Source organism: Echeneis naucrates, chromosome 9 (assembly GCF_900963305.1).
Source record: "Echeneis naucrates chromosome 9, fEcheNa1.1, whole genome shotgun sequence".
NCBI classification, from domain to species: domain Eukaryota; kingdom Metazoa; phylum Chordata; class Actinopteri; order Carangiformes; family Echeneidae; genus Echeneis; species Echeneis naucrates.
Window position 1 is genome coordinate 8,599,504 of NC_042519.1, and position 552,460 is coordinate 9,151,963.

General features: G+C 40.9%; 34 protein-coding genes across 62 annotated transcripts; 18 read left to right on the plus strand and 16 right to left on the minus strand.

Annotated features, from left to right (window-relative positions):
* Positions 1-602: 602 nt before the first annotated feature.
* On the plus strand, positions 603-16,897 carry inpp5l (inositol polyphosphate-5-phosphatase L). 3 transcript variants are annotated; one of them, XR_003841107.1, is made up of 17 exons: positions 603-1,178; positions 6,131-6,172; positions 6,513-6,613; positions 6,883-6,970; positions 10,068-10,131; positions 10,715-10,818; positions 11,076-11,128; positions 11,769-11,888; positions 12,115-12,199; positions 12,295-12,390; positions 12,470-12,544; positions 12,767-12,840; positions 12,939-13,050; positions 13,486-13,572; positions 13,660-13,719; positions 14,781-14,909; positions 14,976-16,897. XR_003841107.1 is itself a non-coding variant. In XM_029511159.1 (16 exons), the coding sequence occupies exons 1-15, from the start codon at positions 1,119-1,121 to the stop codon at positions 13,699-13,701; spliced, it is 1,203 nt and encodes a 400-aa protein (XP_029367019.1). In that variant the 5' UTR covers positions 603-1,118; the 3' UTR covers positions 13,702-13,719; positions 14,781-16,897. The 3 variants fall into 3 exon arrangements, 2 of the variants coding, with proteins under 2 accessions (XP_029367019.1, XP_029367020.1); XM_029511159.1 differs by having other exon boundaries at positions 14,781-16,897; XM_029511160.1 differs by having other exon boundaries at positions 13,504-13,572; positions 14,781-16,897.
* Positions 16,898-18,613: 1,716 nt separating this feature from the next.
* Positions 18,614-20,441, minus strand: nkx6.3 (NK6 homeobox 3). The gene is made up of 3 exons (XM_029511677.1): positions 20,023-20,441; positions 19,432-19,597; positions 18,614-19,146 (listed from the first exon to the last, which is right to left on the minus strand). Exons 1-3 carry the CDS (start codon positions 20,439-20,441, stop codon positions 18,916-18,918), a joined length of 816 nt encoding a protein of 271 aa, XP_029367537.1. The 3' UTR covers positions 18,614-18,915.
* On the plus strand, positions 19,215-25,418 carry LOC115049444 (E3 ubiquitin-protein ligase NEURL3). Of its 2 annotated transcripts, none has more exons than XM_029511675.1 (5): positions 19,215-19,251; positions 22,886-23,005; positions 23,884-24,384; positions 24,476-24,610; positions 24,715-25,418. In XM_029511675.1, the coding sequence occupies exons 1-5, from the start codon at positions 19,218-19,220 to the stop codon at positions 24,897-24,899; spliced, it is 975 nt and encodes a 324-aa protein (XP_029367535.1). In that variant the 5' UTR covers positions 19,215-19,217; the 3' UTR covers positions 24,900-25,418. The 2 variants fall into 2 exon arrangements, with proteins under 2 accessions (XP_029367535.1, XP_029367536.1); XM_029511676.1 differs by having other exon boundaries at positions 22,904-23,005.
* A 4,743-nt stretch (positions 25,419-30,161) lies between these two features.
* Positions 30,162-49,340, plus strand: sorbs3 (sorbin and SH3 domain containing 3). 5 transcript variants are annotated; one of them, XM_029511468.1, is made up of 21 exons: positions 30,162-30,250; positions 37,523-37,595; positions 38,377-38,550; positions 38,752-38,824; positions 39,215-39,348; positions 39,479-39,542; positions 40,224-40,262; positions 40,362-40,449; positions 40,920-41,028; positions 42,555-42,608; positions 42,772-42,879; positions 43,469-43,524; positions 44,679-44,749; positions 45,313-45,374; positions 45,528-45,574; positions 45,703-45,817; positions 45,911-46,036; positions 46,820-47,338; positions 47,451-47,554; positions 47,669-47,775; positions 47,922-49,340. In XM_029511468.1, the coding sequence occupies exons 2-21, from the start codon at positions 37,584-37,586 to the stop codon at positions 47,981-47,983; spliced, it is 2,124 nt and encodes a 707-aa protein (XP_029367328.1). In that variant the 5' UTR covers positions 30,162-30,250; positions 37,523-37,583; the 3' UTR covers positions 47,984-49,340. The 5 variants fall into 5 exon arrangements, with proteins under 5 accessions (XP_029367328.1, XP_029367330.1, XP_029367332.1 ...); XM_029511470.1 differs by having other exon boundaries at positions 48,545-49,340; XM_029511472.1 differs by having other exon boundaries at positions 46,820-46,921.
* Positions 49,341-50,699: 1,359 nt separating this feature from the next.
* Positions 50,700-82,353, plus strand: pdlim2 (PDZ and LIM domain 2 (mystique)). The gene is made up of 10 exons (XM_029511603.1): positions 50,700-50,991; positions 58,411-58,539; positions 60,435-60,586; positions 62,990-63,059; positions 63,520-63,668; positions 64,737-64,800; positions 76,526-76,644; positions 80,119-80,267; positions 80,934-81,045; positions 81,233-82,353. Exons 2-10 carry the CDS (start codon positions 58,447-58,449, stop codon positions 81,423-81,425), a joined length of 1,101 nt encoding a protein of 366 aa, XP_029367463.1. The 5' UTR covers positions 50,700-50,991; positions 58,411-58,446; the 3' UTR covers positions 81,426-82,353.
* A 3,500-nt stretch (positions 82,354-85,853) lies between these two features.
* On the plus strand, positions 85,854-120,369 carry adgra2 (adhesion G protein-coupled receptor A2). The gene is made up of 19 exons (XM_029511423.1): positions 85,854-86,155; positions 100,987-101,058; positions 110,733-110,804; positions 112,247-112,318; positions 112,412-112,483; positions 112,833-112,996; positions 113,311-113,524; positions 113,690-113,854; positions 113,926-114,124; positions 114,203-114,352; positions 114,453-114,614; positions 114,744-114,944; positions 115,033-115,222; positions 115,349-115,557; positions 115,643-115,770; positions 115,859-115,982; positions 116,070-116,218; positions 116,919-117,008; positions 117,164-120,369. Exons 1-19 carry the CDS (start codon positions 85,854-85,856, stop codon positions 118,578-118,580), a joined length of 4,152 nt encoding a protein of 1,383 aa, XP_029367283.1. The 3' UTR covers positions 118,581-120,369.
* Positions 120,370-120,937: 568 nt separating this feature from the next.
* rab11fip1a (RAB11 family interacting protein 1 (class I) a) lies at positions 120,938-132,233 on the plus strand. Of its 2 annotated transcripts, XM_029511401.1 has the most exons (6): positions 120,938-121,594; positions 126,032-126,468; positions 126,567-127,482; positions 128,525-130,045; positions 130,364-130,460; positions 130,845-132,233. In XM_029511401.1, exons 1-6 carry the CDS (start codon positions 121,245-121,247, stop codon positions 131,046-131,048), a joined length of 3,525 nt encoding a protein of 1,174 aa, XP_029367261.1. In that variant the 5' UTR covers positions 120,938-121,244; the 3' UTR covers positions 131,049-132,233. The 2 variants fall into 2 exon arrangements, with proteins under 2 accessions (XP_029367261.1, XP_029367262.1); XM_029511402.1 differs by lacking the exon at positions 128,525-130,045.
* A 1,313-nt stretch (positions 132,234-133,546) lies between these two features.
* On the minus strand, positions 133,547-135,496 carry prlhr2a (prolactin releasing hormone receptor 2a). The gene is made up of 2 exons (XM_029511407.1): positions 135,039-135,496; positions 133,547-134,349 (listed from the first exon to the last, which is right to left on the minus strand). The coding sequence occupies exons 1-2, from the start codon at positions 135,494-135,496 to the stop codon at positions 133,713-133,715; spliced, it is 1,095 nt and encodes a 364-aa protein (XP_029367267.1). The 3' UTR covers positions 133,547-133,712.
* Positions 135,497-142,931: 7,435 nt separating this feature from the next.
* got1l1 (glutamic-oxaloacetic transaminase 1 like 1) lies at positions 142,932-147,058 on the minus strand. Its single transcript, XM_029509866.1, has 8 exons — positions 146,881-147,058; positions 145,885-146,066; positions 145,496-145,619; positions 144,948-145,165; positions 144,695-144,845; positions 144,024-144,189; positions 143,573-143,715; positions 142,932-143,149 (listed from the first exon to the last, which is right to left on the minus strand). The coding sequence occupies exons 1-8, from the start codon at positions 147,056-147,058 to the stop codon at positions 143,010-143,012; spliced, it is 1,302 nt and encodes a 433-aa protein (XP_029365726.1). The 3' UTR covers positions 142,932-143,009.
* Positions 147,059-149,994: 2,936 nt separating this feature from the next.
* Positions 149,995-158,617, minus strand: adrb3a (adrenoceptor beta 3a). The gene is made up of 2 exons (XM_029510557.1): positions 156,812-158,617; positions 149,995-150,731 (listed from the first exon to the last, which is right to left on the minus strand). The coding sequence occupies exons 1-2, from the start codon at positions 158,053-158,055 to the stop codon at positions 150,707-150,709; spliced, it is 1,269 nt and encodes a 422-aa protein (XP_029366417.1). The 5' UTR covers positions 158,056-158,617; the 3' UTR covers positions 149,995-150,706.
* Positions 158,618-191,466: 32,849 nt separating this feature from the next.
* LOC115048637 (AP2-associated protein kinase 1-like) lies at positions 191,467-212,973 on the plus strand. Of its 8 annotated transcripts, none has more exons than XM_029510283.1 (20): positions 191,467-192,314; positions 195,977-196,095; positions 196,649-196,757; positions 197,084-197,226; positions 197,338-197,459; positions 197,533-197,614; positions 197,717-197,849; positions 197,960-198,063; positions 198,441-198,520; positions 198,599-198,762; positions 199,215-199,378; positions 200,973-201,194; positions 201,709-201,896; positions 202,192-202,385; positions 202,487-202,555; positions 202,821-202,910; positions 204,745-204,846; positions 205,349-205,525; positions 205,896-205,985; positions 206,573-210,428. In XM_029510283.1, exons 1-20 carry the CDS (start codon positions 192,152-192,154, stop codon positions 206,665-206,667), a joined length of 2,610 nt encoding a protein of 869 aa, XP_029366143.1. In that variant the 5' UTR covers positions 191,467-192,151; the 3' UTR covers positions 206,668-210,428. The 8 variants fall into 8 exon arrangements, with proteins under 8 accessions (XP_029366143.1, XP_029366135.1, XP_029366137.1 ...); XM_029510275.1 differs by lacking the exon at positions 206,573-210,428 and adding an exon at positions 210,435-212,973 and having other exon boundaries at positions 191,470-192,314; XM_029510277.1 differs by lacking the exons at positions 205,896-205,985; positions 206,573-210,428 and adding an exon at positions 210,435-212,973 and having other exon boundaries at positions 191,470-192,314.
* A 446-nt stretch (positions 212,974-213,419) lies between these two features.
* On the plus strand, positions 213,420-215,877 carry med22 (mediator complex subunit 22). The gene is made up of 4 exons (XM_029510863.1): positions 213,420-213,541; positions 213,751-213,909; positions 214,000-214,080; positions 214,625-215,877. The coding sequence occupies exons 2-4, from the start codon at positions 213,787-213,789 to the stop codon at positions 214,841-214,843; spliced, it is 423 nt and encodes a 140-aa protein (XP_029366723.1). The 5' UTR covers positions 213,420-213,541; positions 213,751-213,786; the 3' UTR covers positions 214,844-215,877.
* Positions 215,878-216,830: 953 nt separating this feature from the next.
* Positions 216,831-219,280, minus strand: c9h9orf78 (chromosome 9 C9orf78 homolog). Its single transcript, XM_029511227.1, has 9 exons — positions 219,130-219,280; positions 218,903-218,962; positions 218,744-218,795; positions 218,586-218,656; positions 218,363-218,440; positions 217,853-218,050; positions 217,615-217,751; positions 217,429-217,533; positions 216,831-217,258 (listed from the first exon to the last, which is right to left on the minus strand). Exons 1-9 carry the CDS (start codon positions 219,204-219,206, stop codon positions 217,161-217,163), a joined length of 876 nt encoding a protein of 291 aa, XP_029367087.1. The 5' UTR covers positions 219,207-219,280; the 3' UTR covers positions 216,831-217,160.
* A 39-nt stretch (positions 219,281-219,319) lies between these two features.
* Positions 219,320-222,751, plus strand: nfu1 (NFU1 iron-sulfur cluster scaffold homolog (S. cerevisiae)). The gene is made up of 8 exons (XM_029511075.1): positions 219,320-219,408; positions 220,493-220,593; positions 220,695-220,830; positions 221,232-221,298; positions 221,393-221,510; positions 221,611-221,674; positions 221,774-221,948; positions 222,386-222,751. The coding sequence occupies exons 1-8, from the start codon at positions 219,350-219,352 to the stop codon at positions 222,422-222,424; spliced, it is 759 nt and encodes a 252-aa protein (XP_029366935.1). The 5' UTR covers positions 219,320-219,349; the 3' UTR covers positions 222,425-222,751.
* A 684-nt stretch (positions 222,752-223,435) lies between these two features.
* On the plus strand, positions 223,436-236,646 carry gfpt1 (glutamine--fructose-6-phosphate transaminase 1). Its single transcript, XM_029509867.1, has 19 exons — positions 223,436-223,553; positions 225,459-225,566; positions 225,981-226,088; positions 226,200-226,325; positions 226,409-226,467; positions 226,553-226,687; positions 226,776-226,837; positions 226,923-227,002; positions 227,096-227,204; positions 227,372-227,535; positions 228,850-228,945; positions 229,289-229,386; positions 229,596-229,716; positions 230,057-230,214; positions 232,262-232,376; positions 232,828-232,955; positions 233,066-233,233; positions 233,751-233,912; positions 234,941-236,646. The coding sequence occupies exons 1-19, from the start codon at positions 223,436-223,438 to the stop codon at positions 234,983-234,985; spliced, it is 2,160 nt and encodes a 719-aa protein (XP_029365727.1). The 3' UTR covers positions 234,986-236,646.
* A 3,699-nt stretch (positions 236,647-240,345) lies between these two features.
* On the minus strand, positions 240,346-263,108 carry antxr1a (ANTXR cell adhesion molecule 1a). 2 transcript variants are annotated; one of them, XM_029510296.1, is made up of 19 exons: positions 262,616-263,108; positions 259,739-259,810; positions 259,555-259,626; positions 258,951-259,032; positions 258,737-258,770; positions 257,968-258,047; positions 257,286-257,354; positions 256,622-256,702; positions 255,712-255,772; positions 255,478-255,576; positions 252,066-252,135; positions 251,887-251,965; positions 251,477-251,572; positions 249,936-249,977; positions 247,282-247,377; positions 246,853-247,020; positions 245,952-246,032; positions 241,483-241,642; positions 240,346-241,329 (listed from the first exon to the last, which is right to left on the minus strand). In XM_029510296.1, the coding sequence occupies exons 1-19, from the start codon at positions 262,771-262,773 to the stop codon at positions 241,217-241,219; spliced, it is 1,713 nt and encodes a 570-aa protein (XP_029366156.1). In that variant the 5' UTR covers positions 262,774-263,108; the 3' UTR covers positions 240,346-241,216. The 2 variants fall into 2 exon arrangements, with proteins under 2 accessions (XP_029366156.1, XP_029366155.1); XM_029510295.1 differs by having other exon boundaries at positions 240,346-241,642.
* A 5,994-nt stretch (positions 263,109-269,102) lies between these two features.
* On the plus strand, positions 269,103-282,692 carry kansl3 (KAT8 regulatory NSL complex subunit 3). 2 transcript variants are annotated; one of them, XM_029511033.1, is made up of 22 exons: positions 269,103-269,277; positions 270,001-270,296; positions 270,442-270,612; positions 270,726-270,816; positions 271,431-271,616; positions 271,741-271,869; positions 271,999-272,115; positions 272,209-272,307; positions 272,688-272,759; positions 272,876-272,950; positions 273,084-273,241; positions 273,325-273,388; positions 274,833-275,018; positions 275,908-276,064; positions 276,426-276,503; positions 276,837-277,016; positions 277,479-277,566; positions 277,773-277,900; positions 278,298-278,404; positions 279,209-279,407; positions 280,286-280,401; positions 280,811-282,692. In XM_029511033.1, the coding sequence occupies exons 2-22, from the start codon at positions 270,088-270,090 to the stop codon at positions 280,814-280,816; spliced, it is 2,616 nt and encodes an 871-aa protein (XP_029366893.1). In that variant the 5' UTR covers positions 269,103-269,277; positions 270,001-270,087; the 3' UTR covers positions 280,817-282,692. The 2 variants fall into 2 exon arrangements, with proteins under 2 accessions (XP_029366893.1, XP_029366894.1); XM_029511034.1 differs by lacking the exons at positions 276,426-276,503; positions 280,286-280,401; positions 280,811-282,692 and having other exon boundaries at positions 279,209-280,005.
* Positions 282,693-283,828: 1,136 nt separating this feature from the next.
* Positions 283,829-314,758, plus strand: bmp1a (bone morphogenetic protein 1a). 3 transcript variants are annotated; one of them, XM_029509849.1, is made up of 21 exons: positions 283,829-284,076; positions 292,116-292,269; positions 294,069-294,088; positions 295,159-295,251; positions 295,711-295,828; positions 297,285-297,463; positions 297,770-297,875; positions 303,572-303,696; positions 305,322-305,437; positions 306,232-306,334; positions 306,780-306,896; positions 307,272-307,417; positions 307,503-307,698; positions 307,919-308,044; positions 309,121-309,281; positions 309,462-309,642; positions 309,754-309,879; positions 310,055-310,182; positions 310,609-310,822; positions 311,189-311,439; positions 312,844-314,758. In XM_029509849.1, exons 1-21 carry the CDS (start codon positions 283,932-283,934, stop codon positions 312,976-312,978), a joined length of 2,940 nt encoding a protein of 979 aa, XP_029365709.1. In that variant the 5' UTR covers positions 283,829-283,931; the 3' UTR covers positions 312,979-314,758. The 3 variants fall into 3 exon arrangements, with proteins under 3 accessions (XP_029365709.1, XP_029365710.1, XP_029365708.1); XM_029509850.1 differs by lacking the exon at positions 294,069-294,088 and adding an exon at positions 294,930-294,938 and having other exon boundaries at positions 283,830-284,076; positions 292,116-292,249; positions 295,140-295,251; XM_029509848.1 differs by lacking the exon at positions 294,069-294,088 and having other exon boundaries at positions 283,833-284,076; positions 292,116-292,229; positions 295,126-295,251; positions 312,844-314,756.
* Positions 314,759-314,932: 174 nt separating this feature from the next.
* disp3 (dispatched RND transporter family member 3) lies at positions 314,933-331,481 on the minus strand. The gene is made up of 22 exons (XM_029510292.1): positions 331,462-331,481; positions 328,666-328,767; positions 323,603-324,595; positions 323,276-323,495; positions 323,011-323,147; positions 322,767-322,901; positions 321,750-321,910; positions 321,435-321,574; positions 321,226-321,317; positions 320,939-321,103; positions 320,438-320,599; positions 320,212-320,355; positions 319,974-320,110; positions 319,717-319,889; positions 319,508-319,638; positions 319,014-319,198; positions 318,798-318,924; positions 318,160-318,305; positions 317,904-318,063; positions 317,685-317,798; positions 317,387-317,559; positions 314,933-317,215 (listed from the first exon to the last, which is right to left on the minus strand). Exons 3-22 carry the CDS (start codon positions 324,585-324,587, stop codon positions 316,859-316,861), a joined length of 4,044 nt encoding a protein of 1,347 aa, XP_029366152.1. The 5' UTR covers positions 324,588-324,595; positions 328,666-328,767; positions 331,462-331,481; the 3' UTR covers positions 314,933-316,858.
* On the minus strand, positions 329,939-337,246 carry LOC115048644 (dynamin-1-like protein). The gene is made up of 17 exons (XM_029510293.1): positions 337,095-337,246; positions 336,404-336,529; positions 336,129-336,270; positions 335,541-335,587; positions 335,369-335,440; positions 335,184-335,270; positions 334,872-335,034; positions 334,198-334,318; positions 333,717-334,055; positions 333,174-333,294; positions 332,888-333,043; positions 332,690-332,779; positions 332,486-332,584; positions 332,169-332,285; positions 331,971-332,080; positions 331,683-331,842; positions 329,939-331,570 (listed from the first exon to the last, which is right to left on the minus strand). The coding sequence occupies exons 2-17, from the start codon at positions 336,503-336,505 to the stop codon at positions 331,514-331,516; spliced, it is 1,983 nt and encodes a 660-aa protein (XP_029366153.1). The 5' UTR covers positions 336,506-336,529; positions 337,095-337,246; the 3' UTR covers positions 329,939-331,513.
* Positions 337,247-337,467: 221 nt separating this feature from the next.
* ubl4a (ubiquitin like 4A) lies at positions 337,468-340,293 on the minus strand. The gene is made up of 4 exons (XM_029511234.1): positions 340,120-340,293; positions 339,116-339,221; positions 338,783-338,997; positions 337,468-338,106 (listed from the first exon to the last, which is right to left on the minus strand). Exons 1-4 carry the CDS (start codon positions 340,165-340,167, stop codon positions 337,999-338,001), a joined length of 477 nt encoding a protein of 158 aa, XP_029367094.1. The 5' UTR covers positions 340,168-340,293; the 3' UTR covers positions 337,468-337,998.
* Positions 340,294-342,182: 1,889 nt separating this feature from the next.
* On the plus strand, positions 342,183-348,814 carry LOC115048726 (cGMP-dependent protein kinase 1-like). Of its 2 annotated transcripts, none has more exons than XR_003841092.1 (18): positions 342,183-342,305; positions 342,488-342,654; positions 343,145-343,258; positions 344,795-344,900; positions 345,159-345,222; positions 345,394-345,471; positions 345,662-345,753; positions 345,932-345,997; positions 346,125-346,193; positions 346,299-346,395; positions 346,490-346,629; positions 346,725-346,814; positions 347,030-347,171; positions 347,259-347,422; positions 347,520-347,642; positions 347,924-347,991; positions 348,082-348,148; positions 348,245-348,313. XR_003841092.1 is itself a non-coding variant. In XM_029510436.1 (18 exons), the coding sequence occupies exons 1-18, from the start codon at positions 342,220-342,222 to the stop codon at positions 348,326-348,328; spliced, it is 1,812 nt and encodes a 603-aa protein (XP_029366296.1). In that variant the 5' UTR covers positions 342,183-342,219; the 3' UTR covers positions 348,329-348,814. The 2 variants fall into 2 exon arrangements, 1 of the variants encoding a protein (XP_029366296.1); XM_029510436.1 differs by having other exon boundaries at positions 347,924-347,986; positions 348,245-348,814.
* Positions 348,815-349,132: 318 nt separating this feature from the next.
* Positions 349,133-360,039, plus strand: acsl2 (acyl-CoA synthetase long chain family member 2). The gene is made up of 20 exons (XM_029510822.1): positions 349,133-349,235; positions 353,454-353,704; positions 353,808-353,922; positions 354,131-354,195; positions 354,274-354,375; positions 354,829-354,928; positions 355,847-356,025; positions 356,140-356,172; positions 356,378-356,429; positions 356,586-356,659; positions 356,981-357,058; positions 357,141-357,275; positions 357,376-357,510; positions 357,908-358,076; positions 358,160-358,248; positions 358,327-358,443; positions 358,525-358,668; positions 358,766-358,867; positions 358,969-359,040; positions 359,127-360,039. The coding sequence occupies exons 2-20, from the start codon at positions 353,456-353,458 to the stop codon at positions 359,265-359,267; spliced, it is 2,151 nt and encodes a 716-aa protein (XP_029366682.1). The 5' UTR covers positions 349,133-349,235; positions 353,454-353,455; the 3' UTR covers positions 359,268-360,039.
* Positions 359,939-388,247, minus strand: bin3 (bridging integrator 3). Its single transcript, XM_029510823.1, has 9 exons — positions 388,141-388,247; positions 381,562-381,610; positions 380,519-380,559; positions 376,057-376,118; positions 374,309-374,445; positions 369,923-369,963; positions 365,146-365,287; positions 363,993-364,127; positions 359,939-361,700 (listed from the first exon to the last, which is right to left on the minus strand). Exons 1-9 carry the CDS (start codon positions 388,146-388,148, stop codon positions 361,554-361,556), a joined length of 762 nt encoding a protein of 253 aa, XP_029366683.1. The 5' UTR covers positions 388,149-388,247; the 3' UTR covers positions 359,939-361,553.
* A 3,125-nt stretch (positions 388,248-391,372) lies between these two features.
* egr3 (early growth response 3) lies at positions 391,373-397,266 on the minus strand. Its single transcript, XM_029510991.1, has 2 exons — positions 397,067-397,266; positions 391,373-394,353 (listed from the first exon to the last, which is right to left on the minus strand). The coding sequence occupies exons 1-2, from the start codon at positions 397,218-397,220 to the stop codon at positions 393,275-393,277; spliced, it is 1,233 nt and encodes a 410-aa protein (XP_029366851.1). The 5' UTR covers positions 397,221-397,266; the 3' UTR covers positions 391,373-393,274.
* A 3,360-nt stretch (positions 397,267-400,626) lies between these two features.
* Positions 400,627-449,116, minus strand: pebp4 (phosphatidylethanolamine binding protein 4). 2 transcript variants are annotated; one of them, XM_029511012.1, is made up of 7 exons: positions 449,010-449,116; positions 447,957-448,060; positions 447,622-447,754; positions 428,831-428,929; positions 409,267-409,312; positions 408,460-408,576; positions 400,627-402,912 (listed from the first exon to the last, which is right to left on the minus strand). In XM_029511012.1, the coding sequence occupies exons 1-7, from the start codon at positions 449,010-449,012 to the stop codon at positions 402,821-402,823; spliced, it is 594 nt and encodes a 197-aa protein (XP_029366872.1). In that variant the 5' UTR covers positions 449,013-449,116; the 3' UTR covers positions 400,627-402,820. The 2 variants fall into 2 exon arrangements, with proteins under 2 accessions (XP_029366872.1, XP_029366873.1); XM_029511013.1 differs by lacking the exon at positions 428,831-428,929.
* Positions 449,117-452,975: 3,859 nt separating this feature from the next.
* On the minus strand, positions 452,976-459,393 carry rhobtb2a (Rho related BTB domain containing 2a). Of its 4 annotated transcripts, none has more exons than XM_029511419.1 (10): positions 459,170-459,393; positions 457,083-457,284; positions 456,828-456,931; positions 456,568-456,753; positions 455,535-456,475; positions 455,312-455,430; positions 454,670-454,820; positions 454,476-454,564; positions 453,670-453,775; positions 452,976-453,181 (listed from the first exon to the last, which is right to left on the minus strand). In XM_029511419.1, the coding sequence occupies exons 1-10, from the start codon at positions 459,229-459,231 to the stop codon at positions 452,976-452,978; spliced, it is 2,166 nt and encodes a 721-aa protein (XP_029367279.1). In that variant the 5' UTR covers positions 459,232-459,393. The 4 variants fall into 4 exon arrangements, with proteins under 4 accessions (XP_029367279.1, XP_029367280.1, XP_029367281.1 ...); XM_029511420.1 differs by having other exon boundaries at positions 457,083-457,493; XM_029511421.1 differs by having other exon boundaries at positions 457,083-457,493; positions 459,125-459,393.
* Positions 459,394-461,146: 1,753 nt separating this feature from the next.
* On the plus strand, positions 461,147-463,778 carry ido1 (indoleamine 2,3-dioxygenase 1). Its single transcript, XM_029509868.1, has 10 exons — positions 461,147-461,239; positions 461,733-461,828; positions 461,906-462,025; positions 462,144-462,262; positions 462,373-462,387; positions 462,473-462,572; positions 462,759-462,876; positions 462,960-463,011; positions 463,106-463,254; positions 463,357-463,778. The coding sequence occupies exons 1-10, from the start codon at positions 461,147-461,149 to the stop codon at positions 463,776-463,778; spliced, it is 1,284 nt and encodes a 427-aa protein (XP_029365728.1).
* Positions 463,779-498,987: 35,209 nt separating this feature from the next.
* Positions 498,988-504,086, plus strand: stc1 (stanniocalcin 1). Its single transcript, XM_029510384.1, has 4 exons — positions 498,988-499,304; positions 501,011-501,153; positions 501,308-501,519; positions 502,184-504,086. The coding sequence occupies exons 1-4, from the start codon at positions 499,124-499,126 to the stop codon at positions 502,482-502,484; spliced, it is 837 nt and encodes a 278-aa protein (XP_029366244.1). The 5' UTR covers positions 498,988-499,123; the 3' UTR covers positions 502,485-504,086.
* A 9,896-nt stretch (positions 504,087-513,982) lies between these two features.
* On the plus strand, positions 513,983-515,688 carry nkx2.7 (NK2 transcription factor related 7). The gene is made up of 2 exons (XM_029509869.1): positions 513,983-514,277; positions 515,177-515,688. Exons 1-2 carry the CDS (start codon positions 513,983-513,985, stop codon positions 515,686-515,688), a joined length of 807 nt encoding a protein of 268 aa, XP_029365729.1.
* A 4,939-nt stretch (positions 515,689-520,627) lies between these two features.
* Positions 520,628-521,828, plus strand: nkx3-1 (NK3 homeobox 1). Its single transcript, XM_029511246.1, has 2 exons — positions 520,628-520,904; positions 521,135-521,828. Exons 1-2 carry the CDS (start codon positions 520,709-520,711, stop codon positions 521,533-521,535), a joined length of 597 nt encoding a protein of 198 aa, XP_029367106.1. The 5' UTR covers positions 520,628-520,708; the 3' UTR covers positions 521,536-521,828.
* Positions 521,829-526,047: 4,219 nt separating this feature from the next.
* slc25a37 (solute carrier family 25 member 37) lies at positions 526,048-534,574 on the minus strand. 2 transcript variants are annotated; one of them, XM_029510497.1, is made up of 4 exons: positions 534,284-534,574; positions 529,842-530,070; positions 529,437-529,493; positions 526,048-529,038 (listed from the first exon to the last, which is right to left on the minus strand). In XM_029510497.1, exons 1-4 carry the CDS (start codon positions 534,476-534,478, stop codon positions 528,509-528,511), a joined length of 1,011 nt encoding a protein of 336 aa, XP_029366357.1. In that variant the 5' UTR covers positions 534,479-534,574; the 3' UTR covers positions 526,048-528,508. The 2 variants fall into 2 exon arrangements, with proteins under 2 accessions (XP_029366357.1, XP_029366358.1); XM_029510498.1 differs by lacking the exon at positions 534,284-534,574 and adding an exon at positions 533,815-534,216.
* A 2,986-nt stretch (positions 534,575-537,560) lies between these two features.
* On the minus strand, positions 537,561-544,077 carry entpd4 (ectonucleoside triphosphate diphosphohydrolase 4). Of its 2 annotated transcripts, none has more exons than XM_029510616.1 (13): positions 543,978-544,077; positions 543,525-543,639; positions 543,246-543,443; positions 542,962-543,167; positions 542,642-542,792; positions 542,403-542,506; positions 542,056-542,115; positions 541,780-541,910; positions 540,838-541,004; positions 540,419-540,743; positions 539,583-539,668; positions 539,323-539,484; positions 537,561-538,761 (listed from the first exon to the last, which is right to left on the minus strand). In XM_029510616.1, exons 2-13 carry the CDS (start codon positions 543,530-543,532, stop codon positions 538,527-538,529), a joined length of 1,833 nt encoding a protein of 610 aa, XP_029366476.1. In that variant the 5' UTR covers positions 543,533-543,639; positions 543,978-544,077; the 3' UTR covers positions 537,561-538,526. The 2 variants fall into 2 exon arrangements, with proteins under 2 accessions (XP_029366476.1, XP_029366475.1); XM_029510615.1 differs by having other exon boundaries at positions 541,756-541,910.
* Positions 544,078-544,810: 733 nt separating this feature from the next.
* Positions 544,811-549,409, minus strand: LOC115049006 (uncharacterized). Of its 3 annotated transcripts, none has more exons than XM_029510924.1 (5): positions 548,991-549,409; positions 548,075-548,325; positions 547,491-547,657; positions 545,945-547,149; positions 544,811-545,771 (listed from the first exon to the last, which is right to left on the minus strand). In XM_029510924.1, the coding sequence occupies exons 2-5, from the start codon at positions 548,307-548,309 to the stop codon at positions 545,378-545,380; spliced, it is 2,001 nt and encodes a 666-aa protein (XP_029366784.1). In that variant the 5' UTR covers positions 548,310-548,325; positions 548,991-549,409; the 3' UTR covers positions 544,811-545,377. The 3 variants fall into 3 exon arrangements, with proteins under 3 accessions (XP_029366784.1, XP_029366783.1, XP_029366785.1); XM_029510923.1 differs by having other exon boundaries at positions 544,812-545,771; positions 548,831-549,409; XM_029510925.1 differs by lacking the exon at positions 548,991-549,409 and having other exon boundaries at positions 544,812-545,771; positions 548,152-548,257.
* Between the last annotated feature and the right edge of the window lie 3,051 nt (positions 549,410-552,460).

Sequence of the window (552,460 nt, forward strand, 5' to 3'; positions counted from 1 at the left end):
GTGGTTATTCTGCTGTTGCGATGACTGGAAGCTGTATGAGGCAGGCAGTTCCAGAGAAAATTACTGAGTAAAAGTAAAATTCACACTAGCATAGGATCTTCTGCTATTGCATGATTGTTCAGAAGAGCCTTATAGGATATGCATTTGTTGCATTGTTGTTAAAAGGTTAAAGCAGTGACTATAGCTGTGAACAGACGGAAAGCCAAGTCACAGATAAAGATAAACCCCCTCCTGTATTATAATCCTTTGAGGCTGAACGGCTAAAAAAGAAACAGGTAGGGAGGAGAGCAGTTTGAGAAATGAAGGCCAGTGTGAGTGGAGGCACGTTTCAATCAAAGAAAAGTGTTTCACAGAAGTAAATTACTGACTTCCTGTAGAGTCTACACACACTGAGCCTGCGGTGAGTTCAGAGCCCTGTCAGGTATTTTCAGTCCTCAAGTAGTCCACTTACTATGTCGGTACAGCGCCATGTCACAGGTTGTTATTGGAAAGTGTGAGGTCCAACATGTAAGAAACACTCATTTGCAATGGAAACTACGCACATGCTTCTGTTGACACTAACATTTTGTGATTTTTTTTTTTTTTTGTTTGTTTCTTCCAAGGAACTTAAACTTTTTGGAGTGATGGCAAACACAACAGAAGGAAGCCAGTAATTGACCGCGACTGGGCGGAGCAGCGCAGCACAACACAACACAACACAACACAACACAACACGACACGCAACGATCCGGGTTATCTGGGCGCTTTATCAAGGCGGCAGCAGACGCACCATCCAGGCTGCTTTGAGTCCGCTAAGAAGCCGCTAGTCCAATTAACCCAGGAGGCGGAAATCCGCACAGGCAGGCTGCTCCTCCTCGGCTCGGCTCGGCTCGGCTCGGTAATGGATATAAGCGCCGCTCCGGGGTGCGCTCACAACCTGACACCGCGGCAGCCCGCCATCAGCGCGCAGGACGGAGCGGCAGAGAGATGCTAGTGCGGTTCTGAGCGACCTCAGACGGGACCCGGGCTCCTACAGTAAGCCTCCGTAAGCTCCCGGAGGGGGGAGAGAAGAGCCACCGTGCGGGGCCTGGGCCGCCCGTCAGCTTCCCCGGACTGCTGGTGAGGAAGCACCGTTAATCATGGAGACGCTCACCGACGTGCTGCTGGTCACCGCCAATGTCGGCTCACTCTTTAATAATGTAAGTAAAAGGGAAATTAGGATTAAAGCCAGTGTCGACAGGCTCAGGCAGAGATAAGAAGGAAATGGGAAACGGCTCGTTTTTGTCTTTGCTCTTTTCTAATCTTGAATGGAAAGCCGGCTGAGTTTACACTTAGGTAGGATGTAACAAAGTCTGGTGTCGCCTTTAATGTCCTGTTGCTGTGATTATGGCTCCTTTGGGGGCCATTTTGTGTCCCACATTAGTGGACTTTAATCAGAGGTGTTTCTTTGTCAGCTGTCAGCAGCATGTGCTCAGTACTACTCAGCCGCTGGCGTTGATTTAAAAAAAAAAAAAAGTTTCACTTAGTCACGTGACCCGTCACATACTGTAACACTGAAATGTCAGCTAGGAAAGCACGATTTTCAACGATTTATACTTGACCTGTACAAACCATTTAAAGGGAATGGTCTAAAATTAGAGTAAGTTTTTTAAAAAAAATGCTATTGCTAACAGTTTTTATTCTGGCCAACTGATCAAATAAAGGTTTTTATAGATTTAAAATACTAGCAGAAGTTTCTAACTCCCGTATTTGTCCCACAGTGCATCTCTTTTTGTTTTTCTTTTATTACGTATATCACCTTCTAACATCCAGCGCATCTCTCATCTGCGGTCAATCTGTGTAGTAAATCACTGGTCCTGTGTTAGTACAAGAAGTACATACATCAGGGAACAGTCACTTTATAGTGTCCTCATTGTATTGTGCAGCATTTGCACATCCAATGGCATCACTAGGTATATATCATATGTTGTAGTTAATAATGGAGTCTTAAATTTTAGTTTCTTATTTCTTTGAAATACAGTGAGAAGTATTTTCAGTAGGAATTAAAGAGATGTGACTGTAATCAAAACACTTGGCTAAATATCCATTGGTTTTCAGTTTTAGCCCAGGCTGGGTTGACACAAACTTTAGACAGAGGAGGGAGGAGGACTCTTACACTCATGGAAATTTGGCTCAGGACCATGTTTCCGGTTGCTAGATCTGGCTGCAAATGAAAACATGTTAGATCCCATTGTGGGAGATATGTAAACAGATGAAAATCTTCCCCAGGGGACTTGAGCTTTTTCTTCTTACGTAGGCCTCTCTATTTCTATAAACAAACGCTCCTAAACGTGAACTCAGCCTTTGGGATAAGAGCAAGACCTTAAGCACATCAGGATAAATCCTATTGCTTTACAGTACTGGTGTAGCTGAAAGTCCTGTCAGAGCAGTCAGCTCTTACCTCTATGGCACACCAGGGCAGTATCATGGAGAATATGCCTATTGATTCTTTGTGCTTGTATTTGACTGTTTTTAGACTTTAATTGAAATGGGTAGATATTTTTGTGACAATATTTCCCTCTATTCATGCAAACAATCATTCATCATTGTAATAACCAGTCATGAGAACACAATATTACCAAGGACCAATTTCACAGACTTTTCTAAAAACATATTGGAATGCATGGAGTAACAAGTCTTAGTGTAGTCTTCATGCTTGAGTCAATATGTCCAACAATTTCTTTGTAATGCTGTGGAAGCCTGTGCGGGATATCTCTTTATCAAACGTGCCTGGCCTTGCTGTCTGACGTAGGCCCCATGTTTTTTCCACACAGAGAAGATAATCTCTGTTGAAGTTTATCTTTAAAACATGTTGCAGTTATATGGATGAATTGTGAATGTGGGCAGAATTAAAGGTTTGGTCCTCTGTTTGTGTTCATGAGCACTTACACAATGGCTGTGTTAGTAGCCAAGATCATGTGGGAGGAATCCTTTCTTTCACAATGGCTGCGCTGAATTGCACATGCTGCCATGCAAATACAATATGCAAAGCCATTTCTCAGGTGGCTTGGCTAGAGCTGGCTTTGCAGAAGAATGCCAAAGTTTAATTTATGGGGCAGTTGATTATTGGTGTGCTGCTTATTGCCTTTAAAAGGCCAGAGAATTCAGTTCTGTGGAGAGGGAGGATTCTCAAGGATGAGAATGCAAAATGCCAAACTCCCACTTAACATTAGTATAAAACATTTAGTTTTTAGAGGAATATTTATCACCCTCATCATGGAGACCAGCCATCTTTTTTTATTTTCTGTCATAATGGAATAAATTAAGTAATGATGAAAGAACAACAATATCAGATTGGATCTACAGCAACCAGGAAATAATAAGAGGTATTAGACAAACGGATTCTCTTGGGACGTAGCTCAGCGGTAGAGTGCACACTTTGCATATAGAGATCTTGGGTTCAAAACCCAGCCACAAGGCAAAGCAGTGGTAGGATTGTGCTGATCCCAAATCTATCAATTAGCATTTAACAGAACTGACTTGATGTGGTGATCCTAGATAGGGTAAAACTGAAAGCGCAAAAAAACAAAAGATACAATGATTCTCATTATCTTTTTTCAAATTCCTTTTTCAGTGTTGTAGTTGAATAATGCCCAGTGGTGTTTGTTCTGAACATTATGAGGTCACACTGAAGGTGACCTTTGACCCATGGAAAGTGTCATCATTTCATCATTTTATCCGATTAAACATTTATATTCACCTGATTCATAATTATTCCATGAATGTGTGAGTTATAGCCAAAAACCAAATGGCAGGCCATTGGTTTGTGACCTGCCATTTTGAAGCCTCCAGTTTTTCTTGACTTCTTCATTATTTGAAAAGATATTTGGAGGAAGAAGTGGAGCTGAGGAAGAGTGAGGCTTGGATCTCACCTGCTCTGTATTCTAGTACTTTTAAAATGAACATCATGTCATATTGAGGAAGAATTTAAATTAGTAGTAGATCATGAACTTTGTGTAAATTGTTTACTGAGGTAATAAATCAAGAGAGACAAAAGGACAGTTTCACATAGACTTTTATACAACTGGGCATCTGTAAGGGAACCAGTGGAGTTGCTCCCCTCATGCGCATCAGCTATAATGGATGTTCCTGATCCAGAGGTTGCAAGAACGTAGGTCACCTTGACATTTCACCTTTGACTATCTAAGTAATAGTAAGTAAGTAGTAATTTGATCTTGTATGGATGTGATATGATTGCTGTCATTGCTGAATGGCATGGCCCATGTTAAAACCTTTGTAATACAGAATGAGTAGATACACAAATGTTTTCAATCTTTTCTTTGTCAAATAATTTGATAAATGTAGGAATGAATAATACTTGGTACACTAGTTGAGCCAACTCTAATCCCCCCAAAGCCTCACATACTGTATTTATTGCCTTTTTAGTGGTGGCTCTTTCTAGTGAAACATATTGCCAGAATTGCTGATGCTTCACAAACAGCTAGCATAAACTATTTACGAGAAATATCTTCTTCACTGCTTTACAACAGCAGTTGCTGCACAACTCAGTGTTCTGTGTAAGCTACTATTTTAGAGTAATGAAGAAGAATAGATTTCTGGGAAAACCGCTGTTTTATTGCAGTGAGAAACTATAAGTTTATTTATTATATAGTAGTGGATTTGTGCATAGACTTTGGCGCTGACTGATATCCAGTACTGTTTTTAGACATTATCAGAAGAATCTAATACTGTTATTGTTATCAGAATGCTTGAACAGAGAAAATTCATTTATTACCTTAATATGTCCAGTGCTGCTGTGTTATCCACAATGTCAATGGAGTCCACCTGTTTCTCCAAACATGGAAAGATGTCAGAACCTAAACTTTGTGTGATGTTCATTTACCCGCTTTTCTCGTGGAATTTTTAATTAGCGTATACTCATGCCATGCAATATTAAACACATCTTCAGGCACAAAGTGTGGACGGTGGCCAGATCATGACAGGAGCTGCCGGACCTGAATTATGTTACATCCTGGAACACAAACCAATGCAAAACATGGGATGATATTTCCAGACAATTGTTTGTTTTAACATGCCCAGGGTTAATATAAGCTCAAGATATTTACTTTCCATGCTTGATCGCGTCTTGATTTCTATTTGATGAGTCTTTTTTCCTTTTAGCTGGCAATACAATCTTAAAGCCAGAGGCTATATTTATCTCTTTTTCCATATCACATTTGTAGACCATTATTCTAAAATACATTAAATTGATCAGAGTAATTTTATACAGTTTTGTATTAGCAGATTAACAAATTCTATCATGTAAACACAGAAACTATCATCTGCCTCTGTCCACTGTTCAGTTTAATGGAGCCAAGATTTAGTTGTATAATTGACTCTTCAATCTCTCATCAGTGTAGTGACCAAATAAAGATGGAAACAGAGTGAGAAGATAGCAGCCTGAAACATTAGGTAGTTCAGGCTGCCTTGCCAGCTAAACTGATCAAAACAAGAGAGAAGAAGCTACAGTAGAAAACCGATGTAAATCAGCAGTGTTTTTGGATTTAATTTGCAGAGAGCTTTCAGTTTGAAGCTAAGAATACAGTAAATGGAGACATATCCATCGGAGGAGCAAGGAGAAATAAGAGACAACCGCAGAGAGGAGGAAGATGCAGATGCTCAGCTCTATTTATATAACCATCAGGAAAGCATTTTAGAAAAACTGAGATGTCGCTGCTCAGCTGGTGCTGATGTTGTTGTCACTCATATTAATGCTACTCTCTGCCATCAGCACCTGTCAAATATAGTTTGTGAGACAAGAAACTAACACCTCCGTGCAACAAATGTGTATTAATTTTTTTTCTGCAGACAGACTGATAAGCTGTTTGTTTTTTGTTTTTTTTTGGTTGTTGTTGTTTGTTGTTTTTCTTTAGTTTTGCAAATTCTTTAGTACTTCTGAGTCTGAGTTTTACTAAACTGTATCATTTCCTCATTTCCCTCAGTGCTGCATGGACCCAATCTTGTTCCATAGCGGCTCCTCGTGTTGTTTTCATGTTGTTTTTCTGCCCCCAGGTGGCCAAAAATAAATCTGCAGGTTTTTAGTTTAATCTTGGCCAGCTTCTTTCAGAAAGATTGCATTGTTTGATGAAATTTCTCTTTTCTCATTTTATAGTTGGGTGAAATTCAAAGTGAATGGTTGCAAGAATTATATAAGGTAAGTCTGCCCCCCTGGCTCCTTTATTAATAATTCATTCATATTTTTACAGCTGACACTTTGTTAGTCAACAAAATTGTGCAATTCAGCCAAAGCTGTGACATAGTTTTAACTCAATTTCCCAAGATGATGGCATCATGCCATTGATGACATCCCAACATACACGGCTTCAAGCTCCTCAGTAAAACAGATACTATGACTTAACACAGACCCTTAGTCACGGAGAAGTTTGATAACAGGAAAGTTCCAAATAAGCTCTAATGGATTGTTAACTTCAATACGCTGTGTGTTGACCCTCTTCCCTCCTTATCACTAAGACAGCTTTGCTTAATTTGTACAGACGATCCACTGCCACAAGCCACAGTTCATCGCCCTACACTTCCAGGAGGTAGGAGGGAAGGACTACATGGTTAACATGGGCCATGCAGAAAACTTCTTCAGGTAGGATGAATGTGCTCACATTAATCCATGCTCTCACTTTAAGGCTGATTTTATCACAGCGTTTCATTCCAAGGGGTTTTTAATTAAAATACTTTCTTTTATTTCTTTGTTAAGATGGCTTCAATTAGTTTGTGGTATGTCAAAAAACAATGAATTATTCTAATCACAATTCCCATGTATCCAAACTGATATATTTGATTAATAATTTAGCGTCTAATCTCTTCTACCCGCCGCCCCGTTACTAAATGGTTGTTCTTCTGTTGTTTCAGGTGCATTGAATCCAGTGAGGAAATGAAAGACTACGACAGGGTCTGTATCTACGTGGACAGCCAGTTCCAGGCGGAAGACGTCTTCACAGTGAGAATCAGGCACTCAAAGTAGTTAACAGCTGCAGCCACTAGAGGGAGATCCTCTCCACGTTAGTGTGGAGCGTGGACTCTGCTGATGATGCCGTAAACCCCAGTGGGGCAGCAGAAAAGACACCGCTTTTTCCACAGTCTACAACATAACACACATTTGAGATTGCAAAGCAGTTGGTTACGTCCAAGAGTGAAATAAGAAAGTGATGTCAAGAGATAGAGGTTGCCTAGAGCCAATCCCAGCTGATATTCAATTTTAGAGTCCTCAGTTAATCTAAGTGTGCATGACTTTGAACTGTGGAAGACACCAGAGCAAACTGACAAATCCCACAAACGTATGGCGAGAGCAAGCAAACAGAAAGAGCTCAGGCCCAAGATTCAAACCCAGAACCATTTTGCTCTGAGGTGACATTGTTAACCACTGATCATTGTGTCAGTTAGCTGCCCCAGCTAAGCACATATGCCTCTAGCATAAATAAATAAAAAGCAATAAAAAGCATAATTATGATTTTACTATTTATTTATTTAGTGCTTTTAATGAGTAAATAGCTGAATGTGATTGTAGAAAATTGGACATTGAAGAGAAATGTGCTCGTAAAACAAAGCAAATCTGACTGAAGGTTGATATTTATTCTCAAGTCCTCATTGAGTAAGTGTGGTGGTTATCATGGACTATTTTGGTCTAAAAGAGGCTGTCGAATATGTCTAGCCAAAAGATGTCTTTTCCTGAAGGTAGACATTAGTGACGAACAGGTCAACTCTCAGGACATATTTTTAATAGGTGTGCAGATCTGCCACTTTTAATTCGATGCGACTTGTTGTCCACCTGTGTGTGTCTGTTCTTACATTATGTTGTGGCTCACACTGCCTAAGATGAGACGTGAAAAATCAGATCCTTATATAAGTGACATGGATCTTAAAGATATAATGTAAAAGAATGTGCTAGTAGTTACACAATATGAGCAAAGCCAGGGGAGATATTCTTAAAGACAACTTTGTTTGGCATTCATGTCACAACCTGCATCTCTTATCGTCATCTGCTGTAGAACCCAGCACTTATCTGAGCTGGTGCTCTTCGTGTCAAGTCATTTCTGGCCTCTAACTTCTCCTTTAGTGACCTCACACAGCACAAACATGTCTCTTTGTAGGAATTGATTTGTGTTTGTAATTGCTCATGGCGGGTTTGTGTGAGATCCTGTCCTGGTTGTAAGAATCTCTTAAGCTGTTAACCCTCACTCCTCCCAGGTGATGCCCTTAGCCTGACTGTCCAACAGTAGGGGTCAATGGTTTCATCTGTAGACTGAAGGTGTGTGAGGTAAAAAGAAGAAAGTCAATGGCCAGGTGTTGTGTATATGTGAGGGGAGGTGCGGACCAAAGCCAATACATTTAACTCAAGATTAAAACTATTGATCTTAGCCTATTTCTGCACGCTAAATAAAGTGAGATGGTTTGAAGACAGCTGGGACTAAGTTTCCACTGTGCTCAAGTGTCTGCGCCCTCCACTCTTTGCCCTGAGAGGGTCACCCCGCCCTGCCCCAGCAACCCCTCCCGAGCTCACCATCCTCCATGGCCCTCCACCCCCCTCCACCACTCCTAATGCCTCATTCTCATTTCGTCGGTGCCACCTGCATTGATTTTCAATTTATTTCCTCTTGGCTGCGGCTCATCAGTTATGTGGCCAAGAGAGTTTTGGGAGGGAAGAGGAGGACTGTGGGGGGGGGGGGGTCCTTTTAGAGGAGCTGCATGAGCAGAGCGGGGCCAACTTGCAAGCATTCCCAGTACAAATGGTGTTTTGATAAAAAATCACTCGTAAGTCAATATTTTTTTATTAAACTGTGCACAAACCTGATTGATGAAGATAGGTGTTTGGCATAGTATGTGGACGAGAATGTGTATCTCTGTTTGAGTGTGAGCTTGCATACACTCTCTGCACGGTTTTAGCACAATATTGTCACTGATCCGACACAAACCAGGCTGAATTTAGCTATGTTTTTCCTAATTACCACAGAATAGTCTTTTAGAATAATAATCTTGCACCATTAGTGAGGTGAGGCAGTGATACCAGGATTTTTTCCAAAACATTCTTCACAATGAGCGCTGGGTCAGTTTTTTTAAAACTAAATTTGAATATTTAATCTGCCTAAACCTCTTTGTCTTAGTTTGGGAAAGTTGATCACTAATTGCTGCTCACTGGAGCTGACAACAGAGACCTGGGCATTTTTGTTAAATGAGGAAGACTTTGGCACTGAAGATAAATGATCTCTTCAGGGAGAGATCTCTCATGCTCTGGCTGGATGAGGAGGGGGGTGGGTTGGACACAGCGGTCTGTCACGCCCTGAGCCCTCAGAGTGCTGTCTTATTTTTCTTCAGCTCCCCCAGTCACAGCAGTGGCATTGGCAGACGGCAGGCCTACTGCTTAATACCTTTTAAATTGTTTTAATTTTCTGTCTTTATTGATCTCACAGGGCATGATTAATCAGATCAGTGGAGCAGGCAGTTAGTACATTAAAAATTGTCAGGCCCATGTCAGGGATGATTGGATGCTGAAGTGTGTGTGCTGAGGGGCAGTGCGTGGATGTGGTGTGCCGTGTTGTGTGTTCATTTTCTACGTCAAAATTCTTTAAAGTTTCATGTGTCTTTGGGAGAGTTATTGTGTCGTACTGTATCGTTCAATACAAGGCTCACATTTCAGCTCACATGATGAGGAAATGAACATCAATCCATCTCTCTTGTCTTTGCACTCATATTTAGCTGTTGGGGCTCATTCCTGGCTAAGAAACCCCCCAAGCTGGCTCAGCCAGACAAAATCTATTGTTTGGTTTAAAAGTCTTAAATCTTTTGTACTTTTATGAAGCTTAGAGGTGAAAAATGGATTAATGTACAGCACATGTTCAGGCACTCTGTAGTTTTACTGCACTGAAAATAAAATCAATTCTGATGCCAGTGACAGGATCTCTAATAAAATTTATGAAGTTGTGTTTGTCTTTTTTGCTCATCCAAGCTTGTCAAAATGTAGCTTTTGGAAGCGTTCTTTTGCTTTTTTGCAGCAGGTGTGGAAGTGACACTGAATGTTACTTATTTGTGTGTCTTTACAGGCTCTGGGGAGCATGTACTTCATCCACAAAACACTGAAAAACATCTATCAATATGACTTTAATGGTAATAACCTTCGTTTCTTATTTGTAACATTTCCATTTATTGTATCCTTCATGAATTTGTGATGATCTCAATTGTAGATTTCCGTTCAAGAACAAAGTCGTCCCTTTGCAGAGTAGTCCCTTTGCATCCTGTATCTATTTTTTACCACGGTTCATAAATGGTTGAGATCGTCATTGGGGTTAGAGTAATGTTACATATGATTGGCAAGATTCTTGTCACTTATTTAATATCAGGAATTGCAAAATAATTTCTCTGTGTGATGGTGCATTGATGGCCACCCCCACCTGGCCAGATATTTGCAAAGAAAGCTATTATTTTCCTCCTGCATAGTCCAGTCACGTTAGGGGTGAAAAAGCTCCTCAGAAAAGCTTATGGAAGAACCATAAACATCTTAGGGCTGCCACTCGCTGTGTGGCCCAAACCGATTTTTGTTCACCAAACGCCGTCTAATGGCTCTCTTAAAGATTCTCTCATCACGTATGCCGCTCTGATGAGGTTAACACCAGTTTATTGATTGCTGTTTGCATGTTTTCTCACTCTTTTACATGTCATCCCCTGCTCTCTCTCCTCTCTCCTCCATCAGTTAAAGAGTTTAAAGCGGTGTCGGGGCAGAACAGATACGTGGGCTCTCTGGACAGGGTCACCACTGTGGAGAAAGAAAAATTCGTAAAGAATTTCTGGCCTGATGTGAGTATGTATGCATGACTGTATATCTGTGTATACCTTCATTTGTGTGTATGTGTTTGCAGGTGTGGGGAGGGGTAGTTGTGGGCCAGAGGGAGATGTTGGGACAAATGAGTCTACTGGGGCTGTAGGGGCTGTCTGCCTGCTCTGACAGGGAGATGAGATAAATTATGTTGAAGAATCAATAATTATCAGTTTGGCCCTTCAAAGGCACGGCTCACTGCTGTTTACTGACTCACTCTAATATGTCCCTGTTACAGTTCAAGTGGTCCAGAAAGGGCTTCATGAGGACCCGCTGGATCATACACAACCAGTATGTACTTTGCAACAACTTCTCCAGGATAAACAATACAGGGCAGGACTCAAATCACTTTCACTTTTGGTTGTGTGTTGACTTTTCCAGCTTTTGGAAAAAAAAAAAAAAAACCTTCCCCAACAGCAGAACAAAGGTAGGATAGATGCTTGAAGAAAATCATAGTTATAACTCGTGCACACTCCTTCAGCAAAAAAAGAAATCAAACTGAAAAGAGAAATCAGAAATCAAAAGGCTGCTGCTGCAGCCTGTGTTTTCAGACAACCGTACTCTGTTTGCTCTGCCATGTCGTTACCTGAAGGCAATAACAAAAGGAGCCCACAGTCCATGTGCCGCCACCCCAAGAAGTGAATCAACATTGCGCGAATATTGAAAGCACATTAATTGTTTTCTAATGACAGCTAAAGAAAAGGGGCTGAAGTTCGCTACAAAAAGACAAATGAGCTTGTTTGCCACTCACTGATAAGAGCATTTCCCTTAAATGACACCGGTGTTGGCAAACACGCACACTCACTCACACACACATCTATTACATGTCAGGTAATGATTATATGATATTGTCTGTTTTGTTTCTCCGCTTGTCAGATATCACTATAGTGTATCTTCATGTGGTCATGCATGTATGTGTGCCTGTTTTCAGAGGTTTTGACCTGGTCAATGTCCACCTTTTCCACGATGCCTCCAACCTCACTGCCTGCGAAGCCAGTCCTTCCATTTATTCGGCCAACCGCAAAAACGCTCTCAGATACGTCATCAACAGGTAAGATTTGCAGCCGTACAAAACTCTAAAAATGACAAAAAAAGGTCTGATTCAGTTAAACCAAAGACTACAATGTACAGTAGGACATGATTAGATTATTGCAATATGTGTGACAATGTCATGGCTCATATCATTTGCTGTCCTTCAGGAATTCCTGTCTTGCAAACAGGATGTTTCTTCATTTATGTGAAGCTTAATAGAAATCATGTCTGTGATTTCCTTTCAGGATATCAGACAGCCGTTACACTTCACTGCCTTTCTTCCTGTTCGGAGACTTCAACTTCCGCCTGGACACGCTTAGTTTGGTCCAAGTATGTGACAACTTTACTTTCTCCTGTGATGAAAACGTATACCTGCCTGGTATTTTGACACAATTTCTTACTTGCATTTGTGCTTTTATGAGCAGCATCTGTCCACTACGGCAGACGTGCAGACAGTGAAGAAGGACAGCAGTAATGTGGTGGAGAAAATCATCTGTGAAGAGAAGGACAATCACCATCAGGTGGCTAAAATTATTTTATTTCATAGTGTGACCATTTACTTTTTTCTTCTGCTTGACATCTGCTGCCTTCTCGTTGCAGGTGTTACTCCATATAGAGGAAAAGCTGTTTGCCTACCTGAACCAGGCGTATTTCAGGGAGGAAAACGTCCCATCAGTGAGAACTTTCACCCACACACATCCCCACCAGCTACAGCATAGTCTCACAGAAACTGTGGCGTGTGACCGCATGCTGTCCGTTTTTAGACTATATCTTATCAGCGGAAATGTATTCTGCTGATTTGTACAAATGTATGAAATAAATAAAGCTGTGATAACTGTGTCTCAACTGTGTTGAGATTTCCTGTACCGTTAATCATTAATGATTTCTGTCTGTCAGCTTTTGAAATATGACAAAGAAGTCGCAGCCTTTCAGGATGTTATTAGAGAAGAGGACATCAAGTTTCCTCCGAGGTGAGAGTCCTAACTGAACTGCATACTGGCTGCAAACAACCATGCTCTGTAAAACCTTCCAACTCCTTCACTTTACTCTCCTGTGGTTCCCTCCTCAGCTACCCCTACAGTGAAGAGTACACTAAACCCACCCAGTACATGAACACCCGCTGCCCTGCCTGGTGTGATCGTATCCTCATGTCGCACACTGCTGGAGAGTTCATCCACAGGGTCAGTCTGTCTTTACTGTCACAGCATATACAGGAGTGTGACTTCTTCGTTGTCAGATAAAACAAAATGGCGAATTGGCCTTTGGGCAGTAAAATAGTTTACAGTGGCGTTTATACCAAAATTATTAAAAGTAACCAAAGCTTTAACATTGTGCCAATTTTACCATTTATTTCTAATGAATATTATGTTGTTGTTTGACATATGTGACAAAGAAAATGGAAGAAATGGCACCCTGTGTGTCATTGCTCCGATTTGAACGGAACTAAAAAAAAAAAAAAAAAAAATAAATAAATAAATAAATATATATATATATATATATATATATATATATATATATATATATATTTTTTTTTTTTTTTTTTTTTACCACTGTCATCAGATTGCTGTGTCTCCTTAAAATCTTCAATATCTTTAACTTTGCTCTGTGTGATACAGGTTGCTTCCTCTTTTCAGGGAGATCACGATGAGAAGAGCATTGTTTACAACACACTGGGCTCTAATGTCTGTATGGGAGACCACAAGGTAACAGTTAACATAGCATGTATGAGTTGCAGACAGATAAATGCAGAGTCACGCAGATTAACTCTTGTGTTTGTGTTTGTCCTATAGCCTGTTTTCTTGTTCTTCTCACTGAAGACAAATGGCCATTGACTGGGATCCTTTTCAAAGGTAAGAACGTGTGTGTGTGTGTGTGTGTGTGTGTGTGTGTGTGTGTGTGTGTGTGTGTGTGTGTGTGTGTGTGTGTGTGTGTGTGTGTGTGTGTGTGTGTGTGTGTGTGTGTGTGTGTGTGTGTGTGTGTGTGTGTGTGTGTGTGTGTGTGTGTGTGTCTCTTGTGGTGTTTCTAGAAGGAGGTTTTGTGATGCGAGAGCAGTCACAATAATCTTGCTCCTGGTCCCCGGAGAGCCATAACCCATGCTGGCCCAACGGTGGCAGGATATGAACTAAGATGAAGTGCCTAGAGGACACAAGTGCTCTTTTGTGTCCAGTGTAGTTTGAGCACAAGCGATCAGCACCTTTAACTGATCTATGTCTATTGAATCCTCTCCACTGTCACTGTGGCTACACACTAAGTGCATTCACGGAACACTTTTCATTAATTACCACCTAGATGACCGGACAGAGGGACATATATTGCCCCGGACAGCGTATTGGCATTTTTACGGCCATGATTTTGTTTTGCTGCCGTTTAAATGAATTTTTTTCAGGATGGACTGTTTTTTCACGAGGGCCCCATTTCACAGGGCTGCAAAATGATGAGCTGCTCACAACAAAACGGCCCCTTTTGTTTCTAGCACTCCATTTTAGTGAATCAGTAATTTGGTGTTTCACAGAATGTTTAGCTCAATGGGAGATATCTTTCTTCACGTACACAAATCAAGTTGTTAGATAGGCTAGACATGTTTCCCAATCCCTGTGAGTAAGACATACTGTCTCCACCCACTGTATCCTGCTGCTGGACTCAGATTCACTTGGAGAAGAAGACACGTCTGGTGGAACAGAGTCCTGTTGATCCCATGTCATTCTTATCATATCAATCAGACTTGATTGTCTTTCACATCTGCTATGAGAGAACATCAGCAGTTTTTGAATGTAAAAATGGAACTATAATAAAAAAAAAAAACATAAGCTAAAGGGATAATAATATTACATAAAATAATAATAATAATAGCAACAACAACAATAATAATAAATGTACTTAACTTCTGCATGTATGTATGTGTGTGCTTCAGGTCCCACTCTCAGAGGTCAGCCACAGTATCAGTACCAGAGAGTAATCAGCATGAAAGGTACCCAGCCCATCCCCACATCACCGTCTCAGACCTGTTCTCGCTGCCCCACACTGTCGACCACGGCTTTAGGTACTTCAGCACAGTTTTATCTGCAGCTGTCATGAATTTTTGAGGCAGCTCCCTTCTCACTTTCAGAAGTTCCTTGGCCGGAAAGCCCAGTGACACTGGGGATGTTTCTGCTTTTAACGGGACCAAACAAGGATGTAAAGACTGAGGTGTGCGACTCTGGGACAGGCCCTTCACAAGGAATTGTACACACAACACTCTTTTCAATTAGATATGCATTTTATTTTATATACAGCAGAAAAATCCTGGCCAATGAATTACAATTGTATTTTTTCTTCATGGGCCCTAAATTGTTTATTCAATTAGTCTGACCACACTGAGGCAGCGGAACTAGACAGCTCCCACTCAGCGTGTTTTAACGTAGCAGATGAATATATTAGCGATGTAATGAATTATAGTGTACGTAAAGAATAAGTCATGAAATCTTAAAAAATGGGATCTTTAATGTCAAATCTTGGACAGCCGTCCGACTGTCTAGATGTTCATGCTTTTATTTTGTATTTGACGCAGTTTTTTGTTCAGATAATTACTTCAGAAGTTGTTTACTACGACTGTAAGCAGGATTTTACAGCAGAGGGAAACAGAGTAGAGGAATGCTGCTATCTCCATTCCCCTGTCCACATCTCTGATCAGATGTCTTCTCTAGATAAAACTGAATTTCTTACTGACATGTTTTTCATACATGGATTGACTTCACACACAGCGGCTTTAACCACATCAAATGTCTACTGATCACAAAACAAAATCAGTTTGATAGTCTTTTACAGTGATGTTATTTGGAAATGACACTAGAAATACGTGACATTTTAAAGCAAAGACCAACCAGCTGCATGAATGTTTTTCATGAATGTACAGTAGGCTGAATTTATTTATGAATACAATCTTATGTCATGTTGAATTTATGACATTCATCCTGTGCTTTTAAGTGCTTTATTCTACAAGCTAAAACTCAGCAGTTTGCCAGTTTTAGTTATACTCATCCAGAAAATGTTGTCTCTTATCACAGAAATCTGTTCCACCCTGTTCTGTTTGGCATCAACCTTATGTCACTGCCAAAAGACATGCACTGCAGGCCATGTGTGTTTACTTCTCACTGAACTTCAGGAGTGTGAATTGTTAAGTCACATGGCTTCACTGTAACAGACACACACTTATCCACCCGCTCACAACAGAAACATTTGCTTTTGGATTTCTTAGATTTTTGTCTCACTTTGTTTCTAGCCTCATACTGTAGCAGCAGTGCTGTAAAATATTGTCAACATGTAGATTTTCAGTTTGATTTTCTTTTCCTCTGGTCCTTATAATGATCCAGAGAATTTAAAATATGTTTGTGGTTTGTTACTTATTCTACTTAGATTTTTTTTTTTTTTAGTCTTTTATGAAAGATCTCGTTTTAAACAGTTTTGTGGTACATCCCTCGGTACATATTCACCCTTTTTCTAAAGACTCTTTCAGGCTTAAATTCAGAGATTTTCATATTAAATGTGGACTGTCAATTGCACTGAGACCTCATCATGACATTATTAAATTAGTGATTACAAAGATCTTCACTGAAATAAGTGTGTTTTAAGTTAACACCACGGTGATCGAGCCTGTGACTCACTCATTGTCTGGGTAGCTCAGCCACAAAATCACAAGGAACATGTCACTGAAACAAATGAGTGGTTAGAGAAAAAACCCAGAACGAAATGGCAATTTTCAAGATTCCTGCTTTAAGAGTCAGCGATGCAACCGTGTGTGTAGATTGAGAAGAGTTTGCAAAAAGTAAATGTTTAGCACTTGATTGTTGACTGGCCATGAGAGTGGAGTTGGTTGTAAGGCCAGTACCGCCTTTGATAAACTTTGATCCACCACTACATAATTGTGATATTCACTTTTGTAAATAAAACATTACCATAATATACACAGTATGTTTCTTCATTGTTTATTTAATGTTTATGTTGCAACACAAAGATGAGGATTTAAAAAAAAAAAAAAAAAAAAAAAAAAAACCTCTTTGGCTTTAGAGAACAACAAATGCAACTCATCTCAGTCAGAAGAAATATGTGAATACATATGTCACCTCCAGCAATGATCTCACCACCATCATCCCCACCGTGAAGCTGATGGACCTGATAGCTGGCTAAAGTAATGCATGTCACAGAGTGAATATTACTGGATGCTGCTCATAACTGATCATAACTGAGCCGATCTTAACTTGTGTTGCATAAAAGTTTCAAGAAAGAAATGATGAAAGCTCCATCACTATACTTTCTCTAATAAATGTGTACAACAATAGAGATTTTTGGGTATTCAGTCTGTATTAATTTTATGCAAAATAGATGGTACCGTATTTCTGTGTTATGCATTTGTTTTCCATAGTCCAGATTTCAGCTATGGATTGTGCTGCAGTTGTTTTGACGTAGAAGAAATATGAAATCTAAAACAGACGTGGGATCAAGCCTGCCCTCTACAGCTGAAATGGGCTGGCTGTTGTGTTTCGATTGGGAGTCTTTAATGGCCAACAAATCAAGTGACTGATTCTAACCTTTATTGCATTTCATTTTTGTGTGTGGTTTAAAGAAGATAAATCCAGATATATATTTTTTTAAATCACATAGCAGCTTGTGCCGCCAGATAATTCATAAATCACAAATGTTTTTAAAAATAATCACTTAAAGACGTTTGTGTTATCGTAGCACCAGTTAAATAGTGACAACTGGTCTTGTAGGTTATTAATATTACATTCAAACATTATTCATTGTCTTTGATGTGAGTGTCTCAGCGGCGTTCCTCAGCCTTTCTTTCAACTGGCCCGATGTCAGCTGCCTGAAGCAGATGGAGTCTAAACTCCATCCAGTCTAAATGGTGGATGAGCTGCTCTGTTGCTATTGATTTTATGTTGGAGCAGGTTGTGGGGGTCATTGTCTTCAATTAAGCTGTACCATAGTGGTACAGCACGCAAGATTTGACCTCTGACCTTGGCACTTCTCCCTAGCTTCCCTAGCTTAACTTGCAGTTTAATTTTAACTGTCACTTGGCAACAAACACGCTTGCAGAACATTAACCAAAATAGCCAAACAGTTTAAGTTTGAATTCCAAAAGCAAAACATAACAGAACATCATGTTTTAGGTGTGGCAAAAAAGAAAAAAACATTCATCAGTTCAACATTTTCACAATCACAACATTTATAATGCCGACAACCAAAACTCCCCCCCCCCCAAAAAAAAAAAAAAAAAAAAAAAAAAATTGAACCAGCTTTCAGTCAACTTTCGTTTTAAACAGTCCTCGGATAACCTGTTCCACTATGGATTCCTTCTCTCCACTCATTTACTGTAAATAAAAAGGAAATCCCATGTTTAACCACATAAATGTGTATGCACTGCAATGGAATGTAACTCAAAACCAATCCAAAACTGTAAAATTGCAACATTCACAAAAAACAAAAAATGAATATGGCAGAAATTGTTGTCCTAAAATTACTCGACACACTCATTCTTCATTTTTATTTTTATGTGTATTTTCAGAGGCCAGAATTGAGGGGTTGGTGATAATCGACACATTCCACCTTTAATGTCTGAATTGAGGAATTGAGGAACTTTCAATGCGTTTCGGGTCTGTGTTTTATTTTGAAATTAAAATAAGCACAAAATGGTGGGAAAACACTCAAGCTGTTCAAAAGGAGAAGTGAAACTGTCAGCTTTCTCTTTTATTTATTAGTGTTCGCATCATGCAGTTTTTTCTAGTCATTTTCTGGTGGTTTTACAAAATGAAGTCTGACAGAGTTTTCCACAGATCAGTGTAACATTAACGTGGCCACAGATTATTTCTTCCAGTAGTTTAGAAAAGTAAACAACTTTTTTTTTTGTTGTTGTGGCTTCACTTTTTCCGTCCTGGTTGTCCGGTGAAGCGTTTGCTGCTCTTTGCACAGGTCACCTCTTCTGAACATGCGTAACAGCTGTTTGATTGGCAATTTGGATTGAAAACTAAACATTAGTCATTAAATCATGCAAGCGTCCGAGACGCGCGTCAGACGTGGTGCGGCCCGAGGCGCAGCACGGAGAAAGCCCTGCGGTGTTTGCGCAGCAGCAGCCGGATCTTGTCGTCGTCCGAGTCCGGGTCCAGGGGCTTGTTGTACTCCTCGTCCTCCACCTCGTTCTCCGAGGCCTCGCCGGCCTGCCCAGCGTGGCTGGCCTGCGTGGAGCTCGGCTCCGACGCGCTCTTCTTCCTCCACTTGGTGCGTCGGTTCTGAAACCAGACCTGCACACAGCAGGGCGGGACTGCGATCAGTGGCCTGCTCATCAGGTGCATGGCAAAACACTTCAGCACTAATGACACCATCCATGACTGCATCTCTGCCTGGGGGTGAGTCACCTATTTAAAGTAGTTGGTGGAATAGAACCGGTTGTTTGTCCTGTGTTTGAGCTGACGGCAGCTCTTTTTTGGGCCCTACACCTTATTCAGTCAAAAATGAGTAAATAAATCCTTAACCCAGGAAAGGGTCATTTTAAACACTGTCGTTATAGAAATGGGATGTGAACTTACCTTAACTTGTGACTCAGTCATTCCCAGAGAATAGGCCAGTCTGGCTCTCTCAGGCCCGGCCAGGTACTTGGTCTGTTCAAATGTTTTCTCCAGAGCAAATATCTGATGGCCGCTGAATGTTGGTCTGGTGTGTTTCTTCCTACCAGGCATCTCCCCAAGTGGACCACTGTCTAAGATTGAAGTAGAAAACATTTCAGGCATTAAAATCTTTGGGTTAATTTTGTCAAATGCGTTTGAAGGTCAGCCTGAAAGAAAGGTTATCTTTGTCATAACTCTCACTTAGACGTGCTGCATTGGATGCTCATAGACTGAATCAGTGTTATTGTTTTTAAGGGTTAGATATAATGCTTTGTGCAGGATGACATGGGTCACACTAAGAAAAAATACTTTTTAGAAATGTTTGAAATTATGAAAGTCTTCAAATCTCAGCTATTATATTAGATTATGATTTAATGTAATTCTGAAGACTGATGAAACAATGAAAAACATTGATTAGTGCTTCAGAATAGAAAAAAAAAGACACATGCAGCGGGGATGCCTGTCAGACTGCTGTGGGGTGGTGATGCTGAGCCCGGGCTGCAGTATGCAGACTCACTGTTAGTGCACTGCTGCCTCCCCCCTCTCCAGTCACAGCCGCTGTCAGCCCAGCAGCTCACACTGCGAGCCTTTGTGGGACACTCCACGCCCGGCTTGGAGAAGCCGCCCAGCGACGTGTTGTAGTCTCGGTTATAGTACATGGACGTGCCTGTGACGGAGGGGCCAAAGCCCCCCATAGTTGAGTATCCTGACAGCAGGGTGGTGGTGCCAGCGGTGCCCACCCCCACCATGGAGCGACTCAGGATGTCGCTGATGCCGTGAGGCGTCCCTGCCTGCAGATGGCTGTTCAGGCCCGGGTTCAGCTTGTAGAAAGAGTTGGGCACTGAGTACTGACACACTGGCGCCTTGAGGTCCGAGGGGAACTGGTTCAGACTGTTGTTGAACAGGAAAGACCCCTGGATGTTTGGATCCATGGGAAGTTTGTAACTCTGCCTCCTGGTCTCAGTAACGCATCCAGTCAGATCCAGGCAAGGAAACGACCTCCGACGGGCCCAGCAGAAGTTCTCTCACCACCAGGCGATGTCTGGAACTGGGACCACACCCCAGAAATTCAAATAAATGAGCGCACAAATGGCAATTTTAGCAAAGTCCACAGCATCTGCCGAAGTTGCTACCACACCAGCAGCAGATCGACCCTTCACTCTCTCCTTTCACCTCTTCTCAGCCTCAGTGTGGTGTGTGATAGCTCCATATCCAAAGTTCTGGTTGACCCCTCCGGATGCAGATGTTAGCGCTCTCCTGAAGACATTTGCCTCCTGCTGGCTCGCCCCTCAGAAATCATAAATAAGCAGTATCTGGAAATGGAGTGGCACCCTGATAAAGATAGGCCACATTAGAATGCAGCCTGGGATTGGCCTGGGACTCGCCGCTTTAATGCCTCTCTATTGGCTCATCGCTGGAAGCCAAGCCTTTTATTGGAAGGCAGCAGATTAATAGTATTTTGAACAGGTGGAGTGGGAACAAGTTGATTTTTTGATGGCCTGCCATGTCTGACCAGTGTGGTGGAGCTGAGGCAGCTGGAGGACACGGGGGAGCAGGAGGAGGAGGAGGAGGGTTGCTTTGCTTCTGCTTTACAACAAAGATTGTTTTACTGCACACAATATAATCATAATCCAGCTCTAACAAAATCTATGCACCAGTTTACGTCAGTTAAACGATTGGATATGTTTTTCAGTATGAGGATTTATTTTTATTCTCCTGTTCAAATATAAAGAAAAGAAAGATGCTGGAGTTGCCTTAATTCAATCAAAACAACATCCTCCATAAAACAATATAAGACATAACAGTCATAATAAACTGTTTTCCCCTTTTTATTCCTCATCCACCATCCTGTTTCATCTCTCATGCCAATAAATCACTTTCTTATCTCTGAAATTGACTGTTTTACGGGTGTCGTACAAACCCTGACCCGATATAGAAACAAACAACAAACTGTTTTGATTTACTAATATAAGATTTAAAAATATGCATTAAACTCAAGTATTCAAATAAATAATTTGAACAAATTTCCAACAAACTGTAGTTGTTCTATTGTTGCTTGCGCGGTCGTGAAAATGTGAAAATATTTTCCACTTTTCTACAGCACAAACTGAACAATTCACAGAACAATTCCTTTTTGTCCCTTACTTGCATATAAAAACACCATTGGTGTGTAGATGTATCACATCAACACAAACGCTGTAGACATGTTTTATGGTGTTACTCAGGCCAGCTGCGTCTTCCTCTTGAACGGTGGGACTTTTTTAGGGAAACTCAGTAACTTTCCAGCCCCGATTGTGTCAATCTACATTTCCATTCATTGCTTCATCCTGTCACATGTTCGTTGCTGCCTTCCAGTGCAGACAAAGACTTTGGTCTTTGATGCCTGTGGAGGGCGACAGAGCTTGTTTTACAATCGGCTCGACTGGCTGCCTGCATATGAGCACACTTTTGAAGTATGAAGTCATCACTCAGACATGTATGAAGCTTTTACCCGTCCACAGAGCTATTCCGGGAAATGCTATGCACTAATCTGTATTGGCCCTTCCCATGTTATCTGGAATCATGTGACTTTCTGAGTGTTAATGTTTGATGAGTTCATTTTGCATTTCTTCGAGTGAATATTGTGCTACAATGCTTTACTTTATAAAGTACTTTTTTATTTTCACTAAAAGGCATTTGACAAAAGGCGGTAAACAATCTAATCTGTGCGAAGCATCTGGATTTGACAAAAAATGCCTCCAATTTTACACACACACACACACACACACACACACACACACATACATACATACACACACATATTTGACAGTAAACAGATACATAAGATATGTAAGATAGTTTTATATACTCTAAAGATAACTTACAGACAGAAAAAAAGACATCTTGCAAACTGTAACAACAAATATAAGGACCACCATTTGAAGAAAAATTTGAATTACAGTAAAGATTTTTTTTTATATGGAAGGCTACATCATCATCTCAAATACAGACTGTGTAAGTATATAAGTGATGTGGCCAGTTGTTCTTCTAATCAGCTAAATTAAAAGGAATGTACAAAAACATGTTTGCCTGATTTGCAACTTGAATAAACAACCACTAGACAATAAGAAATAATCAGTGATATTATTTGCATGAGATTCAGGCTTTCCAGCTTTATGGTTTTATGGTTTTATGTTCACAGTGTTACTGTAAACATCCTGGGGGAAAAAAAAGCGGCCTTGTGCAAGATAAATTTGAATCACTTGGCGGGAGGAGAAAAAAAAAAAAGTTAGGGAAATTTCCAAAGTTTGGATCCTCCCTCTGGCCATCCCCTTGCACTCTCCACGTGATGTAGGAAATGTTTGTGTTTTGAAATTAAGCACCGTCTCAAAACCAGCCAGCGCACTCTTTTCAGCACAGTTGCATCAAGGATATAGATGGGAACACATCTTCTCTCAAAAGACAAAGAAACTCAAACTCGTCATTATGGTGAACGAGACCAACACAAAGAAATCAGGTGAGACATTTATCTTTTCTCTTTTTAATCTACTTTTTTAAGCTTGATATGTAAATGACATCACTGCTTTAAATATAAATGAGATGTAATTATTCTGTCAATCAAAATGTGCCATGTGTACTAAAGCTAAAAAAAATCAAAAACCAGAATTTACTGTGTGGAAATATTTCCAAAGAAATATTTACATTTTAATCGTAAACACCAGAACTTATCTTGTCATTGTAATAGTATGCTAGTTTAGCAATATTTCATTTCCATTAGTCATTATTTAGCTCCGGCTCCATTAGAAGTTCATCAGTGTAATGTGATTCCTGCAGTGTAACATAAAAGAGAAGACATGACTATGGTTTACAGGAAATGTGCAGCTGATGAGTAAGAGGCTCAACAGTAGCCAGTTTACTGTCCTGCTGCAGATGCCAGTCACATACCTGTGTGTATTGGTTTACTGTTACTTGTCCTTCAAGTGCCTGAAGAGAAAACAGTCATATCAAAAATTAATCTAAGCCACCCCCGTACCTGGTCTCCAAAATGAAAGCATTTATTATAAACCTTCCGTTAAATTTACTGCCATATAAACTTTTATTGGCAAGTTAAAGCATGGGATCTTGTTCTGATATGGATAAAGATAATTGTTTTCAAGATAACATAAAATGTGGGCAATCTGAGTCAGAGTCATTATTCACTAACCATGTAATTAGGTATTGATGATAAAAGATACAATCACTTTTCATAAAAAATTAATTGAAGGAAGAAAAGAATTGAAATGGGAAATGTCTCCACCACTGAAATTTTGCATTCTGTTATATTGCACATTGTTGTGCAGGTGTAAGATACCAGATTATTGACAAAATGTGGCTGTTTCTTTCATTCTGTTTCAGATGCTCAGAGGCCTCATGTGTGCGGCCCGTGCTGCCTCGGCCCGATTGGCTTCCACGCCAGGGTTAGAGGAGACAAAGTCTGTCTGAGCCATGGGGGTCGACTTGCAGAGAGGGAGCAGGGCACTTTCAGAAACGGTTTGGTGTTCATCAACCGCCCTGTGAAGGTCAATGAGAAGCTTTGTATCAGGGTGCTGCAAGAGATACCGTCATGGCACGGAGCTCTGCGCGTGGGCTTCACCACCGTACCGCCCGTGGCCTCTCTGCCTCTGCCCGACTTTTCCATCCCAAATCTCACTGACACCCCCGGACACTGGGTTGTTCCTGTGCACGAGTCCTTCACCCGAGTCGGTTCAGAGCTGAGTTTCTGGGTTTCGGCGGGTGGCAGCATATACATCAAAAACAAAAACATGAAGCACAAAGCACTAACGGGAGTGGACATCAGTCAGGCACTGTGGGCCATAATAGACATTTATGGACAAACAAGCTCCATTTTCTTGCTGGGTAAGCTTACTGTCATTCCACCTAGATGCACTCGTGTGAGTGACTCTTAGAATAGATTCCTTTAATTAGTCTCACTTAATCTTTGCTGCAGGTTCAAAGAAAACGAAAGGCCTATGCAGAAGAAAATCCTGTCCTGCAGCTGAGTGCCTCACATTGCCTAATGTTGACAAGCCCTGTGTGGAAGTTGACAACCGAGCCTCCTCTCCCTACACAGATTCCTCAGAAGGTAAGAAACCAAATTCTTTTTCACATTTTAATCAGGTAGGAAGAAGAAACAGTCGAGATTGTTTTGAAATTGTCAGTCCTAAGATTCCTCCCATCTGATTACAGATGACCTCTGCGTGGTGTGCTTTGTAACTGAGGCCACAAACTTTCTGTCCTGCGGCCACCGGTGTTTGTGTGACGACTGCTACCCCAGATACCTCCAGGAGTTCCATGCCTGCCCTTTGTGTCGTGAACGGATCACAGCTTCATCAGAAGACATCAGATATGTGCCTGGGGGGCTCCAACACTAGAGAGTGTCTGTAATAAATGATGTTCCTTGAGTGAGTTGCTGTGAGGCCAGCGTGCCCTTTGCTGGAGCCTTTTCACGTTTTCGAGCACGCTCCTCCTTTCGAGGTGATGCTTGTACTGAGATGTTCATGTGAAGATGAAAATGGCAAATTGGAGTTTTTTCTGCTCATGCAGAAGAAAGATTGATATGTGGAAAAGGAAGAAAATATGTTTTATTTTGTTATAAGAAATAAGAAACATAAACCATGTTGTGAAGCTAATCTGTAAATTACAACGTATTTTGAAAATAACAATGTGTAATATATTGTATATGTAATATAATAATTGTAAGTAGATATTGTGAATAATTGTGCAGTGTACGTTTCCTCAGTTGTTTTTTTTTTTTATACTTTTACTGTTTTTACTGAAAAATAAATTTGTAACATGACATCAGACACTTTCCTGTCTTTTAATTGAATGCACTGTTATGATTCTTTTATGATTGTGAAATGTCTGAAATAAATCTTGTTCTGTTACTACTAGCTATAGACTATTTATGTTTTCTGCTCCTTAAATGTTATTCAGTGCATTTTGACATAAAATACAAACTTGATTTCACATTTTCCAAATAAACATGATAGCAGAGCATGGCAGAAATCTCATCTCTCTGCAAACAGAAACACTAATCCATATACAGCAGATACTGTAGACCTCAGAGGAATCTAAACATGCAACTGCTGATCAATAAGATTTAACATAATCTGACGGGGATACACTTTTTACATAATCATTTATATTTACATTAGCTATGGTTCCCAATTTTCTTCAAAAGCAAAAGTAAATCTGCTAGTTTCAGTATGACTTGTTTATGTTTTCTTGCCTTGATAAATCCAAAACCATGATAACATCCTTATCAGTGCTGCAGATTATTTACAGAGCAGACCTTGAAAACCAAACGTGGCCGGTGGTGTAATTATGTTTTTATTCAAAGTACACCGGAAAGAGCGCCGTATGGAGAGAGTCTGCTGCATCAAGGGTTCAGAACATACGTGTTGGAGCTGCCCTCCTACATGTACAGGCACAGGTTTTATCCTCTTAAATCAAGTCACTTTCACAGTTTGCGTGTGAAGAATATATATTAAGGGAGTTCATACATAACAAGAAAGAGCATATTCAGGCCATCCCAGATTTCGGTAGATATCAGAAGAAAGCACGCTATGTCCACTGTGGCACGCTTATTCACTGGTGACAAGGTTCATTTTTCACATTTCCCTCTTGCACATTGATTTGACATTAATACTGTAAAAACTAATAATAATCTGAATGTTCGATTATATATTCTGATAATTTCACTCTGACTCTCATGGCACTCAGCTGTCTTCCCAGCTGCTTCAGGGTAGTACCATAGTTTCTCTGCGACATCAACTGAAATAGAAACAAAAAAACAAACCCCTGAGATAAATACAATTAAAATATTGGAAACACATAAAAAAGGTATTGCACTGGTTAACAGTGTTGCACTTGTTATTGCACTAGCGACTGCACACATTTTTCCCGCTGTTTTAATCGAGTTCAGCCGTCTGATGGCAGTAGAGCGGGAAACTGTCTTTGAAACTGAAATAGTGGGAGGAGCCCCTGATGATATGTTGTGCCAATGAGAGACGGTTGTTGTACCAACTCCCCAGTAGATTGCAGCGTGACTCCAGTACTCCTTTCTGCTGACCTCACCACCCTGTTCAGCGTCTTCCTCCTCCTCCGTGCTGTTTTCATGGTGCTGGTCAGGGAACTCTGCACACTTCCTCTGTGAGGAGTAGTGAGGCTTGGTGGACTGAGATGAACCGTCTTCAGCCTCTGCAGCAAGTGCGACAGTTATTTAGCTCTTTTGACGGGGGGGTGTACAGAGGGGGGGGTGTACAGAGACCAGGACCAGGACAGGTTGTTCTGTTAATGTAGATGTAGTTGCAGGTGGTTTTCTCCTGAAGTCAATAAATAGTTTCTTGTTGATTTTTTTGGCATTTTGAGTTAATTTGTTGGGACTTTATGGGCCTGAAGCGTCTCACCTCCTCCCTGTAGTCTGATAAACCCCACTACTGGTCTGTTGTCTGTGCACTTTATGATGTGATTTGTGCTGAACTTTTCACAACAGTCGTGGGTCGTGAGGGTGAGCAGTAAGGGGCTCAACAGACATCCTTGCGGCGATCTGATGCTTGATCTTTTACTCTCTCCTCTTGCAAATTGGGCTAGGGGGTCGGTCTGTTAGAAGGTCCACAATCCAGTTTCGTAGCACGAGTGTGCCCAGGTTAAAGAAGTTACACTACAGAGTCACGGTCACGTCAGCTGTCAACATTAAATATCCAAGAGAACCTAATTGAGATAGTGGCACTGAATGTGTTGAAGGCAACAAAATTCATGAAGCAGTTGATCTCAGTGAGCCACTGTGGGCCATGATTGACATCCACTGACAAACAGGCTCCATTTTCCCCAAGTTTACTGTCATATAGCCATAATATCATGTTTATATCATAGTCCATCTTTAGATTAATAGATTAATAGCTGTTAAACCAAGGTTAAATAATTTGATAAAATTCATACTGTTTGTTTCAGGCTCAAAAAATAAAAAATGACCCTGAAGTTTCCTCACGTTACGCATATATTTGATAACATTTACAGTTTGATCTTTGGTATTTGCATTATCTGTTTGATCTGCCAGACGTAGCACTGGCAGGTCCAACTTATGTCCTGCTTACTTATTTCTAGCAACATCATCAAATTTGAAAGCAAAACATCAGCTAGTTTCATTCTGAGTCCCTACGTAAACGTTGTACTTGCAATAGAGCAAATGATTAAGCTGAAGTTAAGCTAAAGGAAATCTTTGTCTGCAGTTTAACACGAACCAAGAGAGGGAAAAGGTACAAGTGTCTTAAAATCCAATATGTTTGTTGCGTTTTTTTCACAAGTCACATGGTGAGATAGGGCTGCTGTTGCTACATGCAGTTTAAGAGCTGATGTCTCTCTTCCTCTTTCAACCGCATGACTGAAAAAGAAACATCCACCAGAAACAGGTTCTGTCTCTTCTTGGTTTGCATATTCAGAATATTAATTGCAGCAATTCAAAATGTGAGCTAATAGAAGGTTCTGACAGTGATCTATGATGAAGCAGAGTTCTAAAGGTTGATTTCATATATCCATCAAACAAGCATTTTTTCCCTCCTCTCTCCAATTTAAAAGCTACGCCCATTAATGACCAAATGCATTTCTCACTGACTCTCATGGCTCCTCACTTTCTTCACTCACTTCCTTGGTTTGGGCCTGAATGTGCTGAGGATTAAAAAAAAAAAAAAAACAAAACCCAAAGCAGTTCATTAAAACAGCAAACACTCACCTCGTCCATGGAAACTCTACAGCACCACAATCAATGTCAACTGTCTGCTGTACATACAAAGAGAAAATAATTATAGCACAGAGCACCTTCCACTGAGCTGATAGAAACACCATTTACTAACTCTGAGTGGTGTTGACGCTCACAAACTGATTGCTTTGCAGATGTGATCTTCAACAGGAGAGAGAAGCTGAGAACAACAACTGGTTTATTTCTTTATTCCAACCCTCTCTACATTAAGTACAGAATAATCAAACCGCTCATATAAAAGTATTTGAGCCATTGTCTGCAGCAAGGTCACAAAGGTGTGGCCAATAATTTATCTTCCACTTATTCTTCAAGTGGATGTACTTGTGTTGCAAAATAATGAAGTCTATTCTGATGAAATGATACATTTCTGCTCCTGTTTATTCATCATTTTAGCTGCTAGAACGACATCTATATGTAAATGCAGCAATCTTCAAGACGACGCGCTGATATTGCCTGTTTGCTGTGCCAACACTTTGTGCTTCCATTGATGGTGGCATGTTTGAGATTCTAGTGACCTCTGTTGGTGTGAATGTTTAAATATGAAAGTGACACAGTTCTGGGTTAGAGCCACTGAGAGGCGATGTGGCACTGCTCATCATGTGCATGTTCACTGTATAACTAATTCTGTGAAACCAATATATTTCTGCAAAGTACATCATCTGCAGAAATGCTGGCTTGTTCCAGGGGTTTTTTAATTCTTTAATTTTAATTTCAATTTTAATAATTAGCACAAAAAAACAAAACTGCATCCACAAATGCATTTTTTCAGACCAGTGATGAACATGTATGAAAATATGTCTCATAGACCAAATGCATATTTCATATTCTCATCTGAGAGTAATTTAAGATGTCTCTGTGGAGCTGTTGGGTGGCATGTCTTGGGCTGAATGAGAAGATTGACTCCAGAGGAAAACAGACAGATGTGACCTTTGGTTTCTGATCTCACAGTCAGCCAAACTGTTAAATATTTATCTTGGATGGCAGAGCTAAGATCTACCTCTGGACTCACAACTGCAGGAATCCAGCAGGCGTTTGCAGATTCATAGACCAGGATCACGAGAAATGGGAGTGGGATCTTGGGGATAAACCTCTCAGGGGCTTCACACTTGCTCCAGGGTTACATTTACGCAGCTGATCTACTGTACAATGACACTGTGGGCTTTAAAAAGGAAAGCAGTAGCACTACTCCTCTTGGCTTCGCTGCAGGGGGGTTTTTCTCACACAGGGTGAGCAAGTCTGGAACACAAGAGGGAAAAACTTCTAGAGACTTCTCAAGTGTTATTGTGTGTGTGTGCGTCAGGATATTTGTGTGCACATTTGTACTTTGAGGCTCACTGAGAAATAATCCTTACTGGATGTTCAGATTGGCCTTGCAAAGCTGCAGGTGAGCAAGTCAACTGAGCCATCTGGAGCTCATAGAAAAGACTCTTTTGTGCTTGACGTGCATGTGACAGACGCATCTAAAGCCCTAAGACAGTGACTAGACACTGCTATTATGTGCTATTATCATACATGTCTGTAACTCAGGCTTGTTCATTTAGATGCCTCCTCTTCCACTGCTCTGAAACACTAGAGGGCGGTGCCACTGAGCCTGGGCCTGTATGGGAATCTCTATTGTTTCCAGCTGTGGATGGAAACTATTACTGTGAGCACTCTCCCTGATGAGAGTCACAGTGCGTGCTCACACACAACGACATGCAAGCGTTAAGACACATGTCCATGCACACACGCCTACGGACACTCAGTCAAACATTCAGACCCACGCTGAATCATTCAGCAAAGATAAAAGACACTCTGTTGGCCTTAGAGAGAAAGAGAGAGCGACAGAGAGAGAGAGAGAGCGAGAAGAGGTGGTTCCCTCCTTCTTTTTCATTCACTTCCTCTCTCCCTCTGAACTGAGGAGACCTCACTGCTCAGCCTGCACTCGACACTTCACACCAGGACTAGGGCAAAGCTTCATGTCAGGTAGGAATACAGATTGAAATTTGAATTCAACTTTCCCCCGCCTCTGTGCCGTTTGCATTAATTCATAGTTTTCATTCAGTAGTTTTGTTAGATTTTCATTTGAGCTTCTCACTCAGGTTTGAGCATCATGTTGTTTCTATCCTTTGCCTGCTTGTCTTTCACCTGTCATGCTTTTGTCTTGGAACGTTGTTTAGCAACAGTGAAGCAGGTATTTAGAAAAGGGCAGCTATGAGGAGGACTTTACCCCACTAGAGCGCAAATCTTTTATTGTGTGTGATCCAGAAGACGATTATCATCAGCCCTCTGTCCAAAAGCTGTTACCTGCTGAAACATTTTAATGTGTGACTATTTTCCTATTATGGCCCCAACAAGGATTTATGACTGTACTAATGATGTTTGTCCTCGTCAGTCAGCAGTCTGAATAAGGGTCCTGGGATATGTTTACTGCTGGAATAAACACCAATGCTTTCTGTGTTTGCTCTTAGAGACATTCCCAGACTCCATGTCAGAGCCTCAAACCCGTGTTCGAGGTGACAGGTGGAGTGATGTGTGATACCTAGTGCACCTTATCTGTTGAGGCGTTTGTTATTAAACCTTGTTGCCCAGTTATATCTCCTCTTTGATGAATTATATCTTGTGATTTTTACAGAAAAAGGTGAAAGTTTAAAGAAAAAAAAAAAAAGACTGACCAAATCTATAGTCATTAGATGGTATAGTTTTTTGTTATGTAAGAATTTACGTCATTTTTTATTCACTTGCGTTGCACTTGAGTCTTTGGCAATCAGGCTTTTTGATTAGCTTCTGTAGTGACATACCAGTCAGTGTGAGAGGACAGCGCTTGGCCTTTACAGCTTAGTAAAGTTGGCCTGGAATCCATCCATCTCAGGAGCAGTGAGGTAAAACACCATGTCTCTTTTCTCCTGTGCTGACATTGTTTCTCTGTGTTACAAAGCGAAGCCTTGTGTTTGTTTAGTGAAGAGACAAAGTGAACAAGGATCCAGTGTGTGAGAGATGTCGAGTCCCAGGCCAAAGCTGTAATCACCTCTTGCGTGATTACCTCATTTAGCTGCAGAGTGACAGGCTGTCAGATGTGGTCACAGCGGGATGAAAGTCTGCTCCGCTTGGACGCAGATTACGAAGGGAGCCTCCGCCTGACGGCTGCACTGCCCAGCTCGTCCTCCACGTTAAGTAGCTCAACCGTTTGGCAAAAACAGCCTTGCAAAGAGAATGGGCTCAGTAAATGGATATCTACCCTGATCTACCAAGCCAGACCACTGAATTATTAAAAAGAGCTGAGTCCTTCAATTTCAAGTTGGAACTGGCCAGCAGACACACAAACACACTCACTTTCAAACGAATGGATAAACCACTGAATAGACTCTGTTACGTATTGTTCATTCTCCTATCTTCACTTCATTGCCAGGAGCAAAACTGCATTTGTTGGCAGGTGACCGGATCACTCACCTGTGACACAGGCCTTGTTACTGAGTCTACCTGCTGCACACTCAGTGACAAAACAAGTCTGTCAGCAGGTTAAATTTCAGGTTTTGTGAAATTTGTCTTCATTGGCAAGAAGCGCGGGCAAACTGGAAATCCTGGTTTTATTTGGGGGGGTGTTATGTGTGGGTGAAACAGCGGGTTTTGAAAATGTTCTTCATTCCTTTTTGAAAGCTATTGGCTCAGAGCTTTGACAAAACATCCTGCTGGAATTTGACTTATCATCTCCTACTTTGAATAATTTGCTGTTAAAAGTGCACAACATGTCAGTTGCTTGTTATTTCCTTCAGCCTTGTCACCTAACAGTATTGCTGATGTGTGTTTGTGTGTGTTCATGAGAGAGAAGTCAGCAGGAATTCAGGACTTTGTGCTGTCTGTATGTTGTAGTGAGTAATGACTCTGAAATGCTTCCAGAGCCACCTGAACAGAAAGGGCTCCTATTCTCCCTCCATGCCCTCAGCTAGGCAGAGACCTGGCCTTTCCACACACACACAAGAGGAGGGAGGCATGGGAGAGATAAAGTGGGGGTGGGGGTGCCATGCAGTCACTGGTCAGTGTCTGATAGGTGGAGGTGATGAACTATCTGCATTCCCCTTTAGTTAACCCGGTGCTGTGAAATATCACCTTATCTCAACAATAGGGCTGCTTCAGTGAAGGAGGTGCCCCGGACTGTCAAGCCAAGAGCAGGGTGGCTTTTGAACAGGGGCCGAAGTAGGTTGCTATGGCGATGCCTGTCAACCGGGAAGCGCTCTGCATGGAGGCAGGCAGAGCAAGGGCTGAGAGACAGAGGGAGGAAGGGAGAGAGAGAGAGAGAGAGAGAGAGAGTGTCCTGGCCAGTTTCATGAGTGTGAGGGAGAAAGAGCAGGGCAGGTCGACAGCGTGGTTTATGTGTGAGGCAGGGAGCGGCGTTGAGGTGCAGCTTTGAAGGTGAGTGCACTGTTTCCCATGGGAACACAGGTAGAAATCACAGGAAGTGGTCTTAAATATTGTGACTGTATGGAAACTTGCGTGGGCAACTATTTAGCAAGGATGTTTTGCAAAGGTAGATCAACCTGGCCCCTCTCAGGCTCGTGCTCAGGGTTTCCTCACTGCTCTGCAGGATTAGTGCTGCAAACTCAACCAGGAGAACGGCGGTGTCTTAAAAAGATGCTTTCTTACACAACACACCTGAAGCAGGTTGACCCATGTGATCTGTGAAGGTTTGATGTTGAAACTGACCTGTGGGAGAGCAGCTGGAGCACAGAGAGAGGGCACTGTGGCCAGTGTTTCCCAACATGCCAGCCCTTATTGCAGCTATCAGGCCTAATGGCCTCAGGACCATACAGGCATCACTGGAGGCTCCCCTTCCTGTCAGGGCGATTTCCACAGCCAGCTCTGATCCCCTTTGTGATGGCAGTGAGAGGTCTAGCTGCCACCGCTCATATCCACAGGCTGCACTCAGCCTTGGAGATGCAGAATGACAGGCATGATGATTTGTAACATTTTTCTCTGGTCACAGTTTTTCAGGTGTGTATTTTCTCATGCTCTGGCTGACAGATTTGACTTTTACACATCCACATCAACAGGGAAGTATTTCCTTTCATATCGTATCTTTGTTTTGAGATCAAACTTGATTAAGACAGTACTTGAGCTCAGTGTTGGTCTCTGCTCGGAGGCTGTGATTTGTTGCCGTGCGGCTCTTCCTGGGAACTCACCGCCTGTCCATCGACCAGAAGCTCATAGACTGACTCCTCCTGTTGCTCAGACTGGAGGAGCACCATACAAGGAGGTGAAATACTTCCCTCTTGATAAATGTGTGTATCCCCCAATAACTGCATATCATAAACTTGCAGCTCCAGGGCCTTGTATGGGCTGCATCTGCACATCCTCTAAATTTCAGCAGGGTGGTGTCGTCGTCCTATCCCCCTCACAAGAACTCTAACATCTCTCACATAACTGTGGCGTGACTCATTTAATGTGTTTAGGAATAAATGCCCATTTTATTTACTCAACAAATGTGCTAGTAATTACCTTTCATTGCTTTTTAAGGCTGGATTTCTTCCGTTTTGTTTTGTTTTTTTTTTTTTTTTCTCATTATGTAACTTGTTGACCAATCGCTAACTTTGTGTTCGTGCAAATGAACACAAAGTTACTGTCAGGAGTCCACAATATCTCTAAGAGTGTTTAATCTCAAATGTAAGGCAGGTCAGCGATTAACGAAGCAAAATGACCACCTTAAGCAAATATTCCTTATTTCATTTATGTAAATAATTTAGATTCATCCGTCTTCGTGCAGCAGTCAATGATTAACTTGTGCAACTTAAACATTTCTGCTCACCAATTGGCACAAGGAAGCTCGGGATAACACTTCTGCCACTGAATGGATGACACCTTTATTTGTTTGACTGAAGTCCATTGTCCCTGCTCATTATTTCAACTCCTTCTCCGACGCCACTTGCGTGTACAGGTGATTTATGGACAACATGCTTCTGCTTCTGACCACAAATCATTATTATCCTGAGCAGAGATGGTGGTGGTTCACGGGTCAGCGCTGTCACAGTTATTCATTGGAGTATGTGTGGTCACCTTGACATCCTTGTTCTTAGTGAGAACAATTTGAGAAGCTCTGCATGCGGTGGAGAGCGAGGTCATCATAGGTCACAGTCTTCTCTGAAAGACCCCGCGTCATCCTTTTATTCAACTGTGATGACTAATGAGTGTCCAGAGATGTTGACCTCATAGCATGTTCTTTGTATTTAGTTGATCCTGCTGTAGTGCTGAATTACAACTATTGTCAACTATTTTTGTCTTTTAAGACATTTAAGCCTTTATTTGCAATATTGTAAGTATTGCATTATGACCGAGCGGCTGTACCCAGCTGTTGAACCTCCCGTTGTGATTCTCAGGAATTGAAGGGGTGTGGTGAAGTTCATTGGCCTTGTAGCTGCTGCTCTGCCTCAGCAAATTCAGATAAATGTCTGGTTCCTCATCTGCTCCTTTCAGATAAAAAGGAGAAGGAAAAAAAAATCCCCCTGCCACAACAAAGTAACTTTCATTTGTTAAAAATGTTTGGTTGTATATAGCTGGTGGAGCTGTGTAGAGTTGTGTTAACATCTGTCCCATTGCTTCAAGAGACCAGATGAGTTTCCTGGGAACAAGGCAGAGATTTCCATACCTAAGCCCCTTGATTCTCATTTTGCTGGTCCTTAGTTTCCCTGTGCTGGACTAAATATAAAGCAAGAAGCAAAATGTTTCCCCTGGAAGTGAAAAGTGCTGTTGTTGTGAAGACATTTTTAAAGCAGCAGATCATCACGTCTTCATCTGAGATGCATGTCGGCCTTTTATGGCTCTGTTTTTCTTCCATCACAAAACCGATCCAGCAGTGATAATGGACCTCTCACCTAGCAGGGGTTGACTTGTAAATACGCAGGTAATAAAGTCCACATATTTCAGAGAGCTAGCATCGAGGTGTTCACACGTCCCCAAAACCTTGTATCTTGTTAAAGCTTTTGAGTCTCAGTAATTACGTAAGAATGCACTGGGCTCTTGGCGCAGATGCAGGGAGAGCCAGACTTCTGGACAGGGATTTTCTTGCAAGATATCAACACTGATTTTTCCTTATTAGGCAGGGCTGTGTTTGGTCCCCCTGAGAGGGGAATGCTGGCTATTTCTCTGTTGGATTTTTGCTCCCTAGAGAAATGAAATGCAGAGACACTGTTATGACATGAGCTTACTCATCAGGATGCTACGTTGATGACAGAAGGGGGTTTCAGCTCTTAGGCCTCGGAGTGGAGAGAGATCCAGAGCTATCTTTTACTAACAAGCAATATATATATTATGCCATCAACATCATTATCATTCCATAAAAAGAAACTTGTCATGTCAATTTGTCATCATAATTATTATTATTATTATTATTATTTTTATTCATTTATTTGCACAGAGACAACAATTCAGTCCCAATGAAAGGCTCGTGTTACAAACTGTGTGATGAGTCTGAAGGACATTCAAGAGGGTATAATGAAATATTGAGTTGCATTATGGGAAATATGTTTTTGGAGTTTGACCCAAGAGTCCTGCTATCTCAGCTACTGTACTTTATTTCTCAATCATATTCATAAATGTAACCACACCCATTGTGAATGTGTGCATATCGCAAACAGTATTAATAGAGTTCAATTAGCAACTTGCAAATTGTACATATTGAAAATGCTAACAAAGAACCAAAAAGCAGGTCTGTTCATCTGTGTGTGGCGGGACTTACTACAGAATGGCCATTATTTGAAAGTTCTGGTTGCCGTCAGAGTTTCCTATTGCTAGACAGATAATCAACTATGTGAGATTGCGTTGGAGATGATAGGTCATTTGAAATGCCTGAGCTGTAGCGGTATTGTTGCAGACACGAATTCTCCAGTTCCCACATTTTTCCTGTTATGTAACTGGAATAAAATGACTCAGATCAAGTGACAGCGTTGTCGAAAAGCTGGAACATTGATTCTGTCACCATATGGGCCTTGTGCTGTCTTCTAACTTCGTACACAGAGATACAGAGAGCGTATAAGTTTGGTCTTGACCACAGTGATTACAGACTCTAATGCTCAGCTGCAAATACCGCATGGAAAATTCATCAGCGCGTCGGGCCCAGTGTGTTGGGCAGCTCTCAGCCTGTAGTAGCCTGGCCCCAGTGCTCATAAATTTTTGTCTAGATTGCACCAAAACTGAGGTAAAAGTCTATCTTTATATTAAAGTCAATGCTTATTCCATTTCAAAAACAGTCTGAGTGCACAAAGACTACGACTCACTTAACTTTTTGGTCTTGCTTTCAGGGAAGCATGTCTGCCTTAGGTTTTTTTTTTTTTTTTTCAGCCTACACTATTATTATGGGTTATTTAGCCACTGTGGATGAGAGTAGACTGCCTCCTACAGTAGTGGAAATGGCCTCTGCTCCTTCTCTCTGTGCCTGTCATGTTGAACCAGAAGGCCTGATATGTTTTTCTAAGGTGCCATTGATAAGTGGCTGGTCTCTCAGCTGACTTTCTATGTCATCCATGTAGTCCGGCTTATGACTTCACCATACTGTACGAATAGGAAGAATGAGGCAGCCAAGTGAGTCACACACATTGTTTTGGGTGGGACTTTCCAATGTAATAGGAAAAAAGTGGGTGATGCTGACTTTCCCTTTTTGGAATACTGGTGGGATGTGATAATGGAACAGTTGTCAGGTCCGACTGGATTTAAAATCGGATTCATGACAGCAAGGCTTAGTGGAGCACCACACAGCTAAGTTAAAGGGTTAAAAGGGCCAAAATTCTGAGTAAATATTGAAGACATATACATTCAAATCTTTTCTCAGTTTTTCCCATTGATAACACTGATACAACACCTTTAATCTAACAGATGTACAATCCCTAAAGGTCCTGAAAAATATTTACTAATTCAGCTTCAGAGAGTGAAAAACTGTTCCAATGACCATGCAATTTTCTGCCTGAGCTAGATCAGCTTTGGTTTTTTCATATCATTTCCGCACAGGATATTTGGCATTTGACTTTAATTTACTCTTGAATATTTTATTTAATATAAAAACACGCAAATACTTGACCACACAAATGAAATATTATTCTTGGCACAATGAGACTGTCTTGAAGGAGCCAGTTAATTTCCCTTTTAAAAATTATAGCATGACAAATATAATTGAAAAAAGGATAAGGTAAATATCTGGAAAAAATATATATGTATACAAAAAAAGCTGATAAAGCAAATTGTATGAAAAGGTTTGTGTTTTCTCTATCTTTGCAGATACTTTTGATCCTGGAGGCAAAAATTTGATACCCTACAAACAAGGACCGTAACAGATCACATGCAGTCTCAGGTAAAGCTGTTTTTACTTGTGCTATATATTGATATGTCCACCTGTTGAATGAATGCTTTTGTCTTGAAAAAGCAGATTTTAAATCCAGGATGGAGGAGTCATGAGTGTCACATGTGTCACAACATCACGCCTTTGGTACAGATAACAGTTTCACCGTTAACTACTGTAGATGAGAGGCACAGATTCGGGCTTTCCCATGACGCCCATGACCTCTATGACACCCGACAAGCACGCACATTGACCAAAGCACCTGACTGAAATGCACAGCATTCAAATAGGAGACCTGGACTGGTCATCGTCAACAGGCGCTGGGCTAAAAGGATCACTATTGAGACCACAAGACTGCTGCTAGCCCTGCTGGTCTTTGAGGTTGACATCAGCGACCCTTTCCCAACCTCACTGGCCTCGGCTCCGCCCTCTGGCGGGAGAATAGGGAGGCCTGGTGAATAGGGAGTTAATGGGCTCATAGTGGTCCTCTCCTGTTTCAGTGCCCCCACTCTGCACCTTGAATGAGGCCTTTCTGCAGTTGTGGCAAGAGAGATGATGAAGTGGGAGGAACGCCACATCCCACTGGTCCCGCTTTAAATAAATTAGGGGCCTTTTTCATCACAGGCTCCCCCACTGACCTCAGTTATTCTCAGGAGAATAGCTGAGCTGCTAACAAGTTCACATGACCTCCCAATAGAGAGCTGTGTTTACCCAGGGCCAGCAGAAGGACATGACAGGAGTAGAGTTCAAGCATTGTTTTTGTTCATCCATATTTCTCATTTCCTATGTTTAGCAACTTGCAGAAGCGGCAGGCAATCCACATGGCTCCTGGATCATCTTCTCTGGGGAGCCTGAAGTTTATTCAGGGCAGAAGATACTGACTTCTCCAGAGATGACTCCTGAAGTGGTCATCTCCCCTGGACTCCCTACTCCTCCCATGAGCCCTTTTCGTTCTGGAGGGTTCAAGGTATGCACATAAATGTCCCAGACCTGTGTTAATAGATGCAGAGGGTGAGTGGGTGCAAATCAGTAAACAATTGCTCCTCCCTGTGGAAAAATGAAGCATCACAGACTCACAATATATCCAGCCATGGAATTGATTTGAAGCCACCGGTGTTGTAGTTACATGACAAATATGATTGATTTAAATTATTCTGTCTCTCTTTAGGGCTCAGAGATGAATGGAAGTAGGCCAACTGTTCTCAGCTTTGGATCATATTACGGCCCCTCACAGGCACACGGTAAGACTTTATATATATGAATCACATTTGGCTGAACAAATAGAAATGAGTTTTCTGAATATAGATAATAGCTTGGGATCTGTTTAAAGGATTTCCCTCACTGTGATTCGCTTTGGATATAAACTGTTGCATGCATAAATGCAAGAATATTGTACATATTGAGCATCACCTGGCTGTAGCGTAGGATTTAATGTGTTAATGTGAATGTGAGTTTGGATATAAAAGCTGGAGAAAAGTTGGATGAACAACTGGAAACTCTGGGTTTCATGTGATCTGATAGTGTTTAAAACCAGATTAATAGCTGTCCACTGTGTCCAAAATCAACTGAACACACGTCATGAAATATTAAAACATGATTACTGAAATCACATTGTTGTGATTGTAACTCAGGTGGATTGTCAAATGGTGTGCAGAGCGCTGCCACTTTACCACGCAGCTGGACTCCTTCCAGGGAGGAGAGGCTCATCAAGTTTTCTGGAATCGGTCCAGTGGATGAAACAGGGATGCCCATTGCTTCCAGATCTGTAAGAAATGAAGTCATTAGCAAATATAAACTCAAAATTTTCTCTTACCGTATTCAATATGTTACATTTCTTACATCCTTATTGGACAGGTTTGTTTATTTTCTGTACTTCCCCTTTCTTACTATACCAGAGTGTGAACAAACCCAAAGACTGGTACAGGAGCATGTTCAGACAGATTCACAAGAAGCCAGAGGGTAAGGATGTTCCTTCTCTTCCTCCTCTTTCTCCCCCTTCTCTTCTCACACTCCCAGAGTGCAGAGTGAATTCCTCTCTGTCAGTGTCATGAACTACTGAGGTGATCCAGCAAAAGATTATTGCACAGGCAAAACAAGGCATGATGAAAGAGCCCTAAATTCTTGCGTCATTTTGTTTTATTAGCTCTGACAATAATCCTGCTCCTTATCTCAACCCCTCCCAAACCTACATCTCCATTTATCTCCGTTATGGGTTGTGTAATAGAGGCACATTCCCTGTTATTTGTATGGTTAATGGCACAATCGTGGTACAGAGGGGTTTTAGTGGATTAGCTCTGTTTCAGAGGAATGTTTTCAATTCCCCACCTGGATGATTTGTCTTCTTAGATCATTTTAGATTTTAAAATATCTGCAATATCTGCAACTTATCACGTGACCATAGCCTCAATATAGAGATGACAGTAGGGATACTGATGATCCTCGGTGCAAACACCAAGGATCACGTCACACAGGTTGTTACAGGTTTATCTTTTAAAATAGTCTAAGTACATGATAAAATAGAAATGTATACCACTGATGTTTCAATTGATCTATGTAAAGTACTTAACTTACTTCCTTATTTACTTTTACTTTAGCTTTACACATCTGAAAAAGTGTCTCTGTGGTGCTTGTTTTCACTAGAACCTGAGCTGGAGGATTCAGAACGGTGGTCGGCCGAACGTAAGTGGATCCACCAAAGTTCACATTGTTGTCCTGTCCTTGCATACATAACCAGTTTATTCTGAGGACTAGCCTCATTGCGTTTCTCCACTCCTTCAGGCCTCCGGTTACCTGCCAAGACAGAAGAAAGTAATGACACAGACGAGAATCTCTTCAGACTGACACCGTATGGGGCTCTACCAGACTGGTGAGTTTACACTGATTTAGCTTAGTTTTATTATTATATATTATTATTATATTAGCAGTCAGATTGGAAACAGGCAGAAATAGTTAGCCTGACCTTACACAATGTCCTTCCTGCATTATCTGCTGGCAACATCTCAGCAACTCCAGACACTCAAATTCTGCTTTTGCTTTTTAGCAATAGAAGAAATTTCACAACATGCTGATATTTATGCACACAGTGCTGATATGTCTTTCAACAGCTCATAATAGAACATGTACCAATATGCATTTGTTCTTCATCAGGTAAAGACAGCAGGTGACGTCTTCACCCGATTACCAAACAAAAGTCAGGCCAAGAGTGGTAGTGGGGAGAAAATGTGTGGGAGAGACAAGTTTGGATTTGTTCCTACAGGAACTCAAAATGAAGCCATGATTAAGTTGCTGTCCACAGTGTGTGTGTCTGCATGTGTGTGATGAGGTGTTATGTTTCAGGAGGGAGGATGTAGATAAACTGTCAGACCCAGGAAAGCAGCAACCTCAACCAAGGAGCATATTTGATTTTGAGCCTGGGAAGAACACCACTTCAGAAAGCTACAGCCAGGTATGACCTCCCACCAACTCCACCATCGTCAACACCATCAGAGTAGTTCAAAAATAAGATCTGGCATCTCCAGATTTATTGGCCATTGTTGCTGGGTCACAGTGTTTCTTTGTGTAGTCCTACATTGTTTCTGGCTATTTGTGCAGCTTAAGAACAAGTTTGAAGATGGACACCTTTTCTTTAAGGATTACAGTCTGTGTCCTCATATTTCATCCTCTCACGATCTTGTGACTGTGATCATTCAGCTGCATACAATCTGCTAACCACCACTTGTGCTCACTCCTCCCACTTTTCTTCTATCCATTTAGCCATCCAAACAAGAAAGGAAGCTATCTAAATGTTTTTATTATTTTATCTATCAGGTATTGTTCTGAAAGTCTCATTTACAAGCTGATGAGACGGACACTTTGACTCATACAGTGTTTTTTACCACTGGGGTTGTAGTTCATTGTCCTGCTTTAATTGGGTGTGCAGGAGTTTGATTGTGTCTCTGTGTTTAATCGCCCCTGGTGGGTTACAGAGCACCGTCTCTACAGTGTTTTGAATAATTCTTGCAACATTGTCCCAGATCTGATGTATTTGGTACCCTGTGTTCACACATGTGAAGAAAAGGAATCTTTGTTTTCGCTCCCCCACAGGAGCCGAGGTATCTTGTGATCCGTATTATGGTGTTAACCTCTTGGAGTGAATAATGGCTCCCAGTACGGAGACTTCATTCATTTCCTCTTCATGACAGTGGCTGATGTTCTATCCCCTGGACAGTGTTTAGAAAAGTGCACACACCATATCAGGTGTCGCGCTGCTCAACGGTGACATTTTGGTCTGTGATTTTAGTGAGGATGACTTCCAACAGGGAGGAAATACTTGGCATTCACAGACACATATTCAGCCAAGGGTTTAAAAAAATAATAATAATAATAAAAACCTGAAAGTAGCGCAGGGGGACTGTGGGTTTCACCAGCACAGCCTTTTAAAGTAATGCTTCATGGAACCAGCTGCTATTGTTCGTGTTCAGTTTTTGGAAGAAGTTGAAAGCGTTAATCCTGCCTAGTTAAATCTAGCTCTGTAAATTATTAATGTTTATCTTCTCTGGTGTCACGACATTCACGTTCTTCACGATTTCCTAAATAAAATTTCACAGTTACAAAACTTTAATTGCTTCAAAGCATGATTTCATATTGAACTTTGGAAAAAGTGATAAATGGTGGCAATCTTTGGGCTACAGGACAAAAATTCATTGTGGGCCATATGACAGCAGTATCACTCACTCACTCAGTCAGCCATCTTCCACCGCTTATCCGTTCCTGGGTCGCAGGAGGTACTGGAGCCAATCCCAGCTCGCATTGGGCGAGGGCGCTAACATTACTGTTAATATGGACTATAAAAGTACAGGACATATATATATATATATATTCTCCTCTAGATAATTAGTTCTGTTGTGTAGGTAACACAAAATACATATCAAGATGAAGATGTAAACAAGTAAAAATAAACTTCTATTCAGTGTTGGTTTTTCTTGTTCATAGAATTATCTGTACCCGAAGAAAGAACCTGTGAAACCAAAGTCACCATCAATTGAGGTGAGCAACCTGGAGACAACTTCAATTTCAGCTTTTCTGTATTCACTCAACCAAGATTTGATTTATTTTTTTAAAACAAAAGGACACCATTAGCTCCGAAAGAGAGACTGTGTATTGCTCTTTTAATTTTGCCCTTCCAACTCCAACACTGCTCGGGACTCAGGCCAGTCTGGTCTCTGAGCTGAGTCGATTTGAGGCTGAGCTGGACTCGGAGATCCAGGGCCTGGAGAGGAGACTTTCCCAAAAGAAGCAGCGTCGAGGCCGGGGTGAGGTACTGAGGCCCCCTCCTGTCTCTCTCTGCCGCAGCATCCCTCCTCCCCACCTAATCTAGCAGAATCCCACTTTCACCCCTCCGCTCCCAGTGAAGGCTGCGTGTCTCAGGGAGATCCCTTTGCTTGCTAGCTTTGATCTCGTATGTTTATTTTTCTTCTGCGACCTGTATGACAGCCTTGAAATCACCTGCCTGCCTTGCACTTGGATTGATCGGCTCTGTTAATCACCTGCCTGCAAGACCTTTTGAAAAAATATTTTTTAAGAATGCCCTTTAGAGCAGAAAACCATCCCCACAGTGTTTGTCGCGGAGAGCAACAGTAACTCTGTCAAAAACAAAAAGTTGATTCTCATGCTTTTCCTGATCCTGGTGTGATTAAATCAGCTTCATGGGCTGTAATCCGACTGAAATCACAGTCAGCCCAGACAGATCATGAGTGCTGCTGTTTGGAGTCTGTGGAGAATAGGACCCAGGGGAGTTCTAGCTCCTTTGGGAGTGGTCAGCACCTCTACTTTGTCTGAGTTGTTGTGAGATTTCCTCCAAGCTGTGAGATACAGAAGGCTGTGTTTAATGCTCACTCTGCTTGCAGGAGGCCAGTGGCAGGGATCCAGTGACTGCTCCAAAGACTGGGACTACAAACTACAGGTCAGTGACTTGCGAAGGCAATGTGGAAGAAGAAAACTTCAAACAACATTCAGCAGCTTCTAACAGCATCCTCAAAGTGATCTTTAAAAAATGCTTTTATAATTCAAGATGCAGTGATCACAATTAAATTCAACATACAGACGTACTGAGATTTCATTCAAACACACCATTATGCTCAATATATGCAGGTACTTACATATAACAAGAAATTTTGTGGACTGACTATGAATATGAAACGGCTCTTTGTGCTTTTTTTGTGGTTGCATAATCCATTCACATAGTTCAAGCACATGTTTATCAGTGAATTTATTTTCACACGTTTTTTATTATTTCATAGAGAGACACAGGGCAGGTTAATAGAAAGGCCAAGGTCAACCACCACATAACAGAGCCTCTCTGAGTGCAACAGCCCCCGCCTCCTCATCTACTTCAATATTGCTTCATCAAGTAGCTTCCTGCTGCTTCAAGCGACCAAGAGCTGTGATTGGACCAAACTAACATTTTGCAGACTACCCCTCTGCGCTCAGCACTCTGTTAGGAAGCTGGTGAACTTTAACAAGCTCGTGTACAGTATTTGTTACTTTAAACAGCGGACAGCATTCCTCATTTCTCACCATGTGTGTGATGCATTCCTGGTAGATTCTCGCTGTTGTTTGCTAAGTTGAGATCACGGGTTTGACCTTTTCTGCTTCGGTGAGTTTTTTTTTTTTTAAGAGTTTGTTGCTGAGGACACTGAAATTACAATTTAGTTTTTCCAGTTTGTCTGGAAATATGCAAATGAGTTTAGAGGAAGACAGGCAGGAAAATTTGGGTTTTGGATTGAATTTTAACCCAGAAACAACAAGACCAATGACATCATGTTAGCATGGATGGAGTTTCGGGGCTTTAAAGATAATTTCAGCTCCAAGCTTCCAAACTACACAGCTTCATATCTGCATGTCCTTTTTAGATGTCTCCTTATTTGTGTCATCTCTGTCCAGAAAATCAACAGCTGCAAACAGATGTGCTACACAGTAAATCTGTGTACACACACATCACTACAAATATTCTCTTCACTGTACATGCCTGTTTGATAACATTAAAAACCCTCTCATTGGTAGAGACATAGTGACAAGAATATAAAAATAAACATTATATTTTCTTCACTTTTTCAGCCATTCTGCAGCATCAAAGCAGCCTGTCCATCGCTCTGCTGGCACATCATTGCCTTCCGTTCCCTCATATGGTAAACATGAAGTTTCTGCCCTTTTTCTTCTCAGTGCACATACAGTACATGCATACTGTTCTTTTCCCATCACCTTTGTCACTGCTTTGGTAAGTAGTCTATTATGGTCTTATGATCCTTTTCCATCAGCACTCTCCATAAGTTTCTTGAATCCACTGACTCTCCAAAAGACACCCGTGCTTTCTATGAGAATGGCCATAATTTAATCAGGCTGCATATATCTGATAAAAGCTTTAAATAATCTAATGTGATCTGATGGTCTCATGATTTCTTTCATTGCCTCTCCTCTGGCATTTACATCAGGGTGATGTGAGCATGGAAAGCTTGCGTAGTGTTTTCCCATAAAAACAGAAGATGGGTGGGGGAGGAAGCCCACAAAAATAGGAAGTGGAACTTGGAAGACCTGATTAGAGATTAGCTTTATCCAATTGTTTTTCCTGGAAATTCAAGATGCTTTCCTAACTTTTGTGCTGCAGCTGTTAAACCCGTGCTTGCCTGTTCATGGCAACACATTCAAATACATTTTTAGACTCCTCTCACACAATTATTATTTGGCTCCACAGTAGAGTGTGTCTCCCCTGCAAATGAAACCATGGAGCTCCCACCTAAGAAAGAGGAGAAAAAGGTATGTTACTTAAATTCTTTTAATATATTGAAGTAGAAAATACTATCTAAAACTGTTTTCTTGAATGGTGATAATAGATTCTGAGTTGCTCATATGATTAGAGCATCTGATCAAATCTTCCCTAAACACCGAATGAGCTGTTTGTTTTCCCAGATGAAAGCAGCACGAGCCAAGTTCAATTTCCAGGCTCAGTCACCCAAGTGAGTGAGCTGATATATTAAATTAACAGTTTCCTGCCTTTTATACTCATTTACATGACTGAGAGAAAGTTTTAAATTGTAGTCATATCAGATTTAAAAGTCCTGTGTGTCTAAATTCTCTTCTCCAGAGAGCTGTCTCTGCAGAAAGGCGACATTGTTTACATCCACAGACAGGTAGATAACAACTGGTTTGAAGGTGAACATCACGGAAGAGCTGGAATTTTCCCCACATCTTACGTAGAGGTTATTTTCTTTGTGCCTCTCATCTGATCCTATTTTCATGTGCTTACTTTCTGAGACCATGTGACTAAAATCTCTTCCCTTTTCTGTCCACAGATTCTGCCACCTACAGAGAAGCCCACACCTATAAAGTCTCCCACTCTGCAGGTTTTGGACTATGGGGAAGCTGTGGCTATGTATAACTTCAGTGGGGACCTACCTGTTGAACTCTCTTTTCGTAAAGTGAGTAATAACATTGTGTATGCTAGATGGGGTGCTAAATTCATTGCTGCGCAAAGAGCAGGGCTTTGTGTAAAGAAAGAACTTGAGCTTCACACTGGAGCTGCAGCAGAGATGAAGATTTTTTGCCTCATCATTCAGGCCCTGTTGATCAACTGGTTAGCTCAGTTTAGCACACGACTGGAAACACAATTAGGTATCTTATCTCTGTGAAGGCTATGTTTGGCACAAATATTCATTTGATCTCATTAAGAGTTTGTTGGTCAAAGGTCAAAGGCCATTGTGAGCTCAAGGGATAGGTTTTTGGATATAACTTGATAATTCATAAATCAATTTTAACAAAATTTCACAGAAATGGCTACACAAGTATGCAACACCGATTTACAAAAGGTCAAATTTACAAAAGATCAAAGATTGCAGTTTACATCCATCTCTGGACATACACAGATGTAAACTGCAACTTGACTTGACTAGCTGCCAGAGACAATAGTAGGTAGCATTTAACTATACAACAGACATTAATCATAACAATAAGAATAAATGTGATTCCTCTTTAAAATTCTAATAAAAAATTTAAAAAATAAAATAGGGACATCAGGATAACACTTGAAACTTGTGATTCATGTATAGAAACATCTTATATGATATTTTTAGAGGGCTAGGGTGTACGATATATGCTGCAGCCATTAGGTGTGTGTATACAAAACAGACATCTATGTTTATTTGTGATTGCAGATACTATTTTTGTGTATTGTCAACTTGAAATTCATTAATATATTTCCTCAGGGTGAGGTGATCAGTGTAACCCGGCGTGTGGATGATAAATGGTTGGAGGGGAGGATCTCAGGGACCAGCCGGAGTGGCATTTTCCCCGCCACATATGTCCAGGTCAACAAAATGCCTCGCACCAAATACTCCATGGACGACTACACACCAGGCCCCATGTCTCCTGTCTCCCCTGGACCCCAGAATCCAGGACGTCCACTCCACTCTCCCTGTTCCCGATCACCATTTGCATCCACTTCCCCCAGCCCCAAACCTGAGCACTCCCCCTTGAAGCCATCCTCACCTTTACCTTATGGCAGCCCAGCTTCACAGTCATGCTCTCCCACCCAGACACCTGCACCTAAAGAAATGACCTATCATTGGCCCCACAGCACCTCCAAAGCAGCTTCACCCACCAGCCAGAACAGTCACTGGGCTGGGACACACTCTGCTCTTTCACCCTCTACTCAGGCGTCAGTTTCTGCACACAAAGCAGGAGCTACCACAGCGAGCGCTCCCAGACACACTGACCCCTCACAGGTCTGCTCTCACTGCCTCTCTTAGAAAGTCAATGCATATTCCCACCCGTTCTGTCACTGGGACTCATCTCTCCCTATTTCATAATGCCTGACATGAACTTTCTTTTATCTAGGGTGCAATACCAAACCAGGCTACTCCATTCAATGCACATGTCAACTCCCTGAGGCAAATGGCGGCCCCAAACAGCTCCGCCTCAACTGTAGTGCAACGGCAGCCGTATGTCTGGAGATTTTAATGTTTTTAAATCACTTTTTGCCCATGTTGTTGCAGTGCAAGCCAAATGCTTTGGCGAATTTGTGACTCTGCATATTTCTTTGGTCCCAATTTTAGATATAAAGCTGTTTACAACTACAAACCACAGAATTCAGATGAGCTGGAGCTCAGAGAAGGAGACATTGTACAGGTGATGGAGAAATGTGATGATGGCTGGTTTGTAGGTAAGCAATAAAGTTTTGCAGTATCAGTTTGCCCTCTAGTGGACATTAGGAAACATTGCAACTGTACATTGTTTTAAAAGTATGATGTATGACTAAGTATTGGTTGATTGCTTGTGTGACTAAAGCTTGTGCTCTCCTCTCTGTAGGTACGTCAGAACGGACTCATGCTTTTGGGACCTTTCCTGGGAATTATGTTGCACCAGTTTGACTTCCACTCTTCCTGCTTGCCCACATCCATCTGGACTTATAAGACTTTATCACTCCAGCTCACCCCTAGAGATCTTGCTTCATCACCTCAGCATTTTTTCATCACATTACCCAACACATTCTCAATTCTGGTTTAGTTTAGCAGATCTGCATGTTCACTCTGATGCCCAGAAGAGAGGTGAAGACAGGGACAATTGTGTAGTTTCTCACCTCCGTGCATGACTGTATGTGTGCGTGCGTGCGTGCTCCACTCAGTGAGTCTTGGAGAGTGTTTTCACACACACAATTTGAGAGCAAAAGATGAATGCTGATGATGCTGTTTCAGATGTGAAGAATGGTCGTTTTTGTTCCACAACTATTTGCAGCTGCAGGAAATTTGCATTCCTTCCCACAGAACAACACTGTTCCCTCTAAGGGCCTGATACAGTATGATACTGCATTTGGCATTTTGTCACCACAGTGTCATCCAACAGCACTGCTGAGAATTTTGAAAGAAGATGGTACATTTTTCTAACATCATATTGAATTGTTAACTTTTTCCCCTTTCGTATATCTCCCCCAGATTTCCTTTCAGATCTCTGAAAATTCCCAGGGGAAGTTTGCAGAAACAACATGAACATCTGTAGATTTAAAGGGCTCAGACATGTTGAGATGAGTTTAAAGCCTTTGACAAGGCTTTGTAGGAGTGAAAACATAGTTAATTCATGTAATGGTTTTTTAAGAAAGTTGTTTATTATAGGATTTGCCTTTTTGGATGATATTTGTCCCTCACAGGCCAAGGACTGGAATGCCAAAGGTGAAAGTAAAGAGGAAGGTCATGTAGTGGAAATGAAATGTCAAACCTCTGTAAGTTGTCTGAGTTAAATCTAGACAACGCCTCCACAGCATGTAGTTGAATCATATTTTGTAGTAACGCTGTATGTGCCAAATCTAACATTTCACAACATTTCTGTTTTTAATCCTCCACTGAACCATCCAAGCTCACTTTATTTCTGCCATATTTGCTACTATTGTTTTTACAATGTTTTTTTCTGCTTTGGGACCTAATCTCACTCTGTAAACAGTATTCATAAAGTCACTTATTTTGTGCCAGCGCAACCTTTGATGCATAGGATCTCTTCAAGTCTAATCAGAAATCCTCATCATGAAGTAATTTTGCTACGCTATTTTGTTATATGTTAATGATTTCACTGTAAAAAAGAATCATAATTAGTTGACAACATGATTGTACAGAATGTAACCTTTTATCAAATTGAAATTATAATATATATATTTCCTTATAAAACAATGTATCTCATATGTATGGTACGCACTTTTTTTTAAAGAAACTAGACATTACAGAGTGAGACTGAAATGAATTTGTGTTCTTGGGTGCTTTTTCTTTGTATTTTTTCAACAACTAAGGAAACAATGAAATTGACCAACAGGAAACACCTTATTCAGTTAATAATGTTTAAGCTTATGATATTATATAGACACATATTTTAAGATAGTAGTTGCAACTAAAATTAAATTAAAATGCATTCACATAAAATACAATGAATAAAATAGCTCTAGAAGCCAGATGCTTTACAGTTTCACCTTTTTTGCTGCTTGATACTCGCATGCAGATGGCGCTGATGTTAATAGAAATTCAACATCTGTGCAATAGTGCATAGTAATGAATGAATGAAGAAGCTGTTGTATTCATTGATTGTCCCCCCACCAAACATTGTTTATTGTGGAAGTTTAACTTCATCACAGCACTTGTTTTCATAATGACTCCTGACTGAGTGAGTACAGATTTGCAGAATTCAAACATTGACTTCTGTGATCAGGTCTCAGGTAAGACTGATTACTTTCCCATTTAGCTCCTACCTTATTTGTTCATCAACGCTGATATTCTGACTGATATCTTGATTGGGTATCAGTCAGCTTCACTTTTCTGGCTCACAGTCAGTGGCTCAAAACACTGCTGGGTTTTAGCATTAGGTTTAAAAAGTTGATCAAACAAAATTAACTTAAACTCCAAAAATGTGATCACTTGTAAATTCCCAGTGGCGAAATGGCCTTCCTTACAAGCCCTAACAAGTTAAGGCCTAAAGGGTTAATGGAGCGCTGAGCGTAGAAGTAGAAAGGCCAAACTTTTGCAAGGCCACAATTACAGAGGATGTTTTTACTGAGTAAAAGTAATTTTATTGACATTTAAAAAGTTTGAAAAGCTTATTTTTTAATGCCTGTCAGCAGGAACAGTCTTTACATCTTTCCACTTTCAAGATGAATCCAATAAACAACACCTGTAAGATAGATAGATAGATTGATTGCTGCCAAACTGGCACAATTATTTTGTTACAGCAACAAGTTGCCAGACACTGTAAACACACTGCACAACATAAAACAGAGTGAAAATATTTACAGGAACAAACTATACAAGGAGTAAAAATATATAGCGAAAACAAACAGTAGAATAGTTTTATTAAAACCTGAGTATACGTGATTAAAATAAGTAAATAAATAAAAGCAGCAATCGATTCACCGGAAATACTCTCACCTGTCCGCCAGGGCACGTGCCTCACCACAGCCCAGCCAGCAGGCGGCGCGCGGACACAAAACACAGCCGCGGTGCCTTTTTTTTTTTTTTTTTTTTTTTTTTTAAGATAAATGGCTCAATTATCGCCGCGGCCTCCTCCCGGTCCTCCCCCTCCTCCGGTGCGACACGCCCCGGTGGGTCCGCCGCCCGGAATCAGACCTTTATTTTGGCCACAGCACATGGCAGAGCCAGCTCACGCCGGCTGATAGCGGTGTGCGCGCGCAGACACAGGTGGCGCCAGCCCCGTGCGTGCCACCCTGACGTCCGAGCCGCGAGGAGACGCGGGAGAGCTCGCCCTTCATCGCAGACCGCCGGACGCCGCTCCCCCCGCCAGCTTCGCTTCGGAGGGAGGTCGCTGAAGTGGGAACGTGCGCGTTGTCGAGGAGCTCGCCTTAAAAGACTGAGCAGGTGGAGAAGGCGCCTGATATCACCTCACCCCGGTAAGCGGACAGCGCGTTTGGGAGCTTCAAACTGTTGCTGATGTTTTTAATGTCACCTGAAGTTTAGACTGGTTCGCGTGGCAGCGAGCCTTCGGTCAGTGATGGCTGAGTGTGTGTTCAGTAGCCTCATGAGATTTGGGATAGTGACACTTGATTTTCAGAAAGCTTAAAGTCAGTGTGAATGGCCCCAAAGCCCACACCGTCCACCCTTTAAACGCCTCTGTGCTCAGAACAGCACATGGAGCCGTCTGGGTGATTGGTGGAGGTCTGGACCAGGTGCTGCCTCAGGACACCTTCAGCAGGTATTTCTGTTAAACGATCCAGTTATCTTTTCTCCCCTTGGCTTGGCCTCTGAGGATGATGGCCCCCCCTTAAAAAAAAAAAAAAGTTCAAGCCAGCCCCCCAAGTGCTGTAATTCTTCTTCTTCTCCTCCTCTGGTTTCTTTTTAAAATGTCTCCACATGGCTGTTCCTCCAGTTCCCTTAACTAAGTATTAAGAAATAAACAGATCTGGTTTGTGAGCTCAGCAGGTGGAAAACTACTTGAGTTGTCTCATGTGCAACCAGTGAAACTTCATGTTTCCAGTCAACCTGTGTAACGTCTCCATTGTGCTGCCTTTCATGTTTTCACTACCTAAGCTCCTCTCACTTTAAATTGTGTTGGTTTCCTGAGGTTTTTTTTTTTTTTTTTTTTTTTTTTTTCTGAAAGAGAACGCAATGTTGTTGCTCAGGCAGGGTATACAGCCATCCAGGAACCAAAACCAGACAACTGTAATTTTGAAGCAAAGCAGTGGCTTTTCAAGAAAACGAGTAAATGGCCAGTATGATACCATCTAACTCAGAGAAATGTTTGTTTTTACAATTGCAGTGAGGTTGAAGCAGAGGAACATTTCAGTCTCCTCCTTTGGTTCTGCTGAATTTCACTGTCTCCATTGAACTCAGGGCTTAGATTGGACAGCTTTCCTTTGTGATTCACATGTGCACAGTAATGCAGGAAGTCAGTTTAATCTGTTAAGTGCACGATGAAAGTTTTTTTTTTTTTGGTCCTGTCTCTCTCAGAAGTGTGGTTTTTGCATTTAGTTGAGGCAGATCTTTTTTTTTTTTGGATGGCAATTTCTTCCATGATACACCAATAATGTGTAAAGGACCTGCAAGGGAGAGGATGTCCACAAACTTAGGGAAAAAAAAGTTGTTTCTCACTAGTTTCTGAATGAGTGAATCAAAACTACAGGATCTGTTAAGAGCACTTGTCTCATGAACAAAGCGGTGCTTGGTGTGCGCCTTTTGTGAAGCCTGCCTAATGGTGCACGCAGAGGATGTGGTGAACTGTTCTGATTGCTGAGCAGCGGTGTGTTGAGTCTGTTCAATGTGAACTGCAGTAACATGATCTTAGATGATGATGCACATGGAGATAAATGGAGCCAATACCACTGTGTCCTTGTCTTGTTACAACTATACTGCACAGTGGAGACGAACCAGTCCACCGTAGCAACAAAATGGTTGGGGGGGGGTTCAGAAAAAGATGGTGAATAACTATGAAAATTTTTTATTTATGCTGTGGTAGGTGAGATTCTGTAACATTCTTAAGATTGTGTGATGGATACAACTGGACAGGGACATGTAGCTTTGAAACATTTTTCTTCACTGAAAGGGAGTAGCTAACCCTTCAAAATGACAGCTACGGTCCAGCCTGTGGTTATTGGAGATAACAGCAATATATAACAATACAGAAACTCATCAACCGACACCCTTTTCCACATCATGTTACTGTCTGATGTTTTCTTCTCCTTAGTGACTGTAGTCATATCTGACCAAATAGGCGTGATTATGGAGACGGCAGAGAATGTAGTTTTGCTCTGCCCGGTTCAGGGAGAGGCAAGTTGTTGCATTCTTCTTCCCTTTTTTATTCACTGGGTGTGTGCGTGTGTGTCCAGGTAACTCTCGACCAGTTGGTGTACTGTGTGTCACACAGAGTCAATAACAGACTCCATCACTGACGCTCACTGACGAAACTTCACATTGGCATGTGGCCTCCAGCAATAGCTTTGACAAGTGTGATTCATACCAGGACTATGCCCCTGCAGCCACAGTGGTTCGTCTGAGCATTGCTTTGCATCAAAGGTCAGCCAGAGTTTTCAGTTCAATGTATTGTGTTCATCAGCCATTCTTTCAGTATTAGCATGTTGGACAGCCAGTACAGTGCGACAGCGATCTATTTACCTAACCTAATACTGTTTACATGCATATATGATTCCAATTGTACATATGGCCATATTTACTGATGATCACAATTTACACAGCACATATGGCTCATTTTTATTTTATATTCCCTAAAGTTAGTTGTTATGTCCTCTACAAGGAGTGTGTATGTGCGCATGCGCATAGCTGTTTGTTCTCATAACTATGTTGTGGTGACATGCAGATTAAAATTAATGAGTCATCAGATCTGAGTCATCATTTTTTGCCACACGCTACTAAATTGCACACACAGTTTCAGACTTGTGTCAGCCAGTTTCACTGATTGCACCCAAACAACCCTTAACTACACATCACAGTAAATATGCTTATATCAAGGAGACATTACTGTGTGTGAATGCGCCTCAGCCTAATGACTCTTGACATACTGACCACCAGGGAGTTACATTCAGACTTTTTACATAAATAACCAGCAATATTTTTTTGCAGTCAGATTACTTACTTCACATCATGCGTATTTAAGACTTTATCATGTGGTCCCATTTTAATGTATCACATTTAATAAAAATGGTATACTTAAAAACCCTCTGGGCTCTTTGTGTGTTGGAGACGTGAGTATTGAATCCAAGATTACAAGGACCTGTTTTTCTCACTCATACCTCCACTATCTCATTTTGCCTATAAGGCCAATCTCTCAGGTATGACAAGAACTGAAAGCCTTTAACATACAGAGGGTATGCAGGACAGGCTTGAATGTCTCTAAGTCAGGAAGAATGTCCATGTGGAAATTGAAATGTAGTCTGAATCAAGTGATATCTGAGCTCATCATGGTTTTATTTTTCCTTGTCCAATCAGTTTTGCCAATTTATTTATTTCACTACATAGAACTAAGATTTGCCTTAATTTCAGGTATTTTTTTTTTTTTGGCCATTTGGCTCCACATTTATTATAAGCATCTCTTCACAGAAGGGTTATAGTCTGCTCTAGTTGGGTGGAGGAGGAACTTGGTAATCTTTGGGTTCAGTTGTCTTGTCCTCAACTGGTTGGAGGGATATTTGAGGGTAAATACAAATAGTGCTGATTTGCTCATATTATGTCACTAGAAAAAATAGGGTGTACAAATCTTGTAGCTAACAATTTAATTAGCTGATTGCTTTCTTGAGGCAATGTTTGGAATTTTTGCTTGAAATATTGCAAACGCTATTAATCATCACCTAAATAGTCCATGATGCAGGATGTATTGGTCTTGTATTAAACTCAATTAAGTTAAAATAGCTGTACCTAATTAACTGTATGAGCTAATCAAAGAAATTTTGGTTGTCTCTTTGGTCTGTTGAGTTTGACACCTTACTGTTCATTGGCATGTAAGTATGCAAGAAAGTCATGAACCTTTTTATTGCGGTAGTCAGAAGTGAGTATTTCACTGCAGTTACAGTACTGGTTTCCAGTCTCCTCTTACTGATTGCCTGACTGATGCCGAACACAGAAATGACTTCATGACTGGAATTCTTCTCATTGTTTTGGTTGGTTTGAATTGTTTTGCCAAATTGGCATACTAGCAAAAGTGGTGAGATGTCACCAGAACAGAATTTACCTTTTATGTGCATTGGTAGCTGTCCAGCAATACCTTTTTGTGTTGTGGAGGTTTTGTATAACTGTTCAGCACTTTTTATTTGAAAAGCATTGCAGCACTGTCCTGAAACATCATCACTGGCCAATTAAACACAGCCCGAGTGTGTGCTTGCTCTCCACCACTGTGTTGTTTTTCTTATCCTGATTTGTAGATCTGCCATATAATTTCTCCATCCGTTCACTTTCACATTATCCACCACAAGCACTTTTTATGTTTACGCAGAAAATTAGCAGGGTATTTGGTTGATAATGGTTCTCTATAGGCAGAAGCTGCTGGGGCTCATGGAAGTAAATGACACCCCCAGAGGCCGGGAAACTTCGGGCAGCAGCTCCCTGTCATTATCACAACTGCACATAATTCTGGAGGCCACAGGCGATTAAGAGACCTTAATGACGGTGGGCCTAGTAACAGTGCTAATTGGCCCAGACTGTTAATGAGTAACTGGGTCTGCACTGCTCGTCCCAAACACTTGTGGAATGTACAGACAATGAAATGGGCCACTGTTTGAAGGGATTTAGGGGAGTAGTGCGGCGGATGTCCTAGATCCATCTTCCTTCAGTCTGTGATTTGCCTAGGTAGCGCCTCATTTTATACGGGACTTTTTTAACTGGATAATGCAATATCTGTAATCATTAACAGGCTTTTATTAGTTGGACATTGAATAAGATGAGTTGTGTTACACATTGATGGCCACAGTATATGTTGCAGTGTGTACAAGGCTTTTGATCAAAATGAAGTGTGATATTAAACTATTAAACTTGAGAGCTGATTAGCTGATGAGCTAATTTACCCTCATGTTTTCCTCATGTTTGAAATATTTACACCCTCATTCTACCAGTGATGATAGTAATAAGCAGTGAGGTAACTGAATCAAAAACAATTTATCTGCTTTGTTTTAAAAAGTTCACACAGTTCATATTTTCTCTTGGGGGGAGGGGGGGTACATTTACATTCATAGGTTGTGCAACAGGCTTTGTCTTGTGGTTTATACAGTAGATAATGGAAAACTGTTTGGATTTACTTTGTTCTGTCTATAATTAACTTAAATCGTGTGTGTGTGTGCACATATACATTATTCAATTCATAGTTTTCAGTCACATGACTTGCGCTGACCCCTGGAGGGCAAGAAACCACGTCCAAGATGGCGGCCAACACCGGAAATGGTGGAGAACAACAACTTAAACCAATCAATTTCCAAGTGGTTTCAAGCCACAAATATTTAGATATTAATATCTCTAAAGAAGAAAACACAAGATATAAGATCAAACTGCAAGTTTTAGGCACTTGCCACCCATACAAGGCACCTGCTTTCTTATTTCAGCTGTTAAAAACAGCAATGTCCCTGTCAGACCTCCAATTGGGCGATGTTTCCATTTATCTCCAGGAGAATCCCTCCTCTTACACTGCTTCCAGGATGAGAGCATACAAAAGTACAGGCAGTTATAAGTATTTTCAGTCTGGATGGGTCAATAATGATGCTGTTTGGGAGGGGAAGGACAAGAAATTCTTCATTGTCAAAGCAAAGGTGAGTTCCAGTGTTAGCTAAGGTTGATAAAGGTCTTTAGTGTCAGTTCACTTCTTCAGTCAGCACTCTGGGGCCGTGGTGACAATGCATGAATGTTTTGGTTACGTTGACATGGTCCCTTATAACATAAATCTAACAAAACTTTCTCACTCCCAAATGTCAGGTAAACCATTCCTACAGTTTACATCACCCACAGTTGACAGCTTGGGTTGCTGTGGAGAAAGAGGAATTGGCCACTGCACCTGTATGGCAGGTTTTTGCTGCAAAGACTTGACTATGTCGATGGTTGCCATTCTTTGGGTTAAGGTTAAGGCACATATCCATAATCTACTCCTCTGGGTTTTCTTTCTTAAATGGGATAAAAGCACAACCTAGGCTTGTCTCCTCCTCCATTTTTTGCAGCCAATTGCACAGCAACTAGCCGGCATTCCGGTAAAAGTTAAGCCAAAACTAGTTAAAAACAAAAAAAAAGTAACAGGCAGGCAGAGGAAGTAGTGTCCTTTGCCCTCCAGCTGGACGTTTCTACAATGGCATGATATCACGTGAAAACTATGAATACAGTATGTTGACTAAAAATAAAGAGTAGGATTACAGCAAGATGTGTTTCAGTCACAGACATAGTTTTTTCTTTTTTTTGTTTTCAGTTTGAAGGTGATGATGTGTTAATTAACTCTTAAGCACTCGTCTCATTTTTACTGTCTACCCCAGGACTCTGTGTGTGGACAAATACAGGGGCTGAAATTTGAAAAAAATCTTATTTTAGACACTATCCTTATAAACTGGTTGAATGTCTTTGAATATATTAGTCATTTCCTTATTTCCAACATCACTGTGTTACTTTGTATCCCGTTTGATCACTTTAGTAGCTTGTTGATGAGGGCATTATCATTACCATGCTAGTCATGTCAACAATGTGCACCCTGATAACTTTATATTGAGTGAATTGTCCATTGTCCAAATACACAAAAACAATCTTTAAAGATGTGGGCCCTTTTCACATGAAACAGTTAGTCAAGTGACGTGGAACTGAAAACTCAATAATCATTGCCAGGACAACAAAGATACTTCAGGAGAAAGTCTTTAGACTACAGACAGTAGCATACATCAGTGTCATCACCAATTACAATTTGTAATATATCAAAAGCACCATTCCCTCCAGTAATTAAAGCGAAACATCTTGGAATCTGTTACTCATCTATCCTGTCATGTAGCTGAATAGATTTGCGATAGATAAAAAATAATTAGTATGAGCCAGGCTCAACAGAATCTTAAGGCATGTCAATATAATAATCACTGCTGACTGTAAATCCTAAAATATTGTTCAGAGTAGCTATTTGCCCCATATGGAAAAATTAAAGCAATGAATAAACTGGATGATGTTACAATATGATTTGTTCTTCCTTTTAATATTTAATTAATGCCATTCCTTGTCAGTTGACAAGAAGGATGAAAAAATTCCTCATATGGTTTCACTATACATTGGCGTTGCCAATTATTTTATTTTAGAAATTCACAACAGACTTTGTTGAATGCCGAATCTATACACTTCCCTGCAAACCCACACAATTATGAAGTGTGTGTGTGTCCCCGTCCCACTCTGGATTCAACATGTAATGAATCATACTACAGCTCCATATATTGTTACTTATGTCATACTTGGTGGTTAAAGTACAACACAATGAAACATTAAACACCTTGTACACTGTGTTTGCATGACTTTTTGTGTGGATTTCTTTTCTTTGTCTTCAATGAGCATTTGGATTTAATGAAACTCTTTGGCTTCACAGGCACTTTAGCAATGTTAGTCATGTGTCTCTTGTGTTTCAGATTCCTCCCATTCCTATTTGATGTGGTTACACAATCCATGTCAAGGGGACTTAGACCAGTGGAAGTGTTGCTGGAAATGAACATCGGCTCATACAAATGTTAAATTTTCACAATCTTCTGTAGATCTAATGTGAAGCCTGACTGACACGCATGACTCTGAAAACACTCATCTGTACATGCGTTCAGGACCTGCATATCACTCGTACTTAATCTTATGTTCCTTCCCTTTCTCTTTTACAGGGTTTTGATAAGTGACTGCGCCTACCCGATCACTCAATGGCGCTGACGGTGAACCTGATCGGTCCTTCACCATGGGGCTTCAGAATATTTGGAGGAAGGGACTTTAAGAAGGCCATAACTGTATCAAAGGTACTCACCAGTAGATGCCCTGCTACTGAACCTTGTCACACCTTTATCAAACCATATCCTCTGTTTTTGTCAAAACAGTCTGTAAAGGCATCTCATGTAAAGTGAACTTCCTCATCTATTACGACTCTTTTTGTTGTTTTTGTTTATGTCCGTGGCAGCTTCATACCCATTTCCTTGACGACTGAACCTGTTAGAACAGAATGGAAGGAGATTACATTAGAAGGAAACCACTGATTACAGTCACAGTGGAAGTTTGGGTGGGAGGTGAGGGGGTGGGATTCTCATCCCAGAGTGCATGTGCTATCAAGTGCATCATTAAAATTTTACTTTAGCATGTGCTAGTTATTTTCATTGTACATATTTCTGCCGTCACTGTTTAGAAAAATGTAATTGCACATATTTCTCAAGGGGTTGTATTAGAAGAAGCGGAAATATTACCACTGTTGGTAAAAAGCATCCAAGTAAACACCACCAGGAAATGTTTCTCAGACCAACTCCTGCATGCCAGAGTCCCCTGGCTCAGCCCACTCCATATCCTGGTCCTATATTATATCCTCAGCTTAGATGTTTTCAGTGACCTCAGGAACTCCTCAGACCATAAACGATAAATTATGGCAAAACCATGGCGGGGTACGATTCCTCCAAACAACTTAAGTTTCAAGGCCCTTCAAAGACATTTATTGTTTGCATCCTTTTGACAACATATGTTAGAATAGCAGGTCTTCTCATATATAATAAGTTTGGTTACTGTTGTCAGGTAAACACCAGCATGTTTGGTGGTCTTGAATGTCAAAGGGGTTGTGTGAAGTGTTGGTGATTCCTGCTTGAAAAAATCGTCATTGCTAAAATTGTTTTTGCAAAGCTCAATATGAGAAATGGCTTCCCTCCACAGTTGACCAGTAGGATTGGACCATCTGAAGTCTTTTTTTTTTTTTTTTTCTTTTTGCAAAAAAAATCGATGCCCTCTTTTCTTCCAGTTGCCCTGAAAAATTGCTTGCCCCTGTTTCTCTTGGGCACAGGCACTGGAAAAGAAAGAACCCCCAACTGCTCTTAGTTTTTGTGAAACCAGGCGTATCCTGATCAGAAAAGGCACGCACTATTGTGTGTCACCACAGCAACATTTAATTGCCTCTCGAGTGAGCCCACAAACATGGTACCTCTGCACTCTTGCTTGACGATACTAACACACAGCCTCTTCACTGGCATTATCTTTGCATTGAGTTTTCCTTTGGAAATGCAAGAGTCTTTCTTCCTTTGATTGTCTCTGTATTTAGTTTTGCATTCTTTACTTTATTGCCCCTCTGTTTTTAACAGGGATGTGAGCACTGTTTGTGGCAAATGTCATACTAAAGTTTAAGTAGTTACTTCACCAACCTCCTCATTTTGGCTTTTGTTAAAATAAGCCTGTGTGTTTCAGTGTATAAGCCTGAGACACTGGAATCAAGCTAAGACTGGTGCTGTGGATGCTGTGTTTCGACCTATTAGTGTGGAATTCATTCAGATGCAGTGGTATAGCATTGGCTTTGACATGTGGCAAGGCTAGTTGCAAAGGTCAAGCCCAGTCAAACCATCAAGTAGTGACACACTAATGACTTCTCCCCAAGGGTGTCATGAATCTGTCCACCGGCACTGCCTCATTCCATATGTGTGAAATGTGTGGCATCTTTTGGTATTTACTATGTGTGTTATGAGTTGTAGAGAGAGACAGTTCATAATCTTGTCAACACCTTCTCTCATTTGAACCATTTGTTTACGTCATTGGATTTGTATGCCTCTATGGATAATTTGTTAAAGTTGTCTATGCTTTGGCAGATGGATAGGATCGATAGTGTTATTTTTAGAACAGGACTTGGGACTGGTAGGGACTACATGGGGCTCATTCTTCTTTTTAACAGGTCAACGGGGGCAGCAAGGCAGAGCAGGCAGACCTACAACCTGGTGACATTATTTTGGAGATCAATGGAGAAAACACAGCTGACATGCTGAATGTGGAGGCCCAGAACAAGATCAAGAACTCCAAGACCCATCTGCAGCTAATGGTAGAGAGGTATGCTGACATGTACTGTATATCTGCTGCTGAACAAATATTCCATTTTACATTGTGAATATATTGGCACATGATATACATATAATGCAGTGCCATGTAACCTTGTGCCGCATAGCTCCCAAGATGAATATGTTAAATTTCCCCACATTTTCTGTGCTTGTGCCAAGGCTGCAGTCTCCCCAGCTTCTGTCTTTCTTTACACTGATTTTAACTTTATCATAGAAGCCATGTACAAACAAAACAAGTGATTGTAATCAGGGGAAATGCCAGCATGTATGAGAGCCACACTGTTCCCTTCCTTGGGCCTTCTTAATAAACTCTGTTTTGATATTTGCCAAGACCTTGTTTGGATGACAGGGAGTTGGCTACTAAAATGCTTTTCCTCTAGACCCAGGACTCCTCTTGCCTGGCATTTTGATCAAACAGTCCTCCCTAAATTCTAATTTCTTGTCACCCAACCCTCTTTTTTCGTCTTATTGTACATAGATGCACGCAGCCAGACATGCACACATACACACCCTCTCACGCACATAGGCTTTCACATACTTCCTCTTTGGATGTCCGATGTCCATGTGAGCAAATATTTCCCTGCTGACCTCATGTCTCCCACCAAGCCAGAAACAACACCATGACTCCTAGCCTGCCCCGGACAGTGCCACTGTGCATCTCTGCCATGTTTTTAGTCCCACTCTGTCAACTGGCTGTTTCTCAGCACCTTGACTCTTGTGCATCTCACTGGCTCCTGTTTTGATGCTACTTATCAAGTATATTACCTATTTGAATTATGTTCAGACCTGCTGTCAAGAGGTCTGTAAACTGAGCAAAACATGAGTATAAACTGTATTGTTTAATTAGCTCATTGTTTAGTTGAGATCATTCCACTTTTCCAGCTACACATCTGGTTGTCAGACAAGCATACATGTGGGTACTGACTGTGATCACACAGATGGTGAGATGTGAAGCAGACATCAGCACAACCTTAGAATAGAAAAGTGTAGTTCTTGAGTATGTCTTCTGCTTCATATAAAGGCATCAGTTTATATTGTTTGTGAAACTTGGAGCTTGTTCATCTCAGGCGTGGTTAGATGACAAAACAACCACTCACTGTCCTGTCATTAACCCCAAACGTTTTATTAATTGTGTTTATGTTTGCAGCCTGATTTATTTTTATTTTTTTATCTATTTTTATCATAATTTTTTGGGGGAGGAATTTGGCTTTTGTTCAACCTTGTGGATAATCTCAGGTTGACCATCTGTCACTACTTTCCTTTCTGATTCTGTGATGTGTGTGTTTGTCCAGTCAGCATTGATCACCATGGATTCATTTGTTTTTTTGTTTTTTGTTTTTTTTTGGTTGTTGTTTTTGCCATGAGCATTTTTGACACCCAGCGAATTTTAATCTGGCCAACACTTTAGTTTTCAGAGCATAGAGGTAATTTGACAGTGCACACGTTTAAAGAAACTGCCTCATGCAGCTCATGGTCCCCTCTGTGACTGCAGTGAACAGCTAATGTATGATAATGGTTTCAATTGCTAATACAAGTTGGTATCACAGCTCCGTGGTGTACAGTCAGTCAGCAGTTTGACCAGAAATTCTTCTGTAAAGGAAACTTGTCAGCACAGTTTACTGGGTATAGACTAAATACTAATTTGATGACTGTTCTGCAGTCTTCTGATCTTAAGATCTCAACTTTGTCTGCTGATCTCGTGTGTGTGTGTGTGGTACGAAGTGAAAGTTTTAAGTACAAGGTGAGCATTTTTCAGCTGTTCAGTTTCTAATTCAAAGCAATGAGTTTTTCAGGCCTGCGACAATAATAACCCTCATAGAGGAAGAAATGTCTTAGGCCTGCTGTATCAATTTCCATCTTCTTGCCATTGCACACAGTACTTGGAGCCTAGGCCATGAGAGGTGTGTTTCTGGGTGATTTACCACAGGCATCCAGGCCTCTCTGTGTGCCTCATTACTCAAGCCTCAACCAAGAGCCAATTGGCCTCTGGTTGTGCAGCCGGGGGGGGGGGGGGGGGGGGGCAGCACAATATGTGTTTGTATTGGCACTCATAATGTCCATATTTTCTCCTTCAAATTCACTGATTTAATTGCTAATAGAATGGCTTTTTTTAATATTTGAGGAAGGCAAAAGTGACTATATAGAAAGACAAGATCTGTCAGGAGAATAATTTCATAGCCTGTCTTTTGCAATAATATCTTGGAACACAGATGGAGGCCCATCCTTCAAGTAAACTCTTAGAACTGATTTTTTTTTTTCCCCCCCCCTGCTGCAAGTTCCTGAACATGATTTTGCATACATTGAATACAGCAGCTTGTGCATAAATGTTATGTTACATAAATGTAAAGTGAAACATTGGGTTGTCATTTATTTCTGTGGTTCTCTGTGCTTGAAGACCGGAACCTTCCAGCTCTGGACAGACAAACGGCATCAGCACCCCTGAGCAGCTCACTGGACGCTTCCAGGTAAGTCCCACAGCTCCACAGGCACTTTGATCTATTTACACTTTTTTATTCTTGGACATTATATTGCAAATTGATTCCCAGAAAATAATGTTCCCTCTTTTTCTTTTTTTTGGTTCAACAGTGCTCGCCAAGTGCCTGTTATTGTCAGATAATATGGTGTTTAGACCACACAGGGTATTCTGTTTCATTTCCACTGTTTGCATCTGTTTAATCATTTTTTTTATTTTACTATCCTCAAGATGGGAGCATTACCAGACATTGTAGTAATTTATAGTTGTTCTTGTATTTTACTGAGATTTTATTGAGTTCAGTTGGTATGATGTATTTATTTATGTGTACCCATTTGTGCTTACATTCTTATAGATGTCCATTATACCTCTCACTTTAGCCCTTCTGTGCGATTAAGTTGTATACAATAGATACTAATGAAGCTACATTCTTCTGATGTGATGTTTTGCAGGAAGCAGTTATAGTGAGTAGAGATGAGAACCAAAACTACAGAGAGTATACCATTGCCAGCCCTGCATCACTGTCCCCAGGACCTTATTCTCCAGATCCTCCTGCCAGCCCTGATGGGAAGAGGGAGAGACTGACACCCACCAAAAAGAGGTACCTCCCTGAATCTGCTGTTTTTAGCATAACTGCAAATGTTCAAGCATGCAGATCATACTTCCTGTGAGAATTAGAGTATTAGCTTGCTTGTGGTATTCGGTGTTGGGCAGATGCTCAACCCTCAGACCATCCACTGCTCCATAGTACTGTGTTTAGCAAGGTTGAAATGAAAGCAGGATTAGACTGTGTGACGTGACAAACATGCAATTTGGTTACTTGTAAATAACAGTGTGAGGATCGGCCTCAAAGATGAGATTTAAAATACATTCTTTACCCGTGAACCTGGTGTTGGAAAAAAGTCTAAAGACATTTTGGGCAACAGCGTTTCAGGACAGTCTTTCTCAGAAACGCACTCATTCAATGCATAAACAGGCTTACTTATGGACAAAAGCCTGCAACAAGTGCTCTCTTGACTCCACAACAGGCTCAGAGGCAATAGGTATGGGAAAAACAGACAGAAAGTGGAGCCATGGGATTGTACTGTAGTAACAAAGGATATGCACAGGATATCACATTCCACCATTTGTTTCACTTCAACAAAAGCTAGAATGTGGAACGTTCATCGAGCTTTCTCTCTGCACGGCCATTTGTTGACTTTCCTGGACAACTTAGTAGGTCACAGTTCAAACTCTAATTTTTGTCTCCTGGTCTCAACTGATGAAACTTTGTGTTCTTGTTATTATTGTAGTTTTCAATTTTCAATTTTTTTTACTTAGCTGTTTAATATCCGTTTCATCATATGTTACTGCTTCAAATAAATAGGATTATGGTGACATCCGCTTGGTTTTATTCCATATTTAATGGATTATGTGACAATGTCTGAATACCTGTAATTTTTATGAATGAATCTCAGGGTGGGTAATGTGGCTCAAACTCTGTAACATGATCAATGTAATTTTATAATTACAATTTTAATTCCAGGATTGATATCAGTCAGGCTCATTTACAGCCTTAAAACCTCATACATGCCTTGGCACCTAAACAACATAACTATACAATATACTATATCAAATTTATATAGTTCCAAATTATCATCATCATTAAGTTTCTGTCTTTACATTATAGCGTCCAGCTGCGTTCGTGGTCTCCTGAGGACAAGAGTCACAGGCTGTCCAGACCCCTGTCACAGGTTGGTGTTGGATAGATCCTTCTCTTTTTTTCTTTAACTGCTCCTTCTGGTGCAAATTTTTAGCTCTCCTAAACTGTCAACTAAATGTTTTCTACCATGTGGTAAGTCAATGTATCCACCCTGCCATAGAAAATAAACTGAATTACAGTTATAAGGTCTCTAATTAGATGAAAAGACCTTGTTTTGAGTCAGCATGAAATCTCTCTCAACCAACCAGAGAAACAGTTTCTAGCTTTCCTAGTGTAAATTCTGTTGCACATTTTATATACAAAGTTCATGATTTGTAGTGATTGGGAGGGTGGGTTAGGACGTGTGCATGTTTTGGTCTAGTATATACTGCATTACTACCTGGGGGGAAAAAGTATATAACAAGTCAATCTGTCATTCAGTTGTAGGCAGGCAGAACAATGCAGTTTTTCTTCTTTCTGTAACTCTGTGAGATGTATTTGTTTTCACTGCACTGTTCTATTCTGTAAGAATAACACATGAGTTCTTTGCCTTTCCTCTTGAATTGTTACTCTGATGACATAGAGGATGCCCTACTAAAGGTTTCTGGACTTGGGTGTGTTGAATATACTGTAGACTTGACAGTAGACTCAGGATGTGGAGAGGCTTTGACATTTTTACAGCAGGCAGCGCATAAAACAAAGAGGTCAGACTTTGAAAATATCTGACATTAAGATGAACAACACTTTGAAGCAGTTTCATTCAGAGCTTGTTCCCAGGAAAAAATTATTGCTTTCCTTTAAAACAATGTGCTTAACCTTTTAGCTGTCTGAAGGGAGACTCATTAGTCTCGGCAAGCAGTAAAATATGGAGAGTGGTAAAATACAGACTCGGGGTTATCATAAGACTGCAGCTAAACTATGTTGTACTTATTCACCATTCCAGCACCAAAACCAAGAGGAGGGGGCTCAGGCGTCTGGAGAGACTTCAATGAGTTAAAAAGAGAGAAAATCCTGTGGGAAAGTTCATCATGAGCTATTTGAGCTATGCCTACATGGATAGTCTCAAGCATGGATCCCACTGAAGATAGAACATGTGCAATGACAGTGCAGGAAAAAACATACAAGACCTTTTGTAACAACACGAGGAATTCCAGCCATTTTATGACTTTGGACATCACATATAGTTAGATAAATATACAGAGGTTTGAACTGCAAAACATTCAAGTTTCCCTCCTAGGAGACCGCTTGCTGGGAAGGTCCATTTTTAAAATTTCTCTCTTCAAGTTTGGGATTATTTGAGTTGTTTATATGTTAAAGGGTATTCAGATGCACTGTCACTCAGCCATGTCTTGTCTCTGAGAGCAATTACTTGCGTCAGAGTAGTTCTTGATCTTTTTCACGCTGAGAGAAAGATGAGCCATAATTGAGCTAGGGTGCAAGTGGGTCCTCTGAGAATGCTGTTATGACTGACACAAATATTATGCGTTTGTAGCCGAAGCCAAAAAACTAAACTATACTAAAAAACCTGCTCCCCGATAAGTGCAGTCAGTAAGACAGCCCCTGCCAATAGCTGATTTAATGCGATTTTTGTCTTGTAACAGGCTCTCCTTTCAAGTTGCTTAGATCAGTTGAGATGTCCAGGATGTGTGTCGGCTCTGTGACTGGCTGTTATTTTGGCAGGTTGCTCACACAAGTGTGATGTGTGATGTTTGCTTGGCCGAACGATTCATCTGACAGACGCTGGATTGAACTGGAGATAATAGAGCCGTTTAGTGTCAAGTCTTTACACTTGGGGATGAATTGGCTTGTCTGTGCTTTCAGGCCCTTTAGGCAATTATAATTAATCATTTGTAATAAATTTTGGTGCAGTTTTTAAAGTCTGAGAAAATAACCTTGCCAATATTAATCATGATTATTTTGAGGGCTTTCAAAAAAAATGCTTTGGGGAAATGTGGGACTGACTGATTTTATTTAATCATTTATTACTAAATTAGCTATAGTGCTATAGCATTGTTTAGACTATAGTGGTTCGTCACAACTAACGCTTTTTTCCTACATTTAATAGCGAACAATAATTCAATTACAAATGTCTAATCTGGATTACTGACATTAGATTTCAAGTTTACAATTTTTATCAATAAATGCACTGAATTTTTATCCCCCCTTCCTCCCTCATCAGTCACAAAACCACATTCAAAAAGCCACTTTAGTTACAGTGAGGCTGTGGCCAGTAAACCATGGTAGGCAGACTTCCACATTAGCTGACCAAAAAACACAGGAGGAGCTATGTTGTGACTGAGAGCTCAGTGATTGAGCCTCTCGCAATGAACTTGCTCCTGTTATGGCTATCCATCCATGACGACCTTGCATGTTTGTGGCATTTATGGAGTCGCCCATTCTCCCACAAAACGCATTCAAATTCTTTTATTATGTTGGGGTTTATATTTTCTTTGAGACAATACATACCTTCAGTCTCCACTATTTTGCTTTGGGCATTCCATATCATGATACTGATAAAGTGGTCTTTGAGGTGACAGCAGTTTGAGCTGTTGTGTTTTTTGTTTTTTTTATTTTTCTTTTTATGGGTTATGGGTTCTTATTTAGGTTGCTCAACAGGCTCAGCATTGACTCTCATGCAGCCTTGTAGATGAAAATTTGGGGTTCTGGCTTCCCCCTTCCTCCAAGAGACGTCTACCCTTGTTTTAAAGTAGTGACGAGCCTCCTGCCACAGCACTGTGATTAGTGAGTGAGTGCTGTTCTTTCAGAGAGCTCAGCAGGGAAATGCTTGGAGAGAGGCCTGCCATGGGCAGACTGTGCATTATGCTGCAGGGGCTGGCAGGAACACAGCAGCTCAGTGAGTGCTGAGATGTGGAGCCTCCATGACAAGGCCCTCTGTCCTGCCTGAGAGGTGCATAGTGCTGCTGTATCAGGTGATCACCATCTCTAAAAAGTTCCTAAAAGGCTTTTCCACCCCTATTTTGGCTCCCTTAGTGAGGAGACTGAGATGCGCAACAGGATCCCAAATTTTCCAGGGTGTTGGATATCCTGAGAAAAAGGCCCTTTACAATGGTGGCTGTGATGGCAGAGGCTGTGGAAGGCGTGTGAGGAGTTTTTCCCTTGCACCACAAGCTTGTCGTTGTCTGGTGGGAGCTGGAAGAGTGGTGTGGAGAGTGGGGGGTGTTCCCAAACTGTATTTTAACCATCACACCACTCAGCTGAAAAACACAACAAAGTCCTTTGTGCCTCTTCATGAAATCACAACTACCTGCCACACCACATAAAATGCATGTATGACTTTCATTGACAAATATACTTGACTTGAATTTTTAACATTATGTTTCTGTGAAATTATGTTTCCCACAGTTTCATTGTTGATACTTTTATTTACCTTTACATTTCCCACAGCATAAACCTTTGGCCATGTGAGGGGATGTTTTTCCTGGATTAGTCCGACTTTTTAATCAGAGGGTGTGGGTTCAAGTCCTTTTTGTGAGAGGCATCTGCTCTGTCCTGAAGAAAGGGTCTCAACCTCCGAGCAACTGTAGAGACTTATAACACTGAGATGTGTTGAAAACCCTGGCAGGAGTAAGTGAAGCTGTTTCCATCTTTGATTCCAAAGTGGCACTGGTGAACTTTATTATGTGTAAGATTGTACCCTCTAGTTTTGTTTTGTCTTGTCATCATGTGGCCAGCTATTTTCATGGAATTTAGTAAAATGAGCAAAGTGATCTTGCATTCCTAAAAGCCAAGCATGAGATTGTATCTGAACCAGCCTGGGCACCATCATGATTCAGAGCATCTGTTTATATCATCAAGAAGTGACCACAACAGGGTCTTTTTTGCGATGAGTAGTGCCAAAACCAAAATGCTTTTCACGATACATGACCCGTCACAGGACCATTAGGACCAGGCTCCATGTCTGGGTTTGCAGTCGCTGCACTTTGAGGTTCCTAAGGGTTGCCTTAGCGGGCTGCCTGATCCTGTACTGGGTTAGGAAGTCGGTTTTAAAAATATTCTGGTGCAGGATGGTCAGCTTCTGCAGGGGGACACTCAGTTTTTAGGCCTGTGCAGTCCAAACTTTTCCTTTCTCAGTAAAAAAGGGTGGAGTGGACTTGGCAGCTTGACATGTGTCACTTAACTTTTTATCCAGAGAGGACCTGGTAAGTAATTATCAGTAGATCCTCTCTCCCATACATTTCTCCTCTAAGTAGGCCAGCCTGCATTCCAGCAGCAGGCTTTGTTTTGCACTATTCTGGAGGTTGTGGTGGACTGGAGTACAAAGTTGTGGTCATTGTTTTGGAAAGAAAATTTGACTTGACTTGCAGGAATGGAACCAACTTTGTTTCTTAAATGGAAACAAAATGTAAAACATTATTATGCCTTCACTCGTAAAGAGTGATAACGTGTTGACTTTCAGGATGGAAAACTTGAAGAGGTAGCAACACTTCACCTGTAGTGACTTCTACTCCGTCTGTAAATATGCATTTCTTTTCCTTCATGACGATTGCTTGGAATGATGTACTATTTCAGGATTGACATGAGTGCGGCGGCTGTTTGGTTTGGCATGCCACTGCTCAGCCAAGCCCAGCTTGTGTCAGGGGAAGGATGCTAGCTATGGCCACAGTGGAGGGATGTTTTCTTCTCTTCCTCCACACAGTGTGCTCTGTGACTGGACAGCGTGAGGCCTCTTCATGTGCACTCGTAGCTGTTAAACTCAGGGTCCATTGTGGCCATTGCATGGGCAGCATGCCTCTCCTCATCCCCCCGATTGATCAGCGTGCTTGTTTTTCTTTCCCCTGGAGTGGAAAAGCAAACTGAGGCACTTTTGATTCCCTGTGCTTTCCAGAGCCCCAGGCGCACTCGTGGGGACATTTTGGCTGTGTGATTTTTATGGGGAAATGTTGGCTGCAAGAGATGGACCTTTTTTTACTATTTTGTTCTGTTTACGAAGGTGGTTGAGCAGAATGTCAGCATGCCAAAAGTTGTTGTCAAGGCAACAACCTGTATAACTGCCCCTCAATGTATTCATGCCAAAAAAAAACCTCACATGTACCAGGATTTATTCCTGCCATTTTACACAGGACAACACCTACAATTTAGGGTAATGGACTCTATGGCTTCATTTGTTGGTCACAAATCATATTTGTTACGCTGGAAAAATTACATCTGCAGTTAACACTAGAGAATAACTCGGCTACATCAAGGCACTGTAAATGACATCTTTCTGACACTTTAGATTTATGTTATAGCTATTAATGGAAATTCCTGGAAATTTTAGTCTGAAGCTATACGCATTGCATTATAAGTCCTAGCCAAATGTTACATAGTAGAGTCACTACACCTCAGAAACTAAAGTGAGACATACCAGATGGTTTGCATCTAATTAGTGCAGTTGGGATATGTTGGACTCATTAACTATTAGAGCATTTTTTTATGAGGCGTGTTCACTGAGTTGTTAAAAAAATTCTGCCTGCTTGGCTTTGATTCAGCTTATTTGATTGTTGTTGTCTTTTTCGCATGTGAAAAAGACATCCAGGCAGCCATAAATTAAAAGTTTCATGTAGTCCAGCAATTTTTAGTCCCGCCATAATGAATTCCAGATGTCTGATGAGCTTGATATTCTGCTCAAGTCAGAGTCTTGTGGGGAATTTAATATGGATAAAAAATGTGTTGATTGTAGCACCCTTGGTGGATGAATAAACACTAAGATTCTTATTAATTCTTCTTTGTGTGTCAGCCTTTTGGTGGCAGTGTAGGTGAGTGCCTCCTCCAGACCACCTACACTATGATCACATGAGACAGCTTTGGCTTCTCTCAGGGCCTGAAAGTATTGACTGTGCCATTACTCCTGCACAATTCATGCATTCAGCTTGATCCACATTTATCATGTGCTGAGCTGATGAAAGATGTTAAATCACAGCGGGAGTACAGAATAACTGTTACCTTGATGGTCAAACATGTATTGGAGCATGCAAACTCTTTTTGGCACCGATATTGAATTAAGACTGGAAAATGTCCCACAGGTTGAAATGGGGAAAAAAACTGTTATAGCTCTGTCATAGCTTACATTGACAACAGTGCACAGTGACATATTGTACGCTCACAGTAACCCTGTTGTGCTCATCTTTCTGCTGTTCATTTGGCCTCTAATCTTGTACATATGGTTTATATCTGGCTGAGTTAGATGGTGTGTGGCCATGGAGAATGACAGGATAGGGAGTGGGGCTGGTATTAACATTGGCATCACAAAGAGCTGTCACTTATTCCATGTTATTGAATGTTGCACTATATAAGCCATTGCCAAGAATGTATATGTAGGAAGCATTATGGAGGATTGAGATGATGGAGCTTTTCTTCTATGGCATGTACTCCTGTATGAATTGGGCACTGTATATGAATAGTTTTGTTTATGTACTGGGGGAAAGTAAACGAAGCACCCCTTAAGGCAGTGCTTCTCAAATAGTGGGGGGGTGTGGTGCAATGCTGGGGGGTGGGGTGGGGGGGGGGGTGCATGGGCGTGTGTTACCCTGCAGAACATGCTTTTTTTTTGGCCGTACTAGAATAAAATGTGATCTATATTCCTTTTTTTTCTTTTTTGTTTAATGATATTAAGAATACAATGTTATGCAGAGGTGTACTTTGAACAATTTTATAGACAAATGATACTATTTATAGTCTGGTCATGGGGGGCACACAAAATATTTTCTTCTTCCTTGAGGAGGGCGTAACAGAAAATAATTGAGAAGCACTGCCTTAAGGTTAGAAAACTAGATATAGCTTCTATGTCATAAAAGCTGTTTTTAAAGATACATGTGTAGAAGAGGAGAAGCTGTCTCAAAACCTGAAGCTGGGTCTATAGTCTGACCAGCATTATGCCATTTTAAGTCTGAGACCCTCGGTAGAGCAGCTGCAGTAGGATACGGGGCAATGAAAAAGGTAAAGAATGTTAATGACAGGAATTTTGATATAAAAAGGATGCCCCATGTTCAGTCATAGATTGCTTTTTATTTGTTACAGAATGTGGACACAATAATGAGGCTTCGCTCAGACATAATTACAAGGCAGGGTCCATCAGTGACAGTGGATAACGAGTAGGTTACCAGCAGCCTCAGGTCTTTGCTCAGGACCTCCACCAATGCACACTGTACACAGCTCTGATTATTACCCAGCCCAGGATGTCTGGTGTCCCCTGCCTCATTCTAGTTTAGTAGTCATGTCTGTGGTGGAGACGGTGAATAAGCAGTTGTAGCACTTTCTTAGAGCAGTACCAAGCTTCCCAAAATAAAAGCTCCTATAAGCATTGCTCTTGTGTGCTGCTGGCCCATGCCCTGTAATTGAAGCTGCTGGGTGGTAATGATGATGATGCAGAGTGGCTTGCATGGAGCCAGACTGAAGGCTGCTTCACTGGCACTGTCCCCAATGTCTCCCAAGGGCCTTGATCTGAAACAGCTGCCCTCACTTCAGTTGCCATTTCCTGTTTGTTTGTGTCTCGAGGAGTCAAATCATTGGAGGAGCCTTGAAAGTGTTTGAGTGACTCTCTTTCATGGTTTGCCTGTTCGTCCTCCATTTTCCCGTTTAGCCTTTTCTTTGCCAGTCCCTTAGTCACTAAATCACTGAAGCCAAATCGTGTCAGATTAATTGGAGCCTATTTGTTACACTGCACAAAGTCACATAAGAGTGTTATATAGCACCAAGGGGCATTTTTTTAAAACAGAGAGGGGAAGAAAAGGTGGCTATATTACTGATTTCAAACTAATTATAAATGACCGATATCAAATGTTTTTGAAACTTTATGACCTTAATGTAGCTCTACCAAACAGTTGTTGGGCAACAACACCCTTCTGCTTGGAGAAAGATGGCTTGCCTGGGCTTGTCAGGTTGCACCTGTTCACAACAGGACAGCATGAGTATTGACAGATTTCATTTTTTGTATTTTCACGTGTTCAAAACCCAGCAAATGTCACATTTTTCTGCAACATTAGGGTATGTTGGGCATGCTGGGATAGGCCCCAAACCCCTAAAGGAACTAAGTTCACAAAATGGATGGGTGATTCAAATAAATAGCAGTTTCAAGAGAAGTTTCTGCATCTAGTCTAGTCTGTCAACATTTATGCAGATTTTGTATTTGCAGAAAAACACATCCATAACACTGGTGATTTCAACATGAAAGCCCTTGAAAACATGAATACATAAGATTTGGAATAATGGAAGAATATTAAACCAATTATAAAGACTAATCCAAAATATTGACACAAGCCATGCCATATCAGCAAAGTTTTTTTTTTTGTTTTTTTTTTTTTGTTTGTTTGTTTGTTTGTTTGTTTTTTTTTGGGGGGGGCGCTAATTGGTTCACAGAAATGGGTGCCATCCTTCCCATCTCAACCCCAGCCACTTGTAACCAAATGCCAGAACAGTAATTTCTCATGTGAAACTCCCATAATCTATCTAACTAGCTCATAAAGTGGAGTTTTAGTTTAACTTGTATGAAGAAGCTGTTTTTTGACATCTTGAAGATGTCATCTTGTGTCTGTAGTACAAAATGAATAAGTTGGCAGACTTGTGGGTTAGTTGCGTTATTGCATACAAGGCTCAAGGCCAGTAAAACATTGATTTGGGCAGTGATTTGCCGTAAAGATTCTATTCAGTGAAAATGCATGGAGAACTTTAGGAAAGATAAATAGGGATAGGAGAAATTGTCATGCAAAATTATTTCATTTACTTGAATACAGAAATAAAACAATTTTTAATCATTTTGCACTAGTTAAATAATTGCAACATCGTCATTACAATGTCAGTACTGAAGTGCATCGTTCCAAAAGTCTATACATTTTAATTACTGAGACGTCTCATTCTGTAAAACCACTGTCTGACCACAAATCAACAATGTCTCTTTAGGTCACACAGAGGGGAACTTCTTCCTCCACAAATTATCTTTGACTTTGGGGTGTGCAGGCAAACACAAACTGACAAAGCTAAGTTTAATTTATGCCTGACATCAAGTTAACTAACTGGGTTAACATTCATTGGTGGCAGATGTAATGACGTACCACTGCTTTGTCATTTTAACGATGCACTGCTGTTGTAATGATTATTGGCGTTGAAGCTTGGTGAACCTGTCTGTCAGTGAAATGCCACTGCTACAAAATGTACATATCAGAAACACTGATGAACTCTTGATTATGTTTCAGTGCAGCTTTAATCAGCGCTTCCTTCTTTGGTCAGCCACAGGAACCAGGAAGAATTGGCAGATTTTTCTCCAGTGGTCTCACCCATCTCTGAAACATGCTGCCATCCAAGATAGAATAACAGGCTTTCCCCAGCACGCCTGTACCCCTCAAGTCTGATGGTGGCTGAGGCACAGGAGGATTAATGACACTGCCATGGTGCATTTTACCGAAGACATTGCAGCTCTGAGATGAACTGTGTGCAATGATTTGATGGCTGTCAATGGTGCAGTGATGATTTTAGAACAAGGATGTTTTTGGACAGCGCAGTATAAAGCTGTGGCTGGCCTTGCCATAGTAACTTCTGTGAGATTCTGGCATCATATACTGCAGGATGGATGATGTTGATGGGAGAACTGCTCAAGTTTTTTTAACTTTCCAAGGTCAAGCTCAATCACAGCTGCATTCTCCCTGTCACAGTCGAGTGCTTGTTTTTTCTGTCTCCTTCCTTTTTGTTTTTCTTTACTTCATTGCATTCCTCTGGAGTCTCATAGATTAGAGTTGTGATTTTTATCCCCAAATTCCCCTGCTGTTGCAGAGCTTGAAGATCCACACTCAGTAGCCGAACACTTATATAACATAAGTTTGGTTTGTATTAGTGTGGGTTCATATGCACATACTGTATGGCTTCAATGGATTCTCCTGAAAGAATCTCTTAAGTATGCATCTCTATCACATATATGCCCTTGAGATTGGTTCACAGCAGGAGAGGACATGGATGTGTATTCTTGTTCTCTGCAGGCTCATAAGATCACATATTCCATATCATCAGTTATTGTGCTCACTTTATCTTGGAAGGAATCACAGGGAGATGTCCCAATGATTGTTTCTGGTAAAGGCCTCCTGGCAACCACCAGTAATCTGCCCACTTGCTAAGGAGAAAGAAGAGGAAAATTGGACTCAATTGAGAACAGAGACATTGTTCAAAGACTTGCTGAATTGGAAGCGGGTCCTGGCGCTGGGCACACAAATATTTGACTTCATCAGTGCCGCAGTGTCAGCGTCGAGCTCCAGTATCAGCTCCAACTCAGACCAGTGTGCCAGTACCAATTCAAAGACACTTGGATAGAGCATGCTCTGGTGATGGTTGTTGAGGGAGAAATACTCAGTGAGCTTTCGTGTCAAAGCTGTTCTTTTGGGTTGTCCGTGGGCTGATTACACTCAGTTTTCCTGGACTGTGCACAGATCTTAAAGGAACAGAGTTGTTACCCTAGCCAGGCGGAAATTGTGAAACTGTTTAAGTTCCTTTTTTCCTGTGAGAAATACTTTTTCTGGAATATTGCACTGATGTGCCACTATTATTATTATTATATGGTCAGATGTCAGACAATTTTTGTGGACGGTTTACTTGTTGGGATTCCTGACAGTAAAAGCGTCTGGTTTAAGCTATGTGCTGTTCCAACTCAGTCCAGGTGTGCTGTGTTTATTGTGCCTATGTACCAGAGGTTACTTTCACTAGTTGCTCTCTAAAACCCTCGTATGAGATACTTTAAAGTTAAATAAATCAACCTTTGCACTCAATGTTGTAATTGTGTGCTCCTATCTTTGGCTTGAAAGAACAGCTACAATAAATAATGCCATTGGAGAGTGCGCTGAGACCTTAGTTCCACAGTTTCTTGTGTACAGTAGGTGCATGGCTCCCTCTTGTGTTTAAAAAGTCAAAAATATTATTTACCCAACTCAGACTTTGCTCACAGTCCCCCTCCGCCCCCCTTAATTACACTGTCACAGTAAGTCCTCAGTTCAGCAAAATAAGAAATGTCTTCTCTTGCTCCAAAACGAGGGACACTGTTTTTGACGACCACAAATAATTGAGATTTGCATTGCAGCTGGAACCCATTGAAGTGCATGCTGGCTCTGCTTTCCCCCTTAAAACAGCGCTGGTGCTTGTGCCAAACATCTGTTGCCCCACAATCTATTATCCATCAGCTGAGGGGCAGAGGTACAGCTGTGATTATAAATAGTAATCAAGGTAAAAAAAAATACGGTGCTGGAGGTAGTTGTATCTGAACTGAACTTGAACTGAATTGTACAGTAGAAACAGAGTACAAAGCATGATATGTAAATGTTGACAAATTGTACTGTACTTGAGATGGAAGGAACTTCAGCCAGTTTCAGTAATAGGTATCAGTAATGTAGAATGAATGAATACCAGTGTTTTGCAAGTGGTCTTTCTCAATCCAGAGGTCATTTAAGATCCAGATAAATCTCCCCATTTGGAAAGATCCATCTTTCCTACATGTTGGTATGTCAGACTTTTATTTTTTATTTTTTTTTAATTCCAGGTTGTCACACAACCACAGATATATGCTTTGTCAGAGCCACAACACTGTTTGAAGGAGTGATCCAGAAACGCTGCTGGTGAAGTCCTGTCTCTGTGCACGACAGGGCTCTTTTTGTAACTCCTTTACAGTAACATTGCATCATTGTCTAAGCACTTGGAGAAGTCAATAATCTGAAAACATTCCTCAACTTTGTACTGCAAACTTTTCAGCTCCAGGATGTTTGCCTTTCACACTTTCTCATTTTCTTGCTTTTCTGTTCCCGCAATAGGAGTTCTCATCTTCAGACTACAGAAACAACTCTGTGTCCAGCAGAACCCCAACCCCACCAGGACGCTACTCACCCCAGAGTCCTATCGATCGAGATATATCCATGTCTCCACGACGCAGGTAAATTGACACCAGTGACATCACAAATGCAAGTCCTCCACTGGAGTCTTTTGATTATTATTAAATAACTTTATACAAGTGCATTTTTGTACTTTTTTTTTTTTTTTTTTTTAAACCATCAAATGTAATTTAACAATGAAAAATGATACTTAATCATAACGACACACAAAATCAGTTCCTCCACAGAGCCTAGAATGTTTAAAACAACTGAAGCTTACATAGTACATAGTGTTCAAGCCATCATTCCACAACACCTACACATTTTAACCTTAAGAAATAAACTTTGGAGATATTAGTAGGTAATGTTGCTTTGATCATGTTTTTGCCGTATTCAGCATACTGTAAGGTCACATTAGTGGTTATAATATTGTGTTTTCCACCTTTATCTTAGAATCCAGACTATGCTATAAATTCCTTTGTATATTTGTCATTATTGTTTCCTGCTTTCAGAGTTTGTGTAAAGGGAATTGAGTGTGATTTGTATGCTGTGAATGGACTGAAATCTGTTATTCAGCTTGTGAAGTCACTGCTGTGTTGCAGCTGACTTGTCGCTTAAGGTGTTGGCAGCTGCGCACACAACTATTATGAGCCTTTCGCCTTTGGGAACCACCACCTGCAATTCGGTTTGCTTTTTCCTGCTTTGCCCGCTCTGAGGTGATGAAGCCGTAATCTGACTCTTTTAGAAGTGTGCGGGTACTTGTGTTTTTGTTTCAGCAGAGCTGACAATAATCTTGGTCTCTCTTATGTTATCCATTTGTCCAGTCTCTCTGCTGGAGAGCCCAGTGACTGTGTTTTCACAGTGCAGGGTGGTTGACTTTGGCCCCAGTTCCCTCCTGGATAACAACAGCTAGTGATATGACGTGTCAGCAACTGCACTCATATTTAAACACCTCACATTACCAAAAAAGTCAGATTTTTGCTCTCCCCCTGATTGGACCCCAGTCTAGAGCCCCCAGCCTGCACAGCAAGCCTCTCCCTGCTCCTTTAGAGCCAATCACAGAGTCCGTGACATCCATTTACCCACCCCTTTATGTCGCGTGGCCAATGAGTTTCAGCCCAGGGGCACACCTTTCAGTCAGGCTCTTGTTTTTCTTACTAGTCTGGTTTGGATAGAGGTGTGTGCATGTGTGTGGCATCTGAATGTGTGCTAGTATTGTATTGTTTTCTCTTGTATGTTCTGAAATGCCCTAGCACTCTTAGAAATAATAGGGTTGGTACTGTGTGGAATAGTTGAGCTCCCTCCCTTTGTTCTTTCCTTTTGAGGTGAGTCTTTTGAGCTTTGTCTTTTTGATCTCTCTTTTTTTTTTTTTTTTTTTTTTTTTTTTTTTTAATCTTTTCTTTTCTTTTCCAGGATGTTCTAACTTTGGTTTAGGTGTTACTGTGTCTGAAGCCGGATCAGAAATGTGGAAGGAATTTAGCCTTGCCATCTTACAGATGTGTTTTGACCACATGCATTTTGAGTCACAGCTATGACTAGATTGTTATCATTGTTCCCTTTTTCCATAGCCTGGGTATCGAAACCAGTGTCACTCATTTTAGATGCAGACAGTATATTTTAGCATTTGATGTGAGGATTCCCCGATGACAAAAAAGCTTGAAGGTTAGATGCTCTTCTGCTCTGAATCTTTCCCCTTGACTGTTCAGATGCATGTCATGCTCTCTGACCATCATTTCTATTTTCCTCCCATTTTAGCCGGTCTTTCCATTTGTTTTGAGGTTGCATGTGAGAAAGGATGGTGAGCAATGCAAAAAGGGGAAATGGATTGCTGAGGGTGGAGTTGAGCATGAGCAGAACTCAGAGGGTATGCTTTAGTGGTCTGTTTTCAATTTGGAACAAGTTCAATGAGGCAGAAGAGTCTGAACATTACTTTCAGTTGCGTGTTTGTTTTGCCTGTTTTACCATTTCCTGTTTCAGTCAGAATCATTCATGAGAAAATCATAAGGGAACTCCTCAATGAAAAAAAGTTGCACACTAAAATGCATATAAAATAACGATTACAAGGTAATAGTCCCCACTTTCAGATTTAACGGAATGATAAGTCCAGGACTTAAAAGGCCCTTCAATGGATAGTCCTGAACATAAAACTTCAAGCAAGTGGGGAGTTTATCTGGTCAAATGGGCAATGTTTTAGCTGGCCAAATCAAGCACCTGACTTTCGTCCAACCAAGCTTGTGTTTCACAAACTGAAGGCCAAAGCCTGAAGTGCTAAGTATTTTCTCATGGTTGCAGTTCATGAATGCTGTAGACTACAATGGAATTGACACCCAATATGTCACCCAACTTTATCCAAGTTTATGTTAATTTGACAAATTCCTGCTCAGTTCAGTGAACTGGGGAATTGCGTGAACCCAAAAATCAAAGTTTTTACCTCAGTATGGATTAGTGCAGAACCAATCAACACCAAGGCCTTGTAAACTTTTTGCCATCACTGCGTTATAGCACCACTACCAGTTAAAGGTTTGTCGGATGAACCAACCAGCTGGAAAATTCACCAATGTCACCAATGTCTCCTAACCCTAACCCTAACCCTGGAAAAGGTCAGTTTTTTTTTTTTACTTTTTAGTGACCTGGTTTTTGAAGCAGTTTGCTATATCGCTGTGGCAAGCAGCTTATATAAGTGGAGTTGGTGATTGTCTCCAAGAAGATTCTTCACAGCACAGGTGTGGGTAGATTTGCTTTGAGTGACAACAATTGGGACAGTCAGTCAGGTTAAGTTGACAGACTCGGGCTGACAAGCTGGCAACAGGAGGAAATCATCAAGCCACACCTGTTCCGGCTAATGTACCTGGCCAACAGGTTCTTGTTGACAGCAAACCCTCAGCAGCTTCCTCCAAAGAATGTGCTTTCTTTTTTTTAACTTATCAATACATTGTCAAGCTTTGAATGTGTTTTAGCAGTAGCAGCGAGGACTTTGTGTGCAACGACACATTAAGTGTGGAAGAAGCAGTAAAATGTAACTGCTTTTCTGACACACCAGGGGTAAAGAATTTGCTCATAAAATGAGGCACTATTCTGTTTGCTAATTACTTAATGAGCTGACAGCATATACTATCCTGACGTGAAAGCTTCCCTTCCTGCTCCCTGTGCAGTCACTAGCTGGAAATCCCAAGTTGTGAGTTTCTGCTACTTCTTGCCTCTGTTGCTCTTGTGGTGTGTTGTTGTTGTTGTTGTTGTTTTTTCAGTATGTGACTTTAACCTTTGTTCAAATTCAAAGGCCAACAGTGGAAGCTTCAGTGTCTTCTAGTGGGGCAGTTGGCTGAGCATACTGAACATGTGATATGAGAACTCTAGACTTCATGTTTGGAGGTCAAAGTCCCAAAGACAACTGCTGACCCTTGATTCACTTCCTCTGGATTCAAACCTGACTCTCAAATCTTTTCATAAACAATCTACATTAACAACTGAACACATCACAAAGATTTTGACCTGCAGTATGATTATAGTTAAAGCCATATTTTCCTTCTTTTCTGCAGCAGTTCAAGCTCTGAGTTTGCCATGCAAAGGTTCGACAGGGATTCAGAGGTGTACAAGATGATCCAAGAGAATAAGGAGTCCCGCACGGCACCCCGTCAGTCCAACACCTTTAAAATGCTCCAAGAAGTCCTGGAGGCTGATGAGAAAGGTTAGAAGCACTGTGCGCACAAATGTTCATTTAAGAATGTGCACAAACTTTATCTGGATGGATCAGACTTGTTCAGTGTAATTTAAAAGTACAACTTTTAACATCTTAAGCAGTTTAAAAAAAAAAAAAAAAAAGTCATAGTCATAGATGAGCAAAAGTTATGGACTGCAAACATTTTAGAGATTGATACTGGGTTTTGCAGTCACGATTGGTCCATCATGCCAAACGCAACATGATTTACATCATCTCCTGCAGTTGTTCACCAGCTGCATATCCATCTTGAAATCATCTGTCAAATGTGCATCAAGCAGAATGAGTGCAAGTTAAGGAATACTCACTTCCATATGGTCATCACCTGTGCTGGAGAGTGCAACTCTCCAGTGTGCAGTTCATTATATGAGCCGCATATCATGCAATGCATCTGTTCTCCCTTTCCTCCTTTGCCTTGATAGATGTAGGTGCAAATAAATCCAAATAGTAATAACATTTTTTCATGACGTGATAATGACCAATGTGTGGAAACCTATTTTATGAACCATGTCCTGTGGGTGATGACTGCTGGGGAAACACAAACATGCTCCACTGACAGCGGGGCAGTAAGTACTAGCTTGTCACAGCGTCGCTGTGAGCTGCTCTGTTCATGCGTGTGCGTGTGTTTGACTCCAGAGGCAGCCCTGCGGTTTCCAGGGAAACTCTCACCCAGTGCCCCTAAACCAACCACATCAGTGGGAGGAGTGAGCAAATATCACACTTGTGAAAAGTGTGGCACCAGCATTGTGTAAGTCTGTCGCCAGCTGTTGCATCCTCACTGGCGTAACATTGTTTTATACATTCTGATACTAACCTATTCAATCCTTATCCCAGTGAATCTTAAAATGTTCTTCATTTATAGTATCATGATAATTTGGAAATTTTGCTACTGTTGTCCAATTGACTGGTGTCTAACTGCGTTCATCTTTCCACAGTACACAGGCTGTGCGCATCACGGACGACCGCTTCCGCCACCCAGAGTGCTACACCTGCACAGACTGCGGCCTTAACCTGAGGATGCGTGGTCACTTTTGGGTTGGAGATGTGATGTACTGTGAGAAGCACGCCAAACAGAGGTACCAAGGCCCAGGTAGCTCCCCTCAAGCCACCGTGTCCCCTCGCCGATGAATCAGCCACTCCACATCTGTCCCGCTCAGGATGCTTGTTGCCCTCAAGATCCACTTCATATGACTCAGTTACAGACCTTGGGATGGGACATGGAGTGGACACTGATTAAATATCTGGCAGAGGATCTTTTTTGTCTGATCACATTTAACTCTTGCAATATTATGATTCACTTCCTTGCCTTGCTAATAATTGTATCAGAGTTAGGGCTTTGTTTCTTAACAAGGTTCAGCCTCCACGGTCTCTTTAGGTTAATCTTAGCTCTAATGATGCACAGCTGTCATGGACTCCAGCCACATCACTCTGAAGGCCAGATTTACATAAAAAAAAATACTTTAGACGAACTCAGCAAGACTGACTCTTTGAGGATCTGGATAGCATTTGAAACTCCTGCTGGCACAAAGGGACCAAAATCTCACCTACACTGCATGCCATCTTAAAAACCATACTATATACATACGGTGCTGTGTGGATGGGTGTGTGTGTGTGGGTGCATGCTTTCACATGCTGAAGTGCGTAAGCTTCTGGATGCCTTCTGTGCATGTGTGTCCGCGTGAGTAAAGAAGGAGAGAGGGGAGGGGAGGTCCAAGTTATAACAGACACAAGGAGTTTTTGAGTTTGGCCGAAACCCTTCAGCTTTTCTGCATTTCTTTTATAAGCAGAAGTAATGAGTAAAAATAATGGAAAAAAACATATTTGCTGACTTGTTTTGATGCTTATAAGGGACTATAGAGTCATTCAATATAAAATATTTTTGATGTTTTTGTGATTAAACTGTTTTCTATAATACAAACCATTTAAAATGCATCATGTATGCACGGGGCATTTGGTGTGAAAAGGATTGATATATTTGTCCAGTCACAGCAGTACTCACAGACACATTATGATGTCTTCATTTCATGTGGCACTAATAAAATCGCACAATCTGAAACTTTTTCAGTGAATGTGATTGTTTTGGAAGCTATTTTCACTTTACACTATCCCTCATTACTTAAACACACTGTTTCACTGTTTCTGTAAAATTCTCCATTAGGGACTTCACTTATACAAAGATGAAGATTTTGTGTTGTACATTTAAAAAAAAAACAAAACTCCACAGGTCTCCCCCCTTGGGTTGGACTGAGACTGAAATATGATTCCAAGTCACCCTTGATATATGAACTTGTAGGTCAATCGTTTACTGCTGGATGGATTTAGTATTAATAAAAGATGGGAGCATCCACATCACTGCTGGAAGAAGACAGGTTCAACAACTAGGGCGTCGTCTGCTAAAGACCTTTCTGCATATTACAAAGGTGAGTAACATGTTGAACTGCTGAATGTGATATGTAAAGCTGATCATAGCCAACAGCACCCTGGAGTGATCTACAGCTCTGTCACTCATGTAATACACTTTACAAACAGAGGGGGGTAGCACCACTACAGCTTCAAACCCGAACAAAGAAACTGGAAAATAAGGGAGGGAGCAACAGTGGACCCTCCAAAATCAGAACAGCTGACTCTGTCATACAGTCCCTTTGCTTGGAGAGACAGATTTTTGTGTGTGTTTGTGTTCGTGTGTTCTCTCTTAATCCAGCTGTACATTGGCCCATTAAAAAAAAATACATTTTCAGTATTTATACTGGACTGTATCTGCTACTGACTATAATTCAGCAAATTATGAGTTGATGACCCAACGAATTGTTAAAATGGCTTTATTGTCCACCATAAATCTTTGATTAAAGCCATGCACCCAGGAAATGCCAGGAAATGCCAGGAAATGCCAGGAAATGCCAAGAACTGCAGCACTGTGGGGCCGGGCCCCTGTGTGCTGCTGCTCTCACACCACTAGATGTCACGGGTTCCTCAAGAAATACCCGGCCACAGATCAAGGCTGAATGTTTGCATCCCTGCTGGATGATTTCTTCTGTTTATCTACGAGCAGAAACATGAGCCTGAGCTGCACTCACTCAGTCTGCCTCATGTCTCTGTGCTGAAACCACCTTTCTTTTTTTAACTATACTTGCTGCAGTGTGTGACTTCTGAGGACAAGTGGAACATGCCCGAGAGGAGTCCGCATCAGCCGTCTTGCACGTTGTCTGATGTTTTTTTTTTTTTTTTTTTTGGTTTTTTGTTTTTTCATGTTTTCTGCCATCACGAAAACTTCCATCAAAGCCTCCCTGAAGACATTATCTCAGTCTTAACTTTTTGAGTCTCCAAGCTTCTCTGTGTTCTACCTTTCCATTTCTCAATACCCCACCTGGAATGGAGTCCAGATGTGGAACAGGGGAGAAGGAGAGATTGCTTGCTTGGCTATAAGAGCGAAGGGGCTGTGGGGAGCATGGAGAGAAAATCTTGGAACGACATTAAAGTTTGTCTGGATGCCATTAAGTACAATTTGATGTAATGTGCAGTTTGGAACGTGACATTCTAAATGGAAACTGTGCTCTCCAGATGAGAGAGATTTGGGCCTATGCAGTTGGAGGGGGGTGTTGTACTTGAAGCCTTATTTAACAGCTTGGATAAACAGCCCTCTGTTTCGTTGCTGAGTGGGCGCCCATCTACTTCTTGTGCTTTTCTTTCAATAATCACACTGGCTGTCTGAGCCTGCTCCAGCATACAGTATCATATACAGGAATAACAAACCCGGGGTCCACTGTGTGGGTCAGAGCACAGTGCCCCTTTATATTGCTTGCATGACTGAGGTGCCTGCAGTTTGGATATGTCAGTGAATACATGTCAAGCTCAATTGCATAAAGTCCTTTTTCAAAAGCTTTCCTGTTTCACCTTCTCGTATTTTGCAATATTCTCCAGATTCAAATCGCCACAGTCTCCATCCTCCCTTGGCCTCTCGTATATCAAAAAGTATTTCTAAAACAGAAATCCATTACTGGATTTTGGGAACTTTCCATACACACAGGCAAAAAATGTGAAAAGGAGAGTTTAAGGAAGTTTACGATCCTCTGTGTGTTTTCTTTTTTTTTTCTGGGGGGGTGTTTTGTTTTGTTTAGTTTTGTTTTGTTTTGTTTTTTTTTTGTTTGTGATTCTTTTGTAGGGAAAATGTCATATTTTTCTTTCCCTAAATCAAAGCATTTGGCTTCTGCAAATATCAGCATGCTGCTGATCTGTTGTTAAGGTGTTCCTCACATCATCAACTTATAGTCTCTCCTCCAGAACAGACTGAACTGCTTCGTCTCTCTGCAGTAACAATACAGGATTGACTGCAGTGTATCTATAGAGTGCTTTAGGCTGCTTCCTCTCCTTCCCGCTGATTGAATGAAAAGCTTTGATATGCTCAAACACACAATACTCAAGAGACTTCAGCTCTCATTCATAACTTGTGAAATCAAGACCTTCCTGTCCGCTACACCCTGGACAGACACACACAGTTCAAACCAAATAAGCAGCAAAACAGCAACGTGGCACCAAAGCAGTTTCTATAAACTTATTATTTCACCTCCACCCTTATTACTGCTGCGCCATGTTCTTTCATTTGATGACGTTGCTGGATCTTGTGTCACCTGCAATTTGAAAACTCAGTCAGCCATCATACATAATGTATAGAAACCAAAAGAATCAGATTTGAATTTATTAGTGGCTGCAAAAGACTGTTTTTCTTTAGGGCAAGTAGCCTACACAGTGTGTGTGTGTGTGTGTGTGTGTGTGTGTCTGTGTGTCTCTGTGTCTCTGGGCTGGATGCGCTAGGACCGCGGGGACCAGAGCGCAGACAGACTGGAATGGGCGCACTTGGGGTTGAAACGGAGCGAGTTTGAGAGTGACAGAGTCAAGCAGGCAAACCGCTAGATTTTCGGAGTTACGCAGGAGCCGACCGAGACCAGCTCACTTTTTTTTTTTCTGCGACTGCATTTTGTCTCCCACACCACTACCAGCACAACTTCTTTCATTTAGTCGGCTAGTTGCGCCAGAGATCCAGTCCACGGAAAAACTCCGGCATCTGAGGAAACATTGAGGAAAACTTAAAAAAAAAATTAATAAATAAAAAAAAAAAAAAACGGGACAGCTGGCTAAAGTTTAAGATAGTCCTTTTATTCTTTGCTTACTGAGAAAAAGGTGACAGCTCATCTCTTCCTGCTCTGGATTCAGATAACGGTGATAGATGTGGACATCTCCAGGCGTCCTACAGGGATGTAGAGCTCCTCCAGAGTCCGTCAGAAGGCCACCGGCTGTCTGAGGCTGCTGGAGGCGTCTGGACCTTCAGGTCTTTGGGATTAGACAGAGGAGCTGTGCGCTGACTGTCGGAAAACTGGGAGCTGAATATTTGTGGAATGACCGGATGATGTGTGCTCATTGCTGAGCGGAGACTCTCCTCCTGCAGGCCCTGCTCCTCGTCCAGAAGGTGAAAGAAAGTTTGTTTATTTTATTTTATTTCCACTTTTCCACTTCTTCCTGCCACCCCTGCGCCCTCTGAGAGCTCCATGGTGGAGATATGGGATGACTGGAGGCGGGGGTGCAGCTGAGGTGAGATCCAGCCGAAGGACAATGTTTGCGCCCGGCGTCGGCATCTCTCCGCTGCCGGGGCGTCTGGTACTGATGCTGCTCCTGCTGTCCGCCGCCGGGCCGAGGCTCTCCGAGGCTTGTCCCGGGGCGCTCGCCTCCACCAGCGGCTGCAGCTGCACGGACGAGCGGCCCAAAGCGCACGGAGTCCAGGCTTCGGGCAGAAGAGTCAGCTGCAGCAAGGAGGAGCTGAGTGAGCCTCCGGATCCAGGCCTACTCCCCAACAGGACCGTCACTCTGTGAGTCTCTGTGGAAAGTTTGATGTAACCTCTGAACTCATGATTTTTGGCCGTTTCTTAATGTGGCTCAAATGAATGCTTTCAGTCGTCCTTTAAAATCCTAGACAGACATAAATGTTTTACCAGAGTTACCATCAGAACCGAGTGGCCAGGGACTGAAGGACAGTTCTCATAAAAATACACAATAGCTTGTACTTCAGTACTCTGATCAGGCCCACACACCCAAGACTCTGACCTCATGACCTTAGTTTTAACTGTATTGAGGACTTGTTGCAGTAATGATGCTTGTTAGGTCAGGAGTTACATCTTGATCTAGTTTTGCTGCGCAGTGGTGGGCTGAGCAGTCGCCACTCTGTAAGGCATTAAGAAGATCAGAGTGAGGCCAGACTGGCTGTAGCCATCATCACGGCCAGCCTCTCTGACACAACTCTGTCACTTTAAATTTGACTCTGACCCAGTCAGGCTCTCACAGCTCAGCCCACTGTTTCATACCCGCGCACATGGCCCTGCTGAATCTGTGTTGCAAAACTGCAGCAAACAGGAACACATCTTGAGTGTTTTATATGTTGAGCTGGAGCCTGCTTTTTTGATATCGCAACATCCTGCCTCACAATCACCCTCTGGTTAGGACAGAAAGCACCAGTCAGTGAAAACCTGACAGCAATGATCTGATTCTTCAATGATTATACGCCGGCTTAGTTTATTTGTGTGGTCCATTTGGATAAAACTTAAAAGAGCCTCATCATGAGCCAGAACACACAAACTGCTAAGATGGATGTGTTACCTATCTATCAGGGACACATTTCTGGGAGGTGTTTTTGCTCACTTGTAAGGAAGCATTTTAGTTCACAGCTGCTCAGACTTTCTGAAGACATTGCTCATTCCCACAGTATGTTACAGTGTCTGTACTCTAATCCGGTGGGAAAAATTCTAGCTGCATATGGGCACAGTAAAAAACAAACAAACCCAAACAAAAAAAAAAAACAAAAACATGTTCAACCGCTTTACTGCAGCACACATATGAGGTAAAATAAGGGGAGTTATGCCCCGGGAGAGGTGAAACCAGTCAGCAGTCCATTTATAGGACTTAAAGTTGCTTGCTTAATAAAGGCAGGATAAACATCTGGGGAACACATTGCCGGGAAAGCAGAGGAAAAAATGGCTTGGGTGGCAGTGGTTGAGGTGATTGAAGATAATCTTCCATCCCCGCACCTACTAATTTTGGTTGAGTTGTTTTTGTACAGATGTTTAGCATTCTCTGACACTTTTATGACGCTCCGTACGAGGAGAAAACAATTCCAACCATAATCCGCCATTTTCTTTACCTCGTCCTGAGAACTCATGTCTGGAAAGTTCATTTTGCTGAAGATTTTGCGGGTTCCTCAAGCGCCCATCGTTGCTCACATTAGCTCCAGATGTGGAATGTGAGAAGTTGTGTTGATACTCGTGTTATTCCTGACATTCCTCAGTCTGCTCAGAGGCTGTAGACAGTATTCCAGGTGCAGCTGGGGAGCTCTCTCTGTGGCCCTCACCACCTTGGTCACTCCCCACAATCGAACGGCCTGACAGCCAGCACCGCTGCCCTCTCTCCAGGGGCAGTCTGGAGGAATGCTCTCCTCCATGCTGAGCAGAACTGGAAGACACCAGGCTCAGAGCTTCCGGGGCCGAGCGCTACATGTAATGCACAACAGCTGGCCCCTGTGAACATTCCGACTGAGGCCCCTCAGCCTCATGGGAAATCCCAATGGGGATTTGTTTACTAAAACTATTAGTTGGCTGTTTGTTATTCCTGCCAGCGATAAAGGGGCAAACCATCACCCCAATATTGTCACCTCCTGCTTTTGTTTCTCATAGTCTGTGCTGCACTTGGATGGCTTTGCTGTGTGCCAGCGCGTACACCGCGCTAATCACTGGTTTCATGATTCATTATGCTAGCCTCCGGTCATCTGTCCCACTTTCCCTCTTTTTCTTTATCTCCCGCTCCCCATTTCTCTCCCCCTTCCCATCCCCTCGATCATGAGTTCATCCACACGCAGTAACTCTCAACCTAAATATTTAGTCGTCTTGGTAGGAAACTGCCATATCCAAACTCCTTCCAGATGTGAGCCTGTGCAGGCTTGTGTTTAGGCCTAATTATGCACGGCTGCAAAGGAGCTGGATCACTGCGAGAGGAAGAGGAGCGGAAGGGTAGAGAGGGGAAAATAGATAAGAAAAGCGCTGTTGTTGAACAGAAAGTAGTAATAAATGATGGAAGTTGTATGCGAAGGGGAAAATGAACGTGAGGAGTAGAAGCAGTGGGAAGAAGGAGGGGGGCAGAGCAAGAAAGGAGAGTGGATGGAGGAAGAAGAGGAGAAGTTTGGCAGGCGGTTCAGAGGGATGTGCCCCTGGAGACCAAAAACTCCCCTGCCCCTGACGAACAGATCTGTGATACTGGGGTGAGAGGGAGGAGGAGGAGAAGGCCAGGCTCCTTGGTGTAGAAATATAGCTTGAGTTCCAAAGCATTGCTCCATGTCTGTTATTATTAACCTTTTGAAAGAGTGTGAAAGAGAGACATGGTGATGAAAAGAAATCTGTGCCCGTGGATGGATGCATATCAAACCCACTTAAGCTGAAGCCATGACACAGAGCCATCATTCCTTGCTCGGCACTGTGCGGTGGCAGCTGTGCCTGTTTTAACGTTTTAATGGGCAACAGACAAATGAAGAGAAAGTACAGTGGCAGTCTATGTGTGAATGCACGGCTGCTTCAGTGCTTGTGGTTTTGAAGTCAAAACCATACCCCTCCCTTTAGCTTATTTTGCTGTCACTGTTGTCAGTGACTGATGGCTTCAGCTCGATGGGTGCCAGGCTGAAGGAGTGGGAGGGCACACGTGCTCAGTGCGGGGTCAGAAGGCTCTTCATTGGCCCAGTGCCCCCCTCACCCCTTCACCTACGACAGCTGCGAGGCAGTTGCTCCCTGCATGTTTGCACTTGAGCCCAGTGTGTCACTGGCTGGTAGCCGGGGGCTTACGTAAAAATATTACAGCTCTGGTTGGAATATTTCTTTATGAGTGAGGGTCTTCCTTTGTAGATGGATATTTCTAAAAGTTTCTGCTGGGCGGGTGGTGTTACTGAACAAAGGGCTGAGTTAAATTTAACTTCTCTAAAACTATAATCATTGTTTAGTTCTTGCTGATCGTCAGATGTGAAGATTGATGCTACTTTCATGTCTGTACACGGCTAATTAGCTTAGCTTAGCATAAAGACTGGAAACATGTGGAAGCAGTTAGCTGGCTGTGTCCAAATCAAACAAAATCCGCCTACCAGTTCCTCTGAAGCACACTTAGTGATACTTTGGGTTATTTGACACTGAGCGGGGTGTGAGATAGGCCTCTAAGGTCATTGTATTATGTGATCAGATCAGAGTAGCAGCTGGATGTAAATGCCTCACACATCCCCACAACATTTTGCCCAAACTACCAAATACACCATTCTGGTATTCTACACTTTTTGGTACTGATTTATCAAAGGAGATTAAATTTGGTGCTGTTCAGCAGATCTTGACCATTAGACAGAGCCAGCTTAGCTGTCTCCCCATCTTCCTACTCTTTGTACCAAGCTAAGCCTCCTGGCTGGAGGATTCATACTTTTGTAGTCACCAGACCAGTGAAGGCAACATGCAAAATGTGACCTGTCTTGGGACTGGAGAGGTTTGAAGGTTGAATATTCTTATTTGACAGCAGTGTCTGAGAGACAGCACAGGATTGTTTTGTTTTGTTTTTTTTTTCTTTAAATAACCCCACATTTGTTTGGTTCATCACATAGCCAACCATCATACAATCGGTCATCTTTTACTGCATCTGATGAGTCCCCCGTGCCTCTGTTCACTCAAAGCCAACGCATATAAACGGTATGATCGACTGGCGACAGTATAAATTTGCGTGTGCCTTTAAGCAACAATTTATCTTGTGAGTCACATTATTGGTCTCCCACTTGTGGCCAATGTGCGGTTGAGTAGCAAAAGGCCAGCAGATGTGTTGGCGGTTTTTATGCTGGGCCTGTGTATAAGTCTGTGCTGAGACCGGAGCGTGAGTTGAAACATCCCAAGCAGTGGCCTTATCAGAGGGGTGAATTCCTATAGCTGGATGAGCAAAGGACCCCCGGCATTCCTCCAGCGATAGGGTTTATTTATGTGGGGAAAGGTGTTGAGAGGAGTAGGGGGGCTGGTTGGACCCTCCTCTGCACATGTTAGGTGGGGCAGCGGTCAGCAATAAATCAAAACAACAAACAAAGGCCCGACACAGGATCCTTCATACTCAGCTGCAGCACCTGCCAATGCCATACAAGCTTTGGATTTTATTGTGCCCTCACAGGTCAGGGGAACCTGATCAGACTGGGACATCTCCACACGCTCGCTGAGCTGTGCTGCAGCTCCCTGCCCGGTTGGCCGATGAATGTGTATTTCACTTATCACCTCGTTGCATTTTTCCATTGAAAGGCCGCAATATTTCAAAACTTGCCAAAACATAGGGTCGTATTGTTATAGTAATCTCGTATCCCCAAGTGGCTTTATTGTTATTTTAGTTTTTCTTTTCGCGCCGCTCTCTTCTTATCTTTCTCCAAAAATGCCTGACTTTGGCTTTTCTTTGCCAGTGCTAACTTCCCCTCTCCCTGTGTCTGACCACAGCAGCCCCCAAAGTTCCTGCCCCGGGTCGACAACACATGAATACAGATGGAGATAATGGGTGTCTATAGTGGGAACGCCTGTGGCTTCAGCATGTGTGTGTGTATGTGGGTGCTGTCTGCTCGTTTTTCTGATATGTTTACTTTTGAACGTTCTAATGCCATCTAAGCTCTGAAATGTGAAGCTTAAGTTCCTTTTTGATGATGATAATGATGTTTGGTTAAACAGATTTATTCCAGGATTCAGCTGCGGTAACAAAACAATTAACATGAATAATATGACACTTGATAATTTAAATAGGCATAAGGTTAGCAGCTGTGATAGTAGTTTCTATATCTAATGCAGCATCTCAAATTACAAAAATCTACAACTCCCACAAAAATATTCCAGCAGGAGCTTTCTCAGGCACTTGCATCCTATTTTTGTTCAGGTGTAGTTGGCCTTTCTGTCTTCTAAAATGTCTTCACTGGCTTTTAAAGCTGCACTTACAAACACGCCTCAGCACCACAACGCAAATCAATGCCATTTATCTCGTGATAGTTGAAGACAGACAGACAGAAATAGCAGCTGTTTCAATCTACTAGTCAAACTCAGCTAAATTTCCCAAGCTTCCCCAAAACCTTTCCCTCCAGTTTCCACATGAGGGCCAAAGGTCACGCAGGGACAAATATATGAATCTCAAACCTTTTTTTTAATGCAAATGTACTCAATAAAATTGTAGAATTTTAGATGATAAATATTTATATTGTAACATTTTTTTTTATCACTGATATACACCCTGATTATTCAACTGACATCAACACATCTTCATAATTTCTTGATTTGTCTAGTCTTCATTCTCACACTATTGTAAGTATTTTAATGCTGAGTGTGTGTGTGTGTGTTTCGTATTACCACAAGATATAGTGTCTCAGTCAAAGGACGGAGAAATAAAGAAACAACAGTTTATTCTAGTCTTCATTGAAAGAGTTACCTCTGCTTAAAGTTACAGCATAAATGTATATTCCTTGTTGAACCATTGTTAAGTAAATCTTGGCATTTCTGGACTAGTTGGGTTGGCATGAAGAATGAAAAAGGCTCCTGTCACATGGTGACAAAAACACAACCTTGCCACAGATGCTTCGAAAGACTCCGTGAATGTATCTGGAGCAGAAAGATTTGAGCCGCCTTTGTGAAAGCTGCCTGATTCACCAGCACTCTTTGCTCAGGAGCAGAAAACACAGGCTGCTTATAAGACAGAACAATGAGACGATGTTATCCAGCCACACACCACATTCCACTCACTGTCTCGAAACGCTAAATTCACTAAATTGCCTCATTAAACGTGTAAAAACATTTTAGACAGTGATTAAACTGGCTATTGTACTCCTGCTTTGCGGCCATAAACCTTCCAGTTGGGTTAGTCTTGACTTGTCTATGACTCTAAATATTGTAATAATTTATTGCATCTTTACAGTGAGGCGCTGCAATTTCAGCATGTGCTGCCTGGCTGTTAATATTCACCGCAGTGACTTGTTTGCCTTAAATGTGACACAGCTCCAGGTAATTCTAAGGAAGAAACACGCTTCATGGATGATTCTTTGTTAGAAGACTTGATTAATTCTTTAATAAGACAGACACCAGGTGGGGGACCTTCATTTCTTAAGTGTACATTGTGTTTGTTGGCCTGTTGGCCTGTGCGCACACACACATATGGGATGGGTGTGTGTGTGGCCGCAGCTCTCAAAATAGTCCTCAGTCCTCCCCTCTCTAATTAGAGACATTTAAAAAACCCAGATTTTAATTTTAGGCTGGCAGCTTTTAGGACCACATATGCACACACACACACACACACACACACACACATACACACACACACAGGGTTAAACATACACACTTTCCATATAAATAAATCTGATAGGTCGCACACTTGTGTATCTAAATTTGCGCACACACATATAGCCACGAACCACAAAGCCACAAAGCCTTACTCTCAGCCTGGTAACCCAAGCACAATACAGAGTACTCTGTAATAAGTGGTTGCATGAATCCAAGCAGGAGCACACTACCCATATCTAGCCTCAAGGCAGGAGAGGATGATAACAAAGCTAAGTACTGCAAAATTCTCTACATACTATAAATCACAAGGCTGGTATACTTTCTTGAGACTGCCCCCCTCCTGAATACCCCCCGCCCCCTTCGCTGTTTGATGACAGAATTACTGAATTAATTTTCAAAATGGTTTCACAAGAAATATTTTGCATGCAATTTCATGGATGCTCCTTTCCATGACAGGCAGCAAATGGGGCTTGTAGCTTGGCAGTGCTCCCTGGTTGCTGCTACGAGCCCTCTGGTGGGTCAGGCACAATGGCCGCATTCACATCTTGACATGCATTTGCTGCTAAAGTGCCTGGTGTGCTCAAGGAAATTTAGTCTCTCTGTTACATTCAGTGCCGTGACAAGCTCAGGGTGCTCGAGGGCTCCTGGGACCGCTGGCTTAGGGGGCTCTCTGTCTTCTTATGACGAAAGGGTTAAACTTTTTGGATGGACCCAGGCGCTGAACAGTCTGGATGCCTCTTAGAAGTGCTTATTGGAACAAAGATGACACAACCACCTACCAGTCTGAGAGATCTCTCTGCTTATACTTCCTTTCATCCCTCCTCCCTCGATCTTCCTCTTCTTGCTTCTGTCTGTTAGCGGCGGAGAGCCCGAGAGGCTCTGGGGTTGGGTTCAGCTGATGCAGGATTTTTTTTTTTTTAAGGCCAGCACAAATATTGTCAGCTGTCAACAATCATGAATGTGCTAACAGTCCCTGTAAATCTCATTGAACTGGATCGTTTTCATGCCATTTACTGAATGATGATAATTATCATTCTCTCAGGATTAGGATCATGACACTCACAGCCAACACAGTAGCAAATCTATAAATCAAGAATCCACTTATAATCAAACCATCTGTCCCATAATTCATTATAATGGGGTTGAGTGACGCACACTTAAAAATATGAAATTTTTACAGTTTTATTCTTCCCCCACAGCCCACATATGCACATTTCCTGAAATGACAATTTACTTTACCAAAACTATAAACACAAAAAAAGCCACTCTCGGGCCAGCCAAACCTCAGGCATCGGAGACTAAATTAAACGCTTTATTCAAAACATGTTATCTTCCATCTAAATGAAACTGCAGATTACCTCTTGCCTTTAGACGACAGACAGGAACAATGCTAAAACAGGCGAAAAACTATTAAACTGAATCAAAACATGTTCACACAATCTTTTCACACTTAACAACTCTCCATATTCATTTTGTCAGTGGGAAAGTGTGAGAATCACTCGTGTTTGGTTTGGGCTCGTTCACAAAGTAGTTAAAAATGACAGAACAAAAACTATGAAGTTGCATTTCGCTGCTTACACTGTCCATCAGCTTGTATGAAGGCAGACGCGGACAGGTAACTGCTATCATGAATGCTGGGTCACATTCACTGTTAGGCGCTAAACGGCAACATTTGTCTTTCTAAACGTTTGTCTGTGTGAGCATATACCAGCAAGCTGCTCTATGTCCCAGTAACACAAAAGCACACAGCTCATCCCATCATGTGACATGTCATGACCCAGAATTCTCTGCCACTAATGAAGGTCCATGCCAATTGCTGCTGCAGGTTTGTCGCCACAGGAGCCCCAGCTCAGCAAATGGCTGTGTGCACTGTACTGCAGTTGTGTTTAAATGTGTCCACCACTGAAACCTTTTCTAGAGGTTGATCTCGCACAGTTGGTCTGTCACACACACTATAAACTGTTTGTGAGGCCATTTTATCTTCAGACGTGGGCCGGTCTGGGAACTTTCCTCTCCTTATCTGGAATGGCATTCATCTACTTAAAAAAAATGTCAAAACAGAGCATCATTTCTTAATGGCATCTTAAGGAATCATGTATAATGATCTAATCCCCTTTTTCTGACCTATCCATGAGCTCGTAGGTGACTCTCTAATTTAGGCCAGCTCCTTGATTATGAGGGTAAACGGCAGTGTATTGTAAAAAGGCTATTGGTCTATTAGAGCTGGCATGTACTTGGAGAAAAGCAGCCGTGGAAATCCTGTCAACCGCCAAATAAAGTAATACAGTTTTTTAATCCATCTTTTGGTTCAACCACAGTATTTTGTAGATCCACTACTTCTGTTCTCATTACTCTGAGTGCCATGTGTGGGACGTGTATATAAAGAGAAATGCTGCCATGTTCACTTAGTTTTCCTCTGTGAACTGCCAAAATACTCGAAAAGCAACTCTGGCAAGCAAAAGCAACTTAAAAGGAGAGTAAGGAGGGAAAATGCAATAAAAGAAAAACACTGATGATCTTATATAGAAAGTTCTTCGCTGAAATACACAGATTGAAGTGCTCACACTGCTGTTAGTATAAAAGTGGATAATCGTCTTGCTTTCAGCAGAATTTAATTACCTCAAGGCTAAATGATTATTTTCTTATTTATATGACCTTTAGCAATGCTGTGACACAGAGCAGCATGTGCATTACCAAGTCAGCACGCTAATTAAACCAGGCTGAATTCAATAATGACGCTGAGTTTCTCATTGAGAGTCACTCTCATTATTTGGCTCCCATTGGTCCCCAAATTGGGGCTGGATTTATGGCACGTTAACAATCTCTTTCAAAGGCTCTTGTCTTTCACCTCGCGTGTGGTCCTCAGGGGTAAGAGACCTATCCAAAGTTAAATGATGTTTACACAGTGGCCCGTTTGATTGTTTTGACTCCCTTTATTACACTGAACCTGCACCTCCTCATCTCTGTTGGCCTGGAACAGCGCTTGGGGTGAGATGAGAGGTGGAGCGCTGATTCAGCAGCGATCAGCATCCAGTCACACTTCAGCCGCTTCAAGTGTTTTCAGGGGTGATGCTGCAGAAATGTTCAGTATTAAAACTCAAAGACAACATTACGGTAATTCAGAGATTCCTCTCAGATAATAAGGGCAGTGCATTTAGCCTGTAGATGAATTCTTCTTAAATATAAAGCCCTTCTAAAAACTCCTGTCTTTGTGCCTGACAGTGGTTTGTTGTAGAGGCCTGCAGCTACACAGAGCTCACTGTCTGAGTCCAGCATGCCTAAATATTTGGAAGTCAACAGAGGCCAACTGGAATCAGCGATTTTTGCTCAAAAGCACTTCATTCATATCCTAGGCTAAATGCCAAACCAAGATGGAGCACTTCCTGTGCATTGCTCCCACTTACAAAACAGCTTTGAGTGTGTGCAGCAGAGAGACAGGATGAAGAATGCAAAGATACTGACACCAACGTTTCAGAGGTAACTGACTGTGTTTGGGTTTATAGCGCCCTAGCTGCGGAGATAGCAAGGCGTGTCTACCCTCTCTGTGCGTCTGCACCAGGTCATGATGTGGAAAGCTGAAAGGACTCCTCTGAGCTGCTGCTTCCCGTGTTGGTGCCGGCGCCACACAGCCAACATTCACAGCTTCACCACTGAGATGATTCCTCACAGCCAAAATGACTGTTGACAATGAAACCAAAACCAAACCGGCTCTAGGGAAAGCATTTGACAGACAGCTTTGGTTTACAGTTCACACAGGTACCAACACACACACGCACGCACACACGCATGCGTGCATTGGGCCTTTCTCAGACCTGAGTTGGTATGTGACAGTTAGACATCTGTGCAGTTCCAGATCGGGGAGAAGAGCGGAAGTAAATCTGTGAGCAAATACAATTTGTGACGTGCTGTCATGGCCCTGTATGGCCCTCAAAGGGTTTGTGGGTTTAGGAAGCAAACTGAGCAAACCAACAAAGTGAGTGGCACGGTGCAGGGAGGAGCTGCTGTGGTTTACTAGACAAGACTCTTTGTATGGCTTTTCCTTTTTCTACTCCATCACACAGCAAGGAAGCCCCAAGTTAACACTGAACTATGGTACTTGATCCTGAAACATAAAGGCCTGCTGACAGTAGTCATACTTTTTATTATACGATAATGAATCCCCACAAGTTTACTTTGTCAACGGTATATTTGTTTGGATAGATCTCTGCCAACATCTGGGTTAAAAGAATGTGAGGGAATGTTTTCATTTCCTCTAAAAGTAGGCTACAGCATGTCATGTTAAAAAGATCACATTAGTCCCCTATTTGAATTTTTGTGGTGAAACGTTGTAATTTTGGACCACAAACGTTTTAAAGATATCATGTTTTCTATCCAGTCATTCACCACATTACCTGCAATTTTCCTCAAGGTTGCTGGCTTGACATGGTATTTTCAACATTTTCAATCTCCATTTGTTCCCTTCCTAATCATACACCTTCGACAGAAACTAGAACTAATTCAGAAATGGGCCAAAGAGCCCAGCATAATCAGCATATAATGGAAAGTCTTGGCCATAACTAGGAAAAATGCTTTTAAAATATGTGTTTGTTTTCCGTGTTCAGGGAGCAGTGGATAAATTATGAAAGGGTCTGCACAAAAACTATAAAACAATAGTATAACATGTACAAGGCAGGAACCTGCAGACACAGCAAAAACATTTTATAATATATTCCGGCTTGTCTCTTTCCAATGACACACTTGTATTTTTAGTTAAGTAAAAGGATGGGTTCATTTTATTCATATTATTTTCCATATCTGACTTGTAGGCAGCGGAAAGCATGTCTATAGGACATGTGCTTTTTCTGTCTGACCCTATTTAACCCCTCTGTTTTACATATGCTGTATATATGAGCGCACCACCCAATGGAAGCCGCCATCTGTGCTTCTGTTATAACCCCCCTGTTTTTTTGTCTTCGTGTAAATGAATTAGATGAAATGGTTATGGGATCCTGGAGCCCGACTTGAGGCCCTGGTTTTTCACATTGATTAGATGGATTCAATTATCCCGTCTGATTTCTCTGAGGCGTTTGTGGTCTGAGAGAGTTAAATGAATGAATGATGCTAAATTGTAGCTCTGTGATAATGTCCATGATCTGGACCGAGTTAACACGCTGTCGTGCCATGTACCATACAGCTTCATACTCTTGAAAGTTGATTAACTCAGGCTGCCATCTAATCCGTCACTGATGTTGTGTAGAAATGAGCCACTTTCGCACAGTAAAGCTTCGGCAGAGAAGTTAGTCATCTTCTGGGCATGTGAAGCTCTGTCAACCTCTGTGTTCTGCAGTGAGGAAGTGATGCACTCTTAGCTGTCACCTGCCTCAGGACGCTGCTCTGTCTGTCTGAAGGCTGTCCAGGAAGTGCTCTCTCTCCAACCCCTGACCTCTGAAACCGGGCTCTGAATAAACAGCTAATTGGCTGGGTTTCCTGTTTAGCCTGATGGGAACGACTATTTCTGTCTGTTTACAGAGTTCTGACCCTCTCTCATTCTCAGAGTTGTACTGTCTGCATTTTTTTATGAAAGAACAATGTCCTCCTCTGCAAATGTGCTCCACACACTGATCTTTGAGGATTATACGATAGTGTCCAGCCTGTGTAACTCCCCTGCGTTCCTGGAACTCTTTGCCTTTTGTTGTTTGTGGGAGGGTTTCAGTTAGCTCATTTTGTGGTCTTTGTTTATTTATGAAAGTCAGCTTTCAAGTCCCAGCATACAGCGCAGCAAGATAATTGAAATATTCTGCACTGAAATTTCTTAACTTGAGACAAATTAGGGTTATTCTGATAGGATGCCACATGTTCACATTTTTTAAATTTTTCCCCCAAATGTACACAAATGAAAACACATATAATCCAAATCACACAGCCATTATATGATCACTAGGCTATATGTTGGTCTTATAGGTTTGTGGACGTGCACGTGAGTCCACGTTCAAGAACTCCTAAACCTGATGCACGGAGGCCTCAGACTAATGTACAATAAGCTCAAGCAAAGAGGAACTATTTGCATCTGAACTGTCTGTGCTGAATTAAATGGCTTGTTTCATTGCCAGATGTGACTTTCTCCTCTCCTATCTGTATTGAATTATTCAGGCAGTTCCGGATCCTCTGTAGCTTTCATCTGCAGCCTGCATCCAGTTATAGAGGAGATACTCTGCCCAAAGTCTAGTGAGGGACCCCAAAGTCCAAGAGTCACAGGTTCAAATCCAGGCTACACTATGAGAGGACAGCTCTTGTTTAACATCCCCTTGACAAATGTCTTGACTTAATAACTGTGATTTATTTGTGTCTGTGTAGAGTTGTGAACATGTTTGTATTATTATTATTATTTGTGTATTTCTAGTTATAGAAAGAAGCCATTGAGCTGAGATGATGTGAATTAGAATAGAGGGCGTTAACATGTGCGTGTGCATTAATGTGGATACTGAAATTGTTGCGACAGTGATAACACTCACATCCATAGGGTATGAAAGTGAGGCAAAAATTTTTCGCTAAAATACCTCGTGAATCAGCCAGATGGGTCTTGGTTTTAAAGTCATCATTAGTGGAGCAGTTGTCCAGTCTGTTCTTGATTTTATTACAGACCAGTTAAAAAATATAATTTTGTGGTTTCTAAATTTGGTAGATAATTGCAGGAAGGTATTGGCTGAAGTTTTCAAGCCAACTGGAACAGAAGACGATGTTCCTTCTTTTTGTTTGCCCGTTGGATGGAGAACTACCCTGTTTTCATCTCGTCCTGATGTTGTGGTTGTTAATTAAGTTACTATCGTGGAGAGCTCAGTCAGGCTAGCTCGTCCCTGTGTACCGAGGGTGTATGATTAAATCTGCCCATTAAGTGAGTTGGAAGGCGTGGAGCTGAAGGCAGTGTTTTTATTGATGTGGCAGGAAACAGTGGGGCTGATTGCTGTTGCTGCTGAATCTGAAAATCTCAGACTGTTCACAGTAAGCTCCCATTTTTAAGGGAGCACACACCGTTCCGCTCTCAAGAATAAGAACACACTTAATGTCGCAAACAGCTCATTAAGCACCATGTGGTAGGGCCGAGGTTGATGTGAAACTTAAGGGTGTGTTGATGATGGTGGGCTGTCGCCAGCACAGGGGCCCCCGTTACACCCCGATCTCCAGCTGAGCGGACCTGGGCAGGTCTGTTCATCCACCAGGCCAGACACATTAGTGCGAACACTATATCCTGTCTCCGGGAAATTACGACCCTGAGCAACAAATTTGCAACCACAATGATGATCTTGGTCTCGGCTGAATGTAGAAAAAGTTACCACTGAAGCATGAGGATATATTGGCTTTTTCAATCCAAACTAAAAATCTCTCCCTGAATCTGTCCCGAGTGGATTACTGAAACACACCCAGGCCTTTAGCGCTATGTTGTGCGTTCTGCAGGCATAGTCATCCACCCTGACCTGCTCCCAAGCTTTATTGCAATATAAGACCATCACACTTCCTGAACTGGAAAAAATGTTAGTGAATGTAACTCAGGCAGCAGTTTTATTTCCTCTAAAGCTCTGGCAATGTTTCTGATAAGAGTCACAATGGGTGCATTAAAGCTTGGGCAGTTTGTAAAAGTGAAAAGGTTATTCATACATTTTTTAAACTGCGTGTTCATTATTTATCTCTACTTTCAGTTTACAGGCTACTTGGCTGTTGCTTCGTAGTTGGTGGGCAGACAATTGTGTGCTATAAATCTACATCTCAAACACTTTTTAATAACATGAACCAAATTGAATCTATATATTAATTAATTCCTGTTATGCAAAGGTCTGTCCTTACTGTCTCTAACAATGGCATGTGCCTTTTAGCAGAATGATTGGTGCAACTATTCCCATGACCCCCCCTTCAGACAAGAAAATCTCAGCCTGGCATCCAGTGTGTCCTGCAGCCCTCTGCCCGGGCGAAGTGATCCGGCTTTAGGGGAAACGGGATAATTAACATTGTCTGTGCCGCCATTTGTTTGATGTGGAAAGACATCCTTTGGATGTAACAACGTATGCAAAATGATTATCAAGATTATGACTTCCCTCCTAATCTTGATGTCCTATTCCAGCTCGAGCATTAATTGGAACCATCTTTGGATAGTGCTTTTTTTTCTCAGGCTAATCTCTCAAACAGCATGCAGTGGACAGTTCACCTTAGCTCTCATCCTCCTCTGATTAAGCCTTAAAGCTGAAGCAGGGATAAAACTGGTGTCCATGAAAGTAATTTTGTGTATTTGAGTTTAACATCATAAGATCTGCTCCGATATTTTCAATCAAGATTTTTTTTAACACTTCTATGGATCTTCCCTTCTGTTTTGTTTTTTACAGGATATTGAGCCACAACAAAATTCGAGTTCTGAGAAATGGATCCTTCTATGGCCTTTACACTTTGGAGAAGCTGTGAGTAGCCTATTTCATATCATTCTTCATTACGTCTGGTACACTTTCATGTTTTTTGCCTGCTTTAAATTTATGTGAGGAAAATATGTGGGGGCTATCAGCTTAACGTGCCTCACACCATTGTAGAGAAGAAGACTTCAGTGATATCTGAGCAGTTCTGTATGCTTCTATTCAGTTGTGGGCTTTTGTCCAGCAGGGAGGATGATACACTCAGAGTGGCTATCACAGAGTTATGTTGAAAAGTTCACATTATTACAAGCCAGTGCTTCATTATCAGGTAAGCTACTCCAGAGAACAAGATAAGGAGATCTCTGGGAGGAGGTGTGACTTGGCAGCTATGTCTGGCACTCCCTCGTAGCAATGTAATCATTCTGAATGGGCTGTGAGACAGGTGAGAGACAAGCTAATATCCTGAGAGTTATAACCGCACAGCAATCCGTTTTTAGCTCTGTTTGTCGTCTGGATTATCTGTCCCCTTGGTCACATATCGTCACAACTATTGGGTGGACTGTCATGAAATTTCATTCAGACGTCCCTGGATCTTCAGGTGATAGATGCTAATGTTTTTAGTGATGCCACAAATGACCACATGCAGCTGAGTTTTCGGGTTTGCGGTAAAGTGGCTCGCTGAACAGTCGCGATTCCCAGGGGATGAATTACTATCTGGATGAATTTTGTTGTCATTATCAGGTTAAACTTTCAGTTTGTTCAGTATGGCTGGTGTTAACATGCAAAGAACGTGAATATGTTTTGCATCAGCATGTTAGCCCTGGCTTTGGGAACACCATACCATGAGGATTCAGATGAGTCCGAAGGCGCTTCAGGACATCTGATTTCTTAGAGTAGTAGTAGCTGATCGAAACTGCTGGCAGTGGCAGAGGGTTAAGGATACAGTGTGGTATGACATGTTTTTGGTTGCTTCTACAGCTACCATGGTCAAGAATCCCGGCTACAACCTGCTGCATCACAGATGCAAATTTCCCGTGCAAGGTGTATTGTTTTATAGAGCATCCTCCTAAAGGTTTATGGGAGCCCAGTAGCTGACACCACAAACTCAGCAGCTTCAGTCTGGATACCGTCGTCTGGCAGACATACTTATTATGCCAGAGGTGATGGGGGGGTGAGTATGCTGAAGGGATATTAGTTCCACATGCCACTCAGAGCTGCCACCCATGAAGCCAACGGGCTTCTCAAAAATGTTGAAAGAAAGAAAAATATGATAATTTGCTGCAGTTGTTACCTTGTTCGTACAAACACTACCTACTGCAGCTCAAACCAGACGTGTCAGGCAGGAACAAAAGCCAGATTTGCTGAAATGGCTGTTTTTATGTCTGGCATGTGGATGCCATGGGTGAATAGTTCCAAAGCCAAGTTCTCAGACCTCAGCCCAACCGTCTTACACTGAAGATGCTGATAAAGCTGGTGACAGGAAGGCACTACTTCAAAATCCTATGATTAAATTCCAATGGGAAGAATAAGTGAGCAAAGTAAAGCAAAAGTAGATGTGTAGCTTGATGTGTTTGAAGAAAAATGAGCTGATGTTGCTTGTTTTTGTAAGTGCGGACAAGATTCCCTGTAGCGCTGTGGGGTCGGCAGGTCTGGTAACTTGAGCTTACCCGCTAACTGGCCCTTGTACCTGCAGCAGTGGTAAAGCTGGCAGGGGGGCAACAGGGTGGAGCTTTCCTGGAGGCTGGTAACTGAAAGACCTGGGAGAAAGAGACGGAGCAGGCGGACACACTAAAACACACACACAGTACTAGCCACCACAGAGGGAGATGTGGGCGTCTGTAAGGAGAGGACATAACGTAAATCAACGAGGCCTCAGTTCACTCCTCTGTCTCAACATTGACGCTGGCTCTCTGACACACAGCAGTGGAGGTCTGCTTACTCACTCTGACGTCTTCAACCTTTAATTGAGCCCTGCACAGCTTATAATTACATGTGAGCTCATGGGAAAATTGCTGTCTGATGTGAAAAACGCCACACTGAAATTCACCATTGCTATGATAGAAGAGTTTGAAGGGATGAATCCAGGTTTGAGTTTACAGTGAAGGTTTGGATATGTCTCTTGTTTCTACTTTTCTTTTTGTATCCCACTGAGATTTCAGTTGTGTTTGTCTCTGTTTGGCCACCGTCGCTCTTCAGGTCCTCACAGTGTTGCAGTGTTCAGTATGTTGTCTACATGTGCTTGTCATTTACAGCAGTAGTGAACAGTTACTCATATTATGTGGTCAGCACTGTAATCAAAGGCCAGCCCACTAGGGCTGAGCAAACACACATCAGGGAATTACACTGCATCTCTTCCCCTGTGAGACGAGGATAAACACAGTCTGCTCCCCTGACTGCACACACAAACATGTACACTCTCACTTTTGGTCCATCTCTGTTGTGACTTCAGTGCGTACTGTAACTGAGTGTGTTTCCTAGTATGGGCACCCTCGCTTCTTCTCCACTCGTTTCAAACAGGTCTGGTGACTCTTTGAGCAGACGCACACCCACATGCTCACACCAGACATCTATTCAGAGTTGAATGCAGTCTGATCTGCTGTTGTTAGTGGGAGAATACAGCTCCAAGGCAGGCCACCCTCCTCCAGGGCTGGGGCCAGAAAGTGCAGCAATCTACACAGTTAGCCCTTTCATTGGGACAAACCTCCTCAAAGCCACTGTTGCCTTCATAACCTGCCAAACCACCCAAGTGCAGAGGAGCAATTTAGCCTTGTTTGTTTTTGCCCTCTTACCGGACTACTGTGTTTTGTAGCTCTTTTAAATAGGCTTGCCATCCAACTGCTAAATTTGGATGTGAAATGCCTTATTTTTTTCCAGCTTTTGGGATGAAACAGCAATGGCGGCACTTGATATATGCAAAATAAGTCACATTTGAATACAACATGGATTTGATACTGTACTTTTGTACCTATTTGAACACCTCCACCTCCGTGCACACCCTCTCTGATCGGAGCTGACACCAGCAGCCCCACTAACGAGCCGGGACCTTTATGAGTTGTGGACAGATCCCAGCGGCCTGTCCTGTGCTGATTTGAGGCGAGGTAATGAGAATAATGAGCAAAGAGGGCCGAAGCAATCTGGCTCTTATCCAACTGGGCCCCACTGCACCATGGGACACAGGACAGACAGGCAGGGCACAAGGGGCCCTCATTACCAGGTCTGTTCACCCTTCAGGGAGAGAGTGAGAGCAGAGGGCAGTGATGATGATGGATGAGGGAGCAGCAGGGCGCCTGCAGTGGACAGGTCTGAAAGGCAGCAGTGAGGCTTGTGTTTGGGACTTGTTAGAGGCTCAAGGTGTTGGCAGCATGATAGACTTTGCCAAGAGAAGAGTCTGAAATGATCAGGATGGATATACTTCTACTTTTATTCGTCCACAGAATGAAGCGTGCAGAACAAATGGCATGCAGGATTCCTAAAAAACTTTTTTGAATTATAATAATTCATTCAAGAGAAGGGCATTTGTGTGTGAGCAGAGCTTTGCGTGATTCATGTTTTTACAGCAACAATAATTAACGGCAGTTTGCATAGGAACCTGTGACCGAATAAGTCACGCGGAATATGAACATTTTCAGATATGTTTAGAAAAATGTCTGCATGATGGAAAATATGCCAACTATTATCACATTATAGTCCAGAATGTATTACTTTCTGTACCGATAGTATCTGCATTGCAAAAGGGGAGACAGGCCACTCAGTCTTTGCCTAAGCCTCTCTGAAACCAACCTTGAAATCGCCTCTGCCATTCTGAGCAGCTGGGGTTAGGATGCAGTCCAACTTAAACAACTTTACCATCTGACACAGGGGAAGTGGAGCCGAGATGGCTAAAGATGGTATGGTAGCTGGAGAGTGAGGGAAAGAGACGAGGGTGGGGGCCAGTCCTGTAGTTTGTCTTATATAAATCTGAAGATGTTTTCTTTAGCTGGGGATTAACATTATTTCCTTTCAGGCTGGGCAATTTACCTTGATTAAGGGGAAACAAAGCAGAGGTGGGCAAAAGTGTAGCACGTAAAAACAGTGGAGAATGTGCGGACATGGCAAGGAGTCATTCTGTCTAGACCAGAGAAGGTTCAGATTGTACCAGCCCACCACTCTACGGAGAGCTACGGCCAGCTGTGGAGGTCCCACATGGGAGTGTCTTTTCTGCCCCACAGAAAAATGAACTTTTAGGTTAGTATGTATTCACGCACACGCCAATGAGTGGCCCCCAGTTAAGAAACAGTCACCTCATAAGAGTGCGTGACATTAAGGGGTGGAGCGGGTGAGGAAGGGGTTAAGCGTGTTGGAGAGTGGAAACAGAAAGGGGGGGGGGGTTGCTGCTGGAGTTGATAGACTCCAGATGTGTCTTTCAGATAAACTGAAGGAACGGGGTGTGTTTGTATTGCAAGCCTAGCTCAGTCATGGCTCGAGGGGTTTATTGAAACAGCGAGTGAGCCCCCTCATAAGCCCATTACCAAATTGTACGCTTTATACGCCAGTAACTCTTTCGCACACTCACTCTGCGAACTTGATATGGTTACAATGGCATTTTCCTCCGGAGGAACTTGAGCCTTCTCTTGACTGACTTCCCCCCACTTCCGTTTGTGTTCCTTTTTCATTTTATTTTTGCATCTCCCCTCTCCCAACTCACAGGGTCTCTTGCTGTTCCACCCCCTTTGCACTCTATACTAGCTTTAGTCCACCTACTGGCTGAAAAGTCTCTTGTGTATCCTCTCATTGATGATTTGAATGAAATGTGTGTCCTCCTGTTTGCCTCCCACTCATAAAGTGTATTCTTTGAGCCCATTCTATCAGTATGATCATTCAAATGCCTCATTCAGATTGGGGGCGGCGGGGAAATGCCCACTTTGAAAGTCACTAATTTTCAAAGTGGGCATTGGCCCCTTCGTGGGTCTGCTCTGAAAACCAGAACTGAAGTCAATAACAGTCCTTTGCTCCAGAGTTTTCCTTGGCAGAATAATCTCCAGCTCCTCTCGCTACAGGCTATAGAAACATATAATCAACCTATGAAATGTTATGCTTGAAATAAAAGTCTATATTGCTATTTCTGTACATCCTGCTAATGGCTGTGCAGTTGGATCCACAGTTTATTTTAGAGTAAACTCCAGGACAGGAGCAGCAGCGGGTGATCAGGTGGTGATTGTCCACGTCTGTCCTGGCCATGTTTGCACATGTGCCTGAAAATAATCCCCAAATGAGATGGTTACCACCCTTTAATCCCTTTGATTATAGTCATAACTATGGTTTCCTTTGAAAGACAAGTTTACCTCCAACTATAAGAAATACACAAGCAAATTTATAGTGGCACAAATAATGATGATTTTTTTTTTTTTTTTTGTTTTGGGAATAAAAATAGAAAATAAGCCTGTAGTAGTATTGTTTCTGTGAACACTTTGGAGCCAAAGCCATAAGTCTGAACTACAGCTAAAATGCTTTATGGCAATCCAAAAAAAAAAAACAAAACCCTAGTGATGTCAAACATCCTGAAGTGGGGCTACAAAGGTAAAAGTGTCCCTGTTGGTATTGCGGAGTATTTTCAAGTGTTAAGTGTGTGTTTAATTTCAATTCAAATGACAGCTGTTTTATTCATCTAGTGCAGAGTGTATTTGTTTTTCCTCTTTGAGTTTTATCAGGACAATTCGTCTTCAGATGAATCCAGACAAAAAGCTGATTGGATATGTGCGATGTGAGAGGAACCACAAAAAAAATAAAGAAAATAATCTGGGGAAGGGGCGGCAAAGCAGGAAATTAGTAGAAAAACAAGAGCTCGGCATATCCTGGTTTCCTGTTTTGGGGGGAAGGCAGCAGTACGTTTGGGACCTCTGTTACAGAGCCCCCATTGTGAGCAAGTGTGTTGAGGAGTAGGGAGGTGGGGTCTGCGGGGCCATACACATGGACACTTTTGCTCAGTACTGAATCCCCTAACCCACCTGCCCCTCCCTACAGGGGAAAGCTAACTAGTAAAAAAAGGAGAAAAAGGAAACTGTAAAAATAAATGAGAAGGGCCTCATCGAGAGATGGCAACCAGACAGGAAATGACACGCAGCACAAAAATGGTCTCCACTGACCTCTGCCAGGAACTGAGGTGCTAGTTAAACCCCCCCCCGCCCAAATGCACATTTGTTTCTGTCCTGAGGTGTTTGCTTATATCGGTCTACATTGGGATGTGTGTAATTAAAGTAGAGAAATTTGTCCTAATTCATGTCATTCCATTAAAAAATTCCAGCGACGGGAAATTCTTGATTCCAGTCTGGTGATAATGAGCGGCCATTTGCTGGCTTCAGTCACTTTCCCAGCTCCCTCCAGGGCCGGGGGCCTAAACAATGTCAGTGGACCACTCCAGTCCCTGCTGCTGTGCTCCTGATAATGGAGCACTCCATGTCTGGAGCGCTTTACAGACCATGTCTTCATTATTACCCTCTTGCTGCCCTACAAGCACGTCGCTCCTCTCCAGTCTACATGGGGCCCAGGTGCTCATCCCGTATACCCACAGAGCAATGACTCTTCAGAATGGCAGAGGACCAGCCCCATTGATCAGAAGGAGTTTGTGGGCGAAAAAAAAAAAGACATTCTTAATGGCAGCCGCTGGTGTTAGGACCAGTGGCAGCAGACAATGGCCTTTTTTTGGGCTGGGAGTGAGCTTGAGTCTGTCACAACCCATCACACAGGCCACATGTGGTGAGGGGGATAAAGCAAGGCACTCCCAAGGTTACAAAGCGTGACGCCAAAAGGAAGGCCATCGTCATAATAATACCGTGTCACCGCCAAACAACTGAAGCTGCTACTGTGGAAGATTAGGAAAAAGTGATCACTAACTTTCAACTTCTTTACATCCTGACAGTGATATTTTCTTTGAAGTATTTCTCGTCTCTGCTATTTTCCTCTCGCTTGGTGACAGCTTTTGTCATCAGTGTCAAGGCCACCAGGCTGAAAGGCTGCTGTCTGCCTCCTCCAGAGGGCACACAGACAAGTCATCGCCCGGGTGTGAGGCCTGCAGGTTTGAGATTAAGTTGGAAAAAAATTCTGAAATTGTGGCTGAGTGGCAAAGGGCGGAAACTGAGATTTACTCAGGATTATGCTTGCAAATGAGTGCTGACATTTGGGCTACGGCAGGGCTGAGCTTTTGGCGAGGACTTCAGATCCTGTCGACTCTGCTGAGCTCCCTCAAATTCCTCAGCTTGGTGATAAAAGAGTGTATCAGAAGTGGTGGCCTGCTGATACGCACATTATCACAGCTACACTGTAGCCTTTCAAGTGAGGTTGGAAATTCAGCTGTATGTTGTGTCTTGCGAGTTGAAGACTGGTCTTACAGCTCAGTGTCCATAACACTGACAGCCACAGAATTGAAAAACAAGCCTGTGCTGCTGGTCTCACTTTGAATGCACTATGTATTCTCAAGGAATAACTCATAAGGCATATAAGGAGTCTGTCTGTGTGTGTGTTGGTGCAGGTGTGTATCTGGTCTGGCACAGATTCATGCATTCATGTTTTTTTGTGAAACACAAAGTCTCCAAGTAAATATTCTAAATGTAATACCCTAGAATGACAACATTTACACGTTTGTGTCTATGTGCTTGTGCATGTGCATCTATGTCTATGTGGATTTCCTGTTTATTTAATTTAGATATTTTTTTCAATGAAAAAATGTCTTTTCGCTTTTCTTTTCTGATGTGATGATTATATTTGATAATTTTTTGGAGATCAGGATGTTCCCCTGTTAAATCCTTAAATCAATTTGAGTGCGTATACATTTAAGTCATTGGTCGTATGTGTGCGTGTGTCTGTGGAAACTGGGCAGACTGGGAGGGAGAGACAGTCATCGGGGAGAGGAAATAGTGGGCAGTGCCTTGTGTTTTATCACTGCACTAATGAACCCGGGACGCACAGACTGGAAACCGCAGTATTGTTCTTCCACAAATCACCTACCAACACACCCAAATACATGAACATCCACGGCAGGACAAAAATTCCTAGATAGATTGTGGCAGAACCATGAAGCCACACATTTACTTAAAGGGCTCTGGTGCTTTTTTTTTTTTACTACTAAAAAAGCTACTATTGTATCAGGATATAGTTATATATATATATATATATATATATATATATATAGTATTTGTATGTGAGTTGTTGCAAAATGTTCTATCTGGCAAGCTGGCAATTGGTCAAAGAGCTGGGCTCAGCTGTCCAAGGCTTTCCGCTTTGAGACAAACACAACAGACCTCAGCCCTTCAGTCCCAGGCCAAATAGATTTTGCTCCATCATTATAACCTGTCTCTTGTCTATAATCCAGATATGAGCAATGGCTTGGCAAGGATTGAGACCAACAGCCAAACCCTTGATCTCAGACTCTATCCCAGCCTCTATTGCATGGTCAAATTTTCTACTGGAAGCCATTTTCTAAAACAATTTTCCTTCCCTAGTTTGATCAAAATAGCTCATCTTTTGGAAAGCCAACAAGAAAATGGTTAAGAGATGCCTGAGGTTGTATATGGTGTGAGGCGGTGTGGTTGAGAACTGCGATGACAGATGATCTTTGTGGAAAAAAGGACCAGAAAGTCCCCTGAGGTCTTGCCTACCGCAGTGGCATCTTGGTTAGAAGTGAAATAGACAAAAATGCAACCACTGATGGTTGTGCACTGTTGTAAGGAAATCCTCCTCTGCAGTTGGTCCAGTGGGAGCATGCATTTTTCATGCTTTAGAAACATGGATCACATTCAAACCTGCATTGTCCGTGTCCTGCCAACGACCATCCGTCTCCTGACTTGCTTAACCTCAAAATTCCCACCTGGAAAAAAAAAAAAAACCTTTCTGGATTCAAAATCCTATGCAGGTCCACTGATGGAGTCGGGGATATCTGGCTGAATAGTAACAGATGGGTGAGCGAGTGGAGAGCAGAGAAAAATGCAGATGATATGAAATTAGATCTTCAAAGACTAAAGTTAAAGGAATTCATATTTATAGTTTGCAATGGCCAAGTTTATTGTGGAAAAACTTACTGGGGAAGAAGAAGAATGACAGATCCCACTCAGTTAGGTATTTGTATTCAGCAAGGCTCCAGCCCAGGTGGCTGATGGGATAAGATTTCCTTTCTGTATCTGTACTTCTCGGTATCCCAACAGGGCCAGTTTTGGGAAATGAGTATCCATCTCCTTCATTTTTCAGATTAACCAAGCCTTCTCATGCAGTGTCAATGGACTAGCTTGACAGTAAGCAGCCACTTAGCTAATTTTAGCCTGAAGAAAGTATCAAACCAATTCACTGGAGATTGCACTATGGATCATTTCCCCGCTCTGGTCTACTAATTTTCCAAGTTCTTTTTTTGGCTGCTTTACAGCAGGCCAAGAAGTTAACTTATCCTACCCCAGTTGGGTCTTGACTACACTTAATAAATAGGATATGATGTGTTAATTTGTGACTTTTACTGGTGCGGGTAGATGGATGTTGATGTTGGACAGAACCAACTAATATGTTTCCCAATGCTTCCAGTCTTTATGCTAAAGATTACTTGCTAACTAGCCCCAGATACCCATTTAGTATGGGCATGAGAATAATATTGATGTTCTGGTTTAAATCTTGACAAGAGAGCAAATCCCCCTATTGAAGGCATGTCTCCATCATCCATCATGCATTCTCTTTCTCTCACTTACCTAATATTTTCTTTTTTTTTCCAGGGACCTCAAACACAACCTAATCAGCACCATCATGCCTGGAGCCTTCCAAGGCCTGTCTGAGCTACGGAAACTGTAAGTAGACATTAACATGGCTCACATTCCATTTGGTTTTAGAGAAACATATTACCAGAAATCATAAACACAGGCACAGACATTTTGAATCAAATTGTTTGGTATATAACTGACGATGCTCACCTGATTGACGGTAGTTAAAAGAGAGATGGATACTGTTCTGAAACATGGCATGGGCACACTGATGCTGAGCTGCTGGTATCAGTCTGACCATAAAGTCTTCTGTCATTAAACGGTTTCTGCTGATCTTTTGTGGGAGTCACTCATTGTCATCTCTGGTGTCCCATTTCATCTCTGGGAGAACCTCAGGCCCTCAATGATGTTGTGTTCACAAACAATCTGATTCTTTTCAATGGCTTTTCAAAGAGAACCAAGTTGTATTTGCTGAGACCAGTTTGTTTTCCAGATTCATTGCCCCCAGTGATTATCCAGTGCTCCTTAAGAAACAAATAATTGGTAAAACCTTGTATGTGGGTGTGCAAATTTCCATTAAATGTATTACAGGTGTATTCCCTTCAGCGAGTGAGCTGCTCTGCTTTTTCCAATTTATTTTAAAAGCGCAATGACTGTGGGGGGGGTGACTCTAACTCTTGGCTGACTAGTGGTTTAACTTCATCACTCAGTCAGGCAGTCAGTCAGTTAATGACAGGGAAGTTTATTTCCCCACTGTTGCGGTCCAGCCAAAAAGAGAAAAGAACGATGAACGGCTGTTGGAAAGGAACGGAGCCATGAGATCGGGCTCCCTTCAAAGAGCTGCAATTTCCCATCACTAACCCATGCAGAGGCTCCTCACATGTCATTGGATGCGACAGGGAGGCTGTTTGCAGCCGCCTGCCACTCACTCTTTGTGTTTTTGGATAGCAAGGCCTGGTTGCAGCATGGGTCAGAGTTGATCGTCTGTGCTGCACCGCGTGACTCCCCTTCCCTCCTCCCCCTACTTGTGTTTTCCCTGCAAAGTCTGGGGCTTCTCAAAACAAACAGGGGGAGATAAACACATGCTCTGGACAGCTCTCTGCTGGGTAGTGTCAGAGGTGCAACAGACCAGATCCCTTTCTGGCTGTGGCTATACATCACACTCAGGGGTGGACAGCAGAACAGGGGCCCTGCTTTACCGCATTGGTGATAAACTTTTACTGGGGTTCCATGGAGTTGTGATAAGGGAAAGTGGCAGGGACTGTTGGCAAGCTTATTTAGCTTTTGAACTTTGAAAGGAGCAGAGAAGATTGTAGAGCAAACAACGGCAGCAGAATATAGTATAAAACCACAAAAATCATTGTTCATTTCATGAAAAATAAGAACAGCGAACATGTGAAAAACAGTTTTACTTGTATGCTTCATATATTTTATCTACCACAAAAACAACGTGGCTTGTGAATGAGTGAAGATGTCACAATCTCTTTAATTTAAAAATAGCCAACACATTTGACTTTTCACACTTGTAGAGACCTATCCAACAACCGCATCGGCTGCCTGACTGCAGACATGTTCCTGGGCCTGACCAACCTCACCAAACTGTAAGAGACAGCTGGACTAATTCAATAAATATAATAGAGTTTCCGTATTATCGAGAAACTATCAAGTTAACTTGTTTGTTGTTTTTTTTCCAGGAACCTCTCTGGCAACATCATATCAACCATGGATTCAGGAGTGTTTCAGGAGCTGCCGTCCCTCAAGCTGGTGTGAGTATTAAACTCTGTCTGTGCTGTAAAAAATATTTTTGTTCACGCATTATTTATAGATGAAAACTAATTATTCACATTAGGCAATTGTGAATCAGAAACTAAGTCTAGAAATATTTCAAGTCAGATAAACCTTTTGCAGTGTGAAGAATTAGTTGTCATTGCATAAAGTATCTAATTAAATTCAGATGGAAAATATTATTCAAGACTAAGTGCAATTCATTAATTCTTTTTCATAGAACCACTTGCATCAAACTTTCAAGTGTCTTTTTCTCATGTACAGGCATGATATGTGGGCCTTATTAGAAGCAGCTGATGATAGCTCTATATCTGACTTTCTCCACTGAAGGAACTTTAACTCAGACCACCTGTCATGTGACTGCGGGCTACGTTGGGTCCCAGGCTTCTTTCGCAGCAGTTCAGCCCGTTTGGGTGAAGAAACCCTGTGTGCCTATCCGAGGAGCCTGAGGGGAAAGCCCCTGCGTGGACTAAAAGAAAACCATCTGAGCTGTGGTGAGCGTCTGGCTACAAAGAGGCAATTCATGTTTTGTTTCAAAGAACAATAGCTCATGAATTACAATGACCTTTTGCTCACAGCATTGCTTAAGATCATCTCAGTAATTACAAGAATTTTGGAAAGACATCTAATCCAGCAGCTCTTCAGGAACAATATTCTAAAAGTATGAATGAATTTCTAATGTCTGCATCCAATCTGCTGTAGAAGAGCTTCTGTGGAAACATTTAGCTGAGGTTGAGCAAGAAGAGCACAGTAGACATAATTCAGAGTGATGGTTCACGTCTGTGTGTTTTCCCACCACGGTACTCAGATGGTCCTCTGGAGCTGCACACCCTGTCGTTGCTGCCATCCCAGCGTCAGGTGGTCTTCAAAGGGGATCGGCTGCCTTTCCACTGCACTGCTGCCTTGGTGGACAAGATCACCACCCTGCATTGGCGCCACAACGGTCAGCTGGTGACCTCTGACCCACAGATGGGTGTCCAGCTTGAGAACAGCGTCCTGCATGATTGCACCTTCATTACCAGGTATGGTAACTAGAGACAGTCTGCGTTGACCCGATGTGCTTAATTCAACGAAGTTTTGTGGAAAGCATGAAGTTGATAAAGATAAATACAACTCCACTTGTTAAAACACGCCTGTGGTGGTATGGCGGCCATGGTTAAAATGAACTGTCTGTCATTTTCATCCAGTGAACTTATTCTATTCAACGTACATGTGGAAGCCAGCGGAGAGTGGGAGTGTGTGGTTTCTACTGGGCGGGGAAATACATCTCGCGTTGTAGAGATAGTGGTACTGGAGAACAGTGCCTCCTTCTGTCCAGAGGATAAAGTTATCAACAACCGTGGCGAGTTCAGGTCAGTTACAGTTGCACTAATTATCATTATGTGTCAAAGGATTCTCAATATCATCTAGTTTTGATCTCCAGGTGGCCAAGAACCCTGGCAGGCATCACTTCCCATCAATACTGCCTACAGCTGCGTTACCCTTCTCTGTCTGTGGAGGGCGGTATGGAGCAGAAAAAAGCCTCTAGGTACTGTGATCGTTCTGGCAAGTGGCAGGAGGGGGACTACTCAAACTGTCACTACACCAATGGCATCACCCGTGTCCTCCATACCTTCATCCTGGTCAGTGCTGCTGTCAGTGCATGGTGCCATGTGAGGTGACGACATCACACATCACTGGAATGTTTTCCTGTTTTACAGAGGCCCATCAACGCGTCCAATGCTGTCACTGTGGCACACCAGGTGCGCACGTACACTCTGGAGGCTGCAGGTTTCACTGACTCAGTAGATGTGTTGTATGTGGCACAAATGATGGAGAAGTTTATGGAATATGTCAGACAGCAACGAGAGGTAAGAAAAAAAAGAGATTTGACTGCATATTTAGAATGATAAAAAAAGATATGTGCTGTCCTGTAGTCACACCCCTCTCTACTGTGTGTGCTTTCTCCAGCTGTCAGAGGTGTTGGTCGAGATGGGCAGTAACCTGATGCAGGTGGATGACCAGATCCTGGCTCTTGCACAGAGAGAGAAGAGAGCCTGCAGCTCCATAGTTTACTCTCTAGAGACACTGGCCTGGCCTCAGCTGCACAGTCACGCTCAGGACTTCTACATGGTAGGTCAATTTCCCTTATCTGTTTGTGTGTGTTTCTTTTTAACTCTAGAAAAGCTCTTGGTAGTGCAACCTCTAAGATGGATGACTAAAATAAGGAAATAATTCTTATCTTTTTTTTTATGATTACAGGTGTCTCGGAACATTGTGATGGAGGCCCACCTGATTCGACCGGCCCACTTCACAGGGATTACATGCACTGCCTATCAGCGTCGTGACGTCTCAGGGGGCAACCTGGGAGTAGAGATGGGAGAGCCTGCCCATGAACAACAGCTTCTTTTCCGCTGCACCACAGGCTCCCATAATACCTCCCTCAACAATTTCCTCCTAAAGGTGAGACCGGAGCATCAGCTCTTCTTCTTCTAGTAAATACTGCACCATTAGTAACCTATACTATTATTTAAATGCTTTTTTTCTGCAGAATTCAGTAGCCCTGGCCTCGGTGACTCTGCCACCTACTCTATTTCCTCCTGATGCTACTGCAGACTGTAAGCTGCAGGTTATAGCTTTTCGAACTGGTAGCTTTTTTCCTCTGTCTGGAAGCTCTAATAACTCTGGGGAACCTTCGCGCAGACGAAGCGTCAACACTCCTGTCATCTTTGTAGGCTTAGGTAAGGAAACGTCTCAGCCAATTCAGTGAAATTCACTTTTACATCATACATCATAGACTAACTTAAATAACAATATAAGCCATCAGTAAATGTTTTCACTGGTAATTTTATCCATTTCTTTGACAGACGGTTGCACCATGTGGAACCACTCAGAACCCATCTGGGTGTCCCTACGCCACTTGTCCCCTGGTACTGACGCTGTAGCAGCCCAGTGGAGCCTGAAGGGATTGGAGAAGCAGGGAGGATGGAGCCAAGAGGGCTGTCAGTTGGTCCACAGTGACAGCAGCACCTCCACAATGCGCTGCTCCCTGCTTAGCAACTATGCTGTACTGCAGGTTGGACAGCCTGTAGTATTTAATCAATCAATCATCTGGCTATCACTGACACTTTCATTTGACCTGCATGGGATATTTTTTATAGGAGGTGCCCGACTTCCCTAACTCCACACACAACTCTGTGAGGGTACTCCACCCTGTGGTCTATGCCTGCACTGCACTTCTCCTCTTATGCCTCTTCACCATCATCATCACGCACATACTCCATCACAGGTACTGTTGTCTAAGTGTATGAACAGATCTCTTGCTGCTATGTGTTATTTCCATCATCTCCTGATAATTTAAATTTTTATCCCTACAGTTCGATTCACATATCAAGGAAAAGCTGGCACACATTACTCAATACCTGCTTTCACATTGCCATGACAACAGCCATCTATGCAGGGGGCATAAGCTTGACCAGCTACCCAGTTGTTTGTCAAGCGGTAAGTCCTGAAATCAACACACATACTCCTCAATTTACATTTGTGACATGTAAGTCTGATGTCTTTTCCAATTCTGATATGTGACAGGTGGGCATTGCCCTGCACTACTCGTCACTGTCGACCCTGCTGTGGATCGGAGTCAGCGCCAGGGTCATCTACAAAGAGGCTGTGTGGAGACTACCACGCCAGCTGGAGGGAGAGCCTCCTGCTCCGCCCACTCAGCGGCCTATGCTCAGGTCAGAGAGTGAGCCACAACTCACCTTCACCCACCTCCTGTTCGACGGGAAAGTTCTTTTCTGTCAGTATGCTCTATGCTTTAGACTGGCGCAGGAATTCTTGCACATGGCCACCCAAACTATGCACCATTAAAGGACCTCATTGTGCCCAACAACCAAAGTCCCTCTGTTTTAAAGGAAACCTTGAAGGGACATAAGAGAGTATTGCTGTAAGGCACAGAGAAGTCTATATGAACACAGGGGAGGGGAAAATGTATGAAGCCAACAACCAAAAGAAGTTGAGGGGGGTCACTATAAATCTGAGTGGGGTGATTCTGGGATTTTTGACTGAGTTTCCAAGTATTCCACTTCATTCCACCCCCCTGCCCCCTGCGATCCTGCAGACTGTGCCCCTGACCTCACTGGCCCTCCCCCTTTGTTGCCCACTCAGCCACATGGGATCAGGCTGAAATAAATCACAGCCTTTACTGGCCTTTGTGACACTCTGCCCACTAAGAAATTGAATGATCACACAGCTCTGTTCAGAAAGACAGAGAGACATAAAAATGAAAACGCTAAAAGGAAAATGACACAGACATGCACCGTGTAAACATATCATTGCAGCCAAAGGTCATACGGCATCCTGTGAAAAGAACTGCTCTTTAGTTCTAAAAACGCAGCTGTGAACTTCTTTTTCATATGTTGTTGTCTGTTCTTCAAGGTTCTATTTGATAGCTGGTGGTGTACCCCTTATCATTTGTGGGATCACTGCAGCTGTCAACGTTAACAACTATGGAGACAACAGTCCTTAGTAAGTACTGTCACTTTATCCTTGAGCCATTTATCCTTTGACTTTGTGTTGTTTTGTTTTTGTGCTGAAATGAATAATTCTCTGTGACATGTTTAATACACAGAGATGCCCTTGTTTTGCAATGACCCTCCTGACACTTTTTGTGCCTCTTGCAGCTGCTGGCTGGTATGGCGTCCCAGCCTAGGGTCTTTCTTTGTCCCTGCGGGCCTATCTGTGTTGGTGACCTGGATCTATTTCCTGTGCACTGTGTTTCGCCTGAGGCACCGCGTGGCCAAAGAATGCACAGGAACCACCCTGTCCTCTCCTGTGACTGAGAGCCAGCCTGCGCTGGCAGGAAGCACCAGCTTGCTCTCCACAGACTCAGTGGTGGGACCTATAAACCCTGTTGTGGCACCAGAGGACCAATACTCACTGAAGACGCAGTACTTGGTGCTGGTGGCCACCCACTTCCTGTTTGTGGTTCTGTGGTGTTGTGGAGCCATGGCAATGTGGCTGACTGGACACAACAGCTTGTTGTTTAGCTGTCTCTATGGAATGGCTGCCACAGTTTTGGGGGTGTTTCTGGTGGTGCACCACTGCTTCAGGCGGCTGGATGTGCAGGCCTCGTGGCTGGCATGTTGCCCAGGTTACCACCGTTCCCATCCTATGTCCACTTACACACACACCTGCACTACTGGGAGTGGAGTGCAGACCTCTGAGCAGGGATCCCAGCTGTTCATCAACTGCCATCCAACCAGTGACTCTCATAACTCCTCATCAGCCAGGTCATCATCCACACCGAGTGGAATCAGCAGTGTAGGCCCTGGGCCCTGCAAGCTCACCAACCTGTTGCAGGTGGCACAAGACAATTCAAACAACACTTCACGTGCCCCAGCAGGCAACAATACAAGCACCAGCACTGACAACATCACCAAGCCTACAAATAATATTGTTCCTACCATTAACTCTGCTGCCCCATTGCATCCCCAGAGAAGAAAAGTGAGTAGCAGAACTAAACAAGGGAACAGCCAGTATCACCATCGGGGTGAGGGCAGAGGTCACTATCGTCTCAAAGCTCTAAGGACTGCTGGAGGTGGAGGAAGCCTTGGAGCTTTAGGGCCCACAGGTTTAGAGAACTTAAGTTCTTCACATGCATACAAACAAGCCACAAGTGAGAATGGCAGCATCCACCACAGCCTCTCAGAAAACCAAGCCAGCCCACTGACAAATGGGAAGCGAGTGGGAGAGTCCGTGGCCACCAGCCCCTCAGAGGGAAGTGACGGGGGCAGCAGTGGGAGCCGCAAACCCTTTCCCCTGCTGCCCTCCATGGCCAGCAGAGCTGCCATGCACGGTGCTCAGAGACGATGTTCCAGCAGAGACAATTTGAAACTGGCTGCTGCTGCAGAGCGAGACACAAAGCGCTGCTCATACCCTTTGAACAGTGTCACTACCACTGTGCCAGGGGCCGCCGCCCCAAATGGCACCTTGAAAAACTCAGTGCTGGAGCTGGAGCAAGATATGAGCGGCACAGACCAATCACAGAGCTCTGTTGGAATGAAGAGTGGCTTGTGGAAAAGTGAAACCACAGTGTAACCCTTAGTTATATGTGAACTTCTATGCATGACCTTAATGGACTCTAAAATGATTGGGTTATGTTTTAATGGTCTCCTGATTATAATAATTATATATAATTTAAGAAATAAAATCAAGAGGCTTGCAGGACCCTAAACTGGTACTCTTGCCTCTTTTGCATTGTAAGAATTTGCTGTGAAATGGTGAAAAAAAAAAAAAAAGGCTGTTTTTTGCTATTGTCTTTTTCAAAAATAAGAAACTAATTTCTTTAATCCATTTCACAAAAATGTACAAGATATCCCTGAAATTAGCATATGATGTTGATTTTGGATGTCTAATGAAAGCTTTATCGTTTTAGCATTGATTTTCTATGCATATCAACTATAGCATGAAATGGACTGCAAAGTGATCCATTTCCAGAATACAGGTATAAGCATTTAATCCTAGGACCTTTCACCCTGACATTTGCTTCAAGTAATTGTTTGCATGTGCTCATGTATGCACTTGTCTGTTGTACAAGAACCTCTCCCTCTCTCTCTCTATTTGTGTGTGAGTGTGTGTGTGTGTGCGTGTGTGTGTGCGTGCGTGTGTCTGCGGCAGGAGAATAAATATATGAATGTGGCTGTACAGAATCTGAGTGAATTATAAAAAAAAAAAAGCTATGCGAGAATATATGATGAAAACATTTCTTTTTTTTATTATTATTTCTCTGTACTCCCCTCAGCACTGACAGATCTCCCTCTATCTAATAAATTCAGAAACAATAATATTCAGGGGAAAAAGAATTGTTTTTCTCATACGCACTCAGTTGATTGCATTTTCACTTCTGGTGAGACTTTGTGAGGCAGCCATTCACATGTATGAATGACTGCCCCCTCCTGGATAGCCATGAAACTTCTCAGTCATTGGCAGGGATGTGCCAGGTTTGTCAAATATCATAATTTTTGCAAATGCAACAGCTCAATATGACTTCAAAGTAAACCTTCTCAAAATTTTCTCAAAGGCAAAAACAATTAATTTATCAGGGCAGGGGCCTGATCTGAAAACATCGTGCTGCATTAAATGAAATAAATCCAGATGGTGCCTTCACATTTTTAGACTCTAAAGTCAGTTTGATGCACGCAATTCAGGAAATTGCATTAACAGGAAATCATGTATCTACTATGCAACTCAGTGAACAGCTTTTTTAGGGTAAGTTCTCCTGAGATCCAAAGAATGTCCCACTAATATGTTGGTTACTGTTTTAATATGCTCCGTCTGTTGTGCATGTTGTGTATACAAACATTTTGATCAGCTCCACGCATTCAGAATGCAAAACATGAAAGCTATTGTCTGTTCCGTATGACTTTGGTTCATACATTGAACATGTAAAACAAATATAAAAGATAGTCTTGTCTTGAATCTTATGGTTCAGTAATGTCAATGTGTACAGTTACATCATGCATCTGGTTTTAATGCTGTCATCTGTGTGCACTGCTTTTCATAATGGTTAATTTTTAAGGATCTTTTCCCTAGATCATTACAAAATTCCTGCTATATTAATGAAGAATGGAGTGCCTGCCAGTGGCTTATAACAAACCATTGTAATTCTGCTAAAGAGTTTTGGTTAGCCATCTCACATACAGCCATCTGAAACATTCATTCTGTGCAGTGTACGCTCTTTTTCACATTTCACGAACCTACAAAAAAAAACATGAAAATGTGGAGATAGGAAACATTTTGCTCTCCATTTTGAGCTATGGTGAAAAACAATCTTTTAAGCAATGTCACCTGAAATCAGTGAGCCCTTTTATCTTGATTAAAGCTTGACGATCCAGTCTTGTTCAAGATACTAAAATGTAAGTGAGAGACAATGAGGTTCCACCCTCTTGTTTTGAATCACTTTGTGTATTCATAGGTTATCTACATTTAGGCATTCTCTCATCAGCTTATCAGTCATATGTAGAAAATACTGTTTCTAAATCTATCTGAAACAAATAGATGTTTCAAAAATGTTTGTGTGCCAAAAACATTCCTCTTACCGGGACACTTGGGCTGTATTAAATTTCCTGCAGCTACACCCTGCATTTATATCCTCTGTGTTTTTCAATTGTAGTAATCTACTTAGGGCATTTGTACCACAAACAAAGGCAGAAAATGATAATTCTAGAAATGTTCTGTCCTTTGAGTTAGTTTAATAATCAGCACCGGACTCTGTTCAGTGGTAATTGTCGCGGCCCTATTTCGTTAACGGTCTGCGATGTCGCAACGCCCACCTCCTCCGCTGGCCAATCACAGGCGCCTCTCAGAGACGGACAGCGATCTTAGCCACTCAGGCCGCGATGTGAAGAGCGAGGGTGGGAATTCGTAACATCAGGGAAGTGAGTGTGTAACTCAGCGGGGTCAAAACAAGAAGAGTGTTTTAATGAAAGCTTCTAATGGGGATTAGCACCGTCTGGGCTAAAAAGGGCACGGCTAGCGTTAGGGTGGCGTCGACTCCTCGGCAGCTGTAGGAGGCTTGACAATAGCCTTACCAAGAGGAGGGAGAAGTATTACGACATCAGCCTGAGCTTCCTGGACTGAAGTCCGGCTAGGTAACCTAAACCTACAGCAGCAGAGGTGATCCGCGCCGCTCGACGGGCCGCTGTAAGCTCGTTTCCAAAGCAAACCGCGTTAAGCCTGCTTACATTTCACCGGAGTTTCGCCATGTCACTGGGCGAGCAGAGCCAGCAGTGGTTTCCCACGAGTGTGCAGGTAACGGTGCACCAGGCTCGGAACCTGCGTGCCAAGGGCAAGAATGGCACCAACGACGCCTATGCCATCATCCAGGTGGCCAAAGACAAGTTTTCCACCTCGGTGGCGGAGAAATGTGTCGCCCCGGTGTGGAAAGAAGAGGCTTCGTTTGACCTGCCGCTCTTCCACCCGGGAAACGCCGAACGCTGCACGCTGTACATCATCGTGATGCACCGGGCTCAAGTCGGACTCGACAAGTTCCTGGGCCAGGCGGTGGTACACTTACTGAGTCTCCATGACAACAAAGGTCGGCAAAAGACCGAGTAAGTGACGAGGACTCCCCTCACCCATACACACCTTCAGCCTCCATTCAAACTAAATTACAGAGTTGCACAGTGAAACTACAATCTGTCCGCATTAGCTGGAAAGCTGGTTGTAATGTGGATGACACATAAAACTTGAACTGTAGCCTTTCAGTAAACAAGTAGGCAAACCGATACTAAGATACGGTATCCCTCCTCAAATGTCAGGTCATTCTTGGTAAAGATTTATTTTGATCCAATACAAACAAAACTGTCGTGTGTAAAACTTGTTCCCATCTCCAGTGGTCCCTCAAAACAATTAGAGTAAAACTGGCCCAGATATGGTCTTTGACTGACAACTGACTGCTTCCATTTCACCATTTCCATTTCAGTATCATGTGACTTGTATGTTTTCATTCTTTCAATTTTATTGCAGGCTTGGGCCAAGTTTAACCTTTCCAAGACTACATGTACACAAACTTTGTGGCTGAACAGATTGATACTTGATTCTGTAATTCAATGTTAATTTAGTGATTTCCAAAATGCCTCTATTGTGTAAATTCATATGCACATGGAATTCATCCTCCTCACAGGACATTTATTTGACATTTACTTATATGAGTCAAATGCCGTGCTCTTAAAAGGTTCACAAAACGAGCAGAACAGCATTGAAACATGGTGATGGAGTCTTTCTTCCCTCCTTCCTGTTATCAGTATCTGGGATGGAAAACAGAAACCACAGAGTTGGTGGGAAAAGAGGCCAAGATAATTCTTATCTCAGTAGTTCCTTCTGTCTTCTTTCCTTTTTACGACCTCTAAATGTGTTCATCATAAACTCTGTTAAGTGCAGCTTGGTGATGGAGGCCTGTTTGGATGGAATTCCCTTTGTCACGTTGGTGCTGCTCACCCTGCATGCTCCTCTGGGTTATTTATTAGTTTATAATATGTCTGCTCACACCCAGACGGGTTAAATGACTCAGGATGACATCAGTTGTTTGACGTGGCATGGGTGTAACATGGGTGGAGCAAAGCTCAAAATAAGTCATTGGATTTGTGTTGAATTGGGATACAAACATCCACTTATGTGAGGGAAATTTTAAATAAAATCATACATTTTAATATAGACTTCCCAAACTGAAAAAGCCCTCCCAAAGTAATCAGTAATTCTGAGCTGACCTTTGGTGAATACTCTGGTTGTGCGTTCTCAGTAATCGCTCAAGCAAGGGCAGCCTTGATATCATGCTTGCATGACCTCATTCACTTGGTTATGATGTTGCCATGTCGAAAAGGTTATCTTGTGTTTGCTCAGTTCATTCTTACACTTTACTAGTTAAATTTTCCCTGTTCTCTCATTTCAAAGTCTGAACAGTCTTAATCTGCTTGCTTGGTCTGCTCATAGTGTCTGTGTTAGCATCTAATGAACAGGCAGGGTATTGGATGTTGCATGATGTCGCCTGGAACCATGGTGTTAGGTTACTGTCCTGCTTTCCTGTTGTGCTGATACAGGGTGTGACGCAGAAGACATTGTCAGTCTGCTAGATGGGAAGTCTAATGTTGCCTAATACAAAGGAGTGTATTAGAGATGAAATGAGGTTATAATGACAATACATAATCATCAGACGGATAACATAAATGGTTAAAGATGTTAATTTAAAGGTTTTATAAAACCTTAATGCATGAAATGATTTTACTGATTCGGCCTGCGACTTCAGTTTTATTTCATTAGCAACTGATCTTCCCACCATATCCTCGATTCATTGATTAATCATATGAGTTCAAAATTAAACATTCACATGGCTAGTTTTGTCAGCCCATATAGCAATGTAAAACAGAACTGGGAAACAGCTGGCATTTTGGCTTGGATATTGCTTGAACACATTGATTATTATTTATCCATCAATATACAAATGAATTATTTACCCAAAAATGGAAGCTAATTTTTCATGTAAAAATCATGTATTACATAATTCAAGTAAATGATTAGAGCAGACAATTTTTTATTAACAGATTAGCATTATTTATAAAATGTTTCTTGTGAAAAATCACAAATTTTCCGTCACAATGTCTTAAAGCCTATGCTAATTCCTTTTGGAATGTATGTAAGAGAAAGGGTCAACAGTTAATCTTTGTAGTTTTTGCTTACGCATGTTATTGCTGGACAGCTCTCAGTATAATTGCAGATAAATTTTCTCTGTTAGCCAATTGTTTTAGTGAAAGATATTTTGGAGAAATGACACTGGAACAGTTCCAGTTGGTTCAGAGTCAATTCGTCGATAGCTCAGTAACTTGAGCCACAATATTTATTTCGTAAACAAAGAGCAGTGGTGGCACTGAAAATATCTTCTCTGGTGTTTTTATATTCACCCAGCATGAGAGTGACCTTCGGAGAATCCAAAGTAAATGACAACTTTTGAGAGCACTCTTAATTGGATATTATTTTATTATTTATTTTTTTGGAACCTATAAATATTTTACTCTGTTTACACCATTTTTTCTGTTGCCCAAACAAAGGTACACACAGTCTCTCTAGTTAATGATTACATACTTGAGAGAAGTGCCCTTGACAGTTAACAGAGCTAACCTGTCCAGCAGGACTTGTGAGAGCTACATCAGGGGCACGGTTCTGTATTTCTTCAGAACAGGACCAGCTCAACTTGTCATCCTGTGATTAACGTTGACATTGTATTTTAATACTGAACTGCATACTGCTGTATAACTGACGCAGATAAGACGAGTACAACTCTTTGTTTCTTTATTTGCTTGAGACAAGTGCAAGCTCTCTACCCAGTTTTTGTTCTGGCATCCTCAGTTTAGAGTGGGACATGGGGAGTGTTTGCAGTGTAACTTTCATGACTTCACATACTGTGCACCACCTCCCTGCACATTTGAAAACTCTTGGTTCACTCCCATGCTTGTTTCCTGATTGTTATCTGCAGCCTGCATGGATATCTGCTGCATGACATCGGATAAATTGAGCAGCAGTAAACTCCAAATGAAGTGTAGTTAAATGCCTTGTTAATATTACACCATGTTTTGCATTTAAGTTCAATCATACCTTTTAGTATAACCCAGTTTATCTCATGCAAGGTTAGCCTGCACCATATTAGAACTTACATACAGTACATTTTCTACAAATGATCAAAGATGAATCCACACAGTGACCTTTAGCTCAAGTGGAACAGTCAGCGGGCCATACTTTGGAACAAAAGAGTTCAAAAGGGGAAAGGCTATAATGGGCACTTCGGCTACAGCATTAGTATACCTAATAATAGCAAGGCTTTAATTACACAGTCAGAAAGCATTGGTATGAAATTGCACTGATAGCTTGTTTTGGCAGGGTTCTAGACAGGGCTCTCCAGAACACTCCTACCTTTCCGTTGCAAACAATGAGTCCTGATCCTGTACAACAGAGTGGACATTTGGTTGGGGCTTTTTAAACAAAGCTTTAATTGTCAGGCTTTATCTGTGTTTGGGAACAGGAACTGGAACAAACTGTACACTGGTTAATGACACCCATCAGCCTCAGGTCTAACAAGGCACAGCTGAATAATGCAAACACATTTGTTTGACACAAGTGTTTGAAGACACAACTTATTATATTTAACCTCATTTGAAATTGCCTTAAATGAGCCATCCCAAATTCAAATTACTGTATACAAGAGTAAACATGGTTTGCTGTTGTAGTTTTCAGTAACACTAGCAATGGACAGCAGTTCAGTGTAAGATTCAATTCAACTCATTTATTTGTTTTGCAAAGCTACAACAAAATATTTATATCTTCATCAATTAATATGTAGATTATCTCTGAATATTTTGTTGTCATTGTTTCATTGTCAGTTGTCAATGAATAACATAGAATAGCGAAAAATGTTAATACCAATTTGCCAAAGCCTGCTGTGACATTTTCAAATTGCTTCTTTTATACAACTAACAATTCAAAATGTGTTTTTACATTAGCTTAAAATACAACTTAAACAGCAAATAAAAAATATCAAGTTGATGCTCCGTAATTCCTGTTGAGAAATAAATGCATGAATTTGAGCTGGACAAACAACTAATTTAATTATTCATAAATCTTTTCAGTCTGACCAGTTTATGTAGGCTACATAGAAAATGATCTGATTTGCAATCCTGCTTGATTAATGGATGAAACCATTCATCATATCATATTAGCTCAATTCTTGCTAATTAATTTGAAGCCAAAAGGTTGATCACTTTAGTTTCCTGTTCAAATAAAAGTTGGAATCATCTAATACTGTACTTGATCCAGCTCAGCACCATATTATTGTCATCTCAGTTTTTTTCTCAACTAGGACTTTGAGTGTGTTTTGAGACTAACTGACCTAATATGAAGATTTGTCGAAGGGAACTCTGTAGAATGTTAAATGAAAGAAAATCAGTTTTGCAAAAATTGCATTTTAATCATTTGATTGTTTTTTTTTTCCCTGTCCTTTGCAGGTGGTTCAAGTTGGTGGACAAGACTGGAAAAGAGGACAAGGCACGAGGGGAGGTGCTGCTAGATATACAATTCATGAGAAACAACATGTCAGCTAGCATGTTTGACCTTTCTATGCAGGACAAGCCACGCTCCCGCATCTCCAAGCTGAAAGACAAAGTCCGTGGGAAGAAAAAAGATGGCTTCTCTGACTCTGTGTCAGCTATTGTTCCCTCTGTCAGCCAGGTCCTCACCGACAGTGAGGGAGAGGCCGATGCACAGTCACTCAGTCAGTTTCCAGGCGTGAAAAAGAAATCAAAACTTAAAAACCTCTTTGCCCCAAAGTCAAATTTGCAGCGCAACATTTCACAATCAATGTCAACATTAGGTACTCTTCCTGAGAAGAACTCATCCCTCAGTGGCAGTCGCTCATCCGGACTCAATATAGACTCTCCAGAAGGTGACTTTTCTGTTCTCTATGTGCGCTGTTTGTTGCATGTTGAATAACTTAGTTTTGCATGTCCCCAATAATTTCATGCTAAATTGTCTCTCCCACAGTTAAAAAGAAATTCAAATTCTTGGGACACAAGCGGACAGGCAGCTCTGACAGCAAGGTGTCTCAGGGTCCTTTCTCCCTACTGGGTCGCTCCAAACAGAGCAACAGTGACCTGAACAACTTGTGCATCAATGGTAGCCATGTGTACACAGAGGAGGCAGACCCCAAGAGTGGATCTACTCTCAGTCTGAACAGCTCAGGCCAAGGGTCTGTGGAGGATGTCCAGAAACATGCCTCTGAATTCTCTGCAGATACCTTCAAAAGTGGGCCTGTCCCCTCCGTCACGCATGAATCAACAGATAGAGCTATACTGGAACAACAGCGCCATCAAGAGGAGGAGAGAAGACAGGCAGAAGAAAGACGCATAGCAGAAGAGAGAAGGCTGGAGGAAGAGGAGAAATACAAGTTAGAGACCAAAAGGCAGAAGGAAGAACAGGAGCGCAGATACCAAGAGGAACAGGAGAGGAAGAGGCGCATCCTTGAAGATGAAGCAAGGAGGAGGAAACAGAAGGAGGAGGAGGAGGAAAAGAGACAAATGCAAGAGGAAGAGCGCAGGATAGAGAATCAGCGGCTTGAGGAGGAGGGTCGTAAAGCAGAAGAGCAGAAACGACAGGAAGAGGCCTCCATGAGTGAAAGGCTGTCATCCCTGTTTGGAATCATCAGGAAGAAGGAGGAAAAAAAAGAGGAGGTGCAGCAAAATCCTACTGAGGATGCTCGTCACACTGGCTCAAGAAATTTTGCTCAACTATCTCCTCGCCACTCCACCAACCCATTTGAGGACAATCCTGTAAACTCAGATCTGACAGTGAGCAGTAGTGAAAGCCCAGCTGATCATCAGAAATCCAGCCACAACCCACAAACGCCCTCTGCCACGGTTTTCCTCAACCGCACTGCAAAAGTGTCTGCCGTCAAACCAAGGTAGGCCTTCTTATAATTTTGTGTCATTCATTATTACGTAAGAGCAACATGTTACTGATGTGTAATAATGTAATTATTGAATGATTCCTCTGATGCTGAGTTGAGGTTATTGGTGGCTTGAATTTAATCAATAGTTTCAAGAGAATCCTGACATATTGATCTTATTTGTTTTATATTTAACAAAAAGCACTTCATCCTTCATCACATCTGTTAACACTGAAATGTGGGTATTTCTGCTTCTGTTCCATTCATGTTGATTCAAACATATTACCATCTTGCTTTACCAAAACTTGAAGCTTCCTTCCAGTGGTTGAAGAACCTGTTCAACCAGTTCGGTCTCTACACAGATGGAAATCTGGGTGTGGTTTGTGTTTGTGAAGATGTTGTGGAGCAGGTTGAAGACTGAGCTCATAAGGTGTTGTCGAGCTTTAGTGTAACTTTCTATAAAGTCATCTTGGCTGGTTGGACTTCTTTAAAAGTTGCTTGTGGGTTTGATTGGACTGGATTTTTTTTTAATTTTGAATCATATTGGTAAGGAGCTCTTTCTTGGTTATGCCTCTGATGCTATAATCGTTCCTTTTCTCAGTGAAGTTTCCTGTATTGTAGATGGTGTGAAAAAATGTTTATATTGATTAGTTTTGATGCAGTTTGATGTCATGTATGATCTGGGGAAGTGGGAGAATCTCAAAGCAGAAATGTCACATTTTCATCTAGATATTTGAATTCAATGTGAGTAAGTAATGGTTAAAAATAGAAACGCATGTCTGTGGCTCCATCTGCAGGCAGGCTACAGACATTGAAAAGTGGATAATTTTATCATTGGATAGTTGTATTCAATAACAGCCTTTGAATTTTGTAGCCAGATTTATTTTGAGTTTTGTTTGACTTAAAATGGTTTTTAAAAGTTAAATGAATAGTTTTTGTTGACTGACTGGTTGACATCTATCGTTAAGTGGGTGATGGGTTGTACATTGGTAGAACAGTCTTCAGGTAATGTGATGGTCACACTGACCTGTAGGCCTTTGTTTTCACTCCCTGGCAGATTGGCTCATTCTCTGGAGTCTGAACCTGCTGACTCCCAAACCCTCAGTCACCTGTGTCCTTCCCCACTCACCTCAGATTCCACCTGCTCTAGTGTCCCAGCAGAGTCCCCTGATAATTTTGCCAACCTCCATTCATCCTTGGCTCAAACCCTGTTTGGTTCCCCCTCTGGCAGCACAGAGGATTTGTCATCCGTGGAATCTGTGGGTTCTTCACCCACCATGACAGACAAGAAGAAAAGAGCCCCCCAGCCACCCGCATTTAGGACCGAAACAGGAGGAAATTACGTTGCTACCAGAGAATTACAGAATCCTGCATATGAAGAAGCAGATGGATCACAGCAAGATAAAAATATATCTCTGCCACTTCCAGATTATGACACCCTCTTTCCACAGAAAAGGCATGGAGTGCAAGGGTACACTCGTTGGGATCATATAATTGCTGAGGTCAATCAGAGACACAGGGATGCTCCACCTGAACTTCTAGGTCCAGAGATGAGTGTGGATGGTCCACAGGAATTTGGCCCAAGACAGGACTCTCTTCTGGAGTCTCTCACCCCAAAAGAGGGCCCAGCTATGACACATTATCAAACACAAACTCAGAAGACCAAACCTATGTCATCCAAAAAATTAGCTGCCCCCGCACCTCCAAAACCAGGCACACCAACTAGCCAAATGGATACAGCTCTGCCTCAAGATCAATGGAAAATGAAAGAGGGACCCACAGCCAAACCCAGACAGAGGGTCAGCAACAAAGACCCAGCACAGCAGGGGGATTCTGCTGAGTCACCACACAAAGACACAAGTTCTGATCAATCCTTATTTGGTCAAAGCAAGAGCAGCATGAACAAAAGTGGTTGGCAAAGAAAGGAGAACTTAAGGGCGTCCCCCAATACTGAGCTTCTTTCCAGAGACCAATGGACACATCACAAGCAGAATCAAGAAACCAACAACCTTTTTGCCAGAAACCTACAGATAGAGCAGAAACCTGAAGATCAGGGAATGACTACTGATGATCTCGATGAAATCTTTAGTCAAGATAAGCCATCAGATCCCTTTGCTAGTTTAAATAGTAGTGGAACCAACAGAAACAATGAAAACAAGAAAAGAAGTGATGATTCAAAGGAAGCCAGTTTTCATATCTTCCAAAGAAAGAATTCTCAAAGACAAAAACACTTTCTTCAATCAAAAACTCACTCTGATGATAAAGGTGTGAAATCCCGAGAGGAACCGGGATCAATCAAAACTTCTGCCAATGGAGGTCTTCCCACAAGAGATCTCATGAATAAGTCTGTCACACTTCAGCCTCAAGATGACATGAAAACACAAAGCGGTATTTATGGCAGAGAGAAAACATTTGGAGATGAACCTTTGACTTCCTCAGAGACTCTGCAGCTATTTATGGAGGAGTCAGCAGGAGGTTTGGCTGGGGGAAAGACGTTAGCATGGGTCTCACCATCTGAGGTTCAGTCTGTCACTGCTCACAATAGCAACGGAGGTGGGCTAGCTTTAACTCCCCGCAGGTGAGACTGAAGAGCCTGTTTATAAACACTAGATTTGCTTTAGGCTGCTACTGTTGTTCTGGCAGACGGATAAGATGTTGGGATGTACCTTTACCGAGGTGTGACTGTTTTGAAAAGTTGTGATTTCTTGGCTTCGTTATCTCATTTTGTCTTGAATTCATAATATTGCACATGAGTAACAGTGGGATGGTTTGATATATTTGCTTGAAATATTTCCTGAAATACTTTAATTGCATTGTTTCTTGTGACGTTTCTGAACATATGATTGTTACTGCGGTGATCTTTTGAATGTACTAAAACAAAAATCTCTCCTTGCAGGCCTCATCCTGTGAAGCCTCTGACCTCAGTTGAGAACACTAGCACTCAAGCTGTGAAAGAGATTAAGGGCTGGGACAGCACACCAGGGAAGATTAAGGTACTTTCATAACATATATGACACACCAATATTCCCTCACAGGAAACTATAAAGATTTTTAATATTTGCAAGTGGGTTTCTTTTTTATCCAACAGCAACTACAAAGTTTCATGTTTGGGGATCTGTGGTAGTTGCAGAAATTTTCTCCCACTTGTTATGAGCAGATTAAATATTTCCAAGTTATTGACAAGATTGAAGATGAAACAAGGTCTGCAGCAACTCAGATTTAGAGGAACAAATATCATTTTTATTTATTTATTTTTATTTAAGAAAGCAATCTCATTAGTGAGTGTTCTCGGGGGATAAACTCATGAGCTCATAACAGGTCAATGTGTTGATTAAATGAATATGTTCAGACGTGTTGATGTTTGTCCTACCCCTCAGGTGGGGGACTCAGAAGTAAGTGGACCTTACACTCAGCTAACCCAGGAGGAGCTGATCACACTGGTGGTGAAGCAGCAAACAGACCTTTCCAGGAAAGATGCCAAGATTGTTGAGCTCGAAGAATACATCGACAACCTGGTGCTCCGCGTCATAGAGGAGAAACCCAGTATCCTGCTCGCTGCTTCCCAAGCTAAGCCTCTCTAAGGTCATGTTAGCTGCGAGGAAAGAATCACACTAAGCACCCGGTGTACTGGTGTTGCTGACACACACATTCTCAATGAAGGAAGAGCATGTGCACTTTTTTAGATTCCGAGCCAAATCTGTTTGAGAATGCTGGGAAATGGGCCCTGAACTGATGTAATAATACTCTGATGACTTGATAACAAGCAAAGAAGACTCTTTAATATAGTAGTTTCAACACTAAGGTACTGGAATTCGCTTTAAACAAAAAAACAACAACAAACTGTTACATGAACATATCTGCAGCAGCTTCACTTATACACCACACTTGATAAAAGTTGCCTTGAATGTTATTTAATATACACACAATTCATACAAAAAGTATAGTTTTCTATTTCCTATTTTCTGGCCTTTTCATAATCTGTACATTGTTTTATGTGTGATTTACTACTGCGTATGATATGAACACATTAATAACGATCTACAAACTTAAATTTAACCAAAATTACTGTCCTGTCTTGATGAGGTGAGAATGTAATAGTTCTCTCAAATATACAGTATATGTACATCAATGAACTTAGTGCATTTCTGCTGATTGCAACTACAAATTATGACCTTAACAGATTAATTAAAATTGAGATAGTATACATACAAGTGCACATTTGCTTTTCCCTCAAGCACTGAAGTCTTAATTTTATTATTATTTTTTTATGTTGATCCTTTTGGTAAACATATATTTTATAATCCAGTTAATAACATTCCTTTCATTTTTTTTCACTCACCACAGTTGAATGTCAGCTAGTCAGTCAGTTCTTAAAATATATTGTGCCTACTTTTTTCTTCAAATTATGTTTTTATTGAAAACCAGCAATTAATAATAGCAGGCAGGAACAATGTACAGACTAAACTACACAGAAGCTGTTTTTCTTTTTCTTTCTGTGGTTATAATGTAGCCTGTGCACATATCTGAACATCAAACATTATGCAAGTAACAGTACAGATGGAATCAAACTCCTCAAATAATAATACAAGATTTTGATCACTGTGATGTTTGAGTTGTATTTATAAAATGAAAACCAAAAGACGGTCAAAAAGTTAGCAGTAAAATCAATAAACTGTAAAAAAAAAAAATCATTATCAGTAATAATTACCGGCCTTGACTTCATAATCAAACTATACTATGAATGAAACCTTCATCTATGCCTTATATAATAATACTGTGTTTTTGGTCTTGGCTGAAGTCGTAGCAATATTAATCTTTAGAATATACAGACCTGTGCCTTTGAAACCTTTTTCATGACTTAGTTTGCTGAATGGAGAACTGTCGGCTGCTTTCTGTAAGCTCAGAGAATGTGCTGCCTGATGTAATAACTGTTAATGCTACAGGCAATGTAAAACTGCTGAAAGGAGTAATGCTGTGTAAAATATGGTTTTATTTGAAATAAAGACACTAATTATTCCACCAATTTTTTTTTTACCTGTGACTTTCTTCAATTATTTGTACATTTTGAATGAAATCACGAGTAAAATATTAATCTACATCACTGATTTTGTTGCTAGGAGCTCTTTTTTTTTTCTTTTTTTTTTTTTTTTTCCCCCTCACGACCGCTAGCGGATTTGCATAGTTAATCAATCAATTTGTGTTTGTAAAATTAGTCATGAAAACAATAAAAAAAAAAAAATCGAAAGGAAATAATTGAAGAGTTTACTGAGTTTTAATCTTTTCAACAGTCCCACCATCGAGACAATTTATTCAACCAAAGAAGTATTTTCAGAGTCCCATTTTGCTCTCTTCTTATCCAAATCCAATTAAAAACATCAGTTACAGACACATGTTCTATTATGATAGATGAGGGCAATGTACTTCCACAGCTCAAGTGAATTGGAACAACTCATTTTTCACTTAAATTTCACTGGAAAAGTTAAATGTTGAGTCTGGGAAGTGTAAAAGTTTTGAGAGACCAATGAGATGAATCCAATGCTGTTTTCAGTCTTTTCATATTGAGAGTAAAAATAGATTCTGAAATGTTTCACCTTTTGAAGTCAATATTTTAATTTGGCCAAAAGAATATTGTATTATAAATTTGTCAAAAAACTATTTGGAAAATGGGCCTAGATGAAAGATTTCTTTTAGGAAATAGAGAATTTTAATTTGTGAATTTAATTGAAGAGGTAGATTTGATCCGGACAAACTGTGGCTGGGCGTAAGGGAAGCTGTTGACATCTGCACATGTGAACAAAGTTGTATTAAACCTTATACGTCAAGAGGGAGCTGCTCAAAATCTACCTCTAGTGATGTCTGAAGACCAGTTCAATGGTAGATTATAGTTATGCTGCACTGTGAGACAAGAGAGACAATAAAAAAAAGAAGCTATATTTGATTTAGTGCATCAAATTTGACCTCTACTTTTTTTGAAGCGTTGTAGGTCTTGACCTGTCCAAGATGAACCCTGCCCTCACCCTAACCCTCAACTGCCCCCCCCAACGGCCTTAATGAATGGCTGGATGGATGGGTAGATGGATGTGCCTACCTGCAGTAGATGGAAATCCTAGTCATCAATCCTACCTATCTACACAGGTCTGTCTAATTCTGCCTTACCTCTTTGTTCGCAGAATGATACGAGTATCCTGCACTACACTGTGCAAAGAAGTAAGATCCAACCAAGAATGACCTAAATCACAAAAGAATCACAAAACCACACTTGCTGTGGCACAGTTATTGGCCGAGATGCCAATGCGACGGCGGCACGTGAACATTTTGCGGAGCTCAGCACGGAAGCGGTCATGCAGCCAGGCGTAGAGGAAGGGGTTACAGCAAGACGAGCTCATTGCACATAGGTGACAGAGCAGCTGAATGAGCAGAAAATACCGTTTATCAATCAGGTCAATGTCAATATCACGCAGAACATTGAACACGCTGATGGGCATCCAGCAGATGCCAAACGCTGCCACCACCAGGCTCACCAGGCGGAAGGTCTTGCGTTTTCGCATGCGCTGAGCCTCTGCCTGGCTCTGGGTGTGATGGCCGGGTACGACACAGTTCTGCAGTTTGACAGAGATGCACAGGTAAGAGATGCTGAGCGCCGACAGAGGCAGGACATAGGTGATGAAGAGGGTGCCGTAGGCATAGGCAAGCCGCTGCCTCTCCTGGCCCATCCAGAACTCCTCGCAGATGGTGAAGCCCTCGTTCTTAAACTCCACATGGTAGGTGTGAGCCACAGCTGGAGCCACCAGACTGCAGGACAGCAGCCAGATGGCAGACAGAAGGTAAGTGCACGCCAACACTGAGATACGTTTCTTCAGAGGATGCACGGTGGCATAGTACCTGGAAAGAAGGAGAGGACACAACAAAGGGGAGCAACATATGAATAACAGTACAGCTAATTAGCACCAGACAAAAAAAAGATTCTGACTCTGTATCCAAGGTCAGGAGACTGTAATAAAGATTTGGGTTCTTTGACCACAGCTTGGTGTAAGAAGCACAAAACCTTAGGAACCTGCAGAAAATGTTGTAATTACCGTCTGGTAAATCCTTTTTTTGTCCTTTATACAGATTTCCCATTTTAAGAAACCCCAAAGGATGGGATTAGTGAAGGCTATATTTTTAAAGCTGTAGGAGATCTGCTGTGTAGAGTGAGCGGCAATGAATTAAATCCTATATCCTTTTAAAAGAGGGAAATAATAAATTATGAATTCCCAAAGAATCTCAGGTCACCATGCCTTTAAGTCACTGAATCTCCATGTTGCACCGGAGAGTGTGGAGAGAAATACACTTCAAAATCTGTTGAATTTTGAGGTCTCTCTCATCATATTATTCAAAGGGATTATTAAAGGCAAATGTGCTCGAGCTCATTGTAATATATGCACGTATGTTTTCACTACAGCCCTGGAAACACAAGATGTAAACATCCACTTCTTCCTGGTGTTTGGTGCAGTTTTCTTCAGTGAAGGTTACATGCATTATAAAGCGCTGTGCAAGCATCACACTTCATCTGGTGACTGTCTCTGACGTACCTGTCCACACCGATTGCAGTGAGAGTGAAGACTGACACATACACCGTCACAGGCTGGATGAGATACACCAGGTAGCACATGAAACGGCCAAAAACCCAGCCGTGCGGGTTGAAGGCATAGGCCAGAGTGAAGGGGACACATGTAGCACACATCAGCATGTCAGAGAAGGCCAGGTTTCCGATGAAAAAGTTGGTGACGTTGTGCATCTTTCGGGTGCGGCAAATGACGTATAGTAGCAGGTAGTTGCCAATCACACCCACTAGAGCCACCAGAGTGTAGCAGGGAATGATGAGCAGCTTGAAGGACTGCAGCAGTTCCACGCCGACAAACTGAGGGCTGCGCTTGGAGGAAGTGTTCTGCAGCGCCACCTCAAAGGCCTGACTGCTTCCATTTCCATTCACATCCTGCATCACACATGGGGTGAGCTCAGACCCCAAGCCACTGCTTACACCCTCCATCCCAGTCTGATTCTGGAGGAGAGAAACCATGACGACAATAAATTACACTGTATGTATTCAGTAGCATCTGCAGTAAACACTCTCAAGCCAAGGACATGCTGAAAGATTTGAGCTGATATTTTATTGTAACATATGTACATTTCAATGAGTCCGTTCCTCTGTCCTGTATTTAATTCTTTGTAATCATTTGTGGTAACACATTTTACAGTCATACATACTGTAGCCCACAGTAGAAAAATCCCTGTATTGCCAAGAAGCTCCTTCTTTTTTGTAAACAGAAAAGTTTTCTTTGAGAAATCTGTCTCTATTATTCACTCTATTTGAAGTCTCAAATGAGTGAGGTTATATCTGTTACAGAGAACAGTGCAGACGATGTATTTTTCAGTCTGAGCCGCAAGGCTTCAGTTTTCTGCGCACAAACCTTGAATTTGAAGGGCATGTGGGCACAGGATCATATCTGTTTATTTCACATTCATTTAGCCCCAACTGAGGGAATTTAAATATAGATGATGGCAAAATAACAGAATGACAGCATGGCACTGCAGTGGCATAAACTGTGACCCAACTGTGACTGAGATAAGTCTTAAAACATACAGGCCTATATGATCTCTGTGGTTTCACATTTTAATCTAACTCAACCAAGAATATCATTAAGCTCTGAAGTAAAATCAGATCTAAATCCAGACATGAACAGAGATGGTCTGCTCTCCTATAATAAGGAGAACAGATGTTTTGAAAGGTACCATTGCCGTTTGAGGGTCAGCCACATTAAATAAGCAAATATTCGTGTAAAGCGTTAGAATAAATAGGACCGTTTTTCTCATTGACAGACACAGAAACAGTGTTTATAGAGCATCTAACAAACAAACAAAAAAAATAAATCAACATCCTCTATATTCAGGTATGAACGCGTAACTTTAAAAGGTTCACCTGAAATAAATGAAAAACATTTGAAATAGTTCTCCTCGGAGCGTTTTCGCATTTCCGGCTCAAACGGCTGCTCTGCCGACTTCACCACACTGACCCAACAAACCGGTCTCCCATCTGCAGCTGAAGACCAGAAAGCGGACTCACCGTGTGGACTCCGAGCCTCCAGCTGCAGGAGAGATCCAGCGCGGAGCCTCCTTGCGCCGTTGGACAGATGCGCTCCACAAGAGTCCGCGCTCTTCAGTCCATGTGCCGCTGTTGGCTCACATTGTACTGACTGCTGTGGCGGCGGTGGCTTCGCTCCTCGTTGCACCGACAGGTGGATCTGCCCTGAAACTTAACCGACAGCTCGGATGGCCGAATGAGCTTCTGTGTCTGCGCAGAAGAGTCAGACTGCTCACATGCACTGTGAGACTTCACAGGTAATCAAACAATTCAGCCATTCCCTCCAAAATTATTTAGGTTTTAATCGCACTTCCGCCAGATGTAGGTATAGCATTCTAATTTGGAGTAGCATGAGTAACGTGCCAATAAATGTAAATTAAAGGATTTAAATAGTTTACGTCTTGGGCAGTACGGCGGAAAAAGTGGTTAGCGCTGTTACCTCACAAGACGAAGGTCGGTTCCCGAGTTTAAGTCTTGATCACCTCACGGACCCGGTGGCAGTGATGCTGATGGTTACTTTTTTTCTGGTTGTGGTTTTGTGCGATTCATTCATTCATTCATTCATTCATTCATTCATTCATTCATCCTCTTATCCGTTTCCGGGTCTGGGGGTGCTGGAGCCAATCCCAGCTCAGACTGGATGAGGGCGGGGTCACTCTGGACAGGTCAGCAGTCCATCACAGGACCAACAACCACTCAGTCACACCCAGCTCTATGGACAATTCAGAGTCAGCAGTTAACCCAAACATGATGTCTTTGGACGGTGGGAGGAAGCCACACAGGCGCGGGGGGAACATACACACTCCACATAGAAGGGCTCCAGGCCGGGAACCGAACCCGCGACCTTCTTGTTGTGGGAAACGGCGCTAACCACGATGTGAGACTCCTTGCGTGAATGTGTGGAAACATTGGTAAGTACGGGATAACTTTGGATTTGACACACTGACATTTTTACCTGTTACTGAATGGGCTGCTTGTTAAATGTGGAAACTTCGAAGCGCGCCGGTCTCGTTAGCCTGTTTGCTAACGGCTACCTGGGTTAACTAAAGGTTAGCTAACTTCGTCGTTGTTTTGCATAGAGCCGACTGAAAGGACACGGAGAGTGGGACCGAGCAGGGCGAGAGGACGGCACCAGGACTGTCCCACCGGGGGTTACTGGATCAGACAAGTCCCATTAAGTAAGATATATTTGTTTTTTGAGATGTTTTTCATACACCTGTCCGTGATTAGCCACTGCACAGTCAGGCGGCGCAAATTTCTCCTTGTGGCCAATGTGTGAATTAGAGGGGCTGTTGAGTTCAACAAGTCAATGCTAATTAATGCAATCATTGTTAGTAATGAGTAACTTAATAAAGCGCTGCACACAATGCACTGACGCTGTAAAGTTCAATGTCGGCTGACGGGACCATATTCAGACTGTAGGGTGACATTACTGAGCTATCAGAGGGGAACATAAGCTACATGTACTTACTTCTGAGTCACAGCCTCAAAATACAGCTATGACATTATATTGAATTAACCTGACTTAAAATTTTTCTTTGTTGTTGCAAAACTGGAAAATCGTGCATTTTGTAACTTTTTGTTATATTTTTTTGTTTGTGTTTAATTCAATTTCTATCTTCTTGTATAAGTTAAATTGAGTTTGTATTTGGTGTATTGTAAGTGCGTTCTTTTGTTTGCCAAAGGATCACAAGGAAAGTTCTATTCCTCAGTCAATTGTTTATTTGGAGTTGGAGAAGGCTTGTCCAAGGACCATCTTTGTTCAGAAAATCACTGTCAACCTAGTTGTTAGTCTGTGGCCAACTTCCTAGAAAAGATGCACATATGATAACATACGTATTCAAAACAGGAATATCATTGATTGCTGAAGTTGTGGGCACACATCCAATCCAGTGGGACAGCACCCTGAAACCCCCTTTCTTATTTCCCTATTCTGCCTCGTGTGTCTCACACCGCTGAACTTTCTTAACCTTTATGTGCTATATCTAGGGCTGCAGCTGTCTATTTTAGTCATCAGGTATTCTCCTGAAAATTCCATCGATTAATCAAGTAATCGGAAAAAACATACTTTTGTTTAGTTAAAGGGCAATTATAAATATACATGAAACAATACAACATTTCACTTAATAATGAACAATTGGGTTCCTTTTTCGTCATCGTCATGTCTTTCCTCCATCTTCCCACTGCTAAAACCAAACATGTCTGTCCCCTCTTCCCCTGTGTGTGGCATGCGTTGTGCCACATTAAGAGTAGTATGGGTGTAATACCATACCCTGTAAAAATGAAACGATTCTTCAAGGAAATTCCTCAACCATTTTTTGTAATCAGAGTGCTCGAATCATTTGAGGAATCATATCAGCCCTAGTTATATCCTCCATCTGACAGTTTCCTGCTTTGCACATCTAATCTAACTTTAAGGACATTGGGAGTGAGTATCTCAGTGAATCACAGATGAACCACAGTTGTACCATACAGCAGATAGGGAGTGTGTGTGAACGTGTGTTTGTGAGCTGCAGGCAATTTCCTTTCCAAGTCATGGCCTGTCTCTCTTCGTATTAGTTCTTTCACACTGGAACTAATGCTCTTAACCAATGGCTTTATGAGCACAGTTACAATAAGTGTAATCAAGGTACCGTAATAACCGTCATTGGTAAAGATTAATGTTTCACATTAAACAGAGGAACCATGAAAATGAACATTCTAGGCATGGAATAGTAGGCTCTCAGAGGGATGGGCACTGGTTTTATGCTTACTCACTGCTGTCTGGATCAGTGCAGCACAGGTCATGGCCACAGTAGCTCCAGTGTTTGAACTGTCACCCTTAAATCGTCACAAATATTTGTAAAAGGGACCAAGTGGCAGGCAGATAAGGACATGACGTGATGTGATGGCTGAATGTGAAGAGATGGAGCTCTGTAGGTGGTGTTTCAACTCTTCACCTGACGTGGATTCTGTTTGTCCTAAACAATCACTGCTACATGCTGTGATTGTTTGGTTTGGTCTGCTATTGATCCAGAATCAGTAGCTATTTGTGACACCCAGCGATGAGACGTGGTTAAGGAAGAGAATCCTGATTTGACGTACGTGATGTAAGTTGTGTTCACAGTGTGTCCCTGGGGCATCAGTGTGCTCATTTAAGATTACAAAAGTTGGGTTGATCAACAGAGGTTAACTATGCCCACTCTTCTTAACGCATGCAGCCAGTTATAGCTCACTCCTTCTTCAGCACGACTTCTTCGGCAGAGTGAACACAGACCTTGTCTTTGAGGCAAATGGAAGATGTTTCACAAGCTGATAATACAAATGCAACGTGCTTAGTACCTAGCTGTTGGTCATGTAGTTGAACTGAGAAAGAAATTAAAGTATTAATCTATCATCTAGGAGCTGTTTTGGAAGCTATTTGGAAATATCTGTGTAAGAAAAAAATAGAGATGGTATAATATCCAGGTGAGCACATGTGCAACATGACATATGTCATTGTTTAAAATGCTATTTCTACTCTCAAAAAATTCAAGTAAGCTTTAGTGTTGTAGAATATTCATTTCCCAATTCAGTAGAAGAGAAACCTTGGATTTGCTCTCAGTCAAGTTCTGTACAAAACAAACCAACAGAAATAATTTTCTTTCCACAGCAAATCAGCAGATGAACAAGCAGGTTTTTGTTCAATAATTTATGTAATTGTGATTTAAAAAAAAAAAAAAAAATGTCACAACAGCACAGTGCACAATTTGATGATTCTGACTGTTGTCTGTCCGGGTGTGCAAAGTGTTTCCAATTTTGCAGAGCAGTCGAGGGTTTTTAGCTTACTCCCCTTTCTCCAGTTCATACATGAGGTTCATGTTGCTTGACTCATTTTGGTTCATATTATAGACCTGATTTCTAGTTTAATATCATTAAATTTTTTCCAAAACAGTAGACTGACGTGGGTTTAGCGTAAGATTTACAGGGCATGCACCATTTGATCATATCATCTATTGATGTGATTGATGTGTCATTGTGTGTGTGTGTATCCTTTTTTATTTCTTTTTGTTTTTCCCCTGTCCAAGATTGAAACACCGGAGTCAAATTCCTACTGTAGTATGTTTACACATACCTGGCAATAAAACTGATTCTGATTTCTGATCATATCATCTATCGATGGACACTGCATGATCCAGAGCATATTACTTTGTTCAGATGGAACAAAACATATCATTTGGTCAAGGTGTTTGTACAACTACTGCAAACTGGCAGTAAGTCTGAAATATGTAGTATATTTAAAAAAAATTCTGATTGTGCTTTTATTATAGCTGAATGGCCAGCAGGCTTTTCCTCCTTTTTATAGTCATGGTAAATTAAGTTTCCATTGTAAAATTTGTAGGGTATCTGCTCTATTTATGCATACTAGGATAACAACACATGGAACACGAGGATGCATGTCAACAAGTTATTCCAAACTTGAAGCCTATAATATGAGCAAGTATGTGCCAACACAGCACATGTAAGTATGCTCAGATGCAAATCAAAGTGCTCCAGACAGCTTCTAATGGCTCTGTGCCTGTATGATGATGGATGCTGATTATCCTCTTTGTTCAGCTGAGGTCATTGAAATGAAAAGAAAAAACTGACTACCTCCATTAAATACCTTGCTGCAACCTGTTTCCAAGAACTAAACAGCATACAGCGACAATAATGAAAGAGGACTGAGGATACAAAACTAGTCCGATAAAAGCTGTGTTTTTTTTAAATCTATTTTTCTTGACAAAATAAGACCATAATAGGTATTTTTGTGTTGTTACATTACTGCCACACAGATGTATGATTAATTTGAGAATAATTCATAGATAATTCTAGATGAACAACCATTTGCTCAGAGCATTTGATAATATTTTTCAGCCGAGTGGAATGGAAATCCTCCAAAAATGCTTTCATTTTGACCATGTAAGAATAAAGAATTAATTTGATACAAATAAAATCCTTGACTGAGTAAAGGTGACTTTGTTGAAAGAACAAAATCTAAACTAAATCAAGAAAATGAATGTTAACTATTTAGATAGGATTGCAGCTGTTGATCAGAAATTAGGGAAATGCATCAGGCTTATGGATGGAGAAGGGTAAATATTTGCGCAAAAATGAATCAGACTCACCTAAAACAAAATGCTGGCATTTGTGATGACTATTGTTTACTGAGTGTGGGTTTGATTTATTTTTCCTCCTACTGTTCACATAAACCTCCTGCTTTTCCATCAGGGCTCTTCCATCTGAAGTCTAACTTTACCACTTTGTTCATTTTATTAGATAGTGCTGGTGTGTAACATCATCTATGGATCACATTGTCTCTCATATGTAGCCATACAAATGTCCTTTCTGTGTTATTTACGACAGTCCTGCTAGAAGAACTAAATTCTTTTAGAGGAGAAAGACCTGCATGGTCACGAAGCACATTTAAATGTCACTCGCATTTACATGGCTATTACATGTTAACATAAAGGAAAAGTTAGGCAACACACAAACAGGCAAAAAGTTAACTCTCCTTTGTGGACAGGTAAAATCTGCCTAGTTTCTTTTAATAATATTAATTACTATTATGATTATCTTTTTCTTTCTATTACTATTATTATTACTATACTATTTCTATCTTACGTAATTTATTTTATTTGTATGGTATTTGTGTTTTAGTGATTATATCCAAACACTGCCTATGGAGGATAATATGAAATGTTGTATGTCACCGCATGTGAAAGTTTTATTTACATTGATTTTGCCTCAAGATGATGTTGAGGCCAAAACAGCGATTCAGTTTGGTCACAGGATGGATGCTGCCTGGGTTTGGTTATTTGGCAATTTGGATGGAAACCGCAAAGCAACATTTTGACTCTTGAGATTTTACACTTATTAAAAGAAGCAGAGGAAACATTTAAAGCTATGTAGATGGCAGTTTGTGTTTGCTATTGCCTTTAGACAGAGCTAAGCTAACAGGCCAAACTCACCTGCTCACTGTAACTGTGTAGAGATTCTGCCTGTATTCAAAATAAATTTATCAGTGTAGTATTAAATTGATATAGAAGTGGTGGACTGTGGCTTGCCCTGTCTGGGTGTGGGCACTCCTGATCCTCAATAAACCTATGTAAGTGCCAATAAAGGTAAACACAGAAGGCGACAGGATGAGTATGTTTGAATCCTCCTTCACAGAGTAAAACTTTCAGCACAACAAGTGCACAGGACAGAATATCACATCATCTGGATTTATATCAGCAAAGGGCAGAACAATTCATCTAGCAACACAGCATGACCCACAGTTTTGTACACATTTGACGTCATTAACTTTGCAAAAGTTGCAGCTCCAGTAGTATTTTACTGGAGGTAGAACATTTCAATGTGTTTCGTGGAAGCTGAAAAGCTCAGCTTCACTGATTTCAGATATTGATCAAAAGCCACATGGTTAGAGTGAAGTGGTGAGGGCCAAATGGATGGAATCAGCTACATAATCCAGGTTGCGCCCGTTGATTGCACTCACATTGAGACAGCCATAGGGAAGGAGGTACACGTGTCGGCTCCTTGTCAGAAATTCTACTTGCCGATCTAGAGTAGACAAAAAACATAGGAAGTACAGAGAAAGCACAGAAGTAACTGTAGTTCTGCAGCTTGTATTTTATTTTATTTTTTTTGTACTGAAAAATTCATGTTAAATAATCAAAACCTCTGTAAAATAAAATTCCAGAAATTCCAATGACTGACTTCAGAATAAGGCCTGCGACTCCACAGGAATTCAATGCGCCACACATGTTTTGCGAACTATGTACATCCTCAAAGTAATGGCTCTATGAAAATGCCAATTGTCAGTGTTAACAAATGAAAACTGAAAAGCAAGACCTGATAATGATGGCATTGTTCTACCATGCTGCAATTAGCTGTTTGCGTAGTGATGTTTTTTCTTTAGATTAGAGCTTTAGATTAGCTCTACACAAGTCCAACAAGACACAAACTGTGCTGTTTGCTCCTCACCATTCAAGCCCGTACAACAGAAGAGTCCACGTTGTTGGGTCAGGTGGTCCCAGCAGCCTGGAGTACCCAAGAGCCTCAGCTTCTGTCTCAAAAGGTCCCTGATCAGCATACATCTCTCAACCATACGCTTAACTTCGTCTTTCCTGGTGAAAACACAGTGGATAACATTTGGTGTATATCAACGTAAATATAGAATGCAATTTTATTCTATTCCATTCTATGGAAAATGTCAGCAGATCCCGCAGGTAAAAAGTGCATTTGATTATAAAGGATTTTGTCTCCACAAATGTTTAAATCACTCTTTGAAATCTTGCATGTACCAGGAAGCTGTCTGAACAGTGCAGTCATCATTAGGGCCATCTACTGATATGGTAGCAATGCTATTGTTTTTTTTTTTTGTTTTTGTTTTTTTAAAGCACCAGATTATTTGTTCAAGAAGAGTGTGACTCACCATTCAACAAAATGGGCGGGGTTATTGAGCACTGTGGCGACGACCTGTGCTCCTCCGACAGAAGGCTGCGCCCACAGTGACTTGACTATTATGTTAGCTTCAGACTGCACAGATAACAGGAGGGACTTCTGTTTTAAGACGCACACAAGGTTTCCTACAGCTTCATCTGGTGAAGAGAAGCAGAAGTTGAGTGTAATGTGAAGCCAAATTGTGTTCCAACCATAGTATACTCCCCATCTCTACTGAAAGAGACCGCTTTGGGGGGGGCTCTCTGCTCTGGACACATCAATAGTGTCCAGATGGCCGAGAAACAGGGAAATGCAAGTTTCCTGATACTAAAAGCTTTCAGGAGAGTACATTGTAAAGAACTGCTGTGAGGACACTTGATAGTATAAATATGAGTTCAGCTCATTAAGACAGATACATTATATATTACTTTGTTTGACCAACCCTGTCTCTCTTCACAGAAAAGAGAAAATGAGTTCACTTTGATTCATTATGATAGATATTTTATTAATTCTGAAGTAAAATTAAAAACAAATATCCATGATATGTCTACATAGATGAGTAACATCAAAAATGACAAAATCTGTTTGAAGCAGGGCTCATTTGAGGAGTTGCACTAATAGATGAAGCATTGAAATTAAAAAAAAAAAAGTTGTTGACATCACCGTATAGGCCAAAGCAGTGAGTAAAAGACTGGGCACAAAGGAGTTCCATCCCCTCTGACTCAAAGTGCTGAACAGGCCAGGCATCCTGAGTTAAATCTCCATAGCAGAGTGCCTGTGCAGGCAATAAGAAGAAAGAAAGAAGCCTTCGCTTCTGTTGAGACAGACAGGAAATGATTCAAACAGGAGTGAAGAGCTTGTCTGATAAACATCATTTTGCTTTCTGTTTAGGAACATAAATGTACACATTAGCTACCATGATGAGTTGCGAAATCATGGCCCATTGGTTCCGAGAAAGATCAGCTCCGGTTGGGTAGTGGGAAGATGCTGACAAAACAACAACGCTTCGTTCAGGAGCCCCCCGCAGATCCTCCAGAAGCTTTTCCAAACAGACAGCCCGTCGTTTATCATCCCAGTAACAATACTTACGGATATCTTCTATCCCTGCAGCTTGAAAGATACCAGTCAATGAGTCTGCAGAGAGGATCAGGAAGAAATATTATAGTGGATATCTGAGTACAATTACAGGATGCTGAACCCAATGAAGATGAACATTTTTTTCCCTCCTGTTTTTGTTTCATGGTGGATACTTTTTGAAAATAAATGAATTATTACCTTGCTGAAGTCTGGCTTGTTTTTACTGTTCTAAAGTATTTTTTGCGGTTTTCAGAGTGTCTGTGTTACCTACTCACATTTTCCCATTTCCAAATCATTTCATCATGTAAATTTCAAAAATTTTCCATAAAGTTGGGAGCATATATATAATGGTTTTATTATCAACATTCGTTTAAAAGTATCACTTGCCATCACAAGGGGCTGACAGGTAGACTGGCCCGCACCAAGCAGCACCAACATTGTACCAGTGTCTCAACAATTCAGCCCCAAGACGCACAGCAGCAGTAAAACCAGTAGTCTGAACACCCAACACCTGCAACAGACACCGGGTAACACATAGAGCTGAACTGATTATGATACTGTTATTTGAAGCCACCTTAGTGGTGAATTTGTATTGATTTATTCAGATTCTGAATCTGGCAGCAAATCCATGATACCTCTGATCAGTGTCTCCCTGTAATGATGATTGATTTTAAAATTACCTGGTCTCTGGTTTGATGTGTTGTCACTGCACAAACAACTATAATTGTGTACCTAAATTGTATTTAGTGTCAATGCATAAATTCAGTTGAGATTACCCGGTTTTCCATTATAGCTTGAGAGCTCTTCCCCAGAGCCACCTCTGTGGCTCGCCTGGTGAAGTCTGTCAATCCAAAAGAGGATGGATACCCTTGACAAAGTGTGGGGTCAGCGTTTAACTGCTGCTTTATTTTTCCAACAATGTGCAATTTGAAGGTCTTCCCTTCTTCGCTATAATACTCTGTGGAAAAACAGTTGAGATACATATATATGAGATACATATATATATATATATATATAATTTCATCATACTTATTTATTCTTTCATCCAAAAAAAAAGAAACTGGAACTCAAGTATGAAAAGTCATGAAGCTATTAAAATAATTTGGAAAAGCAAAAGAAATGTAACAGTGAGGGGAGGGTTGTGATCAAACCAAGACTTTCAGAAAGCCCACCCTAAAATAAGTTTCATCAAGTAACATGTCTATTTCAATCTTTATCTGTTATTTGTAGTTTACTTGCAATCTCAGTTGCGAGTTTACAAGGCATGTTGAGGTGAAGGTTTAGAGGATAATTGTACCTTTAAGATGAGGGGATAGAGGGACTGAGTTTGCTCGCAGTTATTGAAGGAACATGCAGTTCCACCAACAGCCTCTAGCTGTCCCTCTTTTTCCACTCAGGCTACACAGGCTGTTACTGTGAGAATGAACTCAACCTCCAGGCTCTTCAAAAATCTGTTGGTAATACACAGTAACACTTTGTCCCTTTTTCACTAAACATCAAGACAAATCCTGGAGCCACTGCCACATAAACGGTATCTTTTACTGAAAGCGTTTTCTGTGTCAGCCTTATATCAATGAAATGTCCATGAACTCTCTTTCTGACTTAAAGCTGTGTTACATGTAAAGGCATATTATATCTGAAATCGCACCATCTTTCCAAAGAAACCTAGAGGTATGTACCAGCAGATATTAAGATCAAGGCATCGTAATAAACCCCGCCCCCCTTCTTTCTGTTTTGGGTTGCACAATGAAAGTATTGAAGAGCTGACTCACCTCTGCCTGCCAGGTGAATTTTCCTCATCTGGGTGTTTTTCTTCAAGGCTGACAACAGATTTGTTTCAGGACTCCCTGCTGCAGCAGGCTGGGTATTGGTAAACACAGACAGATGAGCTCCCAGGTCTCCATTTTGGCTGACCCCTTCTTCATCCTGGCCACTGCTGGGTCTGCTCATCTTGAACCCAGACAGCCAAATTAACCTGGTAGCTGCTTTGCTTTTGTTTAGCCACTGTTGCCAAGCTACAGCACGTATTTGGAGACTGTCACCACAGCAACGGTGATGGATGAGTTTGTCACACCCTAATTTGTGGGTCTGCTGAGTTTACTTTTGCCATCACGGTGAGCTATCACCAAATAATGTCTACCATCTGAAAATGAAAGAATTGGTAATCAGTCTTGGTCAGAACTAATCAAAAAGAAAATCCTCTTCTCTAAGGTTTGGTGGTTTCTATCAGCCCATTTGCCTCCTTAAATCAATAAAGACAGTGAGGAATTGAGCCAGGAACATATAATTTTACATTATTCTCCCAGGTTCACTGGAATCATCGCTGGATAGATTGTAGTATTTTCTTCCATGGCCTTCACTGATCCATCTCTTTACAGAGCAGATATTTTTTTTCTTGTTTTTTACCTTCCCTCGTATTTTTAGAAATTAGATGTGTCTCTAGCTTGTAGAAGAAATCTGACAGAGATAACACAAAATGTGTTTGGGCCTGGGCACAAAATCATAGCGGACATATCCAGTTTCCTTTCCTGTTCTCCAGGTTATAGTGCATGTGCTCCCAGCCTCTGCAAAAATATAACCATTCTGCTGGACAGAGAATAGAGTAACAACCATTTCGTGTTCATGGAGCGGAGGGAGAATATGGCAGCAAATGAAATCAACACATCTTTCAGCTATTAAATAGACCAGAAAATCAGTGAGCCGAACCTTTGTCGTTCACCTGATGTAGCTGATATTCACAAATCACTGCACTAGGTGGCAGTAAATGGTCAGAGCAGTCAGTCTCTTCAGTTAGCTGGGCTGAGTAATTTTAAAAGACAAACAAAAAAAAAAAAAACAACTCCATTGTTTACTATTTTCTAAATGGCTATGAACAGAGAATGAGTTATTTAGTGGCAGCACTAAGCAAATAATAGAGGGAGAGTTGCATCTTACACAAAAAAAAAAAAAAAAAATCGACCTCTACAGCAGATAAAATTTTTGGAAACCTGTTTGTCCTGATATCTGCCTTTGCGCTTTCTTTGAATGGTTCATTTGTGGTGTGATTGTTCAATATCAAACTTGGAACCTGGAAAAGAAATGTCAGTTGCTGGACATGTGTTCCTCACTTCAGACTGCTGCAGTTGAAAATGTTTGTGTGATGTCAGGTTTTCTGTGCTTACAGTTTGTAGCCAAATAAACACAGGTGTATTAGCTGCACAATCCCTATGATGAGGTCACTGTTGATTTTGCCTCGAAAAGACCTCATATGATATATCCACGGTCGAACTGTGTCATTAGGAGGAAAATGATAAATTGAAGAGTGAGGAAGACAATGACCTAACATGAAGCTGCAAGCCAGATCAAGTGGCAAGAGCCTCAGTCACACCACTGTGTTATCAGGTCAAATCCATGATACTTTATTGAAATAATGTGTTGGTGACTCAATTAGATTAAATGGCCTTCAACTGGGGAGCTCTGCAGTCTGGTGTCAAAGGACTTTTTCTTTGTTTGAAGGGCCCTGTGTCCTGAAAATATCCACCTGCCTTGAAGTAAAATGCTCTAACACCCAGCTCAGGACAAGCTGCTGCCACAAAAAAAGGCTCAACTGGGGGGAAAAAAACTGTTTGACAAAATACTGCATATTTAAAGTCCAGGGATTTGAATGTGCAATCAGGAGAAGGGAGATAAAAAAAATATATACAGCAGATTTTAAAGCAGATCCAACGTTAGACGCTATTAATCACACACCAGTGTTTGATTATACTGCCACAATTAATAGACAACATTGGAGATACATGAAGCAGTAGGCCTGGTGCAGTGTGGAATATCATACACGCTTTAAATAAAATGTGTGTTTACGGTGACGTATCAGACCTAGCTTTTTCTTCAGTGTGTTTTGTTTTGTTTTTTTCTTCTTCCCTTTTTTCCACAAAAATGCCTTCAATGTTTGAAATGGATTTAATCGTGCTCAGGGAAAACACTGTAGGAGGAATCAGCTGATAAGATATGGCTTGACTTCGGACAGAATGATTGTTTCCACTCCAGGTTGTTGTAACTTATTGCCGGATGAAATATCAGTCTGGCAGAGCTCATGCTGGTCATGGTTTGTTTGCAAATGTCTTGCATTCTGCTCCGTGATTATTTTCTGAAGTCCTCAATCTTTTAATTCCTTTCATAGCACCAAAAATAATTTCCCCTGAAACAACAGCAGAGCCAGAGCTGATATTAGCTTCTATGGGTAGGTGATTGCAACAAAAATTAAGATTAGACCAAATATACACTTTTCAGCTATATCCACATTAGTTTTCCCCACGTGGGCTCACAGGATAAATGGTAATGACAGCTCCCTTTTTTCTTAAATACTTTCACCTCTTCCAAGCTTCTTAAAGTCCTTTAAATGAAAATGGCCCCATCTGCATCCATCATGTACCAGGAAGAAGCATCACAGGTGCAGACTTTCTGGTTTTATGGAGTCTCAAGTGAAACTAAACGAACGTTTGTAGTGTAATGTGATCAGAGAGTGATGATTGACTGTTGTGTATGGGTGCCAGTAAAGGCTGTAATCATGTCATTGAGTATGTAAATTTATCATTTAGATTAAAATAATAAATTGAGGTGTTCATGGTTCCCAGCTGGTTATTTGGATATTCAGATCAGATCAGTGGGATTTAAATTATAAAAATTTTAATTATTTGCACACAAAGCAGACATGACCAGCGTCACACAATTTTATCTTTTATTTCTCAAGGCAACAGATGATTTTATGTAGGTAATAATGCACAACAAGGCGCACAAAATAATGGATGACATCAATTCCACTATTTCTACTTTTATGTGGACAATTGAGGATGTGTTATTGAGCTTATACCACGGCCGTTTACCAAAGGGGGGAAGAACGGTATGACGTTTTCTGGCAACATGAAGTGAAGTAACAAAACAGTTGCATTTACTTTCTTTTTTTTTTTTTTTTCTTAAGTACTCTGCCTGTTGCAGTGACTTACACTGACAGTTAAAATGTCATCCGTTTCTGTTGAGATGCCCTGATTTTAACAGCCAGTTTTCATAACAATGGAATAACTTAATATAGAGTACAAGATTTAAGCATGATAGCTATTGTGCAGATACTCAAGGTTCAAAACAGAAAAATTAAGACTGAAACCAAACACTGGAAAATGTTTAATGCACAGCCCTTTGGTTTAGCTGATATACTGAACTGTTTATGTCATGAAAATGAATGTTTCTTATCTGGACAGTAAAGACAATTTGTCCAAACTATGACCTTGTACCAAGTTAGCCATCTTTTCTATTTTACAGATTCAGTGCACCATAAATAGATAACTTACCAGATAATATACTGTACAAAATGAGTTTAAGCCTTATTTCTAAAACCACAGGCTTACTGGAATGCTTTCAAACCGTGCAGTTAAGTCTTTCACAGGAACAGAGGGTCTGTTGCAAAGGAGCTCTCATCCTGTGACTGTTTGTGACCAGTCCATCGACTCATCTCGTTGAGCTTCAGCCACGTTTATCGGGGCCAGTGGTTGTACTTTTCTTTAGCTTGTCTTCATTGTTGTTAGGTCTCAACTTTTGGAATCACAGTGACTCAGCCATCAATGATCAGTCATTTTCCTGCAATGTGAAGCTGGTGGGAAAAAAAAATGTTTTCATTAGTATGACCACCCATTCTACACGAACCAGTGACTTATGCACATTTTCAAGTTGGTAATAAAAAATGAGATGAAATGAGAAGCTATTCAGCTCTTATGAACTGTGAGCTTTTCACTGTGCTCTCCTGTCACACTTTGCACAGCATTATGGGTTAATATCAGATAAGAAATCATCTCCAAGAAAACAAATAGTTGTTGTCAATTTACTTTCTTGGAGATGGTTGTTTTCAACAACAACATGAACAACAATTTGTTCTCTTCCACATTATGAGTTTGTGCTTTCAAATGACAGTGAGCTAATCATTGTGCCTATTTCCTTTCATTTATACCCTTCTATTTCTTAGAGAAATGTTTCATAAAGTTGCCCTCATTCTTTGTGGAACTCTACCTTTTTTCCTGAACAACAAGACAGGAATTCTGATGCTATCACCTCCACTGTACATGTCACCACAGGAAGACATAAACTACCAAGAAGTCTGAGATACACAGACTGTGAAAGCATACAGGAAGAAATATGCAGGAAACAGTTTACAGTGTGTCACTGTAATTCTCATAGATTTGTAGAGTTTAACTCAACATTTAGAGTAAAGTCACTGTGGTCGTTAGTATGTTGGACTGCGGGTAAAGTTAAGAGGGATTTTTAGCTGATGCAGGAAATTCTCCAGGAATAATAACCTGTTATACGTTCTGATGAGTCTCACATTCACATTTGAGTCATTAGATTGTTTTATATTAGAAACCACAGTCATAACATGCACATATTTTTTGGTCTCCATGAAACTTAAAGGAGCTAAGCTCATCAAAATGAGGGAAAATCCATCTATCATCTGTGGCATGTGTATTTTTGTATTGTCTTTAAATCTGCATGTCAAGGCAGACAGGTATTCAATTCCTGCAAACAGAAATTAAACCATATTTTTGGTGTTTGATACTTTTACAAGTTCCAGTGATGACTATTTAAACTATATCTTCCACAGATGAAACGTATGACGCGACAACACTTAAATCTCTTACATATCTAAATGTAAACTGTCAATAAATATAGAAATAAAATAAAATCTGAATTCCATAGAGTTTAGCAAAAAAAAAACAAAAAACATGCTACAACCAGCAGTCCCATTTAAGCAGTCATCCAATCAATCGACCAGTCAGCACAGAGTCGGTACCAAAGGCCATAATTATCAAAATGAATCTTGACAATCACATAAAAACAGTCATCTTGAGAGATATTCTATTGAGAATAAAGAAAGGTCTAAATATTCATCCATTAAAAAATATTTTTTTTAATGGATGAATATTTTAAATGTTACCAACAACTTTTAAATACAAATTAAAATATTTTATTTAAATAGCTAAAATCAGTCATTTAATATTTAAGTTAAATATTAGGCATTAGTTTGTTGATCTCCTGAATTTTACTGTTTTAAATTCAGCCTAAAGACTGACAGCTTCAGTCATGCATTATTTATTTTTGTGTCTCAGTAGTGTTTTCTATATATGTGTGTTTAAACCTTAACCATTTAGAGTTATACCCTGGTCAAGTATTTGAGCAACTCCCTGATACCTTTGTTTCAAGCCTGATGCAGTGATTGACTCCAATATCTACCAGGCTTAAATGGGAGTGTTGGAGTTTGTCATAGGTTCGTCATGTTTTGCTTTATCCTGCTTCTTGTTTCATGCTCTCTAAGAGCCTGATCGCACTCTAAGACAATTACATGCACATTATAGAGGCTGCTGTTTGAAGCTGGTTGGAAACACAGTTAGCATACTGCAGAGAAAAGCTCAAAATCACTGACTTCACAGGACAGGGAAAAAAAACATTAGCTCATACAGGCCTCTCCAGAAACACCATCTAAACATTATGTTCCGCTAATGATATGCTCACTCACTCACTTGTTTTTGTTTTTTTTTTTTTTATAATTTCATGGACCTGTAATCTGCCACACATGAGCAGCTACATGTACAAAAAAGCTTGTCAGTCATACTCTGCTGCCATTTTCGAATTCCTGTTGAACTCTTGATTTATCCTGCACATTATAAAACATTACAAATAACTGTTTACACTTTCATAAAAGTTTTCTTCCATATTTAGTTTGTTTGATATTTATTCCCCTCTTACAACGTGCCCTTTAGTGCACCATCAGGTGCTTTGGGAGGGTACAGCATGCATGTCTGAGGAACCCAGTTATATCTTCACATTTAGCCAGGCTAATGATTCAGTAGCACACAGTCACTTACAGTATAAACATGAGATGCCAGGCCTATAAACACAATGTCCTCTCAGATTTGTCTCCACGACTTGTCAACTAATATGTCTGAGATGTTTACACATTCGTTTGGACTAATGAGCCGCTTGTGGTGATGTTAGTCAGTCAGTATTTATACTGGAAATGTCATTCTCCAGCATCTCTCCCTGCTTTGTGTGAGGTGTGCGGTTATTTGTGCTTACTCTGCTCACCACAGCTGAAAGCTTACACAATAAGAATGGGAACGCGTGTGTATGCATTGTATATTTACCAACGACAAAGAGTCAACAACAGCTCGTTCTAAAATCTGGAATCAGCTAAATTTAGACTTTCTTGTCAATGTGAAATTTTCAAATCAGATCTTATTACTTTACATCTTCTTATAAGTTTTTAGTGCTTGAAACTAAACAGGCCAGTGTTTGACAGGTTCGCAAATATTTCTTTCATCTTGATTTTCAATCTGTTTTGTTAGCTGCTCAGAAAGGCGTCAACAGGTCGTTCCCTTGCAGGTGTCTCTTGATGTGTTAATTGTGATACATCAGCACAGTTGTAACACACAGCATGTTTCTTTTGGAGCTTGAGCTCTGTGACATCTAATGGTAATGTTCCATGGCCTCACATGTCTCTGTGGCTCCTTTAACCATAGCTCCATGAGCCCATTAGTCACATGTCTTTGATACGCTCAAGAGGAGAGTTTCTAGTCATGTTTGCAAACCACTCCTTCAAGGATGGAACAGAAACCCTCATTTGTGCCCCACTTTCATGCCACAGTTTAATCCCCAACCTTGCTGCTGCCCTATGAAATAAAATGTTCCACTCTCTGTTAGCTTTACTTCAGTGTGTTAACGAACTCCCTCTGCTCATGACACACAAATACATGAAAATTTTGTCCCAAAAGACCCCAATACACATAGTTGGATGAATATCAAAATTAACTGTTTCTCTTAATAGCAACATGACTGACAAAAAAAAAGAGCCTGGTGAGGAAAAACAATCATTTGGCTTCAGCAGTTTTGATTACAAAGATGTCTACATTTGTGATGCTGAAAGGTTGATCAGAAATGTTCCTGTGCAAAAAAAAAAAATCAAAAAAAAAAAAGAAGGAGGGAAAAAAAAAAAAAGCACCCGTCAGAGGCCGGAGCCAAGTGAGGGTGTTAATAAGGGCAGCAGTGATATGGCAGCATGTACTTCTGTGAAAACAAAGTAACCACTGATAATAACCACTCCCTGCTACACTCTGCTACCTATCCCTAGTTACCATTCATATTAGTGGAGCTCTCTTTTCTCATCAATCCAATCATACATCAGCCTCTGACTGAACCGACAATGTCTCTATTACCAGACTGTAGAGGAAACATGCTGCTTGGCGTTGTTGCGGTTCAATACATATAGAAAGTTGACAGGGAGGACTGAGGGCCATCTGCTCTCTGGAGACGTAGCATGGCATTATTGGCAGTCTAGAGCAGTCCATACTACCCAGGACAATTTGTCAAAATCTCACATTAGGCCTGTTTTTCAAGTCCTTGCTCCATCAGAATCATTCTTGAATGGATGGTCTCTCTCAGATTTGTAATCCTGCTCAAAGTGCAGGATGAGTCCGCCGAGCCTTCCCCGGCTGATTTACTGCCAAACCATCAGGCCCCTTTTAGGGAAGACTTTTGTGCTTCTAAATGTCTCCTGTTTTACAGCACCATCAATTATGTCTCTAAAGTTCCACTGAGGGGATGTCATACAAAAAGAAGAGTGACATCATGCATAGTTTTTAAAATAAATGTCTAAAGTCAAACATACCCCTGTCATATAACTGGGTTACTCATGGGAATTAAGTTACCAAAGCAAGGCATAATGTTGTCTAAGAGCCACCTGTCAAATTAAATTGAACTGAGAATTATCAATAGTTTTCTTAAGCTTTGTAGTTGAATTACTTATTTTAAAGATATAGAAATTCACATAAGTTAGTTTCAAAATTTACGATCAGAATCAGCACTTAAAAGCATTAATTATGACATGCCAACCCAAGATGGAAATGAAATATTACCTATTGCGTCGTTACATTTTGGACAGTAGAACAGTAACAAAGCATTAATAATGATAATAATGTTTCCAGGGTACTGAATATTAAATCGGATAAGTAATTTACAATTTTACATTACATTTTGAAAGGAGAAATTCCAACAAAAAACTAAATTGACAGCAAATATTGTAAATTGATTATATAAAAGAGAAAATTCTTTATTTGTAAATCATTATTATTTGATAGAAAACCTTAAAACCATTGTAGAGTCTATGAATGAAAACAGTTAAACTTTATTCTATGCACTTGTGGTGCATTACAGTGATAATGGAGTAAATATGCTGCCATCCAAGTGAGCCTGTTTTAATGAGGGCCCAATTTGCTCAATCTTGTAAAACAGCGTTTGGGGGGAAGTCTTGTGTGTCAGTGATAAAGATTTATCTGCTGCATGGGGTGCTGGGCAGGGCACACTGAGGCCCACTGACAGGCAGGGAAGTTCACCAACATTTAAAAATGTCCTCAAATGTGTCAGACTGTTCTTTTCACTCATCACCCAGCGCTCTTAAAGAACTACTTCACAGTCATCTTCATTATAGAATATTGCCAAAAACCCTGACTCATGATTATGTCATCTATTATTAACAAATGTGCTAAAAACAAGCTGGCCAAAACACAGGACCAGCAAGTGCACCATGCAGATCTGTACTTATTTCACAACACTGACATCAGTTTGAATCAAAGCTTGGTTGCAGGTAACACTGGCCCATGCAGGTGAAGGTAGCTTTGTACTACAGCAAGAGGCCAACAGCAGCCAATTCTGCAGAAATGGTTTATTTTTCTGCCCAGTTCCTTGCAGTCTATTTGACTCTTGCAAAGCAGCACATTGATATATTAGAAGATGTCCAAATAAGAATTTCTACTTTTTAAAATGCTTACAATGCTTTTTAAAGCTGTTTTAGAACAAACTCATAATTGCTGAAATTTAATTTTTAGCACCGAGGATAATTTCAAATATCTTAAAGTGTGTGTGTGTTTTATGGAAAATCTAATTTTAAGTTCATGAATATAATGAATCTCATGTTGAAAGACACTTTTTACAGTATTTGTTGTGGTTAAACCTGTTAAAATGTTTTAATGTAGCATTTTTTAACGTTTCATTTCTACTTATTATTTGACAAAAGTTATTTTTAAATTGAAATTAGCACACAACCGAATATAGACATCCCTTTAGCGTTGTTGTGCAGTTGGCTGTGTTTCACAACGGGATGTTCAAAAGCAGGAAATTATGGAAATAGTTTGACTCCCCATATTTTTCACCACAGGTCTTCACACTTGGCACTGATGAAGTCAAGGAAAAATGACAAAGTGCTTATAAATCTGGGACTGAATAATTTGCAGCTCCCTGTCCTTTCAGTATCACAGTGTTGATCAGAGACATTCTCAGATTAGAGTTACTGAGATTTCACAACACAATATTAAGTTTACTTTTAATATCTAATCATTTTATAGGTTCATCAGTTCAGGAAATTGAAATCATTCATTGTGACTTCACAGTAATCCATGTTCATGTTAGATAACAAGGTGTTACCATGAACAGTTCCATTTATCCCTGACAGTCAGTGGGTAAACACGAGCTGTCAAAACTACACACTTCAATGTCTTTCAACACTGACTTCACTGTATCTACTAAAGGAGGTGGATCTATTTACATGGTTGTACAAATGGAAACATTTTTAGACAAGGTAAAAAAAAAACAACAACAAAAAAAAAAAAAACACAAGACAAAGGAACTTACAATTTGGTTTCTGGTTCTGATAAGTCGCTGAAGTCTGTGCTGCCGTTAGACTGAGGTGGTGCAGGGGAAGCCTGCTCAGCTCCTGAGAAGCCTGACTCAGCTTGCCATAGAAAGCACGGGCAGCGAGTCTGAAACTCCTTATAGAAAGTATTGAGCTGCAGGCTGGTCAGCCACGGGCAGCCCAGCAGGCTCTTGAAAGCAGCGCGAAACTCTGGACTCCTGCAATAGATGATAGGATTGAGTCCGGAGTTGATGTAACCAAGCCAGTTTAAGAGTCGGAAGATCTTTTTCGGGGGAACGTCCCTGTTAAAAACGTTTATGATGTTGGCTACAAAGAATGGCAGCCAGCACACAGTGAAGGTGCCCATGATGATACCCAAAGTCTTGAGGGCCTTGTGCTCCTTGACCATTATTAGCTTTGATGGCCTTCGCTTGGCGCTCTTTCTCCTCGCCGTGCTGTTGCAGCTGCTGGAGCCCACACACACTGACGGCAGGACATTGTTGATGTGAGCACCAACTTGCAGCTGTGCTGTTGTACACTCGCTCTGGAAACGTAAGCGATTCCTATCTATTAGCTTGACCTGCTGCCTTGCTATTAGAAAGACTTTGGCATATACAAATATCATTATGAGAAGGGGAATGTAAAACGACACTGTAGAAGATGTAATAGCGAAGGCCCAATTGGTCACAAAGTCACAGCATGAAGGCTTCTCATAGCAGTCCATCGCCACAGGGTCTTCTTTCGCATGCCAGTCTCCTCTCATAATTGGCACAAAGGAAGTTAAGGCAGAAACAACCCACACTAAACAAACTATCAATCTGGCACGGCACTTATTAAGCACAACCTTGTATCTGAGCGGCTTTGTTATGGCAATATATCTATCCACTGCTATGACACACAGAGTCTCAATGCTTGCTGTCACACACAGCACATCCACAGAAGTCCAGATGTCACAAAATGGGTTATCAAGGAGCCAGTCACCTGTCACCACTATAGTGGCTCCCAGAGGGACCACAAAGACCCCCATGATGAGGTCCGCGCACGCCAGAGACATAATAAAGATGTTTGTCGTCGTCTGTAGCTGGGGAGTGCGTACTATGGCGATGATCACCAGCAGGTTTCCTACAACGATGGTCAGTATGATGATGACCAGTATGATGAGGCTCCAGTGTCCGGCTGCATCGTGGTATATTTGTGTTTCGTTAATCAGCAGGGATGCTGAAGTGCTCAGGTTTCCATCCATGATTCAGCAGCTCAGTTCAGTCAAAAGAAGTCCAAGGTGTGTTTGTTGCGTCTGTGAAGTCTGTATTTCTTAAAAGCATCCTAAATAGGCTAAAATAAAGCGGAACTTCTGAAGGTTCTCTCGCTACATGAAAGTTAATCTTTACATTTCTTGCTTACATGTAACTCCTTGGAAGTGTTGTTTGGCAGTTTTCAAAAGGCAGCGAAAATGCTTCATGTTTCCAATAATGTGACTGCTTTTGCAAGGTCTTCTGGGCTGTGAAACAAGGACTGATTTTCCAGAAAGATGTATCCAAACTGTCCAAGAAGCCAAAGTAATTTTAATTCATGGGGCTGTAGCATGTTCATAAATCCAAGAAAAATGTCCAAATATCAAGTGAAAACAGCTGCGAGGAGCAAAACCCAGTCTGGTCCGTTTAAATGCATCCACTGGGATTAGTTTGCAGGGTTTTCGTAGAATCTTGCCCAGTCTACAGGAGCAAACAGTGACGCTACTGCAAGATCCACAAGAGTGCACCAGAGTGGCTGCCCACTCTTTCTTTTCCCCTCTCTCTCTCTCTCTCTCTCTCTCTCTCTCTCTCTCGCTCTCTCTCTCGCTCTCTCTCTCTCTCTCTCTTTCTCTTTACAGGTTGCCCAAGATTGTATTGGCTGTAATCACGCCCTGGCTGAAGCCAGAGGGGAGGAGTTGAAAAATGTGGTGTGTGTGTGTGTGTGTGTTGAAGCAAGCAGCCAACAGAGCCACATACATGTGAATGACAACACACAAACATGCACATGCATATATATATGTGTGTGTATATAACCGCAAGCAACAGACTCACGCAACAGATTCATGCATCAGAGTGTGTAAAATGTGTTGCACACTAAAATGTCACATCGTAAATACAAAATTATCTCACGTGTGACTGACACATTATTTACTTGAAAGCTCAGAAGTATGTGATGGTGATCAATTCTTTACTCATGTCACAGGTGTTGTGTCTAAAGTAGCAGCTACACAAAGTTTGTGTCACCTGACTATGTCAACTGTGTGCCAGACTTTTCTACTGCTGGCCTCCATTCTTCAGCGAAATGATGCTGCATCATGTCAACCCCACACTTCCAAGGCTCAGCAACATTTGATGTCATTCATTTCAATACAAGCTCTTCAGAATTGGACCATTACAGAGAGTTTAGCTGTTTTCTTGTGATTATAACTCACCATTTCCATTTAATGCTACAACTTTAAAGATTCATTTTGAATAGAGTTTATGGTCAACTTCCTCGACCATAAGGCACGAAGCACCACCAACTGCAGAGAACGGGAAATAAGTGCCCTGGCAGTAAGAGAAAAGAGAAAAGAGTCGATCACTATCTTGTTGTTACTCAAGCCAGTGCACTGAAGAACAACAACCAGGCAAATGCCTTCCGTGCGATTCACTTCAGATATCCAGCACTGGGCTGCTGTGCTTTGCTGTGCTGTCACCTAACACTTCCTTCTTTGGTCTGATCAGCTTCACATCTGCAGCTGTGATGGCTCAATTATGATTAATCCCACTTTGCATTTTACTTCTACTGAATGAGGATAAACTGGCAACGGTGTGTTTAGGGTAATGAACGTACTCTCAGTTGTTACCTTATCACAGCAATTTGGAGATCAATTGACTTCAACCACATATTACAGTGTTAACCGACTACGCGTTTAAAGCATCTGCTATTATTTATATATATATTTTTTTTATCAGTGTGCATTTTGACAGGCAATTTCATTTATTTTTATTTTTAGTGCCATTTAGTTTTAGTCAAATTTTAGTCGTATGAAATGCTCTTTATTCAATGAAATGCTATAATGATATGGTAGACCGAGTCAACTAAAGTCTAACAGTGTTATGGATGGAGTTGTCTATGTTTGTGTTTTTCACATCCTGTTTTACTTTGAAAGTCTTGTTCTGGTTCCGTTTCCCTCCTGTGATTGCCTTCCCTGACCTAATGTGGTTCACCTGTGTCTTGTTTAGTCACTGTGTATTTAAGTCTTGTTTTCAGTCTAGTCCTTGTCGAATTCTCGTCGTCACTGTCTTTGGCCGTCTTTTTTGCCCTTGATCCATGTTCACAGTTCCTGTTTTGGCCATAAAGAAATATTATTTTTTTCTCCGCAACCTCACTCTGGGTCTCCTGTGTTTGAGTCCTCACCCCCACCTTACCTGACAAAAAAGGTTTCGCTTAAGTGCAATGCGTTACAGAAAATGTTCCTCTGTGATCGCCACTCATTGGGAACATTTATTGACCTGTTGAAATGTAATGGTATTGAGGCTAAAACAGCTCATGACTCAAAACAAAGCTTTATTTAGGCTAATCTTAAAATCAGGTAAGCAAAATAAAACATCAGATTTCCTCTTACAGCCAAGTTTTGGTTTGAATGGCTGTGAAGAAATTTTTTCAAGTAATTGGAACTGTTGCCTTCTCTAGACACAAAAGTGTTTGAAGCCCTGCCCCCATCATCTCTACAAGATTTGCTCTAATTGGTCGATGAAAAGGAAAAAAAAAAACAACAAAACAAAACTCTCCGATTGGCCTTCTTTCTAACTTGTGTAGTTTTTATTTGACGAAAATGTCAACTACATTTCATTTAGTTTTGGATATCATCATCATCATCACATCAGTTTTTATAAGTCTCGTTTTTACATGCTGTTTTTTATGAGTAGATTACTGATATTTTCCCTCCGAAGGAACTTGTTCTTACAGGAATCCTTGAGGCATTTTGACAGATACCCTCATTCACTTTCTTGCCATCGTTCAATACAAATCTCCAATTTTCTTATTTAATGTTAAAGCCAAGAGGAGATTATCTTATGTTGGTGTTAAACACGGTAAGGTGACTCTCTGAAGATGAACTCCAATACTCAAACTATTTGCACCTCTGGAGCTCAGTAAATTTTTCATTTGTATTATGTGTTTTGTAGGAATAACACAAGCACAGTGTTTGTGAACTTGGATGTGCTGGTACAGAGTCAGGTGAGCTGTTCTAGTCTTTACACCAGGTTAAGCTGCTGACTCCTGCTTCCTCTTGGAAATAGTGACATAAGAGTGGTGTCAATCTTCTCATTTAACTTTGAACAAGAAAACAAATGAGGACATTTCCCAAAATATTACATGTGAATGTGAACATAACGTCTCATGCCTGCTGTGAATAGAAAGCTGCCCTCATCTGTACTTATTTATTGGTAGAAGTCATTCCTAAGAGAGAATCTAAGAAATAAGATCAAACTGTGTTGTATTATAACATTTAGGCAACTGTTTTCTTTGACATCATATACACAATGTGTCCTTTCCTTTTTGCCTCAGCTAGGTTTAAATAGATGATGTTTCTATTTTCTTTTTCGTCCTGGGCCACTTTGTCACTCATCTAAGAGGAAGTTGTGGAGTTTCGAGTGCATTCACAAAAGGGGAAAGAGCGGGCCAAAGCAAAACACTGGCGCCTTTTTAAACTCGATGACCAAGAGGCCCCATCTGACGGCATTTCTGTAGATGAAGGTCACTGCTGAGGAGCTGACAGCTTGACAGCAGCTCATTTGTCTTTGCGTGAGAAGATCCTGTCAGTGGATCTGGACCTGGTCCTAGTGTAGTCAAGCACAGCAGCTGGCACAAGCTAAGTTGTTGATAGTGAAATCAGCCATGACATCTTTCTCACCTTACTTAGAGATTCCTGTAACGGTAACATCTGATTAGTTTGCATGCAGTGGTAAATATAACTTAATAACTAATTTGCAAAACTATCCTTTTAAGTCATCTTTCCACAACGGACAAACAGAATAATATTTTATTACTTTATGACATAATTAAGTAATAATAAATCTTCGATTATGGTGAATTGCTTAAATTTTGATATAATATTTAATTGTGGAGCAAATACAGCTGAACAACACAAACTATGAATGTGTTATAGATTTTGGTTCATTATTGCAAAAGTTAAACTCTAATTCCAAAATCTAAATAAACATTTTGAATATAGACTTGTTGGATTTTCTGTATGTTAATGTGTGTTTGGTTAGAATTTCCCTTTTTGCGTAGAATATATTACTTCACTATTTGTTGTTGCATTTAAGCGAAATTGCATCTCTTTCATTCTCTTGCATTTCTCACAATCACACAGAGTTCATCAACTAAACCAGCTAAATAATTTTTCACAAACTATAGGGACACAGTCAGAGACTGATGCATTGTGATTTTAATTATTAATTTAATGGACTCTTCTCCTTGTGCAAATTTGTTCTGTCCTGCCAGCCCATGAACAGGTGTGGCTGAAAACATAACCGTTATCTTGTCAGAGGTCGTAATAGCTTTATCATTTGAATGTCAGTGCTACATATTTTTTCAAACTGCAGTGTCTCATTATTCCAGATGAAGCCTTTGCGTATGGGGAAATGTTGTAATTGCGTTCTTGATTTAATGCCTCCTGAAAAATCTGGGATTTGCTTAGCCCAGATTAAATAATCATTGGAGGACCAAACCTTAAAAAGCCTGCTTATTACACACTCACTACTGGCATACACTTAAGCCTGGGAATGTTTCCTTCCTCTTCATGGAATCCTCACAGACAATATGTTCTAATCAGCTAGAGAGCTATTCAAAAAAAAAAAAAAACCTTGAACGTTTCTCTAAAGACTAACGGCATGTAGTGAAGGCCTGATCCGTGGCAGCCATCTGGACTTTACAAGCTTGCATTTCAATTCACCCCGCAGTTCATCTGGCCTTTGCCAATACTCCCATGCTTGAAAAAGTCCACACACTCCCCTTCTCACTGCCAATGGCAAGAACCTGAGGGTGTAAATCTTGCTGACATCAGGGTTTGCTGATCTTCAGCAGCTCTGATCAGAGAGCGTTTGTTAAACACTACACGTGGTTTTTTTAATTGAGTGCCTCAAGATGTTGTTTGGATCTGCTGAAGTGCTCACAGTGGTTTCACCAAGAGACAAGAGTGGCGTTTCATGTGTTCGTCTTGTCAAACAAAAGGTAGAACAGGAGCTGGCAGTGTGACTGTAAACTCACAATACAAAAGAGGTCAAGCTGTTCCACTTAAGAAGAGCTGCACTTTTAATCTGACTGCACAATCTGTCACATATTCATGACCCTTCAGGTCTAAGGACTGTGATTGAAATCAGATTAGCTCATTCTTCCACCACCAAACCTTCACTGCAGTTTGGATTGTTCAGATGTTGTATCAGATGTTTACGAATGCCTCCTGTGATGTTTGGTGCCCCTTCTGCTTTGTGCAGGAAACTCTCCATTAGTTGGAAAAGTTAATCAGGGGTGGAAGGAGGGGGAAGGAGTGGCAGCAAGTGCAACAAAACTTCAGACTGACAGAGAATAGTCATGATCGCTTAGCTTCATTTAAGATGTATTAAATAATATGTATAAGTTGATTAATGTGATAATATTGAATATAACTGAAGAATATTTCTTCCACGTGCATGCATCATGTGGGGGACTAAGCCCGAAAGCAGTTTCTCTGTCAGTGGATTTACAGTATGAGAGCATGTGTTGAGGTGAGAGGAGGCTGGTTTAGAGGCTGAGCTGTTCAGCCTTCCACAGCTATCATGTCGTGGGTAAATCGCACTCATTAGGCTCTGAGTGGAACCACATGCAGAGGTTTTCTGGAGCAGTATATGGGGAATATTTGGGGCTTGAGACACTGATGGCTTCTGTCCCTCCACACACCACACTGATGAGCTATTTTTGGGACCATCTACAATATTTAACTGTTTAAACCATTCATTTGTTTATCTTAAAATAAAAAAATCAGTCCTATATCAGTCCTATATATATATATATATATATATGTGTATGTATGTATGTTGTTGAACTATATATGAAGCTAAAGTTGGACGTTCTGGTGCCTGCTACAACAAATAGCAGGGAGGAAAACAAGAGTTGGGTTAAGTTATTGTCTTCATTTAGTTTGGAAATGTTAGAGTTGTGCGTATTTAGCCTCATCTTAATTTAAAGTTGGTTGTAAGATGATGAAGGTTTGGTCAGCAACAGCCACATAGCTGAGCGCCTTGATTATCATTATTTAACATGCACAGTTACAGTTACTACATATATGTCATTTTAAATTGGTGCATGTTGATGCTTAAGCACTAGTTATTGATAGTGAGCTCAAACTGCGGCGTTAACCTGGAGATGACCGCCGTGCCAAAAGACAGTACACAGTGAAAATAGTGCAGGCATATAAAAACATGGCATTGTAAAACATAATTTCCCAATAAGCTGTTGCTATAAACAGATCACAATTGCTATGTGAAATTTTTTCGAACAGTAGTGAAACCATTTACCAATGAGAAAAATAACCAATTGCACGGCCATTTCTACACACAAGAAAAATAAAAATAGACGATAATCTAATTTAGTTCACCAACTTTTAGAGGACAAAGTTGTACTAAAATAGTTGATTATGAAAATCTCCTGGGATTTACACAATGAATAAATTAGAATTACTTAAAAAGATTCACACAACTTGTTCCCTGAATTACTGAAGGAAAAATTTGAGCAACAAGGTTGAGCTACTGTTTTATTTTTCAGAGTGCACTCTCAACGATACAGTGGTCTGTGTATCTTGACAGTGACGCTCTTTCTTTGCATAATTTATAGATCCAATGGCATAGTCCAGTGAACCATCTGTTTGTTTTTCTAAACCACTCGTCCTGTTCAGGGTCAGGAAGAATCCCAGAGATGTGATTATGTTGAAGTGTGGTTTATTTTCTTAACTTAGTTGCAGTGCTTGCTTGTGGTCAGTAATGTACTGTTTGTTTGTGTGGAACACCAATGTGGTTTGTCTATGTGCGTTTCAGTAAGTATTAGAACAGCAGTTGATGCAGAGAAATTGACTTCTATTAAGTAGGAAGGACAACTTCCCTCAATGAACCTGTAAATGCCACAATAAAAAGTCAAACTTTAGGGATATAAAAAGCTGCGTATGTTGTTTTTGAGTCATGGGACACAGCATATCATGACCATCCCATCCCATAACAAGCAGCCAGTTGATTGGATGATGTTGCTCAGCCAGTTTTGAAAACAAAACACAACATGTCACAGGACATTACACTTCATAACCATGCTGGCATTTCTGTTTGGTAAACATTGGAAAAAAAATAAGTTTAACCTGCCTTGCCTTGCTGTTCATGATATTCACACCAAATCTTAAGCGGTGGAGGAGGTTGTTAGAAGGCAGTAAATATTTCGGATGGTTGACGGCAGCCATTACGGCATGCTATTCAAAATCCATGCAGCCACAAGGTCTGCCATTATTGCGTCAAGGCAAGCAGTAAATTTGAGTCAGAGGTTGAAACCGGCACTACATCTTAATTAAAGAAGTGGTTTGCTTCTGATCATCCTCTGAATCAGTGTCAGAGTGAAGAAGGCAGAAGCACAGAGTGCTGGCGCCACAGACAGAGAAAGAAAAGGGCTCTGGTTGAACTCTCATATAGTCCTGTGGGGATTAATGACTGCAGCCAGTGTCAGCAGCGTGCTGGCCCTCTGCAGCCAGTCCAGGTTTAGCCGACATTATCACTGCAGTTACTCATTAACACCTGCAATCCCTCTGAATTATTGATGGCAGTCCAGGTGTGATCCAGCACTGGAAAAAATTCTCCGTCAGGCAAACATGCCAGATGGAGGTTAGCCTCATCAGATATCTTGATGACAAAAGAATGTAAGACAAAACAACAGATTATTAATTGAGCGTAGAAATGTTAAATGGGGGCAAAAGAAAAGCACAGACCAAATACGGGAGACCAAACAATAGAGCATAAACCTTTAGAAATGGAAAATTGAAAAAAGTCATAAAAAAGAAGCCACTTGTGGATTATACAGTTTCCTTTATCTAATGGTTGTGTGCCGTTATCAAACCGTTGCATGTGAAAGTTGGTTTAATGCCATTGCAGGTCTAATTTTTAATGCACATCAAATACATTTCTGTTCCAGCTAATGGTACGAACTGATCAGTTATCATTAAAAATGCAGCATCTGCAACTCCATCCTTTGAGTTAATGTTTTTTTATACATATAATCAATAATTCATGACTGCTTTATTATCTGGTAGCACACTTTTCAGCAAATTGTTCACCTTTGCTTGTCTGAATGTAAGATTTTGACAACACAGGCACTCACCGTGAACGCCACAGGGGGTTTAGAGTCTGTACGTTAGACATGAGGTAGGGTCTATCACACAGCTAACTAAAGACCGACAACCACTCACGCTCACAGCCAGTTTTAAGCTTCCAGTTAACCCAACGTGTATTTGTTTGACAAATAATCAACTCTGATTATTTGTCAAACAAAATGTCCCCGAGACTCCTGAGACTTCACAGGACACAACCTCTCTTTGAGTCACTTGGTACATCATTAGTTGCTAAATGATGAGACTGATGCAGAGCAGTTGTTTGTGAAACTGAGACAGGTTTGAACAGATTTGACATAATGAACATCATGTTCAAGATGGAAAGATATGGGCTGTTTTTAAATTCATCAGTCATCCTTATCCAGCAGATGATCTCAGAAACAGGAGACAATTTCATGATACAGCAACCTGCAAAGCTCAAGGTGGTGTTTTCCTGCCTATTTATACGCCATTTGTACACTTTTTACACACAAGGGTGTAAAATTTTACAGGCATAAGTGTTTGTATCCACTGCAGCCATTTTGTCTAACAACCTCACTGCCATGCTCTAATTATCTAAACATTACTGAAAAATGACACAATTTTCAGACATTACCTGCAATGAGGTGCTGCTTCAACACACAGTTTACACAGTCAGTCTGAAAGAGGGAGCGATACGCAACCATTTTCCAGAATAATGTGAAAGCCAGCTCCACAGCGAGCGAGTGGTTTGGTTCCTGCTTAATAAACAAGGTGTACCACCCATTTTCTTTGGCTCCAAGGAGTCCACAGTATAATAATTAAGACATGAGAGGCGTCAATCAGCCTGAATAATTTTTTTCAGTACTAGAGGCATAAACAGTCCTCCTTTGGGTTCACAAGACTCCTTTTGACTGCCCTTCATCCTCAGCGGTCTTGCTGCACTAACCAAATGTTTCCACCAACTTATCATGTACGTTTGGGTGAACAGTGCTCTTAGCCACAGTTTTTGAAGGCAGGTCATTGTATTTTGCATAGCTCTGCACACCACCCACATTAAGTGGCCTCATTATGGACAAATTCATTTACTGTATATTGAGGGTGGCTGCGGAAGAGTTCTCCGGATATTTCTTGCGAAACGTTGTTTTTCGTACTGCACCAGTGTGTCTGCTGGGGCTTACACAGGCCAGTTGACCTGTAACCAGGACATTCTCCTTTTCCATTTACACACAGAGAATCTGATAGAACAGATGGAGCAGACACACCCTCAGCACTACTAGTACACACACTTCCCTGTTCTCCTAAAGTCTGTGGGGACGTTACACTGACTTCTATTCACACCTAAATCACTCACCTTAACTAGAACCCTTATCACAGCCTAAATACCAACCCAGTCTACAGTGGAGTCTGTTCCATCCTTCTGATTCTACTAAGGCTACAGATACATATGCACCTTCATATGTCTGCATATATTAACACAACTGATATATATACTAGTCTGTTAACAGTAGTGTTGGCGGGACAGGCCGGATGTCAGTACAAGTTTGGCAACTGGGAAGGAGGAAGAAATGGTAGAGATAAAAACAAGCAATCTCAGGTGTGTGGGTGGCGGGCGGGATCTAAGACATTTTCATGTAAGTTTGATAAGTATTCTGGACTTATTCATTTTGTGAGTATGTTATACAATTACTCTATCAGAAATTTCAGAAAGTACACATTGAGCAAACTTCACAAAGGTACACCTAGTAACTATATAAACTGTGATTTTAGATTTTGAATTAAAGGCAGCTTATGCAGATGCATCCCAGACATTGTCTGCTACTGTACTGCCATTTGAGTACCAGATTCTTTATGTTTCTGAGTACCAGCAGACTTCAGATCAGACCAACAGAGACAGACAGACAAATCACAGCTGAGCATTTTATCAGATGCTACTCTCTAGCACTCATACCCGATTCCTGTCCTGCCCTTATGCTAAATATATGTATCCATCTTCAACAGCTTCTGTTATAACATATAGTAATAAATGTTTTCCTCTTTTTTTATTTATACAATTATCATCAGTTCTTTTTAAACCATCCTTAGATCAAAAATAAATGAATGTTATGTTATGTTAGATAAATTTTTGCTTCAGTCACAAATAGATTTTGATGGGAAATACATGGAAGCTAGACAAACAGGACTGTTGCCAAACAAAGCCATTCCTTTATTAAATGCTACCAAACTGTTCTACTCCTTAAATACAGTGCATGCCATCATACTGGCAAGCACACCAACATTTCCGTCAATTGAGGTGAAGCTTTCTGCACCTGATTGCCTGATAGGATCTGACAGAAGACATTTATCATTTTCTGCTCAGTTTTTCCACTTAGGATAAAATAAAAACAATCATCATGGCACAGAGTTACATGGATGCCAAGATCACTTCTATTGGTTTATTATTTCTAATTGTTATCTGACAAGCTAGTACATTTTATGTGTGTATGCACGCACACGTGTGTGTGTGTTTGTGAAAAGAGAAGGCTGTTAGTGTATCCCAGATGAGATTGAATGTTTGACAGGTTGGCAAGTTGTTTGTTGCTTAGCTTAGCTTAACTTGTCAGAATATGTATACGACATAATAAAGAGCCACCACGCAATTTCTAAATAATGTGATGTGAACAAAGGCTAAATATTTACTCTGACTTTATGTGAGTGAGTGTGTGTGTGTGTGTTGTTTAAATCGCACAGTCCTAATTAGGAATTTAGATTTAACATCAGTGCATAGTAATGTGACACATGCATATTACCCCGCTGTAGAGACATGTTTAAATTTTTATAATTTTTGTTCAAGTCTCTAGTATTCTCTGTCTGTTTCAGTGTGTTATTGAATGTTTCTGCTTTATCTTATAGTGTAGTGAGGAACAAGTGTGTAAAAAGCATTTGGTCGACGGCGGCATTCAATCAACATGTTTCATACAGAAAATGAATACAGAGGCAACACAATAGTAATACAAAAGGTAGAAAATTGTTCCATCGGGAAGTTTAGCATTAAGCCTATAACATCTGCAGTCTGGTACACAGGATATTTTATGTTCAGGAATCTGGAGGAATTCCTCTGCAATGATCACTGACGTTCTGTTTTGCTTTCTACCTAGAGTCACAGTTTTGTTTGTGTTCACTTTTTTAATTGCAGGGCCCTAACATATCCATATAAGGCATTTTCTTTTCAACACTAATTGCTCTCACCCTCTGCCTATCACTGGGCCATCAAACAACACAAGCTTACTGCAAAAGCACATTATTATCAGCAATGCTGAGAACCTATTGACATGGTCCCATGGTCACATCCGAGGGAATTTGCACACAAGTCAGATGTTGCATAGAGCCAACACAAGGCTGAGTTTTTTTCATCTTTGAGGCAGTTTCTCAAGTCTCTTTTCTCCATTATGGCATTTTTCTTTTCAAATGATTTATTTTAGTTTTTCTGTCATTTTGTTACTTGGCCAGTGTGCGACAGAGACAATGATATGCAGCACTGATAAGGACTACCTGAACATGCAGTTGGTGGTGCTTTCTTCTACAAGAAAGAGCAAGTTCATAGGTTTACCCGCTTCTTTTCCAGTTATACAACTTTCTTACAATATTTACATAATTTTCTTGATAAGACTTAACCTTTACACGTGTCTGCTTTCCGCATGAACGGAGACCTGGGTCTGAGAATGTGGAGGTTAATCACAAAACCTTTAAACTATCACCAAGAATCTATCTAGTACTGGAGCCAGTGTTCTTGTGTGGTTTTGGTGTCCAGGCTGCCAGTAAGTGGAAAGTGTTTTGGTTTTGTTTTTGTTTTTTGTTTTTTTTTTAGCTCAACCAGCTCAATCTAAGTGAAGCAATAGCCAAAGCCTTTGTCAAACCATTACCAGGAAACCATGTTTGTTACCAAATATGAATAGCTCCTTTAAAGCACTGCCCTACGTTATCTGTATATTATGCACTCTGCTCCAGGTTAGCTCCTTTTTATGCTATTTCTTGAAACAGAATCTAAAAAAAATAAAAATAAAAATCGGGAAATATTGAAACAAAGAAGAAAATTTTAGGCAGCTTTACTTATACGTGTACGAGAGAGCAGCTCACATACAGAGAATTATCAACCAACTCTGCAGTTGAATTGTGCGCATGCAATGTTTGGCCTAGGTTTGTGCCCTTTTAGCCTTTGCATGCATGACCGATTCTGTGTCACCTACTCGTAAACTGTAAACACACCATATAAACACCACTATCAGAACTACATATGCAGCTTTGTCTTTCAGAGGTCAAAATGTAAAAAAAATCTGGTTGGCTGTGCACATTTGGAAGGTCACCACATAGAAGGTCCCAGAAAAAAGTGGAGTAAAAATGTTTACTCAGCTTTTTTACATTTCCTATTAAAGTGTGTCAGTGAAGTGTACCTTCGTTGGTGTTTAGTGTGACTGCACCTTTAAGACTTTTTTAGTGGGCTCGGCCCCTGGCGCCATGTAAAGCATATTGTAATAAGGCTTAACATGCTGATTGAAGATAACGCTGAGAAAAGGAAATGTAGGGGAAAGGGAACTGAATTGTATAATCTACTACTGAATGATCCCTCGTTGAGAAGGAACACATGCTGTAGTATTATGACTTAATTTTCTTTTTGTTTTGAATGAACTCTTTCAGCGTAAACTCAATGTCTATGTTATTACCACGGGATACTTTCATTACAGCATCTCTAATTGCTCTGTTGGTTATCCCAAGGGTCTTTCAAGATAAAGGGACAAGAGGCCAATTGGGGAAGGCGGCATCTGTCTTCCTTTGTTCCGAAATTCCTGTGATGCACGCAAGTCCCATGACATGCTCACCTCCTCGATGCCAGTCGGGCTAAGATTAGAAAGACACACCTCAACGCCACTTTTTTAAGGATGATGGACTGTTTAGCTGTATGTTTGCAGGAATCTTGACTGGCTACTTTATGGTTGAATAGCACAGAGAGACCAGTAGAATGAGCAACAGGTAAGATATTCGTGCCCCAGTGTGTGGGCGTATGTAGGACAAGCTTGAAGGAGAAGATAGGTAGGCCAGGTTGAAGGCTTTAGATTTAGACAGCTGAGGGACAGGAATGGCATGAAAACATGAGAGGTCGCCCTGTGATAGCATCTCTTCAGCCGGTTTCCTTTTGCTTTGGAACATTGCTCGCATTGCTAATGGATATGTAGGCAGTCGACAAGCGTAGACCTGTTTCTCCAGCTTTTAAAATAGAACAGCCAGCCAGACCCAGTGTTTGGTTCTTCTTTATGGCAAGGCTCGTCAAGTACCAGACCAAAAATGCAAACAGGACATCTCATTGCTCAGGGGAAGCCATTCCTCATTATGTGGGGGGGAGAAAAAAAAACAACACGGATGTAGAATCATGCCTTGTTGTACTCAAGTCATTACAGATACAACCACGCTGCTGAGACAAAATTATTTACAGTAAGTGCTGCCTTTTTTTTTTTTTTTTTTTTTTGGAGAAAATGGCATCCAATTCTCAACCTTTGCACCAGCACCAGTATCAAGTGCCATGTGGATTTTTCCTCTTATCTATCTATGAGAATATCCATATTTCTTATCGTTCATAGACTCTCAAGCATCATTTTGCCCAATTATTCAAGCTAGGTTGAAGCAATTGGTGTCAACAGGGTTAGTCAAAGGATGGAGAAAAGGGAAACAGAACCAAGGCTGTAGAGTGTTGATTGCAGTGGGACACATTTCTAATTTGATTACATGTTACTGAGACTTTTATTGCTCCTGTTATTATTGTCTTCGCAGCAGCAGGATGATGACAGTGTGATCAGGTGCTGGGCGCCCAGGCATCGACCCCACTGTGTGTTTCTATGGGGCTGAAAATACTTGTGAATGAAACAGAGATAGAAATCAGGTCACTATGTCGGTTTCTGGAAATGACACCCCAGAGCAATTGAGTAAATTATAGGCAAGTGTGGTGAGAATGACGGCAGTCATTCCATTCTACTGATTTCCATTCAGTTCCCTTACAGTGAGGCAGCATTGATGGTAAATCTGTAGGGTGGACATTAAATGTTAATATATAAGGTAACTAAAAGAGAAACCCAAAGGAATAGAAAGCCTTTGGGTTGATTGACAGTTGATTTGACATCAGTCACCAAATTAAAGTATTATAGATTTCTAATTTATGATAATACTATAGGAAACAATGGAGGCTGCTGCACACACCTTGATCCAGCCAGTGTGCAAGCAGTAGTTTAAATTCGTTATGGAAGTGACCTGTGGAGTGAAAAGAGTCATTTAAATAGTTGTCATATCTAAATGGAATGGTTATGACAGCAGCCCACTAATATGTTTGCTATCTTGTTATATCTGCACTTTATTTGTTTAATAAAAAATAAATAAAAGCAGCTCTACATCAACCGCAACTTTGTCTAAATAGGATGTTGGTGCTTGGTGATTTGTTTGACTTGCTGCTGGGGTTTCCAACCACACTCAACTTCTCTATTAATCTTTGATGAGTGTTTCCTTATCCTTCACCCAGCCAGGTGCAGAAATCCCTCCTTCCCATTGCTGCCTGCAGATTAGACATCCAGCAACTATAAGAATTATCTTCTTATTATCATATTGTTTTTAATGTCATCATGTCAATAGTCAAATGGGAACTTTATAGCAAAGGGAAAGTTGTTTACTGAGATATGGAAGTAGCTTCATCCTCTCTTTGTGCTCAGCTCAGTCAAAAGTATATCTTTCTCTTAATGGACTGAGGTAAGAAACAGCGTTACATACTCTCAACAGTGTTTAAACAACTACCTGGAACTGAAGACAACTGCTACCTTGAAGATCAGGGATTTTCCATTGCTAGATTCAATTTGATGTCAAACACAAAATAAAATAGTGAAAATAATATTAATATTTTACTTCCCTTTACCTTTCTTCCTGCAAAGTCATGCATGCTTGTGTATGTACCTCATGTGCAAGAAGCTAACTGTGCACACCACTTTAAAATGATGGTTTTCCCCCCTGTGTGCCAAACCAGAGATGTCTGTGGGCGTTGCAACGTGAATGATGCAAGCAGCTAAAGCGAAAACAAATATTTTTACATGTTGTTTCTGGAAATGATATTCAATCTTTCAAGTGACTAACTGGACGGTGGCGCACAGGAGGGTCAAGCTGTATAACACATTGAGAAGCTGATTCTCTACAGAGCTCCTTCCCACCCAGAGTCAGAGGTACAAAATGCTGCCAAGAGTCTGTAGTTTAAATCAAATAAAATGATCAGATTTTCCTGTCTATTGTTATGACCCACTTAACCTTAATAGAGCGGATGATAAAGCTTGTGCGCACTAATGCTTTTGTGAATGTGCACTAGAAAAGATGAGTTCAGCTGCAGCTAATACCGTAAATAAGAAGTTCATTAAATATGCCTCAGTGCCTTTTGGAACACCCAGGTTTCTTCTTGAGTGGAGAGAGTCAAAGCAGGCATCTGCAGGGAGCCATGGGAAACAACAGTTTGTCTCTCATGAGGCATAGTTTCTGAATTGAATTAGACTGGATCAGTTTTACTTCCTCTACCTGTGGTCAGTCTGCTAGTTAGCGTGCAATTTATAGCCTCTAACTCAGAATTGGTGGTATTAAAGTAGTCTTTCTAAGGTCAGTTTTTACACAGCAGTTCCATATACTGTGTTGTTTTATTTGTTGTCATTTCTGTCTCGCTTTGCTGTTTGCGTTCTCACTTGTCTCAGTTGTGTCTCTGAGTGTCTTCTAATTGAACTCCTTATTTATCTGAGAGTGAAATCATGCTTCCTTCTCAAGAGTTTCCTGGGTTGCTGCCTGTTTGGTTTAGTCTCCAGCGTTCCCCTATCGTCCCCCCACCTTGATGGATCCCTGATGCCAGGAGGGCAGGTTCAGGCTTAGGCCAAAGACAATTTGATGCTTGGGAGGTAGGCTGAGTGTTACACAGTATAACAGGGGCCAACACCGGTCTGTTATCTGTCTTTTTCTATTACCAGGAAATTTTTGTTTTGTTTTGTTTTGTTTTTCTCTTACTCTGGCCGTGTTGTGTAAATGTATTACATTAGTCCTGCAGAAACATACATGAATCTGAAATATCAGGTCAATGTCAGGCTGAGGTGGCAGCGCACAGCCTAATGACACTCACATTTTTTGCATTCTTTGACAGGTGTGGGACACATGTGATCTAACTTTAGATTTTGCACTGTCTCTGTCTTATATCATTAATCTCCATAGCAGGAGATCAGAGTTTATCAACATGCCGTCTGAAAAACAACAAGATAGAGAAAGTTACATAAAATGAGCTGCAAAATGCCATCTTTACACATGCAATGTGGTATTTTAGGTGCTTGGTAAATATATGAAAGCTACTGCTACTGCTGCATAATTATTAACACTAGATTACTCTATGAATAGTGTATCAAACTATTTGTTAATTCATAACAGGTGCACAGTCTTAGGCTTGCCATTGACAATTTCCAGAGCCACAGTGAATCAAGTTTCCCCCACTGAGCTTTTTTTAACCTCGATGTGAGCACGGTACAAAGGAAATTTCCAGCACCGCATGTTAGCGTGTTGAATGAATGGTGCTGCCGTGTGTGCTGTGTAAACTCGACCTCCATCTGTGGTTCCTAAAGCAGGTAGAGCTCAGATGGCAGGATTGCGATTGACCACCCTCTGACCCCACAGCCCGGCGAACAACAGCATCACAAACACAGGAAAAGGCAAAGTATTAAATGGTGCACTGAAGCCACACTAAAGCAAACAGACCTGTTTTGGACTGCTTATGAATCACTTGGGCATCCTGGTGAGGGAGTAGATGAGTGATTAGATTGGTAAACTGCTCAGTAATTTGCTTTCTAAGACTTTCAGGGGACATCTTAACATATACATTACAGGGATTTGACAAAAGTGAATTTTAAGCGTTGCATAAATTGCACAAGTTTAAATAAAAAGATGATGTCAGCTCATGACTTTCACTTCGGTAAAAGGAGACATTCTGTCCTGCGTGGCTGTGCGCGGAAATAGCAAGTCTTTGATGATGTGAGAGGCTATCAACCTTTGGAGAAAAAAAAAAGCTGTAGTTTGTTGTATGTGGTTGGAGAACAAGCCCCTATCCCCCGAACACAGTATTGTTAGTCCTCTGGGGGTTTAGGGAGTGACCTAGGTCTGTGACATGGTATGCTGTTCAAGTCAGGCGCCGTTTGTAAATCCAGACACATTACATCAGATGATCAGATCTCTGAGGCTTTCTTTCCAGATCAGATAAAATTGCATTTCACCTTGCACCTTTTGACCTCTCATCCACCTGCAGCCTGTTTGCTCTCAGTTTGAAGCAGAGGAAAGGGATCAGCCTCAGCGAAACTCTGAGCTCACTGGACATCATGACATACCACGGTGCTGTGAGTTTATCAGCACATGAGTTATGCAACTTTAAAATATGATGAAATTCTGATATGATGTTTGTGATTAAGAAGCTCCACATCCAACCAGGAAGCGGCTTCACCAGAGCTGGCCCAATCGGATTACCAGGGGAATAGATCTATTTTTAGATTTGGGTAAAGAGTTTCATTCTGGTAGTGGTAGCAAAGTACAGAGGCTCTTCTTGAGAATTTAGTCTATAATGGCTGAACAAACAGTGTTGCATTTGCTTGAGCAGCATTATCAGCAATTCACAAGATAACACAGGCTGTTTTTACTGGAGGAGACAATGGGAAATGACTTGGGGGTGGGTATGGTGGGAGTGAGGGGTGGGTATACTTGAGACCATTGTGAACTTGGAAAAGTCAAGATTTTCTTATGCCAGCATGATTAATCTCACTCACACATGCATTTATGGAGAGCCATGCCCAATGGGATTTTGCATTGTGGGAATTTAGCTTCGACTAATGGGAATTGTCAGCACTCTTCAAAGGCTTATTCCCTTGAGACATCACATATAGATTTCAAACAGGAAACCAAGAGATAGTTGCATAGACCTATATATTTATTTATGATGTCTGTGGGGTCTATTTTAGGCCCAGCAGTGCAGTTTAGTTTCTTGTAAATTGGCACATTGACATTCCAGTCCACTTTTTCTCAGGCCCCCTCGCTGGTCTTCACATAGTCATCCCCTGAGTAAGTCCCTGCCACAGTACAGGCACAGCCATATCAGTTTCAGTTTTACTACATAGACACCAAATTATTTCTAAATCAAAAGACATTATAAATAAATAAATATACATTTTTACACCAGTGAAACAAAATATAATGTGAGAGTTGGTGAGTATTAGAGGAACTCAGGGTGGATTTTGTTACATTTGGATCAGGCAGCAACCTTTGAGTCTGAAAAATGAACCCAATGAACTCCTTGTGGCTGGCTACAAGATAGAGTCAATCCCCATTGATTTACATGTTGAAATGTTCAAGGTTACAACAGAAATATACACAGCCTGGTGCAAATTCATTTTCTTTACATCTAAAGCCAATTTCTGCCTTTATTACGACTATTAGAGATGTTGCTTTTTACATAATTTACCCATTTTAATTTTACTAAGGCTTAAAATTCAGAATAATTGAGCGCATGCTGCTTTGAGTAAAAGGTGAGGTAGCATATGTCTGCTACTAACCAGTACGCACTCAAGTTTTGGCCACGTGTGTTCCTGTGCTCTTTGTCTATTTTAGGTTTTGCTCAGAGTTTGGAGCTGCTCAATCTGAGCTTCAAAACTACTGTTAAGAAACCAATTGTGACATCTCAGAGGCTACGGCTGTGTTTATTTACAGCTAATGTGTTTGCCAAAGCCAGTTAAACTGCTTTCCACTGTTTTCAGACGTTTGGAAGAGCTGCTAGTTCCACCTTATCAACACTTTCATCAAACATGTATGAGAGCTGTATTGATCCTTTGAGCCATCAAAAGGTGTTTCACAAAATCACAACCTGTAATGCTTAAATGCTTGAAGTGAAATCAATAAGGGAAATAAGGGTGTAGGTGTTAGGGTTGCCAGAGCGCACCAGCACCTTTTCTCCTTCGAGCGATACATATCCATGGTTGAAGAAGATAAATTATCCTCGAAGGTTCCACTACTAAAGAAAATAGAAATATAATCCTGTTAGACTTGAACAGCTTGTACTGTTTCCACAGAGCTGCTGAAGATGAAAGCTATTTTTGTTATGTTTTCCTTTTTTATCTAATCCCTTGAATGGACATTTCCAATGTAGCATCATTTGTTTGACACGAGTCCGTAAATGAATGCACAAGCTGACAGTCCATGGCACCGTCTTGTGTAACTGAGCTGGATGTTTGCTGAATCCTATTCCCCACAAAAGAGTCATAAAGCCAGTCTGGCGTTTGTGCAAATGTCAGAGATAGACTCAAACAAGTAGAACCACGCCTCTGTGGAAAGAGCCATTTTTAACTTAACTTTTAACCCAACACACATAATAAGTCCTGAATTTAATGTGAACGAAACCACGGCAGCTCAAAACAGCTTCCTACATGCCACAGAAAGGGGGTACTAATTATTCAGTAGTGTTATTACTGAAAAATTAGATACCTGCAGAACGCAAAGGTTTTGGGTTTTCTTGTAGATTTTCTCAAGAAGCATGCTAAATATTTATTATTTCACTTGAAAGGATTGTATTGCAATTTAGTTGTAAGTGCATAATGACAATAAAGACATATTGACATATGATCTGTTCTACTGGACACAGTGTTAATCAAAATCTTCCTTTTGCACATGATTTTCATTTCATGGTTCAGAGTGAGTCCTTACTAGGAAAGCATTACTTCATGACACACGTACCTAATTTAATGATGTAGCATTCAATGATTAGTGTCAGTATTGTCAGTTGTTAACATATTATGAGAATGAAAGAAAGCCTTGGACAGCTGTTGCTGTGCCAACACCTTTGTTGCCACAAATAATCTTTACATCTGTAATACCAGGTATGACTTACGGCCATTGCAGACATATGCCGTCTGCTATGTGTATAGAGTGTGTGTCTGTGATAGCCATCTGCCTGCCTCTATCCATCTATAAACTGTAGTGCGCATTATGTTCACACCACATCTCAAAATCTTGTTTTTCAAAAGAGAAACAGGACTTACTTGGGGTGTCCGTTACATGTCTTCGTGTCATGTAGCAGACACGGTGTTATGCACATTGGAGCCATAATGGTGTTTTAATCAAGTCTGATCAAATTTCGAGAGGGAGGCTGAGAGCTCCTTTGGTTTACACCACCATTAATGGATGTGAGTTCACCACACAGCTGTTGTCTGCAGTGACATATTGGCACACTGCCACAGTACAGTCCCAGTGTGTTCCCTCACAATAATGGGCATGATTACAGGACACATTAGGCATTCCTAATTAGATTGGAAATGGTCATCTGAGGACACTGAATTGGCATGTATAGGTGCTGCTGTCAGTGCAGAGAGAGGTTTTGATTGGGAGGTAACATTAATGATTCAATGATGTACTTTTTCAATTTGGTATGCCAGGGGCCAACAGACAAAGCAGGTAGAAAGTGTTGTGTCTTTTGAGGGGAAGTGCACTTTCCCACGTCTGTTGTGACTGCACTTGGTGCAGGGCTCTCAGCCCAATCTCATACTTCATTAATTCTTTCCCAGCCTGATGCAGCCTACAGGCAATGATGTATTGAAATAACGGTTATTTCAAATTGTCGTCACTTTACCCACCCATCTGGTACTGTGATTTATAACCAACAGTCAGAAGAAAAACACAGGGAAAATTGCATTTGCTTGGTTTAGTTACATGATGTCTGTCTACTTACAAAGGAAACAAACACATCCCTTCATCAAACAACAGTTAAGAGTAGAAGATGATGATTTATTGATGTGGGTCGACTGAGACAGAAACAAAATCCCTCCTGTGTTTTCCAATCCGTTTTTAGAGAAGCCAGTGAGTATTCTTCCCTATTTCCCCTGGATCAATCTTATCTGTCCTGCTGATGAAAATTACTTAAAAGCATGGAGGCAAACACACATTTTCAGAGAGTCAGGATCACACTGCAGAGCCAAGCACTGAGGTAATCCATTTCCCACAATGTCTACAATACAATAAAAAACAACATGAACTACATCATTGTTATTTCAATCCAGTGAATTGCTACTGTTTGGTAGGCAATTACTTGGTGGCCCTATAAACTCCCCTCTCTTAACTTCCTCAGTTAAAAATATCAGCATTTAGTCAGTTGCACAGCCAGCTCTAACACCATGATAAGACAACTTAAAGGTTAAAATCAGGTTTCAGTCTCAAATTCAATATTCTCATGAAGTCTCCTATACTAGTTTTCTTAACACTGTAGTCCCGTACCAATATGACAAAAACAAAGTCAGAAAGGACAACAAACCAGAGCAGCCAGACAAATGCCAGATAATCTTTAAATCTTTAGTTGAAGATAAAACCCCCAAGTCACTAAAATCCCTCACACAAAAGAAAAACTGTAGCTGGGCATAACTATTCCAAGTAAGGCAGGTCCATGCTGTACCAGGAAGTGATGGATATTTACAACCCACAGGTTTGATGTTTCAGTGATTGCAGACAACTTTGGCTAAATGTCCCAGTTGGACAATTGTTAAGAACCTGACTGATCATCAGTTTATGTTCTTCGCCCTGTCTGACCCGTGTTTAGCAGTGTGGCTCTATTCCCAGAGCAAAACAAATTTGGTGAGCACAATGCCATTATCATAGTAGAATGATGGCCAAAACTGTGCCAATAAGGTCTACAGTATAAAGAGAGTGGTTCTCAAAGTGCAGCCCAGGAACTCATCGTGGCCTTTTACAGGGCTCACACCTAAAAGAGTAATCATATATTTTCACTACAATCCCATCTATAAGTAAAACAATGTCAGACTCTGAGACTGGAATGGTCACTGGATTTCTGTAAAAGAACTAATGGTATAACTTGTGTCTGTTTTGTGATCTTGAAGTGAAGTGTTGTTGCCCCACAACACGAAGGTTGTGGGTTGGGTTTCTGGACCTGGGGCCTTTCTGTGCATGTTCTCCCCTTGTCTGAATAGATTTCCTCCCACCGTCGAAAGACATTGTGTCTGGGTTAACTGGTGACTCTGTCTCTGTGTGTTAGCCCTGTGATGGACTGGCGACCTGTCCAGGGTGTACCCCGCGACCTGGAAACGGATAAGTGGTAGAAGATGAAGTTATGAATGAACGCGGGAAGTCTTGAGTTAAATACTGTTCTGTAAGCTCAGTGTCCTTGACCTTTGACCTCCAAAATCTAATCAGTTCATCTTGCAGTCCAAATTAATATTTGTGCCAAATTTGAGGACATGTCCTCTAGTTGTCATTGTAATATTGTGGTCACAATGCCGAAAACCAGTCAGGTAATTGTGACCTTTGACCTTTTACCACCAAAATGTAATCATCCTTCGCTCCAAAATGAACATTTGCACCAAGTTGTTGTCATCAATGAAGCACCAGTGAAACAGTATTTCGAAATTGGAAAATCTATAGCTAAATTGTGCATGTTTTCCCTCTATGGAAGAGTGTGGTGGCACCTATGAGGTTTCTGAAATGAGCTTCTAAGCAGGGGAAAGCATTATCCAACTGCTTTTCAATCTGGGGGGTTTTGCTTGCCAGAAACCTGTGTGTTATTTTTGAGATCAGAGATGAGAAGTCAGTCTCAGGAAACATTGCTGATGCGTATGACAACCCTCTTAATGCCTGCATCAATTCACACCATCCATCTCATTTTACAGTGACTGGTCATTTGTCTTGTGTTTGTCAACCTTTTCCCTCAGCCAAGCATGAAGCAGGCTCTGACTGAGCTTTCTCTTGGGGAAACGATCTGCACGTACGCAATGAAGGTTTCGTGATACATCTATCTCAGACCCTCAGAACTGTTAGCACTCTTTATTTTTAAGAGAATAGCCCAGGTGAAATATATATGCATTATTCTGATTGGCATGAAAGCAAATGTCTGTGTATGTGAGTATTTTGTTTTTTAATCCATCAATAGCAACACAGTGGACTTTTGTTTCATAGGTCTCCATTTTTATGAAGGTCTTTAAACAAAAAAGAATTCATTAAGTAACTATTGTAGTGTTGTGTGCCACAATTTATTTTAGCTAGAAATACAAAATAATATGTAGAAAATTCATTATTTCTTATTTTCTAGCAGATCCATTAAACGGCCCTCTTTTCTCTCCCAGTATCAGTGAAATTATTAGAAAGTGTACATCTCTGCCATGTTACCTATTGATAAAATAAATAATATTAATATATAGTCAGTGTGTACAGTTATCAATCTTAGTTATGAATAAAAGCAAATTACTGTCTAAGAGTTGGTTGGCATTCTGAGTCTGGTTAGATTTTTCTAATCTTGTTGTGTACAAAGTGGCACCAGACAGAACAACTGGAGTGAACAACTGGGATGACTTAGAGTCAAGGCAAAGAAAGGTTTAGTTCTGTTGTCCTTGTAGAGGAAATGACAGATACAGTTGGGTGTGTCTGTGCTGCAGTGATATGAGAAGACATGCAAGTAGATATTAAACAAAACGAAGGAGGTGCTGGAAACAGAAGAGGCCTCGGTACCAATACTTGGGGAAGGAGATAGGATAGGGACATTTGCCCATTCCAAAGTAAACTGCAGGACCACAAAGAGATATGATTGCTGCCAAGAGAGAGCTTTGCAGAAGGTGCAATATGGCAGAGTACAGATAACAGCCCTTGCCATGTGAAGGCCACCACTACGAGAATCATAATATAGAAGGCCCCAGGCCCAGGAACCGAACCTGTGACCTTCTTGTTGTGGGAAACTATGCAAACCACTATGATGCCGTTCTGCCCTGGCACAAAACACCAAAATTGAACTTTGCCAAACATCATGAAAAGAACAGCGAGATCAGATGAAATCAAAACAAATTTGCTTGGATCAGACAGAGTCTGGCAGGTTTGGAGTGGATCTTGCCAGGAGACTACCACGGTCTCTGTGTACCACCGACGCTCAAACATGCAGGTCAGAATGTGATGATATGAGGCTTTGTACAAATACTGAATGAAAAGATGAATCCCAGTCCCAAGAAACCTGGCAAGAGATGAATTTGATGACATGACAGTGATCCAAAACAAACTGCAAAACTCACTCAAGTTTTTAAAGAAGAAATATGTGAAAACTCTGACCTGGCCCAATATGTCCCTCCAACTGAATCCATCATAGCACATTTGGAGCATTTCAAAGCAAATGGTAGAGTAACCAAAACCTTTCCAACAAAGAGCAGCTGAAAACAATTATCTGTGAAGAACAGCAGAACATCTGTCCACAGATTTGAGCTAGTGTCATGTATGATCCAGGAGAATTTATCTGTCATCAAAACAAACAAGGACATATGAAATGTAAAAAAAAAAAAAAGAGCAAACAAAGTAAGAGGTCTGTCCGGTGCATAGTGTGCACAGACATATACACACCCTTAATGTGTGTAAATTTATGTGAGAGGAAGTGGGTCATTGAGTGTAGCTAAATAGGAGGGGGGTATGTGCTTTCCATATGTTCCTGCTTCCTTGAGATAACTAAACACCAAAAGACTGCAGATTTTGAGTCACTTGGGTTTTCTTTCAATGAAATTAGATAATTGCTACTGAAATATTTTGCCGTCCAAAAGAAATGTGTTTTTTCTTCAAGAGGGCTGCTTACTAATGTTGATAGAAATATATAATCCATTGGCTGAACCATCACTATGCAGAAAGGTGCTACTTAGGTCACACCCCATTCTCCACAACTTACATGTTACACATGGAAATAATGAAACCATCTGTCTGTTGTAGTGGTGCCATCATATCCATTTTGCTGTTGTTACTGCTGCTCGCTGTCCTCAAGGGACTCTCAGGTCAGGTCCAAGGACTCCACTGTCCACTCATTAGTGTGGTAGTTCCAGCACCGTTGGGTTTTTGTGCATTTGATGAATGCAGTGTGTCGTGCCAGCCGGTATGATGACAGTGGAATAGATAGTTGTTCCAGTCACTCTTGAGAACAAACAGCTATATTTTCACCTCCACAAAGCGGAGTCTAATGGCAGTGTCAGCTTTCCCCAGAAAATTAACCACATCTCAACTTTGACATGTGGAAGCATCTGTTGTAGTCACCACAGCTGACCTTCCTGCTTTTTTATATCATCACAATAAATGGATAATTACAGTAATAGCATCATCTGTTAGCAATAAGCGGACTAAATTAAGCTGATGTTTAGCACTTACATAATTTGATGATAAAATAAATTAAGTCAGGCTTAGGGTTAAATTTAATTAAAATTATGCATAGAGAAATGTCAAAGTACTGACTTTATTCCAAAAGCACTCATAAAAACATGCAGGCATCTGTACAGATATCTGCTGATGTTTCAACACTTACTTTGTGAGAAAGATGGTCTCGATAAAAAACTGAAATAGCCTTAACTGACAGTTTTCCCGTTGGGACAATGATCTCAAGGTCATCCTGGCGCAGTGACCTCCTCAGACAACACATTAGAAATAACTGAACATCAGGCAATTCAACCCTAATTGTATTTTAGACATTGCGACATCAGATGCATTTGATGTGCTTTCTCTGTGAGCATTTAAATTCTGCTGATTTGCTTAAACACTCAAATATTATATTTTGTTTAAATGTTTCAGTTCACCAAAGAGACCTGAATAAGGTTTCAGCCACTGGCTGACGATTTGTTTTCATTTTGAGAATGTGTAACCTGTTGTCGGCAGTTGGTCCTGTCACATGCCAGTTATGTAACAAGTGGACAGTTATTAAAAGTAAGCCGGCATGGATGCCAAGATAAAGGGAAGAGAGATAGCTCCTATTAGAGTATGTAAGGGAGCAGAGAGCTCAGGATTCTCCTCAACCTCAAAGAAACTACATCAATTACGCACACCAATCTATGAGCTCATAAATCTTCTGAAAAATATGGTTTATTTGTTTATTTATCTTTGTGTTTTCTGAAGGTTTGTAATTTGAACTGTGATTACCACAGACCTATCTCCCCAGCCAACTCAAAGAAACAATATTTTAAAAGTGCACCATTAAAATGAAAATAACCATCTGACTTGTCAGCCCACTGGTGCTTCTTCTCATTATTACCAACAAGTTAAATCCATTCACATTCAGGCTTTGACATCACAAGTTCATTTCCTCACCCCTGGAAAAAAAAAAAGTCTTATCTCCTGAAATGACTCTCTGTTTACTAACAAAGGGAAGTGTTCTTGCATAGTATGCTGTAACCACAAATGCTTTTAAAAAAAGAAATAGGGTAAAATGCTCCCCTCTTCTGTTTGTGAGATGCACTCCACCCTTTGCTGAAGAAAAAAAAAAAAAAGGCACATTCCACAGGAAGTTTATCCGTTGCCTCTTCCCTTCATCCTTCACTCTTCCTGACTGGACCAATCATCACTGATTACTGTTGGCTGGGTGGGCTGATAAGAGATGTTAATGAGGAGAGGAGACCTTTGGATGTTTAGTGGTGTGAAACTTTTTTACAGAGATAAAATATGTTAACAGCATTTCTTTCATATTATCAATAGAAAAATTGTAAAATGTAGAAATGATGACATACACAGCACACAGGAGGTTGAAGTCTCGGAGGACTCACTAATCCGTATCACGGAAATCGCAATCACACACATTCATTTACTGCTTGTTCAAGCTCTGTCCTTAAACTGTATATTTTTCTTCACAAAATGTTATATCAGCTGCCAAAGTTCCATCAGATATTGTGACTGTTCCGCACAGGTCAGATATTTGTCATTACTGCCATCAACACCATCTACTCCCAGTCAGCACACCTGCTGCCACTGCAATCAGGAGACTGATCCAAAATCTGCTGCTGCATTGTCTGCAGCTGACATAATACCTGGCTGTCACCACGGCCGTGTGAGAAGAAGCACGTCCCGGTGCCACAAACGCTGCTCATGCATTCGATGCCTTGCTGTACAGCAGGTCAGTGTGTCTTTGACACATTTACTGTCACATAGACATATTCAAAATGTGACTCAGGAGAGCACTGCCATTATCCAGGCGGCTCAGTGGTAAGTGCTGTTGACCTCACAACATGGTACCTGCATGTCAGGTAGAATTATGAACATGACTGATTATTTGTCTTCGCCAGCCTAGCCCTGTATGTGAAGGCAGGCCTGTTGGATTTTAGAAATGGCATGTTCCCAGGAGAAGGGGGAGAAAGCTCCATGTCAGTGACTTGCAACTGTGACTGAGACTGTTGTGCGATTACAGAACTGTCTGTAGGAAAAATGCAGTGCTGTGGACTGGTCAGTCATACTGAATAATCCTGTATTAGCACAGTCTTTAAGCATGAAGCAGCTGCATTAAGTGTGTACTCTAGTGCCTCTAGTGTACCTTATAAAGCCATTGATGTTTTAAGGGGTTTGAACACACAGATAATTTATTTATTTCATTTCAACCAGTGTAGTTACCATCAGCTGATGTTAACCTGCATTACTGTATCATGGTAGACGTCACATTCGTCTTTCAAAGGTGTTTTAAAAACAAAGGTAGGAAAAACAAATTTATAGTTTGCTGTAAATGTAATTTCTAACTCATTGGGTTGCGTCAAAGTTCTTAAGTCCCGAACTTTGAGTCCCTCTCATTCATGATGATGACTAAAACCCAAAAAGTTGCCCCCCCCCCCCCCCCCCCAACTCAACTTTCTGGAAATTTTACAAAACGTTGGCTTGGCTTATGTGAGTAAGTCATAACTCGATAAACCCAGTAAAATTATTTATAAAAATGTAAATTAATGAACAATTTGTAGACATTAATTTCTCATGGAGAATTTTTATGAATTCTCATGAAAAGTGGCAGCTCATAGTTGTAATGGTTACCTGAATTTGACAAAATCAGCAAAATGTAGCAGGAATAAAATAAGAATTTTCAATACGAGTGCTTGTGTGAGTTTGATACAAGACAGGTACATTCTACTTCCATGAAATAGCCACTCTGGGGTCTTTCTCCCATCGCGCCAACTAATATATTTACTAATTCTTCTACAAGGGAAAGTAATCTCCAGTAGTGTCATGGACTCACATTTGTGTCATGTTTATATTTGGAATGGAATAGTGTGTGTATATATAGGTTTATCTCATTCAGGCAGATCTGATATGCCCTCACTGCTGAGATCCAACACCACCAACCTCGACTTGTCTGAAAAGTCCCCCCCACCCCCACCCCTCTTTTTTTTTTTAACCACCCCAATTCCCAAAAAGGTAAGACGCTGTGAAAAATGTAAATGAAAACAGGATACATTTATGTGTATGTGTAAAAACTAATATTTTATTCCCAACAGAACACAAACAACATGTCTGATGTTGAAACAGACATTTCAACATTTCATGGAAAGCATTAGTTCATTTTGAATTTGATGAATGTAAGACATCTCAAAAACGTTGAAACAGGCCGGTGTTTACTTGTTGGTGTCCCCTTTTCTTTTAACAGCAATGAGGCGACCAGTTGCTGGAGTTTAAATTTTTTAAATTGTGGCTGTATTTAGTTTTTTTGCTTAGGAAGGTTGACCAAGTGAGGTTGTTGGCAGCCATGATAAGAGCTGCTCGATTTTAAATGCTTCAATACTCCCAGTCTTATTTCCTTTAAGATACACTGCACCATCGTTTATGAAAGGAAAGGAGATAATGCCATCTCACATTCCCTTCAGCGGTAACATTTAAAGTGACGCACCATTCTAAGTCATTCATCTCCAATGATGTTTAATTATGTAGCCTTGTGTACATGCAGTGTGACTCTTTCACTACTGTGGCTTTTATTAATTTTCATTCACATTTCCTTGACCTTACGATGTTTCCTATTGAGGTTAAGGAAACGTGGTTAGGAAAGGACATCTTTGGACTTGACCACAACCCATCTCTAAAATAAGCACTTCCTGTACTTGCTGAACTGCAGCCCCTACGATGAAAAGACCACTTAAAATGTCAGTTTAGTTTATGTGCCAGTGTTAGATAGTAGTCTCAATGCTTGTATACCTGTAGATTTTACTCTAGTTTCTGCTCTCTATGGAGTTCAACGTGAGAAGCTGCTGCTATTTGGTCAAGTTAAACAACTTTTAGATACATCCTACAATCAGATAAGATGGTGACTTACATGCATCCTTCTTTGTAAATTTGGTATTAACACATTATTTGTAATTCATGCTCATTTGATGTGAAACTTCTCATGAGCACACACATACTACCAATACAAACAAATATATAAGATACATGATTCTGGATAGAAAAAAAAAAGAAGAATAAATCCAAGCTTTGAATTACAGCAATAAACATTCAGGAGCAAGTACCTGCCACTAAAGGTGGTCCTTTTGGTATTAAGTTGCAGCAGAAAAGATTTTTCCACACCCTAGAGTATTGAAATCTACTGTAATTTCTATTGAATTAGCATGTCAAGGGAATGAAAAGTAACTTGTGCTTACTGGCCAGGAAGCTTATGCACATCACAGCCAAACTCCAAATGCAAAAGTGAAATCTGCTTTCAATTTTCCATGTTTCCCTGTTCTAAAATGAATTCAATGAAACTTGGGAGAAAACATGAGGGAAAAGTGGAGAGAACTTGTTCTTTTTTTTTTTTTTGGGAAGGCATTCATGTGTGCACAGGTCATATACATTATCGAAGGACTCCCATGTGAACATAAAGGGCTGCATTACCAGCAGGGTTTAAGTCAAATGTGTATCTCTGATGATGGCAGGAACGTGATGACTGTAGCAGAGAATGTGGGGACAGCTTTTGTTCATGTTAAAACAAACAAAAAAAAATGTCTGATATTAACCATGACCTGAAGCAAGCTACGGTTTAAAGGAAGTGATTACCTTATTCCATTGAAACGTTTCCTTCAGAAACTCAAGATGGACTTTGCTGCACAGAATCAGTCCTCTGCACTGAGCCAAATTTCTTTCAAAGTGTGCCTGCTTGACTTCTAGAGACCAGAATCTCAAAGCAATGTCAGAGTTTGGATCATACCTAAGGAAATCTTTACGCTTCTGACAAATGGCTGCAATAATTAAGACTTGAACTTCTCCAATGTTGAATCCCAAAAAAGTCAAGAATGTTTGCTCAGGTATGTGATTATTGGCTTTCCCTTACAGGGGATGAGATCCAGATGTCTAGTGTGTCTGCTACCGGAGTGAAAGAGGGCACTCCAATTCACACACATGGGTACATTATGTCTCAAACCCCACAGAAGTGTAAGAATCAGCTACTCTGAAATAGCCCTGGATGCCAAAACAAGCCGGCAGGTAGGACGGAATTTGGTTGTCCTTGTAACAATTGCATGAGATTTGTTTTTCAGATACAAACCACCATCGATGAGGAACTGGGAACCAGGCGTTTTAATGTGAATTTAATATGCATGGACATCTACAAATGATCCCTTTGTTCTGTTTTCATGAAGCTTGATCGAATATCTAATCAAAAGTTGGATGCTAGTTGCAATGGTTTTGGTCATCGATCTTCAGCTGTGGAATTGTGGTAAAAGTATTAAACAATCTTTGTTTTCAGATCAGTTCTTTGAAAATTACTATTCAGAAGTTTGAATCAAAGAGTGGAAAATGGTTAATTTCATGCCTGTTTGATCCCAGAGGTTAAAGATAATAACATTTTGCTTGTATCATTTAAAGAGTAGACCCTCTTTAAATAAAAAAATGAATAAATTAAAAAATCTATCATCTATTTTGACACACACAAGACTGAGAGAAGCAGTAACATTATCCAAATCACTCCTGAAAACATTTAATATTTAAAACGTCTTTTATTAGCATCCCATTTATTGCCAAGATGCGATTCTGTGTTATTATTATTATTATTATTATTATTATTATTATTATTATTATTATTATTATTATTAATGTTGCTGTCTTATTTCTGTATCATTTAAAGTCCTTGACTTAATTTACCTTGTACAGCTGTGCAAAGCACTCAATACCATTGATTTAAAAAGTGCTTTAGTAGAAGTTTAGAGGTAGTACGTATATAGTAGTATGCATATATAACACATGCAAATTTTTTTTTTTTTTTTTTTTTTTTTTTTTTTGGACCTTGCTCTTTCACCTTATCTAATTCCGGACACAAAATTGTAGACAAAACATGTTTCAGTTCTTGGGGGATCATGCAAAATGAAAGTTAAGTATGTTTACCTTTAGGTTTTGGGTAAGCATTATAGATGAACACAGGGGAAAGAAAGCATTGGAGCTTTGTCATTTATCACCACAGCACTAACATTTTTGCAGTTCAAATAGCTTAATGGTTCAATTATTTTTCCAAAATGGTCCCCGCATGTTTTAAAAGTGTGGCCACATCGATTCCAAGATATTAGCTGTACTAGAATAATGTTCTGTACGCTATAAATAAGTATTCACATACGCATACGTTGACAAAGAGAGATATGAGAGCATAATATAACTCAGAGCCCATGTGCCTTGAACGCTTCTATAATGCATAATGCAAGTAAGAAAACCCCTTTCAGTAGAAACATAAAACACGTGTAAAAGCATTTGTACCTCTAACACTTAAGGTGGCACTGGTCATCAGGCATTTGTGTAATGATTTCACTAACTCAAGTCTATTAAAAATATCCATAAATGGTCTAGAAAGTCCTTCTGTCAAAATTTGAAGCCCAACATAACCCCTTGAAACACACACAAAGAAAAATACAACATCTCATTAAGGTAAAGAATGAATGTTGGTTTCATTACCTCTACATCTAGATGTGTACATTTGTCAGAAAAATTAAGTCATCAGCAAAAAAAAAAAAAAAAGATCTGGGCACCAGCTTTTTTTATGTGATTAAATACTGACCCCTGCAGGGCAAATTTTCACACACTTGGGGTAAACCCAGACCTCGAATAATTTCGAAAGCAAATTCAAGGTCAATTGATGGGATTTTTTTGTTGTTTAGGCATTTAGGGTGAAAGCTCCTGTTGGCTTATTGACTGCACAAAAACCACAATGGCTTACAGGAGATTTGTAAAAGTGATACTGTGATTATGTTTGCGTTATTTGTTTTGAATCCTAAGAGACTAACAGACTCAGCAGTAAAAAAGCCAGAACCTTGAAGCTGCGACATGAGAAGACATGTATGCACCGATGAGATTGCTGAGTGTATGTGAATGATGAGGAATTCATTTTTCGAGCGCATACTTGTGTGGTTTCCCAGTGGTTTTCACATATCTATGCAGTGATCAGAAAAGATGAAGCCAAATCAGATTCCTTTGACTAAAAGCACAGATTTAGTACATTCCAGTGACGTTACAAATAACGTTTGAAATTCTCAACAGACTGATTCTGCTGTAAGAGTGCGAATGGTGAGGGTTCACTGAGGTTCATCATCACTTTACCACAGTCTATGAGGATCCAGACAAAAAACCCTGAAGGTAAATCCTCAATATCAGAAATATGTATTTCAAAAACTACTGCACACAAGATGAGCAATATTATAACTGAAGATCATCACAGACTGATGGACATACGAGATAATATACAAAGTGGATCTGCCAATATTTGTTGTGCCGTTGTGCTACATTCCTCTGAAACTGAAGTGTTCAGTGTTTCAGTGGTAACAGACCACACCAACCAACCAACCAACCATCCATCCATCCATCCATTTCCCTGAAAAAGGCTCGATCTGTCTCTGATGACGGAGCTCACCTTTGGTGTTTTGAAGAAGAGTTTTAAACTCGTTTCGTCAGCGTCATTTGACAACCAAAATGTACTTTTTTTTTTTTGTTGTTGTTGTTTGTTTGTTTTTAATCACACTGACACAGGAAAGGGAGGGTTCTAAAGAATTAACCAATTACTCTTTTCTTCTTTGTGCTTGTCTCTATGAGACTGCATTACCTTAAACATTGAAGTGAACAGGATGAGAGGTCATTTTTCAAAAACCTATAACCAAGTCCATCTTCAGAGTTGATTTACCAGACAGCTAAGACCTGGATGACTGAAATGTCATTTCCTTAAAATGACCTAGTTAAGATGTCTCACTTTATTCTACTCAACCCTTTTCCACCTCAAACTCTCAAATATCAATCTCCGCCTGTGTATATTAGCCAAAGACCTTCATCCAATCTCTTATATCGACTATGACAGTCCTTGTAGAGACATTCACTGCAGCGTGGTTCTGAAGAAAACTTTCAGACCCTAGAAAGCATGAATGTAGACAGAAAAGCTCAAAGCGGCTTAGGAGGATGACTGACAGGAACTTGATGTTGGTTTGCCCAATCAGACGCTGAGAGGCCGGGCAGGTTGGATCCCGGGGGGCAGAGAGGACCCCCCTCCTCTGGCTGTAGCTCCGTTAGCTCTGGCATTAAGTTAGTGGACCAGCCTTGTTGTGGCCGCCGGACACACCGGAGCACCGGAGCTCTGTCTTTTTCTTTTCTTTTCTTTTTTTTACCGCGACATAAACAGAGCAGACGGGGACCTGAGGGGCAGTTTCGGTGGATGATAGCAGAAGAGATGTGTAATAATCTGCACCGGACACTAAGAAGCTACCTGGCTGCCTGTCCATCAAGTGACAGCTGTCAGCTCAGCTAGCTGTTCGGCTAGCTGGCTCGCTGAGCTAACGAGCTAACGAGCTAAAAAGTGTGTGTGTGTTTTCAGGCTGGTAGCCCGAAGGCTAATGTAGCTGCTCTCGGCTCACAGTGGGGGGGGGAGGGGGGAGACTGCAACTTCCGTGTGCAGGTTAGGTTATATTATTTTCTCAACAATATTTGACTCCGCCTGCTGTTCAAACCATGAGTTAGCCGATGATCGTCGGAGACCAGTGCTAGAAGTATTTTGAAGTCCAGCTACTCCGCTAGCATTTAGCTTGTGCTCAAGCTAGCTGCATTCATTCAATTATTGAAAAGCTGCTGAAGCGTCAACACTTCAGCGAACAGGGACCGGGCACATTCAGCCACAGTCTTTGTTAGGACACTGGGACTTTTTGGACTTGGATCTTGCCGTGGACAACATCTGGGGGAAATGAAAAAATTTTTTGATTCTCGCCGGGAGTTGGTGAGCTCCGGGCCTGGATCCGGAGCCGGCGGAGGAGGAGGCGCTGGTTCCGGCGGCGGTGGCAGCTTCATCGGACGGGTCTTCACCATCGGACGCTATCAAGTTACCGTCGAGGAAATTGTCGCAGAAGGTGAAATGTAGATGTGGATCACAAACGTTTCACATTAACACGTCTCACCCCGTCCACATTTTGAACTTCATCACATTGTTATAAGGATGGAGAATGAAGCCGCAGTCAAAGAGTGGGCCTGTTTTATTGGACTGTGGCCCAGCTAGAGTACCAACTTAATGATACACCATCACACAGTCAGGGTGAGAACAGATGGGCTGGGCTTCATCTGCTATATTATTAGCTGTGACCAGTCCAGGCAGCTCTTTGGGTGTTCATGTACTTGCCAGGACGAGCTACTTCATTCGCACTTTTCCTTTTGGTTATTATTTTATTATTATTATTTTTTTGCAATAGACACGGGGGTGGGAGAAAACAGATTTTAAAGGTTAAAACTTATAATGTGGGAACATCAGTGTTGTTACAACTGTCAGTGGTTCAGAAATTCACCCGATTGCATGACATTAGTCTTCACCTCAAGGCTGGGAGGAACATGGCATGACTGGATTTTCTACTGTGCTGTAAAGGACCAGTGACAAGCTGAGTCACCTGTGTCGATATTTACAGAAGGAGTGACAAATCTCTAACGTAGATTCAAGAAGTTTTATTGAACCAATTGCCAATTGTCAGTCAGTCAGGTGGGAATGGTTTTTAGATGGACAGCCATGAAGCATAAACTCCTGCCGAGGTGGGGCTTTCATAACACATTTCATAATATCTCGGGGACCCACACCTTTGCCTTCAATGTTGATTAGCTACAAAGAAATCCAAGTCATCGAGTGCAACAGTGAGAGAAGTTTTGTCAACCTTTCAGGTAGACCAAGTTAGACCAGAACACAGTTAGTCAGGCTCAGTGATAAAGGTAACAGGTTTCCCTCGTGTTTATTTGTCTTTGCAAGAAGAACCACCCATGCTTTGCTAACTAAGAGTGCCTGTTACTAAAAAATGGATGAAAGAAGACTGATTAATTCATCAGTACTATAGATGGTCACCATCTGTTCGGCCAAACTGGCTTTATGAATAGGTTAGCCATGTAACCTCAGACCATCCCCTGCACAGAGGTGGAATTAGCCCATTTCTGTGGGGTAGGAGTCATTGGAGTTTTGTTATCAGTTCTCTTAAAAAAAAAAAAAAAACAACAACTTCAGCCATTATGTAGTTATTCACCCAGGAGAGGCACTAGTCAGATTTGTTATTGCTTGGCCTAATAAACTTTGCATAGACAGTAAGAAGTAATCATTTCTCCAAGATTCAAATCGTTCTCAAAATACTAGTTGGAATGTTTTTCTGGAGGTTACATTTTCTTGCTCAGGCTTTGGACCCACTGCTTGCAATCCGACTCCCTCCAGTGTCACTAGACCTATTTGTTCAGATGGTTTTGGTTGTATCCTGGACTGTTGGTTTCTGTTAGAGTGCTGCTCCATTTGGAAATAGCATTTTTCCCTTCTGTCTACTCCCTTTGTTGTAATATTGAACTCTGTTAACTTTGTAACTGCGACAAACATACTTTTCATGCTCTACAGACAAAAGCAATATTGGGGACCCACTATACTGGCCTTTGCAACTTAAAGCCTGGAGGTACATGCCTGGAGTTTGGTAGCTCTTATGTGAGAGATTCAGGCTTAAGTCAGATGTCTGATTTCTTCTCAGTCAGTTGACTGATGATTTTCCCAAAGCAGAGCTTTTTGTCTTATATTTCAACAAGATGTGTTTTTGTTTATTAAAAAAGAGTATGATGTGTAGCATTGTTGTATTGTAACAAAGGATTTGTAAACCAAAATTATACAGTTTTCTTTGCAAAGATTTTGTTTTGAGTATGACATTTTGGCTGTGCTAATTTCATCTCCAGTAAATCCTGGGTGCTAGTATTTGTCATTGTTATTGCATTATCACGTAACCTTGCAGAGCATATTTGTAAACAGCATAGTAGTGATGAGGACATGTGCTGTGTCCATTTTAAAACCTTAAGTTATTGAACTGCCAGTGCACCGATGACAATACAGTGCTTTTCATAGCGTTGCCTTAAGGTGTATTTTTGTGTATATTTGCTAGAGCGTGTATGCATAAGCTAGAGTGGTATTCTGACGGTCATTTACGTCAAGGAGTGGTGGCTATTTGTAGCTGTACTTACACTTATTTGGTCACACTGTCTACTGAGATTGTGGACCACTGCTAAATGTTGCTTAAGAAGGCTGCTAATCCGTCTCATTTCTTACAGGCATCTCAGATTAGACTGTGCGAGACAGCAGGGGTTCGGCTCTCTGAACGCTGACAGACTACACAGACACACACACACACAAGACCTTTGTGCCATGTGACCGGGAAGTGTGTCTCTCTGTGTTTTGTGTTCAACCTTAGCGTTTTAGTTTGTTGTTGTCCCCACTTAACTTCACATCTCATGCACTGTGTTTCTTTGTTTATTTATAACACTTACAGCCAGCCTATAGTGTGTGTCAGTGTCGCACTTTGTTGCAAACGCTTGTGCTTCATTGTGAAATTTGCAGTCACAGAATATATTGTCGATGTGATCAGTAAAATTGAAATTTTGTTACCGTCCGCAGTGACCCAGCTCTACCTTGTCACAGAGCAAGATTTCAAAGTGAAGTGTATCATCGGTCCATTTAGACAAAAACAATTTAATGTCGCTGACATCCATTGTCGTATTGTACTTCATTTAGAGCTCACAGCAATGTAGCCCAATGCAGTCCCAATCAAAAGTCAACCCGACTAATCACATGGAGCTGTCCTTGGCTTGCTGATGCCAGCTGGATGAGTCAGCTCAGTGCATGGCATTATCACAAGCTGTGAGAGGGAAAAAACTGTGAACTGAAGAGCTACCTGAAAAAAATATTTCAGGACTTTACAGTGGAAGTGGCTAGATACTGCCAATATAAAATTTATGGACAGCCAAATGGAAGCGAAGGCTTGCTCATATGTAGAAGTCAGCAAAGATTAAGACCTTGTATAATACAGCTGTCCACATGCCACCAACTTTAGTGCAGAAAAAAATTATTTGTTTGAGAATTTTTAATCTTGAAATAATAGAAATCCATTCATTCATTCATTCATCTTCTACTGCTTATACATTTCTGGGTCGTGGGGGGGACTGGAGCCAATCCCAGCTGATGATGGGGGAAGTCAGGGTACACCCAGGAAAAGTCGCCAGTCCATTGCAGGGCAATAATAGAAATAGCCATGCATATCTGTTGAAAGATACATTTGCTTTGTTCATCTGTATGTTTGTTGGATTTCAGTTGCCACACATGAACATGACTGTCTTGTGGCTTTTTGTATGTGTCAGCATCACTATGACCAAAGGTGGGATGATGAATTCTCTCACTTCCCTCAGTGTCAGTTTTGTCTACTTTTTCCATCCTTCCCCTCAACAGCAGCTGAGTCACACAAAGCTGTTTCAACCTCCTCTTGCCAGTTTCCTTTCAGCCTTGCGCAGCATTAGTATCAGTACTACTTGAATTGCGTCACAATTTTAAGTTTAATATGGTACATTTCCAGTCTAGAAGAGAGTCTGGATTATATCAGAAACTGTAATAAGATTATCTACCTTTTAATATCATATATATGTACATATTGACACACAAACAAAAATAGCATTATTATTAATATTATTATAATTGATTCATGTGTTAATTTCTAATAATTTTTATCTCTCTGCTCATTTGCAGGAGGGTTTGCCATAGTTTTTTTGGTGCGGACTCATCAAGCCCTACGTTGTGCGCTAAAAAGGATGTATGTTAACAATGAACATGATCTTCAGGTCTGCAAACTTGAAATACAGATTATGGTGAGTGAAATAATCCAGTAATGGACTACAGAGCAAAGCAATTATTCAACTTATTTTTGACACTAACACTTCTTTTATGAGAGGACTCTTATTGTGCATTTGTTTTGAAATGAGAGAAATCAAAGACATCACAAATATATTTTTAGTATGTAACTTTACTCACAGAGACTTGAAAGTCAAATATTTTCTTTTACTTTCTAACCTTTTGGTTTGAACAATCCTACTCCCAAGTGCTCAGGGTTGGATTGTAGGTTATGTCCTTTCTGCTGCAAATGTTGAGTTGGCACTTTGCCGTCTAAACTCCCTTTTTTATATCTCCAAACTACAGTCCCTGTTTTAACTGAAATGAACCAGAACCAGCCACCACACCCTGGGAGGAATGACTATTACTGGATTGCTATCGTCATTATTTCCAGAACTTTTGATAGAAATAAACTAGCTAGTCTTACCACTACTAGTAAAACCTGGACATAATTACCACCCAAAATGTGAAATAAATGAAAACTGTCTTAATTCTCTGTCTTCATTGCTCTCTCTGTGTTTGTTTACACAGAGGGACCTAGTAGGCAACAAAAACATAGTTGGTTTCCTGGACTCCAGCATAACAGCAGTTGGAGCTGGCGATGTCTGGGAAGTCTTAATCTTAATGGACTTCTGTCGAGGTAAATTGGCCCACCCCCAGTGCCTTCCTGTCTCCATTGAAATCAAAGCTCCATCAACTCTCTGCTTCTCACTGCATCCTGTTCTGTTTGAAGGCAAATGCTCAACTTATAGGTCGATAGAACTTATTTGTCAGTCAATACATAACTGAGTGGTGTTATTAATAGAAAAGCCAAACGTTAACATGACTGTATAGTTGTGGACACTAGTTTAGAGTAAAGTTAGCAGAGAAGAATTATAATTATATACAGCAGTTAGTGATTAGATAGGAGAAATGTTTTTGTACTACCTTTAATAGTGTGTTAGTTGACCTATTTACTTTTTGTAGGTGGGCAGGTGGTTAACCTGATGAACCAGCGGTTACAGACAGGCTTCACTGAACCTGAAGTGTTACAGATTTTCTGTGACACATGTGAGGCTGTTGCTCGTCTTCACCAATACAAATCTCCAATCATCCATCGGGATCTCAAGGCAAGTTAAATCTATTTCACAATCTGCATATAATTATACTACCTGAATAAATGTCCCGTGTCCTGTGCATTGAACGGTTTTGACAGGTCTCATCTTGCCTTCTGCATGCAGGTAGAAAATATTCTTCTCCATGACCGGGGACACTACGTGCTCTGTGACTTTGGAAGTGCCACCAACCACTTCCAAAACCCTCAAACAGAGGGGGTAGCAGTTGTAGAGGAGGAAATTAAAAAGTACGTTTTCCTTTACACCCTCTATATTTTCTCTCTGTAGCACAAAAGCTGACTGGTTGTGTCTTAACAACAGGTACACTACTCTGTCATACCGCGCTCCTGAGATGGTCAACCTCTACGGTGGAAAGGTCATCACAACAAAGGCAGACATTTGGGTGAGAGGGGCATTAATTAGCTATGTTGTGACATGCATTATTGCTGAAATGCTGAATATAGAGTTCTATTTGCAAAGTCTGGTGACTTTCTTGTGTGTATAGGCCATGGGTTGTCTTCTCTATAAACTGTGTTACTTCACACTTCCTTTTGGGGAGAGCCAAGTAGCTATTTGTGACGGCAGCTTCACTATCCCAGATAACTCCCGCTACTCCCAGGATATGCACTGTCTCATAAGTGAGTAACCTTGCTTATCAGAATATTCTCACTGTCCTCCTTACTACATGTTTAAGCTATACGGCATGTGCAGTTAACTTTCCCACGCAAAAATACATTTTATTTCTCAGGATACATGTTGGAACCTGACCCAGATAAGAGACCAGACATCTATCAAGTATCCTACTTTGCCTTTAAATTGGCTCGACGAGATTGTCCAGTCGCAAATGTACATGTAAGTCAACATGGCCAGAGGAGGCAGGGGGGTTTTAGATTATTGCGCTATAAAGTTCATGTTAGCACTTTTTTCTCATCATTTGGGCCTTTTTACATAGCTCAGGTGTGTCCTTGTTTTCCAAAAGACACAGTAATATTGTGCATAATGATGTTAGAATGAAGCTATAATATCCAGTCTATGCCAGTTGGCTGACCTCCATTTTTCATGCCTTGTTCTAATGTATTTACAAAGTAACTTGATGCTCAAATATCTGATGCAGCCCAATTCAGCCACAGTATTACTAAAGCAGACAATTAAATTAAAGTCCGTGAAAACATTTTGAACTGTTTGGTTTTATTATCGTTGATGAATTTGAAATCTTCTGGCTGTTGTAGAATATATCCATTCCTGCAAAGCTTCCTGAGCCTATCAGAGCCAGTGAAGCGGTGGCCAAAAAGAGTCAAACCAAAGCCAGGTGAGTGGCATGTAAAACCTTTCATCGTAATCACGATAGGACACTTTACCCATCAGTTCTCTCTTTTTCTTCCATCAGGCTCACAGACCCCATTCCTACCACGGAAACCTCAATTGCACCTCGACAACGGCCCAAGGCTGGCCAGGCTCAGCCTCAGCCAATATCAGGCATTCTTCCTATCCAGCCAGCTCTCACTCCACGCAAGAGACCTACTGTGGCAACTGGAGCGCCCCAGGCCATTGGTATGAGTAGCTGTTTAATATCACAATATGTCAGTGTTCAGATCAATTATGATAGAACCATTATGTTCTGCTAGTTATTCTGTTAATGCACAAATATATGCAAAAGAATTGGATATGATGAAGTAGTCAAGCCTTGTACTCCTGTGGTTCAAGTGGCTCAATCTGAAAAAAACTTTTAATTGCCTTTTTATGAGCCCTCTGACAGGATTATCACAAAGACATTATAGATGGTGGGCTAGTTTCACATTAATTAAAGCAATGTATACCCATACTGGGACGTCCTAACTCCTACGTTTGCGTTATTATCTAAATAATTGCGATAAATAGCAAAAAATATTCTTTTTCTTGCACAGATTCTTCTGGTACTCAGAAATGTGGTTTTAACTTTAGAGACATGATTTAGATGGGAAAAATGACCTTTCTATGTGTTTTTATTACTGTCCCACCTCCAGCTGCAGCAGCTGTCCCACCTGCTCAACAGTCGTCTGCTGCACAGTCTGCAGCGCAGTCGGCCCAGACGGCCAGCATGCAGTCACAGCCTACACCACAGCATCACCAGCTCCTCATGAAGCAGCAGCAAGCCTCAGCCTTCTTAAGTCCACAGAGTAACCAGCAGGTAGGGATCTAAACAAAATGAGAAGAGAAGCACTGTTTAGCTGCACAGTGCATCTTTAACTCTGACAGTACTGACAGTTGATCTATGACTGTGTCATGAACACTTGCTGACATGTGCTGGATTTCTGAACTAAAATCATTGCCAGCTTTTCAGTAAACTGTTCCAGGAACAATGTTTAGTGCTAACATTTGGTATGAATGTTCCTTTATTCACAGAGTATTCTTGCTTTCTTGAGCGCAGTGATTTTCCACTAATGTCCACCATTAAAAATTGACCCATTGATACATTAAAATCTGATGGATAAAATGTCAACCTACCTACAAAATATTTTGCAGGTAGACCAGAGTATGTAAGTCTACTTTTTTCATAGAAAGTTCTTAAAGCCGAAAAGCCCAATGTGTTTACCTTTGTAATTGATTATTGACAAAAGAAAAAGTACTTGTGGTGCACTAGGAAACTGTGGACGCAGCAATGTAATCAGTTAATATTTATTTATTTATTTTCTTTCCATTTGATGTTTTCAAATGAAAAAAGAAATATATATATATTCCTAAAGAACCATTTAATTTACCTCCTCACCCTACTTCACCTAATTCTTTATTTTCTAGTGATTTTTCATTGTGTACGGATGAAAACACTGAAATGTATTCTGTTTAAGTCTGCTGTACTTCTCAAAGAGCAAAACAATTATGAGTGGTCATCAGGGACATGCCATTTATATACATATATGAAACAACTCATCTGAAATGCTCCCTTCTAATAATGTGATAAAGTAGAAGTTGCTAGTGGTGGACCAGCTTTAGTCTCTTTGCTAGCATCCATCCATAGCGTTATGCCACTCATGTTTCTTGGGCAAATACTGTTTCGTTTGGTCAGCATTTTTATTATGACCAAGTTGGATTGATTTATTTTCACATGAAAACCAAACCCGGACCTTTCTATGTGGAGTCTGCATGTTCTCCCCGTGGCTGTGTGGGTTTCCTCTGGGCACTCCGGTTTCCTCACACCATCCAAAGACATCATGTTTGGGTTAACTGCTGACTCTAAACTGTCCATAGGTCTAAGTGTGAGTGGTTGTTGGTCTGTGTCTATCTCTGTATGTTGGCCTTGTGATGGACTGGTGACCTGTCCAGGGTGTATCCTGCCCTCGCCCAATGTGAGCTGGGATTGGCTCCAGCAACCCACGAGACCCAGATAAGCGGTAGAAGATGAATGAATGAGTGGATTTATTTGTAGAACACAATCAAACATTACATTGCATAAAAATCCACACCCTGAAACATTAAAAAATGTTAACTAGATATACATATGGCATCTTTTTCGATAGTATGAATTGATTGCACTGATATTTTAATCTATTTTTTGTGTAAATGGCAACAGTGGTATAAATCTGCTTAGACTCCTATATATGTAAGAAACACTGTTTTGAGTCTGGGTTCATGTGTGTGTGTGTGTGTGTGTGTGTATATATGGTAATTCTAAATGATCTCCCTGATGGCCCCTCATAATCAATTATGACAAAAATGTATTTCGTCTGGGCGTAATTGTAAAACTGCGCTCTCCTCATAATTGGCTGTGTGATATTCCTATGTAGCGTCCACTGGTACAGAGCCTCCATCACCAACAGCTGCAACAAACAACAGCATCTGCCCTGCTGCAGTTCAAAGCTAAAGCTGTTTGTCCAGTTGTTAACCTGCAACGGCATTACCAGCAACAGCAGCAGCAGCAGCATGTAGTCCATGAAACAGCAGCTCCCCATCTCACACCTATCCCTGAATCTGCAGTCACTGGTCCTGCGGCTGACCCTGACATTGTGGTAACATCCTCCTCCTGCTGCCATCTGCTGCTCGTTGAGCCAGGGCTAATTACTAGTTCGTCTCTAACAAATCACACCCAGATTTTTACACTTAGCAAGGATGGCGTTAGAATGTAAATGTGTAAATTGATGCTCTGTAGATACAAATGCTTTCTTTAATGATGACTTCATTGGGAAGTTGCTCTGGCATTGTTACATACACACTGTATCAATCATGTTGCAACCAAATGATTTTTGCGCTCTGCACTGCATCTGTCATTCTCTGTCAAACTGGATGTATTTTCAGGTAACCCTCTTTCTGTCCAATCTCTGTAATGGGAATACTTGATTTCATTTTCCATAACTGTGGTGATTTTGGAAGTATTTATAACACATCATCTTCTTCAGATGTTCTTTTCCAATTCATCTTGTGTCGTCGTGGGCCTTTTTCTTTTTAAATACTCAACCGATTCTCCTTCTGTTGGCATCAGTTTTTCCTTTTCTCAAATCCTGTGCCATTTTCTTCTCATTGCAGACGGCTGCCCGAGGGATTCACAAAGTTGGCTCCTTGACACCCCCCTCATCGCCAAAGATGGCCTCCAAGAGTGGCCACAGACGCATCCTGAGCGATGTCACTCACAGTGCTGTATTCGGGGTTCCAGTCAGCAAGTCCACCCAGCTACTTCAGGCAGCAGCAGCTGAGGCCAGCCTCAACAAGTCCAAGTGAGCAGAATTAACTCCCCTCCGGATGAACTGTCCTTTCATGGCACTGAGAGAACTCAGAGGGCCAATAGAAAGTCCATTCATAGGACGGCACCCTAAAGGAGTATAAATGACCCTTTTACATCTCAGAGAATCCTTCTTGAAAACAATCACTGAATTCAGCCTTTAAATAACTCCGTTCACTCCCTTTTATTTGCATACATCAGTAGGCCAGAGCCCACAGGTTTAACACCCATGATCAAATTTCACTGCACACTCATGCCCTTGTTTATATTTACTCCTCTGCACACTGCAGATCAGCCAGTACTACTCCTTCCGGCTCCCCCTGCTCGTCTCAGCAGAGTGTATATCATCCAGGTGACAGTGAGGCCCCGACTGCTCTCGCTGCACCAAACCTTCAGCCCAGCTGGAACCCCTTTGGGGATGATAACTTTTCTAAGCTAACAGCCGAGGAGCTGCTTAACAAAGACTTTGCAAAGCTAGCTGAGAGTAAGTTCAGCTTGTTCACTGTGCTCACAGCTCCCACTTTAATGAGTAGTAGTGTAATCTGAAAATAACTATTGTTTTGCTATTTGTTTGCTTTTGTTCAGCTGCTGCACCAGGGGAGAAGCTCACAGGCTCCACTGAAAATCTTATTCCAGGACTCAATGCTTTTCCAGGTACGGCTTGGCTCCTCAGTATTTTGCAAGCAGTCAAGGGGGCTTCTATTTCACAGATTTGTCAAATCATCAATTGGTCACCTCTCTATATGTCTAGTTTTATTTTCTATCTGTGCCACTGTCATCTAGAGTTAAAGAGAGTTCAGTTCTCTATACCTTAAGACCTGGCTGCTCTCTTTTTCTGTTGTCCGTCCTCTCGTTCCTCACGTTCCTTTTTTGCTTTCCTCCATTTTTTTTTTTTTTTTATTTACTTTGCAATTTTAAGCTGAAAGATCTGCAGACATCATGAATGCAGGTCCAGCGCTCTTGACTGTTCCGGACCTTTTTAATACCCTTTCCCTCTCTGACTCCACAGGTAATTTTCTCAACACAACATGACTATCAGGCAGGCTTTGACGCTCTGAGGCATTAAACATATTCCTTGAGTTTACTGTTTTTAATTTACTAAGCCAGTTTCCTGGATATCTCACCTCTCAGATGATAGTTTATGAGTGCCTGTTTTGTGGTTGGGATTTGTACAAGTTCCTATCTTGTTGACATAGCAAGTAGCCTCACAGCCTTCCATGAATAGCAGTTGGAGCGACAGCTAGATTGAATCTCATTTGCAAATCTCTGCTTTTGCTGTTGCCCGGTAACGTGAAGGACAAATTCTCCTTTGTTAATTGGATTGCCATACTACTGGAAGATCCTGCTTACCAGCAAGGATAAGAACTAGAGGAAGGCCAGCATGATGTCTTGTTAAAATGATAACTAAGCCTTTCATGCTCCTCCATGGTTTAGCCTTCAGTTTTTTTTTAGCAGTAGTGCGTGCGTCTTAGCTCTGTAACCTCTTTTGTGGTAGTTTGTCAGGTCTGAACTGACAGGATAAAAAATGTTGAGGCTGTGATGTAACCAGGGTGTGGTAAATATTTTCTACACAGCACACGCTATCTGTTTGACACCATGTATCACTCACTCAAAGAGGATGCACACAAGTAAACACACAAGCTGACAGCCCCTTCTGAACAACATTCAGAGAAAATGGTTTGAAACAAGCAACTAACATTACACGTTCAATTTTGAATTTCTCTGGTGAATCAGCTATGGGGCATTGAGGATTTGTAAAAAGGTTTCATCAGTATTGGCCTGTTTCCCATAGTGAATGGGGGAAAAGGTCACATCTGCTGTGCCATTTTCTGAACCAACACATTCCTTGCCAAAGACCCCCCACACCATTTTCACCCATTGCAGTTTCCTGTAAGTATGAGCTGGAGTGAAGTCAGTAATGTTTTGTTCCATGCATGGTCTGTAGGAATTTATGTACTTATGTAGTACTTAAGCGTTGCCTGTGATAAAGATTTTCACACAGAAGGAAGAGACAGCTTTATAAAGGTGTCGTCATGTGCTGATTGTCTGCAGTGCTTTGAAATGGAGTTGTTGGATGGCATGAGTCTGCGTCCAGAGGCTTGTTACTATAATTAAATGTTTGTTGTTGAAGTTTGTTTGGCATGATAATGTTGGTAAATAATATTTTAAATCAGCTTTAATTAGTTTTCATCCATTGAATCATTATTTATTCATACAGGAGTGGTGTTTAAACTATCATCTAAAGTTGTTGTTTTTTTTTTTTTGTTTTTTTTTTTTTTTGCTTCGGCACCTGACAGGCAGCCTGTTTTTTCAAATCACAGGGATGTTTAATTTCCTTGTTTTTGACATGAATGCACTGAATATTACAGAACTTTCCTTATTGATTTAAAAAGACATAATATTGCTAATGTTATGTTTGTAGTTTTTCTGCTCCTTTTTCTACTTTTGTTAAAAAAAATCCTCTCTTGTTGCCAGTTTCTGTCTGTCGCCATCTTTCCATTACCTCTCTCCATCTTCTCTCTCTGGCCCACTCACAGAGAAGCTGATTGAGGGACAGAAGTCCCCTGAAATTTCTCTGCTGCTCCCTGACCTCTTAACCCCAGCTGACCCTTTCCATAGTTCTGCAGTGAGCTCAGCTAATGGTACCAGTTCTGTTCTTGTCCCCTGCCTTGCTCTAAATTGTCTGTCAGCTCTGCATGCATCTTCTTTCCCTTTTTCACTCACATAGTCATAGAGTCTGAAAGAGCCACTGGAGAAAGAAGTAAATGTGTCCCTCATTAATTTATCTTCCTCTATTACTAATACTTGATATTGCCATTTCTCTACTTGATGTCTCCATGTAGCAAAGGCACCGGTTTGTGTGGATTCACTGATTCCTGATTTGGAAGCCCCTCAGGCACAACAGCATTCAACCCAGCCAGAACTCATCCCTGCCAGCATGCCAGGTTAGCAGCCTTGGCCACAGAACAGGAAATCCTAGTGTATTCACCAAAGAATAATTATTTCCAGTTGTCACCCGTTGATGTCATCTTCACAGCATGTTTATCGGGGGTTGTCGAAGGCTTTAGTTTCTTGAGTGGCTCTATTAAAAATAGCAGTTGACTTTGGTTGAACAGTTTCTTTGCTACAGCACAGTGGTGTGTGTGTGTGTGTGTGTGTGTGTGTGTGTGTGTGTGTGTGTGTGTGTGTGTGTGTGTGTGTGTGTGTGTACTCAATGGAGACAAATTTTTCATCACTGCTAATACACCAGCTTGCCACTGCTGTCTTCATAGCAGATTGCTGGATTGCACTGCCGATTTCTTTAGAAGCTGGTGATTATGTGCATCCACAGCTAAAATAATGAACTGTCTCACTAACAAAATTCATTAGCCGCTGTTCCTTCAGCTAACAATCAGTTTTATTTTACTGTGACCCTTTGTCCCTGTGGGTCTGCTTCATCTGTCTCAGACTCTCTCTCTGGGGAGGACTCTCTGCTGGGTTGCGATCTGTTATCTCGCACTACTCCTCACGGAAACCAATCCGTTTCCCCTCTCCTTTCTTCCTCCTCCTCCTCTGCTCCTCCTGGCTTTGGCTCTGGCTCTGGATCCTGTCTGGAGGAGCTGCCCGCTGGTCAGACAGCCTCTGGTAAGACCTCTGCCATACAGCACCCTTCAGCTAGCCTTATGTCTGCCATGGGTTTTGGCCTATGAAACCATCACTGACCTCAGAGCATTTCCATAGCAGGAGGGCCTTATCAAACACAGAGAATAAAAACGTACTCATATGATACAGGCATTTAATTGGCACATTAAATTCCAACGTCAACAGACCCTTGACTCATTTGGAGGAGAACCAAAAGCCACATAAAATGCATGGCTTTTAAATACTGTGACCGCCCTGGCTCCATCTATTTTAAACTACTTGCATCCTCCTTTCTTTTTTGCTCTTTTCTTTGGCTGAGTTAACTTCTTTCCCCCCCTCCATCATTCCTCCACTTCCTCTTCCTTCACCGCAGACTCTGCTTTCCTCATGTCGTGTGGGGAGAAGGGCAATGACGACGAGTTTGACCCTATTCCTGTGCTCATCTCCAAAAACTCAAATCAAGGTAAGGTTAAAAGTATCCTGAGATGAGCACTTACGTCCCCTGAAGCCCAGATCATGAGCCACAGAGATGAATGACTTAGCCCCTAGTCCATTTATAATAGCTCAATCCTGTGGCTGCTGATGTGAGAAGTCTTGTAGAGGTGTGCTTGTCACATGAAGGTGTTTTGTCCCATCAGACTCCTATATTAGTCATCTTTCTCTCCTTTTTTTCTAATGTTATACTCTCAGTGCTGCTCTGCCTTGCTGGTCTTGGGCTTCTTGTAGTTAGTTTGAAAGTCTCCCCATTTTAGAATTGCATTCCCTTACTCTCTCCCTGTGATGATGCCGCTGTATAAAATTATCCCAGCTCACTCTCTGCCTGTTTCTCTTTGTCTCTTTGCCCCGTTCATGCATCACTCTGCTCTGCCATCATTTTCCCCTCATCAACCCCCTTGCTTTTAATTTCTCCATATACTCTCTGTTAATATTACTTATTCTCTTTGCTTGTCTTTCAAAATCTCCCCCGACTCTTCCATGCCCATCTCTTTCTCCCTCTCTCTCCCTCACCCTCTCTTTTTCTCCTCTCTCTCTGTTTCTGGCACGTTTCAGGTGGTCACTCGCGCAGCAACAGTGGCAGTTCAGAATCCAGCATCCCCAACATGGCCCGCTCCCTTCTGCTGGTGGATCAGCTCATCGACCTCTAGAGGGGGTGGGAGAGGTCGAAGGGGCAGTGTGCAATCCTAACAAAGGGTCAAGGGGAGGGAAGGGGATAGAGATGGGGAAACAGAGGCACTTAATCTAGCACCTTATGAAGTGAAACAGAGGAGCCAGCATAGTTCAGAGGTGCATTGGAACCTCTCTCTTTATGTGCCTCAGTGGCCTCAGCTCCATCTCTAGCTGCCTGATTAGCTGGTTTCATATATATCTGCTGGCCGTTGGGATTTGCGCGCTGGTAAAAAATCTTTTCATTAATGCCTGAGCATATCGTCTGCTTCTGTCCCGCCCACACCATGGTTTTCCTCATGCTTTCCCCATACTTGCATCAATGCCCCCTCATTGAATGCACTGCCATGGTGTTTAACTATCATCATGCACATGTTGAAATGCTTGATCACAGTTGGATTGCGCTCACTTTGTGTGCTTGTTCCACAAGCCACCTTCAGGCATGCTCATTTGTGTCAGGGGTCTGACTTCAGAGTGAGCAGTGACAATTCTGTAGACCTCCTGGATAAATCATTGCACTTTTCAATGAAAGCTTTGAACGAAACAGTTGACCAAACAAAGACGGACCCTGGGTTATCCCTGAAGAGCTGTTTACACAGAATGAACAAGCTTCTGAAGGAAAAAACATGTCAGCTCTTGGCAATCTTTATAGATTTCTTTAGCTGTTGTTGTTTACGTATGTGCAATGAGAATGAGGCTGCATTTCAAAATCTGGTTTGGACGTGAACTCAGTGAACTCACAGAGTCTGCAGCATGTTTGGGAGTCAAATCTGTTGGATTCTGTGCTACCTTTCCCATGTTGTATACAGTAACCAGATTTTAACAACTAACTATATAAGATAACTTGGATTTACTAAGCTTTACAGGCATAACTGTATCTTATCACCTCTCTCTGGGCAGGGTTTTATTTATCCCAAATAACACTTAGTCGTGGTGTCTTAAACCTGAAACTGGCGAGGCCAGACCATTTTAGTTTGGTTGCAATGCCGCAGCAGGATGCTTCCACTGTCTGCAGTATCTACAAATTAGAGGAAGACCATTTGTGATTGCATCTGTTTATGTGCAGGGTCATGAACTCACCATCTTATTGTTGACCCACTGTCAAGATTTGCACAGTAGAAATAAAAGGGAATGAAATGAGTGTATGCCAAAGCTAATGGAAAGATTTTACATTATATTACATTATTATGCTGTTACTATGTGCTGGTCTGCTGTCAGGATGCCTGAAGACTTATAGCAGCATAGCCCTGATAAAGAAAGGGAGGTACAGTGTAGATTTCAGCTATTTTGTGTAGGTTCTGGCCTAACAATTAAGCTTTAAAAGAAAATATTAATCTCCTATTGACATCCTCTGTCTTACCTACCTTGAAGTCACTCCACCAATGTGACACTCAATTTCAGTTCGTGGAAATATTTTTTTAAAAATTAATTATATGTACATAAAATCCCTTTTCACTTTTCCCCCTTCGTTTTTGCTCATGTTAAAACTGGTGAAAGTAGATTTTTTTTTTCCCCATAACATTTAAAGGCATTTCATTTATCATGGTTTGAAACATGTGACTGTTATTGGTAGTGCTGTAGAATGAATGTATTAACTACTATCATAAAAAAGTAGAATTTATAAGGTTATATAGACTTTAAAATGTGTATGAAGATGTATTTAAGAGTGCAAAGACATTGACCATGTGTCCGAAGTCCCTGTGTCTTCTCACAGTCGAGCATTCAGGCAGTGCTTATGGTTGAGGTGTTATCATTGATACATGAAAAAAAGTGCTTATGACTTACCTTACTGGTCTCTCCAGTTCACATAGTACTGATAAGTTACTGTGTGTTACTGGGACAGATTTTATCTACGAGAGCTGATATTGGAATTTATTTCCTGATATCTCTGTAGAAACCTTTCACTTCTTTTTATTCAGCTGAAGATTAAAGAAAGGCTTGTTGACTTGTGGAAAAACTTCTGTATACATTATTGCATCCTTAATGTCAAAAGTTAACTTTGATTTTTGACTTTATCCAACAAAGGTCCATTACATAGATGTCCGATTTATTTATTTATTTATTTATTTTTTTATTTTTTTTAAGGTCCATATCACCTTATGCATTTACAAACAGAAAACAGTATATTTCCCCCGATGCCATTGCTGGTACATGTACTTTAGAACATGGATAGTTTTCTCTTCTGGCTTGTATGAAGGTTAGTCACTGACATCTGTGTTGGGTGAACAGGATTCTGCTCTTATTTTATTTTTCCATCTTGTTCAGCCATTTGCATTTATGTGGATATAATCTATGCAATCCTCCCATAATGCTTCATGTCCTTATCAGACACTACAGTGCTGTATCCTGTAGAGTTCCTGCCTTTGGTCTTTTACTTGTGTTGCTGTGTGAAACTAATGTACTAGTTGGGGTGTTGAAATGGTGACAGGCATAATAATTACATTATATCAAAATGGTTGACTTGAATTGGCAGCAGACATCAAATGTCAAAGCAGGATCATTACCGAGCGTCTAATTCTATTTTTATGAATTAAGGTTGAAAAGGAGAGACACTGAATAAAACTCATTAATGTGAATATAAATTAAGTCTTTTTGGGTCACATTTTTGAAGGGCAAAAGAGGAAGCTGACTATTTTGATACTGAAGATAATTTTATTCAGCCGACGGACCACTTTTCCTCCTGAGGATCAAGTTAGCGTTCAGGTACTTGAGAGTACCCTGTAATGCATCTCCTTATTTTTAAGCTCCTATTTTACAGCTTTTAGTACAAACATCATCAAATACTGCTGTATTCACCCTTTTGACCTTATGATAATTAGAGGAACAATAAGGGTTTCTTGATTTTCATACCTTTTCTCCATCTCGCCATCTCTCAGATCTTCGTTGTGTGCTTTGTGGAAGTCAATAGATCGATAAAGGTTTTTTGGACATCAGGTTGTTTGGCTGTTGTATTTTAAGGATTGATAACTGTTATTCCACATTATTAAATGAACAGTCTTGCCATTTGTTGTGCTTAGTAGTCAGTTTGGACTCTTGAGATGCTTTCTACATAATTTATCAGTTTTATTAATACTGTAAATGGGCTGTGAACCATTAAAACAAACAAGTAAGAAGGGAAATGAAAATAAAAATTGATGTTTTCCTTTAATGGTTGCAACTAACATCTTCCCAAGAGCTGCCTGCTAACAGCTGTTGTCAACGCTGCTGAGGTAAGACTGATCTGTCTCTGCTCATCTGTGCAAACCTGTCTGTCCCTAACTACTTTTACCATGAAGGCTCCTGGTCCTTGTTTCCACAGACCTTCTGATTCCCACTGAACTCCCTGTACCCCAACACAATTAATCCTAACTAAAAGCAAACTGTCTCCCCCTAACACGAGCCATTGTTTTTTAACAGCTGTGTGGAAACCCAATTTGTGGAAACAAGGTTATTTGATGTTGTAATGGTAGAGGTGCTAGTCCTGTTTGTCTCCTGTGACTCGTTCAGACTAGAATGTATCCGTATTGTTGGAGTCTTGTGCTGGTTCCTCACTGTTGAGTCATTCTCACTGATCAGTGCTTTATAGGTTTTAGTGATGATCACTGTCATACAGTATGTGCTGTATGAGATTTGAGGGCCTTCTGTACCAAACGGGAAATTGGACCTCAGATGGGGAAATGTCTTTTAACTGAAAGTTTTTCTAGTATCTAAATCTAATGTCTGTCTTCAGCTTTGATATGATTTTCTTTATCTATGTTGTCTTTCACAGATGTGCAGGGGGAGAGCAATGGCTATTCTGTGCTTGGGGAGGGACAAGAGATGGAACCTCAAGATGCAGAGGCTCAAATAAATGAGGGCTGTGTGCACTCCAGTGATGAAGATGAGGAAAAAGAAGTCCTGAAAGAAGAGCAGCAGGATGGTGGAACCATTGAGAGTCAGGTAGCAGCCCATGACTGCAGTGGCTCCAGACCTCTGTTGATGGAGTCTGAGGATGAAGAGGAACAAGGTTCTCAGTTAGCCCTCCACTCATCACCACAGTCCAGCACAGCAGCAACACAACCGTCTACTACCTTCCAACAGTCTACTCCAAGTACCTTTGCTCAGAATCATTCCCAGCCTGTACCCAAGTCAACCGAGGGGGCAGATCTTGTTCCAGATGTCTTCACTAAAGCACCCTTCCGGATCACTCATGAAGATTCAGGTGACGTGTTTGCCAACGCTCCATTTCCTCGTGCCCCCCTTGCGCCTCAGCAACAGTTTGATGTGTTCTCTCAGGCTCCCTTCGGAAAAAGAAAGGAAGCTACAGTAGCTCAGCCTAAAACCACATACCCTCATGCAACTGGAGTACATGCTGTAACCCCTGATCAAGGTGCACTGGGACAAGTTCCCCCTCAGCCGTTCCGCCCTCAAGCCCTGGCCAAATATTCCCGACACTTTGATGGACATGTGCCCCAGCAGCAAGTAGCAGCTCACAGAGTGGTGTCAAATGTAAGCAGGCAAGCCGCCGTGGCATCAGTCCCTGTTGGACCGCTTCAATCATGGACATCAGAAGTGAGCGCTGTTGACCCTTTCGTCTCTGCACCCTTTCATCTCAAGGCCCCCCAAGAAAAGCCCTGAATGCACACTCAGAGGTCAGGGCAGTTGGCATCAGCGCCACAAAATTATGTACACTATAACAGGCACACTGCATGCTATCACCAATGCTGCAGCTGGGCTGCAGGCCTGCATGGATCTCATTTTGAAATGGCTCCAATTAGATCTTATTGTGCAAGGTCATCTCTACACTTGAATGCTCCATTAAAGTAAGAAAACTGACATCCTTCCAGATTCCTACTCACTGTCTGCCTTTTGAATTGTCCTTCATCCTTTTGGTACGTGCATCTTCGCATAGACAATATGGTGGTCAAGTATTTGATTGTTTCCATGCCTACCTCAGTTACTATTTGTGTTAGCGCTAAAATACCACGATAGTGAGGGAGTTAGTCTGAGGTTTTGGCAGTTTTATTTCCTGTATATTTGAGCTTTACCGACATTTATTCCTCTGTTGTATTAGTCCCTAACCTCAGAGAACCATGAAAAAAGAGAAAAAGACAACATTGAGCACCATTAGCTGGTGAAACAGATCTGCTTTCACTGGATACATTTGTAATAGTTTGGTGACAAGAGAATTCACAGAAATTCATCTGCAACTGCATCCAACATGAAATATGTGAATGGTCTTAAAACTGTGCCCTCAAAGTCAGATGCTGGATAACACTGCATATACATTTCAACAGTGGTATTTGATCTGAAATGCTTTTTTTTCTCTCTCAAATCTAAATGTTTGTCATGTCTGTTGATTTATGTGGTCACTGTCGAATGAAAATGGAACATCAGTGTTTGCTTTATGTATTGTATGAACCATATATAAATGTTAGGCATAGAAAATTCATAATAGTAGTTCCTATGTTATATAAATCTATTAGATCCACTTTTATTTGTTTCTCCTTATTTTATGAGATGGTGTTGCTGGAGCCTTACACTCTTATAGTACTTCCCTCCCATCATATCAAACGGCATAAATCACTTTTGCCTCTTGTGCCCTCCTGAAAAACTGCTGCATTTACATGATTTCATTGCACTTGCATTCAGCACCAAATACTCATGTACAAATTCCGTTAGCTGCCTGGATATGCACCAAGGTTAGTATTTCTTCCAAATGTGTAATACCTGTGACTCACGCTCGCAAACAACCCAAGTGAAAACAAAGCTTTCCTGCAGTCACACAAATATCTACAGCACTTATGCTTCGCAGTTCTGGTCAGGGATTGTAATCGTAGTAAATTATGAGTGAAATCTTGAATGGTGACTGAATGTTGACATTCCTTTTGAATTTATTTCATCAACGTTTTGAAATACTTTATTGTCTTTGTGCTTTGTAAAATCGTTGAACACTTTTGGTTCCCACCAAGGCACTAAGAAACCTATTTCAACCCAAAGTTTAAATCATGTATTCGTCTGTTGCAATGTAAAATCCTGTTTTCTTTTTGAAGTGTACAATCTTTTTTTTTTTTTTTAATAATTATTAATGCTCACTTTTCTGACCCAACTTGTACTCATGAAGGTTGCACATAGACACTGACACAGAGTAGGGGTTCCCTAAGAATGTGTTTTGATTGTGATACGGTTGTAAAATTTATTTTGACCCACGTTGTGTAGGAAATCTTTGGAGGATTCAACAGTTAATGATGGACAAAAATGGACAAGAAGCACTCAAAACATTTGTTATGCTGCACAGCCTGCCTTTGAAAACCATGTTGTAAGTCCAACAAAATATTAAATGAATGTAAAACAAATGTTGCTGTGGTCGCAGTTATTTATTACTACTAGAACATTCATTAGTGAATGTAATAACATATTTGCTAAAGTACCATTCCATTATACAGTTTGTCTGTTTTATTGCTGTGAAATGTATAATGCACTGCATTTAAGTGAACTTTTTTTACTCTGCTACATTTAACTAATCACATAACTAATCTCTTTTAGAAGTTAACAAAATAGTTTGAAAACTTTCAAAAGGTTACATGTGATGGTCTGATTGGTCTACTTGACTTCTTTTGGGTGTTGTATTTATACTTCTGTATTTTAACACTTCATATATAATTTTAGCTTTAAAAACATAGTTTTTATGTTTGCTTTTACATCTGCAATATTTATTCATGTATTTATTTTGGACATGAAACGATGTTCTGAGTTTTCTGGCCACCAGGGGGCGGAAACATGCGGACGCAGCTGCTGTCGGCGCCATTGAAGCTCGAGAAGAAGAAGAAGCGGCGCAAACCGAGTGAACTTGATTTGGTTCAATAACGACGTTATCCGCAAACTATGCGGTGAGAAGTGAGTGATAGCGAGTCCACGACCTGTAAAACTGTGTTCGCTTGGTGATAGTTGAATCAAAGCCTGGTCGGGTTCAGCTTTATTCGTCCTTTTGTCTGAAACCAGCCGCCTGTTCGTGCAGCTCCAGCTAGGAGAGACGTCCGTGTGTCGTCAGTCATTCAAACTCTTCGTCTGAGTGTGGTTGTGTTGTGTTTCCTTGTTGTGGACAGGTAGTCCGAGCTGTGTTGCCTTTCCCCTTAAGTACGATGGCTACTCAGAGGGTCCTCCCTCAGAGCAAAGAGACGCTGCTGCAGAACTACAACAAGAGACTGAAGGACGACATCCGGTCCGTCCTGGACAACTTCACCGAGATTATCAAAACAGCCAAGGTACACACACTGCCACTGTGGAGAGATCAGCACTTCACTGTTTGTGTGTCTGTGTGCGCACATTCACCCCTCGCCGTCTTCTCTCTGCAGATTGAGGATGAGACTCAGGTTTCTCGAGCAACTCAAGCAGAGCAGGATCATTATGAAATGCATGTGAGAGCAGCCAACATTGTGAGTACCAACACACCACAGTCATCCAGTGTCAGCCCCCCGGACTGTTTGTTTTATCAGAGGAACAGCAGTGTCTGGTCATTGTGAGTGACATATCATGTTTAACTATAGTGAAATTGAAATGATGCATCAACTCATCTAAGTAACTTTGTTTAGAAGTGAGCACATAATCTACCTTTAAAAGAACTGTTCACCATGTGTCCATTGATTTTTGCCCTTTTAATGAATGGGATCACTCGACACTAAGTTAATTATGTTTTGTTTTGCTTTTTTTTTTTTTTAAATAAGCTCAAATGTTCCTCAGTTACGTTGCCTTTAAGTGGGTTAGGGTTAAATATAAAATAATAGTTATGACAGATGTAAGAAAAAGTTTGGATGCAGGGCAAAAACTCTTACTAACTCAGTGATTACGTTTCATTTGAGTAAACATAAGTGATGCTGTTTTATTTATTAATTAGTTTTTCTGTTTGTAGCTGATGTCTGTATTCCAGAAGTGTTGTAAGAATTAATTTTTAAACCTGCTTCCTTTTTTGTGTTGTATCAGGTACGTGCCGGTGAGTCCCTGATGAAGCTGGTGTCCGATCTGAAGCAGTTCCTGATTCTGAATGACTTTCCCTCGGTCAATGACGCCATAAGCCTCCAGAACCAGCAGCTCCGCACGCTACAGGAGGAGTGCGACAAGAAACTCACCTCACTCCGTGACGAGATCGCCATCGACCTGTATGAGCTAGAGGAAGAATATTACTCCTCCAGGTACAAGTAGGCTCATACTTGTCCCCATACCGCCACGTCTCTGTTGTCCCATGCCCAGCACCATGTGCTGTCTCAGCTTTTACCATTCACTGCTGAGCCCAGAGAAGGGTTTAGTTCTGCAAACATCAACTCCTGACACTTTGGAGTTATCTCATTGTCATATCCAAGCAGTCCCATTCATCAACACACGCCATTGCTGAGGTTTGCTGTGATGGAGTTTCTCAGAAAGCGACTTTACATTGTTACTGAATAGCAAGTGCCTTTGTTGTTTAATTTTATTCTTCTCTTCATTATGACATCTGTCAGAATTGGTCAAAGCAGACGGGGCCTCAGCGTTGAAAGGGTGTATCACAGTAAATCTGCAGTGTAAACTTGTCCAGCTCTTGCAACAGTTCAACATTTATTTTCGTCAAGTTTGACAGTCAGAAGACTTTTTGCAACACGAAGCACTTGTGTGAGTTTATGGAGTAATGAGATCTGTCAGTTTCCTGCAGATTCCAATGTCTTGAGAGAGGTTTCAACGCATATTGTGTTGACATTAGAGAGACACTTCTTTCAATGAAATACAGATAAGGCCTTTTAGTTCATTAATACCTAAAAAATCAAAGTAAAGTAACACAGCTCTTTGTAGTTAAAGAGAACAAAGACAGAAATTACACATTAAACATTAAACTATGGGTACAGATTTTATATATATTAAAAAAGACTTTCAATTAAGATTATTTATAGGGTTATTTAAAACATAAAAATAGTGGGGATGGTGATTATGCTACATTTTAAGAATTGGGGAAGAATATTTTCTTATACTGTACAAAAGGTCGAATCTGAAGCTCATGAGAATTTCTCAAGTTTTCTGTAAAAGCATTTAGGAGATATTTTATTTTATTGGTTCCGTCCTAAGGCCGTAAGCTGTAACCATTCAAGTGGTTGTTAGTCACACAAAGTGTGATTTTTATGTGTTTTACCGTTTTATGCCAGCTGTTCCAACAGACCCAGAATAATTAAGAAATAAAGTAGAGACAAAACACTGTAGTAGTTTGTCTTATTTTCTATGAGAAAGTATGAAGAAGTGGCTTGTAGTCCTGTTTGGAGCATGCTGGATGTGGGCTTGCCTTCCTCACTGCATTTGTTCTGCTTTCTCCTCCATAATCAACTAATCCCACCTTTTTGCTAAACTTAATGAGAAGTTGATCTTGATTTGTGCCTATAAACACAGATGTTTTATGGGTAGGTAGTGTCCATTGCTTCTGCTTAACTTCCACGCTTCTATTACGTGTGCCTTCATGTGCTCCTCCATGTGTATGAATGTGCTTGTTCTGACCTCCTGCTCTTGTCTGCTCCTCTTTCTGTGCTGCGCTGACTCTTTGCCTTCTACTGGTTTCTGCTCCGCAAAGCTACAGTCAGTGGGACAGCTCTGATCTGCCCCTGTGTGAGGCCTACAGACAGCGAGACAGCTGGGCCTCCCCAGGCAGCAGCTGCAGTTCTACCCAGGGAGACAGAGAGGAAGTAGAAGGACCTCCCTCACAGGAGACAAACGCCCAACATCACCTCAACGGACACGGGACCACCTCCATAGAGAAACCATGAGGAAGAAACTGAACAATGCTCAGTTTGGCTACTTTAGGTTCTATTACACACTGTTTACTAGTCTGATTAGGTTCATCACTGTTTATGTAATAGCCCTAAAATCGGACCAATCCAAATATTCTGCTCACTTTTTAAATATAAAATTTGTATAAAATACACACTACTGGGAAAAAAATTAAATACCGACACTGAATCTTACTGTACCTTTGCAGCATTGAAGTACAAGTTGTTCACATGGTTTTGGCTTCAGCTCTGAATGTTCTTGAGGTTATTTACTGCTTTATTTTTGGAATTTTTTTGTACTCCAAACAATGACCAAATTAAAGAACAAGTTAAATGTTGTTTTCTTATTTTAATCCGAGCTAAAATTAGAATAAAAAATAGCATTTAAAACTGGAATAAAACAAAGAAAAAAAAAACAAAACAACAACCCTAAATTCATACCAGTCTGATGGTTCTCATGTCATTCTGTATTTCATAAGAAATTCTGGCACTATTTGTCTGACTTAGTGATTAACAGAAAATTATGAACAAAAGGAGCCCATATCATTGCTTGAAGTTGAATTATCGTGTAACAGCGCCGGATGTACTGGCTGCAAATGATGACACGGCTATATACAATATTTACAAAATACCAAAGTGTCTCTGAAGTTCTGCCTTTAACAGTTGCTTTGGGAAACCAGTCGACAAATTATCTCCATAGCTTTAAAAGTGGACATCATGTAGAAACATGAAGCTCTTCAATATCGTCGATTCATTTTCTTGAATTTTTCATAGTGGTAATCATCTGTGGCCTTTTCGTTGTTCGGACGTTTGCGGAAGTTAGGCGGGGATGATGCTGTGGATTGAAACAAAAGTCGTCATATTGTGAAGGTTTCAAAATAAATGCATTATTGCCTCAAAATGGTACCGCCTCCTAGACAATAAATATTTGTCAACCAGCCCTCCAACAGCTGTGATGAGAACTACATAGAACTGTGTAACTGATGAATGTGTGCACTCTCTTACGTTCTGGACCTGGTTTCTCTGTGTCTCCTACACGCAGTGGTCTTGCTTTGGGCTCTTCTCTGTGTCTGTGATGCCTCTGTGGTGCATTCACGTCCTCATGATAAACTGAGAGAGCAAAGTGTGACCAGTCATCGTCATTATCTCTCATTCTTTAAACCCAAGTGTTCACATATTGAGAAAACTCACAGCGGTTGTGTTGAACGTAGTTGACAGCGATGTTGGTCGGTACAAATGATGTGCCGTGGTCTTTCTTTTTGTTCCTTTGTTCCGCAAGAAGCTTGGCTTTGGCATCTTCCGTCTGGATAATGTTCTTTATCTTTGCACTTGTAAGGAAACAACAGGAACAGGTTATGTCTCAATGCAGCAATGTCTTTCTCTTTAAGGTTAAATCTATAAGATCACTTTGAAAAACTTCTATACACACTCTATTCCAAGATCAACTTCAGGGATTCCACTCAACATCTGATTGGATAACATCTCCTCTGTCTTCTTGGCAGAGTTGACTCGGATGCTCTCAGGCAGCTCGTACAGGTGGTCCTCTGCATTCTTCACCTTAATTTTCTGTTCCTCAGCCTCCACCAGTCCCTTCTTCTTTTTCAGCTCTGTCTCAATATATTTCATCCTGCAAGATGAGATACACTTCTATGAAGATGCAGTCAGAGTAACCATGATTGCATCCTGAAGAGAATTACAATATTGTTCTTGTACTGTGTGATGTGCTGCAGCTACTGAAAATGTACAAGCTAAACCATCGACACTTCACATTTAGATAAAGCAGATGTTGAATATTACTCCTCCCTGTACGATATACTAACACAAATCAAGAAATTGTTTGGAGGTTTTAGATTGTGATGGACATAACTAAGGGCTGACCACTACCCGAACCCCAAACTGCAAATTTTGAGTCCATCACGACTGGTAGAGGCATACGTACATGTCCGCATCCTCGTCTCTTCTGTTAGTTTCAGCTGAGAAAGAGGTGCCCAGGTTGAGGTCTGTCTCGTCTTCTGTCCTGCACAGGAAACAAAAGTCGTCTGGTCAAATCAGATTCACATATGGTGGCATATACTTTCCATTTCACAATGACATAATATTACACATAAAATTTGTTACATATATGGAATGATGGTGATTAAAGCAGTCACATATTTACTTACATATCCCTGTTCCTGTCTTTGACTTTCTTCATGTCAACAACGCCTCCAGTCTTTAGTTTAAAGGGGTCATTCTGGGAAAAATTTTCATTTCAATAAAAATGAAGCAATACACATCCTCGTTTATTATTAAAAACCAAACATTAATTTAAGTCACTTACATCTATTTCAGCCTCTGGTGGCAACTTCTCTCCAACTAACAGGGCCGTCACACTTAACAAAAAAAGAAAGGATATTCATTTCATCCCGTAAGTCTCAGTAAACTACAGAGACTCCAGCTGAGATAATCAGCATGTCACTACTAACTAAATTCACACTACCTGACTCCGCTCTGTCGTTTCCGTAGACTCTGAAGCTCTTTGGCCTCTTCTACTTTTGATCTAAATGATCGAAGATGACATATAGATTAAATAAGATTGGTGCTGTGTCTTTTTAAAACAAGTTGAGACTTTTTAATTATCCCTTTCTCTTCATCTTTGATAGTATTTGACTACGGTGGCATGGCGTTACTCGGGGAATATGAAATCGGTTAAATAAATAACTTTACCTCACTTCTTCGGTTGTCTCTTCTTCCTCAACATCTGACGAGTCCCTTCTCCTCCTGAAATTTTTGCCACACGGCATTTTTATGTAATTTAATGTTGTTTCTTTGCGTTAGCAAAATGTCGATTGCAGATGGTTGGCTAACGGAGGGCACACTTACACCGACGCACAATAATAATACGTCACTTCCGCAAGGACGTTAGCTTTAGGTAACCACAACAAACATGGCGACTTACAGACAGGTCGGCAAATTGTTGGGTATTTCCACAAGACTTGCACGTCCGTAAGTTTTTCTTTTTCGTCATCAGCTGTCAGAATAAGATGTCCTCTCAACTAGCATCTTAATGCTTTTATGAATTCTCTGACTTCTTATGAAGTCTAGCAATGGTTCACTATGCTAAGTAGCTAGCTTAATCAGAGAGTGACGCAGAGACGATCACTTCTCAGAGAGTAGTGTATTATTGTTTCATCTCTTTTTAAATCTCGGCCAAATATTAAAGTTTTTTTGGCCTAGTCAACAGGATCACTCTTTAATTTTATAGTAATTTGGGTTCTCAAATAATTGCACCCATTAAGTCAGATATTAGTCTCAAAATTGTTAATAACATTTCACTATAGTCACCAATAACTTTGAGTTAATGTGTGCTTCTTGACATTGAAAATATTTGCAAAATTCCTGCCTGAAGTCCTGCCGTAATTAGGCTGACTTACTTTTTGCACTGTTATCTAGCTGGAAAATTATATAATTGGCTATAATTATGGTCAAATTCAAAATTACCGTATATATATATATATATTTATATCTTGAAAAGGTCATAAATAATTTTGAATTCCCGTCAGTACCAGACTGTTACATTGAGACTTGCAGGAATAGAATAGGAGATACTTTATTCATCACTATGGGGGAAATTCAGGCCTTCAGCAGCTTCCACACAAAATCCACATCAGACACAGACAATAAATATTTATAAAAGGGGGTAAGAGTAGCATATAAAACCCAAAGCAGTGTAGTTATTGCAAACAGCCTGATGATGGGGGGTATTGAAGTGTTTAAAGTTCATTTAAGTTGTATTGTTTTAATTCAAATCACTATTCTATGTGTTATCATATAAAGTTACCATAGCAGAAAAGTTCAACTTCATTATAAAAAAACACAGAAGCAAACTAACATTCACAAGAAGTTAGCATCAGTCAGTGTACAGTAATGTCACCCCTTTCATTTACAAATGATGGTAAAATCAAATCATGACATTTTTAATAGTTTTACACAGTCATTCACATTTTAGATATATTTACCACCATTAATTTGATTAATATATTTTTTACTATAGTAATCATTCAAATCTGTCTTTCATATGCTGTGTCAGTGTTGCAGGCTGTGGATATCAAAGCACCGGATTACACTGGCTATCCCGTAACACCAAAGTTTCAAACATATGGCCACAAAACCCACAATGGACTGTTCCTGGTTTGTATTCATGCTGCATACTGGAAGGTATTCTCAGTTTAGAGTGCAATATAAAATGAGTGAAGTTAAACTCTTGCTCTATGTGTTTTGTTTGTTCAAAGGAAGGACCATGTTTGTGCAGACACAGGACACTCCAAATCCAAACAGTCTAAAGTTTCTGCCTGGCTGTACAGTTCTTGAAGCAGGAACTATGAATTTTGCTGGACCTCGTGATGCATATTGTTCACCTTTAGCCAGGTATATGACTTATTAAATATAACTTTACTAAACAATATGTTAAAACACCAAAGAAAAGTTCCCATTTCATTTCACGAGGGAATGCAAAATGTTTTTCATTTCTTATTAATTTTGTAAAAATAAATAGTATATAGTTTTGTTAAGCAATTACTCCTAATTGATTGCAAATAAAATTTTAGTCATTACAACTATTGCAAACAGAAATACTGCTCACTGATTCTAAAGAATATCATAGCATAAGACATTTGTATATCGTATAACTATAATGAATAACTGATCATAACTTTATCATTCAGATTTAAGTATAATGTCAATTTTTCTCTTTTTTTTAATAGTATATTCTGTATTAAGTTTCAATTTCAAATGTAGAAAAACCCAGTAATTTTCTGCATTGTTCTCAGGCAACTGTTTAGGATTGATGGAGTTAAAAGTGTGTTCCTGGGTAATGACTTCATCACTATAACAAAGGTAAAGCCAGCTCCAGTTAGTATGAAATTCATAGTTGAGCACACTTGATTGCTTTTGCTTGGAACAACTTATTTTTCCTTCTCTCATCTCTCAGGCTGACGCAAATATGGAATGGAAAGTAATCAAACCTGATGTATTTGCTACCATTATGGACTTTTTCACCTCTGGACTTCCTGTTGTCAATGAGGACAGCAAACCTAATGCAGATACAGGTAAATTCTTCAACTGTCTGTGTAGGCCAAAACATTCAAATCCAGCAGGTATAGAAGGTCCTTTCCCAATGGCAAAAAAATCCCCAACTCTTTTTTTCAGCACCATCAGATGATGACGATGAAGTAGTTGCTATGATCAAAGAGCTGCTGGATACACGAATAAGGTAGTTGTTTATCAAGATGCACTCTATTATCAGTGTCTGTTCTCTATCACTGTGGCTGTCTGTTCTTTTCTCACACATGCTGATGTTCTCATTCCCCAGGCCAACAGTGCAGGAAGATGGAGGGGACGTTCTGTATAAGGGCTTTGAGGACGGCATTGTTAAACTGAAGCTGCAGGGCTCCTGCACCAGTTGTCCCAGTTCCATTGTGACTTTAAAAAGTGGAATCCAAAATATGCTGCAATTTTATGTCCCTGAGGTTGAATCAGTGGAGCAGGTCTGTCTTCCTGTCACACACTGGCTTATAAATTTTATGATCAGCAGATACATGCTGTTGAGTTAAATGATCTGGTTGGTAGCCATGGGGCACAAAAATTGGTATAACTAGATATATTTTTCATATTATGTTTGCACGGGGTCTAGTCTATCACTCAGCCCAATTAACCCTCCATTGCCATTAACGGTTATTATTTGTAGTAATTTTGTTAAGTAATTTAAGTGCTGAGACTTTGAATTCTTTTCAAATGGAAGATTTTGGTCATCAGGTAAAATACCAAGATACCCTGTCAATGCTTGGCCAGAGTAATGTCTTAAAGATATTGTAGATCATCTGAACTCTATGAAAGACAATAATTAAAATAATCCAGGAAAACCTTTTACTTGAAAACATTGAAAACATAATTAAAACACTTTTATCCATTCATTTATCCACAGGTGAAGGATGAGGAAGAAGAGAGGGATGCTCAAGTTTGAACAACACTGAAGCCAGAGCCATATTTATGCATTCCCCACTCTACTCACATAGCAGCAATAAAATGTGTTAAATAGCATGGATGCGTAAAAGACTTCATCATATTCATCATTTTATTGTTGATTTTGATATAGCTGTTTTATGTGCAATGACAGTATTCATAAGACAGAATAATGTTGTCATAGAGGTTGATGACTGTAGCGCTGAAATAATTTCAGTTTATTATTTCACACTGTTACACGATCTTTCAAACAGCTACTGATCAAAGCAGCCCTTAGGGTCAACATATAAACTGTGCTATTTGGTTGTAAATAAAGTTTATTAAAATATTTTAGAACTGTGTTGCTGTTCTTCCATCTTTACATCTGTTCTTTCTCCTAATTGCATGTGAGTTATTCACCAATAGTGCAGAATCTTAATTTTTACACACATTACTTAAATAATTACACATTTCAAATATCAGTGAGACAATGAAAGTATTCATTAACTAATGTTTTTCAAAAGTAGCTTTTCCCACGTTGCTCTGTTTAAATTGTAGGCCAACTTTACAATAGAAAGCTTTGGGATTTGGGAAATGTCACTGAAGTAGGAGCTCACCAAACATGCATACTCGAAATACTTCTGGTCTGTTCTTTTTCTTTTTAAAATGATTATCTTCGATCTAAATATATCATGCCTGGATTTTCGGAGTTTAAATTGAGCTGTAATCTAAACAGAAAGGTTCGAGAAAACGTTGCACCCTTTCTTGTTCGCTATTTGGCCGTAAGCTATAGCACTAAAATGGCACACACACCCCTCCAGTGCGTTTCGGTTCTGTTGACATTTCCTGACTTCAATGAATGGGCCTCATGCCGCAGCACAGAGCTGCCATTGTGCGCCGATGTTGGTTTGAATCTGTGTGGGTCTCAGCAGCAGGATCTGCTGTCGGCTCTGCATCCTGATGCCACGTCAGGAGTGACTGCGTCGGAAGGTGCAGCCTGACCGACGGGGTGTTCGACCAATCGAAGGGCGCCATGGAGGAGGCGGTTGGTTCTGATTGGATGAGGTCAGAGGGGGCGGAGACGTTTGTCCGACAGGCGTTCCCAGCCACCGGGGTAGCTGTTATTGGCAGCCAAACTGAAGACATGTGTGGTAAGTAGCTAGACATTCAAATTTATTTCATTCAGTGGGAAACGCATGTTATTTTCTGTTTAGCCAAACAGCAATGAATTGGGATTTAAAATACCACTTGCATCGTCGGTTAAGCCCAATGGACCAGGTCAATTGAAATTAGCTCGGGCTGGCTAACCGGAGTTAGCGAACATGGGCTGCTGTTGCTGATGCTATCTGACAGCTAAATATGAAGCACTAAATATTTAATTTCCCTCTGCGTGTCGCTCATGTGATTTGTGTTGAAACAAAACGTCGACACAATTAGGTAAATGTATAACTGATTAGCTGTTTTCTTCCAGCTAATTCCAGACAAAGCTAACGCGGTTTCACGGAGACATTACGCAAATCGCGTAACTTTCCATTAAACCATTTGTCAGATTGGTAGATTTAAACAGTATTACCGTCATGTTTCTCCTCGGAGCGTGTTGGGCGGATGGAAAAGGCACTAATGTAAAACTGACTGGTACAGTTGTCGGGAAAAGAAATGCCTTTTGTCAGGATGGGATGTGGGAGATGTAGTCTGGACCCTCCAATCTCGGGCCCTGTCTCTTTTCTTCTGTCACTTGTTACTGATAAGTGACGTCTCTCTGTCTCCCATCACTGTCACTGCAATCTACAAGTTGAGCAGTCAGTCCAAATGGACCTGTTTGTGTCCTCTGACTCGAGGTTAATCTTTACCCTTGTTAAACCCATGTCTCCCTCCTTGCTGCTCAGGGTATGCCCCCAGCCCCAGCCCCTTCCCCTTCCCCTTTGCGAGTTGCCCCTCTCTGGCTCCTCCATCCCCTGCTGGTTTCTCAATGCATTCTCTGTTGAGCCAACCTTTCCTCTGGCTCCAAATTCGCATTTACCTCTCAGTGTTGGTCTGTGTAACAGGAGTGTAGTTAATGCCTCCATTTTCACCAAGGAAGGTGTGTTAGTTATTGATTAGCCACAGAAGCTAAACATTCACAGGAAGAACTGATGATCATTGCTAACCTTTGTCAAGTAAATGAGTTTGTTTTGTTATACACTGGCTGTTTCACTCCAACATTAGAGACTCCAGGCTGTTTGGGAGCTTTAGACAAGCAATTCTTTTGAATGACTGCGTGACAGTGTCAGCACACACATTTTTACAAAGCATTTGAATGCACATTCAACAGAGATTAAAAATAAATCTCACCCCACCCTTCACCAGAGCTGGAGATACCTGCTTGATCGACACCAGGTGTCAAGATATGCTTCATTGTCTCTAAGCTGGTCTGACAGCAGTAACTGAAAGCAATACCTTGGTTTACTTTGGACCCTTTTAAAGTTCCCCTCAGTTCTTTGGCACACACTCCTAAATAATCAGGAGGGGATTAAATTGCATTCTCCTCCAGCAACTGTCATATTCATTGTTGCCTTGGTTAGGTGTATAAAAAGCTTTGTGTTAGGTGTAGTTGTTGACTACACCCAACACAAAGCTTTCTGTTGTTTGCTGGTTTTCAACAGAATATTTCCACCCATATTTTGAGATGGTGAATAAAGAGTTTGTGTTACATGTGTTGAGACTTCTGTTTGATATAGCAAACAATGGCACGTGGTTTTTTATGGTTTGCACACATTAAAAAATCACATGTAATTGAAAAAAATCTTCTTATTGACATTGGGTATTGCCTGCATGTCTGACACCTAGCAGGGGTCCACTTGACACCATTTTTTTTACAACTGAATTTGCAGGATGACTGTAGCTGTTGACAGACAACTAATTGTACCAGTCTGAGAGAGATATTAATCAACTTCAGTTTGAGTCTTTCTAGGCAGACTTTAAGAGTAGAAAATGACATCAAACAATTATTGGTGGCCTTAATTCTTGTTATAACCAACACAACTGAAGTCCTTAAATCTATTTCCCCTTCCTCCCAGGAATCTTTGCCTATCTCAACTACCATGTGCCAAGGACTCGCGGTGAGATCCTTGAGATTCTCCTGAAAGGTCTGCGACGTCTGGAGTACAGAGGATATGATTCAGCTGGTAAGAGTGATGGAAAAACCTCATATCATCAACACACTATTGCCTGGTTATCGGGCTGTTTTTCCTCTGTCCTGATAAAGGAACAAAGGAATCACCTCATCAGTCACATTATTTGTACATTTATTTCCTTTAGCTGGGAGCTTAAAGCAAGACGATGTTTGCTGTGAATAATTTAACAGCCTATTATTATGTGACTGAATTAGACAAATTGTATTAATGATGAGGCTAATTTTGTTTATGTAGTGCTCATTTGCATTTCAGTCAGTTTGTAAAATTTTTGCTTGTGTTGTATTTATATACTTATCCACTGATATTACTATAAAACTAAAGCAAAGACATCAATCGAAAAGTTGCACAATAATATCGTTTAACATGTTGATACTTTGTGATTGCTGTACTGAACTTTTTTGTTAGGTGTGGGAATTGATGGGGGTAATGGAAAGGAGTGGGAGTCCAATGCTAAATCCATCCAACTGATTAAGCAACGTGGAAAAGTGAAGGCTCTTGATGAGGAGATCCACAGTAAGCTGAAAATGAAGTCATGAACATCTGAGATAGCATGCCATCCGACATTCTGTGGTGCAGTTGGTATACTGAATACATTCTATTGGTTTGTGTTTGTTCAACCTTTAGAACAGGAGGATATTGACCTGGATGTGGAGTTTGATGTTCACCTTGGCATTGCTCATACCCGCTGGGCCACCCACGGTGTACCAAGCCCTGTCAACAGCCATCCACATAGATCTGACAAAAGCAACGGTGAGTTTTACCTTTCATTCCACCACATCTGAGTGCAGGTATTTTGAGGTATGATGTTTACGATACATTTTTTTGGTCCACAGAGTTCGTCGTCATCCACAATGGAATCATCACCAACTACAAAGACCTGAGGAAATTCCTGGTGGGCAAATTTCTTTCTCAGACTATTCTAGATGTAATTTATCTTATACATAGGCAAGACTTACACTCTCTTTCCATCTCCACAGGAAAGCAAAGGCTACGAGTTTGAGTCAGAGACTGATACAGAGACCATTGCCAAGCTGGTGAAGTACATGTACGACAACCGAGAGAGTGATGACATCAGTTTTACCACACTTGTGGAACGGGTGACCCAGCAACTGGTAAATTCCTGCTTTTGTGATCTGCGGCACCTTTTGATCAACAGATAGGATAACAACCTGTCTGATGTGTTTTCTTTTCACCTGTCAGGAGGGAGCATTTGCCTTGGTCTTCAAGAGTGTCCGCTACCCTGGAGAGGCAGTTGGCACAAGGTACAGCAATGCCAAATGGTTGTTGAACTGCTGTTAGTTATTGCAGATTAAAGCATCGTTTGCTCATTAAAATATTGCTGTGCAGGAGGGGGAGTCCTCTGCTGATTGGAGTGAGGAGTGATCACAAGCTTTCCACAGATCATATTCCTGTGCTCTACCGCTCCTGTAAGTTTATATTCCTCTTTGTGAATGTGTGGAATGTCTGTTTCGAATTTTTCCAGCTGTGACTGAGGCCAACTCTCTCCTTTTATTTCTCAGCTGCTAAGGACAAGAAGAGCTGTAGTGCCCTACCCAGGACAGACCAGGACACCTGCTTGTTCCCTGTGGATGAGAAAGCTGTGGAGTACTATTTTGCATCAGATGCAAGGTAAGCAGCAGAGAGCTACGTCTCTGCATCTCTCTCTTTTTTTTTTTTTTTTTTTTTTAAACATCTCCAAATTTTCTATTAAGCATGCAGCCTGGTTTGTCTCAGATTTGTCTGTTTAGTGTAGCTCAAAGGTCTGATGTGATACTTGATGTCTTTCATCACAACAGTGCAGTGATTGAGCACACGAACCGGGTCATTTTTCTGGAAGACGACGATGTGGCCGCGGTGATGGACGGCCGGCTGTCCATCCACAGGATAAAGCGCAGGGCTGGAGACTACCCAGCTCGTGCCATCCAGACCTTGCAGATGGAGCTACAGCAAATTATGAAGGGTGAGCAGAGGGTCAGACTTTGTGGTGGTAACATTTTTGCCCCACTAAAACTGAGTTCAAGCCATATTAGGAAATAAATCACTTGTCTTCTACCTTGTAATTTCTTCCTGCACCCTGTTATTATACCGTAGAACACCAAACCCTGGAGCTATGCCTCCTTCATCCAGGTGTTACAGCATTACTGGATGAATTGCACTTCCAGGGAAACCACCGTCTGCAAAATGACCCCCCACCCTAATCTGAATTCTTCCGTCACTGCTCCCAAATGGACATATAGCACCCTCATGTCCCAGCAAATTTACTTTTAACTTGCATGCAGTTCCCCAAATTAAGGAATGACATTTTATTTTTGGATTATCAGAGAAAATCTGTACCACACTCTCAGATACTTAGCATGATGAAATGGCCTGCTTTGTTCCATTTTTCCATATTATGGCTAATAGTAGTTTTTGTACAGGTGAAAGAAGCAAGACATACTGTGTCAAACTCTGGTGGAGGTACATGGCTTTTGTTACTTTTATACAGAGCCAGCCTGTTTCCCCGTTTTCAGTCTTTGTGCTTAGGTAAGCTAGCTGGCTGCCAGCTGTACCTTCATATTTAATAAACAGACATGATGGTGTCAGTCCTCCCATTTAATTTTAATAATAAAAATAAAAAATAGATTAACCGAAATGTCAAACATATTCAACCAGTTATACATCTGTTTTCATGGACTGCTTCCTCCGTCCATGAAATAACAGTAGCAGTAATTAAAAACAATTAAATTTCTTAGATCCAAACATAACACCACAATGAAAGAAGTGTCACTGTCACAATAAGTTATTGATTATGAGTCTGTGAATAGTTTTTTTTTTTTTTTTTTTCTCCCTCCCCTCAACTAGCTCTTCCTCTGTTATCCAGCAGAGGGCAGAGGTAAACAGATGTTGGCTGCAATCAACATTCCTTTGTGGTCCTGTCATTATTCAGCCTCTGCTCTGTCTCACTTCCTGGATCCTTTATGCTGAATAACCTAATTTTCATTACCCAAATCATATCATATCTCACTGGCACAGTTTGTAATCGATTGAATGACACATTCTGATGCTTCGTGTTTGTTTTCCTTCAGTCACAGGATGGCGTAACACTGTAACGCTGGAAAAAAACAAAAGCAGCAAAAAATATTAACATATTTCTTGCTCCTCCATGAGGCTGTGGTTTGCCTTTTCAGGAACACAACGTGTCTCAATAAGACCCTTCTCAGATGGCTTTTACCTTTTCTCTTTTTTTTAAACTAGTATTGGAAGTGTTCCCTGATTTCTGATCCTCCCACCACAGGCAACTACAGCTCCTTCATGCAGAAGGAGATCTTTGAGCAGCCAGAGTCTGTTGTCAACACCATGAGAGGAAGAGTCAACTTTGACAACAACACAGGTTAGAGATTTTTGATGTGATGATGTAATAACATTATGCAATTTTTTTCCTCTCTGTCCCATTTTCTCCCTTTATGGTTCATACCGTTATAACTCTGTTATGGACAAATGTAGAGTTTTACTATGCACTTTCCCCAAACAAATGCTCAAATGCCTTAAGAACACACTTCATTTCAGTTGCTTTTATGCCTCTGAATGTCATAATAACCATGGTTCTAAAACTAAAAACATTTAGATTCATCCAAAATGCCCAACTTGTGTTTAAAGTTTCTCTCTCTTTTGTTTCATTAGAATCTAGAATAATCGACCAAAATGAACGATTAGCTGTTTTGTTGGCTTTGCAGTGACACTGGGTGGGCTGAAAGATCACATCAAGGAAATCCAGAGGTGTCGGCGACTCATTCTCATTGCCTGCGGCACCAGCTACCATGCTGGAGTAGCAGTAAGTAGCCAGACAGCTTATTTACAAATCACTTTTTTTTCTTGTTGTAAAGTCGCGCCTGTCACTGTTGGTGTTCATCAGACAAGTAGTTAATGCGATGTCTCTATTATGCACACTGGTCTATGGTGTGTGTGGGCTACCACGTGTGCTGTACTGGTTGTGTGTGTTAACACAATTACGCTGATCACTCCTGTCCTGTATTTTATCAGACCCGCCAGGTCCTGGAGGAACTAACTGAGTTACCTGTAATGGTGGAGCTGGCCAGCGACTTCCTGGACAGGAACACACCTGTCTTCCGAGACGACGTCTGCTTCTTTATCAGTCAGTCAGGTGGGGAAGCCAGCGCCATTTGGACCTGTGCTGTTGTGCATTCCTTCATATTGGAACCATTTTTTGTTCCTCATAATTTATCTTTTCTTGCATGCTTCTTGATGTCTGCTCTACAGTTGAGCTTTCTGTACATAAACATTCTGCTGCAGATTAAGGAATCTGAAAATTTATACTTTTTTCGATGCAATGGTTGTGGTGGGCCCTCTGGCTTTTCTGAGCAGCTGTTTTGAATCAAATTCCTGTATGGTGTAAAAGCAATATCCGAACACAATAATAAATCATCATAATTTTGTTGTCTTTGCGCAAATTGTATTTTGTTGCATTTCTGCCAATCTCCTAGGGGAGACAGCTGACAGCCTCATGGCCCTGCGCTATTGTAAGGAGAGAGGTGCTCTGACTGTGGGTGTCACCAACACAGTGGGTAGCTCCATCTCCAGGGAGACAGACTGCGGAGTCCACATCAATGCTGGGCCAGAGATTGGGGTTGCTAGCACCAAGGTAAGTGGTGTAAGCTCTCTCAGGGCCCATGGATGTTATAACATCTTGTTTTACCACAGCAAATGTATCAGTCAGTGTCTCAGTCAACATATTCTCATCTGAATTCCCCCAGAGTATCTGTAGAATATTTTCACATCATATCATTGTTCTCTCAGCCCGCCACACTGAAGATTTGGTCAGGTCATACGATTCATGGAGATGAATGTTGTGGTTGCACATTCAACTTGTGCGTATTGGTCTGTATAACAGCTGAGTGTGATCAGCTAGCGATATAAATTAGTACCAATTTAAACATACCTTGAGGGATTTGTACTAATTTTAACTGCCTTTTTAAGACTTTGAACGAATAACAAATTAACAATTAGCATCTAGTAGCATTTACTACAAGAACCACCAAACCTCACATTACTTACTGCTCAGCCTATTTTTCAGTCATTACAGGCATCTGTCCACCTGAGGCACCTGAGTTAAAAGAAACATATGGTTTCTTAATTTTGGGTGAACTGACCCAGTAATACTGAGCTCGGAGCAACAGTACACCGATTTGTTGCATCATCTCATAAATGAGCTCAACGCCCACTGATGCTGAATGAAACCCAGATGAAAACTTCATTGTAAGTCTGGTCCTCCACTTTGAGCCCACAGGCAGTTGAAGAAGCCTGATATTCTCATCTCTACTCATGTAAAGTCAGGATTCTTGGTTTTTGGCCCTTCCCACCCCAACCCCAACCTCTTTCCTCAAACTTAAAGGATTTGCCAGTTTGGGCTGGGAGTAGTTTAGGGAATTAGTGCAGCCTCGGCCACAGCAAGTGAGCAAAGAGTGAGACAGTGGAGCAGGTCCCTCCCTGGCCCGGCCCTTGAGCTTGGCTCAGTGGCTCTTGTGCTGCTCCAAACCCCCAGATCAAGTCTCAGAGACGCCATCATTTATTGCTTGGCTGGCTAGGCCACACACCCACACCCAACTCAATCAAATACTATACAACCTAGCTCATCAACTCCATGGAGAACATGCATCGCACCCAACTGCTGAATGACACCAAATCATCTACTTAACCCCATTTTTTCTGTTTCATAATAAAGATTTATTTATTATTATAATTCCTTCAAAATGTACATGATGCTGACACATAAAATTCTTAGAAATGGCATAAGACTGCTGAAAATATGTGTCCATTGGAAGTTTATTGGGGTCAAAGAAAAAATTGGACTCCACAACCATTTCAGTTCAGTATAAATTTGTTTGTATTCTAGCTGTTTGAGCTGTATGTTAGTCATCGTTGCAGGATAACACTCAGCATGTAATGCATGAAAAACTGAAGTTGGTGACATGAGCAAAGAAACACACTGTCAGATTTCAGAAAGGCTGTGGCTAGAATGCTGCCAGGAGTGGGGGGGGGGCACACTGTAAAGGTTTTACAGCCATTTCCTTGGCCTCAGTTACTGGCATTTCTGAGTCCAGAGGGCCCTGTGAAATGACTTGGCTGCACTGATTAAATCTCCCAAATGGGCATGGAAGGCTTCCAAATGTGCACACAGACAAATGAAGACAAAGAGAGCAAGAGTTGATGATGACAAGCACCAAGTCGCTGATGTGCTGACTTCATGGGTGACATCTCCAGAATGATTAGAGAGGATGTTCTGTTTTTAGGTGATGCACTTGTGTGTGCTCATCAAGCTTCACTGAAATCTACCTCTCTCTGCATTTGTCATCTGGTGCAGATTATTAGCTGGAAATAAGTTCACCATGAAAATGGGGAAACAAGACTTCACAAACTGAAAGGGAGGCTAAAGTCAGGATTTTTTCACTGCTATTAGATTTCACTATTGCTTTCTAAATCTAAAACTGCTTTAATTTTTTGCAGTTTTGCCATGTCCAGGTGCCAGTTAATGACCATTTGTACGATTTGTGCACACAACATTGTACAACTGTTTTCTTTATGAATCACTTAATGAGAAAAATGATATGATTTCAAAATTTGACTCAGATGAACTTCTTATTCAAATGAATAACACACACACTCTGCTTATCTGACTTTCTGCTCTGCAGGCCTACACCAGCCAGTTTGTGGCCCTGATCATGTTTGCTCTCTTGATGTGTGACGACAGGATTTCCATGCAGCCCAGACGTCGAGAGATAATCCAGGGCCTGAGAGTGCTTCCAGGTAAATGGAGCCATGAGTATTCTGCTTCAGGCAGCGAGATCCTGATCACATGTAAGATTAAATGTATAGGAATGGAAAATCAGCTCTCGGAGCAAAGATCAAGTACACTCAAAGTCTTTCGTTTTTGTTCGTTCAAATGATCCCATTTGAAAAGAGGAAACCAAGCAATGAGAGAGGGATCAGAAGAAAAAATGAGCAAGAAAAGGAGGGAAGGCTATCTTTTGGCTGTGAGCCCTTACATGCTGCTCCGGATCTAAAGCATATGATGGCATGTCCCTAATGGGAAGCTAATGATGAAGGTCTGACCACTCCCTGTCCAACATCATGACCCAGTTCGGTCTGGATTCCTGCGTGTGACAGCAGCAGAATGTTTACACTGTATTTTATTCAAGACTACACACAGTTGTTTTAAGGCTCAGTCATCCCTGCTTTTCTGCTCTGTTTGTGTCAGATCTCATTAAGGAGGTTCTCAGTTTGGATGATGAGATCCAGAAGTTGGCAACAGAACTGTACCAACAGAAGAGTGTTCTGATCATGGGTAGAGGCTACCACTATGCTACCTGCCTGGAAGGAGCACTGGTGAGCAAGTCCACCCCACTCGCTTGACTGAGGCCTTCAACTTGAAATGTAGACCATAATGAATGTAATCTAAACTTAGATTTTGTTAACTTGTGGGTGATTTTGTGTAGAAAATCAAAGAGATCACATACATGCATTCAGAAGGCATCCTGGCTGGAGAGCTGAAACACGGCCCGCTGGCTCTGGTGGATAAACTCATGCCGGTCATCATGATCATCATGAGAGACCACACCTATACCAAATGTCAGAACGCCCTGCAGCAAGTCGTGGCCCGCCAGGTGAGAAACATGAGCAAGCACCCCAAAAATCATACCTTGTGGATATTTACCAAATATCGATTTATTAAATGATGTGTGACATATGATCCTGCTGTAAATATCCTACTCCAGCACCAAGTTATGCACCCTGCAGACTGTTATTCACACACTCAAAGGCTGGGGAAACACTGCTTTGCATCATGTGAACATGACCACGTTGTGTTGAAGCACCTTAACACAGGGCACCCAAAGCACATTTAGCATGTCAGGTTAATTTTCACAGTCCTATTTGTACCACACCTCTGATCCTTCACCTCCAATAAAAACAAGGGAGGGGTTGGTTTAGTGTGACATCATCCCTGTTGATAATCTGTCGCAGATGGGGCTTTAAAGAGGTGTGAAACTAAACTGAAATGGGGGTGTGGTTTTCCTAGTTGGCTTTTTGTGAATTTCACATCCATTTGGGTCATAACAACAGACATTTAAAGCAGTCTGTTTATTTCTTGTTAATTATTTATAAGTTTTCTCTTTTTTACAGGGCCGTCCAATTGTGATCTGTGACAAAGATGATTATGAGACCATCAAGAACTCCAGCCGCACCATCAAAGTGCCTCACTGTGTGGATTGTCTGCAGGGCATTCTGAGTGTCATCCCTCTGCAGCTGCTGTCCTTCCACCTGGCTGTCCTCCGAGGTTACGACGTAAGTGCTGTCTACTCAGGCCCATCAGCCACTGATTACCCAGCCTGTGGCCAGTTTTAGAGACTTATTTCCTCAATATGCGTGGAATTAAAAGGTAGCTGAAAGTAAGGACTTCTCAAGTCCCACATCGCCTACAGTGCTGTTAAAATTTCAGCGACACCAGTAATAGCAGTGTTTTTGGTGGATGTGATGTAGACTGAAGGTGCAATAACAAAACACAAGTCAAAGGAGCTTTGCCATTCAGAGGTGAATTACTCAAAAGATGCTTCTACTGAATTATAAAGTTGATGTTTTTACACTAGGCGTCATTGTAAGCTCAGGGTGGCTGAGATTAGTGCCTGTCCTCAGTGCTCTGACATCCACCAGCAGAAACAAACATGTTGTTTTTATGTAAGCAGGTCACAGTATTCTTAACTTACTTAAACAGCCTAACAGTGAGTCAAAGCTTAAGCAGTTATACATAAATCCTGTAATCTGTGCAGTCATCTTGGCAAAGACCAGCAAGTATTACTATTATTACTCTTTTTACAGTAGTATTATTGTTTCTCTCTCCAGCTTAAGAGGCCGTTTAAACAGGAATTAACTTGTTTTTTGTGTCTTTGTATGCATAAGTAACTTTGCTGTATTTCAGGAGTTGAAGAGGGAGAAGTAAATAGCTTGAAAGAAGTATGGCATGTCAATATAGCCAGTGTTTATGCAGCTTTTAGAGCACTTCACTTCAGAGGGGTGTCCTGAGAGTACAGCCCAGTTGGCTCCTGTTTTTATGTCAATGAGGATTCACAACAATGCCAAGATGTGCTGCTGTTCTGACAGAGAAGCAAACATCCATCTCACACCCACTGGGATCTTTTTCCCCTGTTTTTTTGAGGACCTGTCAGACTCTAATATCACTGGCTTGCACATTAAAGTGTGTTTGTTAGAATTCTGACAGTAGCCCTTAGTCAAATGCAGTAACCCAATACCACTTTATATCCATTTGTATGGTTGTTTTTATCATACAATAATTGACCTCTTCTCTTTAAACACAGGTGGACTGTCCAAGAAACCTTGCCAAGTCTGTGACGGTCGAGTAAACAGCACCATTCATCACCTAATAGTGAGAGCCTGGTGGAAACATATGGGAGCAGAGATGGAGAGGGAGCAGGAGCATCTCAGCTCTTTTAATGCAATCTTTTTCTCAACAGTTGTGTATCTCACTGTTGCATATTATCTGTATCTCACTGTCTATTTTCAGAAGTTGTTTTGCATCCATGTTGGCAGGGTCTGGGCTGGCACTGGTGTATCATCATCACTCTGATTTTCTGTTTCTTTTTTTTTTTTTTTTTTTTTGTGAAGTTGTAGCAACTAACAATAACATTATGGGTTTATTCACATTACTACAAAAAATGTCAGTAAACTCTCCATGTAAATTTTCATTGACTGACCAAGAGTCATCGTTAATACCGTAGACTGACAGAAGTTAAGTTTTGGACCTTTACTAACCCTTTTTCTCTTTAGTGCAATAACTTACGTTACCTTACGTTATAACGTTTAGTCGGGGTATTTTTCTTTGGCAGCTAATCATTTGAAGTGTCTATACTAAACAGTTGAAATCAATGACTGTCTTGAATCATTCCAAGCCACAGGTCTTCGTAATTACAGCAGAGTTCACTGGTTCTTGACATTCAGTTGGACTTTTGAGGTCACACGACTCTATGTAGGATAAAAGTTGTAATTACACTACTGTTTAAAGATCTTCTTGCGCTGATTAGAAACCTGCTTGTTTGGCTTTCACACTCTGGTCTCGGTCTGCTCATTAAATTAGGAAACAGTTTTGTTTACTGAGCCGCCTACATCAGAGTGAGGTCCTGTACCAAGCACTGTTTTCTGTACATGTAGAGCTCTGCACAATTCACTGTTTCTTATGTTGTTTAACTGCTCAAAAGACTTTGTCACCAGTTTTGACATATTTTAATAACTTTAGTGATTCCAGTGAGATGAAGTTAACAATAATGAAGAGGACCCAGTTGCCAGTCCACACCCCACCACCATGACTGCTGTATGGGACCATTTGTAGGTGTTGCTTGAGTCTTTTGTTTTGTTTTGTTTGTTTTTTCAAAGAAATTGTTTTCTATTTTCTATTTTACTCTTTTATTGAAAGATGAATGTTACTGTCATTTAAAATATCCTGTCAAACCAAAAAAAAAAAAAAAAAAACAGCAGTTGTAAACCAAATCATATTTTATATGTTCATCTGAAGTTGTTTTTGTAGTGCAACATCTGAACAGCTACTAATATTGGTAAACTGTTCAAAGACACTTAAACGGAGCATAGTCAGTTACATGGTGTTGTAGATGCTTATTTACTGGAAAGTCACCTGCCAGCTGTGTGTGTGATCCCAAATGTTTTTGTTTTTAAGAAACCATGGAGAGTGATGTCACACTCACACAGTTGTGTAGTGAAGAAATGAGCTGAAGGTTTGTTTTTTTTTCCCCCCCCTTCATATTTTTAGTTTTAAATATATTTATGTTGCTTTTGCAATCAAGCCTTAACTTGTATTTTTTGTTTTGGCAACTTTGAGCCAGTTAAAAGGGTTTGAAAACACGGATGTTGTGACATACCTTTCTTACTCACATCAGCAGAAATTGACTTCTGGAGGAGGCACTGAAGGCAGGAGTGCTGCACTGAATCCTTACTGCGGGAGTGGGATACTATTTATTAGTGAAACTGATGCAATAAAGAACTGTGTCAAGTACTTCTGGCTTTAAGTGTCTGAGGTCATTAGATGAGACAACTGTACTAAATCAGATTGGACCACAAAGATTTAATCTATTTATTTTAATAAAAACAGCCAATATAAAAGACGTAGATTTGAGACAATATTAAGTTATTTTTAGTCTCATCCACATTACATACAGGCACTGGAGATATTCAGCAACTGCTTAGAGTGCTGACAGATCCCAAACAATGTTCAGTAGGTAAGCAGTCACAGTCCCTAAGGTCAGCAGTATCGGCCTGGCGCAGCCGCACAAAGTGACACAGGCCGAGAAGGTGTGTGTGAAGTTTCTGCTCCAGGCTGACAGGACAGGTGGGCCCGCACGGAGGAAGCGGCAGATCAGCACCCAGCCGCTCCCGGAGGGCCGTGAAGGAGGCCTGCCGGAGCAGCTCAGCAGCAGCAGCCGGAGCAGCCCGTTGAGCCACAGCATGGTGGACAGGCACAGCGTCAGGCTGCCGGCGAGGACAAGCGCAGCTCTCAGCAGCAGCTCGCCGCACTGAATGAACACGACAGCGGCTTCACGTGCAGCTGCGGTGTGGTTACGGACAGAGAGCCAGACTCTCAGCAAACACAGTCTCCATCCTTTATCCGGGGGCAGCATTGTGGGCAGCTGTCCAACAGAGCACCTCAAGGTAAGACCGAGCAGCGGCGGCCGCCATGTCCTTTTCCCCAAACACGGCAGATTTAACGAGGCAGCCTGTGTGTGATTGAAAAACCCCGCCCTCCCCCAACATGAGCCGGGATTGGCTCCAGCTGCCCCCGTGACCCGGAAATGGATAAACTGCAGGAGATGAACGAGGGGTAATGACCCCACTGTCACTGAGCCTGGACTGAAACACCTCAGAGGGCCAGGCCCAAGTGCATTCAGCACACTGTAGCAGACATATCCAGAGAAGTTAGACACCAGACACTCAGGTCATATGTCAGCAGAGGAGCTCAATAAACCATCTTAGCTGTCTTATTTGTCCTGCAGGCAGTGTATCTTTGTATGTATTCATGTGGTACATGTGCACTGGTGTACTTAGCTATGCAAGCTGTGAAACTAATTTTCCTATGAGGGAAATAAAGTATTGTCCTATATTGTGTCAGGGAGGGACTATATTAAAAGTGTTGAGATTGAGGCTCTTCCTGCAGACATTTCATGAGCTTGACCTCTTTGGTTAGATACTTTATTATTTATGGCAGTCAGTAAATGATAAATGAATCCATATTTGTCCTCAATATAGTGTTACAACAGACACGGACCTTCAAGTTAAAGGCCCACCCACCCCTTCTATATGAGAGCAAGACATCCAAAAACCCAAAGAGACACAAACCATTCACAGATGACACATCTGCATGTAGTTGTTCTGGATCTCTCTGTTGCAGTTTTGAATCTCTTTATGGTCATTTTGCAACTGCCTCTGATCATTTTTGTGTCTCATTTTATTTATTTTGCATTGTTTGTAGCCATTTTGTCGTCAGCCACTTCAAACAGGGCACAGGGTCGCAGTGACAATCTGGAGCGCCTGGACATGAGCCTGGCAGGCACACTAAAGCTCAGAGTGGGTTTCTCCTCTGACAGGGCACTGGGAATCAAACCAAAGGCTAATCAATGAGCTAAGCTAAAAAGCCAGGTATGATGAGCACAGACAGTGATGTCTGAGGAATTAGTGTCAACAGCTGAATAACATATTACTATTCCATTGTCCTCAAAAAGCAGAAAAACCAACACCATAAACATGGTTGAGACGTTCAGTGACTCATTTTAGCTGATCTGACGTTTGAGGGCCACAAATCAACAGCAATCTTCCACTCAAAGCCTCCATTCGCTCGCTTTTAAATAGTCAGCTTGGCCCTGTACAGTTGTCCATCATGTTCATGTTCATTTAAGGGACAACATTTTCTTGTGAGAACAAATGAAACAGATTTTGATCTATGGACAGTTTCTGAAAAAAGGAAAAAGAAAAAACACCCACTTGAGAAAAAAAAAACATTCACAAATAGCTGAACATCGGTATAAAAGTGTATGGAGCAGCTTCCGGTGTTTGTTATACTACTCATTATGCTTATATTTACTTAATGGGATTATTTTGGAGGAGTGGTCCGGTATTTATGGTTCCATAAGCGAACAGATTTCTATTTGAATATTCAATGACATCAGTGCACAGTGTGACCTTCTATGAAGACCAAGTGCCAGTGAATCTTGGCAAAGCTGGCTTCACTTACAGTACTGACAAAGACTCCAGAATAAATCCCGTGAACTATCAGAAATGATCTCTGAGCTTCAACTTTCATAGTCATTGATTTTTATTGATTTATTGATTTATTTATTTTATAAAATAGGCGAAGTCCTTGTAATATAGTCTGTGATGTGTCGCGTTTACATGCATCTGTGGATTAGACATCTGTGCTGTGATTTAGACCAAAAGGCTTCACTGTAATGAAATATGAAATGTCCTTGCATCTGGTCAACCACATACGATAGAAGCAAACTTCAAACTCTGATCAGTCACTTTCTTGGAAACACTCGCTCACTCGCTATAGCTTATTATTTCACTGTGTCCCATCCCCAAATTATGTCGCAAACCGTTAGCACCGGCATGCCTTTCCTGCAGCCTGTCCACATTTCCTGAGAGTTAGATTGTGTTTCTAATAGTTTCCAAGATAGCTCACTCAGTTTGTGCAAGTGACATAATGCAGCATATGAGCATCTGGATTCACTTAGCCCTGCTCTGCATATTCTTTGCTCTTTTTTCCCCTGTCACAGAGATGGAGCTCTTTGCATTCAGCCGCTCTCCACTGTGTAACCTCAGTGACCCCATCAGCAGTGTGTTGGCCAACTAACTGTTAAAGCAAAGAGGATGAAATAAAAAGTAGTACACCCACTCTTGTAGTTGCAGAGTATCTTGAGATCTTAACATAGTGTCGAATAAGTAGCATGGAAACATTCTGTGGATTTGGGGAGAAGGAGGAGCATAGTGACTGAAGGAAGTATGGGAGTTAACCCAGAAAGCCTTTATAGGTTTTTGATGAAAGCTCAGAGAACAAACTACTGCTCAGCGGCTGTTTTCACCTTGTCAGATGTAAATCCCAATTCTTTACAAGTCAGTAATTGTATCCATATAAAAAAGAAACAGAGACCAATACACTTAGATTGTTTACTTTCCTTTTCAATGAACAGACATAGGTGTCTAACATAGTGTGTGAATATAAAGTTACAAACTGTCTTTCTGATTGTTTGAGATAACCTCACAATCTGTTTTGGATTCTGCAGAGACTCCTCTGATCTCCATTAAATGACATCTTCATATTAACCTCTAATTTGATCTACAATGAACTTAATATGAACCAGGAAATAGCATGCTGTTATTGTGAGCCAAGCTTTGAGGAACTGGAAACACCGCAACCGTGATTACTACTGATACATGTAGTACACTAGTCTCTCTCTCTCTCTCTCTCTCTCTCTCACACACACACACCCACACCCACAGATATCTGAACACACTTGGTTATATCAAAATGATTATTTACATAAATACCCAGCTCCTGCAAAAGCCTGTGGCTGGATGAGCGAGATGATGTGCAAAGCGTTTTCCCTGAAACCTGATGTATTTTTGTCTTGACAGACAAACATATCCTGTACCTATAGCAGTGATTACAGTCAAACCTGTTTATACTGATAGGGTGAGTTTAATGTCTAAATCCCTGTTGTTGTTGTTGTTGTTTTTTGTTTTTTTTTTTAGTTTTTTTCAATGTGCACAAAACATAAGCTCTAGCTGTGAGTCACATTAGGCTGGTTTCATACGGCGTGGAACCCAAAAGTTGCTGCGAGTTCAGTAATGGTTACTGTCTAGTGTTTATCAGCAAAAAATGGTTTATCTAACCACAAAAATAAAAACTCAGGAAATATGATCTATTCAACAAAAGTAGCACAAATAAAAAAAAAAGTGTTTATGTATAAAACAAGGTAAAAAATGTATCAAAAGAATTATTGACACTATTGCATGCAATTGCCCAACATTCAAGAGTACAAAAACAGAGATCTCTTCTGACTCCTCTAAAACATATTTCATCTCTTATCAGGGAAGTTAGGGAATGGTATGCAGACACATTTCAGTATCATAATCAATTGACTGATTGACTGTACTGCTTGTAAGATCCATTGGTACAGACTGGTTAGGATTCATCCAATCTGTTGTGCTCATGGAGGGGACAGCAGGGGCTGTAGCTCAGACGACTGATGAGGCAAATGTTTTTGAGCCGGCCTGCATGACCTCATTTTTCAGGGCAGGTCTGGAAATTCAAGCATTTCAATTCAGCAGAACAATTGCACTGTTGGGCTAGATGTATACAACAGTCACTGTAGACAAATAGCTAAAGACGGCTCCTCGCTGCTCCCCTTCACAAAGCAGAAAGGCCACAGCCTGCTGAGCGATGCATGAGGTGCTCAAATGTCCTTGCTCGCAGGTACAATCAAGGATGGTCAAGTGCTGATCGCTGGTGGTACTCCATGTTGCATCTCTCAAACTTATGGGACTCACTCTCCCCCCCCCCCTCGCCAGAGCTTTTACATGCCAGGGCGCGGCGGTGCGCGTGCAGGTGGAGGGGCTCTCCCTGGTGGAGGTCCCTGTGGGGGTGGAGGCAGTGAGCCAGTTGGGGAGGCAGAGGGTGGAGGGGTGGGTGGGAGCGATGGGGAGGCAGGTATGTGTATGCCGGTCGGAGGAAGAGCCCGGTTTGGGGATGCTGTGTAAGGTGGAGGAGTGATGGGAGGAGAGGGACAGTCAGCGCTGGGAGGAGGTGTTGGTGGCAGCGGTGGAAGGTTGGGGTAGGAATAGGAGGGAGATGATGGAGGGCTGTTTGGGATTGGTGGGAGGGTGCCCTGCGGCGGAGGTGGACACTTGCTGGGGGGATTGTAGATGGGAGATGACTGGTGGCTGTATTGTGGGTAGCGAGGAGAGGGAGACTTGGCTCGAGTGAAGTTCATGCATCTTCCCTGAAATTTAAAAACAGACCTGATTTTAAAGGACATACACTAAAAATAACATCAACACGTTACATGCCTTTTCTGTTTTCCTTACCACGCAGCGGTTTCTAAAGTAAATCTATAAAATGAGAAGGAACATGTCCCTACAATACAGAGCTATTTTCTCATACTCTTAGTGGTGCTTTTGATTATTTTGTGTGAGAGAGAAAAAGTCAGAACCAAATCATTGCTTTATTTTTTTCATATGTAACTAATATTAATAACTAACATTTTTGAGAAGCAAACTTCCTCAGCAAACAAATCATTATTAGACATTGTTATGATGGAAATGTTTAACAAAGGAAATACACAATGACTCATTTTCTGTGACAGTATCTTTACTGTGCAGCTCTGAGTCACCTGACGCTGACTGTCAGCCTGTCCATATGATGCTCTGTCTTGTTGAGATTTCATAAAATCATAAACCCAAAGCAATCAGCTGTTGTCTTCAACACATGTTGAATATAAATAAGTTAACTCTGTGTCTTTTAGCACAGTAAGGATTAATTTGTACAGCTTTGAGTGAAGTTATCTGGAAGATCATGTGAGAGACTGAGACAAGTAGAGCGAGTCTTTATTTCCTCAATTTATCTGCTATTCAAAGAAAACATATTGTGGCAAAAAATTTGTATTTCACATCATTTTCTATTTCATTGGGTTTAAGTTCTGTCACAGAGCAGAAGCAGACCAGCTTTTTCAATGTCAAACCCCATGTAGCTGCAGCTGACTTCATAAACTACCAGGGACACCTGAAGTGTGTAACAGCATGTGGTGCACTGCTGCAACATTCACTTCAGTAGCTAAAGCATTTTTTCTGACATGCTAATGCTAGCTAGCTAGCTTAAACTACAAGGGTCACGGGTAAATAAGCTTGAGATGCAAAAAAAGGAATCACTGCAAAAACAGAAAAGCATTTCAATTTAGATCTATTTAATAATAATGCAATAATAATAATAATAATAGCTTTTTTTTAATTCTCAGTACATCTTTTAAAATGTTGTTTTCTATAATGGAAGAAATGACTCCTGGGGAAAATGACGTTTGCTTGTAGACCTTTGCTGTTCTTGCTTTGCTTTCTTCTTCTTATCTCTTTGACAAAACGCACAACCTGCCTGCCTTCTGAGAGTTGAATTACGAGAAAAATTAGATGAGATACTACCACGTTACTGTTTTCTGTGACAATCTGACCAATCGTGACAGCAGATGGTGCTCGGACTGACTAACTGTAGCCTGTATAGAAACACAACCACAATCTACATATGATCAACATCCTCAATCAATTTTTGGATCCTTTTCCTCAGAGTTAATTATATGTATGCCCCACTCAGATGGACAAGTTTGCCTGCCTTCGCTCACCCCAATCTAAACCAAAGTGATGTCATGCAAGAGAGACTATCATATTCCAGAAACAAGCTACACCCTTGGAGCAGCTGCACTCAGGGATCAGGGAGTTGCAGTGAACTGATAAGGACAGACAGCTCTGCTCTTGTTACCTCTGGGGCGAAATGACCTCTGAGAAAGAAAGAAACAAAATAATGCATTTAAAACATCTGACATTGATGGAATGAGAAATTTAAACCTTTTTCTTTTCATTACTTTGGTTCTTGATGGCAAGTAATTGCAACGAATCTTTGTATCTCTGGGATTTGTTCACTGTATCATAGTTGCAGGAACTGGAGAAAACGTTTTTTTTAGATGTTGAGTCTTATCTCCACTGTTGTGTTCTGTGTTTGATTCCTTTGGAAGACTGAAGTATCACCTCTCACCTATATTCATTTAAATCAAATCAAAATCAAATCAGTTTTATTTATATAGCGCCAAATCATAACAAAGTTACATTAAGGCACTTTACATAAAGAGCAGGTGTAGACCAAACTCTTTATAGAATTATTTAAAGAGACCCAACGGATCGCCTATAACTTTAGGGGAAGTTATAAAAACAAGGCTTTGACACAACTCTCCTAATTGTGAGCAAAACAAGCTTGTTTACTGTAAATCATCAAGGATAGCAGACCCAAGCTTTTTTCCAGCATACTAATAAACCATGTTTTCTAGTGAGGGAGAGTCACACTACACACTAATTACAGAGCGGTGCATAACATAACCTGTATATAATTACAGCGGTGAGGTAGGGGGAACTAGTCCACTTTAAAGATTGGTTCATCTCTAGCATTCCCCAAATCTAGTTCCCCATGTCTGAACAAATTATCCTGGCTATCTATTAAATCAGAATCAAGCTGAACTGCATTTTACTTGAAGGCAAACTGGCCTTGCTGACTGATTATCAAATCTGGTTCATAAAATCAATCTGAAAGCATGCCAAAGTCATAACTCTTCGTGTTCTTCATTATCTCACAGAATGTGAGGCTTTTTTGCCTCTTCCATGGGCCCCATCCATCTTCACAGGCATAAAACTATTTCTTTTCTTTCCATCTCTGCTCATCAGCGTTGTTTAACTCTTTTCTGTATCCTGGAACTTACTCATCAGAATTAATTTTTGAGAGGTATCCTCGTCTGGGAGCATGACCTCTATTCTCTCCCTCTTCTGCTTGGTCACAGGCCAAAAACTTTTCTGACTGTGGAAAAGGTTGGTATTATTTTTACAGTCAGTGAACTGACTGGTCTGGTAGAGAGTCACAGTGTTTGCATTAAGGTCTCATTATTTGGACACAGGGCTTAGTTGTTTTCTGTGGAAGGAGAGCTGTAACGGCTTTTCTGGAAACATTCACAGATTTCATAAGGCTAAGCTTTGACTGACGATTTTGCCCCTAAGTGTGATCAGAAGCAAAACTAACCATTTCTAATTTGTTTATGTCCAAAGAGAAAGAGTATGCCTCCTTATATAAAAATACAGATAAGGAAATATATAATATTTTTATCGGTGGATAAGTGTCCCTCAAGAATTGGTACATTTGGGGTAAAAACTATAAAGGTCCATCAAGATGATGCTTTCTAAAATGGGCCACACATGATAAAGATATTATTTTGGAGGGGGTCTCTGCAATGATTAGAATTTGGGCAATACACTAAATAAGCCACGTATTCTGCTAATTTTCAGTCTCAGGGTGTAATCGCTGTGCATTTTTACACAGCATTATCCAAATAACAGGCTGCACATAAATCTGCCCTGTTGCTGTAGATATTTTATCAACAAAGTCTAGAAATATTTGGGGATGATAGATACTAATACAGACTGTTTCCAACTCCCACAGTATCTATGTTCAGCTTCAGCTGTTAATGTGAGAAACTTTAACAGAAGACAAATTACTCTGTAAACTGAAAGGAAATCACTAAACACGTTTGTTTGTTTGACACTGTGCTTGAATCATGAACTCCCATAATATTCAATGATAACATTCAAATACTACAATGCAGCTATTTGGTGTTTTCACTGTCTGAAATAATCCTTACCTCAGATAAGATATCTTGCTGCATTGGTATTTACTCATTAATAATCTAACACACTGCAGTTCATATCTTCACAAGGTTAAAATAAACTCCATTTGGGCCAGAGACTGTGCCTCTGTTAACCTTCTCGTCTTGTGTTTTTGTGGATAGAAAGATGGGTGGATGATGGCATGATTACCTGAAGTTTCATCTATCTAATACATATATCAAAGACTTGTCTGGGCAGCTGTGAGTGTTGTGAGAATATTTTCAGCATAATGGATCATAATGAACTGTAGATTACACAAAAAATGAGTAGTAGCCTCAGCTTTAAATGACGCTTCATGTTTGTTCAAATGAATTTACAAATCCTTATAGTATAGATCTTTTCAAACTCAGTTGGCAGTGGATGCTCTTAAATCGAAACAGTTTTCTTTCAGACTCTGGGAAAAATGAAACATTACATAAACTCTTGTGGGTGAGGGATAGCTTTATACAGAATTCCCTCTGATTCTCTTTTTCCAGCACTTGTGGATCCTACAGTCAGACTGAACGTCAGCTGCCAACAACAGAGGTCATCGTATTGTTAACCCCAACTACAGCTGGCCTTTGAGGAATTACATTTGGCTTTACATAATGACTTCACCAGACGTCTTTACGTTGCAGCGCACTGAAGACTAAACCCAAACTCACCACAAGTTTTCCCATGAGTCTCTGTGCACACTTCATCACTTGCAGCTGGTTCAGTGTCTCAGTTTCGTCAGATAGAAAAGAATCTGCCTCTTTGCCAAATGCTAATTTTCTGCCAAATTTACGTCAGCTTACAGAATGTAGGCCGAAGAATAAAAATATGTTTTAATGTCTATCTGTGAGGCTTTTGTGTTGCTCGTACCTTGTCACCTGGATGAGGTCTCATTACAGACACACGGTCATAGCCTTTCCTTAAGAGTACCCACAATGCATCCAGTTTGCTCTATGGAAACAGAGAGAGAAGTCAAGGCATTACTGTTACAGTGATTTTAAATTACAAAGGAAAAAAAATTTCCATTGACGAGAACATGATCAGGTTTCTGGTATCAACCCTTTGAACTCTTACTGCATTACGACAACCAGCATAATCCCATTCCTGCATTCATTTCAAAGTGTCGAAATGAAATAGTTTTGGTTCATTCTGAACTGACTCTTCATAGTTTAAAACACGGCAAATACTTTGAGGATAACAGCAGAAAATGCAGCTGTTTTTCCTCGCAAAACTGCTGGCTGTGCATCCCTGCTCCCTGGAGGTCAGTCCAACAGGAGTCTGGTTTCTATTAGCAATCCCCTGCTGACTGGGAAGGCTTCAGAATGACTCTTTTAACCCCATGCTGGCCCTGCAGGAAGTTAGTGTGTGCCAGTATTCACCTTTTGTATTATTACCTTAGCACTTCTTATGCTGTTTTCATTACCATGCCCTTTAATAAAACTATGAGTTACATATCCTCAAACATGGAGTATATGTGCAGATGTGTGTTATATGCGATATATTTCTTGCTAACAGATAAAAAAAAAAGAAAGAAAATTCTTATTTTGCAATCACCACTGTTTTTCTAAATGAAATTAAAAAAATGTATATTTGTTGGAAAAACGTCAGTGAAATCCTCTGGGATTTGTTATATCTGCTCTGGAACAGACAAAACTCATCATTTCTATATGGTTGCTGTTTTTAGCTATCATCAACGATGAGACTTCAAAGAGCATCTGCAGACCAAACGTGCGCCCCAGACAGTTTTCCCCCTGGCTCCTCATCTTGGTACCTTGATCGGTGAGTACCACTTCCGTGGCCCTGGCGGTTTCTGCATGCCATTGTTGAGAACCCGCATGGGTGGCTGCACGTACTCCTGCTCAGGCATCTTCACTTTGGCATTTTTGGCCTTTTCCAGCTTTGCCCCTTCTTCTGTGGAGCCTTTCTCACCCCAGCGTACCTGATAATAGAGAGCGTCAGATTTATGAGCCTGACAGGCATTGCTTTGTTTTACACCGTTGGTAAATGTGGAAAAAGATGATCAGGTAGGCTCTGAATGACTGCGAATCTGCCTGAGATGCTTCCATGTTAGTGCAGTTAAAGTTGTTTGTCCTTAGGTTTTGTCTTTATAGAGAAACGGTGAACCAGTTACATCCTAGCAGGGTATTGGTTTCTAAATAACACAACAGCTTTAGAGTAGATGATATTTGCTAGATCTCACCTCCATCCTTTTAATTCCTCCAACTCCTCTTCCTCCATAGTAGGAGGCATCTACAGTTGGCCATTTCTTCTTCGGGGCTTCAAAGTCCTCATCATCCTATGAAATGACAGAAAATAGGTGAAATATACAGTCAAATCCATATATATTTTGACATTGAACATACAATTTCCAGTGTTTGACGCTCTGTACAACACCACAGTGGATTTGAAATAAAACAAACAAGAGGTGCTTTAAATGAAGACTTTATCTTTAAATTATGTCCATATCAGGTGAACAGCATACAAATACAACACATTTTATATGTGCCCTCCACCTTTTTATAGGACCAGAAGTAACTGGCCAATTGGCTGCTCAGCTGGTATGTTATTCCCTCATTATTTCATTTACAGAGAGAAGATAAATGGTTAATTTCAAATGTGGTATTTGCATGTGTAATCTGGTGAGGCCAACTCTCCATGTGAAGCTGTGGCTAGCAATGAAACAAGCCACCATTAGGATGAAAAATCAAAACAAACCCATTGGAGTGATAACAAAAACATTAGATGTGGCCAAATGAAGAGTTTGGTGCATTCTTAAAAATAATGGTCACACTGGTGAGCTCAGCAATGCCAAAAACCAGGAAGACCCTGGAAAACAAGTTTGCCGTAGGACAAAAGAATCCTTACATTGAGCAAGAAAAAGCCCTTCACAACAGTTGACCAGGTCAAGAACACCCTCCAGGAGGTAGAAGTATCGTTGTCAAAGTCAACAATTAAGACAAGACTTGACCAGAGTGAATACAGAGGGTTCACCACAAGGCGTAACCTGTTGTTGAACTTCAAAAACAGGAAGGCCAGATTAGGGTTTGCCAAAAAAAATATTGAAAAGAGTCTGTGCAGTTCATGAAGAACATCCTATGGACAGATGAGACAAAGATCAACCTCTACCAGCATGATGAAGAGGGATGGGGAAGGGAAGGAACTGCTCAAGATCCAAAGCATACCACCTCTTTAGTGAGGCAGTGGTGGTGGTAGTGTAATGGTGTGGGCATGTATGGCCGCCAAGGTGACGGCTGAAAAAGCAGCAAGATGAATCCTCAAGTGTTTCAGGCAAAATTATTTGCGTATATTCAGCCAAATGCTTCATGATCCAGATGGAGTTTTTCAAGGGAAAGAAGTGGAATGTTATGTAACGGCCAAGTCAATCGCCTGACCTGAATCCAACTTAGCATGCATTTCACTTTCTGAAGATATAACTGAAGGGGAAATGTCCAAAGAACAAGCAGGAACTGAAGGCAGCTGTATTCGAGGCCTGGCAGAGCATCCGCAGGGATGATACCCAGCATCTAGTCTATGGGTCTATGGGTTCAAGACTTCAGGCTGTCATTGACTGCAAAGGATTTGCAACCAAATATTAAAAGTGTATGTTAGTTTGTCCAATTACTGTTGGTCCTTTAAAAGGTGGAGAGCACATAAAAAATGTGTTGGAGTTTAGCTTAAGCAGTACAGCCATACAGGACAGCATACGACAGGGTGGTTAAATAGTTAGCTTCTACTGGAGTAGGGGCAGCGTAAAATGTTGTATATATTTATACAGATGTTGTTTATATACCTCCCACTGAGCTGCAAACTAAGCACAAAAATTGGTAGATTCATGTTTATTTGTTGGTTTTTTTCTTCGTTATTTTCCATTCCAGATAAACTCTACCCGATAAAAATTCTCAGCTCTCATCACCACCATATCAATATGGTCTATCTGCCCCCCAACTCTAAACCCACCCCTCATTTCTGTCCCCTCTTGTCAGGTCAGAGAACATTACAAAGCCCAAACTTGTGATGTTTCCTTCTATTTAATACACTCTGTCTGGCTCATAATCTAGCACGATGCCAAACGGAGGATCCATGATGAAGTCTGGAAGCTGCGTTTGAGGCCATGATTAGAGTCTTTGTTTGAAATAAGTTCACCAGTTAAACTTGATTTTTGGTTTTATTGCTGTAAATGAATGCAGATGATATGCCCCACAGTTGCATGCTAGCTCTTTGTTATCACATTGTGTGTGTTGATCATTGATTCATTAGTTAGTGCTGAAAATCGCGGGTTCGGTTCCCAGCCTGGGGCCTTTCTGTGTGGCGTTTGCATGTTTGGGTTAACTGGTGACCCTAAATTGTCCGTAGGTCTGACTGTGAGTGTGAGTGGTTGTTGGTCTCTGTGTGTCTCTGTGTGTTGGCCTTGTGAAGGACTGCTGACCTGTCCAGGGTGTACCCTGCTCTCACCCAGACTGAGCTGGGATTGGCCCCAGCACCCCTTATAACCCAGATAAGCAGTAGAAGACAAATGAATGAAGGAATGATTCATGGGAAATAATGTTATTAATCAGTTAAATTTTACATAATATTTCTTAATTCAAGCAGGACCAAGGGGAGGAAAAACAACAGTAACAGTCAGAATTTCATTGTTATTTATAGAGGGCATCGACTCTACATCACACATGATGAATTGCTAAATGAGTGAAACCAGAATTCAAAAAAGAGGCATGAGTGAATGATGCTGAGACTGATGTCTAATAAAATGGTCTGATTGAAATCGGTTATTACACAACCTAAATACTGGAAGCTGTCTACAGCTTTATTTTGAGTCATCAGAAACAGAACCAGTAATGATGGTGCTGCGCCTACCGAGCTCTCGTCGACAACAGGCGGTGGGGGTTCATGGATGATCTGTAGGGGGAATGAATATAAGATCAGAAGACATAAACACATATATCACAGGGGCTTTGTTTTTTTTGTTTTTTTTATGTGCATGTCAGATATGTAGACCTCTGTCAAATGTGTGCAGCAAGATGGTTACACAACAACACATGGCTGAGGAATTGTTTTTTTCCTTCTTACAAGAGCGATGCACTGACCTAGAAATCTGCTGTCCAGATTTTTTTGGCCTGAGGTTGTTGATTAGGAGAAGTAAGAGGAGTGAGGAGGAGAGGAGAGACAGCCTCATAATTCAGCTCAGATTTTCTGTACAGTGTACTTTCATCCATTTAAAGTTATAGTTTTTGTTTTTCTATTTATCAGATTTGAACTCTCAATCCATGCTGAATATGAGACACAGATTGCGCACACACAGCATGTACAGTACGGTCTATGTCCTCCACCGTCTCCCATTTCCTTTTTGTTCAGTACCATATCCCCATATAACCCGTCAGTGTGTTTCACCAGTGCAATGAAGACATTAACTGCACTCGGCAAATCAAGAAATCCCAAATCTTGTTGTAATTTTCCTTCGTGCTCCTCCAAACCCTGGAACATTAAATGATTCCCCATGGTAACCTATAGTCACTTTCCTAAACAGACTCGCTGCACACACTTCAATTTGCAATGAAATGGACAAGAACAGAGAAAGTAAAGGGAGAGACGGCCATGTTGTAAAAGCTGACATCTCTCTCTGGCAATTCTCAGCCCTCCTGTTTCCAGCTCTGGAAACATTGGAGTGGATTTTAAGGGGACACTCCACTTTTCATTTGAAAGGAGAAATACATATTACTGAGAGCATCTGGGAACAGTAGATTTTAAAAGATTGTGATGCTGGCAATTTTACTAAATCGTGGCATGATCATGTTTTTTCTAGATGGATTTCTTCTTTTTACTGTATCAAGGGGAATCACTAATATATATATATATATATATATATATATGTCATTTATTACTTTATCATTTGTTTAGTCATTTATTTATTTTCATTCCTTTTAATTCCTGGTGAGTTATCTTGTTTCTACAAACTTCATAGTAACAGAGAAATTACCCCAAAACATTCAGTGGGTGTTTTTCCCACACAAACTGGAAATGAAAAATTTTCCGAGCTATTATTGTTAGAGGATTTTTTTAAATCTTGCAGGAACATACTAAGTGAGCACTGAGAGCTGAGACTTGGAGGTCACTTGCCATGACCTTTGGAGATGCAGATTATTTTAACAGCGGCAAAATTACTTGAACATACGTTCACCCAGTAGCCTTCAAGTTTCAACTGCAGAGTCAAAAGAGCCATACAACCTGACTGACTCGAAGATTGTAACCTTCTTACCATTGGAGTGTTGCTTGAGTTAATAAGACAAGATAGATCTGGAAACGACCTAAAATTTGAGGAAGAGTTGACCAGTGGCTGTCCATCTGTAAAACCGCAAAATGTGCACGCTATAATTGCGTTAGTGTTTTAGAACACTCACCACAGTACAGCAGAGAGGCCAGAACCACCAGAGAAGAGCCAAGACCAGGAGCAGCATCAGGATGAGCAGAGCTATGGCCAGAATGGTCCCATCAGACTGTAACAGAGACATGTAAACATAGACATGTAGTGCAATGAACCTGTGTAAACCACTTCTGTAGGAAAGAAGCTCTTTTGGTCTTATCTTCCATGGAATCACCACTTAAATAAAGACTCATTATGCAATTCCTAATTCATTTACATCAGTCACACAGACTTTGTATTTCACTGTTTGGATTAGTTTTAGTGTTTGGATTAGTTTAACTGGCTAGTTGTCTGTTCTTCATGCAATATTTCTTCTCCTGGAGTGCACCATGACCTTAAAAGAGTCTAGCATCAAAGCTAAATGATAGTCCATTGTACTCTACTCACACAGCTCACTGTCGTAATGGTGACTGAGCTTGAGATGAAGCTGAGACCTTCGTTCATACTGACATAAAGGTTTGCTGCCCTGGAACAGAAGAATAAAAATGTCTCCGCTGTCATTTATGCAGCGTCTTAGAAAAACAGACTAGATGGTGTCATGTGAAACCGAATAAGTAACGACTTACATCCCCTCATCTTCAAGCACTGGCGCAGGGCAGAGAAGATATGTATCTTCCACAATCAAAGGCTTCACCACTGGAGCAGAAGGGATCATTTTCAAAAAAAAAAAGAAGAAAAAAGCAAACATCAGCGAAACATCCAAGTCTTATGTTAATAGTCAGTAAAAGTCACTGACACAGAAAGCTCTGATCCACAATCATGACCTGAATAACTTTTAAGTTTGGGTCATTGTTTAGCCAGTTTACAGAGAGACTGACTTTACTAACTTTGATTATCACCACATGACTTCATTTTAATTCAATAACTGTTGGGCTTAGTGAGAAAGGGAATCCGCATTTACAGGAGTTGATGTCGATCACTTCACTCAATTAACATCTGAGATGATAGTTTCACAAAGGAAAAGAAACAACAAAAATGCTTTGTTGTCTGTTGTATCAAGACATCTGCATCCTCCCCAGACACATAATTATAAACTATTTCCCTATAGCGTTTGTTTTTCAGGCATTATCTAGGTCTTCTTCTCATCCAGCTGGCTGTTAGGAAAGTGACTCCAACAAGCATTGTCGCCCAAACCCGTCTGTTTATCCTGGCAGAAGGAGAGCATACCCCAGAACTGAGCAAATGGACACAATCAACTGCATCGGTTGCGACTGTTCTTCCGCTGAAACGTTAAGCATGGGAAGTCAGTCAGTACTGAGATACAACTCAGGGCCAACACAAACTGGGCCAGATATGGTCACACTCGGAGTTCCCACCTCACCCCCACAATGGCCTCACACTATTAAACTAGGACAAAACTGAAGACAGGTCTGGTAAAGAGCTCAGATTCTCTGACATCTGTAGATTTTGAAGTCCCCTGGGTAGAAAGTTAAAAGGTAGTGGAAAATATCCCTGGTCCATGTCATGCTGTTTTGTTGCACTGTTTAATTCCCAGGGGTTTGTGTCTCACTGTGCCGACACTTGTTTAGATGTTCAGCCTTAACCAGTAAAATGAGTTGGATTTATTGTTTCAGGTGATGTCCAGTCTTTTAAAGGCTATTCTCCTGGACTGATGCCCAACAAATTCAATCTATATTTACTTGAGGTATTTCAGCCTACCACATTTTTTTTAAATCAAACTTATTTCATACTATATTTTAAACAATAGCAATATTTTTGGGGAAGTTAGAAATTTTTCTCTGTTGTTGTATTGGAGTTTGAGGAGAACATAACCGCCTTATGTATCTATAGTCCAGCAGCTGTATCCAGGTGATAGTTAGATTAGTTCAGCATAAAGATTTATTATAAGTCTTTATAATAAAAATCTCCCCCCGGCCAACTTTAAAACTCAATAATACTTTTTATTATGTGTGTATTTAATGATATAAAAATCTTCCACTTAATACATGTTCATTTATTAGCGGATGCTAGACAGATTTACTCACTTTCTTAAGGTCAAGTTCAATGTTCCTCCCAGTTTCCAGTCTTCATGATGAACTAAAATAAACTGGAACTCCTTATCTGTCATACAGACATGTCACTTTTATGGATTTTCTTATATAACCTTTGGTGATGAGGCAAAAAAAAGGCATATTTAGCAGGTATGCCTTGTCTCATAATTCAAACAGTTTGGTTTTCTCCATTGCAGGGTTTGTGGCCAAAACAATAGACAGCTCAGATCAGGACCTGCCAAATCCAAACGCGCCTGAATGTATTTACTGCTACTTTTTCCTGGCGACATAAATTCAAACATCGATTCATCTGCTCTACACATGTCAGTTACATATTTTTGCTTTCCTCTTCACCACTTTGCCACATTTGAAAAGTATACAGAGGGTTAGAGGGGGAGAGTCAATGTGGGCAAAGTAAATATGTATTATAAAAGAAATGTGTTTTAATCTGGACTGTAGGTCTTATCTCCAGGCGAGCTAACTGTGCTTTAATAGTTTTCACTGAAAGTTCGCCCCCAAGTTCCAGAGAATTCTGTGTAAACAAGCTGGAGAAGTGAATCAATCTGGAGGAAGAGGGTACCGGTATATTGGACTGACATAAGGAGATAATTTTACTCAAATTGTTTCCATGTCCACTGTTTGTCTACAGAAAACAGTGTCTTGTGTCATGCTGAAATGAAATAAGGAATGATTTAGAAGGATTGCTAACTTGTGATTAATGCTGAAAAGGCTTTTTTTTTTTTTCTTTGTTATAAGAATTTGAATTAAAGAGCAAGATGCCCTCTTATTAAAGCAAGCAAAACAGGGTTAGGGTTAGAAATGAGTGCTGCATGTGTACTTTATTATATATTATATATGTCTATTATGGTATAGTACACAACAGTGTGGAGCCAGACGGTCTCCTTAGGGTGGCTGGGTCAATGCCAGCTCTGACTTTAGGGTGACAGAAATGAGAACCATTTCGGATCTTTTCTGCAGGGTTACATGATGTTGTTTCTCGATTCTTAGAAAAGATTAATTTCAAATGTCCCCCTTAAAGAAAAAGTACCATTTTACTTATTTTGATTCAGATAACAATTATTCTTCCAATTGAATAAGATTATTAATAGAAACAACTGGTAAGCAGCAGTGCTGTGCCATCTATCACAGCACTATGGGGAAATCTTCATAGTATTACACGCTTGATATTTATCATGCACCCTCACGTGGCTTGTCAACTGTTTTACAACAACAAACCAGCCATAAACATCAGCACACTCTCTGGCTGTGCTGTTTTGTCACAGTTTTTTGCTCCCCTTTCTAAGCAAGAATGATAAATGCTTCCACATAAGAAAGGAAAATGAGCAGCTGTAGCCACCCCTACTGCTGCAGCAATTTATTTATTCCAAATTTGATTCAGTAAGACAGAGGGATGCACTGCTATGAGGTTCAAAAAGAAACATGGCTTTTTATCACTGCTACATCAGCAGTGTAGACAGCTTGTGCCTGGACTCTGCTGAATATCTTGCTCAGTAATTAGACCAGTGCCTCCTGTGGTATGCAGGGTAGGAAGTGTGTTTAACAGCTTGATAGTAAGTTACTACTGAAGACCATGGAGAAACTGTATCCCTGAGGCCTTTTCCTTCCCTCCACCTTGTGTGTGGTACCTTTTCTGGCATTTGTTAATGCGGTACCATTGTACAGTGTGCTTTTTAAAACAAGAGCCATGATATCTGTAACACCAGCATGGCTGTAAGCTTCATCAAAGTGGATTCCAGCTGTGTTGCTCATTTGGTGTTTGGTGTATGGGAAGTGTAGTGAAAATAGATCTTATAATGGCCTGTTCCCTGAGGTGGGCCAGCTGTTTTTATCCTAAACTGAGCGATGAGCTTTTAGTCACTGTGTTGTGTGTGACAAGTTACAGCACTAGCTTCCTTCAGGAACAGAGCATGCACACACAGCTAATCGGGGGGGCTGTTTTAGTTTAACACATAGAAAAGTTACTCACTTCTAGTGAGGGTGTCATTGATTCGGAAGCTGCACAAGACTTTGTCGACGTTTCGGGCGTGAAGGAATCCATTTCCTCTCACCACCACTTGGAAAGACTCTGGTCGAAAAGAAGAGAAGCAGAGAAATCAGCTAAACATTTTTTAATTTTGTGCTTCCTATGAGGAGCAGCTGAGGATTTCATTGTTGAGTGTTTTAAAGAGGATGAAAGGGATAACAGTTTTCCTTTCCTGACCTCCTGCACAGATGCTGGAGGGCTCTGCTGCCAAGATCTCAATACATGACTTCTTCAGGATCTGACGAGAGGAGCACAAAGTGTAAACCATTCAGCTGTACATGTTTGTGTAGCCTTCTTAACCACAAAAGGAGACTTTGAAAAACAGTCTCATTTTATGGTTTCCTGACCATTTAGGGATAATATTTTGGCAGTTATTTGGTAACGTGTTGGTCTATTCCGGATTGTAGGAATAAGTTTAAACCACAGTCATGACTTTAATACGCCTCTTCATAACCCTGACATCACTGGGGTCTCTTGGATTAAAGTTTCCATAATTCTCAGGTGCCGCCTGTAGATGAAGCTCTGCTTTCCAGGAACATGCCCGGCTATAACCCTGAAGAGGAAGAATACTCATTCATGAACCACTGCCTCCCTCGCATGAGCAAGAAGCAACAGTTCTTATTTTGCTGATAATTTGCTCCAGATGGCAATCAGCTGCATGACCTTTAGCTCCTCTCCATAAAGTTTGTACCCCAGTGACAACAGCCCCCTCCATGACAAATTGTTTTTCAATTCTTGAGTTATTGGGCACAAACGTTTAAGGTGGGTCTTAAAAGATAGAAACAGCGTATTTTAATCATGTTTGGCTTAAACCATTTATTAAAAGCAGGGAACTCAGAGTCACAGCAAGTTTTCTTGGAATTCAGTCTCTGGCTCTGTGGATGGAATAACTTAATATGCCTTAAACCTATTTTGTCTTCAGCTGTGTGTTATTTTGTCATTAATTGATCAGACCAAAGAAGAAGTGACAGGTAATATTACATTAAGACTATTCGGATAATTTCCTTTCCTCTGTAATTCAATCTAAATTGTAGTTGGTGCGATGTGAAGATGTTTGTGGGCAGAGCTGAAATGAGACAATACTTACCGAATCGATGACCCCTTGCAAAGCTTCAAATCCATCATTTACAGGGAAGACATGATCCTTGCTATCAGCAATCTTTGCCAGCTACAGAGAAGGCACATTATTAGATTCACAAGTCAGAGTTACAATAATTCATTCATGACTTCTTTTCAGTCCCTGATGCCCAGATGTGAAATAGACCAGGCAGAATCAGCATTTTATTAAACCGGAGCAGTCCATATGAACACAATTCACATAATTATGTAACTTCTTTCAGTGGACAAACAAAACAATTTTTATACCACTGATTGGGGGCTTTTTGACACACTTGGCAATTATTCAGATAATAATGACTTGATACCTGATATAAGTTGATTGGAAATATGAAATTTCTCTCCAATCACGTGTGTCTGAAGCCCAAAGGCTAGCACGTGTGTGATAGTTATACAAACAGTTTAAACTGTTTTTGTAACTGAAATGACAGTGTTGACGTTGTACTGAACTGACTGTGGTTGGGATTTAAAGCTCTTTATAGCTTAAAAGATCAGTTTCTGTGTTTGTGAAATACAGTTTTGATTTGAAACGCTTCAAATTTACAATCTTATTATCCATTTCACTCTCTGAGGCCCAGATGTCATTAGATATTAAGTTAAAGATGATGGCTTAATTAAAAAAAAAAACAATGCACCTGTGTCTCATTGAAGTCCTTCACCCCCACACAGTAAACTGAGGCACCAAGGCTTCGGGAACGGTTAGCCTGTCAGGTATGCACACACATTCATAGGAAAAACAGAAAGAAGCTGAACACCTGGGTTCAATTACAGTTCTTCATTTCACAACATCATTCAAAACATGGAGAAAACAGGCTTGTGTTTGCCTGACCTTCAAAAACATCTCAGAACAAGTTGGGCAACACCATGATCCTGTTGAATATTATTCCAACATCATGTGACAACAGAAATGTCACAAGATGCCTCAATACCAAACAGACCACATGAGCCAAATGTTTAATTTCCAAGAATCTGGACACTAAATGCCAACGTATGGGGCCTCCCACAGGTACCAAGCTACAGTAAATATTCGCCCCATATGTCTGAGGGCACTCAGCCCTGGCTGGTAGTGCCTGAGTGGTGGGGGAACCAAATAAAACATTAAATCACAGTGCAGATGTGGAGATGACAACTGGGTTTAAGATGGATAACTATGGCAGCTGCTATACCCCCATTTCTCCCCATCTAAACAGGATCAAAGTGGTGAAGTAGTCTATAGGTGTATGGAAGTGTTTGATCTGATCTATCACGTGCCCTGTTAGATGGCTCAGCTGGTTGTGATTTGTCTGACCCATTTAACCTTTTTTTCAGGTCTCCCACCTCTCGCTCTGCGTAGTAGAAAAGATCCTCATGCAGCTCTCCATCTGTCAGAGCAATGATAACACTGGCAGTGCGATAACCTGCAGACAGAAAGAATTGGGTCTGTCCTGCTCACTTAATTTATTCTCCTGTCCTTGGCAAACAACCAGGCGTCAGTGTTATTATTATCCGACAAATATCGTTTTATTTATTGTTGAAGAATTTACCGCACCTCCCAGTCAGAATAAAACAATGTTTGGTTTGTTAAACTTTAAAATGATACAAAGTCTGCTACTCTGCTTTACACACACTTAATGTGAGCTTTATGAGGTGCTCCAATACAACTGTTCTGCCATTTAGTCGACTTTTATGGTGCATTTTATATGTAGGTTGAAATAACTGTTGTTGATCTGAGTTTACAGTTAGTGATTCATTTGGACTTAGCTGCATTGAATTGAGAAAAAAAATAATTCTAAGCACAATAAGGCACAGTATCACTTTTATCTATAACCTCAATAATAAATAAGTGATATAGTTTATACTGTATATGCTTTGAGAAAACATTGTAAAAACATTGTGGAAGAAAGACATATAGATAGAAGTTATGGCAGGCCGGCACCAGTAGATTAGAACAGGTGTCAATGGGTGTATTTCAATTAACTGTAAGCAATAGAGACAATGTTTTCCACTTTGGTTGTTTCATGGGAATAATTTATTGAGGTACAGTAACTGGGGAAAAACGCTCTATTTCTCAATGTCCTTGAAAAAATGTGCAGTATAAAAGCATTACCTTCAGTATTCCCATAGTATATCTGCTCACTGGCCTGTGAAAAAAAAGAAAAACTGCAGTGAAACAGTAGATCATCTATCGGGTACCATGTTATAAACCCCTGCTCCAATGCAACAGTCATTCAGTGCTCTGGACCGAGTGGTGCTGTGTCCTTAAGAGACTCTGGAAGTAAAGCAGATTTCAGTTTGCAGCAGGACATGGAGAGGGTGCTCACCCTCAGGATGCCCTCATGCATGAATGTGTCTCCCCCTGGAAGGACCCTCTGGAGCTCCTCCAGACCTTTCCGAATGCGCTCCCTGAGCAAAAGTACAGGGGCAGATTAATCCACACTCGCCTATAATCAAACTGAAAATATTCTGTGGGATTCATCTGTGGACATACTTTTGACTGAAAACAGACACTGTGAGGCATGGTAATAGAATTATACTTCTCATAAGGTCAGCATTTGCAGAAAATAGCAGTACAGTGCAACCAGTGAACAAACTGAAACAGCTTTAGTGTGTATTGGATTATTATTATCAGTATTATCAGGCGAACAGTGGATCAGTGAAGAAAATCTGTGGCTGCTGAGGAAAGAATAGGCACATGAGCTGCCCACAATGTGTCAAAAACCACATGAAGTAGTCGAGCAGACAGAAGACACCATAGACAGATCACAGTGAGGGAAAGTATCTGTCTGGAATCTCTTCATGGTCATAAAAAAGGAGTGGGATCATAACTGTGTGTGACCTTTGGCCAAATCTGGTATTATACTCATTCCTATTGGCTGGAAGATTGAAAAGTCTAGAATTAAAAGTAATGAGGGGATCTGCACCCACCTGTCTTCTGTCAGGCTCATTAAGATTCTTCCCTCGGTGGAGAACACAATGAAGGACATCCGCAACTGTGGACTGAGGCAAAGAGAAAAATGCACTGTATTAGATTAGTATTTATTTCTTGTTTTATGTTTTCTCACAGACGAATGAGGACACAAATGATTTTTTGATTATTATTTTTTTTTACCTTATGAATTTATGAGCTAAATGTTCAACAAAGTGGTAGATTTCGGTCCAGTGATTCTGCACACTTCCAGATCTGAGAGAGAAGAGAAATTAATGTGAGTCTGTTTCAACCAACAATATGACTCCACCCTCATCCCCCCACCCCCATGTATTACTGTTTGACTGCTGTAAAATTAACAATGGACATTTGAAAGATCCCTGCAGTTTGCACAGTAGTGAAGGTCTCGTAGACATAAAATGCTATAAATAATGCACCTATTTGGGGTCATTGTGTGTCCCCTTAGCTTTTGGGTTTCAACAGAATCAGAGGTGAACAGAATTTGCTGCATAAGTGGATAATCTATGTATCACAGCTTGTTTACTCTGAGAAGTAGCAGTGATGTTGTCCTCATTCATTCAATCATTCTTCTTCTCACATTGGATGAGGGCGGGGTCACCCTGGACAGGTCACCAGTCCATCACAGGACCAACACACAGAGACAGACAGAGACCAACAACCACTCACACTCACTCTCAGACCTATGGACGATGTAGAGTCAGCAGTTAAGCCAAACATGATGTCTTTGGATGGTGGGAAGAAAACCCTTGCAGGCACAGGGAGAACATTCAAACTCTAAACATAAAGAATCAAACCTAAAACTTTCTTATTGTGGGGCAACAGCGCTAACCTCTATATTGCCATGGTGCCCAATGTTGTCCTCAGATAAAGGTTATTATCTTTAGAAAACGTACCTTTAATTATATCAATGTTGTGTTGTCAAATGAATGCATCTTTGTTAAGCCTTCATACAAGCAGCTCTATGACTGCAAAGATGTGGATGTTAATCATCTTGTCCTCATTTCCCTCTTTTCTAATGAAATTAAATCTAAGTTGTTTTTGCTTCTGTGAGCTATTCTTATTTTTCCTTGCTATTTTTATTGGACTTTATAGCAGCAGCCATAAAGTCTTGTTCTGCTGTTCCAAGAATATAAAGATTAAATTGAGTTAAGGAGTTAACATCTGTCTCTTCATCTAATTATCAAGGTATAGATGTCCATGTGCAGTCTTGTCTGATTATTATTGATCAAATAGTAGATCAGTTAGTGAGCTTGTATGTAAAAGTATTGATGCTTATCAAAAATTCCTTTCATGTGATCTATATTTTTGTAACCCAACAACCCAGTGAAACATTTCTCAAAACGATTATTTTTCCTTTGTTACTATGACACAAGTCCCAGCACAAACAGCGGCGCCAACAGGCAGAAACACTGGAACATCTGGTGCTCATGGAGAAAGGGCAGAGTAGACATGTAGAAGAGAGAGAAGAGGAGAAGAGGCATCAGGCAGACACTGCACGAGTACAGTGAAGGTAAGTGGAGGACAAACAAGCGAAGTCCCAACAATAAATGCTGTCAGGTCATGCACTGAATCTAAATTTGTGTTGTAAAAAGATGACTTACGCTAACTGTTATTCACTGTTACACACAGTTGCCTAATTTCCCCTCAGAGGAACAGTTTTGTGCCTGCAGTTGGCAATGATATGAAACTGTATAACACCTGGAAAATCCATTAGCATCACTAGAGGAAGAGACTCATCATGAAGCAACAAAGTCAGTGTCACAGCACACTACAATCCACCAACTCTGTCTTCCAGATAAGAAAGAGTCTGAATTCGTTGTTGACCTAGTTGGAAAACACTTTTGGCTCATGGGAAAGACATAGTAATAAAAGCAGGCTGTTTTAAAACAGGTTTGAAGAAAAAGAGATGTCATAATGTAAATACTCTGACGCAGTCCAAAGACAACAGTCTGTTGGCTAACAGTGCCAGAGCAGCTGCGTGCTTTCCCTATAAGTGTTACTCTGGAAAAGTCAGGTAAACACTCACATGTGACATTTGGCATTTATTTGAACTATTTCCGCTTGACTGACTTTGCTGAAGAGAAGTTGAAATGGAGGTTTTGCTTAAAAATGCAAAAGCAACTTCAATAAGTGTACAATAAGAAGTTGTATTTAGTGCCTAATCAAAAATGTTATTAATTGAATTCATTGTTACAGCTTTGATTAGCTTTCACCCATGTTGCATGACTAGAGGCAAACGAGAGATCACCAAAAACCAGGTTAGATAAACATGGAAACTGTTTCTAAATGAAAACTATATTTAGTTGACTTTGCCGGCAAGCCAAACATCCTGTGTCCTACTTAAGATAGACAAACTATGTGAAAACTCCTAGAAGATGAGAAAACATGAATGATGCAGAGGCTCCATACAATTACTGCCCAGTAATTCTGGGTGTAAAAAAAAAACTGCCTACATGGTGTAATGTTATTTAAAGTGGGTGAACCAAACAAAAGTCAAGAGCAGTAACTGTTATAATCTGTGCAGCCTGCAGCAGACTGATGGATGGGGGAACACCTAACACACCACTAATTGTTACCATCTGTGGAAATATGTCAAGCTGAAACGTAGCTCAAGGTTTATCAGAGGAGCAGTGTGCCCATCATACTGCTGCATGACACAACACAAGAGGGCATCTTGATAAAAGAAATGGTGATGACATCATGAAAACATTTTGACAGACAATGACTTGCATGGTAAAAAAAACCCCCACAAATTTACTATTAAATGATGCATATTTACTATGTGCATTAATGCTTTTGTGGCTATGTGTAAAGTATTACATCAAGATACCTTGGCAAGGCTGTCAGCAGAGAGAGGGAGCAGGAGTATTAACAGGAGATATATACAATGCAGGAAATCAAAACTACAAAATTAGAAATTGTTCTAATTCAACAGACTGTCCTGAGAAAATTTCTCATAGATTTTTAACTGGCTTTCACTTGTCAACACAAACCCTTCATGATCATCATCCCCTCCAACAGTGTGTCAGGTTAACTCACTTGTCCAAAACAAAGTAGAGATCAAAGCCTCCGAAGCATGAAGACGATCCAGCCTGTCTTCTGTCCTGGTGTAGTCCAGCATTAGCCGCAGTAACAACAACCAGCATAGCACCAAAAATCACTGCAAACCAGGAGTCTCTACTCCAGGATGAACACATTATTCCAGCTGCAAGAAAAATCTCCTACAGATGACACAGCAAACAAAAACCACTTCCAATTTAAGAAAAATGTTGATTGAAGAAGTTAATCCTTCTTGCAGAATCTTCTTTCAATCCTGCACATGAGTTTCAGTGCTAAAAAAAAAAGCAATAATCCAAAGGAAGGCAAGGAGTGCAACTCAACAACTGAAGGTGAAGGAAGAGAGAAAGCATGAGTTTTTCTTATTTGGGTCTCACTGTTGTTGTTGTTGTTGTTGTTGGGACGCTCTCATCACTGGGTCCAACACAGTTAACAGAAAGATGAAAGCTTTCTTTAGGTTAATGATGAGGTAACGCAACAGATTCATAGAGCATTTGCAAAACTCCTCTTGTATTTTCAATTCTCTCTCTCTCTCTCTCTCTCTCTTGCTCGCTGAAATGAAATAAAGACAATAAAGACAATACAGTGGAAATACCAGAATACACTTGCTTGCCTTGCCACCTAGCGGTGGAATAGGGCTGGTGCTCGATGGTAAACCAGTGGCCCATGAGAAACATGAACTCAGTGACCCAGAATGCAGGGAAAAGTATTGTGAAGTCTCATGGTGGAGAAACTGTGTTCAGGAGGGGCTGACTCATCTCAACCTTCAATGTTCTAGCTGTTAGCTTGTTTTGTAACCCGATGAATCTGCTTGCTTGCCTTCAGAGCTGTAACCGCCAGGGCCCTGAAGATTGTGGGAAGTTCAACTAGTTATTAAGTGCAACAGTTCACATACTTTTCCCACTTTGACAGGTTATGATTGTTTGTGTGCTGTTAGCGTGAACTTGTCGTTTTGGAAATGTTGTTTTAGGAGAAGAATTCTGAACATTTTATGACCATGACCATTCTTTTTTTTATTATACTTTTGCACTAACATTTTGACTGTTGTATATGTTTTAAGGTGAGACCAACAAAAATACTCCAGTTTTGAACATCATGTCATGTCCTTTCCCCAACTTTTACAAATGTGTATGAGGTGCCTGTGACAGTGTCACCTGACTGAGTCACCTTTGTCATCACACATTAGATTTTTCATACTTTGAGAAGCATCTTCCAGAACTTCTGAAAACATTAGACAAGTAGGACAGTACAAATCTAGTCCTAATGACAAAGGATCTTCATTTGTCCCTTCACCATGGTTTGTGTTTTTCTGTTGCAGAAATGATCTTTTCTCCCACACATAAAGAATGAGGCATGAAGAAATTTAAGATTTATTAATTCACTCATTCATATGAAATCATATTATCAATCATTTTAAAGGATCTTTGTGTATTTTCTAATTTATTCACTTCCCCACTGCAGATAAAAATGGACATTCAACTGTTGGGTCATCCTTCTTGTGCACCTTGTATACACAAGCCTTTGAGTCAAACACAGACACACAGTCTGTAGGGATCTCTCTGGGGATGTAATATCTGCAATCACACAGTCAACAGTAAAACCATGAATAACCAGAAATTATTTTCTTTACATTTGCATACTATAATGTTTTGATCTGTAAACTTACGCAGAGCAACATTCATCACAAGTACAGTCCATACATTCACTGTTTCTCCATGACGATCCTACTGCATGCCATGTGTTATCAACTTCATCCGTACAGTGTGTCATGCCTTTAGGCGAAAAAGAGGTTGTAAATAAGTATGCAAGCTCCAAATATCCCGCCATCATAAGTGGGACTGAATATAAAGTAAGACTGTGTGGGTGAGGATGTGTGTGTTTTATCCCACCAAAGATCGGACTTCTACGCTGACAAAAAGCGTTTGTAAGTGAGGGAAGACTGCAGAGCAGCAACACCAGAGCCAAACGTTTCTTCAGGGAAACAAAGAACACTCACTTTTTTTCTTTCTTTTAACAATACTCATTTCTGATGTGTACTGTGAAAGGCTTATTAAATTGCTGTAAATATCATAAGCAATTTAAGCAAGCAATAGTTAGTAAAGTTTGCTATAAGCATGGGCTGGACTGTTCCTGAACATCCTCATGAAGAAACAGATTTTATTTCCCTTTTTGTTGTTCATTTTATTTATATTTTAACCTACCATGACCCTGATCCTCATATGAGGACATTACATTTTGGGTTATTTTCGCCTTTCAACTTAATTTTGCTAAACTTAGAACTGTGAGCCTCATTTGTAGACACACAGTTGTGTGTGTCAAAGCACATTAGAATGATCAATGTAGTATCAAAATGGCCAACAAGTCCCACCAACACCCATAACACATTAAAGCTCAGGTCTCAGGACACTAATTAAAAATTTCAAATAGGAATCAATAGCCAGACCAAAACCTTTAAAAAAAAAATTAAGGAAAATGATTGAATTGGAACGGGAATTGCATAAAAAATTATTTTGAAATGATAAAGCAGAGTGAAGATGGATTAGAAGGACCATTCATCATCAGAGTAACATCTATAAGTTTGTAAAATCAAAACTTTGCTGTTCATGAAAATAATTCTCCTTCTAATATCTACATATATTAGAATGAGATTTTCTTTTACACCAAAATACAACTGCAGATTGATTTGAAATAACCTGATAAATTGAGACAAACAGTTACCAACATTTGAGGAAAAAACTACTGAGAAAAAAAAAAACTTACCATGTTGGTAACGTAATAATGTAATGTTTTTCAGTGATAGTCAGCTATGAACAGAATATATACTGTAGAACAAAGTCTCAACAACGACCTTCGGCATTAAACAAGATGGGAAGGGGGGGGTACTCTGTTACTCAGTATTTCTCAATATTGCTCAATATTGTCAATATTGCACGCCTGAGAGTTTACCGTCAATTCAACTCGTTGAAAATCCATATAAGTGAACCTTTTTACACTTTTTTCAAGACAAGAAGTCTGGATATCAAAATGGTAAATTTTGAGATTTTTACCATGATGGAAGATATTTTGTGAAATTTTGAAAAAAAAAACTTGTGAATGTTAGATATAAAGTTATAAGATGTGATATTAACAGGTGAATTTAAGTGATTCTCTGCTCATTGCCAAATGCCAAAGATTATGGATTCAATTTGCTTTGATTAAATTGTAAACATATAATATTTTTGTTTCCCTCAGAAGAAATATTTGGCTCTGGCTGTACTACTCTGTGGTCTTCTCCCACTGTCAAATGCTTCTTGCTTCACTAAGCCACTTTCAGAAGGTAAAAGAAAAGACACATGCTCACAGAAAGACAGAGTGAGAGATTTATGGCTTTTAAAGTATATACACAGGTTATCTTCTTTGAAAAATATTTGCCACTTTGTCTTTTCACCTATAGACATGAGACATTGTCTGGATGATGTAGATAACACTTGGCATGCCATGGGATCTTCATGGAGAAACAGTAAATGTTTGGACAATATTGCTCAATATTGTAAATATTGTTCGCCTGAGAGTTTACTGTCAATTTACTTCTGTTTGTTTTTTCCTAGGGATACCAATTTTTTCCCGAACGAGTAGTGTACAAGTACTTTTGTACTTTTTTTTTCCCCCCACAGATATCGTCTGTTATTTGAACTTCCAGTATTGATACCAGTATTGGTATTGGTGCATCCCTACTTTTTTCCAAACTAAAAAAAATCAACCATTTTGTGGGTGAGAGCCATGAAACTTTGCACAGATATTGATTCCCCAGTGCAAGAAACCTAATAACATTTAATTTAGCACTGCCAGCTCATCCAAACATTCATTTACCCGTTCATGTGAAACGTCAACATCCACTTAATAGATTCTTATAATTTTATTTTTTTTATTGTTTTGTTGGTTTATGTTTTTGGTCGTGGTCATCCAACTTTTCTTTTTGTACCACAATTAAGTTGACATTTGTGACTTTTAATTAAATATATCAGAGGAACAGAACTTTAAGAATTAAGAGGGACAAAAACAACAGCCCAAAAAATTATAGTCATCCTGGCCCAGATTCTAATTAGTTGGGAGGGGATTAAAATCTATCTGATAATAAATCCAAACACCATGTCAGGAACAACAGATCCCAGTTCTAGTAGAAAAAGTACAATTACAAGCTTTAACTATATTTGACAAATTAGACGATGCATGAAAAATTCAGTATGCGTATCGTGAATAAATCAATCATTACTAGTACATGCTGCAATCCAGTGCTCCAGCTCAAACCAAACCATGGGGACATCTGCACACACAGACAACATGTGAGAACATTGTTGACGGTGGGCCCACTGTGAGTTGTTTTGACTGGTCTCTCCCAACTTTTCAAAGTGCCTTTCTGTTGCTTCCCTTGTGAAGGTTTCATGTTGTTCTATACTAAGTAAGTAAGCAATGAATAAATGCTGCCTCTAACTGTGTCGTGTGACAGAGCGCCTCATCAATCACACATTGTATTGTATGGAAGCATTAATATAATTGAGCTGTTGTCACCATCAGCTCTCTCAACCTGAAAGGAGCTTGTTACATAATAGTGACTTTCTGTGGTAACTAGTTACTTTTGTAATTTTGTTACTCAATAGTTAACTCAGTTACGTTTTGAGAGAAATGTCTAGCAGTAGTAATATGTCCTACACTGCTTATGACAAGGAACTGAGGTTTCTGTGTAAATCTGTCCCTTTAACCTGGTTTATGTTTTTCTGCTTTCTTATACACAGTAAAACCGAGTAAGTCATGAAGCAATGTAAGATTTATTTATTTGAAATATTTAATGTTTCATTTCAGTTTCCAGCAGGAGCTGTGTTTGTTCCAGACAACACACCAAGTAGCATTTTGTTGTTCAAAGCAACCACACCACACCATTTAAAACATTGACAGCATCACTTCCCCACTGCAGCATGGACTGGACATTGGACTGATGGATTGTCCTTCTTGTGCACTCTGTATTCACAAGCCACTGAGTCAAACACTGACACACAGTCATCAGGGAATCTGATTGGGGTGCTATATCTGCAGGCACATGGTAATTAACAGTTAAGTTTTCTTGATATTTAAATGTTATAATGGGTTTAGTTATAATCTGTATACTTACGCAGAACAACAGGATTGACAAGTACAGTCCAAACATTTACTGTTTCTCCATGAAGATCCCATGGCATGCCAAGTGTTATCTACATCATCCAGACAATGTGTCATGCCTATAGGCGAAAAGACAAAGTGGCAAATATTTTTCAAAGAAGATAACCTGTGTATACACTTTAAAAGCCATAAATCTCTCACTCTGTCTTTCTGTGAGCATGTGTCTTTTCTTTTACCTTCTGAAAGTGGCTTAGTGAAGCAAGAAGCATTTGACAGTGGGAGAAGACCACAGAGTAGTACAGCCAGAGCCAAATATTTCTTCTGAGGGAAACAAAAATATTATGTTTACAATTTAATCAAAGCAAATTGAATCCATAATCTTTGGCATTTGGCAATGAGCAGAGAATCACTTAAATTCACCTATTAATATCACATCTTATAACTTTATCTCTAACATTCACAAGTTTTTTTTCTAAATTTCACAAAATATCTTCCATCATGGTAAAAATCTCAAAATTTACCATTTTGATATCCAGACTTCTTGTCTTGAAAAACGTGGTTCACTTATATGGATTTTCAATGAGGGGCTGCTTTTAAACACAGTTCGGAGAGGGACCTGTGTAATGAATAAAATAGAGGGAGGAGCTGTCATTTTAAAGGGAAAGGTCACCACCTCTTGTACATGCAACAGAAACTTACAAAGAAACTAAAGATATTATGCATAATAAAGTTATTTTTGAGTATTGAGTTTCAATGTCTATGTAAATTTCAGAGTAAACATCAGATGTGAGGTTTATGTGACTTCTCGGACTCCACTCAAATTTCCCTTCTCTCTGAAATAAAACTAACTAAACTCAGGGTTCACTCTACTAAATTGCATTTTAAAACAATTTTTAGATTATGTCTCAGCTTGCAATGTCAATTTTTTATTTAAATTTAAGCAAACAAACAAAAAGCATTATCAAAAAAAAATTAAAAATTAAAAATTAAAATGACTGAATTTCTGGTGTGTGAATTCAACTGATTATTTCATTCCAACTCATCTAAACACCTGAATTACCAATTACCGACAGTGACAAACTAAACTAAAGATAAAAGATGAACACGAACGCGTAAATGTTCATGTTCATCTTTTACCTTTAAATGGTAAACGTTTGGCACGTTTTAACATGTGATGTGGCGTTTTTGTGGAGCGAGTCAATGATCCTGATCCGTCCTGATTAAATCCACTCCAGGCTTTGCGTTACTCACTGACGCGCCATAAGACGGGTTGCCAGTTTGGTTGAAATGCGGCGCTGACTGTCGTACTTGTTTTTAGGCCCTGCAGACGGGGGTGTGGAGCACAACATGGCAATGATTCGCTTAACAAAAGGAAGTCAGGCTTACACGCAGTTAATGTTTGGCTGGTAAACAACTTGTAATTACTCAGGAATACACACCACTGTCCTCTATTTTTCCTCAAAAGAAGCGTTGAAACCACCAGGAAGAAGATGGAGTGACCGAGCGAAAAGGTGAGCGGCAGAAACGCAGTAGTATTGCCAGGCGGTTAGCTTTCTGCTTGCTATGCTAAAGTTAGCATGGTAGGCCAGTGCTCCGTGGCTTCGCAAAGCTGCAAAAATAAAGATCAGTGTTTAGCTTATAGTCAGAAACGGCGGTGTGTCCGCACACCAGCTGCGTTACCTTTTGGTTTAAACCTAGGTTTGGACTCCCAAATTCAGTCAGTTAAAGCAACATGAGCTAACAATGTCCAATGCATGGCAGTAATGGGCGGTGCTCTCTGGGGACAAAGCACCTGCAGGTCTGATCATTATTTTATTTATCGGTAAAGAAATAAATGATCAGACCTAGATTGAATTGAATTGTTCTTTAGTCTGTAACTTTTTATAATAAACAGTGAAAGATGTCCATGACTTTCCCAGCTCCGAATGGAGAACTGACTTACAGCAGCCATGAGCGTTATTACAAACATAACATTGTAATTTACGATAGTAGTGCATTTTTCATTGCTTTTAAAATTACTCTCATGATAAATGTTCTGAATTACTGGCTAGATAATTTTTTATTTTCAGTTTTTTCATTACTATCACTTCACTGAATATATGCATCTGAAAACGTCTCAGCTGTGTGTATATATATGTAGTAACGAAGTCTAAACTAACCTTATTTGTAAAATCAGCTTACTATATTTCTTGAAGGATGGAAAACAAGTACTTTTCCTTATTCTACAATCACAGATTTCGCACCTTCTTCCTTCCCATTTTGGTCTGAATCCACTCAAGTTGTTGAGCCCTTCCCGGGCCCCTTCGGGGCCCAGGAAGAGGATGCATCGTGGTGGGGATAAGGACTTTCAGATATCAGCACGAAAGATGGGCACATCCTTGCTGTTCCAGCTGTCAGCTCATGAAAGAGAGTTAGACCTGGTGTTTCTGGACCACAGCTACGCCAAACCATGGAACGCCCACCCAGATGCCAGCAGTGCCCGGCCCACAAGGACGCTGTTTGTTACACCTCGTCGCCAAGCTGAAGCCCTGTGAGTCAAAAAGTTCATAATCTGGGACTGAAGTAGTGGAAATCAGATTACTGTTTAAGATTGTCATCAGCCTCCCACTGGCTTATCATGAAGTTAATCCCCCAATATTGAGTTTGAACGTGACTGAATTTCTTATTTTTTGCAGAGAGTCTGATTCTGTAATTGATGTGGAAACGGTCACACCAACACCTGCTCCTCTATATGATAATCATAAGGCTCTGAGTGTGATGAAAGAGTGTGAGCGACATGTCCTGTTTGCTCGCACTGTTGCTGAGAGCCCTCCACCCCCAGATGATTGGGAAGAACACCTAAACAAGTAATCATATAACTTAAGCAATCCACTATTCACTTCACTATCTACCTTGAGACTTTGTCATGCTGATCAAATGTCACTGTGACAGTGCATAATGCGAACATTTATCATTTCAGGACTGGGTGGTCAGTGGCTCAGAACAAACTTTTTAATAAAGTCCTGAAAGCTCTACAAGCTGAAAGACTTGCCCGTCTGGCTAATGAAAATGTAAGTTGTGCTCATTTTGTCCAATTATAATCTCAGGAGATACAATTTCAGGCATTTTGTAAATCATTCGACACCATTTTGTGATTTCTGGAGTGGACTGAGTCTACATTTATTCCTCTCTGAAATCAAAAATGTATTTCAGTGTTTGAGATGGCTGTGGCTCTAGAGGAAGAGCAGGTCACCCACTAATCAAATGCATGTAAAATTGACCTTTGACAAGGTCATGAATTCCAAATGATTGTGTAAAGTGTTTTGAGAGGTTAATGATTTCACAATCAACTCCTGAGAACCTGCAATATAAGTCTGTGCTTGTGAATAATGATTGGTTTCCTAGATCTGCATTTGCTATGAATAAGAAAGACTGGAAAAAAGCAAAAAAAAGCAATTTGGATTTTCAGCATTATCAAATCTTATTAAATCTTTGAGTTATTTTAGTAGAGTAGATTCATCCTTTGAAATTATTTGTCTAGAGCATTTTATCAAAAGGCATTGTTTGCATTGCAATAATCATTTCAGGGTTTTAAAAATTAAATCACAGCATATCTGTGATGATCTTAACTATCTTATTTGCAGTTATTGAAATATAACTTGGTCTCTTGTGTGATCATGTTCAGGCTTCTAATGAGCCAATTTTGCGGAGGATAGCTGTGGACAAATGTGCCAGGAAGGTGCGGCATGCATTAGCCAGTGTTAACTGGGACACCAAACTGACGCAGTGGTTGCACACCACCATGATTGAATCCTTAAGTCTTGCCATGCTTGCTGCTTACCTGGATGTGCTGCAAACTCTCAAAAGCAAGGTATCATATCTATAATTGATTACTTAAGACAGACTTGATGATTGTTGTCAGATTTGTTTTACAGCATTTGTGCATGTTCCATGATTCCTGATTCATTATTAACCCACTCTCTGTATCTGGAAAGTTGCCCTCGCTGATTGACAGAATGTTGCTGCCTTCAGCAAAGACTGGAGCCCCAAGTGCAGAGGCTCTGTCACTGCTGCTGAAAAGGCCTTGGGATCCGGCTGTTGGAGTTCTGTCTCAAAACAAACCGGTAAAACTAAGGCCCTCACTCCTAAGTGCTTTCTAGTACAAATAAACCATTTTGCATTGTTGAGTGTTGTTCCTCATGACCTGCTAGAGCTAAAGAACAGATCATTATCTGTTTTCTTGCACTTTACAGAGCAAGCTCCCTGGATCACCACTCATCCTAATTGCACCATCAAGCCCAACCAATCCAGCCCTCTCTACCTCTCGGCGAATGAGATTCTGGCAGTCGCAGCTCTCCTGTTTAGGAAAGGTATAAATTGTCACTTATTTAAATATGTTTTTGCAGTCAAGGATAGTATGATGTAACTTCTCTTAGATGCCTTGTAATTGCTTTTTTTGTCAGGTCATACCAGTGCACACTCACGTGAACAGCAGCGCTAACATTGGCATCACCCAATGTCTAGAGCACATGCTGGGTACTGTCAGGGCCAAGGTGATGGAGGTAGGCTGTTCTTATTTGGTATTTTGTGGTTATGGTTAGGGCATCAGCCGCCGATTTTTTTTTTGTCTTTTTGAACAGTAACAGTAAAAATTTGATAAAAGACAAAAGAATTACATATTTACAATCTGGTACGTTACTAGACAGCAGCATTTGTTCTCATCATAGAGGGCCCAGGAGAGCGTCACTGATGTGAAATACTTTTAAATTGCTTTCTTTTCTTAGTCCTTGCACTTTACTTTCTTGAAGTAGTGCCCACTCAATGCATTTTCCGCATTTAATCTACTCCACAAACATGCGGAACCATGGAAAATACAAATTCTTTGGTGTGTTATTTTTTATGTTTTGTTTTGTAATGATTGTTTCATTATTTTGACCACCAGGTTCACAGTCATTTTCCACATAAACCAATTATCCTTGTTGGTTGGAATGCCGGTGCGCTTATCGCTTGTCATGTAAGACTTTCTGCCACTTATTAGTATTGGCTGTTGTGGGAAAAAAACAACACTACTTATTTTTAATTTTCAGTCTTCAAAGCAGTTTTACTCAATTTAATATTGTTTAATCACAGGTATCCCTTATGGAGTATCTGACAGCTGTCGTGTGTCTTGGTTTCCCACTGCTCACAGTCAATGGACCGAGGGGGGTAAGATGTGAAGCTGTATCTTACATTGTGATGCACTTTTTTTCCCCCCTAAAACTTGGATTACTTTTCTGTTTCTTCAAAAATCCTGAATAGTAGTGATGATTGTTGATGTTGTTCTGCTGCTGGTCTCCAGGATGTGGATGACCCACTGCTGGACATGAAGACCCCAGTGTTGTTTGTGGTCGGCCAGAATGCTCTGCAGTGTAGCATTGAAGGAATGGAGGAGTTCAGAGAGAAGCTCAGGGCAGACAACAGCATGGTGGTGGTGGGAGGAGCTGACGACAACCTCAGGTCAGTAATATAATATACTTTCTAGTAGGGTGTAAAAATTTTGTGCTTATTTAGAAGTAATGCTAAATGGTATCTCCTCACAGAATCAATTCAGCAAAGATGAAATCAGAGGGACTGACACAGACCATGGTGGACCGCTGCATTCAGGTTGATCTTTGAAACTGGAATTGTTCAATTACTGTGTGAAAATGTTTCTCATCCTCAGCAATAATTTTTTTGAAAAACACACCAATGAATATAATAGGGCAGGAATCTTTTACTATCTCATGATTCGATTCGAATTTGATTTGATTCATAAATGTGCATAAAGCCTCTTTTTATACTCTCTTTTATATATATATATATATATATATATATATAGGTACCTTTAAACATGGATTTAGAAGTGCTTAATCCTCATTTTGCAAACCTTGCAAACTGTGAAGCTCATGTCAAGCTCGGTCTTCCCGGGCATTCAGTCAATAGGGCCCTATAAAATCCACAATCGCAGAACGATACATTCAAAACGGAATTCATTATAAACACTGAATAACACGGAACACGCTGTCACCCTGCAATAAGAAGGGGACGGTTCGATTCCTGATGAGGGCACCTGAATACCAATTGGTTAATTGCAAGTAAGCAAGGAATGACGACCAGACTGGACCAGAGACTGGAACCCTGCAGAGACTAGAGACCAGACCAGAGACGGGACCTCCCCAGAGACCAGACTGCTGCAGAGAGTGGAGACTAGATCAGAGACCAGACCAGATGAAAGACTGGACCTTTCCACAGCGGACAGACCCTGCTCCTTTTTTTTTTTTTTTTTTTTTTCTAGGAATATAAAGGAGCGTATCTGTCGGGAAAATTCTCTGAGGGCGTCACTAATAATGCACGCCCCCCACCAGCAGAGCAGGCGTCTGAGTGCTAAGTGCTAAGTCAAACGAGAGTCTCTCATTGAGCTCCACACAAAGAGGTTGACTATCATGTACTTCAATGGAGAGTAATCGGTGGAAAACCAAAGAGCATGGGGAGAGAAGAAATAAAAAGGTTTACAGTGGATTTGATATTTCCACCAAAGTTGTGGAACGTATGTTTCATTGTTTTATTGTTATGTTTTTGCATAAATGTGTGGAAGCATTGAAGTTTTCAGTCATAACTGAAGAAAGTGTCTGTTTCATTACTTAAAATACTGTCTCTGGGTTAAATTTGCATAAAATGCTAAAAATTGAATTCTCAAAAATTCAAAATGAAGAAGGGGAAAAAAAACATATGGGAAAAATTTAAACAGAATTTGGGGAAAAAATAAAACAAATTTTATAGGGCTCTAGGTAAAAACCAAAATGAATCCAAATCTTTGCCTTCAACGAGGATGGGGCCAGTTGAATCTCTCTTTCCTCCATTATTGCAGTTTCCTCCTTGCTTTGGTGCTTACCGCACATGCGTATGTTCCACAATTAGGACGTGCCACATACAAAAGAATCTGAATCGTAGTAAAAGATTCTTATTTGAATCGATTTTTTTTTTTTTTTTTTTTTTTTTTTTTTTTTTTTTTCCCCCCCAAGAATATAATATTGATAATGAAAGCTTTTATCCTCTCTTTGATTTGCAGGATGAAATTGCTGACTTTTTGTCAGGAGTCCTCACTAGGGCAGAGGGCCATGGCCATGGATCAGGAGAGATGAGGGACCTGGACACAGAGAAGAAGAAAAGGCCTCGGAGGGAGCTTCCCTTTGACATTGAGAGGCGACCTTCGTCCCCAGCACTTAGAGTTCCCATCTCACCGTCGGGCTCAGAGGTCAGAAATAACGTGCCATTTTCCTTCAGCCTTACAATGAACAACTGGGGCCACGTTTGATCATCAATATAGGAAAAGTGGGAGAATAAATAATATTTGAATACCACATAAAATAACAAGGTTCCGTCACATCAAATGATTCCTCTGTCTGCTCTTTATCCCTTTTATTGGGAAAGGAGTCATCTCCTGGTGCGGTGGTGAGTAGGGCTAACGTCGCAGGTTTGCATCCAGTTTTGGGCATGACCCGATTTGTGTGTGTATAATTTTGTTTATCCCTTTTTAAGTTTAAAAAGAAATGCAGATATAAAAATGAAATAAACCACAAGGACATGCTGGGCATCACTGTGGATCATCTAAGGGATTAGGAATCTCTCCATTGTTGTTTGGCAAACTAGGTGCACCCTAACAACATCTTGCATCGGGTCCCCCACAAAGCTAGAAACGGCCCTGCAACTGTATATCACTGAAACTGTCTTAAAATCACAATGGAAAATAATTTTTAAAAGTGAGAGGTTTTCTTTTTCTTGTATAGGCAACAATAACCACAAGCAGGAAACAATTTTCACATTAAAATACAATGCTGACGAGTAAAAGCCAGAGACATCAGCCACTGTCAAGTCAAAACTTACCTTGGCAAACAAATTGATGTTGATTCTTTTGCCACTGGTAGGGAGGGATGAAGGAATGTCACAGCCCTGAGCCTGAGGGACAAGATTTGTACATATGGGGCAGCATTACTCCCCTTGTGAGGGCGAGTTTCTGCTCCTGGTGCTGTTCTTTTGTGTCATATCACCACAGATAATGTTCATGTTCATGCAGGTTAAGAGATGTCACAGAGCAGCAATAGCTTAGGGGTCTCCCTGACAAGATGTTCTTTCTCTCTGCACAGGATCTGTCTAGTGTCTGCAGCAGTCCCACTTCAAGTCCCAAACCCAAGACATCTGGTCTGTCTCCTGCACAGAAGTCCAGTCTGATCACAGCTACACAGCTCCTCAAGACACACATGCAACGCTCAGGCACAGTTCTCACTCACAAACAGGCTCAAGGTTAGTTCACGACCATACCTCAACCCTGGTTGCATTAAAAACAGACAGCATACACATTCACCAACATGTGCAAAGTGGTCTTGGTACCCGTGTGCACACAAGCTTGCACATTTGCCTGGCCTGTTTTGTTGATAAATGAGTCACCTCAATTTCTGGAGAATTTTACAACAGCTGTGCAAGCTGAGCCAACGGGCCTTGGTGTGTAAGATGTGAAAATGATTGTAAATACATTCAAAGAGATTATCAAGTCACGACATCTGGAGGGGCAAGATGGAACGTGACTGAAATACTTTCCTCTCATCCTCTTGTCTTTTCTCTTCCTACAACTTTCCTTTCCGGCTTTTTTTCCAATTCATTCCAGCTCAGTTTGCTGCTTTTATGAAACAAAACATGCTTGTGAGGAAAAATCTTCCTCCTGGCACCCCTCCTTGTATTTTTGGTAAGTGTCTATCCCTCTTCCTTTCTCTTTCCCCTGTTTCTTTTCACTCCTTTCCTTGTTTCCATTACTCTAATTTACATGAATTTAGCAGCAAATCAAAATACTGCACTGCATTAAGATGGCCACTATCCTGTTTGGAATTTGAGATTTCTTAAACTCCCATTAGTAAATTTTATTAAAGTTTTAGCTCATTTTAAAGCAGCTGCACATTAATGACAGTAGAAATTGTGTCTAATTTAAAATCAGTGTTTGGGTTCCTTTAGGGTATAAACACCCACAGTTCATGTCATCAGTAATTTCATCACAATGTGTTTCTGTTTGTTTGTGGTGCAGTGCCAGTAACCAGTGATCAGATGGAGGGCCTTGACAGAGATGAACTGAGGTCTCATGGCAAGAGGAGGCAGACACCGAGTCCCACGCCAAGCAAAGCCTCCAAAAGGGCCAAGATCAAGGTGACCATTGTTTCCCAAAGTGAGTCAGCAGGGGGCGCCATCAGTCCTACTCCACAGGAAGGTATAAATCCTGGTATCCTTATTTCAGTACTTACATGTGACACTGCACAAGCAGTAATTTGATGCATGCTTTGGAGGCTTAATTCTGTCTCGTTTTAACATTGAGAAAGCTTGCCTGGGCTTTTTCTGGTGTCTTGAAATAACAGATACTATCTTACTCCTTTTCATCTTGACGTTTGATAAAATCATTAGAGGCCAGACAGGATGGAAAAGTCTGATCTGTTGAGCAGCTCACCTTCATACAGATCTGTATCTATGGAATGATAATGAGAGAAACATGTTTTTGTTTGGTATGCAATATAATATGAAAGCAGGACAACTCGAAACCATGAATTCCTGAAGAAGTATGGCTCCTGTAATATGTTATTACCCAGCTTCCAAATACTTGTCTTAAGTTAGTTTTTTTTTTTTTTTATGTGTTTATAATAACTGATTCTCCTGTTATACTACTGTTTCCATTCAGCAGGCCTCTCTGGAAAGCCCTTAACAGTGACAGTGGGACAGACGCTGGCTGGAGCAAAGGAGCTCTCTGGACTTCTCACAGGCCAGCGGTAAGCTAATCGGCCTTGTTTCCCACAGAGGCACATTCAGTTTAGAGTTCTTAAACCCATGCCCCCTCCCACGCTGTTGGACAAGTGTGTCTGGTGCAGATGGGTGGATGAGTGGTATACTCTAGAGTTTGGGATCTGAGTGATGGCCAAACAGCACTTGCCGGGGTAGCACCTGAGTAGATTGGTGGTTATGTGTGTCACTGCAGGTCTGGTAGTCTCTCAGAGGTGTCTGGTGCCCTGTCCCCAGGCTCCAGCTCATTCAGCAGCCTGCAGCCTTGCATGGTGTCAGGGTCCTCCACACCAGTCCAGGCGCAAGCTCCGGCTACTGCCCAAGGTATCTCTGTCCTGTCCTGCCCTGCACGCTTGTGCACACTCTCAACTGTGCAGCTAATCTCAGTGCAGTAGCCTCAACGCAGTGCAGTTCTAACGGCTTTGTAGAGTGACTTTAAAGATTTCAACACTGAAAACAGTGTGTGAGGACAACATTACTTAGCAAACATTATCACTGATCACCTCTTGCGCCTTTGCTGTCTGTCCTTGTCCCAAACCTTACCCTTTGGACATGAGTCATATGGTGTGTTTGTGTGTGTGAGTGTGCCCATCTAGTTTAGAGCTGTAAGGGGTTTGGGTGGGAGCAGTTTGTTAAAGTAGGATGTGCTGTGTTGATATTTCCATGGAATTGATTTCAATTGAAATTCAGCTTTACTGACTGCTTTTGTGTTTTTGTATAGCACCTTCCGCCAGCAGTCTGCTACAAGGCCTAAGTTTCAGTCTTCAGGAGATTATCACCAAAGCTCCTAGCCTACCCTCCACAGTAGCCAACACAGGCAGCACCCAGGTACCTCTTGGCTACACCATGACATTTTAGACCATCATGAAAGTTTTTGTCGTTTGAAATTCACTCATGAAACAGGAAAAACATTTCTCTAAGTCTGTAAATAGTGTACAGAGAACACATTGTAAGAGCACAAGATGGACACAGTAGATGCATGTATTTGTTGATGGATATCTATCACATTTAACTAGACCCACTTAGCTAAAACCAATACAAATTAAATCAGATTTATTTGTATAGCGCCAAATCATAATAAAGTTACATCAGGGCACTTAAAATATAGAGCAGGTCTAGACCAAATCTTTATAAAATTATTTAAAGAGACCCAACAGATCCCCTGATCCCCCTGTCACTTGGCGACAGCGGCAAGGAAAAACTTCCTTTAAGAGGCAGAAACCTTGGGCAGAACCAGGCTTGGGGGGGGTGGCGGCCCTCAGCCTTGACTGGTTGGGTTGAGAGAGAGAGAGAGAGAGCGAGAGAGGCAAGGCGGGGTGGCAAAGTTGGGTAGAGTAGGGAGAGAATGAGAGCAGGAGGAAAGTCAGGACTATCAATTTGACTGTTTTGAGATTCACATTTATTTTCATCCAGTTGTGGTTTTTGGGGCTGACTGTGGTTTCAGGTATTTTGTCCACCCTACAAGGGTTGGTGAAACATAAAAAAATGGTTTTATTTAATAAAATTAATGCAATTTGTTTATACAACAGGAAAATGTGCACTTTTGCTATAAAACCTCACTGATCAGACAAGAAATCTTCTGTATGAGGAAACCTTTAACTATTTCTTTGTCTTCTCCTTATCCATCCTCAGGCGGTTTGTGGAAAACCCCAGGGTCAGGTCCTGAGCTCTGTTGGTACCAGCAGCAGTACTCTACTCCGGGCGGTGCCTGTGGTCACCACAGGAGGAGTAGCTAAAACTACTGCCATCCATCAGTTGCTCACAAATGGTGGGTTGGCCAAACTTGCCAGCAGCTTGCCTGGGTTGGCCCACATCACCAATCAGACTGCTGGTATGTCTCGAACTGCCAAAGCACGACGGCCACGATGAATGTCCAGGGTTCATTCATCCCTTGTTTTGGAAACACTAGATTAGGACGTCTGTAGGCCAGAGTGGATTGTTACAGTAGAGGATTGTAGGGGACAGCACTGTCGGCGCGTGTCTGTATAGTTTGACTAGAAAAGCGTCTGTGTTTTTAAGCATTTGCAGAGTCAAATGTGCATCCATACAGTATGATAGGGCAGATCACAGGCATGCAACCTGTTTTGTGTTCATGTTTAAATAGAATCTTATTGGAAGTGTAAATTCAGACTTTTTTTGTTCACAACTTGTGTTTAACACATAATGTTTATGTAGCAATTGATGCAAATGTAAAATATAAATGTATGAAGTCATTTGATACGGAATCATTGTGAATTAAGTCAAAACCAAGTTGTCATTTCATGTTTGTGTTGATTTTGTTTGCCTCTTCATATGGTAACATTTTGCAAACCCTTCCATTTAAACACCTGCTTATATCCATACATCTCTCGGTGAGAAGCAATAACAGTATTACTTAGTTTGGCCTTACCCAAGTACTGTTATTGTTGTTACAATAAAGACTGGAATCAAACATGTTTTCATTGCTTCTGAATTTTTTTTTTTCTTCTGGTGTAAATCTGGTATCCCCCCCACTACCACTACCACCACCCAACTAAACCTCCAAATTTACTTTTATTCTTCATTGTTTTAATTGTCCCTGTTTGTTTCCCATTTTCGAATTTGCTAACCACAAAGAAAAAGGTCAAAGAGCTCATTTTTCCATCCCAATTTTTGTGTTGAAGTACAAAGTCCATATGAGCGTATTGCCATGCATATTGCTGAGCAGTTCTGTCTGTGTGTTGTCAGTAGGGCAGAAACCCCCCACCTCTATAACGGTGACACTGCGAGGAGCTCAGCCCAATAGAATGGGATCTCTCAACCAAGTAGGCGAGGTTGTGACGCCAGCTCGTACCCATGAGCCCAAGGTGTGTCTCCTTACTTGGAAAATGTATTTGCTTACTCCCTGTTATCTCTAATATGATAACACATGGCATAATGGATAATGATCAATTCAGAAGCTGCTCTGTGGCCTCCTGTTTTGTAATTGGTGCACATAGTTGCACACAAGTAACCAATGAATGAATTGTAAATCTAAACAAAAGCTGATTTTTATTTTTTTTTTCATTAATTTAAAATAACACTGAACAACAGGAAAATCTGCCGTGACTGCCTGAGTGAATTGTTATCTTAATCTGTCTAAATAGGAAGTCTAGTACAAAAACAGGCTGCTAATCTGAAAATATTTATCTGATCTGGCTATAAATATACTGACACTCTTACTGAAAATACCCTGTGCACACTCTCACGCTCTTCTTTCTTCTTGCTATTTTGCAGCAGTGAAAATCTCTGCTCATGGTTTTCATGTGGTGATACACCTGATGTAAGATGGTGCTGTGCCAGAGGCACCTGGGAGCCACAACCTGCTGATGAGACTGTACCCTTCCTGTAGTGATATATACCCCACGCCACCACAATGAGCAGAGCACCTGCCTCACTTCCTCCAGAGGACTCTCCTGCCGAGATGGGTGGAAAAAGCCTGGGTGTCACTGTCGGTAGTAGCTGAGCTGCTGCTATGCTGGACCTTTATGTCCAGACCAGTTGCACTGACTGCAAATGCTGCAACGGTGAACTATCTTTGTGCCCTTTTTTTCCTTTGATTCTCAACTTCATTATGCAGATCTGCAGGATGATCAAAAATTTAACGTTTGTGACGCAGCCTCCCTGGACTGTTAAAGTACAGATGTCTGAGCTGATCTCATTTATCATAAACATAAATAACAGAGATTGACATGAATGTGTCGTCACAAGATAATATTTCTAACTATACACACAAGATAATTAAAGTGGAATGTTCGTCATTACTTTTATAATATTTATCCTAGTAATTCTGCTAACATTACAGTATTCATCATGATGATGTTGCAGTTCTCTTTCACTATGGCATACAAAAGAGGTAGGGTAAGGAGTACATTTCAAAGTTACAAAAAAGTCAGTATTGATGATAATCATGTGACTGCAGAATTTACAGTACTTTGCTATATCTGGTGGCCACTGTGCACCTGTGCAGCGTTCACTTTGAATAATGTTCACTGAGCACACACAAACCTGCAGAACACGAGGAGATGTCTGTGTAACTAAGCAAGTCCAACATAAGCAGGATATTATTTCTTTAACTTTCTTAATTTAACCCCACATTCACTATCCTGGATTATTCCTGGTTTGCAATTAGTTCATTTGTAAAGATAGATGCATGAATTATTTCTTTCTGAAGTAGATTGTGTCTGATGAGGTCAGTCCCTTAAACGTTTTGTGGGATCACCAAACCCCAAGTTTTACTTTGTAGAGATTGTTAGTGAGTTGTTCTGTGAACCTGAAACTGTTCAGTGGGTGTGTGTTTCGACTTCGCTGTTTACCCTGATTTACCCCAGTGCCAACTGTCTCTTAGGGTTAGGGTTGTTTTGTCCAGGTATCTGGTCAGTAGTTTGGCTGTCCCTGGAGTAGGTTAAATATCAAGGACATGTTACCATGGCCATTACCACATCCTGATTTGAGGGACAGGCCTCTAGTTGTGTCAGCCAACTTTTGAGTCAAACAGTTCTCATGTGTTCATGTTTAATATTCTACTCTACAGTATAGTTCAATGTGTCCCCTCCACATTTTTATCATATCACTATATATGGACTTTTGGTCTGAAACTGCCTGAGATTAATCAACTTTGTTCCCTTTTGCTAATCTAAATATTTAGTTCTGTGTATTCAACCCTTGTACCATTGAGCAAGCTGAGACACTCCTCGAATTCAAAATATAATGAAGGCGATTACTCTCATGCACGATAGTTACACTGCCATGTTTACAGCAGCATAAATATAGCCCACTGATCCCATCCTATCTTCACTGCAGTTCAGTTTTCCTCAGAAAATATTTATATGTCCATGGAATCCAGTGGAATTGGGAAGAGAATTTCAGCTTTTCGAAATGATCTTCACTGAGACATTGTGTCAGATCAATATCTGATGCATCTGATGACACATCTAAGATTTCTATAAATAAACTACAACCAGTCTTTCAGGGGGAGCCTAAAAGTAAGACCATAAGCCAATGATTGTACTGTGCAGTATTGATGCCAGGAATATACTTTAGAATATTTCAGATGAAATTGTTGTTTGTCCATGTAAATTAAACTAGTCCAAATGAAATTTAATGGCCATACTCAGAGACGGGGTTAGATAATAAAAACAATAACAATACTTGTGCTTTACAGTGTTTATTTGTGTCTTTGTACTTCCAGGTAGCTGTCTAAAAGTCTGAAATGGATAAAAGGAGATAGCAACGAGTCTGAAAAATGAATATTAAAAAAAAAGTCATGCATATCATAATATGACTAGAGCAGGCTGTGGTTATATGGAGAATGAGAGGCCTAATTGGCAGAAAATTAATAAGTTAAACAAACTCAGACTGACATCCTCCGCTCGTTGGTTCATTTACCCTTGAGTTTCAATCTTTGCGTATAAAGTTCAGTGAGCGACCGAGAGGTGGCGCTGTGCCCGCTTCCTCCGGCTCCGAGTTCGCAGCTGTTCACAAAGGTCAGGCACAACCTGTTTATGTGCGTGCACGCGCCTGCTTGTAAAAGCGCGAGGGAATAGAGTAGAGAGGGCGCACGTGTGCGTAAGCAACGCGCGTCTCCTGCGGCCTTTCCCGGGTGTGTTTCAACTGAAAGGAGCTAACGAGAGTGTGGGGGTAGAAAGTTTAAAAAAAAAAAAAAAAAAGACACGGAAAATAATAAGGCTGTGGTTTGTTGTGTAGCTACAGTTTCATTTTAACTTTATAATTTTACCTACTTTCTAAACACCATGGGAGCAGGGGCCCTGTTAAACAAACCTCTGCCCCGAGGAGCTAAATGTGATCCATTCTTTGTCCCTTTCGGCTCAATTTTTAATTATGGTCTGCTAGTACAAACACGTAGAGGTGGGACCACAAAGGGTGACAAACGGCTACAGTTCTCATCTCTCAAAAACACCCGACGTACAGGTAACCGAAGCAGTTATGGCCCCTGCAGGGCCGGAGAGAGACCAATGAAAATGCAGACGGGCATCCCCGAGTGAAAGGGCTTTTTCACCGCCCCTGTGGAGCTCAGCTGCCATATCATCAAAGTTTCTCAGGCAGGACTTGCACTGGCCCGGAGCTCCGACTGGAGGAGAGAAATCACTGCCCCCTGAGCCAAGAAGACACCGGAGAGAGGCCGGATTTAAAACCCGCCCTCCGGAGGGATCTCTCCCCCCCCCAAAAAAACCTCCCTTTTTTTCTCTCTCTCCCTCTCTTTCTGTCTCTCACTCACTCTTCTCTCTCTCTCTCTCTCTCTCTCTCTCTCTCTCTCTTTCCCTCTGTCCCTCTCTCGTCCCTCTCTCTCTTCCTTTACCTTTATCCCTCGCTTTTCGCCGTCTCCCCCACCACAATCATGGATCTCACGGCGAGATGTTTGTTCCTTCTGTCCTGTCTCGGCGTGATATTGGCGATCGATTTGGAGGCGATTGATCCGGGCTACTATGTGGAGCCTACTGCCACATCAGAGGCGATCGACTATAAAGATCCCTGTAAAGCTGGTGAGATCCCCCCCACACCACCGCTCTCTTCTTTTTGTAGTACGCTGTGTGGTTTACCTTATTTACGTTCAGGGTGAAACATGCCACGAATGTGTTTGTGGGGCTTTGCTGAGATCAGCCACACAGACGCTTTTAGACAGATGACAGTAGTGGATGTAGTTTTTAAAAGGCTTGAGGGAACATAATGTGCATTGGTTTTGGACTGAGTGACATAGTTTCTACAGTTTGAAACATTTGAGGCACACACTCAGTCGCCTAGAATAACCCAGGTCGGAGAGTGGCTGCAAGGATTGGAAGAATGAAAATTAAAAAGGGATGAGCCTCAGTCTACATCTACAGAGACATAAAAAGTTTGGGCTGAAATGCTTGTACAAAAGTTACAGCCTGTTGGTTGAAGTAAATGTACTTTTTATTCTTTTTTTTAAGCGATCATATAGTTCCTGCTGCCTCCTGGTTTGCCAGTATTAGAAAGTCTGAGCTGCAGGGGAAAACAAAGGATTTCTGCACTTTGATCTAGACTTCTGCTCCCTTTCTGGTTGTTTTTTGTCACTGCACAAATACTCCTTTTTTCCACCGGCTGTTCACACAGCCACTAAAACAAAGTGGAGGAGGGGAGAGGGAAGAGTACAGTGGTGCTCAGAAATTATGCACACATTATTCTGTTTTATGGCTCAAAGTATAAATATGTCTGCTTCTGTTCTGCTGTGGAGAGACTTGCAATTTTTCCTAGTATTCAGCCAAAGCATATCCAACTTGTCATTGTAATCTTTTTTTTTTTTCTTTTCTCGTTACTGTGAACTCACTGTCTTGCCAAATCCCTTTGGGGGAGTTTGAACAGATTGTGTTTTCCATCTGGTGAAAGTATTCAGGTTACAGATACAGAGAGTTGGCTTGAGTCGAAATGACCTCTACAGTCCTGGAAGTACGGACTGATTTGGAATTTGACAATCTCTGATGTGGCAGCTGATTGTACAATACAGTGCTTTTCTTCAGCTCTCAGCGACCCACCCATCAGTGGTCGCCATCATTCCCCTGAGAAATGAGAAGAGCCAAGGGAGACGTGAAGATCCTTCTTTAGGAGTGTTGTGGTTTTACATAAATATGACAGAGATCAGGCTGCAGATGAACCATGTCCCATGTACCAGTATGAAGAGGGTGCTTCCTGTTTACACTGAGTCATTCAAGTGGTTACACGATGATTGCATTTGCATCATTAACGTGGGTTTACTGGACAGTGACGTGGTCTTACGTTGACTGCTGGAGACTAAGAGCTAAATGGACAAATTGCAGATATGCTGTGTTTATATTATTCTCAGTGTTTTCAAGAAATCATTGATAATAGCAGAAATTTCTCAGCAGGGGCATTCCCACTGAATAATCCACAGTGATGACTGGTGTTGCTGTTGTCTGGAAGGATGTTATCATTATTAGTAATCCAGTTTAAAGTGTCACTTGTATCAGCAATAGTTTTGTTTATAGTTTCCTCTGGGCACGTCTGCAGACAGGTGGTTGGGAGACGGTCACAAGTACAAACTCCCACTCTCTCAACCCTCCCAGTCTCCAGCTCTTTCAACACCCACCTGCTTTTCTCCTTCCTACTAAGAAGCAAAATGTCCAAGATCTCTCAGCTCTTCCTTTTACTCCTCACTCAGTAGAGACAAAATCATCCACTATAGTCCACTCCACACTACTGTCAGTACACTTAGGGATGGACATAATGTTTCAGGGTTATTGATTTTTTTTTTTTTTTTTCTCTATCTTTCTATTTGATTGTTTTCTGTGGCCTTGAGATCAGCATTTTAGTGTCATGCTGCTTCCGCGCAGGAAAATGCTTACAGCCGCGTAAAGTTTCTAATGCAGTGGAAGAGCTCAGTTAGGAGCTCATCTCGGTTTTGTCCTCTGAAGGGCTGTCCTTGCTTAACACTGCTCTTTGCTAGTAAGGTTTTAGTTTCCCCAACTGATTTGGTGGAAACGTGTGAAATAATTTTTGTCTTGTACTGTTGGAAGTAAAGGTGACTCCCATTCCAGTTCCTGTGGATAAAAAGATGACTGTAGAATATTGTCTTCATACTCAACTCATTTGTGTTGCCTAATCAGTTGGCTAATTGACCGAATGGTGGCCATTTCATTCCATTTCCTCAGCAGTCAGTTTTAAAAATGTTCTCAATTTCTTGCCGCAATTCATGTGTGCTACTCCTCCCCAGTTAAGAGAAAAAAAAAAAAGAAAAGCCAAAGCCTGCAGTAATATTCACATTTACAAATAACTCATCACTATACCCTATATGATAGAAATGTGCATTGATTGAAGTGTGCAGTGCAATAACACAGAAGTAGTGCTATCTATTTAGGAAGTTAACCAGTGGAAAATTCCTTACTTTGCGGAACTCCAAACTTGGCAGCATCCCAGGAAGGCATTGAAGACTTTAACAACCTACTGAGATTAAATCCACTCATTTTCAAAATGAAAAATTAATGAGACCCAGTCAAGCTTTTTGTCTTCTCTGCTTATGAAAAAAGTCACAGGTTAGATGTGCATGTATACATGAATTCGCGAAGGAGTCATCGTTATGAACTGCGGACTGCTGTGACAGCACTGTCAGTCTGCTGAGCAGGTTTGAGCTCAGTATACGTGCTCTTGCATTTGAGCTCCTGTGCTGCTTTGACCTCAGCTGCAGACAGGGCAACCTGAACACTCCCTTCCTCCCTTGTTGGCTTTTGTGCAAGTGGTTTTCTTGTCTCCTTGGGCCCCCCGGCTCTCTCCTCTGAGTGGCTCAAGCCCCGAGCAGACTGGCTTCTCACAAACTGTAGGTCATTCACTTCGTGCCAAGGGAAAGCACGGCTGCAAGGTGGAGCACAGGCCAGTCCTTCTGTGCCACACCAGCCCAGGTGAACTGAGTGCAGGCCATTCATGAGGGGGCTTGGTGGGTTATCCCGTCTGTTTCTGCCTCTGAAGAATTTGTTGCTGTAAAAGGAGACTAATATGATTCCTTCCCCACTCTGTTGAGTCTTGGCTTTTATTTGGTCATTTTAAAGCTAATATGTTTAACTACAGTATAATTACACATTACACAGTGATGTGCATGCCAGGAGTTTTTACCATTAAGTTGACCCAGACCTGTTGGTTGTATTAAGCATATTCTTTGTGAAACTTGTCGGTTGTATTTTTTTCTTTGTTTTCTGCTCATGGCAGCTATAAACTGTGGAAATGGTTACCCAGCTCCATGCTTCAGTCCTGCTCTGGCAATGTGATGGGCTGTTGAACTTCATGATTGGGCCTTCAAGCAACACTTAAACAGATGCTTTTCTTTTATCATGGAATGCAGACTGCGTAGCCAAGCCCACACCGGGTGTTTTGTTTTTTTTACATTAGAGGACCCCTGCTAGTTCTCTCTCTGCAGGGTTCGGGTGATTAGGGAGCCGATCTATTGCCACAGTCTCTGTGCATTAGTTCGAACAATATGTTGGTCGTCAGAGCTAAGTAATAACTAATTTTGCATTACATTAATACCAAGTCTGTGTCTAAAGCCTAAATAATAACAACAAACGTGTTGTGGGAGAGAGTTCATTTAAATGGCTCAAAGGATGCTCAACTATAGCTCATTAGCCAACAATAATGAGCAGCTTAACAGCCACTTCTTTGATGTACACAGTGTTTTTTTTTTTTCTTTAAATAATTCATCAGTGCTATGTTGTTCATCTGCAAGAACTGTTTTTCTTTTCCCTCCACCTGTAGAGAATATATGAGGTGTTTTCTTAAGCCACAGATAGCTATTATTTATGGAAAGTGTTGAGAGTTGAAATTCTTCCAGATTTAGTTCATCCACAGACCCATTTAAACTTTGCTTTGGACATCTGAGAAAACCTGCTGTTTCCCTCATGCCAGACGCTGAGTATTTGTGACTCTGCTCTCTAAACCAAAAATAAGAAGTCTGGATGATCAAAATAAGTTTTGTCAAAGGTGGAAATCTCTGCTGTGTGGCAAAGATTAACTCGTCTATCTAAGGAGCTCAAACACTGCCTGTTATTGACATTCAAAAAGACAAATGGCTGGAGAGCTGATAATTAATTAGAAGTGGTTAGATTGGCAGTGGTGGTATATCAGTAATCAGTGGCAGGAATGAGTTGGGAAATCCAATCTGCTAATGGGCTTGATGGATGTGAAATGTTAAAAGGGCGGCAGTCTCTTGCTGTGTGCCCTTTGCTGCTGAAGCCAATCTCATCTTGTCAATAAGATTGAAACTGTGTTGTGGAGACAGGAATTCGGTCTTTATCATCTGTGGCTGATGAGACTCAAGGCTTTTGTTGGAAAATAATTGCTCGGATCTCTTGTTATAGCTGGAAACTTTGCCAGAACTTCGCTTGGAGCTCTACCGTAGTTACCTTTTGCAAATGAGCAGATAAGATGACTTTCTTTTCTCTCCTGCCTTGGGCTCAGATTGCAGTGTTAGGAAATGTCAAGGTAAGCGTTAGCTGTAAGAATAGCTGCTTTTGTTTTTACAGAGGAGAAAGTTACAATATTTACATGACAACAAGTCTGCATGATACAATTCATCATTGCTTTGTTAAGATTATGCATTTTTTTTTCCGTTTTAAGAGTTTGTCTTGGTCACACTGGCTTTTTTTTTACTCTGCTGTTAAACACACTGCATCTGGGAGGACAATGACCACAGCCAGCATTTGGTAGAAAGGTTTGGTACAGAATAAAACCTTAAAAAGTGATGCTTACACTGTCATCAGATAGTAATCACCTTAACGCAATACACTATTGGCCTCTATTGGAATTCAAATGCTGCGTTTGTTACCAAACACAGGCTGTGAAAGGCGGTGCCAGGGTATTGTGATGCAATCCAGGTTTACATATTGGCAGGGTTTTCTCATCCCTCATCACCAGGTCTTGCATGGGGTAGGACTGTCTAACTGTCTCTATAACCAAAGTGAGGAGTTCACCAGACCTGGAGTGCAGCTGACCTGCTATATATAGGGTGCTGTTAGTGTCAATATAGGCTTAGTATTGATGTTTGTGCATGTTTCAGTGGCAGATGTCATGGTCTGGTGTTCACAGAAGGAGATTTATGGGAACAGTCGTGGAGTATTTGACACCGCAGAGGTCGAGGCTAGGGCATTACACGAATCAATGGGATTAATTTGATTCAGATTTCATGTATAATCTGCCTGGATACTGATTGATGGGGGACAGTCTGAGATGAGAAGGATTATGATGTTTTAGATTAACAACAAAAAAATTCAGTGGTGGGTACAGCTCAGACTTTATCAGTCTTCTAATTTATTCAATCCAAAATTTCCTCCATCATCTGTCACATTTCCAGTTGGCTCACACAAGTGTGCTTAATATACCATCTTATAATATGATGTAAACCTAAATGGCCACTTTTTGGTTTTTTTATTTGATCTAAAGGCAATGTAAGCTTGAACAGCAAAAAAGGAAAATCCCAGTAATATTACCTAACTATCCTGCATGGATATTAGTATTATCACTGCAGCTGTTGTCATTTAGGTAATGAATAATGTTTGGAAAGAGATGCAGCACTGTACTCTATGGTGATCACTTGCCATCTGCCACGTTCAGTGGAGTTTAATCTACAATACAACACACCCTTCTCTCTGTGTTTGGGTTAATATGACAGCACTCCTTGCCTAGGTGAGTTTATCACCTTTTTCCATAACCTCTTCTCAAGCCCAGGACAGAGTTATGTACAAAAGAATCCTAAAACCACATGTCTGTGGATAATTAAAGCCAAGAGACAAGGGGATTAATTCACAATCCCTGGGAGTCTTTCCATAAACCTGCAACAGCGTCTCCAGGACAACTGCTGTGCCCAGGGGAAATGAGTCTTAATGCTGCCGGGCTGTGCATTTGCTCACTTCAATCTTCACTGCTGTCTGAGAACAATGACACTGCGGATTAACCGGCCTGTCTCCAGCACAGTGGTGGATGATTGGGACTCAGCCATGTGCAGAGAGCGCAGCCCTCTGTGAACAACAGGGGGGTGGTGGGGGGTTGTGGAGTCTTGGGGTCTGTACCTCATTATTTAGTCACGGCCTGCACATAGCACTGCTAATATGGTGCAAATTGACACTACATGGGAAGAGAAACGTCCTTCAATTGTTTGATTTTTCTTTGTCACTATGGAGTGGAAGACAGTTTGACAAATGACTTTGGTTCAATATGACAGCAACTTGGATTAAAGTACTCTGTTTTGTTTAAGTACTCCCCCAGTTCTGGCAATCCCCCCCCCCCCAAAAAAATAAAAAATAAAAAAAGACAATAGAAGAGAAAAATGTCTCTCTGTAGTCAGCCCATTCGCCCTTTAATGCATGACATCTGTTAGCTTCCCCTTATCAGGTGTGTTTCTGGCAATAGCTGTCAGTATGAGTCCTGATTGTGCCTGTGGATTTCGTAGGAGTGAATTTGTGTGTTTTTGCAGACACAAATTAGAGGGTCCCTTTGACCTCTGGAATTTAAACCCGTCCTTTGTGCATGCCCATTCTTGTTGGCAGTGATCTACATCTTTTCTTATTGCTGTCATTAGCTTCCAAACCCAAACACGGTTGTTCTGCTGTGCATCCTCTAAGACCTGCAGGGTGGAAGATTGGTCCGCTTCCACTAAACGTTTCTTCTGTGTCCGAACTGAGATTGAAATCCATTGTTTTCCTATTGCCCAGGTTCACTGCTCTCCCTCTGCCAAACGTCACTTCAGCTTTAGCTTTTTCAGATGCGGAAGTAAAATTTTCACACAAAAATGACTCTAGAAGCCTAATTCATGTATTTACCAATATATTTTGAAGAACCGTTCCTATATTATTTTTCTAAACATGAATTCAAAGTGGTCTTTAACCTGCAATATGCCCTTCAACTGCAGATTGTTTCAATAATACTCTTTTGGTAAATAAGGACCCTAACCCTAACCCTTTAAAAATGAACAGATTCAAACTTTTGTTAAACACAACCACTGTAAATTGCTCACATAAACTCCACAGCTCAGTGGTTCTCACTTCTTATCCTTCAGGGTTAGTCTCTCTTCCACCACACTAACCTCTGAGCACACATTCAGAAGGCTGTCATTTTCTCTCTGTTCCACATCTGTCTTCCCTATTCCGAGTTGCGGTGTGGGCAGAGGGGATATGCCTCCTTCCTTGCTAACCCTCCCCGTGTCATCTACTGTTGAGATATGGGCCACAGCACCAATACTTTGCTTGCAGTCCAGCCTCCACCTCTTCCAAACCCCCATCCCCTCCAGCAGCCCCCCTCCCAACTCCTGCACACAACCCAAGCAATAAATTTTGGAAACGTGCTGGTGTTAAAAGCCTATAAAACTGAGCGTCCTGTCTCTACACAGAGGACTCCCAGCTTATTCTCCACAGAAATGGGGCCACTTAGTAAGGAATCCCATAAAGCACATTCCTCATAAAGTGGGACTGTTTGGTTATTTTTCCCTCTCCTTGGCCTCATTAAAGAGCTATTACTCGTTCAAGGTGCCCCATATTACTCCATGGAGACAGTGTCAGTGTCTCCCTGTATCATATCTGATGGCTCTCATTAACTATCCAAGGGCGCCACAGCACACAGTGTGAGCTTGGTTGTTTAGAACATCTGGACTGAACTGGGATCTATTAATCATATCAACAGTCGGGTTTCTGAGTTCATACTTTGTCTTCATTGCCTGGAAATCAGCAAGCCACGTGGAAAAGGTTGCTAACACTTGCATCCTGTAGTTTGCAGTCGAGACAAAGTGGCCGTCCTGTCATGCGAACATTATACAGCTGTTTCATACTCTAAATCTATTTCATTGCCAGGAAAGGATGAGCAGAAAAGAGCCAAGGCAGGAATGTATATATTTTAAAGTGTGTGTGTGTGTGTGTGTGTGTGTTACAAGCTCTAGGCCTTCCTCACATGGATGCGGCCTACTCAGATCGAGCTGCAGGAAAAGTTCAAGGTTACTGAGCAGCAAACTGATGCTCCATATAGTGGAATTTCCCTTCATGTAGTCTGATGTGTGCCATCTGTCTATCTGTTTCAGCTGCCTTTCTGGGAGACATTGCTCTGGACGAAGAAGACCTGCGGTCGTTTAAAGTCAACAGAATAATAGATCTTGCTCAAAAAACTGTCCAAATTCTCAATCACACGGATGCAGGTAATAACAACAGAAAACATGTTAACCATTTTAACTTGGAGTTACAAAACACCTCATCATTAGAGGATTGACAATGAGTGTCTTATATTGTTACTGTACATAGAACTGCAGCAAAACACCCCAGTCCCCACATTTTGCAGCTCTTTTGGGGAAACTCATATTCAAGCACATTTTATTCTCTATTCTCTCCAACTAGGCATCAGCAGCTGCACCTGTCTGATGTGGGCTTTGTGTTTTTTCATTAAATCTCTTCAAGTGTTTATGTCCACAGCTATCGTGTTATCCATGTACACTGCTACACCTGCATCTCCATGTTTAACAGTAATTGCTGGGCTTTGTCAGGGTAAATGTTGTTCTTAAAATGAAAGGCAGTATTTAGTCAACAGCTGTGAGTCAGCAGGAACCAATAGCCTTCACAATCCCATAAACTAAAGGTGAGCATGAACCAACAAGAATTTGCACGTTGCTGTCTGAGCTTGAACCAGTTTGGTCTTTTCCACTTTAAGTGAATGAGCATGCTCGGGAAAAGAAATATTTAGCAGGATTAGAAATAAAGTTTATCTGCTCTGAAAATATCCACCAGGATAAGCCAATTGTCAGACAGAATAGTGCCTTTTCTGGGATTTAGTAAAAACAAGACAATGTGTACACACTTATCTCTTGAATATCCATTTATTTATCCACTTGACCAGTCATCACAGCACACATGCTATTCTAGTATTGAAATGAAAAACCATATAAATATTATAGTAGTACATTAGGTAGTTCTTTAAAAACTAGTCAAGTCTGAGTGTAGCATTTATTCACAGTATAAGAGATTATCTTTAAATGTCGTAATTTTAAGAGTCCGAGAATATTTACATCATGTGGTACATAGTTATAATTCAACACAGCAGAGTAAAATAAGCAAATGTTCACCTTCCACTATTTTTATAAGCTTAGATTAGTTCTCAATATATTCACATCATGCAACGCTGCTGGTTATCAAACACGCCAGAAAACAAATCACAATATTCATTCATCCCATACTGTGCCAAATAATTACATTTGTGGACAAAGACATTTTTTCAATACCATTTTAGTATGGTAACTTATCTCCCTGACTATGAACTTAAATGGCCGACGTATACCAAAGAGCAGGGCCATTTGGTTCAATAAATAACACAATCCAAATAACAAGTGATCAAAACTTTAATCCTAAAAACCTTCACTTTGCTGATATGAATGAAGATGGCAGATTTCATCAAATTGCAATTAACACATCTTGCACAAGTTTTGTCTCCCTGACACTACTTCTTATCAGTTAACTGAGCAGATTTGGCTGTTATCAGACTTTCCCTCAACACATTCACAAGTGTATGTTCTAATTGATCTTGCCAGGCCTTGAAAATTTACTCCTGCAGATCGAAATTAAACAGAACACATTGTTCTGACAAACGAAACAACTTCCCTCAAACTGTGGCTTGCACGTTAATTAAATTTGGTTTGAAAACATGATGGTTGCCCAGAGTGTTATGCAACAATGAGCTACGCGCAGGATGTCTTCAAAGCAGATGTACTTTTTGTTTCTAAAGTGATATTTCTAGAGTTAAAAAGCATTTTATTTTGACACCGCTGCATTGAGCGTAATGGCTTGCATCAGGATCATGCAGGTGATGTCTTACATTCAAGGACAGTAAAATGAGAACAATTCAAACTTGCTGAATCACATAATTTATAAATCCCACTGTGGAGATCTGCAGAATTTCATTAAAGTCGAAAACATTCATCCAGAAATGAGAAACCAAGTGAAATCAGTTGTTGGCCGCTTTATCTGGAAAGAAACATGAAGTTTCCCAGCTCTCCAGTAGCACATCAAAGTTGTCCATCTTGCCCATTTTGTTGAGAGAAAAAAAAAGAAAAGAAAAGAGAGCACGTACAACAGTACATTGTCTTAACAGACAGAATTTTATTTGGTATGCCTTTGTCAAAAATGATGGCATCTTCCCAACACACACATTAAAATCACCCACTGCATAAATGTAAAGCTCTTATTCCCCATTGCCCCGTCTGAATCAACAGACTGCCAAACCTTCCTCCCCCACAGAAGAGTTACTGGTCTCTTTTATAAGGAAATGATTTACTTAAGCTTTTTTGAAGAAAAGATTTATTACTTTATAGTGTTGTAACATAGAAAATGCATTCTTGTTTCCTTTTGCAATTGACTTTATTTTTGTAGGAGACATACTGAAGCAATATTTTTTTCCAGATGTAATACATTACATAAAATATATTGTCTAGTATTAAAAAACGTTTCTTTGACATTTTAGATTAATGCATAGTATAAGATGCAAATTAAAATCTGAGTGATACTTTCTTTGGACACCTAAATAGATTTATATTATAAAGTGGTTAAGGTGGTGATGCCAGATGGAAATGCAGCTTTCTGTTTTCTCTACATTGATTTCAATGCAAGTCACACTTGTTCTGCGTCATAATGAAGTATGGTAGTAGTGAGTGTTATGTGTGTCACATACGATCATAGCTTATTCTAATCACCAGGGTAAGGTTGGAGCTTAGTCTCCATGGTTACTCTGCAATTATATGTTTGAGTGTCAATAATGTTGAAATTACTTTGAAGGAAGAAATAATTCAGCTTCAATAAAACCCATTTCTGCAAAAGAGGAAGAGTTGTTCTGTTTGAACAAGCATGTCTTTGAGGAAGTAAATGTCATTTCTTAAACAAGAAATTATTCTTAGAATTTCTGAATGCCATCAAACCTTGAATAAATGTGTCATTTGTCAGGTATCTAGAGCTGCTTTATCCAAATGTTGGACAAGCATTTGTTCTGTCAGACATATAACAATAATAATAAATGCTTGTGTTGTTGTGGTTGTCCTGATTTGAAATGCTTAGGATCAACCAATCAGAGCACCCGAAATAGGCAAGGCTCCCATCGCAGGAAAAGGGCTGCTACCTCCAGACCTGAACGGGTTTGGCCTGAAGGTGTTATCCCCTATGTCATCAGTGGTAACTTCAGTGGTAAGTAATGTTTCAATAAAGATTAATTGATTGTAAAGGAAATAGTAATCTATGTATTGGATCCAATGTAGCATATTTAGTGGAGAGTTGATAGAAAACATTATCACTGGATATAGTTTAAATCACAAAAATACAACATGTTGCAAATAAAGCGCTGAGGTATAATATTTGACTAATTCCCAATTCATCTAGTCATGTCTCCATCAAACTCCATTGCGTTGTTTCCTGTTTTTATATATTGGTCATTTTCACATAATAAGATAAGAAACATTATATATTATTATTCAAAGCAGGTACACAATAATGTTAACAAAGTTATCTCCAGCAACACTCCATCCAACTGAAACATCTTCAAGCTGTTGCCAGCTGCCTACTTTTCTTTTCATCTACTATTTTCTATAAAATGCTGTGTGCTGTTGTCAGCTCCACTGATCTCACCCTCTCCATCATCCCATTCAGGCAGCCAGCGGGCTATATTCCGTCAAGCCATGCGGCACTGGGAGAAGCACACCTGTGTGACCTTTATTGAGAGGACGCAGGAGGAGAGCTATATTGTCTTCACATACCGGCCGTGTGGGTGAGTCAGTGGGGTTTTTAGCTCGCACATGAAGGAACTGAACAATGGGAACCCTCTGGCGAGTCTTCGTTATCTACAGCTAATTATTTAGCGCTTTAGTAGGCTTCCTTGCCTCCTTTTCAGCAGCTTTCACCATTGTTCATCCTCTCTGTTCTCACAGTCTCTGTGAGTTGTTACCTCAGCCCCCTACCAGACCTATAAGAGACGACCATTCAGTGGCCAGGAATGTTTCCTGTGCCTCATCGCCACACTGCGTCACTCACTGAGCACTTGTGTTGCACACACTGTACAAAACTGCACCCAAGGGACAGACTTTCTCAGCCTCTCCATAACTTGCTGTTTACCACACTCCAGTGAAGTTATGCTCAGTGTCCACTCAGCAGTTCCCCTTAAACGCAGTGGAAGTGCTAGTTGTGGCTCTTGTTGCTAAGCGACTATTAATAATCTGTTTGAACGTGCATAGCTCTTTATTTGATGATGAAACATTTTTAAATTAAAACACTTGCTGCTGTGGGGAACATGAACCAGTGCAACCTATTAATTTGGGATTTCAAAGGAAGGAGGTCAAAAATGTCAGAAGAGGTATTATAGAGGCTCCCTGGGGACACACTGACCCAAAATGTTCCCCTGTTTCCACGTTTTAACCTCACGCAGACTTAGACCACACGCTGGAAACATTATGTCATTACACACAGTGTACCTCTCCCACTGATATCATTGTTTAATGCAAGCGCCTTAACAGGAAGTGGAAACAGCCCATGAAACACTACTTGTTTCCAGTCAACTGTTGATAGCCATTTTTAGCCTGGAACAGGCCTCTGGAGCAACAGGGATGACATTATCCACGCAGGCGGCAGTGGTTAGCACTGGGAAGGCTCGACTCTGCTGCATATTCAGCAGGCCCCCATCTGTCCTGTGCAAAGTTCAAGGCGTGTCTCAGGAGAGTCTGGCTGGGCCGGCAGTAATTAAAGAGTGGCTGTCTGACCCACAGGGCCATGATGTGTGTACCCATCCTGCAGACTCCCACACTGAACCTTTCATGTCACGCTGAGATGGAGTGCTGCAGTAAGCCAGCTTCCACCATCACTCTCAGCATTTGCATTGGCAGATGGATGAATGAACGTCACTGCTGTACGTGTAGATGGCGGCTTGCCCATTGCAAACCTGCGGTAATGCAGAGCAGAGGTTGTCGAGATAATGTTGTGCTTTGTACACCTGCAGCTGGTGTTGAAAAATAAGAGCTAGTAGACACAAAGCTAGACTCATTGCCCTCGGAAACATGCCTTTTTCTTTTTTTTTGGGCTGTCTCCAGTTTCCACTCAGTTGGAAGTGATTTTTTTTTTTTTTTTTTTTAATCTCTTTTTTTTTTTTTTTTTTTTTTTTAACTCTCGTCACTATATTTTGGCTTTGGTCAAACTTTCTCTCTGTATATGCATGTCTGATTGGTGATTCACAGGTGCTGTTCCTATGTGGGTCGACGTGGAGGGGGCCCCCAGGCAATATCCATTGGGAAAAACTGTGACAAGTTTGGCATTGTGGTGCATGAGTTGGGCCATGTGATTGGGTTCTGGCACGAACACACACGGCCTGATCGAGATGAACATGTCAGCATTATTAGAGACAACATTCAACCAGGTAGGAGCGTGGCACGCACAGCAATCTCCCAGCAATAATGTTAGAGAGACGCAGCAGGAGAGAAAATAATAAAAGTAACACAATTGTGCACACAATAGGCTGTGCTAGATAGAATGTAAAAACACCACCAAGATATATATATCTCCATCCTCCTGCAAATTTCACAGCAAATCATGACAGTCGGTCAGCAAGACAACCTAAAATTACAGTTTAGATCTGTGTTCACCTTTGACTTACATTAGGGTTCACCGTCTGACTCAGTCAGCCTCATATTTCAGCTGTGATTTTCCTTTTTTCCTTTCACAGGACAGGAATATAACTTCTTGAAGATGGAGCCAGGGGAGGTGGACTCTTTGGGAGAAGTCTATGACTTTGACAGTATCATGCACTATGCCAGGAATACATTCTCAAGGTATGAGCCAAATCAAGTTCCTAGATATGAAAACTTGCTGTAGATGCATTCAGCCCAGAGTGTCATTTCTGTTAATAACGTTCTATCATTGAGTAAATTTACAATGTGCAATGTCTGTGCCTATGGTCTTCCACTGATGATGAGTGATGTATATGGATTCTCGAAGCATGGGAAGAAGAAAAAATTAAGCACAATGAAGTTTTAAAAAGCATCACTATTACTCGAATCTCTGTCTTAGATCTGAATTGTTTTCATACTCACAAAACTGATTCCCTATGAGAAGATGGGTCTTTAGCAGATCTTTGTAAAGTGACTCCGGCCAAAGCTCCTATTTTGAAACAAGGGCCGTCTTCCTCTGGTTTAAGTTTACTTTGGCTTGACTTTAGCAAAAAAATTGAATGGATGATAGGTCATGGGGCTTCTGGGAAAGTGGAACAACACTTATGTGAGTTATGTCATTTTGAAGATTAACGTGCTCATTGCTGCATTGGGACCAGCGTGGGTCAAAAATAATACTCATGACTTATGAAGTAACTTGCATGGAGAAATCTGACGTGCTTAGTTCCAGTTAGCTTCTCCCTCTAGGACACAGGGTGGATCAAACTAAGTCTTTGTAATTCATGTTTTGCAGAGTTGTTGCTTAATGCTTTTATGCTTTGCTGGTGCTGGCATCCAATTAAAGAATAGTATTCTTAACACTAGAGATGCACCAATCCACTTATTTTGCAGTTCCCATATAATTCTGAAATCTGAATTTTGATATATGCCAAGACCAATACCAGATAATTTTTTCTTGAATTTTGTTATTACCATTATTATTGCTCTTGTTGGTGGTATTATGTGCAATTTACACAAGGCTGTAGTAAACCGCACTGCACTAAGAAGAGCAAAAAAAAAATCTAGAAAAATGCATTGAATGCATACGATTTAAATGTTTTCCAAAGCAATTTATCTGAGCAGTAACTGTAGGAGGCCTTGCAGATGAACAGGTGTAGAAGTTCAAATTGCAACTGCAACTCCCCGAATGTTTTGAAAAACTTTAACAAGTCGAGTGCACAGCAATGCATTATTAAACTCTAGTAAGTAGTTGTTGATTTAAAAAAAATAAAATAAAAAACTAAAGTATTTAGGTTAGCTCAGTCTTTGAGCAATATTTGTTAAATGTTAGGGATGCATTTTAGTAATTGTCTGTCTCTTTTATCCTCTTATTTTAATGCACACTCACCAAAAAAAAAAAAAAGAAAACACTGCTTGACTTAAACAATCTCAGCTGTCTGACAGATGTGTGACAGATGATTGGGCATCGAGTTTCAGGAGGCAGCCCTATTAATTGCTCACTAATCAATCAATAAATGAACTTGTGCAACAGCATTTTGGCTGTGTGCGTATAATTGGATTATAATGATTTTGTAATTCATAAAATCTTCGGACTATGGAATCTGGATAGCTAATGTCATTCCGATATCTGATGAGCGAATTATGTCAGCATCACCACCCGATACTGATATTGAATCAGATCGGCCCCAACTCTACTTTACACCTCAGTTATTACTCATCGCACCCTTTTCAGCATTACCAGCAAAGCAGTAGAAACAAGCTTTGAGTAGTTTCATAAAATAGATTGATATTTTAAATATAATTTTTTTAGTATCCAAGCCAAGACACCAGGGCCAAAACCATAGTCATAGTGTTTGTCTGGGATGTGCCAGATCTTTCCTGCAGCTTGTTCACATTAAGGCTGCTCTCCTTGACTCCTGCTGCTCTCACAGCAGCCGCTCCAGTAAAGCAGTGCCTGTCCTGGAGCCGATCTAATCCAGAAACAGTAGTCGTGCTTCATCACAACAAAAATTCCATGGGCCACTTTCAAGGCTATGTGGAGCTACTTGTAAAAAGTTGTGAACCACCTCATAATGCTCCTAAAGGTTCTTTGAAAAGGGTTTAATGATAAGTCAGGTAATATTTACCTGAGGCTACTGCAAGGCCTTTTAGATTAATTGCTTAGGTGTCTGCTGAAAATCTTTTTAGTACAAAAAAAACACAGGCGTTATTATGGACACCTTCCATCTAAATGTCTTATGTACTGCCAGTATGATTAAGGTCAAGCCTTAATAATCACATACATGTGCTTAGAAACGGAGTAGTGGAGATGATGTCTCAGTTAATGTTGCTCTTAAAAATAAGGGGAATATTAATGTCATCCAATATTGTGTACAGTTATAAATTAACTGTACACAAAGATTCAATGGGCAGAAATCGCTAAAACTTTATCACCCAGCTGAAAACCAATGTGATATTACATTTGTGACAGTGGTCGCCCAATTGGTGCGGGTTGAATTTATTTTTTTCTCCCTGTTGTATGCTGCAGGAAGCCATCCCAGATGTTGGTGACAGTCACCACTCAACAGGGGTATTACAGCAGCAGTGTTTCAACCTTACAACATAATCCCACTGAAAAAGACTGATGAGACTTCTACTCAAATAATCCTTGTTAATATGAAGTATTATTTATCAGACGGTAAAGCAGGCAAAACCAGAATAGATGGCTCTTGAGAAGTTGAGTCAAATTAAACTTCTGAGTCATCATTGTTATTTCAAAAACATCACTCTGCTCATTGCAAAGTGGGTCAACTTGTCCATGTATGTTATATTGTTTTGTAAGTTGCAACAACTGGATTTTACATAAAGTTGTGTAATGTTATGGTCAACTCCTGCTTCCATATATAGGACACAACTTCAGTTTTGAGTGCAAAAACTTCAAGTATGACCCTTGCCTCTGTTTTGCATTGAACAAAAAGGGAGACAGCTGCAGGCACACTCTTTCCAATTATGCAATAATATGCCTATAGCAGGAATAGTAGTGACAGCCGTTATTAGTCAGAGAGGGTGTAATTTGATCTCTGGGCACATGTAAGTCAATGCACTCAAGAAAAAAAGCAAAATGAGGAAACAAAAGAGCAAATAAATAAACAAGTGATTTCAGACTATGATGATTGCTACCTCACACTGATATGGTGACCAGCTGCTGGCTTTCCTTTTGTTCTTACTTGGCCCTGTATTTCAGCTGTATATGCGTGTTGTTTTTTGTTTTGTTTTTTTCCCCCCTCCTACCACAAACTCTCACATGTGCACATGCCCATACACCCTCTCAGTCCTATGGGCCTCTTCACAAATCAACTGCCATGCGGCAAACAGATTCTGGGAAGCAGAGAGGGAATCTTTGTCTAACGGAGGCTGCGGCTGGGTGTTGGCCAATGCACAGAAATGCCTGTCTGGCTTCATCCAAACTTCAGGTCAAGAATGGACTGCAGACAGAATTGAGCTGCAATGGTGCACATTTATCTGTTTTACTGTTGAAAACTGCCCAAGAAAACAGGAAAATAAGAGAAGCAGCAGCATAGAGTGAAATTTAGTGTGAAATGAAAAGCCAAACTCCAAAACTTCTCGTCCTTAACATAAACAACCACCTTTCCCTTTAGGTTTACAGGGCCCTTTGGATGACCTCAATGAAGTTCACTGGGACAGTTTTACAAGACTGTTTGCTAAATGGTTTGAGCTCATTGGATTTTAGATGGGTCAGCGTTTTAAGACAGGATGTCCATTTAGCTATAATCATTCTTAGGTCTTGATTGCGGCACAAACTCATGATCTCGCAAATTATGGCATACACTGAATAATGGAGCAGCCCAGCCTCAAAGTATGTTTATATCGGATAATCCACCCTGTTCTGTTATTCCTCCGACTCTGATGCTGTCCTAATTCTTAGAGCTCTGTTGATCTATAAGGCTGTTTAGACATGAGAGAGAAATGGCTGCCACTGCAGGGGAATGTTTCACAGATTTGTACTAGCAGACAGCAGACTCCTGTTAGCTTTTCACAAGTCATTCTAGGCACTTTTTCTTGGGCACTGATTGGCTGATTTACCTGTGCCAGAGTCCCAGTGTGTTACCCCATTATTAGTGTGTTTGCTCGGTGTTTTACAGTAAATCACCGTGGGAAGCCAGGCCCTTTGCTGCGGGTGTTGTTTGGATGATTTCATGGCTTGTCTTAATGTTTTGCTGTGTGTCCTGGGGACAAGCAGGGCTGATCTCCATGCTTTTTGTCGGGGGTGTGTTATCCGACCCACAACTCAGCTTGCCCCCTCCTTTGCTCCAGAGATATTTTTCAAGACCAGTGCATGGAGTGATGCCAACTCAAATAGAGACTTGCCAGTGTACCCTTTGTCTGGTCTGACACCTACTGAAGTGGCGTTTTTCACGGACAGCCAGCATACGGACTCCTGGAAGCTCAGAGACAGACAGACAGGCAGGCAGAGCCTTAACTGTTAGCACAGTTTGCTGTGTTTGCACATGCCTGGCGTTGATAGGCATGTCACCATGGGAACAGCGAGAGAGCCAGGCCGTTGCTCGCCAATAGTTAGAGAAAAATGGAGATGATAAACTAGCAAAGTGTCAAGTGAGGCAATAGTGTGAAAAGAGTCTTTCTGGACTGCCTGTTGTGTTCTGCCGTAAAAAAACAAAACAAAAAAACTTACGTAGATGCAGTACCTGGTCGTTTTGCTGTGTTTGGACTTCAAACTCAAACAAGAAATGTGGCTGTTGTTCACTTTCCTAACATGACAGCTTATGCAATTTATTTGAGCCCTCTCTGACTCTGAAAGGTTTTTAGTTTGGGTCCATCTGTAAGGCAGACGTGTGCAAAGAATGATATCAGTGTTAACCTCAGAAACAGACCGTGTGGGCCCTACCTGAAAGCAACACTATGACTACAACTGTCCATCTGTTACATTCGTCAGAGAAAAGTAGATGTAAAAGAATTATGAAGTCAAAATCAGATTTTTTTTTTTTCAACTAAATAAACACCATTAATACCTTAATGTACATGAATACATTCATTTTTCCATCAGTCAATGTACAAGGGAGTACAAGTCTTTTTTTCAGAATTATTTTTTTGGGGCTTTCTATGCCTTCATCTAGACTATAATGTGGCGGAGAGGCTGACAGGAAACAGAGAGAAAAAGGGGGGACTGACTTTGCAGCATAGGCCCCCGGCCGGAATGGAACCTGTGACGCTGTGTTGATGCGTCATGCGTGCTAACCACCCGTGCTGCCTAAAACAACACAATTTTAATGTAGCTTATTAGAGAGTGATGGATTGGTAGAGTTCAACTGTGTCAACCATGTCCTGACAGGTGAAATATGAAATTATGTTTATTTGGGGATAAGAGGCTTGCATGATGAATGGTCTTTTAGATTCAATACATTACTGTAGATTTCAAGTTATAAGTCTTTATGGGTTTGATGATAATCTTGTGTCGACATGGCTATGTGTGTTCTTGCTTAGTTGGACTGCAGATTGAAAGCTTCATGCTGTCCACCTAAACTGATGCCATGTCATAACAAGCAGCACTATCTTATAGTTATTTATAGTTAAAAAAATTTGCCCTAATCTATTACATGAGAGTTTTGTAGATGAATTTACAGAATGCTGTACAAATGTGTTGTTTTGGTGGTGGTGTTCTGAATTGTTTTGCCAATGTGTTAAAAAACAAATAAACAAAAAAAACAAAAACAAAACATGAATCCAAACTGAATATGCCTGATAGTTTGATTTGCTGTGCATGCATGAAGTAGTTTGAAGGACTTTGTGCATCTGGGATTCATACAGCATTAACACAAGTGTCATTTACCAAATTACAGGGGCATTTTCCTGGACACCATCCTGCCACGCTACGATGTGAATGGAGTGCGACCCCCCATTGGCCAAAGAACAAGACTGAGCAAAGGGGATATCGCACAGGCACGCAAACTCTACAAATGCTCCAGTAAGTCCAAATGACAGATCCTGTCTACTATGGGTTTTTCCTGTCTATTTTTGCATGTGTATGCAACATAGCCCTGAGAGAGAGGTCTGCAGCTCCTCTTGCCTTCCTCAGATGCAGCTAGCACCGTGTAGAAACAGCCAAGTATTTACTATTGATGTGGTGTGGTTCCTTGGCTACAGTGCCTGAGAATCACAAGCTGGGTGGAGTGTAAACACTACCCAGGGACAGGAAGTTTGTCATCACTCTTTCCCCAGATAGGCGCAAAAGAACAGCTGGCTTTAAGAGGACAATGACTAAAAAGATAGATGGGAATGAATGCACGCATCACATCATGTACAATGTTAACTGTTGAGCTATATGCAGGAAGGAGAGTTATGCAAGCCTGCCACTTTCCTGAACCTCTCAGTTTGTTTATGTTTCCAAAGAGGAGAGAGAGGATTTTATGCCGTTGAAGTAAACAGAATTTATAACATTAACAGATGTACATTGAGAGCAGCCTTCTGCTGAATAGATTTGATGTCAGACAGTTAATTGTAGGTCAGGCCAGGATAGCTGAGCTGTCAGCCTCACATTTAAGCTCAGCGAATAAACATAGAGATGGGTCACCAGAGATGGACCGGCTGGCGCGGTTTTAGGTTTTAAGTTTTAACCTAAAGTCAATCTATGTGTCTGTGAAAGTGTTCTGTCTCTCCTCAAGACAGTGAGGAATCGTGAGGAAGACTGGATGATGTGGCGCACATTGTGGGGGATGAGGTAGTGAATCTCTCCACGTGTTCTTGGTGAAAGAAATGCTTAAAGAGCCACGGATCTTCCATTCATGCAGCATTCCTAGGAGTGTTTGTCATCCCCGGTGTGTGCCTGAGTGCTTGTTAATAGTTTAGTATTGGCAGACCTCTTCCAAACATTATTACACACAACTCGTAGCTCAGGGCTCCTCCTTTTATTGCTTACACACAATCCTTGGGGGAGGCAATAAATGCAAACAATTGGGGGAGATGTTTTTCTTACTCCCGCTAAATGCAGCCCAAGGTAAAGATAACACAGAGGTAATAATGAATGCATACGCAGTTCCCAGGATGGCTCTCTATCATTTCCTCGGTCTTAATTAAACACATCTCTAGCCCACTTGGCAGGAGCCTCACTCAGTTCTGCCATAAGGCTGTATATTGTGTTTGGAATAAGTCTTTCCACATTTTCACTCTTAGTTTTGCCAGTCAAACTACGGGTGGTTCTTCACTGGCAACACGTACATAATGCATCACATCCTCCAGGGGGCTTGTTTATTTATAGTAGGCCAGGTTTATTTTGAGAGAATGCTCAGAGAAAGTGTCTCACACTCTCGTCTCTTATGTGTGATCGTCATCCAGAGTAGGTGGGTTAGGGGTGAGGTGCGGGGTTGTGGGTGAATATTATTAGCAGATGTGCTTTTGAACATAAAAGAGCTGCCCTTCACTTTACATGCAGTGGTCCGAGTGCAGCATTGACCATTTGTGACCATTTGTGCTGTGAGATTTCAACAATTTTACAGATGTGTGTATCGCTTCAACTGTTGTAGACACTAATTGGCGATGTGTCATGCTCATGTCTTACATGCAAGTCTGTGGTGTGTTTGTTTCTGTTCACAGGATGTGGGGACAGTCTTCAGGACAGCAGTGGGAACTTCTCTTCTCCTGGCTTCCCCAATGGATACTCAGCCTACATGCACTGCATCTGGAGAATATCAGTCACACCAGGGGAAAAGGTATGAGCGTATGGAAAGGGCCAGATCCATTTTGAGACAAGTCAAGGCAAGCGTTGACTGCATAAACTGATGTAGCTCTGGGGACTGTGGCCCAGTTCAGACCTGGCATTAACATGTAACCTCAGAGATGTCTACTTGTGATCAAATCACTAAGTATATTAGTTCACACATAGCACTACAATGCGTCTCCACGTGTGTTCGTGGCCACTTAGTGATCAGGTTCTACCTACCTATCACAATGTGATTGTAATAGGGGAAAAAGGGCCAAGGAGGGGTTAAGTGAATGTTGTGCACAAGCGCTACAATAAAATAAGGCTTTGGCCATTTCAAGTAGTCAAATATTTTTGGTCCATTCTAAAACTCTGGCAGGAAAAGCAAGACTGCGAGTAAGGAACTCAGCTGAGAAGGCAGCGCTTCAGTGTGGTGCAGGATTCGATTCACTCTGCTAAAAAAATATGGCCACATGTGACCCAAATCCCTTCAGAGTGAGGGATCGAATCTCAAATGTACCCTCAACAAGTCTTGGATGCGTTTGCATCTGAAGTCTGTCCACTTGCAATGGGCTCTTTTAAGCCAGATGTTACTACCAGATCTGATTTGGGCATATGTGACTTGTTATTTCTGACCTGTTAGTAGGGTGTTAGTAGACAAAACATGTGGTGTTAGTGTCATCTTTGTCATGCTTGTTTGAACAATCTGTCTTGCTGACACATAACTACCTTGCACAGTCTATGTCAGAATTTTTCCATCACAGGCCTTTACTGTGTCAACAATCAGTCTTTCTTGGATTTTAGATCATTCTGAACTTCACTTCCATGGATCTGTACAGGAGTCATCTCTGCTGGTATGACCATGTAGAGATCCGAGATGGATACTGGAGGAAGGCGCCACTCAAAGGTCAGTTCTAACCCAAGATTTCTCTCATAGAGCTAAAACAAATGACTTCATGAATAGTTCGATTGTTGATTGTTATGAATATTATTTTCTTACTTCAATAAAAAATATCTTGTATTAAAAATAATAAAATCATGGATGAGAAAGAAGGGATGGCGGATTTATTTGTTTCTGGGTGTTGTAACAATAATTCATGACAACTGAACATGTGTTTTTAGGCAGACTTTTAATGGATGAAATTGGTACAATGTGACATTAGTCTCACTTACACAAACCCAGGACGTATACATATGAATTTAGGTTAAATGCTGAAATAAGGTTTCTGATTGTAAGTCTAACCCTTATCTATTTTTGTCCACTTTTTGAATAATTTCTCTCATTTCCTCTCTTATTGTGTAGTTGATCAAATCTTAGTCTGTATGTGTTTGTGTCTTCACCTGTGAAACAGGTCGTTTCTGTGGCGATAAGCTACCTGAGCCAATCATCTCCACTGACAGCCGTCTGTGGATTGAGTTCCGCAGCAGCAGTAACTGGGTGGGAAAAGGTTTCTCCGCCGTTTATGAGGGTAAGCCCCCATTGCATGACCTTGCTGCACCTCATTCCAGCACTGAGTGCATGGCCAGTCACACATCCAACAATGTGCCGAGGAGCTGCATTAATATCCAAAGTTTTTGGCTCCCCTACTGCTGATGTGTCAGGCGCTTTACACTGTATTAATCAGATTTTGGCTGGTTTTCACATTTGGCTCTATTGTTTCCAGACTGTGGAAAGGGATGATGTGTGTTTGTGTGAGTGGGAGCTGGTGGTGGAGGCATTTCAGTTTATCCACATTGCGTAAATCAGAACAGTGAGCACAGTTTTGTTTTTTTTTTTCACAGAGGTATGGGTTGATTGTATTGCTATTGAAGGAGCTCAGTATTGTTTTTATTGTCACATGCAGCCATCTGTGGTGGAGATGTGAAGAAGGACAATGGCCAGATCCAATCACCCAACTACCCTGATGACTACAGGCCCAATAAAGTGTGTGTGTGGAAGATTTCTGTAGCTCAGGGCTATCATGTTGGCCTTACCTTCCAGTCTTTTGAGGTAAGACTCATTTCTTTTTCATTTGTAATATCAAATCATGCTTATTATTTGTAAATTTAACCTGAAACCCTCTCCCTCTCCTCAGATTGAGAGGCATGACAGTTGTGCTTATGACTACTTGGAGGTACGTGACGGGAACTCTGAAAACAGCCCTCTGCTGGGCCGCTTCTGTGGTTACGACAAGCCAGATGACATCAAAACCAGCTCCAACCACCTGTGGATGAAATTTGTTTCAGATGGCTCTGTCAACAAGGCCGGCTTTGCTGCCAACTTCTTCAAAGGTGAGGGGTTAAGGGTCATAAACTCTTGGGAAAAATGTTACAGCAGTCTGTCTTGATGTTTGAAGTATCCCAGCAGTTTATTTCAGATAGTTGTGTTCCAACTGCACCTTTGGTTTCCTTGAGAGTCTCTTTGCTTGCATGTTGTTTTGGAGGATTTCTCTTGTAAGCAATCAAGCCAGGGGGGCCAACTTACAGGGCCCTAACATCTTTGTGTTTTCAGAGATGGATGAGTGCTCCAAGCCGGACAACGGTCGCTGTGAGCAACGCTGTGTCAACACACTAGGCAGCTACAAGTGTGCCTGTGACCCAGGGTATGAGCTAGCCGCCGACAAGCGCAGCTGTGAGGGTAAGTACAGGGAGAAATGCTACCAGACCTTCTCAGTATGTAATTAACAAATAAAATAAGTACAGCCATACCTAAAGCTAGGAAAGATACCATGATGCTTTTGCTGGCTGGGCACTATTTTTAAAAGATTTAAGTCACAATAATGTAAGTAGTATTTTTATCTCAAATTACACGTTGTTGTTAAGCTCAAACTACAACATCTGATTTACCATGTCCACCAATAGAGGGCATACATTATCACTACAGCTTTGCCATGTGTACCAATACTCTACTACAATGCAGTAGATTTTTTTTTTTTTAACTTTAGTTGGAAAATATTAAGCAGTAAAAATTATAGACAGCAAGCTAAATTGAAACAACTCAGCTAAGGTCTGAAAAAGAGGCTGAGCAGGCAACACAATCACAGCAAATGCAATGGTATATGCACTCACAAAAACAACCCTATAATATATAAACAGTATGACAAAGAACATTTTAGTATTTGCAAGATTCTCCTGCCAGCTTTGAAACCACTTCCCTCTTTTACAAGAGCATATTGTCAAGAAAGTAAAACTATGGCGAATAAAAACAACAAAAAGAGCTGTATTTAACAATTATAGCTGCGTTTATTTCCCAATGAAAAGAATCTACAAAAAGTATACAAAAAAAAAAATAAATAAATAAAGTGCACTATACTGAATGTGAAAATTGCTAAATTTAGCATATTTTACCATTCCAACATTCACATCTAATAATTGTATTGTGCCTACCATTAGCAGTGATCAGCACTGCACATTCAATTTGGCTAACAATAGTTAGGCGAGGGACTCAATACCACCAGTTGTTCTAACATGTTGTGTATTGCGTAACAAAGCACGCCTTAGTCCTCTTATGTAGGTTGGGCTGTAATCAGGCTTTTTCAGGACACAGAAAAGGAATTTAACAGAGCTTTCATTTTATCTGTATGGATTGAATCATAAAAGTTGGATCGTGTTGAAACACGAGGTAAATATAATTTGTTTCCTGTCAGCATATTTGCATCTGTTTCAACCTGACCATTTGTCCTTGTCGCTTCCCATATTGTGTTCTCTGCACAGCTGCCTGTGGAGGCTTCATCACCAAGCTGAATGGGTCAATCACCAGTCCAGGTTGGCCCAGAGAGTACCCTCCAAACAAAAACTGCATCTGGCAGCTGGTTGCCCCCACGCAGTACCGCATCACTCTGCTCTTTGACGTCTTTGAGACTGAGGGCAATGACGTGAGCACTGGGGTTATTATGAATCGGCACGGGGTGGGTTTGTTCTGTGTTCGCTGTCTCTGTCGCTGCATCACATCTTTTCAGTCTCATAGCAAGCAAAGCTTCCCACTCCATTGTCTTCCATAATTAAAACCAAATAAAATGCCCCTGCCTCTTCACATGCTCTTCTTCTCTGCCCAGGTTTGTAAGTATGACTACGTGGAGGTGCGCAGCGGACTTTCAGCAGATTCAAGGCTACATGGGAAGTTCTGTGGAGCCGAGAAACCAGAAGCTATTACATCTCAGTACAACAACATGAGAATTGAATTCAAATCTGACAACACAGTGTCAAAAAAAGGTTTTAAAGCACAGTTCTTCTCGGGTGAGTTGGGATCAAAATATCTCAAGTATTTCCATTCAGTCACTCAGGACTGAAGTCCTTAAGCTTTGAAAGGGAACAGTCACCAAAGTTGTGTCCTCCGTCTCTCTTCAGATAAAGATGAGTGCTCCAAGGAGAACGGTGGCTGTCAGCATGAGTGTGTAAACACCTTTGGGAGCTACAGCTGCCAGTGTAGAAGTGGATTTGTGCTGCATGAGAACAAACACGACTGTAAAGAGGGTACCTCACCTGAAATTATTGTCTCTTTGATATGATGGCACATCATATTGCCTTCTTGTGATCAGAGGAGCCATTAGAGACTATTTGAGCGCTGTCGTGCGTCAAATGTGTTTCAACTGTTGTTTTTAGAATGATATAGAGGTCTGAGTTCAAACGTTGATATTTTCTTTCCCAGCTGGATGTGATCACACTGTGAATAGCGTGAGTGGTGTCATCACCAGCCCCAACTGGCCGGATAAATATCCCAGCAAGAAGGCCTGCACCTGGGCACTCACCACCACTCCCGGCCACCGTATTAAAATTGTACGTGCCATTCCTCTGTGGTCTCGGTATATTTCACTTGTCAGTCGTGTATTCATTTGTGTGTGGTTTATCTGTGTACTTGAGTTGCTAAATCTAATATGGACATCTGTGTTTATTGTGCTGATGACAGAAACTATTACAGTTCTCCGAACAATGAGGTGTGGCTCCCCCTTCTGTTATTATCTGTATTTTATGACATAGAGGAGATAAAGAAAATTAGCGCCAACCAATCCTGCCATGATGGCTTCTGTTTTTAGACACCACTCCAGACTACCTGCGGATATCATTTAGTCGGATATTATCTGGTAAATTATGTGTGTCCCTGTGTACTGAGAGAATCAAGATAATGTCCTTTTTTTTTTCATCAGAAAGAAGTTTGAGTTTGAACATAACAAAAGGGCTCATTCGCTATTTTGTTTTTCACAGGCCTTCAATGAGATCGACGTGGAGGCCCACTTGGAGTGTACTTATGACCATATTGAGATTTATGATGGGCGTGATGGGAAGGCGCCGAGTCTGGGGCGCTTCTGTGGCACCAAGAAGCCCCAGCCCATCACATCGAGTGGCAATAAGCTGTTTATTCGCTTTTTCTCTGATAATTCTGTGCAGAAGAAAGGCTTTGAGGCTTCCCACAGTGCAGGTAAGAATAGATGCTTCCCACCTTGCTCAAGAAATAACACAACAGTAGCTAAAAAGGATTTTAATCTACAAACCTTTTATGTTTTCAGGGTTCAAGATAAATTGAGCTCAATTAATCGCATGTTTATCTTCACACCTTAAACGTAATAAAACTTTTTTTAGGTCACAATTCACCACCCTCGCTTATGGTTATTATGACTCATTTATAATCACAGAGCATGCTAAAGAATCCCTTGCATCTTGCTGACTGTAAAACCACAAATAAGCTGCAGCCCAACAAGTATGGCATCTGCTCTTGTCTCCCATCAACTTGGCCACAAAAAAAAACTAAACAAAAACAAACTCAGCTGAACTTCTCTGTCCACAGAATGTGGAGGTCATCTTAAGGCTGAAGTCAAAACCAAGGACCTGTTCTCCCATGCCCAGTTTGGGGACAATAACTATCCCGGAGCCTCAGACTGTGAGTGGGTAATCTCAGCAGAGAAAGGCTACGGGGTGGAGCTCATCTTCCAGACCTTTGAGATTGAGGAGGAGGCAGACTGTGGATATGACTACATGGAGCTCTTTGATGGAGATGACACCAAGTCTCCACGGCTTGGACGTTACTGTGGATCAGGGGTGAGTTGTTTTTTGTTGTTGTTGTTGTTGTTGTTTTTTTTTTTGAGAAATCACTATTCTCTTTGACTACAACTGTCATGTAGCGGCACTTTGTTAGTTTTACAATACAACAGCAAGAGTGTTGAGACAATACTTTGGAATTACTGCCGGTGTTGATCAACCTTTTCCAGCAGCTTGCAATGAGTTGACTTTGTGAAATGCCTTGGAGCGTTTGATCCTGGTCCATACCAAGTCTAATCGCTTTGTTGGAGTTAACTTGTTTGGGAATGTTGCTGTGGGAGCTGCTGTAGGTCGGCACAAACTGTCATACCCCAGCTCGTCAATGGTTTGTAACTGCAAATTAAACAGCCAGTGCTGAGGCTGCAGTTGAAGTCTGGAACAATGAGGGCAGCAGGGAATAGAAACACAAGTTTCCTCAGGTCAGAGAACAGCTTGATTTCATTTGCACACTTCAGTAATAAGCTCTGGCCTTTTACTCACGTCTGTTCAAATGAATCATTCACTGGAGGGGACATAACACCCTCAGAACCCCGGGGAATGGCTCCTCAATCAAGTTTCCTTTTATAAAACAGGTTGAAATAAACTGACACAATTCAGTCTAAAATAGGGTGAAAACTCATTATAGCATGGGGAGACTTACTTGTAGCCCAAGGGCTTTTCTCAGTTAAATAGGAGACTACGTATTGCTGGTTGTACCGTGAAATTTGCAGGCTGCTTTCGTCTTGTGTTTAAAATCCCTTTGCCAATAAACCAAGACTTATGGGCAATTTTAGATATGTTATTTATATTGGGAACAGCAGCTTTAATCAAGAGTCCGGTGTTTTTACGCTTGGTTGCACCAGCTTTGGCTGCTTTGACGTTGGAACGCTAGTCTTTGTCGTAGCCACAGGACAGCTGCCAGAGCACCTCAACTAACTAATTATTTTTCAGTATGAATTAATATTCAGGTGACATTGCTATTCTGACAAAGAGCCAGGTCAAGTGTTGCATATTTTATGTGCTCACATAACAAGGTTAACTCTGTTTGTTTCATTTGGAAACTGTGCTGACTTTATATTCGAGACAGTAGAGATAAGTGAAGTGCTTTGTTGAGGGGAGAAAGGAGTTCTCTCCGCAGAGGTGCACCTGGTTTTAATCATCACAGTATATTTTATCCTCACGTCAATAGCAGCCAAAGCCTTAATCAGAATAAAACTGGAAAGGGCCAGTCCTGGTCACAGACCCTTACATGGCCCTGGGCTGTTACAGATCTAGCTGTCTTTTGTAGTTAGAAGCCATTCCTCATGGTCAGTGATTTGACTCCAGCTCCAGCATGCTAGAAGTCTGTAGTTTTAATTGAAGTGCAGTCAAAGAGGCAGAAAGTGACAGACACAAATAAATCTGCTGTTTTGTCAATCCTACCAGCCTCCAGAGGAGATCTACTCAGCTGGTGACTCCATTGTGATCAAGTTCCGCTCTGACGATACCATCAACAAGAAAGGATTTCACGTCCGCTACACCAGCACCAAGTTCCAGGACACACTGCACTCACGCAAGTGACCAGCGGGGGCCGGAAGGGGCCGCGCAGGGCAAAGGGGCAAACGGAGGGGTCCCCAGGGGAGGCGCCAGCCTGACGCTCGGAAACCTTCGGCCACCAAGATGAATCAGACACGACAGAACAGCCGCAAGACCACCAAACGCACCTCAGCTCCTAGGGGCTCTAGCTCCCCCCACAGACTGTGAGGAGTAAAGCCATTCTGCAGTACACCTTGTTTTTACCTTTTTATGGTTAGGATTGGGGTGGGAGGGTGAATATCCACTTTAGGTGGAAAGTAGGGGAAGATTTATTGACCCAGTCCCCTCCAGATATTTTTCACTTGTTTCTTTTTTTGTTTGTTTGGCTTTTTTCTTTTTCTTTTACTAAATGTGTCTCCTAATGAGAGGCACAAAGGAAAACAGTGGATTCTCAGGACCTGCAGGAAGGCAGGCATCAGCTGGACAGATCCCTGCTTTTGTCGGACCAGCCCATCACATCCAGGGGGGGAGGCGAGGAAGAGGACGAGGGGTAAGCAAAGGTCTCCTGCACTCCTCAATAATTGCTCTTCTCTCAAAACACTCTCATCCCTTTGGTTCCAGGATTCCAATCCATAAAAGGATTAGAAGGACTTGAGATTTTGATACTGTTTGTCAGTCAATTGCATGTAATTACAAGGAGAAAAGGAAAATTGTACAGTGACAACACCAGCATTTGTAATTGGCATTGTCCTGGCAACCAGTGGCAAGATTCTCTTTACCATTAACAAGGAAATTAAGGAAGCAGTTATCTTATTAAAGGACTAATACATGAAATGTGGTCCACGTCTTCTGGTTGGTAATTGCTTGCCTGATGACTGGCTATTACTGTACCTCCATGTATAAAGTAATGTGTATGATCTTTCAAAGGGAACATGTGCTTTTCTCAGCTCAAACCAGTTAGCACTTTACAGTGAATTGTTCCAAAATCATGAGCTTATGAATTTTTGTGAAATGCAATGCCAGTTCACTTATTTTTAAATGCATTTTATCTCTTAGTCTTCATAGATTTTGTTTTGTTTTTTAAATTCATTGTCTTTTTTTTTTTTTTTTAAGTGCTCCATTTAGTTCCTCAGGCATACTTGAACATTGTGTGTGCCCTGCAACATGGGGTAATAAAGATATGACTTATGTTTCAGTGTTGATTTACAGAGCTGATGTAAAATAATTTCTCTCCAGAGAAAATGCCTTTTCTTGGTACAATGAAGTATTTCTCAAGAACCAAATGAGCCTGGGTATTTATTGTTATGATAATTACATATATGATGTAAAGGTACTGTTGAAATTAGCCCTATAATTGCCTTCTAATGTATAGCCATTGGTCTATGTTGAATATACTATGTTGCCCACTCATTCCTTTTCTCCTTTATTTCTCATCCAGCATAATGGAAACACTGTTTTGTGGCATTGCAGCAGTCTGACACATCTGTTCAATGTCTGACCTTTGTTCACAATATAACAGATTACAGTAAACCTGTTTAAGTTGGACCATGTGCTGCCTTGCATCAACTGAGTCGTGTGAGAGCAGGAGTAAGAGAACAGAGGACTCAGCCTGCACACAGGCCTGTGTTTGAAATGTTTTCCCGACGTCCAGCAAACACAAAAAGAGCAACCGCACAAGCCAAATATAAATATCCATTATTCATCTTATCTGTGATTCACTATTTATAGATGGAGCTTGTCATTTCATACCACAGTATGAAAGGGTTTCCTTTTCCACCTTTGTACATATTCATTAGCTTGCATGTAACCTTGTTCTCCCTCAGTAATTATTCCATTACTCTCCTGTTGTTGCTTCTTCATAAAAACATGAGGAGTGCACTGCCACCATTAGAGAACTGCCAGCATGGCAGTTGTGCCCTCACTCCATTTAACCCAACAAAAATGACTGCCTGAGACAACACAACAGTCTGAGTGACAAACGTTAAATGAAAGGGTTCAAGCCATGTGTTTTATTTGTGAATAAATTGAGATTCCAGAAAGCTGCAGGGGCCAAGAAGAGATGTACCTTTACAACTCTATCATGGCAGAAATCTGGCCTCTCTCATTTTAGTTAAGAGTGAAAGCAGTGAAGCTGAACTTTTACTTCGACATCAACAGAAATAAGAACATTTATGCAGAAAACATTTTCAGATCAGGAGACATCATCTTACCCACTGAAATGTATATTATTTCTTCATAGAGTAGCTGCAAAAAATATCTACAGGAAAAAGCCATCGATGTAAAAACACATTCACATCAAAACAAATATAGACCGCCAGCATCATACTGAATGGTCCCTCCAATGACAGGGTAAATAAGTAGTGACACACTGTTCTGCAGCAACATAATACATTTGTTCCTGCTGCCAGTGAAATAACAAAGAATGCTGCAGAATAAAAGTCGACTTGAGCTTTTTCTGCTTCAATGCAAAATATTCATCTTCATGCCTCTTGTTTCCAGGAACAGGAAAGCTGGTGTAGTTTAATCACCCACATGAAACATTAATGCACTGCAATTCATGTTAAATCTGAGACATTCCATATGAATAATTAATGAGAGCCACCCGGACATGTGATGCTGTCTGCTGCAGCTCTCCCAGTAATTATGTGATTGTGAGCAAACTGTGACAGGTCTTCATCCCGCTCTGCTGCTCTGTTACATAACAATGCAGAAGGAAAGAGTGCTGAGCTTTCACAAAAGAAAAAGACCACAGTCTTTCTGCACCTGCTTTATTTAACATCCCAAAGTAACACACGCACACACACACACACACACAGAAAACAGAAAATTTACTGCTCTCACTGAAATTGAGTCAGTGCCCTCTCCCTAACTATTATTGTGTTACATGGTTTGACAAACGGCTCTCACCTTCACAGTGAGGCAGAGCCGAGCCAGCGTTGATGAGTGGGTGAGTGGAGCTCTTTAACTGTGCGAGAGCTGAATGGGTTACACTGAGTGCCTACAAGAGAGGCGGAGGGCATGCAGAGGTTACACCTGAGGAACTGACAAGAGGTCGCAGTCAATTTGGTGCTGATGACGGTCTGAGATCAAAGATATGAGCATGTGGACGGGTCAGGAAAGAAGGCAATAGCTGCAATGTATGTATTGGCAAACACAGCTCCTCAGAACAAGTGTGTGCTGGCAGCATCAAAGGTTCAGTGCAGATGTGTCAGAGCAGCATAGAGACACATTTACATCACATGTTACATTGAACAAAACTCCACGGTATAAATTTGGCTTGGATAACTCTCACTCAAGCCACAGCAGGACATCATAACTTGGGTTTCAAATGTGGCTGAGAAAATTACATCCAACATACCATCAGAAAAACATTGGGAAAAAAAAAAAAATCAACAAACGTGATGTTTCTCAAGATGGCCATGAATCATGTGAACACTAATCTTCACAGATGTCAGAGTGCTGAACCCTGTTGGTGCTTGCAACACAGTCACAGAACAGTCAGTGACTCTCCACAGCTCAATAACTTACACTGATAAAAACTGTGACTCAGCTTGTGTTTCCCAACCGTCACTGGGGCACCTCCACCTCTATGCTGGGGGCGATACCTAGAACTGAATCATCACACAAACCCACAAAGGTTAGTGCAGTTTTAGTCATTTCCTTGATATTTCAGACGAAGTACCCAGTGGGCTAGTTTTCTCCTCCTATAATCCACTGATCATTACATGTGAAAAACATGTGGAAAACGAATCTTTTTACGATTACAAACTGCTGGAGTTGATTCTGACATCTTTGTGCTGTAAAGTATGAGTTCAGTTACTGATCTGATGTTCCTCCTAAACCAAAAGAAACAGCTCAATTCTCATGAGATTGCATCGGGAGGAACTTGGCTACCTGATATCAGTGAGTTGAGCGACCGTTGTGTTTACCAGCTGATTGACTGCCAGGCCAATGCTCCAAGCTGCCCTCCCACCCAGCACACGGCCACTCCCAAGGCTGCAGCCACCATTACGGCAAGGCTGGCCTTCAGCACGGCGCCGGGGGATCTGCTAAAGCGGGCGGGGGCCATGCATGCCAACATGGCCACAGTCACGGTCAGGGTGATCAAAATGGAGATGGCGGTGTTAATGGCCACTATCTGGCCGAACTTGGCGAAAGGCACAATGACACAGAAGAAGAGGGGGACTGTGGAGATCACCGTGGTGACAGCGCTGGACACTATGGCAACACCCACATGGTTCACTGCCTCCAGGGTCCGCCTCTGCCTTTGGGCCGGAAGCTGCTGCAAGGAAAACACAGATTAATGGGACAAGCTGCGCCTCTTTATTCATCAGTCTCCAGGGCCTTTCTCGCTTTATTAAACCCAAAATGTTGGTCATTAACTGTTTAGCTTGTGTGTACACAGAAAACAGGGAAAAAGATGTTGCTGTGACACAAACATACACTCCCATACCAAGTCGTGGTCAGGCGTCGAGGACACGGTCTCGCCAGCCAGCAGGTATCCCTCCACCAGGTGCAGACAGTAATCCACTGAGGATCCGACAAGTATAGACAGAGAGATAGCCTCCACCGCTCCCATCTCCCAGCCCAGCCAGTACATGAGCGCCACCACCAGACATATCACTCCTGTGCAACACCACAAACCTACAGTCACACCCCTCATACCTGATGCTGGCCTGAATATTCACAATTTAAATCGATATATTAAAATCAGGATATTCCAGACATGAATATGTGGCTTCATCTCTTACCCAGAATAGTGGTGAGTACTGGCAGCAGCAGCAGAGGATGTGCAGTAAACACAGACACAGCTGCCACACAGATGGCCAGAGACAGTAACAGACTCCAGAGGGCACTCTCCACACCTACGAACAGGCAAAGGAGCAGCCTTCTCAGATTCTTAACCCTCGTTCACATATCAGGAAAAATAAACACACATCTCTTTTACAGGAAAATCACCTTTCACTTGCCTATTATTTCCATGAATATCTGCTTCCAGTGCTCGCAGGTCTGGAAACCTCTTTGCAAAGCCGAAGTCTGCGGGAGGCTGGCGAGCTGCTCCTGGATGAAGTTCTCCCACTGCAGGAAGTCAGAATAGGTCTGAAAGGAGGATTTCCCCTTGTACGTGGTCTTGGGAGAACAGAGGTAGAGCATCAGAGACGGCATCAGCTGCAAAAAACACGCAGCTCTTTGATGTGTGAAGTTGAAAAGCCGGAAGAGACTTACAGACTCAAAGGCCATGGACAGCCAGCGGACCTTGCCTCCGTGCATTCCCACCGCTCCATGGGATAGCTGCCCTGGGAGGAGGTTGGGCTCAGGCAGAGAGTGGCATTCAGGATGGAGCAGGGGCAGAATTGAAGACAGCTTGTTGCCTGAAGGAGACAAGAGATAGAACATTTAAAGCAGTTTTCTCCTCTATGTCAGACTGCTTCTCATTAGACTACTCTCCATTTGTTAAGAATTAGATCAGAGCAGCTGCCTTCTTGCCCAGTTTTGCATTACTTTGTGAATAAGGTTTGAGGGCTGCACTGACTGAAAACTGCCACAATCTATACTGACATGCATATCAGAAAATACAGAAATACTACATTTCCCCAACTCTATGTTTATTATAGCAAACAGATTTCATGTTTGTTCCAACAAAAACACAAAATTTACTGTTCAAAAGAATGAAGAATCTGCTCATATTCTCATTTCAGGGGTTAGAACTTGTGCTTGAAACGACCCAAGCAAGTAAGTAGTCAATTAGTCCAGTAGTTTTACTAATAGCATATTCTTTTTTTGCTCATCAATCAGTAATAGGCTTCCAATTTTAAATGGCTGTTTAAGTGACTGGATTGCAGGCTGGATTATGTGGCTGTTACCTGAAGGAAGGCACTGTGCCCCTCCTGGCTTCACAAGTTGTTTGTTTGCACTAACAGCTTTACAGATTTTGCAGAGATGCCCCATCTCCTGGAAAATATCAAAGTCTGGATCCAAAATAATGCTGCCCTTTGGAGAAAATTACATGGCAGGTCAAAACAATGAGAAAATCTGGCTGTGTATCATTTCTGTTGATTGTTCAGAAGTGTGAGCCTCACCATGTCGCCAATAACATGGTTGTCCTTGTGTTCAGTTCGGTTGACTCCCAGGATCCCAAACACAACAAAAACCATTGCCCCAGTGTCGACCAGAGGACGCACCGCCGGGTGGCCGCACACACCGCCACCACATGGGTTGAAGCCAAACGTTTTGGATGGTTTTGTTTTGGAAGCAGATGAGGAATCTTTGAAAGTAGAACAGAGACGAATCTCTCATGGGCATTTATTTATACAGTGTAAAAATATCTGTACAACTGGAGTACTGTGGAAAATCCTCCTGTGGGAATACAGACTAAACATTTATGAAGCTATATTTGCAAAAAAAACTACTTAGTGTCATATCACTGCAATTCCCCCTTTTAAAGAATCAACATGAGCATACATTACATAAAAAAGACATTTGAGCAGACACATGCAGCGGGGAAAATAGTCTCCCTGATGGACAAACAAACCATCTCTAAGTTAATGATGCTTTCTGACTCTTCTTTGCTCACCACTGGGAAGGGGAGTATAAAAGGCTCCCTGTGTGGGTCCATCAGGCCCTGAGCTGATGCCACAGCCTGGTGGGTTGACACACACCCGGCTGGGATGAGGTCTGAGTCGGTGCTGTGCGAAGTACAGTCTCCTAACAGGAGAGGGAAGAGTTTGAGTGACAGATAGCAGACAAGGTCCTCTTCTAAATCTTCTTCTTTCGCACTTTCACCTGCAGTTGTGCAGCTGTGAAGACACAGCTACATAAAAGGAAAAGTCTGACGTCCAGCCATGACGAGGCTCACACGAGCCAGATGTGATCATCCATCTTGGGTACGGGTGGTACACATTGGAAACACACACTGTCATTCTGGTGGTGTAATTGTTGTGGGGCTGATTATAAGCCTGTTCAGATAAAACAACGCTAAACATCAGAGGCAAAACTCCACAATCTGGAACAAAGAAAGCTGACTTTTGATGTTCCCAAACCTGAAATGACGACACCTCTTCATGCTGTGTGCTGCATTGTTTCCATGGTGAAGGTGTGCTGGTGTTAAGGGAAAAACGATAAATGGGTGTGGAGGCTCCAAGGTCCAGCTTTGATATATACACTGTCAGCAGAGAGCCTGAAAAAAGTACCAAGTACAATATTTAAAAACCAAGGAGCAGGCCTTAAATAATGAGGTTTTATTTATTTTTTTATTTTTTTGTGTGCTGAATTTTTTACCTGTTTTATTGTTGGCTGAATGTTTTGTTGAGTTACAAGGAGCAACAGAGGTTGTTGAGCTTGGGGCCTGCTGATGTGTTGAAAACTTAAACGATGGTAAGGAAGCGTGGGGGTACAAAGAGTGGGGCTTCTCCATGAACACACCTGCGAGTCAAACATCAGGCACTTGGTTTGGATCTCTATGGTTCACTGGTGAGTAGTTCTTCATTCAGCACCACAGCCTCACCTGAACACATGGGGCAGGAGATGCCTTGACCGCTGAGGTTGCTCCGCAGAGCCAGCAGAGTCTGAAGGTTAGTCTCTGGGCGGAAAAGCAGCGGGGCGTGAGTGGCCGGCCTCAGGAGGCAGCAGCACCCGGCAGATAACAGCAGAATCAGGAGGAAGACACCTGGACAGGCAGGAAGACAGTGATCAACAACGGCAGAGAGGAAGGTCTGATGGGGTTCAATTACAGCCACCGCTGAAAAGGTTAGATGAAGGCTGCATGAGAGATGTCTTCTCTTCCTCTGACAGCCCAAGTCCCTCAGGATGCACAGAGAGTACAGCATTTCTTCAAAAGTTCTTATTTAAGATTGCCCTTAATCATCTCTACTCTGAATGATAAATCAAAAGCAATATTTGAGAGAAGAACATTATAGCATTTCACATAGATCTTCTCAAGGTATAAAATGAGTTTATTTCATTGTCAGAATCCTTGTGAGTTCTCACAGTTGATATCAAGTCTCACCTAGGACGGCTTTTCGTCGCTTCACAGCTGGTTCGGCCACTAAACGCTTTAGGGCGCTCTGGAGATTCGTGCTCACCACACCTACGTGCTGCTGTCCTGGAGGAGACAGAGGTGTCTCCAAAGACAGGGACAAAATTGCTGCATCGCCATCTGTGTCACAAGAGTCTGGCCGGCACAAACAGAGAGACTTTAGTGGCGCTTGGAATGCAGCATTTACAGCCTGGTCTCGGTCCCTTTCCCATTCTCAGTCTGTCATACCTTCTATGCTTGGGAGATAATAACCTCACCTGGCTCCATCTCCACTGACAGAAGTGCCACGTCATCATCCTCATCTGACAAAGGGCTGTGGCCCGCTGACAGGCCGGAAAACAACCTCCAGCTTCGGATGGAGTGGGGCAAATTTAGGGAGGGAGACAGATGTGGGAGTTACTGCCCACCAGGGGTGCTGCACATCGTTCACAAAAAAAAAAAAAGAAAAAAGAAAATCACTTCTCACCAATTCATCCAAGAGTGTTCATGGGCCTCCACCCACTGAGTCCAGATACACAGAGCAGCTGGCATCAGGATGGATACCCAGAGCCAGCAGCAGCTGACGATCAAGGCCATGAACAGGCCGAAGTCATGCACAGCCGGGATCTGAGTGTTGTTTAAATGAAGCACAGTGTAAAGGACCTTGAGACATTCAATTAGTGCTTATCGCATGAAAATTGCTGTGTGCTGAGAGAAGCATCTCCATTCATCCAGAGCAGGGGAGTCATTGACATTTACTGTTCAGAAGCTATTAACTGCAGAATTTTTCTTCTGTGATTACCTGAGAAAAGGTGTTAGCGGCATAGGCAGCTGCAGTGGTGAAGGAGGTGAGGAAAGTAGCTCTGCCAGCTGTCTTAATCGTGTAAATCATTCGCTGTTGCGGCTTGTGCAGATGGGACGCCTGTCTGAAGGTACTGATGAACACAAATACATCATCCACCCCTGAGAAATGATGAGAAAACAAGAGCTCTTTTATTATACAGCGTGGGCAATGTCTGTGGAAAAGTTTTTCTGTTGTCTACTTGGTAAATACGAAGCTACAGCCAGCAGCTGGTAGCTTCATATCTGTTAGCTTAGCCTCATATTCCTTTGTCTTCCTGCAGTTTCAGCCGTTTGCTTTATATTGATAACAAAACAGCAAAAATGAGCCCTTTTCTTGAAACCGCAATAAACTGTTTCAACGCTTTAGTTTTCCAACACATCAATCAAAGACCATTGACCCTGTTAGCGTGCGATGTAATCTGATCTGAGCTGTTGTTCGATGGGTTTTGGTGCTCATTTATTGAGCCATGCCACCTGTTTCATGTTCTTTCTAGTCTTAAACTCACTGGATGCTAACTTTTGCTTCCTGCCTCGCAGCAGACATGAGAGCGTCATCAACCCATTTAACTAAATATGTGAAAGAAATGTGAATTTCCTCAACAAAGCTTTGAGCTATGTCTTAAATTATATCAAATTATTTGTAGTTAGAGGCTAGGCAGAATCAGTCACATCCTTTAAATCAACACTTTGAGTTGTTTTCGTAGACTTGCTTTAATGTCACCTGTCGTCTTTTTATTGTCTCCATTTCACCCTTTTATTGTTTTGACTTTGTTTGTGTATGTGTGTGTTTTTAGATGCCAACTGCTCCCTCTAATTGTCCTTATACCAAAGTATATTATTTGTCTTCCCTCTGCAACTCTACCTTATCTTTGTCCTGTTTTTGACTATCATGCTTTGATTGATTTGTTGAAGCACTTAGCAAACTCTGTACTTTAAGGGGGCTATACAAATAAATAAGGTATTTCTTCTCTCTTACCAATGCCGATAATAACAAAGGCTGCAACTCCGTTGAGAATGCCTAGGTACCTCACACCAAAGACGACGTGGTACAAGAACAGAGCCATCAAGCAGCTCAGTCCGATGCTGGCCAGTCCAAAGAAAGTCAGAAAAACTGCAGGAACACCAGGACACAACAAGTAGATTAGCGGCAAATATTTGGAGGATCGGAGGAAATTTGCAAATACTATTGGAAAATGGAATATGACAGAGTCATACTGTACCAGAGAAGGAGGTAAGGACGTAGACGAGCACAGTAATGCAGGCTCCACTGATGACAGCCAGCATCATGTCATTATGGAAGGTTTGCCTCACCTCATCATCAAACAGCTCTGTTCCTCCATACAGCACCTTCACCTGTCTGGGACAGGTGGAACAGACACAGGCAAACGTCAACAATATCTGCTATAGGTAAAAAATATGGGAATGCTAAGTGGCGATGACGTGTTGTGAAAAATGATGCATATTACAAGAATTTTCCCTCCTGACCTGGTGGATTGCTTTGACAGGATGTCTGCATACTGAACCACAAAGTTTTTGAATCGTGTTCTCTGCTCGCCTGCTCGGTCCTGCAGGGAGTAGTAGGATGGCAGAGGAGCTCCGAAGTGGATCTCACTGCGTAAGAGGGCAGAGGAGAGATGCTCAGGGGACAGACTCTCATCCACGTACCAGTAGAACTGTGGGTGGGTGATGGCCAGACTCAGAGATCCTATAAAACAACAGGAAAGACAAACCGGAGCAGTCAGGTGGACTTGACGAGGTGGTTTTATCCCCTGAATATTAACATCTTTCTCAACCTCCTCACTGTGGACTCACCTTGAATATCAGCCAGGTCTGGGCCCATGCCATCATAGTATATCTTCCCTCCTCTCTCGCTGGGGTAGAGGTAAGACAGAAGGGAGCTGGGAGGGGAGCAGTAGGACGGTCCCAGTGGTAGGTCCCTCAGCACTTCCATGGGCTTCCAGCAGAACTGATGAAACTGTGGGTGCTGCATGAGCAGGCGCTCTACATGGTGAATTGTCTGCAGACGTTCTGGGGTGAAGATGTTCCGGTCACCGTCCCCTTGTGCTACAAACACCAGCTCGATCCTCCACAGAGCTTGGCTCTGCAAGTAGTAATTGGGAGAAAACCTGCGTCTTCTTACGGGCGACAAAGTGGAGTTTCCCCACCCAGATCTCTGCTCGCCCTCCATCACTCTGTAATATGAGCTCTTGTGCTCTTCCTCCAGGCCCTGATTTGGGCCAGGAGTCCTTTTATCTCTGAGCAGTGCAGCCCCTCTCTTCTCATCATCTCTTGCTTGGAAAGAACCATTTTGAAGAGCGGAAGATCTTACGGCCTCATTATCTGGCATGCTGAACATTCCCTGTCTGCCCAGCTTCTCTAGCAGAAGGTCCTGCAAGGCCTCAGACTCGTTCTCATCTAAGTCTCGCCGACGTCTGTCCCATGATCCCAACTGAGTCTTCACAGCGATGGTGAGAGCGTCAAAGCGCTCAGCAGAGAAGTGACTGTGAACCTCAAAGGCACTGTAGGAGAGGTCTATGTCCAGGGGAGGGCAGTAGAGAAGCATGTAGGCAAACAGGGCACAAGGTAGCAGGACGACTACCCCCAACACTACTCCACTAGCCCAGGGCTGTGTGTACACCAAGCCCACCGCCCTCCACACTCCACACAGCCCAGCATCCCTGAACAAACAGCTCTGCCCTGCAACGTGTACGACACCATCTTCTTCCTCTTCCTCTTCCTCCTCCTCTTCCTCTCCCCACCTGGTCTGGAAAAGCAGGGGCTCCTCCTCCACTTCCATGCTTGCACCTATCAGGGACACATACAGTAATACCACTTGGTCATCACTCACGTAAAGTATCACCCTCTTCTCTCCTCAGGCAGGTGTGCATGAGCACAAAATGGATGATTGAACTCCCAGCAGCTGACATAAGCATCAAGCAAAATGAGGGACAAGGTAATTTCCAAAGTTTTGCCCAACGAGCAAGGGGATGACAATTAAATCTGTCCTAAAGCAGCTGTGGACAAAGCGCTTCCCTTGGCAACACGGTAAAATTCAAGAGCAGGAACCTTTTTTCTCAAAGGGCTTAGAGGAGAAAATGGTTTGCAGGGTCCTGCTTTAAGATGCTCGTCACAAGAGCAAGCGGGGTGGGTTAGGTTAAAAGCTGTGATTCAAATTCATCTCTCCGTCAGAAATGGAAACCATTATCACACTGAGTGAGTTTCGTGGTGGCTTTGCACATATCAGCTACTGACGTAGCTGTGTCTGCTCAGCAGCAGGGTAAATCATCTCACTTCTCTAATTACCAACAAGAAGGGCGCGTGAGGTATTAGAGAGTCATGGAGAAGAAGCTTTATCTCCTGTGATGGGCAGCCTTTGATGAAAAGTGTCAATAGGTTCCACTTTTTCCCTGCTCCTCTACACACCATACTGCAGACAGTTTGCATTGAAGTGGCAGTGAGCCTGCTAACTGCAGCAATTCATCTCTTCTCTTTAGAACAAGGTCATCCAGGTAAGACAAAAGATAGCTGCGCTCAGCTCAGTTGGTGAAGTGAATAGCCATCAAAAAATATAGAAATAAATAAATAATCATTAATTACACCTTTTAATCAATATTTGCTAAATGATTAAGGCTCCTAGAGTCAGAAAGCAGAGAAGGAAGGCTCGTGAGAGACAAAACCTGGAGCTAAAACAGAACTGAAGGCTTGTTGATTTATGGGATTTTTGTTTGTTCTCTTGCGCCTGAATAAACTTTACTTCATGGAATGTGTTAAAGCAGAAAATGTGCCCATCTCTTCTGCAGAAAATAACCTCATGTGCAGTCACTGTGTCAGCAAAGTCATTCTCCGTTTCACTGACAATGGAGCAGCTCATGGGCGTGTTTCATGGCCTCGTCATTTACACCCTCTCACTTTCTAAGAGACAGTTTCTACCATTCTCAGATGTCCGCAGGATTTATGGAACGCTAATCCAGCTTTCTGCTGGATTTCTTCACTTTCTGAGAGATAAAGATGGCTGAGCTGGAAATCAGGAGCTCCGCATTGTGTCTAATATTTAGTGAAAGGGAGGGCAGTTTTTAATATGCAACAACAGGGTTTATTAATTAACATGTCATCTGACTGCACAGACCAAGACAGCAGTGCACCTTTTAATGGGACGAAATTCAACCACCATTTGCCCACGCACCGTGAATTCAAGCTTTCTGCTCTTCTGGAGAACAATTTTTAAATGTTTTTGGATATTTAAAGTCCTTAAAGTGTGAAAACGCAGAACAAAATACACCGTCTCAACAGAATTATGTAATTATTTTCATCTTCTGCTTGGAAATTGTAGTGTCTCCTCAAATTACGAGGAAAATAATTTGTTACAATCTCCAAGCATCATTTGAAGAGCACTGCAGGTTATTTTACTCATCATCGGTTGTTATCTAAAATGAAGTCTGTTGTTGTCTTCCCCTTCTCCAAATGTAGCTCACCTCTTCTGTTTGAGTGTTATGACCAATTATGTGACCAATCTTTAAGAACTATGTGGGCTATAATCAGGAATTTAATAGAAATGGAAACTCAGCTGCTAATTTTGGTAATTAGATTATTGTAATCCTGTTACATTTCATCTCAGCCTCTCCAGTTCATTTTGATGATGGTATTCTCATCAACAGAAGACGAGAGGATGCAGGAAGACAGGCATGGAAATATGATGAGAGGGAAAAAAAAGTGGAAGGGAGGAAGTGAAAAAATAAAAAATAAATAAAAAGGCTGGGAAATTACTGAAAACGCACAGACCACAGCCACCATCCTTCAAACAAATAACCAGCACCTCAAACATCTGTGAAAAGAAATTGTGCCGCTTAACATTCATAGAAGAAAACAGGAGGACCATCGGCACGTCTCCACACAATCATTTCTGTTTCAATATCAAAACGGGCTGATTAGTGGTGCAATAGTACAAAACTCATTAGAGACTGCCTGGCATAGGGCTTGTAAGACACAGAGGCAGAGCTCTGTGCTTCATGCTAAACCTCTATTCACCTGCTGTGTACTTTGCCACAGACAGCACACAGGTACAGTGGATGATGCATGGCCTCAGGGACGGGTGCCTTTCTCTCGTCTTCATGAGCCGCTCCTTTGCATCCAAAAACATTGCGCCTCATGTACAGTAATTATGAGCAGTCTACATCTGCGAAGAACTGCGAGCGCTGCAGAGCCTGGTATAACTAATGCATTTACAAACTGCCAGAATTGTTCAACAGTGCTATTTTTCTCCAAAGATTAGGAGAATGCAGGTCTGTTTAAACCCTGCACAGGTGTAGATTACAAATAGAGCGTAATTTGGCATCATGCTTTCTGGATAAATTGGAATAAAAGCTGTCTCCCTTTTGGCTCAGTCTATACTCAAGATGTCATTTTTAATAGTGAGGCTGTGTTTGTCTGTAATGTATTTTAGACTCACAAGTTGAAACAGGAAAATGCTTCAAATGAGCAGTGAAAGGAGCAGGCATTTTGCAGTATTTATGGTTTTAATCACTTGGAAAGAAGAACCTTCTGTTTTATTATGGATACTGTGTGATGGTGTATTGGATTAGCAGTGTCCTATATATCTGTTTATCTTTTTAAACAAGTGCAGTCCAGGTGGTTCTGCCACACCTGTCTGCTTGCTATTTGATAGACTGTGTTGTGCGGCACAGAGCTGCATCTGGGCTCTCTCATGTGCCGCCTTCAGTGAGCAAAAAGGAGAATGAACTGTAAACTCAGCTAGACAGAATTTTCCTGTACTAACCCCCCCCACTCAGTCAGTGTCAGCGTTTTTTTTACCCTCAACAACATTCTTGGATTGTGTCAGGAAGGTGTAGTGGGGCTTGGCTCTGAGCAATCCCAGCATGCTGTGAACCCTTCACCTATCATCCTCCCTCAGCACACCTCTCCTTCTCCATCCCTCAATCTCTTGCCATTTTTCTCCCTTCAGTCTCACTGCTTATCCTCCATCTCTAACTTGTTCGCAATGGTGAGAGATCTGTAACCTTCATTACTGACAGCAGCTTATAATAACCCCCCAACCTCCCTTAACCCTCCCCAGTTTATCTGCTATCCAACTCATCCAATATGGATATCACATGCTGCCTCTTGCCCCACACATATTCAGTCTGGTGTAAACTCATCCAGCATAGCAGCTCATTTAAAGGGGCATTGATTTCACCACTCCTGCTGTATGAATATACTCCTGATGCATGAGCACTCAGCAGTGTTTTTATTGCGGACGTGCCTTTTATTCTTTAGGCACTCTGATGCTAGAGTCCATGGTTCAGGTCAAACTCAAGACCCTTTTGCAACCAACGACAGTGCAAATTTTCTTACTGAATTCCTGCTCACACAAAGCTCTGTCTCTCTGTGCACGTTGTGTGAAGCATCCTGGGGATATTTCATGCAATTCCCCTCACTCTGTTGAATAAAAACTGAAGAAATACGCCTCACAATAAGCTGAAGGTAGGTTCACTCTTGCAGTGTCACACATCAGCAAATTCAAACAGATAATACACCTTGTTTTCCAAAACTTATCTGCTTCAGAGTTACTCTGATGAACCATTCTTGTTCCCCAAACTGCCTGCAAGCAGACAGTATGAGCTTTTATTCATTCATTCAAAAAAACAAAAAAAACAAAAACAAAAACAAAATACATGTAGATTATAAGAAAGGATACAGCCTTCAATAATGAGTATTTGTTTCATTATACACACACACTGCTGAGTGCTCATGCATTAGGAATATATATATATATATATATATATATATATATATATATATATAGATATGTATGTATATACATATAAATTAGACAAACAGCAAATATCTGAAAAATCCTGCAGTGTTGAGGGGAGACTTACCTGAGGCTGATTAGTCAAGAATTACAGGTGGAGATTTCAGGCCTACTGGGTCCACTTGTAATGGGCTGAACTTATGCTCTGCAATTTCATCTCCTCCGTGCTCTGGAGTCGGGGAAAAAAATTATTTACTGCTTTATTGTCATACTTAATAACTCATCAGCATGAAGACACCAAAGGACTCCTCACAAGAGAATGACACACAAGGAAAAAAAAAAAAAATCCAACCCCCGTCTGCCCCCAAACACACATTTTCTCCAGGATTCCTCTTGTCTCAGCAGTTACTAATGTGTTGTTTTCCTCTTTTTTATGCTCCCTGGTCATTTCTCTCCCGTGCTCTCTCCCCTCCTTTCTTACCCGGTTGTCCAGGCGACAGAGTCAGTGAGAGACATTTCTTCCCAGAAGCTCCTCTCTCTCTCTCTCTCTCTCTCACACACACACACACACTCACTCTCTCTCCTATGGCTTTGTTCAGCCTGCTCTGCTGACTGGCTTACTGGTTGAGGAGAGATGAGCAGGGGAGGTGCAGTCTAAAACCTAATCAGCTCCACTGATGTCAAGCAACGAAGCTCATAGGGATTCTTATGAAAGACACAAAGTATGTCTCGAGCTGATTCTACCTCATATCAGCTGCTTTTATAAAAGGAAACGAGACTGCATGCCATGATGCTTCCATCAAGCCCCCTCCCATCCTATCAGAGTTGGTACGTTCTAGTCTGGTCTCAGTTGGTGGGGAGGTGGGGTGTGTTATAAGAGGGTGATCAGAATAACTGGCTAAAGTGTAAGTCCAAGTGCAGACAAATTAAAATAAGCACTTAAAGTAGAATTCATCATCTTGTGGTTAATTTTAATTTTGCAGTGTGCTCTTCTTCCCGTTTACTGCTCTCTGCTGTAGATGCTGTTTGACTCCAGTGCATGCCGTACCACTAATAATGGGGTTAATTTGACTCATCATATTTGCTTTGGTGCGCCAATAGTCCTTTTCTCCTACAGTGTAGTGCCTTCACTCATTCCCATCCAAAACTCTATTCATACAGACACGTTCACCTCATCCATCACCTCAATTCTGAGCTCAGGATTAGCGTAGATTGCCTCGACATCCAAAGGTAATAATCCATCATCTAAATGGGAGTAGACAACTGTGAAGTGAAAGCTCACTCTCTGTAGCTGCTGCAGCCTAGACATCAAACATCTAGAAAACAAGACGTATAAAGATTGGAGCGCCAGTGTGGGCTGCTGACACCCATCAACACACTGTCTTTATTCACCGATGCTGCTGTGAACAAAGACTTCTTTAGTCATTATGATCAATAAAATGAAGAGCAGCGAGTATAGCCACATCTATCGTTGCTGCACTGTGGAAGAAACCAAAACACGTGTGATGAAAAATGATCAATTGTTAGAACTGCTCATCACCAATAACAGCAAAACGTATATAGTCTTCTTTGTTAAGATTTAATGAGTCCCTTCACTCTGAACAGACTTCAGTAAACATGGATCACAAATATTGGCAGGCAAGAACCCAGAGGCAGTTGACACAAGAAAACAATTTACATTTCAGTAATCACAGAACATTCATTCATACAGTCACACGTACATACTAAGCACACGCATGCAAACTTGCACAGGGTTTTCAGAAAGACAGGCTGACCGGAAGCTGCATTGATCAGACAGAAGAAGTCAAGACTTACTGTTTGATGACATTATTAAGACATGTCTTCCTGAAAAAGCCCAGTTTTTAAAGCAGCTATTTGTTTTTCCTACAGGAAAAGATTTATGTATTTGGGGAAAAATATCTACTGAATATCATCCAAGGTTGAGAACAGCAGATGGAAAAGATGAATTACACATCAAATGATGTTACACTAAAAATGGCTGTGGATAACTTAAGATGCAAATCCAGAGTTTGCAAATAGATTCATGCAGAGGGTGTCCACGTACTGAGCCACACATTAATGGGGGCAGTTTTTCTGTATGTTCGGTGAGGTTTCAGTAATGTGTGACAAGTTTATGCCAACTAGTGGATTCATTCATTTGGGGACATGACGAGAAATTACAGGATATTTAAATGAACAAGCTACCTTTAAAACATAATTTCCTGGCATAAAAAACCTGTAACAATTTAGGAATTCACAAATACCAGTGTGTGTGTGTGTATTTATATACACATGTTACATACTATACCTGTAAAGCTTGCATTGTAAATGGGCTGATATGTAAATGTATGAACATTTTTTTAACCAAATATGGTTACTGTTGGACTGCAGTCAGCATTGGCTGAATTTGATTTTCTCTTCTATTCTATCTCTTGCAAGAGCTCCAATAAAGGGGATTAAATTAAGAACACGTCTAATCTAACACAGTTAGTTTTTAGCACCTGTTAGAGGGGCCCAGTTGGAGCCCAGTTTTTGGAAAATGTGGAATTGTACAGTCTGAACACATTTAGATCAGATAAAAACACCCTGGATATCAACTTAAATACCCCATATATAATTTATATATTACACTTACAGCAACAATCGAAAAAGTCAATAGACATTTTGTCACAAAATGATGCATAAAAAGATTCTGTCCGCAGCTATCTTTCACATTTCAACTTTGACACTTAACACTTTTAGGACTTTCCAGTTTTTAATATCATCACTACACACGGATCACAGTCAAAATCAAGAGCCCCAGTTTGCTGTTTTTGATCTAAATGGCTAAGGTCATTGGTCCATGAAAAAAAAAAAAAAAAAGAGTGGCACAGCCACACATTCGCGCACGCACACACACACACTTTCTGTGCTGTAAACTCACATACACTCTAATTCTCTGTCTTATGACAAGGAAATTTGTCCATGTCCTCTGGCTACCACAGATGAGTCTCCCGGATCTCAGAAATAATGTTACTGGCTTTTTTGAGTGCCTGAGAAAGGAATAAAAGAAGACAGTAGTTATAATATCCTTGGCCTTAAATTAGAAGATAAAAGAGAAAGCGAAAGCACTTGCTGTTCTTCATGTTGAGAGAACAATTTTACCTCGAGCATTTGAGCAACTTCAGTTCGCTGCTGTGCTGTGTCCTGTGACTCAATGAGCAGCTCCTGCAGCAGTGGCTGTTTATAAAGCTGGCCCACCAGCTCACTTTGCAGATGCTCTTTCACAAAGTTTACCAGGAAGTGCATCACAGTCTTGGGCACACTGTGGACAGACAGCCTGGAGTCAAAAAATCAGTATCAATAAGACAACAACTGAGCTCCAGAGTAGAAGGAGAAGGGGAAATTGGGGGAGAGAGTGACCCAGGAGCTCTGGATTTGTTTCTGTCAAACCTGTCTTGGATGCTTTTACGGACAATGAGGAAGTAGCACTTGATGAGGCGCTGGATGACCTCACAGTCCCTCTGTTCTCTTGCACTCAGCTTGCGGGATGCGGGTACTGCCTGGCAAGCCGAGTCAAAGTAAAATGTTGACAGTCTACAATGAATTCACTCCTAAGTGTTTTGTCCTACTTCTTATCCCACCACTCACTGTGTCGAGGAGGTTAATGGCCTGGCCTTTACTGGGGCTGCCAAAGCCTGCAGGCGGGGCTTTTTCTTCCGCAACCTTCTCATTCTTCCAGCGCTTCCCTGCATCAAAGGCCTCTGCCTAACAGAAAAAAATCCAGAGAAGTCAGAGGGTCAAAGCAATTTTGGCTGAGTCTGGAAATTCACGACTAGCAATGAGATAGATGTTAACGTTTGGATATGAAAAGTAATGCTTACGGCTTCACAGAGCACAACTTCAGCTGTTTTCTGTAGAGCTATAAATGATACATTTGTTGCCTGCTGTAAAGAAAAATTAATTACTTGCTGACTGTTGACAGATGCTGAGACCTGTGCAGCATCTGTGAAGTCTGGATGCTTTGTGTTGATGTAGGCAAGCTCTATCGCTATCAAACTGTGTACCTACAGGTAAAAAGCAGGAAAACAAGGCCTCAGAGATTATGCAGGATTTTGTTGCTGGGTAATGTAATTAGCATGAAAGATCATATTAACCAAACTCCGGATTACCATTTCATTAGTTATTGGCAACCGCTTCCTCAGTAATCCAGTCACAACTTCCACAATCGAGTCATGCAGTTTAGGAAATCGAAGAAGCTCCTTGCAAACACATAAATATGCATTCTTAACATGCTCCAGTCATAATTATTGCAGCACTGTTTTAATAAATCAGAGATGTGTGAAGTGCATTATTGAGTGATGACTAACCTGTGTGCTAAAGGAGGAGCAGTGCTGGATGATCCTCTGCAGCTCTTCATGAACAAGTTCTACACATCGAAGGCTGGGTTCCTCTAGCCGCTTAATTTGCCGCTTCACCAGCAATTCAAAGGACACCTCAGGCACAAAAAGTGCTGGCCTTGGACCCTGCAGGGCAAGTCATTAATACACACCCACACACAAGCTCAACAATTTACCTGCTATTCCTATAAACAAGAGACCTTGACCAGAATTTGGATTAAATAAATGAAATAAATGGAAATAAGGAGAGGTTTACCGTAGCATTGCGGATGGCAGTGAGGATATCGAGCTCAGTCAGTCCCCCAAGGGGGTCGATAGATTGCAAAGTGCGTCCAAAGGTCTCATGGAATATGTAACAGATCCGAGCACCCCCACAGCTGCAGGAGAGAGGGTTTTAGCTGTCACACCAACGTTGTTTCGCAGTGCTATGTGTTAGCAATGCTAATTATGCCGAAATTAAATGCAGTCAACCAACAAAGGTCAATATTTTCTCCCTACATATTTACATGACTTAATCGTCTTGTGGTAAGATCACTGTGGACATGACTACGGCAAAAGAAGATGCTGATACCACTTTAATTCTCAAATACGATATCCCAAGGACATCACATCATGATAAACATTGTGAACTTTTGTAAGTAAAGTGTTAAATTAAGGAGCAAAAATACTATGAAAACTGAAGAAATATAGAGGCAACACACAGTGATGTGAAACAAAGGCTACTGGCATCATCATCATCATCATCATCATTATTTTGTAGCCAGTTGAGTTCCTGCAACTGTAGAGAGGTCAGACTCACAGCTCTGAAGTTTGGATGTGCCTGGCTGTCCCCTCGATGGTATTACAGTAATCACTGGCGAACTTGGTGACAATTTGCAGCAAGGTTGCACTGTGGTCTTCTACCGGCTGCCCATAGCTGTTGAGCCTTGCCTGGTACTGGGCACTCAACACGGTCACCCTGGTTTTGAGATCTGGCAGGCAATCCCGAATGTGGTGCATGAGAAGTCTGCTGAGAGTTTTGGCCAGATAGTGCGAGCCAGCGCGGGAGGCGAGCGAGGGGTAGTGCCGCTGCAGGAAGGATAGCTCATCCTTCATCGAGTCGTCCAGGCTCTTCTTGGTATTGATGTCATGCTGACTCCTAGGAGAAAAACCAATTAGGGATATCGCGAGTACAGTAAGGCATTTAAGATAACAGGGGAACAAAGAAGATACTGTTTTATGATAGAAGAAAACCAAACAATGAGCAGCAAACATCAATTAGATTCACTACTGTTTCAAACCTGTTAACCACCCCAATAATGCCAAGCCTGACAGGGATGACTCGGCCAAGGAGGACTTCCAAGGCATCAGTTCCTGCGTCCATCAGATCTAGTTTGCTGACCACTAGCAGTGTTCGACGACCTGAAACAAACAATCAAGCAGAGCATGATATCTTTCATTATTGTGAAGACGGTAGAGAAATGCCCCTAGTTTAACCTTCTTTTATATTGATGAACCAGTAAGAAATCTTACTGTCAAGCATAACAGAAGATGGGAAACAAGACTTGGATGGCAGCGGATTTAAGGCCAGCTGGGGAAAATATGGACCAAGATACAGATATGGAGCTATTCCTCCACAAGCCACTGTTCACAACAGGCCAAACTAAACAAAACTGCCAACCTCCCAGATAATTACTGCAGGCAGATTGTCATTATCAATCAATCCATTCTTCAGACTCCATCATGGTTGCAATGGTAATTTTCTAAGGACCTTTTTACCGCCAGGATACGGTTAACAGTCAAGACTGACAAGTCTTAAAGCCTGAAATGACTTGCATAATGTATTCTTCCTGGACACTTAATAATTTAAAATGCACTTAAACCTGCACCATGTTATGTAATACATACCACTAGAGAGAAGGGAAACTAAACTGAAATCTAATGAGTGGAAGAGCCTGTGTACAACATGTCCTACCATCTGGATCAACCTCACGAGCCAATTTCAGTGCATCAGAGGTGGCCAAGTCAGAATTGGCAGGGGACACTGCAAGGATGAGGGAGTTTGGATTAGAGATGAAGGACAAGATCATCTCTTGCACTTGAGCCTCAATGTCCTCTGGCTGATCCCCAACTGGAACCTGAGAGAACAACAATAAATAGCCAATGTTGCAGTCAATCTAGCACAGATGCAGTGCTTTGTGAATTTTTGATCACAAAAGATATGCAATGTAATCACTGTAAATCATCATATAGTGGCAATAAATCCTCGTCAAGTGGGTGAGTTTACCTTAGTAATTCCAGGCAAATCAACCAAAGTGAGATTTAAGACTTTGGGGGAGAAAATCTTCAAATACATGGGCTCTGAACTGATCCCCTGAAAGGAGTGAATAGCGGAAAGAAAATTAAGAATGCAGTGCAAGTGAAAGCTAAATTTGAGCCATCACTTATTTTACAACAATTTGTGTTTCTCACCTTGTTGTCGCCTGAACCGCGTTCAGTCTCTGCTTCAATTTCCCTACGTATTTCCTGAAAATCTGTGAAGATCTGTCAAAAAGGTTGAGAATTTGATGCATCAAGTAAATGCTGTACAAAATACAGGACAAAGGCAGCCAGCACATAATTTAAATAGCTTTTATAAATGTACCTGGTTCTTGCAGTGTAGGAATGTACCCCATTCTTCAGCTTTGACACCTAAACAAACAAGAGTAAGTCTAAATCATTATTACAGAAACACATATCAAATTGAGGTTTGGGGTGAGGATGTAAATTACAAAAAGTTTACAAATGAACATATCACGTTGGACAAAAGAACGTTTAAATGTTTGCATTCACAAAGAAATGATGAGGCTAAAGAGAGACAAGTCCATGCAGACTGAATATACAGAGACCTGGGTAGCTGTTTTGGGCATTTTGTTTTACCACATTTCCTGAAAGGCAGTGGAGGAAGAAAAACAGCATGTTAGCAAAGACAGACAAAGGCTCTACGAGAAGCAGCTAGAAGTTCAATGTGAAAGAAAGTGCCATGCCAAGATAATTATGACATGACTGTATTAAGCATAGTTGCCAAGACAAATGAAAAAACACAAACAAACAAACAAACAAACAAAAAAAAACTGCCTTGCTTCAATCTGCTAAATATTCAGCAGAACATCTTACACTTGACTGCTTATGTGAAGAGATATCTAAAGCTTCAGTCTGATGGACATTAACAATAGAAAGTCTTTTTTGGTACCATTCTCATTTTTCAGTCTCTCCTGCAGAGGGGCAACATTTACAAGCTGCAACACCAGGGGTCGTCTTGTGACTATTCCCGATCCCCGAGGTAAGAAATCCCGTCCAACCAGGCTCTCTAAGACTGAGCTCTTTCCACTGCTCTGTAGCGACACAATGAGACAGATTCAGCAATGTTTCATTTTTAATAACGGCAGAAAACCTTAGAATATAATTAGACATACTAAATAAGCTTATAAGGAAGCTTTTCCTTGTGTGTGTGTTTTGTTGGCTGACCTGAGATCCAACCACAACTATCTGAGGCAGCTGTATGATCTCTGCACCCACTGTGAGGAAGACCTCCTGCAGCCGATTGATAGTGGGAATCAGAGTCTCCATCCTTCCGAAAAAAACTGGGAACACCTGCTCAAGTGACAAAACAGAAGAGACAAGGCCAAAAAGTGTGATGATGGTGAAGCTAGTATGAAACCCATGAAACTAGACCCACTCAAAATAACACATCATCATTGACAAAAGCCCAGAGAAATTAGGCTTGTCTACAATCTCAGGAAAACACATCATTGTGTTGAATGATCGCGGCTCCAGCTGTCAAATTCGATAAACAAAGAAGCTAAAGTCATTCCCCAGGGAGGACAGAGCCGCAGCGCCGGAGGGAAGAGTGGTGCTGATGAGGGTGGTGAGCCGCCCGAGCATCAGTCAGACCACCAGCCACTTATCGACCCAAATCACACCCTGAAGTAGGATTTTCAGCTGAAAATTGGCTGTCGGTTACCATTCACGTTGACCTACCTTCAGAGTTACATGGCAACCGGTGAAGCAGCAGCACCGGCAGAAAGGCTCAGTGTTTTGTTTGGTAACGTTAGCCGGCTCTAGCTCGTTGGGACAAACAGGAAGTGACAGCTGTGCTAGCTGTGAGCTGAAGCTAGCGCGGCAGGTTGGCCCAAACGGCGGTCCGCCCTGAGCTTACCGGTGTCCGGCACAAGATGCTGCTCCTTATCCGACGTGTCCGCCTGTCATGCTTTGGGGGGAGCCGGTCGAGCGTCAAAACCGCCGCATTTTACCAGACAAGGGAGCCAGCATTTGCAGCAAGCGGTAACAGTTCACCACAGGGGCGGTGCTAACGCTATTCTCCGTCGATGTGATTGGTCGTTCAATATGAATCACGAGCGTCCACGACATCTGATTGGCCAGCACGTGACCCAGGAATCGATTGGCCCCTCCTTGTGAAGTCCCGTTTAAAACCAACTTCCTTTTTATGTCTAACTTCTTTTTACGCTCCGATCATCGCTTCCCTCAAAAGCCTTTGAACAAATTTAAAATATCATCACGTGGCAACTGAGAAAGCAAAAAGCTATTTTGCGTGTTTTAATGTCTGTATATATATAAACATATTTACATCATACAATGACCATCAGTTATTTATGGAATAAAAACATTGTATTACCTTCACACAGATGATTTACAGAAAACATTCAGTCATCATCATCACCATCCAACAAAGACATTACTAATAAATACCCACCAGTAGAAGTTAGTGTCCCCTGGGAGTTATAGCAGCCAGAGATCATGTGAAACAAACAGCAAAAATGGATTCCTTTGTATACAAATATTATGCGATCAGGTCTTGTGTCATGACTGCATCATCAATGACAAGGAGAAATTTAAAGTGGCAAAGTTTCCTTATGCAAGACTTTTGGTCAAGGATAAGAAAGCCCTATTGCTGAGACAGTCAGTGTTATTTGTGTTCACTCAGCCACTGATTCGACATACACTGTATTTTCCATCCCTCCCATCCTAAACACTGTATGCATCTAGAACACTGAGCACCTCTTGAAAGACAATCACAAAAAGCCACTTCCAGCTAGGCATTATTAGTCCATGTAGGAGGTGTCCATGCCCTCCCCGTCCGGGTGAAGGAGTCTTCCTGCTAAGCGCTCAATGTCGTCAAGACTTAGTTGTCGAAGTGAACGTTCATAGTCCTGGAAAAAAACAAAATAAAAACAATAAGAAACAGCATGTTGATGAAAAAAAAAATTATTTTAGCCAGGCTAAGGTACATACTGCCCTACTTTTAATGAAGTATGAATCACAATTAGGATATCGTTAAATGTTTTGTTCCCCCCCCCCCCCCCCCCCGTTTTCAGTTTAGAGAAAGGCCGACCTGATGCCAAACCATAAGATTTCAGACAGTGGCAGCTTCAGACAGCATTTATAGGTGAGCCTTTCAAGAATTTGAAGTGATTTAAACCTGCACACAACCAACCCATCAAACTTTGTGGTAGGCCCTAATATAGGAGCTGGATCTGTCTGCACCCCCTTCTAACAAGATTCAATGAAAATTTACTTTCCAGGATCCAGGCTTCGAATTGAAGTACTGAATTGATACTAGCGAAACAGGAGAAAAATTATACTTGAAAGCTAAGAAGCTTTACAAGAATATCAATTTATCTTGTCCTCACATCCACATGTTCATTAACCATTCATAAAAAGATCTAAGCAGCTTAAAGCGCCATTCGATGTATTAGTCATTAACATTTTTGGTCTCTGGTCTCCACTAGCTGTTTCTGTTCAGCAAGGGTGCATCAAGTTCATCACATCTCAAAATGGAAAAGCACAAATTTAGCTTTGATCAGCAAAGATGTTGCATTTAAATACCTTAATAAGCTGTTCGTGGACTTTTGCTGCATCTGCAGGACTAAAGTGTCTTGCAAGTATGGTGGAAACAGTTTGCCACACTCCTCCATGTGTGCTGCTGCTGCTGCTGCTGCTACCAGCTGTTCCTGAAGCTCCAGTCCTCTCCCCCAATGGACGGATTACTAGATTCAATTTAGCCTCTGGCCCAATGGAGTAGTCACTAAGTCTGTGCTCATCTGAGGAGAGTAATATAATATGAAATCATCAAATATTTTAATATGTATTGCTCACATATTAATGAATGGACCAAGCAATTACAATTATTTATGTGCTATTAAAAATTGACAAATCTACCTGCAAGCGCTTTCCCTTTATAGAGCAACCGCTGCTGGTTTGCTGGTATGTTGAGTCGTTCAGACACAAGCTCTTTCACTGTGGAGACTTTTTCATCTTCAGTCACCTGAAAGATCAACAGCATTTTGGATTAGAGGTGTATGTGGTAATTACTCTTTCAGTTTAACTGAACATTATTCAACTGCAGAAGATTGATGCCAAATTGAAATTCTTGTTTTGTTTAAACCCATAAACGATTGAAGAGGATTTCTCTCTCTCTCTCTCTCACCACTTCTTTGGTAAATTGACAGAAGGTGATGTATAAACATCCAGTTACAGATATGTCAGAATTTGGGCGAGGACTTTTTTTTTTTTAACTCAGAGGAGGCCGGGGAGGAACACGACATGATTTCAATTGCTGATATAGTTTTAAAGAGAATTTAGTTCAGCCTGACTCACACTTCCCAATTTCTCTCTCAGACACTCACCTCCTACGTGCTGTACTGATAAAGGTCACACAGCTCCCTAAGCCAGCGGCCTGAGAGTTTCTACGCATGTGTGGCCTGCACTGGCTCCAGATTGTGCCACCTATAGCATCGTTATCACATCAAAACATGAGGGGCACAAACTGCGGAAGGATGAGATAACCGTGTGCAAATACCATCACAGCTGACTATGACTAATGACGTCCTTAACCTTTAACGCAATAACTTGATCCGTTTAACCAAAACCATTTAGCCTGAGATATCACTACACAGGAGCTCCTAAAAATACGACCAAATAAGGACTTGGAGCTGCCTCTCCCTGAGTGTGTATGTCAAAGTGATGCCAATGAAAGCCAAGGAAAGTCTCCAATCATAACTGGCCAGCTCCAGTAATATCAACTTTTGCGATTTTGTGTCTGTACAGAAGTCACGATTCGTCACGAATTGATTTTACAAGATAGATCACTGATCACGCTGAGCTAGCAGGAGCTAACTGTTAGCCCCGGGAGCTAGCCTTTAGCTCCGCGGTGCCCCCCTCACCTGGACGCTGCACTCTTTTCCTTGGAGCGGTTTCACGGTGAGGATCATTTTCAACGAAGATCCGAACAAAACACCAGCACACAGCTTCGCGTTTGGGGGCTGAACAACACAATGTAGCCGAGTATTGTTACTTTGCTAGCTGAAGATAGCCCCGGTGCTTCCCTTCTTGTCAACGGCCCATCTTCTTCTCCGGCAGCGGCTCTCCGGCGGCAGCAGCCCCTCCTGGTGGCCGGAGGGCGGCACGTCCAGAGAAACCGGCCCCGTTAATGCCATTCAGCGAGTTATTCTTCTGTTGTGTCAGAGATAACACAAATACTCGGACCGGCTGTCATTTAACATCAAGAAAGAACAACGGGACGGTTAATTAAAAATGGACGACCAACAATTAAATCAAAGCTAATCATATACTTATTAGTCATTTTATTAGCCTTTTGCTATCATTAAAAATTCAAAGTGACATTTTGTTTGACATAGAACTGACACAAATGAATTAGATGAACAGATGTTGTTGTCTGTTTACCTCTTTGTGTTTTTGTCATGCTGAACAAAGATGTGAGCGTGTAACTTAATCATATTAATTCATTATTAAGTGTTCAAACCCATTTTCATATAATTAGACACAGTGGCTTAAGATCACATCACAACTAAAATCCCTGTAATCGCTAATTGCTATCCAATGATAACAAAATGATGATGACAATACAATTGTTGTCCTGACCCAATTTCATAATTTCGACATTGTTTTGCTGTCATGTGTGTCTTTAATAAATAACTAGATAATCGCGAAAAGGATTGGTTTGTGAAAAAAAAAAAGAAATGAAAAGTCACAATTCAGGCCACAGCTTGGAAATGAACCAAGATGGGTCACCGTGCTGTCTGCACATCCAAACCGTCACCTCTTTCACTCGGTTCAGACTCTGGAGAGCAAAATGATGAATGTTCACCGCTCAGCTTGTCTGAGACACCTCCCGTTCCCCCAGGGCTCGGAAATACTCCGAAGTCCCTCTGACCCAGTTGGGATCCAGCCCTTTCCTCATTACACCATCCGGGATGATCTCCACCGGCTCGGTGTTGGTCACGTGATCGCCTGCTGTCCACGCCCAGCCCAGGTCAGCCCGGAGCGACGGACGCGCGTCTTCCACCAGGAGGAGGGAGGTGAGCTCTGCACCTGTCGGACGGGCTGTCTGCTCCCCATCTGGAGCCGATCTATTCAGGACAGCCGAGCAACACTTCCACAGCGCCCTGCAGTCTGCAATGTGGTGAGTGATGTCTGTGTGTGTTGTCCAGTGCAGTCCACCTCATATGCAACAGGAGTAGCAGACTGTTTGTAAAAACAGATGCATGGCATTTTATTATTCATTCCAACATCACGGTCATCTCTAGATTTCTCTGGCTGTGAGTGCGCCTGAATGAAACATCTGTGTTTCATTTCTATTGGGGCCTGAAGTGTTTGGAGTTCGATACTGGGTGGGTAGACAGCTTTTAATCAGAGTTCACTCTCTTGCATTGTGATTTGTGAATGTGTCAAGTGTTCTCAAATTGTTTTATTCATGAAGATGTGGACTGCATGCTCATAGTGCATCTATCTATAGTTTTGGGGACATGCACTCTAGTGAATGAATCCAAGATAACACTGACTTGGGTTGATTTCAACAGCAATCTATTATTAATAGTAATAATGATTGATAATAAATTGGGGACAGGTAGAGAGTCATATTACCGTGTTAGAGAGAGAGAGATTTTGCTGTGTTTTGACGACTGCTATTTGCAGGTAATGGGTACACTTCGGGACCTCCAATTTGCCCTGCAACTGAAGATTGAGGAGCTTCGCCAGAGGGACACACTAATAGATGAATTAGAGCTTGAGTTGGATACAAAAGATGAACTCATTCGAAGACTACAGGAAGAACTAGATCGTTACAGAGCCACTGTCTCCCTCCCAGGACCCTCTGCAGTCAGTGCAGGTAACTAACATAAAATAACAAACATCATTTTTTATAGTTTTGTGCATCTCAGCTAAAATTTTGATTTATTGTATGCGTGCTTTTATTTTTTCCTGTAGCTTGCTCAGTTCAACTTGAGGACAAACGGGGAGCCAAAATGAGGACAGTGATTTCTGAGCCTTTCAGCCTGGACCCAGTAACTCTTGCCATGGTTTCACAAAGAAGCTGTGACAAAAGCCACGAGTAAGAGCACACAGTGTTCCCTCAGCTCCCACCGATCAAACTGAAAAATTTATCTCTCAGATGTCAATGCCTCCCCCAAATGCTTTCCACATGACTATAAATCTGTGAATATTACCAATAATATTCACTCGCTGCAGTTGACGTTAAATGTTACATCAGTTTCCTACCTTTAATGCCCTCAGGTCTCAGAGGCTAATTCAGGCAGCATTTTTGAAAAATGAATTATTGAAGAACCACAGCGACGGAGAAATCACAGCCATCATAGCCTGCATGTATCCCACCACCATTAATCAAGGCAGTTATGTCATTCAGGAGGGGACGAGTGGGACACAGGCTTATGTTCTAGAAGGTAAATCATTTTCTTACATTAATTATACTTGAGAGGACATTTAGTAAACCATTCTTCAAATGACAAGGGCTCAAGAACTGTCAGACCTGGAGAGAGATTTGACCGTACCTTTCACTATCAATTTTGACAGTGCTGGCTCACGATTCGATTAGAAAATCTCGTGCTGCTGCAGTGGGTAAATGGCATGCTTGAACAAGAATAGGAGGCTCTTGGGGAAATAGCAAGTGACCTACATTGATGTTTTGTGCTGAAATGTCAATTTAAGTCTGAGGAGACAGGTGGGGGCCTTCCCCTTTTCTTTGGTTGCAGAGTTCATCAGTAATCAATTGTCTGCAGGAATCTTGGTTGCATTTGTAATGTGACAGGTAACAGAAGGCGACTGTTCCCCATTTGGATGATGTGGATGGTTCTTGAGTGAAAGCACACGAACCTAACACCTCTATGTATCATGCTTGCTATATTTCTTCACTGACACTGTGTTCATTAACAGAGGGGTGGCTGGAGGTGACAGTAAAGGGACAGAAGCTGCTCACAGTAGAGCCAGAAGACATGTTTGGAGAGCTGGCTCTCCTCTACCACTGTACCAACACCTACTCCGTCTCAGGTATTAGAGCAGTGTGTCTGTTCCACACTTTCTTTATTTGCATATAACTGTCAGCACAAACCACTGATGGTGATTTTACTGTGACTCATATTGATTTGGTGAGCATATAAAAAATTCTTGTTTAAGAGACTGTCACAAACAGGCGGATTTCTGGCAGCGGTCTTAGACAGAAGATGCCTGTTGAATGTAAAATCAAAGACCTTTTGAAATCTTAGACAACTCCACAGCTTCAAATGGTTTTCTCAGAGATGTGTGGAATTTAAAACATTTTCTGTCTGACTGCCACATTTCCTGCCTTCTATCCAGCATGCAATAACTGAATTTTCATAAACATTTATAAAGTATATTTTTGGAAGTAATTTGTAGCCAATTTATACTTGGTTGGATAATAACCTCTAAAATATTCATTTCTGCTTTAAGAATTTGAGGTATTTCTCAGAAAAATCGAAGTTGAGCTATCATTTCATTTGGATCCACTGACACAGAATCCTGCAGTGGAGCTGTCACAGAACCATATCACCACATGCCTCTGACCTGGTTTCATCAATGAATAAACTGTGGAAACAGCCCGAATCAGTTTAAATTGGAAAATCTGTCTGTTTGCCTTGTTTGGTCTCATTCTCTTGATGCTGCTGTCTCTATCTTGCTAGCAGTCAGCCTTTCCAGTGTACTGTTCTATATTGTATGTTTCACACAACACTCAGTTCGCGTCGGTTGTCTTTTGTTCTGCATCCGTTTCTTTCAGCCCTTTCCTCTGGCTCTGTTCAGAACCCATCAAGCTTATCTCCTTCCTCACGCAAAATTACTTTTTTTCTCCCTATTATTGTCATCTGGCAATCAATAAGGCTTTACCTTTCTGTGTGGTTTCACCCCCTGTGACAGAGATAAAACAGATCAGGTCATGGAAGTCTGCAGCAACAAATGATATACAGGAGAAAATGTCAAGAAATCCTTCTTTCATTTCAGAATTTTGCCTTTCAAAAATCAAATAAAACAAAAATTGCACAGAATTCAGATGCGCATTAAAAGTTGCCGTGATGAATTGAAAACTGATGGAGTATATCCAAATTGGGGAACTGAGATAATAAAGGCTGCACCATATTATCAGCTGGTGGATCTGATTAGACTGTCTAGAGGACATTTACTTCCTTTTGCAGGAAGCTTCAGTGAACCAATCAATATGATTCCTTATTAATTTATAATAACTTTTCATACTCTTTTATAGAGAAATGGGATAATTAAAGCTCCAGAAACCAGATTAGAGTAATATGAAGTCTATTGTAAGGGAAATAAGTGCTCACACTCTTTTCATTTTATCTGGTAAGCACTTCTAACACAGTTGGTGCTTTTTGTCTGCCCTCCACACTGTAGCTGATCAACCTGCATTGTACATTAATATCTATCATACTCACCACCCAAGTCACTGGGAGCGTTTTATGTACCTATTTCTTGATTATGCCTCCACCTGAGCTCCATGTGTCACTGACTGACCTTGACACTTTTGCTGTCTCTTTCTCTCTCTCTTTTGATCTGCAGCACAAACGGACAGCAAGCTGTGGGTTATTGACAGCAAGAGCTACCAGGCCATACTTATGCAAAGAGGTCTAAGCAGACTCTCTCATTCAATGGAGCTTCTTAGCAGGTGAATGTCAGACTGATACACTTGATTTGACATGGAACAGGCCCAGAAAGCTGCTTTGTATTCTAATCCCTTCAACACATCACCAGGGTTATTATGTTTGCAAGTCACCGAGATCCTGCGTGAAGGCAGCATTAGCGCTGCCTGTGCAATATCAACATGCACATCTAGCGTAATGTAAAAATGAAATCTAATCCTTGCAAACCTCTTAGCATGAGTGATAGTTTAGATGCTCCCTTCTCTGTTCCGGTGTGTCTGCAGTGTTCCTGTCCTACAGTCTTTGCCAGAGGATGCCATCATGAAAATGTCTGATCTTGTGGAGCAGGTACAATTCTTAAAATCTCAAGCAAATGTAAACATAACTCATCCTTCAAACAGAAAATAGCTGTTAGATTGTGTTTGCAGACAGAGGGGACGCTTGTTTACGTGCCTGTCCCTCTGAATTCTCTATTTTCATGTCTGTTCACGCCCCGAGATCTGTCCTTTATTTCCACAGACACACTACAGTGAAGGGGACTACATAATTCGACAAGGGACCACAGGAGACACCTGCTATATCATTAGCAAAGGCCAGGTGAAGGCTCACGCTCTTTCTTTGCTTCAAAGATGAAACAAGATTTTCGGAGTAAAGGATTTAGAACTTGGAGGACAAAATGTCAGAACAATGTCAGGGATTGTTTTGCTATGCAGATGATTGACTTTGAAGCATTGGGCTCTACTGTTGGGCTCCCTCTTTTCCATTGTCTGTCTTTTGGCTTTATCAGGTAATAGTGACAGAAAATAATCCAGGGCACAAAGAGATAGTTCTCTCCAAGCTCACCGAGAGACACTGGTTTGGAGAAAAAGCTCTGTGGGGGTAAGAGGAAAGAAGTAATGCACTTTTTTCAGGCAGGTTACAGCATCCAGAAGACGCTGTAAAGAAAATGTTGTCGTTTTCAGCAGTATGATTTCACAAATTCTCTTTTCTTTTTTAAATTGTTGTGTATTGATGGCATTGCGTTTGCCTAATGATGTCGTCTTGATTGTTTCTGTAGAGAGGACATTCGGACTATGAATGTAGTTGCTGCTGGTGCAGTTACATGTTTAGTTATTAACGGACAGTAAGTGGATTTTGCAATAATAAAATTTAACGATATCGAAAGTAATACTCAGCTAATTTAGTACATATTATTTCTGGTTGTGCTTATTCAGAGATTTGGAGAATATTCACATTCCTCTGTGTTTCAGGACATTTAAAGACATTGTTGACGGCTTTGTCTTTGACCGCAGTCATGAGCAGCAAAACCAAGAAATCCAGTAAGTAGCATTATGGTGCTAATTAAAAAATAAAAAAAAAATTATCTTATTCGCTCTTGTAGAAAAGACAAGATCCCAATAACCATGCTTTTTACTTGTGCCCAGGTCTGACAAGGATTGTGCTGTCCTCCAATCTTCAACCTTAAGTGATTTCCACATTATTTGCACTCTGGCAGCAGGGGAGTTTGGTCACATAGACCTTGTAAGGGTTGATAATAGCTTGTGAATCCTGCGCTGCAGCCTACTTGAGATTCAATGTTTCTATAATGTAATCTATTGAGTTTAACCTCTGTCAGGTACAACTAAAGAACAACGTCAAATGTCTCTTTGCCATGAGGGTCCTCAAGAAGAAGTTGATCCTTGACCATGGTCAACGAGAGCATGTCCAAAGAGAGGGGCGCATCTTAATGGAGACTCATTGTCCATTCATAGTCAGGTGTCAACAGTTTTCTAATAAGGATTGCTCTGATGTGCGTTATTGATTTAAAAAGTGTACATTTTTTTTAAATAATTTATTTTTATCAATTGCAGGTTATACAAAACCTTTGTAGACCCTGAGTGCCTGTACATTTTGACAGAGGCTTGTCTTGGTGGAGATTTGTGCAGTCTTCTTAAAGATAAGTCAGTGTTTTTGGACCAAAGGAAATTAAGATTCAAGGCTCTTTTTTGTCATCACGCTGATAAAATATTCATAATCCTCCTGCTGTGTTTTGAGCCAAGCTTTCATAACAGTTCAATTTCGAGACTGGCCGGCATCTGGTGTTTCATGCCTGTTTGCGTCATACGTTTGTTTTTTCGCTGTGATGTATAAATCAGCATTTCTCATATTCTTTCAGTGGATATTTGGACGAATGCAGCACCAGATTTTACACTGCATGTGTTGTTGAGGCATTGACCTTCCTTCACTGTCGAGGTGTCGTGTATAGAGATGTCAAGCCTGAAAACGTTGTCCTGGATGAGCACGGCTATGCCAAACTGGTAGTAATGACCTTAAAAAACATTTGGAGTGTGCTGCTGAATTTGCCCAAAGCTAACTATTGATTTGATGGTATCTGCCCTTTGTAGATTGGCTCCAGATGTCTAAAGAAGGTTGACGTAGGAAAGAAAACCTGGACATTCTGCGGTACGGTGGGGTATATGTCACCTGAGATCATCTTAAAGAAAGGCCACAGTATTTCTACAGATGTCTGGTCACTGGGCATTTTTGTGTTTGAACTGCTGAGTGGTGGGTAAGTTTTATATTTATGTAAAACTCAGAAAAACTTTTAAGTTCTTTTCTTGACTTATATTGAAGTGAAAGTGATTATTTTGTGTTTTCTTCTCAAGGCTCCCATTCTGCGGCTCTGACCAACTGAGGATCCTTACTGCATCCATTTGTGGCATCGATCAGATCGACTTCCCGAAAAACATCAGCAAAATTGCCTCCAGTCTCATAAAGAAACTTTGCAGGTGTTGTAAATCTGACCAGGCATCATGAATTTTGATGTGAGAGTTCATGGCATGTTTCTATTTTTTATAGAGCTTCTCCAGAGATAAAAACCTTTCTCCAGCCACGCACTTGCATGTTATATATTTCTTCCTCTCCAGCCCCAACACACAAAAACTGATGGGAACCAGCTTAGAGAGGCTGCAGGCAGGTGTATCAGAATGGCACTCTTGAATAACAGAATCTGATTATTAATACAGAGTTTACTTTTTCTGTGTGTTCTGTTTCCCTCTCCATCACCAAGGAGCAATCCCTCAGAGAGACTGGGCAGCCTGAGAAATGGGGCCAAGGACATTCAGAAGCACAAGTAAGGTGACAGATTTATGACACTGGAGAAATACACAGAGCCCTCTGTGCTTAGAAAGCATGGATTTACAAGTTGTGATGCTCCGTTTTATTCAGATGGTTTGAAGGATTCAACTGGGACAGACTTTGTAAAAGAACATTAAACCCACCAGTAATTCCCAAAGTAAGACAATCTTAGTTTGGCTCATCATTATTATTATTATGTGATTATTGAATGAGCGGGCATGCACATTGTTTTTGCTGTTTTACTGTGCTCCAGGTGAAGCCACCATTGGACGGCAGTGCATGTGGTCATTACACTGAGGACTCAGTGGAGCTGTGTACTAACTGGGATGAATTCTGACGCTATCAACTGTGAGCTCGGGGAAAAGCCTGTCAGGCAATACTTCATCATACTTTCAGGTTTAGTCCTCATGAATAATTCACTGCTCTGCAGCTTACTGCCACCAAGAATCGATTATATTTTCCAATAAGAAATATTTTCCACTGTAACAGTAACTTCATATATTGTCTGATAAATGAACCACGCTGCCTACTGTGTTGAGCTGACAGACTGTTTTTGATGTAAAACCTCTTTAAATGTATAGCCATAGGAGTTCAGTAATGTCACTGCAGATGACTGTAACTAAATAAACAGATAAACTTCATCAGACTGTCCTCTCCAAGCTGCCACTGTACTGTCATTATTTGATCTCTCCCCAAATGCATGTAGACAGCGAAGAAGAGAAGTAATTACAGGAAGTGTGTTTTCACCTTCAAAGTAAACTGCTGTGTTAGCATTTTGAGAATGACCAAAGAAACAACGATGGTTAATGTAGAAGGAGGAAAATCTTCAAAAAGAAGAAGGAAAAAAAAAGATTTCATGCATGGTTCATAATTCCGATAAATTGTTGAATTGCTGAAATAGAGCCAAAAGGTTCTGCTTATTAAATGTATAATTTCAGAATCAGTTTTGTTCTGTTTTTGTCCCCTTCGTGATTGCCATCTCTGGCTCTTGTGCTTGAAAAACCATATATATGATAATATTGGAATAAATTCATACTTATCTGTGGTTAAAGATAAAAAACCAAGTTAACCATTACCGTTTCATCCTCTCACGAGCCTAAAGAAAAGACAGCCCTTTTATTTTGAAAGTGTTCAGAGGAAATGCTTATCTCCAGCTTGAAGTGTGGACAGATTTTGATGGAGCTGTTGATGAAGTTGTAACTTAGAAGCAAACTCTGTGGAAAAATTGGCGACGAAGAGCTGAGGTGAGTGTGTGTTTGGTTCGTCAGTGGTTTTCTGCCTCCTCTCCTCCGGAGCTTCTGTCTGACCCCAGAGGAGGAGAAGTTCAGCCGCCGAGCTGACTTTGTCTGAGAACTACACTGAGGGAGGCTCGGCCATGTAATCAACTGCTGCATGGAGCCTTCAGTGATCCCAGATTATTGCAAAAATGAAAAGCACGTTATTTATTTATTCACATACTTTCTTTGCAACTTGTCTTTGTTCGACTGAAGCTTCAACTCACGTTTTCCGCCTGGCGCTACTTCAAATTGCTTTATTATGCGCAGACTTTGGCTTTCAGAAATATTTTTGTTAAGCTAATGGAAAGGACTAGTGCATGGTTGTGTGTGATTGGCAGTGTTGTGGAATTTGGTCCCACATCCATGCTGGGACTTTGTGTCCGAGATGTTTTTGGTTCCTTGTAACATGTCTGAAGCTGGTCACCTGGCCGGATGCCAGCCGCCCGGCATCTTCTGTGTCAGACAGTGACAGGATGGTATGGCAGCTCAGACAGGTGTGCACAGCTGTGCACAGCTGGAACATCTGCCCCCCCAGCACAAAAAAAAAAAAACCAAAACCACTCACTGGCTCAGAACTGAACTATGAGGTTTGGTGCCAGAAAAGCTTCTTTGTCTTTGAACAATTATGTTTGGACTTGATTGTGCTAGCGTGAAACTGAAAACCTGATTTGAGGGGTGAAAAAAAAAGAAGCACAAGAGAGCAATTGTCTAACCAGATCCAAACTGGTTACAGGTGAATTCGACACCCTGGCTGACTCAGGATGGGCTTGTGCAAAGTGAAGGTGTTTTCTCCACGCAAGTCTTTCTCATCCATTGTTCATATCCTTCCTTCTCAACAAGGAAAACGTCATTGTGACCAAGTGTGTGTCTGTGTTCTTCACGCTTCATTGGGGAATCACAGCCGGAAAACACCCCTGAATCTCATTCTTTCTCCTTTTCTGCCCCCTCGCCCCCCCCCGCCACCCCCACACACACACACCCGACCCCCACCGCCTGGCCAGCCTCACGTGTCCTCCCTGCAGCTCTCTCCTCATCTCCCCTGGATCGGACCATTCACTACTCTGGGCACATGGCATGTGTTCAAAGTTCATTGCTACTGGTGCTGCTGTTGATGGTGTGGTTACAAAACGCCGTCACCCCCCTCCCATTACACCTCCTGTAGTTTTCTGGGTCAGGGGGAAGCATTCCCCACCATCACTCCCATCAACACAGAGGCCCTGTGGTCTACTGTACAGAGCTTCTTCTCAGTCAGCCACATAGTCTGTGACGGATGTTTGAGTTGTGGAAAAACGATAATATATGTATGTGCACACGCACACACATACACACACACCCAGTCAAAAGTGTGGATACACTTTCTCATTCAAATGAATAGGAAAGTGTATGCAAACTTTTGACTGGTAGTGTGTGTATATGTAACAAATATATGTAGTTTCTTATAGGGAGCAACACTAATGTCAGTCTTTTTCTGTCTTCATGTGGAAAGCTTTTTTAAACTTTATATTTCCATCGATTAAAGTAGCCTTTATTGTCCTTTCAGACAACGGTTCTGGTTCTTTGTTCTTACTGTACCAAAAATAATTTCTTTTATTAACAGTCCCTATTTGAATATAGTCATTAAAAAAAAGGTCCTATAAAGAAAAAAGTCCTATAAAGAAAAAATTCCTTGCCCAAGTCCTTGATGATTTCTCCACCTGTGGCATTTCTCAATATGCGACGTTCCCTAAGTACAGTACACAAAAAAAGGTTGGGATTTCGTCTGTCCTGAAACCAGTTTTTGGTTTCTCTATGTTTGTATTTCTCATGTTGTGTTTCTATTTTGTTTTTTTCTTTTTTAATCACACACACACACACACACAAATTGTGGGTCTGAGTATCCTCTGTGCTCTCGTGCTCTGTTTCTGCTTGTCAGTGGCAGTAAATGTGCACAGACATGCACACTGCCCCAGGCAAACTCTTACATGCCTACCATCCCCCTGTGGACCTGCATTCTGCTGTTTATGGCTTTTTCCACTCACTCTAGAGCAGCAACAGTTATTTTCATATTTGCATTGTTCGCAGCAGACATAAATAAATTGAACCTTCTCCATCTGATGCTGCATGAACACTATCGTGTGCATCCTGCCACTCTCTTCCGCGTTCACATAATCAGGTGAACTGTTGGGAAGTTCAGGTTTCTGGGATTGGACTGGCCCAAGGGATTCGTTTCCTCTCAGTAAATTTTCGCGTGTGCCATTTTCTTTCGTCTCACTTCTTCTAGAGAGTAAAAACTTGGAGCACAATGATCTCTGTCTGGGCTTTGACAATAGGCATTATGAATGGGGGTGAGAGAGGAAGGGAGCAGTGGGGAGGGGCAGAAGGGGCTACCGGAAGCTCTCCTTGCTGTGAACTGTCATTTATTTGCATGTGTCACATTTCATAGAGCTTTCTTTTCAATTTATTTACTGAGTGAAAGCACTCAAGGGATCACCAGGTGAGAAGAGGCAGCTGAGCAGCTTCAATTCACATAAATTGATGCTTAAAGTAGATTATAAATTGTCTGAAGACAAGTGTGGCATCATTTGTGTCTTGTGCGGGGAAGGGAGGTAGCTGAGGAGCAGGCTGGCTGAAGAAGAGGGAGGGGTATGATATCACTCTTTATCCCCTCTCCTATTGGGTACTGGGGGAGAAAGTGGGTGAGAGGTTGAGGGGTGTTGGGGAGGGGAATGGATGTTGGAAGGAGTGAGGTGAATTCCTCGCCTGGTGGAAGATGAAGGGGCTTGTAATGCGCACTTTTAGGGAGAAGTGAACTTTAACAGTTTGCATGTGGGCAAACACTGTCAGGATTTGTTTCCTGAGTCGACATAAATCAAAAATTGCTTTTCCCCTTCCCGTGTGTTCCTCTTTCATTCATTTTAAAGTCTTGGCAGGGGGATTGTGGGGGTGGACTTAGCAGGTCCTCCCCCTCTGCCTATCTCACCACCAGTCCCTCGCTACTGTACGTACCCCCGAGTCTGATGAAAGAGTGGCCCAACATGCCTTAGAGTAACCCCAGTGCCTGTTTCTGTTAAGCCAATCATTATTACTTCCTGGTGTCTCTCCACTCCACCCACCAGCCTCCCCCGAACCGCTCAGGCCTTTTCTTCTCCTCCTCTGTCCCCGTGTGCGGCACCAAGCCTGTGATCCAGTGTGATTCAGTCCTTTAACCAAACTCTTCAGTCTGGGATTTTACACTTTCACAAGTGGAATAGAGTTTTTATTCATGTTTTTCTGTTTGCTTCGTTGTATTCTGTATGTTTAAAGCTAAATCACTGGAAACCTTTAGTGATTTATTTTTTTTGTTTTTTGTTTTTTTCCCCCCAGTGCTGGTTCAATAGGAAACAAATCAATTCTTTTATACAGTTTTGGTGAGTTTATTTTATTGAATAGAAAATTCCGAAATAATGAATGACAATTGAATAATTTGCAATGAAATCAAATGAAATATCTTTTCTTTTTCATTGCTTTCTTAATGCATTCAATGGGAGTTGCTTTTTGGTATTGGTGAAAACTGAATGTTTATATATACATATGTCATACATATATATGATGCTGAAAGTCAAGTAATGAATTAGCTGCCTGACAGAAAATTAGCTGGCAACAGTTTTGATCAACTAGTCATTTATCAAGAAAAATGAAAGTTGGAACATTTGCTGGTTTCAGCTTCTAAAATATGAGATTTTACCGTTCAGTGCATTGAGTGGAGAAAACAATAAAATGAGAACATGTTTCCTTGGGCCCTGGGCATTTTTTCTTGTACTATTTTGACTTTTCACAGACTAAACATTTAATAGACCAACTGAGAGAAGAACCAGCAGATGAGTCAGTGTTAAAAGGATAGATTGATATGAGTTTTTATCAACATTGTGAGTTTCTTGAAAGGCAATAGCACCAAAGTGCCTTACGAGAAAATAAATAGTGGATGATAAAAGTAATAAGTCAGGGAAACATTGTCCACATCGAATAAGAAGATTAAAAAATGCCTCAGGAAGAAAAAATGTATTTTTAAAAAGGTACTTGACCACTGAATCTTCTGTCTTCTACACCTTTATAATTGTTTTGCCTCCTGAAGGAGATGCTGCACAGAGAAACCGTGTCATTTCCCTCTGTTTCATTGCTTTTTTTTTTAACCCCCCCCCCCCCCCCCCCCCCCCCCCCGTCTCTCAGTTATGCATTTCCAGGAGTGGTTACGGTCACTTCGCACCAGCGCGGGTCTCAAAGGGTCTGAATCTGAGGACTTGTGGAGTCTTCTGCCGTCTCTGCCTCTGTCCTCCTTCTCCCTGTCCTCCCTGTCTCTGTCGCCGTCCTCTCTGCTGGGTTTAGGAGCCTTGGCCTCCCTCACTGCGTACTGGCTGGTGACCCGTCCTCGACCCATGCGTCCTCCCTGCGATCTACAAGCCCAGTCTGTGGCCGTAAATGTGAGTGGATCCTGGTCTCTGTTGGTGCTGTTGTCTTTAGATCTTGCCCGCATCATTATGGATAGGGCGTTTTTAAGGTGTTTGACTACGGGGCTTGTCGTAGGGAGATCCCAGCTGCAGGCGATCAGCTCTTCTCAAAGATGACTCACTGCTGGAGTTTTACTATGATGACACCAAGACAGCCTACGACATGTTCCAGAGAGGCCTGAGGATCTCAGGTAATCTGATCATGCCTGGCACCTTACCCAACACATTCCATTCTACGTGTAATCGAAACCGGCATTTAGAGGGACTCAGTGCCACAGCAAAAAATAAATATATCTACAAACCAAAGTGTGCCTTCAGTAAAAATGAAAATGCCACAGACATGTCCTCAATTGTACATATGTATGTGCTGAAGTGATGCTGCTGTCTTGTGCCTTTCAGGAAGTGGTCCATGTCTTGGCTTCAGGAAGCCGGGCCAGCCTTATCAGTGGATCTCCTATGCCGAGGTCTGATATAGTTTCATCTTTTGATCCTCCTGTTGATGAGATTGTCCGTTGTGTGACTCTGAGTCTCTGATCCTACAGGTAGCGGAGCAGGCCCAGGTGCTGGGCTCTGGGCTCTTGGCTAAAGGCTGCCAGCCGAATCCACAGCAGTTTGTTGGGATATTTGCACAAAACAGACCAGAGGTATGAACTCATCCCACACTGGTGAGAAACAATGAGATTTTGAGATCTTGTGTATGGTCTAGATTGTTGATCTTCCAACACTGCTCTAATTCAAAATGATTTCTCCCCTGAGTAGGACTTATATATTCACTCACACACATGTCCATAGAGGGTCAGGATTAATTATCATATAGCCAGGCTCCCCGGAATCTAGGACTTTTAATATTAAAATGTGATTTTTGTTTGTCTTCGTCCCAGACGTGTGTTTGCCTCCTTTCGTGCTGATGATGAAAGTGGGTCTCCAGCGCAGCTAGTGCTGGAACATGTCTCAGTTTTATGAATATGATTGTGTAAATATGAAATGCATGTAATATCACCTATGATATTTAGACAACTGATTCAAAAAGTACTCAGGAGTGAGGGAAGTTTTGAAACGCCTAACAGTGCTGCTCTGTCTCCCTCTGCTGCCGACAGTGGATCATCTCAGAGCTGGCATGCTACACTTACTCCATGGCAGTGGTGCCTCTGTATGACACTCTGGGGCTGGAGGCCATGGTCCACATACTCAACCTGGGTGAGGAAAAGCCTGCACACGGAAATACATCAATACACCATAAATGAGATGTTATTGTTATTCAAGGGATTAGTTCACCACAAAATGTCAAGATAGCCATCGTTGGTGTTTCTGCCAGCCTCCTATATCAAATCTGATTTGATTGAAATAATACAGGATGACCTTTCTTTCCCTTATGAAGACTTGTATATGTTATGTTATATATGATCTGAGAAACTATAGGAGATTAGGTCATGTATGTATTATGATGAAAACAGCAGTTGAAGGAGAACTCAGACTCTTTACTTAAGGTCAAGTATTTGTAAAAACCCTGAAAGTAAAGGTAGTTGCACGATTTCACAATCTTACTTGAATAAAAGTACAGATGTGTTATTATCAGTTTATTTGAAGAATAAACATTAGGTTTGCTGGTACTACAGGAAAAAAACTATGTGTATTCTTTTCTTTGATGCCTAATCTTTTTCTTTCCTTATTTCACATATTTTGGTCTCAAAGACCAGAGAGGCAATAATTTTTTTATTGGTTGCAAAATTTTACAGACCATTGGTTTGATCTTCAACAAATACTGGAACTCACAAGCTCATTACATATTTTTAATTTAAGCTTATAGAGTAATAAATAATTGCAGTTTCAATTGTTAGATAAACAGCATCTGAACATGGGAGAACTAAAGCAGCAGAAAATAGCCACATGAGTGTGATTCCTGTGTGAATGTCCTCACTTACTTTATGTAATTACTGTATTATATCTTTTTTTCGTATTTCATTAGTGGAGAGATAGTAGTAGAAGGTATTCCTCAATATGCGGGCCTATATATTATTGGCCTTCCATGGTGCTGTCTCTGCATCTGTTGTGGGATTTCACAGTAAACAGTGAAACTAAAGTTTAGACCATCTGTGTGTCGTGGTGCATTGTTAGCGGAGATCTCGCTGGTGATCTGTGACCGCGAGGAGAAGGCAGCGTCTCTGTTGGAGAACAAGGAGAAAGGCGTGACTCCCAAGCTGTCCTGCCTGGTCCTCTTCAATGACTTCAGCGAGGCCTTTGTAGAGAGGGCGAAGAGCAGCGAGGTGGAGGTTCTGAAACTGGAGCAGCTCATGGTGAGCCGGGTGGAAGGACTAAATCCCTATAATGCAGACTCATTTCAATTTCTCCCTTTAATCAATGCTGATATGTAAATTAACATGAATGACTCATCTTTGTCCACGTCGTAGGACCTGGGAAGGCAGAACCTCAAAGATCCTGTGGTGAGTTTATCGTCTCTTAGCTGCTGTGTCACCGCATCAAACTGGTTCAAGTAAATACCTAATCCCCCTCTAAATGCTAGGTTGGCAGTTTATTGTTGCTCCTGTCCCATAAGATGTCATTAACACTCACTCGTAAACAGGACTTAAATTAAGAGTGGAGGAAGCCCGTTGTCATATTCTCATATTTTATTGCTGCCTGCTGTAGCCGCCCCAGCCCCAGGATCTGGCCGTGGTTTGCTTCACAAGTGGAACCACAGGTATCGTCTGATCTCATAAGTCTCCCCATAATTATCCTTCACTCACATCATTTGATAAGTGTCCTTCAGTGCCCACTAGCAACCTCTCATTGTGGCACCGCTTTAGTTTCCTTTGCTGTGCAGAGCACTGCAATAATGTCTTGTTTATTTATCCAGGGAAGCCCAAGGGAGCCATGATCACCCACGGCAACATCGCCTCCAACACTTCCTCTGTCATTAAGATCCTGGAGGTCTGTCTACACTTCCACCTCCTTGTCTAATTGAGAACAGCCTCATAGCTTCCATCACTTCCCATCTGCTTGTGTCTCTGTATCTCAAAGCTGCCCCTCTCCCTGCTGTGTCTAATGGTATGATTAATTGGGTGTTTGATTGCCCCTGTCGCTGCAAGGTACTTTAACTAATTGCCCCAGTATAAAGATTCAGCTATCTTAACTGCTGTTGAAAAAGCCATACAACATGTTTGATTGCTTGCGAGGCTTCAGCGTATGCTGCTGCCTGAACTTTATATCTCCCTGGTGCTTTGCTCATTTTTATGTCTCGTTTCCTTCCAGGGTTCATTTGTGATCCAGCAAGAGGATGTGTCGATCTCGTACCTGCCACTTGCCCACATGTTTGAGAGGATGATTCAGGTAGATGATTTGCTCAGATGTTTCCCTTTTGATCGTTGTGTGTTTATGTGTAAATCCCAAATTAAGACCATTTCTGCCACAGGTCTCCATGTTCTGCCACGGGGCCAGAGTAGGATTCTACCAAGGGGACATTTCTCTTCTCATGGACGACATAAAAACTCTAAAACCCACCTTCTTTCCTGTTGTGCCTCGATTGCTCAACCGCATTTACGACAAGGTTAGCAAATACACATATATAAACTTGTGCATGTTGGCCAGAGGGTCACGTTTTAAAACTTGTTTTATGTTGATGTCCATTGTGTCTGATTTCCCCAAAGATCCTGGGCTCTGTGACATCTCCGTTGCGACGGGCTTTACTTCACTATGCTGTGAGGAGAAAGCAGGCAGAGCTCAGTAGTGGGGTTGTGCGCAACAACAGCCTGTGGGACAAACTGGTGTTCAACAGGATTCAGGTTAGTAGCTACTCCGGACTCCATTTTATTTTTGTTGTCAGCTTTTCTCTTTTCTTTTTCTGTTCTTCCAGGACTTTATTATTTATGTTTGGTAGTACTTAACACCATGCTACCGGCAGCCTTTCAAACAGAGAACAAATTTGTACCCAAACTTCACAAGAGAAGCACAACTATTCCAGTAATGAGTGCCAAATTCACACAGAGCATATTGGCCCTGTGGGAGTGTATTGGAGAAGTGTGCACACAGGCAATCAAGAGCTGAAAGATTCTGGCTCGGTATCGTCAATGCAGATGGGAAATAGGACCAAGGTTGAAAATGGTTAGAATGGAAATTAGCACAATATGATAGTGTTTGAGCTATTTTACACAAATGTTGTTTGTACTTCTTTTGTTTCAGGCCAGTTTAGGAGGCAATCTGCGGTTTGCTCTGACGGCTTCGGCACCCATCTCCCCCACAGTGCTGTCCTTCCTTCGAGCCACTCTGGGCTGTCTGATATTTGAGGGGTATGGTCAGACGGAGTGCACTGCGGGCTGCACCTTCTCCATGCCGGGCGACTGGAGCGCAGGTAAGACATTGTCACCTTCTCTGTTGCTTGTGCCTTTGTGTCTATGTCGGTCACGCTTGGCGTCGTGTTTGTGCATCTGTCAGGTCACGTTGGCGCTCCTTTACCCTGTGCCATGGTGAAGCTGGTCGACATTCCTGACATGAAATACTATGCTAACAACGGAGAGGGAGAGGTGAGTCTGATCACATGATCATATTATTCATATTCCCAGTCTATGTGCTGCCTGCTGACAGTTTTTCTCTGCACTTAGATCTGCATCCGTGGCCCCAGTGTGTTCAGAGGCTACTTGAGGGACCCAGAAAGGACGGCTGAGGCCCTGGACAGCGATGGCTGGCTGCACAGTGGGGATGTTGGCCAGTGGCTTCCAGTGGGTGGCCTGTGTAATATGTGTATAAATATATTCACATATTTCCTGTTACCAAACATTTTGTCATTTTTGCTCTGCCAGAATGGGACACTACGCATCATTGACAGGAAGAAGCACATCTTCAAGTTGTCCCAGGGAGAGTACATTGCCCCGGAAAAGATCGAAAATGTCCTCATGCGTTGTGTTCCTGTGCTCCAGGTGTTTGTGCATGGAGATAGCTTACAGGTACCAAGCTATTGTGACCTGATTCCTATTCATTCTATCATTGCACCAAACATTTGTGGAGGTGCCTGTTTAAAGATGTGATTTTCTTTGTTACCAGTCTTACCTCATAGGCATAGTTGTGCCTGACCCTGAGGTGTTCGTGGACTGGGCTAAAGAACAAGGCTTTGTGGGGTCTTACGAGGAGCTGTGCCAGAATCCAGTATGAAAAAGCTCTCAATTTTGAAACAGCCCTTTAAAATGATTGCTTGAACCTCCTCTATGGATTCTAAACAATGTGCCTGGTCACCTGTCTTCCATCAGGATGTAAAGAAAGCAGTATTAGAGGACATGAAAGCCGTGGGGAAGGAGGCGGGCTTGAAATCCTTTGAACAAGTGAGCAATTTTTACAGACCTGCAAGCGACTAACCTCCCGACGTGGACTCTAATGGCGGCTTTATCATGTGCTCTGCTCCTTTCAGGTCAAGGACCTTTACTTGCATCCAGAGACGTTCAGTGTCGCCAACGGCCTCCTCACACCCACCCTGAAGAGCAGGCGCGCCGACATCCGCAGAGCCTTTCAGGAACAGATATCAAGCATGTACAGCAAAACAGGCATTTAAAAGACTCTACTCAGTAATTCACACACAGCACCCGAGGGTTACTGATGTACAATAAGAGCGGAAAACAAAGACGAGCAACCCTGAGGGTAGATCTTGAATTAACATCCATCAGTGCCTCATCTAAAACATACAGGTGGATATTTTTACGAATAATGGTATTTTGCTTCAAAGAAGTTTTAATTTGCATCCACCATGTCCTGCAAAGTCTTGCACTTAAATGTATTAACTTTTCACATGAATAACACAGAATGGGACCAAACCATTTTATTCTTCACACTGTTCTTGTCACAAACTCAACGTTGAAAGTCGTGGGGAGACTTTGCTGTGATATAAATTATTGTGTAGCTGTAGAGGAGAAGAATCACAGAAGCTATTAGGGAGCAACCTGCACAAACAGTAACATTTGATTTTTACACTGCTCCATTCTTTTCCCAAGCAAGGATCTTCGAAGGGACACTGAACTTGTATTAGTTGTAGGTTTTTGTTTTAAGGTCAGAACATCATCGTGATGTAAACTTTTCATAAACATTTTTGATTCCGATGGTCTTGTTTCTGTGACTGGTTTTGGAGGATTTGCTAAACCGGTTTGATCATGTAATCCTTCAGCTGAAGTTAAACCATTTCCACTAATGAGGACATCAGCCAGCAATGAACTATGTAAAGAAACCAGCTGTATTGTAAATACTGCTTTTATTGATATTTGTTGGCAGGACACTACTGACTAATTCCAGTAAAGCAAAACTGAAAAGAAATAAAGATTAGTAACTCCAAAGTCTTTTTGTGATTAAATTACAGCATGTTTGGCTTCCTGCTGGGCAAAAATATGGAATGGATAAGCAAATGATTGTAGACACTATTTCTACTGTCACTGTTCATTTATTTCATGATTACCTACACATTAAGGCGACAGCTGAAAACAGTCTCTTAACAGATACTGGAATTAATATATTTTTTAAAACTTAAAAAACAAACAAACCCAACCCTATGTTAAAGTAGTCATTTGGTTAAAAAAAAAAAAAAAAAATCAACTTCTACAACTTAGACTGACTTGGAAAACCTCTTCATTAATACACCTTTTTACTTGTAAGTCTAGCAGTTACACACAACATGACACAAAGAAGAAACCTTTACAGTCTAAGCTGGACTGTTGAAGAATAAATAGTCAACTTACTGGAAAGATGCCTCAGAAAAAATCCACTAGTGTGTTATGAGAGCAAGTAGTGTGTATGTCACCATATAGCCTCATTAACTATAGCATGATAACCATACTGAGGCTGTCCCTGATGATAAGGTGGAAACAAAGGAGTGCAATGACAGTATGATTTGGTCCAAAAACAAGAAAAGCCAAAAACTGTTGGCTTCCAACCCTGGTGTAAAGGGAACAGAGAAAGGGCTTTCTCGTGAGTGCCAACAATGTGTGAGGCTCTTTGCTAAGAGACGAACTGAAGCGCCAACAATAGAACAAAGGATGGATGGTGCAACTTAAAGGAAACCATGTGTCATGATCAGTATTCCCCACTAGAGGGAGCTCAAGCCTTTGTTTTGGACAGCGGTTTGATTATAATGGCAGCTAGTTCTAACCAATGCTGCTGCACAGGCACAATCTCACTTCACACAATTAAGTTGATAGGTTACATCTGCAGACAGGACAATCGAGGCACAAAATGCACAGGTGATGTTTGCAGCAGAATAATTTCCCATCAAAGACCCTCACACACCATGGCACAGAGCTAAACTTAACCAACAAAGGCCAAATACAGAAATATTTTTTTTGCAGATAACCTCCAGTATCTTACATAACATTCACTCTGCAGTGTTTGTGATTTCAAAGTTGGGCAATAAAAACTCTGTTTCACAGTTTGTTGGAAACAAAGTTGAAATGACAGACAAAACATTTCCTTGCTTGTTTCCTACATTAGAAACAAAATGCTTATAAGACATCTCTGAAACCAAGAAGTGTAACCCCGTTAATTAGTTCTGACAAGAGCTGTTTGATTCCTTCACAAAAAAAATAAATAAATAAAAAATTGGCTTATAATGTTGCACTTGGCTGATGGCTTTGTTAATGTGGCATTTTAGCTGCAGAGTTGCAGAGTTTTTGTACTCAGAATAAAACATGGGAGTGTAGTGCAAAAGGAAGGGGGGTGATGAGGCCACAAGGAAACAAACCGATAATCAGGTTAAGGCCATCGCTGTCCGTTTGAACTGTGCGGAGGAGCCTGAAAAGAGTGCAATCCATTCAGAGAGGCATGAAAGGAGCCCTTCCCCGTTTTCGGTTTTCCTCCCTCAGTCGTCGGCGACAATGGACAAAGCACGCAACTCGCTGAGCTTGGCCTCAGTCTCTCTCTCTCTTTGCTCATCAGTCAGCCCTGCCTGGTCAATCTGGTCCGTTAGCTCACTGAAGATCTTGTACATTTCAGTGAAATACATCACCTAAAGGGTAGGAGAAAAGAGAAAAACCTGTAATTGCAGAAAAAGTCCTGTGCCCTCTGAGGTAAAGATGTGGTCAACCCACAGACCCTTTCTTAGATGCCTGTCAGGAAAAACTCAGAATTTATGCCCAGAACTCTGTTCCACTTGTACAATCTAACCTTGGTTTTAAGTCAGAAGCTGCTGGTCTCATACCTCTTCAACCCTGCTAATGAGAACTGATTCGAGAGGAGAAGAGAGAGCTCTCAGATATCAAACAACTCCGACAAAGCCCCAAAAACCCAGAACTTCAGTGGGTAGTGACCCTGCTTTTCTCTCCCAATCTGAACAAGAGATAGAGGGTGTTCACTGAAGGCTTTTTTGACACTTCCCACCCCTGCTTCTCCCCCTTAGTTCATGAGTCAGGCTCCCTAGAGAGTTGCTTTGATGATTAATAGACTTTAATCACATTACAAGACTCAAGAAGAGTAGGCAGAAAAAAAAAGTACTGGGAAATACAACCCCTTGAAACCCACACACACATCTCAATATTTATTCACATAGTGATGCAGACAATACAATGCTCTTAATGGGGCATCACTGGCTTCTCAGAAATTCCATGTGTATCCTATTGTAGGCTGAAACTGCCAAGACCAAACAAGGTACCAGTGGGAGAGATACTTTTGCTGTAGGTCACGGCAGAATAAGGGCTAGGTCAAGTCTGACATAAAATAAAAGTCAGGCATCTTTCATAGAAATAACATTTATCTTGCTGTAATCAACAGATTTGATGCTGACAGCCAAAAGTTTTTTAAAATCCCATCTGAGTTCTCAGACTGAAAGACCTTTGTATGTTTATACCAATATTTGCCACCTAAGCCACATGAGTGGGCCATAAGTATTGGGTTACTGTGGTTTGTGGAGGTAAAGCGGATATATTTATTTAATTTTTTTTTTTTTTTTTTTTTTTTTTTTTAACTAAGTGGTTTGTTGAGATGGCCATCGGAAATGTTCATATGACCAGTGATGATAATGTACAACAGATCGGTGTCTGGGTGCCTTCTGTAGCAAAGACACACTACTATTCTAATTAGTTGACTCACCACAAGGAATAAACGCAGCCTCACACAACTGTGACCACCTACAATACAAAAAAGAGCCTTTGGGTACAGCAGAGCTATAATTTACATGATTCTGTCTAAGCATTTTAACATACCATAGTCCCAGCTGCTCAATGTTTATACAGAGGTTACACTTAAACTACAAAAATAAGTAAGTCCAGAAAGTCTTTAATGAATGCAATCACTGTGTTGGGAGACAAAGAGAATCAACTGGAAAAAAACAGACAAAGAAAGTAATATTGAAAGTGTTTGTTAAAATGAACACACGCAGCGGAGATTTCAGAATAGAGGGGGGAAAATATCAAGACAATGTCTCAATTCATCAACATCTGTACAGGTGGACCAGTCGGCCATTGACAGTCACTGGACAGGATTTATGGTCACGGAGCTGAAGGCTCACAACAAAGGCAGTCTTTGTGCCTTTTCCTGCTGCCGCTGGGAGAGAAGGGAGTGGAGGATGAAACCGATCACATGCAGCAAGGCTGGGGATGAGGTCCACTGGTCCGCTGACCACCCACGTGTGGTTGTGTGTATGTGTGTAAACGTGTAAATACTCATTCATGTGCATGAACAACATGAATAAAGATGATTTAGATGGAATGAAATAGCTAGCGTGAGTAACAGGAACTCATTCAACACACCAAGTCAGGTAAAGGGTAAAATATAATGTAACCTCAAAATTATGATCTGATTTTAGATTTGTGGAATTAGTTGCAACTGATTTCTTTTGTTTGCTAATTTTAAGATCAAAGAAAATCATAAAACTTCAATAACTGCCATTAAGTCTGGACTAATCTAGTTTACTAATTACAAGTATGCCAGTGGCTGCCCCAAGGAGGAAATGACATGACCAGTCAGGTCTGGGGTGGGGGAGGGGGACATGGTGGCGCTCACTTGAGACACCCAGCTGTTTTAAGAGTGGCTTCAGGTTAGAAGAAGGCCTGCAGGGCAGCAGTGGAGCCAGACTGATGAGGTGTGCCTTGGCTAAACACAGTAGTGTGGGCCTTCATTGGGCGTTAATCACATTAGGACAGCATGGAAGGAGACAGACTACAGGATTATACACTCCCTACCATCAGACACTTTACCCACTGCTTAACCAAGGCTCACAGGGAGAAACAGCACACTTTGGTTTGGATGTGTGCATGCATGTGTGAGCGCCTCTTTGTGTTGCGGGGCGGTGGGGGTCACTAACCTGTGCTCGGATGAGCGCCTCAAAGCTGGGCTGAAAGTAGTCAATGCGGCTGTGGTAGAACTTGGGCATCTCATCCAGCAGCTGCTTGTTTTTGACCTCGAAGTCTTCCCTAACAGGCCGGAGCTCCTCTCTTGCCTGTAGTGAAGAGGAAAGAGAGAAAACAAAAGAACAGGCCACCAGTGGTCACTATTCAGTTTTGACTTCACAGGTCACCCCCCTCTTCCACTCATGTTAGCTCCTTTGATAATTTGCACTACACATTTTTCCACAAGGTCCAAGTCTGAGAGAAACAAGTTTCAAATAAATTCAGCACTGAGCCGTCATTAGTGTCCCTTTTCTTATTGTTCAAGGATATTTTCCTAATTCCCATGAAGAAGCAGTGCAAAAAAAGGCTGTAATCACGACAACAGTGAGGAGGAGTGGGTAATGTGGGCAGACTTGGCTGTGAGTGGACTCCAGCACCACTGATCTGTGTGTGAATGTATTAGTGGGTAGTCTACTGTAGGCATATAGTTATGGACTGCACAATGACTATGTGTGAGAGGGTGAGAATTTTTATTAAGGGGAAGGAGGGAGTTGCTATATTCAAACTGTAACATATTGTTTATCTGCTGCATAATGGTGGGGTCCCTTCACCTTAGTTTTCTTTACAGATTCCAGTTAAAATGGCATACGAGTGTTTTGTGAGGATCATTACTTTAAGTGCACTGAGAGTCAAAGGGCAGGGATGGAGGGGCCTCTTCAAGGCTTTGTTCCCCTGACAGTGCTTTTCTCATTGTGTGTGGGTGGCTCACCATGTGAGGATGTGTTAGAGGCAATAGCATAGGCAACACTGCAGCGCTATCTGTGAATGTGTGCGCATGTGTGTCTACAATTCTCAATTACGTGCCTGTATATGTGCAGCACTGCCTTTTTGAAAAGACACTACTTGAGAGCCTGGTTGCTTGCGTGGGTGAAGGAGTGCACATGTACAGTATGCATGTGCTCAACTATTTTTGTTCATATCCAGTCAGCATTTGTCTTTTTCAACTTATTGTGCTCAATTCACAATACATGCAACGTGTAAGAGTAAGTGAACTTTGCTCCTCTGCAGATAGAGGGAGCATTCAAGTGGACTGGCACGTGCTTTGATCCAAGCTTTAAAACACAGTACCTGATGTAGTTTGACCATGGTGGGCCCGGTTCTTTCTTTCTCTTCATACTTCTCCACTTTGGACTGCAGCCGTTTGTAGTCCTGCAGTGCCTGTTCCCGACGTTTCACTGCCATGTTGAGGCTGGGAAAGACACCACTGTACCTGCAAGACAGGTAAAGACAACCTTAGACATCTATGATACAAACAAGAGGACAGCAAACAGGGAACGAACACACAAAAACACATACACAGGCACGCAGCATGTATGCAAACACAAAATGCCAGGACGTTCTCACCAGGGAGCTCAACTGAAAATCAAAGAAGCCAAAATTACTGAAATCAATAAAATAGCTTTTCTTGATCTACAAAATTTGTAGGAATGCATTCTGCATTGCATCCAATCTTAATAGAAGTCATTATGAATTAATAAACCCCTCTCCTCAATATCTTATTGTAGAGGTACTCTCAAACCCCAGAGGACAGCTCTGCATTAAGCTTCCTCTAATCTATTATCTAATTACTGTAGTTCAAAATGGCATGAAACAATTCATTTTGTGACAATTATCATATTCCAAATGAAAATATATTCTTGCAACGAGAATCCTAGTCTTCAGCACTAAAAATAGGAAAACATTCATCTGTAACTTAGCAACAGGAGTCTGAGCCTCATCCTGGGACTTGTTGCACTGGTTTTGTGGCTGCGTTTAACGGGAAGCAGGAATACTGCAATATTGTAAATATTCAACCTAATAACATTCAATAAAAAACATAAAAATTTAAGTTAACATAGCAACATCTGTATCTTTATGTACATTATTTTCTCCATCTCAGGCAGGTTTTGTTTTTGTTTTTTTTTTTTTCAAAATTTTCATGTACTCTTGTTTTAAAAGACAATTAATATTACAACTAATATTACAGAAGAGTGACTCCAGCAATTAGCAAAGCAAGACTATAAATAATGAAGAAATTTTGGCCTAATTTTGGCCTTGATGAGATGTAAACATAAACCAATGGCAGTGTTCTTAAAAAGTATGCCACAAGGTTATCTACACAGGTGTCTGTAAAATGTGAGTCAGTAATAAAAGCAAATGTAATGAAGAGTCAGATCTAGCTTCTTTTTTTTTTTTTTTTGAATGACTCATTTAAAGCATTTCATCAAGCATGTAGGCACACTACTACAATAGTTTTAATGTGCATCTCTGTCTATAGAGTTATTAGCCACAAAATGTGTGGGCTTCATGGTTTACATCTCTCTCCATGCCCATCTGTGCCCTGCTCCCTGAAGCAGACGAGGGAGCTACTGAGAACCTTTTGACTGATTGTGAAATTATATATTTACGGCTATGTCTGCCTTGTGCACCTTGGTGGTGGTGGAGGTGGCGGTGTTGTGGGGGGGGGGTTGTAAAATGAACTGAAATGAGGTTCAGTCTTAGACAAGCAGGGCTTGTTTCTGACAGGAAGTTAAGCAAGGAGTGGTCTTGTAGCGTTTGAGTGACATCACGGAGCTCAACTCAGCCCAGCCCCACAGCCCACGCTCTGCCGCTATTTATAAAATACCACTTTGGCCCAGTTTATGGCAGGGGTGGATGCTGATCCTCAAGTCTACTATCTGCTCCAGTGTACACATACTTGGAAGTGCCAAGGGATTATGTAACTGCCCCTAGGCATGACTGCTCTCCAGCACAATCCTATTGGTTGATGACAACACAGCAGCAAGCCAACTTTCAGACGACAGAGTGGCTGATCACACTCTCACCTGCATAATTCACCTGACACAACGATGCAATTTCCACATGATGCACAACACTGCCAGAAACTGCCATGTTTCACCACACTGAGCAACTTAAGGGCCACTGCTCTCCTGGCACGGAAGAAAGAGGAAGAGCTAGACACAAAGCCAATTGCTTGTTAACTCATTCCTGTCCTTTCCATGCTGGATACCGATGTCTCACTGTTACATTCAGGGATCTTCTCTGTCCAGAAGTTACAGTGACACAGCTGTGTCATTTTCTCCCACGCAACAATGTGCAGCAGAATATTACCATGGTTGAAGGTGACATCCATTGTAATTTTATTTTGGTCTATAACTGTCCAGGCACTGGACATTTCCCTCGATGTCCTGACCTTGGCTGGACAACTACCAGCCAGTCGGCTAGATCTGAATTTGCGGTCAGCCTCGCCTGAATGAGGTCTTATGCTGGTTGAGGCCTGTACAGAGGCCAAGGGCACACCACTGTCCATGTGACAGGTCAGGGTGTGGTAAACAGGCTGAATGGAAATAGCATCTGGACAAGAGAGTGTGTTTATGAGCAGCTGCCAATCCACAGACAAGCCAGTCTGACCCATCAGCCAAGCCCAAGTCTGGTCTAGACACCCTCAGTCTGGGAGGCTGGCTGTTCCTCTTGACTATCACAGACACATAAGCCACTACTGCAAAACACACAGGGCAAACCACTAAAAATATAGGAAAGGGAATTGTTTATGTGCAAATAACCACCTCCAATGTGTCACAGGCTGAGATGAAAACTTAAGAGTGTCAGACAAGTTTACATCATGTGGCAAGTCTTCAGTTCAAATATGCTACCACCTCTGGTATAAATGGTTTAAGAGCAATGAACCTTGGGAAAGTGTGTGCTCCAGTGACGTACATGCCAAGCCTCCTTTGTCTCAGCAGAAGGAGTTGGATCTGCTGTAACTTGCCTGTTTTTTTTTTTTTTTTTTTTTTTTTTTTGATAAAAACTCAGACAAGAGCCTGGATACACAATGAACAAGATAAGATGGGAAAACCTCACAGCAAACCTCCTGGCTAAAAGGAATCATTAAATTTACAAATTTAACAACAACTTCAATCACTACTCCCACCCCAAAGTTGCACCGAACACCACAGCTAAGGCAAAATACAACTGTCAGCTCCAAGCTTCATAACCTTCTACAGGTCACATGGTCTTCCTCTGATCGAGAGAGGTGAAGGTAGTCTGTCCAGTCAGAGCAGAACCCAGGGCAGAGGTCTCAAAACAGGCTTGACTTCTGTCTCACCCAAAAGAGCAATGAAGCAGAAAGGGCTAGGTTAGGAGGCCCAGATAACACAAATTCCACATTGCCCACGCACTCCCCTCCCCACACATAAACACAAGTGATGTCACTCTGTAACCCCACTGAGTGGATGAGAGAGAGAGAGAGAGAGAGAAAAAGATAGGGGGGAGAGAGATGGGGGGTCTGCCTCTTTTTCATGTGTTTACAGTGCATTTTACTACACTAAGAATTAAGGATAGGTGCCAAAATTTTAAACCCACAAGCACACACATACACACACATACCATTCAAGGTCTTCCATTAACATTAACATTAACGTTCTTTCTCTAATTTTCTTTAGAGTGACACAAGATCACCAATAGAGTATTTTGAGACTAAGTAAATAAAAAATATTCATTAGCGAAGGACTAATGGAATCTTAATGGAAGCTTTAAAGTACAGTAGCTTTTGTATTTCAGTTTTCTATACAAGACATTTACAAACTAATAACTAATAGTGCTGTATTTTTAAGGAGGGGGAAAGTTAATGATGAGGTCAGTTTAGCTTGGCTTTAAAATCATTTATGAACTTACTTCCTCTGCTCTATTTTTGAATCATGTAAATGCCTAAGTTTATGGTCTAAAATACCATCTTTGTGAGACTGTGCCCTCTCCAAAATCCAGGCTGCTGTTTGTGTATCCCCATGTAGGTTTGTGTGAGAGCATGCACTGTCCTGAGACAGTTCTCCTCCTCAGCCAATCCACGGCTCAGGGCCCAGGAAGCTGGGCCCTCTGCCATATTCTGAGCCTGCCCACACGTCCGCCTGCCGCCCACCAGGAAGAGGAAATTAGAACCATTCCATCCTGTCATTGCTCCACCACCAGAGCACACGAGGAAGAGAGGTCTTAACACACACTCACAGACACAAACACTGACACAACCTTTTCATGTGTTAGAGGAATCTCTTCACAATGGTTACTTTATAAAAAAAGAAGGGGGAAAAAAAAAGAATACGTTTATGGGTGAGAAAGTTCAACATAAACTTATTAGTAGAAACATATGCAGTTGTCTTTTACAAAGCATATGCTGAATCTCCTGGGAGGAGCCGAGTGGAGGAAGCAAAACCTTAACAAGCGCTCCGGAAGAGGAGTGGGATAGTCCAGCCACTCCCTTCAGTACCTCTGCTTTGCATGTACATGTGCATGTGCATGCTGTGTATGTCTGTGTGTTGGATGTGTGTTAGAAAAAGTAAGGGTTGAGGAATGGAATAGCACTCATTGCCTGCTCAAATGGGGGCGAGTATTAGGAATGAGAAGCAAATAAACTTTCTTCCAGACACCACCACCGCTCACTCCACAGTTCACTTTTACAATCTGTATTACTACACTGCAGGCCTTCCTGTGGTCATGCACTGCAGCTGTATTTTCCAACCTATGAGTTTCAAGAGCAAAGGAAAGTCAAATTATAAAAATGATACAGGTTACTGAACTTGGTCTAGCCATATTTATTTACCACATCAGGATCATTAAGCCTCAAAATTGAACTACATTGCTTAATACTTACTTACTTACTTACTGCTTAATCCAATACTTTCCTGAATTTTGCTATGCTTTTAAATTCACTTTAAGGTCCTCTGTGAATATTTCAAACTTTCTTTGAGAGCAAACAAAACTTACCGGCAGTTATTGGACTTTGGGTAGAGAAACTATTTGAAGCCAACTTTGAAAATACAGTAGCAACAAAAAAATTACAATTAGAGTATAGGAATTAAAAATGAACACTTACTTTTTCAGGGGGTCAATAACGGTCTTCTGTATCTGGTTGACCTGTAATAAAAAGAACAAATGTTAATGAAAGCAAGCTGCCCCTGAATATCAAGGAATTAACATTATCATTTGGTATTCACTGTCAAATTGAGTTACATCAAAATTAAACTCAGAGCAAAACAGCTTCTACATCTCTCGCTCATTAGCTGCAAAGTAATGCCACAGCACAAACATCAACAATTGTGTTTATTTCAAACAGAGCACTCAAGAAAAAAGGGGAGGGGGGTTTGCAAAGAAACTTTCATGACGTTGACTCTTTTATTGTACACAAGCCCTGAGGAGAAACCCCTGAATATTCATTGAGCTCACAATACAAAAGCATGGAACTGTCAGGGGACGGACATGAAAGCAAAGCCCAACTGATTTCAAATCCTGTGGAGGGTGGGCTGCCTTACAAGATGAAAGTTCTTTGCAAACAAACATTTTAACAATAACAGTTTATATTTTCTTGCATTCTCCTTCTGGTTGCCAGAGCTGACAGGGGAGGGAATGAGGGGAAGGGGGTGTTAAATGGAGGTAAATGAACATCTCATCTTGAGGCCTCCAGCCCCAGCACCAGGTCTCATTGACAGAAGTTGGCACACAATTAATAAAGTTTCCAGGGTCATTTACATTGCAGATTCAAAATGAATTCTAATACTAGATCTCCTAGCATAACAGAACACAAAGTTAACCAGGCAATCGAGTCAAGTGAAGAGTAAATGCTAAGAGCAGCAAAGAAGAATTTGAAGCAGGGAGATGTGAAGTGACAGCTGCATGAGAACAGTGAGCAGCTCCCCTAATCATATGTTCACTTACTATTGGAAGGACAGTCAATCATACAACAAGGAACAACAAGGAAGCAAGATCGCAGCTGTGCTTTGTAAAAATGCCCTGACCATCTCTGAGAACATACAGCAACACTCACTGCTTCACACGGGCACATTTCCAAGTACAAAATGGTTGATTGTGGTTTGAGGGAAAGAGAGAACCAATAACAAATAAGTACATGGGAATTCACATTTTCTTTGTTTTACATATTCACACCACCACCACCCCCCCCCCCCCTTCCACGGCTGGAGCGCTGCTGCTTCTAAGGTGAGAGCATGCAGCGAGGAGGGAGAACAACAGCGGCATATTTGCTTAAGCATGCTGGTGCCCTCTACCCTCTGCCCCTTCCCACAGAGAGAGAGGGGGGGCTATTCCTTGGAGGCCCTGCAGAGCCTGAGGCTGGTGCTCAAGCAGCAGTCTCCATCAGTGAGTCACGGGGCAGAGGCCATCCCGGCACACAGGCCTCCCAAAAATATACACAGATCGCAGAGGAAATCAATATCCCTCCAAACGGAGCATCCTCTACAGTGCTGCCGCCATCTACACTGGGGCTCAGCTTCGACAGCAGTGTGCCGGCGGGGCTGTGCGCCCTCCTCAGCCCCAGAAATAAACACACAGACCTGGGCCACTGCTGCCTTCATTATCGCTGCACGTTTTATCTGCTGGCTCTCTCACTTGTGAGCCCTGCGGCAGAACATCTCGTCTCAACATGGAGAAGAGCAAAGGGTGGATGCTTTTGTGTCTGTTTTGCTGGAGCAATAGGGTTTGCTGTTGGTGCCGTCAGAATCAACAGTCGGCTTGAAGGGAGAAGCTCGAGAAGTGTTCGAGTGAGCGGTGCTGGATTTTAAACACCTTGCAAACCTGAGGTGATATTTCACATAGTAGACTGACCAAAAAGTGCTCACACACTATTTTGCTGTGAGCTCACTTGTAGCCATTCTGGAAAAGAAGCCACACAGCTAAGCCCAACCCTGGGTCTGAGCACTGTGTTTGAGCAAGGATTTTTATTTAGTAAGACTGAAAGAAGTGCAGAGAAAATAAGGTGTGAACTAACTGTCAAAATCCACTCTGGATCAAAGTGTGTTAAAAAAATATCCATGTCAATAAAGTTGGTGACTGTTGTCCTCCACGAGTAAGAAACTGTGCTGGGATCAAAGTGCCAGGCTGAATCACTGTCAAGCACTTCACAGTCACAGAGCCAAACAGGAAAACTACACACCATGGAGCCAGGAAATGACTCCACTGTTATACACTATATAAACAAAGTTGAACCTGCTACAAGAGATGTGAGAATACAAAATTGCAGTCAAATAAGGGATGAGCCGATTTACTGAGGAGATCCTCAGGTGAGACAACAACTTTACTAAGGAAGAAAAGGAGAACACTTTGATGATGGGAACCAGCCTTCAAAGTAAGGTCTTCAAATTACATGGGAAAAGGCTGGATTTTGATTAACCAATATTTCCAGTGCCAGCCAAATCTGCATAAACAAGGTTTTTTTTCAGTTATGAAATGGGGGGGGGGGGAAAGATAATTTCACATTGTTAAACCTGAAGAATGTAAAACTTGATCTATCCTAAAAGGAGTCAAACTGGCAGAAGTGCTTGCCTGGGCACCGGACCAAACCAAGTCCTGGAACATACACACCCGGGGTCACAAACCCACACGCTCAGTCCAACCCACATTCTACTTTGTCTGGTCACTCAAAATGGCTCCTGTAAAATCTGATGAGTTGTGAGCAAAGTCAGCCTGAAACATTGATGTGATAAAAATGAAGAGGAAAGGACAGAAAAAAAAAGTAGAGCGTTAGTCCTTGACAGGGCATTATGCCTAAAATACAATTATAGTATTCAACGTCCTTTGTGATTTTTAGATTTAATCACACTACTACCCATACTACTTAGTTTGACAACATGTTTATTTAAAAAGAGGATTTGAAGCCACTCTAGGGGTATAGGTTATATCATTGCTTCACTTGCTGTATTGCTGCTTCACTCACATGCAGTGCAAAAAGGTTGTGCTTTGATTTTCTCTTGAGAAAAAAGTCAAGTGCATGAGGCTTGACAGAACATATAAATAAACTCTTCTCACTCTAATATGGCCATATCCAAATGATGGCCATTTTTGAGATGCTACACCAAATTCTACTATGGAATATGGAACTGAATCTATTAATTTTACAAAAGGATTCATTTTCTCCACCTTGTTTGATTGTTTTTGAGAAAAAGGTTATGGAATCATTTCAGTTCACAACAACATGTGAAAAGAGAGAGGAATATTTTGAGGCAACAAATGTGAAAAGCCTAGAACACCTAACAGCAACAGGGCAATGAGTCAAGAAAACACAGATGGAAAAAAGTCAATCGGTATATGCCTTAGTGTTATCTCCTGTGTTCTCTCCTGTATTTTTTCCCTCTTTAAAATCTACCCTTCACAGCATATTGCCTTGAGGATGCACACATGCGGTGCCACTATGATTCACATTATAACTACCTGTGGCAATGATTCTAATCAAAAACTGGAGTCCACCCGGCAAATAATCTGAAGAGGCCTGACAGTCAAAGAAGAAATCTTCACAAAAACTATGAGAACATGGGCAAGAGTATGCTGTAGTGGTTACAGTTGTGTGAAGAAATAACCTGATATCTATGGTTGCCCCTTAGGAAAAAATACAAGGGTGAAAAGCACAAAGATAACAAGAAACACTCCAAATGAGCAAATACTCAAAATATCGAAAAAGTCACAACAACATAGGTGAAGGATGTGATAACACATGTTTTATAGATGGCAATGGCAGCTTAAGCCTGCCTATCAGGCCGCCAGTCAGTCTGTTGGCGTGGTCTGAAACTTTGGCAATTCCCTGCTTCCTCCTTCATCAAGTGTTACTAACAGAAATGTGTTGCTCCAGGCAAGATTTGAGACGTGTTGGAAGTATTATAAATTCAAGATGATTGCAGCTGCTCTTCTTAATGAAGAGGGAAAAAGCATTTCCCATTTTGATGCAAACTTTCAAGTTTCAATATTGGAGAAAGTCATGGATGTGTAAAAAAGAAAAAGAAGAAGAAGAAGAAGAAAAAAAAAGAAACTAACTCAAGACAAATGTTTGTTTCAAAAGGAATTGTAAGGATTACAATAGACTGATCCACTACACAAGCTGTGAATAGTTACCTCTGTGGATTTTGTGATAGGAAATAGGCCTTTCCATTGTATGAGTTATTTTAGACAGCAGTGAGTCACAAATGCATCAGTTTTCACAGCTGATAACCAGTAGCTTGAGCTTATAGAGGATGATGCCACAGATGCTTTTGAAAAGCAGCAGAAGGAAAGACATACGGACAGTTTTTAGTGCACAGGCTGCACAATATTGACAAATAGGAAAACATGCATTTTCAACAAAACTCATCTAATCTTCTACTTTGTATGTCTCAGGAGAGACATTTCCTCTTATACCAAGCTAATACCAATAACAAGTGTGAGGACAACAATGTAGAGAAAGAGTGTGCTAGTAGTGTGAAAGGCTAGGAATGAGTCTGACCTTCTCCTGGTTGAAGGAGTCCATCCTTTTCATGGCTGTATCTAAAGCTGTCATGGACTCCAGGAAAGTCTGGTCCTGGTCACACAGTGGGTTACTAAGCAGGTCTGCAGAGATCTTCACTGCTGCTTTGGACATGGCTGCGAAAAAAAAAAAAAAAAAAAAATCACACATGCACAACTCTGTTAGGACTTGAATAACTTTCTGGAAAGACTCGTGCACTAGAGCCCATTTAAATGTTACAAAAAATGTCCTCATCTACATGTTCTAATCTATTTAAAAAACAGACTAACATGTTGTGGATTACACTCAGGTTTTAAGCATTTCATTAGTATGTCTGTTTGTATGTGGTAGGGTCTAGAGGGTTTTTGGTGAAGATATAAACCAAAGCAGAATGGCACATTGCTGCCCCCCATGTAAAAATCTGTATGGGTGGTGGGGCTGCCTGCCGTGAGCACCAAATATTCACCAGTGGACCAATGTGCAATGTTTCTACACTGACAGTACCAATTATTGTTAAACTGCACACACTCACACACTTTGTTTAGACACAGAGCATATAACAGATTATGTTTTCACTGTCAAAATAAATGAGCTATAGAGGAGAGGCTCTGGGGAAAATGGGCTTCATGGAGATCTGAAAAACACAGTAGTGTCTTTTCAGACTCCCTTGAGATTCTCTCAAGACTCATTTTCAACTAATCAGTTATTGATGCATTGAATTCCTGCATCTCTTTTTTGATAAGTAGCAAATTGCTTAATTTGACCTCACTTGAAATTACAGACACAGGTTGATTACAAGGTTATGGAAACCAGGAGGTCACCTGAGGGCAGGAATTTTATTATTTGTAATGTTAGTGTACAAAATACTAACACTTATGTCCTTTGTAGTCACCTGGACTTGAAGAAAGATGAACACATTCTGAGCATGAAAAGCAGTTATCTACCTGCCTACCTGCCACCTCTTTACTTCGCCTAATTGAAATCGTAAACAGAAGCAGCCCTAGAAAGATATTTTCGTCTCTTACCAGCTAATTGTGAGTGAGTTCAATAGACTTTTGCATATCACCACTATTGACTCAATAAATGGTGGCTGATATATAAAGCAGTATATTAAACGTAGTGCTGACATGCAGAGTAGGTCCAGTTTTTTGTTTGGTTACAGTTTGTGAAGACGGGACCTGTGTGACAGATGGAATCCATTAACGATAATGAGGGCCTGACAGCTATGACACTTTGATGATGCAGACATCCATATTCCAGAGCACAAAGGAGAGGAAATGAGGAAGCCTCTCGCTCCTCCACCCCCACAACTGACTACTTACCACAGGCCATGTCTACTGCTACTTCCTAAATACACAACTCCAAAACCAACAAATAAGCAAATAAAAAGTAAGTAAACATGGCTTTTGTGGCCAACAAATGCATGTTTAAATCTAGGCAGAGATTTCAGACAATCAAGCCCTTGCTGAATACTGCAAAAAAAAAAGTTACACTCAGAAATCTAAAACGCACACAGACACACACACTATGATAACCTAGAAAAACATAAAAAAAAGAAGATTAAGGCGTAGGCTTACAGTCTTTCGTCTCATTTGTCAATCGTCTCATTTCGGAGCACATGCACCACTAAACAAACCAGAACAACTACATGCTTTTCTGGCCTTGAAAAAAAAAAAACCCCAAACATCAAGTATGCTGGTGAGAAGTGGAGATCAATGGCACACCAGGCGGTTGGTGGCAGAACACACCTAAATCAGCCTCAGTGCTTTTCTTCATGTCCTTGTGAAGCTTTTTTGTCTGATCCTCCAGCCTGGAGCACAAAAGAAGAGTGATTATCAGTCACGTTCTGGTTTTGTAATACCGTGAGGCATCAGCAGTACTGACAACAATCGGAAAAACTACAACAAATAAATCATATAATCTCTGACAGAATATGAATAATTTTCAGAAATGATCATCGCATAATTTAATAGCAATTTCTGTAGAGATTGTAATCAATTTCATTCACTGAAGACATATTGACATGGACAAAGAAAGCACCAAACCAAAAATCTAGAATAGGAAATTAGTGTATAAAAACATGGTTCAAGAAGGAATTACACATTTCATTGATTCCACATAAAATGTTATTATAACATCTGTTAGCTAATTAACAATACAGGGAACACTTCTTGTTGCTGTCAACTACATTTTCACTCAAAAGCATTAATGTTTTCAATCATTCCAGTGCACATATTCCATTGATGGGTGTTAAAAATGGCAATTACCAGACTATGGAGGCTGAAAAGACATGCCATTCATTTCATTATATCAATTAAGGCAAATGAGGGGTTTAGAATGTCCCCTGAGACTGCTTTCATATCACTTCTGCTGGGTTGTTGAAAAGGGGGATCTGGTTGGGTTTCATTTTCATCATTGCTTTGAGGGATTATATTAACTGGGAAGACAATGGATGTGTAATCCCATAGGACCTCTTGTGGGGGGTGGGGGGGGGACACTATGGCCACTGGCCATAAGTTGAAAAGACATTGGCATCACACATATGGCTATTTGAGGACAGAAAGATGGAAGTCGTCTGCCTCCAAATACAGATTTATTATTTTTTTTTTGTTGTTGTTAGAAAATAAACAGCAGGTTACTGCATCATTGCCATTAGTGCATAAAACAAACAAAAATGTGATTGCTATCTACTGCTGTTAAAATTGTTAAGGCCAAGAAGTAGGAATTCAAAATCATGCTACAATAAAATGATTCCATGTATCTAGTGCAGCATCCTCCAGAGTTTTGAAACAAATAATAAAATGCCTGTCATTTCTAAACCTCTGAATTACATAAATAATAATCATAACATGAGGCATTTAATACATTTTGTTACAAAATAGTACGTGGAGTCCTGGGAAGCTTCAACCATCTGTCAGATTGCACCCTATACGAGCTCTGATTTTAGATTGTGACCTGTTTTTGCAATTTCAATTATTTTTGTTTGTTTTCATTGAATAGGGCAAAGGAGACATCTGAAGATGTAGGGTCCAAGGGTAAATAAAAATCATTAATTATTTTCTATCATGACTTATCCTCTCAATTCTTTTGTTTGCATTGACGTTTCATTGGATTTTATACTGAATTGCCAGAGACCAGATGGAAGTTGTTCCAAAAATGTCATTTAAAGTAAGTGATGTAACTTCAGCCTTGTTCATGCCACAGGAGAAAAAACATTCTGTCAGAACAATCTCCACAGTAACTTCTAGTATCCCTCGCTCCAATTAGATGTAACCGGTACATATAATAGGATGCGCTGTATTATCCTTCCTCTAGAGTATAAAACTGTACACTTAGATTTCAGATATTCAGAAATAGGCTCTTGTAATTGCAACAGATGCTATGGGCAATTTTATCAGCATTACTTCAGGCAAAATTTAGTCAGTATAATAATAACCGGGTTCCTTCTTGTTATCATAATTTAGGTTACTCAGTTAATACATTTACAGTGTGTATGTAAACCAAGAAAATGTGTTGAGTGTGAAGAGTTTGGAACAGCTTTTTGGATTGTGAGAGGGGGCATTGAAAAACTCAGCTAAGAGACAATATTTCTGGGCAGCTATCACATTACATTTCTGTTCTGAATCATACCTGTAGCCAGAAAATTACTGCTGACATTATAAACATCTGGAAGTACTGATATATGGCCACTTTTATCATTACTGTCTTTGTTATGGCTGTCAGCTGAAGGAGTTGAAAACTCTTGCTACATTATTATACTTAGTTTTGAATGCAATCATGATTGCCAGTGAAATTAATGGAGGCCATGATGTAAAACAAAATGAAACAAAAATAGCGTCTTGTAAGTTGGCTAACACAATTAACACATGAGAGTAATGGAAGGAGGCAAATATGAGATGAGGAAAATAACAGTATAACAGTAAAACTTTGCCAGTCATGGACATCGGTTTTTCCAGGATCGTGGGTGAAAGCGTTTCACACTAAAACAAACTAACGTGCTCTGAGACCAATGCCTGGGCATTCGAGATGTGGTCATGTACTGATTATTTACGCATGTGAAACCCATGTTCCAGATAACAGTCCCCCCCCCCGACCACTTTAAAATACGTTCCACAATGCTGTTGCATCTTCTGTCAGCACCCATTCTCGATAAGTGCCAGGTGAGCCTGGAGTCTGTTTCCAAAAGGTGCTAATAGAGCGACACAGAGGAACAGCTGCTGCTCCAGTGAGTGCCCCTGTGTTGGGCCTGTGATGCCACCATCATCTATTACCTACCTATTGAAAACTGGAAAGTCCCTGCTGCATTTTACATGACTTTCACACATAAAGCCTGTGACACTAGATAATAAACAGGCATTCAAGCATGTTTGACTGCTCACACCAGACTCCTCCTTTTGGTAGCTTGGCACTTGGTTATTGCCATTTACAAAAGAACTGAGTCTGGCACTTAGATTACACTAAAATGCAAAATCTGAAAAATCATGCAAGATCTTTTATAAACGTATTTGCTAGGATCTCTACTTTCAGTGCAATTAATCTGACAACTGAAATATTTTCACAACGTATGGGGATCAGTCAAAATAATTAATACCATTTTTTTTTTATTATTAAATCCTCTTTACATTACATCCCCTAAAGGTACACAAACTGAAAATATGAGCCAACCTTCTAAATGAAGACTTACCTTTTACATATTAATAATATTTTTTGTATTTGTTGATGTGTGTGTATTGAAATGATCAAACGATTAATTATCATTAAGTATGTATGTTCACAATCTGTGTTCATGTTGGAAAACATGAGCTATGAGAAGCATCCTGATATGAACATTGTAATTGTGCTTGTTCTAGATTTGATATTCAGTGCCAGTCAAAATAGACCATCGGCTTCTGTCAGTGGGGTAGAATGGAAAAACAGGTCAAATAGTTTAGGCCTACCAAGTGTATCCCAGCCACAGAGACACTCTGTGTTGATATGAATTTCTAGGGTGGAGAATCTAATTGTCTGTACCTGCCTGTTGCTCTGACTCATCTATAAGGTCTACTGGCACCACACCTTCCTGATAAAGGGCCCTCCTACTCAACAAAACCTGAAAGAAAAATGGTGCTCCCACTCTTTTTGCAGAGCCCTCAGGGAGTTTCTATGACCTCTACCTGACAGTAAGAGAAAGCCTGAATTTACTGAGCTGGAAGGATTTCTGATCTGTTCTTGTCTTTCTCTCTTTTAAAACTGATATCATGTTAGTCATTTCAAAGAGACTTGTTTAAAAATCATCAACATTTGATTTACTTTTTATTTATAGTGTTTTAGTTACCTGTAAGGAGCTTTGAAAGAGTCTAATTTTACAATTACAACCATTTAAAGCTGGGTTTTATCATGTTGAAAGGAATATGGAAATTATGTGCGCTTTCTCAATATCAAATTTCCACCATGCTCATAGTGGGTCCTTTCACAGTTCAATGTTGAGAAAAAAAAGTGACCAAACGCAGCAGGGATTGGCACATTGTGTGGGACAAAGATGTTGTACTGTACAATGAGGAGCATGTTAAGTGTGAGTTTCTCAGAGTTCCTTGTAAACAAGTAAAGCCAAAATACCTACATGAGTGAGTAAAATTATACAGCAATTGCATAATACATAACAACAAAAAATTCTAACAAGCTAATTTTGTATCAACATGCATGCATTTGTGAAAAGATCACAGTGACAACATCTTAATTGCAGTGTCAAGGTTACCTATTAGTTACTTTATACAACTGTCTTTGACTAAGGAATGTATCATAACTGGCATCTATAAATAATCATGAATGATACAAAATCATTAATACTAAGATTTAAAACAATGATCAAAAAATACAAGGCAGAATTGTCTCATATACCACACAACAGGCAAGTAAACACTAACGATAGTTACTGCAGTAGTTAAAATAATGTAACTTTCTATGAAAACACTTTTTATTAGACTACTCCCATTTCATTTCACCTCTGAATAAGCTGAAAATTAAATATTGACAAATTCTTCATGATGGCATAAGGAGAATTTAAAAATGCATGGTGTGGGCATAGATAAGGTGTAGGAGGACTCATTTCACTAAACTGAAGGCACCATAATACAGCATTACACACATGCATGCATGGACCTCCAACACATATTGCAACAGACACAAAGTAATAGTAATCTATCTTATACTGGCTAAAAAGGCAAAACTTACTTTTGGAGTTTGTCATATTCACGCTCAAAGTCTCTTTCAACCTGAAAAACAGTGCAGATATGTAAAATTCTGAGTGTATTAATTAATGTGTATGTGTGTGTATTTTTTGCTTTGTTGGTATTTTTAATTTTATAGGTGTGAACAGATGATTATGCTGTTATCCTGCAGGCCTTTTTGACCACTTTTGACCAGAGCATATTATATTATATATATATATATATATATATATATGTTTTCTTGAAAACTTCCTGAGTCATGTCCCTTCTCAGGGACTTTTTGAGGGGCATAAACATTAACCAACAAATTATAGCTATATATATATATCCTGTTTCAAGAAAACCTATATATACACACACACACATATATATATATATATATGGGTTTTCTTGAAAACTTCCTGAGTCATGTCCCTTCTCAGGGACTTTTTGAGGGGCATAAACATTAACCAACAAATTATAGCTGGAGATGTGCTCCAGTGGTTGAAATGCAGGTGAAATATATCAGGTTTCCAGGGTGAGCAAAGGCTATGACAGCTTGTACAACCATGTCTCTAAAACATGTCAAGTGGGTTTCAGAGGCCTCTGGAGTTCCTGTCTTGTGGTTCTGTGGGCTCTGGGATTTAAACACAGAGGCCAAAACTCTGAGGGAGGCAGCTGACACTTTGTCACTAGCGGGTCATCTAGCTGGGCTTCCTCTAACCCACTCCCTGGTTTTTGCTTAAGATGGCACAGGAAGCTGGAAACCGAGTCTGACAGTGACTGCTGGGCCACAGACCCATTACAGTGGAAGTGGTTTTCTCCAGCAAGGAGGGCACCCACTCACTGTCACTTCAAGGTAACCACCTCTTCCCCCTTTTAACTGTGGCACACTGATGACATTATTCAGACCATTATTCATGTTGTATGTATCATTTGTGAAGTTTAACTATTGAAACACTTTTTATAAATACACTGTCATAGAGCAGTGCTTTTTGGTTGTTTTTTTAAAGCACTTGAATATTTTGAGCACGCGGACTTGAATATATGATAGCTCTGGTCACTCACAGTTTTAGAGACAATCTGCTTCTTTGGTTGACCAATCTTGAAGGGAATCCTGGAACGGCACAAAAACAAAAAGGAGATAACATAAGAAACTGGGAAAAAGCTACCTAAAACGTGAAATCAGTCAGTCATTATATAGTAAATGGTTGCATAACGATGAATAACAAATAATAGGATAATACAGGTCTTAAGGTGGACAGGCGCCTCTCTGAACACTAAAATCTACTGTAGTTCTTTAGAGTCTAGAGTATGCAGTCAGAATCGTATACATTAACTTTATATAATCTTTTAAAACATTGGACTCCCATTCTAAAATATAAAACCAAAATTTAATAGCTGTCACTTCTTCCCTATGTGGCTCTACTGCATGACCCTGGAAGGCAATCAAATACAGATGCATTTGCTTGTCAGGAAGCCACCATAACATACTGGAACACAAAGGGGTAGAACCAGGATGGTGAGTTTCCTGTGAAAGATCAACATCAAAACATGTCACAAGGTTTAGTGTAACTGCAGCAGTTGCACCTCATTTTCAGAATGAAACACAAACTTTTCCTCACTCTTGAAAGAAAAACACATAGACACCATCAATAGTTTTATTACAAGAAAACGAGACCTGTTCCTTCTTAGTTAAAACAATCTTTTATCCCTATTTCAAACCTTTGCCTATGCCTTAATAAGTTGCTGCAGAGCATCAGAGTGCCTTAAGAATCCATGAGGCAGAAAACACTGCCTAACCAAGGTGCTTGGCTGTTGTCATTGATGTGGCACTAATGGCCTGAAATCTAAGCTATATGATGGACAGTTGCTGCTGACAGGCAGGGTGAGGCAGCAGCTGCGTCAAAAGAAAGGTGTGTAGAATAATGAGATGGAAAAGATAGGGTGTGATGTAGGGCCTTGTTGTGCAACCAGAAAATGCAACTGATGTGTGGGGAAGATCTTTTTTGACAGCTCAATCAGAAACTACCTGGTCAAATAACAGGATGATAAATAAGCAGGATCAATCTAGTAAAAAAAAAAAAAAAAAAAGCACATCAACACAGGGAACAACGCAGCTTTTACCAGTGACTAGCACATAGAATTTCATTTGATTTCCAGTCTCTGTATGAGTGCTACTCTTTACATTGTATTAAGTATCAGTGGGCTTGACCTTGTTTTCGATTAAGATTTGAATACAAACTCAAGTTATCCAAACCCGAGCCATTTAAAAACTGCCTTAAAACTGTTTTGTTGCTTTTGGCCAGGATAGTGGTTTCACCCTCTATGTCATCCTCTGGATGAGCCATCACGGAAAATAACCACAGAGCTTACTCAACTTCATCTGATGTGACTCATTGCTTACCTGATTGGTGCACGATAACATCACATTAAATACAACTCTTACGCACATATCGTACACATAACAGCAGCATAGCTGATGGAGAGTTTTCTGACTGAGGGGCTGTGCTCTCTGTGAGACTACATCTCGCAAGAGAAGATCAAACCTTGAAATTTAAGCTTGAAAAAAGCCACTTCAGAATCCATTCCGCCTGGTCAGACACGCATCAAACAATCACCAAAAGTGTGATTATGACCTGCCTGACTTAACACTAGTTTCTAACAACAACTGACCCTTTCAGTCCGTGTGGGTGATCACCTGCTCCTTACAATAACTGTTACTCTTGCTAACCCAACATAAAACTGCAATCCTAATTAAAACTACAAATGCACACAATACTGCATGCATGACTTACATACAGTATATGTACTAATATACTTCATAATAACAGACAATAGTGCCCCATACTGCTAGACTAAACTAATTCTGGTGAATGGCCCTTATTCCTCTGAAGGGCATGAACAGAATTCTTGCTGATAACATCTGTAATTGTTTTAATTTCTATGTCAGTGTGGTAAGACACTTTTGTGTGCCTGAATTTTCTAGTTCTGCATATAATGTATGTAATGTGTGTCTTGTAAAAATGATCTCGATTTTAATGACAAATGCTGAATAATTCATGCCTGCAACTTAACAAATTTAGAATTTAAACTTAAGGGACGGTAAAAAGCTTGTGGTTAAATGAAGAAACAAAGCACCTGGACAGTGCAAAAAAACAAAGCCAATCTGTTTGTATTACAGATCAATGATGAGAATACTGTCACTATATCTGTGTTCTCTTTGTAGATGAACAGCCATGCAGTCAACGTTATTTAGCAATTATTGCATTTGATTTTTTTTTTTTTTTTTTGGCAAAAACCTAATTGAAGTCTTACGTTACAAATGTCCGAACAGCCATTGATGCCTTATGAAACATACATTTCAAAGTTTGCTTTCAATGTCCTTGTCTGCTACATCTTGGCAGAGCCAGCTGTAACTAGATTTGTATTGCAATGATTTCAAGAGAGTCTCTCCAAGTGTATCTATATTTTTCCCTTAATCTAACAAAGGCTGGTTGGTTGGAAAAATGTGAAAAAGTGTTGTTAATACTATAGATTCAAATTAGATTCTCTTCTACAAAGAGCCAGAGGGAAGTGGTCACTCTCCTCAACTACTCATGAGAAATGGCAAAATACTGAGTGAAGTCTGCTTCAGGGAGGGAGTGGGAAAATGTAGCAGGCAACCAGAGGGAGAGAACGAGAAAGAGGAAGTATAGTGGTCACTGTGAGAATCATTTCTAATGTTTCTTCACACAGCAATATTTCTGTAAGGGCTGTCACATTTAGAAGCACTGGTAAATCTGGTCATGTGAACCCAGACCTAGTGTCTGACATTGCAGAGGCCTGAAGACAGCTGAGGACAGTGTTGTACATAAACTTTCATCGAAACAAATCCAAGCCTTGGGATTGCAGGTGTGTCATTTTAGTATAGATACACAAATCAAAAATGTGGATCGAAGCAGTCAATTGATTATTAACTCATATCAGCTAATACCAACCATGACAGCGGTTGTGGAGAATCATAGTAACTTGAAATGTCACGGGTAGTATGGAGTCATTGCCCATTTTTTAGACTCATATATACATATAAATTAAAAACGACTCTTTTATCCATTAGCAAGTTCATAAAATTGCATTTACAGAGCTATCTCATCTTTGATTTAATAGGTTGCACGTCACTGCCATCAAGCAAGCACGTAGGCAGGAACAAAGACATAACAGTCTTTCTATCCTGGACACATTATGCACTCACTGGAAGAGCCAATGGCTTTTCACTAAAACTGCCAATCTGTACACCATTAGAGGGATAGTGCATCATCCGGTGTTGGATATTCCATGGAGCACAGAAGGCTAGTTGAAGATGCTGGGAAGTGGAATTGTTCTGATGGTGACCCCAAAGTCAAACCGCTCACGTCATAGAAGCAAGCGTGCAGGCCACGCTGGAATGCATCAGTCAGCAGAGTCCATAAAAGACTCTTTTCATTGGTCGAGCACCCCACTCTTGACCTTGTGTTTGGCAGTGCGTGCTGGTGGAAGCGTCACTTGCCAGCTATTGACTGCCTGACAGAACTGAGTGACGCCATCTTGCTTACTTGATTACAGTCTTCCTTGAAAATGACACTACAAATGTGTAACCCATTATATGTCAAGTTAACACATGTGCACGTCACAGGCACACTGAAGGAGTTTGTGTCTCACAATTCATGAATGCAGCTCAAAAGGAAATGACAACCACTGAATTTATGCAAACCCCTTTTTAAAACTTTGCAACAGTCACACACAACTGAGAACATGGTATGATAAACTTTCCTATACTTGTAAAAGTCAATGGAAATAATAGCTGAAGCTTTGTTACTCTGTTTAAAGACAGTGCCCAGCTTCAACGCCTGAATAGCCCCAAAATCGAAAAAGATAGTAAGATATACCAAATGAACTATTACTGCCATGACTCTTTATGTTTATGTTTCACAATTAAAAAAACACTATGATAGACAATAAATCATGCCAAACTACATGAGAGTACAATCAATTACACACTATACTGGACCTGGAGGGAAATCGTTTCCCAGTAACGGAAAACAAATTTTTTCCTGACAACATGAAACAACCTGTTCTCCAAATGACAAGGCAATACATGCCTAACACAGTAAAGAAAGCATTACAATGGGGCTGGCCAATAAATCAATTCATTTGAATTTGTGGTTTAGGATGACTTGTTTTTAAATCAACTTTATTTTTTCTCTTTAACTTCCACCAACAAGGCTCCCCTTGGGCTTCCATAGTTAAGAGCGGGCTGAGCTTGTCATGACCCACCATAAGTTGCTACCTGATGTGAGGGCAGTGATGAACAATCACCACAATCACCATCTTGGAAAGCTATGTAAAGCAACTGTGCTTAGACAAAAATGAGCCAATTGCGATTTGCAAGAAAACGCAATATAAGAAATAAGAACTTTTAACACATGCAACAGACTGTTGACCTGTCCAGGGTGTATCCCACTCTCGCCCACAGTGAGCTGGGATTGGCTCCAGCATCCCTCACAACCCAGAAACGGATGGTGCTGAAATGTCTAAGATGAATGAACTTTTGACTCTTTGACCCTTTAACCAAATTCCAGAAGAGAAAAATCTAAACAAAACAACAGTAAAACTTGTTTTAATTATTTCTTTGTCATCTGTAGTTTGCTTTTAAGAAAGAAAAAAAAATATATAAATCAAGCTTGGTGTGAAAACATTTTAAGCCATATTTCCCAGCCCTAAATTACAGCATTACACATATTACTACTTACTTTTCAGAGTGAGACTATAACTAGTTAGATGAAATGTGAAAACGATAACCTCTCAGAGAGCTTTGAGTGAAGTTTTCCTCTGTAGCTAGAACATGAGTTTGGCAAGAACTAGTACTGATCAGTCCCTCCAGGCAATCGCAATGATTAAGGCAAATTAAAAAGAAAACCATTCAAATGGTTCTGTCTTGCCTACAGTGTTTGTTTATTCTGAAGAAGAAGCTGTTAACTCCAGTATGCTCAGATCAGAGTTGTGTTATCAGGCTATTCTCTGTTCCTTCTTGCACATCACTTCTTAGTTTCTTTCTTTCTTTATTTTTATTTATTTATTTATTTTATTTTATTTTATTTTATTTTATTTTTTTTTTTTGGGGGGGGGGGTCCTCTGCGACCTGTTTTCTTACATTTATTTCACTGTAAATAATAGGACAGTTTTATTTGGTGTTAATTTTGGACAGCAGTTTCAGCTAGCAAGATATTGTGCAGCCGCCATGCAACAGATGCAGACCGTGTCATAACACCAACTGATCACTTGTTTTCATTCATTGAAGTCAATATCATGCTCTTTGGTGACTCCACAGAAAATTTCAAGTGTAAAACATTCTGAATATTCAAAGGAACAAAAATGGGTTTTTCTATAAACAGCAACACAACTCACTGGAAATTCCCTGGTCATTTTTCGATTTAATGATCGGCTGATTGTTTTCTCAATTAATCCTGGTGGAAAAAGCTACCAAGGAGGTGAAAACTGGACTCAGTCTGGATTCATCTGTTTGAAAGATTAATCATTAGTAATAAATATTTTCACAGATTCTCTTGTCTGATTTAAACCAATTATCTCCAGTGTAATACTCAATTAAAGTGACTTTAAATAGGGGCAACACTGCCAAATGATACAATTGGTCCACATAAACATAAGCCAGAGACAGGGTCTGCAGACATAACTGAGTCAACTGTGCCTGAAAAGCCTGTTATTAAACTGTGGTTAGCAGTGGGTAACTTGAAACATGTGGAGTGCTATCCCAAACTTCAACCAAGTGTGAGGCATAAAGCCCAGTGCACATTTACCAAACATGAACCGCTCTACTGAAACATTCTATCATTTGAGAGTCCAAGCTTGATTATACCTGATGAACCTCACAGCTTTGTTTATAGCTGTGGACATGCAATGGGTTTAAATACACTGACCTATCCGTCCATAAGCAGTTAAATACAATCACTACTGTGGGCTACATACATGATGGTGATGATGGTTATTTCTAAACAGGAGCAGTGAAGTTGTACAAAAGAAATATCAATAAGAAGAACATATCAAAACGCTGTTGTTAGCCAAAAACAACTGACTTGTCAACTTCATTTCCCTTTAAATGGCTTCACTGTTGACCCTGCTGATCCACACCACGTTTCTGTGACTGGCTGAACTCTGTTAGTGTTATTAAAACGACATAAATAAGCCGAAAGAAAGTAATTCAACTCCTTTAGATGAGTTGCACACTAATGTTTTCAGCCTGCCACACTATGTTGTCCACTAGCTCAGCTCCTTGAATTAGACTGCACCATGCAAAACGAAGTTCCTAACAGCGGTCACTTCGCAACTAACTATTAAGCAAACCACACGGTGCTCATGTAAAACCCATCATCGATCAAATCCTAGAAAAAGTTTTCCCCTGAAAGAATATCCCACAGTTTGCTGTTGTTAGCCGCGAGCTTTCACAAGCTAACGCTAACTCTTGTCCGAGTGTTTGTATAGCGCTTCCGGGGAATAGTCGGAGCCCGGCCGACCATCCAGTGTCCTTGTTCGTAATGAATGTGCCAACAGAAATTATTATTTTTCGATTTTGGTAATACATGAAATTAATATTGTAGGCAGAATACATACCAGCTCATTTTGAGTGCACTTTTATTCCGGTTTCATGAGGTTGTTTTATAATCTTCCGTGGACCTCATCCCTCTCTACCAGCCAACAGGACAAACGTTGAACAGGAAGTCCGGAGTTCAATTGCTCGCGCTTCCTCTCTGTTTTTTTTTTTTTGTTTGTTTGTTTGTTTTTTTTTAGACAAAAGAGCAAAGTGGAGAGTTATATTTTATGATTAAATGTTATTAATACGTTAGTTATCACATGCATTTGTGATAACAATAGACGTGGAGTACGTGCATTTTTAGAAAGATTATTTTTCATGTTTCACATTTCTTGTGTGTGTTCGTCTGGAGTGTGCGTGCGCGTGAGCGCGTGCACGCGGGGACCCAAGTCAACTGAAGGCAATTGATATTTTTCTTTATTCAAGTACTTACATAGAAATAACAAAACAATTGCATTACATCAAACTGAGTGCCAAGTAAACAGGGGAGATCATCTCCCCACCACAAGGATATAGTCAAATTCATTTCAATATTCAGCTCATAAAAGGACCTTATTATAAGGTAATAAAAACATGAAATAGGCCAAAGACATCCACGACATTTTAAACAAGACCTCTTGTTTTCTCGAAAGAAAAAAAAAAACAAAAAAACAAGAAGGAAAAATAAAAGCAAACAGAACAGTTATCCCAGTATGTGTTTCCAATTGTTTGTCTTGAATTGTTAGATTTATCCCATTTCACCCAATGTGACTTTTATTTTCATGCATAATAAAGAAATGAGCACCACCCACAGCATCTGGGGGTAGCACTTCGGAACATTTCCGTGCACATGCAAACATGAGGATATACTGTAATGAAAAAGAAACACAACACAACAGAAAACAGTGAGTATCGACTCCATCTGAACACCATAGTGTCACTGCTGAAGACCACAAAATCCCTGAAGCCACGCTGTAGTCCATAAGATGACATGAGTAGCCTATAATATCTACATTATTGAAATCTCATCAAATGGGAATCGTTTTTTATTTTCTCTCTCTCTCTTTTTTCCTGGAAATCCTGTAATTATTGGTTGTTATGAATGAGCCCAAGCCTATTGCCCTGTCCAAGGCCAACTTCACGGGGAGTAAATTCAACAGTTAAACACAAACATTAGTAAAAGGCTGCCTTCAGATGTTAGCAGTCTGAGGTCACATTTATGATTTGTTGCTCCTGTGGAGTTCTCATCATGTATTGTTTTTGATCAGCCAACCCTGCAACCCAGTTTGGCACAAAGATGGCTGCTGAAGTTGGCTCAGATCCAACATGGAGCACAGAACGAGGATGAGGCAAATTCCAATTTCAGAGCGATCAGCTGCCCACTTTTGGACAGATGAACATAAAAAAAGCATAAATAAATTATTCTTTGAGAGGCAATATTAGGAGAGGGTTGTTTTCGATTAACAAGTCACCAACATATATCTATATCATTCACACTTTTCACAGAAGAATGATTGTTCAGAAGAATGTCTTGTATTTGTTTAACCACCAAACTATATTGAATGAGTGGGATCATACAAATTTTTACAAAATCTATCTGTCCATTAGAAAAATGTCACACAGGAAAAGTGACTCAGTGAGTCGGATGACTGATGAAATATCATAATTACAAAGTCGGAATTACATGGCTTCATTTTGACACGGACATAATTTGGTGTAGTTTCAGACATATTCTGTATCAATCTACAACACAAAGAAACATAAACACAGTTTTCTCTCAGGCAAGGTCACATTCTTATATAGCCTGCAATAATTTAAGAAAGACATTCACACCAGGAAAGTGTCAAATCTAGAGCACACAAGAGCATAATTTTTGGTCAAATAAAGTCAAAATCATCAAAGTCAATCACAACAGCAGTCTAACAGGAAGTTATTTTATGTAGACATTGAAGATAATTATTGATTTTATGCTTGTCATCTCATCTAGTACATATATTCGGCACCGACTCCATGAGGCTGTCTGTCACAGAATTTTTTCATCACAGGCCACCACTCATTGGAAGATTCAATCTCTAATTCCATTGCCACAGTTTACCTGAAATAAGGAAGGCGGTGTAAAAATGTGTAAAAACGTGTATTTTCGAGAATACGATAAGCTATGCTTTTCACTTCCGTTTCATTTCATTGGGAAAAGTTCTGAAAAGTTTCATTAGTCAGTGACCATCTATGCAATAGCATCATGTATTTTTATTATACAAAACTATTGATTTGCAGTTAGATATTGCAGGGTGTTTGAACTTTTAAACTATCTGTAAAAGTGCTAGGAGCGCTGTTCATTTAACCATGTAAATGAGTTGAGAAAAGGCTCTCTGAGGCCAAATTAATTGGAAAATAAGTGGACACTTGCCAGGAAGCTCAGCAGTGAATCTGGTTGTTACAGGAAAGGGAAAGCATGGCCTTGGAAGCTCATTTCTGCATGCATTGTGTTCTCTGTGGCACTGCTTTTCTGAACATCTCTTTTGGCCTTTGTATTTATCAGTCAATATTCTCCTTATTGCCATGTCTGCTGACCGGTACAGTATTTTTTCCCCAGTAGATAACAATGTTTATGTATGAGTTCTTTGCCTCCCGTCACACCATACACTTATTAATAGTCAGCACAGCCAATAACCATAAACACTCTTTGTCAAACTAGAAGGTGAAAAGAATGCTACTTTTAAAAGAAATTAAGGATTCTCATAAAATCTGAAAATATCTAACCACAACGACAAGGTCATTGGTCATTAAAAAGGTTATAGAAATAACGCAAATGAATTATTTTGTGTGTTAACTATCAATTTGCCAGATACGTTCTGTGCTAGCCTTGAAAGACATGCACATCTCAATATTAAGTCTTACTCATTACTCATTATACATTTTCATTGTTTTTGTTTTTGTTTTGTTTTTGTTTTTTACCAAAACAGTGCAAGATGAAAATTCTGTGTTAAGATCTCAGTTATGACTGTTTGCATTTGCTTCACAAATACAGTCCTGGTTTAAAAAAAAACCCAAAACGTTCCTGGTTTAAAAAAAAAAACAAACCAAACGTTCCTGCTTTATAAAAGGACAGAAAACGTTTTGGTGAAAATGAATCAAATCAGATTATTACTATGACATATTATTATGTCTATTCTATAATACAGCTTAGATTCGAGAAGTGCCAAAGTGGCAAAGATGAGCCTATACACACTGGCTCATTGACTGATAATAGAGGTATTCTTTTCTATCAGCAGAAAGATCAGCAAGGAGCCATATGTGAAAATAATTGGTGCCGCAATATAGCGTATTCTGTTTCAATCTTTTCGTCTGCGAGACCATTAATTGGGAAACAACAAGTGTTGTCTATACAATGGGGAGTATGTTTTAATTGAAATAACCGATTGCGACTATAATGGAGATACACAAAATGTAAAAATTCTTGTCATTTATTCAGAGAACACATTAGTGCTTCCTTAAACCAGTTGCCACTTTAAAGCGTACAGATGGTGCAAATGCTATTATTCCTTCTTTTTAAATGGAAGATAACACTCCATATTTGGCACTATTGTAGTGCTCCAAAAATTTTGCAATGACTTATGACAACAAAATATTCTGTATTATAACTACAATACTAAAAGCTTTAAGACACATTCCGCACAAGCATTCAGTCAATTGAAAGTTCTTGTTTATGCAGACATTTGTATTTACATGGTGTGCATGAAGGCATGCACATATATGAACGGTTTAATACTGAGTTATGGTGCATTTGACATTTGAGTACAAAAGTGAAACTTCTACTATAGCTACCTGCATACATATTTGTACTGTACAAAAACAAGTCCTTAGTTTACAACTCAGTCTCAGTCTCTCTGTATTAGAAAAGATGTAAACATGGATTTTCAAATTGAATTTTTTTCTCTCACCATATGTTGCTCATCTTTTTTGTGATTTAAACAAGTAGTTAAGTCTTTTTACACTGTGAAGCACAGACAAAGGGCCTCATTCATCTTTTTCCTTATTCAACTCTCTTTTCATATACTGCTGGTTTTCAACCCAGTGTCATTTATTTAAGTAGTTCAGTCTGTCTAACTGTGCTCTTAGTTAATTTGATATATGGATTGATGGCACATGTCATGAATATATTGCATTTAATTGCTGATCTTAAGAAAACTGAAAGAATGAACATTATTGGTGAGCTTAAAACAAACAAAAAAAGCAACACAAATAATTTGGTAACACCACATAAAGCCACCATATTTAAAAAAGGCAACAGAAATACACAGTGTCTCTCAGTGACTACAAATAAATAAGTATTGGCAAAGGCATTGACTGCTGCAGGCATGGTTTTTTTTATAAGTACAGGTGACAGGGCAAGACATTGGTTTTGCTCTGTGTGACCCATTCAGTTATTATCTATATTCAACAAAATTTTTCAGGTAAATCTAAATCTGAGATTCGGTGCTTGAAACTGAGCTTTCCTTGAACTCAACGTGTGTGCTAAGCTGATATCACTTTTATGTTTGGTAAATGTCAGGCACAGTAATATGAACCAGGTTACATTTGGCACATTCATTTTCCGAAAACAACATTCAAATAGAAAATAAAAACACTACACTACACCTCAACAAAAACAACAGAAAGACAGTCAAGTGCCACTAATAAGGTATCCATGACAGTCACAAATACAACCAATTGCACTTTTAAACAGATTAATAATATTAATGCATACATCCCAGAAAAGCTCATCTTTTAGCTAAGTCCCATTATAACTGTGTCTACTTTGACCCTTGTGAGTATTCTGGCTTCCCTCCAATGTAGAAATTCTCAGTTAAATTTACAAAAGTGTACCCAAAACCTATGGATACACAGTGGCCTTTTGGACAGAATGTGCCAAGGTGCCCTTCTTTGTGTTGGCCCTGTGTTACAGTAGCTGAGGCTCGGAGTTGCTTGAAAGAGAAAGGCGTAGCAGCCTTCCCCCCTCTTAATTAAACTAAAGGCTTCCATCTCAAAATAGAAGGAACACAACTGAAAGGAGCAGAGGATTTAAAAGAGAGGAAAAAAAAGTCACCTATATATCTCATAGTGGACGTGATTCCTTTTTCCTAAGTCTCTTTATGGGGCATGATGAGGGCTCAGTCTATGTGCACGTAGTGACGGTCATGATGTTCCCACTGTGGGCCCCCCACAGGAGCTGGGCGGTGAACTGTGGCTCCCCGCTGCCCCACTGCTCTTGTCAGCAGGCTTCTTGTCCTTCTGTTTCAGGTGAACCTTTGCATGTCTCTTTCGCTCATCGCTTCTGGCAAACTTGCGTCCACAGAACTCACAGGAGAAGGGTTTCTCACCCGTGTGTGTGCGGATGTGCGTGGTCAGGTGGTCACTCCGACTGAAGGAACGCATGCATATTCGACACTGGAAGGGTTTGTGACCTGTGTGGATGCGGAGGTGACGTGTAAGCTCGTCTGAGCGTGAGAAGCGTCTGTCACAGTTCTCTGCCGGACAGGCATGCGGCCGTTCGTGGACAGGGGTTTTGCTGGGACGGTTAGGGTACTTCCGTGGTCGGATGGGTTTGAGGGTGAGTGTCTGTGGTGGCGGATGGTGCTGAGGAGGGTGCTGCTGCCCGCCGATGAAACCTGGGTGAATTTGCTGTTTGTCTTTGAATGCTCTGATGGTCTCCAGGGGTGTGATGGGTGGAGGGTTGACTCGGATAGGGTCCATTGTCTGGAAGGGCTTGTGTTCCATCACACCAACCTCCCCCTGATGATGGAAAAGGTTGTAGTCAGGGATCATGGAGAAAAGGCTGCCATCCATGGAGGCTTTGGATGTGGAGTGATAGTCATTGCCAGGGTAGGCTAAAGCCGTGCTGGTGGCAGGGCTGTGGTGGAAGGAGACCTGATCCTGGTACAGGTCACTGCACGTGGAATAGGCAGGCAGCGGTGGACCATATACCTGCTCCATGTCTGACGTCTGTCCGCCCATGCTGGCTGCGGAGGATGATGTCTGCGTCGTTACCGTGCCGGGTGATGGAGAAACACCCAGGATCCCTGCGCTGACAAGACTTATGATATTGTTGTCAGAGCACCAGCCAGAGCCACCAATGCCACCTGATGGAGGAGTGTCGAAGGCAAACTTCCCCAGGTAGGTGACAGTCTGCCCGCTGCGGTTGGACTGGAAGCTGGATCCATACTGAATCTCTGCAGTTGCTTTCTCGCTTCCCATGCCCAGATCCATGATATTATCTACATAAAGAAAATTAAAAAAAAAGATATCATGAACAAATCATCCACCTGGTTGCTCAAACATGAATATGAAATGCAATCAGCTGAGGAAAAAGCCTGTAAAAGTGGTCATGTGGCACAAGTTGTTGAGAAAAAAAAAAAAAGTCTACAAAATTCACTTTGTCACCCAATGTGAACTTGCAGTGGTTTGTCCGAAAATTCACCCTTTTTGCATATTGCTGTTAAGAGTGCCAACAAGAAATCAAAAATACAAGAAGTCCAACAGAGTTCATAAAGAAATGTGAGCGCTGTCAGACCTGTAAGTTAAGTGAGTGACTGCTGCACTGAGACAGTGGTGTCTCTCTCTCTCTCTCAGATCCCACAAGCTCTCATAAATCAAGACCTAAACACCCCCTTTGATCCAGTCATTGTGTCCCTCAGGAGTACAGCCAAACTGAATGGCAAGATCTGATTTCTTTACAGCAGGGAGGATTATAAGGCAGACGCCACATCTATCACGCTCAAGGATTCAAAACACATTTGCAGCAAAGAACATCTGCACAAAACGAGAGGGGGGAACATTTAAGTGTCCAATCTCTGCCACAGTCAGTCGAACAAATTTCCTTGATATTTTACTGGTACAGAATCGTACTCTTCACACCAAACACACAAATTTTTAGAACTTATTCCAAAGACACCAAAAAAACCATATAATGCAGATGTGCTGAATGGAGATACGGTCATCTGCTGATCGTGCTCTAAAGGTTAAATGTGAAAAATTTGAAAAGAATTCTTTCATAAGTTCTAATAGATGCTACTTTACTTTTCATTTGCGGGAATTCATACACAGGAGTGCTTATATATTCACTCCCACTAATTATAGCCTGCTGGAATTTGGTTTATTATAATGAAACAAACAAAACCAAAATTATGTATATGGCACAATACTGTTCAACACATGAACAATAATACGGAATGCTGTAATTGTGTTTATGTGTGTGTAACATGAGGAAAAGAAGTCAGAGATGATATTAAGGGATTTTACTCTACATCTGCAGACTTTTAGAGGCCATTCGAGTCAAGCGGTATTTAAACAGAGTGAGGGACACATATAAAGTCATCCCTCTTTTCTTATAGGTCAACGCTAAAGAGACCAGCACACACCTGATGCACCTGTAAAAACACAGCATGGCACCTTTTTACGAAAAACATACCAAAGCATAGCTAGAAAAATTCTGAACATCTATTTTATTTTTCAGTTTTTAGTGTGAATTACTTTAAAATCAGATTAGAATTAAATCTGCAACACACACCTGTTCTCTATAGCATCACTTACAGACTTGTTTAAATATCCTCTGTCAGAGGTCACACAATATACATTAAATTGCTGTTTATTACAAAAAAAAAAAAGTCACAGGTTTGTCATATTTAATTCCCCTGCACTATGAATACAAACATGTATAGACTGTGAGACATATGCTGTTTGTAAGAGCTGTCGCTGAGATAATTTAAACACACACCTCTTTGGCAAATCAGGGGAGAATATTTTAGATTTAATTCAAATTTGGCGTTGTTTTAATTTGTGAACAAAACAAATAATAAAAAAAAAAATCCTAACAACTAAGTAACTAATAAAGGACATAAAAGGAACAACGTTGATGAAGGTAAATCTTCATCTTCTGCATCACATGCATACAAAGTCAGGATTTATTGTGTTGTGAGCAGCTCTGACCCGTCACCTCTGAAGGTGAGTTTGGACAATCAGTGATTGATTTAACGCCAATCTGCAGCACTGAGCCGAACCAGCGGATCAGCCTCACTATGGCGCCCGAATTCATCAGATGGGTATAGATTTAGACATGTAGATGTATAAGGAATCTGGACTGAACAATAAATCTTTCAACACACCCGGCCTCGCATTTTAGTGAAAATAAGATGATTCACGGGCCTGGCGTGTAAACAAGTTTGATATCGGGGGAAATACCAGCCACACACGCCTACTAAAATCCAATCTGTGGCATGATCATAGAGTTGTGAATGAAAGTCATTGTCTAAAGTCGCGTACCAAACATTGCGGATGGATATTGAGTAAATAAATGTAATTTATGGTTTAACCTGGCTACCTAGATTATAGGAAAATTTCCCCATATTCCTGTTTAAATCACTTGCCGTTTGCGTTTTAGTAATCAGTGTGTAAAACCGCCTTTTCCACAACCAGCCTTATCAAGACATTTCCTCAAATACGTCTCAGCTTTGGTGAATTAACACGGCTAGAAATAAAGTAGGTCTGGTTTAATATAAAATATCTTTCCGATGTGTTTATTTTTTGTTTCTAAGTTTGGAAATGAGTACAGTTGCACTCCTTTCGGCTAGTAGGATCTCAAACCGTGGCATTTCGACATAAGAAAAATAAAATAAAATTTGAGGAAAAGGAAAAGAAGAAGAAGGAAAAAAAAACAAACAAAAAAAAAAAACCAAGCAAAAATAACTCAGTCATACTGCCGACCCGGGAGTTGTTCAAGTCCAGTGTGTGTGTAGTTCACAGCGGGGCGTGTTACACCTGACCCCGAAAAAGTCTTCAGTCCGGCTGCCCGCCTTTGTGCGCAACAGCCAGAGCGCAAACAGGTGCTCCAAACACTGACAACTGTTGCCTTCCGTACACAGCGCAGTTTGATCAAACACACACTCACACACACACACACACACACACACCGAAAGTAAAGCAAAATCTTACCTGTGTTCATCTGTGAATAGTGGTTAATAGAATCCGTACTGGTGAAAATATTCATAGACGTCGGGATGTCCTCTTCTGGGTAGAGACTGTCAGGGATCGTGTTTATTAAACTGCTCATGGTAAGAGGGAGCTTGTCCGCTAGTTTCCCTGTCATAGCAGTTAGATTCAGTCCGACATTTATAGAGGACAACGCGCAGGTATCCAAGTAGTTACACACGAACACACGCGCACTAAAAAACAAACAAACAAGCAAAAAAACAAAAAAACAAAAAACAAAAAACAAAATAAAAAAAAAAACTAAAAAGAAAAAAAAAACAAACTGCGGCTGTTCTCAAAGTGGAAGACACAGGTATGGATCAGGCGTGGAGAATAAAAAATCAGCGGAGAGGAGCAGGGATGGATCCTGTTGCTGTAGCTATCCAAGTATCCCGCGGAGGACGAGCAGCGCCGGTTATCTCCTCCTGTGTGATCACAGGCTATTGTTGTTATTAATCTGATCACTGTGGAAGCTGATGGGCTGCTTGTGGGGGAATTTGAAGTCTGTGAATCAATGGAGGAGGTGGTGGTGTTGGTTGCACAAGAGCGGCTCTACTTGCTCTATTGGAGCTGGATAGGGGACTCCAGTCTGCCTGTATTAAATAGGGGGATGGAACATTTGCGTGACGTAGATGACCATATATGGACAGAGCGCCAAGCACCAGGCTCTCCGCGCGTCAGTCGGTGGAAACTACAGTGGAGGCAAAAGGCTCCGACAGATAGGTGACTACAAAGTTTACCAAGTCCACATGTCACATCCAGCTGTATCCTCCTGCAAGGGGACACTCCTCTGTCCCCGTGGAAAACATTACAGGCACTGTGCTCATCTTTATCATTGCCAGGGAAAACAGTTACAATATTCAGGATGATAATAATAATTATTAATATGAATATTAAAAACAGCGTGTATAATGGACTGTAAGGCACGCCGTAGGGTTTTTATACAGCAGTGTGCGTGTGTGAGAGAGCGAGACTAAAAAGAGAGTGTTTGTGTTATTGTTGTTTATAAAACTACTACTTTTTGAAATAAGATAGCCCAACATCGCGTCTGTTTGACTAAATATTGGATTGTGTTTCTGTCTGCTGGCATCACGCTCGGCCTTATTCCGGTCTAAAGAAGCTCAGATGGACAACTCTGCCGTGAAAATGCTTTCATTTTGGGCTCGTTGTGGACACACACAGGCACACACGCACTTTGTGTCTTTGTCTCATGTAACGCAGGTCACAAGTTCAAAGCCCTATTTTTCACGGAGCAACAGACGGAGCTAATCGCCTGTAAATATTGCAGTAGCTTTCTAAATCCACAGGCTTGCATTGACTTGGATTCCAACTTGATCGCTTAAGTGGAAATCCAAATAAGGCAGTGTCCGGCCCCGCCCCTTTGTGTCTCAATTTGGACATGCGAGTTCCGGGTGAAGTGGTAGTGGAAAAGTGATCGGAAGCCACAGACGTTTAAAGAGATGACAGTGGACAAAGCGTCATGGCTCACTTTTCACCAATTTGCCAACTTGTGAAAAAATACCTACAATGGCTGCTTTTTATCCTTTTGGAAACAAAAGCCTAGCATTTGGTTTGTTACAAAGAAATTTAAGACTGACTGAAAACCTCCTGGGTCACTGACTGAGTTCACGTGCCACTGTCAAATCATATTTATCAGCTTTTCCACTCCCATTGAATTCCTCAGTGAAGGTTTCCTTCATTTTGGTAAGAAGGTTTTCTATTTTCTGCTGCCGCTGGAATAATAAAAATACAAATTGGCTTTTGCAAAAATCCGCAGAAAATACTGAATGAAATGTCACTGTCTGAATATTCAGACCTGAGAAATTAATAGTACCTCAATGAACCAGAAGTGTAAACAGAGTGTGTGGGAGAATTAGTCTGAATCATGCTCGGTGTTTAGGGGGCTTAGACAAACAGAGCAGCCAGTGATCTTGTGCGTCTCATCACCACAGGCAAGTCCTCTGTGTGTCTGTGTGTGTATTTCAAACTAGCAGTCATACCAGCGTCCTCTCAGAGTCCTCCCAGGGTGCCTTTCTGTCAGTCCCGTCTCTTGAATCAGAGAGTAGACAACAATGTTCCTGATGGATTGGATTCAAAGTTGAAGAGATATTTTCTATGTTGACCTCATCCACTGCCTCATACTGACTCACTCACTAAGCTTGTTCAAACTTTTTTTTTTGCATTAGTGCAAGTCAAAAGACAACACAAGTTAAAACGGTCCGTTCTTGTGTTTGTGTTGTCAGAGCTGAGTGTCTCTCTGCATACTATCGGGCCTTATTTAAACATTGATAACGTGATTCTAAATGAATGGCATATTTTTGTCCCTGTATAAACCCAAGCTCACACGGTATAATTAAGTAATTGTCAAGTCTGTCTACCATTCAGATTCATGTTTGAGGGTTTAGAACTCGTTTGGACAACATATTAATTTAATTTCTAGCAAACAAACATTCCAGAGGTAAATGGTAAAATCTCCATTTAAAGCAGTTCAGTTTTAGCATGTTCCTTTTTTGCATTAAAATGATCAAAACTAGGCTGGATAATGGGAAAACCTGGCAGCAGAATGTACTGCAAAACTATGCAATGACCTATGACCTCATGAGTTTACATTCACAAAAATAAAGAATACTAGGAACTTATTGTAGAGTCACATTGTGTTTTGCTGTCTATTGTTCCTGTTATTTTGTCCAATCCAGGAAGTTGCACAGGTTAATCAAAGGCGCAGGAGATGTACATGAAAGCCTCAGTTGTCGTGTTTGTGATTAGAAACTAATGAGAGGATCCCCTCAGATCGGGATGAGGACTGACTGTACTATCGTCTCTGACTCGGCAAGTGTTCGTGTAGCTCTGCGGTTGGAAAGTTGGCTGGCCCATCTGGAACACCTACCTGTTGCAGGCTTATTTCCTCGACTGTGAGCTAAGTCACATGGGGCAGGCCTGCAGTGTTTGCCGATGGCTTGCGGCGATAGAGCTCTTTGACTGCAGTATCCTGGCTCCTTTGCATATGGGGATTCCATGGAAGCACCAACTCATTATAAAGCAATGTGGAAAACGGCCCAGGGACTGTGGATATATAGTCAAATTAGTTTTGTTTTTTCCAAGCTTCATGGGGGGAGGCTCAAATTTTGTTCCTTACTGAAGATAACGTGTTCCCAATTTTACCAGCAGTAACTGTACAGCCATTATTTCACATCACAAATATATCTTCATTCTGGTCCATTGCGCTGATAATGATGACTGCATAATGTGAATGATCTCAGTGTTACCACAGCTTGATTATTACTGTCAGGTGAAGCCCTCCTATTTCTAATCTATGTCCTTTTTAAAAACAAACAGCCTTTAGTGAGGCACAGCAGCATTACATTTCAATGTCAATGGGCATGTGATTAAAATGAAGCATATAAGAAAATGCCCGGCTGTAGACATTGCACGTGTAATAATAATAATAATAATAATAAAGATTTACAGAGGCTTATATCATCTGTATAAGGTAAATTTATTTAGCTTCTTACTAAACCCAACAGTTTGTTATCTGTCTGTACACACAGTTTTATTTTTCACCGTTAGCAGGAGAAAATGAAATTTCTCAAAAATCTAAAGGTCAAAAAAGTGCATTTTAAAATTCTGCATTCCTTCCTGGTGCAAGTAGACAAGTGTTCAGAACAGCCTAAAACGTGAATAGTCATGTGAATTTTCATCAGAGGCAGGACTCAAATCTCCAGTTGGAGTGGACCACACTGAATCTTTGGAAGCAGTCTATCAGAACAATACCAGTCTGTTGAGGTCAAACGCCCAGTAAGTAAAAACGTGCAAAGTGGTCAGCAGACCATACTGTTGACATGCATTGAGCAGATGTCACACTCTAATCCATTTTGCCAATGCTCAATGCAAGTGATGCACTGCAGAAATTCTCCATGCAGTGAAAGAAACCCGGCACTTGAAGACAGAGAAAAGAACGGAGACTGAAGTCATCATGCATATTAGATCACTTCGTGGCGGTTAGGCAACTGAATTGATTAAACAAATTCCTTTTAATTAATGTAAGTTTGAATATATTAAGAAAATATTAAATGCCTTTCCCATATCATCAGGGGATGTGAGGAGTTATTTTTTTTTCACAGAAGGCAATATACTGTGCACCGATGAACTACAGCTGTCAGTTTTTCTTAATCATAATATTTCAACTCTCCTGACATTTGGAGTAAAAATAAACATATTCAAGGAAGCTGAGTGGCAAAACCCAGCTGTTTTGGCAGGCTTTCTCAGAGATATAAAGGAGGAAAATGCACAGTGTATTTGGAAGTACAAATCTTGGCTTTTAATGGTGTACTGATGGATTCAAGTAGGTGGTTTTTGGAAGAATGCTCTCCCACTTGGCATGCTTCACAATGAGTGTGGAATTATACTCCATTTGCCAATTGTTAAAAACTGTGATTTCATAAGTCAAATAAATCAAGTAAATCAAGGTCAGGGGTGAAATCACAACTGAAGGTGCTTGATAATTTTTTCAAAAGCAAAGGACTCTTTTACTAACTGAGCATATGTGCATTGTTTTAGTTGTTTGTTTGTGGATTGGACTGCTTTGACTGCTAAGTCGGGAAGGCAAACAAAGCAGATGCAGGACAATTTGATCAATGATCTCCCAGAGTTCACGGAGAGGGCGCATAAGGGTTTACCAAGGCTGGCTTAACCACCAAAGGAACAAAAACCTCCATTACCTACTCCTGCCTGGCCCACTGATGAGACACCAAATTAGGGTCAATGAAACCACCAACTAAAGATTGATCATCACAACATCAAAGTCCCTCATGTAAATCCAGCCTTTTTCAGACATCTGGGGTATTGATACAAACCCCATCCCAGAGGAGAGTTGCTGGTTAGAAACCAATATTCCTCCTGGGGGGTACTCTGACCCACCCTCTACAAAGACCCATGAAGTCTGAAAAGTATCTCCCTGTGAAGGGGTTGAAAAGTTTAAGTTTTCACACCATCCTCTACAGACCTACCAGGTGGGCTTCTTATGCAACTGTCCAAAGTTCAACACAGGTTCATTGTCCCAAAGTTACCATCAAGGACACTTCAGCTTTTAGACAGAGGAGTTTTTACTTCACAAATACCAATCAAGGACCTGAAAGTAGCTCATTGTTTCCAGTTGAGGTGAGAGTGGTCAATGGAAATATGATAAACAATTTCACAAACAGTAAGTTCCCTACACCCAACACACCACACGGCCGTGCAGCCCCTCCCCCTGTCCTGTCACTCTGTAGAGTATTTTGGTTCAAGTTCCACTGTAGCATCCGGCTGTGTTGCGGTCTCGGTTTCACCTCCTACTTCCTTTTTTTGGCCCTGACGTGTTTCCGTCCCTGAATTAGAACCAACTCTTTCCACACTGAATTGTGATATCAGGCCGTCTTCCTTCTCTTGTCGACAAACTTCGGAAACTAATAAGAAATCCCCAGTGGGGTCAAAATCTCCCAAGTCCTTCAAGACCACAAGAGATAGAGTGAAACATCAAAACCTAGCAGCTGGTGCAACAAAGGAACACAGGAAGTCTCTTTCTAACACAGCGATAAGATAGATGCGAAGAGGGCTGACCTGTTGCAGGCTTTGAAGAGCTGATGCTGTTTAATTCAGGGAAAGAGGGGATATATTATTTTGTTTATTTATAGTGACAGAGCTTTCCTTCACATCCCTTTTTTTAAGCCGTCTGAGCATCCTTCAGTCTTTGTAGTTTTGGGTGAGAAACTGCAGCGTGGCCACAGGCTCTCCCAGATCAAACCTCCGAATAAAGGCCTGAAGATCCCATTTACCTGTGAAAGCAGGAGGACACAGACAGATACTTATTGATATCAACACACATTTACTGAAAAAAAAAAAGAACAACCCCAAAACAAAAACAAAAACAAAAAACATTTTTGTTTTCACTCTGATGCAAGATTGTACAACTTGAAACATATCCTGACAATATTGTACATAAATTTAGTACAGTTTAAGTGCAGCCTCTGGTGCATTTCAAGAGAATTTCTCATGACCGCTCGGCCCATGTTTAAAGGGATCTGAGGCCTAACTGAGCAGCACATGGCTCTGGGATGTGAGTCACTGAGAACAGCACTGCTGAAAATAAAACATGTTGCTGTAATGATGGAGGTGGGAACACAAGGACGTATTGGCAAGAAGATATGATTCAATCGCCTGAGCGTTTTTTTTTTTTTTTTCCTTCCCTCCCCTTTTAAACAAACACCAGACGGCCATCCGGCTGGTATGACAATATCACTTCTTAGATTTTGACAACCACTGATTCCCTGCAGCTTCCCCTCCCTTTAGAAAAAAAGATAAATTTACAATTATCATTCCAAGGCAACAAATTCTGCAGGCTTTAAACTTCACGTTTGGGTGTACATAAGACAATGCCTTGCATGGTAATCCAGGGAATTGCTAATATTCTGGTATTTCCGTATGTGGAGTAATTACATTAACAGCTGCTGAAGAATATTTTTGCGTAGGAAAACTAATCTTTTGAAAAGACAGCCAACCACTGAAATGGTCCAAATCTGTAGAGAGACTGGTCTCGCAGTCAGGGGTCGGATCTGGCTATGCCTGGATAGAACCATTAATGCTTTTGACCTCTTGCTGCAGCTGCTTTACAGGCCTTTACTGTCTCTGTTTTCACCATCAGGGAGCCACATTTTGTATCCTCCGGCATCTTGGAGGAGATCTGGGGGAAGAAATGCGCTCTACTGGTGCCACGCACATCAAGTGCGCTCACCTACCATCAATGCAGAAACAGATCAGAGGGATTCATTTACATATAAGACATAATTACTTATTCAAGACTGCAATGTCTCAGGCTTTTTAAAGGAGACATTACTATATTTAATCCTTTAAGATTCTTCAAAGTTGAAAGTTTTGAACACAGAATGGACAGTACAGTGAAATTATTACTCAACTATTTTGGGGCTCGTACACTCTTGCTGGTCCTCCCTACATGTTTAGCTTATGAGAGTGACACCTCAGTGCCATGAGGTCAGGTCAGGGTTTGAGCTCAGCTGGGGAAGATGGTGAATAATAACTAGGAGATGAGCAGATGAGTACCTGAACCTCACCAGGTCCTCTCTGTGAATGAAGATTGCCTGCGGGCAGCGCTCCAATAATCAAGCGAGGGCAATGGAGTCAAGTGACCTGTCTGTATGATAGGTCATGGCTTGGTGGCCCCTCTGGCCTGTGCTTTAGTGGAGGATAATGTACCGCCTCTGCAGATCCCACAATCCCTTGCATGTCCAAGGTCCCTCACCCCTAAGAGGCAGCACTTTCAAGGAAGCTGAGGGGTGAGGCAAGCGGGGGACAACAAACTTAACACTGAATATTGGAATATAGTTCGCGAGTCATGTGGCAGATCTGACTCTCATGACAGTCGTGTAAATATTCAGGCTTTCTCTTCCCATCTTAACGCGGAGAACCTGCCCTACAATGGCGTTATGCGACATTTCTTCTAATGGAGAATGTCACACTAAAGATCATTTTATTGTAGAATAACGATCAAAGGAACAGTTAAAACCAGGCACCGCTTGTAAGGCTTTACACACTTAATCCTGTCTAAAACTGTGCAATCATTGGGCGCAATCCAAAATGAGGCAAATTCACAATATCGGGTGCTATCACGCTGGCTGGTTCCTCTGCAAAAGCCTAGACTTACAAGTGACCTTAAAATAGGCTGGTGTCTCTTTGTAGTGTAAAGACGTGTTTCCGTCTCTCCCATCTGCCTGCTCATGGAAAGGACAGATAGTGTGGGACCTGAGGGCGATGTTAAAGTATTCCTGCCTCTACTTTTGTTTCCACCTTGCTTCTCTGTCTGGGTATGGCAGGATGATCAGGACCGCTGTGAGGTGACACAGAACTGCTACATTTAGTGGTGTGGGCGGTGTCCCTGTTAAACCTCTTAAAGTGTCACAGAAAAGCTAAAAATCATGTTCATTGCAGTAGAGAGCAGGAGCAAATATCAGAGTAAGAGGCTCTCATCAGCTTTTACATGAGAATCATGGTAATATTTATACAATCCTAATTCCATGGGAGGAGGTTCTTAGCTGTCAGAGGTCAGAGGTTAGCCATAGAACAGTACCTCAGAGATAATTCAGCATGGTGAATGCAATACTTATCAATTCCAAGGTCTGGGTTTAATGCCCATCCCTTTTTTAAGTGGCGTGTGTGTGTTTATTAACAATTACACAAGAGAGAGATAAGAAGAAAAGCTTTACAATTAATTAAAGTTCAAACTAGGTAAGATTTGATATTTCTTTAAAAAGAAAGACATAATCATAAAGAACGATTAGTGACTCTACATCAATTGATTGACTGCGTTATTGATTTGATGATCTGATTTCCACAATAATTTCTAACAATACTAGGAACCTGAGTAATTCTCCAAACTTTAAACATAAATCCAAGAAGTCAATGCTTGATGGAAAAAAAAAAAAAAAAAACCACAAACAGCAACAACAACAAGAAAAACCCCAAACAAACCCAAAACCACAGATCCAGCTAAAATAAAAAAATAATAATAAAAAAAAAAAAAAGTCAAAGTGTTCCTTTAAGGCAATCGACTCCTGGCTGAAACTCAGGCCTGCTGTAGCAACCAAATCCTGGCTCTCTTGACTCCACGAAGCTCTGATTAATGGTAGAGGCTGTGGGTGGGTGGTAGACATGGATCTGCCCATTACCACACTGCAACATTGCAAATGGCTTCAATTACTGTGGAGTGTGCTGAGCTGGCAGTAGGTGCTCTAGGAGGCAAAATGAGCAACGTGCACCATCCAGCAGCTAACTGCACTGTGATCCATTCACTCACACAACATGATTGTCACATACATCTTATCCTATGTAATTTAGTGGGGAAAAGCAAAGGAAATAAAATGAGCAACAGTCATGGTTTTGATCAATTTGAAATTTTCAATGTTGACTTGAAATTTTTAGCCAGTAGTTCTAGAGGAGTTGTTCTTGTTTTACTCACCTTTGGTTTCTGATCAGTCTACGGTATGTGCGTTGGAGTGCTGGCTATGTGAATGGAGCACGTGCAAACTACCGGGGAGGCTGAAACAACACTAGATGCCCTCTCTCAAGGCCTCAGCGCATCCTCTCTGACACTGTAACACTGTTTCCCTTGACAAACTGACTCTGCGGCACTAAACAGTAGCAGGACATATTGAGGGCTTGCCAAGTGGCTGACAAGTATCATGAGGGCCTGTGTGCCCACGCTTGCCCCCCACCCTGGCACAGGGACAGCCTCCATTCAGGGACAGTCTTCCTGAGCCAGAGCAACGGGGATTCCCTACGATCACGCCCCTGTGCCCAGTGCCAAGAGCGCAGCCTTCCTGTAGTTCCCTCTGTAATAAGCCAGCTGTCTCCATCAGTTCACTGACCCACATTCATAACCTTAACACAGGAGGCACGGCAGACTTTCACGGTTCCTCTGAATAGACCTGCTCCACCTCTCATTGGTCAACCCTTCTATTACTTAAGGGGTGGTCAGAGATGAAAAGAAAAAAGACGACAAATTTGCGATAAAATTGAGTCAATGTCTATGCAACTGGAAGTGGAAAACGATCATTAGGAGCCTCCCACCCACGACTAAATGCTCTCCTTTTGCAAATCACATCAATTAATGTCATGGGCTATGAAAAATGCTCTCTGTGTCATACCACATGGAGGGAGGACAGACGCTAATAAGTGAACATACTTAACGGAGGAGGTGGGGAGACATGGGATTCCCTCTGTTGCTCTTGCCTCTGTGGGAATACCGTGCTCATGGCCAAGTGGAGGCCAGTAATAATACAGCAGGTACACCACTGAATCCAGCCAAACAAATAATGGCTGTAAAATCAAGTATTTTTCTATTCATAAACCACGACTAGGGTCTAATTCTTCCTATGTCACATGATGTCTTTTACAATTAGCATCTTTACAAGGGCAGTTATCATTCCCAGAATTGATCGATCAAATGAAACATCTGATTATCCAAGAGTGAATTTCTTAATTTAATTTCCCTTGAATGGAGAGAACAGTTTGCAGCAGAGAGGAAGTGCTACAGCAGGAGTTAAAGTCGTCCAGTAGATTAGGAAGGGTGGATCCACTCAGCTCAATTGCTTCATAAATGTAGGGGGAACTATTGCATTTGAGCTGGCAGAAAATTAGTTTCTGTCTGTTTATTTTGCACAAAAAGTATATTAAAATATTCAAAGAGCAGTTTATTATTCATGCTAGTCAACCTCCTCAAATGTGAAGTTGGCTAAAAAAAAAAGAAAAATCCAAAGTGCATCTTTTTTTTTTCTTCCTTTTTTCTTTTTCCAGAGGATTCAACACATCAAACACACCTGCGCCTAATGTGGTTAATGGTTTGCTGACACAGCTGTCAAAACTTCAAACAGCAGCGACTGGCAGCTCCACTCATTCATTCGCCCTCAAATCAGCGCTCATGGCCCGAGCAGAACAGACAGACAGGCACGCCTCCTGTGAGGGCCTGTACTCCACATCCAAGTGCTGGTGCCCACCTTCAAGAGACTTTTCTTCAGCGGGAAGGAAAATTCACTAAACCTGAAGTTTAAACAAAACATTTTGCAGAGACCTAAACTCTGCCATCCTTTGAGAGCCAAAGTCAGAAAAAAAAAGACCAGGTAACAATAGTAGCAGTAATCAAGGTTAAACCTAAACTGGCTGTGCATGTCTACGCACACAGCTGATAAGGATTTCAGGTTTGGCAGAGGTTAACAAGATGTGGTCAGGCTGACTCGTGCAAGTATGCGTGGGAGCTTTCAATACTAGTCTTGACCCTGCAGTCATTAACACTGCAGCAGACTTAGTCACTAAACTCATTAACATTTCCTTTGTCCAGTTCAAGCTCTTTGAGAAAATTATCTGCCTAAAGCAACCCCAAACGCTTCGATTAAATAATTGTGAATTAGATGGTGTCTGGCTGCAGCCCTAATAAAGGCAGCTTCAGTATTGCTGCTGACACGTTGCTGGAACCAGATACAGTCTAGTTAAATTTTAACCTATAAGCCCAAACAAATGAGGCAACAACTACAATAGTCTCATGTTGTGAAATGACACAACTTCCTACTGTATGTCTGGAAGTGGAATAAGCCAATGTTCCAAAAATAATTGCGGTGGCTAAAAAAGTTCCTTAAAACACAAAACCTGTGGCCATAAAATCAAAACAATATTGTTATGTTTGGGCCTCAAGACTTGACTCCATGGTGTAATCATTCCATTGCTGATTCAACAACTAGCTGTTGGCAGTAGCGTTGGTTTATGATAGATGATACAGCAATAGATGATATTAAGGCACTGGTGAGTCGAGCCATTACCGCGGGACGACTTTTCCTGCTCGGTGAGTGACACTGGGGCATCTGGAAGCTGCTCAAACAACATGAACTGGTAGCGATGAAAACCAGTCTTCTGTGGAGGGGTTGGTGGATGATAGTCTGCATGGACAAACAAAGAATCTGAATCAGGAGAGCTGAGACTGGTGGATATTACCTAGAATTACATATGATTATCACTATGATGTAAGTAAAATCCAACAGCCGGCTGAGCCTTTGATATCCCTATTGTTTTCACCGCACATGGTTTCAAACCATCCAGTAATTTTTTTGGACTACATTAAACCAGTGGTACTCACAGATCTATACATTTATAATTGTAATTTCCCAGTGATCCTCAGTCATTCCCAGTTCTGGGTAATAAACAGGCAAAAGTTTCGTTCTTTTGGATAAATGTTCTTTAATCAGCACCAACACTGGGAGACAGCAGAGTAAAAAAACAACCCCTTCTTTAAAGGTTAATGCCTGGCTCCCCGCTCTACTGTTGCACTTATTATGACAAGGAGTTATGATGACGATCATACAGTTAGATTGCTTTAGGGGATAAACAAATTAAAATTTCTAAATTGATGAAAATGAAACAGTCAAAAAACAAAATAAAAACCAAAAAAAAAAAAAACAAAAAAGAAAACCCTGTAGATTAATTCCAACCAAAAGCATATTTTTTCTTCAGTGCATTGTACATCTTAAACAACATCAACGAGTGAAGATATGTGATGAAAGTAAAGCCAGGCGTAATGAGTGTAGTAACTGAAGCTACTAAAGGAATAGGCAACTGAAAACCATACTTACCAGTGAGGCTGGTTCCTTGAATATGTCCTTTCTTGAGTGCATCTCCCTGTTACATGAGTAAACATAACAGTTAGGTCCAATCAGCTGTGTGCCAACCAGTTCTTTAAAAAGACCCCAGAAAATACTAGCTATTTTAGACAGCAGGGTGGCCCGTTACTTTGCTTCCTACAACATCACTTAGTTTTGTGCTCTCACAGCTTAATATTCTGTGCTTGCTTAGCTCAGTGGTCAGTCCATGAATTTGCACCCACTGTACAAAGCAGAGAGAGGATGGAGAGGCCATTTAATTCCCACGCCAATTTTATTTGAAGGCTAATTCTGTTATAGACTGTTACATACTTACATCTTACTTTTGACTGAAACATGTATTGTTACGGTAAGTGATTTTTTTATGAATATAGATCAAATAAAAATTGCATTTTTGCTGGTTATTGGGGGAAGGTTATCATTATATCACTTGCGATTGAAAGAAATAGACATCAAGTCTCCATGTAGCGCCTCAGAAGGGTTACAACAAAACAGCTGGTTAAAATATGGCAAAGCTGAATATATAAAAGATCTGTTGTATTTAAAGATTAGAAAAAAATCCGCCACTGAGTAGAACTCCAGGTAGCAATTTCTCGTATTATTAATTGTGTATTAACTCCTGTCGCTTAGGAACAGACATCATGTAAAACAAAGTGAAGTACACATATTTTTAAAAGCATTTTCTACTCTATATTTGTCAGGTTAAACTCCCTCATCCCCAGGAAGCACACAGTCAGGGACTTCACAGTACAAATTGTGTGCACAAGAATGTTTGTTTAATAGACTTGGCTGCTTACTGCAAGACGACTGCATCCTTGAGTGGGAGGAAAATTACTAAATATCTCATATGTGAAATGGCCCAAAACACACTTGAGGTAAGCATGGAAGTCCCCATCACAGAGATCAAGTATCTGGTCTCACTACCTATTTCTCTCTTTTTTTTTCCCCCACACACAGGCTCCCCCCACAGGGTGACAAAGGTACTGTGGGACTGGACAAAGACTAAATCGCCTGTGATCTGGAAGCAGAAACTTACATATATACACGTCTCTTCGAAGATGTGGACTTAACCGACTGCAAACATAGCCCAGACAGCAACAACAGCATTTTGGAGAGTTTAGTTTCTTTCATCTTGGGAATGGTGGAAACACATTTTCCTCTCAGCAGTTATTACCATTTTTAAAAGGGGGATCAACACATTAGACTGTTGGAAAGAACTTTATCCCACCATTTCAGCAATTTAATAAAAAAACCTTAGCATGAGTGTGAGATCTAATTTGATCTTTTGTTATATGTGGACCAGAAGGCTGCAGGACACTGGGCTGAGCTCAGACTATATATTTCTTTTTTATATTGTACCTGTTACATGGCAGCCAATGAACTGCTGCTCCTGGTTAACCTATTACAGCTAACTACATTGCCATGTGTCTGCTAGTTGAAGGCAAAAAAACAAATGCAAAAACAAAAAAACTGACATGCACTTATAACTTTAGAATGTTATTATATAATGTTACTCATTAATATCCATTTGATGATTTATAAAAATGTAGCACTTGTAGAGCATGTGCCCACCATTGTGCATCATTTTATCTCTAATCCTCTAAATGCTGTTTAGAAATATTAGAAAGCAAAGCACCAGTGTTTACTCAGACTGATACAATTCAGAAGATTAGTTTCAACTGTGAGTATCTTCATCCACTGATCAGTGAGAGAGAGAGAGAAAAAAAGCTTTATTTAGAAATAGCAAGAGTCCTGCAGTCTGCAGGATCCAAACCCATTGCCATAGCAACAGGTAGTCAACATTTGAGCGTGAAACATTTTCCCACATCTTAATGCTCGGTTCTTGCTCGCTCTCCATGGCACCCTGTGCCCTTTAAATTTCATTATAATACATAGAGTAAAAACAACAGCAAATGAATGCAATATTGAAATTCAGCTACACAATAAAAGAAAAGTCAATCATATGCAAAACTTGCATAGAATCACAAGATATCATCTTGGAAATAATCAGTTTTGTGGTCCATTCCAGAGCTGCTATCACAGTAGTGACAGGGCAGGAGAGTGTCGAGGTTGCTGACTCTGATGTTCATTGGGGAGTGATGGACTTGCTCACACTAATCTATGAGACATTCTCACATGGTGGGTGGCTGTCCCCAAGGAGCCTGATGGGGGAGTGGGGCACACAGCGCCTACAGCTCTGGACAATAAATGATCGACAGCCGCATGCTCAGTTAATTGTATGGAATACCATATGTACATCACTGTGCTCTTGCAACACTGTATATAATTACAACTACATCTGCATATCTTGTAATTAATATAATTCTGTACAGCTAAAAGTGACAAAGACAAAATCTAACAGTGCCTCATAAAGGTACTGGAAACTGAAATGCTTCACATCCGTCAAGCACAACTTGTCAAGTTTTAATTCATGAACGTTTCGGCTGATTAAATTCACCTAATGCTTCTCAACCCCACCCCTGCAAAAACTGCGAGTGATGAAGTCATTACTTAGGGGTATTCTACAATTATAAGGTTCACAGTGTGTGTTGAGTTGAAACCGCAACGAGCTGGTGAACAGGCATTTACACAGGTGTCTCATTTGAGTTATATGTTTCATCAACTACTATCATTTTGCACTGCAGCATGGACAATCGTGCTTTGTTAGAGGGAATCAAAAGCCACACTGTGCATTGATGAAGTTAATCTTGGATCAATGATACTCTGAGCTCAGGGTTAGAAAAGTTAAAAGCGTTGAGACTCAGACACTGAAAAGCTTCAATAAAAGCAATAATATATTATTAGATCATTATGGACTCTATGGATAACTATGTTTTATGCAAATAAAATATTTGTCAGACATAGCCAAAAAGAATAAAAGTTGAACAGTTGAAAGTTGTTAGAAAACTGCTGAACACATTCATAAATAATGATTATGGTTTGGGCGCTTAGATTAAAATCACATTTCAAACTACTGCGTTGTTGTTGTTGTTTTGCTCCTTTCTATCCACCTTATTCTCCAGTGGGATATACATGGTTGAACCAGCATTGTATATTTCTTTTGCCAAATACAAAACTCTTTTACTGTACAATATCTGAGATCTCCAACTGGAAACAGTGATATTTTTGGATTGTTGGTCCTGACCTCAAACTGAAGATAAAGTTATATTACATAATACAGATGTCAGGGAAACTAGCAGTTTGGACTACTGTTGTGTGCCATATGTTTACTCTTAATATAAATGTGAAGCATGTAGCTAATTAATTCAAAACAGCCTATTAATATACAGATCCATGAGCGCTAGTTGGATCTGTTTGCCCTTCGTACAATTTGACTGCATAGAAAAACAAAAAATACTTGAATTACTGTCTTACTGTCTAGTGTCTCCATTAGAGTCTTCACAGCCACAGTGTCAGTCTTCAAGTCATCAATTTGCAACAGTTGAAAAACAGTGGGACTCTCTTCTTTATAAATACAGTTACCCGGATACATGTGTCCAGTGATTCTCTGTAAAGATGTTAAAATCTAGGCATAAAATTTCACATCTATGTTTATTAGTTATCATGTCACATTTATTTTATGTCCATTGAACTGGCTTCTCAATATATAATACCACCTATAAATCTGTGGCATCTGTATATTGTACGCTATGTTTATGTTTTGAACATATCTTTCAGGAATATTTGTACAAAAAGCAGATTTCAAAATCGGAGATATTAAATATAAAGATAAAGATATTTCCTATTTAATATCTCCTTATGTCTAAGAATCTCTTTTAAAAAGATAATGATATAGACTATTTAAAATGTTGCATGACTTCATATTGAGGAAAATAATACCACCAGTTTGCAACAAGACAGCTCAGTCTTCTTAAGCTCAGTAGTTGAAAGTACAACTATAATGACATGGGCACGATAATTACTGACTATACTGACCATTGAGCAAACTGTTAATTTGAATAATTGGACCATAAGTCCCTGTGTGACTATGGACACCATGTATTATTCTTGATTTCTGCCTCAAATTATGAACCATTCAGCAAGACAAGCTGAACATTTTGTGATCTTTAGAAAAATCATTCATTGCATAGGTGCCCCAAAAGACTAAAATATGTGTATTAAGAAACAAGCCAAGACATTCTTTCAAACACTGACACAGCATGAAACAAATTGTCTAGATGAAAATAAGACTTATTAAGACTTATTTAGTCAAAGAAAATGTGACTGCACTTTGTATCCTTGTACTAGGGGAATACCCATTACTGTAACTGTGATAGTGAATCACACACTGAGCAGTGTGGGAGAAGCAGGAACTGACAAGAGGTAAACACTGAAAGCATGAAGCATTTACTATTCTACATATTTAGCAGATAATACTAAGAAATCTTTGGAGCGTAAAGGTGTTAAAGTCTTTGAACTAGAGAGCATATTTAATTATAGTGAAATAGAGCAAGAACCAGTGAGCAGGGAACAGAGTGAGAGAAAAGGCAGTGAGCAGGGTTAGGCTTAGGGGGCCAGAGTTGAAGATACCACGACACACTAAAAGCTGTTGTAGCTGACCTTGACCTTTGCGCTTCCTGAGGAGGACAGTAATAATAATAATAATAAAAATAATAATAAAAAACAAAAACAGCATTGTGATTTTAACCATCATTCATTGTTTCTAATTGTCCACAAAACATGTTTTCCAGAAATAGTTCCTCATTTTGTTTTGGCTCTGTTTAAATGTAGAAGAGATGTACCCTTTAGATATGACTATGTCAGATGTGAGGCCAAATGTGGTGCTTGGGACACTCCAGCCTGCCTCTGCCTGCCGCTTTGCCTTCATGTTTGAACTGTCTCTATCTCACTCTGTGACTCAGGAAAAAGCAGAAAAGATCCCAAACATCCTACACGTTGTGAGGAATGAATAATACTGAGAATCTAAAAAAGCTATGCAGCAGAGTTTTATGTGTGGGTCACGCAGCAGCCTGACAGTCCAACCAGCAATATTCGTGAAAGTGAAGCACAATCAAGGCTGATCCAAAGCAACAATTTATCATAACACACACATTTTACCATTATCATGGAATCCTTAGAAATCACTGCAGATGGGACACTGGTGCATCCCTTGTAAGTCAAAAAGTGGCAAACTGAAATGACTGCGGGCATCAAAGGTCAACTTTATGAATGTTTGAAGGTAAGTTCGAAATCATTAATGAATTGTTAACTTTTCTAGGCCTTAGAGAAGATGAATGCATTTGTACAATGTGTCTACATAACTTTCATGAGGAATCCTCTAACAAGAGCCAGTAGGTAGGAGTCTGAGGAGGAGGTAGGTGGGTGCAGGGGTGCGGTTTCACCAGGAATACCCACTTGCCCAACAACCATTCTACTTCTCTGTGTGGGTGAGTGCTTCCCTTTGTCAGCATGAGTTACTCATGCACCTACTTGTATATCCACCGCTTCCCTCCCCCTCTCTTGCACACCCTGTAAACCCACACCTACGACAATCAGCACCCACGTCCTTCTAATGCAGTTCTGAGCGCATCATTCTCCCTTTTACTTGCAGTCAGGCTAACAGACGGGGAGAGAGAGCATGACAGATGGTGTTCACAGCTCTATTTCTGAGGCTGGACTTGTACTGCCACAGCCACCCCTCCCCCCTCGCCTATTCCACTCAAGCCAAGTGCTTATGACTGCCTCCTCATCTTCGCCTCAGTAATCAGCCCATTCATTTGCAGGGTTATTGTGAATTAAAAGTCTATGTCTCACAAAGAACCTCACAGTTTACAGGTTAAACATAGCTCTTCTTTCAGAGTTGAGGAGATCGTGACCACTGCTTGACTAGGGGACCTAGTTATATTGATAAAAAAAATTTAAAAAAATAGAAAATAGAAATGTTTCCTTGCATAACAGCCTTATTTCGTCTTCTCAAACAACACTGGAAATAGAAAACTTCAGAATAATCTACAACTGCTTTGAGAATGGCTAAAGGTGGTTAAAATTTCTAACGAGAGCATACAAACCAACAAACAAATTCGTCGTCATTGCTGGTGCAACACACCTGTGGTCACTGAAGGACATTGTCTCAGCTGACCTTAAGAGGAGGCAGGAGCCAAACTTAATTAAGTCCACACATTGCTGTGGATTTGGTGGTTTGACAGAAGCCAGACATCAAGTGAGAAATTGCACAGCCTTTAGCCCTTACAGCCACATGCAGGGACAGGACCACTCAGAATTCAATGCTGCTCTGGTAGGATCCTTGAAAAACACAGCCTCTCCCTACACAGTCTCCCAGCTTTGCTTCTTTTCCTGTTGGCCCCCAAAAGCACCTCAGAGGAACTTGTCAACCTCTGTCAGGTTCAACATGAGTGTTCATAATCCAGTGACTCTTCACTGACACCTGCTGCAGACAAGTGTCCATCCTTTTCTTAGCCCACAAGAGTCACCTGGACATCATATAATTGATTTGATAGTCTGGGATGACCTGTGTGGACACAAACCTCCTCAAGATGCTTTTTTTCTTTTTGGAGAAGGTTTTGGAGCTAACAGAGAGCTTCTATCTTTTTTTTTTTCATTCATCTTCAACCACTTATCTGTCTCTGGGTCTCGGGGGATGCTGGAGCCAATCCCAGCTCAGAGTGGATGAGGGCGGGGTCACCCTGGACAGGTCGCCAGTCCATCACAGGGCCAACACACAGAGACACACAGAGACCAACAACCACTCACACTCAGACCTGCGGACAATTTAGAGTCACCAGTTAACCCAAACATGATGTCTTTGGATGGTGGGAGGAAGCCACACAGGCACAGAGAACTAAGCAACTCAGAAAGGCCCCAGGCCGGAAACCGAGCTAGGGACCTTCTTAGCGCAGCAGCACTAACCACTGTGCCACTGTGCTGCCGGTACCTTCCCCCTCTCAACAGATAAATCTATTAGCCAGTCAGCTTATACAGTCAGCTTAGGGCTGACCTGAGAGCAGTGTCAAAGCCAGCTGTTAAAATGAACGTTCAGGTCTAGATGATGGATGACCATGGTTGGTGTGTGTCTTCTGTTTTATTTGACAACTAAGACTCATTAAGAGGGTATGTAAATTTTTGTGTCTTTTACAAAGCAAAATTAATGATGTAGTTGTTTCCCCAAATGCCACCCATGCCACTAAAAAAAGACTGAATATAGATATGTATTCTTTAGTCTTTTCTTAAAAAAAGGTAATATTTCAGTATAAATAAATGAACCAGCTTCATTATGTTTTTAATTGATTTTCTTATTTAAAGATATTTGAGCCCCATGTGTACAGACCTATCAGGCTTGGGTCCGGGAGGAATAGTTGATGAATAGCTAGTAGAGAAATCTAATGGTGATCAGCTAAGTTTTGCTCAGCAGGACAGGGTGAAAGCCAGAGGGGAGTCACCCAGGATCTGCTTCAGTGCACCAATAAATTAACCCACTTAACAATAGCATGCTGGACTAATGGCTTTAGCAAAGAAACTCATTTGGCTTTAGTAATGAACTGAGTTGGAAAGACAAACAGTCCAGTTATTAAGTGAACTCCAGCCATCACTGACATCACCCGACACTGTGATGCAGCAAACCTATACTCCTTTGGTCTTACTCATTAGTAAGAAAGAACACTATTAGTCAAATCACTGGCCTAAGAAACTAGTCACCCAAACTCATTATCACATCCATCTAGTCAGTCCAATTTGCATACATTACCAAGTGGCCGTGCCGGGTAGGTCATCTTATTCTCATGGAGCAGATTGGGCCTAACAGGGCAGGGGACAGGCCAGGGAGACAGAGTTTTAATAAGATAATTGCATCCAACCTGGGTGCCGCTTGCCTTGCAGCTACTGTATGTCTGTGTGAGTATGGGTGCTGATGAGTCTGTACTTTTAGTACTGTTCAGGGAAGCCCAAGCCTGAGTTCCCAAGGTAACAGTCAGTTTGAGTGGGGGCTGGCTGACTCATTTGAAGGGAATCCTGGAACCTGAACAAGGCTGCCCACTCGCCCCACCCCCAGCTTCATCAGCACAAGCAAACAAGGCGCTGACATGTCCCCATATAGGGCTTCCCACTGTCGGGGGTGGCACTGGAAAATCCCAGCCTGAGCTTGCCTACTGGTAGCATCAGAAGACATGCACACACAAACATGAGGCCTCCATGGAGATAGTAAATGGAAAGATTATAATAGAGTGGCGTGCCTACAAATACATCCAGGCACGTGATAGATTTTGATTAACAAATGAAGAGATGGGGGAGATGTAAGGGGGTGGGAGAAGAAGAGAAGATTAAGCTTATTAAACAGTCAAAGGCACAGAATGAAAGTAGTTTTTGAGGTGTGAGAGGTGACACAAAATAAATGAGGTCTGAAACATTGTGGAGGAGGAGGAGAAGAAGAAATGAGAGGGAGAGGAGAAGGATGAAGAAGGAGTAGTTGTAGGTGGACAAGAGAACGAACTCTTTGCCCACACAATTAATCTAATTAATAAGAAATTAAAAGGGATCAACAGGCGTGTAATTGATCACTTAATTAGTTCAAGGTCAGCCAGCCCTTTTGACTTTGGAAGTATGGTGAGGTGATGAGCGGCAAGATGGGAGGATTTTGGTGAAATATTCTGAAATTCACAATAATTCATTAATGACAAATAATGACAGTTTGAAGTCATACTCATCCAACATTCTGTTGTTGATCGAAAACTGATGCAACATACTATTTAAAAAGTCAGAATAGTCATTTTAAAACGCAGCAGATTTTGGCCATCAAACAAAAACCGTACATGTATAGTGAGTAAAGCCAGCTGTTAAGAGTAGCCATTTGCTTCTGTCCACTGTTATATCTGTTGATAACTCTGTAGTTCATTCAGTGTCTTTAGTCATTAACAACTGAGAGCTGGTACAAAGGGATTTAAGAGGCAGCATTACTGTTTTGAATCGCTGGATGCTTAATTCTTCTATTATAATTGAGGTAGGAGCGAGACAGAGGTTATGGTAACTGCTGGAAACCTGTCCCACTTCACAGAAAGGTTAATGAACCTTACAAGTCCTATGGGAGATGGAGTATGCTGTTAATTTGACAAACGTGGGAAATAAATGCTTTTATGCTTTTATTGACGGTGACCAATAGCGGCCTTTGCTGGAATGAAAGGTTTTAGTCTTTTGGGTGCTTTGGTATGAGGCAAAACAATAATGTGGAATGCATTTGTTGGAAGAAACTAAGTACATAATTGTTTGAATAGCAATTTCAGGCCAAAAAGCATCTTCATTATTAATTCCTACTTTTGGGGAACATATACTGTGCAAAATGTACAGTAACCTAATTCATGTTATGAAACAACTTTATTCTGAATGCATTTGTGGGAATGAGGAATTTTAAAAAGGTGTGATTTACAATCTACATATTTTCACCTTCCCTTTTATACACCGTTGGTCTGGGTTTCATTTTAACAGGTCACCAAGAGTTCAACGTACTGACAGCTGGAGAAAACATGTGTAACAGTGTTGGCGAGGGACTTGCCAACACTGTGATGATGTGAACATGGTGATGATGAATCTGATTGGGAAAGCGATTTTAGGCACTTAACAAACAATGTATACAGGGAGCATGATTAAGATATTAAATGGATAATCGCCTTCCCATTTTAAGAGCCTGACTGAGGCAAAAATCTGGTTTTACAAAGACAGACAGACTATTGATTAGATTAAAGCTGTAGTTCGAGTCATCAGCGATCTCATTTTGCGTATGGTTAAACTGTTCAAATGATGGTTAAATAAAAGACAGGGGCATTCTTAGAGGAGAATATGTAAGAGAACTAATTAAGACACTTTTAAACACGTTTCCAGGAATCTGCATGAAACTTGCCCTAACCCTATCTAAAATGCCTTGTACCTAAATCTGTCATTGTCACAATTCTTCCTGATGTGCTGCCTCTGTGGCTAAGAGAAGCGTTTTAATGATGGGATGTTACTAAGCACATTTACTGTTTTTGTTTGGGTACATGTCTGAATATATATATTTTTTTTCTTTTTAAAACTTTGTGCTCATACATTTAATTTTCAATAACTGTTATCTGTTAGATAGTAGATAATAATAATGATGTATTACTAGAGATTAGACTGCCTAGTACCGGCATATAAAGCTGCTGAAATGAACTCCAAATAACTGACCAGATACTGATAGTTAAAGATACTTGATATAGTTATATTGCTCAGTAGAACAGCAGAGTCTGAGACCACTGATGAAATAATACAACTCTGACTCATTCATAGTACTTTTACTTTTCATACATTAAGTGCCTTATCCTGGTTAAAATACATATTTGTTTTATTCAAATTTGAATACAATTGGCATTAGACTAGTCTAAGAGCCAACCGAATGCTGTCCTGACCTTATAGACCGGTATAATGTATCTCTGTGAAACTGGCCCTGGTCTCGTTCTTTTTGATACCCCGTCTCATCCAAGCCAACTCACTCTTACTGTCTCTCAATCTTTCCTTCTCCCAGCGATACTATGGGCGCTGTTTCCTGTGCCTGTGTGCGCACAATCTTCGCCAGAGGAACACACAAGAATCCGTGCTCCACAATCCCTCTTAACCTTTGACCTTGACTTATTGTTACCTGTGAGCAGCACTGTGGCAAAAATGTTGTACAACTACTGTACAGCCCTGCAAGCTGTTTGTGTTCTGCAAGTATGGAGGGCAGGGGAGGAGGGAAGGAAGAGAGGGAGCTATTTAATCCCCCCCAAAGGAACTCCCCTCTCAACCCGTATCGTGAACTCGCAGGCAAATCGCGTTGCTTGAAGGCACACCACACACACACTGCTGTCTTTTTAATTTCATCAGCTGAAAGAAATCTATACAGTTCTTTGGAATCTGACTGAGCTGCGGAGAGAAGTGAACTATACAGCACCCTGGAATGTAAACAGGTTTCACACCAACTGTAGCATAAAAATACCACATTGTAACAAACCTCTTGGCTATGATAATGGTCAATAGTACAGATCAGAGGTCTTAGTAGATTTTATGGTTGTTAGTCCTACAGCATATCAATAAGAACAAGTTGAACAAATCCAGAGAACAATTCAGAAGAAATTATTCAAGTGTAACAGACTAAATATTGGCTTCTGCTGAACATATTGTATTGACAGTGGCTTTTGGTTTTTTATTATGAAAAGCATTATCTCCTGGAAATATGAGGAACGCTGTCATTTAATCCCATGTAGTCAGCTGCTTGGGTAGGAACAGATAGGGCCGTAATCTGCACATAATGGACTCGTCCTCCTTTACAGTGCTTGTTATTGTCAAGTATTCAAAAAATGGGCAGAATATTATTTTAATATCAGTAAAGCAGAGCCAGCCTGTGTTCTACGATTTCCATCTACATCGACAGATAATTGTCAAACCTCCATCCCTAAGCCTTGGTAACTCTGACGCTCGTGCTCTGTCTTTTTATATGCAGATTCCAGCTTCACTGAGAGCAGTTTATTTTATTACACACAATCTGACTGTGTTCATTCCACAAAAGACAACATGCTGTAGTTTTCTAATCTTATAGTTTAGTATAACTTTTGGAATACAAACAACAATAATCAGTATGTAGAGTTAGACAGGCCACTATAATATCTGCCAGGCTTGCATTCATAGCTGTCACACTTAATTATCATGCCAAAATACAAGAAAATGCATTGGCTGCAGGAGGTCTTTTGTGAAGTCTTTGTTTTTGTGTACAATTAACTGGCAAGCTTGCTATATACTTAAGTAAGGGCTATTTTAGGTGAGCATAATTATTAGTGCGTTGTTTTTATCAGCATGCCTCAATCCCCTTTACTGTACCCTATCAGCAGACACCCCTATGAGGAAGTGCTTTCCACAGCCGTAGCTGCAGTAACCCCCCACTAACCCTGACATTTGTTCATGTACCCACCCCTTTTCCTTCCTTCTATTTTCCATGCCACCGCCCCCCCCCCCCCCCGCCGCCCTCCATGTGCCTGTCAAGACTGACCAGGGGAACAGGTAGGCAGACTCCAGCAAACCCCCCACCTGTACCCTGCAACACATAAAAATTGAAGGTGGGGCCGCCTGCCAGAGATCCTGCTTTACTGACTGAAGTGAAGGGGAGGGGTGGGGGGGGGGTATGACAAAGACGACAGCTTGTGTGGGGGAACATTGTCTGCGGCTGCGACTAGAAATCTTTTCAGGAAAAACAGGATTTTATACACAATGGTCGTGGGAGTGAAGAAAGGGGGCACATATTAAAAGAAGCGCCTTTATGTGTGCACAGCTACTGGTTTTTAAACTGCATTTGCATGGAGAAGGTCCAATCTGTTCTTTTTTTTCCCCTACAAGGCTATAGTGTGACAGACTGGATCAAAGAGGGCTTTCCAGGTCGCCTTGTTTTTCTTGGAGAGTAATCGTGATATATCCAGGACAGTGCGGAGGTTAGAAATTTAGGTAGCACACTGACACATGGGAGGCATACTTCTTTAAATAATATAAATGTATAAGAGATGCCATGTAAATGTCGGGCTCTGTGAGAAAGTCAGCAACTATGTGTTACACTCAATGGGAACTTAGATTCTTTGGAAAAAGCTTTTGGGCAACATGTAAAACCTGTAATTTATGGATGATTATTTCCTCACACCCCAAGAAGCATTCATGACTTCTGATAGGAAACCATAGCAGCTCGCATTCTTCATGCAGTGAAACCTCCTCAATCATCTCACCACAGCAACCACAGCAGGGAGGTCAGTTGTTATAGAGATGGCAAGTGGCTTGGTAGGTTATCAGCTACAGTATTCTGTGTGAATAAATGTATGTGTGCACGCGCGCGCGTGCGTGTGTTTGTTTTATGTGGACGGGGGATGGAGCTGACAATTGAGCGGAGGATTCTTATGTAATTCTCCCTTTAGGTGGCAGAGAACAGTGAGAGCATCAGCCCACACTGAAGAAGAACCTGTTTGTTAATAAACTGTGTGATAAGATCGATGGGATTATTACAGGCTATTTGTACACTAGACCAGGGAGGGCCAGATGTGTCATAATGATGGCAATACAGTCGCAGCTATAGCAAGTCCGGCCACAAAGTTGGCAAGCCATCCAATAAAGCAACAGTTCCTGCTCAGCTCGTTTCTCACAAACTCTCTCACACATACACGTCAATCCTCGTTGAATCCTCCTGCAGACTTCAAAGATACAAACCAAATGAAATTGCTAATTTGAAGAGGGTCACACTCAAAAAGAAAAAGAAAAGAAAAGAAGGAAAAAAGCAAAGCCAACAAACAAACAAACTAACAAAAAAGACAAAACAAAAACCGAACAACAACAAACCAAACAAAAAAACCCCAGCAAACATCAGCAGAGAGGCTGTAATGAGAGTGTGATGGGATTTAGTGAGGGAATAACTTCCTAAAGATGAACTCCGTGTAGTAACACCTCTGACATTTGTCTGGCTGAAGCTGACAGCAGGATGAGCACTGCTCTAAATGTTAAGCACCTCCAGCTGGGCCTCCATGTGAAGGGCTATTGTTGACTTCTACCAAGGGAGGTTTTGGTAGTTATGAAAAATTATGAATGTACGCAAACTTTCTAAGGGTCAGACTAATACAAACTACAATAAAATATATGAAATATTGCATTTAAGATGTAACTGAAAGCCGATTTACAAAAAAAAAGAAAAGTGAGTTCTGGGATGACTCTTGATCACCGAGGCAGGTGCTCAGTTTACTTAACTCATATATATTATTGACAACAATCTGTTCAAATTCTTTAAGGCACTTCATGCAAAATGTGAATGTGTTTACACTGTCAGTTTAACTTAAAACACAGGATGACAACAGGTGCACAGAGTGGAGTGAAGATTAGATAAAGTTGCTTCATATGACTTGGAGCCAGGAGACACTTCTGTGTAAAACTTTGTGGAACCATAAACAAGCAAACTGTTAACCTGGGTTATGAGCATGTTTAGCAACTTTGGAGGGGAAAAAAAAAAAAAAAAAATCACATTAAAAAGGAAAATTGTTCAATTCCTTTGCGCCCACCCCCTTGTCATAAGATATGGATGTCCCGCAAGGTTATTTGTGTTTGCTGGGAAATGAAGTGCTCAACTGGATTAAAAACATACTGCATATGTTTGGAAATCTGTTTCCCTGGGCGTATGAGTAGAGTGAGCGAGTGTGAAGCAGCAGCTTGCGTCTCCTCCAAGAGAGAGGGCAGACACTCTCATCATTAGCTGGGCTACAATGTGCTCCTCTACCTGCTCCAATCTGCACAGCCAGGCTCCACTCTGACGCCAGACAGATGTTCCCAGCACGAGGTGCAAAGTACCGAGAGGGGAAAAGAGAGTGAGCAGGAGAGAGGCAGAAGAATGGAAATATTCAGCAGCGCACACAATAAGAGTTTAATTATGAATAATACCAATGGCTCTTTGTTCTCACAATGAAGCTAGCTATGGTTTGCCTGGCCTTTGGGAAATTGTTTTTGGCTTCCATATGGGGGCACCTGTCTGTCAAAATAAAATGCTTAAATCATAATGTGCCTTAGTAAGGATAATTACAGGATAAGGAACAACGCAATTATGTATGTTTATTTGCAATTGTGGATATGTGTTTGCAAAAAACAAAATCTAAAGCTACTGAATAGGTAAAAATTGGACTATTAGCACAATCAGGGTATCAGATACACTGATCTCCAACCGAGACCATATTTGAAAACTTGATATCAATTGTAACTTAATAAAGATTAAGGCATTAATGCGCTTCACTCCATTTACACAGCAATGTCTGTGTGACAAGACAAAGAGGACATGTCACACTTGACTGAAGGATCAGTTGTATTATGGGAAGAATCTCTCAGGTATTGTATTTCTGTATTGTGCAGCCATGACCAGATAAATCTTATTTCTTTGTGACATGAGCTTGTGTTCACAAAACTAATCAGTTAGAGAGTCATGTCATAACATCAGTTATCATTCATTTCATTATAATCAAAGATCAATCAAAAGACAAATAATTGCAAAAAAAAAGGGTGATTTTTTTTTTTGTGTTGTGGGCTGTTTAAGTGATTATATGTTAATAAGAAAAGAGGTAAAATAAAATCAGTTTAATCCTTATCCTGAGAGCTAAATATTGAATAAAATACTGCCGGGAGTTACACACCTAAATGTTTGCAGTTAAAGGACATCTTGAGGTGTGGAGAAGGCAATCTCTGCAGGCCAATGAATTCACAAACACAAAGCCAGCTGGTCTGACACGCTTACAATACTTCACTGTTTGCGTTTGCCTGACCAGCAGCAGAACACAGGCTCTGTCCTCCTTTGGGAGCTGCTAAAACAGAGATGGATGTTAGAGCCTGGATATCCCTCATGCATCATAATAATGAGCGGCCTGCGCTGTGTGCTGAACTGTCCAACTGGCCCTCAATTAGCCAAGGAGGAAGTTAACAAACATAAGAAGGCTTCCAATCCACAGACCATATTGAAATAAAGAAGTGTGTAAACTGAGGTCACACAGTGATCTCAGTTTGAACAGGTTACAATCGTTCATAGATGCCTTTTCTAAAATGTATTTCATTGTGCACATGTGCAAAAAAGCTGATCATTATTCCAATTAAACAATAAAAAAATGTATTTGTATAACGCTGTCAAGTTTCTTAACATTTGACAATGTTCATAATTGATTGTTGTATGAACAATAATTTGAGCACAAAATATTTAGGAATTATAATAATCAAATTAATGTAAGATCATGATAAAAAGTTGAAGATGTCTACGAGTACCTTTCATGGAGGCAAACCTTCAGCAGAGAAACTTCAAACATTATAAAAAAGTAAGGAAAAATCCATAAAAACCTGAGGCCATACATCTCTGTTTAAATGGGATTTTATAGTGATAATGAACACCTTGACTTTTCTCAGCGCAGAGAAGTGCATTAACTGCAGCACTGTTTCGCAAGTTCATATTGCATCATGTTGACTCTCAAACCACCAAAACTATAATGAGAGAATAAGTATTAAGTAAAAGTAACACCCAATGCTGTATTTATATAACCTGCCTCTATTCAGATACTAATGATTTGCTTGTTACAGTAATTATTGCTGCGAGACCATACTGGAACATCTGCATTGATTTAGACTCTGGGAGAGCAGTGAGAGGGAGGGAGAGGCTCACAATCTGGAATTCAACTTCGAGAGCGAGACAACAATCTGTTGATGGTTATTTTGGTAATTGTCCATAATTGATGTAAAACACAGAGTTGCAGGAGATTCTAAATTACTGTTTCTGTTGCTCGAGGGGTCATTGAAAATGGGCAGTTGTGATGAAAATGCATATACAGCATCTAATAATGTGAGTTGTAAAAGAAAGTGGACAGCTGGTGGGAGAAGACAAGACACCCACACAGTTTACACTTAACTGCTGGATTAAATTGTTCTTGACTGTCAAAAGTAATGATGTGATCAGTGATACAGCCAGTTAAATGAAAGATATGACACCTGACAAAAACATTAGAATATGATTGTCTAACACAGTTAGATAGTTAGTTATATTATTTGTTGTGTCATACATGTACAAAAGTCCAACCCACATGGACTTATAAGATGGCAGAAATTCTGTTGCATTGGCGAAACATTTGTCTTAGAAAGACAAAATTGCAACTATAAGTAAATTTTTAGTGAAAATGTAGTTAAGACTAGAGCCTGACTTTAGAAACAGTTTCCTATTTTAACCTCCCACATTAAGAAGAGAGGAGCTTTATACACTCATGGAGAAGAAAAACAGCTAGCTAGGTCCCTCTAATAGTAACTAGCCTAGTTTAACAGCTTAGCATTAGCTGCCATCTCATCAGCTGAGACGGCAAAATGGTACGAGATATCTTCTTTTTACTTTAAGATCATATATTTGTTTGTAAATTTCAGGTATCATATTTGTTTTATTACAAAATGATAAGAATACATTTGAGTGAGGATCCCTGTTTTCCCTGCAGAGTGCAGTTTTTGGGTATTTCTGTGGTTTAGGCATGATTGTTTGTGAAATTAGTCAGAATGAGTCTAAAAGATTGAAAAATGAAGTCCTGACATTGTATAATCATCACTACTTCATTTAGCCAGATACACTGCCAGTCAAAAGTTTGGACACACTTTCTCATTCAAATGAATATGAAAGTATGTCCAAACGTTTGACTGGTAGCGTATAACTTAAAAAAAAAAAAAGAAAAAGAAGAAGAAGAAGAAGAAGGTTTGGTCTTCTGTCCAAAACTTACAATGTTAGATCTACCAAAGATAAAGGTAAACCCAGTCCTCAACCCCATTTTTTTCCATACCCAGTGCATAACTTTGTTACTTGGATGAGTTTAGCCTGTAGTGTAGGATGAGTACTGTAAGTATGTCGGGCATTGTACAGCATGTGACAAACATCTCTCTCATATTCCTGCCTCAGTGGCTCAGCACATGCATTAGTAAGTGAAGATAATACTGCTCAGAGCAAGGTGAGTGGTGTGTATGATACACAGGGTTGTCCAGTGTGTCCTTGTGCAACGTTACCGTTGTTTCTCTAATGAGACCTCAGCTAAAGAACCTGTATAAATCTACAGTGCCTCGTTGCTCAGTCCTGACTGACCTCACTTCATTCTCTGCTGAGTTAAATCTTTCACCGTCATGGCTCTGGCTATGGATAAAGAATACACACTAATTACGGAAACATCCACAAACTGGGGCAAGACAGTACGACCTTGGAATAATGAATATATCTGAAAAGAAATGGACTGCTGCAGCTCACACTGTTTGATGAGTGAGGATCAAAACACTGATCCGTTTGACATTTGAAAGTACGAACTCTGACCTTTGCTACAGAAACTACTTTTCTTTACTTAAGAATCTATCAACAAAAACATTGCCAGAATTATCAATTTAAATGCCAAATGTGTTGTCCTGACCTTCACTTTGTTTACCTTAAAAATGTATCAAACTTCTGGGCACATTTATAATTTCTTAATCATATTTAACCACTAAGTTTTGTATGTACTTACATTAATCCACAAAATAACCTAAATTGCTGTCAAAATCATAACTGCTCTGAAATAAAACCCAGTTTCACATTGGTGATTGAAAAAACAAAACTGAGGTTGTGTGATGTCACCTGGTCAATCAAACACCTCCCACCATGGATTGGCATCACTCAAAAGGCTCATTAACCCTTCTGACCAACCACCAGTCACAATCAGAAAAACATCCCGTCGCATTGGCCAGTCTCTACATGGGCAGCGCAGGTCAACTCCCACACAAGTGACAGGGAATTGAATTGCTGGAGAGAATGTGGTCTGTCTGAGCGCTTGAAAGACATTTGTTTATTCACAGCTGGTCATGCAGCCAGACAGACTTTGTGGGCTTAAAAATAAGAAGCAAAGGTGATGCCTAATGCAATTTTATTAGGCGGAAATGACTTGGCCTGTTTTTTTTTTTTGTACATCATCGACGTATGTGATATTATACATACAGATTCTTGGAGCAAGCAGGCATGTGGTTGCATAAATCATCTCCTAAATGCAGCACAGATGAGCTGAATCACAAAATTCTGAATTTATGTCTATTGTAGGTTTCCATAAATATATATCCCAGATACATCACATTTGGATCTTTGTGCCGTTTACGTAGTGTACAGCAACGCCTTATAAAATGAAACGGGAGCAGTGATACATCGCTGAAGTGTCTTTGTGTGCTTGTTTTTCAGACCACTAGTCTTAATCTACTGGGTTGATCTCCCGGCTCCTTTGGGATTATAAAATGTCTGCAAACCTCCAAATATTTGAGGCAATCAACAACTCAACACGCATTTGGCGTTAGAATGCAAGAATGTGAAAACACACAAACGAATGGATAAAAAGGAGAGAAATATGAAGAGAAATAAGGGGATCGGAGCCGTGCCCATTTTGGGGGTGTAAAATATGGAGAAGTGTGGATCATTGGGGGAGCTGCTCTGCCTGGGGGAACAGATGAAGGGAGGACACTCTGCCAAGATCTCTCCACTGGAGGGGGAGCTGAGGGACTGGAGCTCTATGGGAGAAAGAGTGTGTACCTCGCATCCTGCTCTCCTCAATCTCAGTCTCACACGCCTGCATTGACACGTCCCAGGCTCACTGCAGCAGAGGGAAATTGCTGCTGACAGGGCCTTGCAAACTTTCACAGCCGTTTAGAAAGACTTACTCCCACACTTTTGTCACAGGCGTTTATTGCACAAGATACATGATATGAAAAATTAACATTTTTTGAACTTGGCATTCTTTCTTCACCAAGTTAGGCTTAAAAACCATTCATAATTTTTCAGCCTTGCAATCGGCCCCAGTGCAGATGTAAACACAAGACTTGCCAAGTGAGACCCCGAGATTATGAAAATGCACAATTTTCAAGAGGAGGGGGGGGGGGGGTAAAAAAAAATCCAGACACTACTTCATAAATTTCTACCACATGAGCTTCTAATCCAATAAAGAATACTGTCCATGTCACCCTTACCAAAAATCACACAAGGCTGCTTTGAAGCGAGAGCAGAGGTTATGGTAGACTTATGTACCTGTATGTCTGCGACCAGCCAGTGCCTCCAGTAAGCAGAGGTTGGATTGGTGCGGCTTGGAGCATCAGGATCAACCATCACCAGAACATACAGCTTGTTCTGCAAACAGAAGGTAATTCATGTATCACATTACTTTTAATACATAAAAGTGCTTTCTCGAGTACCACACACAGTGTGATTGGCCCAGAGGCAGTTAGGCGAACAACGGTACCCGATCCCTTTCACTTTCTAAATGCAGCCATGCGATGTTTGTACATCCCATTGCCCAAGGCTTGACAGCCATCTCTGTAGCTAACAATACTTAGTTTAAATATTTCCAGACTCTTCACTTTAGTTTCCTGGGTTTAACTTTTTGTACTTAAAAAATGTGATTCATATTATATTCATAAAATGTGCTGTTTCTTTTTTTTTTTTCTTTTTTTTAAGTAGCTGCTGTATTATCAACTGAGTACACAGAAATCTCACAAAGCAAGGTGATACCAAGAGGCTGGGTTTGCCTTTTATTGGCTTGACACATGATTATCACACATTCTTATATTAGCTGTCAAGGCTAAAATGTTATAATGCTAAAAATAAATTACCAGGAGGCAACATTTTTATAAAAAGCATGACACAAAACTGTGATAAAGAGGCAACAATACAAGTGAAAACATACTTTGTGATAATCATCAACTGCAGTACACAGATTTTTATAGGAAGACACATCTTTCTCGTCTCATTATTCCCTAAACTTAATATAATTACTGTGACAGCAATAAAAATGACAACGTTTTGGATCTGATACCAAACCCTCTCGTTAACATATTCACAGTAACTTTCTGTCACTTCCCCAGTATCTTTATACCCCTCAATCTGTCAATAGATAAAGTGAGAGGAAAAGCATCTTAACTAACACTTGATCACGGTTATTTATTGGATGTTGACTTGGCCGCTTAATTGCCGGAAAATGTTCATTCTGTCTGTCCCTAAAAGTTAGAGAATTATGAGAGCAGATTGAATTATTGCGAGAGCACATTTGTCATCCCTGGTCCTGTGCCCAAAATCTGCCAGACCATATGATGGGCTTTTTTTTTTTCCTTTTTTTTTTTTTTTTATAAATTTGTTCACTTCCTCTACAGAGACATTAATCGAGACAGTTTCGATCCACAATGTCCTCTTACTGTATGTACTTTCAACTGGTGCAACACCATAATGTTATCAGCTTTAATGCACATAAAACAGATGTAGTGTTTCTCAAATTCTTACACCGACTGCCAAACAACGCTGTCTGTGGTATATTGAATGATTTCATAGAACAAATGCTCCCATGTAAACATAAACCTTAAATTTCTGTTTGTTGTGTCCTATCAAGACATTCTTAAAGGCCTCTGAAAATTAAGCCGATGTACTTGAATGAGATAAAGAAGTAGTCATGATGTATTTTTCTGCAGATGTTCATTTTCAGAAGGATTCACTGCCTACCTGACAAGCAGTAATAAGCGTAAACAACTAAGCCTAATAATAGGATAATACTGTAGTCTCAGTGATAGTGCCTGCAGGTAACATCCAGACACACCAGCAACAATAGAGCCTCCTCCACAGCCTGTCAAAAGTGACTCTATATCAGTGACCCCCTCGGGCAGCTTACCAACCATGACCTGTTGCCTTCTCAAGAGTTGTAATCCTCATTTGTACATGTTTGCTACCAGGCAAAGACACTGTGATAATGTAGTTACGCTAATATTTAAGTCAGACCCTGATGCATTCAGAAATAACATGGTTTCTAACAACAGCATGAGTGCTCGTGCACAGACACACACACAGACACACAAGCACAGACAGATAAATGCAATTTAAGCATTTAAATTAGAAATGACCTCCAGTCACAATTATCACTGAAATAAATAGCACTTTATTGGATATTTCATGAGAGTTACCATGGATGGAGAGGCACTGTATAGGACAGGTTTACATTTCCTTAAGACAAATTTAGAACCACATTAAGAACATTTCACATTCATTTCCAACTGTAAAAACAAAATCATGGCCTATTTATGGCGGGGACCGAAATTCAATTTTTGCACATATTTAGTGCTTGAATTTCTACCTGTAAGAATCTGGCTGGTCCAGCTGGCACGGGCAGCAAATAATACAAGAAGCTCCCTCCGTGCTTGCACTTCACACATTGTGGCATGTACCCTTCTCTCTTACAAGTACATTTTTTTCCTCCATCTGTCAATTCCACATTAATTACACACAGATATGTGCAAAAGACTCCAGGGAAAAACAGATGCATATTCTGCCATCTGAAATAATTTATCAGGGCTTGAACAAACTAAATGTATATCAAAACAGTCCTTATTCTCATAGTAGGATACTGTAAGCCACATTTTTTCCGAGAATATGTTGGAGCTCTAATAATATTAAGAATTAATACTAATATGGAAACTTAACATTTGGGGATTCAATGATAATGTGAAATTTTGATTTGCTTCTACACTCCAGCTAATCAAATGTGTCACTGGTGACAGATAATTGTATATACTTTGGAGTACAGACAATAAGTGAAGAATTTAAATTCTTTTAATGACCCTGTGTTTAATCTATTTATTGTGACTATTGTAAAAAAAAAAAAAAAAAAAGTCGAGAAGCCTGATGCCTGCTCTGTAACAGTTGTCACATGACTTTAAAAATGTCGGAATAATGTAAGAGCACAGAGCAGAAGTGAAATCTGGGTAGGTGTCGGCCACAGACCACAGAGCTATGGCCATTATACTGGAGGCGATGTGAGGCTCCTGGGTGCAGGCTGGAGGCGGGGGAAGATTGAGCCTGTATTCTCTTGGGATTAACCTCCCACTGCCTGCTGTGATCACAGCAAAACGGCCAAGTGAGACCACTCCTCAGACGCTGGGCGGCTGGGACAAACCCTGCAGCTGACTGGGTGTCTGTGCCACAGTGACTGGTCAGTGGTAGAGCAGAAATGGGGGGCTTGCTCTCTCTAGTGACACTTATTTACAATTTGGGGGGTGGGGGGGTTACATTTACTTAAGAGTACATGGGCTTTAGACCTTCACATGGATATATATTTTTGAAATACATCTTTACAGTGTTGTATTTTCAGGAAGTGACATAAAACCCCAGTTCCAATAGTCAGTAGCATTGGGTGGACACAGTGTTTGCAAAACAGAAGACAGAACAAAGGCCGAGAAAGACCGATGTCTCTGAGGAAGCAAACTACTGGCTTACCTTTGAGTGAACTCTGCTGGGGCTGAGAATCAGAGAGATGCCTAATCGCTGCACTCATATAGCTGCCTGGGCTATCGAGTAGGCTCTGCTAACTGATGACACCACGAAGGGCGAGAACGCGTTAGCGAGACGGAGGGAGCGAGAAATGAAAGGCCCCTCTGTGAGTTTACAAGTTCATGCTTTATCCCTGACCCAATACCAAACTGTGTCGTCCATGCAGCTGCCTATTAATATACCCATTACTTTATCCCCCGATTCTTCATCTCCTTCAGCTTCTTCGCACAGAACCCACTACGTTTCATTAAATGGTCAACTGTGCTGACTGCTCGACCCAGAGTAAAGCAACACATCGATCTCAAATCCCTGTCTAAGTAGCAAAAACACTTGAACTCGTGGGGTAATTAACAGGTATCTGTGTTGTGATTAAGAGACAGCGATGGCTTAAAAACCATCGACTGCAGCTTAGAGCAAGGTTGAGGGATCAAGACAAAAATACTGAAAAATGGAAACAAACACATCTCAGATACAACTACTCTGTTTTTGGGCCAGCTCTGTTAAGAAAAGATATGAAATCAAGCTGAATGTATAATCTCTTATAATCAAGTGAAGATGGCAAAGATGTGTAAACATAAGGTCTCATTTTGGAGGCAAGATGGCAGTGAGAGAGGCAGAAGTGCGAGTGATGAAGAGGGTGGTCTCACTGTCAGGGTCAGATGATGAGGTTCATCCTGGTGGAAAGGAGGTCAGGGGTCAGCCAGGCAGCAGTAATTGAATCCTGACCAGAGATTGGGGGGGTACAGACCCAAAAATGAGATGGCAACGGCACACTCACCTAGTGGTCATCATCAACCTTTCCAGGTGAGGAGGTCCCCGCTTTCATTGATAACAGCACCCCCCACCCCTAGCCCTATTTTACACAGACTTTGTTCCTCTCTATGAGCAGCATTACAAAACCTCACGATTACTTGGGAGTCAAAATGCTTGTATTGGTAATCTATAATCTGCTACAGGCAAACTCTATGAGAAATGACTGTGAATGTCCTGAAACTTATCAAACAGTACCTGATTAACTTGGTGATAAAAACAGTTTTGTTAAGGCATCAGAGACATGACCACTAATGTGAGATTGGGAGCAATACGCCACTTTTTACGTATTTAAGTCAATTCACTATTGATTGTAGGTCACAGTTCCAGTTGTGACTTTGAATTGAGCTTCCTTAAGTCTAAAAAAATTACTCATGTGGTCACTTGAGAAAACTCAACTTGGGCCTGATAAAGATAAATACCCAACAAGTCAATGCACATGGACTTTTTCAGTACATAAAGATGTTCTTAGAGTTGCCTATTGGAAAGTTGACAGTGTTAGGTTGTGACTCTTGTGTAGTGCCTGTGAAAAATTGCTCTGGCACATTGGCACTGTACTGTTCAAGTCAAAAGTGGCTCTACTAATGACATGATCATAAAATTTCCCTTTGCTGACTTGAACACCAGTGCTTTTGTAGCGTAACGGTCCCCTCCATTGTCAGTGCCTGCTGTGCCAAAGCATCCACTCCAATCCCCCCTTCAGACTTGTATACTGTACAAAAACACAGTACACCAGAAAAGGTGCTGATTCAAGACTGAACACCACAACAGTTATGTAGCATTTAATTAAATGGAATATGTTCGAGATGTGTTTAGTTGACATTCAGATTGATTATTGACACATGGATGTCAATATTCCTCAATGTGTTCTTAAGTGCCTCACACAGTGCAGGCTGCTCACTACCTCCAAACCTGCCTATTTTTAACTCAGCCTCCCTCCCACACAGGAGTGGAGTGTGAAGTGGCTTATAAATCCACACTTCGAGGAGCCACATGGTCAAAGGAAAGCCACATGTGGATACCAACGCATACTGAAGGCCTAAAGACAACACAGCTACCAGATCCCCGCTAGGTAACCAAACAGAGTGTTTGAGTGAGCTGTGAAGAGGCAGCAGTTCAAGAGGACCGACAGAAGAGTATAAAACACAATGTTGAGTTTACATAATTACATAATAAACACTTTTTCAGTTTGAATGTACTGATATGCATTACATTGCTCTATTCTTCTTCTATACTAAAATGCCATTTATAGCCTAAAGACAGGGCATGCTAATCGTTTAAATTTCTGAGCAACATATTTTATTTGGGCCTCTAAAAATCACAATTGAGCAGCTCTTGAGTAAATAACAAATAAATGCAGCCTATTCTGAACTCTGCTCATAAAAATCCTTGTACTTTTGCAGTGCAGTTTGGTGCTGCAATGAAGCCATAGCAAACATCGAGATGGTTCACAGTCTGATTGAAGCTTGAGGGGTTGAAGGAATTAGTGGCAGCCTAGGGAACCATTTCTGCATTTCTCTCAACATTGAAGACTTCTTTCACCGCGCCATGCTTGCGAACACAGCCGTGCTCATGTTAAGCTTATTAGTCACCCTGGATGCGATCTTGCTAGCTGAGGCTTTCAACACTTTCTAGTGGTGCCTTTACACACATACACCTACTCACTGCCATGAAAGCATTTCTGCAAATGCACATGCTCAAACAAACACAGTAACTACCACTAACAGGTACTCTAAAGTAACAAGCAGTCAGGCGCTGGGTTATGAGCCTTAGATCCAGCCTGTGCTAAATGAGGCAAGAGGGAAATATTTTTGTCATGTAGTTTGGCTGCTGAGAACACGCCACAGTCAAACAGGGCAAATTACAGCACTGGACTCATATCCATAATTAGTCTGTCAAACATGTCACACACTCCAACTCATAGATCCACTATTTTTCCAGCAAGTGCAGCCTATAAAAGTTAATTGTGAGCATATTCTAATTACTTCACCGGGATTTGGGAATCTAAATCAACTATTTTGATTCTAAGTGCCCTTAGGGGAATTTGGATGATGAAAAGTATAATAATGAAGATCTTCTGGGATTACTGAATATTTCAGTTAGTGTACGCATAACTAAAAACAGCAAAGTTTACAGAGTGCATTACATGAGATTTCAAAGCTGCAAAAAACCTAAGGTCATATTTAACGTGTTCGACTGATTAACTTCATCTGGGTATTTGCATTTTAGCAGCTATGTTGTTCTTATGGAAACTAATTATTCCCTTTTTTTGGCTATTGTTACATTAATTTTGACATTTGAAGGCATAGTGGTTAGCAATGTTCCCCACAATATGAAGGTCGTACGTTCGGTCCCCAGGCCTTTCTGTGTGGAGTTTGTTTGTCCTCCCTGTGCTTGTGTGGGTTTCCTCCCACTGTCCAAAGACATCATGTTTGGGTTAACTGGTAACTCAAAATTGTCCATAGGTCTGAGTGTGAGTGTGAGTGGTTGTTGGTCTCTGTCTGTGTCTGTGTGTTGGCCCTGTAATGGACTGGTGACCTGTCCAGGGTGTCCCTCGCCTAAGGTGAGCTGTGATTGGCTCCAGCATCCCCGCGACCCAGAAACAGATAAGCGGTTCAAGCTGAATAAATGAGTGAACCAACAATAATAACATTTTATGAAATTGTCTATGATTTAATTTTAATTAAATAAAATATATAAAAGGCTTACCACAGTTACACTTCATGGAGGACCATCGCGAAGCAGACACAGATCTGAAGACGATGGACTCCATCCTGCCATGAAGGCAGCTTAGTTGTAAGCACTCTGACACCCATTCCTATTTGGCCATCAGAGCTGTTAAAGGTGTCAGGGCTGTTCACAGGCACTGTGTGTTTCATCAGCCAAGATGGCTTCCACATTTTTTCTATCATGATTAATTATGGTTTCGGATGGTAGTACAGTGAGAAAGTGTAAATTATTCCCACATTTTCTTGTGCCCTCCGTTCAGTCACTGTTGTGTAGGAAGATGCTATTGACGCCATCCATGGATGGCAACCAAAAGGCATCTACATGGGGTGGCAAACTCTAGTGCCTATTAGGGGTTGGAAGTGGTGGTGGGGGGTGCTTGGCATGAGGGCTGAACCTGGTCCAGACTGCCAGTTGACAGGGCCGGATTTTCCAGTATGGAAGAGTCTTGTTTCAGTGGGCGAAGCTGGGTGTTGGGAGACTGGGAGAGAGGACTGCCCAGGGCTTGGAAGCTTGAAACTGAATATTTCAAACAGACAAGCACCGTCTGTGTTCCAGTGTCACCAGCCCACCAGTCTGACAATCAGGGCCATGTCATCACACGGGCTGAGTAATTTCAGGGAGCACTCTTATCACCTTAGAAGATGTGGCAATCTCAGACATCAGAGCAGTCTGAGGTCCCAGCCACAGAAAGAGCATTAAATGATATACTGCAGAAGGTATTGAAGACAGTACTTAGAGCAAGTACAGTGAAAATGTTCACCTAAAGGCAAAACATATAGTATGAATAGTAAAGCCTGGTGAAATGCAATGACAATACTGTGCTTCATTTTGAATTCTTAACAAAATCCACAATATGTCTACAAAAATGCACACTGCACACAGCACAGAAAATCCTTAGTTTTGGAGAACTGGTTGAAATAAAATAATTCGTCTGACAGATCATTTTGTGTATGTTGTTATATTTAGCGCTGTCAGGGAGGACATCACAGAGAATGGCACTTGTATCACAATGCTGAAACTGTTATCAGAGGAGGTACAGGTTTATGGTTCAAGGGCTTGTCCATTCATAGACAACAAGCTCAGCCTCTCTGCCTGACACACTGATAAAGACAGCACAAATAAAACAGCTCCAAAGCTCCATCTTTGCCTCTCCCCAAGGGAATAATATATCACCCATCTGAATGTGGCACGTATTGAATCATTTCCAGCATTGATGATTCATTTGAATAAATCAGCCTTTTTTATTTTGCCAACTTGAGCTGATACTGAAATAAGGAAACTGAAGTAACATCGTTAGATATGAAGAAGGACAGGTGCTACACTGTTCTATAGGACTGGTAATCCTAATCCCCTTTCAAGCAACAATTAATGACTACAGCAATAATCTTTGCGTATATGTTGGTGCAATTCCTTTTTGACTGTCAACCATAACCTGCCTACCTCACATAGACCAAATCCAGGGGGATACGTCGCTGCAGGCAGATAGGATCTTATCCTGGATTTGCATAGATAAATGCATAGCAATAATTCAAGAAGCACATAGGACGGATGCAATTTTGACCTGAGATACATTCTCAATATCACCATACAGTATTGACAAGGCCTGCTCCCTGGAGCTTAATTTTCAAAATATAGTTGATCCACAGAAATAGGTTCACTTGTGATCTGCATTAACCCATAAAAATATTCAAATATTTAAGCGAATTTTTTTTTTTTTATGGAAGCTTCCCTCAAAAAAAAAAAAAACTTTTCAATGTCTTCCACAAAAAAGCTACAGATGCACAGGATCAGCCTATCGGCAAATATAAAAAAAATCAGCAGCTTGTGCAATGAAAGGGTTATATCCGCATTCAAGCTAAGAGACATACTCTAACATACACAGACACAAATCCTGTTGAGCTGAGCCGAGCAGAGATACCCTACCAGCCCTCCAAGGCACAATTAGGATTTCACGGGGGGAAGAAATCTACATTCCTGCACACATGAAAAAAAGTCCTTTCTCCCTCCCCACAACAATATCAACTTTTTACTCAAGGAAAAACCTGAAGCACCACTCGATAGGATTTGGACAAAGAAATAAAAAACAAAGCCAGAAAAAAAAAATCTAAATTTAAGCTGCAGTTGTTAAAGAAAAAATATCATGGTTGAGGAAAATCCAGTCCTAAGCCTCCCAGTTCCAATCAATTTCTCCTATTCTCTGTGATATGAAAAGAAGCATCCACTCATAGTTTGTTTGAAGTGCTTGTCTGTGTGGAGCTGTGTTACGTTCAGCACCGTTCTGTATGGGCAGCCTCGGTGATTTTAACACCTGTCAGACATTACCTCCAAGTACAAGAGGTCAAGTACCTGCCAGTTTGAATAGGAGAAGAGAAACACAACATTTCATCCCATCAGGTATCCCACTGAATAAGTGGCCACACGAACAAAACACATCACAGTTGATTCACTATGGTCCAGTACACACAGAACAAGGATGTGTTCTCTGCATTGGAAGGAAATTCTTGTTTGTTCATTTTCTTGTTAGTAAGTTATTGTGGATTGTTGCAATTATACCTATCACAAGCATAAAGAAAATTATATTGTCTAGTTTGCAAAAAATATATTTCCTACCAACCTGACATACATGTTATGCAAACTTGAGCTTTGTGGAGTCAATGATGTCTATTGATGATAAAAAACATTGTCAACAAATCAATTTAAAATCAAATCAGATTTATTTATATAGCGCCAAATCATAACAAAGTTACATCAAGGCACTTTACATATAGAGCAGGTCGAGACCAAATCTTTATAAAATTATTCAACAGACTGTCCTCTGTGAAAAGAGGAAAAAGGGAGGTGAAATTAAATTGTATTTCATTGTAACCGTATATCACTTATTCTATTTCAGTTATTTCATAGTATACTGTTATCACTATTTAGTCAGATGACAACGGCATTACATTCTTTGGATGAAGGTAATTTAGAAACACTCTGAGATTAATCAATTGCCGGTCAGTGCAAGCAAACAAGCTGAGACAATTAATTGATTATTTGATTGATTTGAAATGAATGAGCTATTTTGATGGGTAATTATTTCTTTTTAATAGTGATAAACTTTTCCCAGTTTCAGGCCTCTTACCTGTGACAATTTGATGCTTTTCTTTATATCCCCTAATACAAATATTTTTGGATAGCTGATGAAGAAGATTATATCTGTGCTTTAGGAAACTGTGGTGAACATTTTTAATTCTTTTGAAATTTTGCAGACAACAGAAAGTAAAATGAATGAAAATAACTGTTTGTTTGCAGCCGTACAAGAACCACACATAATTTATCAAACACGTAACTATAGAAATAGTTGGCTCTTTGCTGCTGATTTATGAGTTCTGTGGTCAAACCCACTCCTAATGTCCTCATCAAAAAGTGGTACTGTGTGTGGTATGTCTTGTCGGACGGACTGTTGTCTTAGATATGATACAAATAAAGCAGTGCTTGACCAAAATCCATCTCTGCTTATCATAAAACATTTATCGAAAAAGTAAGTAAAACTAATTTGCAGTGATTTTTATGATGATTTTAAAAATGCCTTCACATTTCCAGCAACTCTTTAAACTTTTACGCAAATTAAATAAATTTGGCTCGTAGCACAGCTACATTTACTTTGACCCCATCACATCTGATTTAACTTTGACAAACAGGAAGCTAAATACCATGAGGACAATAAATGGACTTAGGCTCTAGCTACAATTAATTGCTCCATGAATAAACTTACAGTTCTTCTGATGCAATCTGGCAACATGAATGCCTTGAGGTACATCCATAGAGCATTATGCCAGATAAGGACAGTGGCAGTACTTGAGTATGACCAAGACCTTTTCGCTGTCTGGCCTGTGAAATGGTGTTCAAAGGAAAAACACATTGTAACTGTCACTGCTGATTTTCAGATTTGTGTCACGTCTGAAGAAAAGGTTAAGCACATCATCTATCTGAAAATACCCAAATCTGCAGTCAGGCATAAAGTTGGCACCCCAATAAATCATACCATCACTGTGCTTCAGTTTTCTCATTATCCATACCTCTCATGACATTCACAGAAAGAAACAAAGCATCCTGCCAACACCTACTCTGTGAGAGAGCTCTTTCAGTTCAGCTCAAAAGCTGAGAGCTCCAAACCTCCACACCACAGTGTGGGCAGTGCTGGCAGAGCCATGTGCAGAAGAACACTGACTGAGTGCAACAGTTGGACTAATCACAGAACAAAAAATAAAATAAAATAAAATAAAATGGACACACAGTGGGGACGGCCACAACTACACAGCTGAGAAGCAGGTTGACTTCTGCCCACCTCTGCCTTTTTCAAGAGCGGAAGATGTCCACAATGCCACTCAGGTCTTAGCGCCATGAGGGGCGGTGAGCTTGCAGCTTCAGCCACTTCAGGGTAAAGCAAATCACTTTAATATGTTAAGAAGATTAAGCTGGATAAATGTCTAGATACATTTTTTGAAAAGCCACGTAAATCTCTAGTGTTTTTATTTGGGGAGGGGCGGTATGTGAGTCAGTTGAGACGATCAACACAAACCCACCGAAATGCAATGCGATTGGCTAGGGAAAATTGGGCTTATTTGAGATTTTGCATTTTAAGCTTCTTGAATCTAAGACCATCCCACCTCTTTTTTATTATTTTTAACACCAACCTTTGGGACAACAAAACTATTGAAAAAAAAACAAAAAAAAACAACAACAAACAAACCAAAAAAAAAAAACAAAAAAAAAAACCCAACGCTGGTCACAGTTTCATGTGCCACTGCTCTCACGGCTTAGACTCAGCTGTCTTATCCTGCTTATGCTGATATTATATTCTTAATTGTGCAGGTCAATGTTTTTCTCGAGAGGCTGCTAATCTGCTGGTGAAAGCATTTAAGAAAAGACATAAAAGAGGAGAAGGAGGTTAAAGTTGAGAGTTTCTAAAGTAAAGTACTTGAAGGGTTTCAGGGTCTCTGTGCATTTTCAGGTAAATCATTCAAGTCAAATTAATTAATTGATGCAAGTATATTCTGGATGTGATGGATGGCTGACTCTTTTTTTTTTATCTTAAGAATTAGCAATCTGAGGGTGTCCGCCTGTCAGCTCGCTGTACTCGAAATTGAGTGTGAAAACGAAAGGGAAAAATGGAACAAATAATGTAAAGGGATTAACAAATCATTTGCATAACATTTTCTCTGCTTCCAAACTACAGGATCAGAAAAATGACAAGGAAGGCAGTTTTATCATCCCCTGCTTCAGATCAATCAATGGACTTGATACCTGCTACTATTAGTTACTTTTTAAAGTCAAAAGTAAAATGAATAAAATTAACAGTTTAAGAAACTGACATTCTAACTAAATGAGTTTAGAAAGACAGGAATTATCTAAAAAACAAACAAACTGAAAAACAAGCAAAAAACCCAACAACCTTAAACAGAGAGCATCTTTGAAATGATACTTTAATTTCAATGTGCCAAATGTGTATTAACCTGTTTTTTCTTAAAACTCTCTCTCCATCCAGAGTTAAGACAATAAGACCACTGGAGAGATGAAGGGGATGGCATTATGGAGAGTTAAGCATTATGAGCAGCCCTGAAGCTGTTCTTAAGGAAGGTGAATCAGAGGATTGGGACACAACTGTAACTAAACCCTGTGCCGGACCATAAATGAGAAGCACAAAACATTTTGGGCAAGATGCCACTAAGCCAAGCATCTGGGTCTTAAGTAAACTTCACATGATTACTTTTAACTTTGTGATTACTTAGTTCTCAAAGAGGCTGTCAAAGAAGAAAAAGTCAATTACTGCAGTTTTAAGTGGAAGCACTATAGTAATCCTGTGCATAAAGTTATGCAAAGAGCCTATAGTGGCTCTCTTCTAAATGTGGGTAAAGACTTTTACAACCAGCAATCTAAATTAAAGTTAACAATTCAATTTCTGTAATGACTGTCCTCATAAAAGGAACGAGCTCATAAAGAAACATATTCTAAAAGCCATTAACAGGTGATCCAGATATTTTGAGATTGCACAACACACAGCATATGAAGGCAATGAGAGCTGCGCAGAGCAACTTGATTTTTTTTTTTTTTTTTTGGTCAAAATGATGCTTTTGGGTGTCCGGAGGCTGCAAACCTCTCACTACTGGACACATCACGCTTAGAAAATGAACACGTTTCTTACTGTGCCAAAGTGCAACCGAGTCATCTCCTGATCTTACAATGATTCCCTGGCAAATGTTACATTTCTGTGCCTCATATAAATAGAAATTTAATCTTGCATGTTTGTTTAAGTATCCACAGAAGCAGATGCAGTTCCCATGCAAATTATGAATCTCTGTTTGAACAGATCTTGCCATCAATGTATATGAACCGACAAGATAGAATTTCTGTGTGAATACTGAATAATAATCATGAGGCACAGGTTCAGAAGGTATTTTTTTATTAAAGACCCGCTGCTCTTCCAAGTGTTTGCTCCTGCCTTTGTGCTGAAGCCTGTTCACAAATTTGGATCAAAATTTTTACTTTTGTGCATTTTTTCTAACAATGGATGTTTTTGATGTTATGACTTCATTACTTTGTTGTGTGAAAGAAAAGTGGACTTTTCAAAATTGTTACATCAATACAAACTTCCTATGTCTAAAAGCAAGTAATCTCAACATATCAAGGTTTGAAGAGGCTTTACATGTTGAACCACCTCCTTTTCTCAGAGCTTTTGTTAAACGGTGAAAATTATTTTCTTCAATACCACTGCTTGCTTAGAAACCTGACCATTGTCATCTGTAAGAGCATCCAAGAGCTTCCTTAATCTGTTCTTATCCTCCCATTGATAATACAATACATTTTCATGGTAATTGAAATCATATTTTACTCACAGCCAGAGAGTAAAAGTATTTCTGCCTACATGCTTAGACCAAATGTAAGGTGAAGGAATAGCATGCTACTGTAACACCAGGGTACAATACAGTAGCTTCAATAAAAAAAATACACTGAATGTACAAATGAGCGCATGGGTGAGTGGAGGGAAGAGGAGTAGGTTTGAGAAATAGGCAGGAATAGAAGAAATGCAGTTCAGGAGATATAAAGGTGCAGTTTAACTTGCGCATGAAAGACGTTTGCACTTGTCCTATGGCCCTCAGTCCTGCCAAGTGAGGGCAAAACCGACACCTTTTAGCGCTACAGTTCGTATGAATAGTTTTGCTTGCACCTGTAGTTGCCTGCATGGCACACACAAGCACCCATGGTGCAAATTATTCTTCTTTGTGAGATTGTGGCTTGCGAGGTTTATTGCCTCTCTTCATTCCACTGAATAGGCATAATCAATCGTACTAGTAGAAGGAGGTTGTAATTCTTTCCTCTTCAGAAGCTCATGTGAATCATATATGCTATGCAGTAATGGGCAATGACTGAATGGAGCAGGACACGGGTCAGCTTAACATGGTGTTATAATGACAAAGGGGAACATTAGCTAAGGAAATAAACTCTCTGAATCTCATCCAAACACACTGATTTAATCCAGCAGAGCCAAAAACACCCACCTGATGACAGTGAATATGCAATTAGATGGATATTATAGTACATGTTTCACTCATTGACCCTGCCTGTCATGTAAAGGCTCAAGCAAGTGGCTTGTCTGTTTATCTAAATATACATCCTTGACTCTTCCCTGAATAAAGACCATCGCCTACTGAAAACAAAATCCATATCTCCGTGTTCTCACATCCCCAACATGAAGACCTATCAGGAATCCTGCATGGGTGGACATGTAGGCTTTCCTAGGAATGACAGGGTCTGCTAGAGAGGAACCCCACCCTCGCTTTCTCCAGCATGCCAACACAGAGGAGAGTGGGCAGCGCTGAGACGGCAGCCTGCCGTGGGCACTGCCAGGCTTAAAGCTGCCCTGTCGTCATCAGAGGCTTGCAGAAAAGAACGCTGAGATTCACAAAATAAAAAAAAATAAAAGAAAGAAAAAAAAAGAGGAGGGGGATCGTTGCATTTAAATCCTCTCTCAACGCCCCCACATGTTTTAGCGAAGCATAAAAATCATTCACAGAGAGAGAGAGAAAGCGAAAAAGAAAAAGATAGAGGGAAATAGAGAGGAAACAGCTATTAGCAGCAGTAAGCAAGCTCAAGAGATCATAGTGAGGCAGCTCTAATCGCAGTAATGGTTTAAACCCTCATTCCATCCACCAGATGCAAGAAATGTCTACCCAAAAACAAGGCTTTGAAATCCCCCATGTCTAAGAATGTGCCCTGTGGCTATGGTCCTTACTGAAAAAAGAAAAAAAGAAAACAACAACTCCAAAAGTGTCTCCACTTTTGGAGCAACTATGAGGTAAAGATAGCTCCTGTGGCCTGCTGTGTTGTTTATACCAAGTACACAGAGGAAATGTGAACATGCTCGTATTAAAGGAATGTTTTGAATATATTCATGTATTTATATATATATGGGGGGCGCTGTATATGTATATAATCAAACCCACTGTGCACCAAAGTCACATTCACTTTTTTTTTATTGATCTTATATGTCATATTTAATATTTATCTAATTAAGATGTTTGCAAAACAAAATAGTTAAAGGTTGCAGTATGACCAAAAGATACATTTTACAATATTCTCTGACAGATATGTTTTTTTTATACCTTTTAAGTACAGGCTGACCTCCTTACCTCCATGAACAAAAGTGATTTGTAAAGTTGGATTCATTAATGAAGCTATAATACTGAAAAAGTTGGATTCTGACCAAACACATTAATCTTCTGAGTGTTAAGGAAGTTAGTTTGTATTACAGGTTTGGTTCGTTGCATCTGAGAGCATATATTTGTTGAGTTCACTCTTCAGAGACAGAAAGGTGATACTGTACATCAAACAGGAGTTGGTTTGGTTTTCCAAACCAAGGATATTAAGAGAAAAACAGCTATGGTTTTCATGTTACACCTCTTGAGCATGTTGTGCACAAAGATGAGTTGTTCTTTTGTAATCTCACATCTCTCTCCCCAAGGTCAAATAATTAATAAGTTTATGTTCAGAGAGTTATTCCTAATTGCATCAAAAGCAATATGAAAATTTTGATTGATGGATTTTGATAGATGCACTTGTTCTTGATAAACCTGGTGTTAACCAAGGCTTTTTTGACACAAGCCAAAATTTTAATGGAAACTTATATTAATGTCAGTGTACTATATATTTTGGATATGCTTTTCTTCACTACAGTGATTTTAACAAAGTAGGACCTTTATTGGTAGCTCTCTATTGGTACAATCTTTTTAAATACTGATTCAGATGATATCACATTTAGTTGAACAAAACTGTCAACACACCAGCTACATTTTCTCATCAAAAAACATTTAAATACATATATATACACACACACACACACACACACACATATACATACAGACAGACACACCCCCATGTGTGTATATAAACATATATACATACGTACATATGTGTGTGTGCATCTGTGGTACAATTGTGGTTCTTCAAAGCCTTTTTTAACAGAAACTGAAGCATGACGCACTGTTATAATCAAAATTTTCTCCTTTTAGTTCAAAGATGAATTAAATAAAATAAAGCCCATGTTGTTTCAAATGTACCCAGCATCCTCATTGCTATGTATTAACAACTACAATGTTTTCTAAATTTGTTCTAAGAATATTGACAGGACAGTTTATTTTATCTCTTTATATATTACCCCTTTCCTATAACTTTATTTATCAGAGCAACAAAGTCATGGTGTTATATTTCAGTGCTGTTAGTTGGTTCATATCTGACTTGTATCAAACTGTGGGTACTTTTGAGACATTTGCTTCTAATCTGGGCTGCTAAAAATGCTTCATTAACAATGTGCCAAGCTTCACTCACACATAAGTTCAAGTGGTGAGTCGTTGCTCTGAAGTTTGGACACAGAAATCTGCAGTTTCTTTGGCCCTTTGCTTTTGTTTTTGGTCATGAGCACCTATTTAGAGGCATTTTTATGGGACTAGTGCCCATTGCGCTCCATTACAATTACTCAGCAGGCATGCAACCCGTCCCAGTAATGAAGTGGGTGTTGCAGTGGGTGGATTTGAGCTTGAACGGCCACTATTCTGTATTCCTGCTACTGGGTACGAGGGCTGAGTGGCAAAGAATAGCAGTAACTCTGGCAGTATGGCACAGTGACAGAAAGCGTGGTGGACCAGCAGACCAACCACAGAACCACAGGCAACAATCGGAGTCTTCAGTAGTGCATGTTTGCTTAAGTGTCAAGAGGAATGGAGAATTACATTTCAAAGCCCAGTAAATAAAGTTTGTATTGATTTAGTCTAACATGTAATCTGTTTTGCTGTCTAGCACTGATTCTGGCAATAAAAGAGAATCATGTAAGACAGCATTATAGATAATACGACCATAGATCAAAGCGAGTTTGAGCAAGAGAAGGGCAATAGATCATGTTCAAGCTAGACTGCTTAGCTCTGGAATTCATAAACTACCTCCTAAATTGAGGTGGCTTTCAATTTTAGTTTTCAATTTACAGATATAAGATTTGGTGTAATTCCATTGTCAACTTCAGCGGGGGTTCTGAGGACTGGGAAGTGTCTCTCTCTCAATCTGTCCCTTAACAAAAAAACTACACAGACAATGACTGACTGAGACACACACACACCTAAATTAATGAATACTACACAGCTCATATGAATGAATCTCTGTGATGACTCTATGCCTGGCACCGGCATTTAGATGAACACACCACGCAATGTTCAAGCTCTACTTCATGTTTGTCAACCCAGTTTCTAAACTTGTTTCTCTTTTCACTTCATGCGGAATAAAAGGAATTCAGGGGCTGTGCTGTTAATGCCATCTTCTTTTTAAAATCATTTCTGACGTTATCATTGCTAAGCACAATTTTAAAGCCATCTTTTGCACTAAATTGTAACACTACACTCAAAAGCAGTTTTAATTCATGACTTTAAAGCTTCCAGTCATTTTGATAGAATAATTATAATTGGTTAGAAATGTCACGTATTCTGCTTTGACTGTTGCTCTTCATTTGAACTTCAGTAAAAATAGTTTTATTCCTAAACTTTATTTGCCATTTTTGGGTGCTGCTTTATGCTTTGTTTGCTGTCAGCTGCTGTTCATTCTAATAAGTGTAGCTGACACCTAACTGAGATTGGAGATTTATTATCTACAATGTCACTTGTTTGACTGGAGTTTTTAACAATCAAACATGAGCTATTATTGATTACTGAATTAAGGATGCCAATGACAATATCACAAACTTGACAACTCATGTTATCGGGCATTCTAAATAGTATAAACTATAAATGCATTATAATTGTGGTTGCACACAGTTTTTCTATGGTAGAGTTATGTGTATGAGGTGCTAGCACCCCACTCTGGTGGTACAGATTACTACAGTGAACCAGTAAAATGAACTGGTCATGCAGATACTAGAAGGGGTCATAGATACTTCAAGTTGAAGATAACACTGACATTTAAAATATTACTTACATGTTTTTATGTTTATTATTTTGCCAAATATTGTGAATGCTTTGTTTATTGTGTCAGCAACCTATGGCCTGCTCTGTTAAGGTTGAGAGGCTGCCTGTTTTATCCATTACTGCACTCTAGTGTTGAAAAAACGCATGTGCATATTCGATGACATGCTCTAATTACATGGAGACAAAATAACAGCATAATGTTAAAAACCTTTTATCATATTATGTATTGCATTTTCTGGAAATATATAATGAATACACCTGTGCTTACTAGGAGTGGATGGTAAACTGGTACAAAAATATGATATGATTTCCATTTCATGAATCGCTCTAATCTGCAGTATTGCATACTTATAATAGTCAAAAAGGGGATAATCATTGTACCCTTAATACCGTAGAGGCTCCCTACTTTCTAGTATTTGATTAGTCTGACTCTCCCAAAACCTCAAACAGCATAAAATCCCTGAATAAGACAACACAAATCTGTTTTACCTTGTGTGCTCCAGAGTGGTAAATCTGTGGGGCTTTCCAAACATTGCTGACTTTCTCTCTAAGTTTCTGGCCCTTTGGAATTATTAGACATTTAGTGACATCCAGCGTCGGATAGATTGCTTCTAGTCCGCCACTGTTTTAGAGAAAGAAAAAAAGTAAAACTTGTACACATTTGCATTACATTATGTACTGACAATAAATTTAATAGGTTCAAAGCCTGATACAAACATGGCTGACCTGTTTAAAAAGGCTGAAGTACTGCCATGGGCCTAAAGTGCTCAAGGTAGACATTTATTGAAGCTACTCCTATAATCACAGGCTTATCCTGTACTTACTGACAGAAAGAGGAATCCAGAGAGCTCAGTTTGTTTTCTGCTGCTTCCACATGGCAAAACCCCAAAATGCAGGCACATACTACCCAGAATGCCCCTGGTACAGCCTGCAGAACAACAGCAATTTTGTTTTGGAATTTATTATGCTCAAATTGTAATGCAATCTACTGTACTCTAACAGTTACAATTATGAACAGTGTAATTTATAGTGAATAACGATTAAGGTCATTTGTCCCCTAAGCACCATAGCTTCTGAATAGTAAAGAAAATTTTCATTTAGCACGGTTGGAAAATATCTGTTACTGAAGTGCTTCTCTGCCACAACTATGAACTAATTTCACTACCAATATATGTAAATGGTTTTGATAATAAACAATTACTATTAGTGATTTATTTCTTTGTAACAAAGCTTATTTGAACAAACTCCTAAATTTAACGCTGTTGAAGATCATGCAGCAATTATCTGGCCAACTGGTAATTTCTTTTTTCACAATTTGCCTAATAGTTCATTTCAGCTGTAGGTTAAACATTTTGTCAGTGTTTGGATCTAGTAATATGGCAGAAGTTGTATGTGTTCAATAGAGCCTATTGAACACAACCATTTCTGAACAAGCCTGAACTGCAACTTGTTGCAGTCTGGACCAATCAGAGCTGGCCTTCACACCTGGCCACGCCCACCCCTGTTCAACCAGGTGACACATCAGCAGCAGCTCGCAGCGTCTGACCGAAATGAGCCATTTACAGGATGGAAAAGCAGGCATCTTTTCCCTCATTCACCATTTCAGTGTGTGCTAAAAATATTTAAACTGAGCCTGCGGTGACCTTTAACGTTATTACTGTCAAAGCAAAGACAAGTTCAAACAACTTCACCAGTTAAGTGCGTTTTAAAACAATGACTTTTTTCCGTAAAACACTCACTAACTCAAGTTCAGCCTTCATTTGCATTAGCTTGTTTGTATTTCTGCTGTGTGTCACATTACGAGGCGACGTAATGGTGGACGATTTGTCAGGTGAGTGGACGTTAACTCAGAGTGTGACTGACTGAATTGTTTTTACCATCTCTCAGGAGTTGACCACTTGTGTTTGTAAGGCTTCTTCTTCTTCCTCCTCTCCTTCCTCTCCTGCGGTTCAGACACTGCAGCTGTCGCCTCTTCTGCGCAGTGCAGGAACCGACTGACGCAAAAGTTTCACACGACACAACTAACATAACCTGTGACCCGGAGACGGAATGAATGAGCAACTAACACAACATATGCCTTTGTAAAAAAAAAAAAAACCCAAACAAACAAACAAATAAACAAAAAAACTACAAATGTTGCTCGTTTTTTTTATTTAGTAAATATTACTTACACATTTTCAAGAACACATGCTACAGAATTTCAGATTTACAGCTCTCAGACAATAAAAACAGCTCTTGAGAACAAAACTCCCTGATGACAAAAGAAAATGTCATCTAGGTTTTGAACACTGAGAAAACATTCAAGTTTTTTTTTCTTTTCCTTTATTATCATTATTATTATTATTTTTTTTTTTTATCATTATTTAATTTTTAACCATTTCTGAACAAGGCCTCTTAAACTATGCAGTAGTGATTGTGCAGCATATATAATATATTCCTGGTGCTGCTAAAGCTCCCTTTGGTTTGTGCTTCTCTGCAGCGGTGATATTAGCACCCAAACGTATGGAAAAGGGCCCCAGTGACAACGTCTTTCTAATTTCTGATCTAATCTTTTTTATTTTTTTCAACCTGATGTTGTCTAACTAATGATGTTACTATACCATCTAATGTAATTTGAATAGAACCTGGTGCTACAAAGCAGTGCAAGTTTGTAGTTTCAAAGTCAGACATTTCAGTATGCATAGTACAAAAACAGTACCTACTTAAACTATGCAATAGCCTGTATCAATTGCTATGCCAAGTGTGATTTACAAGTCATCCCATAGTTAATATTTACATGTTTGAGTTACAATCTAACTTCCAATGGCCACACTGTCTCAGCAATTTGTAACTATGCAGACTCCAAAAAAATGGAGCTCATTAGCATAAAGCAGCTTTTAAATAATGAAACAAAATTTAAATCCCTGCATTCATTTCATGGTTAATGTCATAACATTATGGTTTGTCATTGTGTTGTTCTAGTGTGACCTTGATGATCAGAGTCTATAATTAGTTTTGTGTTTTGTCTTTTAAAAGTCATAAACACTATGCAGCCTTCAAACTATAGCACACTCATCAGGCTCCTCAAATCACACACAGATTGATTGCTTTACAGCCAAAATACGGGTTATGTAAATTTACAAACGCACACACAGCCTAGAGAGCACCATGGTAACTTAACATATAGCAGACTAGTATTCATAGTTACACTACTTTACATTCGATACCTTACACTACACTGTACATTAAGGCATGAGGTGTTGTTGATGCAAAACATCAGCAGTAGATTAAGTGAGAAATGCAAAACACTGAGGAATGAAATGCATGAATCGATGAATTTTATCAATCACACCACCAAAGCAAATTATAACAAAGGCAGATCTTCCTGATGTTGTATTAAACCAAATTTGGTGTGAAAACCTTATAAATGAATCTTTTTTGAATAAATTAAACATTCAGAGACAGTAAATTTGGCTCTAAAACACTACTGGTGGCTCATCCCTCTGTCTAATGTGTGACCATGCGCACCTGAACATTTGAACTATTATGATATCCAAAATAATGATTATTACGTTCAATTGGCAATAGACAAAAAATAATGCAATTGAAAACAATTTAAAGCTACTGCTTAGAGCACCAGCACCATCACTTATCTATAGCTTACACTTTAAATGACAATGAATTAACTTTATCTGTTCTCCTGCGAGCCCTGTTCATGCAGTGTAGTTAGGTCAGGAGTTATTACAAGCAAGAAATTGGTTTTGTCACTGAATTGATTCATACCACTTAATCATTTGAAACTCTTTGTTGAACTCTATTTAATATCTGTCTACTGTATGGAAAAGTATAACCAATCATATGCAGAATTAAAGTAAGCCTTTCTTTAACATATGCCGCAAAGCAAATGCTACAATCAGAATTTACTGATTTGATAACATGGTGTGTTTATGAAAGTACCTTAAGTTTTCAATATGCAATTTAATTTATATAAAGATGTGTCTACTTTGCACTGTAATCCTATTTTACTATTGATCAACTGTTCATTTGAACTGCCTGTAATTTGCATGTATACTACAGTATATAACAGATGTAACTCATGTTCAGCACGATGGATACTCAGTTATTTTCAGCAACAGTTTGTAGCTGCACAGTAACTAAATGCAAGTCTATATTTATTATATGTATTACTCAGTAATACTGTACGATTCTGCTCACTGCCAGCAGTGCACAATATTAGGAAACTGCACATTAGAGTGATGCAAGTTACTTGCAGTTCATCTGGTATTTTGTACAATTTACAATAGTACCCCTCTTCATTTCAGGACCGTGGTTACAGATTCAAATAATGCTGCAGTTCATCCTACAAATCAACAATCAGGTAGATGACAATCTTCAACATATACTGTGAGGTGTGAAAAACAAATCACAACAATGATTTGATCTAAACCTCGTCACAACATTTTTTTTTTTAATTTCTTAAATATTGTGGTCTTGTATCCTCCACAGGTCTTTTTTAAAATTTGCTGCAGCATGTCATGACACCATACTGTCTTTAGTGGCGTTCATCAGGACGCTGCTACTGGAGGTCTTTGTGTGTATCTCTGTGGAGAAGAGTCCAGAAAGTGCTCAAGGTGTGTAAGAGAATATGAATGACTTCACCCAGGCATGAGGAAGCCTCTTGCATTTACAAGTCTCACACAGCCAACTGCAAACAATCAGGGGACATCGTCTAATAACTAATATAAGTCTCTAAAGGCCAAATAACCACCAGTGATTGATGCATCAAACACACCGTCACAGGGGAATGGTGACGTACATGTGGTCACTCCAGCTCTGAAAATGCTGCAGTTGGTTCAGAGATGCATTATGTGTTGTTCTCCGGGATGACAGTGATCAAGCTGATGGGATCATTCAAGGTAAATCTGAAGGACTCAGAAAACATGTGTGCCAACAAGCCTCATCAAGCAACACATAGGAAATAATAGCAAACTGGTTTGTTTTTGCTGGCATTTTACAGAAAATACAGTTATTTTCCTTGATTTGGGATCTCTTGTGTCTCAGGACACTGAATGCATTCATGTAAACGAAAGCCCTTTTGTGACAAGAGGCCACAAATCACAAGATCACAACACGTAAATGCAGATTGTGTCCAGACTTACATCACTATTAGCTGTGCAAGCTGTACACAAACATTTAAAAACAGAACGACTGTACACAAATAAACTTGCCAGTATTTTCATTTATGCATGCAGATCATAGTCTGCATGGTTAGAGTGAATGACTTTAAGTAAATGACTCCTTGCGATACTATTGTTAAATCCTGTTGATGAAATCATACTGTACACATAGTTTGGTAGATTGTACAAACACTTAAGGGCAAAGTGTTATATCTCTGAGACGTAAGTTCTGTGTTGAATTGCTGGTTGTTGCAGCTGATAAGCAGCACTTGGTTATCAGTTCAGGTGTATTGATGATATCTATGATCATAGGTGGAAAGTTCTGTGCCAGCAGAGTTGGACGTTTAAAAACTCAGAAGGTGGAACATCTAACAATCAATGTGAGTTGTTATTTGCGCCAGTTACACTGTGCCATATTTCAGTGAGGTTAACAATCACTGAGTTTGAGTGTCATGTTCACCGAGCTAAAAATCTAAGGAACAAAACTAGACTTTAACTGCCACATTGAGCTGATCTTGCAAACCTGGAGGAGTGTCGTTTGACTGCAGCGGCAAACAAACAGGAGGAGAAACTGTGTGCCTGAATAATTGGGTTGTACTTAGTCAGAAGTGCCTATCTTCTTTTCAATCTTTTAAAACTCGCATCCACATTGACGCACTCCAGTGTGGACCTGACCTTACCACTTGGTCAAATGACAGCGGACGAGCCAGAAGAGGGAGAGTTGGAGTTAGGCGAGGAAGGGAGATTCCAGAAGAGCCACTTGCGTTTACATTGCCGTCTCTGGTATAGGTAGTCCTCCTTGTCACGTTCTTTGCGTGCTCTTTGGTAGTGGTCATCCTCTTTAAGATACCACACAGGTGGCCAGCGATGTTTCTCAAAGTATTCTTGGTTCTCTGTATCAGAATAATCTGTTTTAGCAAAATGCTATATTGGAGGCTGCACGCATCAGTTGTAATAAGTACATCCAAGATATATATATATTTTTTGTAATATTCTATTTAAACATTGTTCAAGTTTCATATGGTGGGCCTTAATTTCATGTGTGACAGCAAAATGAGAATTCACCAAGTAAAGATGGCTACTTCATTATTTTGGCTATAGGACCAAAATTCAGTGACAGCATTACAATGTGTGTAATAACCCTGGTTTTTGGGAGCCCTTGAGCATTTCTGAAGCACAGAAAACATTGTACTAATTCTACAGATTTCATCGAATGTTGACCATTCAACCTGTTTTGATTTTATGCTGCCAAGTACCAAGACACACAAGTCTTCATGTGCTGCAGCACCTGGGTGGCTTAGTTGTCAAACTGAATGTCTAGTCAATGTTAAGTATGAACAAACGGACATTAATAGTTGCTCCCAGGTCACATGTGTATTACCTGTAGACTTGGCCTTCATGTCTCGGGGAAACTTGCGACAGACACTGTTGTAGTTGGTGCAGATGTGGTGAAGACACCAACCAGAGAGCTGCTGGGCGCCATGGAACTTCCAACACACAAAATGTATTATTTTTCATTGTTGTACTTATGAACTCTTATGGTTTTTTACTGTTGGTTTGGCTCCAGACACCTTAGGTGACCTCAGATTCAGAATCTGACTTGGCTCATCCTTATATGTTTTCAGAGTTTTATCAACATCCACCAGCCTCTGCTGCTATAAATCATTGGGAATTGGCCGTCAGCTGTACCAAATACGATACATTTACATTCTAACCTTAATACCAACATCAATACAATAATTTTAGCATGTTGACATTATTCTGGCAGCTGAGACAGTAAAGGAGCAAAGACTTTACTTTTGTGCTTTACTTGGGCATATCACCAAATAAATTAGTCATTTATCAAACTGCCAGCCTTGTATGCATCACTGATGAATTGAAGCTGAGGTGAAACTGCTGAACGTGAAGCACATCTGAGTCCGAATGAGAAGATAAACTATAGTGCAGAGCCTGACTCTAATGTCCTGAATGTCCACTGCCCCGACAATTCTTTGCCATTAATTTTGCCAAATTGCTGACTTGCACACTGAGACTGCATTTTTTACTACTCTTGCTCCACCTCAGCGCCTCCAGAGCAGTTCTCCTAGAGAAATGGCCTCAATAATAAAAATTACTATTTGCCAACGAATTACATAAGTGCTCTACTTAGTAGTTCGTATTCAGAAATGACTGACAGGTCACACCTACCTGGGCCATATCCAAATACACCAGCACATCTCCATCAATGTCAGCCCCCATCATTGCTGCCTCTGTCAATACTGTTACTGTGTAGAGTTCTGAAAAAAGCATAAATGGGAGTCACTCCTGGCATTTAAACACACTGCATTTTCTAAAATACAGCCCTGTGGTTTCCAAAGTAATAACTATATCAAAAGTAATACCTGTAAGTGCAACCAGGTGAGGGAGGCAAAGGCGATTGGCAAGAACAATAAGTTCCATCGCATCTAAGTCAGGACGAGAACAAAACCGCCCCGTGTAGAGATATTCTAGTACAGCCCGCATACAGCTGCAAGTTGTGTTGGGAAACAGCACCTTAGAAACAGGAACACGTGCCAGTCGGCCTTTATTATGTTTCGCATTAAAAATCTACTTTACACTTAAAATAAATTAACAATGTAATAAGAAATAAAAAATGTTTTTTTAATGTCTCAAAGCTGATCTAAAAATATCTGTACCTGCAGAGGTATTCTATTATAGTATCTTTCAGTTGTATTATTAAGGAAATGACCTCAGAGAACCGCAGTATGTTTGGATCATAAAACCCATACTAATTTTATTACAATGGACCTGCAATCCTCTAATTAAATTATATTGTGTACACAGACCACGTACTTCAATGAGTCAATAGATCAACTGGTATGCTTTGTGTACTTACAAAATAATACAAATTTTAATGTTTCTTCTTTATGTCCCAACTGGCAGTAGGAACACCACTGAAATCATTTTACCCAGGATGGATTTAGGTCTGTGTGTGAGCTCTTGGTCTAATTAGCCCACTGAACCAGCAATATAAGGTGGCTTACTTCTTTGGTGCAGCTCTCCACAAAAGGCCCGCCAAACATAGCTGCCATCCAATCACAACTGGAGATGAGCAGAGGCTTGTGAGCCATGATCGTCCCATCGTCCAGTTTGAAAACAACATCTGCAAAACAGAGTTATATTACAAAACAGAGGCGAGACACTGGTGGCGCCTGTGTATTTCAAGCAGAACACAAGAACAAATGGAGCTTCATGATTTACACCCACCAGAGAAGGTGCCTTTGACCAAGCATTCTTTGACTCTGTTGGTGCGCCGTACATGGAAGGCTTTGGTGATTTCTTGGTTCATGAAGGCTTCATTGTTAAGTATGTTTGCCACCATCATCCGTAGGTCAAAGACCTCCAGCAGCTCAGCAATGTGCGCTATGTGCATTAGCTCTTTCTCATTCTCGTCTAGCTGACCTGTGTACAGGTAGCGAAGTACTGCTCGGAAAGGACCAAGCTGCATGGACTGGTCCATGTGCACTACAGTCATGGGCCTAGGGCTGTATGTTAGAGGGTCATCTACCAGCTCCTCCTGGATGCTCACAAAGGCTCTGCTCCACGAGGAGAGCATCCTGCCCCGCCGGCCCCCTTCAGAATCCTTCAAGGTCCCGTCGCTGGTGCAGGCCCTCAGGTTTGCCCTGTCTCCGTCATCGCTGCTCTCACACACATCAAAGCTAGCAGCACGCATTAGCAGCTCTCGGCCAGAGAGAGGACCCCGAGGGGGCCTTTCTGTCTCCTCATTTTGAGTGTCCATGATAAATAGATCATAGAACTTTGAAGAAGATGTTGCCAAGTATATCTTGTGTGCAAAGATTTTCTGTCGCTCTTGCAAAACCAGAATGACATCAGCACAGTGTGGGTCTTCCAGGAGACCAACTGGATGCTCCTCCGTGGTGGTTGGGGGAGGAGGCACAGTGATGATAGGTGGGGGAGGTTTTGGTGGCAGGAAGGGCGCCTGAAGGAGAGGCCGCTGCACATTTCTGAGGTGAGATTTCCAAAACTGCAGGTGGCGGCGAGAGATGAGCGCAGCTCGGATAGCATTATCAAAAACGTCCTTGACACCAAATTGAGCAACTACACTGGTCTCATAATATGGCACTCCCAATTCTTTGGCCACCTCTCGGCCTCTCTCTGGAGGAAGAATCTCATTTGACTTAATGGGTCTGGAAAGGAAAAGAATATATATTTAAAGTGATTCAAGAGTAAATCAAAACAAATTTCAACCTCTGACTTTCAAACATTCAATTCCCATTACCTTGCTAAAGGCCTCCGTGCCCTGTTCACTGCCTCCAGGTCAGCGTAACGCAGGTCTAGCTGACAGCCCACCAAGATGACAGGAGCACGGGGGCAGAAGTGCTTTATCTCAGGGTACCACATGGTCTTCACGTGGTACAGAGAGTTGGGATTGGCGATTGAGAAGCACAGCACCACCACATCAGACCTGAGGGGAAGACATGGGACAAATAAATTCTGAACTCAGGAAGCAGCGTAGGACTAACAGTGAATCTTACTCACCTGCCGTATGCAAAACGCCTGTCCTTATGATGGTCTCCAAAAGTATCCCAGAGCCGGAGGGACACGCTGACGTCATCCACTACATCCCTGGACCTCTCTAATACCTAACAAGAGATAATATATCCATGTGTATGTAATCACCGTTTACTTTAAATCAGAATTTAATCTCAATGTAGTCAAGTTATGTGAGACCGTAATGCACAGAAACAGGTTTTAATCTTTAGATCTTAGTAAAGTTGAGTATTGCACACTCACCTCCTGGCATACTCTGTACTGGTCAATGGCCCAAACTGTGGGCACATGTGTAGCGAGTAACTGGTATTGAGTCAGCGTGGCATTGCAGGCCCGGGCACAGATAAGGCGGGTCTTTCCAACTGCATTGTCTCCCACCACCACACACTTGATAGTTTCAACGTTAGGCCTCTCATAGTCCATATCAGAATCTGTCAACTGGGACCTGTGCGAACACAAAGGAGCACAGAATGCTGCATCAGCAACAGAAATCCTAAACTATTGTCCTGGAAAGTACAGGAACATGGATCGATGTGGATATTTGACTCTATGACTACTCCTCATCATCTGCACTGCTTTTCCTGCCTGCAGAGCTATCAATGGACGGTCTCGTGACTTCCCCGTGCCCATTCACAAGTTCCCGTGTCCTTGTTCCTGATATAGCAAAAAATTTAAAGGGACAAGCAAACAGAAAGGGCCGTTACACAAAAAAAAAAGAAAGGAGATTACAATTCATATACCATAAAATATGATAAAGTAATAGGATGACTATCTTAACATAGCACTTTAGTTTAAGTAGAAAGATAAAGCATAGCTGGTTTCAAAACACTTACTCATTTAAAAATGAACAGTTTGTCTCCTATGGGTTAATCAGAGCTGATACAATCCTGTCCACATATTTCTGTAATCCCATCACATTTGCAAACCTAAAATACTTTTTCCTCTTTGCAATTCCTATATTACAATATCAGAAACCTTGACTTGGCTTCAATCAGCACAGTGCTAATTCATAACAGTGAACATTAGAAACCTGGATTGCACAAATACGCCTTAATTAAACGAAACTGAGAGAATAATTAAAGAAGAATTTCTGTCTCAAGAAAATGGTGGCGTATGATTTGGGTACCCAGCCCAATTTCCTAGGGAACTGTGATCTGTGTCTCTGTGTGTCATGGTTCATATCAGACAATCCTATATGAATTGTACTGATAAAGATTGTTCATCTTCTTCTACAAAAGCAACATAACAGGAACTGCTGTGTTTGTTGTCTTGTTGCAGCCCTCCTCGTTTTTCTTTTACCACCACAGAACACAAGAGAACAGTGCACTGAATGTCCTAAACTTAGTCATGTCTTGTTTGCTCTGTGCATTTCAACAGCGGCTCACCAGCTGACTTTTGCGTCAGCATCCTACCCCTCCCTTAAAAGAGTTGCTGCACTGGGAACCTTTGATCAGAATAGTCATTCATATTTATATCGCCTTCTCGCATACTGCTATATTCTTATGAATGAAACCAGCTAGACTTTGTGTCCCTGTCCCGGACCTCACTATAAAGACGCATCTGCGCCCGTTTTCACTAACGCATCACTATTGGTCACCTACACTACAACCAAAGGCCTGACTCTCTGATGACGTCAGACGACGACAAAACAGCATTTAACTCTTGCAACAAGACTTTTATATTCTGATATACACAATAATCGCACAGATTAAACCTCCAGGCTGCTGCCTTCTTCCTCCTAATGGTCTCTCGCATCGCAGCCATTCATGAAATCAATCTTTCATTGACTGGCCCATCTGCATCCCTGTGGGCTGGGTCCCACTCCCTTCATATGTAGGCTACATCTATTTATAAATATACACACACACATCTGACAGTCTGACCTTAGGCTGGTCCTGGATGACACAATAGAGACAGATAGTCCATTGCTCATTCCTGTTAAGAGTCTACACTGCGCAACTCGCGATTTAATTCATCATTTTTTTCTAAAACGGTCCGATACTCTATAAAAGTCCCGCAGCGCCTTCAGTCTGTCCTCCTGCAGAGATCGCCAAAAAAATAAACTGTCACATCCGTAACAAAGATGGCAAAATTGTGCATATCCTACCAGGAGGACCGAACAGTCCCTCCACCACCGAGACACTAGTCATGAGGCTCTGCTGCATTACACGTTATGTAACACCCCGTCACTGACTCTTGAGCCTGTTTATGTGGCTCAGTGTTCAACACAAAAACCGGAGACTGGCAGATCAAAAGCAGTTTGATCCCCCCCCAGTCAAACTCACCACCAGCAGCCCTGGAGGATATGTGTCACTTCCCTCCCTCCTTACCGCAACATAAGGAAGTGCTGCATCGGGCTGCTCGACGAACGAGAGAAAAAGCAGGGCTCCATCGGATGCGGCTTGCACCTGACGGCAGCTCGTATTTAACTTCATCTTCGAGGCCAGGTGAACGAGGCTGGGAAACCGGCGGCCGACAGCAGACGTGTTCTGGAGAGCTTCCGCTGGACGGGTCCGATGACGCCGAAGGCTGAACCGGAGCCTGTCGGTGCGCTGCGGCGCTGCAGCTCCGTCATGGAACCACCTCCACTTACTGTGAGGCCTCCGGAGCTAATAATAGGCAGGCGCAAAGACCAGGGGGGAAAAAAATCATTACAAAACACTGATCCACTTTAAAGTCACACAAATCCCATTCCAGATAGACCTGTCCCCGGTCCAACTCTGCTGGAAGGCTCTCCATTCAAACTCTCACACTTTCCTTTGTGTTTGTGTTTGAAATAAATATTACACCACAGATTTCACCATGACAAATCAGCTTTCCCATTCAGTCCAGGAGCTACTACTATGTTCTCAGTTGGTTCTGCAGACAGAGTAACCTGCACAACTTTTATGTGTGTGTGTGTGTGTGTGTGTTGCATGAGACTTGACTGACTGCAGTAAATAACCACAACTGGATTATTTTCTTTGTCAAATGACAAGGAGGCTTACAAATCCTCTTTTTTATTCCATCATATTATTTCTTCTATTTTTACCAAATCCTCATATAACTCTCTTGGCTAATGATGCTACCGTGATGGTAGCTGCCAGCTCCATATGGATAATGAACAAGCTTGATTTGAATGATTAGGTCTATGAATCTTTATTAGCCTTATATTGTCAGTAACCCTTAACAATTACAGCTCAATGAGATAACTCAACATGTGTTACATTCACAGATATTTATCCAAAACTGTATTATGCTTCTTAATGATTAGGAAAATTGCTAATTTCTTGCTTTTAACCATGCTGACACCGGAGTCATGGCTTTTATTGGCAGGCTGATACTGTTGAGCTGTTTGGGGAATCCAGTGTCTATATATCTTACATCTTCCAGGACCTAAAATCTAAATTACCCCAGCCAACCCACAAAGTAAAATAGCCTTTTGGTGTTCTGGAGGACCAAATGATGGTGAACCAGAAGTTAACACATTTTATCTTTGTTCTTTGTTTTATATAACTCCTGCAATGTTCATTCTGTTCCAGTAGGTGAGGCTGACAACCTACACTTTGGCAACCCTGTCTCTAATTTTCATCTTGGAACAAATGGAATAATTTCCTTTAAAATGATTTTGTGACAATTTTGTTAAAAAGTAATTGTCTTGTATTAACTTTAAAGTAGTCAATCAATTCATCAATGCTAGATTGCACCAGCAGAGAAACCGAAGTAGTCGTAAATTAAAATATTCATTAATTTTCATTTTCAAGTGCTTATCTGTCGGGGTCACAGGAAGTGCTGGACAAATAAGACAAATAAAATGTATACTAAAAATACCTACTAAACCAATAGATGATATACAAATTATTAAAATAAAAACGATACACAGGAATGAACGTCTATCTTTGCTGTCAGTATGCAGGGAGTATTGAGGAGTTAGGACAGAACAGATTTGGACTGGATGTGTTTTTAATGTTCGACCACTCAGCCATTTTCCATGGACAAACAATGTAAATGATAAAAGAAAATGCTTCTCTGTAGCATGTGCTGATGTTTATTCTTCGTAAAGCAACTGCTTAATGGCTTTTGACAGGGCCAAAATTATTAAAAACAATGAAAAAACAGTTTTCACAAAGTTAAGTGCAGGCACTAATGGGCTCCTTTTTACTTGGAATTAAGCAACAGCACGAGTGAGTGATAAATGTTGTGTAAGGCATAATCATTGATGACGCTGAAAGTGAACTCTGTACCAAAGTCCAGTCAGGTGAGGGTCTCTTGAAATATTCAGATGGTCAGAGGATTGTTGCTGTCTCTGGGTTTCTCTTACTTTCTCTATGGCTGCCGTTGATCCAGACTTCAAAACGTCTTTCTGTCTGGACTCCTACTATGTCTCTGATGAGCTCGGCTTCATCCTCCCTGAGCCTCTGGTAGGTGGAAAAGCTCTTCTCTTCTTGCTTCTTCTTCTTTCTTTTTTTTTTTCACAAATTTTACACCGTCAGATTCATGCTGACTGCCATTGCCAGGAAAACGTATTGTCTTGGAAGCATTCACTTTAATATAAGAAAATATCCAAAGATTCCTGTTTAGTCAGGGACACAGATGTGATTCTCCGAATTTAGTGTTTTTAAAACAGTGAACACGTGGCCTGTGTTATTGATTGAGATCACGTGACTGAAACTGAGATTTAGCATTGCTAATGTTTGTTTTCCATATTTATCTTTATTCCTGCAGACAGCAGGCATTTACAAAATCACATTTGCAACATGACTCTGCCCATAACAGCATTAAGGGAATTTGAAATATAAACTTACAGGCCTTTAAAGTCAAAATAAAATAAAGGTATCTAATTCTTGTAGCATTTGCATTACCAGTTGAACATTTTCTCATGATGTACTCTATGCCTCAACTTCACATCCAAAGAAAGAGCTTCCCCCCTACTACCAGCCATGGATGGACGTTGCCGTACGAGTCCCAGATCTTGTGCAGTCTCACGAATTGCGCTCCCATATTTACAAGGCAAGTGGTAGCAGTAAACTGGTGAGGACAGCTTGCTATGTTTGTGGCGCCATGGCTCAGAGTTGTTTTCTATTCAGATGCCACTGCTGAGCAGTGAATTCCTGCAGAAACACAGAGAGTTACGTCTGGCCCACCTGGCCCTCAGTGTGATGACCATGGGCTATGTTTGGCAGGAAGGAGAGAAGGGCACAGTTGAGGTAACTCTATGTCTGCCAGTTTGCTTTTACACTTCACTTTTTCCTTTCTTTTTCTGACAGCCTGCACAGTAACATTTATATCAATGTTTTTCTTGTTTCATTTTCATGTTCCTATAAGATACTGCCGCGTAACCTGGCTGTTCCATACTGGGAGGTGTCGCAGCGCTTAGGATTTCCACCAATTTTCACCCATGCTGATGGAGTGTTGGCCAACTGGAAGAAGAAGGACCCTCAGGGGTGAGGCCAGTTTTCATCTGCAGGTGGTTTGATCATGTCCCGTATATGTGAGAGATACAAATCTGCCCTGTTTTTTTTTTCCATGTGCTTCTCCATATCTCCTATTCCAGGCCTTTTGACATGGAGTGAGTAAATATGCCTTTTAATTCAGGTGTTTTCACATTATGTACCACAATATTCGGCTATTATAGGTTTATTTACCTAACACAGGAACCTGGAGCTGCTGGTCAGCCTCCCAGGAGGAGACAGTGTGCGAGGTTTCTTCATGGTCACTCTGTTGGTGGAGTTGGCAGCAGTTCCTGCACTGAGGGTGAAGATGAATTGAAAAATAAATCCAAATCATGCAATGTTGAAATGCATGCATTGAAAAAGTAAATCTGAGGAGGACTGATTGTGTTTGACTTGCTGACTGAAGACTATTAACGTCAAATTAAAAACAAAGAAATAATTCAAGGAAATAAAAAACAAACGCCAATGAACTGCATCTGTGTTGTAGAGTATTCCCACTGTGATCAACGGTGTCCGCTGTGGTGAAACTGAGGCCGTGGCCAGAGCTCTGGAGGTCATCAGCCAATCAATACAAGACATGACTGATACCCTCAAGTTGATGCAAGGTAGTCGCCCATATCACATAGTTAAATTTATTGATATTCATATTTTTAACAAGTGTTTTATGATAAATTCAAATTTTCTTAAGTGCATGTGGAGCCTTCAGTGTTCTACGGCATTATGAGGATCTACCTGTCTGGGTAAAGAGGGTTTGGCTTTCCATTTAGTCATTTAATTTTACAGTGGAACATATTTTTGAAATGTGTATATGTCTGTTCATGTATGTATAAATAGGTGGAAAGATAACTCCAGTATGCCAAAGGGATTGATTTATGAAGGGGTTCAGGCAGAACCGATGGAGTTTTCAGGGGGGAGTGCTGCACAGAGCAGCTTGCTGCACTGCTTTGATGAACTTCTCGGAGTCAAACATGAAGAAAAAAGTGGTACAGATAACTTGTTTTTTTGTTTTTTTTTATTTGTCCTTTGAATTCACAGAGGTGGGAAGCCACAGAAAACACTGACTGTGATGATACTTCCTCTTTCAGGTGCCTTTTTAACCCGAATGAGGAACTATATGCCACCTGCCCACAAGAAGCTGATCCAGGACATCTCGTTGCAGCCCTCCCTGAGGAGTTTCGTGCAGCAACAGGCCAATGAACAGCTGAACCAGGCTTTTCATCTCTGTGTAACAAAACTGTTGGCTTTGCGCAACTACCACATCAATGTTGTCAGCCGTTTCATCACTGTACCTGCTGCCCGTGCAAGACAAATCCGTAACCAGAGCCAGGACCTGCAATGCGAGACGATCAGTAGAGCACCTATTGCACTGGAGGAGAGGGGCACTGGAGGCTCTGGGATCATGATCTTCCTAAAGACCGTAAGAGACAAAACAAAAGATGCCTTCCTGCTTGAAAAAAGCAAAGATGTGAACTCTGAGACTGCACAGCAGTTCAACAACAGCACATAAAGCAGGCAGTAAATGATCGCTGATTGCTTACCACGGTATTCAGTTCAGTATGCCATTAAAATGAGAGACAGACCTTTGTTGTCTTACATGGAGCTTTGCTGTGTCTGTTAAAAAGCCATCATATGAACCATTGTTGTTACTCTCCCTTAAATTCAACAATTAATTCCTTCTTGAATTTGAGCTGGAACGAAAATTCATGAGACATCTGTTCCAGTCCTCTGATAGTCAAGGATAATTGTTAAGCCATATTACTTTTGGAGAAAAGCTTGTGAGACTCAGTTAAGTTGAAATTTAGAAAATAAAAAAGGTTAATCTTTTCCATCTTAAAAATGCGACAGTGTTTGACTTTAATATTTAACTATCCACTGATTCAGGCTGGATATACAAACAAAATTAGTGCAATGCCTAGTCAAACCATGGCAGGGCACTAAAAGGCAGCATTACAAACCAGGCCAAGGGAGGATTTCACTGAATTTGCCTTTAAGGAGCTCTAGCTGCATGCACCAAGGCCAAGCAAGCAACTTATTTGGAATTATCAAACAAAACTCACCTGATGAAATAAAGTACTTAATAATTATTGTCACTTTAATGTGTGTTGAAATCCTCACTCACTTAAACCTTTCTCATACTGACGTAGTGACATGCTGGAACCTGACCTTTCCATCCCAGAAAATAATTCTCCTTTGTTGCGTCCTAACTCCGCCATGCTGCCTCACAAAGGGGTTGTCATGTTGAAGCACAATGCACAATGTAGTGCAGAGGTGCACCACTTATCATAGCGGTTACCTCAGCGTTCCTGCCATCCTCCTCAAGCCCACATCCAGCCCTCACATGCCCCACTGTACTTCCTGGACAGGGAGTGTGTGGAAAACCCAGAGGAATGAAGGGATGGATTGTGTCATGAATCGCTCATGCTGTGTAATCTTCACCTTTGTTGGCTCGTCTCCACTGGTGTTTCATTACAATAACAGCCCCGCAAGATCAGATAAGAGACGGAGATGTGGCAATTAACCATGACAATTCCTCCCAACCTGAGCAATCTACTGCATCTTTTACTCTGTTTTCCACATGTCGGATAGGAGGAACGATAATGGAAGTGCAAATGTGAGAAAAAACAATTTTCAATGCAGCATGACAAGATTTTTGTGTGCAGAATGCACAGAAAATACATAAAAAGTGTATCACCGAGCAGTCACCAGGTTGGTCATTCATGCCTTCACTCGCACTGAGATGTGTTTCACAACCTGAGAAACTGTTCATACGGAAAAAGACAGGAAGCCACAAGGTGAGTAGGTGAAAGGTGAATGGAGGCTATGCTGGGATGGAGAGAGTTGGGTGGCGAGAAGGATAAACATGATCACATGTCACACAGTCGCAGTGATGTGATTAGAACCCTCTTCCAGAGCCAAAGGAAATAATCCCTTTCCCTATTGCCTGACTGTGGAGGACTCCCTGACAACCCGGTAAACACAGGCCATCTCTAAGGATGTTTTCATTGTGTAGTCGAGGCCGGGCCTGCAGGGTTCCTGCTGACGTTTCGCCTCGTGTCACAACAGAGGCTGGTTTCACTGTGTATCATGACACGACCATACACGTGCAGACATCCTCTCTCGCTAATCACCTCTATTGCACTGACAGCATTAGAGATACATTGTGCAATAATGTGAGTAAGGTTTCAGTTTTTATCCATAAATACTCCAAAGAAATCAGTTCCAAAAGTTCTGCAGCGTTAGGGCACAAACATGTCACGTAAATGGTATCAAGAGTCAACCCAACAGGCTAAATAATTGATTTTCCTCATGGCAAAGGGCATCTGGATTCAGTCTTGTTTTCATGAAATCCACTCAGACATCCATATTCCATCTATCAGAGCTGACAGGATTACAGGCGTGGGTTCTCCTTTTGGTTAGACAATCGGATGTCTGTGTCTTGGTGGTTAACCACAGGATATCCTAGATTCTGTTATTTCAAAATTGAATTTATGATACATCTACTTACCTCAAGCCAAGCAAAGCCAGGACCTTTTCTCACCCTTTGAATGAACACTTTCAATGTCAGGAGCTCAGGGACTGATTGTCTTTGGCGCACACACCACAGGCGTAGCTGGGAATTATGAGTCGTATGTGCAGATACAGTAGGTGAGTCTGACTACTCATCTTGAAATCACTATCTTTATCTAACATCTATGTGTATACACACCCAGAGGTCAGATGCATCTTCATAATTCATTTAATGATGACTTTGGACACACCCTCGGTTAAATTGTGTTAAATCAGAGATCTATGTGTCCTATTATGCTGTCATCAACATTTTTTCATCACTCTGTTTCGCTTCAGACGATTGGCATCTTTAGACTGAAATCTGCTTTTGTTTGTCCTCATGTTTCGCTTTCTATAAAAAGACACACATGAGACAGTAAAAAGTAATTTAGACCAAACATTCATGAGACCTATTAGTTTGAGGGTGGAAATAATGAGTGCCCTGATCATTCCCCCTATAGTAAATCCATTAGGAAGGTTTCCAGAGAAGCTTTTTTCTCTAAAACTATTCCCTGTGTTGTGGGTTTTCAGACTTTGCTTTGCTACCTATACTAGTCATCATTAAACAAAACATTAAACTCATCTTTCAGCTGCCACGTCTTTCTAATCAGTTTTTAAAACCCAGGTCCTTTGTGCAGCACTTGTGCGCTCTGTTGGACCAGGTTGAAAGCTTTTGATGTAGTCATCTTACAGCAACTTAATCACCCCCCCCCCACTGAGTTCACTGAGCCACATGAAAAAAAAAAAAGAAAAAAGAGAGAGAGGCTGTCGTGTTCACAGCCATTCAGAAAGGCTGTTTTATCAGGTGTAGAGTTACTGTTGTTTCCAGTGTTGATGATCCAACCCAAGTAACGTCACTGATTTCACAGGAACGCTCACGTCATCCTGCAGCTTTTTTTCTTCAAGGGAAAACTGTCAGATGAATATTTCACGGGTTGTCATGTTCCATCCCTGTAGTCCAATGAGCTGCGGTGCCATGCTAAAGGCGTGTCAGTCACCTGTGATGTCAGCGCCTCAGAGGATCATTAAAGAGGAAATGAACTAGCTTGCCTAATTTTCTTCTCTTATATTTGGGATTAAAATGTTTATTAGTTTATTTAAATGGGAGTTTAAATCTGCAGCCAGGCCAGCTTCTCTGTGAGCTCAATGTTAATCAGCATGCTTGAATTGATAGTGCTCCTATGACCAACTTTAGCATTTATCAGCTTCAGCGTTGTAGTTCGGGATTTGAACATGCTAACAGATACAGGTAGAGGTACAGGTGAAGCCAATGGGTCTTTTTAGATATTTGGACAAAAAATAACAGAATGGGGTTCATGGGTAGAGCATGTGCACCCCATAAACAGGAGACTACAAAGCCACACCGTATCACACTGAGGTGGTACGATTCCAGCAGGTGTCTGCCAATTTCAATCAGATATTTGGACATTGCCATCTATTTACCTAAATATTTTTTTTTAACCTGAAGAAACCCCAATTTTTGATGAGCAGGTGGGGAACAGTTGAATCGGAGCTGCTCTGTGCTCTCTGCAGTCTCTGGTACATGAGGGAGCCACACCCCAATGCTTACCATGTTTTATCATCTATTTTTGATGTTACATTGAACAAGACCAGAAACCGTAAAAGACCTAAAACTCATTTCAAAAACATTTACTGGGATAATTAATCAGCTGATACACTGAGCCATTTTCGCATAGTCTTTGGCATCACATTGCAGCCCCCAAACATATGAACACTTTTATGTTGAGTCTATATATTGGACACATGTTAAACATTATCAAACCTACTTTGACAGAGGATCATAAAGCTTTGTGTAAAATGTAATGATGTTGGATTGTTGAGATATTTTAGTTTGGACTAAGATGGATAACAATGCCACCCCTACAACTGTGCTGCAGGCATGTTTTAAAATTAAAAATTAACAGACTAATTGAATCTTTTCTTGCTTTGTCTTTAGCACTTAACAATGAGTTTTTTCCTGCATATAGGAATTTATTTATCTTCCACCACCACCCATCACAGGGCCAACACACAGAGACAAACTTAGAGTCAACCCAAACATGATGTTGTTGGACAGTGGGAGGAAACCCACGCAAGCAGAGCATACAAACTCCACACAGAAAGGCCCCAGGCCTGGGAACCAAACCTGTGACCTTCGTGTTGTGGGGCAACAGCGCTAACCGCGATGCCACCGTGCTGTCTGCAGAAACTTAACTGGTTTGAAATACTGTGTACTGATATGTCCTCATCTGCAGTCTTGTTGGGGAGGAAGGACATGGCCTCTTTCAAACTGATGCACTTCCACATTATTACTCGTTATAATTACTATAGCTCTTTTTTTCCTTTCATTTGTGAAATGTGCTTTAACAAGGTTAATGAAAAGAGAGACGTCCAATGAAAATGTGACCCTTAGTCATCTGCTTCATCCATTCATTGGGTTTTTGTTTTGTAGTTGCTGTTAGCCAGAGAGTGAATTGAAGGGTAAAAGATATTTTATCATTTTATAAAAACCTGTGGAGAACCTCAGATTGTTATGCTGTCACTCTTATTTTCCTTAAACTCCACATTTTGACTTGAGAAGTTAAAAAGTGATGTTGAGAGAGATGAGATAAGCACAAATGAGTAGGACTCGCAAATAATCATTTCAGAATTAAGTTTTTGTTTTGTTGCACTAAGTACCATAACACAGTGGTTCTGAAATGGGGGTAAGCATACCCAGGGGGCACAAGAGATCTTTTAGAAATATATGTTAAAGTTATAGAATCAATTCAGAGGTCCTTCAAAAATATTAGATACAACTTTAATGTTAGTTCATAGGATGAATTTTACAATTAGTTAGTATTTCATTATCCTAAAAAGCCAGTCGCCATCATACCTGGATGGTATGACCCAACCTGGCACGTTTCGTATAGTATCGCCTGTCAATCACATAGAGATGTGGTGGAAGCATAGCAGCAGCGGTGCTAAAAAAATAGATGGACAAGTGCCAAAGAAGGAAAAACTGCTGGAAGTGTCATCTGACCGCAGCCTCCAGACCAAGTTTACCACATCCACACTTTGGGTGTGTGTGTGAAGCAGAAGCAGCCTGACCTGGGGCCGAAAGCTTTGGAGCAGCTACTACCCTTTGCTTATGCATAATTATTTGAGGCCTCCTTCTCTGCAATGAATGCGATAAAAATAACAAATAAAAAAGAGTAGAGAAACAGGCTGTGCCTGGAGAAAAGCGTGATCAGAGCAGTTGCCTCCCTGCCACCAAGAATGACTAAGATGAACAACAATGAAAAAGAGTCCCTAAAATAATGCAATCCTCAGTGAGATACCAGTCTGATTTTGATCCTTTAAGAAGAGACATTAGATAGAAGATTTATTTCTTCTGTGCACATTTATATGATTTTTTTGTTTATATGTTCACAATTGAGTTCATTAATTCAATTTGAAAACAGATCTTTATTATTAACCCAAAAGAGGACACTTGCTGATCGTTATTATCTTTATTATAACTGTTATTTCTGTTTTTACAAATCCTTTATTTATATTTATATATTGTTATTTCTGAAGAAGAGAATGCAATGTTTTGCAAAGTTTTGTGTTTTGTTTTTGTTTATTTTTTTTACCCAAAATGCTCTGTGCTGGTTAGGGGTTACTCAGCTGAAAAAATAAATTACAGGGAGTACTTTACTGAAAAAAGGCTGAGAACCACCGTCATAACAAGCGCATTCACTATTACAAGTAAGTTTGAGAGTGAAAAAGCCTCTGTGATTTTTTGTGTACTGTGACCCCAGTAACCTGAACTTGACCGTGAGCAACACTTTGCATGAAGAATCACGGTGACCAAAATGACCTAACAGTTCACTTAGACTTGCTGAATGGTTTCCAAGACCTCAACCGCACATTTTAAACCAGATTTTGATGGCTCGCTAGAAGAATACATGACATTCAGATAGCTCCCCTCTCAGGATTAGCAAAGGCCCACACACATCACAGCCTTTTGTCTTGAAGGTTAACACAACTTTGAGCAGTGTGACAGGGAATACAGCTCAACTTCTCATTGCTGACTCACTTCTGGCCGAGTCAGGAGTGAAACAGACAATTGTGCTATTCCCACACACACTCCCACACATGTGCACACAGGCACGCATACACACACATGCAAATGCACTTAAATACACAGACACACGCCATGCCCAAATGAGCGCACATGTGTGCACGTGCAGATTCAGCCCTGCATTCCCCCTGACCTGCAGACAGAGATACCTCACACGTGTGTTTACTCCCACTTTCCCAGTTTGGCTTTCCTCTCACGCCGTGCTATTGTCCTCCTCCCTCTCACTGCACTGATTGACTTCCTCTTCCTCTGAGTTGTCGCTAATGTCACCTTCCCTGCCGGTGCTCAAACACTCATGTTATCAACAGCTTCTCATCTGGGTTATGAAAATACAGGAAGTTCCCTGGGGTCTCCTGTATGGAAAAGAAATGCCCATCTTTCCCTGTCCCACAGTCATATGTATTCAGTGCTACGTATAGAGAGATACTGTATGATAAGGAGGCCATGGAGGATCTCAGGGGTAGATTACTCAGTAGGTGTTCCAAGATAACACCAGTAAACTGTGGAATTGGAGATAATATCTGCCCTGGGATGTTCACACCCCCATATCCAGCACCAGCATGGACAGGAGCTTTGCCACAGGATGAGAGACAAACCAAATCTGTAACAGAAATAACCTGGTTACACAGACTGTAATGGTTAAACACTGGCGGATCCAGTTTCACTGATTAAGAATGGACTACTGTAATTCACTTGAAAACTGTTTCATTGTAATTAATTGTTGGACAGTGAAAGAGAGAGACTTTCTTCCCATTTAGTCATGGACGCTGTGTAATGCAATTTTTGGAGCGTGATTCAAGTTTGCTATTTCTACATGGATAAAGCTCATTAATCCACCCTGGTGATGGCTTACTTATGTATGAAAAATGGGGGCTTCCTTTGGAGTTCAACTAGTGAGAAATGGAATGAAAAAACCTGCAATGGTCGTTTAATCCCAAATTTCCCAGTAAAAACATTCCACTTCCTCCCAGGCGAGATCCAGATTTGTTCGGGAGCAGAGCTGAGGCAGGCAGAGGGTGGGCTGCTCCGAACATGGGACAAGCTGGAGACAGAAGGGTTCAGGGAGATGGGAGGAGTGGTCAGGTGCAACTTACAGGCCTGGGGAGACCACTGACATGGACAGGAAGAACTGTGCAGACCTTCACAGTTAGAGTCAGATTAAAAAGAACATTATAAATTGGGGTAAAATGGAGGACAGGATCATATTGCACCGTAGCTCACAGTTGGATTCTTTGTTCAGACAATTATGAAGCCATCATGAGAAATACATTGGTCTATCTATTAATGCTATTGAATAAAGCAAAAAGTCCAGTGTTCTTGGCAAACTCTGAGTTGGCTGGACTAAAATGTAGATTTGGAAATATTTGAGCTGAGTGTATATGTCTTGTTTTTAATGGTACATGTTTTTGACAGGCTTGTTATTCACTTATGTTATCTTATTTCTTTTATGGTCTTTTGGACACCTCCTGTCTCATTTTGATGATTAAACTTTGATTGTATCACTTTATTGCACGTAATTTATGAGGTTGACTTTGTTCATTGTGATAATGATAATTAGCACTAAAGCCAAGCTGAGTTGAGGCTGATGGGAATGCTCTGAGCCTTGCTGGTATTTATTCTATGGACATAATTTGATCTGCTGGGTGTTTCACTTTTTTAAGACAAATGAAATTTCAAACATTACTTTGACTGGTCGATGGTGGAAAACATTCAAACCTTTGTCCCACCCTGAGGTTGGCCCATTGCTGCCCACACAGTGTGAGCTTACTTCGCTCCTCTCTGCTCCCATGGCACCGTGTCCTGAAAAAGTGTTTTCATAAAACAAGCTATTACAATTTGTTCTGCCAATATATGTTCACCTAAGCCAAAAGCAACCAAATTTAGATTTAAGACCTTGTACTTTCTGCCATGTAATTTACAAAATTGGGGAAGCCAATATTGTTAGTTTCCGTAGTGGGCTTAATGCAAAACATATAAATAGATACTTGCCAAAGGTACTTGTTCAGTATTTTTGTGGATAAAATTAGCTTCTGAGGACTAAAATATTTTTCACAAGAAAAATCAGGAAAACCCAAAAAATATTGTTGCAGGTCGGGGCGCCTCATATGTGGTGTCATCTGGATTACTACTGTGGAGTGTAAATATACAGCAGTTGAGCAAAAAGTTATTTCTCATTTCTGTTGTGTAATTATATAATCTTGTCTGCTACTATGTAATCAAATAACTGAGCTGGTTTTGAATACTCTGAGAGGGCCTTTGTGCTCAGATGTTTATATTAACCATTCTGTTCAGGGCTAACACACGAGACCACAGTGAACAAAGTGGACAAGTCTAATAAAATAAAAGTTTGCAAAGGTCCACAAGACCTCAGTTGCCTGCCTGGCTGCGGAGCCTCATAAAAAAAAAAAAAAATCACAGTTACAATTTTTCAGGCATCAAGTGGTACCTTGGCAGCACCGTGCATTCACTTTTCAAATTTTTTCACTTTTACTCACTTTTTTTATCTGGGCAAAGTCCAGGGGTTTTAGTCTGGCTTCTGTGCACCATTTTTCAGCCTTCCTCCCATCATGCAGCATCACATGCTGATGGATATTTGCTCTCCACCAAATAAAACCTTTCTTGAAACATAATTCAGTAAAATAGTTCTCTTCTGTGTCAAGACAGTGTGTCTAGCCAGAGCTAATTCAATAACTCTGAATGGCCTTTATTGTAAAAATTAGTTGACAAATTACAGTGTTTGGCATTTAAGTCTTCTTTTTCTTTTTTTTTTGTTACTTTTTATTCAAATGAATATTGAAATCAGCCGTGCAAGCAGGAGCAGACATGGGATTGAAGAGTGTTTTTTGGCACAGCACGAGCTCTCTCACACACACACACACACACACACATACTGTACACACACATATACAGGAAGTAAATCCTCCACAGCAGGGGCTGAATCTTCACTTTTTAACACCAGTCTCTAAGCAAGAGAGGTCTATAAATAGTAATTACCCTGAACAGACTGTTCTAACACTGTAGTACATTTTGACCTGTTATACACACTCAAATTTTCAAGCCTACTCTTCTAACATGAAGTTGATGTGATTTTAACTGCTGCAAATCAAATCATATTGGTAATTGTGAGAAAGAGCTTTCATGCGGAGAACTGATGATGATACGACACTGATGTTGTGCAGCCTGAAGACAAAAATCAATACATACGGTTTTTGACATTGAAGCTTCATTACTGACATTTTAAATCATAATCATAAACATCATAAACACCTACTCATTAGAAATCTTCCATGACTTTCAACCAAATTTCTTCACCTTCACTGGCAAATAAAGTTTGCTCGGTTTTCATGGAGGCAGTTCAAATACCACCATGTGACCTAATAACGTGCATGTTAATAGGTCTGCTGATGAAAATCAAATGCGAATGAATGTTTCTGTAAATTGTTCTATGTTTTTGTTTTCTTTCAGTTCTTGTTGTTCAGATTTGTCTTGTCTTTATCTTTCTGTATTGCTCCTATGACTTGTAATGTAAAGATGAGTTTATTAATGTGTGAATTATTTCAGCGATTCAGATATTCAATGGCCTTTCTCCCAAAGTTTACGCCCGGGATGCAGATTTACGAGCTAATCCTCTGTATGTTTATCACAATGAGCAACCTTTCTCACACAGGCCCATCATTTTCACATTTTTATCCTAAACATATGAATTATATTTCTCTTTGAGAACCATGAAATAAGCCCCTCCACAAATGTATTTCCTTTTTATAAAACCCCATGATTGAGCAACATTTCCTAAAACCACTGATATTTTCAAAGAGGAGACAATCCAAATGTACAGGGGATAGATTAATTTTCATCCTTCTGCATGAAATTATTTGTCAAAAGGAGAAAAGACATGAAATGAAAAAACAGGACATTGTGTCCCTGTGCACTCCCAGTGTACAGCAGTGTGAAAGGCAGATGTACTTTTATTGAGCTGATTATCCTCCAGCACATTGTCCCAGTGTGAGGGGCGCTTGTGCCTCAGCTCCACTAAAGTCACTCAGTTCTAGTTCTGTTGCAGTACGCTGAGTGATGTTAATGAGGTTCAGGCTTTTTTTTTTTTTTTTAATTCTTAGCTCAGCATATAGTGCTATTGTGTACTAGCAGAACTGTGAGTTGCTGATGACCAGCTGTTGACCTCCATCCTCCCCGTTTTTGAATTTTCTCAGTGCATCTGCTGCTGAATTGCCTCAAACATAAAAAATAGAAAATAATAATAAAAAAAAAAAATAATCATAGACTTAATGGCTGCTTGTTCTCTTTATTAATGCAGTACACTCTGCAAAACTCAAGTGTTTCTCGGTGTAATATTTAAGGGACTCTGAGAAATAAAGCAAATAATTACAATTTTTAGATGTTGTGGGAACCAGAGTCAAGGTCGTCTCTTGATAATGGGACAGGATGCTCCAGCTATTTAGTCCTCACCTGCTGGCCTGGCACCAAAGAGACCCAGAAGAAATTATCACGCAGCGTCTTGAATTAAACGGCCTCATGAAGACAAGTTTTTTTCATTAACAGTGCACCACTGAGACAGGCATGTTCCAGCATCCTCCCTGTGTGTCAGTGGTATTAGGGAACAAAGCTGGATGCCAATTAGGGCCTTTGTACTGTGATTTAGGTAGAGAGGGTTTGTCGTTTGAGGTAGCATGTGGTGCTGCATAGGTAACAGATACTATGCAGCTGTCTAAGCTTCTTTCCAAACCCCTACATGGGTTGTTTTTCCAACAATGTCTCATCAATTCTCCCGTGCGTCATAAGTTACAGAATAATGAACACAAGTTCAAATTTTTTTGGTTCAAAAAAGTCAAACTATATGCAAATTAGCAGCCCACGGTGTCTAGTAGCTGCGTTAGATTATGGTATTTATCAATCTTAATCTTTTAACACCCACAGTTCCAAAGTCACATGGTAGCAATATGCAGCTGATTAACTTCTGGTACTGTAACATGAAAATGCCTGAAGTGGTCAGCGGAATAAATTTAGAATCTGCATCACTTGTTCATTAGAAAGTGTATACTGTGGAAGAATCCATGGGTAGATAAAACATTCAGGAGACCACATTGCCATATTAAGACGCCACTTTTAATGAGCTGTAAAAACTACATTTGTAATGTTATAAGGTGATAAAGTTATAAACAGTGGTCTTTTACACATTAAGTAGATGTAAAAGTGAGATAATTACAAAGCAGGTCTGCATGCTGGATTCAATCTGTGACATATACACAGTTGGCATTCAGAAACTTTGTCTTTAGACAAACAATCTGGATTTTTTTTTTTTTTTTCAATTTTGTGGTGTCAAAACCAAGCACCTACTCACCCTAATCTAGGCCCTCCAGCAGAGCTCAGACGGACTTCTCACTTTTGTTCTGTTGTTGCTATAAGTACAGCTTTAACAACAGCAAGCAGTCATTCCAGGACTTAGCTAGTCAGTGCGGTGTCCCTGAGAGCCCAGACTAATTCAGAAAACATCTTCAGCCTCATCTCACTGGAAATGCTGACCCCCCTCAAACTCACAGCAGTTTAGTTCATTCATTCATCTTCTACCACTTTTCCATTTCCAGGTAGTGGGGGTCACCCTCTACAGGTCACCAGTCCATCACATGGCCAACACACAGAGACAGACAGAGACCAACAACCACTCACACTCAGACAATTTAGAGTCAGCAGTTAACCCAAATATGATTTCTTTGGACAGTGGGAGGAAACCGGAGTGCCCGGAGGAAACCCACTCGGGCACAGAGAGAACATGCAGACTCCAAACAGGCCGGGAACCAAACCCACGACCTTCTGGTTGTGGGGCAACAATGTCAACCACTACGCCACCGTGCTGCCCCAGGGTAGCTAGCCTGGTATATCTTTGAATGCGCAGCAGCCCGTGCTGACACTCATCCCCATCTCTTCTTCTTGCTTGGTGCTGTCTTCGGCTGCAGCACGTTGAACTCTCAGCAAACTATGAAACAGGAGAAATGCTGCACAAAGACAATGTGTCACCTTCCCAAGGAAATAAATATTAGAGCCCATAAGAATATATTTCTGAAATACTGGAGCATCTTAGTGTTCAGGTCATTTGCGCTGACTGAACATCGCCAGTCCACGTACCTATTAGCCTTTAATCTGTAAGCTGCAGCTGCTCTGTCTGAGCCAATCAGAAGAGACCGTCTGACTGTACAGCGAATGTATGCCACAGACCTCCTTGGTTGAGTGAAAGTGCAACGTTGGATTCATCCATTCAAATTAGAACATAAATGAAAGTTCCACTAACTTTTCTTTACTAAAGTTAAGAGTTAGATTCACTTAGAGTTAGATTGATATGGAGCATGCATTCAACAGTGTTCAAGACAACTTGCTTACCAAACACTCAAAAATGGACATCCCCTACCTTCTTCTCATATGGTGGATGACTTCCAGTGTATCATTTTTCTGCCTAAAGTAAGCCATGGGAACATCAGACAATACATGTGTGAGATAAAACCCAGACCCTTAGGAGCCAGTCAAGGTACATACAGTTCAAACAAGCGCCAACATGTTGAAGCAAGGAAGTCTGGGGTGATGATGAATGAATTTCTTAGGGATGACACGATGGACAATGTTTTTCACCCTTTCATGTGACGATACTCTATCCTCACACAATCTGAAACTAAAAATATAAGTCGATATCCCTGTGCGGTCTTACCTTTTCATCAAGTTGAAATAGACAATGAGAAGCTTGACCATGAGTTCGATTGGTATCTAAAAAGCTGAGACCTTGCAGATAATCTGCATGATAACACGTTACTCTCATTTGCAACAGTCACTCTTCAAACATAAGGCAGGATTTTTGTATCCATGTCAAACAAGCTGAGTTTGCTCTTGCCATTCTGCCACAGAAGGAGTGAATGGACTCATATTGAAAATGGAGTCATTGAATCTCGCAGCTGATGTCAAGAGTAAGATAGTAGGCTATTAAATCTCTCAAGGGAAAATAATGCAAGTAAAGAGTCTGCAGCACCGAGGGAGCTGATAGCTTTTTTCCTGTGGATCTGAATATGGAGCAACCTCTGTCCTACACCGCTGGTGGGAACGTCTGTCAGCAAGCCACAGCCGGGTCACATTAACTACCAGTTTTCCCACAATCTGGCCTTTATTAGAAGGGCTAATAGCAACCCTAGAATCAGGTAGATCTGAACTACCCCACAGAGAGAACACTGAACACTGCCTAATTCATACAGGACGACCTAAAAATATCTCCCTGCGTATGACATGATGCCAAGGAAAGCAGTCAGTTCCTCAGCTATCACAAAGGATGTTGTTGATCTTCAGTGTGCGGAAGGTTGTAGATCAACAATCTTCAGTTAATCTTAGGAAGGTTAATAAAAGGTTGCCGGTGTGTGTGTGTGTGTGTTTTGTTTTGTTTTTTTTCTATTCCTTAAGCTTTCTGATCCAGAGTTGGGTCATATGTGGAGATGATACTGAGCGGCAATGTGGGCCACAGTGAGGCTTCGAATCTCATTTGTACAGCAGTTTTAAGATGTAATGTGGCGTTCATCCAGTTTGGTTTGGAAAAGGATCTGTGACTCAACAAGAACACACACCAAACGTTTGCACTCATAACCCAGAGGAAAGCACTGTTCCCTGTTGTGTTGTACCACTTCCACCTCATTCATGTTGAGTCACAAAGCAGCAACAGGGAAGGATATTTCCCACTTTACAAATAACTCATTGTGGTTTTCTTGGAAGCAATGTTTGACCAAGATAAAGTAAGCTCCAAACTATCACTTCCACACTTTCTTTTTATCAGGTGCCATATGTAAAGTGGTGAATGCTCAAATTAACAGCTCCAGATTGGTGCACTTCCACTCCAAACAACTTAAAAAAAAAAAAACACAACGAATTCCCCTGTTGAAGTTTAAAGTCATGTTAGAATATTAGTAGCTCACATCTACCCACCATAAAAACCTGCAACAACATGAGTAAAATGCAGGTGTAATTGTACAATTATTATTGTTATTGAGATGTGAAATATGGCTTTATGTAGGATTTATTACATTATACACTATATTAGTTATTATTTAATAATTACTGTAAATGAGTTTTTATGCAAAAGAATACATATAACAACTTCTGGAAAAAAAAAAAAAAAAGCAATTTTAGTACGTTTTCACTAAATATAGTGGCATTGTATATTTCAGCATATTTCAACATGTTTGCATGTTCTCCCCGTGTCTGCGTGGGTTTCCGCCCAGTACTCTGGTTTCCTCCACCATACAAATACATGCAACCCTAACCCTTAATTGGCAACGTTAAATTGACCGTAGGTATGAATGCTAGCGTGAGTGGTTGTCCTTGTGTGTTGGCCCTGTGATGGACTGGTGACCTGTCCAGGGTGTACCCCACCCCTCGCCCGCTGTGAGCTGGGATTGGCTCCAGCAACCTGGATATGGGTGAAGATGAGTGAGTGAGTGAGGACAAGTGACTAATGAAAAAAGATCTGTCAACAGGCCTAGCCAGGCTTCTTTCATTTCAAACAGCAAATTCCTTTCATTCTTACCAACAGCTTGGTCCGTCAATCTGTAGATTTAAAATGATTTGATTTTGTTCAGTATTGAGCATTTAAGAAGATATATTTCTGTCACCTTAGACTTTCTCACAGATCTCATTGCAGTGCTCCACAGTCTTCTGGTCACTGTGCAGGTGGAACAGCGTTATCCTTCATCTTTGAGGGAATTCAACACCCTTTGCACTGTCTCTCACTTGGAACCACCAGGGACCCTGACTGCCCCACATACTATGGTTCAGTTTTCAGCATTGAATAAACAGGGGATGTAGCTAATATTATCTGTGCAAAGATAGACAGGCTTTCCAGCAATTGGGCTGTAGAAAAGCAGCTGTGCATCCTGGTAAGGCTACAGAGAGAGAGTCTCTGAGGTGTTGATCAGTCCCAGAATGGGCAAGTAAGGATTGAACAGCTCTCTAAACACATGGGAACAAACTTAAGTGTGAAAAGGGAACAACTGTTGGTGCAGACTGAAAAGCACGTTGTTTGAAGTGTTTGTGATGGATAGACTCTATCCTGGAAAGGCACCTCAGATGACTGTATGAATTGACGTGTGAACAGAATGCTCAGAGGAAGAAACACAGGGTAAACAATACAGAACGAGCAACTGGAGGAACTGAAGTCAAGCGAACAGGAAGTTGCCTAGCTTCCCGTTTGAGATGTGAGTAATTGCTGTTAATGATTCTGGGCGCTGAGAAGGCCATCGTTCACAGCTTCTCGGGATTTTTGCTTTCAAAAACAACAATATGATACTTCATGATACTCATTTGACTGACATGTTGACCGTTTCTTAAGAAAGGCTGTGTTCGTTCCAATTTTCATTTTTTTTCACCTACAAATGAGTTGTTATTGCTACTCTCTGCAGTAGAATTTTTGCAAGAATCATCTTTATTCTGGATCATAAAAGCCAGACTTTGCACAGAATGCAAATAAAGTGTTTGAGACATACTAAAGAGACTAACAGCAGGCTCCATATTTAGCAAAATAACCAATATTTTCCAGGAAGGTTAACTTAAAAACCTCTGGCACCACACATGGCGATGAGGGAACAGAAAATGAAGACCAGATTTTTGCACCCAATTAAAGACATAAAAAAAGGAATAAAATATAGTATAAAACATGTTCACCAGAAGAAGTAATTACTCTGTAATGCAGACTTGTTCGGGATCCAAGGTATAATCTTGTGTTATCATACTTTATAGAGGTGAACTGTAATGGACCAACATGGCATTTGTTAGCAGTCACTTTCTGAACTGACTGTGAGCATCAGGACAGCGGTGAAACCTGTTTTGGCTTTTTAAGAGTCAATTACTTTCCTGTTAACTTGCAGTTTTGCTTTTTTTTTTTGTTTTTTTTTTACAAAGGCATAGTCAAGTAATTATTCTGTTCCAGCTTTAGTTTTCACATGTATCATCCCATTGTGTGCGAGCCAAGGAGACGTCATGCACAGATGAAGGGATTCCTCTCGGTGGTGTTAGCATCAGTCAGAGAAAGCAGCATCACCTCAAAGGACTCAAAACAAAGGAGAAGACATGAGAAATGCGATGCAGAGCATGGTGAAATGATGTGACGCAGCTCACACACGGTTGGCACAATGGCAGCTTTATGGCTGCTCACAGGTGGCCCCTTTAAAGTTTACAAACATCCTCTATAAAGCTGCTAAGTGACTCTGTACTGACTCACCTTCACCAGCACACGTCTCTGTGTGCACCTGCATGCTCACACGCAGGCAGAGGTTGCCAAGCACTGAAAGAAAGGCAGCTGCGAACACACACACTGAGAGAATCTATTATCGACTGAAAAAGTTTTTAAAACTATAAACATTTTGCAGCAGGGGTGAACAGTGGGGCAGGAGCCTCTGCAGGGCTCCCTATAGAATTAGTGTCAGGCTTTTGGCGACATGAGCCTGGAGCTGCTCTGATGTAGAAAAACAAAGGTGGTTATGTCAATGAAAACAAAATGACTGGTATTTCTCTAAGCAGGCTGGTTATCATCGCAGTTGTAGCTGTGCTTCCCAGGACCTGAGCTGTTTACAAGCTCATGAATTTCTTAATGGAAAATATTCACCCCCAACAAAGTCACCGCCAGTGTTGTAGGATGCGTTACTAAGTACCAGCCTCTCTGCTTTTCCACATAAAACCACCATCTCTAAATGGTGCACTTTTTGGTTTAAAACTTATCATCTGTCCAGTTAGTGCACTTGGGGAGACCAAACATCACGTTCAAAATGTTGTTTTTAGATAAGATTATTTTGAACGTTTTGACCAGTGGATTGAATATCATGAGAGTAATTTAATGTTTTGTGAGACCTACAGACTGAGGTAAAACCTCTTGCTTTACTCGATCAGTTACAACCGCTAAAGAGAAAGCCAAGCTGAAACAACTATGCCACTAATTGGTCTGGGCTACTAATCAAAAGCCAATTATATGCTATTTGAATTAAATACCTTCACATAAGTCTCTACAAGGTCCTTTTACACTATAATATAGTATTTGAAAAGAGTCGTACAAGTAGACATGGATGAATATTTTCCAAAGACACATAACCTTTTTATTATTAAGATTTTGTGAGATCTGCCAATATGTTGGCATTTGCTTTCATATCCATCCAGACTTTTATGTAAAATCACATCTTTTATTTTGCGCCACAATACTGAACATGAAGTATCTGATTAATGATTCCTGAACATTTATATGATGATAAATGTTTCAGTAAGACAAAGGGTGTGGGAGGACAATGTGCCGATCAGATTTTTGGACCACGTGTTCCACATGCAACATGTCTCTACATATAAATGTGTGAAAAATTCAGGTTGAAGTGACAAATGCAGGATAAACCTGACATCGTTATTCAATAACAATGATCTAATGATTGTGGCAAGTAAATAACCAAAGCCTCTAACAGACACAAGTAAGATAAAGAAAATCCACTTGTAATAAGTCAAATACATCCATGAATGATGGCCCACTGTGCTGCCAGCTGTGCATGTAAACTATTACATCTTCTGGGAGGTCAACAGGATAAAGCTTACACATTCTCCACTGTGCACAGAACAATTCTTCAGTTCTGCTTTCCATGCAAGCAACGCTGGTGAATCTGTCATCCAAGACAAGAATGCAAACATACTCACGAACAAAGAGCAGGAGGGAACATCATGAGTATTACTGGTGGTGTATGTTCAACTTAAATAATTAGCCAAGACTTTCAAATATGATGAGAGCCAAGATCATCCATTTCACTATGTAACCAACCTATCAATTATTTTCTGGGCACTTTTTATGTACAAGAGCAAAATAAGGACATGATCACCAGACATGGAAAACGTTATCTCCAGTTATAACTATTAAAGTGCACTGAAGTTAGCACACCCATGTGCTAGCAAGTAATATATGTAACAACCGATAGATCATAGTCTCGGCCCTTTCAAAATCTCTCCAACTGGGCGGCTGAAATTTAAAATGTCTCAGGGAAGTGAACATGGATTTGCCAAGAATGCTCACATGAAAGGTAACAAGTCCCACTCGCTGTGAGTGTTCAGTGTGGTTTATCCTGCAAAGTTATATAAACACACGACCAAAGTGCTGCAGAAAAGTAGTCATAAAACAGCACTCATTTACTTTCCCTTTGATTCACACATACACCAGCCACGCAAGAAAATACCTTTAGCAAGACTTCCTTGTTCCCTTCCTTATAAATCTAATGATTGTGGACAGTAAAGAGTAAACTGGACTCAAACTTTCCAAAACAGGTCAAATGAAAAGACTGAAAGATGTTGTGAACATATGCCAAAGTCACTGTTTTAACTTTCTGATCAAACAGGTCTGCTGGACATGCTACATTCATCTGAAAAATGATGAGTCTCTAAACAATGAGGCATTCACTAATTATGACTGTGTGTATTTTATTTCTTTCTAAAATGTTCATTCTTTCCTTTCATCTTTCCATCTTTCAACATTAGATCCGGGATGTTGGCTATATATATATATATATATATATATATATATATAAATGGGATTTTCCTTCCTGAGTTACCTGAGTAAATTCTTTCTCTTTGTGTCACCTTTTAATTTCCCTGCCTCTTCTTCTATTTGTCAGTTAATTTCTGCCTTACTGCTAACAGGGACAAAGAAGGGAGGCAGTGGCACGACCTCTCCTTGTTTGCACTTTCCCAGCTCTCACAGTCTGATTCAGTTCTTGATGGATTGGTGGAAAACGCATGGCAACTTGCAAGAGATGCAGGAGGATATATCTGGAAGTTGTAAATGGCCTTTCTGTCAGTAAAGTTGTCAGTGAATAGGCTGAATAGATGCTGTCCACAGACAGCAGCTATTTCATTTTGGGCTTTTTGCTGACTAAGCCAGACTGATTTACAAAACGTGAAAAGGCCATGTCTGTTTCTGAAGAAAGCCTGACAGGTCTGTGTAGATGTTGTGAGACATAGTTGTTGGATTAGTCTCTCAACATACAAGGCTGCAATTTTGCTAATATTCTAATATTGATCCTAACACTGACTGAAATCAACAGATGTTTTGTTGTTCTTTACTTTCATCCTCGGACGCAATGTCGCACTCTCCCTACTTTGCAAATTTAGAAAACAAACAAAGAAGCGTCCATCCACCAGACTGATGCGACCATATGTTTTGCTGCAGCATAGCCTCCATGTGATGTGAAGGAGATATATGGCTACAAATCTTACCGAACTATTGTCGGTGAAAAAAATGTAGAAGGAATTGGGAACACAAATTCATACTTTACTTTACGGTGTCTACAAAGCTCATATTAAAATTGAACAGACTTTCTAGAAAAACCTAATGCAATGATATGAATGGGATGGTAAGGTAAGTTTTGTGGTGAGACCTGTCAAACAAGTGCAAACGGTGAATAGGCAGCATTGTGCAACAGAGCCTTGAAGAAGATAGCTTCATCACGAAGGTAGTTCTCACCCTGAGGACAGCGCACAATGGCCTCTATTGATAGACTTTATTTATAGCTGTAGAAAATGGAAGCCTGTGAGAAAAGAATAATGATAATAAAAACAAAAAAACATGTACACTGAGTCAAAAGGCTGTTGACTGGGTTAATAGATGTTAGGTCACTTTCCTTTCCTGCTGAATAAGATCTTTACCTAGGACTGTCAAAGCTAAATAAAAAGTTGATGAGTTAACTGAAAGTTATGGGCTGGTTGGATGAAGGCTGAGGACAGAGCACTCTTTCTGTCAAATCTAAAATATATAGGGATATTGGATTTCTACAAGCACCCCTACCACTGTGTACATACTCACTCATTTGGGCATTATTACTCCAAGCCTCAAGAAAGTAAAAATACGGGATGTCAAACAAAAACCGGTATGCAATAAGCCACATCTGCTGTAGCTGCAGGTGACGGGCTTTTAGATTTATCATTTGGAGGAATTCAAACGAAAGTCTAGTTTACAGCAGCTTTCATACAAGCTTGTGTTCCTAATAAATGTGGATCAAATATTCCCTCCCCTTTTAATTCTGTTTTTGGTCTCCACCAACTCTGCCCTGCTTAAACTGCTTAATTCTCCACTCTGCCTACCAACTAGTTTTTAGCATTGTCTGCCTGCTGATGGTGCGGAGTTGATTTAGAAGAGCTTTTTCACTGAAAGCAATTTGATGAGTGTTGAGCCTGAGCCAGAAAAGTCATGCTGCTCGCTATGAGCAACCTCTTCAATACTTCATCTTTTGTTCCACTGTTGACAAACAGCCAAACTACACAAATCAGAAGTTGAAGCTTGAGATGATACACCCAACTTTTATCAAAGGTTATAGTAAAACATTAAACCCAGGCATGAATTATAGTAAATGCCTAGAGGCAATAACTTTAAGAGAAAATAAACATCAGGCAAAAATCGCATGCAATCTTGAACAGCTGGGAAATATATCTGTTAGTTCCATGACCTTGATGAACAGCTGATGGTGAACATCAGCCCCGCACCTAAACACACAAACAGTGTGGTTACTCTGTAACATCAGAGCTTCCTCTCCTCCCGTCACTATCAAGGACATTGAATGCAGATGCCACTCCATCTATAAAAGACAAGCTTGGACTGCTGCCACCCTCAACCAGGCGTCTCATTTTCCTGATATGACACTTAATACCTCAGGGGCCAACCTGTAACATGACATATCAGTTTTCTGCCTGTTCCCAGGAGGGGCTGCATGGTGAAGAAGTGGACTGCCATGTGCCCACAGAGGGCCAACAGAGCTCCTGGATCCAGGCATGCTTCCAGCCCCCAGCACGCACACCAGCCCATCTTCCTATCCCCGGGACATTCTCACTGATGGGTTAGACTGGCTTTTCACTGTGCCATGATGCTTTCATTAAGCTAGTTTATTCCCTGTTTTCCACTCCTGGGCACTTCTCCCATCTGCATTCTCTCACATAAATTGGCCAAGTTGCCGAGGCTCTGGGAGACATGGAGGCTGTGTTTCAGTGAGGATGCACCGTGCTTTTACTACAAATCCCAACACTTTCCCCATTATCCATCACAGTGGCCGTGTGGTTAGGGTATCTGCCATGAACCTAGTGGGCTGTGGCTTGGTAAGACACTTTTGCGTTTTGTTTCAATCTCAACTTTGTCGAGGCGGCTTTGTCTTGCTGAGCAAGATCATTGCAGCAGTATGGAAATTATGTCAATGAATGAATAATTGTCCTTTTGTAATTATCAGCACTGGTACAATCAAACTCTCATCTCATATGGACTTTGTTTAATCCAAAACAAGTTGTGTAATCAGTCTTAATTGAGCATTGGGAAAATGAAACCCACACACATTTAGCTCAAGCAAAACAGAACAATGAAAAATAAAATTTAGAGGCAACAGCTCATGATGAACAAATGGGTGCAGAGTCACTCACAATGGCTGCAGAACATGTTACTTTAGAGCTGCATGGTCCAGATCGTGGTATTTCTAAAACATTTGGCCTTGTTGATTGTTTTATTTTTTGCTTATGTTCTATCGATCACCACAGCCTCTCGCACTGGATACAGTCTGATTGCACATAATGTCTGTAATTAGACTCTAGTAAAGTCAGTTTGATTTGTGGTTGTCGTGGCGGCTGCCCCGCTGGGGACAGGATGCACATCTCTTGGTTAGTATTAACCAAGTTAGTATTATATCATATCTGACCCAACTTAGTTGACTAGAATGACAGTCCGGTTTTTTTCAATCTTACTTTGTCTTCTTACTGAGGAGTCCTGTCAAGTGTCATTTTTTCAAAGAGAAAAGGGTTTGCAGCAAAATTCCTCTACATTCAATCCGTCATCCATCTTCTGCCGCTTATCTGTTTCAGAGACCACTCACTCACATTCAGACCTACAGACAATTTAGAGTCAGCAGTTAACCCAAACATGATGTCTTTGGACGGTGGGAGGAAACTCATGCAGGCAGGGGGAGAACATTCAAACTCTGCACAGAAAGGCCCCAGGCCGGGATCCAAAGCCGCGACCTTCATACTGTGCAACAGAGCTAACCACTATGCCACCGTGCTGCCCTCAGTGACAACATTTTTATGTCCATTTTCAATGACAGTTCTTGCTTTCTCCTATATCCACACACAGCCACCAAATTCTGGTTAAGGCTGAGGGAAATGTGGTTAGAAAGGTTCGAAAAAGAATTTTTGAAAAAGGCCTACAGTTTTATAAAGAGCCAAACATCTGTGACAGGGGACAACTGACAACTCCACAACCCTGGCCTTGGTATGGGGTGTAAAGTATGACTAAATGGATGTCATCCCTTGAAATATCGGGTAATGCTGATAGGTGACAAAGTAAAGCATTCTTGCAAGGTGCCTCCAGAACAGCTTAGGCTGCACTTGGCGTAGATTGTGCAAGTCTCTACTGGAGGGACGGAGACTTTTCTCCCAAACAATCTTCCCACATGGTACCGCTGCACTTGTGAAACAGACCTGGTGACTTTAAAGACTGAAGAGTGTGGTTTACATGATATAGGACGAAGATAGCAGTAGACATATTTGAACAAGAACAATAATCAGTTGTGTTTTCTTCGCCAGCATCTCACAGACGGCTGTAATGAATCTACATGATGCATATCGCTGCTAACACCAGTTTCATTATTATAACTCCAGTAATTACCCAAGATGTTTTTGACCATAAGGATGCACTGAGCATGGAAAATCTGGCTGTCGCGAGAGACAGAGGTTGTGTACACTGCTGCCCACAAAGCAACAGTGCCATAAACATCCTGGCATCTGGATTATGTTCCCATCATAAGCCATGCTCAAATTCAATTACCAAGTCAACATTCTCTGAATGATGTTGAAGGGCTCTTGATGGAGAACTATGTACATAACTCTGATTAGGGATTACGAATGGATGGTGACGAATACCACAAGACCATTGAGAAACACCCCAACATCATAAATGAAAGCCACAAAGGTTCTCCAGATTTCAAGCTCAGTTCAGTTCTGATCATTAGAAAGAGAAAAAAGAAAAGTTGCACATAAAACACTTTTAACAGCATTGGAATTAGTGTAAGGGTAAGAATTATGGTCTGTTGGTGTATGGGGGGATTTTTCTAGGCTTACTTACTTTTGCAGCATCTCACACAAGTACGGCGTTTCCATAAAGAATGCATTAAGCTTACAATCGCATACATAAATGTTTTTTGTGTTTTTTCCACTTAACTATGGGCCATTAATGGAAATCCACTTAACCACAGAGTAGACTGCAACCATAAATGGCTCATACTGAGATTATCCATCCATTATAGAACAGGACGCATGCTGCAAGTTTCCTTTTGGAAAGAATACATAAATAAATAAATAAATAAAGAGCTTATTTCACTTTTTCACTCACAGCGCACCATAAATTTAGATGGGTCAGATTTGAACTGTAGACCAACTTACCTCCAGTTTATGCCTCTTGTGAATTTTCATGACATTTAAATCTTTTGTTCTTTTCTTTTTTTTTACAAAAAAATCATAATAGATGTACTTTTATAGGTGCTTTTATGGGTGTTTTATATGAAATATAAGATCATAGAACCCATCACCAATATAATCAACTTTATCTGATAGTAAATCTTGGTTCACATCGTACAAATTTAGCTAAGACATATAATTTCTTCCCGCAATTTTGGTTTATACTAAGAAATAAAACTACAACTTAGAAAAAGGGGCCACAAATCTTCTGTATTGTGCAGTGGACAGACAATATTTTTACCCAGATGGTTTGAAGAGTCTTTAATGATTCTGGAAATACTTTGAGATAAGTGGTAAGCCTTTTTAAATGACCTCTGACCACAGTCGTGTATCTTCTATTTCGAGGCATTCTTGTGGTGTGCGTCTATGGATGGCAATGTCAGGTTTGTGGGCCCCAGAGGAGGAAACCCAAAGCTTTTTTTCTGCTGTGCCACCAGCAGGTCAAACCTTTTAGCCAACTTAAGCAATGTCTCAACATCTATTAGAGGGTTTACCACAATATTTGGTGGAAACATTCATGCATGACTTTTTGTATCTCTCAGCTTTAATGAAACAAATCTAAGAATTGTTTCTTATTTACAATTCCTTCATTCATTCATTTTCTACCTCTTATCCATGTCTGGGTTGCAGAGCGTGCTGGAGCAAATCCCAGCTCAGACTGGGCAAAGGCGGGGGTGCACCCTGGACAGGTCACCAGTCAATCGCAGGGCCAACACACAGAGACAGACAGAGACCAACAACCGCTCACACTCACACTCAGACCTACAGACAGTTTAGAGTCACCAGTAAATCCGAACATGATGTCTTTGGACGGTGGGAGGAAACCCACACAAGGAGTGGGAGAACATGCAAATTCCACACAGAAAGGCCTGGAGACTGAACCCGCAACCTTCTTGTTGTGGGGCAACAGTACTAACCACTATGCCGCCATGCTGCCCTTTTCATAATTCCAGTGATATAAAATTTTAAAATCATTTTAATTCAAATAACCTGTTCAAGCAATGCCATTTGTCATTTGTTTATTAAGCAATGGTGGTAAGGAAAAAGAACAGCGTGTTACAGTAACTGCTTGGTTCGGGTTAGGCAGAGAAAGAGCTTGGGAAGAGATCATAGTTTGGTTTGAAATAAGTACTTTTTCCAAGATGTGTGTGTTTGTTAGCTTTCTGACCACAAAATGGAGGTTCCCAACTCAATATACCTTCAGTTTCAATTCCAGTAGGGCCTGGGTGGGGACAGTGAGCACCTGAGCAAAAAACCCATGACTCAACACTTTCATTCTACAAAAGCATTGCTATTGGTTACAGCACTTATCGATCATTGTAGCTTAAACACGTCTTCCCTGTAAACCAAGACCGACTAGATTGGAATGGGCACCTCTGAGCAAATGAACAGGCAGACAACAGATGAAGTGGAGACAGAGAGGTCAGGTTAGGTCTCAAAATGTTTCAGTATATTTTCTGTCATTTCATATTCAAGTTAAAATATATTTCCCCACAGTTCTCATTCTAACAAGGTTCTAAAACAACAGAAAAGAGTCCACTACTGCCATAATATTAATGTAGGCGACACAATGTTGCACAAAGCATGAATTGCTAAACTTTGTGTAAATGCTTTTTTACAAGAAGAAGGTATTACTGGTCCTGCAGCCATGTAAGCCCTAGATATCCACCAAATGTGACACCAGGTTGCCTCTTTAGTTGTTCTGTCCTTAGGCAATCAGAGAGTTTGCTGATTAACAATCCTCAGTAACCTCCACCTGTCGAATCAAATAATCATTTTTTTAACACTATCACAGGAGTGTTTTAACCCAGCAAAGAGAGTACACATACTGTATACCGACCTACTTTTTTTTAGACTTGGTTACACTGGTCACCTAGTTGTCAGCTGGTCATCCTTAATTGGTCAAGCTGCACCGCTGGATAATATTAAACTGTGCTGCAGCAAAAGTTGGGCCTGATTCTCTGTGACAGGCCAGCAATCATATTAAAATAAACAATAAACAAACAAGCTACATTTTTGCCATTTTGCATTGCTGTTGTAGTTCAGAAGGAGGCTTTAGAACATTTGAAAAGGATGCTGAGAGCTGCAGATAGATGTGAACAATGTGGACTGGGTGCCTGATGGGGAACTAATATGAGGGCTCATATCAGATTGAATCATGAGTAGTATTAGCATGCAAATTGAAAAAAGGGACAGTATTTCCTTTGGATTAACTGCCACCGCCGATGACAATGTATAAGTGCTACACTATAGCCCTTATCACACAGCCATATGAAATACTGTAGCTGTACGAGTACATGCCCATGAGCAGAAAGTTCACCATTGGTTTAGTCACTGAGGTCATTTAAAGGTGTTGCGGGACATATTTTCAAATAGACTCCAGTACAAATGGCATGATGTCACAGCAGAATCAGGATGAGTGTGTGAGGATGTGACACACGCTAAGCACACACGAACACATGTAAAACTCTTAACTAGATGGGAGAGCTCAGTCAGTGATAGGGAATGCAGCTGGCTAAGAGTCATATAAACCGCCCTGAGGTTTCGCTCTCTATATACAGAAGAAGATCTAGACTGTAGAGTGAATGATCATCACTATTGGTAGATATTATTGAACTTAAGCAGCAGCATCTCAGAGCAGAACAAATTCCTCTGGCCTGAACCCCTCTCTGCTCCCTTCCCTTTGTCAGTCAGCAAGGTGTTACAAAGCAGCTATTCAACACAGAACAGGGAGCACAAGTGTGCACACGAAAACAACCGCAACCATTAGTCCACCCTGGCATTGTCGTACTGAGCTCCACAGCAATGCTGATGGTTATTTTGACATGTGTAACAGCAAGCTTACGTTAAATTTAAGCTACCATGTTACTTCAACGGGTCTCTATTCCAAACAGGTATAGCATTGTTATTATTATTATTATTGTTATTGTTATTGTTATTGTTATTGTTATTATTATTATTATTGTTGTTGTTGTTGTTGTTGTTGTTGTTGTTGTTATTATTATTATTATTATTATAGCTTAATTTATATAGCACTTTTCCAAACAGCAGTAACAAAGTGCTTAACAAAAAACATGACTCAAGCACACAAAATTCAAACAATAAAGTAGGAACGGGACAAGAGGCCAGAAGTGAACACCAGGAAACATGTACAGGACAATGTACAGGCTCACAGTGTACCAGCTCACACATATGCTAACCTATTAAGGTGAGTCTTAAAGGGATTTTTTTAAAACAGCTGACACACTCGGCTGACCGGACAGTGAGAGGGAGATTGTTCCATAGTTTAGGGGCTGGGATGGTGCAAGCACAGTCACCTTTCAGCTTTAAATTGGTAAGTGGACTGGTTAAAAGGTTTTCATTGGAGGATCTAAGTGGACGAACAGTATTTCAGAGATGTAGGCCAGAGCTAGGCTGTGTAATGCTCTGTAAGTCATTAAGAGAATTTTGAAACGGATCTAGTTTTACTGGTAACCAATGCAACGAGCTGCAAACAAGCCAGAGCAGTTTGACCGAGGCAGGTGAAGGGAGTTACAGTAGTCTGGACGAGACAAGATGAAGACGTGAATGATACATCCCAGGTCTATGGGCGATAGTAGTGATCTATTCAATATTTCTAAGATGGAAAAAAGCAGGATTGGACTAGTTTGTTGACATGGTTATCAAATTTCAGTTTTGCATCAAAAATAACACTTTCTTAACATGTGGTCTAACGAAGGTGGCAAGTGGTCCGAGGTGGGAATGAATATCATTGGTAATAATGTCAGGGGTAATGAGGAGGAGTTTGGTTTTATCTGAAGGGGAAGCATGTCGATGGAGAACAAAACTGGACCGAGAACAGACCCTTGGGGGACGCCATATAATAGAGGAGCAGATGAAGAGGTGAAGTTCTCTAAACTGATGAAAAAGGATCTGTTTGAGAAATAGGATGTAAACCAACCAAGAGCAGTGCCAGAAATGCCAGCACAATTCTTTAGATGAATTCTTTACGCAGTGATCAATGGTGTCAAAGGCAACACTTATATCGAGGAGAATCAGGATGAAATACACTCCACGGTCAGTCTGTATCAGGATGTCACTACTGACTCTTAAAAGTGCAGTTTCAATGCTATGTTTTCTAGGATTTGAGATGAAGGGCAGCTTGGAGATAGGTCTCAGATTGCTTAGAATAGTGGGATTGAGACTGGGTTTTTTTAACAGAGGGTGGACACTGGCGGATTTGAATTGATCAGGGACGATACCAGAGGTGACAGACAGATTAATGGTGGTGAGAGCAGCAGGACCAATGCTAGGAAAGACTTCTTTAAAGAATTTCGAGGGAATGACATGTAGCATCACAATATTATACACATGAAGGAGATGAATCATTGGGTTCTGCTCACTTTCGTGGCCTGTATGCCTTTTTCTACATCTTGTTACTTGAGGAAAATATTTTTTTTTTCACTGGAGGAAATATGGGAAAGTCACGATCAACTGAATTCCACCATTAGGGTGGTGCCTGTGTTTATAAATGTGGAGGTTTAATTTGGATAAAAACACACTGGGGGAGGGTGGTGAGTGCTGGGGACACCCTTCAGCTATCGATATAAAGGACAGATTCATAGCTGACAGAGTCTGCTGCTATATTCTTATTTCAATTTTGTTTATGCAACCTTTATGACAACAACAACAAGAAGGGTGTTCATACTGCATACGATACCTTTCTGATCTGTGTAACGTAATGTTTGTACTTTAATATTAAGAAATTGGATGCTCATGTGACAGATATCAGAAATGAATCATTATCAGTTCATGTGAGTCTCAGGCCCTCTGTTTGTCTTTTGTTTTCAATAAAACCTCAACTACACATAAAGCTGCTCGGTGTGTTTGGTGTGGGAGCTTGTAAAATACCCCTGTCAGTTTAATATGAGATGAGCTCCTTCCATGGTTCTCGTCACTCCATGTCGTCTCAGAGAATATTTGCGGCCGCCCTGAAATCAGCAGACAAGTATGTGTTGTGATTGCGGCATGAGCGAGCTGTGGTTACGCTTCAACTTGTTGAGTGGTGACATTCTTCCTGCGCAGCCATCAAGGTGCAACTTAGTCACTGTCCTATGTACCGCTCACCCATCTTCCTTTGAAGCAGCTCTTTTAAAAATAGTATTTACCACTACTGCCGCCTTAAAGAGAAAAAAAAAAAAAAAAGCTCAATCACTTGGGTTTTAGAGACATTTAAAATTGAGTAATTGAAAACACTTGTCTGTGTGAACGGATGTGGGCACCCCTCCAAAATGTATTCCTGAGATGCCTGGGCTGGAGACAGATCCAGATGGGTCTGAACTGAAACCAGATGGCTGGGCGAAGGAAACATAGCCTAGGTACTACTGCATGCTGCACACAGACGGACTCCTTCTAAGGTGCACATACTGTGACTTTGCTTGATACGTGTTTGTCAGTACTTGTTTCTCTGAGGAGTTCATGCACACATGCTAGTGTGTGGAATGCAAAGAGGAATTGCAGCGCTTATCTAAACACTTATATTTAAATTTAATGACATTCATTCTGTGAATATAACACTGGCAGAACACATATTGTACATTGGGCTGGAGGTTTTATAGCACTGCGTGAAAACAAGAAAATGTACTGTGTAATTCAGGTGTTTGGATAAAGCACTCCACTGTTCTGGAGCAGACCTTTTTGGGGCCTTATCCAACACTTTGGCAATGAAAAATTGGACTCTACACACATAATATGTTCAAGTGAGAAGCTATGACATTAGATTTAAACGCTCTGACACAGAGAATAAATCACTGCAAAATTTGCAAATGTAAAAATATTCTTTTCATATTTCATAGTGCCCATTCTGAAGTTCACTCTGGAGAAACCTTTGTCAAGTACAGTTGTGCTTGTAAGTGTCTGATTATGAAGTCAGAATATACAGTACAGGCCAAAAGTTTGGGCACACTTTCCTATTCATTTGAATGAGAAGGTGTGTCCAAACCTTTGGCTTGTGCTGTAGGCTGAATAAAGTCGTCTTTATCTACTTTGGACATTGCTCACACAAACTACAGAGTAAATGCTCTTGTATTATAGTCACATCATGCTGGCTGCTGCTGTGCACCAGAAAATATCACCCATTAAAAACAACAAAACCAACAAAAAAACGTCAGACGGCAGGTGTCTCCAACACTAACTGCAGAAGAGCCACTGCATGATGAGGAGCTCTGGGAATGATATTGTTCCTTTAGTGTTTCACAGTGCATGGCTCTGCCCTTTGGGAAATAGTGTGAGTCTGATAAATTAATGCATTTCAAATGTATCTTCAACGACGTGGCTCACGCAAGAAGACAATAATTATTTCCACCATCTTACTTCAAACGCATTCCCATTAAAAATGTTTCCAATCAGATTTAGCTGCATGTAACAGGAAACAGGACGAAAACACACAAACAACGCGCAGACACAATATCAAAAACTCCTTTTCATCCTTTTAAAAATATCTTTGGGCTCCTGATCTGTGTGAGCACCATCATTTCATTTCCCCACAGGAGAAATTAGCGATTTCAGTTGACTTACAGTGAGGTAAAGATGCTGGCACAGTCACAGAAACACGTGACGGGAGTTGCAACTCAGAATCTTGTTTAAAGACGCTTTGACTGAGGGGATGCTTGTATGCTGAAGCCGCGGAGGACTCTGGTGAAAGTATCTCAAGACGGGAGTCTGACACGTTTCATATCAATGTAACATGTCTTTAAAATACATCATTCAGAAATTCATTGTGATGTCACTGATGGCATTACAGCACAAGGACATTATGTCCAGTGGCTGAATGTATTCATTTTATTTATTTAATCTGTTTGTTTGTTTGTTTTTTGCAGTTAATCTCTTTCCCTTTGAAAGAAAGAAATCGTTCATCTTCATCAAGTCCATCACCAAGCGAGCACACATCTCCAGTGTCGGGAAAGTGAGAGGACATGAGTCTCCCACTGGTTGAACTTGTGGAAATGTTTCAAGTGCTTCCCTTTATGTGATGTGCAGACAATTTGCAATTTCTGCTTGTAGCAGCTTTAAAAAGTGAATAGTGGTTGTAAAACTAACGGTAGAAGGGGATAACAAAATGTTATTTAGACCTCGGCTTTACATTTTGATGTCCCCACTTTAAACTTCAACATGATGCACCCTGCACACACACAGTGGGAATACAGAGAATTTTCAATGCAAATGAATATTAAGCAGCCAGCGCTTCCACACCAACTTTAACACACATGTGGTTCCTCTACTTGGCTTGAAGACAAGCCTTCCTTTATGGTGCGACACAGCAGTTGGACTCGAAGGCAGTAAAGGTGGAAATTTGTTTCATAAGCTCTCTATAGTTTACATTTTTTAGAATACTTTAACATAGAATACGTTTACTGTAACATATACGGAAAGAAGACTTCATGGAAATGTCTTCCTCCGCAATCTGCCATCCATATTGTTATCCTAATATCCTACACTCATATGAATTCTAAAACTATTATATACGTTTCTGCATTCACTTGATTCTGTTTCCTTTTTGCACAGCAATGGAAAAAAAACATTCGTAGCAATTAACTTTTTGTAAAAAAATTTTTCTTCCTATTGTTTCATGCGGCAATGTGTTTTCATTCCAGCTTCCAGATGTATAGCCCAACTATGCTGCTCATGTCGGATACACATTCAGGAATGCTGATCCCCTGAGTTTTTTGCACTATGTTCAAGCCATGCAGACATCTGTTTGAGAAAAAACACCATCCATTCAAATACTACAGAGTAAGAAATGCATTTGACAGTTGAGAAAATAATCTGAAACATTTCACCTTCCTTTCTCGCGATGTGGTAATGAATACCCCAAAATAGCACTTTTGAATTTTGATGCAAAAGCTAAATTAGAGATGATCACTAAGAGGTTAGGTTTTAATTTTTAATTTTTTTTTTCTTTTTGTGGTTGACAAATACCACTCACAATATAAATAGGTTTAACTGTTCACTGTGCTCCAAAACAAATCACACTCTGGTTGCCGTAGCTCCACTTCTGTTGTAGACACTGGCAGTACTCATCTGATTTGTGGAAGCACTTTTCAAAGGCTGTTCACATTTTTGTTTCATAGTTAACCAAACTCGTCTGCATCCTGAGAACTTCATGTGAATTTGTTTGATTTCAACACATCCTGGTTCTGTCTGTCAGAGCTGCTGCTCATACCCCAAGTCATGTTCCAAATATTTCCTCAAAATTCAAGCCCTATTCTCAAGTGAGCGCCACAGTCATCTGCTGCTAGAGAGCAAAACACACTTTTTCCCACTAACCCAAATGTCACATGACAAAACACAGGCAGAAAAATCTAAACTTAAAATCCACATGTACATGCAAACACATCACTCTTCACTGGTTTTACATGTGATTATGGATGTGATTATGATGTTGCATCTTTCTTCTCCTCGGTGCAAACTAATCACTGCATACTCTCCATCTCTCCAATACATCAGACAGAATAGACTGTTAGAAGGTGATACTTCAGAGTAATGGCTCATGTTACTGGTAAAATGTTAGTCTGACTAAGTCCCTCTTGTGGACACAGGTAGACCTGCACTGTCCTCACTTTGCAAGTGGTTTCATATAACTCTTTATGTACACTCCTTAAAAGATTGAGTGCCTACATTAACATTAATAACGATTCACTTGTCATTAATTAACTTGTACTTTAAAAAGAATCAGCCATCAATTTTTTACACTTATTTGAAGTCTCCAGCTCGTAATGAGAAATCTCACAATCTTATAATTATAGAGGAAGTGTCAGCAAATGGCAATAAGCTCAGGGCAAAATTCAACTTAGATGCAAAGTGTCTTCTAATCAGAGAATCAGTCCATCCAGCTCAATGTAAATGAATGCAAAACTGCAGCCGCCTGTGTTGAGTGCACCTTCATTCTCTGTAACAGATTTGTCCTCTGTGTGAACTCTACCCTCAATGTTGTCAGTGTGGTCTGTTACACTTTTGAAAACAAGAGGAAACATCCTCTACCTGACAAAGGAATTAATTATCTTTTCCCCCAAAGAGAACACAGAAGTGGTATTCTCAGATGTGTTTGTGGTGTGGCTTCGCTCCAACATGGAAGAGTCTGCAGTGCTGTGCTAACGGGGATGACTCCAACTTCCAAACTTATGAATAAACTCTCAGTTCACGTCTTCAGTTTCAGCTGAGACACACCAAACCCCCAACTATAGAGAGGACGACACGAGGGAAACAGTAAATTGCAGGAGCAACATATTCATGGAAAGCATGAATATTAGTTCAGTGTATGACTTGAATGTCACATATTCTCTGCATTGTTGGGCTGGCTTTCACATGCTGTTTTTCACAAATCATTTGTTGAGATTCTGCCTTTTTTAAGGAAACTCTTATTGAAACGGAAAGACTTGAAAGAGTACAGATTATAATGGACTGTCCATACATATCCAAAGAAGAGATGAAAAATAAAATAATCCCACCCAGTGACAAACCCTGTAGCTTCCTTTGAAAAGGCCCTCAGCTTGGAAAATTGTCAAAAAAAACATACGTCTAAGGTGAAACTCTTGGACAAAGATGCTGATAGTGATTGGCTGTGACAGTAGATAATAGCTCATTCATTAGACTGTTACATTCATATCATCTTTCCACTACTAAGACTATCAGTGTAGCTGGCAGGGAGCCTTATTTGGATTCCCAGGCAGACACAAGGTGCCAACAGCTTGACATCATGCCCAAGACCTGACAATGCTCTGGTAGAGATTAGGGTTTTAGCGCTGTGATTGCCAAAGATAACCAGAGCTACAGAAGACAGACATGAAGAGGAGCTCTCTGCTCTCTGAACCACTACAGGAAAGAGAAAGTGATTGACAGAACGTGGTGCACTTTATGAGATAAGACGATAAACATTTTCAGGTACATGAAATGGGCTTTATTTCAGTTAAGGAAAGGGTTTATGTTGTAAATCCAAATCCAAGAAAGTCTTTTCGGGTCGCTGTTGAACGTTTTGCTTCCCTCCACTCTCTGATTATCAGGACAGTTCAGCCTCATAGTGTCTGATTCTGTCTGTAATGGGTGAGCATTGCGCTGGGTGAGGAGGCGTGAGGCCTCCATGATAAATGATAGCTTCGAGTCCCACACATCATCCTCTGTGTGCCGGCACGTGCAGCTGCAAGTTAGTGGACTATGAGCCAACAATTCACAGTCTTAGTAAGAGGAGAATAGAGGATTAAATCAGCACCAATCATTATCCACACTTTATGTCAACAGCACAGGTAGTTTTCATGTTAAGTAGGTTCCCTAAGCTAAAGCAACAATGATGTCATCGTCCAGCATGGTTCACGAAAATGCCAGAGTGATAAAAAAGACAAGGCATTTGAATGTTCTGGATTGATATTTGGGCGAAGGTGTTTCAAGTCTGGCAAAGAGTGCACCACATTTGACTAAAATATTGATTGATTAAAAAGTGAGCGTGGTGAAAGGTTTCGCCCTTGTTGATGTTAGGGACAGCAGAAAGATTTTGGGTGGGGAGACGGGCCGAATCTCCTGTTTCCTTTAAAAATAATAATAATGAAATAAAATAAAATAAAACAAGACCTGCCTTGGGGTTATCAGTATTTTCTTTGGATCCACCCTTTGAGTAAGGGAGAAATGCTAAACCCTCACCAAATTTCTCCAATAAAGGCCCATAACCTACAAAAATACATTTACCAAAATACGTTTTACAAGAATGTTTCAAGTGTTACTTTCTGCCTGTTAGAAAGATTGATGCACATATCAGAAGACGTGAAATCAGCAAAATTGTCAAAATTGTGGTATTTACTTGGATTGAGACACCCTCTGTCATGCAAACCGTAAAATCATCGTTTCATGTAATTATATGATTCCAATAAATCTTGTTAGAAAAGCTCTCACAAGGCTCAAGTGAAAAGAAATATCAATCTGAACTAACAGAAAACAAAAATGTCCTCTCTAATTTTCCCAGGAAGGTCAGACTATCCTCCCTTCAACCAAAAAGAAACATTTCAACTCCATTTTAAACCCAATTATTGTGGTACAGTCCCTTATTTTTTATTCATGCAGGCAGAAAGCCTTATCCTCTGGAAATCCATTTTAACCATTTAGCTCATGTGTAAAACAATCTGCCCTTCATCAATGGAAAAACCCTTATTTCAGGCCTCATAACGGATCTCCAAAACTTATAAAGTCAGGGATCATCGTATAATGTAGCAAAACTGAAATCCAACATAAAGACAAGTGTGACGACCGAATGGAGTTCAGATCTGGTCTGCTGGGGGTCAGTACAGGAAATGACTTCCACCCTCAGTCTGAGCTGTCACCACCATCAGTGCTGGCCGTGATTTTATCAATTAGTAGTGGAGAGACCGAGACCACGGTCGGCAAAGCTGCCCTGTGATTGGTCCAGAGGCAGGACTCGTAATGTTCAGCGCTCCCATATAAACCCATGCAGCCCCAACATCGCTGCGATCTGTCATGCAAGTCAAAAGGACAGTGAGGAGCCCAATGTAGAGACGCTGCTGACAGCACACTTGTACCAGCCTACATTTGATGTGTTTTCTGTCGCCGCAGAATCTTCTCTCTCTTTTTTCTTTTTTTTTCTTTCTTAATTATTATTATAATTTGTGGAGCGATATATTCCCATGAACTACGCACAGAGCAGGAGGCGTCTCTTTCCGTTTAGTTGTACCATCTGCGCTGAGAGGACGATGCCTTTGAGGACCGGACTTTTTCTCCTGATGGTGCTGAACGCATCTGCAAATGAACTGGATCAAAACGAGTCCTATTCGCCCCGGAGAGCCCGCTTTTCTGCCAACAGCCCTTGTAAGTACCACGCTGCTTCCATCTGCCCCCCCCATTTTTATTTGTATTTTTGAACACAATGCACAGCCTTACCTTCTCTCGCTCCCTGTGTGATCTCCTTCCTCATGATGTTCTGCCTTTCCTTCTCCTTTCTTTCTTTCTTCTGGCCTATGCAGCCCTTTCTGCGTAAAGCAGCGCGTTGATTCCCGGAGCAGGCTGCGGGATTAACGCTGTGCTTTCTGCCGGTGTCCTGCCGGCAACAGATGAGCATGGAGCTTGGTGCTGACACCTGAGAGTGCAGGCTGTGTCATGCTGACGGTCTCTCATAGCTGTGCCTGCTGCATTGGTCCAACTATTCAGCATTGTAGTGGACTTAAAGGGCGAGGGGGGGGGGTTGTTCAATGCGTAAAACATAAAGCCCCCTGTGCAGTCAGAAAGAGAAGTACGCTACAAACCATTGTATCTTTTTCTCCCCAGCATGCTATGAAAAAAAAAAAAACTAGTCAGTCATGGGGCTATGCCATTTGGACAAATTAATACAACCCCATTAGTTGACAGCAATCCGTCAAAAAAAGAGTCTATCCATTTGTAAAGATCACAAAAAATAAATATTGATAGTGTAAACCATAGATATTTGTGTGTTTTTATCCAAATTTGGACTTTTCTCCCTGAACACAAAGGTACAGCCCCCCCAGTGATAAAAGGCAGTGGGTGACAGGGATGCTGATTCCCCTCTGCGGGAATTGCTTCATCATCATCATGAGATTTGCAGCTCGCTGTGTTTTCAGAGGAATATCTGGTCTCTGGCTGCAGGCAGACTCTATCTACAGGTCAACATGGGGCCCCAGATGTGAAGTCTCCCAAGTGAGCTCAGGGTCCCCTGTGAGGTCTCTTAATTGTTATTACAAAGGATTTGAGTCAGGCTGTTTTCCATCGCAGTGGATTTACAGATTTTATTGCCCAGTTCTGTCTTGGTGTAAAACGTTCGGTCCCCTGCATTGACAGAGCTGTGTCTCTTCTGGCTAAGACCGAAGGACTGAAGGCTGCAGGGGAGCTGTTTCGAAGGCTTTACAAAGATGAGCATCAGGGTTACTGGTCATGTGATGCTCTTCAAATGAAGATGGCAGCGTGTACTTCATCACGCTGATGTGCAGGACATCAAATCTGAATATTTCACTGGATGGGGACATAAGCTGAGTCAATAGCTAAGAATATTGAAGTGGTTCAAAGCCAGAGAACCCAAGTTCAGCTTTATCTCAGCTTTACAAGTTCAGTTTTTGTCCAGCAGCTGAAGACAGACTCTAGTGGCACTGCCCATTTGTGTACATGCTTCTGTGTGTGTGTGTGTGTGTTTATGTGTGTCTACAGGCATGCCAACAATTTTCAGGAAACTCTTTGGTATTTCTGGTACTGTTCATCTGCTGAAAAGAACCAAACAGTGGAATATAGGTCTCTGCCAAGAGAAAAGAGCAGTTGTGCCAAATAGTGTCTGAGACTTTCAGAATTGTAAGGTGTCCAATCCCCAGTCAAGTCACTGTTTGCCCCGAGTGACTGTATGTCCTTTGTGAATCACCAAAGTATGAAAATTCCCTTTTGTTCGTCACATTTTTTTTTTTTTTAGCTGAAACCCTGGCAACCCTTGTGTAATGAGCTCAGTGAGTGTGCAGTGATTCCCAGTGAACCCACTGTTGGCTCCCCTGCTGATGGTTCATTCTCTGTGCCCACAGCAGATGTGGCACGCTGTCTTAACAGTGCCCTCCAAGTTGGCTGCGGAGCCTTCGCCTGCCTGGAAAACTCCACTTGTGACACAGATGGCATGCATGACATCTGCAAGTCCTTCTTATACAGTGCTGCTAAATTTGACACTCAGGTATACGCTTTTATTCATCTCAAAAAAATCTCCATGCATAAAGTTTTCAATTTTTTCTGTTTCTAAGTGTAAATCTGTTTTTCTAACTGTGTAACTGTCGGGCCGATAGTGTGTAAAACACAGTTTTTTTTTCTATTTATTTCATTTCTCACAGGGTAAAGCATTTGTGAAGGAGAGCCTTAAGTGCATTGCCAATGGCATCACCTCGAAGGCATTCCCTACCATCCGCCGCTGCTCCACCTTCCAAAGAATGATAACTGAGGTCCAAGAGGAGTGTTACAGCAAGCTGGATATCTGCACCGTTGCCCGATCTAATCCAGATGCGATTGGTGAAGTGGCACAGCTGCCAAGTCACTTCCCCAATAGGTGAGCTCTTCCTCCACTTTCTCAACCATACAGTGGATGTATTCATAGATGATTAAGGTTGGCAGCAGAGTGCATGTTACGTGGCTTGTTGAGCGACAGATTTTGACCAGAATAGAGTGAAAAACAATGGTTGAGCTGTCGGGCCGCGGACAATAAGACAGTGAAATGAATCTGCTGCTGATCTTGAGGGAATGAGAGGCGCAATGATGTCAAATGCTGTTCATGTTACAAGTATTCAAGTAGATGCACCTTTAGCCCTGTATTATGTAGCGGAACAGATGGCTGCATTTGTATTGATTTCCATGTTTTGGTTACCATCTGCTTTATACATTCTTTCATACAATGAAAGAAAATAAAACAGGAATATCAAGTTCGGGTGTTTTCGTTCCTATTGTTGCTGTAATGCATGTAGAATTGTATTCTGGGAGTGGATTCAGCAGGATAGGAGGGTGGAGCACAAGACTCAGAAGTGAATGGAGCCAGGATGGTCAGTCCCATATGGATGACATCAGACATGACAGCACATTTACAAATACAAAGAAATGTTAAATGAATCTATGATTTGACAGCGCAACCGAGAGAACAATTGCACAACAAGAAAACATTGTTTTATCTTTTGAGCGCTTAGAAAATGATTCCATGATGCTTTGTGTTGTTGCTCCAGGTTTTATGGTAAGCTGCTTCAAAGCCTGATGGACTGTGATGAGGACACGGTGGACCGCGTTCGGGCCAGCATGGTGTCGCGGCTGGGCCCAGAGATGACCATGCTTATTCAGCTGCTGCAGAACAAGCCCTGCCCATCCACTGCTGTGGCTGCAGCTGCTGCCATCCCAACTGGAGTGGAGGGCCGTGGGAGCTGGCGCTGGTCCATGGGTCCCCATATGTACAAGATCCAGCCTAATCTGCGAAACAGAGAACCCGCCAGTCATTTTGGCAAAAAGCGCTCTGCCAGTGACAGCTCCTAACTTCCACTCAGATTCAAAAAGCTCCACACACCCCTCAAAACATCACGAAAGCTCCTCTATTCCCTAGAGGTGATAGAATCCATTCCTCCACTAGACTGGAAGTGACAGAAATATGCACCTCTAGGGAATGCCAGAACGCCCATAGAGTTGATATCAGAGTTTGATTGTCGTTATATTGTATCTCCTACACTATAGGCTTGAGAGAAACCCCCTTCCATTGACTGTTTTCAAATGTGTCTGCTCACAGTTATTGTTGAACATGCGGCTGTTGCATTTGTGCAACATGGTCCTTTCCCCCCCCCCCCCCCCCCAACAGGGATGAATCCTTAAGATCTCTCTTGATGCCAAAACAAAAAAAAAGAAAAAAAAAAACCTCAAACAGCCATGGGGGTGCACACATCTAGAGCACAAGTCCGTACTTCAAAAGGCAAAAACACAATCACATAATCCTGATATTTGTTCATGAATAGAAATAGTTGGATTATCAGTTCATTTAGAAGAATTGGAAATTATTGGTAGGTGTATCTAATATTTCAGCAATGAGACAAGTCAAATTGTGAGCTTGAGATGTGGAAATGAGTTTAACGTCTTTTTTTCCTAACATAACACTTAAACGTACTGTATACTAAGTTATCAGAGACAGCCATAGCAAGTCCTCTAAATGAGAGTGCTCATACGGAGTGAGGTCTGTAGAGGTTTCATGATAACCTTTGAGAGGTTACCTTAAACTGACCAAAAAACTTCAAGCTGCCCTGAATGCTATTCATGAAATACCAAAATGGTGTATAGCTATAGCACTTATCTTCTTCTTTTAGTTAATTAATTTAGTTTTGTTTTTGTTTTTTGTTTTTTTCTGATAGCAGATGTAGTCATGGTCATGTGTTCCAATCATCATCCTGCACTTAAGGATAATTCAGGTCATGGCAAAGTCTGTTCATCAGAAGACAAGATCCATTTTGCATATCTCGTATCCAGGCACTTGTAATGCTTAAGACTGTTGAGCTCTACAGTATATGTGGGACCATGTTGAGTGGAATCTGTATCCATGTTCTTAACTGAGTGTGAAGCAGTCGTGTATGTGCAGTAGCCGATTAGCACGTTGTTCACTGATGAGACTGAGGGCAGCCATCTTCTTGGACTGATGAGCATCATTCTCTGAGGTGAATCACATGACATACACACTGACTTCCAGTGTTGGGATTGAAAATGACTATTTAAAAAAAAAAAAGCCTTGTTGGAGTTATATTTATTTTCCTACTATATTATTTAATGTGTTTTTATTATTATTTTAATGCATTATTGTAGTTTTAATTAGTTTTGCAAATTTAAAAAGCAGTTCAGTCATGGCACCTAATTGAACACGATCTCTATGCCAAAAAAAGAAAAAGAAAAAAAAAAAAAAAAAGAGCTGACACTCTGGCGACTGAATGGGACCCATGTCATGACTCTGTGCTGGCCATAGGGGAACAAGGTTGGTCATTCAGGTCAGGTGATCTACTTCATGGGTGTTACAAGGGACCACAACAAAACTCTAGCTTCACTTTGACATACTTCAAAAAAAAAAAAAAAAAGATAAAAAAAAAAAGGAGGTTGCCAAGGAGGTTGTCAGCTGCTAGATGTGCTCGTTCAGAGCTGGGGTTTTGTGCACATTATTCAAGACTGAATGGGTGTGAACGGTAAAACAAACACCAGCATCAAGTTCATAGTGATGTTTTTATGCTTCTGCACTAGTTCTCGGTGCTTCTTCTTGCACAGGATGACATGACTTTTCCTTGAAATGGCTGGCTACATGTAGAAAAATTGGAACCGTGGCCGATATCCGCTATTATCCTCAGCCCACAAATTTCTTTCATATCACTATTTGTTTTTTGTGTTCTTGTTTTTCCCTTGCCGGTTCTGATATATCAGTAGAGAAAGGACGATGTGCCTTGAAGAACACACTGTATTGTTTGTATTGGCTTCAAGCTCTCGGGTCTCATTCTTTTCTTTAAAATGTGGTTATAAATATTGCTTATGTCTCCATAGCAATAAATATTTGCAACTAAATCAGCAACAATAATTATTATCTCAGATTTTATCAGAATTGTGTGGCTGTGGTGTGATCAGATTTGATTGGCACTGACACTGGCAACATGAGCATCCCTGCTGCTGCTGTCAGAGTCTCATTGAAATGTTGCCAAATCCTGATTGATGCATGAAAAAATGCTTACGTTTAGTTCCAACTAGGAAGTAAGTAAAACTCATTCATGCAGGACAGCATGGCTCATAGTTTGAAGTTGATGTTTTCGGGGCAGTGCTTAACCAATCAGAGGGTGAAAGAATTTCTTTTGCATAATGCAAAACAAGAATGAGGGGGGCATTAATTCATAAGTTTAAACTCTGTAAAAACAAGACAAAAGGTACAAAAGTCCTTGCAGATTCTTTCTCTAAGGTCAAAATGGTCAGAGCGTCAGTAGAGCCACAGTCATTGAGAAGGGTCTTCATGCTGGTGTTTGTCAGACAGGTCCTGGGTTTGGTGCCATTAACTTCATTGAGATAATTGGTGGTTTTTGTTTTGGAGTGAATTGTTCATTTTTGTGCACATTGCAATCTGGAGATGAACATGAACCAGGGCTGTGCTCAGTTCCCTATGAAGTGAGGTAAAAATGGATCAGCTTACATTTTATTACACAATCATGAGGGTTTCCAAGCAAAAAAGCTCCCACTCGCCTGACTTTGATTGCGCTTACTTGTTAATATTTTGACTTCATGACCAATTGAACCCAGTCCTGTTTTCAGGGAAAGTCAATCCATATATTGTCTTGGATCAATAAGAGCGACACGCAAGCCAGAAAAAGAGATGCTTTATTTTTCAGTGTCAATTTAAAAGATATGTTAAGAATTCCAAACTATGCAATAATCTCACACACAGAGGATTCATAGCAACATAGAAATTGACCTTTATTTCATTCAGTGCCAGCAGATGCTGTGTGAATAAAGCAGCAGCATGTGTGCTCTCATATTGCACTGGCAGTGTGAAGGCATTGCTGTATCGCTTTCTGTCTCTTTGGTTCATGTAAACTAGTGATTCTTTCGTTCCGTGAATCGGACCCTTTCTCTTCTGTCATCTGGTGCAAAAGGACAGCAGTTCTGAAGGAATGGCTTTGGAAGTTAAGAGCTATAGTCACACTGTAGTATATCCTAGCTTACTATTTTATGTTAAATATGCACTTTGCATCCTAACCACTATAAAGGGCATTGAAATATTCAGAACATGTGCAACTGACATGTCTTATTTACCCAGTGAATGGAAATCAGTTTCAATATTTTGCATCCTGAAGGGTCAGGGCTTTTTCATGTACTATTGATACATATGTCTGTATCTTTGTTGTCCATGGGTAAATCCAAAACCCAACAGCTGCTGCTAAACTGTTACTTTCCTGTATGATGCTGTCCAGATGCCCGTTTACTGTGCTCACTCCGATCTGTCAGCACAGTCCGCATTTGCATTTAAGCATTTAAGCATTTTCATGTCCATCCATGTCTTCATATATTTGTTTTTTACAAACATTTCTCGTGTCACATATATTTGGCGAGGGCAAATTGACTGTTCCGCACCGAGTCAAATGTAACGGTAATTTCAGAGAATGTACCTTTACACTGAATGTTTGTTTGGACAGGATCATGCCCGAGTTTGGTGACCCTTAAGGCAATTTGGGAAAAATAAAGAGCAAGAAAATGATAAGGCTTTCTTTTTGTTTTAGATGTAAATTCAAACATACAATAGGGTGCTTAAGGTGGTACTGGAACTTTGTTAAATTGACCCATGGTTACTTTTGTTAAACAGTTTCTCCTGTAAATACCAGAGACTGAAGACTCCCACACTCCTGGCACTTCATGGTACTCTTTCCTCTCAAGACTTGAAATAGATTGGTAATGTTGTTGTGCTTAAACAAATTCAAAAAGCTTCAGTGACTAGTTTAAAGTTTATTTTGTATTCATATCTAAGTGACAGTTATTTTACTATCAGATTCAAAAAGTTATCAAGGATTTAAGGAGATGACTGAAGTTGCTGATACAGATGCTATGTAACGCATGATTGACCCTTGTGAATCACTTGCACTTTAGAATATACCCATATACATATATACCCATACTGTGTATATGTTTGGGTTTTTCCTCTGTACTGAAAACTCATGAGAGATACAAATGCATCAGTTGTGTGTCTTTTGCTGATCAGAAATAAAATATTTATCATATCTGGCATATGGTATGAAATATGTTGCTTTTCTCTTCTTTCACTCAGTTGAACCCATCACCATTCACAGCTTTCCATCCAGACTGATCACTTTAAAAGGTCTTGCCTTGACGTTCCTCATCATCAGCTGCTCTAAATGTTTTTCCTTCAGCCAGCTCTAAATGTGATGGATTAAAAATAGACTATAGTTTTTACCCACCACTGCTGGTTAGATAAGTTAAGAGATGCAATTTTGTCCTGGCCGTATGATTTACATTAGTACAATCGACAGCCCCCCCCCCCCAAAAAAAAAAAAAATCTATAACAATGCAATTAGGAACATGCTAGCAAGCTGCTCAACAAACCACAAAATACATGATAGATGTCGCTGCTGTGACCTGTTGACATGGAGTTTGTTTTCCAGAATATTTCTGCTGGATTCTCAATTTCCTTCATCACCACCCTCTCAACAAAACCACACAATCTAAAATAAATGTACCACACTTGACACTACAATAATATCCAGGGATATTTGCATTTCTAATTTCCTTAGTAGCGTGAAAAAAGGGAACAGTGTCAGACCCATGGGTCTTAACATTTGGCACCGGATTTTAAATAACTGCAGTCGTGTCAGTTTCATCTTCAACTCTGCAGCAGATGATGAAACCCAAGAAAGAGCAGGAAAGACAGTTAAATTTATTCTAAACAAAGGCAGAACAAAGGCAGGGACACACTAACCACACTGTGAAATCGAACCGTTGATCACAAGACCCAAGGTAATCAAGCACCAGCTACATTTAGCTGTTGGTTATTAATGGCTATTATATCGGAGCGTCTATGGTCGGGTTCCCCACAATGTAAAACCGAGACACAATCGACTGGGGCAGGATATAATTCTAACTTCCCCCTTAATGTCATAGACATTCATTTGATACGCTGTTATATAAAATATATTGGTTATGTCCTGGATTTTAAAACATGCCTAACACTATGAAGCGAGTTGACTGACTGACCTCACGAACAGCCTTTACTCAATGATCATGTTGTGTTTCACATACCAAGAGCCAGTTTCCAAAGCTGACATCCAATATTTTGACAACAACCTACCAAGTGCTCCTGGAATCACTGTTAACTGGTCCAGGCCAGATTGCCTGGGCTGTTCAGGACCACAACGCAGAGGTCTTTACTGTTAGACTCTCAGCTCTGTTCCCGTTACCCTGATATGAAGACTCCCTTTGTCCTGATGCGTGATTATCCATTTTGTGACACCAGTGTCTTTTCTTTCCTGCATCTGTTAAACTAAGACTTTGCTTTTCAGAGAAAGAGACTGCAACCCTAAAACCCTGCTATATTTAGAAATTGTTTAATATATCAGTTCTGTGGCACTTTGTTGCACAATACAAGTTCTGCACTATGTATTGCATGTGTTGTAACTAACGGTGTATCAATTTCTCGCTGGTGAATGATGAAGTAGTTGCAAATAATCAGCACATAACACATTTACTATGGTTTACCACATCCCTTCGGTCCTCTGTATGTAACAAACCCTGCAGGACCTGGGGAGGAAGATGACACAGGGAGCACCTCCCGATGAAAATGAACTTTCTTAAACTTGAGCACAAACGAGCTGAAACTGCAAAGTGCCTGTTTGGTTTGAGAGCCTGAGGAAAAGAGGGGGCAGAACGCAAGAGGCTCCACGGACGCTAATCTCAGTCAGAGGGAGATATAATTTCATGCCTATTTAGAGAAGAGTCCTGAAGGGCTTTCTCATCAGCCGCTCTCCAGTCTCATGGATAGGTGATGCAGCAGCTCTGCACACAGATCCTATCATCCCCTTCTTTAAAGAGACATTCACTCTTTGACTCATCAATGAATTCAACACAGGCATGATGGACAGGACGAGACAGTTTTGGATTTCTCCATATGGTCAGCGTAGACATCTGCCTCTCACTGAGTCTTTCTGCACAGTTACACTGCTGCAGTTATGTGGTGGGCAGCTTTTAAAAGCAATTGGGATGGAATTACTGCTTTCAACACACAGAAACATCTTGTTGCCAGGAAACATTTGAACAGATTTTTGACCCTGCATATTCACGTTGTTGCCTGTTGCTTGGACTGCTGCCGAGTGTATCAGAACCACTGACAATCACAGCCAGAGTAATAATGAATAATGATGGAATTAGAATATCATTATGCAGATGCAATTCATACCATCTGCTTGTGCTTTTCTTTTTAAATCAGATGCATTGCTATAGTGGGCTACCTTCTGCTTTGAAAATGATATTATCGAGACCTTTTGCCGTGCACGCCTGTAATCTGCCTGCATTGCTCAAACGTCATCCACGTACACATGCATTTCTTGCAAGCAGACCAATAAAAAGTACACAGATTTTAGTGGCAGGGTGCACTGCGTTGAGGGGCAATGCATGCCTTCCTTAGATAAACACTGAGCCTGAAGCTGAGGATCATAAAGGACCATGAAGTTAGAGTCTACAGTCTGCAGGCAAGACACAAACCCACCCATTATTTGTCATTGTTTTAACCTCTTGATCAAACTCTGAGGGAGGAAGGCAATGAATCCATGGTGCATGCATAGTGTCAGCAATTTGATGGGACAAATGAACAATGCACTGTGGTTAGTGCGGTACGGAAATTGCCTCTCCCCCACTCCCAGTGTGTTTTATATTCATTATGTCCTTCTCTTTCCCATGAAACTTGTGGCATATTCATCAGCAGTGTGACAAATTAGATGTGCAGTGAAATGGAGTATGACTGAGAGCAATGGAAGATTAGATCCACTCCAATCTTACCCAGCAATCACTATCCCTCCATTTCTGTGGGGAAATACCCAAGGACGGGAAAGAAAATTAGATCAAATTTTACTGAAGAAAGCTTTGGAGTGGCAGGGGAAAGAGATGAAACAGAGCATTTTCCATTTCTACCCAAGCATCTCTATGAATTTGTCTTGGAGTCAAATGTAATGCAGCTTTTTGCTAAATACATGACACTAAACATTCAGTCTGGCTGTGTGGAAAATATAGGTAGATATTTAAATAGTGAGTATAATTTTGTCACCTTCCACTTTTTCAGTTTGCACAGGACCAAGCTATTTGTGCACCTGATGTCTGCCTCAGCCAATCAGACACCCTCCAATGTGGATGACACCACACTCTTCACGATGTTGTTATAGTTTCATGCACAGATGATTTACTTCGTAGGACTAAATCATCAGTTTTAAACTGCGTCTTAGCCTTTCTGTTTTACTCAGAGGCTCACAGAAACACAGGACTGGGCCAAAGAATAGAAGGTCACACGTTGGATCTTCAGAGCAAAAGTTTCTTTATTGCTTATTTCTACTTTGGTCCTTAATTTGAAAAGACTGTCAGTGTGTAAAAGAGAAAATACATTTGTAGCATTTGGATCTGTGAGCCTCGTATGAGGTGTAAATTCAACAGCTCTCTGCTGCAAGACAGTGAATGACAGCAAACGAATCATTATTTCTCTCTTTTCAATCAAGTGTGGATAAATTTGCTCTTTTATTAGAGTCCTTGGACTTGACACAGTGTGGTAGAGACATCTAGTGGCTGCAAGCAGTTCGTACATATTTTCTTCACACGAAGCTTCAAAATGTGAGTTCATATCATCGGACAAATCCAGCAGAACCACACTGATGCAGCAGTCTGGCTCATCACCCTGATTTTTTGTTTTTATTTTTTTCCAAATACATGAATTCATCTGTCGCAATCAATCATCTATGATTTATCCAACAAACAATACACATTAAAAGCACCTTTTTAAAACAACTATCCAAAAACTGGTGTTACTGTAGATATCAGGACAGTTCAGCATAAAGACACTGAGAAGACTGATAGTTGAGGGCATATATAAGTTTAATGTTTTTTTTTTTTTTTTTTACATTTCTATTATTAATTTCTATTTCATTTCACAAACATCACAGTATCAATAGCAGGAAAAAGTTTGACAAGTGGGAGGCCACTATTATCTGAAGAATGCAGCAGTTCTGCCACCACTTGGCAGATTTAAAAAAAGATCTACATTCCCCAGAATAAATAAGGTGAAACATTTAATTTATTTATTTATTTATTTATTTTTTTGAATGTCAGTCACACATCAGAGAAGAGCAGGAGATGAAATATGAACAGGCTGGGGAGGCACTCACCTGGTCAGATGCATCACGAAGAGTTTGACAGCTGATATTTGTCCAAAGTCTGCGTTTGGACCCCAGGCCTGGGACCTTTCACTGCGGCGTGTGCAGGCTCTCCCTGCACCTGCAGGGACTGCAGCGTCCTCCCACAGCCCAAAGACATGCATGTTGAGCTTAATTTGGGACTCTAAATTCCCTTCAGGCAGGAGAGTGAGTGTGACTGGTTGTTTGTCAGCTGTACATGTGTCAGCTTTGTTGTGGACTGGTTACTCGTCCACTCTCAGTCCGCGCCGCCACACATAGACAGAGCAACTAACCCTAACCCAGTCCAGTCAACATCGTGTAAAATGTTGCATATCAGCCAAAGAAAAACAGGGTTCAGTTTCATCCAGTGCAGAGCTGCTCTGTCTCCTCTTTCAGCTGCTATCAGCCTCCTATTTTGCTGTATGATGAATTAGGGGCATTTAGTGGTAAAGTGTACTTAGCTAGCTTCTTATATTACACTGAGGGGATATATGGTGGGATCAGTAGGAACAGGAGTAGCAGAGAATCAGGAAGAGCGTTGCTCCGAGCCTTCAGAGAGCACAGCTGTAGTGATTAAGTAATTTACCCATCAAACTGGACACCCTGAAATCCCCAACATGTCAAACAATTCACAGCTAACTTGTGATTTTTTCCCCCCTCCCCTCTGCTTTTGAAGTTCAGGTTTCTTGGTTTGTCACAGTAAGGTGGGCTTGTTTGACAAAAAACAACCTGACACGCATTCAGCACTTTGAGTTGAAAACCTGAATATTGCATTAAACTGCAACCTTCTGTTAACCAGCAGGTACAGGATGTGACTAAAACGGCTTTCACAGCTGTATACAGGCTTCACATAACAACCTGACAAATGCAAAACTGCATCATTACTGTTTTTAAGTCATCTTCTGGGATCATATTACCCTTTGTGGTTACATTTGAAAAGAAATTGCGTGAACTGTAATATTTCACAGAAAGAAATCAAATCAACATCCCTTTAGTAATAATGAGCAAAATGTCATAATCTGTGATGCTCACTTATTTTAGTGACAATTTATTTCCACATTTACTTTCCCTGTGTCCTTTGGGCGCCTGGTGTGTTTGTCCAGGTCGGATGTGACCGACACAAACATGAGAGGTCTGACCACTGACTGGTGTCTTTTTCTTGTTGTTCTTCACATAATAAATGCAGTAACGTTTTCTGGATGAAAATGTGTCTTTACATCTTGAAACACATCTCGTCCAACTCTCTAAGAATGTATGTCACTTCCTTGAACCCTAGTAGAGGATTGTGGCTAATATGAACAGAAAAAAATAATGTTCTCGTGAAGAAAATTCTGAATTATCTGATCGGCCTCAGAGTAAGAGGAATTCAGGGACTCCCCGTGCAGCCATACAGGTCAGATGAATGGGCTGTGACACAGAAAATGGTGGATTCAGGTAAAATTAGTCTTCACTCACTTAAAGTGTTTTTTTTTTTTAGGGTTGGAGCCAAAGCTGGAGCACCAAGCTGCAGAGCCCCAGGACCTCAAGGGAGCCTGGTGGCCGTCAGGATCAGCTTGAAGAAACAAAATACACAGACACTTTATTCACCACCACAGAACATCATAAGAAGCAACATCGGCATTATTATCTTGTTATAAACCATTTTTCCTGTCAAGGAACCTTCCTTTGTGTCTCTAAAACAAGAAATCTTGTTCTTAAAAAGCTTAATTCACAGTTTAACTTTATAAATGAAGACAGTGATCATAATTGTATTAATCTCAGTTTAAACTAAAGCCTTAAACCTTTATGACATTATCTGCTACAGAAAGGAATCTCAACATGACTGTTTTAATTAAAATATATTACAGCACTTGTGGCCTCCCCTGAGGACTGCCTCTGTTTACAAGCAACTTTTTATTATTATTATTTCTCTGAGCCTGATGAAACTGTTTTGAGTTTGATTTTGCCCAGATTGAAACAGAGAGATTGGATCTACTTAAACCAAAAAAAGCACGTCTCCTCTTCTGCAGCAGGAGATCACGTGTGTGCCTGTTTTATGTACCTGTGTAAAATGTAAAATTCATTCAACTAATACACTCAAAGTGATCATTTCTAAACTGTGAGACTGAAGTCATGATAGGATGAGTTAACACTGCTTTGAAACAAGTGTTACCTGTTTTCATTTGTTATTCCTGCTCTTGTTCTAAATAAAAGGCCAATTACAGGTTTCAATCAGCGCTTTGAAAAGCCTGCTGAGTGGCGGCCATACATCCTGCCGGTTGCGGGGGGGGGTCTGTCCCTGTTCCTGTCTGTGTAGACCCGAGTCTCGGCCTCAGTCATGCATTGCGGGCTGGCGCCGCGGCCTCTCCACTTCCACAACATCAGGTGTAGTGTTTCTGTTTGTTGTGGCCTGAGAACACTAATAACGTGGCTGGAAGACAATGTTGATGGTAAAGCTGTTCAACATCCACCAGCATCACTCAACCCCACAAGACCTGAAGCTGATCACATGGTTTTCCGGGCTCACACACTCAATAAACTCACTCTTTCACTGATTCATTAGAAGCTGGGATTGTCTCCAGCCGTGCTTCAGGCTTTGAATCAAAAGATTTCTGGCAACAAATGTTCCTAGTTTTCCACAAAGGTTCATTCCGAGACATACATTTTGAGTGACTGTGAAAAAAAAAGCGTTTTAAAGGCCAATAACACAAGTTTCTGCGATAAGCAACTGTGAATGAAAAACCTATAATGAAGCCAATAAATATAATTCGTTGACATGTTTGTAGTATTAGTGCTATCACTTAATTGCTCTTCTTCCTTACACCTCCTGACAGCCAGAGCCGGCCAGAGACGGGGGGACATGATGAGAGGTGTTCCTGTAAGGTGAGAAGGAAAGGAGCTGCAGGACTGTGCGCAGGGTGTTGGCCACTGACAGATATATCTCTCCCCTCGCTCTTCGGCTGGACCCTCCAAGGATTTAAATCTCCCCAGCCCCAAAACTATCAGTTAGTCAAGAGAGCAGCATCTCCAGCAGCTCGAGCACCGTGCATTAAAAAAAAAAAAAAATATTTGAAAAATAATAATACTTTAAGGCTGCAAACCGAGACGGTGGGGATGCATCCCAGCTCAACGTCAACCTCCACACCTTTTTCTGTCAGGGACATTTTGAACCTGCAGCACCACCCTGACTTTGAAAATGAATTTCTGGTGACCGATCACGTTCCGATGCTTCATCATCATCATCATCATCACCATCATCCTAACCACCATGAGCAGCAGCAGCAGCAGACACACGCTGGGTCCCGGAGAGAGGACCTGTACGGCCGCCTGGACGGGCCGTGCGTCCCGGAGCTTCAGGAGAAGCTCGATGCTCCCAGCTCAGCACCGGAGGAGGAGATAAATGAGCAGGGTGAGGAGACACACGCTGCTCATCATCAGCAGATCAGCTGCTTTTCATACTCAGATGGCTGGTCATCCAAGGTTAGGCAGTCCGGGGGCCTTGGTGCCCGGCAGGGCCTCTGACCTGAAACATTTTCATTTCTTTCTCCGTTTGAAACTACAATCAACTGTTAATAACAGTCCTGAAATCAATACATTTAATATATAGGTTTGCACCAGCTATCCAAAGATTATCATTCACTTTTATAAAGATAAGAATGGGCACAGATCGTCACTAATAGAATCAATATTACAATTATTATTTGGGCAGTGTGATCAGACGTAACCAACACTGTTGGAGTCCGGTTTGCAAAGTCAGGGGATCCATTAAAATCAAATGTGAAGTCAGATCTGAAACCTGGCTGGCAAAATCTTCAAAGTCTGGCAAAGAGCTCAATGTAAAGTAGCTAATTTTTCCTTTTTTTGAACTTCAGGATAATCCAATTTATTTCTTCTAATTCAGACATTTTTTCGATGCTTTTTTTTATTTTAGATCACCTTCTATTTCATTCAGAGACAGATAAATTGTGTATTCTCTCATAAATTATAGGATATTAATCTAAAAATATATATAATATAATCAATAATGCAAATGCAACTGGATGGTCTATTGGAATAAAGTAACAAAGAAAAAGAAAACAAAAGTGTAAAACTGATCAGATCCGATGATCCGAAACATTTGTCATCCTTCAACACCATCATCAGATTTAAACTTTTTTAATAGAATAAAACAGGATAAAATGAATTAGACAGAGTGGATTAATGTGGGGGCTTTAGCTGTGGTTTAAACGTGCAAAACTGTTCTGAAGATACTGGCTTTTGACTTTTATAGATTTCATGTGTTGAACCTTCCTGTTTCGTGATGTGCAGAGCTGAGCGGCCTGGACAGCTCACCTGACTGCGGCCGGAGCGCACAGAGCCGGCCGAGGCAGCGCAGGAAGCCCCGGGTCCTCTTCTCCCAGTCCCAGGTGTCCGAGCTGGAGAGGCGCTTCAGGCAGCAGCGCTACCTGTCCGCCCCGGAGAGGGAGCAGCTGGCCCGCATCCTGCAGCTCACCTCCACCCAGGTGAAAATCTGGTTTCAGAACAGGAGGTACAAGTGTAAGCGGCAAAGGCAGGACAAGTCTCTGGAGCTGGCGGGGTTCCCGCCTGCGCCCCGCAGAGTTGCGGTGCCGGTGCTGGTGCGGGATGGGAAGCTGTGCGGCGCAGCCTCGCACTCATCACCTTACAACATCAGTGTCGGACATTACAGCCCGGTGTTTGGATACGGCTGCAGCTACCACAGTGCGTCTCCTCCAGCCTCACACACGTCCCACCAGCCGCTGGAGGATTTAACAGGCAGCGGCCCCGGACACTTCCACACAGCACAGGGGGTCAGATGGTGATGCTGTTATCCGTGTGCCAGAAAGCTGTATATTTTGTATGTGTTTCTGTCGCCAGTTTTCTCTTGTTGAAAATTTCTGCGGTAAAGTAATAATAATAATAATAATTAAAGAAAAATCTAAATCCAAAATCAGTTGGCTGTTTAACGCATTATTAGTGTTTTTTGTTTTCTTTTGTTCGTTTGTTCGTTTGTTTTCTCACATGTAGGCGCACGTTTCACAGTTTAAGTAGAGTCACATGCCGCATAAAAGATATAAAACTTCAGATATTTTCTCAAAGGTTACTGTTACATTATATTTCCTAAATATTTCCGTAGCCTGATGTTAAATCCTTTTTTTTTACTTTTTTTGTTTTTATCACACTTGGTCCATGGTATTTGTGCTTATCTTTCAACTTAATTTTCAGATTTTATTGCATCAAGGAAGATGAAATAATTTTGAAGTTGAAGTTTTACAAGAGCCAGTCATTTTATACTATTAAAGGTCATTGGTGTGTCAGAAAGTCGCCCAGATCCAGTTTGGCAGGGCGTCTTTAGCCATTGTGACTTCATGTTCCTCCTGAGATCCAATTAAAACAACATATTACCAACCTGACTAAACTCTTTAGTAGCCCGTCATGGAGCTTTCCTCTGTCCACTTTATCAAGGATAGCCATCAAAAAGTTAATGGATGAAGTGACATCTGACCTGAGTGTGCTGCTCTATCAAACTGAGCTCATTATTGTCCCATTGACAAATCCACTGATAAGGCTGGAGAGCTTGTCCTGTCCCAGAGCTTTGCTTGGTAAACAAACCCGCAGACAGAGTGGCTCTTTAACTTTTTCAAACTTTCAATCAAATGAGAAAGAGCCCCAGTCTGACCTGTCAGTCATCGATGAGCAACATATACAACCAAAATTTACTTGCACTGCAAAAAGTATCTCCAAATCTAAATGAATTTTGCCTCTCTCTGTAGCTAACTAGCTATTAAACACCATGATGGTACATTATGCTAAATAAGAAGAAATGGCAGCCTATAATCCACAATAAAATGTGGATTTAATGAGTATCATTAAGGAAGCCCCTTATTGATATTTTTTTATTTGACTAAATGGATGTGTGTGTGTGTCACAGAGCCCATTTTAAAGGACATGGACTGGGCCACAGGGCCTCAGGAGGAGAAACACCTCTGGGGGGAAGAGAAGAGCTGAAGGAGCATCTGTGTACAGATAAGGATGAAGCTGCAGACAGAGAGGAGACCAGAGACACTTCAAGAGATCAGATAATGCCACTCAGTGTGTGTGTTGATGAGTGTGAGGGGGAGACAGAGAGAGAGAAGACTTTGCAGCAGTTAATGTGTACATGTAATGTCTGTGTTTGAAAAAGTTTCTTCTTATTCAGGCAAATATTATAAATAGGTATACTTGACTCCACCGTGCCTGTACTTCATTGTTTGGGTGTGCCCTGCTAACAGGTTACTGCTTTAGTTATCTAGTGAGATTCCTGGGAGAAATTCGAAATCTAACATCTAACACCAAATCCTGGGTAATGTAAAGCACTGGGTACAGTAGCTGTGTGTAATTTATCAGTGGGAGAATCTAATATTTGTGCAGCAGCTGTTGCTTTTATTTGGTTCAGTCTGTTCTGTATGCATAGATATGGAAGGTTGCTTACTAGCTCATCTTAGTTCGTTGAAATTTTCTGCATTTTGCTCGGTCCCATCAGAGGGCCGGGCTTTCTTAGCATGTTCACTATCTCAGCAGGCTAGTTAGGTGGGGTGACTGTTGGCAGCTGCTCTGTGGATTGACAGCATGCAGTCAGCTGGTTGTAGCCAGTAGTCGGCTGCTCATCCTGACGTGAAGGTAACCTGGAACAAAGTGTGTGGCCGGACTCAGCGCTCTGTGTGTCCCCTGACTCAGTAAAATTATTTTGTATCATGCGGATATAACCGGGAGGCAGGCTTTTAAAGTGTCAGCTGTCATAGGATCAAACATCATTTGAAAGGAATGCTGTTTTTTTTTTTTTGTTTGTTTGTTTGTCAAGAGATATGAGCACTTGATGATTGCAAATAGAGCAGGCAACTGAGGTGGTTAACAGCTGAGAGCTGTAGAATAACACATCACCTATTGTGGAGAGAGAGGGAGGGGATTTGACAGAGACACAGCCTCTCAATGAAGGCAAAATCCCCAAATAAAGACAGTTGATTACACTGTTATGATATTTCATGAGGGTCCCTTTAAATGGAGGATGATGTAAGTCTTGCCATCAGTGAAAGACACATTATGCTTTTACTTAAAAAAGGTTTCCACTCATCCTGCAGACAGCCTTACGTCAACATCAGTCAAGCAGACGCCTCAGCTTTGGCTGTGCAATAACATCATTTAAATGCCGGTCTGATAATGTGCGTGTTTATGAAGCTAAGATGATTCACCACTACAAGATCGCTGTTTCTCTGTCTGACCATCCACACGACCAAATCTTCACAAAAACATGCTGATTTTATAGTAACAAACTACATGAAGGTGAAACTACCCATGACAGATAAGCACAGATGGCTCATAATCTGATTCTCTTCAAACTAAATCTCTGCTGAAATAGCTCATTGTATGGTTTTTCCTGCAGCTCCAAGTGGTGGCAGGCATGTTTGCTTTGTGGGGACTTCATGTGTCGTCTTAAGGCTCCCTCTAGAGGAAGACCCCAACATCACTTTGCCATGATGTAAAAAACCACAGACCTTTATCTGGTAATAATAATAAAAAAAAAAGGTAAAGCCTAAATGAATAAGATTAGCGCAGCAGTTCAGAGAAGAGGTAATTCTGCAGATCATAAAGTTAAAAGTTGCCTCTTTTTTTTTTTTTTTTTTTTGCAATCTCTATCACAACACAAAAATATAAACCCTGCTCCTCTAAAGAAAGTTTTCTCAGAATAAAATGGGTGTAAAAGTAGATGGGCTGGATGGGATAACTGGAAGGATTTGTTTCAATCATTTTTGTATTTAATCCAACCTTTTTTTGAGAAATCTGTGAACTTTAAAGTGACCTACAGTACAGGTCAAAGGTTTGGACACACCTTCTCATTCAAATGAATAGGAAAGTGTGTCCAAACCTTTGGCCTGTACTGTATGTAGCCCTATGACATGTGTGGTGTCAGGCAGGAGAGAGCTCTAGGACATCATAAAACACAACGCTGACGTTGAGCAGATAAAACTTCAAATCTACTGTTACAATAAAGTTTTGCTGCTCATCATCCCAGAACAAACAAATGGTAGTGAAGCAACAGAAGATTGATGGTACAACATTGAGCTGTGACACAAAGAAAACATCGTCAACACATATTACTTGCTGTGGAAGACTAATGCCTTTCTGGGCTAAAAGGTTAGAGGGCACACTATGTCATGTCTGATGCACAACTACGCAGCTGAATGTCTTTGTAATGAAAACCCAGGGCACATTACAATGGTAAAGAAATGTCATTGTTTTCTACTACTAGCAATCATGTAGCTTGTCTGAGAATAAGGGTAAAAGATGACAGCATCTTTCAAGCACTGAGAGAACTGTTTCGAATGGGTAATCACACCACATAACGACGAACTGGCACTACAGCGGGTGTGTTGTGTTTTTTTGAAGTGACAGTGAAGTGACCAATAGTTTGTCTATAAACTTTCTTCCCCCACATTGAAATCTAGTTTTTCTTCCATTTTCTCTCACACGTGTTACTGTATGATCTAAAAATGCATGTAAGGGCTTTAGAAAGGGAGAAAAACTGTGTCTAGACAGAGGGATAAAAGATGTCTATGCTTACAGTTCAACATACTTTGGCAGTCTGACAGTTGCAGACAAACAATAGAAGGTGAAGCATATCATACTGATGATCTTAATACTGTGTTGTCCTGACAGCAGCCAGCGCTTAAGAGGAATCTCAGTAGATTTATAAACTATGGTCAACAACACAGGTCAGAACATGTTAAGCTTTACATCAGTTAGTCTGACTCTATATGTGTTCATTCTGCACATATGGTAGACAGCACTTAACTTGAAATTCGATTACTGAAAATTAGTTGTGGTATTTAAAAAAAACTGAAGGAGTGTTGTTGCCGCAAGGAAGCTGGAGGAGTGAGTCAAGCGAGTGGGCACGAAAAGGAGGGTGTTTATCACACCTACATTCATGTATTTCCAAATGAGGCATGAAAACTCCCAGAGGACCACGGGCACTGCTAGGAAATCTCAATCTCTGGAGAAAGGTCAGGCTGAACCACGGAAAACAACAAATAAACAGCCACTGAACAATGACTGTGTCCATTCAGGAGCCAGCCCAAATGTGTCAAACTCATTAGTGCTCCGGTAGGTATGACCACCCACCACTGCAGACAGAGTTGTCTCCCTGCAGCTGCCGACAACTGGGTTACTGCCCTGAGCGGAGAGATCCACGAAACTACAGACAAATCCATCTGACTTCTGTGACATACAGTTAATTAAACAACACTGGAAAAGCAGCATATTTCTCTATGTATGAACCCCATCTGGAGATAAAGATCGTTTTGCTGGATATAAGAAAAATACATGTCTTAGGGTTAAAATACCACACATACAGAAATGTTTTTGTTTATACTTGATGACATGTATTGGTCGTTTGCTTCCCCTGCTGACTGTCTTGTGTATGCGACGTATGCCATCCTGGATATACAGTACAGCACATATGCTTTATATCACTGGGTGTCAAGCCACCATATCCATGACATACAGTAATATGGTTGACTATATAATCACAAAAGTTCTTTTCAACTTGCAGTGAAAGGCTAAATGTGTTATTGATGGTTTTTAGTAAGTCCACCTCCATGAAGGTGAAATGAAGAGGGATAAGAGTTATGCAGAGTAAACAGTGAGCCTCTTGTCCCGCCTTCCCCACTTATCAGTGCGGTCTGGAGCCCGCCTCTGCTCTCGTATAAATTCAGATGGTGTGAGTGTGTGAGGAGACACACCGTTTCAGCCACGTCCCCCCGCTGTAGCCTTCTGGCACTGAGACGCCCCTGACTTGTGGATTACTGGATGGAAATGTCTGATAGCGTTAAACCTTTGACCTCCTTCCTCATAGAGGACATTCTCTCCATTAAGGACAGCACAAGATTAAATGGCAGATGCTGTTCACAGAAGATGGAAAGATATTCACAGTGGAAAGAGGAATCTGAAAAGTTGTCGGAGAGACTTAGGAGTCCTCAGGAAACAGTGTTTGGACTGCAGACAGGTGAGCAGCAGAGATGAATTTAGCTCTCAATGATCACAAATTTTCAAGTTAAAAGTTCTTAATTGATCAAAGTATTTTGTTAATAGTGATGATTTTTGATGGTCATACCACCATGAACCTCTTTCTGAACTACTACTCCAGAGTCTGATGTGCATACTACATTATTTTATATTTTATTACTTAGAAGCTTACATGCATCTTATTGGCCTGGTCGTATCTGTACTTCACAGAGTCTCTGGACGCATCCTCTCCCAGCACCTCAGAGCCCAGCACTTTTTCCTCCTCAGGCAAACAGAAGCGTTCCAGAGCAGCATTTACACACATCCAGGTGCTGGAACTGGAGAAGAAATTTAACCACCAGAAATACCTGTCTGCCCCCGAGAGGGCTCACCTGGCCAGAACCTTAAGACTCACTGAAACCCAGGTGAAAATCTGGTTTCAGAACCGGAGGTACAAAACAAAACGAAAGCAGCAAACACCGGACCTCTGTAAGGACGCATACAAAGCAGAGGCACTGGGCCTGAGAGAGGATTTGGTCAGATCATCACTCATCACCTCCATCTGCAAAGCTTACCATTACAGACCATACCTGTGGGACTATAGTGGCCCCTGGGGGCCAACGTTATGGTGAAGCTGTAATGATGTACAAAGCTATGATTTCTAATCATGAACCTGTGTTAAGTATTCCTGATTTTTAGGCTTTGTTGCTTATCAAAGCTGATTGTTTGTTATTTGACGATGAATACAGTGCGTCATGATGTGTTACCTTCACTCCTCCTCCTTTTGAAATGGTTTTCTCTATGTTATACAAAAATCATACAAATCCTGATGCATGGACATGACAAGATTTTACACACCAAGCCATGTCACTGTTCACTTTGGACATTGTTGATTAAATCATTAAAAAATAATGCTAATACATTGTATCCGTCTTTAGAGATTTCTGTTACATATAAATATAAAGAAAATGGATCATTCAGAGGTTTTGTCAAACTATGTTACTCTATAAAATGATTACAATCACCTGACTGTGATAACTAATGTACAATTAGTGGTCTTTCTAATGCAGTGAAAAAAAGCCAGTACAATATAAACTTTACTATATGGAGTATCACTGTAATGGTAACAATCACAGTCAAGATATCTGTGTGGACTTAATATGGTAAAACCACAGAGGAAGATCAAAGACAATGATGAGAGCGATGTTGGAAATGGGGGCCAAAGAATGAGACCTGATTCATTGAAAGAGCCCCAAACCTGATTACATTCAGATAAATTGCTCTTCAACAATTCATCTGTTGTGAAATCATGAACACAGGTTTAACACAGGTTTATGATTTCATACAGCTACTGTATGAAGCTAAGAAACTGCAGTTAAAGGACTCAAAACAAAAATCAGTTTGAGGACAAAATTAAAATAAGAATGTGTTAGACAAAGGACAGTGTGCATAAAATAAAGACAGCAGAGAAATCCAGGTGAAGATATGAAAATCTGCTGGAAAATAATCCAGAAAGAACAAGTATGTTATAAGCACTGCCCTGTAGGAACACATTAAAAGTAACAAATTCACCAACACAGGCTAATGATGGAATATTTAAAATGCAGCCGGTTAATGTTTTTTTTTATTTTTTTAACAAAAGATAGCTCACACTGTCTCACACATCATATTCACTCAGTTTTGCTTGTGGCACCGTGGCATGAAGAAGTGTACCCATCAGTTAGCTCATCTCATGATTGAACTGGACAAAACCTGTTTGTTAACATGACTTCCTCTTTGGAAGATACAGAGTAAGAGAGTCTGACGGTGATAAGACAGGAATGTCACCCAGCCCTGTAGTGCGCATCCACCAGCATTGGATATTGCTGAAAATATATGGTTGTCTACTCAATTGTCAGCCAAGTCGGCGCAGTGAAGTGAAAGTACTATTTCACAGATTCCATTTTCCAGTATTCCTGGGTGGGCCGCGTCCATAGACTCTCTGCAGGGCCGTGGAGCATGTGCGTAATCTGGTTGCTTGGTATTTGTATTTAGCCATTAGCTTAAAGGGGCCTATCAACAGCAGGTTTGTGCCAATATGTGGCACACTGGGTCCTTCAGCTGCTCAGCAGCACAACTCAGCTATGGTATGCACTTTGTTATCTTTTTAAGTATTGATATTATCCGTGCCCTGGATATAGAACATTGTCTCCTGTTGTTATCAGATGGCCTCTTGGATATATGTTGCCCTCAGCAGGTCAGGCCACTGCCTCATTCATCACAATTGTTGAATTGTAAGTATACAAGTTCCATAAACCAAGAAGCAGACTGTTACTGAAACAGGTGGATGAAAGCCACTGTCCTCACATAATTTCCAGTCTCTGTGGACAGCAGTAAGGGTTTAAAACCTCATCCTTTGAAAATGTGGTGTCAATCATTTCCTAAAATAAGAAACTTTTTCTCTTTGACTGTCATTAATGAGCTGCCAAGGGAAATAATTTACAGATTTGCAGGAATTGAGTTTTTCTTCATTACATTTAGGTTCCTGTTCATTTCTTACAGAGTAAAACTGAACTTTTTATATGTCAACAACTGAGGTCGCCATGCGGCGCTGACTCAGTACAGTGTTGATTAGCTGGCACGCAGGATTTAGAGCTTTACACCTTTCAAGAAGGATGAGTTTGTAGTAACACAGGTGATGTGAACAGAAGACTGTAGGAACTGATAGATGTTGCCAGTGACCCATCATTACGCTTGCAGGAATTTGTCCTGTCTTTTGGCCTGGTCTATATAGAGTAAAAAAATTATTACATGTCTACTTCTTTCCTTCTTTTCTTTAACCGTCATCTGAAGGCTTTTGATTGTCTTGATGATGTGAACTCTTACCATACCTTTCTAAAGAGGGCATACTACGACACATTTTACAGTGCAGAAGGTGAAGAAATTAAACCAGCATTGATTTTGAATCTGAATGATTTCCTCAAACTAAAACGAGTTTTTATCAACAATGCCATCAGCAGCACCAATCATTCATTCACTCACAAGGCCTTTGGAATAAACAGGTAATTAGACATGAAGAGGGAAGATAACATCTGTTTTGACGGCATTGAAAATCTGGCAGTATCTCTCGGTGTCTCTCAGGCTGTATATGAACACACTCATCAGATAAAGGAGCTTGTTGAAGGGTAAAGCTGAAGGCTGGGAGAGCTATTATTATTGTACTTGTCTTCATAATACCTCCACTTCCTCAAAGAGGGAAGCTCAAAGAGACACAACTTTCACAAATAGAGACAACTTAAAACCAACATCCTTTCATTCCTCAGGGTTGGGGAGTGTCTCTAGATTTGTCTCTGCACCACCTGGATTAACTGGATTTGCCAAGTAAATTATGAAAAGCAGTTAGGAGTTTATAGCATTACTGTTTTATCTCCTCCTGCAGACTTGGATCAAAGATTTTGCCAGTACATGGCTACATATTTATTTTCTGGGATATAAAGATGGAGCTACGGAATCCAAAGTAAAGTCTCTGGTATCAAGAGTTTATCTTCTCTGTCTATATATTTAGGGATCTGATTGCGAGGTTCAGTGAACAGTGTGGTCGTGGAGCCGTTGTCGTGCTCTTCAAGGTGGCCAATGATGCTTTGAAAAACAAGCAGATCTTCATAACAGATGAGGCGAAAACCAGAGCCCGGCCACAAAGGCTGCCTTTGTCAGTGCTCCAATATGCCGTGACTGTCAGACAAATTTGTAGGAGTTGATAAGATGGTTTAAAAGAGCCCTGATCTTTTCACATGGGAACACTCATAAACTTCCTTGGATAGTGTAACTGTATCCCTCATGTTACGGTACCAGTAGAGCAGCTGCCCTTCTTCTCCCATCAGCAGATACACTGCTTCAGCTTGACTGATGGTTAACATTGATTGTGCTGCTGTAGACCGTGTATATGTACATAAGTTTTTTTGTGTGTGTGTGTGTGTGAGAGAGGAAAAAGCATGAGGCCAGAGAGAGAAGAGTAGTTCACCAGTATGATTATCTGTGGATAGAAAGTAGTTGGATAGTTTACTACAGATCAAAGTGATTAGAGAAAAGTATGACAAGGACAGTGGAGATGGGCAGGCATTCATTGTGCACTTCAGATAAACAACCTGCTCACGGACAAGGGCCAAAACTAAACACATCAGGGACAACAACCTAACATCACAAGTGTACGTGTCCGAAGGCACGATGGTTTGAAAAAAAGCTCTGCACCGTCTGCATCTCAATAAAAAAATCAGATCGCACTTGTTTTTCTGTCACTACACGGGGACCTCATGTACGTGGGACACATTTAGCCAATTAAGCATCTACCTCAAAACAAACAAACAAACGAATAATTAAGGAGGGGACACTGCAGCAAATCATTTAATGTGGAGCGGTCACACAATCGCTCACATGAATATAACATCAACAGTCCATTAGACGTATGGGATTACACACTGACTGACCCACAGTTCACAGGTATCACATTCACACTGTCCCTGCTCTTCCCTTGGGAACAGCTAGGAGCCCAAACTGTTTTTTTTTTAATGGAAGGTGTTTCTGTTTTGCTTTCCACAGTGTGAAGTTAAAAAGCAAAAATACAAATTGAACACTCAAAGATGGTTTTCCAAAGACAATAACAACAATAACGATAAGAATAAGAATGGACCACTCAAAGCATTATGATTTATCAGAGTTTTGGGCGGTGGATATAAAAAAAACAAAACACATCCTTCCCTGAGTCTTGTCAGCTATGTGTCTGTGATGGCATTTCAATAATACTTTGCTGCCCTCTACAGACACAGACGGACTCCTGCAGGTTGATGACTTTGAAGGGTTGATCCTTATAAATATCAGTTAAAAATATGTTGTTGATTACTAGTAAATGAATTAGGTCTGTTGGCTTGTGAATACATCAACATCACAGTTTTCACTCCTTATAAATGGGTAGCATTGATCTCAATGGCCATTTGAAAAAGACTAAGTTAGATAAAGTTTTGCATAGTTTTTTGGTTTTTAAGACTGGAAAAGAGGTAATGATCAACTAAAGCCCTATTTTATTCTTATGGTAACTCCTAAAAGACATAGCATATCAAAGCCAAAATTGAATTAGTTCAGAGAGCAAACCAAGAACACATCAGTCATCAGTTGCTTGTTTATTTCAGCTCCAGTGTTATATACTGTAGCAGCATTATTACAATCATTTCATATTTGCATTGTCAAACTTCAAAGCATTCCTGTTGTGGAAATGGCACTCAGCAAAAAACGAGCAAAACAAACAAAGAAACAAAAAAAAAAAAACCCCGTCCCAATTCCCATTTGAATCATTTGTGCGTAAAGAGCATAAAAATATTTACATTGTATAAATCCTTACATGGAATATAAGCTCTGTGCAATACAGTTTGGATAATCATGAGGATGATGATAAACTGATAACTCAAAGCAATGACAGAAGAGCAAAAAACAATGATGAGTGCAAGGGTAACGCTGTCAATCAAAAACTGTCCTGATTGGTTTCATTTTATTTTTTGTTTATTGTAAAATTGACTTCAATTCAGAGGAGCCAAGTTTTGTCAGAGTCAGCCAAACATGTAACTGTGACTATAGCTCATGATTCATTCGCTGTATGAATCTAAACTTTCTATTCAAGATGAACATCTTTTCCCTTCATATGGAATGGAATTCATATTGCACATATTGTAACTATAGCCAATACAAGTAGTTTATATTCTCTCGATAAAGAAACAGGTCACAAAGTCATTTTCCAATTCACAATAACATACAAGTTCAACTTTTGTTCATAATCTTCTGTAGTGAGAGAAACTTGTCAGGGGAGAAAATGAAAAGAAAAAAGGCATCTCCAAGCTAAAGAAAGACGATGAAAACAATTAAAATGATGTGGAAATGTAACTATTCACTGAGTGAAAACAGTGGGAGGAGGGTGAAATGACAATTCACCCCAGACAGGCAGCACATAGCATCATTATTACAGGTTCAATGTCAGAGAACACAAGGCTTTTCTTTGGTATATCAGTAAGTACCCAACTGCACAAGCATGAAGAATATTTTGCCAAGAAGTTTCATGAGACCACTGGAATCTGATGAACTCCACGAACTTTTCCAGAGTAAGAAAAAAAAACATCCATAATTAAAACAAATAAATCTAGCTGCTTGCTGGAATACATCAATATGTGGAGGAATGTCTTTGACGACTGAATAAAAAATAGACAATAGGCTGGCGAGCGCAGTGAGCACAGGAAATGTGTAACTACAACAGGACAAGTGCCAATAAAATAACACCCTGCCTGCTTACTGGCTGATCAGGATTCACTGGTCTTATGGCAGCAACGAGTGCCCCCAAAACAGTCAGTCAGTTTTGAAACAAAGGTTACAACATCTACGCTTTGCATTTCAGCCAAATTTATACTCTGAAAATACTTTATACACAAACTAATACCTTGTGGTTAATCCTTCCTTCCGCGAAAGGTACCATTTTAGTCACTTGCCCAATAATAATAAAGGATTAAAGGTCGGTATAACATACATATATAACAACATATAAAACATCGCACCAGTATAAAAGCACATTAAGACTGAGACATGGCCATCATCTCAAGTAACAGCCATATTTTATCCGCCTATTTCTCAGAAATTGTCACCCTCAAAATATATATCCACCTTTTTGAATACATATAAACAAGCTGCCTTCTTTCTGCAACAGGTTATTGTGCGTGATTCAGGAGTGTTGTAGTACTGAGCTTCAACAAGACAAATGAACAACTGGACCACTAAAACCACACCATAATGCTGAGACACACAGATGCTCTGATGAGGAAAAACAGGATATTTTGTACTGAATGCAAAAAAAAAAGAAAAAAAAAAGAAAAAAGAAAAAAAAAAAGACCACTGTAAGAAAATAAGAGAAATTCTGAAGACTGGCTTTTGGTCATTTGGTGTGGAGATACAAATTGAAAAAAAAACCTCAAAATCCCCATCCAGTTTAGCTTTCGCAGATGAGGATTTTACACTTTTTGATACAATTTGCACCAAACAAAAGGGAAGACGATGGAAGCAATGTTTCAAATTTATGAGGCACTTGGAAAGCACAAATGTCCTGTCCATTGTGGAGGGCAAATGGGGAATGTGTTGTAATGGTTCTTTATAAATACACCACAAAATAAAACAAACACTATTGCGTTTCTTCCGCATCCACATAATACAGGCCTCAAAATGCTAACAAAATAAATAAAAAGTTCCAGTATTAGGAACTATAAACACTATTCAAGACAACGTCATTACATGGTCACTGCATGTAGAAAAGAGTTTGGAGTTGATGGGTGTGTGGAGTGCAGGAGGAAGATGAGACCTATCTGTTTATAACCCTCCTTCCCAGAAGAGTCACCTCTTTGCATATGTGGGTTGTGCAGCATCCTCATAACTCAAAAACAGACATACACTTCGGTAAATGACCAATTACTAGTGTCATCTGCAGCCACACCTGTGAGACTTAAGTTTCCTCAGCAGTGGAAAAACAAGTGAAGCTCACGCACCTTTGGGTTGGAGCGTTCTTTCACTAGTCTAAGTGTGGGTAGCGCCACATGTTTTCCTTTACAGCTGTCCAGGTCCTGCTTCCTGCTCCAGCTGCTGCTTCGTCAAGAAGTACTTGAAGAACTCGTACACTGACCAGGCAATGGCGGTGGAGGGCATCTGATATATAACTCTTGCTTGGACCCCTTTGAAGAAGGCTGTCAGACCACCAAGCCGGTACACCGTCCTAAAGGCATTAGCCATTCCTGTTAAATGGCCACTGATGTTCATGGAGTTTAGCGCAACATTCTCTTGTGTGTTAAGCAGCGTTTTACAGACATCAAGGGGGGTGGTAACTGCTGCAGAAACAGCTCCCGCTAACGCTCCCGACATGATGTGGCTGCCGGGGTGGTAATGTCTGTGGGGGTTTAAATGTTCCTGCATCAGCTCATAGGTGATGAAATGAACGGCCTGAAAGGGGATGTTCATGGTCAGCTGTGTGCTGTAGCTGCGGTAGAATGCTCCAATACCCTCAGCACGCGTGACGGTTCGAACACAGTCCCACAGTCCTTGATATGGAGAATTGTACATTTGCATTCTCTGTTTTACCACTGAGGAATTGAGGGAAACAGGAAGCCATGTTAGCATGTATGTCACGTGCCTCCTCCAACACTTTTTTAGAAGATGTTTTTACTAGATTAGGGGATTTGTTAGGTCAAAAAATAGGAAGCCTTTCAGTTATCAAGGAGCATTGTTATGCCTGTCAATTACATTTTATAACTGCTCCTCTTTCTTAATACTTATATCAATACTTTATATCAAAATCTTTTCATCAATAAGACAACATTGCAAGGTGCGTATGATTCATGTGGAAAAACCATGAACACTATATTCGCATTGATTGTGAAATCTTGAGTGCAGGACACCAAACTGAAAGTTCTTGTTGTGTTGGAGGTAACTGATACATCAATGTGAGCACTGGTGTCACTGCACCTTCCTTTTTTCTTACCTTCAGCTGGGTTCATGATTGCATCATGGAGAACAGTAGCCACACTACCTGCCACACCTGGTAACAAAGAAACTGGATCAGTCTGGATCAGTCTGAACCAGTAACTGTGAGTACAAGGATTTTAACCACACAATTTTGAGACACAGATTGCCCTAGAGCTAAATAAATTAGTTTGCAATAGCTGTTTTTTTTCTTGGTGTTTACATGGTAAAAAAAAAAGAAGTCCATATCCACAGATCATAGCATTTTTTGTATTTGGGATATAGCTTTGTGTCTGCCATTGCAAACAGGAAATGGCATTAATGTGACTTATCCTGACTACACTCCAGGCCATGTTGCTTAGCCTAGTGTTAAACAGTAAGTGTGATAACCAAGTGATCTGTGTAGAGTCGTGGGAACTCATACCATTGGCTAAATGGCTGTTGCCTCCGCTCTGAATGACGTCACTCAGTGAGCGTTTAACACGCTCATAGCAGGCGAAGTAGAGCGCATGGGCGGGTCCTGCTCCCATCATGGTGATGTTGAGGCCTCTCAGTGGCCTGAAGAACCCCTCTGTCTTGATGATCCTTTTAAGAGCCCCATACACACTCTTGTACTGTGCATTTGGGTCTGGCTGCAGGCTCTGCATCCTTGTCTGGACAAATAACAGATATATGTTTAATAGGCTGCATATGATTTGGTCCAGTTTACTCTGAATGAATGTGACTGTGAGTAGATTTGAACTGGGCATCTGGTGTAAGAGTAATCAGAATTTCTGGATGTATCGTTTCTTTTAAACTGTCACATTGTTCTGGCATTAAGTGCTCTTTGCAACAATGAGGTCGCATCTGAGTGATTTGTGTCTGTTGCACAGCTGGTGTGGGAGGCTGTGGCAGCCCTTTGTTTTACTCTGCCATGCCAAGTTATCTGGCCAGCACAAAGCGTGTTTTTTATTCGTGAGGAGAGTCGCAGCTGACTCAGGAGATAGGCCAACTATCTTCCACACCATGTTCCACTATGTTTCCTTCCTTCAGCTTGACAATAAGGTATCAATTACATTTCCGTTTGATACAGATTTGGGAACTTGGGGCACACAAAAGCTGGTAGCATAGTTTACATTTTAGGTTTTGTTGCTGAATTCAGTACTACAAACTGCACAATTCTGCTAAAGACAGAGGCATTAATGTGATTTTTATATTCAAGCCTTTTCAGCCTGATACATTTCAGTTAAAAATTATAACATCAGTTTCCAAGACAGCTAATCTGAATCTTAAATGGTACTAGGGACAAGGCAACCATCAGACAGTTGGATCCTCTAACTGCGTTCTTCGTTAGTGAATAGCAAAGGCCCAGAAATAAAAGAAACATAACAGCTATCTCGTCAGTATCCCAAAGCTAGAGATAATACTGAAGGTTTAACCATACAAAAGATAATCATGAAAGTAGAAAGATGGTTAGGTTATTATGGAAAAGGGTAAGTGAAGCAACTAAATATGGATTAATATTTGCTAAGGATATGTTTATGGTTTAAAAAAAAAAATAAAAAAATCGGGCATGTTAATGCAGGATGTGATGGCCCAACAAAAATCTTCTGCATGTGGTAGCACAGATAAGTTGATCTTTTGACCATTGACTGGGTTATCAGGCTGATTTTCTTTTTTTCCCCACTTTCAAAATTTGGAGTGTGATATTAAAATTTGAAATGGTTGTTTTTAGGTCTAGACCTCAGTACTAAACTAATGGATTTAAATTGAGAAGATTAGGACTCTCTTTAGAACTGTGGATGAGATAAATAATCATTTTTGGGGGTTAGGGGCAAAAAATAAAATCAATTAAAGCTACATTCAACTCACATTCAAATTCAGATTTACAAATCTTTGTGTTATGCATTATAAGGGAAGAGTAGTAGTAGCATGGTAAAAAACCTCTGGTAGCACTAAGTTAAACACAATACTATGCATGTGCTATTAACATTACTATTACGGGGTAACCAAACAGTTTCTCCAAGGAGCTAACACGTACAGGTCCCACCTTTTGCAAATTGTGTGCTATCTTTCTAATCCAGCTGATGAGGTTGTAGTTCAATGGCAGTTTAGTAATCAACATGACAGGAGAGCACATGCATACCCACACCCTTCACTGAGAAAGACAAAGTCTGAATGTGGTCAACAGAGATAAGGTCCCCCTCCTACCATTAGTATGGGCTACTCCCTGAGCCTTAGCTGTGCCCTGTGCTTTAGTGCAAAGGTGAAATATTCAAGTAGATTGTTACTTCACATAATGAATTAAAAAATGGAAGTACATACAACGTATTTCTAAAAAGAAAAAAATGAAAAAACAAAAAAACAAAAACAAAACTGAGATTCTGTAGAAATCATCTTAAGTTGATGTGAGATGCCAATTCATCACTTCTTCCAACGCTGATTTACAATGCGTTTACAAAGCGTTCGGGCCCATTTTGTCATTATGTTTCAATCAACACTCAACATACCAAGAACATTAAAAATCAAAAACCAAAATATCACATTTGGCATAAGTGACTCTTATACCAGGGTCCCATTTGTCTTGAGCATCTTTATTTTTTTGTCTGAAGTAATTTAAGTTGATTAGCCATGATTGGGAAAAGGCACACAGTCCTGTCTACATGAGGTCTAAAAGGTGATCTGGTGAAGGCCAGAAAATATTCTGCTGCTCAAAAAGATCCTGCAGCGCGCTGGTGTTCATCACAGCTCGATAGAAGAAGTTTGGAACAACCGGGGCTTTGTAACTGAATAATAATGCAAAGTTGGGCTTTGAAAGAGAAGTGACTCAGAAACCACTGGTCAATATGACTGAGTTCCAGAGATACTGTGTCTATTTTTGTACATTTTCAAAAATATCTAAAATTCTCTTCTCATATTAAGGCATTGGGAGTAGATTAATGAGCATAAATATATATAAAATTCATTTTAGCTTGAGGGTGTGACAACAAGATGCCAAAAAAATTAAGCAACTTCATGTCATACATGTGTGTTTTTTGCAGTGCTTTCTCAAAAGTATATAAAGAAGAATAATGGGAGCCATGATTAAGTCTTTCATTAGTTAAGTTCCACTGGATATTCTAAACAGGTTATGTTTCAACCCTTGACAAGCACTGATCAAATTAAATGGGGAAAATTTAAAAACTAAAAAGGGAAATTGCAACATTGGTATGTGTAATAAGAGCCCATTTGTTGGGAAAGATGTCATGACTTTGACACCAAGGTAAAGAGGATATAACGATTTCTTTGTCTGTTGCAGTCTGGATTTGTCTGTGCCACATCATGATTATAGAAAGGAGAGCAAAATGACGAATTATCAAAACAACAACACATTGTTAGGAAACAATAGCTGAGCACAAGAAAGAGGATTGCAGGGGCAAGGGCCACAATCAACTCAACAGTTAGTGATTTATTTTGCAGACACATGCCAATTTTTAACTTTTAATTGAAAAAAAAAAAAAAACTTTTAAGTCTGTTACTTAACTTTAATTAAAGTAGGGGTGCTCCTCTCTTCGAAACCAAATGTTTCTTACCAATTACTTACATAATTTAAAGAAAATCTAATTAATTTAAAATCAACCTTTGTATCTATTTACTTGAAACATGCTTACGGGAAGTTACATTTCTTTGCAATTTGATATTCAGCCCTTTTTGTGGCAACTCCCAGTCAACAAATTCAAACCAGCTGTTAGACTGAAGCATCTTTAAGATCGACCGTGCTCCTTTTTGGAGCTAACATGTTTGTCATCTTCAAATGATCAGTAAGACCAATATCACACAACCCAAACATGTACATTTTATTTTAAAATCAGAATTATCTGCAGATTGGAATCAACTGATTGTTTTAATGAATGATCATTTAAACTCTGCTGTGTGGTCCCTTGGTTATCCTCGAACAAACGATAAAACAAAACAAACAAAGAGGCCCAACACTCATACAGCACATCTACTTGTTCTGATTTTGTACATTTGCATCTTTCTCATGAGGATTACCCCACTGGTTTACTGTCCATCCTGGCCATTCATATATTTTTTTATGTCTGTATTGTATCTGTACTTTCCTGCTGTTTGTAAATTATAGATAGCAAACTGCTTTATACAACCATGATGTCAAGGTGCCACTGGACAGCAGTGACAAACTTAAGCCCTGTGTATGACTATTAAACTCCTGTATTTGTCAAACTGTTTAAATTTAGAGTTCATTCATCTAGTCAACCGTGACACAGGTGACGGTGTATGAATGAGTTGTCAGGAAAGTGCTTTATAACCGGTACAAAGATTAGTGACAAAAATGTAGGTGTGGCGATTAAACTCCGGTAATAAGATTTAGTAATTTTCTAAGGGTTAGGGTTACAGCCAAGCAGCTGACCTTCGCTTACCTTCAGATCAGGGTCTGTACAGCTCACTTCGCTTCACTGTACGGAAGAAAAGCTGAGTGCAGAAAGCAGCTTTCACTCCGCTGCTGGTGCTGTCTGGGTAACTTTGTATTTTACGGTTACAGTGGGCGTTAGACAGCTCGCTATGTTAGCAAAGTAAATAGTTATATCCAGAGAGGACAGGGGGAAAATGATGAAAACTCCAGCACCCGGATTGTTAATCTAGCACACAGCATGTTAATGTGGTTTTAATTTAAGTTGGGCTCCCCTGCTGTGTTGCTGACTGAAGGCTCCTGACCGAGCAGGACTGACGTGTTTAAATTAGCTAACACTCAACATTTCACGGCTAGCGCTGGTTAGCGGGCGGCAGTGGACTGTCTACCCGCCTGGCAGCGAGCTGTGGCCCGGGAGGGGAGAGGGGGGGAGTTGGGGGGTGGGGAGGGCCGGACAGGTGCGCCTGTGTGTGCGGTACCTTGACAGAGTCCACCGGGTACATCACCGTGTGCTCCAGTATGCCAGCCACGGCTCCGGCTGTCATGTGGGTCGCCACTGAGACATGAGGTGGCAGGCTCTCGTAGTCTCCGTCAGTGCTCAGTGGCTCCTCGTCTTTGCTTTTGGTCTGAGACATCTCCAGGGCTGCCACCGCGCTGTCCGAGGTGGCCTCCATGCGCAGCGGGCTTCCAGGAAGAGCGCTGTGGGCCAGACGGGACTCAGAAAGGCGCAGGCGGCGTGGACGACCACAACATCTTAACTACTTGGTACAGTTGCAGCGCCCCTGTGACGTTGGCACATGAGGGCGTGTCTCCCTGAAGGTTGGGCCAATCGTGTGTTAGTTTTTCACAAAAGGGGCGGGCTCTTTGCTCCGGGCGACCAATGAAAAGTGTCCGCGGCGGATTCTCTGACAGTCGCAGATCTGCTGTTGTGGTAGTTTCTGTACATCCCTGTCTTGTTTTTGTGTTGTTGTTTTTTCTTTTGTTACAGATAAGAATGTTTGCATCTTATCAGTTGACATTTGCTTATTAACTCTCACTTTACAAATACCGGTCAGTTATCCTCTTTCATACTGACAAATGTATCTCCAGGTCGTGGTTTCCTCTCATGCATGAGGTTGTGCCAGTTATTAAAGAGGAAATGTCAGATTTCAGGCATTTTAACCAAATGTGAAACTAACATAATCAGTAACAGTAACAGCGCAGATGAGTTTCTGGGTGTTAACAAAAGGATTCATTGTGTAATATGGGCCTTTCCAGTCAGCATGTATACATTGCAACATAGATTTACATTTTAGAATCTGATGTGGATATATTGTCTGTTTAATTGAATGCAGCAACATGCTATATCAACAGATGCTAACTAGTAATTCCAGCAATGAGGCATATATGGCTGAGCAAAAAGGTAAAATCCGTATGGCATAAATATTAAGTTAAAAAACAGACATAATAAGGTTTGAGGTACAACAGATAAATATTATTTTTAAAAAAGGAACAATTTATTTATGCTGGGTGATTGTTTTGTTGCTTATATCTTTGTCTAGAAAATTGATTGAAATCAAAGTGTTATGGTTTTTCGATACGTTTCTCAGTGTAATATAGAACCATATTACCATTTAAATCAGCAAAGACAAACTTGCTTTTAGAGCAGCATCATTTGTTCCAGTAGAATGAAAATTTCTCAAAAAATGTTTTAATAAAATGCATTGTAAAGATAATTATTTTTAAAATGCGCTGATGGATCATGGAGCAAAAACTGGTGCAAAAGCAACATTTGCAAAAATCCAGAGGGAGGAGAACACGTATTTAAAGTAGTATGGGCCTACACCAAAACCAAACCAAACAAACACAATTTGGAAATGTTGATTCACCAACATCATCCCAACTTCATATCATGTGAATAGTTGAAATAGTCTGGGCATGTTATTTGAAAGATCTCTTGCAGCAGGTCACTTCACAACCATGTTTTAGTTTCAGCACTTGAATGAGATGTCCGACATTGTTATGACATGTTCTAACCTGTACATTAGACGGTGGTGACTCATAGGTTCAAATTAAATTTCATAGAGATTCATAATCTTAACATGACTTCATGGATGTGTACACATTTTGCCATTATATCTCTGATTCTTAATAATTTATGTCAGGTTTTGTTTTTTTTTTTGGCTGTGCAATACAGGCTCTTGTTGCATGCCAGAAGTTTAAATTTCACCTTCTCCAACTGTATGCCTGATCGTGTTTGTTGTGATATCACCTTAATCTACTGAATTTCCCCTATCAATACAAAGATGTTGTGATTCTCTGCCAATCCACTGTCATTTTTACAGTAGAGATCCAATTTTACCAGCTACACCATTCAGTCAAGAATATTTGAATATTTGAATAATATGATTCTAATTAAGAAGCTGTTTTCATTGTCTTTACAGTGACTGAGACGAACTTGATCTTTTAACTATCCTGTGTCACTCACCATTGGAAACTTAATCTTGAGACACAAAGCAAATGCATTGTCACTGTGGGTGTGTGAGCGTGACTCAGCATTATAGGGGCTGCTGACATCATGAGGGAAACTGTAGTTGGATTGGTAGACTATTCGTAGAATTCAGAAGAATTTAGAAGAAACATCTGTTAAAATCCTATTATTTACCATTAACTACAAGGTCCATGATCCATTATTTCCTGGTTGTGGAGAGCACACAGGATAGTTTACTGTGTCCCACAAACAGAGTGAATCAACTATTAACATACCCCACGCACCAATTAGTGACCAAGTGACCAATTATCTCTGCAGTTATGACATAAGATCAATACTGGAAGGAGCTGAAGCTGAAAAATTCAGCAGTTTCATTCCCCAGCCATTGAGTGACCATGATTCCTCTCTGCTGCTAATACAGTTGCTTGGTTCTCCTCTGCTGTTTTTGCCCACAGGATTTTATATGGGTTTGACAAACATGTAGTCCTGCTTCGGTAGATATGCAGGTTTGGTCACTTTGCCATGCAGCAGATGATCATTAATACTGTAGAGAGATTGTATAATTGTCCTTTTCTTCACAGCTTCTCACATTGAATGGGCTTCTTTCACTGGACGAACTACAACTCAACATTTGTACCCCTTTTCTACTTCGAATGGTTTCAGGTTACTACACAGAATTCGTTCAAAGTCATATAAAATATAAACAGTTACAGGGAACTCATCATAATTGCTATTTATATTATTTAGTTATAGCTAAAAATTTGTTTTGTGCATCACAGAGACCTTGACTCCAAATTGAAGAATTCTTTTCAACAGTTCCAAAGATTGCAAAGCCAAAACTGTGTTCATGAAGTTGACTTGACCACCAAAATCTAATTAGTTAATAGGAGTTTAAGTGGTTCTGCAACATAAATGAAGGGATTCCTTTGAAGTGAGTTCCTGAAATATTGTGTTCACAAGGCCAAAACCATGTTACAATTAAGCTACAAGTCAGCCAATCAGAATATAGCTACGCATTAAGAATACAGCAATAAACGCTGATGCTGGATGGAGGCTAAAAACCCACTAAAGTACCTTTACTAAGCTCCTCTGGTCCTGCAGCTATGCAGATTACTGCCACTGAAAGATGCTCTCAAGCAACATGTGTCATTCATCTATTACTCAATCCTTTAAACGCTTCTCATTTTCACTAATATTGAGGTCATGTTTGTAGTTCTAAGTTCAATTTCAACTATTTTTCTGGGATAAAATACTGATCTGAAATTACAAACCAACCAATTATAGCATAAAACCTTTATTACATAGTTGCAATGTGACATTGACTTCGCATTTGTCTGTGCAAACATCTTAAGACACCATTTCCATATAAATAATGGGGCATGTGCACTCATGCACAATCCCCTCACAGCAGTGATATGACAGCTTCTGAAAATGAAGCCCAACATAAATATATGCTATTGTATCTAACATTATCATCAATAGACGCAGAAGAATTTTAACAGGGTCATCAGAGACTTATACTGGAGAATTTTCTAACAGTGACAAGACATGTATTGCACCAGAGGCAGATTTGGGGAAAACAAACAAACAGACAGACAGACAGACAGACAGACAGACAGACAGACAGACAGACAGACAGACAGACAGACAGACAGACACACAGACAGCTATGCAGTCTAATTCTCAACTGCTTTACAAAGTGCCTCTTCCACTTAGTATAAATCGTATTGCATTAGAGGTCTCTGTAGACAACTTTACTAAAATGTGATCATGCACATATAAAAGGCATAAAGGCAAATGCCCACACATACACACAAAATAAAAAACTGTTGCCAACCTTTCTGAAATTCAAAGTATGTATTATATATTCATTTGGATTTGGAAGTTTACCTGGCCTGAAATGTACCATTTGTTTGTCATAGATATGAAAGAGAAGACACCTAAAGACAGCCGCCATCTGAAACTGACAGAGGAGTGAGACTGGCCAAAAAAAAAACAAAAAACAAAAAACACCTTAGACAGAAACACTCAGGTAAGCCTGAAGAGCCTAATAAGAGCCTAACCCTTCCTTATCTATCCAAGTCTCTGTACCATCCCTAAGCACATATTAGGGAGCAGCCCCATTTTCAGGGCTCAATTATTAAGCAGATAGTTCCAGAAAGAATAAGTGAAGATTGTATTCACACACAATAAAAAGAACAAAAAAAAAAAAAAAAAAAAATCACATGTCCAAACTTTACACTCTACAGAGTTTAGAGGTTGATAGGAAGTGTTGGTGAGCCAAGGCCCTCCTCCAACCATGGCACAGATGAGGGAGTGCAGCGTTGTGCTGCACGCCGGTGGAAGCGGCGGAGTCGCAGTAAGTACAGCATAATAGACAATAACACGATGAAGAAACAAGCCAGGAATAAGTAGTGGTTGTTGACAAAGGAGAAGCTGTGCCGCCAGTGAGAATGTGCTCCTTTCAATGCTTCTTGTTGCATATCCCTGAAAGAGGTCAAAGAAAGCCAAACACATAAACAAATATCTGTATTTATTTGACCAGACCCAAAAAGAGATGATGTGCGCTGTAAAAATTTATCACATATACAGAAAGATTGATTTGATAAATGATCTCAAGAGCAGCTTCTTTCTTTTTCAAGGTTAGCCTGGATCACTTAAAAACAATATAAATTTTTTAATGCACAGCCCATTAATAGGTCAAGTCAACAAGATCTTGACATTGATATTGTTCTTGTATTATAGTGTTGACAGTTTGTGTTTTACTGGAGTTCTTTTTCTCCATTAGGATGTTGTGCTTGAAAACAGACAGTCTAAATTTATGTTCTGCTGCCAAATGAAATAAAAGTCTCCATCCAATCAAGGCCAGCATACCAGCATGGATAATTATTTCAACTGCACTCATTTCAAAATACAAGGTGTACCAAAGATAGCCCTGAAGACAAAACAATTTCACCTCTGTGTTTGCTGGAAAACCTATTTGCTGAGATCATTGTTGCTTGTTAACAGTGAGAAAAAGTCCCAAAGGCAAGAGAAAAACGATCTTACCTCAATGGCAGAAACCGTGTTCTGTATAATATAGCTCCAAGAGTCCACTGGACCTCCTTATCATAGACGAGTAGGGCAGTTTTAAGGTTTTTATAATTGGTTGGGAAGGAAAAGCCTGAGTGCAATACTTCATACATCCACGCTGATTTAAAACACTGGTACCTGCACACATAAAAACAAAACCCCTGTTAAAAAATCCTGATATGACAATGTAGTTCGTTCATCTTGACAAAGGTTTTTTAACAATCCTGTTGACTTACTTCAGTCTATGAAGATCAGCATGTGAGGCATACAAGCCAGAGTCAAAGCGTTCCCTCAGAGTCTTCCACTGGGTGGCACAGTAACTCTGTAAATACATATATATATATATTTACATAACATATTATATTATATATAACATATTTTTTCCACAAATAATTTTAAAATTAAAACTACAATATCATGATGTGTCAATTTTCAATGTTACTATTGTCATGTTTGTGAAAACAAAATATCCAGCAGGTGCATCCCAGTAAATTAGAATATCATCAAAATGTTGATTTATTCCAGTAACTCAATTAAAAAAGTGAAACTGGTATGTTAAATAGATTAATTTCACACTGTCAGAACATTTGAATACTAATTAAGACCAATTAAAAAAAGGTTTTAACTCAGAAATTACTGATATTCTAATTTATTGATATGTGCCTTTATATTTCAACAAAATCAAACTGAGGGGGGCACATAGTGTGTGGGTCTGTTATCATGTTATTGTTTTCTTCTCTTTTTCTTTTATCTAAATACTTTTTTTTATGTCTATGTATATCAAGCTGCTGTATCCCTCTTTGAGGGAACAATATCTTTTCTGCTCTTAATTTTTCAAAAGAGGAATGGTGGCTTCTAAATACTCAAATAGTCTTCAAATAGTCAGTGATTTTTGAGAAAGATTAAAAATATATGGGTGCAAAATAAAGAATGCCAGTGTTGATGTGATGACGAGCTAATTGATAGACAAATTTCAACTGCACTGAAAGGCCGTCTGTATTTCCATATCCATATGAAAATACAGGAAATAATGAGTTGCTTATTGAGGATGATTTCCCTGTGTGGTATTTACCTTAGCAGCATGGGCATATTTTGAAGCGTTATAATCCCCGCCCATGCGCAACACGTCCTCCGTGCAGTAGTAAAATTCAGAGAAGCCGTAGAACTGACTGTTGTTGTAGTCAATGGTTGGTTGGTAAATACCGCTGAGGGATGTTTGGGTCTCATTGGTGCGGTTGAGGAACGGCTGGAGAATCAGGCGACACTGGTCAAAGTCTCCGGTACCTCGCAGATAGAGCTTCTGTGTAGATGGACCAATCTCATCCTGCAGGTCTGTGGGTAGACAAGGATCCAGGAGGGGGTACTCTGCTGACTCACCAATATGCTGATCCAAAAGCCTGAATAAATTAGCAACACCCTGTAAATACACACAAGCCTAGGCACTGCCTGGTGGGGAAAAAATATATAGCAAAATAGCTGTCTGGATCTCACTTGTTTCGAGCAGCAGTGTTTCTGATGAGGCTGTCTTCATATCTTTGGCGTGCTGCATTTCCTCCAAAACCCAGGAAGGTGGATACATAAACACGATAAACATGCTCTGTTCGATGTGCGTCACACCCCAAGTTGAACTCTGCCAGTAAGTTCTTGGCCACTTCCTCCTGGGGAGTAAACAAAAATCAGCCTGGGAATGATGACACTGTAATAAACAACATGTGCTCATATAACATTTCTACATACATAACATTACTGTCATAGCATTTTTATTTAAAGCACTTTTTATTGCCAAAGCACACTTGTATATATTTAGATTCATATTTTATTTTTCTTTCTTTTCTTAGTTGTTCTTGGCTTGACCAGGCCTCAGTTCTTAATTTCACACCCCGCTCACATGCATGCATAAGCTTCCTTGAATCCTTGAATTGATTGCTAAATTGATTACTAAAAGTGGTTATTTTGAGCCAAATTCAGAGGAAGACTATATATTATGTCTAGATTGATTTATTTCACATATGAAAGAGAAGAAGCTAAAAACTGCCTAAGAAGAAGGTTGTGAAAATATAGCTGAACTTCATGTATGAACAACGAACAAAGAGGACAAGCAATGCATGCCAAAGCTGATACTACACTAACACAAACAAAAATCTTGACACTGACAACTTTCTTTGTATCGATGGCCTTCAGATAAATTACTTGATGTTTTAGGTCTTAAATCCTGCTATGGAGTCATGCAGCAGGCTTACAGTATGCCTTCAATAGTGGTGAACGGAGAGCAGATCATCTCCAGGGGGACAAAAATGGTGCATACAGGTTTAACCAGGAAATGACAGAGGTTGGAAGGAGGGAGAAGAACAAAGGGTGAGTGGCAAAACAAAAGACAGCACAAAAACTGAATTGGTTGTGGATAATAACCTGTTGTGGAGAAGCAAAGCTTACAGTTTTGGGCACTTCGTATGCAATTTGTGTGGACACTCCACCCATATCCAGGACACCGGCAGTCCTTTTCCTCACCAGCACCTCTTGCTGATCGCTCCCTGGGCCCTGTAACTCAGGTCCAGCTTCTCCATCTTGTATGATTGACAGGAAAAAGGTGAGACAGTTAGAATAGGACAGTACAGGGAAGGGTAGACCTGTTCAAGCCATAAAAAAACAACAACAAACAAACAAAACATACTCATATTCCAGTGAAATATTTTCTGTTTAATTCCTTACCATTATGCACGTGGTTAAACCTTCCAAGGACAAAGTTTATTCCAATCCATGCGTAAACACCTAAAACCAATAAAAAGTAATTGCTTTCAATTTCAATAAATAGGCATAATATAACATGCGCTTCTTTTGAAAATTCCATCACATTGTCAGCTTTCATAAATAAGTACAACTCTGTCAGTGTAGGCGAATCTAAATGCTTTTTTAAGCTATGAAACTACATAAATCAGGAACTGTATACATACATACATATATAGATATAGATATATGTATGTATAGTAAGAGAGATTTTAGTTAGCAATAATGCCTTTCATTCCAGTCAGTCAATTTTCAATATTCAATTTATTTACCTTCCTGTTTTCCTGAAATCACTTCCACATGTGAATCGGAGAAGAGGAAGTTAAAATGAACAGGGATGTCTGTACGCAGATCTTCGAGAAGTGCTTCTTGTTGACTGAGATTAAATAAGCACCAAAACAGCATCATTAATAGCTTTACCTCTTTTAACATAACACATTGAACCAGTACTGTTTAGTAAATTCAAGGTCTTATTTGCATCTGTGGTTATTCCCATTAGGACCAACTATACCTTTCAGGAAGGATTCTCATTCCAGCTGTGCACAGGATGTACAACGGGGTTTCTTGATGCTTATTCTTGGGAATGTGTTGGGCTGCAAAGCTCAGCAGTGGGAATATATAATTACTGGCTTTCTCAGGTGTTTTAGCCAATTCAGAGATACCTATAATTGGAAAAACAAAGGCCAAACATGTTGTCTGAGAATTGGAAAATAACAGCCTAGATTAAATTGATTTGTCTTGTATAACATTTAACATTTCAGTTTTTAAGCAAATAGTACTGTTTAACATTAAACACAACCTATTTAACATTTTAGTTAGTGAGAAGCTTGCCTGGTTTGATCTTCATTACCACAGGCTTGCGGTGTTGATCTCGCATTTGCCGGATGTCCAGAAGTTCATGTGGATTGCCGTTGTGCCGGGGCCAGCAGTACACAAATACCCTGGAGCCACTGCTGCCACAGTCCACCACCAGGCCATAGTTCAGGTTGGGGTTGCTGGTGTCCGTTGCATCCACATCAGTCACCCTGGCCAGATGTCTTGTGAAACATGCAGACTTGTTAAGACCAACATAACATTGTCTGCATTTCATTATAACAGAACAGCTGCTGTGTTACCTGTGGAAGTGACTTTCCTTTCTGATCCAGCTGACGTGACCCTTTGCTGTGACCAGCAGCAGGTAGAGCAGACCCCCCAGGCAGAGCACCAGGCCGATGAAGACCAGCTGTCTGAGGGAAGGAGTCATGAGCCGCTGAAGGACCTGGGATGACAGGCTGAAATGCCACGACGCTGGGAAAAGGCACGAAAAGCTGATCCTGTCCGCAGGTAAAAGAAAGAAGAGTCTCAGCTGAGAATCCCTCAGATAAAAATGCATGTGTGTCTAACAGCAAACCAACCTCCCCATGGTGCAGATCCTCTTTAACTGAGCGGTTTCTTAACATAAATCCTCTATCACTCGGCTGGTTTGTCTTATTCCACGGCTCCGTCCCATTTTTCATTTATCATCGTGACCTTATGAGGGAAAATGTTGTTAATGCCAACGTTATTCTGTTAAAAATTCAGCAGGCGCTTCGTCGTTATGATGTGAGAAAGGCCCTGGGTCCAACCAGGTGCTCTGACGGTGATGTCCCCGCTTCACTGCCGCTGCTGTAACGTGTAGTTTTACATATTTACAGTGTAAACATGGACAGCCGGCAGAAGTGACAGTTAAATTAGAGCCGGTAACATTAGCGTTAGCTGTGACACTGAGTGCCAGAAGTCTGACTGTGAAAGGGAGCTCAAACAACGAACCGTCACGGTTAAACCACAGAGGATATGTTTCCCACATATTTGACTTACGTAATACTTACCAACAAAATAGTGAAAGTCGCCCTGTCGTAGACAACGAGACATTTCCAAGCCTCCAGATGCTAACCGCTGGCTAACGCTAAGCTAGTCAATGTGGCAACGTCACAGGCGAGTGACGTGTCACTCCCCTCCGCGGTGGGTGTGTTTGATTTCTACGTCGGCGTCGTCCGGCAGAAAAACAGATTCAATCAGAATCTGAAACTAATCCATCAGATAAACCGGTTAGACTGAGTTAGCTCTTTAGTGCCGTGGTCCATCTGTTTTTAATGGTTTTAAACTTGTTAAACTAAATATCATGTTACAAAGCGTTCAGCTGCCAGATTATATAAAACATTTCTTTAATTTTATTAAGGAACTGAGATCAATTGGTATCCCATAAAGAGTATTTGACAATTAATATTTGATAAATGTATCTATAAGTATGATGAGATCGGTGAAAAGTGAAACATTTTGTGAATGTTCTATTTTCTCTTTATTTAATGTTACTATTTTTTCCCCAAAATAATATTATTTATTTAGTTCATAAATGAACACTTAATTGTGTCTTACATTTTTTTTTCATATCACCTGCTGCATATTTTAAAACTAACTAAATTTCAATACGCAAATGATCTAAAAATATATATACAATTATCATATATATTTTCATACAATAATTTGATTGATATTGTATATTTTTCTCTCACTATAGACTGGCATCGTAAACCATTTGCAAGTGCTTTGGCAAAAGTAATTAATCAATAAACTGACAAAGCACATCTGATTTTGGCCCAACCCTACAAATGAGCCACAAAAATAACTCTACAACACAACATTAAGTTGCCACCACAGGATTGACAAGAAGCATTGAGACATGTTGATGAATATGTGATCTTTAGTTGCATATATAATATTCACACCTCTGGAGCACGGGCCCACTACATAATCATTTCTGCAACCTTCTTCTGCAAAGTTCTTCAAGCTATAAGGAGGCTTTATGCCTTAGATGGGCTGTTTGAATCTGGCAGTGTTGTCAGAACCTACCACAACCAAAACCAGAAAAATGTTTGTGGATTCTAAAATTGTTAATTGGGTGGCCAATTCTGCTCTGCAATTCTAAACCTCAGTCTGTTACATACAGAACACTGAGAAGACATACACGCATAGCAGTTTTGTCACATAAGTTACAGTATAAAAACTATTGCCATTATGATCCCAGGAACTGTAGGAGTATATCTGAAGTGTTTAATGACAAGATTTAAGGCAATTTCTCAACTGAAAACTCTAAAATATCAAGCTGCCTGTGCCATTAAAATTACAGAGCTATTGTAAAACAAGACACTGTAAAATGTGTGAGTTTATTTGAATGATTCTTCATCCTTCATCATCAGCTTTGCTCCATTTTGGGAAACTGGCTGCCTCACTACATCCAGACAATTTCAACTTTTTTGATCGGTTTACAGTTCAACCACTCAAGATGACTGATTTGCCAGCAAAAACTCAAATTGACAAACTTGAGTCTCTTGCATCTTTGCATTATATTTTTCATTGTTGTCATCTTCACATCTGTCCGCGACGTATCAATGTGCTGTACCCGACTGAGCGGCATGGGAGGAAAATCTGTGGAACATGCAGAGAAATGCCTATCCCAGGTCCCTTCACACAGTACATCCTGTAGAACGCAGTCCAGAGGGCACGGGAGGGAGACCAGTGAAAGCTTCTCCAGTAAAGGGGAACCACTCAGGAGACACTTAAGAATCTGCTTCAGGGACTTCCAAGACATGACAGGCTTCATTTGGTTGTGGTCGTAGGAGAAACTGTAAGAAAATGAGGGAAAGGGAAAGTGAAAACAATTTTATTTATTTTTACAATCAAATTATTATCATTAGTTCTCTTATAGGTAACATTACAGCTGTGTCAAACATAGTTTGGACGAGGAAAAACCTGACAAGGGTCAGTAGTTCCTCGTGCACCTCATCAGTAGCCTTACTTGAGGGAGAGAAAGCAGAGATTAGGCAGCCGTGGAAGATCTCGATTGTCTTCCTGATCCATATATTGTTCTTCCTGTAGCATGGTGGGAGGCTCAGCTGAGATGAGTAGGTCTCGAAGCCTGGGACAAGACTTGATGACTTCCAGTAGAGGGGTGCGAGGGCTGGTTTTCACCCCCTCCATGGTGAGAGAGACCAGTGATGAACCCACAACTTGCAAGGCAGGAAGGAGATCTACCAGAGGAGCTGAGAAGTGTACAGACAGGACCCTTAGCTGACCTGACCAGGTCTGGAGGCCCATAGCTAACAAGGAGCCCTGGTTTCTTCCTTGAGTATCTTCAGGATCATCAGCATTTACAGATATGGAGTAGATGTTCGGGCATAAACGGCCTACACTGTCCAAAAAGTTACAAGTTAAGCCCTTAACATCCTGTAGGCGCAGGATCAGGCGTTCATCACCAGACTGTGACAAATCTCTCCCTCCCCTTTTTTCCTCTTTTTGATTCACTGAGCAGCTGGGCCGTTCATCGCCGCTGGTGTCGGCCTCACACTCAACGTTATTCCTGTGCCAAAATATCTTCTCCTCCTCCTCTTCATCCTCATGTTCCTCATCCCCTGGTTGCACCCCTTCTTTCTTCTTACCCCAACTATCCATGCCCTGCCTGTGCCTCCGCTCCCTCCACACCTCATTCATCCTTGGTACTCCCTCTCTGTCAGTGAACACATCTGTCTGGCTGAACTCTCTGTGATCAATGAGACAGCATGCCTTTGTAAAGCCCTCTATGGCCACTCTCTGCAGGTCAGGCAGGGAGAGAAGCAAGTACGCTGCTGTAGCCTCGCAATCTCCCTCTTGTCCCCCAAAACCAATATCAAGAGCCAGTAGACTGCGGAGAGGGACTGGTGGCAAGGGTGCAGAAAGGGAGGAGGAGGGGTCTGAGCAGAATGATGAGCTGGAAGGGCATGCAGAGGATGAGCAGAAAGCCCCACCTCCAAGAGGAAGTAGTGCAACAGGAGAAAGAAGATGACAGTGGGACACATCTAGATGTTGCAGTGAGCGGCAGCAGTGGGCAATTGTTTGAATCACCCATCGGTCACAATGCATTCCAGCCAGGGAGAGTGAGCGGAGGGCAGGTAGACAGCGGACAGTTTCAGACAGGACTTCTGCAGGCAGCCTCTGGGCTCCAGATAGATCCAGACTCAACAAACCCTGGAAAAAAAGAGAGAAAAGTAAAGGTGAGCCAGACACTAGACATCTCCCCTCATCAAATGTAGCTACAAATAGTGTAAAATATTAATAGTGAATTTTGTTGCTATATAGGTAACTATAACAAGTAATTATATTTTACAAAAAAAAAAAAAAAAACAACTCTATGAATTTAAGCCCTGAAAATATAGTGCAAATACACAAACAATTTCAGCTTAATGTTCAAAACAGTAAGGATGTGTCTAAGATTTGCATTATGCAAATATCAGCAAGGTCAACATCAGGAAAATAAAGCACAGACAAAATTTAAGCCACAAAAAAAAAAAAGAGTGGACAAAGACAACCTGGCAACGTGCAGTAATGTGGCCACAGAGGGCTGAGGTGACCAGACCAGGACACTTGTCCAGAGCGAGGCCCCGGAGCTGTGGGACCAGCAGGAGGTGAATGGCCGCCCGGGACAGTTGCCTTCTGGTGCAAAGCAGCCCAGTGAGCTCCTCAACCAGCTTACCTGCTACAGAGAGGAGAAGGGGCAGAAAGGACAAAAGAGCATAGGATTAGCTGCAGCATGGTTCAGTGGTGGTTAGTGACTCAAAGCAAGAAGGTTCAATGTTCAATGCCAGGACCTGGGACCTTTTTGTGCAGGGTTTGCATGTTCTCCTTGTGACTATAAAGAGATGGAGAGCAGAATTACACATGCTCAATGAGTGGCTGTGGACAGAGGGAAGTTGTTTAAAAAAAAAAAAAAGACAAGGAAGTAGTTTTTTCACTTCACTTCATCTGATTCACTTCAACACAGTAAAAATGTTCATTTCCCGTGTCATTTGGTAAAACTAACTTTATTAATATGCAGCTGATATCTGAGAGAGTGATACATTAGCTATTTATAATCAGCCTATGCTGCTGTGCTAAACGGCCCCAACAAACTCACGCAGTATGTTGAAGGGCCCCATAATGTGCCTGAAGTGATACTGATCCAGGTAGTTGTCAGCGTAGTCTTTCACCCACACATTCTTCATGTTGTCAGCAAGGTTGAGCAGACACAGCTGGGTCAACAAAGGGACAGACATGTCTTCATCTGTCTTCCCACTGTTCCCCATCCACGCCATATTCCTCCTCTGGCCACCCCGAGCCTTCACCCCTCTGCCTCCTCTGAACAGAGGCATTGTGGGACAGCAGTGGCTGCAGGATCAACAGGAGACATTAACAGGTGGCAATAATATAAACTGCTGTTTGCTAGAGCTTATATACAGTTATGTGTGTTTACCTTCACTACACTGATTTCTCATTGATTTAATAACATATTAACACAGAGAGAGCTGACATTTAAAAACCTACAGGAGAAGGATTTCTGCATTGACACCTATCTGCCGGCTCTATTGGGTCACAGGTACTCAAAGAGAAAGACGAAAGGGCTATTCAGTAAAACAGATTTTCTCCTTGGCAAAAAAAAAAAAAAACCCAAAACAAACTTGGGACATACAAACACAATTAAACTGAGCTATGTTCAAAGGCGGCAGGTAATTTCAGAAACGTTATAGGTCAGTAAGTAAGTAACCTGAGGCAACGTGGCTAAGGACATTTGTTCTTCACCCGAGTTTCAAATCAAGATTATCATATCTAAATAAAATTTTCCATCATTCTCCAGAAGTTATAACTGAATGACACATATACTTCTTAAACTTACCTCTAGTCTATGGGTATCAAGTCACACTAACAACTTTGGACTCATGTTTTAATCAAATCACAAGCAAAAAATAATAGATTTGGTTTCCAGGGGTAACACATGATCTCATCCGAAATGCATTTCACTGCACACTATACAAGTACATACTGTGTTTGCGTACATGCTTAAGTGTATCTTTGTATGTACAGGCAAAGCTGGAACAACAGAGAACAAAAACTCGATTAAAAAAGGCGCTGGAAAGTAGGTAGCAGAAGAAAGTTCAAACCAACGTCAGGAAGACGGAGCAAAGTGCTTCACTCAAAGTCGCTCACAACGTGAGGAAGGGTAAAAGAATCAAACAAGCTAAGATGGCTGAGAAAAGTACTGAACAGAAAATCTCCAATAATACTAGAAACCACGGGATCAAAGTAGCAAAGAAAAATCCCTAAGAGGGTAGGACGCAAAAAACACGGAAGTCGTAAGGATCAGGGCGTAGGGAGCGATCAAAGTTTACGGTGCTAGAAATAAGACGTTGGGGCGACAGGCAGATCAGGATCTGAGTCTTAAATTCAGCCACTGGCTCCGCACACACGGACCGCATCAAACCCTGGAGCGAAATGAAACAAAAACACAACACCGGAAACAGAACCACATACAACTACCGAAATAAAAGCAGAAAACGGAACAATGACACTCAAATTGGGGTCCGTGGTGTGTGATATTACTGACTGTTTGATGGTTAAAGGTCATATTGCAGAGGGGTACACTACGAAGGGAGCTCAACAGAGCCGGTGTGTCAACCGATTTGGTTCCCCCCAAGTTCCTGTTCCTCTTTACGCTGATTTACTGCTGAGTCGTGCGTAGTTGCTATGTTACCGTGCGTATTTAAAGAAGAAACCCAAATAGAAACACAGCTGGGTGTACGGAAAGCGAAATGGAACAAGCCAATGTGTAGGTTACTGGTATGGTATTTATTATATAACAACATACATTGAGAATGCATTTGTTCGGCCATTCTTTGTCAATCTTTGTGTAAATGGATGCCAGCTAGCATAGCTGTGCGAGAGTAGCCTACGTTAAGTAAACCTCACTGCCAGATCACTTACACTAGTTAGTCGCTTCGAAATGGACTGCTAGCTAACTGGTTAGCTAACTGGTTAGCATGCTCGACTGACAGATTGATGACATTATTTTTGACGTATAACGTAACTATTGGGTTAGGGTTAGGGTTAGCTAGCTGGCATCCATTAACCATAATGGTATTTATTTACTCATAAAAATTATTAACAAATCAACAGGCGCGGACTCGGAGCTAAGAAGAGGTCACGTGGGGTGCTGGAGCCAATACCAGCCCACTTTGGGTTTACGTCACCACAGGTGGGTCAGATGACGTAAATGTGAAATGGTGAAGTAGCGCGAAATGTATGCTGCAACTCAAGCAGCGCTGTGGCGCAGCGGTAACGCTGCCGTCCCGCACCTAGGTGGGAGGGGTTCGATTCCAACTAGGGTAGATGATGTGAATGTATAATGTAAGGTAACCCCGGGGTTAGTGATGATAATAATAATGTGAATATGTATACATGATGTAAATGTAACGTTGGTTGTATGAACTGTATTCTAATTGTATGTAATGTATGTAGTGTATGTATGTAATGTATGTAAAGGTCCATTCCCGGTGTGGGCACCTGAACGTGTCTACGGAGTTAGTTGGTTGCGAGTGATGGACTGGGCTAATGCAGATACGGCGCCCCCCCCAGGACCTAGGCCGAACCAGACCGGACGGGTGACGGCACCCCTCCAGGAACGGACCGAGACCAGACAGGAGACAGGACGCGTCCACAGACTAGACCAGTAAAAGAGCAAAGGAATCACCTACTGAGAAGGAGGAAACACAACTATTTTAGTGATAGATAAGATTCCTAATTGTTCCCCCAACAAATATTTTGGCCACCGATCCTTCGCTAAAGCCCCGCCCCCCGCGGTTACTGTTGCTATGCTATCCTGTTGTCTGAAGTTCGGTAGGAAAATGTCCAGTCAGCATTCAGTTCAGGAAAATAAAGAAATAAGAATAAGAAAATAAAGGGTCGAGAAAGGTAAGAAACATGGCCGTTAGCTTGTAACGTAAGCTAACTGGACAGGTCTAATGCTAACGCCCATTAGCCTAGCTTGTATTACAGCCCGACACAAAATGTTATCTGACAGAAACAGCTGAGTTTGGGAGCTCCATCAGAAAGGAAGAGACGGAGAGGAGAGGGCTGCAGCTGCTGTCAGGTCACAGAGACAGTGACGTGGGGAGTAGAGGAATTTATTTAACTTGGCTTTATTTCTGCACAAAGATATTGACCGCTAATGTAGAAGTACTCCACCGCTTCAGACACAAAAACACACACAAGGACCGGGACATTACTCGCTGTTAATGTTGTGTGTGTGTGTGCAGGCAGACAGACCTGTATTCTGTGATGAGGAGTTGGACCGTGTTATTGTAAGTGATGTCCACAGAAGACATCCAAACTCTGGCTACAAGCTAATGAGTGTTCCAGGTAATAATACGGCCATGATGTACGATGTAGAATGAGCCGATCGTTATGGAGAAATAATCCAAGTAGGATGAGGATTATACATCGTGGCCGTATTCTTAACTGGAACACGTACAGACATGGCCACGATGTATAATCCTCACCCTTGACACAGGTGTGTCAACCGATTTGGTTGAGCTGGCTCGGCAAAGCCGAAAGCTCCAACCAGAGATAGCGGGTATCCCAACGGTGGTTATCGGCTTGATTTGTCGACCCAGGCTCTCCAGCAGATTACATTGGAGAAGGACAAAAGGGTATTCAATCACACCCTGGTGCTGGCCAGGGTATGTGTAAGTGCTTTGGTGGTAAAATACTAAATGCATATTTATTGTTTCTCAGATGAGAAAAGTCTATTTTACAGTTGAAGGAGACACATTCATGTTCCTCAAGCAGCCAGCACACACCTTTGCTGGCCCCCACCCAGAGGTAACTGCCAAAGTTGTACTCTTACATGAACACCTCAATGTCGTATTAATACAGGTTGGAACAGACAATGTGAGGGCCCTCTGTAAAAGGAATCAAGAGCTGGATAATCAGAAAAAAGAGCTGGAAAGCTGCTGTTGGCTTCTTTTGGTCCCATTTGGTCCCATATGGTCAGCAAGATACATATGTAACATATTCCCACAGCTGACAATCTGTATCGCTCATAGAGAATATCGTCTGAAAATGCCAACAGTTTACTCCTGTCTGGAAAAACTCCCTCCCTCCGAAGAGCGCCTAAAACCACTGGATTCTCCAGAAACGGTGAGGTCATGTTCAAGGAGGATGATCGGTGAAGGGGCTGCGCTTTTTGTAGCCGACTTTAAACCGAAAGTCGGAACAAAAACTGGTCCGGACCAGGGTATGTTCGCAGCATAAGTTGCCATGGTGATACAGCCTGTTTAAAAGAGCCGCCTTCGTGGCACGAGAAAACCTGGCTTTAGGCTCAATATAGCTCGCTAAGGCACTAATCTCGCTTCGTAGTACACCCTCCGGTTAAAAACCACTTTGTGTCAACGTTTAGAAAATTTATATAGGAACAGTTTTTTCTTCAAAATATATTGGTAAAGGCGTTAATTGGGCTTCGAGAGTCGTT

Bases quoted from the DNA above. Each gene is read 5' to 3' on its own strand.
- inpp5l (XM_029511159.1), top strand. From the start codon at position 1,119: ATGGAGACGCTCACCGACGTGCTGCTGGTCACCGCCAATGTCGGCTCA. The intron at 6,614-6,882 runs GTAGGATGAATG...CTGTTGTTTCAG, and splicing joins CATGCAGAAAACTTCTTCAG to GTGCATTGAATCCAGTGAGG. The intron at 12,200-12,294 runs GTATGTGACAAC...TTTTATGAGCAG, and splicing joins ACACGCTTAGTTTGGTCCAA to CATCTGTCCACTACGGCAGA.
- LOC115049444 (XM_029511675.1), top strand. From the start codon at position 19,218: ATGACACCATCCATGACTGCATCTCTGCCTGGGG. The intron at 19,252-22,885 runs GTGAGTCACCTA...TCTCAAAACCAG, and splicing joins GACTGCATCTCTGCCTGGGG to CCAGCGCACTCTTTTCAGCA. The intron at 24,385-24,475 runs GTAAGCTTACTG...TCTTTGCTGCAG, and splicing joins AAGCTCCATTTTCTTGCTGG to GTTCAAAGAAAACGAAAGGC.
- nkx6.3 (XM_029511677.1), bottom strand. From the start codon at position 20,441: ATGGATCCAAACATCCAGGGGTCTTTCCTGTTCAACAACAGTCTGAAC. The intron at 19,598-20,022 runs GTCTGCATACTG...AATCTTAGACAG, and splicing joins CAGCAGTGCACTAACAGTGA to TGGTCCACTTGGGGAGATGC. The intron at 19,147-19,431 runs GTAAGTTCACAT...TGCTGTGTGCAG, and splicing joins TGACTGAGTCACAAGTTAAG to GTCTGGTTTCAGAACCGACG.
- sorbs3 (XM_029511468.1), top strand. The intron at 40,263-40,361 runs GTAAGTGGATCC...CCACTCCTTCAG, and splicing joins AGAACGGTGGTCGGCCGAAC to GCCTCCGGTTACCTGCCAAG. The intron at 43,525-44,678 runs GTCAGTGACTTG...TCACTTTTTCAG, and splicing joins ACTGGGACTACAAACTACAG to CCATTCTGCAGCATCAAAGC.
- pdlim2 (XM_029511603.1), top strand. From the start codon at position 58,447: ATGGCGCTGACGGTGAACCTGATCGGTCCTTCACCATGGGGCTTCAGA. The intron at 58,540-60,434 runs GTACTCACCAGT...TCTTTTTAACAG, and splicing joins AGGCCATAACTGTATCAAAG to GTCAACGGGGGCAGCAAGGC. The intron at 64,801-76,525 runs GTTGGTGTTGGA...TTCCCGCAATAG, and splicing joins TGTCCAGACCCCTGTCACAG to GAGTTCTCATCTTCAGACTA.
- adgra2 (XM_029511423.1), top strand. From the start codon at position 85,854: ATGACTGGAGGCGGGGGTGCAGCTGAGGTGAGATCCAGCCGAAGGACA. The intron at 114,125-114,202 runs GTCAGTGCTGCT...CCTGTTTTACAG, and splicing joins TCCTCCATACCTTCATCCTG to AGGCCCATCAACGCGTCCAA. The intron at 116,219-116,918 runs GTCAGAGAGTGA...CTGTTCTTCAAG, and splicing joins ACTCAGCGGCCTATGCTCAG to GTTCTATTTGATAGCTGGTG.
- rab11fip1a (XM_029511401.1), top strand. From the start codon at position 121,245: ATGTCACTGGGCGAGCAGAGCCAGCAGTGGTTTCCCACGAGTGTGCAG. The intron at 121,595-126,031 runs GTAAGTGACGAG...TGTCCTTTGCAG, and splicing joins AAAGGTCGGCAAAAGACCGA to GTGGTTCAAGTTGGTGGACA. The intron at 130,461-130,844 runs GTACTTTCATAA...CCTACCCCTCAG, and splicing joins GCACACCAGGGAAGATTAAG to GTGGGGGACTCAGAAGTAAG.
- prlhr2a (XM_029511407.1), bottom strand. From the start codon at position 135,496: ATGGAGGGTGTAAGCAGTGGCTTGGGGTCTGAGCTCACCCCATGTGTG. The intron at 134,350-135,038 runs GTACGTCAGAGA...CCTTCTTTCCAG, and splicing joins ACTGCAATCGGTGTGGACAG to GTACTATGCCACCGTGCATC.
- got1l1 (XM_029509866.1), bottom strand. From the start codon at position 147,058: ATGAGCAGACCCAGCAGTGGCCAGGATGAAGAAGGGGTCAGCCAAAAT. The intron at 144,190-144,694 runs GTGATGTCAACA...TCTCTTCACCAG, and splicing joins TCACTGCTTTGGCCTATACG to ATGAAGCTGTAGGAAACCTT. The intron at 143,150-143,572 runs GTGAGGAGCAAA...TGTCTACTCTAG, and splicing joins CTGTTGTACGGGCTTGAATG to ATCGGCAAGTAGAATTTCTG.
- adrb3a (XM_029510557.1), bottom strand. From the start codon at position 158,055: ATGGATGGAAACCTGAGCACTTCAGCATCCCTGCTGATTAACGAAACA. The intron at 150,732-156,811 runs GTAAGTTCCTTT...TTTTCCCACCAG, and splicing joins TCAGAACCAGAAACCAAATT to CTTCACATTGCAGGAAAATG.
- LOC115048637 (XM_029510275.1), top strand. From the start codon at position 192,152: ATGAAAAAATTTTTTGATTCTCGCCGGGAGTTGGTGAGCTCCGGGCCT. The intron at 196,096-196,648 runs GTGAGTGAAATA...TTGTTTACACAG, and splicing joins AACTTGAAATACAGATTATG to AGGGACCTAGTAGGCAACAA. The intron at 197,227-197,337 runs GCAAGTTAAATC...TTCTGCATGCAG, and splicing joins TCATCCATCGGGATCTCAAG to GTAGAAAATATTCTTCTCCA.
- med22 (XM_029510863.1), top strand. From the start codon at position 213,787: ATGGCTACTCAGAGGGTCCTCCCTCAGAGCAAAGAGACGCTGCTGCAG. The intron at 213,910-213,999 runs GTACACACACTG...TTCTCTCTGCAG, and splicing joins AGATTATCAAAACAGCCAAG to ATTGAGGATGAGACTCAGGT. The intron at 214,081-214,624 runs GTGAGTACCAAC...GTGTTGTATCAG, and splicing joins ATGTGAGAGCAGCCAACATT to GTACGTGCCGGTGAGTCCCT.
- c9h9orf78 (XM_029511227.1), bottom strand. From the start codon at position 219,206: ATGCCGTGTGGCAAAAATTTCAGGAGGAGAAGGGACTCGTCAGATGTT. The intron at 218,657-218,743 runs GTAAGTGACTTA...AATTTTTCCCAG, and splicing joins CACCAGAGGCTGAAATAGAT to AATGACCCCTTTAAACTAAA. The intron at 217,259-217,428 runs GTAAGAGAGTGC...TTCAATCCACAG, and splicing joins AGAGAAACCAGGTCCAGAAC to CATCATCCCCGCCTAACTTC.
- nfu1 (XM_029511075.1), top strand. From the start codon at position 219,350: ATGGCGACTTACAGACAGGTCGGCAAATTGTTGGGTATTTCCACAAGA. The intron at 220,594-220,694 runs GTTTGTATTCAT...GTTTGTTCAAAG, and splicing joins CCCACAATGGACTGTTCCTG to GAAGGACCATGTTTGTGCAG. The intron at 221,299-221,392 runs GTAAAGCCAGCT...CTCATCTCTCAG, and splicing joins ACTTCATCACTATAACAAAG to GCTGACGCAAATATGGAATG.
- gfpt1 (XM_029509867.1), top strand. From the start codon at position 223,436: ATGGAGGAGGCGGTTGGTTCTGATTGGATGAGGTCAGAGGGGGCGGAG. The intron at 223,554-225,458 runs GTAAGTAGCTAG...CCTTCCTCCCAG, and splicing joins CCAAACTGAAGACATGTGTG to GAATCTTTGCCTATCTCAAC. The intron at 229,387-229,595 runs GTAAGTAGCCAG...GTATTTTATCAG, and splicing joins GCTACCATGCTGGAGTAGCA to ACCCGCCAGGTCCTGGAGGA.
- antxr1a (XM_029510295.1), bottom strand. From the start codon at position 262,773: ATGTGTTCATCCTGGAGTAGAGACTCCTGGTTTGCAGTGATTTTTGGT. The intron at 256,703-257,285 runs GTGCATTGTTTT...CCTTCTCTGTAG, and splicing joins AGGACTTCAATGAGACACAG to CTGGCAAAGATTGCTGATAG. The intron at 249,978-251,476 runs GTGAGTGTTCTA...TTCCCCCTACAG, and splicing joins GGCCTCTCTGCTGTACTGTG to ATCATCCATGAACCCCCACC.
- kansl3 (XM_029511033.1), top strand. From the start codon at position 270,088: ATGCATCGTGGTGGGGATAAGGACTTTCAGATATCAGCACGAAAGATG. The intron at 271,870-271,998 runs GTAAAACTAAGG...TGCACTTTACAG, and splicing joins TTCTGTCTCAAAACAAACCG to AGCAAGCTCCCTGGATCACC. The intron at 273,242-273,324 runs GTCAGTAATATA...ATCTCCTCACAG, and splicing joins GGAGCTGACGACAACCTCAG to AATCAATTCAGCAAAGATGA.
- bmp1a (XM_029509849.1), top strand. From the start codon at position 283,932: ATGGATCTCACGGCGAGATGTTTGTTCCTTCTGTCCTGTCTCGGCGTG. The intron at 297,464-297,769 runs GTAGGAGCGTGG...TTCCTTTCACAG, and splicing joins TAGAGACAACATTCAACCAG to GACAGGAATATAACTTCTTG. The intron at 303,697-305,321 runs GTAAGTCCAAAT...TTCTGTTCACAG, and splicing joins CAAACTCTACAAATGCTCCA to GATGTGGGGACAGTCTTCAG.
- disp3 (XM_029510292.1), bottom strand. From the start codon at position 324,587: ATGGAAGTGGAGGAGGAGCCCCTGCTTTTCCAGACCAGGTGGGGAGAG. The intron at 322,902-323,010 runs GTACAGTATGAC...GTGTTCCTGCAG, and splicing joins CGTCCTTACCTCCTTCTCTG to TTTTTCTGACTTTCTTTGGA. The intron at 317,799-317,903 runs GCAAGTGAAAGG...GCCTGTTCGTAG, and splicing joins GATATTCATGGAAATAATAG to GTGTGGAGAGTGCCCTCTGG.
- LOC115048644 (XM_029510293.1), bottom strand. From the start codon at position 336,505: ATGGAGACTCTGATTCCCACTATCAATCGGCTGCAGGAGGTCTTCCTC. The intron at 334,056-334,197 runs GTTTGAAACAGT...TTTTTCTCCTAG, and splicing joins ATTATTGGGGTGGTTAACAG to GAGTCAGCATGACATCAATA. The intron at 332,081-332,168 runs GTGAGTGGTGGG...TCGGCTTGCCAG, and splicing joins CCATTAACCTCCTCGACACA to GCAGTACCCGCATCCCGCAA.
- ubl4a (XM_029511234.1), bottom strand. From the start codon at position 340,167: ATGATCCTCACCGTGAAACCGCTCCAAGGAAAAGAGTGCAGCGTCCAG. The intron at 339,222-340,119 runs GTGAGGGGGGCA...TTGATCTTTCAG, and splicing joins GAAAAGAGTGCAGCGTCCAG to GTGACTGAAGATGAAAAAGT. The intron at 338,107-338,782 runs GTATTTAAATGC...GTTTTTTTCCAG, and splicing joins TCCACGAACAGCTTATTAAG to GACTATGAACGTTCACTTCG.
- LOC115048726 (XM_029510436.1), top strand. From the start codon at position 342,220: ATGAGGACAGTGATTTCTGAGCCTTTCAGCCTGGACCCAGTAACTCTT. The intron at 344,901-345,158 runs GTGAATGTCAGA...GTGTGTCTGCAG, and splicing joins TCAATGGAGCTTCTTAGCAG to TGTTCCTGTCCTACAGTCTT. The intron at 345,472-345,661 runs GTGAAGGCTCAC...TGGCTTTATCAG, and splicing joins ATATCATTAGCAAAGGCCAG to GTAATAGTGACAGAAAATAA.
- acsl2 (XM_029510822.1), top strand. From the start codon at position 353,456: ATGCATTTCCAGGAGTGGTTACGGTCACTTCGCACCAGCGCGGGTCTC. The intron at 357,511-357,907 runs GTTAGTAGCTAC...CTTTTGTTTCAG, and splicing joins TGGTGTTCAACAGGATTCAG to GCCAGTTTAGGAGGCAATCT. The intron at 358,444-358,524 runs GTGGGTGGCCTG...TTGCTCTGCCAG, and splicing joins ATGTTGGCCAGTGGCTTCCA to AATGGGACACTACGCATCAT.
- bin3 (XM_029510823.1), bottom strand. The intron at 376,119-380,518 runs GTAAGTTTTGCC...TTTGTGCTCCAG, and splicing joins GAATATGACAAACTCCAAAA to GCTGGAGGATCAGACAAAAA. The intron at 364,128-365,145 runs GTACTGTGTTTT...TCTTCACTACAG, and splicing joins CCATGGTCAAACTACATCAG to GCAAGAGAGGAGCTCCGGCC.
- egr3 (XM_029510991.1), bottom strand. From the start codon at position 397,220: ATGACAGGGAAACTAGCGGACAAGCTCCCTCTTACCATGAGCAGTTTA. The intron at 394,354-397,066 runs GTAAGATTTTGC...TTCTTTATGTAG, and splicing joins CTATTCACAGATGAACACAG to ATAATATCATGGATCTGGGC.
- pebp4 (XM_029511012.1), bottom strand. The intron at 408,577-409,266 runs GTAAGTATGGTT...TTGTCCATGCAG, and splicing joins TCAAGGAACCAGCCTCACTG to ACTATCATCCACCAACCCCT. The intron at 402,913-408,459 runs GTAATGGCTCGA...CTGCTTTCACAG, and splicing joins GCAGGAAAAGTCGTCCCGCG to GTAAATGGGATCTTCAGGCC.
- rhobtb2a (XM_029511419.1), bottom strand. From the start codon at position 459,231: ATGGAGCCCTGCTTTTTCTCTCGTTCGTCGAGCAGCCCGATGCAGCAC. The intron at 457,285-459,169 runs GTAAGGAGGGAG...GTGTTCGCACAG, and splicing joins CAGCACTTCCTTATGTTGCG to GTCCCAGTTGACAGATTCTG. The intron at 454,821-455,311 runs GTAAGCCACCTT...CCTGTTTCTAAG, and splicing joins TGGAGAGCTGCACCAAAGAA to GTGCTGTTTCCCAACACAAC.
- ido1 (XM_029509868.1), top strand. From the start codon at position 461,147: ATGGCTGCCGTTGATCCAGACTTCAAAACGTCTTTCTGTCTGGACTCC. The intron at 462,026-462,143 runs GTAACTCTATGT...TGTTCCTATAAG, and splicing joins GAGAGAAGGGCACAGTTGAG to ATACTGCCGCGTAACCTGGC. The intron at 463,012-463,105 runs GTAAAGAGGGTT...ATGTATAAATAG, and splicing joins ATGAGGATCTACCTGTCTGG to GTGGAAAGATAACTCCAGTA.
- stc1 (XM_029510384.1), top strand. From the start codon at position 499,124: ATGAACTACGCACAGAGCAGGAGGCGTCTCTTTCCGTTTAGTTGTACC. The intron at 499,305-501,010 runs GTAAGTACCACG...CTGTGCCCACAG, and splicing joins CTTTTCTGCCAACAGCCCTT to CAGATGTGGCACGCTGTCTT. The intron at 501,154-501,307 runs GTATACGCTTTT...CATTTCTCACAG, and splicing joins CTGCTAAATTTGACACTCAG to GGTAAAGCATTTGTGAAGGA.
- nkx2.7 (XM_029509869.1), top strand. From the start codon at position 513,983: ATGCATCCCAGCTCAACGTCAACCTCCACACCTTTTTCTGTCAGGGAC. The intron at 514,278-515,176 runs GTGAGGAGACAC...CGTGATGTGCAG, and splicing joins GGAGGAGATAAATGAGCAGG to AGCTGAGCGGCCTGGACAGC.
- nkx3-1 (XM_029511246.1), top strand. From the start codon at position 520,709: ATGGAAATGTCTGATAGCGTTAAACCTTTGACCTCCTTCCTCATAGAG. The intron at 520,905-521,134 runs GTGAGCAGCAGA...TGTACTTCACAG, and splicing joins AGTGTTTGGACTGCAGACAG to AGTCTCTGGACGCATCCTCT.
- slc25a37 (XM_029510497.1), bottom strand. From the start codon at position 534,478: ATGGAGGCCACCTCGGACAGCGCGGTGGCAGCCCTGGAGATGTCTCAG. The intron at 529,494-529,841 runs GTATGAGTTCCC...CTTTGTTACCAG, and splicing joins CAACAGCCATTTAGCCAATG to GTGTGGCAGGTAGTGTGGCT. The intron at 529,039-529,436 runs GTAAGAAAAAAG...TCAATTCCTCAG, and splicing joins AATCATGAACCCAGCTGAAG to TGGTAAAACAGAGAATGCAA.
- entpd4 (XM_029510615.1), bottom strand. The intron at 541,005-541,755 runs GTTATTATCCAC...TTTACTCCCCAG, and splicing joins GCTTTGCTTCTCCACAACAG to GAGGAAGTGGCCAAGAACTT. The intron at 538,762-539,322 runs GTAAGATCGTTT...GACCTCTTTCAG, and splicing joins ACACGGTTTCTGCCATTGAG to GGATATGCAACAAGAAGCAT.
- LOC115049006 (XM_029510924.1), bottom strand. From the start codon at position 548,309: ATGCCTCTGTTCAGAGGAGGCAGAGGGGTGAAGGCTCGGGGTGGCCAG. The intron at 547,658-548,074 runs GTGAGTTTGTTG...TCCTCTCTGTAG, and splicing joins GGGGCCCTTCAACATACTGC to CAGGTAAGCTGGTTGAGGAG. The intron at 547,150-547,490 runs GTTGTCTTTGTC...CTTTTTTTCCAG, and splicing joins ACATTACTGCACGTTGCCAG to GGTTTGTTGAGTCTGGATCT.